Here is a 465,111-nt window from a genome sequence, read left to right as displayed (position 1 = left end):
ACAGATGGTGTTAGGCTGCAAAGTTTTGGGACATTGTGACTTAGGGAGGTGGGGACATGCTGGCCGCAACTCAGGACCAGGCACACTGTGGGGAGAGCAGTTCAAGCAGAGACAGCATCAAGGGTGAAGGCCTGGGCAGGGGCCCGTCTGGATGCTGGACTTGCGGGAGGAAGCCCAAAGGCCAAGGCCGCAGAAGCTGCGGGTCGGGGTGGAAGGGGGCAGTGCTGCAGTAGGAGAAGTGGACGGGCCTGGAAAACACGTCCAGAACTTATCACAAGAGCAACAGGAAACCATTATAGGGGTTTAAGTAGCAAAACCTGTTTCCTTGCTGTTCCTCACGCAGGCCCCATGCACGGGTCCAGGAGCCCGTCCTGCTGCCTCTCCTGGGGCCAGATGATGCAGACTCCCAGTGCTTGTAGCCTCCCACTACCAACACCTCTCCACCCTGATGGGTCTCCCACTTCCTGCCATGACCCCCCTCATCCTCCTCTCCCAGCATCCAGAGTGAGCCTGTTGAAACAAGATAGATCACGTTCCCTCTTCTGCTCAAGAATCTACTATGACTCCCATCTCAGAAGAGAGCCGGAGGTCTTATGGCACCTAAGGGCCTGATCCAGCCACATCTGTCCCTTTATCGCTCTGACTTCCTAATGCACTGTCCTTCCTCTTCCTTACCGGGCTCCAGCCACAGAGGTCCCCTTACTGGTCCTCAAACACACCAGACACACTCCTGCCTCAGGGCCTTTGCACTTGCTCTTCTCTCAGGTGGTAATTTTACCCCAGTTTTCCACCGGATTTATACCCTTACATCTTCATCTCCTCATCCAGGCCTCCCCTGACTCTCTTTTGAAAATAGTAAACCGCACCCCCTCCCTCACCCAGCCTGGCAGATACTTCCTGCTCCTTTTTTTTTGTTTTACTTTTCTCCTGGCTCTTACCAACATCTGACATACTGTTGACTCACTTTTCTGCCCTCCACTAGAATAGAATCTCTAGAGAACAGAGATTTTCATTTGTTTTGTTCTCTGTGTATCCCGAGTCTAGACCGGGAGACAGTAGGTGCTCAATAAATGTTTGTTGAATGACAGAATGAAGCGAAAAGCTCTGACTTAAGTTCATAGAAGGAGCACTCTGGCTGCTGAGTGCAGACAGGACAGGAGAGAAGAGGGGATATGGGAGACTGGTCAGCATATGAGTCCCATGGCAGCAGCCAGGAGAGATGGTGGCTTGGGCGGACAGGGTTGGGGGGCAGGAGGCTCCCAAATGGCGAAAAGGAACTGGGTTCGGCATGCTTTAGGAAAAGCTAATGAGACTGGCTAAAGGCGCTGGGGAAGAACCCCAGGGCCTCTGCTAAGAGGATGCCTCCAACAGCAGCTGGTCCGAAGTTCGAATCAAGGTTCTCAGCCTGAGAAGGAATAGAGGGGAATAGAGTACCCCGTTATACGAATGATTAAAAGGAAAATGAACCGGAGTAAAAAGGACACACAGACAGACATTGAGATTCTTGGTTCTCAAAGAGGGAGATGGAAAGTTTGACTCTCCAAATGGAAGAATTCAGAAGACGCTGTGCTGGGGAGGGGATGGCGGGGCCGGGGCTGTGGGCACGCCCCACGGTTTCCTGTGCTGACCCTGAGATGCGGAAGGTGAGGAGCCAGCAGAGACCACCCCCTTCCCAAGAAGGGAAGGACCGAGCCCCGGGTCTCAAAGCATCAGAGCAAGATCCTAGGTTGCCTGACTCCTATCAGAACTTTGGAAAAGTCATTTGCAGAGAACACAGGAGAATGAATCCCTATGTGATTCTGTAGGATTCCATCGTCACGAGGGCAGTAATTTTTAGACTCCTCACTCACGTAAGAAGCAACCGGAGAACATGCTAAGCTCCCACTTCCCCCGAAGACTGCCTGTCACAGCTCGCCACCCCACCGACCTTGCCTCAGGCCTCCCACGCGAAAGCGTTGGCTCTCAGTTCGTCCCTCAGATGCAAGTTCCGTCCCAGTGAGGTAACGGGCTTGGTACCTGTTGGATCTAATCGTTTCCGGGGACAGGGGCTCAACTGGGGTCCATTTAGGGCCCATCAGAGGATGACATCTCAGCCCCGGGACACTTGGGGGAAAGTGCCTTTTTGGTTTCCCTCCCAAGCTGGAACATGCTGACTCTGGGGAGAATTATTCTGGGCACGAGCACTCTCCTGACCGGCGGGTCTGGCCACTGTGATCAGAGGTGTGCTCTGGGGTCCCAGTGTTCCCGGGCTTTCCCAGCCACAGTCATCCTCCTGAGGGCTGCTCAGTAGAGTTGCGCGGTGGGAATGTTGCTGAGCCCCGCCAGCCTCTCCCCTACACCTCTGACTCCCAGCCACCTGCGCCGGGACAGATGAGGGATGGTGGCCACTGCTGAGTGGGGGTGGGCAGTGGAAGGCTTAGGTGGCAGCGGACATGGTGGCATGGAAACAGCTGAACTTCAGAGCCTCTGTATCCTCATTCGCACAATGGGATTGGTGCTGTCTGATCGACTTCTTATCTGCCGGTGCTGGCTTGAACCTCGAGTAAGAGGAGACACGGAAAAAATGCTATTTAGGCTTTAAAACCAGCCCAAATGTGGGTTGTGATTGACATGGGCCCCAGACAGGGCGGGACAGTGGACGTGCTGGCACCCACTCAGTGTTACCTCCCCACCTTGCCTGCTCCCTCGCATAGTTGTCACTAGCCCTGACCTTCCGCAGCCCTGAGCTTCAGCCTTCCTGATGGTTCGCAGCCGGGTGAGCTGCGTCCTTGGGGACCGTGTTCTTGACCGAGGTGCACCAGGTTCTGGTCCACCTCGTTTTCTTTTCACTGCAGATTAAGAAGCTGTCATTCCGGTTTCATTTTCCTTTTAAGGCACTTTAAAGATACCTGTAGTGGGTTGAATGGTGGCCCCCCTTCCCCAAAAAAAGACATATCCCACATCCTAATCCCAGGAACCTGGGCACGTTAGCTTACGTGCACAAAAGGTCTTCGCAGGTATCATTAAGTTAAGGATCACAAAATGAGGAGATCATTCTGGATTATCTGGGCGGACCCTAAGCCCAGTGACAGTTATCCTTACACCAGAAAGACAGAGGGTGACTTGAGACAGAAGAAGAGGAGAAAGAGAAGGAGCACCCTGTGTGACCATAGAGACAGAGGTGGGAGGGATGCGGCCACGAGCCCAGGAGCACCTTGAGCCCCCAGAAGGCCCAAGAGGCAGGAACGATCCTCCCTCAGAGCCTCAGAAGGGAACGCAGCCTGCTAACACCTGCGTCTCGGACTTCTGGCCTCCAGGGTGCGAGAGAAAACATTTCTGCTGTTTTAAGACCTCCAGCCTATGGTTTGCTACAGCAGACACAGGCCAGTAGTATGGATCCTAATTTTCTCAAACCCATTTTACAGGGAAGGAAACTGAGGTCAGAAAGGTAAGGGTTTGTCCAGGGTACCATCCCCGAACTGTCTTCAGACCATCAGGGTAAGGTCAAGGAGTTGCAACAGAAATGCCTGCAAAGCCTAAGCTGCTTGCTGTCTCCTCGCTCACAGACACATTTCCCACCCGTGCTCTGGGGAGTCATATGGTAATGCCTGCTCTGGAAAAATAAAGCCACGTTAAAAGGATCAAGGGATACCAAAGGCAACATCCGTTGGCAACATCCGTTGACTGGGAGAAGGGAGGGAGTGAGCCTTGCAGCCAGCGGGGAAGGCCAGTGCAAAGGCCCAGAGGCACAGTGAGGGGCCAGAGGAGCCAAGCAGGGAGAGCCAAGGTCAGAGAGGAGTGGGCCAGCTCTGCGGGGTCTTGGAGGCCTTCACCTCACTGAGTGAAGGGGCTCCCCAGAGGGCCAGGAGCAGAGGGAGCATAGGATCTGATTTCTGTGTTATGGAATCTCTCCGCTACTGTGTGGGAAATAGGCAGCAGGGGCAGGAGAGCTAGTGAAGGGGTCCCTGCAGGGATCCGAGTTCAAGGTGGTGGGGACTAGATGGCAGCAGCGGAGACAGTGAGAAGTTGTTGGATTCTGGGTCTCTCTGGGGAGAGAGAGGACATGCAGAGCAATATCGAGGCTGAGAGAAGGAGTCAAGGATGCTGTCAAAGTGTTTGGCCCGAGTCCCTGGAAGGCTGGGCGGCCATTCATTGAGATGGTGTTGCTGAATGAAAGGCAAGAGACTGGAGGCTCAGGGTGTGGCGTCCTGCCGTGAACTCATCTAGCTATTGACTTCCCAGAGGAGGAGTAGAATGGAAGGGTCTGGGATTCAGGGAGGGCGGCTGGGGTGGGCATAGCAACGTGGGAATCGTCTGTGTTAAGGCCAGGATCCTCGAGAAGCATCCAAGCTGAAAGGGTCCAAGATGGCTCATGGGGGCCTCCACGCTCAGAGGTGAGGGGACCAGGACAGAGGGGCTCCCAGAAGCCAGGGGAGAAAGTGAGTGGAGGGCCAGGGCCAAGTCTGGCTGCTGCCCAGATGAGTAGCCTGGGGATGAAGACTCGAACCCTGGACTCAGCAGATGGTGGTTGTCTGTGACCTTGAGGAGCCATTTGGAAACGCACAGCGGCTCACATGCACCTGACTTTTCCCCAGCGCCGGGCAGGCAGCGCACACTTAATTGAACACGGAGGACTCCCCGGTGGGGGCAGAAAGCACCTGGGCCCTCGCACCTCGGTGGAAACTGAGGCAGCTGCCACACCTCTCTGGTCACTCTCAGGTGTAGTAAGGTCCTTGGGTCATTTCTGGTCCCCAAAACAGCATTGGTTAGCAGCTGCAATTCCAGTGGTGGCTTAACGACCAAAACTAAAGTTTATTCAAAGTCATTTCTTCTCCCTTCCTCCAGCTGGACTGGGCTGGGGGCAGGGGAGCCCCAGCATGAGAGGGCCAGCTGGCCTCTGCTCTCCTTCTCAAGGCTGGAGCAGGGGAGGGAGGGACACGGGGGAGGGAAAGGGCAGGGGCGGGAGTGGGGGGAGGGGGCAATTGAAGGAAGGACAGGCATCCCTGTGGCCAAGCTGGGCGCCTGTAGGTTTGGGGATCCCAAATTTGATTCTTTCCCTCTTGGGGTCTTTGTGGATACCTTGGCTATTTCTCAGATGCCGTCTGACCCCTGGACACATGACTGCCCAGTTCCGTGGCCGGCCAGGCGGGTACAGCTGTCTTGACCCTTAATTCATCAGGCACAGAGCAAGACCATGGGGACCTGGGGCAGAAGCACAAACAGGTCCTGCGCTGTGCCTGCCACCTAAAAGTTGAAAATCCCTCTTGAACACATCGATGTTGGATTTTTTTTTAAAGATTATTTATTTATTTACTTGACAGACAGAGATCACAAGTAGGCAGAGAGGCAGGCAGAGGGAGAGAGAGGAGGAAGCAGGCTCCCCTGCTGAGCAGAGAGCCCGATGTGGGGCTCAATCCCGGGACCCTGAGATCATGACCTGAGCCGAAGGCAGCGTCTTTAACCCACTGAGCCACCCAGGTGCCCCGATTTTTTTTTTTTAAATAGAGGGATTTTCCTAAATAAAAAGAGACAAAAGAGATATCCCGGCTGATATATCCTGCTTAAAAAAATAATTTTGGGGACGCCTGGGTGGCTCAGTTGGTTAAGCCGCTGCCTTCGGCTCAGGTCATGATCCCAGGGTCCTGGGATCAAGTCCTACATCGGGCTTCTTGCTCAGCAGGGAGCCTGCCTGTCTCTCTGCCTCTGCCTGCCGCTCTGCCTGCTTGTGTTCTCTCTCTCTCTCTGACAAATAAATAAATAAAATCTTTTAAAAAAATAATAATTTTGATGATATTAAAAATTATGAGCATCTTTTAAAGATTTTATTTACTTAATTGAGAGAGAGACAGAGCAAGCAAGAGAGAGAGGGTGCACGAACAGGGGGAGGGGCAGAGGGAGAAGCAGACTCCCCGCTGAGCGGGCAGCCCTATGTGAGCGGAACCAAGAGTGGGACGCATGACCAATGGAGCCACCCGGGCACCCCATAAACATTTTTTTAGTTGTGACAAACTGTGTTTGTAGGAGAATTTTCCTAGGAGATCTCTTCCAAACTATTCAGTGGAGAAACACCATATGTCCTCGATATTTTTATTTCCGGCAAATGTGGCAACAAAACCTTAGCAAATTTAGAATCTGGGTAGTAAAATTCTGGGTGGTCACTGAAAAAAAAGTTATAAATGAGACTATGAAACACGGAATGTTCTGTCCTCCCGGACATCAGTTCTGTCCTTCCTAACATCAGGAAGGCAGTGCCACGTAGAATCGTCTGGATTCGAGGGAGTTCTGTGTTGGAATCTGGTAGCAAGAGTCAGGTGAGCTCACCTGACCTCTGCCCCAGGTGACATCAGCAGGTGGGAGGGTGGGTCTGAGGGAGCCCAGCACACAGCCCGGACTCCGGACTCTGAGCCCTGTGTTGCTGGAGCAGGGATCCAGGGTCCAAGGTGGGGTGGGGGCACTCCTCTTTGGGCACTCCCAAAGGGCACTCCCCTTCCTTTCTCAGACCACCTCTCCTTCCCCAGGAACTCACCTCCCGCCAGGACCCCTCCTGACACTGCCTCTCTCCCAGCTCTACCCTGCTCAGCTTCAACCCAGAGCGAGGGTTTGCCCTCTCAAGAAAGCACAACCCAGGCTCACCACTCCCCTGCATTCTCTCCTCTCTGTCCCCTCAACTGTCAAGACACTCCAGCCCACCATCCACACGCACCACCTCCCGTCCTCACCTCCCGCTCCCTCAATCCTGTCCCTGCCGTGATCTTCCCATCGCCAGCCCCAAAGGCCATTCCTACTGTCTCTTGCTTCTAGATTCTGCGACTTCCTCCACCCTAGGCCTCCCTCCTATGCTTCCTTAAGTCCCCTCCAACTCCCCTTCAGTGGCCCCCCCTCCCAGTCCCAGCCCCTCCTGACCACGCACTCCCTGCTGCAGGCCTGGCCCCCTACCCTGCAACTTTTCTCCATCTCCACTGCTAGCTACGGCTCCCAGGCTCTCCCCACCACAGTCTGGCCATCAGCATCACCAGCCTGATGGTCCTGAAAGGCCCATCTGACCGTGGCCTCCCTACACATCAACCCTCTATGGTTCCCCAGTGCCCCATGGCTCCTGCTTCTGCCAGGTCCCAGGTCTAGAGCATCTTCTCCTGCTGGCATCCATCCCCTACCTGCCAGCAAGGCACAAATTCTCCAGGTTGGTCACAGTCCTCCCAGGCCCTGGCTCTCTGGGTCTAGTGGCTGTCCTTTTGCCAGTGTGATAGTCACTGGGTGAGGCCAACAGGTTCAGACAGGGACAGGGGAGGGGCAAAGAGAAAGTAGGTTCTGCAGAAACTCCACATGGGGGAGGCCCCCACCAGCCATCACTGAGAGTGAACCGGGTGAACTTTGCCCTCACTGAGGGTCAGTTGGGACAGGCAGCCCTGGAGAGGCTGGGTGCCCCTGATAGGAGACAGGGTGTGTGCTTGGAATGCTGACTCTCAGGTCTGGGGCCGGGCACAACTGATTTCTGGGGTGCGGAGGGGAAGGGGATCTGTAGGTAGGCAGGCTGTGGGGGCAAGGACCCAGACAGGGGATCCCCCTGAGGAGGGCTTTGCACTGCTGGAATACTGTACATTGTCCCCTCGGGGCACTCCAGGAGCCCAGTCAGGGGCTCAGCCCCTCCCTTCCTGGAGGACACGCTCCCTCCCAGTAGTATCCTGGGATGTGGACACCCTGGGAGCCGGGACAAGGGAAGTCACGGAAGCACTCAGGGAAGGAGGCTTTGCCTGGACCAGGTGGAGGAGGGCGTGAGTCTCAAGGCTGAGGGCACACCCAGGGGGTCTTGTGTCCCTACTAGTCCCAGAAAGTCCCCTCTGTCCCCCTGCTGAGGTCTCCGAACAGCAGCCCCTAGGCTCTGGTGGGAGTGGCTTCAGCAGGTCAGCAGGAGAGCCGGGCCTGGCACTGCTGGAGCGTCAGGGTGGCCAGGACGAGGAACCCTCACAAAGCTGGTGAGGGAGACCCTGGGTTTGATTGCTCCTCCCTGGGCCTTGGCCCTCAGCCCTTATCGGGTACAGGAGGTGAAGCTGAGAGCCTGAGGTTGGGGATACCTGGCCATGGGGGACGTGCCTCCCGCCAGTGTCCCCTCCCAGGCCGGGATCATACGTCCTTCCTGTTTTCCTGTGATTCTCTGACCAAAGATCACAGCAGGCAGTGGACAAGGGCACCGAGCGCCTTTGATGGGCGGCCCCTGGTTTTCATTCAACAAAGCTCTGTAGACTTCGTATGGTCCTGTTTACTCCCGTCGAGGAGGAAGAGGACCTCAGGCCTTCTCGCTGATCTCCCTGTGCCAGAGGCTGCAGGGCGAGCTCTCCAGGAGCCCCGCGGAGCTCCTAACAGCCTCCTAACAGCCTTTCAAGGAAGGTCTCGCTTATTTATGCCCATTTTGCAGAGGGGGAAACTGAGGCCAGGGCCAAGGTGGGTGACTTGACTGAGGTTCCTCAGTGACCAAGGGATGGGACTGCAGACTCCGTTATTTCTCCTCTCCACAGGGCTCTTCGTCCTTTCTGGCGAGAGGCAGCCGGGGCCAGGGAGGGCTGACAGAGGTGTCCCGGGGCTCTGGGCGCTCCGGGTCCCCCGGCCTGCAGTCAGCCATGCGGCCAGGAGGGGGCAGCAGCCTCCTGCCCGGCCTGGCTCTTCCGGGAGGTGGGGGAACCAGCGAAACCGCTCTTGCGAAGGCCGACCCGCCCCCCACCAAAGAAACCACAGCACACCAGATGCTGTCATGATAAGAGGAAAGAACGCGGCCTCGCTGATGGGTGGACGCTGCTGGAATGCCCGCTTGGGCAAGCTGTTGAACCCCCCTCCCTGGGGTCCTCAGTTTTCTAGTCTGTGCTAATGGGGGTAATCGTAGCCGCTGGCTGGGCTGTGTTGGGGACTGAGATCACCAGGTTGCCAGACCTGGAAAAATCTTGCCTGAAAGCCTCAGGTTCCCATTAGTGACTAAAGGGGTGTGGCAGAAAGAATGCTCCAGAAAAAAAAAAAGAGAGACAGAGAGAGAGCAGAGGAGGAAAAAAAAGAAAAAACAACAGCACACATAAGCATATATGTGAAGATGACTCTTTTTTTAAAAAAGATTTTTATTAATGTATTTGAGAGAGAGAGAGAGAGAGAGAGAGAGAGAGAACATGGGGGGGGGGCATCCAGAGGGAGAAGCAGACTCCCTGCTGAGCAAGGAGCCCAATGCAGGACTCGATCCTGGAATCCCAGGATCACGACCCGAGCCGAAGTCTGTCGCCCAACCAACCATGCCACCCCGGTGCCTCAGAGATGACATTTTTTTTAAAAAACATGATCTCTACACCGAACACAGGGCTCCAACTTAAGAGTCACAGGCTCATCCGACGGAGCCAGCCCAGTGCCCCCGAGATGACATTTTTTTTAAAAAGATTTTTATTTATTTGACAGACAGAGATCACTTGTAGGCAGAGAGGCAGGCAGAGACAGAGAGAGAGAGGAGGAAGCAGGCTCCCCACCGAGCAGAGAGCCCGACGCAGGGCTCGATCCCAGGACCCTGGGATCATGACCCAAGCAGAAGGCAGAGGCTTTAACCCACTGAGCCCCCCGAGATGACATTTTTACTGCAAAATTGTGGTCAGAAGCTTCTGTTTCTGGCAGAATGACAGGCTAGATATCCAGAGGGCACCTCTTGATACAGAACATGTAAAAATACTGAAACAGGGCTCCTGGATTATAGCAGGAATGTAAACACTGATGACACTAGGGAATTATTATTCTAAATTTTTGGTGTGTGAATACAGATGTCGCAGCTCTATTTTTTAAAGAGCTGTCCTTGTTTGGAGACTCGTACCCAAGTATTCAGATGGAAGAGCCTAGTGTCTAGAATTTGCTTCAAAACCATACTGAGAGGGGCACCTGGGTGGCTCAGTGGGTTAAAGCCTCTGCCTTCAGCTCAGGTCATGATCTCAGGGTCCTGGGATCAAGCCCCACATCGGGTTCTCTGCTCAGCAGGGAACCTGCTTCTGCTTCTCCCTCTGCCTGCCTCTCTGCCTACTACTGATCTCTTCCTGTCAAATAAATAAATAAAATCTTTAAAAAAAATAATAAATAAAGCGGTCCCCATTGGTACTGCTCCACAGAGCCTGATAAAGCAAAGGAAACTCAGGAGCAAATGCACTTCAGACCAAGCCCACAGAGGCTTCCCGCCAATGAAGCAAAGGAGCACACGGAGCCAGTCGGGAAATGAGCCACCATGAGCAAGCGCCAGCAAGAAGAGCAAACTGTGGTCCAGAGCCGTGAGGGCTGCAGACCCTCAAGTTCCAGAGGAAGTTTGGTCGCGAACCATAAAAAAAAAAAAAAAAAAAAAAAAAAAAGCCTCTTCGATTGTTTGAAAAAATAAAATAGGGGGCGCCTGGGTGGCTCAGTCAGTTAAGCATCTGTCTCTTGATTTCGGCTCAGGTCATGATCTCAGGGTCGTGAGATCAAGCCTCACGTAGGGCTCTATGCTGAGTGGGGAGCCTGCTTCAGATTCTCTCTCTCCCTCTGCCCCTCCCCCTGCTTGTGTGCTCTTGTCTCTCAATAAATAAATAAAATATTAACAAAAAAAGAAAACAGGATATTGAAAATATGACAAAGAAGCAAGAAACCGTCATATTTTCAGAGAAATTACAGAAAAGGACTAAAGAAGAATTCCAGAAATAAAAATGATCATTGCAGCTGGGAACCGAGTGGCCAGGTTAAGTGGTGAGTGTTGTGGAGACAGATGGGAGAGATTGCCCGGAGTGAAGTCAGAGAGACAAACAGGTAAAAAGGAAGTTAGCTCCACGTTTCTGGTGGGAACATGCAATGGTGTGTTCTACGCTGTTTCTACCGGAAAACACTCTGGAAGATCCTCCAAAGGTTATACCCAGCACCACCACGTTCCCAGGCATCTACTCAAGAGAAATGAAGGGAAAAATCCACATGAAAACGTGCACAGTGGGGTTATTCCTGATAGCCCCAAAGTAGAAGCAACCCAAATCATTAGGTATCAATATTGTATTGATAAATCCAGAATGCAATTTATCAATATTGTATTGATAAATTCAGAATGCAATTTATCAATACAAGGGGATATTATTTGGCAATAAAACAGGAAGGAATCTCGAAACTGTTATGCTGAAGGAAAGAAGCCAGGCACAAAAGACCACATGTTGCATGATTCCGTTTATTTGAAACAGCCGGGAGAGGCAAATCCGCAGACACAAAGCAGGTTAAAAGCTGCCAAGAGTGGGAAGATGGGAGGATGGAGAGTGGCTGCTGATGGCCGTGGGGTTTCTTCTCAGGGTGACGAAACTGTTCTAGCGTCAGTTGAAGGGATGGTTGCACAACCCTGTGAACGCATGAAAAACTATCATATTCTTCGCTTGAAATAGGTGACCTGTGTGGTATGTGAATCATAGCTCAACAAAGATTTTTGTAAACGAGAGGAAGGGACACGGGGTTAGGGGGCAGGTAAGTAGACCTCGCAGAGCACCAGCCTGAAGAAGGAAAAGCCACAGAGGGGCAGAGGCTCTACTCATTGGGCTAATGGTTCAGAGTTTGCAGAAGTTTAAACGAGTGATCGTGGACCCGAAGTCCTCGGACTCAGAAAACTCAGGGAATCCCAAGCAGGAATTTTATTTATTTTATTTTATTTTTTCAGATTTTATTTACTTATTTGTCAGAGAGAGAGCGAGAGAGAGAGAGGGAGAGCACATGCAGGGGGAGCAGCAGGCAGAGGGAGAAGGAGGTTCCCCACTGGGCAAGGAGCCTGAAGTGGGGCTCGATCCCAGAGCCCTAGGATCATGACCTGAGCTGAAGGCAGACACTTAACCGACTGAGCCACCCAGGCATCCTTATTTTATTATTTTTTATTTATTATTTTATTATTTATTATTTTTATATTATTTATATAGTTTATATAATTTTATTAAAATTTTATTAAAATATTTTATATTTATATTTATATATTTTATATATTATTTTTAATAATAAATGTGTTCCCTGCATGTTTATTTTAAGATGTTATTTATTTATGATTGGTTTATGTGAGAGAGAATGAGAGAGCATGAGTGGGGAGAGAAGCAGATGGGGAAGCAGACTCCCCGCTGAGCAGGGAGCCCAATGCAGGGCTCGATCCCGGGACCCCAGGATCATGACCTGAACCAAAGGCAGATGCTTAACTGACTGAGCCACCAGGTGCCCAGCAAACAGGATTTTTTAAAAAAGAAAGGAAAAGAAAAAAAGAAATCCACACCTAGGCACATTCAGGCCCAGTCAAGAGACAGAAATCACATAGTCATTGAACAAGGAAAGTTTATGCTAAAGAAAAAGTAACAGGGAGGGGGATGGGGAGCGAGAAGTTCCAAAGAACACAGGAGCAGCAGATACAAGGACTGAGACAAAGGGCCCAGCAAAGATGTTCCCCGGGCGGAGATCCAGCCCTCTCCCAAGAGGGCAGAAGATGCCGAGAGGCCACCGAGGTGTGGTGCCAGCAGCACTTCCTGGAAACCCACCCTCGAGTGCCAGGAAAGCCTGTCGTGGCGAGGTGTCTGACTGGTGGCCCTCCTGGAGGAAGCTGCCCAGGAAGGCAGGGCAGGAACACACAGAAGCAGGACAAGCAATGGGTCCTCTGCCCCCCGCCCAACAGCCAAACTGCAGGACAGAAGAAAGAGCTCCCAAAGGTCGCCAAAGGGAAGGCAGAATGCACATGGGCCAGTGCCCGCCAGCCCGGCATCGGGGTGGGGGGCAGCAGCGCGGGAGGACCTCAGAGCAGAAACACCTGCACGGCGCATCCAGACCCAGCACAACCATCTTAGAGCTCGGGGCCAAGGAAAACCGTTTTCAGACAGAACAAAGAGAGTTGACCAACGCACCCTCAGAAGAGACGCTGCTTGAACACGTTCTTAGGGGAAAGGGAGGCAACAAAAGTGGGAAACATTTGTTAAAACAAAATAAATGTACGCAGTAGTGGTAATGTCCGCTGTGTGTGTGGGAGGAAGCCACGTGAGCCTGAGAAACCGTAGGAGAGCATTGTGGGTTTCTTCGTTTTTCTCACTTGTGTAGACAAGTGTGGACCCACGGGTATCGGGTTTATTCTTTGGGTCCTAATCGCGTACTGCCCTTCTTTATTTTGTGAGCCCAGCTGTTGCAGTGCTGGTCATGGGAGCTCTGTTCTTGGCTCCTGTCCCTGTAACAAACGTGACCCGCCCCCCGTGCTTCCCTAATGTCTGGCCCCATAAATATTCCGGGACCATCTTCAATTTTCCCTGCCCCAGAGCTAAAATCATCCGTTCTCCCAGGAGCCCTGGCTCTTTTGATGAGAGAACGGTATTTAGAAACCAAGATCTGAGTACTAAGTCTGTTTCATCTTGTTTTTTATTTTAATTTTTAATTTATTTACTTATTTATTTATAGAGAGAGAAGATGCACACCTGCAGGGTGGGAAGGGGCAGAGAGAGAATCCCAAGCAGACTCCATGCCCAGCATGGAGCCTAACAGGGGGCTGGATCCCATGACCCTGAGATCATGACCTGAGTCAAAATCAAGAGTTGGATGCTTAACCAGCTGAACCACCTAGGCACCCCTATATTTTAATTATTTTATTTTTTTTAAGATTATTTATTTATTTATTTGACAGACAGAGATCACAAGCAGGCAGAGAGGCAGGCAGAGAGAGATGGAGAAGCAGGCTCCCTGCCAAGCAGAGAGCCCGATGCGGGACTCAATCCAGGGACCCTGGGATCATGACCCAAGCAGAAGGCAGAGGCTTTAACCCACTGAGCCACCCACTGAGACTGATTTTAAAATTTTTCTACCTTGGGTTTTCTATCTATTTAATCATATTAGCTACCAAAGAGAGAGAGTTTTACTCCTTCCTTTCCAATATGTTTGTGTATTACTTCCTAAGCATCTGCCTTCGGCTCAGGTCATGATCCCAAGTACCCAGGATCAAGTCCTGCATTGGGCTCCTTGCTCAGTGAGGAGCCTGCTTCTCCCTCTGCCTGCCGCTCCCCCTACTTGTGCTCTCTCTCTCTCTCTCTGACAAATAAATAAAATCTTAAAAAAAAAAGTCAGCTACCTAACCGACTAAGCCACCCAGGCGTCCCCAGATTTCTGTAGTTCTACCTACTGTTCTTTTTCCATTCTAGGAGCCCCTGTGGGATGTCACCTCACATCTAATCCTGTCTTCGTAGGCTTATCTGGGCTGGAACAGTCTCTCGGACTGTCCTTGCTTCGGCTCACCTGGACAGTTTCCAGAAGCACTGGTCACAAGTCTGTACATAGAACGTCTCTCCTTTGGAGTCTTTCCCCTCATGATCAGACAGGGTTTAGGGGCTTGGGGGAGGAAGGCCACAGAGGTTCATCACGTCACATGAAGGGAACGTCAACATGACTGGCTTGCCACCGTTCATGCTGACCTTGACAGCCTGACTGAGGTGTGTGTGAGATTTCCCCACGGCAAAGTTACTCACTCCCTGTTTCCACACTGTGCTTTTTGGAACGAAATCCCTCGGGGCAGCCCACAGATAAGGAAGGACGAGGTTCTCCACCTCCCCAACAGTGGGCCCATCTGTATAAGTTATTTAGAATTCTGTGGGGTGCCTGGGTGGCTCAGTGGGTTAAGCCTCTGCCTTCGGCTCCGGTCATGATCTCAGGGTCCTGGGATCGAGCCCCACATCGGGCTCTCTGCTCAGTGGGAAACCTGCCCACCCCCACCGCCTGCCTCTCTGCCTACTTGTGATCTCTGTCAATAAATAAATAAATAATCTTAATTTAAAAAAAAATAATTCTTCTGCATGGGACACTGAACTCTCCGCCCCCCACCATGGCCTGCTCCTAGTACCTACCAGCTATCTACTCATATCACTCGTGGGTATTTATTTTATACTTAGGGCTTAGTTCAATACTATTTTACTTGTTTTCTTGCTCAAATTTCTTCAGCTGCAGTCACTGGAAACCCCTTCGGTGGGCTCCTGTGCTCCTTTGAGAAACACCCTCCATTAGGGGCACTGTATAATTATTTGTACTCTTTTCAGCATTTCCCTACTTGTTGACTCTAAAGGTCCTTCGGGATTATCTGGTGTATTCCCTGCCCAGCCCTAGAGTCAATCACTTCACCAGTTCTCCAGGGAACCTTATTCCTTTTACAAAGAGTGGTATTTAGGAGCACCTGGGTGGCTCAATGGGTTAAGCATCTGACTCTTGATCTCAACTCTGGTCTCGATCTCAGGGTCATGAGTTCAAACTCTGTGTTGGGCTCCATGCTGCGTGTGGAGCCTACTTAAAAAAAAAAAGAAAAAAAAAGAAGGGTATCTAGAAAGCAAGATCAAGGGCAAGGTGCATCTTTTTTCTTTAATGTTGATTGTCTTGGGTTTTCTAGCTGTTTAATCATTTCAGCTAAAAAGAGAGAGGGGGAGAGAGAGAAAGAGGATGATTTAACTAATTTCCCCCTACATTTATACATATTTTTTCATTCTTCTTTTAACTGCGTCTTTTATTTTGTTCTTTACATTTTTAAACTGGAAATGCAGTCACATGGAATTCATGAGATATAAAAGAATAATTGCATTTTATATGCAGTTTTTATCTTTTTTTTTTTTTCACCTGATACTATGTCCCGGGCACCTCCCCATATTCTTCGCAGTTCTTCGCAGGCTGGTGGGGGCCAGCGCTGTTACTCCTGTCATCCCTACCCCATTTCTAACCCCCTTTCCCTTCTGGAAGTTCCATCCTTCGCGGCAGAGACCTTCTAGATCTGACTTGGAGATCTCTGCTCTCTTTCGTGTCAATTTCCATTTTCACTATAATTTTGCTTTCTGTTCTCGGCTTTCCATCTGATCTTTCAGAAGGTTCTCACCTGTGACTATTGTTTTTTCATATTTCCTCTTTTGAATCGTTAATGTTGGAAATGATGTCTTTTTGGTTTGGGGAAACTGTACATGGCCTATGTGCGCCCACTGTGAGGCTCCTGTTAGACTCTCCCAGGCTCTTCTGTGAGCTCTGACTCCGTGGAAGCCCCCTTGTTTGGCTTGCCCTCACTCTCTGGAGGCACTGAAGTCCACAAGCCGACTGCCATTGATTTCTTCGCCACTGCAAATGTGCAGGTTCCTCTGGCTTCTGATAGGGCAGGCTTTAGAGTTCTGCAGTGCACCCTAACAGACCCCCCCCACACACACACCCTTCCTCCCCTGGGACTGAAGCACTCGTTCCCTGGCGGCTTGGAGCGTGGGTGGCCAGCTGCTCTCAGTGGAGTCCTTCTCCTGAACTTGATCTTGGACAATGGAAGCTGCCTGTCCCAAGGTCATGGCCCCTTCCTGGGGCAGCTGCATTCAATGACTGGCTGATGTCGGGGCATAAAGGCTCAGCCCCATCCCCTCGTCCCCCTGCAGAGAGCCCTGTAGAATGACCTGAGGCTGTGCTCTGGCCCCATCTCAGTCCAGAGGCTTCTTTTGTCTATTTCTGCATCCTGCACTTCCCCATGGGTGTCCGTCCCAAAAACCTGCGCGATAAACCTCTTGCACTCGAACCCAGGCATCTCCAAGTCTGACTTCCAGGGAACCTAACTGCAAACGTGTCTCTTGGGCAGCAGAAAGCCCACACGTAGTGGACGACAAGGGAGCCTTTGTTCGAGGGGCCTGGCTGCAAAGCACTCAGCAAGCTGGGCCCTCCACAGAGCTGTGCTGGGCAGGGCACTGTCTTTTCCCAGCTGCAAAGCTGAGGCTACTGAGTCAAGCTTGCTACAGCAAAGAAGTTAACCACCATTGCTCGTGGTTAGCAGAAACTCAGGCAGGCCGAAGGGCGGGAAGGTTCTATTGCGGGGAAGGGAAGGCTCCAGGTGTGCCCTGATTGGAGGCTGCTGGCCTGGGAAGTTGTAGGCAGACTGCCTAGAAGTGGGGCATCCTATGTGACTGGTGAGGGGAGCATACTTGGCTTCCCGTGGTTGGCCTTCAGTGAAAGCAGGGACAACAATTATGGAGATGGGCAGTTGTTAATAAAATACTGGCCATACCGGGCTGGTTGTTACGAGAGTGATGTTTACCTTCCTGCGTTGTTGCTAGAGATCTCGGTGTGGCTGCCTGCAAGTCTGACTTCGAGCAGGCTCCTTTCCTGGGTCATGATCTCACTGTCAACGGTTTGAGCCCTGCACCAGGTTCCGGCTTGGTATGGAATCACCTGTAGAGTCTTCCTCCCTCCCTTTCTGTCCCGTCTCCTGCTCATGCTTTCTCTCTTTCAAATAAATAAATAAATAAATACAAACTTAAAAATAAACTGATATGCACCTAATAACATAGCCTTTTAGTAAGTAAAGCAAAAATGGATAGAACACCAAGGAGAAATGGAAAAGCTATAATTCACAGGATAGTTTAACCCTTCTCTCTCACTAATTGACAGAACAAGTAGACAAAGAATCAGTAAGGATATAGGAGATTTGGAAAACATAAATAGCGAACAGCTTGATTTATGGGTAGAGAGCACTGAAGATCACACATTTTTTTCAGGCACACTCAGAACATTTGTGCAAAGTGACCATATCCTGGCCCATAAAGCAGTTCCAGCAAATCTCAAGGGACGAAATACTACAGCACATTCTCTCTGACCACAGCACAATTCATCTAGAAACCAAAACAAAACAAAAAGTTGGGAAATCCCTATTTGCTGGGAAATGAAGAAACACACATTCAAGTGACAAATGGATCCAAGGAATAATTCAGACAGGAATTGAGAAATACTTTGAACGAAAAAAATAATAAGAATACTATATCCCAAAACTGTGGGGTACAGTGAAAGCAGCACAGAGAGGGCATTTTTGGTCTCATACACATATCTAGAAAAAAAGACAAGGTGGAGCGTTAACAGAATAAATATCCTCAGGAAGTTAGATGAGAACCCAAGTGTTGGAATGTTAATGGGAAGACGCCAGTAGAGAGGGACAGGTGCATCAGATGGAAGGGGAATTGTTGGCTGGTGGTCCTGAGTTCTACAGAAAACACTGGAGATCAGGTGAGGAGATCATCCTCCACAGGAGGGAACTCCTCTTCCGTCTTAATAGGAAGGGAGAAGGAAAGGGTGGCTGTGGGCCAGGCCTGCCTGTGTGCCAGCGGAGAGAGTGAGTATGGGGCTTTGAAGAGGGTGGAAGGAAGTAGGCGCAAAGGGCCTTCCAGGAAAGTGTGGGAGTTCTGGCAGCCCAGAGGGCCCTGCCAAGGCTGGACACCACGGATCTTCTTCAGCACCCAGGTGTAGACAGGAAAGAGGTAGACTGCTGGACTCATCCAGGGACATGGTGTTGCCATATGGGCATGTTGAAGAACACGGAAGTTGAAGTTGTTGCATTAGAATGACTTGCTTGTTGGATGGCAGAATCCCAGCTGGAGGACGGCAGGGCAAAGGGCGAGAAAGCAGAGAGGGGAATGGGCTATAGGTAGGGTGAAGCTCACGGGCAGGTGCAGTGGGAGTAATGAGGTCGGATAGCTGGAAGGATGGCTCAAGAGTGGGGAGCCTCTGCACATCAATGATGACAGGGTCCTGATATTGTGGTTCAAGTAACAAATGGACCTGAGCAATAATTCAGATAGGACTCTGAATCAGAGTGCACAAACCATGGAGGCCCCCTTGATGATATCAAAGGAGGGATGGGGGATGACAGTGGCCTGATGCCATCAGAGGTGGGATGGGGAGGTTGGTAGAAGGCAGTGCCCAGGAGCGGTAGAGGGTGGCTCATCTTCCCTGATGCTGAGGAAACAGAAGCATCTTCATGTGCATTTTTCAAGGCATGGGGCCTTTTTAGGTAGCCTCTACGCCGAACATGAGACTTGAACTCATGACCCTGACATCCAGAGTCATGTGCTCTGTTGACTGAGCCAGTAGGCTGCCCAAATGTTAGAATTATTTTCTCAAGTTCCAAAAGAATACAAAATGAGGATTTGGGGTGTTTTTTTTTGTTTTCTTTTTGTTTTGTTTTAAAGAATTGCTTTAAACCTGGGCACCTGGGTGGTTCAGTGGGTTAAGCCCCTTCTTTCGGCTCAGGTCACAGTCTCAGACACACCTGCTTCCCCCTCTCCCTCTGCCTGCCTCCCTGCCTACTTGTGACCTCTCTCTCTCTCTCTCTGGCAAATCCAAATAAATAAATAAATAATCTTTAAAAAAAAAAAAGGGAATTTCATTGAACCTGTGGATTAACTTGGGAAAATTGACATCTTATGAGATTTCATTTTTCAATCCAGAAACATGATGTACCTCTTCGTTTATTCAAGTTTATTTTTAAGTTCTCCATATAAAGCAAATCAGAAAGCCTGTGTAAATCCTGAATGTTTCTACTAATGTATCTCTAGGTATTTTATAATTTTGTTATCAGAGTAACTGATGTTAAAATTTTTTTAAGGGTGCCTGGCTGGCTCAGTGGGTAAAGCATGTGACTCTTGATTTTGGCGTCGTGAGTTCAAGCCCCACCATTGGGTGTGGAGCCTACTCTTAATTAATTAATTAATTATAAAAAATGTTTTAGCTTGTTACTGTTGGTATACAAGAAATCTACTGACGTGTATTTATTTTGCATCCAGACAGATGATTGACTTGTTCTTACAAATTTTTCTTTTGTTCTTATAGCTTTTAATTGACTTTTTAAAAAAAAGATTTTACTTATTTATCTGACAGAGATCACAAGTAGGCAGAGAGAGAGGAAGGGAAGTAGGCTCCCCGCTGAGCAGAGAGCCCGATGTGGGGCTCGATCCTAGGACCCTGAGATCATGACCCAAGCCGAAGGCAGAGGCTGTACCCCACTGAGCCACCCAGGCACCCCTTTTAATTGACTTTTAAGTTGACTCTTTTAGACATTTGATGTAGTTAATTATATCTCATGTAAATAATGAAAGCTTGTCTTTAAAAAAAAAAACAACCTTATGGGGGAGCTGGGTGGCTCAGTAGGTTAAGCGTCTGTCTTCGGCTCAGGTAGTGATCCCAGGGTCCTGGGATCAAGCCCCACATCAGGCTCCCAGCTCAGCGGGAAAACTACTTCTCCCTCTCCCACTCCCCCTGCTTGTGTTCCCTCTCTTGCTCTCTCTCTCTTTCTCTGTCAAATAAATACATAAAATCTTAAAAAAATTTTTTTTGAAGTGACACTTTTTAAAAAAGATTTTAGGTATTTATTTGAGAAAGAGAGAAAGAGCACACAAGCAGGGGGGGAAGGGCAGAGGGAGAGAGAAGCAGGCTCCCCACTGAGCAGGGAGTCCAAGCAGGGCTGGTTCCCAGGACCCTAATATCATGACCCGAACTGAAGGCAGATGTTTAACCAACCGAGCTACCCAGGCACCCACGAAGTGACACTCTTCTTATTCCTAGTGTAACTTTTTAAAAACCAAACTTATTGGGGTAATTTATATGCAACAAAATGCATCCATTTTAAGTGTTCATTTCTCCTTATACACACACACACGTTCATGTAACTATCCTTTAATTTTTACCTTTCTTTATAGCAGAACATTTGTTTTTTCAGTTAAATGTATTGAGGCATAGTTTACATTCAGTAAAATTCACATTTTCATGACTTGTAAGAAATGTATTCAGTCCTGCTACTGTCACCACAATCAAGATACAGAATACCTCCGTCATCCCCCCAAAATTCTCTTAGGCTCCTTCCTAGTCAATCTAGAGTTGCCAGATTTAGCAAATCTAGCTGGGCAGCCTATGATTTATTTGGCAAGTCAAAGGCAATTCCTATCCCCTGGTGACTACCGATTCCTGTCTCTGTACTTCTGTCTTTTCATGAATGTCCTATACATGGAATCACTGTATGTAGATGTTGGTTTGTAACTTCTTTGGGAGCTTCCCGTGTATAATCTGAAATTGGCCCCAAAATGCAGAGGGGAGGAAGAGAGCAAAGAAAGAGAAAGACCACTCTGGGTTGGTAGGTGGCAGTTTTAATGAGTGAAGGGAACTTACGTATGAGGCTTGTCTGGAGTGGCCACAATGTGAGTGAATCCCTACATCAGCTGTTGAATCTTGGAAGTTTAGAGAGACCTTAACCAGGTTCAGGACCATACAACGTGCAGGTGTTCTCAACATCACGTCATTATCTCAAGCCTATATCCTTGCAGCAGCCTCTGGGAGAGGGAAAGGCAAGCAGAACCCACATTCCAAGAACAGAAGCTGAGTAGCCTCTGAGTGCCCGGCTCCAGCTCACAGTTCAACTGGAGGTCACGTCCTCTCAATGACCTCCCTCAACAATAGTTTCTTTTGTCTGGTTGGTTTCTCTTAGCATAATGCTTTTGAGATTCTTCAGTGTTGGTGACTGTTATCAGTAATTCTGCTTTCTATGACTGAGTAGTAGTCCATTATATAGATGTACTGAAATGTTATATCCTCTCACCCACTGATTGTCATTTGAGTGTTTCCAGCTTTTGGCAATTGTGAATAAAGTTGCTGTAGACATTTTCATGCAGGTGTTTGTGGGTGCATATGTTTTCACTTCCTTTGGGTAATTAGCTAGGAGATTACCAAACTTAGTATTTTTTTAAAAGATTTTATTTATCTATTTGACAGAAAGGGAGAGATCACAGCAGACAGAGAGGCAGGCAGAGAGAGAGGGGGAAGCAGGCTCCCCACTGAGTAGAGAGCCTGATGTGGGGCTTGATCCCAGGACCGTGAGATCATGACCAGAGCTGAAGGCAGAGGCTTAACCCACTGAGCCCCCAAACTTAATATTTCTGAACACTATAAGTGATGGGTCAGGAACAGCAGCCCAATAATGCATACAGAATCATATTTCTATCCTCATCATTACTGATCTTTCTTCTACAAATTCTCATAATTTTTATGTCCTTAATTTTCTGTTTATGGAGTAAAAAGGAAGCTTCGATTAATAATGACAATAAAGGGCTGAGCATGAAGGGAAATTTTTGCCCATGTTTTTTCCCCTAGGAGTGATGGTTCAGAATTCACTAATTCGGTCTTCATGGAAACCTGGCTGAACAGGACTACCATGAGTAACGATAAAACTGAAAGACTAAGCCTCTCGTTCACTGTCACCAAGCTAAAAAGTGGAGCTGGAGTTTGAAGCCAGGCAGGGTTACTCCAGAGCATGGAGTATATTCAAACAATAATGTAATTCAACAACCAAGAGCACTGGGCTCTGAGTTTATTATTAGCTCTTTTGCATAGAAAGCACCCCAGATAATCTGTACCCTGAGAGAAAAGCCTTCACTTAACGTAATCCACTACCATCAACAGCAGCGCAGAGCCCTGCTCTACTCTTCATAATACTCTGCAGAAGGAGCTACGCAGTTCCCAGAGCTATGCTCGACACGAGGTTCCAGGTAAGCCCAATCCACTGGAAAGGTGCAAGATTCCTCTACAAGAGAATGAATTTCCCTGTCTTCTGGGCCACCATGGCGACATAGTACCACTGTCCTCTGAAAACCATTTCCTAGTAACACCTTGGGCTGTATTTTCTGTAAAGGACCAGGCAGTAAGTATTTCAGGTGTCGTGGGTCATACAGTTTTTCCTGCAATTATTCAACTCTGTCCTTGCAGTGCAAAAGCCTAGACAATATATAAAAGGTGTAACCGTGTCCCAATAAAACTTTACTTACAAGAGCAGACAGAGGGCCAACAGACCGTTCCCTAGACTAGGAGGTCTTCAAGGAGACGTGTGTCTTTACCTTTTTAATTTCAGCCTCAGCAGTAAAAATTGTCCTGATTTTACCGAAGAGGAAAACAGCCACAGATACTGATTTTTGAGGAAGTCAGGCGCAGAACTACAACTGGCCATTGGGTATATTTTCTTCTGAACATAGATGCTGCCCTTGTTGGATCTGAGCGAGTTGGGGAAATCAGAGCAAACTCAAAGCGAAAGCATCTTGTCTTCGCAAACCCTCCCAACTGGCCTGGGTCCCGGCAAACCCGCGTGCGCAGTGTAGTTCTACACAACTTGAAACTTGAAAGTTCGAGGAGGTCGAACTGGGGTTGGCAGCTCTCAACTGCCTTTCAGGCGCTCCCAGAGCTCAGAGCAGGGAGGTGACCTCCTCTTCGCACACCGTCTGGCTTCGTCTCTCAGCCCAGGACCCCAGGACAGGCTACACGACGGTCTGAAAATAAAGCCTTTGGCTTATTCCCAGGAGACCAGCCTTCGCAGACAGGCTGCCTTCGGACTTGGGGGTCCCGAGGGAGCTTTACACAGAGCGGGGTTCGGTCACACAACTAGTCATTCGCAAAGCCTACTTCTAGGTCAAGTCCTACACGCGTTCCCTTGCGCTCCATGCGGCCCTGTTGTTACCCGGCGTCTCACAGTTGCTGGACACTGAGTCTCCGCTTCTGCACCTGTGAAAGAGGCACAAAGCCCCCACGGAGCTGTCGCACTGAACCTGCAGGTCGGCACGGAAGCCCGCGCGGGGCCACCACCCCCATGATTCCAGGGGCTGGGCCAAGTGGAAGGGGGGAGGGCGGCACTGTGGGCCACCCCAGGGCTCGGGGCCCTGCGCGCTGTCGGGGTACGTCCGAGTTCCACAGGCCAGCTGCTGAGGCGGAGCACCACCACTTCCGCCGCACGCCGGTCCGAAACCGCAGCTCCCGGCCGTTTCCGGCCACGAGCTCGACCGAGTCCAGGCAGCCCCGCGGTGGGCGGAGCCTGGGGGCGGCCACGCCCCTCGCTTCCGGCTCCCTCTCAGCGGCTCCTGGCACCGCGGGCCCCTCCCTGCTCCGTGCGGAGCTTCCCCGCCCACTAGGGCCCGCCTCCGGTGACGTCAGTTCCGGGGCGGTCCGGGCGGGGCCCGAGCTGGGGCGGCTGCCTTGAGCAGTCTTGGCTCGTGTGCTCTGCTCCGCTGCCGGCCACGTATCCACGCCGGGCCGCGGGTACTTCCCCGCCGTCCGACGGCCACCCGGCCGCTGCAGGCCTGCCGCGCCCGGGTAAGGGGCCCGCGCCGCCGTCCGGGGAGCTGTTGTCACGGCTCCCTGAACCGGCTTGCGAGCGAAGGAGGGAGGTGGGGGCAGGAGGAGGCTTGAATGGGGGCACAAGAGGCAGGAGGGCGACCTGGCAAAGATCAGTGGGGGCACAGGTGCAAGACGAGGAGGCCAGGAGGGAGGAAGGAACGGAGGAAGCCAGGTGGGGGACCGATGGGGGACTCGGTCCCTCTCGAGGCCGGAGGGAGGAGGAGGGCTGCAGCGGGTATCCCAAACCCGGGGCGAGGCCCCGGCTCGTTGGAGTTTGGGAGCCGAGGGTGGGAGAGTCGGGACACTCCCAAATGCGCGGGGAACTGAAAGGTTTTCCCGGGGCAAGGCTGGGCCCCAGAGTGCTGCCCTCCAAGAAAGAATTGGCTTTTTAGGTGACCCAGGCCTTCCCAGGCCCTCCACCTGGGAGGGGTTGTGCCTTTCCATCCGCCTGCCTCCCTCCTCCGTGGGAGCCCGGTGGCTGCTTACTGTGTGCAGCTCACGATCGGGCTGAGAGGCGGAATCAGCATCCACATGGTTTGCCATAAGACATAAACATCATGCTTAGAAATCTGCCTATCCCAACATGCAGTTATTTTTACCGCCTGGAGGAAGCATCTTTAAAAATTTCCCTGAAATCGGTGAGGAAAGTATTTAAAATACGAATTTTCCACCTATAGGCAGGACTTGCTTCATGGACAAGGGAATGCCAGATTTGCCCACAGTGCCAGCGAAAACTAGCCTTTGATCAGCATTTAGCTGTGATACCAAAAGGTGCAGAAACTTACAGAACTTAAACTTAAAGAAGCAGGCAGGGTAATTAGGATGATATCCACTTCAGTTCCCATCTGCCACGAAGACACGTCCTTTAGACCACAGGGCAATGTCTGTATATGCAAAACCACACACCTGTGTTCCTTGGGTTCTGCTGCCAAAGTTCAGCCAGGTGACGTGCTGGGATTAGGTATCTAGGGTTTGCCCTGTATTTATTTTCTGCACTTCCCGCTGCTTGCTGTATAAAGCTTGTCCAGCTTGGAGTAGGGGCCCAGGCCATGCTGCTGCTGATTTAGATCTTACTGGACTGATGGAATGTGGGGGTGACACCTGTAATCCCTTACCAAGCCTAAGGCTTACTTGTATAAGATCCTGGGAACCAGTCTAGGCCAGGAGAAGGAAGCCAGCCATTCAGAGTCTGCGACCATGTAATCAGCACACAGCATTCGGCATGTAACAGGTTCCTAAAAGAGTTTTTGTAAAACTCAAGCCAAGGGGTAACTGGGTGGCTCAGTTGGTTGAGCATCTGCTTTCCACTTGAGTAGTGATCTCAGGGTCCTGGGATCAAGCCCCATGTTGGGCTCCCTGCTCAGCGGGAAGCCTGCTTCTCCATCTCCCTCTGCAGCTCCCCCTGCTCATGCTCTCTCTCTCTCTCAAATAAATAAAGAAAATCTTAAAAAAAAAAAAAATCAAGCCAAGGTTGGGAACATAATAATTCAGAGACAAGGGGTATTGGAAGGTATCACGAGATCATGGACCAGGTAAGGATCAGGAAGTTGACACCTAGGGCCACAGCCCGGGGGTGCCTTTCTGAGGGAGGGTCACCTGGCTCGGGGTGCTCCCCCACCAGTGGAACTTGTGGGGAGCTGACCGCTGAGAAAGAGTGGATCCCAGCAGCAGCCTAACCCCTGTCTCTCCACCTGCGGGTCTTCCATTTAATAATAACTTCATTCTTTCTTGTTTATTCCCTTCTTGTACCAGTGGTCTCTTTTCTTTCCATCTATTATAGTCTGAGGCCTTGAGCTACCTAGTCTCCCTGCACCCTAATAATGAGAATGACTGGCCGGCCCCTCACTTAAAGCTCGGGGAAGCCTTTGCAGGATGGAGTATCACTTAAATCTTGCTCGTGGTTTGTCCATTGCAAGTCAGCTTACAAAGATCAGCGCAGGTCCTCACACGTGAATCTTGACATTTAGAATGCGCTTTTGGAAAGTGGAGGCAGAACTTTCCAGACAGATGAAGTCATGGCTCAACGAGGGCCTGTTCTAGACTCTATGGCCGGCTAGTTCCCATCTCTGTGTAAGTGACCACCAGCATAAGGGGCTGGGAGTGCATAAGCAGTGACAGTGTCCAGTAGAAGTTTCCGGAGAAACTTGTGGAGTTTCTTTGACATAGTCTTAGAAACATGCTCTGTCTGTGCACTCACATGTGTTTGTAACTGTGTGTGCAATTGCACACATGCGTGTGTGTGTTTCTGTGTCTGTCTGTACACCTGTGGGTGTTTGTATTAGAGAGTGAGCCCATGGGGGTCCTCACACATCCCCACCTCCTAAGGAGGTGAGGAGCTATTTCTTAATCTCCCAAGTGTCCATTAAATAGTCACCAGGGAGAGAAACATTTGTGCTGGTTACTGTCTTTGCATTACAACTGTCCTCCTGGTTCCTCTGAAGTTGTGGCTGGCTCCTAGAAGAATGAAGTTCCTGATACATAAATTATGGAGTTTCTCTAAATCATTAAAATCTACATGTGAAAAACTATATCCAGCAGGGTTACTCTGTGCCTTTCTGCCCCCGCAGCTCAAAATACCTGAAGAAAATCAGACATCGTTTTCCTTCATGGGTCAAAATGTTTTCCAAAATGCTTGTGCAAGAAAAAAAAAAAAAAAAAAAAAAAATATATATATATATATATATATATATATATATGGTGGAAAATGAAAATCACCAGTAAATTTGTTCCCCAGGCATAACTATCATTAATGCTCTGGTGTAAATCTCTCCAGATCCCTTAACAAATGTCTATTTATTTGTTTTGTAAAAGATTTTCTTTATTTAATTGACAGCGAGGGGGACAACGAGAGAGGGAACACAAGCAGGGGAAGTGGGAGAGGGAGAAGCAGGCTCTCTGCTGAGCAGGGAGCCCAACATGGGGCTCAATCCCAGGACCCCGGGATCATGACCTGAGCCAAAGGCAGACGCTTAACTGACTGAGCCACCCAGGTGCCCCAACAAATGTCTACTTAAATAAAAAGAGAATCCTGGTGCATATACTGTTGTATGACCTGCTTTTTTTTCATCTTTTGGTACATGTGGCCCATGTCAATAAAGAGAAAGCTATATATATATTTTTTTAAGACTTTATTTTTAAGCAATCTCTGCATCCAGTGTGGGGCTCGAACTCACAACCTGAGACCAAGAGCCACACACTCCACCAACCGAGCCCCCCTGGCACCCGGAAGTTGTATATTTTTTGAACAGCTGCCATAGTATTCGATATGTGGGTGGGGCCATATCTTCTATAACCACTCCAGTTGTTTTGCTGTTATAAATAACGCCATGATGAACATCTTTTCAGACGTCCATCTTTACACATCTGTCCACTTGCTTCCCTGGAAGAAATTCCAGCAGTAGAAAATGCTCCATTGCCAAGTCTTAGCATTGAAAGTTCTTTTTTTTTTTTTTTTTTTAAGATTTTTATTTATTTATTTGAGATCACAAGTAAGCAGAGAGGCAGGCGGGGGTTAGGGGAGCAGGCTCCCCCCTGAGAAGGGAGCCCGATGTGGGGCTCGATCCCAGGACCCTGAGATCATGACCTGAGCCAAAGGCAGAGGCTTAACCCCCTGAGCCACCCAGGTGCCCAACATTGAAAGTTCTAATGGACATTGTCAGTCTCCCAGCACAAGGGTCTATTTAAGGCTGTTCTGCCAGTGACTCCCTCCTCCCCGGGCTTTGCCCCCCTCTGCTTTACCTAAGGAGTATTTACTCTTTTTTGAACCGTAGATGCGTCTGTTCCCAGAGCGGGGCATCTGCCCATGTCCCACGTGGCCACAAAGCATGCCGTGGCCTGCAAGTGCTCCTCGAAGCTGCTGTCACCTCCTGCAAAGCCAGACCTCGCCCCGCAAGCGCACGGTGCCAAGCCTGCCACTCTCCAGGGAGGACGAGGGCCCAGCGTGGGAACTTGCCCTGAGCAGCTGCGTCTGGTAAGTGTCCGTGGCCCTGCAGGCAGGGCCACCTGCTCACCATTGAAAGGGCCCCTCAAGGGCTTCGCTGCAAAGTGGGGGAAAGGACAGACAGCAGAACCCAGAGTGGCTTGTTCTGTGGCATTTCATGGACAGCGGGTTTTCCCTTCCCAGGTAGACCAGGAGGGCGGGGCTAGGAGCAGGGACAGACAGGAGGGGCTGGGAGCATGTGGTCCTCTGTGGCCCTCTGCTTTTCTGGTGACACAGGCTCCCAAACTGCAGGAGGTTTCCTCTGGGCCTGGTGTTGAGATCTCGCAATGCTTGCCCCTCACCGATGCTGGGGCTGGGGGGTGAGGAGCTGCCTAGCAGCAGCCATTCTGGGAGGAGAGAAGCCAGAGTCTGTCCCCAGACCACCAGCGAGACAGTCCAGTCCATGTCTGTTCCGCATGACGAGCTGAAAGAAAAGGAGGAAATCCATTCGGCACAGTGACTCTGTTCCTCTCTCCCTAAGCTCGATTATCCACTCTGGAGTTCCTTCCAGTGCTAGAGCAGGGTTGGCAAACTATGTCCCATGGGCTGAGTCCCGCCTCCTGTCTGTTTTTGTAGATAAAGTTTTATTGGGACACAGCCACACCCATCGTTCACAAGTGTAGCTGAGACAGAGACGGCACGGCCCGTAAAATCTAAAACATTTGCTGTCTAGCTCTTTACAGAAAAAGTTTGCTGACTCTGGCCTGGAGATTTGTAGCGAGGCGGGCAGGAGACGGCACTGGTGCCCAGGGTACATGCAGGAAGCCCGGTCACGTCATCCTCCCCACCCCCGGCGGAGCCCAGATCCGTGCAGGGAGCATGTTGGGCCCGGCAGTGCTAGCGTTTTAAATACATTCAGTAGACGTGAGCGGCCAAAGAAAGAGCCATTTAAATACATTTATTCACTGATCGCCAGCTGCGCTGCCTCAGTTCGTGGGGAGTGTGGGTTCTTTGTTCCCGGAACCTTCCAGTTTCAGTTCTGCGTTGGTCTGTGTCTTCTCTCCCCACCCTGCCCTCTGTTTGTTTCTGTCAGAACAAAGAATGTCTTTTGCACTCTAGAAAACAGATGCGGGGGCGCCTGGGCGGCTCAGTCGGTTGGGTGTCTGCCTTCAGCTCGGGTCATGATCCCGGGGTCCTGGGATCGAGTCCCGCTGGGCTCTCTGCTCAGCAGGGAGCCTGCTTCTCCCTCTTTCTCCGCCCCTCCCCCTGCTTGTCCTCTCTGGCTCTATCTCTCTGTCAGATAAATAAACAAAATCTAGAAGAAGAAAAGAAAAGACGCAGATTGGTAGCTTCTGGCTGAGTCTTCTAGACCTCTAAGCTCCCAGGAGCCCTTACGGACAGTTTTGGATGGAAGGTGCAACTGGAAACTAGAATAAAGCTGGGGACTCTTGCAAAGGGGTGAGAAGCATCCAGGAAAGCACCAGCTTTCCGGAAGAGTTCGTGCTCCAGGGGCTTTCCTGTCGTGGGGCTACTTTCCCACAGTCCCCTCTGATCACAGGAGCCAGAAAGCCACCGGGCGGCCACTCTCTACACGTCCCTCTTTGCCACGCAGGGGCTGCTTGGCGGAGCTCCTAGCAGCGCCAGACGGGCTTGTTGGGGCACACTGGTGGCTAAGCCTGGTGCAGGGCTAGAAACTGCAGGAATTCCACATGCCGCATGGGGCTGGGCCCGTGGGGCAGAGGTAGCTGGACCAGATTTTAAAGGCCTCCTTGGCTGTGTTAATGAGTTTTGGGGTTATCCTGGGATAGTGTGGGGTCTGAGCAGTGGAGGCAGAATCACCTTTGTGGGTTCCAGGGATCTTTCTGGAAGCTGTGGGGTGGCATGCGGATCAGGGCCAGGGTGGGGATGCATGAGGTGGTTCATTCATGACTCAGGGCTCTTGGAAAGACGGTGAGCCTGGCCCGATCACCAGGGGCCGCCTAGGTGCGGGGCCACGGAGGGTAGCGGGTAGCCTTCATGCCGGCTGAGGAGCCGATCAGGACGTTTTCACTTAGTGTGACTCGAGCGCTGCCTTCCGTGATGTCCTGTGCAACTCAAGAGCTTCATGGTAAGGGCACTGGAAAGACCAAAGGCCTTGGGTGTCTGCAGCAGGTGCCCTCGGGAGCCCCTGGGTCATTGCCTGCCCTCTACTCCCAGCAGGCCTGTTTTCAAATCAGGTGTTTAATCATGGGACCAAGCAGGACTGCGTGTGACTGCATCATTGTCTGGAGAGGACCTGGGCCTTGCAGGCAGCCACATGGGTCTCAGGACAGGATTAGGGGCCACCCAGGACCAGGAGGGCATGAAGTGATGGGACTCTTGAGACCAGTGGGCCCCTCTGCTCCCCACTGCACCCCTACGGTGAGGGACACCAGCCGACCAGCACACTGGAGGGCCCCGGGGTGAGGGTGGGGAGACCCCTGTGTGCTCGGGAAGCCAGGTCTGGCTGGGCCCAGTCCTCCTCTTGGTGAGGCTCAAGCTGTTGTGGCATTTCTGGAAGTTTCTGCAGACAGCTAGGTGACCAGGTCCTCGCTACTACCTCTGTCTCTTGCAGTGGCATCCCCTGGTCTAGTCCTTCAGCCTCCTGTGGCCTTGTCCCCTTCTGCCTGTGTTGCTACCCCTGCCGCCTCCTCACTGGGCTCCTGTCACGTCTGCCCCTCATCTGTCCCTCCTGCCCAAGCATTTTCCTGTGCTGGTGACACACCTGCTTCAGCGCCCCCGCAAACCCGAGCTGCCCAGTGGTGGCCGCCAATCTCTGGTCTGATCCCAGGTCTCAGCACACTGTCCCCCAGCCTCTGGCCCCAGTGCTGTCACCTGTTGCACTCTCCCACCCACTTCCCCCACACCTTCCCCACCAGGCGGATCCCATCCATCCTTCAGAACATGGCCCACCTGTCGCCTTCCCAGGAAGCCTTCCCTGGCCACGCCTCTCCACCCACCAGAATTCAGTGCCTCCTCTAGGCCCCACAGCACCCTGTCTCCCCCACTCACCTCTGGGGCCTCCACAGAGAGGACCAGCCTCCGACTGACATGTCAAGGCCTTCCTGTGCTCCATCCCCTGCCTGCTCCAGGCACTGAGTCACGCCTCTCCTCTGTGCTTGCAGAAGCTTGCAGTGACCTCTTTTCTGTGTTTCCTACTGGATGGCAGGCTGCCTAGAGGACAGCGTTGTGTGGCTTTCGTCTTTTTGTTCTACATGCACTGCCTGGCACATAAGCAGGCACTCGGGGAATATTGGATGGATGAAAGGGTAGGTGGATGGTGGATGGATGATGGATGGGGTGGGTAGATGGATGGATGATGGATGGATGGATGGGTGGGTGGATGATGGATGGATGATGGATGGATGGAAGGATAGGTGGATGGATGGATGATGGATGGATGTTGGGTGGGTGGATGATGGATGGATGGATGATGGATGGATGGAAGGGTAGGTGGATGGTGGATGGATGGATGGATGGATGGATGATGGATGGATGTTGGGTGGGTGGATGATGGATGGATGGATGATGGATGGATGGAAGGGTAGGTGGATGGTGGATGGATGGATGGATGATGGATGGATGTTGGGTGGGTGGATGATGGATGGATGATGGATAGATGCATGTTGGATGAGTGCATTGATGGATGGCTGGGTGGGTAATAGATGGGTGAATGGATGACACATGATGGACAGATAGATGAATGGGGGCTAGTTGGCTGGATAGCTAAACGATATCTCCCATGTGAAAGGTGAGGTCAGCTATCGTGGGGTGTACACAAATACCCTGGGCCTGATATGTGACTGATATGTGACCTTGGCCAATCTTGGTTATCAAAAGGTCTTGGCCTTGTGAGCATGGTCAGGTCTTGGCCCTTTCTCTTCTGCTCTTTCACACTAGGAACTCTGGGTGGGAAGGTGGGCGCTTACAAAGGTTGAGACGCAGAATGAAAGTGGGTGGAGGATTCCTCTAAACCCGTCAAATGCAGGGCTGGGGCAGGTCACTAGATCGCCGTGGATGAGAGGTATCACACTGTTCTGGGTGCCAGGCCCTGGTCAAAATACTCAGTTCAGTTTGCAGCCTGGACCTTCTAGAAGCCTCCATGGCAGGCACCCCACCATGTCCCATGGCCCAGGTGAGGCTGTGCATTACTGACCAGACACCTTTCTTGACCAGATCCTTCAGCCAAGCAGCAGGGAGTCACCAGCAGCCTGAGGAGCGGCCAGCTGGGAGCCCCAGGGACTGCCCAGCCTAGCTCCTAGCTCACCCACAAGATGTGGACAGCCCTTGTGCTCGTTTGGATTTCCTCCTTGTCCTTATCTGAGAGCCAAGTACCATCCCAGGATGCACGTAAGTGAGAAAACCCTGTGACTGCTGGTCAGGCCCACAGTGATCCCGAAGCACCCTGAGCCCAAGGGACGTGTGCAGGCCTAGTCCAGCGAGTTGCGAGCCCCAGATCTGCCAAGGGCCAGCTTGGGGAGAAAGCTCCCAGGGGACTGGGCCTCTGAGCTCTGAGTCCTGACAGGGTCAGTTGCTTGGCCCTGCACAATTTCTCCTCTAAAACCAATCTTCACTGGGGAATTCGTCTGCTCATACATCAGATATCTCATTACACTCACTGCTCTGTGCCAGACACTGATCATCTCCAGGAATTCCTGCCACAAATCCTTCCAGAAAGCCAAGAATTGTTTTATGGTGTGACTGTCTGGGTGATGATGTATCTGGTTTCTAAAGCGCATGTGTGTGACGGGTTTTGTTAATGGTGAATCACACCTCTGAGGTGAGACTTTCCCTCTGATTGATGTTTTGGGAATTGGACCCAAGAGTGAAGCTCTTGAGCCTTCAATGGGCTTGGGTTCAGAGGACGAGGGAGTTCTTACGTCAAAGTGCTGAGTGACCCTCTCCGGGGCAGCAGGCTCCATGTGCTCACGGGGAGGATAGGAGGGAAACGTGTTCACAATTCACCTCCTTCATTCTCACTGGGCTGAGGCCAAACGGCCACCCGGGCCAGACTGACAGGCCACAACTAAGACACTCTGAGCCATCTCCCTGCACAGGATGGAAAGTGACGGTATCTTTTTCTCCCTTTTCTGACTTTAAGGGCACTTAGTCCTCAACCAGACAGATAATCCAGCCAAGGAAAGTGTATCTGTGATGACAGTTACCAGAGTCCTTAATGGAATATCCGAAATAATGACCGCAGTGACACCTTCTCCTGTCCCATTGGCCACAGGAACCCCGGTGGCCAACGCCAGCCCTCCTGCAGTCACAGCAGGGAGAACACTCAGGACAGACACGGGGATAGAAGGTTCCCCTGAACAAGTAGCCTCTGGGGCACCCCAGCCCCCTGCCCCGGCAGCATCACAGCGGACCCCATCCTCCACCACCGTCCGTGTCCCCCACACGCAGGTGCCGAGTGGCAGCCCACTGCCAGGGACAGCAACTCTGACGACACTGGCCACCAGCGCTCAGTCTGCCACTGGGACTGTCATGACTGCCCACGCCCCGATGGGCATACCCAGCCCTTCCCAGCATACCCCTGGCAACTCCACAACCAGTCCCACGGCCACCTCGGGTCCCCAAGTGCTTAACATGTCCACACAAGCCCCCGCCGTCCAGGCATCAACAGGCTGGCCCACGGCTGGCACGGTAAGTGGGCCCACACCCACCCTCTCCAGCACAGCCTCAGAGCCCACCCGCCCATCCGTGACTCCTGTGGCCACCACAGCAGTGACCACCACCACGGCCCATGCCCAGGAGCCGACCACCAGCACAACGCCAGCACCTGTGGCCCCCACCAGCCCGACCCCCAAGGGGGAGGCCACGTCCCCCACAACCCAGCCGAGCCCTGCTCCATCAACGCACAGGGCCGCGGGGCCAGGCACAGCCCAGACACCCGAGCAAGTGCCACCTGAAACCCCTCCTGGCATGGTGTCCTCCTCCCCGACGCTGGGGGCTCCTGGGAGCACGAAGATGTCAGCCACAGACTTGTGCCCGCTCAGTACCCAAGGCCAGTACGTGGTGGTCACCACCAGGCCCCTCAGCCCGTCTCTGGTGAACAAGGGTTTCCTGCTGGCGGCGCTCTTCCTCGGGGTGGCCCTCTTCATTGTCGTCGTGGTTCTGCTCGCCCTGCAAGCCTACGAGAGCTACAGGAAGAAGGAGTACACGCAGGTGGACTATCTCATCAACGGGATGTATGCCGACTCGGAAATGTGAGGGGCCGGGGGCGCCCAGCCCGCCCCTCCTGCCGTGTTGCCTCTGAGACCAAACCAAGTGCTTCCAGATCCTTTTGGTGCAATTAGGAGGTAGGCTGGACGTCTCCGCACGTTTCCTCGCTGTCGGATTAAGTCCATGATCACTCAAGAGCGGCTGCTTTTTCGTATTTATTTTTGTAAACAATCATGTCCATGAGATGGGCAGTGATCGCGCCGTGGGCGGGGCTGGCAGAGCCCCCATGTGGATCCTGACCCGAATTAAAGCAATGACCACCTTCCATTCAGACCCGTGTCCCACCATTTGTGAAGGTCGTGTCCTGTCCGCCATCACGCCTGGGGGGGCCTTCCTGGGACACACGTGATGGGGTTCATGTTCATTAGCATTTACAGTAACACCCGGGTTTGGGGTCTGCTGTGTCTGCGCCCTTCCTGGGGCCTCGCTGTTAATTCCGAACGTGCCTGTGCTCAGTGGGTGGGGGGAGGGGTGCCCCAGGCCCTGGGCATCTCTGGCACGCCCTGGAGACAGGGCCTTCCCACAGATGTCCCTTTTCTGAATTGTTCACTGGTGCAAGCTTGGAGCTGGATTTGGGCACAAGAGAGCTGAATCCCACGCGCTAACCTGGTGAGCTGCCCATTGTGGCCAGCTCAGCCTGGACCTGCTTGGACTGAATTCTCAATGAGCCCACCCAGCTCACACTGTGCACTCGGCTCGTGGAAACCCAGTCAGCCGGTGTGGTGGGACTGTCCCTACTAGCACCTTGCCCCACGTCACCCCAGAAGGCAGGGGAGCCCCAGGCCTGAGTGCACCCAGGGCCCTCTCTCCCGAGCAGGATGACATCCCTGGGTTCCCAGGTTCCAGCCCTCAGAGCGGACACAGAGTGCCTGTCTCGTACTGGCTGCTGTCCTCATGCCTAACACACTAACCTAACCCCCTCCTCGACCCCAGCACAGAAGCACTAGATGCCCATCCTAAAGATGGGGGCACTGAGGCACAGGAGGGGGAGACACACTCACCCACTGAGGGCCAGCATCGGGGTTAAACCCATTCTGGAGTCCTGTGTCTTTGCCAACTCACCTGCCCAGGTAGGGCATGGCCTTGGCTCCGCCTACCTGCCCCAGACTGCTAGAGCTGGTGGGCAGCCCCTAAAGCTGTGTTCCCAGAACAAGGGTGACTTGGAGCGAGTGTGGCATGTTCTGGAACTCTGCTTCTTCATCTGTGGAATGGGGAGACCTAGAATCACCTAGAAATCCCAGAGGAGCCAAGGATGGAGAAGCAGAGTGGGGAGCAGGGCATCAGAAAACTCCCATAACTTGAAAGTGCTTGTTCGATCTCCCAGCCTGGGTGGCTGCCAGCCTGCACCACTGTCCCCGGACACCAGCTTTGCACGTCAGCATGGGGATAGGAGCTTTGGAGGGTGCCCTTTCCTCCACCAGCTGCCACCTGGCAGCCCGGGTTGGGACCTACCCACCTACAAAGGTGGGTTTCACACCCTGGCTGGTTGAGTCTCACATGAGACCCAGAGCTTGGAGGCTGTCCCCACAAACTGGGTGCTTTGTTCCCTTCCGGGGAGGTAGGATGGGAGCAACGCACAGGGATGACTTTCATCTTCAGTTTGCGACCAGGGGCCTCTGCCCAACACCCTACTTACAAGGATTGGAGACTTGGGATGTCAGGGCCTGCCTGTCTACCCTGCCCCAGCCTGGGACTTCCTGCCTTTTCATCCCCTGAGAACTGGTTGCAGTGTCCATCCCTCCCTCCTTGGGGGTTCACGTTCCCAATCATCTAGTCGTTTTGGCTCCCCATGCAGGCCACAGGTGCCTCAACTCATGGTGTCCAAGGCCAAGGTCAGCACTGGCCCCTGGAGTGTGTTGGGCCTTTGGAATTCTTCCTAAACCTAAAGGCATTGGTGTTTACCTGAGCTAGAGACCTGGCCTTCAGCCCAGGGTCCCACCAGCCACCCTACATGCTTTTTTTTTTTTTTTTTAAGAGATTTTTTTTTTTTTTAAGATTTTATTTATTTATTTGACAGACAGAGATCACAAGTAGGTAGAGAGGCAGGCAGAGAGAGAGAGAGGAGGAAGCAGGCTCCCTGCTGAGCAGAGAGCCCGATGCGGGACTCGATCCCAGGACTCCGAGATCATGACCCGAGCCGAAGGCAGCGGCTTAACCCACTGAGCCACCCAGGCGCCCCTTTTTTTTAAGAGATTTTAAAATAATCTCCACATCCAGCGTGGGACTCAAACTCACAACCCTGAGACCAGGGGTCCCCTGCTCCCCCGAGGGAGCCAGCCGGGCACCCCTTCCCCGTGTTCTTAGGAACAGGCCCCTACCGCAGCTGCTGGGGCTGCCTGGGGCCCCACCGCCAGCGGCCACCCCCAACGCAGCCATCCTCCTCTGGAAGCCAGGGGCTCTTCAAAACACACGCATGACCCCACCATTCCCTGCTAATACTTCCTCCTAAGAGAAAGGCCAAGCTGCTCTGCCTGGCATTCCAGACCGAGACAAACCCCATTAGTGGGTCCCGGCCAAGCAGAGCACAAGGGAAAGAACCAGGCTCTAGAGAGATCTCAGGTGCCGGAGACCAGGGATGTCCAAATCTAGGGGGGCCACGGGTTTGTCCCCAACGACTCCCCTGCCTTGGAGGCCCCGAGACTGCGGTGAGCAGGCAGCCATTCCTGGCCTGCTCGGAAGACCCGTTCAGCGTGAGCTTATCGGGTACTCACAGAGCACCGGCGGTTTGCCAAACAGTCGGGGATTCAGAGAGGAACCCGCCCGCCTAACCCACAGGAGCTCGCATGGGCGGGTGAGACGTGAGGAAGGAGGAAAGAGGTGGTAGGTTCACAGATGAGGCACCTGACCCTCCTGGGAAGGTCAGGGAAGGCTGCCTGGCAGAGGGGGCTCAGAGCCTCTCTTCCTAGCGTTTTCCTGCAGAGGCCAGGGGCTCTGGCTGGTTCAGTGCCAGGAGCAGTAGGGTCCCTGTTTGAAAGTCTGAATGGAAGGCCAACACGCAGGGAAAACCAGATTCGGGGCTCGGCCCCCAAAGGGTCTCTCTTCCCTCCAGTGAGTTAGACCAAGGTGTGGGAAGGCCAAGGGGCTTGCCCAAGACCACCCTTCCCCCAAACGGCAGGACAAGATCTAGGAACACAGGCAGCTGGGACACCCAAGGAACAGAGCCCGGCCTATTTCCCCTGGGGGCAGCCCCGCGTCCCCAAGCCAGGGAAGTCCAAGGGCTCCCCCTGGTGGCCAAGCCTCCCTCCCTCACCCGGGGTGCTCGGCCGGCTCTCCCACCCCAGGGGCATCCCTCCAGCTTAGCTCCCCTGGAATTCCTGGCAAGCCCACACTAAAGAACGCGCGGCCCCGCGTGCTCCCAGACCGGGCTGTCTTCCTGTGGGACGACTGTTCTCCGTGGAATTCCGTCACCTGCGCTCCAGCAGAAGGACCGCAGGAGTTCAGGTAGAACGCAGCACCCTCCCACGCACCCCCGCGCTTCCTCCCAGAAGCAACCCGCTGGGTTGTGCGGAGCGAGCCACCCTCGTCCACGCTCGGCCGCATGATACCCAGCGCCCACTAGGTCCCTCGGTGGCTTCTGACTGCAGGCGGAGGCCCAGGAGGGTGCTCTGCAGAAGCATGTCATCTGATTGTGGTTTAGACATTATTCTGGTGCATTGAAGTCTCTACAGGTGAAGCGGTGTGCTATCTGGGGTTCACCTTTTTTTTTTTTTTTTTTTTTTTTTTTTAGTAGGCTCCATGCCTAGCGAACGTGGGGCTTGAACTCACGACTCGAGATTCAGAGTCCCATGCGGATCCAGCCAGGCACCCTGGGATTCACCTCAGCATGAGAGGAAGGTGATGGGGGGAAGATGCCACAAGACAGCAAGTCACTGCCATCAGATACGGTTGGTGGACGTGGCAGCGTCCACTACCTATTCCCTCTCTGTGCACATCTAGAAATTCCGTGATGACAAGTTGAAAGAAGAGAAAGGGAGGGAGAGGTTGTGTTGCCACTTAAATCTCTCAAGTAAATGATGGCTCTGGTGGCGACAGGGAGAGCAGGCTGGGGGCTGCGCACAAGGGCTGGTTCGGGAAGGGGGGGCTGCTCCATTGTCCCAGGCGGCAGTGACGGTGACGCGACTTGGACTGTGGAGTGCTCCGGGGAAGACATGCACGTGAAGGTGGGGACATGTTTTGGAATCTAAGTCAACCGGACTTCCACTGTTTCTTTCCTCCCCCACCCCCCACACACACCAGAAGCCAGGAGGGCTTGAAGAACTGGGACAGTCGTGATGTCATTTCCAGGAGGTTGGGAAGCAGGGCGCCCCTATTCTCAGCACTTTGTGGGTGAATTCACTGTGACAACCCTATGAGACCGAAATATCATTATCATCATCACCCCCAGCGCACAGAGGGGAAACTGAGGCTGGAGAATTAATGAGCCTGCCTGACATCATCCAGAGGTAGGAGACAGAGCCCAGAGTCACACCCTAGGACCACGCCCCAGCTTCCCTGCTTCTGCCACTAGGCTCTGCTGCCTCCTGCTGGTTGCAGGGGTGTTGGGCCGGGAATCCAGAGATTGGGGAGGTGTTAAGGCTGAGATGTCCATTAGGTGTCAGTAGGATGTGGGATAGGTGTCTCTGGGCCCAGAAGGCCCCCCCACGGAGAGAGCCTTGGGGAAGTCCACGTGGAGGATGAAGAAGGAGGGCAGGTGAGCAAGAGGGCAGTGACCTTGGGCAATGATCCGGAGAGGTTTTGCCAGGCGTGGGGGTGGGGTGGGGGGACAGGACAGCTGGTGGTGGTGAATAGAATATTTTCAGGGAACCAGGAAGGATATTTTCAAATTTCAGTATAGTTAACGTACAGTGTTGTATTAGTTTCAGGTATACAATCTAGTGATTTAATACCTCGGTACCTTTCTCAGTGCTCATCATGGTAAGTGTGCTCTTCATGCCCGAGAAGAATTTTTTTTTTAAAAAGAGAGCACGCACATGAACGGGGGTGGGGGGTGATGGTGGGGAAGGAGAGGTAGAGGGAGACAGAGAATTTTTTTTATTTAAATTCTATTGATTAACATATAGCGTGTTAATAGTTTCAGAGGTGGAGGTCAGTGATTCATCAGTTGCAAGTAACACTCTGGGCTCATGACATCACGTGCCCTCCTTAATGCCCATCCCCCAGTACCCCATTCCCTCACCCCCTTCCATCCAGCAACCCTCAGTTTGTTTCCTGTGATTGAGAGTCTCTCTGGTTTGTCTCCTTTAATCTCATCTTGTTTTGTTTTTCCCTCCCTTCCCCTATGCATCTCTGTTTTGTTTCTTAAATTGCACATATGACTGAAATCATATAATTGTCTTTCTCTGACTTATTTTGCTTAGCCTAACACCCTCTAGTTCCATCCACGTCGTTGCAAAGAGCAAGGTTTCATTTTTTGCTGGCTGAGTAATATTCCATTGCATATGTGTACGACATCTTCTTTAACCATTCATCTGTCGATGGACATTTGGGCTCTTTCCATAGTTAGACCATAGTGGCCATTGCTGCTATAAACATTGGGGTGCACGTGCCCTTTTGGATCATTCCATTTGTATCTTTGGGGTAAATACCCAGCAGTGCAATTGCTGGGTCATGGGGTAGCTCTATTTTCATCTTTCTGAGAAACTGTTTTCCAGAGTGGCTGCACCAGCTTGCATTCCCACCAACAGTGCAGGAGTGTTCCCCTTTCTCTGCATCCTCGCCAGCATCTATCGTTTCCTGACTTGTTCATTTTAGCCATTTGCACAGGTGTGAGGTGGTATCTCATTGTGGTTTTGATTTGTATTTCCCTGATGCCGAGTGATATGGAGCACTTTTTCATGTGTCTGTTGGCCATCTGGATGTCTTCTCTGCAGAACTGTCTGTTCACGTCCTCTGCCCATTTCTTGATTGGATTATTTGTTCTTTGGGTGTTGAGTTTGATAAGTTCTTTATAGATCTTGGATACTGGCCCTTTATCTGATAAGACACTTGCAAAATATCTTTTCTCATTCTGTAGGCTGTCTTTTGGTTTTGTTGACTGTTTTGTTTGCTGTGCAAAAAGTTTATGTTGGGGCGCCTGGGTGGCTCAGTCGGTTAAGTGTTAAGTGTTAAGTCGGTTAAGCATCTGCCTTCAGCTCAGGTCATGATTCCAGGGTCCTGGGATCAAGCCCCGCATTGGGCTCCCTGCTCAGCCGGGAGCCTGCTTCTCCCACTCCTCTTCTCCTTGCTTGTGTCCCCTCTCTTGCTGTGTGTCTCTCTCTGTCAAATAAATACATAAAATCTTTAAAAAAAAACTTTTTATCTTGATGAAATCCCGATAGTTCATTTTTGCCTTTGTTTCCCTTGCCTTTGAAGACATGTCCAGCAAAAAGTTGCTGTGGCCAAGGTCAAAGAGGTTGCTGCGGCCAAGGTCAAAGAGGTTGCTGTGGCCAAGGTCAAAGAGGTTGCTGCCTGTGTTCTCCTCTAGGACTTGGATGGATTCCTGTCTCATATTTAGGTCTTTCATCCATTTTGAGTCTATTTGTGTGTATGGTGTAAGAAAATGGTCCAGTTTAGTTCTTCTGCATGAGGCTGTCCAATTTCCCCAGCACCATTTGTTGAAGAGACTGTCTTGTTTCCATTAGATATTCTTTCCTGCTTTGTTGAAGGTTAGTTGACCATAGAGTTGAGGGTCCATTTCTGGGCCCAGCACAGAGTCCAGGTGGGGCTTGACTTCATGACCCTGAGATCGTGACCCAAGCTGAAATCAAGAGCCAGACATCCAACCAACTGAGCCATCCAGCCACCCCCGCAAGAAGGATTTTTTTCAAGAACGAATATCCTAGAGCACCAAACAGTGAGTGCTTCACTGCCTCCCAACACGGGAGGAACCATTATTGTGCCCATTTCCAGATGGGAAACCTGAGGGCAGAAGGTAAGATGACTTGCCCAAGGCCAAAGGTAAGGGCTGAGCCAGGCGTTGCGTCGGGTCCATCTGACTCCGGGTCACACGTTCGCTCTGCCGAATCGACTAGAGCACCAGGTTTCCTCCTTGGGGCTGCCACAGCCTGTTGGCCAGTTTGGTATTCTCAGTGAGCAAGCTCACCGGGTCCCGTGAGCAGGGCACACGACCAGGGCTTGGCCCCACCTTGCCAACCGTGGAGTCACCCGGTGTTCAGGGCCCTGCTCGGGGGAAGCCAGTAGAAAGGAATCCGGGAAGCAGAGAAGAAGCACAAGGGGGCTCCAAGATGGGTAGGTCCTGGGGCCCTGGAAATAGAAGGGCATGAAAGAGGAAAACCCCCTGCTCCCCTTAGCCTTTCTCCTGAACCTTTGGGGGACCCCCAGTGGAGCATCTTGAGAGCCCCAGAGAACAAGTCCATTTTATCCTATAAGCCCTGAGCAGCTCTTTGTCTCAGGCCACCTCGGATAGCAAGGAACAGAAACCTTGGGCCTTCCCAAAGGGAGAGGGGTTTATCACAAAGATGGAAGAAAAGCCAGGACTCCTGGGAGCTGTGCTGTCTCCCCTCTCTGTGTATCTCCATCTTCCTTTGGGCAGAGCCCCTGCCTTTTTAAGTCTTAGGGTCTGGTTTCCCCAAGGGGCTCTGGTTATAATCTTGGCACCAGCAGTGGCCCATTTAAGCTGCATTGTCCAATCCCAGGGTCACCTGTTGTCTGTCCACCGTGGCCAGGAGGCTGTCCCTAGCAGACTGAAGGTGCAGCCCAGATGTTAAGAAGAGAGTGCGGAGGGCACCTGGGTGGTTCAGTTGGTTAGGTGACTGCCTTCAGCTCAGGTCATGATCCCAGAGTCCTGGGATTGAGTCCCACATCAGGCTCCCAGCTCCACAGGGAGTCTGCTTCTCCCTCTGACCTTCTCCCTTCTCATGCTCTCTCTCACTCTCTCTCTCAGATAAATAAAATCTTTTAAAAGAAGAAGAAGAAGAAGAGAGTGTGGACAGAGAAGAAAGGATGCCCACATCTTGGTGGGTTTCCGTGCCATGTCCCAGGCCCTGGCCTGAGCTCTGGGGCACAATGACTCAAAGGATGAGCTTCCTGCTCTCAAGGAGTTGCAGGCTGGTGGGGCATTCAGATTGGGATGGTGAGGCCCAAACAAGGCTTGTGGGAGGCATGGAGGACCCTGGGCTCTGCTTCAGAGCGCAGCACGGCACAGGCCCTTTGTAGGGCAAATGATCGGGGCAATAAAACACAGATGTAATCACATGCCTTGGTTCCTGCCCTACAGAAGCAAAGAGGAGGCCCAGATTAGAACATCGTTGACTGCCTTCCTTGTAAGCACAAAAATTGCAAACGCTCTAAGTAGTCTTCAGGAGTACCGCAAAACGTGGACAGCAGTTTAGAAGGAAGCGCTAGGGGGCGCCTGGGTGGCTCAGTGGGTTAAAGCCTCTGCCTTCGGCTCAGGTCATGATCTCAGGGTCCTGGGATGGAGCCCCGCATCGGGCTCTCTGCTCAGCAGGGAGCCTGCTTCCTCTTCTCTCTCTCTGCCTGCTTCTCTGCCTACTTGTGATCTCTGACTGTCAAATAAGTAAATAAAATCTTAAAAAGAAGAAGAAAGCGCTAGACCATCTGTGACAGAATCCATAGTTTCCCAAGACATATTTTTGAGCAGAAAAGGAAAAGTTACTGATAGTACAGTTACCATACTACTTGCATTTTCCAATTACCTATTTCTCCACAAATTTAGGAGTTTTATGTGAGTCAGGAATCGGGCATGGCTTTGCTGGGTCTTGTGCTTCAGGGGCTCACAGAGATTGAGTCAAGGAGTCGGCCGGAGCTGCGTTCTCATCTGAAGCTCACCGGGGAAGGAGCCGCTTGCATGCCCACAGGGCGCCGGCAGGACTCCGCTCCTTGCCAGTCTCCAGACCAAGGGCCTGGGTTCCTCACTGACCGGACGCCGGAGGCCTTGCATACCTCCCGGCTTACTCCATAGGCTGCTAGCAACTTGGCAGGCTGTTTCTTCAAAGCCCACGAGGGAGTCTCCAAGCAAGACAGACATAGAGTCTTTTACTTTACCTAATGCAATTCTTTTACGTAACATAAAATTTGCTATTTAAGCCATCTAAAAGCGTACAAGTTCAGGGGCATCAAGCACATTCACAGGGTTGTGTAACCATCACCACTATCTGTTTCCAGAACTTTTTCATCATCCCAAACAGAAACTCTGTGCTCATTAAGCAACAAGGTTCCACTCCCCTCCCCCAGCCCGGGGAATCTCTACCCGACTCCGTCTCTGTGAACTATGGCTGTTCCAGGTACAGCGGAATCGTAAGGAGAACCTATTTGCCCGTCCCTTACTGAGTTTAGTCATTTGAGTGTTCTTTCTTTCTTTCTTTCCTTCTTCCTTTCTTCCTTTCTTTCTTTGCCTTAGTTAATCTAGCCAAAGGCTTGTGAATTCTGTAGAGCTTTTCAAAGAACCTACTTTTGGTGTCATTGATTTTCCCAATTGTTCTTTCTCCTCCATCATGTTTGCCTCCGCTCTAACCCTTGCTGTTTTCCTTCCTTCTCCTGGCTTTGGGCTTGGTTTGCTCTTCTTTTTCTAGTTCTTTAAGATATATGGTTAGGTTATTGATTTGAGATCTTTCTTCCTATTTAATACAGACATTCACAGCTCCAGACGCCCCGAGTGCTACTTTCTCTGCATCCCGTCACTTTTGGTGTGCTCTGTCTCCATCTTCATCCATCCCAGGGCGTCATCCGATCTCGCTTGTGATTGCTTCTTTGACTGGTTGTTTAAGAGTGCGTTGTTTGATGAAATACTGGGACCTCATTAAGATAAAAAAAAAAAAAACAACTTCTCTGCACCATGAAGAAAAGAATCAACAAAATTAAAAGGCAGCCTACAGAATGGGAGAGGATATTTGTAAATGACATATCTGATAAAGGGTTAGTGTCCAAAGTCTACAAAGAACTGATCAGGGGCACCTGGATGGCTCAGTTGGTTAAACAGCTGTGTTTGGCTCAGGTCATGGTCCCAGGGTCTTGGGATCAAGCCCTCCCTCAGGCTCCTGAATCTGTTCAAAGGGGAGTCTGCTTCTCCCTCTCCTGCTCCTCCTGCTTGTGGTCTCTCCCTCCCAATTGGTCAAATAAATAAACAAATAACATCTTAAAAAAAAAAAAAAACTTATCAAACTCAACACCCAAAAAACACATAATCCAGTTAACAAATAGGCAGAAGACATGAATAGATATTTTTCCAAAGGAAACATCCAGATGGCAAATAGACACATGAAAAGATGCTCGACATCACTTATCATCAGGGAACTACAGATCGAAACCACCATGAGATGTCACCTCACACCTGTCAGAATGGATAAAATTTTCAACTCAGGAAACAGATGTTGGGGAGGATGCAGAGAAAGGGGAGCCCTCCTACACTGTTGGTGGGAAGACAAGCTGGTGCAGCATGGAGGTTCCTCAAAAAGTTGAAAATAGAGCTACCCTACAACCCAGCAACCGCACTGCTGGGTATTTACCCAAAGGATACAAGAATACAGATTCGAAGGGGTCTATGTACCCCAAGTTTATAGCGGCATCATCAATAACAGCCAGAGTACGGGGAGAGCCTGAGTGTCCATCAGCTGATGAATGGATAAAGAAGACATGATGTATGTATACAGTGGAATACTACGCAGCCATCAAAAGAATGATATTTTACCATTTACAGCAACATGGGTGCAGCTAGTGTGTATTATGCTAAGCAAAATAAGTCAGCCAGAGAAAGAAACATACCATATGATTTCACTCACATGTGGAATTTAAGAAACAAAACAGATGAACATATGGGAGGGGAACAAGAGAGAGGGGGAAAAAAAAACTATAAGAGACTCTTAATGATAAAGAACAAAGTGAGGGTTTGGGGTGCCTGGGTGGCTCAGTTGGTTAAGCATCTGCCTTCAGCTCAGGTAATGGTCTCAGGGTCCTGGGATCAAGCCCCACATCAGGCTTCCTACTCAGCAGGAAGCCTGCTTCCCCCTCTCTCTCTGCCCTCCCCCTGCTTGTGCTCTCTCATTCTCTCTCCCTGTAAAATAAATAAATAAATAAATAAATAAAATCTTAAAAACAAACAAACAAACCCCGAGAGTTGATGGAAGGAGGTGGGTAGGGAATGGGCTAGATGGGTGATGGGTGTTAAGGAGGGCACCTGTTGTGATGAGCCCTGGGTGTTATATGCAAGTGATAAGTCACTAAATTTTACTCACTATTACACTGTGTGTTACCTAAAGAGACTTTAAATAAAAATTTGAAAAAGAAAAAAAAAGAGTGTGTTGCTTGAATTCTGCATTATTTATGAACTTTCCAGTTTTCCTTCTGTCCTTGAATTTCAGTTTCATTCCCTTGTGATCAGAAAAGATACTTTGTATCATTTCAATCTCTTATGACTTCTTAAGACTTGTTTTGTGGCCTAACATGTGATCTGTTCTGGAGAACGTTCCATGTGTACTTGAGAAGAACGTGTATTCACCTGTTTTTAGGCAGTGTTCTGTATATCTCTGCTAGTTCCAACCGATTTATAATACTGTTTAAGTCTTCTATTTTTGTTCTCTTTTAAAAAAAAGTTTTATTTATGGGTGCCTGGGTGATTCAGTCAGTTAAGCAACTGCCTTCAGCTCAGGTCATGATCCCAGGGTCCTAGAATCAAGTCCTGTATCAGGCTCCCTGCTCAGCGGGGAACCTGCTTCTCCCTCTCCCTCTGCCTCTGCCTCTCTCTCTATCTCTCACGAATATATATATAAACCTTTAAAAAATCAATTAAAAAATTAGAAAGTTCTATTTATTTAAGTAATCTCTACACCCAACATGGGGCTTGAACTCACAACTCCAAGATCAAGAATCATACAATCATACATTCTAAAAAAAAAAAATCCTAAAAAGAAAAAGGAATTATGCATTCTTCCAACTGAGCCAACCAGGCCCCCCAAGTGCTCTATTTTCTTATTAGTCTTCTGTTTTATAGTTCTATCCCTTACTGAAAGTGAGGTATTGGGGTGCCTGGGTGGCTCAGTTGTTAGGCATCTGCCTTCGGCTCAGGTCATAATCCTAGGGTCCTGGGATCAGGCTCTGCATGGGGCTCCCTGCTCAGTGGGAAGCCTGCTTCTCCCTCTCCCTCTGCTGTTCCCCCTGCTTTGTTCCCATTCTCACTCTGTCTCTGTCCAAAAAAATGGGTAAAATCTAAAAATAAAAAAAAAAGGTGAGGTATTGATATCTCCAACTGTTATGGTAGAAATGTCTCTTTCTCCTTTTAGTTCTCTAAGTTCTTGCCTCATATGTATTTTAGGTTGCCTTTGTTAGGTAGGTATAGATTTATAGCTATATATAATTATAGATTCATAATTTATAATTATAGATTTTAAATCTATATATAGATTTATATCTATTTATATATATAAATAAATATATAATCTATATAAATAGATATATAATCTATTTATATAGATTATATATTTATATAGATTATATATTTATTTATATATAAATATAAATATAAAATTTATATTTATAGATTTATAAAGAAAAATTTATATTTTCTTCCTGGATTACAACTTTTATCAATATGTTCAATATATAATGTCCTTTTTAATCTCTTGTAACCATTTTGGCCTAAAATCTATTTTGTCTGAAAATAATGCAGTCATCTTTCTTTTGGTTACTATTTGTGTTGAATATCTTTTTTTTTTTTAATTTTATTTATGTATTTGACAGAGAGAGCACAGCAAGAGAGGGAACACAAACAGGAGGAGTGGAGAAGCACAATGTGGGGCTCAATCCCAGGACCCTGGGATCATGACCTGAGCTGAAGGCAGACACTTAACCCACTGGGCCACCCAGGCACCCTTGTGTTGAATATCTTTTTCTATCCTTTTACTTTGACTTCTCTGTGTCTTTGTATCTGAAGTGAGTCTCTTATAGATAGCATATAGCTAGATCATGGTTTTATGCCCAGTCTTCCCATCTCTGTCTTTTAATTGGAGAAGTTAAGCCTTTACATTTAAAGTTATTACTGATAAGGAAGGATTTACTGTGCCATTTAGCGATTTGTTTTCTGTTTTGTATTTTTCTGATCTTCAATTTCCTCCATTACTGCCTCTTTTTGTATTTGATTATAGTTGATTTTTTTTTTTTTGGTAGAAATCTCTTTTGATTTCCTTCTCCTTTCCTTTTCTTTTTTCTTTCCCTTTCTTTACTTTTATTTTTGAGAGAGAAAGAGAGAGCATGTGCATGCACAAGCAAGGGAGAGGGGAGGGGCAGAGAGAAAGGGAAAGAGAGAATCCTAAGCAGGTTCCATGACCAATGCAGAGCCCAGCATGGGGCTTGATCTCACAACTCTGAGATCATGACCTTTGCTGAAATCAAGAGTAAGAGTAAATCAAGAGTAAGCCACCCAGGTGTGCCCCCACCTTTCCTCAATATTTTTTAGTTATTTTCTTAGTGGTTACTTTGGGCATTACAATTAACCTCTTAGCCTCGTAGCAACCTGGTTTGAGTAATACCAACTTTGTTTCAATAGAATATCCACGTTCTGCCCCTGTAAATCCCTGTCCCTTCCCCTTTATGTTGTTTTCACCACAGATTACATATTTACTGCCCATTAACATAGATTTATAATTATTGTGTTATGCACTTATCTTTTAAATCATATATGAAAAGAAGATTGGTTATGAATCAGAACTACAATAATACTGAGCTCTATATTTACTTATGCAGTCACATTTACCAATGTTCTTTATGGCTTTAAGTTACAGTCTGGTGTCCTTTCAATTAAACCTGAAGGACTCCTTTTAGCATATCTTGTAGGGAAGTTCTACTGGTAATAAACTCTGTCAGATTTTGTTTATCTGGAAATATCTTAATTTCGCCTTCAGTCTTGGAGGACAGTTTTGCTGGATATAGAATCCTTGGTTGAGTTTTTTTTTTTTTTTCCAGGACTTCACATATCTCACCCCACTGCCTTCTGGCCTCCATGGTTTCTGAGGAAAAATCAGGTAGCTATCTTTTGAGGATTCCTTGTATTTGATAAATTGCTGCACTCTTGCTACTTTCAAAATTCCCTCTGTCTTTGGATTTTGACTGTTTCACTATAATGTGTCTCAGTGTGGATCTCTGGATCTCATCCTGCTTGAGAGCTGTTGAGCTTCTTAGATATGTATATTTATGGTTTAGTTTGTTTGTTTGTTTTTTCCAGATTGGGGAAGTTTTCAGCCTTTGTATCTTCAAATACTTTTCTGCCCCTTCCCCTCTCTCTCTTCCCCTCAGATTCCTATAATGCATTTGTCAATATGCTTGGTAATGTCCTACAGGTCCCTTATGTTCTGCTCATTTTTATTTATTCTTTTTTCTTTCTGCCCATCAGATTGCATAATTTCAATCACCTTATCTTTAAGTTTACTGATCCTTTCTTCTGCCTGCTCAAATCTGATGTTGAACCTCTCTAGTGGATTTTTCATTTCAGTTATACTTTTCAGCTCCAGAATTTTTATTTAGCTCCTTTTTGTGTCTCTGTCTTTTAGCTGATATTCTCATTTTCTTCAAGCATCATTTTCCTGATTTCTTGTAGTTCTTTGTCCCTGGTTCCCTTTACCTCACCGAGCATATTTAAGAATTGATTTCATGTTCTTGACCAGCAATGCCAATGTCTAGGCATCCTCAAGGATGTATCCTGTCAAGTTTTTTTTTTTTATCCTGTGAATGGGCCATTCCTTCCATTTTATTTGTGTGTCGTGTCATCTTAGCCGAGAACCAGATGTTATAAATTTCATAATGAAGTCACTGTGTCAATCTGATGCTCCCATTCCTCAAGGATTGCTGGTTGTTGCTTCTTGAGGGCTGCCACTGTCCATTTGTGACTTTGCCAAACTGTTCTTGCAATGTGTATGTTCCTTGTTGTGCATGGCCAAGGAAGTGTCTGTCCCATTTAATCTGTGGTCAGCCAGTGACCTGACAAAGATTTCCTTAAATGTCTTGGGGAAAAAATGGTCTCTTTTTGTCTCTTTAAATCTCCCCATAGATCCTGCCAGGGGATCTCAGATGCTGCTGCCAAGGAGTCTGAAACCAAGACAAGCATCTCCAGTGACTCCTCAAAAACACTGCAGGACCCACCCAGCAAAATATACAGCTCCAAAATACTTGAAGAACAAGGACCCTACTGCCCACCCTGGCACAAGCCAGTCACTCCAGCAACATGGGCTCCCTACCCCACAGCTGTGGCAAGACTGAGGAAAGGGGGTAGTAGATGGTTATTGCACACTTCTCTCTTACCGAAGAATAGCAGCTTCTCCCTTCATTAAACATTCTTCCAAGTGTCGTAAGTATCCAGTCAGGTTTCAGAGTTCCAAAGTGGCTGGTTCCAGTCCCTCTTTCCTACTCCGTCATTGCTTCAGGGGTCAACTCCTAGAGCTTCCTACTACACACTTTTGTGTGACATTGTATGTAATATAACCACTTACCTGTAATTACAGACACTCTGTCACCTTTGCTGCATTCTACTGGTTACAAGAAGCAAGTCGCAGGTCCTTCCCACACTCAAGGGGAGGGGCTTACACAAAGTTATGAATACCAGGAGGCTAGGACCATTGAGGCTACCTCAGTCCATCCTCCATACTGCTTTTGTGTTATGTTATTTCTAAATAAACAAATATACACAAGTATATGAAAGAATGGGGAAAGTTCTCGAAAAAGATGCACTGAATTCTTACATAAGAGAAGTTGAGGGACAAGGATGGTTAGCAGAGCATGCAGAAAAGTAAGGAGGTCAAGTTTTGCTTTTTTGGAAGAAAACATATTTAAATATTATCCAAAAAAATGGCTAAAGGATTGTAAATATCTCCTTCAGAGAAGAGATAAACATTAGTATTTGAGCTGAGTCTGGAGTTCTTCAAGAAGAAAGAAACATCTATTATTTTAAGAATGTCCACTGATTCCCTTTGCCCCGAACATTTACAGGGTCTGGTTCAAGAATACAAATGGGAGCCCTGAAAATGTGCTAAATACTTAGATGTTAGGAGTCTCTTCCAGTTTCTTTCTTTCTTTCTTTTTTTTTTCTCTTACCATCTGAAGAATTCAGCCCATAAGCCATTAGGGAGGGCAGAAAATGGAAGGCATTCTTGTAGGTGGAGGCAGTTTGATCTCCTAGAGTGAGATGAAGAGGCAGGGCCAGGGCTAGGGTAAGGAGAAGGAGGAACTCACCTTGGCTGAAAATGTTAAAAGGGTGTTCAAAAATGCATTAATTAAGACAAGTCACATTTTAATGTATTACTTTAAAAAGGCAAATTAACGCAAAAAAAGTCCAGAATGAGCAAAATAACAAAAATATTAAACAAAGGATCAGTATTACTGAATTATTCTTTTGTTTCAAGCTCCAATATAACTCAGCACAGCACCCTTATTTCAAGAAGGCATTCATGAGTGGGTATGGCCTGATGTGGGGTGTTAGAACCTGACCAGAGTCCATAAGGTGTCCACATGCGTGACAGCTCAGCCCAGGGTTTCAGAGCCTGAGTGAGGACGGTGTCCGCATAGGAGGTATCTTGGTGCAGAGTGCCAGAGCCTTAGCTGGGTGTAGAGGACACGCACACAGTAGTGGCCAGGTGCAAGGGGTTGACCCCAAGAACAGTGAAGAGAGTGTTCATGAAGGTGGGACAACTAGTGCAGATTTCTAAACCCAGGGATGTTGAGAAGAGCTTCCAAGTGGCTATGTGCATCCTGGCCTAAGTCATCAGAGTCTGAGTGTGTTGAGGGGGGTGTTGGCATCGGCAAACATCAGTGGCAGAGTTGGTTACATTGAAAGAAACTGATTAAGTAAAGAGATTAAGGATTTAGAGACATGTTTCTCACAGCTGGAGAAGGGAGAAATCTAGAACAGAACCTACGGTGTTGGATGGGTATTGGATACACTGGTATGACATCACAATTTTCTTTTTTAGATTTTATATATTTATTTGTGAGAGAAGGAGAGAGAGAGAAGCAGACTCATCTCTGAGCAGGTCGTGCAATGCAGGGCTCGATCCCAGAACCTGGAGATCATGACCTGAGCTGAAGGCAGATGCTACCCAGGCGCTCTAACATTGCAATTTTCAATAAACTTCCAGTTACTGCATTTCATCCTTTGTGCTAAATTTTTGTCACACAGCTTACTTTTACATATTCTATAAACTACACATTGTTGGGGCATCTGCGTGGCTCAGTTGGTTAAGTGTCTGGCTCTTGGTTTTGGCTCAGGCTATGATCTCAGGGTTGGGAGATGAAGCCCGGCATTGGGCTCCATGTTCAGCGAGGAGTCTGCTAGGGATTCTCTCCCTCTTCTTCCCCCTCTACCCCTCCCCCCACTCCCTAGGTCTCTCTTGTTCTCTAAAGTAAATAATTAAATCTTCAAAAAAATATACATTGTTACTATTTTTGCTTTAGATGGTTATGTTTCAGAGAGGTCAAGAGAAATGTTTGAGTCTTTTAATATTTACCTTCAATGTAACCTTTTCCACAGTTCATTTTTGTGTGTTGGCCAAAGTTTCTGTTTGGTACCATATTCCTTATATCAGGCTTCTTCCCAAAGAACTTCCTTTGCAGTTTTTGCAGCATAGGTCTGCAAGCAATGAATTTTCTCAGATTTTAGGTTTTTCTTTAGAAGTCTTTACTTCATCCTCATTTAAAAAATTTTTTTGAAGATTGTATTTTATTTATTTGTCAGAGAGAGAGAGAGCAGAAGCCGGGGGAGTGACAGGCAGAGGGAGAATAAGGTTCCCCACTGCACAAGGAGCCCAACATGGGACACGTGGGACTTGATCTCAGGTCCCCAAGATCATGATCTGAGTCAAAGGCAGATGCTTCACTGACTGAGCCACCCAGGGGTCCCTTCACCCTCATTTTTAAAAGACATTCTCCCTGTACAAAGAATTCTGGATTGACAGATTTTTCTTTCAGTGTTTTAAAGCTGTCAATCTATTTTCAGTTTGCATATTTTCTGATGGGATCTTGGCTATAAGTCTTATCTATGCTCTTCTGTAAGCAACGTACTTCCCCCATAGCTCTGTTCATTATTTTCTCTTCTATTGGTTTGTCAGTGGTTTGAATATGATGCATCTAGGCAGGTGTGTGTGTGTGTGTGTGTGTGTGTTTATCAAGCTGAGGGTTCTCTGAGATCCTTGAATCTGGAGTTTGTGAACTTCCATTGTTTTTGTAAAATTCTTAGAGACATTCTTTAAATATTTGTTTTACTCCATTCTTTCTTCTTTTGGGACTCCAATAACATTATTTTAAAATTTTGTTATTATCCCACAGCTTTTTGAGGCTCCATTCAGTTTTTTTTTTCCTACTTTTTCACTTCGTATTTCAGTTTGGGCACTTCCTATGTCATAATTGAGGTTTACTGATTGATCCCTTGGCCATATCGAGTCTTCTGATGAACCCGTTGAAGGATATCTTCATAACTGAGACTTTTTAAATTTTTAACATGTCTCTCTTTAATGCTTTCTTTTGGTTTCCATCCTCTGTTGGAATTCCTGATCTGTTCCTTCATGTTGTCCATTTTTCCACTCAATTACCTTCTGCAATTATTGATTAGTTCAGATTTTATAAAGCTTTATATAAATGGAACAGTACAGTATGTGTTTTATTTTTGTGTGGCTTCTTTCACTAGTATATCAAGTTTGTCAACACTTCATTCCTTTTTATTTATGAGTTGTATTATATCGTACGAATATACCACAGTTTCTTTGTTCCTTCCTCTATAGGTAGGTATTGTGTTTTTCCCAGCTGCAGCTCTATCAATGTTTGTGCACAAGTCTTTGTATGGGCATTTGCTTTTGTTTCTCTAAGGTAAATAACTAGGAATACAGTGGCTGGATCCTGTGGTTGATGTCTAACTTGTTTTTAAAGATCTATTCATTTGAGAGAGTGAGCGAGAGGGAGAGGAAGAGAGAAAGCATGAGCACAAGTGGAGGCAGGTGGAGAAGGGTAGAGGGAGAGGGAGAAGCGGACCTCCTGTTGAGGAGGCTCAAACCCAAGGCTCAAGGCTCAAACCCAAGACCCCGAGATCATGACCTGAGCCGAAGACAGATGCTTAACCAACAGAGCCACCCAGATGGCCCTGTCTTGAACCTTTTAGTAAACTGACAAACTATTTTCTAGGGTGTTTGCACCATTTTATTCTTTTTAAGAGATCATTTATTTATTTGAAGGAGAGAGAGAGAGAAAGAGAGCACAAACAGGGGTAGGGCAGAGGGAGAGGGAGAAGCAAGCTCCTTGCTGATCAGGGAGCACATGAGCGTCTTGATCACAGGACCCCGGGATCAAGACCTGAGCGGGAGCATGACCTGAGCCGCCCAGGCACCCATGTTTGTACCATTTTAAATTCTCACCATCAGTGCATGAGCATTCTAGTCATTCCAAGTGCTCGTCAACATTTGATACTTTCAGTCTTTTTACTTTTAGCCATTTTAATAGGTTTGAGAGGTATCTCATTGTGGTTTTAATTTGCATTTATCTGAAGTCTAATGTTTTTAGCATACTTTCCTACTTGTCTGTTATGCATGTATCTTCTTTGGTGAATTGTCTATTCAAATCTTTTGACTATTTTTAATTGGCTTATTTTCTAATTGCTGAGTTTCAAGACATATATATATATATTTTTTTTTTCATATATAAACTCTCAATGCAATTCCTTTATCAGATATGATTTCCAAAGATTTCCCCCCCCCATATATAGCTAATGTTTCATCCTCCTAATGATGTCTTTTAAGTAGCACAGGTTTTTTTATTTTGGTGAAGTCGAATTTATTTATTTATTTAAAGATTTTCTTTTTTTTTTTTTAATTTTAGAGAGAGATAGAGTGCAAATGGGGTAGGGGCAGAGGGCGAGGGAGAGAGAATCTCAAGCAGACTGCGCCCTGAGTGCAGAGCTCCACTCGGGCCTCGATCCCACGACCCCAGAATCATGACTTGAACTGAGATCAAGAGTTGAGTGCTCAACCAACTGAGCCACCCAGGTGCCCCAGTGAAGTCAAATTTATAAATTAATGGATCATGTTTTTGGTGTTATATCTAAGAAAGCTCTGACTAACCCAAGGTCACAAAGATTTTCTCCTATTTTTTTTCTAGAAGTTTGCTATTTTACTTGCAGGTCTATGATCTATTTTGAGATAATTTTTGTATATGTGGAGAAGTATGGATTGAAATTTGCTCTTGGATGCACTGTTTCAACTGTTTTGTTGCAATGTGCAACTGTTTCAACTCTGTTTATTGAAAAGACTATCCTCACAGATTTGCTTTTGTTCATCTGTCAAATTGAGTTGTAGATATATTTACAGACTTCTGAAATCTCTATTCTATCCTATTGCTTTCTTTGTCTGTCTTCATGTTCATGCTATTTTGTTACTGAGGCTTTATATTAAGTCTTGAAATCAGGCAATGTTAGTCCTCCAACTTTGTTGTTCCTTATGAAAGCTATTTTGGCCATTCTAGGCCTTTGAATTGCCATGCAAATTTTAGAATCAGCTTGTTGATTTCTTACAAAATAGTCTACTAAGATTTTGATTGAAATTGTGTTGAACCTATAGATCGGTAGAGGAAAATTGACATCTGAGCAATATTAAAATTTCCACTAACCAGTTATGTGTCTCTACTTATTTAGGTATTCTTTTGTTTCTCTCAATAATATTTTGTAGTTTTTGATATGTAAGTCTTACACATCTTTTGCCTCTTTTTTCCTAAATGTTTTATTTTTTGATGCTATTATACATAGCATTATTTGTTTCTAATAGGTAAAAAACACAATCAGTTTTTGTATCTTGCAATCTTGCTACACACTTTTATTAATAGCTTTTTTGTAGATCTCACTGGATTCTTAACATATCATCTGTGAATAAAGATAGTTTTACTGCCTCCTCTCCAATCTGATGTCATTAATTCCTTTTTCTTGCCTGATTACACTCACCTGTAACTCCAGGACAATTTTGAATCGATACAATTAGAGTGGACTGTTATGTATAATGTTAGCTGTAGGATTTTCATAGATGTCCTTATCAGGTTGAGGAAGTTCCCTTGTGTTCATAGTTTGCTTACTGTTTTTATCAGGATGGATGGATGTTGGATTTTTTTAAAGATTTTATTTGTTTATCTGAGAAAGAGAGAGAGAGAGAGAGAACATGAGCAAGGGCAGAGGGAGAGGGAGAAACAGACTCCCTGCTGAGGAGGGAACCCAACTTGGGGATCAATCCCAGGACCCTGGGATCATGACCTGAGCTGAAGGCAGACACTCAACCAACAGAGCCACCCAGGCGCCCCTGGATGTTGGATTTTATATAGTTTTTCTTATTTGGCTTGTTAATATGGTGAATTGCATTAATCTTCTTTTTTTTTAATTTTATTTATTTATTTGACAGAGAGAGAAAGACAGCAAGAGAGGAAATATAAGCAGGGAGAGTGGAAGAGGGAGAAGCAGGCTTCCTGCTGAGCAAGGAGCCTGATGCAGAACTCAGTCCCAGATCCCTGGGATCATGACCTGAGCCGGAGGCAGATGCTTAACAACTGAGCCACCCAGGTGCCCCTGAATTACATTGATTTTCTTGTAGTTCTTACTGTTAAACCAATCTTGCTTTCCTACAGTAACACAACTTGGCCGTGATATGTTATCTTTTCAATATTTCACTGGATTTGATTTGCTGAAAATGTGTTAAGAATGTTTGTGTCTATGTTCACGAAGATAGTGGTCTTTGGGGTTTTTATCATTCGTTTGTTTTTCCCTGTGATGTCTTTGTTTCAGGATCAGAATAATTCTGGCCCCAAAGAATGAGTTAAGAAATATTTTCACCCCTTCAATTTTCTGGAAGATTTTGCATAAAAGTGGTGTTTTTTATCTCCCTAAATGTTTGTTAAAATTCACTAGTGAAGGCATCTGGGCCTAGAATTTAATTTGTGGGAAGAATTTTAAGTGCGAATTAAATTTATCTAATAGCTATATGGCTACTTGGGTTGTCTATTTTTTCTTGAGTGAGTTTTAGTAACTTGTCATTCAAGGAATTTGTCTGCTTCGTCTAGTTGTTGAATTTTTAGGATGTTGTTTGTAATTCTTGCTTATTACTCTTTTAGTATATATGAATCCTGTAATGAGTTTCCACTTTCAGGCCCGAGACTGGTAATTTGTTTCTCTCCTTTATTTTTGATCCATATAGCTAGAGATTTATAAATCTGATTGATTTCATAAAACCACTTTTGGATTAGTTGGTTTTTCTCTATTGTTTCTGTCCTCTATTTCATTGATTTCCGGTTTTATCTTCATTGTTTCCTCTCTTTTGCTTACTTTGGGTTTAATTTAATCTTCTTTTACTGGCTTCTTAAAGTGGAAGCTGAAGTCTCTGAGACCTTTCTTCTTTTCTAATATACATATTTAGTGCTTTTTATCTCCTCCTAGATACTTCTTCAAGAACACAGTTTGATATGTTGTGCTTCATTTTCATTGAGTTAAAAACAGTTTCTAATTTCTGTTCTGAGTTTTTGATCCATTTATTATGTATACGTGTGTTGTTCAGTTTCCAAATATTCAGAGAATTTCCAAAGCTATTCCTGTTATTCATTTCTAATTCAATTCCATTGTAATCAGAGAGCATACTTTGTATAAACTGAATCTTTTTTTAATTTATTGAGACTTGTTTTATGGCTCAGAAGATGGTTTAGCATATGAGCTTGAAAAGAACGTATTCTGCTGTTATTGGATGGTGTGTTCTATAAATGTCAATAGAATCAAGCTGTGTGATAATATTGACTTTCCATTGACATGTTCTGTCAACTACTGTGAATGAGGTATTAAATCTCCAGCTAAAATTGTGGATTTGTGCATTCCCTCTTTTTTTTTAAGATTTTATTTATTTGACAGACAGAGATCACAAGTAGGCAGAGAGGCAGAGATAGAGGGAGAAGCAGTCTCCCCACTGAGCAGAGAGCCCGATGCGGTGCTCGATGCGGTGCTCGATCCCAGGACCCTGGGATCATGACCTGAGCCAAAGGCAGAGGCTTTAACCCACTGAGCCACCCAGGTGCCCCTTGTGCATTCCTTCTTATATTTCTTTCACCTCTTGCTTCATGTATTTTGAAGTTCTGTTATTAGACGCATAAACATTTAGGATTGTTGTGTCCCCTCAATGAATTGACCTACTCTTCAGAATGAAATAAAATTATTGGTATCTAGTAATATTCTTTACCCTAAAACCTACTTATTAAAAAAGATTTTATTTATTTATTTCAGGGGATAAAGAGAGAGAGAATGAGGGGTGAAGCGGGAGAGGAATAAGCAGACTCTCCGCCAAGCACAGAACCCCACAGGGGCTCTATCCCAGGACCCTGTGATCATGACCTGAGCCAAAGTCAGATGCTTAATGACTGAGCCACCCAGATACCCCCAAAACCCACTTTGATTCATATATAACCTCCCTAGATTTCTTTTTACTGGTGTTAACCTGATACATCTTTCCCTCTCTCCCTCCCTCTTACTCTTTCTCTCTCTCTCTTTTTGCCTTTAACTTAGTTGCGCCTTTATATTTAAAATTGATTTCTTGGAGGTGGTATATAGGAGGGTATCTTTTTAAAATACAATTTGACTATCTCTGCCTTTTAATTGCGAAGTTTAGATAATTTAAATATAATGTGATTATGGATATGGTTAGGCTTAAATCTATCATCTTGTTATTTGTGTTTTATTTGTCCCATCTCCTTTTTGTTCCCTTTTCACACTTGTTCTGCCTTCTTTTGTACTAATTGTATATTTTTTAGAATTCCATTTTATCTTTTATCTCCTCTGTTGGCTTATTGGCTTAAACTTTTTGGTTTTGCATTTTAGTGGTTGATTTGTAGTGTATATCTTTAGCTTATCACGGTTCTACCTTCAGGTGCTATACATTACTTCATGCATATTGTAAGAAACTTACAATAGTGTGTTTCCATTTCTTCCTTCATAGTCTTTTGATGTTGTTACTGTACAGTTTACTTTTATGTAAATCCCACTACAGATTGTTAATATTTTTGTATAAACAGTCGGTTACCTCCTAATGAGATCTAAATAATAAGAAAACATCTTATGCTTGGTTACCATTTCCAAAGATCTTCATTCCACTCTGGGTTCCCTAAGGTATCATTTTCCTTCTGCCTGAAGGACTTCCTTTGACATGTTAGTTCCTTAATCTTTGCTTCTGTCTAATCTGCTGTGAATCCTATCTAATGTATGTTTTGTCTCAGCCATTGTAGTTTTAATATCTGCAAGTTTATGGGTATTTTAACAAATATTTTCCATGTGTCTACTGAACATTCGTAATCTTTGCTTTAGTTTCCAGCATATGGGACACAGTTATAATAACTACTTTAATGTCATTCTGTACCCATTCTATCCTCTGTGTTATTTCTGGTTCAGTTCAATTAATTAATTTTCTTCTCATTATGGCTCATAGTTTCTTGCTTCTTTGCATATCGGGCAACTTTCTTTTGGATGCCATACACCATTTAATGTTACTTTGTTTTGTACTATCTTGTGTTCACATAAATATTCTTGAACTTGGTTCTGGGACACAGTTATGATCCTCAGACAGAGCTTGATTCTGCCTAGTCTTGTTTTTTGCAGCAAGATCAGAGCAGTGTTTAGTCTAGGGCTAATTTTCTCCACTACACAGGCTGCAACTTTTTGAGTACTTTACCTACCCAAAGCTCTGTAGGTTTTCCCCTCTGGCTAGTGGGAGCAGGGAATCTACTCCTGGCCCTACTTAAGCTATTCTGATTGTTCCTGCTGATCTTTTTGAGTGTTCCTTTCCCTGTCCTGAGCATTTCCCTCACGTGCATTCTTGATTGCAGAGTCTTGAGTTCAAGCCCCATGTTGGGCATAGAGCTTACTTAAAAAAAAAACAAAACAAGAGAATGAGATGTAAGACACAGACTGGGGACACCTGGGTGGTGCAGTTGGTTAAACTTCTGAGTCTTGGTTTCAGCTCAGGTCTGATCTCAGAGTGGTGAATTTGAGTCCCACCTCAGCTCTGTGCTCAACGGAGAGTCTGCTTGAGTTTCTCTCTCCCTCTTCTTCTGCCCCTCCCCCTTCTCGCTCTCTCTCTCTCTCTCTCTCTCACTGAATCGTCTTAAAAAAGAAAAAGACATAGACCAGAAAAATATTTACAAATCACCTATCCAAAAAGGACTTATATTCATGGTATATTATAAAGAACTCTCAAAATTAAGCAATAAGAGGGGTGCTTGGGTAGCTCAGTTGGTCAAACATCCGATTCTTGATTTCAATTCAGGTCATCTCAGGGTGGTGAGAGCAGGCTCCTTGCTGGATGTGGAGCCTGATCAAGATTCTCTCTCTCTCCCTCTTCCTCTGGCCCTCCCCTCCTCCCTCTCTTAAAAAAAATAAAATAAATAAACAATAAGAAAACAAATAATCCATTTTTAAAAATATTTATTCATTTATTTATGTAAGTAATCTCTACCCCCAATATGGGGCTCAGACTCATGATCCCAAGGTCGAGTCTCATGTTCGGACGACTGACCCAGTCACATGTCTCACAAAGAACCCAATCTAAAAATCGGTAAAATGTTTGTGCAGACACTTCATCAAAGGAGATACAAGCATGGCAAATAAGCCTTAAAAATTGCTCATCCCCGTTAGTCCCTTGGAAAATTTAAATTAAACCCACATGACACTGCACTCCAGACCTAGTAAAATGGCTAAAATTAAAAAAAAAAAAAAAAAAAAAACTGACCAAACCAAGTATGGACAAGGAGGTGGGGAGCTAGACCTCACACTTGGCTGGGGTGCCACATGGCGCAGCATCTGGAAAATGGTTTGGGTAGTTTCTTATAAAATAAAACATACACTGTTGGGCCCAGCAATGCCATTTCTGGTTGCTTACCCGAGGGGAACAAAAACTTCCATTCACACCAAAACCTGTCCATGAATGTTTATAGCAGCATTATTCATGGTCGTGAAAAATCGGAAACAACCCAAAAGTCCTTGATAGGAGAGCAGACAGGCAAACGGACAAACAGCCACACACTGGAATACTAGTTTACAGCCTAAAAGAACCAACTCTTGGTACATTGACGTCATGAAAACCTCTCAAAGCACTATGAAACAAGCCAGTCTCAAAAGGTTACTTACTGAAGAACTCCATTTCCAGGACGTTCTAAAGAAGGATGGGGAACAGAGCAGGGGCAGCCAGGGTTTAGGGGATGGATTGACTACAAAGGCCAGTAGGGACTTTGGGGGTGATGGAGCTGTTCCAGCCCTCACTGTGGTGGTGGTGTTTGCCGAGATCTACACAACTACGCAAAGATTTCAGTGAAATTTCATGGAAGCATATACCAAAACCAAACCAGATAAAATGGCATCTAAGTAAATAATCAATCAATTAAAAAACCTCAGTGGTACATTAGAAATGATTTTGAATATGTTTTATTCAGCATTTCTGGGTGTTTGTGAGCAGACGAGTTTTCAGATTATCTTAAGCCACCTTCTTGCCAGAACTGGGCAAATTCCTGATACTTTGACCCGTTTATCTCTTGGGGCCTCTAACTGCCTCCATTGGCAACACCCACTCCCATGCCCTTCCCCCAGGTCTTCCTGCCACCAGGAATTACTCTGCCCCCAAATTAGCTCATAACTCAAAACAACCACTCTCTAAACCAGTGGCTCTTCACTGGGAGTGACCTTGTCCCCAGAGGGCATTTTTTGGGCCATGTCTGGAGCCTGGAGTGGATAGGATACTGCTTAACGTCCGACAGTATGCAGAACAGCCTCCACGACAAAGAATCGTTTGGCCTCAGATGTCAAGAGAGCCAAGATTGAGAGCCCCTCCTCGAGCTTGCCGAGACCCCTGCTGAACCCATTTCAGCCTGACCCAGAACCCATCCCCCCGAGCTCTGGTCTTCTATCCTCTGTCTCCAGCTTGCAGCCCGTGGCCCACCACCAACTCCACCACTCCTTGGTGAATATTCTCATCTTACCCAAGACTCTTTTAATTATAAGAAATTAAAAAAAAATCAAAACAGGTAGGGCCCAAGGCGGGACTTTATTAGAAGAACTCGAAGGTGAGACCTTGACAGTTGAGTGAGAGCTGACATTCACTGAGCCCCTACACGAATGCCCCCAATCTCCACTGTCATTCTTTGAGGTAGATACCATACTGTCCCATTTCGGGGATGTCATAAGGAACCCACAGGTGGAAAGGGCTGCTAGCCTGCCCCAGAGTTGGGAACAGGAAACTAGACAGACAAAGCAACAAAAGAGGCTGTTCTTCAAGCTCTGTCTGGGACACCCCCCTTCCCCAGTCTCGACTTTTTGCCTTTCCTTGCAGACCTGCTCTCTTCTCTTGGTAGACCAGCTAGTTCTATGTGCCCTGGGGCACAGCATGAGGGAGACAGCTGAGGACTGCCGAGCTTACGTGACCCTTACTCAGGAGACCACCTGGGTACAAATGACATTTCTGATCTGTAATTCAAATCCTTTGTTCAGTTGTTTTTTTAAATTAATCGACTCTTTCTCTCTCTTTCTTTTTCTTTCTTTCCTTCTCTTCCTTCCTAGAGATTTATTTATTTATTTATTTATTTATTTATTTATTTATTTAAGGGGGAGGGGCAGAGGCAGAGGGAGAGAGAATCCCAAGCAGACTCTCCACTGAGTGTGGAGCCTGACGTTGGGCTCCATCCTACAACCCCGAGATCACGACCTAAGCTGAAACCAAGAGTCAGAAGCTTAACCAACTAAGCCACCCAGGTGCCCAGTCAAATTTATTTCTTTTAGAACGGCTTTAGATCTACAGAAAAATTGAGGATAACACTGAACGTTCCAGTACACACCCCATCTCACCCCACCCGTGTCCCCTGTCACTAACATCCTGTATTAGTGTGGCACATTTTTTGCATTCAATCAACCGACATTGATACATTTTTATTAACTGAAGCCTATGCTTTACATGAAGGTTCCCCCTTGTGTAACCGTCCCTCAGAACAATGTACTGACCAAAGAGGCTTGAACATGTACCAGCAACAGGCCTCTGGGTGAGAGGATGATATACATCCTTGAAGCGAGCAGCTGGGAAGCCGCTGGGGTGGATGGCCGCCTGCTTCTTTTTTCTGTTATCGCCCCTCCTCCAGAGATCACCTGTAGTTAATTAGATGATTCTTTTAAATGTGTTTACTCAACCACAAATCCTTTACTGCTGGATCAGACTTATCTTGCTTATCTATAATCTCCTTTAACTCCCTTGTTGATTGTTATCTGTATCTAATAAATAGGGACTGAGTTGTTCTGGGCAGCGGTCTTCTCAACGGCGGACCCCTGCCCCTCTTGAAGCTGACTTGTTTGTGGCTCATTCTTCTCCCGTGCACCGTGGGAAAGCAGCAAGTGGCCTTTGGAAAGTCGCACTCTTGGTGTCGAGCATTCTCTGTATCCACAGTCGCAGTGATACACAGAGCGGTTGCGCGGTCTCAGAGTTCTCTTGCTGCCCCCCACCTCCTTCCCCACTCCCCCAAATCCCTGGAAACCACGGATCTTATTACTGTGTTTACAGTTTAATCTTTTCTAGAATGTCTTACAGTTGGAATCACACAGTGTGTGGCCTTTATCCATTGGCTTCTTTCACTAGCAGTATGCACTTAAGGTTCTTCCATGACTTTTGTAACCTAATAGCTCATTTCTTTTGATCACTGAATGACGCTCCATTGTATGGACCTACCACAGTTTCTTCCTCCTTAACGCCTGTTGCATGACATCTTGGTTGTTTCTGATTTTGGAGATTGAATAAAGCTGCATTCCTGTGCAGGTTTTTGTGTGAATGTAAGTTTTCAACTCAATCCGGTAAATACCAAGGCATGTGACTCTCGATTGTATGATAAAACGATGTTTGGTTTTGGGTTTTTTTTTTTTTTAACATTTTATTTGTTTATTTGACAGAGAGAGAGATCACAAGTAGACAGAGAGGCAGGCAGAGAGAGAGGGGGAAGCAGGCTCCCCGATGAGCAGAGAGCCGGATTCGGGGCTTGATCCCAGGACCCTGAAATCATGACCTGAGCCAAAGGCAGAGGCTTAACCCACTGAGCCACCCAAGTGCCCCCGATGTTTGGTTTTGTAAGAAACTACCAAGCATCTAGCAAAGTGGCGGTATCACTCTTTACTCCTGCCGGCAATGAGTCAGAGTTCCTGTTGCTCCACATCCTTGTCAACATTTACTATTGTCAACTTTTTGGATTTTAGCCATTCTAAGAGGTGGGTAGCAGTCACTCGTTGTTTCAGTGTATAGTTCCCAAAAGACACACTATGTTAACCAGATTTCCAAATGCTGATTTGCCATCTGTATATCTGCTTTGGTGAGGTAGATCTGTTGCCCATTTCTTAAACAGAGTTGTTGGTTCTCCTCCATTATGATATGATATCTCTCTCCATTTCCTTAGACTCTCTTTCATTTCTCTCAGATACATTTGGAAATTTCCAATATACAGGTCTAGTGTACAATTTGTTAAACTTAGCCCGAAGTATTTAATGTTATTGTAAATGAAATTTTTTCAATTTTCTTTTTCCAATTTGTAGTCAGTTTAGAGAAATACACTTGATTTTTTTTACATCGTCCTGGTATTCTGTGACTTCCCTAAATTCATATATCAGTTCTACTAATGCATCGTTTTTATGTGATATTCTGTGTAAACAATCATGCTATCTACTAGTTGGGACAGCTTTGCTTCTGATCTAGAGAGAGAACCTAATGCTTTTTAACCATGAAGTGTGATGTCAGCTGTGGTTTTTTTGAGGACGGCCTTTTTAAGATTGAACAAGTTCTCTTCTAGCCCTAATTTGCTGATGGTTTTCTTTCCCCTCCTTCTCCTTTTAAATCATCAAAGTACTGAAATCTGTAAAATGCTTATTAAATATATCTATTAAAATGCCATGTGGGTTTTCCCTTTAATTTTAATTAATTGACATATGTTTCAGTATGTAAATACAGTGAATTATATTGATTTTTGTCAGTATTAAATTAGTCTTGCATTCATGGACTAAACCCTACTTTGTCATTCTGTATTTTTATCTTTCGTATGTATTGGTGGGTTTATTTTGCTAATATATTAGTAAGGATCCTTGCGTGGAGGAGCTCTCCCTCCGGGCCGTGAGATGAGCTTGCTCCGCCTCCCGGAAGCCCTTCTTGTCTGCTGAGCACTCTGGCAGCCAGAACCAAGGGGAAGGAAGCCAGTCCCTCTTCCTAACACCTGCCTCCTGCCTTCTGCCTGGAGCCTCCCTTCCCTGGTCCCTGCAGGGCTCTGCTGACCAGGTGTTTCTTCAACACCAGCTCTGGACTCTGGGAAAGGGAAGGAGAACCGCTTCTTGGAGAAGGAGGAGTGGGCCAGCACCTGCAGGGCGAACAGCCAGGACTGGCCAGGGAGGGCCTGGCACTGAGGTCCCGGGAGCCCTAAATAGGGCTGTGGCTGCCTCTGAAACAGGTCAGCCTCGGCAACCCCACCCTCCTCAGCAGAGCCCTGCCTTGTCCCTTCTCCAGATGGGTCAGTTTGCTTTGGCTCTGTCTCATCCAGGAGCCTGGAAGCACCATGATAGCAAGAATTAGGCACCTTTGTTCTTTTATCCCTAGCACTTAGCATGGGTTTCTGGCAGAAAGGAGACAGTCCATAAATGTTTGTGGAATGAACGAGTGAACGCACAGGCACGTCTCTTACCTACTGGAGTGACTGGAGGGCGACAGGTTTGAAGTCAGGACGCTTTCCCCACCCTCAACCACACTGTGTCCTCACCTCCGTTCCCCACCATCACTGGGCTGGGGGAGGGGGACCACGGCGGTGGAATTGCTGGCCTCTGGCTCCAAGCGTCAGTGATGGCAGGGCTATTTCCACTAAAGGAGCACCCCCCCGCCAAGTATGTTACACATTTTCCTGTCTATGGCTTCACACTCTTTGGTCTTATATTGCAATGAATTCATTTTCTAATTAAAAAAAAAAGAGAGTATTTACATGTGTGTCATGGGAGATGTTGTTTTGCGACTTTAATTTCTTGGAATGTCTTTTCCAGCTATGGCCCTGGACTTGAGCTAGCTTTATAGAATGAGTTGGAAAGTGTTCCATTCTCTTTTTTTTCTGAAGGGGTTTGTGTAAGACTTACATTATTTCTTCCTTAAATAAAACTAGAATTGACCAGTGAAGACATCTAGGCCTGGACTCTGTGTGTGTGTGTGTGCATGTGAGTGTGAGAAAGTGAGAATGAGAGAGAGAGAGAAAGTTTTTCATAATGAATTCAATTATTTTGATAGATATAGGTATAGAGTTATTTAGATTTTTATATTTCTTCTTTGGTTATTCATAGTATTTTTTTTTTTTTGGTCTTTCAAGAAATATGCCCATCTTATCTAACTTGTCAAATTTATTAGAATAAAGTGGTATATATTGGTTATATATATACATACACATACAAAAATATAAAACACATATCATCCTGTATCCAAATAAAGAATGTTTATAACTCACCCATAACAAGACAAAAAGTCCAATTAAAAAAGTTGGCCAAAGATCTGAACAGAGGCTTTGCCAAAGAAGGAAACACAATGGACAATGAGCTCGTCAAAAAAACAAAACAAAACAAAACAAAAAAAAAACGCTCAACATCCTTAGTCATCGGAGAAATGCAAATTACATCTACAACCTTCTGTGTATTTTCGACTTGAGCAAATAAGTACCTCCTTTGAGGTTAGTGGGAGTCGGGTCTCTCCCTGGTAGGGAAGGGAGTGAAGAACATAGAACTGAACTCCTTGTTTTTGACTGACGGACGACATAGAGACAGTAAGAGTTGTATTCGAGATGCGTGTGTGTAGGTGTGTGAGCTGCCTCGATGGCACACGCTGTCAGCCGCGTCTGCTAGGACAGCCGAGGAGCCATGATCGGCGGGAGGAAGCACGCTCGGTTGGCATCAGAATCCTGCTTTCAAATCTCTTCTCCACCAACAGGAAACGACCCTTCCTAGAGAAATGACTGGTTCAGAGCTGGGGCGGGGAAAGTACAAGTTGATTCTAGGATTTCTTGTGACTTCACAAAGTAAGGAAGTATTCTAAGAATGACAGGAACATGTCCAAGGGTACAGGGGCCAGCTTGAAGGGGATTCCACTGGCCAAGCCTGGGGCAATCAGAGTAAGTAATGGTAGCCCCATAGACAAAATGGTTGTGTCCCCCCCAAATTCATGTACAGAAACCTAATCCCCAGTGTGTGTCAGTACTGGGGGGCAGGGCTTTGGGGAGGTGATGAGGACACAGGGGAGGAGCCCTCATGAATGGAATCAGTGTCCTCACAAAGGAGAGAGCAGAGAGCTCCCTCGTCCCTTCTGCCACGTGAGGCCACAGCAAGAAGAGGACAGGACAGGACGTCTGTGAACTAGGAAGCAGGTCCTCACCAGACACGCAATCTGCGGGGACCTTGATTTGGGCTTCCCAGCCTCTAGGATCCGGAGAAAGAAGTATCTGTTGTGTAAGCCACCCAGTCCGTGGTATTGTAACAGCTCAAACAAAGGATCTTAGTCATGGGTTCTAAGTGTTGGTGAAGGGAGAACATGAAAATGAACCAGGAATGCTGTATTGCAATTAGACTGAAATCGGTGTTTATGCGTATTTATTTGTTTACTTACTTATTTTCTTATTTTGATGGTTATTTTTTAAGTGGAGCCCAACACAGGGATTGAACTCACAACCCTCACATCAAGACCTGAGATCGAGTCAGACACTTAACCAAATGCACCCCCCAAATACCTCCTATACACCTACATGTAGAAATATACATGTAGATGGGGCGCCCAGGTGGCTCAGTCAGTTAAGCGTCTGTTTTGGCTTAGGGGTCCTGGGGTGGAGCCCCATGACACACTCCCTGCTCATCAGGGAGTCTGCATCTCCCTCTCCTTCTGCCCCTCCCCCGCCCATGCTCTCACACTCTCTCTCAAATAAATAAATAAAATCCTTAAAAAAAAAAAAGAAATATAAGTGTAGAGGCACCTGGGTGACTCAGTTGGTTAAGCGTGCGACTCTTGATTTCAAGCTCAGGTCATGATCCCAGGGTTGTGAGATCCAACCCCAGGTTGGGCTCCTAGCTCAGCCTGGATTCTGCTCACGATTCTCTCTCCCTGTCCCTCCCTCTCTGTTCCTCCCCCTCACTCATGCACACACACTCTCTCTCTCCCTTTCTCTCTCTCTAAAATAAATAAATAAAATATTTTAAAAAATAAATAGGTATAAATGTGTGCATAAATATATATATATATATATATTTTAAAGATTTTATTTATTCATTTGACAGAGAGAGATCACAAGTAGGCAGAGAGGCAGGCAGAGAGAGAGGAAGAAGCAGGCTCCCCACTGAGCAGAGAGCCCGATGCGGGGCTCGATCCCAGGACCCTGAGATCATGACCTGAGCCGAAGGCAGCGGCTCAACCCGCTGAGCCACCCAGGTGCCCCTATATATATTTTTTTTACACACACACACAAATGTTTGCATATTCTGTATGTGTGTGCATGTAGACTCATAGACATACACATTCTCTGGCTTGGTCCACTGAGAGGCCAGAGAGCAGCAGCACGACGATGGCCCTGGGAAATGCCTGGAACCCAAAGCTTGGCTGCCCAGACAGGAACCAGAGCTCCTTGGAGAAACGACTGTTCCTGGCAGGGCTGAGGGCCAGAGAACCACGGAGGCATGCATGTAAAAGGGAACAGAAGCCAGTGTGAATCTGGGACAATGTGGGCATCCAAATGAACAGTGCTGGAGTCCGATGAATGGGGTGTCCCCCCGCAACAAAAGGTGTGTCCATGTCCTCATCCTCAAACCTGCAAATGTGACCCTAATTTGGAATTTTAAGTTAAGGCTCTCCAGACGAGACCATTCTGGATTCTCCTGGTGGGCCCGGAATCCAACGACAGGTGTCATAAGAGAAAGGTAAGGGGGATTTGACACAGCTTCACAGAGGACGGGCCATGTGAAGACAGAGGCAGAGTCCGGAGGGACGCCTCGATGAGCCCCTGAGTGCCCGGGGCCCCCAGCAGCCGGAAGAGGCGGGAGGGATCCTCCCCGAAGCTTCTGGAGGAAGCACCCTGTCAACACCTTGCTTTGGGACTTGGGGCCTCCAGAGCTGTGAGAGAATCATCTGTTGTTTGAAGCCACAGGAAACGACTACAAACGAGAAGACCGTCCACTCCCTCTGAGCTGAACCCTGTCCGGAGGGAAGCATTCTCTGCTCGGGTCAAAGCCCGTGGTGCATAGATCTACCCTACGCGGAGTCTGTGCCTGGGATCCGGCTGGAACGAGATCCTGTACAACCAGTTCTGCCTTCAGAGCCTCAGCTGCAGGATGCCAGGGGCTTGGACAGGCCGGTGGCTGCGGCCACCTGTGGCACTGGGGGTGTGGGAGGGACCTGTGCAGCCCCACCCGCGGAGCCACCGCGTGTTGCTCCCACACCCTGGGAACTCGTTCGCCCCCCGCCCACCTGCCCGGTGGACCAGCCTGTCGGCCCCCCCTTCCATCTCTCCAGCAAGTTCTCCCTCCCTTCCCTAGCGGGCTCAGCAGCAACTTGCAGCCCCGAACTGAGCTCTAGTCTGGCTGCCCTGCCGAGGGTCTAGTCTCCTGAGGATCCCCGCCAGGGCCTGGGCAAGGCAGTGGACAACGCCTGAGGGCTGGGGAGGAGATTTGGTGTTTGTGGACAAAGGGGACAAAGAAAGATTCTGATTCTTTGTTGCTTATCCTTTCGGTGGGCTCAAGGGAAGGGGGGGTGCTGTCCCGTTGCTTTGACTCTTTCATTAAAGAGCAAGAATGATCTCACAGGGGTGCCTCGGTGGAAAGAAAGTGCGACTCTTGATCTCAGGGTTGTGAGTTCGAGCCCCACGTTGGGTGTCGAGATTACTTAAAGGAAAAAGAAAAATTTTTAAAAATGATCTCATGGAGAGATAGTCAAAACCCCTCCTTTCCCCTCTGGTGAACTAGCTCCCTCTCCAACCCTAAGCCTTCTGGAACTGACCCCTAAGCCCCCCAACTCTGAAGCTAGGGACTTCGCACCAATTGCCAGGGCCTCGGCCCTATTTTGCCTTCTCTCCTGGGCCATCTCTACTTTTGACTCAGGAACACCACCCCTAGGAATTTACGAGGGAACAGCCAATAGCCCACAGTGTATCCGTGAGGTATGACAAGGGAATTAAGGGTAACGAAATAGGGCAAACCCTGATGACACAGGATCTCCCGGCCAGAGACAACCAAGGTCAACTGAAAATTGGCTGGAGGATTCCAGTCCAGACAGGCAGCTGGGAGGGACCCCAAAGGCTTGCAGTGTGGGGAGGTGGGGATGCGGGGAGGCTCACCTGCTGGGAGAAGCTTCCATCAAGTCCATCAGAGGTGGGAGCGCTTTTTCCTTCCCTTTCCCTATCACTCAGCGGCAGCCCGCTCTGACAGCTCAGGGAAGGGAGGAGTGAGAATCTTCTCCCTCACCTGGGCTTTGGACCCTGAGCCTCCCGTTGAACCTGGGTCATTCCCAAGAGCAGTGTCTGGGAAACACGCAAAAAAAAAGCTATTTTGCAAAATGTACTCAGTCGAGAGACAAGTCACATTAAAAACCGGAGAGGCATTCTCTCAGTCGCCTGGTTCAATTCTCTTTTTCCCTTGAGATTTCCCTCCTCCTGGTTTTTTTTTTTTTTTTTTTTTTTTAGATTTTGTTTATTTATTTGAGAGAGAGAGAGAGAGCATAAGCAGGGGGAGCAGTAGAAGGAAAGGGAGAAGCAGACCCCCGCTGAGCAGAGAGACCAATGGGGGGACTCGATTCCAGGATCCTGGAATCACTAACCTGAGCCAAAGGCAGAGGCTTAAGGAACCTGTAGAAGGTGTGAGCCACCTTGGTGCCCCCTCCCTCCTCTTTTGAGTGTATAATTCACGTGCAGTAATTGGTACAGAACTCAGACATCCAGCCCAAGAGTCTTCCCAAGCCCACATCCCCACCCTCTGATATAGAATGTTGCCCTTGCACCGGAAGTTTCTCCCACCTGCCCAAGGCAAATGACTCCAGAGTTCTATCCCTATAGGTTTGTTTTTTTCTGTTCTAGGACACTACATATATTTTTTAAAAGATTTTATTTATTTGACAGAAAGAGATCACAAGTAGGCAGAGAGGCAGGCAGAGAGAGAGAGGGAAGCAGGATCCCTGCTGAGCAGAGAGTCTGATGCGGGGCTCGATCCCAGGACCCCGAGACCATGACCCGAACCAAAGGCAGTGGCTCAACCCATTGAGCCTCCCAGACGCCCTAGGACACCACATATTTGAAATCAGTCTGTACTCTATGGTTTCTGGCATCTGTTCCCTCAACATAATGCTTTTGAAATTCATCCGTGTTGCAACTCATTTGCCCTTATTTCTGTAGGATTTCAGCATGGGGAGGGACCCCGCTTTGTCTATTCATTCGTTTGCTGGTGGGCATTTGCGTTGTGATCAGTTTCGGGCTACTATAATAAGCTGCTCCAAAAATCTTGAAGAACGGGAGAGGAAGGAAAGGGAGAGAGAGGATCAGATTATAACCTACTGAAAAAAATAGGAACCCATAAGTCAAACTGACATAAATATATAAATACATTGCAGGTTTGATGAGGAGTATGGTGTTTGCATCCCCTTACACACCTTTCCACAGAGTCCAAAGGGAAAACTAGTGACTCTCCAGCAGAGAGACTTGGCAGACATCCCTTCGTCAGGTGACCCAAGTGAATATCATCATTTATGGGGCAAACTGATCCTCCGCCAACCCGATAGGATGTGATGAGATCTCAGCCTCGCTCCCGCGACATTCCTCTCAACGATCCCTGACCTTAATTGAACCATAAGGAACGTCTGAAAAACTGCTATGGAAGGACGTACTACAAAATGACTGGTCTGTAACCTTTAGGAGTGCCAAGGGCATGCAAATCAAAGAAAGAGGGAGGAATGTTCCAGAAGGAAGTTGAGGAGACTTGACAACCAAGGAAACTCAGATTCTGGATGGGTTCCCTTGCTATAAAGGACATTATTATTGTCACTGGGAAGATCTGAACGGGATCCCAAGATCAAATGACAACCATCTATGGATGTGATTTTTTTTTAAGATTTTTAATTTATTTATGACATAGATACTGAGAAAGGGAACACAAGCCATGGGGGAGCTGGAGAAGGAGAAACAGACTCTCCGCTGAGCAGGGAGCCTCATGTGGGGCTCAATCCCAGGACCCTGGGATCATGACCTGAGCCAGAGGCAGACACTTAACCACTGAGCCACTCAGGCGCCCCTGGATGTGATTTCTTGACGTTGGTCCCTGGGGTCTGGTTTCCTAGAAGGATATCTCAGTTGGAAGGAAATACACCCTAACGTGCTCTCGAGTCATGGAGCATCCGGGTCGCGACCTACAGGCAGATCGCTCAGGATGGATGCTTCTTTGTATTATATGTGGAAACTTCCTGTAAATTTGAAATTATTTTAAAAAAAAATATGATTAAGCTTTTCCTGCCCTTGAGGAAACCCGATTTTCAGCTGCCATTGGTCCTTTCTGTGTTCACTTCTAAGCGTGTGTGAGGACAGGGGTCACCAGAGTTGGGCTTCTTTTTGGCGGTGTTGGGGACCAGGTCAACTGCTAAAGGTTAGTGTCGCCCTTCGTGTTTTGAGCCTGGCAGGTCAGCAACCCGAGGCACTATTCTGGATGCTGGAGATGCAGCCCAGCATGAACAAGGCAGACAAAGGCTCCTGCCCTCAAGGTGCATATAGCCTGGAAGGGACAGACGGCCAATAGACAAGATGAACAAGTAAGATGTGTGCTACGGAGAGAAAGCCACAAAGGCTGGTGATGGAGAATGAAAATTAGCTATTGGCTCTGAGCAATGGGAAGAAGATATGAGGGGTGTGAGTGTGCACGTGTGCGTGTGTGTGTGTGTTTTAGCCACGCCGTCTATGAAATGCCTGTTAAGTACCTAAGGGGTGGGGTCAGAGTTCAGAGGAAGGGTCCAGGCTGGAGATCAGAATTTGGGCATCAACTAGATGAACGAGTGCAAAGACATGAATGAGTTCTAGGCAGATCCAAGGACTGCCACGTTTCACAGTAGAAGGGGTGGTGCGTAGACAGGCCCTGTCACTGGCCCCAGATCACATGGCTGGGAAGTCGTGGAGCTGGGATTCAAACCCAGGGCAGACCGGTGCCCCTGTTGGAAGCGGCCATAAAGTCTTTGCTGCTGTTGACTCCGTGGCCTTGGGCAGGTCACCTGACCTTCCAGAGGCTGGGTGTCCTCATCTATCAAAGGAGAGGGGAGCAGTGTGAGAGCAGGGAAGGCAAGGATGGTGCAGGGAGCCTCGTGGTGCTCAGGCAGCTGGCCCAGACAGGTCACTGGCATGGTCCTGGGTTTGCCCTCTGCCCTTCTCCCTGTAGTCTTGGATACCTGCTCTCATTGGAACAGACCTGTCTTCTGGGCAGGGGTGGGGGCCAGTGAGACACATGGGCGGAGTCCACAAGTCAAGATAGCAATTTACAAGAAGCCACTGCCACCCAGCCCAGAATTCTGGGGTCAGGGTGACCTGCGGGCCCTCCCTGTGGGAACGAGATTCCACCAAGCAAATCCCTTCCAGCCAGTCACTGGGTGAACCTGGCATTTGAAGAAGGGAAATTAGAGAGTGACGCAGGGTCGGTGGGACCAGGCTGGGCCTCTGTGGCGTGCCCCTGGGTCCTGTTGGGAGGACCGGAACAGGCTGGGTAGCCTCAGCCAGTGCCCTGGCAAGGGTGCGGCTCCCAGGACGGCTCCAGGCTGGCCAGGCCCCTTCCGCCAACTTAGTCTTTCTTTAGCCTCTTTAATATCTTTCCATCTGTCCAGGCCTGGTGGGGGCCCCACTGCCTCTGTGGCTTAGCACTTCCACTTTGGGGCATCCAGAGGCTTCACAGTGTAAATGCCAATGGCTCCTGTCACATGGGGGCTGGGCAGGTGCCTGGCCACAGGACTTCCTGTCCTCCATCCACCCCTCCTCTGCCAGTTGGCAGCAGGAGGCCTCCAGCTGGCCATGCTCACAGTGGGGAAGTCAAATTTTCAGTCTCCCCCAGGAGGATGGCTCTGGGCTGTGCCCTCTGCCCAGCTTAGCCCTAGCCACCCTTAATCTAGGCTCCATCAACGTCCTGAGCCCCGACTCAGCTGTGCCAAGAGCTCCAGCCCACCCTGAGTAGCCAGCAATGCAGGGGGCTGGGGGAGAGGCAAATCCGGAACTGGGGAGCCTGAGAGGATACTGTGCTGGGATCTACACTCTCTTCCCTGCTGGGCTGTAGGCCTGGCCTGCTCCCTTGCAAGTCACTGCCCAGAACACCTGGCCTGACCCCGAGCCATGAATAAGTAGAGTGTGCCAGCATCTGGGGAGTCTGGGGGCTTTAAAGGAGTGGGGACTTGGGTGTCAGTCTCAGGGATCTGTGTTGGGGTGAACTCTGGAAAGCTTGGAATGGGGAGGACACTGGTGCCTGCATGGTTGGGCTTGAGGCCTGGGCATCAAGACCAACACAAGGCTGAGGCTGCCCGTCGCAAGCAGATGGGTTTCCCTCATTTTCCTGTGCATTTCCCATTGCATGTCTCCTGTGGACATCCGGTGGGGGAGGGGATGGCAAAGGCAATTTCAGTGTTTCTGGGATGTAATTGGAGTATTTGGAGCCAAGCACTATAAAAATCTAGGAACGAATGTTTAGTGATAAGTCAGAAACTAACAAAACCAAAGCAATCATTTGCTAGTTGTGTCTGCAAGAGGGACAGGGCAAGAGGAATCCGGATCCAGACCCAGCCTATGTGCCTGGGTCTGCTTTATTTGGGGGGTGGTGAGACTGCCCACACTCTCCCCCTCCAAGCCCAATTGGCTTCCAGAGGGGGAAGTGGGGAAAGCAGGTGCCCACAGTGGGAGGAGCTTTGGTCTGGAAGATCTAAACACCCCGTCTGCCTGTTAAACACACACACACACACACACACACACACACACACACGCTCTTGGCAAATCACTGTGCCTCAGTTTCCCATATGTAGAAGGAATAAGCACCATGTCTCCTACCCAAGGTCAAGGAGGGCAAATGAGGTAAGCACGTGTGTTGGGGTTAGCTGGACCACAGTCCTTGCGATCATCCACAATCTCTCCATCTCCCCTGAATCATCCTTTATGGTGTGCCTATTCTGTGCCAGGCCCTGGGGATAAGGAGAAACCAAGGCAGAAACAGGGCTCTTCCTGGAATCCATCTATCCACGAGGCCCTCTAGCCCGCAGGAGCCTTTTCCCGGCTCCCCCTCTCCCCGGCTCCCCCTCTCCTCTTCCCACCAGCACTTTGCACTTACTGGTTCCTCATTTCCTAACCACCCCTTTCCCCTAACATACTGCAACCTACCCTTCCTGTCTCCACTGCCCAAGGGGACACCTTCAGGCAGCATCTCGGTGCCTCTGCCATCGTCGTTGGCAACTTAACTTCTGCGGGTCTTCATTTCTCACCTGGGGAACTGGATGAGGGCTCTGGCTCAAGTCCCGACTCGCTGTCCTAGGGGTCACCTAACCTGTCTCAGTTTCCCTACGTGTGAGGAAGATCCACAACGGTCCCCACCTCCTGGGGGTAGTTGTGAAGAGCCGATGAGATCTGGCACCAAAACGCTGAGACCGGTGCCCACCATCCAATAAAGACTGTCTACATGTTACTCTCATTACTGTTACTTTGTAGCCATTATTATCAGGCTGCAGGACCCAAAGGGCGGCGCTTCGCACACTTCGCCCTCTTCCCACAGCTCAGCGCCTGGAGCCTGCCAGACCCTGGGCATCTTCCGCACCTGCCCGTGTCCGGGACGGGGGTGCGGCCGCAGCTCCGGCGCGGGCACTGCCCAACGAGGGAGGGAAGCGGAAGTAGCCCCGTTTCTCGGAGAGCCCGGCAGGCACACAGTAGGTGCTCAGCGGACGGCCGGCTGACACCGGGAAGCCAGTGGCCGGTGAGTGCACGCTCCCTGCCCCCTCCCTCCACACTCCGGGCGGGCGGCCCACACGGTAAGGGTGTATCCGCGCCCGACGACACCCACTCCCACAACAAAGACGCTCGCCTTCGTGGCGGCCGCCTCCCCTCGGGGCCTCCGGCACACGCAGCGGCCGAGGGGCCCGCGCGTCCCCCGGCGCTGCCCCTAGTCCAGTGTCGGAAGCCGGCCCCCGCGGGTACAACCGCGCCCAGGAGCCGGCCGGAGCCCGGGAGGCGCCTGAGGGGCGCGCGGCGACGCCGCCTCCAGCCGCGATTTAAAGGGCAGCGAGGGGCGGAGGGATCCCTGCCGACCCTCAACAAGGATCCCTCCGCCGCGGACGACGCGAGGCGACGGCTCCTCACAGCTCTTCACGGCTTCCCTCGGCTCTCCCTAAATTCTCTTTTTGTCCCTCCGCCGCCGCGAGCACCCAGCGAGGAACTCGTTTCTTTTCCGTGTTTCTCCGCCTCCCCCGCCCCCCCCTCCGCGCGTCCCGTAAAAGCAACAGAGACGGCAGTGGTGGCGCGAGCTGGCTGGTGTCCCTCCGCCCGGCCGAGGGCACTCCTTTTCGTGTCCTTCCACCGTTCCCGGGCGGCGTCCGGACGGCTCACCGGGGGCGGCGACGCGTCTGCGGCGCGGGAGGCGAGGCTCCGGGGCTATGAGGTGAGGGCGCTCAGACACCGGAGGCGGCGCGCGCGGCGCCAGGACCCGGGACGCGGACCCCCGGCGAAGGCGGCCTTGGGGACGCCGCGGCCGCGCGAGAGGCGAGGTGAGGCCGGGCGTGGGGACGCGGGGGCGCGGCGCGATGGGGGCGGGGGGCTCCGACCGCGGCTGGGACTTATTTCCCGACAGCGGATGGAGCGGGTGGTGCTGCGGCAGGGCCGCCATCTTGGATTTTACTCTCCATTTTTCTCGGGAATTATTTTTTGGTGATTAATTTTTTGGGGGGCCGGGGAAGTGCCGCCCGGCAACGCGGATCGCCCAGCGCAGCGGCCGGGCCGCGGGCCCGCGTTGCGCCCCGAGGAGCAGCGGGCGGCGCCCGGTGGTGAGCGGGGGGCGGGCGCGGCGCGGGCGTGCGGGGGCGCCGGGCGGCGGCGGCGGCGGGCTGGGGGCGGGCCGGCGGGAGCGGGGGCGCCGGGCCGGGCGGGGGCCGGGGCCGGGGCGCGGGGGGGGGGGCGGCGGCGGCCGGGGGAGGGGCGCGGCGCGGCGGGTGGCGGCGGACGACGACGGCGGCGGCGGCGGGCGGGGGCGCGGGCCTTGCAGTGGGCGCCGCCGCCGGAAGGGAGCGGTAGCGGCCACCGGGCAGCGCGGGGCCGGGAAGCGCCGGGGCGGCCCGCGGCCGCACGAGGGGAGCAGCCCCGCCGCTCGCGATTGGGGGACTCTGTTTTCCCTCTTCTCCAATGGGCAGCCGTGATCGGGCTCGCCCAATCTGCTACCTCTGCCGCGCTGCGCTTCGGCTTGTTTTTGTTTGGGCTCGAGCCTCGTTCCAGGTCTCCTCCGGGGCCCGTCCCCCACCCTCCCCGTCCCTCCGCTGACAGCGGCGCCGGCCTCGGGCCGCGGCTTGCCTCCCGCGCCCCAGGTCCCCTCGGTCCCCGGCCGTCCCGCAGAGTGGCGGTCGTCCGTCTGCACGCCCGGAGGTGATGGGGATCGGCGTCGCTCCCACCTGTGGGGGGTGGGGATCGTGTTTTCGTGGCGACCGCGGGATCCGGCTTGCGAGAATGGTGTAGAAGCGCGTTGGACCGGAGGAAGGGGCTCTCTTTCTGTCGCCGGGCTCCTTTGACCCGGTTCAGGAGCTGTCGCTTCCATCCCGCAAGTGGAAAAACTAGGGTTACTAAGGAGGTGAACGTGTGTTCCTTAAAGAGGATTTTTAGAAAAGTGGAATTCGGCCTCGCGGGGAGGTCTTATGTAGAGTAGCGGGCGGATGAATTGGTCGGTCGTGATTGTGACTTTGCATCAGGTCCGTTTTACACTTAAGCTACTTTAAACTTTTTCAAAGTGTGGTTAAACGTGGTGGGAAGACGGCCGTAGGATCGTCAGAGGAAGCAGTTGCCCGCTGGAGCTTTTTCCTGTCGTTTTTGACACGGAGAACACGGCTGTCACTTGTGATGATTAGTTGTAAAAGCATAAGTATTTCGGAAAGGGCGGGGAGAAATCATTTTTGTCTGAAATAATCGCGGGTGACTTGTGTATATTGAAACGAGTTACTTGCTGTGGATACAAGTTTACTTTGTAGCCGCACGTTTGGCAACTTGAAACACAGGTGTGGCCCCGTCCCTGTCGGAGCTCCCTATATTCGCAGAGTAAAGTCCACAGACGCTTTAATCCCAGCATGTGGGGAAACTCCCGGCCCATTTTCCAGTTCGTACTCTTTAAACATTATACGTTCTACTCTCCCTTTCCCAGGCTGTAATGCAACGAGCTTCCCATGCCTGGCGCCGTTTGGTCCGCATTCCTAGCCTGGCTCTGCCCCCTGCCCGCCCCCCCACCCCATCCGTCAGAAAGGTCCAGTGAGAAAGTTCTCTGCAAAGACTGGCCCACTCTGGAGGACCACACTTCCTCTGCGTTCCCTGAACAGTGGTTACTCGACATTTTATTTAGTTATTTGCCTGTCCCTTCAGTTTTTTTTGTGAACTAAGGGTTGGGTTATTACTTACTTCCTCTGCCTTGAGCAGGTGCCGAGTAGGTGCTTAGTAGGCATTTGATGAAAGTGAATTTGTTAATCTCCAGGTTACAGAGCTTCAAAGCTTGTATTTAGTTTTTTGAAATATGTCCTTTCTGATTTTACTTTAAAACATTGTTGTTATTCACAAAGCAACTTAGTTTGAGAGTGAAAGGGTTATTATGGATACTTAGTCTTCCAGAGAGGAGGGCTTGATTTTGTACCCATGAACTTTGAAACCAGACTCTTTCAAAGTCATTTCCAAGTGCTCTCTTGCTGATATGTTCATCTGTCTTATCAGACACACACTGAACTGCTTCCTGTCCTTGAACCAGATACCGGTGGGCTTACTGGGGTGGGGGGGGGTGGTGGAAAGTTGGGGTTTATAGCAGAACATGATGTGAAGGAAGTGGTCACAGGTTGTTCGTGTGTTCGAGCAAAGAGTTTTGGGGATGTTGATGTGTCACTTTTCCCTTGTGTCATATAAATCTGGGATTGATTCTGACTTTTCTCTATGTAGGACATAAGTATGTGGGCCAGTTGTGTTGCAAAGACATGTGTGCCATCTGAACAGCTCCTTGTCCCCAGGAATGTCCTTCCCATGGCTTGGGAGAGCAAATCCTTTCCGATAAACCATGTGGTTTTATAACCATTGTTTTATACTCTTGCCTACCATATGTTAGCTTTACTTTTTCCCCACTCACCGGAATCCTTCTCCGTGGTGGAGGAGTTGCAGGACTCTGTTCTATGTTAGCCCTAGAACACTGTAATTGTTGAGTTTTCCACACCGGGATCCTATGTCCTTGCTCTACAGTGACCCAGTACTGGTTACACAGACACACTAAGTAAATGGTGTAGTTCTAGCTCAGATACAGTTGTATGCAGTAGAAAGATGTTTTCTATATAGGATGTAACTGAATTTTTCAGTCTGACTTTTAGTTACTCTTTATTTTGGGGGCAAAAACTTATTTAACTGACATGTCTTGGTGTAGGAAATAGGTTTAATTGCTATAAGAAGCACAAGCTCAAATTATTACAAAATAAAATTAAACTAGCTAATGCACTTTAAATTGTAATCATTGGGGTGTTCTAAGCATTAGAACACAGTGATTTGAAAAGTGATTTCTTGCATAGACTGCCAATTTTGAACTCATAAAACTACTTTCTGTTTGGAGCTCTTAAGTTTGAAATATGAGTTAAGCCCTGAAGTTTTAATGGCTGAGTTCCATTGAACATGCTGTACGAGGAAGGGGTCCTCGCGAACAGTAGGGAGTGAGTATCCTAGGTTTTTGTCTAAAGGATTTTTAATGAGGGAAAAGTTAACAGCTTTCTTTAAATTATTTCTACCAACTCTACATCATCCCCCACCCCCAATCTCTACAAATCTGTTTTTATTTTACTTATTACTGTAGACCCTTTTCTCCTCCATAATTTGTTGTTTCCTAGAAGTGTTGGCTGAGAAGAAAGGTCATGCCTGACTGGTATCTATCTCGGAATTTATTAATGTGATCTGAGTTTCTTTTTGTCCTATTCAAATAAAGGAAAGCATTTGTCATTTACAAACATATTGTGATTCAACAGATGTATTCCTAAAATTTAGTCTTGCATATCTTAATTTATTTGCATTATAGGATTTTACTGTTTTAAAGGAATGCCATGGTAAGAATCCATCTGTACAGGAAAGACCCATAATCTTATTTTTGTAAAGCCATATTAACGCCTAATGTTAGGTTTAAAAAACAAAACAAAATAAAACGCTTTTCCTTTTGACACCCCGTATTGGAGACAGTTAGAGTGGATGTATTATCTTTGCAGAGCTGGTGATGGAACCAGGGACCAGTTGCATTCTAAAATATTCTCACGGGCACCTGGGTGGCTCAATGGGTTGGAGCCTCTCCCTTCGGCTCAGGTCATGATCCCAGAGTCCTGGGATCGAGTCCCGCATCGGGCTCTCTGCTCCTCGGGGAGCCTGCTTCCTCCTCTCTCTCTGACTGCCTCTCTGCCTACTTGTGATCTCTGTCTGTCAAATAAATAAAATCTTTAAAAAAAAAAAGAAAGAAAAAATATTTTCACAAAAGAAGAAAAGAAGTCACTGATTTCCATAGCCATCGATGCTCAAAATTACGTTTCGCATCCATCATGCCAAAGAGTTCCTGGGACCAGTTCAGTCAGTCACTGCCTCCGGCTCCCACCTCTGGCAGCCAGATCTGGGGCTGTCTGATGTCTGTGTGAGACAAACTTAAACCACACAGGGTTGTATGCAATTATGACTACTTAACCTATAATTCTGGAGTTTGATGAAGGACCATTGGAGTAAGAATCAATACCTGGGCTTCAGTCCGCTCTGTCATTATTTATATAAGACATGGGGCCAAGCCTCAGCTTCTACAACTGAACTTTAATCTCTGAGATCACTTCCAATTCTGAATTCTATTTTATCACTTACACTTAATCGCCACCCTGTTTTCTTACTTTTAAGAACTATTTTAATATTTTGACACCCCTCTCTATACATGATTCATCCATGTATCTTATGTAGTTTTTCCTCCCTTTTTCTGAGTTGATGCTGTAGCTTACAGTCATTTGGGTTTTAGAATCAAGAGGCCAGAGTATATTCATGGCCCCACAGCTTGAGGGCTCCTGCTTCTGGATGGCTCCTGTTCATGACTTGCTTCTCTACTAGATGTCTCTGTTTTCTGTATTAATAAGGGTGCGCTAAGAAGAAAGTAGATAGACCTAGGGAGCATTCCCTGGTGAGAAGCTTTTTTATTTATGGGCAATGCACGTATCAAGTGGCTCAGGTGTTGGAGTAAACCCCAGACCTGAGCTTGAACACTGGGTTTTAGACCCGGCCTTACCCCTGAATAGCAGTTTGACTTCAGGAAAGCAGTTTTATTCCTGAGCCATAGCCATCTCACGTGTAGTGATCGTGCCTGTCTCCGCAACCTCGTAGGGTTGCCGAGCAGATGGACCCTCAGGGGTGTGTCGGGGTGAAACAAACACCTGTGTTTTCAACTGGAGCATCTTTATCAGAACTCCTGCCGGGCAGATCTCTGACGGCAGGGGCGTTGCCTCTCAGGTCTCTGGCAGAAGGTCCCTTCCCTGAAGGGTCATCTTGCTTTCTACTCTGCATCCTTCTGCCCTCTTCTTCAGATAGCCAGTCTTCACAGGCTTCCCTTTGGACACGCAAGGTCTCCCACTCTAGTGGCCTTGCCCGGTTTTCTGAAAGCTGAAGCTCACCCGCGCCCTCTAGCGTTCCGTGGACGCAACAATATTCCAGCACCACGAACAGGGCCCAGGGGCCCCGGGCAGGTTCTTGATGAATGTTGGATTCCAGGTCTGCAGAATGATTCATTTCGTCTGTCCAATTTGTGGAACAAGGTTGCAGTAGCTGATACAGTGTAACACTCTCTGGGGAGTATTCTTATTTTCAAGGAAATGCCTGTGTTGCATGACGTGGAGGGATGTATGTTCTTAGCAAGAAAACCAGCCTGCAGTTAGAAGATGGAGTTCCCCCCCACTGAGGAGTAAAGGGGGTCCTGATCCTTCAGCCAGTGAACCAGTGGAGTCTGGGGCTGGAGAGGCCATATGGAAACCTTCTCTCGTCTCCTTCAAAAGAGAAACAAAAACAGACCTCACTCAGGGTCCAAGAGGATTTAGACAAAGCCAGTTGCCTCAGAAAATATTTGTTTGATATAGATACCAGGAGTGTTTTTGACACCACCACCACCTCCCCCACCCCCCACCCACCCCCCACGCAAAAAAGGAGAGGGGCGGGTTTTTTTTTTTCTTTTATATTTGTCCTTTTATTTCTTTTCCCTGGTCATCCAGTGTAAAGTCTGTTCCCACCTGGTTCTCTCTAACATTCTATTTGTTTCCTTTAAAGTTCTTAGCAGAATTTGCAGTTTCATACCTATTGGGTTGTTTCTTTTCCCACGCTCTCCTCTGAGATCCAAGAAATTAGGAACCAAGCAACTTTTGTTCTAGGGCCTTACTCTTCAAATATGGGGCAAAGTATGTTTAAAATTTTGTTTGTGTCGCTTTCTTCAGAGTGTCAGGAGTGTACAGGCTCTCACTCAGCCTCGACTTAATTTGTTTCTAATTCTCTAAGGCTTGCTCTCGTCTGTAAAATGGGGGTGATATCGTGTATGTTACTGTACACATGAGAGAACTCAATGTTTTTGTTTCATGTTAAGACATAGTTGAATGTGCAGTGTATGATTAAGGGGCTGTGACGGGGGTAAATAGCAGGGTGCACGTACAGGTGTTGGCGCAGTTCTGGGATGCTGGTGAGAGCCATCGCGTGAATATGGTGCCTGGGACCCGGAGCTCAGAGCTTTTCTCTGTCGTGCCCGGGACTGCCAGGCTGCCCTTGCCGCACCCAGTTCTCCACTCCCCGCTTGAGCAGATGTTTCCTTAGCTGTGTGTTGGACTTCACAGCACTTACCCGTCTGCAGGACCTCCGCCTCTCCACGTGCCTGCCTCTTGCCCGACGTAGTTCCTTCTCTCTTCCTCTCCCCTTTTCCTTCCACTAACTGCCTGTGAGAAAGCCCATTTTTTCCCTTTGGGTTCGTGTCTTGGTAGCCTATTATCTTGTCAGGAGGAATGAATTACTTTGGGCAGGCCAGGTATTCCTGAGCCTGGTTTTTGTTTTGTTTTGTTTTTTTAATCTAAGGTTTTTTGCTCTGCCGTTCTGTGATTCTCTGAATTGAGATGATGTGGAAACGCTTGGTAAACTGTAAAGTCCTTTTGTTAGTGTTGCTCTCTTCACGGCCCCCACTTTTTTCCTGAGTTCTGAGGTCTTCACCTGGGTTGTGGACCCCCCCCCCCCAAATTCAGCACATTGAACCTTTCTCATCTTTCCTGCAAACCTGTTCTTTCTGTAGCTCAGTTTGTGGCAGCGTTGTAGTCTGCCCAGCTAGAGGCTTCTGGCCCATCTGAATTAAATTCCTTTCTGTCCCTCACCACCTGTGTCTAATTTGTTACCAAGTCTTGCCAGCCTTCTCTTTGAAACCCCGGAGCTTTCCGGAGCTTTCCCCCAGCTTTCCTCCCTCCCTCAGCCCTCTGCCCGCCGCTACTGTTGCATTTGAGCTGCTCTCCGCCTCCAGCCAGTACTTTTTCACCAGTAGGATCCTTTCTAGAGTATAAGTGAGCAAATTTTGCCTCCTTCCGTCTGTATAATCGAGAGAAAAAAGTAGGTACTTTACAGGATTTGAGAATTAAATGGTAAATGAATGGAGGAACTATTATTTGTTTTTGTTTTATAAGTGGAGTTACAGTGGGGCACCCAGCTGGTGCAGTCAGTGGAGTGCGAGACTCTTGATCTCAGGGTTGTGAGTTCGAGCTTGATGCTGAGTGCAGGGATTCCTTAAAATAAAAAGTGAAGTTGCACTAAGAAAAAATATGTCTTACCAGAAACACAATGGGCTAACTTCCACTGTAACAAAATCTGTAATCTCCCTGGATGTTGGTATGTGAGGTTTGGTAGTTTGGTAGGATTTTTAATTCTACATTGACATTTTTAATTCTACATTCTACATTGTTGCCCGAAGCCACATCCCTTCTCCTCAGGAGCAGTCAGAAAAGCAAAGCTGGTCTCGGGTCTCTCTCATAAATTGGCACCCCAGTCCTTTTATTCTCTTGAAACTCTTTTTGGTGGAAATGGTGATGTGGTTGTTTTCTTGGGGGAGTTATGGTAGGATAAGGAATGGAGGGGAAGTTTCTACTTGATTTAAGTTTTGTGAACAATGTGTCAGCATATCTGACCTTCTGTTTCTACCTTCATCGCTTGAAAAGGGGCCAGTTGGAGATCTTTATGAGCTCTTTCTGCTCGTTTGATCCGTGTGACAAACCGAGGAAGTAGGCTGTATTTTCCTTTTACTTAGGAGGCATTTGTGAGGTTAAATGACTTGTCCCTGGCTGCTGTGCTAGAGAGAAATGAATGGGGTCGGAGTGGAACCTAGGTGCGTGGATTCCATCCCTAGCCCCATCCTGAACCCCATGTGCCCTGCCTCCTGCCAGACTTAGTCTTGGCCTCTAAGACCCAGCCCAAGAATTAACCTTTTGGAAATTTTTCCTCACCCAGGTCTTTGCCCAGTAAGAATGGATTCTTCTTTGTTCTGCTTACCTAGCGGCTTCTGAGGAACTGTAGGCTGTCCTTACAGACTTCTGACACTAGGTGGCATCTGTTTGTAGAAAAGTAAAATGCTGTGTGGGTCTGGGGGAGGAGTAACAAAAGAAGCATCCTTGATTTTATTTATAGGCATTACTAGGTGGGCACATGGATCAGATGTGGCGAGATGGGGACGCAGGTGGTTTGGTTTTGTTTTTTTTGCAGAATTTGTCCCAAAAACTGCATCAGCTAGAACCTTTAGTTTAGAAATGCCTACCAAGACCATTGAAAACACAAATCTTTCTTATATCAAATCCTTTGTTGTGATACGTATTGGATGAAAATTGGATATTACTGGGTAAATAAGGAACTGTGAATCAATAGTTTCTGCCCTGAGGCAGTTGGAGGGGGGAGTCGATTACATGCCCAGTTGTGGATTAGCAGGCCTGTGTGTTGTAATGTCTGATAGTGGACTTACCTGTAGTGCATGTTTTGCTGTTTCAGATGTTTTGCTAAGTGAAAAATCCTAGCTAAGAGTTTTAGTTTTCATTCTTACTGTAAAATTTTTACATTAATTAATTTACATTAAAAATGTACAATCATAACACTTCTATAGAAGGTCTTGGTTATCTGGGGTTAGAGCAGTTAAATGTGTGATTGAGATGCTGGCTTTACCTTCAGAATCCATATAGTTCTCTCTGTAGCTGTGGTTCACACGTGCAGGTGAAGGGGGGAAATGACCTTTTTAAAAAGTATATTTAAAACAACTTTTCAGAGGTGTTTAAGAGTTTTTCCTGTGATATGTTGGAGTTTTAATGTGTTTGGGGGGTCTGGGGACTGTAGAGCATTTTCACTTTGGTTTACTTTGTCATGGTCTCTGTGTTAGTTGCCTGTGGCTGCTCTGACAAGCTACCACGAAGTTGGTGGCCTCGCACAGCAGAGATGGATTCTCATTTGGGCAGGCTCTAGGGTCACCATCTGTTGCGCTTGGCTAAAGTCAAGGTGTGGTAGGGCTCTCCCTGGAGGCCATAGGAGAGAATCCGTTCCTTGCCTCTGCCAGCTTCTGCGCGGTGGTCTTTTGCCGGTGGCTGTGTCACTGCAGTCCTCCCCCTCTCCTCTGGGGTAATGGTGTCAAAGCTCCCTCTGTGGCTCTCCTAAGGCCTCTTGTGATAGCATTTAGAGCCCACTTATATAACCTGTGTCATCTCAAAATCCGTAATTTAAATCGCCTCCCCAGAGACCCTTTTCCTTACAAGCTGATAGCCGCAGATTCTAGATTAAGACCTGATATCCTTGAGGACTGATTTTCAGCCCACTGCATTCTCCTTGGGAGCAGTGAGCACGCCCAGCCCAGCGTGACCAGCAGCGCTGGCTCTTGCCGTCCTGTCAGCTTGGATTTTTATCCGGCCACACCTCCTCTGCGCCGGGGGAAGCTGCTCCTAACCGGGTGCCGGCTCGTGCTGGGGCAGGTGGGGCCTGCCTCACCACCTGCGGCCGCCTGGGGAGGCTGTCGACTGGCTCCAGCAAAGTGCTTGCTGAGTTGGACTCTGTCAAAGCTGGAAAAGAAAGCAGAAGCGATAGTCGTCTAACTTCTCGAATAACGCTTCTTTCTGACAGTACTTATAGGAGCAGGTTGTCAGGTTACAGGTGTGACCGTGGGTTCATGGTCATCTCTGACAGATGGCGAGTGCGGAGCTGTCTTGTCGGAGGGCGTCACAGCCTTACTGTGTTGTGATGTGGGATGTTGACCACAGGTGTTTCTGGTAGCTTCACGGGCTGCTCGTCTTGGCCTGATAGCATGCATTCCTGTTTGAGGGTCCCACGGAGCTTGTGTTGATCACAGATGAGTCTGGGATAACCATTGGTAAAGACTGATGTGTAATTCCCTGATCCGTTATTGTAGAGCCCTTTTGTAACTTCAGATTTACGAGAAAGAACTAGTCCCCAGTTAGGCGTACATGTAGCGCGGCTCAGTTTGCGACCAGAAGGGGGATGTGATACTGATAGACCTGCGCGGTGTTGGGCCTTGTGCTAGGTTCCAGTGATCCGGAGGTGTGCCTTAGCCAGCACACACGGCGTTACGGGAGCCAAGTATTACCATGTCATCGCACGAAGAAGTACAGTTGTAATAAGCACCGTGAAAGAACATATAACAAGGCAGTCTGTGGGATGAAGGACTGGGGTCGGGGGGACCACACGCGAGGGCAGCTTGCCGGCATCCCAACACAGAGGCCCTGTGTAGGGAACACGCCTAGCACACTCACAGGCCCGGGCTGGGTCTGGAGTTGGAGCTGGAGTGAGGGGCGGGGACAGGGCTGGGTCCCAAAGGCCCCTTCTAGGCACTGGCAAGGTAAGTTCTGTTAATGGTAGTTGGTAACAATTTCCAAATACTTTTGTTTTCGCTATTGCATGTAGGCCAGGAGTGTGAGCCTAGAATGGAAACTGGATTTTCATTTCGCGGGTGGGACACCGTTGGCACCGACCCTAGCCTGTGCGCTCACTGCCGGACCCATGTGGGTGCTTCTGTTCCTTTGCGGCGTCTCTGTCTTTTGTCTCCTCTTTGGATAGTGCTGGCTTTCATGTTATGCTCTTTGGTTTGCCTTCCTTGCCTTTATTTTAAATACATCTCTCCAGGGGGCCTGGGACTGTGGCCCTTGCGCACCAGCGTCCGTCCACAAGCATCAGAAATGTGGGGACCTATTTCAGTGACATGTGACTCCCTGATGTTTGAATTACTGTATTTAAGGTTGTAGAAATTAGCTTTAACTTATATACATAAGAATGATGTGGAAGGATTTTTGTGCTTTTTTATTTTCCTTTTAAATTTTTCTTATAAAAGTAATACAGGCTCGTTTTGAAAAGCTGAACCTTGTGAAAAAAAATTACTCATGATCTCATTCTCTAGAGATATTGCTGTTAACCATTTGGTGTTTTGAATCGTTTTCTCAGCATACTGTAGCCGAATCACTTGCAAAGTGTTTGCTCTGCTTTTTCTCAGTGAAGTTTTTCCAAGTCCTCCAGCAAGCTAAAGCCCGCTTTAGTTAACAGCATGTGTTACCTTCTCAACCCCTTGGGACTTATTTCTTTGCCACTGGATAACTTCTCTAAGATAAACTGAGACAAGTTCAACATGTAAGCCATTAGAAAATTCTTGGTTATATCACGGGAATTATACATATCAAAATTCTTGATTCTTTTAGAATCCGTGTTTTCATTTTTTGGATACAGTTTTAAAAGCCTAGTTTGTGTTTAAGACATTCAGCAGGAAATGTCCAAAAGCTACATCTAGGAAAGGACTGGAACCAGCGTTTTCAAATTGGGCATGAGCAGTTAAATTGAAAGTCACTGAACAGTTTATAATCCCCCATGTGTCACAAAGGGGCGGTGGAAGGAGAGAAGTTCGTCGACACTTGTCGAGGATCTGTCACTGCTGGAAACAGTGCGGGCACTTGACAGGAACCAAGCTCAGTTTCTATGAAACAGCTCTGTGCTTTCCTTTGAGAAAATTTCAAATGTCAGCAGGTTTTTGTTTGATGGTTGTTGTTTTTTTTTTTTTTTTTCCTAATTTACAAATAGTAAATTTTGGGGGTGGAAATTTTTAAAAATATTAATCCTGTTCCCCCAAAGACAAGGAATGCTGTTGGTGATTTGGAATGGGTGGGGGGGGTGTGCGCGCATCTCCTACCTTAGTGGTATTATTATAGAAAAAGTTTCCTTTTTTTTTAAGGTTTTTTTATTTTTAAGTAATCTCTACACCTGGTGTGGGGTTCGAACTCATGCTCCACTGGTTGAACTAGCCAGGTGCCCCCAAAAAGTTTCCTCTTTAAATACAACTCTAATTCTTTAAATACTTTCTTCTTTAAGTACAACTCTTAGTTTAGAGGGTTTTTTTTCTTTTTTCTTTTTTTTTTTAAGATTTTATTTATTTATTTGATAGAGGGAGACACAACAACAGCAAGAGAGGAAACACACAAGGGGAGTGGGAGAGGGAGAAGCAGGCTTCCCGCCAAGCAGGCAGCCCGATGCGGGGCTCGATCCCAGGACTCTGGGAGCATGACCTGAGCTGAAGGCAGACGCTCAACAACTGAACCACCAGGCGCCCCAGTTTAGTGGTTTCCAAGTACGTTTTGTGTTATCACAAATTGCCTGCCTTTTTAAAAATTTATATTTGAAAGTAGAATCTGAAGTAAGTGCTTCCTTCCCCACCTGTTGGTCTGGTGAAGCCGCATGAGGTGAATCCTCCTTTCCTGCTGACTTCAGAGTGGGGGAGCCTCGGGGGACTGGCGCGGTCTGTCCTGGGGTGCTGGTGCGGCCGGGTGTCCTCAGAGCCCGCTTGCATCATTCTTGTGGCCGCTCTAAAGGAGAGGGAACAGAGCCTTGGCCGCGCCCTCAGGAGCTCCACCCTGTTACACGCAGATGGTCTTATCATTCCGGTAGAAAACGATTCTTTTTTTTTTTTTTTTTTTTTAAGATTATTTATTTGACAGAGAGATCACAAGTAGGAGAGAGGCGGGCAGAGAGAGAGGGGAAGCAGGCTCCCTGCTGAGCTGAGAGCCTGACACGGGCCTCGATCCCAGGACCCTGAGATCATGACCTGAGCCCAAGGCAGAGGCTTTAACCCACTGAGCCACCCAGGCGCCCCTCATTTATTTATTTGAAAGACACTGAGAGAGGGGCGCCTGGGTGGCTCAGTGGGTTAAGCCGCTGCCTTCGGCTCAGGTCATGATCTCAGGGTCCTGGGATCGAGTCCCGCATCGGGCTCTCTGCTCAGCAGGGAGCCTGCTCCCTCCTCTCCCTCTGCCTGCCTCTCTCTCTACTTGTGATCTCTCTCTGTCAAATAAATAAATAAAATCTTTAAAAAAAAAAAAAAAAAAAAAAAAAAGAAAGACACTGAGAGAGAGCATGAGATGGGAGAAGGTCAGAGGGAGAAGCAGACTCCCTGTGTAGCTGGGAGCCCGATGCGGGACTCGTTCCCAGGCCTTTAGGATCATGACCTGAGCCGAAGGCAGTTGCTTAACCAACTGAGCCACCCAGGCGTCTCCTTAAGACTCTTTCTACTCGTTATTCCTTACATTCCCCTCTGCCATCTGACTCTTCACCAAAAGCCCATGTTTCAAGACATCACGCCCATTTTAGAAGTTCTCAGTTGTCTCAGAGCGGGGCTTACGATCGTCAGCGGCCCATCCTGTCCCTGAGTTTCAGCTCTTGCAAGAGAGTTTGGCCTTGCGAGCATCTGCAGCCATGCCCAAGGGGGTCACTCCCTTCCTGAAGCTCTGATTCCTCATTTGCTCTTGCTCCTCCTCCCTCCCTAGTTGCCCCTTCCAGTATCCTTTGCTGCTGGTTTCTCGTCTGGAGGGCTACCCACTCTGTCCTTAGACTTCTGTCATCTGTCTCGTCTCATGAGTGCTCCGACCAGCCTGACCGGTACTCCAGGCCCTTGTATCCCGCAGCTCATTCGCCATCTCTGCTTGGTTTCTGCTGAGCATCTCACACGTGACCAAAGCCAAACTCCTGCACCCCAACCCCTCCCAAAACCCAAGCTTCCTGTAGTCTTTGCCGCCTCTGTGAAAGCGTCCTTCAATTCGGAAGCATATTAGACTCCTCTTTCTTTCACAGATCCTGTCTGTCTTCGAACCTACCCTCGAACCTTCAGAAGAGATCTCGAACCCAGCTGCTTCCCACCACCTACCTATGCTGCTCCCAGCTCCCAGTATCCTCTGGTTCATTGCAGTAGCCTCTTAACTGGTGCCTTCCCTTATGTTCCCCAGTTACTAGTAGCAGCATTAGATCTGCGTCTTGTTTTGGTTTTTTTGTTTTTTTGTTTTTTGGGGTTTTTTTTTTTAGCATTTATTTGTGAGGTTTTCTCCAAACAGCAAGCAGCTAGCATGGGCCTTTAAAATGGTAACTTGGACCACATCATTCCTGCTTTCCGTCTCCCTGAGTGTTCATGCCCAAGTCTCAGCAGTGGCTTTGAGGCCCTCTGTTACACGTTCTAGCGGTCCGTCTGACCCTCCCTCATGCCCCTGCCCCGCCCACCCCACTACAGCCACACTGGGCACCAGGCTGGTCCTCCGCACACCCACTGCTTCTCCCCCTCCCCGACTTTGTGCTCGCTCTTTGCTGGGGCATGTTATGTTCTCCGTTGCTGCCTGGCTTCCCCCCTCCCCCACACTACCTGGAACACTCCCCGCTGCCTAGGAACTGCTGTTTTCTCCCAGGTGCTTGCAGTGATGTGTTACTTCTAGAGATTTCTTCATTAGAATATAAGCACATATGAGGGCAGAAACCTGTTTCTGTTCTTTGCTGTATCCTCAGGGCCTGGAACCGGAATATAGTAGACGTCTAATAATTTTTCTAATGCTTTTACACACATGACCCTTGAATGCCCCCATGCAGTCAGAATTCCATGTACAACTTTTTTTTTTTTTTTTAAGATTTTATTTATTTGTCAGAGAGAGAGAGAGAGACAGCTCGGGCGAGCACAGGCAGACAGAGCGGCAGCAGAGGCAGAGGGAGAAGCAGGCTTCCTGCCAAGCTAGGAGCCCGATGTGGGACTCGATCCCAGGACACTGGGATCATGACCTGAGCCGAAGGCAGCTGCTTAACCCACTGAGCCACCCAGGCATCCCCAACTTTTGACTTCTTAAAAACTCAACTACTAACAGCCTCATGTTGACCGGAAGCCTTGTAGACAAAGTAACTGGTTAACACAAATTCTGTATGTTGCTGTGTTACACACCGCGTTCTTACAGTAATGTAAAGCTGCAGAAGACGTTATTAAGAAAATCGGGCCCCTGGGCGACTCAGCGGGTTAAAGCCTCTGCCTTCAGCTCAGGTCATGATCCCAGGTCCTGGGATTGAGCCCCGCATCGGGCTCTCTGCTCTGCGGGGAGCCTGCTCCCTCCTCTCTCTCTGCCTGCCTCTCTGCCTACTTGTGATCTCTGTCTGTCAAATAAATAAATAAAATCTTTAAAAAAAATCATAAGGAAGAGAAAATACATGTATAGTGCTGTACTGTGTTTATTTAAAAAAAATTCACAAGGAAGTGGACCCTCAGAGTTCAAACCCATGTTGTTAAGGGTCAGTTGTATTGGGAAATCAGAACAGAGAGAGATTTGTAGTTGATGCCATTTAAAGAGTGGCCAGTACTCCTTTCTTGAAATTTTTTTCTGCCTATTTTGGGATAAATTCCGGGTAATTTTTGCTCGTAAATATAGTTAGTGGCCGCTTAGCTCAGACCCTGTCAGCCAAGTCAAGACCATGGTGGTGTTTCTCTGTGAGCTGTCTGGTCCCGGCCAGAGGGACTGCGCTCTGGCTTCTGTTGGGAGTAGACCTCCGTGGGCATCGGGAAGCCTGTCGGCCTTGCTAGCCACCCAGTGTCCTCAGCTTCTGCTTCGTCACAGTCTGTTCCAGCATGGGCTGTGGCAGTGTTTGAAACTCCCATCTCCAGCTTCAGTGCGGACGCGTCCTTTCGGCATATGCGCTTGCCGGAGAGCCGTGCCGACCAGCAGGCACCGCACTCAGGTGGGCAGAACGATCGGTGCCCAGTTCGTAGGATATATGTTCATTTTGAGCTAGAAATTTTTTCTTAAAATTTTATTTATTTGAGAGAGAGAACACGAGCAGGAAGAGGGGCAGAGAGAAAGAGAGAAGCAGACTCCCCACTGAACACTAGAAGGGGCTTGATCCGAGGGCTCTGTGATCACGACCTGAGCCAAAGGCAGACACTTAACCGACTGAGCCACCCAGGCCCCCCTTGAGCTAGAAATGTATAAGCCGCTCCCAAATTTCCTATAGTTTCACTAGAACTGGTTTTACAGGAAAATTCATTTGTGAACGTAAATGAAGTTTTTTGCCTTAATGACAGCCACTGTTACCTGAGCAAGTGGAGAGTGTGGGAGCCTCTGCTGAGATGAACGCTGCCCCGCACGGCGCGCTCATCTAGTGAAATCAGCCTCGTTCTCTGATTGACGGGCTGACACCTTAGTATTTAAGTTCCAACAAAATAGTATCAGTTGACTGCGGTACAAATGACACGAAAGGTAATGAGTTTGCTCCGATTTGGGTAGATCGTTAATCCTCGGTTTAGTTGAAATTGTGTGTAAATTAGAGTGGATCTCAGGCTCTGTTGCATGACCTGGGCTGAAGTGTGCTGATTTATTGGCAAACGTTTCCTAATTCTCAGGGAAAAAATTAGGTCAATAGGTATAATTTCCTCAGCTTAAAATTTTGGCATCGCCCTTTACCCTAACAGATGATGGAGTGAATGAGTAAGCAACTGAGAGCAGTAGCTCTCCCACAGGAGCTTACATCAGGACCTCGAGCGGGGCTGACTTAAGGACAAGCTGCTGGGCTTCGTCCGGGTTTTCTGCTTTTGATCTCTGAGCGAAGGTCGTGGTTGGGATTCAGGATTCTCCGAGGAGAGATGACTTGCTCTTTCTTTTCTCTCTTAATTCTCTCTGAAGCCACGTTGCTCCTTTCTCTCCCACGTGGTTCTGTTTTATGTCTCAGCGCTGAAGGGTGTTAGGACTCCTGAGTCCTGAAAACACATTCTTCCGCCATGCCCCATAAACTGTGTCCTAGGAGGGCGTTCTTGAGAGGGACTTCCTCAAGGACCAAAAGCACTTTACCTTCTCCTTCTGTTCTTTTCCTCTGAAGGTGTCGAACTGGGGGATGAAGCAGCAGGTGGAAGGGGCAGGTCGTGGGCAGGTTGCTGTCCACAGTGGCTGCCGTTCCTGCCATGTCTTTGCCTGGCAGGAGGCGCAGGGGGCTCCGCTTGCTGCCTTTGACAGAGAGGCGTCTCGAGAAAGAAGAGGACTGAAGAGGTCAGGTTATAACTTTAGTGTTTTACAGTTTAAAACAACGCAGAAATGAGTTCCGGGGGGCCTGGGTGGCTCAGTTGGTTAAGCGTCTGTTCTTGGTTTCAGCTCAGGTCCTGAGCTCAGGATCATGGGAATGAGCCCCGAGTTGAGCCCTGTGCTCAGCAGGGAGTCTGCTTTGGATCCCCCCCCTCTCTCTCTCGTCCCTCCCCCCACTTGTACGCGTGCACATGCTTTCTAAAATAAATGAAGATTTTAAAAAAATAAATGTTTTGTATTTTTGTTTGGTATCATTAAAGGTATGACCAGTTATACATTTCTAGAAGCGCTTCAAGATAATGTATCATTTGTGTTTTTTGTGTTTGAAAAAAATAAGGGAAATTGGCCTTTGGGGTAGGAGGAGATCCTCAGGCAACAGTGCTGGGTTCTCCTTATTCTGCCACGGCCAATGGTGTGGCCGGGGCGTGGGACCTCTCCGCCTCTGTGGTGTCCGTTCCGCCTGCAAATCGAAGGAGTTGTACTGGGATCTTAAAGCCCCTTTACCTCCGAAGTTCTGCACTTTCTTATCCTGGAGCTCTTTTAGTCTGATTTACCATAAAACATAATTCCATAATGAGGCCATGCCACGGACATCCCTGTTCTCATTCCATGACCAGCAAAATGTAATCTGTTACACCCTTACTTCCAAAGGTCCATATAAATTACAGGCATCCCTCACCATCAAAATCATTCAGTTCCCAATTTCAGCTAATTAAAATTCAGATGGTGAAGGATAGCTCTATCTTAGCAAATATCGTTTCTCAATTTCTGTTGCTGTTGTAAAGGCAAACATTTCACGATGGGCAGTGCTTTGCTATTTGAGTGTCAGTCCCTGAAACACCTTGATGGTTGGCTTCAAATTAACAACAAAAGACAAAGCTGTTGTGGACAAAACTGAACTTAGATACTTTTTCTTAAGTTCTCGGAACAGAAGAGAGAACAGTAGTTCGTGCACAGTTAACATACTGTTACCAGAGCGTGTCATTCGGGCAGATCGCTGCACTGTACCTAAGTCCCAGCATAACAAGGTGCAAAACGAACCTTCCTGGTGGCTGAGAGGGAAGTACTTGGAGCGTTTTCTATTCACCGGTCTCTGAGCACAGCGCAGGCGACGTGCACGGCAGTGAGCTCCCTGCCCGCAGAGTCGGGGTGCTGGAGGCCTCAGCACGGCACTGGATGGCTTGGGGTGCCAAGTGGTCTTTAAAGAGTGGAAACTTTAATTACTAAATTACCTCCCCCCCCAAAAAAAAAGGCTTTATTCTACACAGAGAGGTATGGGGTTCAGCCCTTGGCTGCCGCCTTCCTCGTGGCTGCCCCCGCGCCCGTGGGCTCCTCTCTCTTCCTCTTGGCACGGTTGTGTGTCCCCACCCGTTCCTCAATGAACTCGAGGGGGCGCTTGTTCTTGGAGACCTCGAGCGGACCCATGGCACGCCTTGGATCATGTCCATGCCGACTCAGTGTGCCCAGTGGGGCACCCGCGATGGCTGAGGCTCAGCTGCTCCCGTCCTTCCCTCCTCGCTGCCCCAGCGGAGCACCCCGCACCCTCAAGGCCACGGGCGGGCGGGGTTGGCTGCTGCTCCTCCGTGGCTCCTGGCACCGAAGCCGTCATGCCTTGTAGCTTTCTCAAGGGTCCGGGTAGTGTGGTCCTCTGTGTATTTACCTCCCGGTTCTGTTTTCCATATTTTGTCTCTGTCAGGAGAGAACGTTGGAATTATTCTCTGAGCTATCTGAAGAGAGCGACTCAATGCACCTGGGTCAGGCGGTCTGTGGGCATGAAGTGGTTGGGAGAATCCAAGAACATGGTGGTGAATGGCAGGAGGAGTGGAGGCAAGTTGTCTAATGACCATCAGCAGAGTCCGTCAAAATTGCAGCACCCGGGCAAGGAGGCCACGAAGGCCGGCAGACACGCAGTTGAGAGGAGGTCAAACAGATGTATGTACACAGCACAGCTGTCCTTCTTTTCATGGTCATCTGGGCAGGCATTCTTTGCAGCTTGGAATGTGTATTCTGACTTTCCCGAACCCTTGTTCGTGTTCTCACAGTTAAAGTGGCATGTTTTTACCCTTTCAAAGTTAAAACAGTTCTTATTAGCACCTGATGTGCGTACCTCTCGTGTAACGCTTAATATGATCACTGTCGTTACGCTCTTAGATCCATGACCCAAGTTACATTTTGTAGAATGTGTACCTAAGTGCTCAGTCCGTTCTGTAAAAAAATATTCAAGAGCTGCCACTGGATTTCCTGCAAGTTCAAACTGTATTTTTTACTTCTGATGTAAGTGTAAGTATGTTTTTCTTTGAAAGCTTAGCAATATGTCATCAAGTCTGCTGTTCAGAGGAAGTGGACTTTAGGGCACCGTCCCAAACTGTCACCGTTGTTTCTGTTCATACGGGCTGAACAGTCAATTATCCTGACACGGGAGTGCCGGGGATGACGAGCGACTTTTGTACCTCGCTACCTCCTGGCTTACTGCTGAGGGTTCTAAGAGCAGGAACGTGCCCCAGCATAACTGTGCACCTGAGTAGGCAGCTGGATGAAGGTATCCGAGGGGGTACAGCCATGGTAAGGAGGACAGCTTTCTCTGTTCCGGCTTCTCCCGAGGTTACGTTCGCCACCTTCCAGGAGAGCCTAGTTTGCGTTGCCGCTGGCCTGTCTGGAGGCGAGCTGGGTTTGCCTGGGACCTGAAGCAGTTTCGGATACACTGCACCGGTTCTGACGGTGCCCTCCCTGCCGTCCAGACACTCACGCACTTCACTGGGCCTGGGCTGCCCCCAGTGCTTCCGTAGCAGCACAGGTCACTACGGCTGTGAAAACAAGGCAGAAAGCCCCGCTTGGGATAGGAGTTAGAGGGAGAGCCCAAAACTGAATAGATTCTCCTCCTCATGGACTCCTGCTCACCCCGGAGCATGTGATGGGAACCTGAAGGAAGTGAGAGGTGTCGTGGCCCTAGCTAGTGGTATTGCCTCTGGGCAGTGGATGAGGCAACTTTTTTTGGTTACTTTTCTTTGTTTTGCTTTTTCAAATGGCTTTTGGCCTCATTAGTTTCATTGGCGACGGTACATAATGACACAGAGAATGATTGTTACATATGCTGCACTCTGCCAAGTGCAGACCGGTTCTGAGGACAGGCTGGGAAACCCCAGTGAGTGTGGAGATGGACAGCGTCACGCTGAGTGTGACTGCTCAAGAGTGGTACAACGCGAGAGCCTAGAGGGAAGCAAAACGGAGTTGTGCTCCGTCCTTCGTAGTTATAACGTCTTCACCTGACAGAACTGCAAGGTACGTGGCGCAGCGGCAGACAAAACTGAAGGGAGAAATAGAGAATTCAGCAGTGATTTGACTTCAGCTTTCAGTGATGAATTGAACAACCAGGCCAAAGACCAACGGGGAAGGAAGACTGAAACAGTACCCTAAACGAGTTCTTCCCGACAGAGAGCTGTGTCACGCACCACCCCGTGACAGCAGAACACACGTCCTTCTTCAGTGCACATGGAATGTTCTTCAGAGTCGGCCATAGGTTGGGCCATGCGACAAGCCTCGATAAATGTTGGAGGATTGGAACCGTACAGTGTATGTTCTCCGATTATAGTGGAGTAAAGTTAGAAGCGAGTAACAGAAATTTTAGAAAATCATAACAATTCGAGAAATTAAACAACACACTCCCAAATAACCAATGAATTAAAGAGGGAATCCAAGAGAAATGAAAAAGTACTTCAAGATGATTGAAAATGAGGATACAACATACTAAAACTTATAGGATGCAGCTAAGGCAGTGTCTAGAGGGAAATTTATAGTTGTGAACACCTGTATTAAAAAAGAAGAAAGATAACTCTTCATCGGTAACCTAACTTCTTACTTAAAACATCAGAAAAAGCAGAGAAAACTAAACACAAAGCAAGCAGGAGGAAGGGGATAATAGAGTAGAAATTTACAAAGTAGGGAAATAGAGAAAATCAGTAAAGCTAAAAGTTGAGTCTTTGAAAAGAGAAGAGGATCACCCAAATTAGCAAACCTTTACTCAAGATTAACCAAGAAAAAGAGAAGACTCGAGAAAGAAAAGCGGCGACATTACTACAGGCTCACAGGAATAAAAAAGGTTACGGCTCAATATTCTGAACACCTGGATACCAACACATGAGAGAACTTAGATGAAATGAACATAGAAAGTAACAAACTACCAATACTGATTGAAGAAGAAATACAAAATCTAAATAAACCTGTAGCAAGTAAAGAGGTTGAATCCATAATTTGTAAAAAACACTACTAAGAAAATTGCAGGCCTGGATGGCTCTGTTGGTGAATACTGGCAGATATTTAAAGAATTAACCCCAGTTCTTCACACACTGATCTGAAATACAGAAGAGAAGGGAGCACTTCCTCATTCAATGAGACCACTATTACTCTGCCGCCAAGACCAAAGATATCACAAGAAAAAATACCAGAAAAATGACAGACCAATTGATTTCTAATAAATGTGGATACAAAATCCTCACTAAAATAGTAACCAAATCCAGCAAGAAGTGGGAAGGGTTCTATAGCACAAGCAAGTGGGAATTATCCCAGGAATGCAAAGTTGACTTAATAGCTGAAAATTAATGTAATACTACCGTATCAGTAATATGAAGGACAAAAACCATATGATCATTCCAGTAGATCAGAAAAAACATTTGACAGAATTCAGCAACACCCTTCCAGGGTAAAAACACTCGACAAACCAGGGATAAAATAATTAATTCTTCACCCCGATAAAGAATGTCTCCAAAAACCCACAGCTGATGTCCTGTTTAATGGTGAAAGATTAAATGCTTTTCCTTTAAGATCAGGGCTAAGATAAGAATATCTGTTCTCGTCACTTCTGTTCAGCATTGTGCTAGAGGTTCTAACCACAGCACTTAGGCAAGAAAATTAAAAGGCATCCAGATTGGAAAGGAAGAAGTAAAATAATCTGTTTGCAGATGGCATGATTGTGTGTATAAAAAATTCTAAGGAATCCACTTAAAACTATTAGAACTGATAAATGAGTTTTAGCAGGATAGAATCAGGATGCAGACAATAAAAGTATAAAATTTATATTCTGAAAACTACAAGTCATTGTTGAGAGAAATTTAAAAAGACCTAACTAAATGGAAAGACATCCCATGTTCATTGATTAGAAAACTTGATATTGTTACGATGGCAGTACTCCCCAAGTGATCTACAGATTGAACACAGTCCCTGTCAAAATCTCAGTTGGCTCCTTTGCAGAGAAATGGCAAGCCAGTCCTGAAATCCTTGTGGAAATTCAGGGGACCCAGAGTAGCCAAAACATCTTGAAAAAGAAAAAGGTGGCACACCTGCACTTCTCATTTTCAAAACTTCCTGCAGAACTGCAGTGTTATTATATTGGTATGTGGCTAGACATATATCCATGGAATAGAATCCAGAATCTGGAAATAAACCCTCACATCTGCAATCAGTTGATTTTCAACAGGCATACCAAGAAAATTAATTGAGGAAAGAATGGTCTTTCAATAAATGATGCTGAAAAGTTGGGTATCTACATGCAAAAGGATGAAGCTGGACCTGACTTCACACTGTGTGTGAGAAATTAATCAAAATGGATCAAAGACTTTAAGTATAAAATTCCTAGAGAACATAAGCACATATTTTCATGACTTTGGATTAGGCAGTGGTTTTTTAGGACACTAAAAGCACAAGGAACAAAAGGAAAAATAAAGATAAATGGAAATGCATTAAAGTACGGACTTTTGTGCTCTAAGGGATAACCTCAAGACCATGAAAAGACAACTCACAGGATGGGAGGGAAAGAAATTTTCTTTTCATATCCTGTATCTGATAAAGGATTGGCATTTAGAATATACAAAGAACTCTTACAAGTCAGCAGGAAAAGACAAACTCCAATTCAGAATGAGCAAGGGAATCTGCATAGATATTTCTCCAAAGATACACAAATGGCCAGTACGTGAAAAGATGCTTAAAATCATTAGTCATCCGAGAAATGCAAATCAAAACCACAAGATACCACTTCACAGCCGCCAGAATGTGTCAAACTAAATCTAAAAGGACAGATAGTAGCGGATGTTGGTGATGATGTGGAGAATTTAGGAACTGTCATACACTGCTGGTGGAATGTAAAATTGTGCAGCCACTTAGGAAAAGTCTGGCAGTTTCTCAGAAGGTTAAACACAGAGTTACCATATGACCTAGCACTTCCCTCCTAGGTGTGTGCCTGAGAGAATGGAAAATATAGGTCTACACAGAGACTTTTACATGAATGTTCATAGAAATATTATTCATAACAGCCCGAAAGTGGAAACAGCCCAGTGTCCGTCAGTTGATGAATGAACTAACAAAAGATGATTTGTCCACACAATGGAATATTATTTGGCCTATAATAAGGAGCAAAGTACTGCTGTGTGGTCCCACATGGATGAACCCTGAAAACATTATGCTAATTGAAAGAAGCCAATCACAGAAGACCTTATATTGGATGATTTCATCGATAGGCAATTTGCAGACCAGGCAAATCTGTAGAGACAGAGAGTAGATCAGTGGTTGCTGGGGCTGAGGGAAGGGAAAATCAAGTGACTGCTGCTCATGGGTATGGGGTTTGTTTGGGAATAATGAAAATGTGGAAGAATTGATTGTGGTGACGGCTACGCAATTCTGTGAATACATTAAAAACCATTAAACTGTGTGCTTTAAATGGGTGAATCCTGTGGTGTGTGAGTTACATTTCAATAAAGTAGAAAATACAACAACTTGGATACCTTTTAAATACCTACGGTCAAATGGTTTGATTCCAAAACATACACCTGCCTTTCCATAGGGCCTTCCGGATATTTAGTGTTAAATTTGGTTTTTTGAGAGAGTGAAGAAAAGGTTACCTTTCACTGGGTCCTTCATTCTTCGATGCCTTACTTGTGAGAGGTTTAAAGTTACGCTGTTGGCATAACTACATGGCTGAAAAGACCGTCCCTGACCTGCGGAGCCAACGCCAGTCAGCACTGATGAAACTTCACCCAGACGAGGGTGGCCTTCCCGTTCCCTGTCTGCGAGGTGTCTTCCGCCACCAGACCCAGTTAGTTCCGTTAGTTACCTCGGGCACTTCCCTGCTGGTATCCATCCGTTCAAAGTCTGTTTCAAATAGGTCGGAAATCGGCCTGCGATCCTCTGTACTGTTTTCCCCGCTCCTGCCACCTAAATCCTTAAGTCGCAGGCAAGCTTCCTAACCGGTGGGCCTCCGCCGCCGGCCGAGTGGGGATCGTTCTCCTCTTCCTGCCCCAAAGCAGGAAGGTGAAGTAGCGTCCTCCGGACTCCTTTTGCTCCTGGAGAGCCACCCTGCTGGCACTCACTGCGGAGCCCGTCCTGTGCTCTTCCTGGGTCCTCACCCCTCCCCCAGCCGCAGTGGCCCTAGACGCGGTCTTGCTGTGGTGATGGGCATTCGCTCATCCCTGTTCCTGTCTCCCGGGAAGGGCCCACATGGCCTGTGAGCCCAAGATTCTCTCACCTGGTCAGACCCTGTTCTTGGGAACCCTGATCCTGTCCTCTCCTAACCACAGGACTCTGTAATTCACCATGTTTGGTTCCCTGTTTATGCAAAAGGTACTCAGTCCTTAATTAAACAGATTGAAACAAGTGGTTTCAATTCTTAATTACTAGCTTGAGAGGGCAGTGAAGCTAAAGGTTTTATGGGTAAATAGAAGTCGTCGTCCATTTGAGTTAACTTTTCTTTCTTTCCTTTTCATAGGTAATGGTAATTCGGGATTTGAAGGGCAGAGCCGATATGTACCGTCTTCGGGAATGTCTGCCAAGGAGCTCTGTGAGAATGACGACCTGGCGACCAGCTTGGTTCTTGATCCCTATTTAGGTTTTCAAACACACAAAATGAATACTAGGTAATTGTGAGTCTTTATCCTGAAGTGGAGCAGATGATGATGTTGAATTTAAGAAAAGAGAAGCTAATTTTACTTCTAGTCAGAATTTAAAATGACATTAAAGGAGATTTTCTATATGTGAGCCAAGAAAAGCAACAAAAGCTTCTAAGGGTCTTGTCAGTTTTAATTCCGTGTTCTTATTTTATCTCAGGCTGTTTCTATTAAAATATAAAGCCGGAGGAGCATCTCATATTCTGTTTTACATGTTAATGATAATTATCTCAGCTGAAAGAAAGATCTTGTGAAACCTTGAAAATGTATGTGATTTTTTTTCTGCTCAAAGTAGGTTCATCAGGGGTTTTTTTCCCCCATGATTTTATCATAGACTTTTCTTCTTTTAAATAATTGCAACTGTATATAGAAAATTTTGCCATCATGCTTAATCTTTGAGGTTCAGCTAATCATTGTAGAAGTGAATATTTTTAAAGACGTGCTTCTGTTCAGTACGCAGATGAGAGATGCATAAGTGCTTTATTGAGTATCACACGCCCTCTGTATGAGGTGGTATTATATTGCTTGTGAAATCTGTTATATTCTCTTAAACATCATCTTTCCCCCAAAAAAGACCATTAGAAAATTTCATAATTGCCACCAGACACTAAGTTCGAACTTCACAACTCTTCTTTACCTCTTGACTTGAGTTGGCAAAGGGTTTTCAAGGCTGGTGAAGAGCGTTAACAGCAGGGACTGAGAATGTCAAGCCAGTTCTAGGCCCTGATCCCTCCCATCCTCCTCACACTTGCACTGATTTTTGTAGCTCAAGGGCCAGTGATGGCCCTAGAGGGACCTGATCACCAGGTGACTAGTCGCTGGTAGTGGGGTGAGGGAGGAACTGGCGAGTAAAGGTGATTCGAGGAGGTCTTGTGCCCTTTTCCTGTTTTGATTCTGTCCCTTTGCTAGAATTTAAGAGACCATATGACTCATTTATCAGTTATATTCTAAATCGAGAAAGAAGTAATTCAGATAAAAATGAGCCTTTGGTATTTTTTCCTTTTTTCTTTTTTTTTTAAAGATTTTATGTGAGAGAGAGAGAGAGGGAATGAACAGGGGGAGAGGGAGAAGCAGACTCCCTGCTGAGCGGAGAGCCTGACGTGGGGCTCAACCCAGGACCCCGGGATCATGACCTGAGCTGAAGGCAGATGCTTAACCGACTGAGCCACCCAGAGGCCGCAAGCCTTTGGTATTCTCACGTGATTTCCCGTCATCATAGATCTTTCCTTTCCTTGCTAAAATGAAGTGACAAGTTGCCGTGGATTTGAAGACTTACTGAAACAGCCCCGGCTGTCAGAGGGGCAGAGACCTAGATTTTCTAAGCAGGCAGGTGGATGGCTGGTCTAGAAAGTCAACAGGACCGGATGCCCTAGATCCAGTTAGAATCTGATTTGGATTGTTTTGAGTCCATTTCCCTTCTTTCCCCAGTGAGGCCGGCGCCCGTTCTCCTGGAAGGTCCTGATAATATTTCAGAAACGTGACTCACTTTCATATAACAGTCTTAGAGATACTCTGGGTATTACTGCAAAGGCCCAAAATTATGACCCAGAGTCATCAAGAACGAGAAGAATGAACATGACATTCATCATGCCTTGTATACTGAAATACGGGAACACGTTAGCTGTCTTAGAAAGCATTGCATCAGAATTAAATTATTTTCAGTGGTTTAGGAAAGAATTCCTGTGTATTCACTTCCCTCTCCCCAGCCATTTGTTCCAAAGATGAGCTTCTGCAGTAGGAGATGACTCCGATTTTTAAATAAAAGTCCTCCTTGACGACTGCTTCCCACACTTAGTTTACATGTGAGTCACTTGGGGAGTCTTGTGCAGGCGCAGTTTCTGATTCAGGAGCTGTGGGCTGGGGCCTGAGACGCTCCGCTTGTAACAAGCTTCCACCTGTGCTTGGAATAGCAAGGTCCTAGGCCGTCTGACCTCCTGAGCTTTGTCATGATGTCATCAGTGTTAAAAAGTTCCTTATCGGTAGTTTCCTAGGCTCATGTGAAAACGTGCGGTCTGGGGCACCGGGTGGCATAGTGAGTTGAGTGTCCGACTCTTGGTTTCAGCTCAGGGTGTGATCTCGGGGTCGTGGGATTGAGCCCCGCTTCGGTCTCCGCGCTCAGCCAGGAGTCAGCTTGAGACTCTCTCCCTCTCTCCCTGCTTCTCTCTCCCTCTCTGCCAGCCTCTCTGCCCCCTTGTGCTCTCTCTCTGTCTGTCAAATAAATAAATAAAATCTTAAAAAAAAAATTCCCTAGCTGGCTCTCTTATGAGTGTTTATGTTTTAATCTTGATAGATCCCTACATTTATGGACAAGTAAGTCACGGTTATACCATGATTATCTAGAAATGGTATAAACAAAGTGGTAACTTCAATTTATTAGGAAATATTTAGATTTAGTTGACTTCTGTTAATTATAAATATGAATTATGAATATAATTATTTCATATGAATTTGAGAGCAGAGAGCAGAGTTGCTAGTCATGCCTCTGATTTTTTTTTTTTTTAATTGTCTCTGATTTTTTAAAAAGCGTATGGAGAGGGACAGCTGAGTGACTCAGTTGGTTAAGCATCTGCCTTCGGCTCAGGTCACAATCCCAGGGTCCTGGGATCAAGTCCCACATCAGGCTCCTCTGCTTATGCTCTGTCTCTCTCTCTCTCTCTCTGACAAATTAATAAATAAATAAAATCTTTAAAAAAAAAAAAAAAGGCACATGGAGAGGTGATAGTTTAAAGCAGGGGTGGATGCCTTCCTAATATCCCTTGTTGTAGGCGGCATGTCCTGGAGGTTTCCATCTCCTGGGGAGTGTGGGGCACTGGGCAGGAAATAACACAATGCAGAAATGGGGAGAATCTTCCCAGGAATTTTGGAACTTTTCTCTCTTTTTCTAATCCAATTTATACTAAGGCCTGTCTTACCCTTTGCTGTGACCATCTAATTTTATTTGTATATTTGACTTTAGTATCCATTGTGGGGTGAGAATTTATAAATCACTTTAAATGTGACTTTAAAATCAAGTGCTTGATTAGAAAACATAAAGACATTTTTAGGCGTTCTAACTTAATGTGATCGAGGGGGAGAGGATGTCGTGTGGGAAGGAGAATTTGGGCATCTCGGCCTTTGTTACTGTGCTGAGTCTGCCCACAGCTTCCCAGAGCCCTTGGGTGTCACAGTGTGGTAAGGACTTGTGGGATGACGACTATTGTAAGTCTGTTTAGAAGTTATAAATACAACTTGTACAAATAGTTTTTATCATTGTTGTTTGTTTTTGCATTTATATAGCGCCTTTCCTTCGAGGAGCTCAAGGCATTTTTCAAAATCTGACAGTTTTCCTCACAACAACCCTGTGAGGTAGGTAGAGCGTCTTACGAACAGTAAGAAGATACCAACTAACCTGTGTCAGTCCGTGCCGCGTTCCTTTAAGTAATTGGAGGTGTCCGCATAGACACGATTTTTAGAGCATTTTGCAAACCGTTTAAAGTAGTTTGATGTTAGTAATAGCTGCATTTAAAAAAACCACTTGTACTCCACAACAGGGTAATTTTAAGAGAAAGCATTCATCAAAAGATCAGGAGTCACCCCCTGGGATTAGCTGAGCACTGATTGCAGGACTCAGCCAGGTATGTCTCTGGTGGTCGTTTCCTTTCAGGTCCAGAAGGAATGAGGAGCTGTGGTTCTAGCATGATTCCTCAGCGTCTGCCAACTGTCCGTGTGCAGTCGAACTTTCTTCAAAGGGGGAAATGTGTTCGCAATGTTGCCTCACGGTCTTATTTTATACCTTGAATATTTGAGCATTTTCTCTCTCTTCCTCCCTCCTTCCCTTGCCCCCTTTTTTCTGTCCCCCTCCTCTCTCGCCCTCCCTCCAGTCAGCTCTTGGGTGTACATGCTAATGGAAGGGCACAGTAGTACAGCTAACTCACATCTGCCGCTTCCCTTCATTGCCACAGTGGTCCCTTGGGTTTGGAAACAGAAAAACCAAATAGCAAGAAAACCTGGGAAGTCAGTCTCTGGAAAGAGTGGGGAACAGGTGTGTGGGAGTGTGAATTCATGTTTCTTTCTGCCCTTTTTAATAATAAATGATTTAAGTGACATATTTTTGTATTTCTTATACCAGCCATGGATCAGACATGTGGGAAGAGAAAAACGTTTGGTTCATTTAAAATTGTAAAGTTTGTATTAAGAGAGAGAAGAGGGACATACTGATTTGGAAATGCCAGAGACCTGTCTCTTGTCTACCCTACCATGCCATTTGCCACCCCCCTCCCCATACCAAATTCAAAAGTAGATATTTGAGTCCACTCCCAGTCTCTGGCTGGGCCCTGCTGTGCTCAGTGGCGAACACAGGTCAAATCCTCTTCTGATCATGAAACAGCAGAGGGCCCTCAGAGTCTGCGTCAGAGAGTGGAACTGGGCACAAGGCCTTGGTAGTAATAGTCCCTCCATTAACAGCCCTCATTAGGCCTTGTTTTCCTCACTGATGGACAGGAGCTTCGTTTCTCATAACCTAAATATTCTTCCAGCTCTAAGAACCGTGGTGTGAGGGTAGTTTTGTACAGTTTGCGTGGTAGGTTTAGAACGATTGTGGTTAAGGAGAGGACAAAGGGTATTTTTCTCCTCAGTAATAGAAAAAATAGTTCACTTTTTTCTACGGTTTTCAGTGCCTTTTGCTCTGGCCCTGTTAGTTGTAACAATTACGTTACTCAGTAATTTATCTCCCCGCAGTATCTGTTGTAATGGGCTTTGACTTGAACTTCCAGCCAGGTGGTTTTGATGTGCCCCTATAGGCTCATCGAAAACCTGTTCCGTCCCCTTCTGTCTGCACCCAGAACCGTCTCTTCCTCCTTTGCCTCACTGTCATTTCACGCCTGTGGCAGCCAGCTGAGACAGTGGGTTTGGACAGGAAATTCCATCTAATGTGAAATGGAGGTCCTTGCCAGTGGGTAGCAGCAGGGGACAGTTGCAGGGGTTTTGTTTGTGCTCGAAGCAGTCGAAGTCGGGAACGCAGAAACGAAGTGGGCGCGGGAGACCCAAGACAGACTGCCCCCGGACCGACGGCCGGTTGTCTCGGGTCGGTTTCAGCGTGTGAGTTCCTTGGCATCGTGGACAAAGAGGAAGCAGAACCAAGGAGAGCTGGCAGGCGTTTTCAGAGAGGGAGGGCGGGTGCCCCGCAGTGGAGCGCGCACAGAAAGCCTGTCGGGAGGAGCCAGCCTCCGTTTCTCCGTTTCAGGTCTGTAGCTTACTTCTGACGCCTTCTTAGGAGCTTGAGGTGGATTTAGCCCTGACTTGGGCTTGCTTTCTAAGGCGTCGAGTCATCGGGTCAGTTTAAAGCGTGAAACTCGGTTCCCTGCCGCCGACATCGCAGGCGACTGCTCGCTTCTGCTCTAAGTGAACGCTGGCTTTTCTGCTTCCTCCTCAAAACGTGGGTCCTCTCTTTCCCGCCATCTCATAGTCTGTCGTGCTCGAGGAGCTGTGCCCGAGCCGACAGCTGCCGTTTGTGTCCTTTCTCTGCAGGGAGCTTCCCAGTGCCGCTCTGGGGCCAGGAGGGTTCAGGTCTTCTAAGAAAGCCAATCTTGAGGAGGTCTCTTGTGGTGGCTGCGAGTGAGCGGTTTAATATTCTGTCGGTGTGGAAGTGTGGATGTTCCCACAACTCTGCAGGGGATTTTGTAGATCGTTTTAGCAGTGGTTCCCCGAAACACTATCCCGACAGCCCAGAGACCTTCTGAATTGTTTAAAGGACTTGCACTCGCCTGCCTGTGAGAGCTGGTGTGCTGATTGATTGGAATGAAAAATAATATAGGGCATTGTCCCTTTGGTCGTATGATCTCTCTGCGGTGCGCCTGGAGTCTCGCTCATAGTTCCGCTCACTGGCTGTGGGAGGCTAACTGACACCTGAGGCTGTGGCTTGTTGGTTCCCGGCGGGGGTCAGCTTGCATTTCCAGAGTGGAGGTCCTCTAGGGGTCCTGTCCAGTAAACAGCACTCCCCCCACTCAGGGGCTCACGTCTATCCTCTTCTTTGTTCTAGCACTTTCCCTCAGTGTTGCTGGCCAAGCAGAATCCCTCAGCCCCTGTTCAACTCTTTGAATCCACCCGTGTTAAGATCCTCTGCTTCAGCTTCCCTCACTCCACCTGCCGCCGCCACTGTCCTCACTGCTCAGTCACTGAGCAGTGACTTACCTTACCCTTAGTTGCAGTCGCCACACTTGGAAGCGCTGTCGGCTGTGGTTTGTACCCTGTTCCCTTGCAGTAGCGGAGCCGTGCCCCTGCTTAGCGGCTGGGTGCAGGTGTGTGTCTCTTAGTCCCAGAGTGTTTTTCCATTCAAGAGCAGCAGTCGTGTCTTCTCTCCTATTTTTTTCCACACGAGCTGTGTACTCAGCACCTAGTAAAGAATGCTTGGTGAGGTGCTGTGGCTTGAAATCTCACTGACATGTGATGAGGGCCTGTGTGATGGCTTACCTTATCTGCTTGGATTCTCCCCGTGCTGGAGTTAGTGCCAGATCTTACTTCCACGTTCATGCGCTCAGGGTTCACAAGACATGCAGTTTTAATTGTTGGAGTAAGATGCGTAGTTCAAATAGATTTTCATCTCCACCACTAATAGTTTCTTCTTAACAGTTTATTTGAATAGCAGTCTAGCTCCTATTTTATTGTTGGACATTCCAAAAACAAAACAAAAGAACTTTATTTGGGAAAATAAATCAAAGGAAATTGACACAAGAAGAAATTTTAAAATTAAGATGCAAGTACACGTTTTACTGAGAGAACAGCTTTCGAATAAGGGGCTTTACACAGTCTTTCTCGGGCCACGATGGTGCAGTATTCTGAAGGCATGGCTGGTTTTACGTAGAAGCCCTTCAGGATTCTACCCCAGCGGGTTTTCCCTTTGAGATCACCGGTTCAGCAGTTTCCCCGCTAGAGTTGTGCGTTTTGCAAAACTCTCCTTCGCTCTCTGAATGCACTTATCAAAGATTGATTTCACGTGGGTGTTAGAATGTTAAGACGTGTGTCGGGAGCTCCTGGGATACTAGTTGGTTTGGGATTTTTCTAACTGTGCACATGGAGAATGTTGTTGACAGCATGACGTTGTTTGCTTCATTCCTCTGAAGCTCATTGCCTTGCACTCTTCTGGTTTGGTTCTGCATGTTTTTAAAAAGTCTTGTCATTCTAACTCTCAGGTAGACGCGTTCTGTTCTAGATACTTTGTACCATCCGAAGTAGCTGGCTAGCGTGAGCCTGAGTCAGACAGCTTTCATTCTGAGTCCTCTGGCCATTTCTCAGTTAAATGAGGTAACAGTAAATAAAAATATCGACATACAGTTTGAAGAAAGAGAAGTTCTAGTTCCTAGTGAGCACTATTACTTGAGCAGTAGTTATCAAGATTATTGATTATTGTCTTTTTTAAGTCTGGCTGTTTTTAGGTTATTATCTCTTATCTCAGGAGCTCACAGCAGTGTACCAGGGATGATGACAGATAACTAAAGTGAATGTTTTGATTTTGTTCAGATTTCGGCCTATTAAGGGAAGGCAAGAGGAACTAAAGGAAGTCATTGAACGTTTTAAGAAAGATGAACACTTGGAGAAAGCCTTCAAATGTTTGACTTCAGGCGAATGGGCACGGCATTATTTTCTCAACAAGAACAAAATGCAGGAGAAATTATTCAAGGAACATGTAGGTTTATTGATAAGATTAATACTGTTTTTCTGTTTGGATAAGAGGAAACTAAAGCTTAAATTTTAGTGAATACTGAAACAACAGAGTTTGTTAATTATCTTAAATGTTTTACATTGTTGGTGATGGGTTGCTTTTTATAACTGAGCAAGTCTAATAGGATAAACGATTTGATACAAAGATAATTTTTTTTCTGTTTTAGGTATTTATTTACTTGCGAATGTTTGCAACTGACAGTGGATTTGAAATATTACCTTGTAATAGATACTCATCTGAACAAAATGGAGCCAAAATAGTTGCAACAAAAGAGTGGTAACTATTATACTAGTATAAACCCATAGCTTCATTTTAATTAAAGGGCTCTCTTCAGTAACTGCGGAAATGCCGAGAAACTTGTGGGAAGGAGTGAAGCCAGAGCTCACCATAAAGAAGTCAGGGCAGTGCCAGTGCCTTGGCCCAGTGACCTGGGTCAGGACAGCAAAATTAGAACTTTCACTTGAACCAGACCCTGTCCCTAAGCCACCGTACTACTGCTTGTCTTCCTTTTACTGAGCCTGAGCGCAGCTCGGCGAAGAGGCTACTGAAAGCCTGTGGGCACCAGGGCTGGAGCCCCTGGCTTCAAGAGTCCATCTCCTGCTGGCCTAGAGGAAGGTGGGGGGTGAAGTCTTAATGATCTTAGGACTTTCACAGGTGGGAATGTTCTGCTGCATTGCCTGCCTAAATGTCCACACAGACATATGTGCCCGTGTAAGTCGGGTGGTGAAGTTGAGCCCAGGTAGGAGGAGGAAAGCCATTTAGGAGAGAGAGAATATGGGATTATGTGTTTCCTCTGATGCCTGTTCTTAATGTTATCTCCCAGGAGAAGGAACATGTTGCCCTTCTCATAATCTCTTAATCCCCTCAGTATTTTTTATAGCAAAAAGGTTAGAATCAGGTACCTGAGAATGGGATGGCCAAAGAGCAGCGCGCCCAGGCCTCTGGGATAGGCGTGTGCTCGTGAGTGTACGTGGGAGGATCTCGAGCCTGGTCCCCTGCTCCACAGGCTCCCCGTTTGTTGGCGGACGTTGGGCTTTGAGGTCTTGTCTTCTAGAACTGCGCTGTCCAGTGCAGCAGGCACAGCCACTTGCGGCTCAGTGTGAGCTGTCCCTGTGCTTTATGTGCCGATGTTACATTAAACTGTAGTTCTCGTATTTCTTCCATTGGTGACCTGCTGGAATAGGGCTGGGGGTATATTGGGTTAAAATACACAACAAAAAGTAATTCCACTTGGTGTTTCTTTTTTCTTTTTTTTAAGATTTTATTTATTTATTTGATAGATCACAAGGAGGCAGAGAGACAGATGGGGGGGTTGGGGAAGCAGAGAACTTCTGCTTCCTGCTGAACAGAGAGCCTGATGCGGAACTCGATCCCAGGACCCTGGGATCATGACCTGAGCCGAAGGCAGAGGCTTAACCCACTGAACCACCCAAGCGCCCTGCTCTCTTCTTTCCTTAATGTGGCTGCTAGAACGCAGAGGATTGCGTGTTTGGCTTCCGTCATGTTTCTCTTGGATGGTGCTGCTCTAGAGGGTGGCATCCCAGTCCTGGGTCCCCGAGGCCTTTCCTCCTGCTCGTCTCTGTCTCCCTCATCCACTATCAGCAGGTTGTGTTCAGGGCCCCGGGTACTGGAGTCCTTCCCGCCTACAGAACACTACAGTGCGTGCTGCAGGGGACGCAGATGGGGGGTGGCACAGCTTCCGGCCTGGAGTGCCTCCCGGGCTCTCAGAGCAACCAGGCAGCTGCACAGGCAGCTGGGGCGCAAGGCAGGATGGGGCTGCCAGGGTGGGCGAGGACGGAGCCTGGTGGAGGTCCCGGGGGCTCAGCTGATAGACACACAACTAGGCATTCTCAATTCCTGCTGTTGATTGGACAGGCTTATTTTATTAAAAAGAAGCCTTGTTATTTATAATTACTAGTAATTTTTAACATGACATATTTTAAATAGGAAACGAAATGACAAAATAGAATTACTGGTGGGTTGTATTGCCGAACTTTCAGAAATTGAGGAGAACATGCTACTTAGACACGGAGAGAACGACTTCAGTGTCATGTATTCCACGAGGAAAAACTGTGCTCAGCTCTGGCTTGGCCCCGCCGCCTTTATCAACCATGGTAAGCTGTGCTTGTCGGGCGGGCGCGCGTGGCGGGCAGGACTGCTAAGACTTGGCCTGGCCTCGTCAGACCGCCTAAAACCTCGTCTCCCTGCAGAGGAGGTGGGCGATGGGACATCTTTATCTTTCCCCACCAGCTTAGTAAATAAATAATGATGTGGTTGAACTTGAGACATAAACTTCTATCGAAAATTGTAAAATTACATGGAAAGCTTATTTCAGATTTCTGTAATTGTTCGTGTTTCAGATCTTATCTACAGTTAATTGACTTTATCTTTTGGACATTTTTCAGATTGCAGACCTAACTGCAAGGTAAGCAGAGACCTTTTTTATTTCCTGTGTGTTTGTTTCTGCCTCACATATGAGTTTCTTAATGAGCCGTTTGTATTTCAGTTTGTGTCAACCGGTCGAGACACGGCGTGTGTGAAGGCCCTGAGAGACATTGAGCCTGGGGAAGAGATTTCTTGTTATTACGGAGACGGGTTTTTTGGAGAAAATAATGAGTTCTGCGAGTGTTACACTTGCGAAAGGTAGCGTATCAAGTAAGGCGGTTGTGGGCACGAGCTGATGTCACTTCCTCCACACAGGGTGGTTTTCTGTGTTCCGTAGCCTTGCACCTGGCACAGCGCACGTGAGCAGCCAAAGATGCAGAGCTCTTCAGGGACGTGGGCACTTCAGCCTGTGAAATGTTCTTACCAGCTGCTGCTGCTTCTGAGTAGCTCAGGATGCCAGTGTGCCTAAAGAGAGAATGGGAAATAACACACGTGTGCACGCACGCACACACAGTGCAGAGTGGGGTTGCCCAAAAAATAGCAAGTGACCTTCACCATTGATAATTTGGTAAAAAGCCTGAAGTTGTCTTGGGTATTACCAAACTGTGGCTTCTGGAATTTTTATGGTTGGTTGGTTTGTTTTAATTTTTTTTATCCGAGTGTAGTTGACACACCACAGTAGGTCAGCTTCAGGTGTGAGCATAGTGATTCGGCCTGTGTTCACGTTCGGCTGTGCTCACCACGGGAATTTTTATGTTTTGATGTCCATGCTTTTCATAATTCCTGAGTTCTGTCTCTTCCTTAATAAGGAACCTCTCCCGTCACCGTGGTCCTTGCCACAAGGAATGGCAGGAAACCTGTTCCTGGTGCCACTGAGTTTTTGCCCTCTCCCTTTTTTGGGGGGGGTGGGGGGTGGGTGTAAAAAATTTGTTTTCTACATAAAAAGTGGTTTGAATGTTGGTTAAATCTTAGAGCAGCTCACAAAAAGCGCTCTAGTCCACGAAGTGGTTTAATTATACTTGAATAATGCCTCATGACGTGCCTGAGCCGAGTGCCGTCCGCCGGAGCTAAGACACCGTGGCCGCACTTCGTCAGCTACGAGAGCCTGAGCAGCTTGGGTGCTTTCTGCGCCTCACCTACACCATCTGTAAAGTGGGGATGACCCTAGAAGTGAGCTCGCAGGGTCACTGTGAGGGTTAAATTCGTTATTTCCCGCGAAGCACACAGAACAGCACAGTCAGTTCTCAGATGTTAGCTGTCAGGTTATTCTGTGGCTTCTGGTCATTTGCCCATTGGAATGGAAGCTCTATGGAGGCAGAGATTTCGCAGCCTTTTCACTTGCTGCATACTGTATCCCCAACCTCTGGAACAGTGCCTGGCACTAACTAGTGGGTTCTTGATAAATATTCGGTCACCGAATGAACGAACGCAGCAAACGGCGTGCCTAGTCAGCTTTCGGAGGCGGCTTGGGGAAACGTAACCGTGTACTCGGGATTCTGAACCCGGCCTGAAGCTGCTTTTTTCCTGGAATCGCATGTGTCCTGCTCCTCAGGCACTTCTGTGCTCTGCGAGCCTCGGTTTCTCACTGGCCAGGTGGGGGCGAGCCCACCTCCCCCCCAGGGTTAGTGTGAGGAGTAAGTAGACACACGAGCAGATCCGTTCGTGGTGGAAAGGCTCACTCCCGGCAGTAGCCAAGGCTCTTTTCACACTGTTAGAGCACATCGATTTAAAGGTTGATCACAGATATTCTTGAAAGTCTTAGTAACACCCAAGAGGGTGAGAGGAGTCGGACTCACCCAGTTACTAGTCAGCGGTTAACTGAGTAGTTGACTTAGGTAAGGTCTGGTGCGTGCTGGGTGGACAGGCCTAGAGCGATGCCAGCTGTGAGGGCAGCAGTGACAGGGACATGCCCACGTGCGCTCTGCCAGGGGCTGCAGGATGAGCGAGGGGGACGAGCAGAAGGCTTACGAAGGCCCCGAGATCATCGGTAAGCGTCCAGGATGCATTTGATGCTCCTTTCTGGCTGTCACCATCCTGACGATCGCTGTTGGGAATGTAATGGGTTCTTGAGTAAGTGCTGTGGATTTTACTGCAGAAAATGTGAGAAATAAATTCTAACGAGGGACCAAAAAATATGAAGGATTAGATTACTTTTTAAGTTTATGTGGAAATATGTCTGATGATAGCCAAGAAACAATTTCTAAAGTAGAGTTAGAGGAGATTTGCATTAGTGGGTAGCAGAAGTAGCCAGGAGGGGTGCCTGGGTGGCTCAGCGGGTTAAGCCTCTGCCTTCGGCTCAGGTCATGATCTCAGGGTCCTGGGATCGAGCCCCGCATAGGGCTCTCTGCTCAGTGGGGAGCCTGCTTCCTTCTCTCTCTCTGCCTGCCTGTCTGCCTACTTGTGATCTCTGTCTGTCAAATAAACAAATAAAATATTTTAAAAAAAAATGTAGCCAGGAAACTGTTGTGATCAACACTGGATGCTGTTGGCCCAGAAGTGGACAAACGGATAAAAGGACATGAACAGAGAGGCCTGAAACAGAGGCGAATGTGTGTGAGATCTGATATCCCACACGGGGAGATGATTTGTCTATTGAATGATGTTAGTATCATTCGCTCTGCATCTGGAAGAAGACCAAGCTGAGTTCAAGATGGGTTAAAGATTAAAATTTTAAAATACAATGCAAAATTGTTAGAAAAAAATAGAATAGCTCTCTAACCTTGGCGTAGTAGAGATGTTTTGAAAGAAGCAAGGTAAAAAAAACAGTGAATACAAAAACGTTTGAAATGTCAAAAGTAAAATCAAAGACAACTGATGAACCGAAGGGAAAACAGTACACAGATGGCAAAGAGTTAATAATCCGAATAACAGAAAGCTCCTAGAAGCTCAAAAGACAGACTCTAGAAGAGAAAGTTAAGGAGGATGCCGCACAGAAAATCATGGCCATAAACAGGGCAGTTAGAACAGTAATCAGGCGTTCGTTGTCACTGTCCAGTTGGCAAAACGTGAGAGAGCGTCTGTAGTGGTGGTGAGGGTGTGGAGAAGCAGGCACTCACCCTGTTAGTAGGGCCGTGCGTTGTCTGACAGCATCGTTCAGAGTGAGTGTGCCTTCTGCCTGGGGTCAGTCCCCTATGGAAGTCTCTCCTGTGGAAATGGCCCTCGCTAGTCAGGAGTCGGTTTGCAGGCAGTACAAGGACAGTGTTCACGGTGGCAGACAAAAACAAAACCCCTGCACGGTTCACTGACCACCGATGTGGAATGATCGACTACATCATGGAGCGTTTGTTCATTCGGTGTAAAAAATACAGTTTCCAAAACTTGTGTTCAGTTTAGATGTGTTCGTCTGTCGCATGACGATAAAGCTGATTGCGGAGTGTTACTATACATACATCTTGGTTGTGTTTTTGGTTTTGTTTGCTTAAAAAGGACTAACCGCATAGACGGGTGCGTGGACCGTGGCAGAGGAGCAGGGGATGACACACCTGCAGGCACTTAGCGCTGGTGCCCGCGGCCCTGGGCGTGCAGGCGGCTGACTGGCCTCTTGCGCTTCCTGGCTTAGATCTGGGATTGTTCTGCTCGTTGAGCAAGCTGGAGCATGCCTCCCTTGCATACGTTAGAAAGAGAAAAGCAGGGAAGTAGAGAAGCAGAGGAATAGTAGAGTTTTACTTAAAACAAAAAAACCCTCTAATTTCCAGAAAAAATAATTCCACCGTGATTATTTGTATTTAAGCATAATTATGGCCCATTTTTCGAGACATGAACCAGAAATATTGTAGGTTATGGGGGAAAGACCTGGAATATCTCAAAATACTGTATTACTCTCTTGATCCCTGTAAGATAAAATCGCCTTTGACATTTCTGGATTTTCTCTCTGCACACGTTTTCATGTGGAGTAGAGTGGGAACTGCTTGCCTGTCTGGGTAACAATTATCTGGACGTTTTACCATGACTTTTTTTTTTTTTTTTTTTTTTTTAGATTTTATTTATTTATTTGACAGGCAGAGATCACAAGTAAGCAAAGAGGCCGGCAGAGAGAGAGGAAGGGAAGCAGGCACCCTGCTGAGCAGAGACCCCCCCTCCCCCCCCCCATTGGACTCAATCCCAGGACCCTGAGATCATGACTTGAGCCGAAGGCAGACACTTTAACCCACTGAGCCACCCAGGCGCCGCCCCCCATGACTTCTAACACACTTCCCAAGACCGAACTGAGGCAGCCACACAATAAGCTTGTTGTGATTTTTTTTTTTTTTTTAAGATTTTTTTATTTGAGAGAGAAGTGCACGTACAAGCAGGGGAGGGGCAGAGGCCAAGGGGGAAGCAGGCTCCCCACTGAGCAGGTAGCCCGATGCGATGCGGGACTCCATCCTAGGACCCTGAGATCATGACCTGGGCGGAAAGCAAACGCTTAGCCAGCTAAGCCACCCAGGCTCCCAGTTTGTGGTGATTTTTTTGCAGAAATGGTAATAAAAGTGGAATACCAGATCTGTTCTGGAAAGGTATAGAAAGCAAGAATGCTCACCCTACTTACCAGAGATGGTTTTGGTGATGGGTTTAAGTGTGTGGCCCCTAAGCTCTAAGAGGTAAGGTGGTAGGAAGGGGAATTGAAAGTTTTGTTGTCCCTTAGCTGAAAGTGGAGCACTGTGGTCACTTGGGGGAGAAGTTACTGTGTCTTCAGCCACATCCTCAAAGGAGGGAACCACATGGGCTCCTGCGGAGGCCGGTCCTGCCCCCAGACTAGAGGGCGCCCTCAGCCTTACTGTGTGTTCAGAGGCTGTTGTACAGCTTTTTGTTGACAAGTGGAAGACAGAAGCAAGTCCGTGAAGGCAATTTTGACCAAAGGGATTTTTCATTTTTTAATTGTAGTATGTAGCACCTTTTTTTTTTACCCTTACTAACTTACATTCTCGAATTGAGCTGAGTAGAAATTCACCAGTACCCACTGAATAAAGTTAATATCTGCAGAGCTATGTTCAGTAAGGTTGATGAGAGCCTTTCCTGAGCACTTTCACTTCAGAAGAATTTATATAAAAATAGAAATTATTTAAAAAAATAAAAGCTATTAGAGTAAGCTACAAATGATTCTTGTCCTGTGATAAAAGCAAGTCTTTTAATGCCCTTTATTAAGTAACATTGTGTTAATTATGGTCATTCATGTTTATCTTAGTAACATGAAAGAAATTAACAGTTTTTATTGTTCTAGAAGTCAGATTTTCACTAATACAGTGTAGCCACCTTGCATAGATTTTTAGTTAATATTTGTCTATATCTAACATCGAGTTCTAAGTAATGAATTAATTTATGGAAATTCTCTGGTTTCTTTTTAATTCGTTAATCCTTAATATGCAGTGTTGTAGAAGTAAATTGCGTAGAGCAGAGCTGGAATACAATTAACAGGTGGGTTAATTCAGCCACAATGTAGACCTGACTCCGGACTCACCAGCTTTGAAATGGAAGAATTAGTTATTTCCATCTACACCTGGACTTCAGGGTCTAGGAATTTCTCGTGGGCAGTGAATAATCAATTGATAATAGTCACAATAATTTGTTGTTTAAAATCTAGAGGGTTTTCTGCATTAGTTTTCTATACATTTTTAATTCTTTTGCGAGTCCTAGACTTGACAGATTTCCAGTGATTATTGAGGCCTCATCAGCGCGCCACATCTGTTGACCTGGGGACCGTGAGCCCTCAGCACCTGACCTTAGAGTAAGGACACTGTCTGTTTAACCTGTGCTGTTTTCTCTTTCAGACGGGGAACCGGTGCTTTTAAATCCAGAGTGGGACTGCCTGCACCTGCTCCTGTTATCAATAGCAAATATGGACTCAGAGAGACAGATAAACGCTTAAATAGGCTTAAAAAGTTAGGTGACAGCAGCAAAAACTCAGACAGTCAATCTGTCAGCTCTAACACTGATGCAGATACCACTCAGGAAAAAAACAATGCAAGTAAGTAAGGGAGATTGATAAGCGTCTATCTTCTTTTATTATTATTATTTTTTAAAGTATTTTCACACAGTTGTCTTTCTAAAGTATGCTTCACTTCAGTAGTTTCTATCTTTTAAATATTGAGAGAAGCTCTGGGACTCACATGCTTCAGCAGCACCGCAAGGTTCTAGAAACGATCCGAGCACAAAAGCAGTCTGTATCCCGCCTCCAGATTCAGTCCTGTCCTCTAGACTGAACTGTCTGCTTTTCTTGAATTCCTGGTAACTGGATACTACATTCTTCATCATGTGTTCCAGGGTCGTCCTGTGTTTGAGAGAAACATTTTCAAGGTGTTAGTTTGACTGTGGCGATGGTGGTAGGTCCTACAGGAAGACGAAGGACTGGGTAGAGGTGTGGAGGCACATCCGTGTCCCCGCGCCGAGCCAGTCCCTTAGCACACCTGGCACCAGCCTGGGCGGTTCATAGCTCTGGCCTCAAGGCTTCCACCTTTTTGTCGCTTGCTTGCCCTTTTCCAACCAAACTGAGCCCGTTCACCAGACCGCCAGCTCCCAGGCTCAGAGCTGCAATAGAGGAGCGTTCGGAAGGTCGCTGGTACTCTGATGTGGTGCTCTGGCCACCACGGAAAGCAGCAAGAGAGGTGCCACGAAGAAGCCAGCGTTAAGATACCGGTTGTGCGTGGGGGCAAGACCGTATGGAAACTGGAAACAGAGAGAATGGAGCATAAAGAGGAAAGAAAGTGGAGCCAGCCTAGCCGGGCAAAAGGAAGCGCGTCCTGTTTGTGGAACTTTGAAGTCCTGGGACCATGCTCGTGGCTGCCGGTTTCCTCTGGGTAACACCAGTTTCCTCTCGTTGCCACTAAAGCTGTAGGCGCGCTAGTCTGACTTGTTTCTGACAGGAATAAAGTTTCCAGGTTTTGACTCCGTGATCTCTAGGGACACCTGTTTTGCCACACCAGGTGGCCATAGGTCCTTGGTAGCGCCTTGGTGCCTCTGGAAGTCGCGTTGCTTGAGGCTCCCCACCCCTCATCTTCAGCCGTTTGCAGCCCAGCACGGTGCACCCCTCCCCTGCAGAAAACCCAGGCGAGAAGGGAAGGCCTCTCCCGCGTTGGGGAACGTCATGCCCTGAGTTCCTGCGTCCCCCTGCTGCTGGAGGTCAGGGGCCAGGTGTCACCCCGTAGCGGAAGAGCAGTACTGTGTTCCTAGTCCAGTGTCCCTGCCCCGAGTGAGCAGAAAGAGCGCAGTTAGCCCGCCACTCGCTGTTGACTGTTGGTTCTCACAATAAATGGAACATAATCAACGTTTTGTTTTCGGAGTCTGGTTCCTTGGCGAAACTGGAGACTTGTGAAGCCCGGTTTAGAAATATATGCATGAAACACTACAGAGCGCGGACATGGCCACCACGCTGCGCACGCCGGACGGCTCTGTGACACGGGGGGCATTAACTCTATTCCTACTGTATGCATACTGAACTCAGTACACCACGGAGTCGAAAAGAGCATAACGTAGGCAGCCTCTGAAAGTGCCGACTACCGTGTGGCTGTCTGGGGAGTATTGCTTAGTAAGCCAAATCCTCAGAAGCCTCCTAGTTGCTGGAGAGCTGCGGAGATGTCTGAGACTCAGGCCCGTCCCTCGGGGTGCGGCAAGCACCCAGGTCGTCACGCCAAGCAGGCCGCGAGCGCAGAGCGAGCCGGGGTCCCTTTGACCCGGGGTCTCAGCCTCACCGAGGGGCGATGCAGCGCTCCCCAGTGATTGCGGATGGGGGTGCGCTGACGGTTCAGATCACCTTTCTGCAGGATTACAGTTGTGAGGACTGGGAGGGTGGATGGAGCTGACGTGGAAGGCCGGGTGCTAGAGTTGACAGACACGGCCCCACACTGTGGAGGAGCGAGAGGCTTACCACCACCAGCCCTCGCAGCCCGCCCTCCGCTGGCTACCGTCACAGCAGTGTCCTGTCAGGTCCCCACGGGTTTTCTTCCAGAAGGGATTGCTTTTGGTGTCTGTGTCTCGACCATAACCTCCTACCTGTTTGAAAGACTTTTTGAGATCGCAGCTGGGAGCAAAGCCCAGGCTGCCCGAGCCTCTCCCAGAGGAGGTGGTGAACAGCTTGTGTGTTCTTTTTTAGAGAAACATTTCTGCCTAGTCGGGAGAAAAATTCTCTCTTCTGCGCAGATCTCTTTTTTGAAAGGTGTCTCTAGAGCCACAAGTTGACTTGGCTTTAGCATCTGGAAAGAGGAGACAACAAGAAATCCATTTTCACAAATTCAGCCCACAAGCCTGAATTTTAAGGCCATTATTAGAAGAGCGTGGTGTCTTAGGCCTTTCGTGGCTCGATGGCTAGGCCACCCCCCCCCCCCATAGTGCTGCAAACTGGGGTGTGAGTCGTGCCAGCGCCACAGGTCGGTGTGAGGCCTGGAAGACAAGGCGGGTGGAACAAGTTTATCTTAACTCTGGAGCGCCTGTCCTAGAGATAGTGGACTGGGCCACCCACTTCCGTCAGCGGTCACAGACCTCACTGTCAATCTGAACCCTCCTTGAAGCTGAGCCAGTAGGCTACTCCTCAGTCCGACAGCCGGTTGCAGGCTGCTCCTGCCGGTCTGGGCTGGTCGTGTCCGATGGAAGATGCTTGTTGTGCCTGACAGACTTGAACTGAACTCTACAGTCTCACTCAGGGTTTTCTGGATCTTCAAGTTCTGAAGATGCCAGGCTGTGGCCGGCCCTCACGTTCCCTTGGTTTATGGGCATAGTGTGCGTTTTTGGGGCCTTGCCAGTACCGAAGCCAGCCCAGGCGCACGGGAAGCTTTGATGTCATTTCGCTGCTCGTGTCTGGCTGTCATTCTCGATGCCCACCCAGGGCTGCCTTGTGATTTGGAGGGTACCGTGAGGTGGCGGTGAGGGCCGTGCCATGTGGGTCCTGTCCCCGGGAGCAAGGACCGCCACTGTAACTCTGTGGCATACTTAGTACGGTAGCTCTTGAGTCACAGATGCCACTCAGTCCAGATGCCAGCTCTCCCCCTTGCAGGTGGGCAATGTGAGGCACGCTCAGCCGGACACACTCAGTTGCCCCGTGGACTTAATAGCACTACGAAGAAGGCATGTTAGGATTGAGATCATACTGATTGGGCCATTTCGCACAGCATCAGTATATAATAATTGCTAAGAATGTGTCTCTGCACCTAGAATGACTGTTTTTGATTTGTGCACTGGAGATCTGACCCCGCCGCCAGACCGTAGAGTCGCCCCGTGGTGTGGCTGCGCCGAGGCCAGAGCAGCCGCAGGGGTGCCCAATCTCCGCTGAGTCAGAGTCCTCAGTCCCTGGACAGACTCCCATTCGTTGGCAGCATGGCTGCTGTCTTCCTCCTCTAGCCTACCATCACTGTCCTCCTGAACCAGGACAGTGTAGACCCATCCAGGAGGAGCCCTTGGCGCCAGCGGGGCTCCCATCTTCGTCACATTGCTCACGTTGGCCTTGCCCAGCTTCTCTGGGTCTCTTCTGACCTTGGACTTGATGATCATACCTCTGCTGGGTTTTGTTGGGAAACTTTTTAAAACAAAAGGCTAGACTGACCAGTACACGAACACGTGTAAGTGAGATCTCCATATCAACAAATCCGTAGCATCCAACACAGTCCGTTCTGTGTGGTTTAGAATACAAACACGAGCGCCCTGTCAGTGGGTCCCGCAGTCGGCTAGCAGAGAGTCCTTTGGAAGCAGGGGTGAATTCAGAATCAACAGAAAATGAGACTCACCTACCTAATGGATTAAGATACGAGCTAGACTAAGGAGGATCTCGGGTGCTTTGAAAACAGAAATGGTCATTTGTAGAAAGTCCTGAACGTCTCTCTGAGCAAAGCATTTCTTAAGTGGAGTCTTAAAGCGGGGAGGGGACTGGCTTAGGAAAGTGTCTTCAGGGTGGAGGGAATTCATAAATGGAGACACGGGGATGAGTGTAGGACCCGAATAAGGAAAGTAGATCGTGGCTGGAGTAGGGGGTAGGAAGGAGGGATATGACCATTGTTGAAGTTTTTGGATTTATTCTGAGGGCATTTGGTTACTGAAAGTCTTAAAGTCCGGCAGTGACATGTTGTACTAGGAAACTCACTCCGGCCACAGGGTAGAGAACAGGCTGTTGGGGAAGCGATGGGAGAGATGAGAAAAAGTAGGGGAGGGAATCGCGGCGGTTCAGGCAAGGGCTATGAAGCGAGAGAAGTAGATGGCCGCAGGGACGCCGCAGGAGGGGGCTCCACGGGACATGGTGGCTGACTGCGGGAGGCGGTTAGGGAAAGCAGGAGGGGCGGGGTGACCTCCCGCCATCTGCTTGGGCAGCTGTGTGGATGGTGGTGTTCCTGAGCAGGATGGAGAATTTAGAGGGAGAGCAACCATGAAGCCTGATGCTGAGTTCAGTTTGGGGGGCGTGTTGGCTGTGGTGAGGGGTCCATCCTCTGGGCGGTCTGGATGCCAACAGGTGTTCGGTGTTATCGATCTGTACTCTAGGAGGGGGGCTAGAGAAAGTGGCTTGGGAGCGGCCGGTGCACCAGTGGTAAGAGACGTGCGGGGGGGGTGGCTGTCACCCAGAGAAGGCATGTCGTTTCCAGAGGGCCTAGGACAGCAGAGGCCTGAGGAGCGCAGTTGCTGGGGGCCGAGGGCACGGCATGCGAGAGTGTGCCCCCGTGGGCAGCCAGTGGGATGGGAGTTTTCAGGAAGAAAAACGGTGAGCAGTGTCCCATTCTGCAGAGAAAGGAAGAGGAGGGCAGGGCTGGAGAGTGGCTGCTGGATGGCATGACAAGGTTTTCCAGGGTTGCCAGAGGCTGTCTCATTAGAGGGACGAGCTGGATCCAGGTTGCAGCGGGCTTGCGGTCCAACACGTGGGGTGCATGTGTGTCGAAGGGGTGGTGCGGGTACGGCGTGGGAACGGGTGGCAAAAGGAACAGTGAGGCTGACAGCCACCAACTTGGGTCCTGGAGTGGTCCTCGAGGAGTCTGAGCTGAGCCGGGGGACTTCACAGCCACGTTTGAGAAGGCCGAAGTGCCCGACGCCGCCGCGTGCCCATGTCAGCAAGCACATGTCTTCAGCGGACCTTGTAGGAAGCCTCGTGAGCATAAAGAAATCCTGTAACCAAAGATGGCCCTGTATAGGCTCGTGTTGTAAAAAATCCTTTCCAGCGAGTTTGTATGATTCCAGTTCCTGCGACATCAGTTCTCCAGTCTAATGGCGCCCAAACCGCGACTCCCGCTGTTCTAAGAATGAGTGGCTGCCTCGGGGTGGGTAGCCCATATGGAGAAGCGCCTTCTGGGTCCAGTCCGGGCGCTCGCTCCTGGGAGCTGTGCTGGTTTGGGTACCCCAAAGCCTCTTATGAGACACCCTTGAGTACAGAGCCTTCTCTTCTTGGTGGTTTGATATGTTGGGAATGCTTGTAGCGCATTCTCGTTCTCTCTCAATAGAAGCTAACTAGTGGTAACTTCTTTGCTTAGCCATGCAGAAGGAACAGCCGTCGCCCTGGCAACCCTTGGCCAAGTCCACGGCGACAGTCTCTGCCGGGCAGTGTGCTCGGTTTACCCACGGTCACTTTTTACTCTCCCTGTTTTCTGGTGAGAAGTGGGGATTATTACTTCCGTCATCTCAGCTTCCTTAGTGGATGACTCAGGGGTAGTTTGATGAGGAAGGGGTTTCCGGTGGGGGCTCGGGGGGACGATAAGGAATTGAGAAATGGACTCCTGTAAAACACTGTGCATACAGGTCCAAACTGTCAACGGAGAGAAAAACATAAAGACAGCAGAAAGTCCCTGGTAAGGTCAAGCTCACTGCGGAAGCAGCTTAAACTTGAGTCACCCATAAGCATTTTTGCGAATCTGATCGGGGTCCTTGGGTTGGCGATTCCTAGTAGGATCCTTGCAGCCTATCCATACGCTTGTCCAGAGGAAGTTGGATCCCCCTTTGTCCCAAGAGTGTAACTCTAGTCGCAGGCTTCCTTCCGCCTCAGCAGGCGGTCCCTGGAGGGGCGCAGCCAAGAACGTCCTGCTGCCCCTGGAAGTCTGCTGGTCCTCGCGGAGTTGGAGCAACAACTTCGTGTCGTGCAGCTCGTGGCAGGATTAACAGTATATAGTTCTTAGCGTCTCTCCGCTTGTTTGAAACCGCTGTGGCAGAGTGTCTGTTAGAGCTCAGCGGTGACGTATTTCTGTTCTGTATTACCAGTCAAGTAATACCCTTCCTTTGAGTCAATGAGTCACGGGTTTTAGAAACCTGTCTTGAATGATGTTGAGAATTTGTGAAAGAAAATCTGATTTTTCCTCAAGTTTACAAAGACTCGAGGAAATAACCCAGCTAAAGAAATACTTACTTGTCGGACAAGTATCACGATGGGTTATGGACGAGCTCCGGGTGGAGCGCAGGTCCTCGCTGCGGGAGGTGCCGAGGTGCTCCGTAAACCGGAGGCAGCGGTTGGGAAGTTACAGGAAGGAGGCGTGGGGGTGCCCGTGTGCCGGCCGAGACCGGCGGGGCCCCCTCGCGCGCTGCTGTGACCCGACGCTCTTGTGGCCGGCAGGTTTGGGTGGCGGCGTGTTGAGTGCGCCTGTGTTCCCTGGGCTGGTTTTCATCCTTTTTTTTCTTCTTCTTAACTTGCAGCTCCTAACCGAAAATCTTCCGTCGGTGTGAAAAAGAACAGCAAGAACAGAACATTAACAAGGCAGTCTATGTCAAGAATTCCAGCTTCTTCCAACTCTACCTCATCTAAGCTAACTCACGTAAACAATTCCAGGGTACCAAAGAAACTGAAAAAGCCTACAAAGCCTTTACTTTCAAAGATAAAATTAAGAAATCATTGCAAACGGCTGGAGCAAAAGAGCGCTTCAAGAAAACTCGAGATGGGAAACTTAGTACTCAAAGAGCCCAAAGTAGTTCTGTATAAAAACTTACCCATTAAGAAAGAGAAGGAGCCCGAGGGACCGGCTCCGGCCGCAGCGGCCGGCGGGTGCTTAACTAGACACGCGGCGCGGGAGAACCGGGCGAGCTCCGGGCGAGGTGCCCCGCCGCTGGGGCACGGCGCCCCCTGCGCCTACACCACCAGGCGGTCCGCGCGGACGAGGACGACCCTGAAGGAGCCCTCCGACCTCCCGCTGGATCCCAGCCCGTCGGATGGCTATAAGAGCGGCTCGCCAGCAGCGGGCCCGGACGGCGGTGGCAGCGAGCAGCCGGCTGCCCGGGCACAGGAGGGGGACCTGACGCCCGAGGCGGCACCCAGCGGGGAAGCCAAGTGTCCAAGGAGTGACAGCGGCCTGTCGAAGAAGAAATCACGGCAAGGGAAACTTGGGAAACCGTTGGCGAAAGCCGAGGAGACTGCCGAGGGGCCGGACTCCCCTGGAGAAGCCGGCGTGGCGCCCGAGGTGCTGGGGGCCCCCTGCGAGCCGGCCGAGCACGGCGCCTCGGAACCCGCGCCCGGGACCTACCCGGACTGGGCGCCTTCGCCCGGCGGCGGGCCGGTCATCACGTCCGACAGCTTCAAGACGAAGGATGGCTTCAGAACTGCAAAAAGTAAAAAGAAGAGGCGAATCACCAGGTATGACGCACAGCTGATCCTGGAGAATAACTCTGGGATCCCCAAATTGACTCTTCGGAGGCGCCACGACAGCAGCAGCAAGACCAACGACCCGGAGAGCGACGGCATGAATTCCTCAAAAATAAGCATCAAGCTAAGCAAAGACCACGAGAACGATAACAACCTGTATGTAGCCAAGCTCAACAACGGCTTTAACTCAGGGTCGGGCAGCAGCGCCACGAAACTGAAGATCCAGCTGAAGCGCGACGAGGAGGGTCGGGGGCCGCACCCGGAGGGGCTCCACGAGAACGGGCTGTGCTGCGGCGACCCTCTCTCGCTGCTGGAGTCCCGCATGGAAGTGGACGACTACGGCCGGTACGGGGAGGAGAGCACGGACGAGCCCTCCTCCTCGGAAGGCGACGAGGAGGACGAGGACTACGAGGAGGACTTCGAGGACGACTTCATTCCTCTCCCTCCGGCCAAGCGCCTGCGGCTGATCGTGGGCAAGGACTCCATCGACATTGACATCTCCTCCCGGAGGAGAGAAGACCAGTCTCTGCGGCTCAACGCATGAGCGCGCGGTCTCGGTTTGGCTTGGGAAACCTACTTTAAAGAAATAAAAACAAATTCCCGTCAGTAATTCCTCACCCGAGACCGTTGTAGTGGCCGCGCTTCCCTCGTCTCTCCACTTAGCAGCGTCATACTGTAGAAAGTGTACAGCCCGCTGACTCTCCCTAGGTCTGATTTGTGCAAATTTTTATTGTACTTTTTAAATAGCCTTCCTACGTGCAATTCTGAGTTAGAGGGAAAGCCCAGTTGTAAAATAAAGGCTCAAGCGAAATTGTACAGTGATAGCGACTTTCCACACGGGACGTTGAAAACAATAATGTGGCTACACAATTTTCTTTCTCCTTTTTTTTTTTCTCTTTTTTTTTTAACCAAGAGCATCAACTGGCTCTTTAATATATGACTAAACAATAATTTAAAACAAATCATAGTAGCAGCATATTAAGGTTTTCTAGTATATGCTAATATCACCAGCAATGATCTTTGGCTTTTTGATTTATTTGCTAGATGTCCCCCCCACCTCGGAGTTTTGTCATTTCACACTGTCCGCTGGCCCAGGTGTACTGTGCGTGGCCTTGCTCAAAAGAGCAAACCATCGGTCGGGAGTTGAATTGGTTTCTTTAAAAAAAAAAAAAAAAAAAAGTACAATGACACACATGACCGCTCATTTTCCAGTACATTTTCTGTACGAGAGCGGCAGTGTGGAGGACAAGTTCCGAGTCAGTGTATTTATTGCTTGTCATGTAAATTAAAGACCTTGTATTTAACACTTTTCAGTCCTTTTAGATAAAATTGTTCTTTGCAAGAATGATTGGTGCTTACTTTTTCAAAACTTTGCTGTGAACAATGTGATGACAACAGGCAACATTTATCTAATGAACTACAGCTCTCTTAATTTGGGTCTTCAAGGTTTCTGTTGCACTTGTAAAATGCTACAAGGAATATTAAAAACTCTATTCACTTTAACTTATAATAGTTTATGAAATAAAAACATGAGTCACAGCTTTTGTTCTGTGGTAACCTATAAAAATGTTTGTCTTTGAAATTCAATGTAAAGAACTGAGAACAATGTATATGTTGTAAATATTTGTGTGTTGTGAGAAATTTTTGTCATAAGAAATTAAAAGAACTTACCAGGAAGGTTTTTAAGTTTAGAAATATTCATGCCAATAAAATAGGAGATTATAAAATATATAGTTTTAAGCACTGCATCAGTGGGAGTTCTTGGCTTATGTTTATGTATGAAAATATCAAAGATTTTTTGACTATATTATCAGTTAAACGAAAAGTCAGATTTAATTTGTTTTTTTTTTGAAGCACTTTGAGAAGAGAAATTAATTTTAAGTAACTTAATGAGCAAATTTTTGATTACTACTTTATGTTCAATACCAACCTTTCATTTCTCCGGATTATTTTACAAATCATTGGACAAAGAATTTGGGAATATAAAGCTGTAGCAGGTGTTTGACGCCAGTGGGTCTCCTTATTTCTGGGAAATGTGTACGTGTACTTTCAGATATACAGTGTTCCTGAGTAAGATCGATTTAGGGGATTCGTGTAGTGTCTATAGAAAAGTAGCCCATGTCTTAAGATATTAAAAGGAATCTGCCCGTAACAAAAAGTCCAGTGGAGAAAACCTCAATGCTTACTCTTACTTTTGGTGATTCCTGCTGGTTGCCAGGTTCTGGGGAACATCCTTTAAACTGAGTCCCATAAAACAGTTGCCAATAGGGGTTCCATGTAGAAATTAATAATGCTCATAAAGTGTTTGCAATGTAGAGTTTTTGTTTCTCCTCATGTTCTTTAAGGAGTTACTCGTGTGGTCTTAACGTCGCCTCATTCCCGTCTGTCCCATGCAGGTCACCCCTCAGGTAGCGTGGAGGGCAGGTGCAGACCCGATTCCCTGCTGCACCCCCCTCCCCCGCCCCTGCTCCGCGTGTGGTCCGTCCCCCCGCTGCGAAGCAGAACAGTTCCCCCGGGTTCTGTCCTGAGGCCCTCAGAGCGCGTTTGTGGACCACATCCGTCCTCACATTGTCCCTCGGGGGAGAAGTGTGAGTCTCCAGCCACTGAGGAAGGTCGAGCATAGACTCCGTGTCTGGAAAGTACCAGAAAGCCGTGGGCCACCCCTTTCACTCCCGCCTTAGTGTGGAGTGTGTCGAAGAGGTTCAGAGACTTAAGTCTCAGACCGTCTCCCGGAATACCAACGACAGCCATTTCAGGAATTTCCCCCTAAAGGAAAAAGTCACAAAATACCACATTTCCCACATTTCTCCATTTCGAAGCTTAATTTTAGTAACTTATTTACGTTTGTTTTAACTTGATTGTGGCCTCGGCTTTTCGAGGCTGACCTTCCCCGTGGCCCCGGGGCGGGGTGCACAGACCTTTCAGGGAAACCTGATTTCCGTTTTTCCAGGTGGGGGCCTCGGAGCTGCTCGGGCTCCGCCGTGGAACTTCCCCGTGTGGGATGGCGAGAGCCACACACGGGTGACACGGTGACCACTTGGAAGAGGCTGCGTTCCATACAACTTCAAGCTTGAGCTTGCGCAATGATTCGTAAAGATTTTGGCATTGTAAGAATTAGGAGATGATCATAAAAATACATGTAAAGTGTTCGATTTTCAATCATTTTTCAAATTACTGTTTTAAATTGTTTTGCTGAGTTGTAATACCTTTGAGATACAATGTATTCCTTGTACTGAAAGAATGAAAAAAAAGGACTTTTTCAGCATTTGAGGTAAGTTCTTTAACGTTTCATTAAAAACATTTTTTACAAATATTTTGTACATGCACTTGCAGTATTGAGGTTAATCATTTTAATAAATTCGGAAATTGAAACAATCTGGCCAGTGTTCGCTGTATCTGAGAAGAAAGGATCTAAGGGGTACCTTTCAGCACAAGGCTTCCATTTCAAGTAAGATTTGTAAAGTCGAAGGTTCGCAAGCTTTCCAGCATCTGCGAGTTAGCCGAACTTAGCCGTTGCCTACGTCCCGGCCTCCTATTTGCTTCCGGTGCCACTCCTTTTGTTGAAAGGACGGGAAAGCAGTCCTTGGCTCCTGGGGAGCCCTCCGACCCCACACCGCGCAACTCCCAAGGGCTGGGTTTCTGCCTTCTGAATGGACAAAACCGGCCTACCCGGCTGGCGTGGGTCCTCTGTCCTCCTAGTTACTGTAGCAAAACCCGATTGAGGGGAGACGTGGGCCTGGCTTAGGAGTCGTGGGGCAGGAGTTTGTCCAGCCCTGCTGCATCTGAGGGGCCCTGGGTGAGCTGCCAGCACCCCCCAAAAGCCTCTCTGCAGCACCGTGAAGTCCCCGTGGATGCCCGAGGCAGGCAGGGTGGGTGACGCAGCGTAGACCTGAGAGCGCTGATGTCCCCGTTGAAACTGCCGCTTCAGCAGGCTTCATTCCCACCCACTCCCCGGTGGCAGCTAGCTTGCAGCGTGCTGCCCAGAGCCCTGTGTGGTTCCGTCCCTCGAGTGCCAGCTCTGACACTGGCGCACACCCAGTCATGCTTGCTTCCAAGCCCAGAGGCGCTTTGGTAACCCCAGGATTCCAGTAAGCAAGGCCCTGGCCTGCGAGGGTGACGCAGTCTCCAGCGTCTCCCTCCCCAAGGTCAAGAGCGTGGGCACTGCTTGCATTCACTAGTGGGGAGGCCCAGAGGAAAAGCGATTTTGAGTCCTTCGGAAGGGGCAGGGCGTGTGGATGGGCAGGTTGGGAACGGGGCCTCCCGCCAGGGCCGCCCCCGCACCCACGTTACTGTACCTCCCAGGGCATCAGGTCTGTGTTCATGGAAACTGTTGCAAAGCTTCCGATCTGGGGGACCGAAAATGGCCTGCAGCCTCCTGTGATGACTTGGGTCACGGTCTTTGAAAGCAAATCTGTCTGTTCCCAGATCCTGTTTTCTCCTTGTCAGATGTGTGAGTTTTTCTGCTAAGTTCAATCGATCAAGACTCCCCCCCCCCCCCCCCACAACCAAGTCTGCTCCACCGTGGGGCCGATCACACACCAGAGAGCTGGCAGGGGATATGCACGTGGCTGGCCAGTCTGAGACCCTGACCGGTGCGATCCCAAGTGACCTAGAGTAAGGCTGCATTTCTTTAATACTTGTTGGAACACCTGGTCTGTATTAGTGCGGGGGGGGGGGGTGCGGGGGAGGCAAGAGGTGTAATTAAAGCCCTGGGAGCAGGTGACTAGTGACCTAGGGCAGGGGGCCGGACGGAGCGCCTGGCCCCTCCCCCCACCAGGACCTGGAAGAGGGCAGCAGGGGCTTCCAGGAGGAGCCTGCTGGGGAGAGCAGAAGCAGCTGTGAGGGGAGGTGGCCTTAAGGTGGGGGTTTGTGTGGTTAATGAGGGACAAGCACGGTGAGATGAGAAACTTCCACAGGGGATGAGTTCACAAAAGGGAAGGTGGGGGAGTTATTCACAGTCTGGGGGAGGCGGGCTGGCCTTAATATGGGTCGGTCTTCCTTGGTAACAAGAGGAAAGAGGCGGAGCTGTAGGGGGACCAGTTCCAGCAATGAAAGTTTCTGTTTTGCCTGTAAACAGGAGGCGAGGTCCCCCAGAGCTTCAGGAGCAAGAAGGAGATCCAAAGTTGAGAAAGGAAAAGCAAGCCAACTCTTCAAACGCAGCATAATTCATTACAGAAACCTTTACCAATTACTTTCTAGGTACTGGACTGTGTTCTAGACACCCCTGGAGCCAAGGCAGAGGAGCACGGCACTTCTCAGCCCTGGTGTGAGACTCTCACCCTGGTGGGGGGGGGGGGGGGACACGGGCTCAGGGGGTTGGGGCAGGAGAGCGCTTGAATGAAGAGTCCCAGAGAGTGTACCAGTTAAGGAAGAGAAGAAGAGTCCATGGCCTGAGTGGGCCCCTAGCCAGGGACAGTACAGTCACCCGAGGCCTGGAGATGCACCTGTGGTCAGAGAACGGACAAGCAAGTGGGAGGAGAGGAGGTTGTGGCCAGAGCAGGCCCTCAGAGCTTTGGAAGGACTGCCTTTAAATGATGACAAAGATGCTGATGGGGCCTGAGAGACAGTGTCCTGGTTCTGGGAGACCAAGACATTGGGCAGAACCAAGGTCACTCAAGATGACAGCTGACACCCTTTCCTGTGAGTCCTGGGAACCACGCCAACACTAGCTGGAAACAGCCTGCAGGGGATAAACATGGGGAGGTCCCCTACTCAGGGGCGGGGACGCCTTGCTGAAAGAGAGGTGAGCAAATGCTCAGAAATTTTGTTTCAATGAATGAATCAGCCTGCCTGAGGCCACACAGGTCGCAGGGCCAGACCCAGCTCCAAGGTCCTGGGTGCTTTTGGATCCATGCCTGGAGAGCACTAGCAAGAGTTCCAGAGCCAAGGGTCACTGGGCCAGCCCGTGTCGCAAGGCCCCGCCTTCCCAGGTTAATTCTGGAAAGTTCCGTGGATGACAAATGGCAATCACTGCCTTTTACCCTGCTTTCCGTGCAGTCATATGGGGCCAGGAGAACTCTGCCCGAAGGTTTTCACGCAGATAAGCACGGTAACCTAACCCCACTAGTCAAATAGACTCTGGGGCTTGAGAAGTGAGTAAGGTGCTTCGTGGACTAGCCTTAGTCACTCAGTCACTTCGTGGACTGAGTGAGTCGAGCCAGAGTGAGGCCCGAAGACCGCCAGGAAAAAGTCCAAGGTTTCTTCCAGCCTGGTGAGCTGCTGACTCCATCTCGATAATGATCTCATGCAAACTGTAGCCAGGCACATAGGAGGAGGGGACACACTTTGGAAGCTAGAGTGACAAGTCCGGGGAGCGAGAACACTCCTGCACCACTAACTCCCCAGAGACCCCCCCTGCGTGTTGGGATTTCTTACACCTCCAGGTGGGGTGGGGAGTCAGATGCTGATGGGAAGTGTCTGCTAATCTCTCCCCCAGCCTCTGGCAGGTTGGAGGTCACACTCCCACAAACCAAACAGAAAGACATTTATTTCCTCCTCTTGCCAGTGAAACCACATTTTTTGGGGGGTAGGAAGGGGGAGTGACAGATCGCCTGACCAGCCTCCAAGTGGCCCAGAGCAGCTCCAGGAAGTGCTCAGCCCCGGTCCCTGGGGGCCCAGCGCTGTGGGTCCTGCTGCCCTCCCCTGCGGTTCCTCCGGTTCCTCTCTGATCTCCGTTTTCTCACCTGTCAAGCAGGGCTTACCGCACACTGACTATGGAGTTGTTCAGGAGTGACAGGAGCCATGAGCCCCTGCCTGAGTGCCTGAGGGCTGAGTGCCGACTGTATGCTCCTGGGCTTCCTCCGGGCCTCTGACCTTTACCCTCTCCGGTTAACACCTGCTCCAACAGCCCTCAATCACAGCCTTTTCCATTCCAGCTTCAAATCGCTGGGCCCCTGGAACCAGTCTCCACTGGGACATGGTGGACGAACATCAAGGTTTCCAGTTCTTTCTTCCTCTGGCCAATGCCTCTGTCCGCCACACTGGGCCTCCTCCGCTCCCGGAGCACGCTCCTCCTTCCCCATGCCTCCCCTCCTTCCGCAGGGGCCTTTCTGGATGTGTCTGCTCCCTTGCCAACCTTCTCACCCAGGGTGCTCAAAAGGCACGGGGTTCCAGGACTGGCTTTCCCGGAGCCACGAGTGGCAGGTACATACATTGGCAGAAAGTGGGACACAGGTCTGGATGGGAGGAAGTGAGAAACCTGAGGGAGTGCCCAGGAGGCGCCATTGCTGCTGGGGAATCGAGGCAGGCAGGGTCCAACGCAGCAGAGCGGGGAGAGGAGGAGAGATGAAGAAGGGTCCAGAGACACTGGTATGAATACTTCGTAAGCCCAGGGGGCAGAGAGGCAGCAGACTGTAGGAGTCCTGGAGACAAGGAAAGACGGGATGTGCTCTGGAAGGATGCCGAGAAGTTCAGAGTGGCCAGTCCAGAAGATTTAAAGGGGCTGGAGGGGCCCAGGTGGCCCTGAGAACATTGGGTGAGGATGGGAGGGAGATGGGGACTCACTGGGTTAGGAGGAAGGGTCAGGCATCCTCAGGGGAAGCTCAGTCCACACCACTTCCTAACTAGGCAGCCTTGGCTCCCTGTTCTGTGAAATGGGAACAACAGTGCATGCCCACCTCACTGAGGAGTAGATGAAACAGCAAAAGGGTGTCTGGGTACCGGTGTGGCCCACGTGGGTGGTCAGCCACCAGGGGTCACTTTCAGTTCCTGGGATCTAATTCCAGAGGCTGTTTCTCTGGCTTCGCCCAGTGAGCCCCACCTGGGCTCCCCAACCCTCCTCCCGGCCCCAACAGTGGCCCAGCCATCCCAGGCCAGAGGCCGGAGGGACAGAGAGGGGGACAGAACCCCGGGCAGCAGGGACAGCCTGAGCCCCCCTGCTGGCGGTGGAAGGCATCCTGCCTGGATTCTAACACAGGCAGGTGCTGCTCAGACCTCTTCTTAGCAACCTCGGCCCCAGGAGAGCCAGGCCGGGGGAGGACGGAGCCAATGCACAACAGCTGAAGCAGGAGAGAAGAAGGCAGGGGGAGCAAGAAGGCCGCTAGAGGCTGCACCATGGAAGCTGCAGAGCGGAGGCAAGGAAGGCCCGGGCGGGGGGACGCGGGGAGAGGCGTCAGATGACATGCCTCCTGTCTGAACTTCATCCAGTGGGTCTCGAACACCCATCGCCATCTGATCACAGCCACCCCCTCTGAGAGACCCGCCCTGCTCATCCCAGAGCTGTCGCCTTTGGTCCTTTGCCCTGGACCCGAGACAGGTACGAGTTCCGTTCTCAGGTGCAGTTGGAGGTCGCCCACACCCAAGACTTTCTCGACAGTCTGGCCAAAGGACAAAATAAAAACAAACACAGGTACTTGACCATGTTACTGTGCCCTGCATGGTTCATTTTTAAAGTAGAGCTTTGCGGGGCACCTGGGTGGCTCAGTGGGTTAAGCCTCTGCCTTCGGCTCAGGTCATGATCTCAGGGTGCTGGGCTCCAGCCCCTGTGGGGCTCTCTGCTCATCGGGGAGCCTGCTTCCTCCTCTCTCTCTGCCTGCCTCTCTGCCTACTTGTGATCTCTCTCTCTGTGTCAAATAAATAAAATCTTAAAAAAATAAATAAATAAAGTAGAGCTTTGCTACATATGTTTTTAGTCCAAGAAAAGTGCAGATGGAAGCAATATATAAATACATATATATTTTTTGTCTTTGGAGAGGATCCTGAAAGTTAGTTCGTCTTAAAGTGCAACACTGTTTCATCTTAAAACTGGGGCAGCTCTGCTGGAGGACCTCTGTACAGAGGCTTCAGTGATAGTTACTTTGACTTGCTTATGATTTCCAAAAATATAAATTAAAAAATTAATAGCCTGGCAGCCAGGCCCAGGAGGTTGCTGCCGTTTGACCACTGGAGGGACTCACCAAAGAGGTTCCTGTTCAACTCCCTCCAGCCCCTGGAGCTGCTGGCAGGCAGCCAGCAATAAGAAAGACCCTGGCCAGGACGGGACCACCACCTGTCTGCCCTTCCTTCCCCCAGAAAGGGACATGAGTCCATCCTTGCCCTGGAGGTGCTAGGGGAAGGTGGCGAGTGTGTCTCTTGCATCTTTGGGAACACCGAAGCCTGGCAGGCTGGGATCCTCATTGCTGTTCCTGGGAGGGAGGAGTAGCCCGAGGCCCTGAGCAGGACAGTGTCACCAACGTCATAGAGTCAGTCCCCAGGACTCCGCCATACTGGGCTAGTTCCTAGGGACCCCTGGGAGGGTCTGGTGGGTTATGGCTTCAAGGTGGGGGGTAAGGCTGGTGGGTACCCTGGGGCTCACCTGGGTTAGGAAGTCTTTCCTGTTCCCTCCGTCTGGACCCTCGCTCGGTCCCACCTTCACCTGAGCGGCAACTTCTGAGCCCTGGGACCTCTGGCAGATGTCAGCTCCAGAATCCTCCCGGAGGCCCCACTGCTCCCCAATCTCCTCTCGGCTCAGTTCTGATTCCTCTAGCCCCATGGAGTCCTGGGGGCCTGACGGTGTCAGTCCAGGAAGGCCCGGGCAAGCCACAGGCTGATGGGGAAGGGGCTTCCTCCCTGGAGAAAGAAACCCAAATGCACTCCAGCATCTCGTCCCCTTTGGTCAGCTGGGCAGGGTTCAGGTCATCCCAAAAAGCCAGAGCCTTGGGGAGCCCAAGGAGGCCACACTAGGCAAAATGGCTGTGCCTGACCTGAGCCCCAGGAGCCTTCATCCTGTCCCAGGACTCCCAGCGGAGAAAGGGCCAGGAGGGGGGAGCAGAACTCTTGCTCCACGTTGGGTCCCGGGGACATGGCCCAAGGTCTGAGATGGGGCGGGCTGGTGGCCAAGCGACACGTGGGTGCGGGCAGCTGCTGCTGTCATAGCCTTCATGCCAGGCGAGGGTGGTGGGCCAGCCAGGAAGGAACGCACTGTCCCTAGGATGGCCCCTCCAGCCCACCTGGTGGGACAGACACTGCTGCTTCCAGAAGTTCCCACGCAGCCCCTAAGGGGGTGTCCCACCGGTCCAACCAGGGTGTGCGCTGGGCAGGCGCAGAGCAGGCACAGCCCTAAATGTCTCCTCGAGGCTGACCGCTTTCCCTGTGGGCGAGGAGGGAAGGCGTGTTCTGACAGGGACCAAAGCTGGACCCCCGAGCATTAACAGGGTGCCGCGAGAAGGAACGAGACACAGTGGGGGTGGAGGGGAGGTTGCAGGGTGCCCAGTTGGAGACAAGGGACCCTGGGGGCAGCCCTACCCCCATCTGCCAGCCTACCTGCCCAAGAAAGGCTTGAGCCCAGTGCCCCCCGTTCTGAAGCTGCGCCCCCTTGCCTCCCAGTGCGGTGGGGCTTCCATGCATTCGCTCATTTCCTCATTCATTCGCCGGCTGTTTGCTGAGCACCCACTCTGTGCCATGATCTATACCGGGCACACACTGGCCACCAGGGAATCCCTGCTTCCCACCCTTGCGGGAGGGGGGCTCCAGAGTCTGACAGGGAGACGCACTTCAGTTGCGGCACAAGGAGGAGGGGACACGGGGGAGGCCTCCTGGAAGGCTGGCCAGCACAGCAGGAAAGGCTTCCCGGAGGAAGTGTCGTGGAACTTGGTTTTGGGCCCTGCCCTTCTCGGAGCTTCTGTAAACAGTAGCCTTTGGCCCCTGCCTTGTCATGCGCCCAGGCTGGCAGGGCCCCGGGTGAGACAAGGCGACAGGCCTGGGCCACGGCCACTCACTGTTCCACATGGCAGCCTCAGGAAAGTGAAGACACGTTGGCGATCCCCCCTCTTCCTCCTGCTGCCCTGTCCTCGGGACCGGGGCCACAGCAGGCTTGTTTCAGGGCCTGAGGCTCAGCGAGAGCCTCAGGACCCTGAGGAGGGTCCCTCCTGCGTTTGGACCCACGCCCTGCCCCCTCCCGGCTGGGTCATCCACGGCAAACGACGCCAGCACCTCGAGCTCGCTTTTCTCATCTGCCAAGTGGGGAGGAGGATAGTTACAACAACTAACTGTCAGCTGTCCCCTAAGTGTAGGCACGGCGTGGGCTTGGATTTTCCACGTGTTATCTTGATTTCTCCTGGCAAGGCTGTGAGGCAGATCTCACCACTCTATGTTCTAAGTAAGGACCCAGAGGAAGATGAGACTAAGAGTCATCTCAAAACCACAACCTGGGGTGCCTGAGTGGCTCAGTCAGTTAAGCGTCTACCTTTGGCTCAGGTCATGACCTCAGGGTCCTGGGATCGTCCCTCGCCAGCCTCTCTGCTCAGCGGGGAGTCTGCTCCTTCTTCCCACACTGCCCCTCCCCCTGCTTGTGCTCGCTCTCTCTCAAACGAATAAATTAAGTCTTTAAAAAGCCACAAACCCCACAGACCCACAAAACTGGCTTAGGACCCTTTTATTCTGTTCAAAATCGGGAGACCCCAACCACTTCCTTGAACATCGTTCTTACCAGGTCCTGTCTCAATCCAGAGGCCTGCAGAGAGACATGGAAGGTGGGCACCGGGGGCTTCCTCCTGCAGGAGCTGGGAGAGCCACAGGCGGGCAGTCCCCCTGACCCAGGATGTTTGGAAATCAGGACATGCTGGAATCGCTTGACCCTGTGCCTGAGGGGGTGAGGCACGGGAAGACCCCCCAGAAATCACTGGCCAAGGGTCACAGCTGGCAAAACCTCTACCACCACCATTGCTTCCCCGGGAGATCTTTCTGGTGGCTGTGGCTGCAGGATCCCACAATGACACTGTCCCCGGTGTCATCAGTGGTGGCCACAGTGGCTCCTAGACCAGCCTGTTCCTGGAAGCTTCTCTTTCTTTCCAAAGCAGGTTTCCTCCCCTTCCCAGGGGGATCTGGGAAGGGCTTTCCTCGAGAGCCTCCCAATAAATTATTTTCCTTCTTCTTCTTTTTTATTTTTGGTAAGTAATCTCTATATCCAATGTGTGGCTCGAACTCACGACCTCGAGATCAAGATTTGCATGCTCTGCAGACTGAGCCGGCCAGGCTGCCCGAATTACTTTCCTTTTGAAGTTGACCTGCAGTGGTGTCTGTCCTTTGCAGTCAACAGAGGGAGCAGTCAGCGGCTTTGGGGCTGTGGTGGCTTTGGGGCTGTGCTCCCACCTCAGTTCTAGGGGAAGACGTGAGCGCAGTGAGTGAGGGGGGACAGGTCTCCTCCGCAGCTGGGAAAATGCAGCCACTGCCAGTGGAGTCTTTAAAGAACATTTCAAAGGACTCGGGAAAATGCTCGTGATAGATGCTGGCAGTTGAAGAACAATTTACACAAAGTCCACATGTTACTTTGTTTGTTTTTAAGATTTTAGTTACTTATTTGAGAGAGAAAGAGCAAAAGAGAGAGTGAGCACAAGCAGGGGCCGGGCAGAGGGAGAGGGAGAAGTAGACTCCCCACCAAGCAGGGAGCCCGACACGGGACTCGATCCCAGGACCCTGGAATCACGACCCAAGCCAAAGACAGAGGCACAACTGAGACACCCAGGTGCCCCAAGTCCACAAGTTTTAATATACAACTTCATTATTTTGGACATGATACACACACACCTGTGTAACTAGCACTCAGCTCAAGATATAGGACATTTCCAGCCCTTGGAAGGCTCCCAAAGGCTCCAGGTGCCCCTTCCCAACAACACTGCCTGAAAGGAGACCATTACCCTGACTTCTAACTCCACGGACTGCATCTGCTTTTCTAGAACTTCATATAAATGGGATCCGTGGGTCCCCTTTTGTCTATCTTTCTGTGCTCTCTCCATCACGTCCATGAGATTCCTTCACGGTGTGGCATGTGCTCTTTTTTTCTTTTTCTTTTTCTTTTTTTTTTTTTTAAGATTTTATTTATTTATTTGAGAGAGAGGCAGTGAGAGAGAGCATGAGCAAGGAGAAGGTCAGAGGGAGAAGCAGACTCCCCATGGAGCTGGAAGCCCGATGTGGGACTCGATCCCGGGACCCCGGGATCATGACCTGAGCCGAAGGCAGTCGTCCAACCAACTGAGCCACCCAGGCGTCCCTCTCTTTCTTTTTTTTAAAGAGCTTATTTATTTGGGTGAGAGCATAAGAGCGGGGTCGGGGGCAGAGGCAGAGGCAGACTCCCCTTGGAGCAGGGAGCCCGACGCGGGGCTCAATCCCAGAACCTTGAGATCACAACCTGAACCGAAGGCAGAACCACCCAGGCGCCCCATGGCATGTGCCCTTCATCACTGTTGTCCTCAACTGCAGGAATATACCACGATTTGTTTATACATTCTACCCCCGCTGCGCATTCCCGGGGCTTCCTCTTTGGGGCTATTACGAGTGGTGCTGTGGGCATCGCTCACGCACGCCTGTTGCTAGACGTAAGCAGTGATTTCTATCAGGTACGGACACCTATATCCGGGAGTGCACTTACCGGTTCTCGCTTTGTTATGAAAAATGTCAAACCTACAGAAAATGTGAAAGACTTGTTCGGTGAACTCTACACGCTCTTCACCTAGACGCCGTAACTAACGGTCTACTGCAGGGGTCGCGTCGTATCTCTGTCCGTCTGCCCGTTCCTCTGTCCATCCATTGATCCATCTACTGTTCCTGAGGCGCAATACAATTTTTTTTAACAATACAATTTTAAGGGGAAAAAAACGGGCAGGACACAAAATTATCCCAAAGCCATAGACTCAGAGAGATTGGGAAGATATTCAGCAAACTCCCAGTGGCCACGGTGATCTCCGCCTGGTAGGATGGGGTTTAAGGTCCCCTGGAGGAAGCAAAGGTGGGAGGGACCAGGGAAGAAGAACAGAAGCAACCTGCCCCCACCCTCCCAACCCCCCAACCCCGGACCTCCTGATCCTGAGAGGTGTGATCAAAGGGCTCAGAGGGCCCCACGCCGAGTTGAGAGCCCGAAGCGGGGCTCGATCCCAGGACCCTAGGTTCATGACCCGAGCCAAAGGCAGAGGCTTTAACCCACTGAGCCATCCAGGTGCCCCAGCAGAAGGTTCTGGAGGAAGAGACCAGGATGGTGTATTCAGTATCAGTGTTTATTTCTTTTTCTTTTCTTCTTCTTCTTTTTTTTTTTTTTTAAGATTTTATTTATTTATTTGACAGACACAGGGAGAGAGAGTACATGCAGGGGGAACCTCCAGCAGAGTGAGATGGAGAAGCAGGTGGGGCTCCAACCCAGGACCCTGGGGTCATGACCTGAGCTGAAGGAGGACGTTTAACCCACTGAACCACTCAGGCTGCCCCATTGTGAATTTATGTAACGCTACTGAACACTGAGTACTCTCTCTGTCAAAAGAGCGGAGTGTGTATCCTGAGGGATGGAATCCAGCGTGGGGCTGGCTGGAGGGCAGATCGTGCTAAGGCCATGAAGGGAGGGTTGAAAGGAGTCAGAAAATTGTGCCTGGGGAGGGTCCTCATGGAGAGCTCTGGGTGCAGAGCTGGAGCCGGTGGACCCAACGTGGGCTGCTCCAGAGCAAAGTTCAGGAAGCGTCTCTTTCTGGTGGTGTGAGGGCAGGGCCTGGAGGCTGGCATCTGTGTAAGAACAGAAGGCAGACTTCCAGTTATAAAATAAATAAGTCACGGGGAGGAAAAGTACAGCACGGCGAATAGTCAATGATATTGCAACAACATTGCATGGTGACAGATGGTGACTACACAAACTGTGGTGACCGCCACTCAGGGTGCAGAACTGTCGAATCACCATGTTGTTCACCTGAAACTCACATGACACTGTGCTTAACTACGCTTCAGTTTTAAAGAAGTGTTTTAAAAGAGGGTGGGGGCACCCTGGGTGGCTCAGTGGGTTGAGCATCTGCCTTTGGTTCAGGTCATGATCTCAGGGTCCTGGGATAGAGCTGGGCACCGGGCTCCCTGCTCAGTGCGGAGCCTGCTTCTCCCTCTTCCACTCCCCCTGCTTGTGTTCCCTCTCTTTGTGTCTCTGTCTGTCAAATAAATAAAAACCTTAAAAAAATAAAATAATTAAATAAAAGAGGGTGTAGACCAAGGTTCAAGAGCCCAGAGGCCTGGGTTGCCCGGGTCAGGCAAGTAGATGGGAACACCGCGCTCTTTCCAGGTTCACGCCCTGGCCACGTGCTAGGTTCTGTCCTCTGTTCTTTTAACGATTCCCTCATTTCATCCTTTTAACAGCCCTAGGAGGCAGGGTCCCCTGTTGCCCTCATTTCACAGGCAAGGAACAGAGGCGCCAGACTGCGACTCGGGTGGACCCGGGATGGGAACTCGGGCCCCGTGGCGTGCGGGGCTCCCGCACCTTTCAGGGAACCGTCCCGGAGCACCTGGCACGTGCGCGCCCTGCAGTGGGTGGAGGGGCCGGGAGAGCGGGGTCTCACGGCCCGAGCCCCCAGGGCGCGCGCGGCTTGGCGGAGGGCTGCGCGGGCCCCCGGCCTGCGTCGCGGCTCGGATTAGAAACGGCTCCGGGGACCGGAAGCTTCGCGGGGTCACACGCTGGCGCTGTGCCCGGGCCGTGTCGTGTCGCTGTCGTGGCACCGGCAGCTTCGCGAAGCCAGTCGGAGCGAGGGGGACGGCGGTCGGCCGACTGAACACCGGGGTGCGACTCGGCCCTGGTCCCGGCGGGGCTGGGGGACTTCTGGGGGAGGGAGGCGGGGCGACAGAGGTTCGCCAGGGGCGCGGGGGGAAGGGGGGCCACTCTCCGCGCAGGCCCCGCCCACTCCGCCGCCGGCCCCGCCCACTCCGCCGCCGGCCCCGCACCTGCCGGGGGCCCAGCACCCTCCCTCGCCCAGAGGGAAGTGCTGCAGGAATCCCGTCGGGCCGGATTCCCTACCCCGAGGACGTCGTGGGCCTGGAATTCGGCCCAGACAGCGAGGCTGGGAGGAGGGTCCAGCCGCTGCCTCCCAGGCCCCAGAAGATGTTCCAAGGTCGCCTTCCGCGCTCGCCTTCCTGCTCTCGCTCTGCGCCGTTACAGGGCGTTCCGAGAGGCTCTGGGACCTGCCGGGATCCCAGGGAGGGTCGCCGGTGGGCTTCCGTCGACCTCTGAGTAGCTTCTTCCCGCACCGTGGGGTCGGAGGGTTCCAAGTCGGTTAGTAAAAGGGGGTGGGGACAGGGCTAGGGCCGTCCCTACAGGGGGGCCTGTCCCCCTAACAGGCTGGGGATGGCCAGTATCCTTAAGAGGAGAGACCCTCCCAGCAGGCAGAAGCCAGACCCTGGGCTGGGAGAAAGGAAGCGGGCTTGGCCCCGCGGTGCCCATGGCCTCCTGCCTGTGCCCTTGGATCTCAGCTCACCCATGTGCACAGGGCATCTCTGGTTCCCTGCTGGCCGTTTCCCACAGTAAGGAGCTCTGCGCCAAGGCCATCTGGCCCAAGTCCAGGCTGCGGAGCCCGCGGCTGACGGAGGCCACACAATAGGCTGCAGCTCCTGGCTCAAGGCTCCGGGACTTCTAACTGGGAAGTCTCATCCCCTTGGTAAGGCTTTCCGCACATCTAGGATCTTTTTAAAATGCATTTACTGGGGGCTTCCTGGGGGGCTCAGGCTGTTTGGCGTCCCACTCTGGATTTTGGCTCAGGCCGTGATCTTGGGTGGTGGGATCCAGCCCCGTGTCAGGCCCCGTGCTCAGCGTGGAGTCTGCTTGGCCCTCTCCTTCTGTTCTTCACACTCCCTCTCTCTCGCTCTCAGGTAAATAAAGAAAATCTTTTTTTAAAAAATCCACTTACTGTGTTCCACAAGTAATGCATGTAAGGTTCGAAACCACAGGACAAGTGTTCACCCAATTTAGAAAGGGAGTTTGAAAGCTGTGCTTTAAAACACAGATCCTGGGGAGATAGGATGCCCTTTGGGGGGCCCCGGGGATCACTTCCAGTAGATGGATGGCCTCTGCCCCGGGGTCTACCACCGGGAACTCAGCTGGGCCTCGTACGTAGCTTTTGGCTGTCATCTCTACATAAGGACAATCAGATTGTCACAGAGATGATCAGGCTTGTCAGCTATTTCTTCACACTGTACCCTTCCCACTGTGTGCAGTAAAATTAGCTTGTATGGGACCTTTTCATGTGTGATAAAAGAATCAGTTTGTTTGGTATGAGTATTTAAAATACGACCCGGTTTTAATAATCATATTGAAGTATTTCTTTGTTTTTTGAAAGTGGAAAAAGGCCTTTTTCCTCAAAAAATGGAAAATGATGTAGGGAAGATGTTAGGGTTCGAAGTCGACAGTTAAGAAAGAATTCTTGAGACGTCTTTAGTGCAAAATGGTGGCTTATTAAAGCACGAGGACAGGACCTGTGGGCAGAAGGAGCTGCTGCCTCGGGGTTGTGAGGGGTGGCTGGTTGTACACTGTGGGGTTGGGGGATGTAAGGAAAAAGGGAGGTTTTAAAAGAACTTTCATTTGCTAAAGAGCACGTACAAGATACCCTTGCCATTGTCAAGTTAAGGCTTTTTTCCCCTCTCTAGCAAGGTGTTAACATTAAGATAGTTGATAGACATTCCTGGAAGAATGTCACATGTGTCCCACCGGAGTAGTGGCGTTGGGGAGGTTGCAGGAGTCACTTGTGGTCTTTCCCCCTGGGCCTTCTGCTCCCTCATTAGAAAAGGCCCTCCCGCCCCCACCCTCTTAGACCTCTGGGAGGCCCCACATTGCCAGAGTCCTTGTAGGCTTTACTCCCCCGGTGGCTTGCATGGCTTGCAAGTGTGCCCTTCCTGACAACAGGTCATGGCTCCTGTCTTCCAGCCTCTGGGAATCCAGCTGGCAATCAGTAGAAAGGCACGCTACCCTTTGTGGGGCCCTGACTCTGGCCCACCCTTTCTCAGCTCATGTCAGTGACCCACCACAACAATGCTGTAGGGTAGGAACAGTTATCTTCATCTAGTTTAGAGAGGCAGGTGACTTATCCAAGGCCACACCATCGGTAGAGGCACAAGATCCAAAGACAGGTTTCTACCCTTGACGCTATCCTCAGGATCCCTGCAAAATGAGGGATGGTGGGAGGGCCTGTCCCATCCACCAGACACATGAGCTTTCAAGTCACCTGCCTTCTTTAAACCTGCTGGGCTCTACACCCTGCCTGTGGCCTGAATTTGCTGAGGCTGGGGATATGGTAGGAGGCCACTGAGTAAGACCACACTTGGGCTCAGACACCTCCAGGAAGCTGCTAGGCCTGCTTAGGCTCTAGCTAGCCCAGCTCTTCATTACACTCCTGGCCGGGGCTGAAACCCAGTCGCGAGCATGTAGGATTTCAGCCTGTTGGCCTTGGGCCCTCACATCAATATTTTAAGGCTCAGAAATGAAGTAGGGGAGCCTGGTCTTGGGTGCAGCCTGGGAGAGGGTGGCAAGCCCAGCCCAGCCCAGACTCTACTTCTTTAGCTCTCTAGGAACCCCCCACTGCACCAAGCCTCTTGGGGATTTCTGGACTGAAGGTGCTTTTGATGAAAGGCTCCCCTGTATTCTCAGGAAGTCCTGGGTTGGTCTCCTCCATTTTGGGGGAGACAGACTCAGTAAGCCCTCCTTTTGAATAGGCTTTGTCGTTGGAGTTGGTGGCAGGGCTGTGACCCATGGGACCCTGGTCTGCCCAGTGGCCCTGAAGGGTCCCCCGCCTAGTCCCTCAGGCCAGACCAGAGGAATGAGTCAGCAGGAATTCCCAGACTGGACAGAGACCTCCCAACCCCTACCCCCCCCACCTCCCCACCCCCTGCCATTGCTCCTAAAGCCCATCACCCGCACCCTCTGTGTCTGCTCTCAGAATTCAGCATCAACTAGTGCTTTTGAAAAGTATTTTCTTAAGTCCCAGAAGGAAGTCTTTGTAATTGGAACCCTCTCTCCCCAGTCCCAGCACATGCCTCTTTAAGCCTTGGCCACTAGTGCCCAAATGTGGACATTTTGATCAGAGAATGTACCTTCCATCCACAAATGAATCATGTGCGGACACGGCATTGTCTTCCAGGGCTGAGTGGCCAAGTGTGTACATTATACATTGGGAACGCTGGCCGCAGGCGGAATGCTGGGCCACGGAATAACCACGTGGGCCCTCCGGCTTGCTGTGGGCTCGCCATGCACCCTCTCCTTCAGCCCTCACAGCACCTCTGTGCCTTGGGGGGTCACACAGCACCCCTCCTTTTCCCGTGCTCCACTTTATCATGCTTCACAGAGACGGCGTTCTATAGCAGATGGAAGATTTGTGACGACCCTGCGTCAAGCAAGTCTACTGGTGCCATTTTTTCCAACAGCATTTGCTCCCTTCTCGTCTCTGGGGCACATTTTAGTAATTCTTGCAATTGCTCAAACATTTTTTTTTTATAATTATTGTATTTGTTATGGTGATCTATGATGACAACTCATTGAAAGCCCAGATGATGTTTAGCATTTATTAGCAATACAGCATTTTTAAAAAGATTTTACTTATTTGACAGAGAGAAAGAAAACAACAGAAGTTGCTGCAGAGGGAGAGGGAGAAGCACGCTCCCCGTTGCGCAGGGAGCCCAATGTGGGGCTTGATCCCAGGACCCTGGGATCATGACCCGAGCTGAAGGCAGAGGCTTAACCAACTGAGCCACCCAGGCGCCCCCATAAAGTATTTTTTCTAAAGATTTTTTTTTTTTAAATTTTTAGGTAATCTCTATACCCCATTTGGGGCTGGAACTCATAATCCCAAGATCATGAATTGCATGCTCTACCAGCTACCCTGCAATAAAGTATTTTTAAATTAAGTTGTAAATATACACACACACACACACACACACACACACACACACACGTATGTGTGTGTGTGTGTGTGTGTGTGTGTATAACCCTGTGATTTTTTAAAAAAAGATTTTATTTATTTATTTTACAGAAAGAGAGAGCACAAGCAGGCAGAGCGGCAGGCAGAGGGAGAGGGAGAAGCAGGCTCCTCACCAAGCAAGGAGCCTGATGCGGGGCTCGATCCCAGGACACTGGGATTGTGCCCTGAGCTGAAGGTAGCTGCTTAACCAACTGGGCCACCCAGGCGCCCTTTGTTTTTTTTTTAAGACATGCTATTGCACACTTAATGAACTACAGTGTTGTGGAAACATACCTTTCTCTGCACTGGGAAACCAAAACATTTATTTGCCTGACTTTATTGTGACCTTTGCCTTAATTGTGGTGGTCTGGCACTGGACCTATGATATCTCAGAGGTTTGCCTGACATCCCCATTTTACAGCTGAGGAAACAGGCTCAGTCCAAAGCCATATGGTCAGTAAGTGCTGAGCCAGGACTTGGGTGCAGTTGGCAAGTATCTGAGTGTCCACAGACATCAGGGCCTGCTGGTCACAGGGTAGAGAGTGATATTCGAACCCCAGCTCTCCTGGAGTTTCCATGTGGTGAGCAGACGGACAATACACAATAAACAAACAGGGATGAGGGGAGAGGGACTGGGTGACAGTGGGGTGGACAGTGTTGCTATTCTGGATTGGAATCGGAGCCAGGCAGAGCTGTTCTCCTCGCTGTCCGGTACTGCCAATGATTGGCACATTGAAGTTACTCAATAAGTATGTGGAAAATGAACCCTTCCTACCACCTTCAACCTGGCCACGTTTAACTCTTGTCTGATACACCAACATGGGGCCCAGCATCTTTTATAGCCTGGTCTGGGTGCTGGACGAACATTACTTCCAGCTTTCTCCAACCACAGATGGCGAGACAGTGCTCAGTATGATGCATGGGGCTTTTTGCTTTGGATGACTTCTTGGGAGAAGGTCTTGGGACTGGGGTTACCAGCTCAAGGGTCATGGCCGTATTTACCACTCTGGGGTTCTCCCTGTGGACAGTGATAGGTCCCGTACTTTTCCTGAGCACCTACTGCATGCTGGACCACATCTTCATTACACATTCTCACAGATCACTCTGGAAAGTGGACTGCCCAGTAAATGCCTTCTCAACCTTTCAAAGCCTTGCTCAAACAGCCCCTGGCGAGGCTTCCCCTACTTCTATGGCAGAATTAGTCCTTTTTTGTGTAAAACCTATTATGTTAGCATCACGACCTGCGAAGCTTCTTCAGTCTCTGCCTGGTGGCCTTGCCAGGGTCGGCTCTGAGTGGCCAAGCCAAGGATGAGCTAATTAGAGCTACATTCAGGACTTAGTTTGGCTGCTGGGGAGGGAAGTGTTCTGTCCTCTGGGAAGTCATACCCTTCAACAAAGGAGCCAGGATGCAGGCCTACCCTTGTCTCTCATCTTAGCCACGGGACCTCAGCTGCAGCAGGCAGTCTCTGCAGGACTCAGTCTTCACATCTATAAATGGAAGCAATAATATATAAAACTTCTCCAACACCTTTAATAAGGCACCCTTTTCCTCCCGCAAGGAACTGCCATCCCATAAAGGTGTCTGTGGGTTCTAACAGCCCAAACCAGCAGATGCCAGAGTTATTTCAAACGACAGGGACCCAACTCTTATTTCTAGTGCCTTTTTCTCCTTGCCAGGTTTCTGGCATTCCCGAGATTACTAGGCGGCTGCCAGGGGATAGTGGGACAAAAGGTCTGTCACGAACATGGGCAGGCCATGAACATGGCCCCACCTCCTAACCAGGGTTATTTTTAGACAAAGTCCTTGACTAGCTTATCTAAATGGCCCGACTGGAGACCTTGACTTTTTAGCTCTTCAAACATCCAATGGGACTCCCACCCTGCCTTCCTCCTAAAGCCTGGGCTACTCCAGTACAGGCCTCCCCCTCCCCCCACAGCTGTCTTGTCAAAAGCCCCCTTTCATTATAACGCTTTTGTCCAATAAACCCATTTTTTTTTTCTCGAAGCAAGTTCAGCCAAGTACACACTGTCTAAAAAAGAGATTTTTGCTGTGGGCAGATGGAAATCCCGCAGAAGCCATTTTCTGTAATCCAGGCTCTTAATTTCCTAAGCAGCCTGGGAAACCTCTTGTCCCAGCTCATGTCCCATAAAATAGGATCTGTGATTTTTATACTTATCTGTAACCCACTTCCAGAAAGGATCGGGACGGCGGGGTCAAAGAGGAGTGAGGGACACCGGACTGTGTGGCCAATGGGAGCAGGGCGGTCGTCCCCCTCGGTGGGTAAAGGTGCGTTAGTCACGGTCACGGGGCTGCCTCCTGCGCGGGGGTGGGTGGGGCGCACCCACAGAGCCAGCAGCCGCGTGTCATTCACCTTTGGTCAGGGTTCCGCGCGGCGGTGGCGGCCCCGTGGGCCGGGAGCCTCTGGGCCCCGGCGTCCTCAGCACCAAGGACAGGGAAACTGAGGCTGCCGGCGGCCTCAGAGGGCGGGGTCACCTGTGCAGCCTCGAACCAGTCGCCTCCGCCCTCTCTCGGGCCCCGGTTTCCGACTCTCGGATCGTAACTCCTCCGGCTCTGGGATGGACGGAGCGTGGTCGCGCCTCCTGAGCAGCTCAGCCGCCGCGGGGAAATGTTATCAAAATACAACCCCGGAGCTGCAGAAGGAGGTGCCTCGCCCCAAGGTCGTGCGGAAAGAGAAGCCAGCTTCCAGGCACCAGCTTCCTGTCTGCCCCGTGCCAGGCCCCGGCCTCTGATGTCCTAGGGTCCCCGGGGGGTCCAAGCAAGCTTTCGGCTGGCAAAGCCAAGCCCTAGATGCTCGAGGCTCGGGGGCCGGCCCCGCTCCGCCCGCGCAACGCTCTAGAACGGCCCCGCGCCTCCCTCGCTGCCTTCCAACCCCTCGACCCCTGGCTCCGGCGCGACGCCCCGCCCCCCGCGCCGGCCCCGCCCCGCGCCGGCCCCGCCCCCCGCGCCTTCAGCGCCCGGGGCGGGGGGCGGCGCCGCAGCCAATAGGAAGGTGGCGTGGCGAGGGTGGTGGCGGTTGTGATGCGCCGGGCCGGCGGGCGGCAGCCAATCCGCGGCGAGCTCGAGGGCGGGCTGTGACGCGAGCGGCGCTCCTCGTGCGGCGGCGGTATAGGAGCGAGCGCCGCGGCGAGCAGAACCAGCCGAGCGCCGCCACCGCCGCCGCCGCCGCTCGCCGCCGCTCCCGCTCCCTCCGCGTCGCCGCCCCGCGTCCGACCGGCGCGCCCCCAACCGCCGCGACCGCGCCCGGCCGGCCCGTCTGCGAGCCGCCGAGCCGCCTCCGCGCCCGGCCTCCCTGAGGAGGGCGCCCGGCCGGACCCTGAGCCTCGCTCTCGCGCTGCGGCCGCCCGCGCCTCCTCGGCCGCCTGCCCGGGATGAAGACCAAGTTCTGCAACGGGGGCGAGGCGGAGCCCTCGCCGCTCGGGCTGCTGCTGAGCTGCGGCGGCGGCAGCACGGCCCCGGCGCCCGGCGTGGGGCAGCAGCGCGACGCTGCCAGCGACCGCGAGCCCAAGCAGCTGGGCAGCCCGCAGCCGCCGCTCGCGCTGCCCCCGCCGCCGCCGCCGCCGCTGCCGCTACCCCCGCCGCCGCCGGCCGACGAGCAGCCCGAACCTCGGACGCGGCGCCGGGCCTATCTGTGGTGCAAGGAGTTCCTGCCCGGGGCCTGGCGCGGCCTTCGCGAGGACCAGTTCCACATCAGTGTCATCAGGTCGGTGGCGGCGCCGCTCCGGGGTGGGCGCGGGGAGCCGCTACCCGGTCAGGTGACGCTGGCCGGGCGGGGGCGGGGCCGGAGGCGGGGCCTGCGGGTCGTGCTGGGGGGCTGGAGACCCCCTCCCGCCCCGCGTGAGATCCCCGCGGATTCCGCGACAGGGGCCCGCGGCCTCCCAGGACCTTCCAGAAGGTCTGCGGGACGGAAGAGCGGCTGCGGGGGAAAACGGGTCTCCTGCGGGCAGAACAATGCCGTGGACTCCCTGAGTGCGTTTTGTCCAGACGCTTCAGAATTTGGGAAGTCCCTTCGCGGTTTGAGGGCCTTCGGTGCGGAGGGCTGTCGTGATTGGCTTCACAAAGAGAGTCACCTCTCGTAACTTTGCTTCTCGCTCCTGGAGTCCGTGGTTTGCTTTTCTCCCCGCTCTGAAAGAGTCGTTTGTTCGTGGCCGGGGGTGACATTTGCTCATCCCAGCCAGCTCTGTCCAGCCCTAGGGCTGTGTTAGGAGGTGTGGCTCCAAAAGTTAGCACCAGGGGAGATAGATTTTCCCCCTCTTTTCTTCCTTTCCTTTTTTTTTTTTTTTAAAGCTAAAAATATTTAGTCAAATTTGAAAGACAAGAAATGGATGTGTGCACGTCTTCAGACTGAGCAGGAAAAGACTCCCGTGGTTTCTGTTGCCGCTCTGCGCCCCGAGATAACCATTTCACAGTGTGTGTGTGTGTCCTTCCTTTTAGACCCTTAGAAATGCGGTTCTTTCTCTGCTGCTTTTCTTTTAACTGGTTGGCCCGGTGGAGCGTCGCGTTAGACACTGGCTGGCTGCCACTGATAATCCCCAAATCCAGCTGGGGTCATTCGATTCCTCTTCCGTGCCCAGTCTCCCAGCAGAGCTGCAGATGCGGCAGAATAACGGAGCCTCGCTTCCTTGCTGTGCCGCCGGCCCCTCGTGCAGATTTGCTATGAACAGTGAGAGTCAGAAGGTAGGGATCAGAAACAGGGGTGTTCAGGTAATCTCGCAGCTGCTGATGAATTTTTTTTTTTTTTCATGAAACTCTCCAAAACGATCACGTTTAGTTAGGCCTGAAGATTCTCAGTGAAAAGAACGACGGAGCGCATCCTAGGCGGTGGTACCAGGCGTCTGTAAAATGAAAAACCTGGAGGGGCTGGAGGTCATTGGCTGTTTGCTGACCTAGGAGGTCTCTGGTACCCGCCCCCCCAACCCAGTGCTCTTGCCTGTTGTCTGTGAAGATGTTTGGACACCCTGGGATCTGGCCTTCAGACATTTTTCTTGGGTCCCTTTTCGGAGAGTGTCACTGGTCAGTTAAACCTTTGTGTTTTGTGCAAAACTATCACTGTAAGAGCGTCGAAGATGTGTTTTGTTTCTTTTCTCTAAGAATTAATAGTCTTAGAAATGGTCTTGGAAGCTTTCCTTTTTGGTTTGGATGACCCTTTAAAATGACGCATGGTAAACATTGCCTCTTAGTTCTGTTCTCTGGAATAAAGTGTGGTTATAGGATCCATTTAATAGGGAGAAAAGAGGTGATTTAGGTCACAGGAAGGGGTGACGCCTAGCTTTTAAAAAGCAAAAGAGGCAGTTCAGAAGGGGGAAAAGGGCTCCCCTTGGCTGACATCTAGTGACCCTCCACAGGCAGTTGCCTTTCCTGGGACTCCGGCTATTAGGTGTGACTGACGTTCACGATCTCTCAGCATTCGGCGGGGTGCTGGTCCGACCCCGGTGGTGTGTCAGACGTCACCGCCTCAACTCAGTCCCTCGAGTCTGCTCACGTTTCACCCTTTTGCTCCTTCCCACCCTGGAATATGCTTTTGCTGCTTTCCGTCTTTGAGTTGGTAACAGCAGCTGGCCAGAGCCCCAGGACCGCTGGCTCACACCCCGCCCCCCGACACCCCTCCTCTGCCTGCAGTGGCATTTGAGGCCTGGTGAGCGGCTTTTGCCCCCACACCTGCTGTCTCTTCCCGGTGCTGATCGTGAGGCCGGAGCCCAGGTCCGCGTCCTTGCTTAGACCCTGTCACGGGAGCCGTGGATGTCCTTGTGCTCTGGGTTCCCTCCTCTGAATTGTTCCTTGTCCTGTTGTCAGGTATCCTCAAATGTTGTTACTCTTTGTTTTAAAGTTCACCTGGCTTCCCGTAACTGGAGAATAAAATCCAGACTTGTTTGCCTGCTTTACACTTGGGCCCCACCTCCCTTTCTAGAGTGGTTCCTTTTTGTTGCTGTTGTTTAAAAATGCGCCCCGCCCCCCGCCTTTACCAGCAGTGAGAAGCGGTGAGCTCCTTACACTGGATCCTGTATTTCCTGAGTGAGCTTTGTGCTTTCAGCCTCTAGGCCTATCTGTGCTCTTATGCTCTGCTTGGCAGCCTGGTGTCTGCTTTTAAACTTCCTCCTTCAGGGGCGCCTGGCTGGCTCAGTGGGTTAAAGCCTCTGCCTTTGGCTCAGGTCATGATCTCCGGGTCTTGGGATGATCTTTCTGTCAAATAAATAAATCTTTAAAAAAAAACAAAAATTGACTCTTCACTATTCTCTCACTATGATGACAGGTCTTTTAAAGACTTTATTTATTTATTTATTTGACAGACAGAGATCACAAGTAGGCAGAGAGGCAGGCAGAGAGAGAGGAGGAAGCAGGCTCCCCGCTGAGCAGAGAGCCCGGATGGGCTGGATCCCAGGACCCTGAGATCATGACCTGAGCGGAAGGCAGAGCTTAACCCTCTGAGCCACCCAGGTGCCCCATGACAGGTCTTTCTAATCAGACTATTGTTTGCCTGAGTCTCTCTAATCAGGGGTGGTATAGGGAAAGATTAGAATTATCATTACATTGGGGCGCCTGGGTGGCTCCTTGGTTAAGTGCCTAGCTCTTGATTTTGGCTCAGGTGGTGATCTCAGGGTCATGAGATTGAGCCTTGCTTGGGGCTCTGCACTGGGTATGGACTCTGCCCAAGATTCCCCCCTCCCCTCACACTTACTGTCTCTCTCTCTCTCTCTCAAAAAAAAAAAGAAAGAAAGAAAGAAAGAAAAATTACTGCCCACACCCAGCCATCACAGCTGATGTGCAGGCCCATCAAATCAAGGGTTTGTTATTATCACTCTCGTTGCTGGTTGGTAAGTCACAATCAGCTGTGGCATGAAATTGCAGATCTTTACAAGATTTCATGAAGTTTGGTGGAAGAAATATTTGAGAGCTTTTAAGTTTCACACAAATCTGTTGACACGTTATATCCCACGGACCCACTAATAGTTGAAAATTGATGGGGAAGAGGATACCCTGAACTCTCCCAAGTAGAATCATTTAGACATAAAAAAACAAGAGAAGTCATTGAAAAGACTGGCCAAGTCCTCAGGTGTATTTGCACAGTGATGCAATAAAAGATAGGGAATAAGTTGTGGTTTATGGTATCATCACTAAGGTTTTTGATAAAATTATGCCAAAATTCCCTACTTAGTTTCCCTTTTATGTACACAGTTGAATTTTAACCTAAATTCTGTTGTATATGACTTCCAGTTTCATTTTTCAAAATAAATAAACTTTCATTTACATTTTGTTTTTACTATTTACTGTGAAAATTTGGTCCCTTAAGTAGCTTTACTTTTTTTCTTTAAGATTTTATTTATTTATTTGAGAGAAAGAGATAATGAGAGAGAACACAAGGAGCACCAAGAGGGAGAAGCAGGCTCCCCGATGAGGCAGGAGCCTGATGTGGGCTTAGTCCCAGGACCCTGGGATCATGACCTGAGCTGAAGGCAGGTGATTAACTACTTAACTGACTGAGCCACCCAGGTGCCCTGCTAACTTTTAAAAATATTTTATTTATTTATTTATTTATTTATTTATTTGAGAGAAGGAGTGAGAGCACTAATGGGGAGGCGCAGAGGGAGAGGGAGAACCAGACTGTCTACAGAGCAGGGAGCGCAGTGAGCACCCAGCTCGATCCCAGGACCCCGGGATCATGACCTGAGCAGAAAGCAGATGCTTAAGTGACTAAGCCACCTGGGTGCCCCACGTGGCCTTACTTTTTTTTTTTTTTTTTAAGATTTTAATTATTTTTTTGATAGAGAGGGAGATCACAAGTAGGCAGAGAGGCAGGGAAGCAGGCTCCCTGCTGAGCAGAGAGCCTGATGCGGGGCTCGATCCTAGGACCCTGGGACCATGACCTGAGCTGAAGGCAGAGGCTTGACCCACTGAGCCACCTGGGTGCCCCATGGCCTTACTTAAAAAAAAAAAAAAAAATTAATAAACTTGGGGCCCCCGGCTGGCTCAGTTGGTGGAGCATGTGACTCGAGGTCAGGGTCTCAGGGTCATGAATTTGAGCCCCACCTTGGTCATAGAGCTTACTTAGAAAAAACTAATAAACTTAATTTTTTTAGGGCAGTTTTAGGTTCATAGCCAAATTGACCACAAAGTACAGAGAGTTCCCATATACCTCCCCCCACCCTCAACACACACACACACACACACACCAGAGTTGTACATTGGTTACAGTTGATGACCTACACTGATATCATTATCACTCAGAAGTCCCTAATTTGCACTAAGGTTCACTGTCAGTGTTGTACATTGAGTGGGTTTGGAAAAACGTATAGCACGAATCTACTATTAAAGCACCCTGCAGAGTAGCCTCACTGCCGTAAAGGTCCTCTTGTCCTCTGTCTGTCCCTCTCTCCACCCAACCCCTTTTCTCAGATGTCCTGTGATTGGAAGCATAAAGTGTGTAGTCTTTTCAGATTGGCTTCTTTCCTTAATAGTGTCCATTTAAAAGTCTCCTTTGTGTCTTTTCATGGTTTACCATATCATGATTGTGGATTTCATTTTAGTGCTGAATAACGTGTCATCATTCAGATGGACCATGGTTTTATCCATTTATCTACTGAAGGACATCTTGGTTGCTTCCAAGCAGATATGACTAAAGCTGCTATAAACATCCATGTGCAGCCTTTTGTGTGGATGTAAGTTTTTAACTCTTTGGGTAAATATGAACGTGTGCAGTAGCTGGCTTGTATGGTAAAAACATGTTTTGTTCTGTAAGACACGGCCAGTCTGTCTTCCAGAGCGGTTGTGCCGGCTGGCCTTCCCGCCAGCAGTGAGCGGGAGTTCACCGTGCTCCACATCCTCACCAGCATTTGGTGCCAGCATTCCGGATTTCGGCCACTCTGATAGGTGTGCACTGGTACCTCATTTTAATTTGCGATTCCCTAATGACATGTGGAGATGTGGAGAATCATCTTATGTGCTTACGTGCCTTCTGTATATCTTCTTTGGTGACGTGTGTGTTTAGATCTTTTGCTCATTTTTTAAGTCAAGTTGTCTATTTTCTTGTTTAAGTTTTTTTTTTTTTTTTTTTTTTTAAATTTATTTGACATCGAGAGAGGGAATATGAGCAGGGGGAGGGGGAGAGGAACAATCAGGCTTCCCAATGCAGGACTTGATCCCACGACCCTGAGTGGAAGGTGGATGTGTAATGACTGAGCCACCCAGGTGTACTGATGTTGTCTATTTTCTTATTATTGAGTTTTAAGAGTTCCTCATATCTTTGGGCTAATAGTCCTTTACCCAGTGTGTCTTTTGCAGATATAGTCTTTTCTTTTATTTTTATTTATTTATTTATTTATTTAAGATTTTATTTATTTATTTGACAGAGATCACAGGTAGGAAGAGAGGCTGGTAGAGAGAGAGGAGGAAGGAAGCAGGCTCCCCGCTGAGCAGAGAGCCCGATGCAGGGCTTGATCCCAGGACCCTGAGATCATGACCTGAGCCGAAGGCAGAGGCTTTAACCCACTGAGCCACCCAGGCGCCCTGGATTTTATTTTAAAGATTTTAAAAGATTTTTTTTAAAGATTTTATTTATTTGCCAGAGAGAGAAGACAGCGTAAGAACACAGGCAGGGAGAGCGGCAGGCAGAGGGAGGAGCAGGCTCCCTGCTGAGCCTGAGGCTGGCTGGATCCCAGGACCCCGGGGATCATGATCTGAGCTGAAGGCAGATGTTCAACTGACTGAGCCACCCAGGCATCCTTGCAGATATTTCCTTCCAGTTTGTGGCTGTCGCCTTATTTTCTTGAATAGTGTCTTTGTGCAGAAGTTTTAAATTTTAATGAATTCCAGCTTATTAATCATTTCTTTCATGGATTGTGCCTTTGGTGTTGTATCTAAACTCTGACGGCGACAAGCAAGGTTGTTTGGATGACTTCCTGTTACAGTCTGGTTTGTAGTTGTGCATTTTACATTTAGGTCTAGGATCCGTTTTGTGTTAACTTTTGTGAAGGATGTAAGATCTGTGTCTAGATTTCTTTCTTTTTTTTAAAGTAGGCTCCATGCCCAGTGGTGAAGCCCAGTGCAGGGCTTGAACTCACAACCTTGAGATCAAGATCTGAGCTGCAATCCAAAGTCGGACACTTATGCAACTGAGCCACCCACACATGCCCAGATTTCATTTTTTAACTGTGAATGTCTAGCCATTCCAGCACCATTTGTTAAGACTGTCCTTTCTCTATTGGCTTGCCTTTGCTCTTTGTCAAGATCAGTGGACTGTATTTATGTGGATCTATTTCTGGGCTCTGCCCTCTGTTCAATCGATCTGTTTGCCCATTCTTTTTTTTTTTTTTTTTCCAAAGATTTCATTTATTTATTCAACATACAAAGAGAAACAGAGCGCAAGCAGGGAGGTTGTGGCAGGCAGAGGGAGAGGGAGAAGCAGGCTCCCTGCTAAACAGGGGGAACCCGACATAGGACTGGATCCCAGGACCCTAGGATCATGACCTGAGCCGAAGGCAGTAGCTTAACCAACTGAGTCACCCTGGTGCTCCCATTTGCCCATTTTTTTTGCCAATGCCACACTGTCCTTTTGGTGTTGTGGTAAGTCTTGAAGTCACATAGTGTCGGTCCTGACTTTGTTCTCCTTTAATACTGAGTTGGTTATTCTGGGTGTTTTGCCTCTCCATATAAACTCCAGAGTCAGTCTGTCAATACTGATAAAACAACGTGCTAGGATTTTGATTAGGATTGTGTTGGATCTATACATCAAATAGGGAAAAACTAGCATCTTGTCGATATGCTGAGTCTTCCTATCCATGGACATGGACTCTCCATTTTATTTAGTTATTCTTTGATATCCTTCATAGGAGTTTTGTATTTTTCCTCCTATAGATCTTGTACATATTTTGTTACATTTATACCTAAATGTTTCATTTTTGGGTTACTGATGTACATGGTAATGTGTTTTTAATTTTAATTCCTCCTTGTTCATTGCTGATATATGGGAAAGTGAAAGTGATTGACTTTTTTTTTTTTTTTTTCTTTTAAGAGAGGGTGGGGAGGGACAGAGGGAGAGAGAAATCTTAAGCAGACTCCATGCGCAGTATGGAGCCCAATACAGGACTTAATTTCACAACCCAGAGATCATGACCTGAGCCGAAATCAAGAGTTGGAGACTCTTAACCAACTGAGCTACCCAGGTGCCCCATGATTGACTTTTATATGTTAACTTTTTTTTTTTTAAAGATTTCATTTATTTGAGAGAGAGAGAATGAGAGAGAGCATGAGAAGGGAGAGCATCAGAGGGAGAAGCAGACTCCCCGTCAAGCAGGGAGTCCGATGTGGGACTTGATCCCAGGATTCCAGGATCATGACCTGAGCCAAAGGCAGTCACTTAACCAACTGAGCCACCCAGGTGTCCCTATACGTTAACTTTTATATGACTTTTATATCCTGTAACCTTGCTATAATTCTTAATTAGTTCCTGGATTTTATTCTCAGTCTGGTCTCTTGGCTTGTCCAGCTCCTGATGCCCATGTTCTCCTTCCGGGTTTTTCCCTGCAGCACACCCCTCCACTATCTCACCATCCTCTATCACCCAGTGGAGAATCTTGTCCTGCCCTTGGACAGCCCTTGTCTTTAGCTTTTCATGAGTACAATGAAGTTGTACTCTCCATGTCTTTTATACATGTATGTATATAAGCAGGCTCTATACCCAGTGTGGGGCTTGAACTCACAACCCTGTGATCAAGCATTGCATTCTCGGGGCGCCTGGGTGGCTCAGTTTGTTAAATGTCTTAACTCTTGCTTTCCGCTCAGGTCATGATCTTGGGGTCATGGGATCAAGCCTCACATTGGGCTCTGTGCTCAGTGCGGGGTCCGCTTGGGATTCTCTCGCTCTGGCCCTCCCCTCATGCACGTGCACTCTCTTTGTAAAGGAAAATGAATAAATAAAATGTTTAAAAAAAAAAAGTTGCATTCTTTACCAAGCGAGCTTGCCAGGTGCCCCCCCCCCCCATGCCTTTCATTACATATTTACACATCTCACTGTGGCCAATACTGTTTTCTGCTGAGTGTCCCAGTAGCCCAGGGACTTACAATGAAACAGTTAAAAGAAAAAAAAAAGTGAGGCCTGGGAGGTCCATGTGAGCGGGGCCTTGCTGGGGGGGGCACTTTATGGAGGAATTGGCAGCAGCCCCTGTGCTCTGACAGATGGAAGACCCTCCCATATGACAGAGCGGCCAGACTCGTGCTGCCTTCCAGGGGTGCTCAGAATAGTGACTTGGGAGCAGAATTGTAGGAACCTGTTCTGAGGAACACTTGGTAGCGCCCGGACACAGTTTTGATTGTCACGATTGGGTGGTGGCACTGCCGGCCTCCAGTGGGTGGGGGGAAGGGGTACTGCTTACCATCCTACAGTTCAAAGGACAGCTCCTGTTCTAACTCCAACAAAGAATCCTCGGGCCCCGTGTGTCGGCAGTGCTGAGCTCGAGCAGCCCTGGGAATAGAGGACTAGAGACCAGCTTCTTCTCCGTCTGGTGCCGTCCCGCGAGTGCGCTTTTGCTTCCAGTTGCTGCTGCTGAGCCGCTGACATGACCTCGTGTGATCATCACAGAACCCCCGCATTAGATGCCGCTGCATTATTTGATGGTGAGAAGGCAGGCTTAGACGGCATCGGGTCGACGGCCCAGGGCCACACAGGTGTCTGCAGGAGCCAGCCGTCACCAAGGTCAAAGGCTCTTCCCTTAACTCTGTCTCCGGGCTTGGGGTTAAGGCACCTGTTCCTGATTACCACGCACTGATGGTGTCCTTTCACTGAGTTGGCTCCCTGCCCTCAACCTGAACCACGGTTGTTTCAAGTTGAGTTTTAGACGGTTAAAAGAGATTTTGCAAATATCTGCGCCCCTCCTTACTTCATTTGTGCTCCAAATTCATTGGCTGTTTTGGTATGTCACTGTTCTATTTTCCGTGTATCCAGTCCTTGGACTTGTGGATCGTTTTCCTGTTGAGAGAGTGGTTATGTTTGATCCCCCCCGCCCCTGTGCGTCATCTGTCTTTTAGAGAAAGCGAAGTTTGGGGGGATGCCATAAGCCTCAGGGAGCCGGAGTCCTGCATGCTGGGCCTGATACCATGTAACTGGCGGATAGTCTGCAGAGCCGTCAGGGGCTCATTTAGTTTTCAGCAGAATACAGCCCAGATAACCTCCCAGCTTGATTTAGCAGACGAAAATGTTTGTTAAAGATTTTTCTGGAGCAGGTGGGTTCTCGGGTTTATCATTTCTGAGCATTGAGCTGATGCACCTCCGTGTGGGTCTTTCTAAATGATGAAAAATGCACAGATGTTGTAGGAGATGAATGGGTAAACAACGTGTCACACTTACATGGACCATTAGGTGATCTTAAAAAAGGAGATTCTGATACCTTCTACAGCACGGGTGAACCTCAAGGACTAATGCTAAGTGAAATAATTGCAAGTCACAAAAAGCCATAACTGTGTGATTTGACTTCTGTGAGATCTGCAGTGCGGTCAGGTTCATAGAGATGGAGTAGCCTAGGGTGGCTGAGGGCTAGGGGAGGGGAGAGTGGAGAGTTAGTGCTTAATGGGCACAGTTTCAGTTTCGCAAGATAAAAAGAGTTCTGGACGGGGCGCCTGGGTGGCTCAGTGAGTTAAGCCTCTGCCTTCCGCTCAGATCCTGATCTTGGGGTCCTGGGATAGAGCCCCACATCGGGCTCCCTGCTCAGAGGCCAGTGTGCTTCTCCCTCTGCCTGCTGCTCCCCCTGCTTGTGCTCTTTCTCTCACTCTCTGTCAAATAAATAAAATCTTTAAAAAAAAGTATTTGCTGGGGGCACCTGGGTGGCTCAGTGGGTTAAAGCTTTTGCCTTTGGATCAGGTCGTGATCCCAGGGTCCTGGGATCGAGCCCCGCATCGGGCTCTCTGCTCGGCAGGAAGCCTGCTTCCCCCTCTCTCTCTGCCTGCCTCTCTGCCTGCTTGTGATCTCTGTCAAATAAATAAATAAAATCTTAAAAAAAAAAAGTATTTTTGGGGGGGCCTGGCTGGCTCAGTTGGTTGGGTGTTTGCCTTTGGCTTGGGTCATGATCCTTGATCTTAGGGTTCTGGGATCGAGCCGCAAATCGGGCTCCCTGCTTAGTGGGGAGCGTGCTTCTCCCTCTCCCTCTGCCTGCTACGCCTCCTGCTTGTGCCGTCAAGTAAATAAATAAAATCTTATTTTCCGTAGGAAAAATGCTTGAAAACATTGAAGCCACTTCTGGATGCAAATGCAGAGACTAGCTCAGAAGCTCTCTCTTGTATGTTTGCCTTTCACTTGTAGTTAAAACTTGTTCTTCAGCCAAATCACCGGCTACTACTTCACCACAAACCGCGTACTTGAATGTTGGTGTGACATGCACAAGTGCCCAAGATCTATACTGTGTGTGCCAGCTTCCTGATGCAGATGTGTGCAGGCGGGTCACATCTACTGGACTACTCAGCTTTCTTCCTGGGGCTGAGAAGGTTTTGATCTCATCGCCTCCGTTTGGCTGCCTTTTGCACACAGAGTGTATTTACAAGCTATGTGAACTTTTCAGAGCAACCAGAATCGACTGACCGTTTTCATGGCCAACAGCTGATGGTAGTATTCGATGTTTTTGGTAAGGTGGGTAGAAAGTCTGGAAGGTTTTCTGAAGTGATCGTTGTTTCCTCTGTATGTGTTCTGGAACCAAGAGGACAGCTCGCTCCTGCGGCTTTATGGCTGGAGAAGGATTCAGGAGTATACGGGTGCTTGTGCTGCCCCACCTGACAGGCTGGACGGTAGGAAGCCAAGGAGTCGCGGGGTAGCTTTTTCAACTTCTCTTTCTCTCTCTGGTTGGATCACTTCAAATGACTTGTTTTCAGTGTTTCAGTGGGGAGCACTTCTGCCACCTCTGGCCGCCCAGGCGAAGTACAGCTGTGTCCTAAACGGTGATGACCCACTGTGGAAGTCAGGGGCATTGTCTCATATGCCTTGTAATAGGGAAATGCCCTTTTTCCTTCTTCCTCCTTGAAAATCTCCACATTGCTGTGAAGTCTGGAAATTGTATTTAATGGCTACATGTCAGAGTCAGAGTTTGAATTATGATGACCTAGTAGCAGATGGAGAGGAACTTGATTTATTTTGCACTTTGCGGGTTTTGAGTTTTTTGTGGATTTACCCTGGATGTCAGTAACGTGTAAATTTCCCTGAGCTGCTTTACTGTCCAACACAGTAGTGTCCTGTGGGAGAGGACGGTGCTGCAGGATCTGGGACAGTGGAGGTCATGCAGAGAAAAGCAAGTTGGAGAAGAAAAAAATCTGGCACTTTCTCTGCAGCTGAAGTTCAGTTGGAAAATTCACCAAGAAGTAAATTATCCCTTATTATTATAGATTGATAATGGATAAGAAAAGTCCTGGAGTATTATCCGTTTGTGACTTGAGGCAGGAAATTTACAGTAAAGGCTCAATTAACTGGGTCCCAACTTGCTGAAAATTTTCCTTCCTCTTTTTTTTTTAACCACTCCCATGTCCATAAAATCAAGTAAAGGGTGAGATTTGTGCTTATCAAACTGGCATGCCCGTACTCAAGCCACAGTGTGGTCTTACAGATCTGCCCAGAGAGCTAATTTTATTAGTGGCTTCAGAGAGTAGTTCATATTTGCCAGTTTGTTTATGAAAACTGAAAACTGGTATATTATGGAATGGAAGAGAAGACACCACCTGGGTAGATACATGAACTCTTGCCTTTAGATTTTCGACAAGAATATTTGTTAATCTCTAATTGTCTTGTCTTAGTTAGGATGATAAGTCATAGGTACTTGATGATTAACTGGGAAGTTCGCTCAAGTGAGCTCCCTCCCTTCCTGAGCATTGCTTTTATTTGTGAAGTGATTACAGAAGACATTTGAAAAAACAAAGGTTATTTTGGTTCATTTTGTTTAAAATTTTTTTGAGGGGCACCTGCCTGGCTCAGTCGGTTGAGTGACTCTTGGTTTTGGCACAGGTTGTGATCTCAGGTCGTGAGATTAAGCCCTGCAATCAGGCTCCATGCTGGGCATGGAATCGGTTTGAGATTCTCCCTCTCCTGCTGCTGCTCCTGCTTGTGCTCTCCCTCTAAAACAAATCTTTAAAAAAGGAAGAAATAAGGAAGGAAGGAAGGAAGGAAGGAAGGAAGGAACCCAGGCAGACATACATCCTGTTATCGTCCAGGACTGGGTGACATTTGTGTGCCTCGAGGATAGGGTCACATGGAGAGGCTGAGGATCCTGCAGGGGTCTCTGACCTTTTCAGGGGCTCCACGTGACTAACGAGAACTGCAGACAGATACGGTGTATGAGTTGCCCCTTGTCCATTTATGTGTGGATTGTGAGGGAAGAAGCTTGGGTGTTGGTAAGGTGTGTATTATCAGCGAGGAGGCAATTCATGCCTGAAGTCATGCTCTTATTTTGACTACTTTCTCCTGCCCTGGTGCTGTTGAAAATGCCATCTCTTCTGAGTTTTCCTGTCTGATTCCCTTCATTTTCCTGCCTTTGCATTTGGCCTTTCAGCTCAGTGGTGGAATTTAGGGTGCTGCATTAAAGAGCACTGTGCAGGGGCACCGGGGGTGCTCAGTCGGTTAAGCATCTGCCTTTGGCTCAGGTCATTATGATTCCAGGATCCTGGGATCGAGCCTCCTGTCCAGCTGCCTGCTCAGTGGGAAGTCTACTTCTCCCTCTCCCTATACCCCTGTTAATGCTCTCTCTTGCTTGTTCTCTCTCAAATAAATAAATAAACTCTTAAAAAACAACAACAACATTGTGGAAGCCCTTCTGTGTGGAGATGGCCATGGCTGTTAAAGCATTAAATAAAAACTTTGAAAAGCCAAGAGAGTATGAGCAGAATGGAAATGAGTCTATAGGAGGAGGGCAAAGGGCAAGAGAGATGCATGTTAGCCGAGCTCCCCTCTCTGGACTTTGCTCTAAAATGTTTCTCTTGACAGTTTTTGTAATGCCTTGGGTGCCAGGACTGTGGGACCCTGGCAACGAGAGGGTAGGAGGAGAAGAGAAGGTGATGGGTTTTGTGTGTGAGAGCCTTCTCTTACTGGCCTCGAAGTTGAAGGGAGGAAGGAAAAGTGGCAAAAAGATAGGTGGGAAGGAAAAAAAAAGAAGAACCTGGTCAGGACCAAAGGAAAGGACCCCTGGTAGCAGTGGTGGGGGGAGAAGCTCCGTGTCCAAGTGGAGTAAGAAAGGGTGTTCGAAGCTGGGAACGCAGTGCAGCCCTGCAGAAGTTTCCTGAAACTGGGTGACTTTTCTCATTCCAAAGCTCTTAGTGATGTTTCTTTCTCCAGATCCTAAAATCAGAGGAGTCTTTTTTTGTGGGCTTGATTGCTCTTAGGATCTAGCAGTTTCCCTAGAAGTATTTGATGGTTAGGAGCATATTTTAATCAAATGACGATCGCCATGAATAAGACACAGAGGTCTAATGTTACGAGGTTAGTTCAGATAAATCAATGAATGTTCGATCTGCAGTTAACTACTTAAGGCAGAATGGTTATCAGGTTCAAAAGGAAAATTGATAGCTTTATTGAGAAACCATGAAGTTCACCCTTTTAAATTCAGTTCAGTGATTTTTAGTCTTTTTATAGGGTTCTACAATAATCACCACCATCTTTTCAGAACATTTTCATTAACTCAGAAATAAATCCTTTACCATTAGCAGTCTCTCCCCGTGATCCCCACAACCAGTAATCTAGCTGATATCTTCTGGACATTTCATGTAGAAAGAATCACACAATATGTGTGGACTTTGGTGACCACTTCCTTTAACTTAGTATGTTTTCAAGGTTTATTTGTGTCGTAGCACATACGGTACTTTGTTCCTCTTTATGATTGAGTAATATTCCATTCTGTAATATACCACAGTTGATGGACATTTGAGCTTTTCCGTGTTGTGGCTATTATGGACGTTTGTGTACAGTGTTTGTGAGGACATCGTCCAGTTCTCTCAGGTGTATGTCTAGGAGTGGAACTGGTGGGTCATGTGGTCACTTGATGTTTATCCTTTTGAAGCTGTCACTGATCTTTCGAAGCCTCTGTCACAGAGAATCTCTGGACCCAGGCAAATTTCCCCCATTATGATTGAGGAGATATTGGACAAGGTTGTCACTACTTTGACCCACTGTGGTCTTTATCAGCACCGTGATTTCCTTTGCTACCAATTATCTTGGTACATTGCCAGCTGATTTTTTTTTTTTTAAGATTTTGTTTATTTATTTGACAGAGATTATAAGTAGGTGGAGAGGCAGGCAGTGGGAGAGAGGAGGAAGCAGGCTCCCTCCTGAGCAGAGAGCCCCATGCGGGACTCAATCCCAGGACCCTGAGATCATGACCTGAGCCGAAGGCAGAGGCTTTAACCCACTGAGCCACCCAGGCGCCCCATCTTTTTTTTTTTTTTTAAAGATTTTATTTATTTATTTGACGGAGAGATTACAGGTAGGCAGAGAGGCAGGCAGAGAGAGAAGGGAAGCAGGCTCCCTGCAGAGAGCCTGATGCGGGGCTCGATCCCAGGACCCTGGGATCATGACCTGAGCCGAAGGCAGAGGCTTTAACCCACTGAGCCACCCAGGCACCCCACAGGCGCCCCATCTTTAAAAAAACTTTTAAGGGGCGCCTGGGTGGCTCGGCAGGGAGCCTGCTTCCCCCCTCTCTGCCTCTGCCTGCCTCTCTGCCTACTTGTGATCTCTGTCTGTCAAATAAATAAATGAAATCTTTTTAAAAAAACCTTTAAGATTTATTAATTTATTTGAGAGAAAGTGTACAGAGTGAGAGAGAGCACAAGCGGGGGTGGGAGGGGCAGAGGGGAAAGGGAAAAGCAGGGTCCCTGAGCTCCCTCATTGAGCTCCCATGGGGCTCAATCCAAGGACCTTAGGATCATGACCTGAGCCAAAGGCAGATGCTTAACCAACTAAGCCACCCAGGTGCCCCAGATTCTGATCTTTAGATCAGAATTTTGGAACCTTCTATGATCTGTGTATTTGGGTTATGTGCTGAAGCATTAGAGTATTTTTTTTTTTTGAAGATTTTATTTATTTATTTGTGAGAGAGAGAGAGCGCGAGCGAGCACAGGCGGAGTGGCAGGCAGAGGCAGAGGGAGAAGCAGGCTTCCCGCCAAGCTAGGAGCCCGATGTGGGACTCGATCCCAGGACACTGGGACCATGACCTGAGCCGAAGGCAGCCGCTTAACCAACTGAGCCACCCAGGCGTCCCAACATTAGAGTATTTTTTGTGATGGGTATGTTTGTAATGGAATAGCTGACATATAAGAGAATTAATGATCCTGTATGTTTTGGAACACTCTGGTTCGTATTTGACCTTATGGAACCTGTTGTCAGTTAGGCTTCTATTTGAGGAAGACCTTGCATGGTAGGAAGGCATAATTGATATTCTTGCCATAAGGAACTTTGAAGAGGAGGTAGCATCAAATACCCGATTTTAGTGTTATATGGGATGTTTTTTGTTTTGAAATGATTTTGTGGAATTTCCCAAGGTCCTCTTTAATCATGTCGATCAGTATGGTTGCCTGCTATGACACAGCGTCTTTGACCCATTTCTGGGCCAACTGAAATTTTAGATTATCTGCTATTTTACATTTTCCAATTTGATCTTCTCTTCTCAGTGTTAGTGCAGTTAATTGTTTGGCTTTATGAAGAGGATGATAGATTGACACTTACCAGTTTTGGAGTTACGCAGTGTGGAGCCACTGATGCATGTCGCCAAGAAGTCTTTTTTTTTTAAGATTTTATTTATTTATTTGACAGATCACAAATAGGCAGAGAGCCAGGCAGAAAGAGAGGGAGAAGCAGGATCCCCCCTGAGCAGAGAGCCTGATGCAGGGCTCGATCCCAGGACCCTGAGATCATGACCTGAGCCGAAGGCAGAGGCTTAACCCACTGAGCCACCCAGGCGCCCCATTTTTTTTTTTTTAAAGATTTTATTTGAGACAAAGAATTGTGCATGATCGGGGGAGGGGCAGAGGGAGAAGCAGACTCTGTGCTGAGCAGGGAGACTGATGTGGGCCTGGATCCCAGGATCCTGGGATCATGACCTAAGCCGAAGCCAGCTGAGCCGCCCAAGTTGCAGCCCCCAAGAAATCATTTGAATAAAGCTAACTCTCAACATGTTTTGTAATTTATTTTAATAAATGCATTTTTTCTGTATTAATGTACCTATAAATATTTCCAGTGCATCAGTTTTTTAACTTAAAATATTTCATGGCCTTTAGACTTAAAAAAATTTTTAGTTATCTCAACTAGCAATTTGATTTATTTATTAATTTTTAAAGATTTATTTTAGAGAGAGAGAATATGTGTGCATAAATGGGGAGAGGGAGAGAGAGAGAGGGAAAGCAGACTCCCTACTGAGTGGGGAGCCCAATGGGCTCAATCCCACATCTCCAAGACCACGACCCAAGCTGAAACCGAGAGTCAGATGCTCAACTGACTGACCCACTGGGGTGCCATGCAGTTTGGTATTTTTAAAAGTTATATTTTGATCTATCAAGTTTTCATTGTTAAATAAGTGAGACAAGAATATGAAATAGGGAGTGCCTGGACTGCTCAGTTGGTTAAACTGACGTCTGACTCTTGGTTTTAGCCCAGATCATGATCTCATGGTTGAGAGATCAAGCCCCAGGTTGGGCTCCTCACTCAGTGGTGAGTCTGCTTGAGATTCCCTCTTCCTCTGTCCCCCTACTTGCATTCTCTCTCTCTCTCTTAAATCCATAAGTCTTCAAAAAAATAAGAAAAAAATATGAGAGGGGAGTTCTGATGTGCTAATAGGCAAAGAGTGAGTGGTGTGGCTTGGTTGTAGGACACTTTGGCAGTGGGTAGCAAGAATTTTAAAATGTTCGTGCCCTTTGACCCAGAAAAACCAACTGTAACTGAAGGGTCTCATCAGACTGTGCATAAAGGTTGACGTACAGGTGGACATACTGTAGAGTTATGGATGGAAGTAAAGAGTTATGAAAAAGCCACAGTGGGCCATTGGCTAAACCATGCTTAGTCTTTAAGATGAAATTGTGTGTGTGATTAAAAATTGAGTTTTTAGGGGCACCTGGGTGGCTCAGTGGGTTAAAGCTCTGCCTTCTGCTTGGGTCATGATCCCAGGGTCCTGGGATCGAGCCCTGCATTGGGCTCTCAGTGGGGAGCCTTTCCCTCTCCCTCTGCCTACCTCTCTGCTTACTTGTGACCTCTGTCAAATAAATAAATAAATAATTTTTTTAAAAATTGAGTTTTTAATGCTGAATTGATGGAAAATGCTTGTACTATAAATGGAAGAGGAAGTTATGGAGTAATACATTCAGTAAGATCCTAGTTTTAATAACAAAAAAGAAGTAGGAAAAGAGGCCCTTAGGAAAATGACAACCAAAAAACCCAGAATGCTAGGGGACCCTGGCTGGCTCTGTCTGTAGAACATGCAGCTCTTGATCTCCGGGTCAAGAGTTCAAGCCCCAGCTTGGGCGTGGAGTCTGCTTAAAAAAGAAAAGAAACAAAACCACCCAGAATGAACAAAAGTGGTTATGTTCAAATGACAGAATTTGGGTAACTTGTTACATTTTTTATTTTTGGGGTCTTTAAGATCCACAATAACATGATTTTTTGGAACATGAATTCCGAGATCTAAAAGGCAAAACCATTTAGTACACGTCACAAGCAGCCTACTTTCGTTGCTCCAGTAGAACTGATAAAACTTAGCTGAGTCCCTAACAGCACACCCAGGTCCCCTGAGTTCTTTGTCGTTCGTGGTGGATATGAACACGAAAGTGACAGAAGCAGCAGCGCGCTCCTCGGCTACTGTGTGGCTTTGTTCTCCCTGAAACGACTTGCTTCAGCATAGAAACCTGTTAGCCCTAGTTCTTCAGCTTGGGGCTGGTTCTGTGCTGTGTTATTGGTTGGTTTTTCTTTCTTTCTTTCTTTCTTTTTTTTTTTTTTTTTTTTTTTTTGGTTGGTTTTTCTTTGGATACCCAGAGAAACTGGAAGGATTATTTTGATATCTGATTAACGATTGGGGAGCAGCAAGCTCTTCGTGTTGCTCGTGGCTCCCCTGGCTGGGCGCTGGATCCTGCGCCCGCTGCTGACATGTGCTAAGTGGGAAATACACATGTTTGTTTCATTTTATTTGCTCTTCTGCTTCATGGAGTATCTCGTGTCTCCTGCGTTCAACTAGGACATGTGTGTTTCTTACAAAGCTGTTGCGGTGCTTGTTTGAAATCCTTGCGCGTTCCTGGGGTTTTACTTGGGAGAAGATTGTGACAAATTGCGTGTCAGTGGGACCCTTGCAGTTTTGCTTCCCCGTCTTGGGCCTATCTTCCCAACGTATCTTATTCCCAGTCGTGTCGTTTGGCTCATTGGTAACTGGTGTTTTTCTAGGTGGTTTCTCACAGTTTGGGTCATTTGGGATGATGACCTTGTTTCATTTATCTTGCTTGTCACTAGGAAATAACCGGCAGTTAACTTCCTCCCGCTTTGGTCTGTTGAGCAACAGGGACTGCAGATAATTCAAGAGATGAAGGGTTTCCAGGTTGTGAGCTGGTTTCTGGCGGAGCTGGCCTGCCTGCCTTCTCTAGGAGCACGGGATTAAACTTTGAATGGAGTTACACAACTTAGAACAGTAGCTCATCTGTTTGCTCTCGCTGCTGACCGAACCCTCAAGAGTGTGTGACAGGAAGGAAAACGAGGGCTTTTAACTGATGGAATGCCTGTCCTGTCGCCTGGTAGCCGGGAGCCCGTGTGGCAGGGCACTTCTGATAAGCCACGCACCAGAGGCATTGCCCTGAGTTGAGAAGAAAGGTTAAGGCTGCTCTCATCCTCTTCCCTCCACACTGTCCCTGTGCTTCAAGGCTCACTTGGGGGAAAACCAGAGCCTTGGGTTCCCTGGTGTCTCTCTTCCTCCCTCGCTGGGGTAGATAGCTGATTTGCATTTTGGGAAAAGAGGTCGTTACTCTTGTGAAGATTCCCAGGTGCTCATGATTGCCTTGTAAGCTGTTGACGAAGTTCTTAAATATGACTTTTGTTCAGATCTGGGAAACACAGTTTTTGTGGAAGCACATTTGAGTTTTTCACTGGCTAAGAAAAATTGTTACATATGGAAAAAAGTCATTTTTCTTTTTATTTTTTTAAAAAAGATTATTTATTTATTTATTTGGCAGGCAGAGATCACATGTAGGCAGAGAGGCAGGTGGGGGCTGGGGAAGCAGGCTCCCCGCTGAGCAGAGAGCCCGATATGGGGCTTCATCCCAGGACCCTGAGATCATGACCCGAGCCAAAGGCAGAGGCTTAACCAACCCACTGAGCCACCCAGGCGCCCCCATTTTTCTTTTTTTAAAAAGTGCTTTATTGAGATATGGTTCACATACCATATAATTCATCCATTTAAATAAAGTATGTATATCTGGTGGGTTTTAATATATTCACAGGTATGGGCAGCTGTCCTCTCATAATCAATTTTAGAACATTTTTCTTATCTCAGAAGGGAACCCTGGCCCCCAGCCCTGTTTGGCCCAGTCTTGGGCACTCACTGATCTGCTTTCTGTCTGTGTTATTTCCTTGTTCTGGACAGTTCACATGAATGCGATCGCAGAATATGGAACTGGGTTTCCTTCACTGAGCATAATGTTGTAGCACATGTCAGTACTTCATTTCTTTTTAAAAATCATTGTGGTAAAATGTACATAGCCTGAAATTTACTATTTTTAACCATTTTTAAGTGTATCGTCCAGTGGATTAAGGGCGTTCACTCTGTTGTGCAACCCTCACCCCCATCTCAGGAACGCTTCCATCTTCCTGGTCTGAAACTCTGTCCTCATGAAACACCAAGTCCTCTTTCCCCCCTGGTGAGCACCGTCCTTTGACATTCATGAGTTGAGACTGTGTTTTTAGTTTACTGGAATGTGCTATATCCTTTGGGTGTGCAGCCCTGCTGACATCTTAATTTTAGCCACGGAAGACCTGTTTCCTGGAGTCTGAACTCCAGAACCATTAGATAAATTCACGTGTTTTTTTTTTTTTTTAAGTTTATTTATTTAAGTAATCTCTACATGCAACATGGGGCTTGAACTCATGACCCTGAAATCAAGAGCTGCACGTTCCATCAGCTGAGCCAGGCAGGTACCCCAAATTCGTGTTGTTTTAAACTGTCAAATTTGAGGTCCTGTGTTACAGCAGTCCCAGGAGACCAAGAGCTCTGTTGTGTGCACATTTTTACACATTCATCCTGTTACTGTCTGGCTCCCACAGCACCTACTATGTGCTTAGCCTGGCACGGCGCTGTCCTGCCCTGTCTCGTGTCCTCATCTGTACATGGGAGGCTGTATCAGCATCCAGCCTGCGGGACTGTGGAGGGGGGACCTGAGCTAACCTGTTGAGAGAGGGAACACAAGCAGGGCGAGTGAGAAAGGGAGAGGCAGGGAGCCTGATGTGGGGCTCGATCCCAGGACCTTGGGATCATGACCTGAGCTGAAGGCAGATGCTTAACGACTGAGCTACCCAGGCACCCCTCAGGGAGCTCTTAAAATGACTACGGAGGGGCCCTTCGATGGCTCTATCGAATCAGTCTGATACTTGATTTTGGCTCAGGTCACAATCTTAGGGTCATGGGATGGAGCCCTGCGTTGGGCTCCACACAGATTCTCTCTCTCCCTCCTTCTCTCAAGAAAAAAAAAAAAAAAGAAAGATTCCCTCTCCCTCTGCCCCCTTCACCCACTCAAGAAAAAGAAAATGACTAAAGAAAGTGCAGCTCTTTTACAGAGGGGTGAATTTGAGGCCCAGAGAGGTTTAGTGATATGCCCAAGATCACACAGCTAGTAAGTGGCAGTACTGGGATTTGAATCCCTGGCCCTGAAGCCAGTGGTCTTTCTTGTAGCATGGTGCCTTCCCCCAGGACTGTCTCTTAGGGAGCTTACAGTCTAATTAATCAGGGAGCCAAGCCGAGTCCACCGTACCTAGTAAGGCAGACATAACAGGTGGGAGTGTGGAGAAAAGAGACAACAGTGCTGCTGGTTATCGTCGTCTTCAGAAAAGCTTTACTGAGCACCCACCATTGGGCGTTACTGGGCCTTGAGAATTGTATTGAGACCCTAGTAGCCCTGTCTTCAAGGAGTTAGCAAGGAAGAGGGTGAAAGCTTCTTGCAAACGTTGGACTTTGAACCGGGTCGTAAACCGGACTTTGAACCGGGTCGTAGGGAGTTTTTAGGTAGCAGAGAAGGGTAAGGAGGGGTTTGCAGATCGGGAGAGCACCAGTGAGGGGATTGTGATGAGCTGTATCCGTTAGTACTAGATTGAGCTGCTTATAGCGAAAGCCCTGGAGTGACCGTGGCTTAAACAACACAGAAATTTATTTCCCTCTTGTGTGAAGGTGTCTGGAAGTAAACAGGCTGGGCGGGTGTGGCAGCTCCCTGGGCTTGATGAAGATGTGGGCTCCTTTCAGCTAACGCTCAGCCATTCCTAGGCTGTGGCTCATTCCCACAATCTAAGAAGCTGAAAGCTCTGGCCATCTGTGCCCATGCAGACGCTGGCACGAAAGTGGAAACAGCACTAGACATTTCAACATAGAGAATTTAATAGAGGGAATTGGGTGCACAGGCGTTAGAGGACCAAGGGAGCAGAAATGGGACCCCGTGGTGCAGAGAACTGCAGGAAGCAGCCCCTTCCCTGGGCTGGGGGACCGAGGGAAGGTGGGGGTTATCGGACCCTGGAGCTGGGCCCCCCGTCCCTGTGAAGAGGGCACCGCGTGGCTGTTGCTGGCATCTGAGGACTTGAGGAGCACCCTGGGAGCTGGGGCCCAGACTCTGATCTAGTATCCCGGAGAAGGGGGGTTCCCCTGTTGCTACTCCAGGGCTCGGTCGAGAACAGCAAGCCAGCCTGTCTCCTTCCTCCTGCCTTCCGGCCTCCCGCCAGGCCCCACACTGGCAGACCCCCCAACTGGGAGCTGAAGGAGGCAAAGGAGATTTATAACGGGCGGGGCCCCCGGCCCAGCATCCCCCCGGGCAACAGCAGTGTGGATGTGGGGCTCGGGGACAAGAGCTTCGAGACTGACACACTGTCCTCTCCTGGTTTCAGACAGCAGGATGGAGGACAGGGAGAAAGGGACAAAGGCCATGAGGATGTCTGCCGTTGACTTCCAGAAGTCATTTATCTGTGAGCACCTGGTCACACGGGCACGCCTGCCCGTCAAGGCAGCTGCAGGACAGTCTTCGTGCCGGGTGCGCTGCCGCCGGAATGAGACCTGGGAGGGGAGGAGGGCGTCTGCCGCAGAAGCGGACTTTTCAGAACCGTTAGCCCACGTGAATATTCCGGCATTAACAACCCTCCAGGGAAGAATTTCTCGCTGCTCTCTTTTCTCCCCACACCGTGTCCAGGTCTGCATCTCGTCGCTCTCAGCAGTGCTTGGCCGGGTGTCCTCGAACTCCCTGTGTGGTTCTGTAGCTGATGCTGTAAGTTAGGTGCGTAGTTTAGTCTCCCCTCGGGGAGCACAGCTTTGACGGGACGGGACTGGTTACGGAGGAGCTGGTGGCTCCTGTGACGGGCTGTCCTTCCGGATGGCTGCGGTCTGCTCTCCCGGTCACTTTCTCTCCGGAGTCGAGGGTCTCCGGCGCTCTGACGCCGCACCTCTGCAGGCGGGGGTGGACTGTGTTCCCAGGAGTGTGCGGCCCTGACGCTGCCCGGGATTTGGTTGTGTGTCTGGTTTGTCTGCATCAGAGGGCTGTTTCTTGCAGCGGGGCCAGCGTGCAGGCGAGGTGCTTCGCGTCTGGGGCTCCCAACTGTGCGGCTTCTCGTATTCCTTCCTTCAGCTCCCATCCCTCCATTAACTGCCCCTCCTCTCGACCCACGCAGGTGCTTTGTCCCCAGAGCGGTTCCCCTGCTGTTTAAATGACCGCTGTAACTTGTTTCCTGTCTCTCGTTGTCCGAGTGGAAGGTACAGGGCGCTGCGATCTCCTGATCATTTCCTCTGAGCGGCCCAGAGCCGGTTAATGTTGCAAGTTCTTTGAAAAGGCTGTTGGTCGAAATCGGCTGCGATGTTTTTAAGAACGTGGAACTATATACGCTTCAAGTGGACAGGCCTCGGGGAGGTGGACTAAGTACTGCCCCAGGATTTTAGTCTGGTCGTTATGGGGATAGAGTGGAGGTTTGGGATCAGCAGAGCAGGAGCCTGCAGGAACGCACCTCGGATGCCCCACCCCCGGTGTGGCTCGAGGCCCTCTTCGTCCTGCTCCTTCTCTAGAGGCGCTCGGCCTGTGCAGGTGCACACCTGCAGTCGACACAGAGCTCCCCTCCGGCGTCAAGCTAAGAACCAATAGGGAATTTGCTGTTTGTCATGTGACTCTGAGATTGAGCCAAATACTTGGAGCTCATGGTGTGTCCTGCAGGTATCCCTAGAGCCGATCGGGTCTTTGATGGGAGCAGTGGCCATGGGGCCCTGATGTCTCAGCTGTCATCGTCCGAGAAGGGCGGGTGAGCTGCCTTTCAAACTCCTGATGCTTACTGTCCTCTTCCTTTCCACAGAGGTGGCCTCAGTAACATGCTGTTCCAGTGCTCCTTTCCTGACTCCGTGGCCACCATTGGTGACGAGCCTCGGAAAGTGCTCCTGCGGCTCTACGGGGCGATTTTAAAGATGGTGAGTTTGTAGGCTGCGTGGGGATGGGAGGGCCCTGGGAACAGTTTTCATCCTCTCTCCTGAATTACCTGGGAAGAGATGTTAAATACTTTAGTGGTGTTAGTGAAGCTATTTTTACATATTGCTTTTATTTTAATTGGGCTGCGCAGCTGGGTTTTTTGCTGATAATCCTGTTATGTTCTGAATTCCTGTTCTTATAATTTATTAGTAAGCCAGTACAAGTATTTTCCAGCTTTATATCCAGAGAAAAGTATGATGTTGGCAAAATCTTTAGTAGTGGTTATGATGCTTGGATTTTCCACACTTTGAAATTTTTAGCTCAAACCTAGGTTGTAAAATTCTAATGTTGAAAAGGTATTGTTTTTAATAACATGATCATAAAGGTTTTTACAGGGCACAGGGGAGACCCGTGGGCAAAAGTATGATCTCAGTGGAGCTGAATTTACTACCTCCCTTACTTTTTTTTCCCTTTTTTAAAAAAAGATTTTATTTATTTGACAGACAGAGATCACAAGTAGGCAGAGAGGCAGGCAGAGAGAGAGAGGGAAGCAGGCGGTCCCTGCTGAGCAGAGAGCCCCATGTAGGGCTCGATCCCAGAACCCTGGGATCATGACCTGACCCGAACCACTGAGCCACCCAGGCGCCCCCTCCCTTCCTTTGAGATTTCTTTAAAACATTGAAACTGTTAGACTCATAATCTTTCTAAAAATTTATATTACTTAATTGAATCTAACTTTCAATTAAAGTGCCCTATTTATTGAATTGTCTTAACCAATTGTAGGAGATCCCAAATGTCTGGATTTTTTACTTATACCATGAATTTACCATTTTACTGACCACACATACAGATGTTTGATATATCTCTATGGTAGAATTTTAATATCCATTTAGATCTTCTTTAGAAGGGCCTGTTTTGGTCTTCATGAGATGGAGAATAGTTTTCCTACTTAATGTTATAAGAGACTAGTCTCAGCTCAATCTGAAGGCCAGATTATGCCCATGTCTATGACAATTCGACTTTAATGTTCAAAAATATCAAACTTACAGCTGGACTCTGTGTCGTAATGTGACTGAGCCTTTTCATTGAATAGTTTTCCTTGGCCTTGTCAGGCTGTGCAGTGCTTAGGATCTGAGCGTTGGAAGCCACGTGCCCTTCACCCAGAAAACCTGAGGACGCTTTGTGATGAGGAACACACAGCTGACCCTTACCTCTGACCCATCGGTAGATGGTACACAAGTGACAGTTGGGTTTTTCATTCAATCAAGTTGCACTTCCAAAGCACAGTTTTTGAAGAACCCAGTTAATGCCCTTTTGGTACTTTCAGTGAAATCAGTCTTGAGCCATTTTATCTTTGCCATCCTCTAACCATTAGTCCCTTTTCTTTTCATTTGTGTGCTTTCTTGTGGGCAGCACTTTTAAAATACTTTAATAATGAGCTGCTGGAATTGCACATGATACAGACGATTGTTTAAATCTGATTTTTGAGGCTTTCGTTTGTATTTGTAACTTGAACTAGAGGTGTTTTAGACGTGCACCGTGGTCCCCTCCAGGTGCTGGCTAAGCTCAGCGGCAGGCTCTCCTGGACCTGTGCTGTTTGGGATGCTGGTCGCCAACCACAGGGGCTAGCAAATGTTTGAAATACGGTGAGCCTGACCAAAGATGGGAATTTTGAATTTTAATTACTCTTAATTAACTTAAACTGCAATGCTCGCATGTACAGGTGGCTGCCGCATTGGACAGCATAGCTCTAGAACGTGCTGTATTACTGGATGGGTCACTTAGCGAAGCCATCGACAGCACGGCCTGGCCCTGAGCCGTTAACTCTTCCCTTAGTAAAGATTCACTATCAGTATTTAGTAGTCTGTCCTTTTTGAAAAATTTTAGCCATCCACCATTACTGCCTTAATAGTACTTACAATGAAAATGTCTGGAAATAGAGTTAGTTTTAGCATTTCTATGTCTCTATTTTTAGGTAACTCAAAAATAAACAGAATAAAGGCACTTCAAGTGCAATTGATTCTTGCCAAACGAATAGATTGGAGTATGTTTTACATATAGTTCTTTTTTTTTTTTTTTTTAAGATTTTATTTATTTATTTAACAGAGAGAGATCACAAGTAGGCAGAGAGGCAGGCAGAGAGAGAAAGGGAGAAGCAGGCTCCCTGCCGAGCAGAGAGCCCATGCGGGGCTCGATCCCAGGACCCTGAGATCATGACCTGAGCCGAAGGCAGAGGCTTAACCCACTGAGCCACCCAGGCGCCCCTGTTTTACATATAGTTCTAATTTGTAGGGGGCACTCTACATTTAGCTTCTTAATTATGTTTTTATTAAGCAAATCTCAGTTGCCATTCCCGAAGGTGCCTCCTCCATGCAGGGCGGAAGCTATGCTGGGAGATGAGCAGCTCGCTAACTGGACAGTCCGTGGGTGTCTCCAGGCTCACGGTTAAATTCTTGGGACGGCAGGCTCAGTTTTACTGGAGAAAAGCTCCTCCTTCGCTTTAGAGTAGGGAATCTGTTTTCAGTATAAATACTTGATGGGTCGAGTCCTTAGTTCAAGGACACTTTTTCTGTGCAGTTCCAACTGAGTGAAAATATGAAGCCTACAGCCTCAGTTGGAAATGTTTTGAAGAGGTTTTTGGCTGAGGTTTTTGTCCTTCAGGGTTCAGCAGGGACCCTGGTTGCCAGGTGGAATTTTAGACCTGAATGGCCATTATAAACTGAGGGTCATTTGAATACCTTGACAGCAGGAGGAGAGGAACCAGGCTCTGGAGGACTCTGAGAAACATCGTCAGGAGAGGCAGACCCTGAGCCCGTGAGGCACGAGCCAGGTGACCGCTGCCAGCAGGTGCCAGCAGAGCCAAGCTCTCCCAGCGCCTGGCCAGGGATCTTGCCACAGAAATCAGTGCCTTTTCAGATATTTCCACCTCCAATTTAAAGGATCTGTAATTTTTGTTGCTGGGGTGTGAGTTCACTCATATTGCCGACAGCTCTGTGGAACGAATCTAGCCTCCGGTGGAGGGACAGATAGACCGAGTCCGCCATGAGGCCTCTGTTCCCACCACAATAAAAATATGTCCCAGAATTGATAGTGATTTGTTAGGATTTGCATTCATTAAGAGAGGTGGCTGAACAAATCTGGAGCCCACCCGAATAATGAATAATAAATCCCGTTACTTTCAGGAATGACGTTACTTTCAGGAATGACGGGATTAAAGAGAAACGGAATGCAACTCAAATGCCGTACTTTCCCTGTCTGCGCGCTCTCCCTGTGGGGAAAGCACACTGGTCCCGATGCAGGTGTGTGCGCTGCCCCCATAGACTGGGGCCCCCCGAGAGCAGCTGTAGGAATGCAGCGTAGCGAGGCTTTAGGGGGCGTTAGAATAAGCTCCTTCCCTAACAGTGTTAACTGACAGCCGCAGGTGGGGATAGAGCTGTGTGTTTTCTCAGACGGTCTTGCTGTCTTGCCTAATGACATGCTAGAGCAGTTACGTCCCTTCCTTCCCTTTCTTCTTCGACACTTCAGAATTTTTTGCTCTGAGAATCAAATATGAAGGTTAACTGTTTCTTTGATTTACATTTATAGTCCTTTACGTGTGACTTTACTGAAGCTGATTAGATGCTGCTCCGCTTTTTCCTTTTTCTTCACCGCGGTGTTGTGAGATGGCCGAGGCCGTGGCAGTGGGGTCCTGCTCCTCAGTGCTAGTCACCGCAGGCTAAGGGGCAGAAAGCCGACAGTCTCTGTCCCCAGACTTTGTTCTCTCCCAGCCCGTTTCTGTAACGCATACACTATAAACATCAAAACATCCGTCTGATCCAAAAGCAGTGTCTGCCAACCCAGTTCAGGGTCCGCTTCACACAGCCTAGCTCTCATTTTAACAAGGAGGGTTAGTTTCAAAGTTGCACAAATGTTGGACACAGATTTCCCCTGTAAGATCACCCCAAGGAAAGTAGGATAATTTAATAGAGGTTGAGGAGTCCTGGTTCAGCCTTTGCCCTGTGGAAACAGGTGTGATTGCTAGAAGAGAGCTTGAAACGATAATGCAAGCTATAAATGTAACTTGGTTTTTTTCCTTTCTGATGCTGGGAAGGCACATGAGCTCCGCAGCGTCCAGTAGCAGCCTTTTCAAAGCAGCAAGTTTGGCTGATTACAAATAACCTGTTTGCTTATTTATCATGAATTGTGGAAGATACAAATGTCAGTACGTATTGTTCATTCATTGTAACCTGTGCCAGTTGGCGGAAGTCTCAGAGGACTGCTTTGTCCCTTCCTCTGTCCGAACAGTGACTCTGTGTTGAGCCGATTCCTTCTGTGCATGAATGGAGAGATTTGGCCTCACCGTTTGAACGGTCTCACAGGCATGAATGTCTATAATCCACTCAAAGATCTCTCGGGTGTTGTCTGGGAAAACGTTTTTGTGTGTTCTTTGAGCAGTAGAAGGCTACTATTAGTGCTTGTTGCGTACTAACCATAATAAAACTAAAGGCATCAAGGCACAACGCAGATATGTATTCATGACTCAAAAGAGTGCAGTCTGGGACATGGTCTGTTTTAAATCCAGAAAGCAGAATGCCATCTTCCCTGTTTTCCTTTAATCTCAATTGAAATAGAAATTAACTCTACTCCACCCCCTGCCCCAAATATGGGAAACAGACCATATGGGAAGAGCCCGTAGATAGTTCGTACTGCAGGATCGGAGATGGAGGGACGGACTGCTCACAGACATTGCAGAGAGCGCTGGGTGCGGGCTCCCTGGTGAAGAGCCCTGCTTTGTCCCGGGAGACCGGGGAGAGCACACGTCCTCATCGTTACTAGGATCATCATGAGTTTCAGTTGTTTGTTTACTCTGTGTTTAAAAAGAAAAAAAAAAATCCCCTTGGACTTTGAGTGTGACGTAACTTTGTCCATTCCTAAGGTAGTCCAGCTTCCCTCCCAGAAGTAACACAGCGTTCCGGTGTTGCTGTTCCCATTTGGTCTAACCTAGTATTTCTTCAGTTAATACTCGAGACAGAGTTGCCCAGTCCCTGTCTGCGGCCCTTTCATACCTGCTTTGGTGCCTTCTTCTGATAACTAAACAAATCGCAGACTACGGTGTCTAATTTTGACATATGCAAAGTGTCTTTGTCTTGCCGGTCTTAAATGTTTGGGATTTATAGCATGAAGCCCATACAGATTTCTGGTCCCTGGAGCGACGGTGTGACTGCAGCCCACCCGTCCGGGGAAGGAATGTCCTTGTGTTGGGTGGCGTGAAGGGCACGTGGGGGTAACGTACCACTTTAGCTGTCATGCATGTGTTCTCTGCCGCAGGCTGTCCATGCGGTCGTGCCTGGAGCACTCTGGTTTCCAGGTGACAGACACGATTCACGGTATAGTATGAGCCTCGGAAGCTGCAGCATTCTCTACAGCTTTCTTTTCTTTCTTTCAGTTCTTGGTTTCAAAAAATGCTTTTGAAAAAAGACAATTGCAATGCTTTTGTAAAGGAGCACCAGCGACAGTCTGTGCTGTGCTCCAAGAGTACAGCGATGAACATGTCAGAGTGTTGTGGAACGATGTAACGAACATACCACTTTTTGGTTTGGGGGTTTCCTCCCCCACCCCTTTACGGTCCAGGGCAAGTCCAATCCCTTTCTTCTGTTTCCTCAGTAGAAAATGATTTGGTAACTTTAGAAATGTACGGGCCTCAAAATTCATTTGAGGTATTTCACTCCTTCTTCCTTCATACTACTTTGAGCTTTAAGGAAGCACCGCGCTGTGTTGGTATTTTGGTCAGAGTTAGAAACGGACTCTCTTCTTGGTGCTCGTCAGTTGGTATCCTCCCCGTAGCTGGTGGCTTTACGAGGGTCAGCAGTGCTGGTCTGGCAGGAAGGCGCACGGGCCGGGGAAACCAGTCCGCCTCCTGGAAACATGTTGTTTGCAGGTCCCCCCCGCGGGGTGCTTCTGACTAATGCTCCCGAAGCCTTGGGGGTTTTGGGGCAGCGAGTTACCCTGGATCAGACATAAATTTTGAGAAGGTCCTGGAAGGAGCCTTTCTTCTGGTTCATGTCTTTCTAAAGCCTCATAGAACTTCTGGTCTCCCCTTGGTGAACCAAATCATTGCATTTTGCCAATTTCAGAGGATCAAATTGTTTTAGAATGTTCCTCGAGGTAACTGAAGATGCTCTAGAAAAGCATTAAATGTGAAAAATCTTTGGTCTGCTTAAGTTCTCACAAGTCATATATGCTCATTAGAGAATCATGTAAGCTATACTTTTTTTTATTTTTTATTTTTTTACTTAAAAAATATTTATTTATTTGACAGAGAGAGACACAGCGAGAGAGGGAACACAAGCACAGGGAGTGGAAGAGTGGGAAGCAGGCTTCCCCCTGAGCAGGGAGCCTGATGTGGGGCTTGATCTCAGGACCCTGGGATCATGACCTGAGCTGAAGGCAGAGGCTGTAACCCACTGAGCCACCCAGGCGCCCCAGCCGTGGTGCGCTTTTAAAGATACTTTGGAGGCAGATGTTTCCGCATTACAAATGACATCTAAGTAGCTGGATGCCACTTCATGCTGTTTTCTCTGTGCTGCTTTCACGGGTAGATTTATATGCGTGGCCACACGTACCCAGACTCTAGGGAAAGCGAGGTGTGCTTTGTTTGAGCGCACAAATGTGGCTTTATTAAAGTAGTTCAGTTGTAAAACCAGCTCCTTCATCATTAGAGGAATCTGTCATTAAGAACTGGCCAGATGATAAGAGTTTTTTCTGCCCAGTAGTTCAGACAAATTTAAAGAAATAAATGTTATATTTTGGAGTATTGGGTGACTTTAAATAATAGAAAATTTTTGAATCCTAAAATTACATGAGATAAAATTCAATCAAATGGTATTTCCTCATCTTAGGCCCTAAAGTTGTCTTACTATTTCCTGATTTTCATTTTTTTTCAGAGCATGAAATAAAACATTTAACAAACTAATAACCTGGAATATAAAAGGTACTTTTTTCCATAGTCCTTATTTTATTTTATTTTATTTTAAGATTATAATTATTTATTTGACAGCGAGAGAGGAAACACAAGCAGGGAGAGTTGGAGAGGGAGAAGCAGGCTTCCTGCTGAGCAGGGAGCCTGATGCAGGGTTCTATCCTAAAACCCTAGGGTCATGACCTGAGCTGAAGGCAGATGCTTAATGACTGAGCAACACTTTTTAAAAACTTTTTTTTTTAAAGATTTTATTTATTTTATTTGAGAGAGAGTGAGCGAGAGAGAACGCAGGTAGAGAAAGTGGCAGAAACAGAGGGAGAAGCAGGCTTCTCATTGAGCAGGGAGCCCAACGTGGAACTCGATCCCAGGACCCCAGGACCCTGACCTGAGCTGAAGTCAGGTGCTCAACCCACTGAGCCACCCAGGCGCCCCTCTGTGTTTATTTTTAAAAAGACTTTTTATGGGGCGCCTGGGTGGCTCAGTGGATTAAAGCCTCTGCCTTCGGCTCAGGTCATGATCTTAGGGTCCTGGGATAGAGCCCCGCATCGGTCTCTCCACTCAGCAGGGAGCCTGCTTCTCTTCCTCTCTCTCTACCTGCCTCTCTGCCTACTTGTGATCTCTGTCAAATAAATAAAATCTTAAAAAAAAAAAAAAAGACTTTTTATTATGGGGAATTTCAGATACATAAAAAAGGGGAGCAGGAGAGTAATGAGCCCCAAGTACCCCACGGTCCATCTTTCCTGCTGACCAGCCCTTCATCCTCGCTCTTATTCATTCTCCGGGTTTCTCCTGAAGCACATTCCAGACATCACATTAGCATTTCCATCTCTGTCTATAGAAGATGATTTAAGAAAAAAAAAATGACCATAATAATGTTTACATCAAAAGATTTTATTTATTTATTTGAAAGATTTTATTTATTTATTTGACAGAGATCACAAATAGGCAGAGAGGCAGGCAGAGAGAGAGGAGGAAACAGGTTCCCTGCTGAGCAGAGAGCCCGATGTGGGGCTTGATCCCAGGACCCTGGGATCATAACCTGAGCCTAAGGCAGAGGCTTTAACCCAGGCACCCCCTACATCAAAAGATTTTAGTAATTATTTGATATTAACCAGTATTCAAATTCCTAATGTAAAACATTTTAGTTTTATTTTATATATGACAGCTAGTTTTTATTAACATGAAAAGTTGGCAAAAAATTTAGAGTCCTGTTACATATTTATACCACATATTTTAATATCTGCTTCAGATAAACTTGTGCCTCTGATGGAAAATCCTACAGATTCCAAGGTATATTTTACTTCCCATCTTCCTGCACAAAAAAGTTCTCTGACCTCTTTTTTGGTAGCGTGAGTCTGTCTGTCATTGGCTTGTCAGGATGAGGCCTCTTCTCTCACTTTCCGTGAATGTCTGATTGCTTTGAGATTTCCTGGTCTTAACTCTTCCTGTTTGCAGGATTGAGGGAAGCTGAGCATTTTGTACTGAGGAAACAGAACAGAGGGTTGACCGTGGCAGAAGCCCATCTTGCCCTCATCGTGGTGCTCTGACGGCACAAGTACCGCCTTCATCTGGGGGCGGGATGGAGTGGGCAGCGGTGGGGAAATTCTTAACGGAATTTATTGCCACTGGTGTGAGTATTAAAAAGGAATGGCCTTGGGAGCTCAGGCGATTTGTAACTTTGGATGAGGCGACTTGCTTTTGAGAGCACCATTGGACGAGGGAAAGGGACTTCTGTTGACTGAATAACCCATTCACTGTATCTCCCTAAGAAGATACAGTTCGAATATAACAGCATAGGAATAACCATAGTCATTTAGAATTTGGCACAGGTCAAATCCCGTTACAACAAATTTCCATAGAATATCCAAATCCCCTATATCATATCGTAGAACTTTTTTTGGTCTTAACTTTCCTTAGGGAAGACAAGCGCAGGATTTAATGTTTTGGGGGCATTTTGGCCCCGTTCAGCATCCAAATGAACACCGCAGCCAGTTTCCCCATGACTGGGACCATGGATGCGAATTCGCTGGAAGCCGGCTGGCCCCATGGCGGAGGCCGTGCCTGGAGCTTCACAGCGTGGCCGGTCCTTTAGTTCAGCCGGCAAAAAGCCTAGGGGGCAGCAGGTTTGCTTGGTGTTTTTTGCAGGGAAGACACACCATACAGGAAAGATGGAGTCCTTATTCGTGAGGAGCTGCTAGGCTGCTGGGGAGAGAGGGGCCACTAAAGTCTGAGTCTGAGGTAGCAGCATGGCCATGGCAGTGGTTCGGAATCAAGGAAGGAGCGAAGCTGTCGCGGGACCCAGTTACCGCTCCCCCTGAGAGGTCACCATGTCACAAACCCAAGCCGTCAATAAACATCTACAAGTATTTCTGGAGGATTTTCATTTTTGTAGCTTTCACTGTAACGGGATTTAACCTATAACATCGTTTCATCAGAGAAACGCAGATCACACAAGTGAAAGTATCTATTCCCCCATTTGTACTTTCTGTATTTTGTACAAAATGATCTCCACGGGATGTTAAAGATGTTACTGAATATGTGTAAGTGCAAGTCTTTTGCAGATAGCGTCATGAACACGGATGTTTGTTTGCCTCTGTGCTGAGGAAGCTCGCACAGGCACGGTTGTGCAGAGCACGCACGAGAGCGTCTGTGGAGTGTGTCTGTGCAGGATGGACGGGAGCGTGGCTCTAGCGCGCTGGGCTCTTTGGTGCTAGCGTAGCTGGTGTTGCTTAATGTGGCATTTCCCCCACCCCCCCGTCCACACTTTCCACCCTCAGTACAGGTATTTTTGATAAAGCTGTGGCATGGAAAGGTATGTTCTTCACGGGATGTTCGAGAATCTTTTTACCTTAACATTTTAAAAAGTTCCCTTTATGGGCTTCCTTCTATGTCTGGCTTAGGCCGGCTCCGTTTAATGATCACAGATAACATTTCGAGAGGCAGTATTTGAGTGTAAACTTTTGACACGATACGTGAGTTTCTGACTTGCTTTTCTCCCTCCCTCATTCAAGATCGTGTGAAGATTTCTAACGCACAAGCACTCGGGCTGGGGGGTGGCTTTTAAGAGACACGATCTGTGACGTGGAGACGGAGCGCGGCCAGGGAGCTGCTGACGGTCACTAAGGGTCCAGTCGTTACTGCTAGATCCCTGGTTTCCGGTAACTGGCCATTTCAGTGAGGAAAGTGCTATAAAAATATCCCTTAAAATATCAATATCTGAAGTAAGTGTAAGGACTTGGTAGATTCGCATGACCCTCTCCTTGGCGGAGGCAGAATTCTGATGGAGCCAGCGACAGGCCGAGCGAGCGGGGTGGGGCCGTGGAAGCAGCAGTCGGCAGGCTCGTCGCACGGGTTCTGTGCCAAGGCTCCTGCCCGCGCCGGGCTTTCTTCTCTGTCCCCGTTCTGTGCTGACCATGGCGACCCGCCACGGGTGTGTGTACACTCCCTATTCTTGCAGGAAGGAAGCTTCCTCAGGACAGTGTTGACTTGAAGGAACCACCTAGATAAATTGGGGAGACCACGTGGCCTTTTGTCTTGGGAAGGCCTGATTGGAAGAGCACCCCCTATTGACTTCCCTCTCCTCGGACAGTGAAATTGTGAAAAGGTACACGGCTGTTTGGGGTCAACAGCACATTCCTTTTCTTGTAAAGAAACGAAGCAATTCCTCGGGTGTTGGTCCTAGTGCTGGACACTGGTGGTGCCTTTTGGCCTGCTGCTGGTGACATCCGTGGGTTGAGAAGCAGTCGTTAAAGACCTGCGATGTTCTGTAAAGCCTGACTGTTCTGGTGGTTGCAAAGCTAGTGTCTGTTTGGTGCTCCCCATCTTACCAGAAGTGTTTGCTTTTTCTCATTCATAGAGGTCCTGTAATAAAGAGGGATCCGACCAAGCTCAGAAAGAAAATGAATTTCAAGTAAGTAATTAAGTGCATTCTGCCTCTGCCTGAGGTACACGCGGTGTCCGTGGTGCCTGTCCGCTCACCGCCTCCCTGGGGGCCGGGCTGTGTCTCAGAGGCTGGGCTCCGGCCGCACGGGGGGCTGCCCGCGTGAGAGCGAGTGCGGCCCGGCTGTTGTAGCTCCTGCTCAGTGTTGGCAGTGCATGTGTGGCGGCCTCGCGGTGATCGGAACAGCACGTGGGGGGCCAAGGGAAGGTGGTTTGGGGAGATGCTTGAGTGTGACGGGACACGGAGGCAGGCCGGCTCGGGTGCTGGGCTTCTGACCCCTTTCTTCTGTCCCACGCAACACTGAAGCAGGTCGTGCCCGGGGCAAGCAGGAGTGCCTCTGCCCGCACGCGGTGCCCTGGTCAGCGGGGCCTCTTCCCGATCCAAATGACCCCCTCTCTGAATGCTGACATTCAGAAGAGCCTGAGGTCGAGAGCATGGATGTGTCAGCCTAGTCCCTCTTCAAGGCTCAGATGTGGGGCGTCTAGAGCAGTGATGTCCTCATGCCGGGGGTATAAGCCACCTTGGAGCGCACTGGCCCGGTGTGTGCAGGTTTGTACGGACGTACACACCGCCCACAACACAAGTACGCTGGCTTTACTCACTGTAGACTAGTTATTGAAACTGTCAAGAAATGGGAATTAATCAGAGGTGAGATCGTGAAAGAATAAAAGTACTGATGTGTCCCCCCTCATGTGTCGGTGGGTGGTTCCAGGGACACCCTGCCCCGGAGACCCCCGTATAGCTGATCTAGAACATGTGCTCTGGGTGACGCTGACAGATGCCTCCAGGCAGGAAGTGATGGACATGGAGTTTTCCGCCAGCCCGAGTCCTTGGGGTATAGGCCTGTGTGTGTCCTGATGGTCGACCAGGCTGGGCCACAAGGGCCTCCGCGATGCCAGACCCACAGCATGTTCTCAGTTCTAGTGAACGAGGCTTCTTGGTGGCACCTGGCAGCACCCTGCCTGTTCCAGTATGTTTTCTTCCCCTCCTCGGCTCCTTTCTGGGTCTGATCTGTTGTCTGACGTGCCCCACAACGTGGCCTGGGGCCCTCTTCCCATGCTGCCCCTCAGCACCATCCCACTGGCCATCTCGCCAGGTCCGAGGCTGAACACTTGGTCTCCACCCACAGCCTTCAAGGAACCTCAGTTTCTCCTTTCTCTGCCAACAGAAAGCCAGGAGGCCCCTTGGACCCCCTTCTCTCCCTCACCCCATGTCTCAACCACGGGTCTGTTGTTTCCCTGTGGACTCTACCCTGGGTTTGTGCGCTCATCTCCTTCGGTACCACCTGCCTCCCTAGTCCAGGCTGCCCCCGTCTCCTCTGGGGACTCTGCTTCCCCTCCTGCTCTAGCTGCGGCTCTGATCGGGTCAGCCGCCGGCCTGATGTCCCTGATGTCCTTCAGCCCTCCCTGTACCCCAGGCCAGCTTCCCTGTGGTCTGCCCCTGCCAAGCTTTCCATTCTCTTCTGTGTCCTTTCCCATTCTTGCTCTCCAGCCACGTTGTCCTAAATGGTGGGGTTTTCTTCAAGTTGCTGTTCCTCCCAGTTGGAATGCTCTCAGCCCCCTTCTGTTTGTAGTGAGGACCTCGCCCAAGGGTTGCTTTCCCACGGAGCCCTCGTGTTCCCTAGACGAGGTGTGTGTGTCTGTTTTGTGCCCTCGCCGAGAGCACCGTCTTCTTGGCCTCTGCACTTCCTCTGGCTGTGAGTTTGCAGCAGGATGTGATTCATGTCTGCCTCCTGTCTTGCGAGGGTCTAGGCTCAGGGCAGGACCTCCCCACCTCTTGCTGTCTTGGTGGCTCTCAGGCCCGCTATCCAGTGGGGCACAGATAGAATTGTCGAATGATGGCTATAGCCAGAACCCGTGCACAGCTCTGTAACCTTCTGCCCCTTGCCTGCTGGTGCACACATTCCTGGTCCCTTCCCCTCCTCAGTCCAAGATGTTCTGTGAGCCCGTTTGGGATGGCTGGCCTTTGTCTGCAGTCTTTGTCCTCTCTCTCCCGAACGTTTCCTGTGCTAACTGGTCTCTCTACAGCCTCTCCCCTGCAGCTCCCTGTGGGGAGGTGCTTTCCCATCATGTCCTGGTACTGGGAGTGGGGGGTCCTTCTTTCTTTTTCCTTGTTCCTGCTTTCAGACCATTTCCCTTCTGTTGAACACCGTCCTGAGAGCCACCATGGTTTGGCGAAGAGTTCCGTGTCTGCTTGGTCTTTGGCCCCGGCCACCTCACCCTCTCTGGGCCTGCACCTGAGCCACTGGACATCATTAGAGGGAAACCCCATGGACAGGAGGACCACCAGCCTCTCTGGGAGGCTCACCCTCCTGACCTGGCCGTTCCCTGCCCTGGCTGCTGTGTTCTTGGCCCTCATCTTCCCACTTCCAGCCCAGGCTGTCTGTGTCTATACCCGCCCTTCCGACGGGCGGGTCCTTCCCTTGTGCTCCCGACTCCAGCCACAGGCGTGTGGCTGCTGTCCCTTCCAGGGGCCAGAGCTTGCTGCCCTCGCCCCACGTCTGCTCCCTCTCTGTAGCAGGATTTCTTTTTTTCTTGGGAAAAAAGTGTTGAGCGTTTGGGAAGCACAGAATAACGTAATAAATGCCCTCGCCCCACTGCACAGAATTAGGAATTGGTTTTGCTATAGTGCTTGATTTCAGTCTTTTTTGTACACGTTTCACTTATTTTTAACTTTTTATTTCAAACTAATTGTAGACTTACAGGAAGTTTGCAGAACTAGTACAGAGAGCTCCCCTCCGCCCCTTCCCCGGCTTCCCTGGTGCGAACACCTCACACAGCCCTGGAGACCAGCACCTGCGGGATAACAGCAACTGAGCTGCAGGCCTTACCTGAATTTCCCGGGTTTCTCCATGGATGCTTTCTCTGTCCTGTTCCAGCATGCAGCCTGGACCCCACGCTGCCTTTGCGGGTTCTTCCTTTGTCTGTCCCGTCTGCCTCTGTGTTACTCACAGTCCCGAGGCTTGCTAAGCACATGGATCAGTAATTTCATAGAATGTTCCTTTGGCATAGGTTCGTCTCACCTTTTCTCATGACTGGAATGAGGTTATGCAGTTTCAGTAAGAATACCACAGAAATGCTATTCTGTCTTCTCTGAAAGTTCATAATCTTGGGACACCTGACTGGCTCAGTAGGTGAAGCATCTGCCTTTGGCTCCGGTCATGGTCTTGGCATCCTGGGTTCAAGTCTCGCATTGGGATCCTTGCTCTGCAGGAGCCTGCTTTTCCCTCTGCCTGCTGCTCCCCCTGCTTGTGCATTCTCTCTCTCTCTGACAAATAAAATCTTTTTTTAAAAAAATAGATTTTATTTGTTTATTTGACAGAGATCACAAGTAGGCAGACAGAGAGGGGGAAGCAGGCTCCCCGCCGAGTAGGTGAGAAGCAAGAGGTGAGAGCCTGATGTGGGACTTGACCCCAGAACCCTGAGATCATGACCTGAGCTGAAGGCAGAGTCCCAACCCACTGAGCCACCCAGGTGCCCCAGACAAATAAAATCTTAAAAAAGAGAGACTCTATTTAAAAACAAAACCAAACCTACAAAAGTTCATAACCTCAATATTCTTATTACAGGATTTTAATTCTTTTAAAGAAATACAACTGTGTAGATAAGGTGAATCATCAGTCTGCACACCTCTGCCCCCCAACAGCCAGCGGTCCCCTCCCTCTTCCATTCGCTGATCCCCCCGCCCACCTTTCCGCTGCCCTGCCTGGTCAACAAGGACTTCCACGTTGCCAAATCCAGTGGCCTCCTTGCCCTTCCCCGTGTCCCCTCTGAACAGCCATCACCAGACACCGCTTTCACCTTCACGCTCGCCGCCACCTCTTCCTCTCCCATCTGAACGAGGGCTTCAGGGGGTGGACTGTAAAACCTCGAAGAGTGCATGAAATTTCAGCATTTTTGCTGCTTTTTAGAATGAAACAGGCTAGAAAATACTAGAAGGTCTCGCACAGTGGTGAACAAGGTTGTTTTAGGGATCGGGTGTGTTGGATAGCTTGCTGTGTGAGGACAGTCACTGGGGGGCTCGGGCTCCATGTGGTTCCTCGCCCTCTGCGTGCCAGCTGTACACTCGGCCTTAGACGCTGAAGGCTTCGTGGCCCAGACCTCCGGCCTCTCCGAGCTCATTTTGCCCTCTTCCTCCCGGGTTGCTGTGCTCCACTGCGGGGCCGGGTGGGGGGGGTGGCTCCCAGTTCCTGGAATGTGCTTGCTTCTCACCCCTCAGGAGTCCGTGTCACCGTCTCCTTAGAAGCCGCCATCCCGCCCCATCCTGTCCCCACAGTGTCCCCAGCCTGTGCCGCCCTTGCGCACTCTTGTCTGCTTCTGGTTCTGGAAGGGGGTCCCCGCAGGTGACGATCGTGCCTTGTTCTTCTTTCCCCGGGGCTCACCACAGTGCCAGGCACATAGTGGACATCCCGTAAATATTTTGGGGCTGAATATATATGAATGTTTCTGAAGCCAGAGTAAATCGTTTCAAGTGGAGGGTAGGACCTTCTGTCCTGAGAGTTGGGACCCGCTGTGTTTGGTTGGGTGGCTGGGCCTGGGCGAGCTGGAGCAGGGGACTGGGTCATGCGGGTCCCACCGTGTTCTCTACCGTGTGCTCTCCTTTGCTGTGCTCGCTTCCGCACAGAGCAAGCAGGAAGGTGTGTGCAGACCCGATAGTTACAAAAAGCCTTCCTGCAGTTGATGCACTGGTTCTGAGATTACTGCTCTCCTCCTTCACCTGCCCGCCAGGCTTGCTTCTTGACACACTGTCTTCCTCAAGTGTTTTCCTTCGGTTCTCCCTCCACACGCAGCTCCCCCTTCTCCGTACTGGGAATAGATACCGAACTGCGGTATTACACGTGAACAGAGAGATTCCTTGTTTACCGTGTTCAGAGCAATGCGAGAGAGAATTGCAAACTTCCCAAGTCCTGGTCCAGCTTCTCGCCACCATCCCGGCGACAGGCTGACTTGGCTCTGGAGGACTCTGGGCAGTGTGTGTCCAGTCCAGTCACAGTACGGCCTGTGAAGTCTGTTCCCGGTGGCCTTTGTCCTGAGCGGACGTGGCACCCAGCACGCTAAGCCTCCTGAAGGAGCGCAGTGGGGCTTCACCTCTGTGAAGTTCGCAACTTCAAACTCGAGAGCCGGTTTAGTATGTGTTCTATACGGTGCCCGGCCTGACGCCCTTGGGCTCAGTCACTTTACACGGAGGGAAGCTGAAAAACAAAATTTTAACTCTCATGAAACCTGGATACCTAGACGGGAGAAATCCTGATGGGACTCTTGAGATTCTGCAGCTGGTGGGAGGGGGTCCAGCTGGCTGAGGGCTGCGCAGGGCCCCCAGTGGCAGCCCACCTGCTGCCACCCACTGGAGCCACCGGGTCCTGCCGTGCCGGGCCTGCCTTCACTGCAGCATGTCACTCCATGCGGGTTCCAGGTGGAGAATTGGAGAAACACCTTGCAGACCTGTGCATGCTCTCTTGTACGCATCTCTGGTGCTGGAGGTGGGGTCAACAGTGACCTTACCTCCTCCGGGGGGTTCCCCTCTCCAACCTGCTCATAGCTTCGTGGACCGGACAGATCAGTGCTATGTTGGTATTGTCCGTGTCTTAGTCTCCTCGGGCTACTCTAACAGACTCTTCGGGGCTGCCAGCAGCAGACCTTTATTTCCCACCAGGCCGGAGGTCAGGGTGCTGGCACGGTTGGGTTCTGGGCCTGTGGGTGCTGCCTTCTCCCTGTGTCCTCACGTGGTGGAGAGACAGGGAGGAACAGCAGGCTCTGGGATGCTTCATATAAGGACACTGATCACGTGAACACCCTACACTCGTGACCTCATCTGCACCATCACATTGGGTTAGGGCTTCATGCGTGAATTTGGGGAAGACACAGTTTTTAGCTCGTAGCAGCCCTAGATACAAAACTGCAAATGAGTGCCTAAAAAAATCAGGCCTCACCAGGTGGTCAGACCGTAATTGTGGGTGACGCAAGATGGCCGGACTATGATTCCGGGAGGTTACCGACTGGCAAATCTCTTTGCTCCCCCAAATGTGAAAATGACCAAATTACTTTTTCTTCTAATGTGGTTCCATGTCCTTTGGAAAAGTAACTTCTCTGTTTTCTTTTCTGTAACTTAGTGTCCTGTCGTTGCCAAGTAGGTCCTGTGGTGTGTGGGTTGTTTTGTTTTTTGTTTTGTTTTTTAGATTTTAAGAGAGAACAAGCAGGGGAAGCAGCAGAGGGAGAGGGAGAAGCAGGCGCCCTGCTGAGCAGGGAGCCCGATGTGGGGCTCGATTCCAGGACCCTGGGATCATGACCTGAGCTGAAGGCAGATGCCTAACGACTGAGCCACGCAGGTGCCCCAACGTGTGTGTTTCTATAACTTGGGTTTAAGAGCTGTTTCACTGTGGGCAGTGTTCCTGTGGGATCCTAGTCCCCAGGGTGCGTTTCCTGACAAGGTGTGAGTAAGGATCACCTGAAAGCATTTTCTAGCCATACTTGTCGGCCCCTCCTCAGACACAGTGGCCTAGAGGCTCATTTGCTGTTTAATGGCAAAGAACTAAAGAGTGAATTTGAACTGAGACCAAAAGATAGTTTTTGAAGACAGGATCATTCTAGATCCCACATGGATTATTAGGACTGAAGGTAGCATATAAGTGTCATCGGGTTTTGGCAAGAGACAAACGTTCCGAAGGCCGGGGAGAAGAGGAGAGCACAGGCCCCGTGAACGTGCCATGCCAGGGTGCTCTTTGGACCCCCAAAACAGGCCCAGATTCATCAGTCGTCCTGAAGGGTTGGTTTGAGGCCAGAAGGCCCGTGTGGCCGGTGCACTCCTGCTCCACGCTCTGGGCTGAAAAGCAGGCCAGCCCCTGACCAGAGTGGGTGGCATTGTGGTGGCCTTTGGGAAGATGCTGTGGGGGGTACTCGAGAAATTTTAAAATCAATACAAGCAAGAAAATACCAATAGATACTGTTCTGTTTTTGGAGTCAGTGACTCCGCTAAACTTGAATTTTCACGCTCATCAGTATAGTGGGACGGCTGAAAGTGCGGAGCCCGCGGATTACAAGACATCGACCTCGGTTTCTTTGTACTTACAATGTGGGGTCAGGGCTGCTGGGGGTAGGATAGCCCGCTCGTGTGGGAGCACTTGTGAGCCTGCTCGTAGTCAGCCCTCAGTAAACTTCCAGTTATTGCTCTCTGTTTCAGGGGGCGGAGGCCATGGTCCTGGAGAGCGTCATGTTTGCCATTCTCGCAGAGAGGTCACTTGGGCCCAAGCTCTACGGCATCTTCCCCCAAGGCCGCCTGGAGCAGTTCATCCCGGTAAGGGGGGTTCTCGACTGGCCGGTTGACAGGTGCTGCACACAAAAGACAGATTCTTTGTCTTGGTCCTGTGGGAGCCTGAGAGGTTGTGGGCTGACATAGTAAATGGGCCTTAGCATTATGAAACTGTCTCAGAAATAAAGAAAAAATAGATTTCTATTGAATTTACATTAGAACCTCTGTCTTTCCTGCAAAGGTGTTCATCCAAATGAAAATATATATGAAACCTAACATTCCTTATTGTCCCCTAAAGCTGCTTGCCCTGAACCTTTCCCCTTTCCCCTTGTTCCTCTCAATTTCTGGACCGCCTTTAGAACTCCCTGCTGAGCCCCATGGCCCTGGCCACACCTGGGTCTTTGCCCTGTGGGGCCGCCACTGCTCTCTGCCTTGTCTCCCAGCTCACTCCCTCTTCTTGAGTCTCCCCAGCTCCCAGGTGCCTGTCAGCTTCTTCTGGCGTTTCAGGGCCCAGCTCAAATCCAAGTCGGGACTGTGTGCCTTCTCTTGCTGTCCTGAGGCATTTCTAACACTGCTGTAATAGCTTCAGCTGTGAGAGCGCCTCAAGGACTGGGGTCACAAATGGGCTCACGCCCTGCGTTGCATGGCCACCTGTGTATGCTGGGTTGCCCAGTACGGTCGGGCAGGTGGTTAAACACAGGACACCTGGCTGAAGGGATGCTCGACTTGCCAGGATTCAACCAGTGTTCAGTGGGAGGCTGGAGGAAGGGGTCCTAATTGTCTAATCCACTGCCCAGGGGTAGTCGCCTTCTTGGGACCTGGGTCCCGGGAGGGCTGCCCCCTGCTGGCTGGTGGTGGCACTGTCTGTGCACCTGCCAGCCGGGAGCCGTGTGGAAACCGGCAACTAGACCCGCGCAGCAGACCTTCCATCCCGCGCAGCACCTGGCTCGCCACCTGGCGGTTTTTCATTTATAACTGTCCCCGTGAAGACCAAAGCCTCCGACTGGCATGAGGATCAAATGAGATAATAAAGTATCTGAAAGCATGGAAAATCGGAAATATTTTCTGTGGTTAGAAGTGGCAATGTCTTAAGGACACAACATTGAGTGAGAAAACCAGATCGTGGAAGACTATACCTAGGATAGCACTTCAGTAAAGCCCACTGAAAGCAAACTAAACACTGTTTAAAATGTACATGTGTGGTAAGCCTTCTCTTTTCAGGGAAGGTGAAGGGCCAGTGAGCACAAACCAGAGTAATCGGACTGTCCTGTCCTGGTTCAGGGTCCGTGGGTTGTAGCATCTGTGGGATTGATACTGTGCTGGCTCTGAAATTCTAGCCTCTTCTGTGTATGATGTTTTGTATAGTGAAGATTTTTTGAAGTTCTGTTGAAGTACTAGGTTGAACCACGTGAAACTACCAGTCGTCAACTATGACCCCAGAAACAGTGATTTCCTTTGGCTCAGCTTGCTGGCGTGCGTTATTCCCAGGTTACTCTTGAGCACTGCGTGGGGTGGGATGGGTTCCACCTCGTCTGGTCCCCACAGCCGTTTTCCAGAGGGTACGGAGAGTAGTGACCTCCTAGGACCCTGGTCAGTCTCTGGGAAAGGAGCTTGGAACTCTGAAATGCGTTCATCTTCGAGCACGGTTGGCCTTAGACTTTCCATGATGCCAAACGAAGTACTGGCATTTTTAAAAGCCATGTGAAAGCTGAGTGAGCTGTCACTAGAGCCGCGTCCCCTGTCCTTGGAGGTTTCCCGAGTGGAGGAGGCTGCGGCTGAGCCCGCCGCTGCCAGTCAGCTCCGAGCTCTCATCACCAGGCTCCCGCCATTTGTCGAGACCTCCCTGGCTGGGTGCTGGCCCAGTGCCTTTGCCTGCCTTGTCTGCTCTAGGTCAGAGCAGCCCCGCCGGGGACTCCATGTCGTGCTTCTCATTTTATACAAGTCTGAAGGTCAGATGCAGAGGCCTGAGTAGCGAGCCTTTGGCCACGTGACTGTGAAGTGAGGATTACAGCCAGAATTGCAGCTGGGTTCTCTCCAACCCGCAGACGCCGCCCCCTCACCCCTGTGGTTGTGGTGCCTCTTTGGGCCTCTGCAGGGGGGCAGTGCGTGTGGGAAAGACAGATCTTGGCTGATGGTGATTTCCTCGGGAGGAGCTGGGCCCCTCGTGGCTTCGTTCGGCCGGGCGCCCTGAGAGCCTGCTCTGGGCCGGGCGGGGTGCTGCAGCCGCCGCGGAGGAGGGGGCACGGCCCACCCTGAGCTCCTGGCCATGCTCCAGAGGAGGACCTGTGCTGAGCACCACCTCTTGGCTGCGCGGGGTCAGCCCGGGGTGTCTGCACCACTGAGGGAGTTGGGCACGGGCTCATGCAGCCACCGTGAGACCCGGAGCCTTCCGCGGGGTGCAGGGCGAGCCCTGGTGAGGGGGAGAGGGGCGAGGGGAGGGGGCGGGGTCCGCCGAAATGCTTACATGTGAGAAGGACCCTCTCACGGTTCAAAGGGTTCAAAACAGAATTAGCCTGTGGGGGCGTTGAGAAATTCTGAGAAACGCTGTGGCAGTCACTGGGTCGCTGTCTGAGGGTGCGTCCTCGGGGAGGCCCATGCGCCGGCCAGACAGACAGCGGTGCAACTGGCTGCTGGGTCTTAGCAGGTGGGGGGTGGATTGGGGATCGCACCCCTCCAAGCTCCCTGGAGAAGTGCTGTTTTCTGACTCCCTTGTTCCTTCCAGAGCCGGCGCTTAGACACTGAAGAATTAAGTGTGCCAGATATTTCTGCAGAAATAGCCGAGAAAATGGCTACGTTTCATGGTATGAAAATGCCATTCAATAAGGAACCAAAATGGCTTTTTGGAACAATGGAAAAGTAAGTGGTCAAACCGCTTGGCTCTAACTCAGTTTTCGGTTAGCGGCTGCTGGAGGTGCCAGAGTGAGTACGGGTTCACCCCGGTGGCCCTCTGGTCCCCGAGTGGGCAGCCGGGCGGGAGATGAGCTTTCTGGAAAGCCTGCAGCCCCGGGCTCTGTCCCGCTGCCACGGCGGGGTTGGACTTGGCAGGATCCCCGCCGGTGAGCCACCGAGAGCCGGGCAGTGATTTTTGTTCTACTTTCCCCTGTCAGGTACCTGAACCAGGTGCTGAGGATTACGTTCTCAGGGGAGCCCCGGCGGAGGCAGCTGCACCGCCTCCTGCGCTACAACCTGCCCCTGGAGCTGGAGCACCTGAGGTGAGCCCTGGGGAGGGTCGGGGGAGCTGTGGGGCTGGGGGTAGGGGTGCTGCGCGGTCTCTCTGAGCGCCCGACGGCGTCTCTCCCCTCCCTCCTGGGTGTGCGTGGCGCTGGGGACATGGAGACCAGGACGGCCTTTGAGGTGCTTGTGTCTTATCAGGAGAGACAGAGACGAGCAAACGTGCCCCATAGAGTCCAGTTGTGATCAGAGGGGTGACGGAAGCGGGGCCTGGAGCCCACCAAGCAGGAGGGTCATGCTCTGGGTGGGGAGGGCCGCGGGGCGGGAAGAGCGGGGTGTGCACAGTGGGGGGCTGCTGTGGTGCCCCAGGCTGAGCTGCGGCCAGGGGACGGCAGCGCTCTCAGAGCTCACGGTGACCGTGCCCTGGGGAGGCTGCACCAGGGAGGCTGCACGGTGGTGCCGAGTGCCAGTCCAGTCCCGGGCACGGTGGCGTCTGACCCGAGATGTGATTCCCTCTCCAGGTCGCTACTCGAGTCCACCCCTTCTCCAGTTGTGTTTTGTCATAATGACTGTCAGGAAGGTGAGAAGTGCTGCTGATCGGTGAGGCGGGCGCGGGCGCGTCCTTGGAAAGCGGCCTCCGGCGTGGGGCGCACGTGCGTGAAATAATGAGACAGCCGCGCGGCAGAGTGTTGTAGACCTACGAAAAAGGAGGTCGAGTTTTTATGCAGACCAACAGAGAAATCACCAGGATCTATGAAGAGAAAAACAAGTTTCAGAAAAGTACATGGGGTGTTCTCCCATTTTTGTTAAAAATGTATACAGAGAAGAGAAAATGAGAACATTCATTAAACTGGGAGGTTGGCCAAAGGACCGAAGCCTCCTGAGTCACTTGTGTTCAGTATGTGACTCCGGTGAACACGTGACTTTGATCGTCAGAGAACGCGGTAAGAGGGGACTGCCCCGCTCAGTGCTGGGGGCCTTGCACCGGCTGCACCTCGCAGGTGCCTGAGGCCACCTGCTCTCCTGGGATCAGGTCTCTCCCGTGACCTTGGGTTTCTGTGCCTTCCCTAAGGTACGAGGCCGGGTGCTCTCCGTGTGACGTCAGATAGAGGCCCCACCTAGCTGGGCTAGCTCCCGCCGGTGCTACGGGCCGGGCTTTGGGGAGGCTCTGCCTTGCTCTCGCTGTGCTCTCCGTCACGGCTGGCTCACGTCCCCTGTTGGCCCTTTTCCGGGCTTAGCAGTTTGTTTTTAATTTTGACGACAGTCCCTGTTAAAGACCAGTCATCACTCAGACATTAGTGCGATAGGTTACTTTATTAATTAGCTGATCACTGTTGACCAAGTCGAGCGGGGCGTAAATGTGCGTTAGCAGGTGATAGCCAGCTGCACAGACGTCACCAGAGGGGTCTGAAGGAGGTCTGCTGGCCAGTGAGAGGCTAGATGAGGGGGGGCTTGTACATTTACTTTGTTCTGCGGCTCTGGACGTCTCCTTTTAATGGCCCCTGGACACAGAAGCTGTGTGCAGAAAAGCCTAGAAAGAGCGCCTCCTGCAGAAACCCGGAAAGGGCACGGCCAAAACACTAGCAAAACCTGGCTCACCGGTGCCTACACGCCAGCCGGTAGTGACAGATGCCGGACGCTGCGGCGAGTGTGGGGGGTCTGGCCGCCCGTTCACTTGGGGCCCAGAATCGAGCCTTACAGGGAATATGGTGACAGGAACGCTGCCTGTGGCCTCCTCCTCGGAGAACCAAGTGAGGCAAAGCAGCGGGACCAAGTAGGGCCCATGGAGCCCTGCAGAGGCTCAGCGCCATGGCATCCTCATGAGGGAGGACAGCGGGACGCAGCTTCCTCGCTGCTGGGGGGTTGGGTTGGCTGGAACCCCAGCATGCTACAAGGCATTTTCCTTCATGCCCCTGTGTGGAAAGTCGGGGGGGCGGTGCTGCCCCAACAAGCCATTCTTGTTCCCGGGCAAGCGTGGGGCCACGTTGCCGTCCGGCTGCGGTGAACAGGGGCCCTGGTGTCTGTGTGACCTTGGGCCTTCTGCTGAGGGCCTGGCCTTGGGAGGCGGTGCTGCTTCTGGCGCTCCGCGCCTGCACCCCCTCACTGTGTGGCCAGGGTTCCCTGACAGGATCACAACCACGCTTGGCCTTTCTGCTCAAGGACTTGCGCCTTCCACTGTCCACCACGCCCACAGTACATGGCATGTCGTCCAAACCCTTTTGCAGGTAATATCTTAATGCTGGAGGGCAGAGAGAATTCCGAAAAGCAGAGACTCATGCTCATCGACTTCGAGTACAGCAGTTACAATTACAGGTGTGCGGCAGCCCCGGGAGGAGGTCGGCAGCCAGGCCCCGGGCCCCGGGAGTCGCGCACTGTCCCGGCAGCCTGCGGCGGCTCAGGAAGCAGCCGGGCCTGTTCTGGGTGGGTGCGGGGCAGGCAGCGGTGACTGATCCGAAATGCAGAATCTGGCGTTTGTCGGCTTCGGAGATCAGAGTACTGATCTTCTGCAGCCTCTGGGCGCTGGTTCTGCGACTACCCCGTGGCTCTCCCTGTCCCTGAGGCAGTTGTCCCCGGGGGGTCCTCGGGAAGCGCTGCTTGTTGCTGGGGGGCTGCTCACGACTCGGCCTTTTCCCTTCTCAGACCGGGGAGCCTGGTGGCCGGCAGTTTGCCCCCCTCTGTAGCTGCTCTTGCCTCTTTTTCAGGGGATTCGACATCGGGAATCATTTCTGCGAATGGATGTACGACTACAACTACGAAAAGTACCCGTTCTTCAGAGCGAACATCCTGAAGTACCCCACCCAGAAACAACAGGTGGGGGACGGCTGAGTGCGGGCTCAGCGCTAGCTGAACTGCAGGACTCCGTTTTCTGCAGTTAGCATTGGTTGCATCTTTTTTTTTGTTTGTTTTTTTTTTTTAAGATTTTATTTATTTATTTGTGAGAGAGAGAGAGCGCGCAAGCACAGACAGAGCGGCAGGCAGAGGCAGAGGGAGAAGCAGGCTCCCCGCCAAGCAAGGAGCCCGATGCGGGACTCCATCCCAGGACACCGGGATCATGACCCAAGCCGAAGGCAGCTGCCCAACCCACTGAGCCACCTAGGCGTCCCTGCATCCTTGTTTTTAATGACACCCCCCCCTTTTTGTTTTTAAGATTTTGTTTATTTGAGAGAGAGAGTGAGAAAGCATGCATAAGCAGCGGGGGAGGGAGAAGCAGGCTCCCCACCGAGCAGGGAGCCTGATATGGGTCTGGATCTCAGGATCCTGGGATCATGACCTGCGCCTAAGGCAGACACTTAGTGACTGAGCCACCCAGGTGCCCCTCATGGCACCCCTTTTAAATTTAAGAACGGTTACGCAAACCCTGTGGCTCTAAAATGTTACTTTGTGTCAGGACACAAATTTGACATTTTTATCCCTGTGCCAGAGAGAACCTGTGTTCATGCCGTTGGAGAGCACAGTCTGTAGCTCCTCCTGGTTTTTCCTAAAAAGCCCGGCCTCTGATCTGCCTCCTGGCCTCCTTCGTGGGGATCTCAGTGCTTCCAGTGTTTCCTGTGTGTGTTTCACTCTGTGTAGACAGAAGTGGTCTTTTGGGCACTGGGACTTAGTAGCTGCTGTGCTATTACAGTTCCCTTTCCTGTCCTGAGTATAGGGGGCAGGGGCTGTGTGAAGAATCATCCCATGAGGGGCACGCCTGGGAGTCCCAGGGTCCTGGGATCGAGCCCCATGTCGGACTCCCTGCTCAGCTGGCGTCTGCTTCTCCCTCTCCTTCTGCTTCTCCTCACCCCACTTGTTCTCTCTCTGAAATATATAAAGTCTTTTAAAAAAAGAAAAAGAAAGAAGTCACCCTGTGGGAAGTTCCTCCTTGGGAGCCCCTGCTCCACTCCTCAGCCGCCGTTGGAGCCGTGGGTGGAGAGTGAGTGAGCAGCGATGTGGAAGCAGGCTGTGCTGGGGAGAGGGTATCCCGAGCCTGTGCAGGGCAGCCGCCCACCCCCTTTGCAATGGCAGCTACAGGACAGCCCCTCCTGTGGAGCCCCTGCCAGCTCGGCAGTGTTTCTGAGAGGTCAGAGAGGCATGGGGACAGGGCTGTGATGGGTTGCTGATGACTTCACTCGGGAGAGGTCTCTTGAGCACAGGCCTGTGCCAGGCACGGTGATCTTGTCTTCAGCAGGTCGCCCTCCTCCTGCCGCACGCTGGGGCCGACTGTGACCAGCTGAGTATGTCCCGAGCCTCCAGGTCACACATGGGGGGAGGAGGAGACCCAGCAGCAGTCTTTGTAAGAGCCTTTGTGAACGCTGGGCAGCCCCAGAGGTGCCACTCTCCAGCCAGGAGTGGGGGGCGGTTCTGCCGGTGAGAAGGCAGGTTCCGTGGCGATGGGCGGCAGAGCCGTGTGGGCACCCGCATCACACAGCCATGGAAATCCGTTCCATTTCGCTTTTCTGAGGAGCTTTACAAGTCACGGAGAGCTGCTGCTTTTCGCTTCCTCCCCTTTCTGCACCCAGTAGGTAACCTCATGCTTTTCTCTCTTTAGTCCACTAAAGAGAAGTTGTAAAATGTTAAACTTTCGTCTTGGAATTCCTAAAATAAAGCATCCAAATGAGGTGTGTCATTTTGGAAAGCTCTGCTGGGCCCTGTTAGTCTCTTGCTTGGGAGTTTTTGATCCATGCACATACATGAAACAGGCTTTAGTGGTCATTTAAAAAAAATTACTATTTATATCTGGTTTGGAGAGAAAATTATACTGGTCGAATAACATGAGTTTGGTGTCCCTCTGTAATTTTCTGGACCAAACTTAGATGAGATGATGTTCTTCGAAACTTTGGTAGACTTTGTAAGAAAGCGCGGGCCTGTTTTGTCCGTCGCTCTCAAAGCAGGGCTCTCGAACTGTGGCCTAGAACTTCGGGTGAGGAGAGGCCACCAGTTACTGTTTCTTAGGGTATCGACCTTTTCAGATTTTCTGTCTTCATTGGCCAATTGAGCATTTAGTATCCCAGAAATTAACCCAGCTCGTGTGGCGGTTCAGGCGTGGGTTTTAAAAATGGTGCTTGGATTTGAACCCAGATCCGCCAGTGTTCACTGTCCCCTGCTGACGCCGTGTGCTTCCATTTCCTCGTGTGCAGAAACAAACGCTCAGGACGGTGGCTGCTACCTAGACTTGAACAGGCCCGGGCCATCCCCTTGCCTGGGCCGGGGTTACTTCTTCCAGAACACCCTGCGAGGACAGTGCTCAGACGGGAACACTGCTCTCTGGTGGGAGGGGGTGCCGAGGGTGAGAGCTGCCTAGGAGAGGGCAGATGGGCGAGGTGGTGGGGAGGCAGTGCTGGCGTTCCAACTAGGTGATCAGTTAATGCGCTTTTCTGGGTAGAGCCACTGCCTGCTGTTTCCTTCTGTATAAAAGAAAGTGAGTGGTGATTTGCTCTGTTCCAGTGCCGTTAGGTGTAGTGCGAGGTCAGGGGGCGGGGGTCTCCTAAATCCGGATTCATGGGCCGGCTACGCATGGGACCTGGTGGCCCCTCTTCTCCAAACCAGAGTTAGACCTTCCCAGTTTACGGACACACACGTGTCACCCCGGCATCTCAGAGGTGGAAGGCCCCTTGGCGTGGTCTGGTCAGCTCCGCTCTGCCGGCGCATCTGCCGGGGACCTCGGGCTCCGAGGGAGTGGCCGTGCACCATGCCAGCCCGTCCGTGGAGATCGTGACACCGGCTTACCCTGCTTAGCGACCAGGCCCTGGGAAACGGATGTGGAGTCGATTCCACCTGGGTGATTTTGTCCAGAAGTAGTCGTGGTTTCCTCTGCTTGACTTGCTGACAGTGCAGCGGGTCTGGTAGGGCTCTGCCAGGAAGCTGGAGATCGCTGCCCCCCCACAAGCGAGCTTCCGTGCTCCCACCGGGCACCGAGCTCCTCTCGGCTCTGCCGGCCATGCGGGGGTCCGCTGGTGCGTCGTGCTTCCTGAAACGACTTCCTGACAGCTGCTGACTCTGTCTCGCCGTCACTGACTCTAATGTGATTTCTTTTTTTTTAAAGCTCCATTTTATTTCCAATTACTTGGCTGCATTCCATAATGAATTTGAAAACCTCAGTAATGAAGAAAAGTCCATTATAGAAGAAGAAATGTTGCTTGAAGTCAATAGGTAATTTTTTTTTTTGGTTAATTTCTAAAATAGCTGTGTGTTTACAGATGATAGGGTGCCAGCCTGCAGTCATGAGTATTTTAGGAGCTTCTTTATACCCATACGTTTCCGGGACTCATACTCTGTCAAAAACTGCTCATCTGGCACCTCTCCAGATGTCCACACGGAGCAGGTGCGGAGAGCGGGGTCAGGGTACAGGGGCGGGCACGTGGGTGGCGCTCTGCACTCTAAGCCACACGCTGCAGGACTGTACAAGGTGGTGCCGCCTGGGGCCTGGGCCCTCTTGTCACTTGGTGCTTGTCGGGTGGTGGGTGCCATCCAGAAATGTGTTTCTTTTAAAAACTAATTACAAATTGTGAGTGTTGGTTTTGAGTCTTGCTCTTAAAGTGTTTAGTCAGTAGCTCTCAAAGCAGGGCTGAGAAACTTCTGGATTTTGTGAAAGTCTTTGATAACAATGTTTAAGAGCCTTTGGCCCGCCCTTGTCCTGTCCAGCCCACTTGCCACAGATTACCTCTTCCTGAAGTGTCCACAACCCTGTTGCCGGGCATGTGGCCACCCTCGCTGTCCTGGGGCTCCCCCTGCTGCCTAGATCTTCCCTCTCTAGTTCTAGCATGGATGGTAATAGAAAAATGAAGGAGAGCCCGACAGAAGGGGTAGCCCAAGGCACGTGTAGGGGATCGGGGACTACACAAGAGAAACAGTTGGGTTTGAGGAGAACACTGAAGCGTTCAAGGAAGCCCACAGGCACGTTTTGAGGGGAACTTGGGTTCGCGGCGACAGGGGCCATGGCACGGCATAGAGATGGGGACCGCCAGGCTCCCCTCTGCTCTGTTTCACTGCTGTGCAAGGGCAGGGGTGAGGGCGAGGTGGCATCCTACCTCCTGGGAAAGTCAGTGAGTCACCAGAGGCCTGCACGTTCCTCCTCTCACTGCACGATGCCTGCAGGGTGGCTGATGCCCCGTGCTCACACCTGAAGCAGAGTTTCTTTCCCAGCATAGCGCACGCACCGCCTGCATGGCTTCCCGGCCTCCATGTGAGTCCCGGGACAGTAGCCGTGCGCCAGGGACGGCTGCTGGGAGTGTCCACACTGCAAGTCCACCTGTCCCCAGCCGGAGGAGGAAGAGGCCAGCTGTGGTGCCCCCAGCCTGTTCTCCATCCCCGGGAACTAGAATCCTGTTGAGTGGGCCAGGGCTGACTAGGTTTGCGCCCCAGTGAGTTGCGGGGCCCGCTAGCAGGAAATCCCATCCCTGGGCCTGTGGCCGGTGCCACACATCTCACGTGCGTCTCCTGCTTTTGTAATTACAGGTTTGCCCTTGCGTCCCATTTCTTCTGGGGACTTTGGTCCATCGTGCAGGCCAAGATTTCATCCATTGAATTTGGATACATGGTATGTTCTTCGATTCCCGGAAACAAAATTGTTCCCCGTGTTTTGAGCGCTGGTGGGGGAACAGAGGGCTGCCCGTGTCGCCGCGCAGCAAACCCACCTTGGCTCCGTGTGTGCCATTGGAGGTAGCCTCACTCGCAGGGCACCGGGCCCACCTCCCCTGCTTCAGAGAGCTGCTGTACGGCCTTGTGGCTCCGATGGGGGATATAGAAATCAGATCCTAGCATGTAGCCCTTGACCTCAGTCCCTTCTGCCGCAAGGGGCTGCGGGTGCGGGAGCGCCCTGATGCGTCCCGCGGCTCCGCCCCTGGGCCTGCAGCGCCCCGCTTCGAGCCGGCGGAGCCGTCCTGTTTGCTGCAGGCAGATGTGACAAGACAGGCTGTCACCTTCTTCCAGCCTTGGAAACTGTCCTTGACGTAGACAGTTTTAGCTGCGAGTCCAGCCTTCTGCTGCCCCCATTAAGGAGTGTTGGTGGCGTGTCCTGGGGTGGGGGCACCGCCTGTGGCAAGCATCCGGCTTTAGGAAGGTGGAGGGAATGACGAGCTCATTTCATCCTCCCAGTTCTGTGTTAAGCTGATTTCTGCTTCCAGGTGGACGGTTTGGTAACACACAGATGCTGTTTGGCCAAAGAAGGGGGAATAAGGAATTTTAAAGTAGATGTAGAGCCATGGTTAAATGATGTTGTTAAGACAAAGTACAGGGGCGCCTGGGTGGCTCAGTGGGTTAAGCCTCTGCCTTTGGCTCAGGTCATGATCTCAGGGTCCTGGGATCGAGCCTTGCATCGGGCTCTCTGCTCAGCGGGGAGCCTGCTTCCCTTCCTCTCTCTCTGCCTGCCTCTCTGCCTACTTGTGATCTGTCAAATAAATAAATAAAATCTTTTAAAAAATGTTTTAAAAAAAGACAAAGTGCACATCAAAAATATTACCAAAGCAAGGAATAATTTCATAATAATAAAGGGATCAATGAATCCAGAAGATATTAAAAAAAAAATCGTAAAGGTGTACATACCTGTCTTGCCTCAAAAGACCTAAAGCAAAACCTGAGAAAACTGAGCAGAGAGAGAGGCAGACCCGCAGAGCAGAGGGGCAGAGCCAGAAACAGCAGCGGGAGGGACAGAGGAGGGGACTGCACTCTCGCCCAGCCTGACGTATCAGGCGCCCAGCTGCTGCATGTATGTCCTTGCCCATGAATATGGCACATTCATCAAGATAGACCGTATGCTGGGCATTGGGAAACAGGTCTCAAGCTGGAAAGGACTGAACCACAGAGGATATTCTCTGACCACGGGGGAATTATGAAAGCAACAACAAAATCTTGAAAATTCCTAATTATTTGGAAATTACGTAGTACACCTATGTAAGCCCCGGATCAAAGAAGAAATGAAATAGAAGCTATTTTGAACAAATTATAATGAAAACACAGTATATCAGAACTTGTGGGATACGCGTTTGTGGGCTTCAAAAATTTGCGGGTTTGAAGGTTCTACATTTGCATTAGATAAGGAAGTTCTCAAATCAGTGACTGAAGCTTTTGCCTTAAGCTAGAAAAAGGGAAACCAACCTAAGGCTGAAGTTAGTAGAACTAGATACAGGAGGGGAGCCTCGCTGGCTCAGTCGGTGGAACATGTGACTCTTGATCTCAGGGTCGTGAGTTCAAGCCCCACATTAGGAGTGGAGCCCGCTTTTAAAAAAAAATAAAGAACTAAATCTGAAAGCAGGAATCCTTGAAATAGGAAATGCGCGGCCAAGAAAAGGAAAAGAATTGGTGAAACCAGAAGTTCGTTCTTGGAAGACCTCAGTACAGTTTACAAGCTTCTGGCTATACTGAGCAACCAAGAATGAAAAGACACACATGACCCGGCTCAGTACAAGGGGAAGACTTCGCTCTGGAGCCTGCGGACGGTAAAAGGGGAAGAGAGTATTATGAATAATTTTATGCCAGTGGATTTGATCGAGTGCGTGAAATGTGCACATTTCTTGGAAGATACAAATGACAAAAATTAACCCAACACATGGTCGTGTGGTTATTGAATGAACTGAATTCATACTCCAAAAACTTCCCTGTGGAATAAAGTGCTGGTCCTGGTGAATATCGTCAAGCACTTAAGGAAGAAATCATACTGGTTCTGCACAGAGTTTTAGAAACTAAAGACTCATTCGATGAAGCATTGCCCTGATGCTGAAAGGAGACAAAGACATTGCAAGAAAACGGAAGATCAGTGGCCTTCATGAACAGGACAGAAAAAGCATTATCAAAATATTAGCAGGAATTAAAGGTGACATTTACAAGAAGATAATGTGATCGAGTAGCATGTATTTCCGGAATGCAAGGGTTAACACTTAATTTAACATTTTAAAAACCAGTTCGTGTAATTCAGTGTATTAACAGAATGAAGGAGAAAAACCATATTATCTTCTCAGTGAATGCAGGAAAAGCATTTGACAAAATCCAGTACCCATTCACACACACACACACAAAAGCCTCCGTAAAGTAGGAATGCAAGGGTCCTTCCTCAGCCAGGCACAGGGCACGTATGAAAACCGACAGCTGGTATCGGGAGAGCTGGCGCGCTCGGAGTCACCAGAGCCCGAGCCTGAGCGCGAGGCAGGCGCGCCCCTCCGGTGACCCACACCCCCTGCGCCCCCGGCCCCGGAGCACCTAACTAGCATAGTAAGGCCAGGAAAAGAGATGAAATGCAAAAATACAGGAAAGGAAGAAGAAAAACTGCCTTTATATTGTTGATGACATGATCAAATACATGAGAAAATAGGAAAGAATCAACAGAAACGCCATTTAAGCTGTGGGGTGAGTTTACGGGGGTCACGGTGCAAGGGCAGTGCTCGATGATAACCAGCTTTGTTGTACGCGGGAGAAACAGTCACAGATGAAATGTCGCTGGGTTTATAGTGGTATAAAGACATGAAATACTGGGGCGCCTGGGTGGCTCAGTGGGTTAAAGCCTCTGCCTTCGGCTCAGGTCATGATCCCAGGGTCCTGGGATCGAGCCCCACATCGGGCTCTCTGCTCAGCGGGGAGCCTGCTTCTTCCCCTCTCTCTGCCTGCCTCTCTGACTACTTGTGATCTCTGTCAAATAAATAAATAAATAATCTTAAAAAAAACAAACAAACCATGAAATACTTAGGGATGAGCTTTTTAATATATGTGCCTGATCTTCACACTGAGAAGTGTAAGACATCGCTAAAAGAACCTCAATAAATGGACAGCAAGACCACATTTATGGCTTCAGAAGACTCCGTATTGAGTCTGTTCTCCCCAAACTGATTTCCACAGTCTCCATGATCCCAGTCAGAATCTCCACAGGCTTTTTGGCAGAAAATGCTAAGTTCTAAAATATGTGTGACTAAAACAGTGTCAGAGGACTGACTGTGCCCGATTTCACGATGTATGGAGACAGTGAGGCATTGGTGTAAAGGCAAGTATCCGACGCCCCAAAGCACACTAACACACACGGTCCGATGACACGCCACGGAAGGGCCACGCTAATTCATTGGGGAAGGGGTTCAATTTTCAAAGCTGACGTGGGAACAGCTAAACAGCCACCTGGGGAAAAGTAATGAACCTTGGTCTTCTGCCATACACACAAATGAACTTGAAATGGTAACAGACCTAAGTGTACAAGCATCTGGAAAGCAAAGAAGAAAAGCTTTGTGACCACGACGGAGATTTCTTGGGTTACGTGAAGCCCTGACCATAAATGAGAAAAGATCCGGTAAGTTGGGCTTAATCAAAATGAAAAACTTGTGCTTTATGGATGACACCATTAAGAAAATAAAAAGGCAAGCACAGAGTTGGAGAAAACGTTGCCAGTCTCTAACGAGGACTCGTATCTAGAATGCATAAAGAGCTCACAACTTAGCAGGAAACCAGACGTGCTGCTGTATAACAGGCAGAAGATTCGAACACGTCACAGAAGATAAAGGAATGACCAGTGGACATCTCTCGGTCTGACTAATGTCATTGGTCGTACACAAAATGCAAATTCAATCCCCAGTGAGCTACGCTGAACACCTCTGATGGCTCAGACCGAGGACCCCGACGGTACCCAGTGTGGGCAAGGACCCGAGCAGCGGGCACTCGCATGCGTTGCTGAGTGGGAGGTAGAAGGTCTGACCCGCCTGGAAGACGGCCTGACCGTACCCGTGGCGGGCAGCCCGGCAGCCGCCTGCTTCGGTTCTGACCCGAAAGCAGCGAAAGCCCGTTCCCACACCGCTCGGCACTCGGGTGCACATAGCAGCTTTCTGTTCAGTTGCCCTGACCTGGAAAGCGCCTGCCTGCCGGTCAGGTGAGTGGGTATTTGCGCAGTGATGAGCCATCAGGCAAGTCCTCCGCGGGAAACGGGAGTGAACCCCGGACCCTCACAGCAGCGTGGAGGAACCCCGGAAACGGACCGAGTGAAGCCAGACGCGGAGGGGCCCACGCTGGGTGAGTCCACTTATGGGAAAGCTGTCTGAGGCGATCGGGGATGGAAACCAGGTCGGAGGCCGCCTGAGGCCGCGCGCCGGGACCCACGGAAGCCGAGCGTGCTGGGGGCCCCCGGCAAGATGCCGGAGCTGAGCTCCGTGGGCGCATTTGTGAAAAACGCCCGGCTCCGCGAAGGGGATCATTTTTGTGGTCAACAAGTCACACCCCGATGCAGAGTTTGCGGCAGCGATGCTGGAACCTTCCTGGCAGTCCTTTCCATCCCGAGTGGGCGGCTTCAGAGGCTGTGCTGCCCACCCTGAGGGATGGGGGCGGGAGCAGACCGGGAGGCGCCCGGGGCTGGACGATTCTTCCGCAGACAGGACTCGGGACCGGTGTTTCTGCCGTCCCTCTCGGGCCCTGTGCCGTAATCCTGCAGGTGATCCCAGAAAGTTGGGGTACCTTCTTTCTCGCACCTCTGCTCTGTACTTGCTGGCTCAGCCCTGGGGACCTGCTGCTTTGAGAGAGGAGCCTGCACTGGAGTCTGTGCCCGCAGCCTTCAGTGTAAACAAGAGGGTGAAGCTGGGCAGCGCCAGCCGTGTAGACAGAAGGTATGGTTGCCATACCGGGGTGGCTGGGGTGCCTGAGCTAGGTGTCTGGGCTCCTGACGGCCTGCGGAGCCGGAGCCACTCTGGTCTGTGCCCTTGGTGGTGGTGGGTGCACAGGCCTGGGTGGGACCTGGGCGGCCTTGGGTGGGAGTCCTTGGTGAGGCTGCTCTTTGTTGTGTCTCCTAGGACTATGCCCAAGCAAGGTTCGATGCCTACTTCGACCAGAAGAGGAAGCTCGGGGTGTGAGCGTGGAGGCACCATCCACTTCATCCCTGGACTGCGTGGGGGCAGCCGAGCCAGTGGGGCCCTCTGTGCTCCAACGGCTGTCGCCGCGGCAAGCTTGGATGGCTCGCAGCCGGACGCAGATGTGTATGATACGAAAGACTGTATTAAAATTGAGTAACATTTATATCCTATCTTGTTCACGATTTCACTAGGACCCTGCAGTGAGATCAGGAGGCAGGAACATAGTACAGTAGTGCAATACCTCCGAGTCCTCCGAGTCTAGAGAAGGCGGCTTCTGTCGGGGCCCGGAGCCCGCGGCCAGCTGCGGCAGACAGCACGAGCAAACAGTGTTTCTGCGGGTACTTTTTTTGGTTAATGTCAGTTTTTCAAGGGTTTGAATTCACGTGCTGGGGCACGCTGTGACCAGGCCCTCGGTAGGTGACAACGTATATAGACGCCGCCGGCTCCCGAGGGTAGCAAGCGAGCCGGGACAGACTGCGACACTGCTTTGCGGCCTGGCCGACCGCGAGTCCCCCAAAGCTGCTTCCTCACCCTTCTGGTCCCCATGGCGGAGGCTCGAGGCCGTAGACCCCTTGTGGGGGGCCGGCCGTTGGCTCCGTCCGATGAATGTAGCTCCTTGGGGCTGTTGTACACACTTGTCCCGCAGTCTCTGCCCCACCCTTCTCAACCGAATGTGCTTTACTAACCCCAGTCTCCGGCCGGTGGGAGCTGTGGCCACGGAGGCCCGGCCGCTGGCCGAGGGGCGGTGCGGGCACCCACGGACACACTCGCCTCCCACCTGCCCTCCCCCAAAAAAGCAGCCTTCACTCTGCTCTCTGCGGCCTTTCCTCTTCCGCCTCTGCTCAGCCCCGGCTTGCGGACTCTCTGCCAGGGCTGGTGCACCCGGCGGGGAGAGGGCGGCCTGGCCTGGGCTCTTGTCCGGCTCCCCCTGCCCTCCCTGCTCCCGCTGTCCCTGACGGGGTTCTCCTCATGGGGACGAGCAGCTGTATGGGAAGGTGGGGGTTCCCTGGAGCTGTGAAACCGCATATATTCAATGTCCTTGGGGATAGGGGTTTCTACTCTGAGCTCTTACTCAAATTGCCGTTTCTGCTACCAGAGATTGTAGCATACAAACAATAAAACCGTATGAATCCCGTCCTCAGTGTCCTCCTTGGGTGTGTCCTAAAGCCCAGGCAGGGCTCCTGTTACCTGGTCATGCCGGTGGAGGGCTCCTGGCCAGTCCTCTCAACTCTCCACCCTCCCTCCCACAGAGACCTCTGGAAGCATGTAGAAGCAACTGGGAGCTGTGGGATTTGCTGGTAGAAACTGGAAGGCTGGCTTGGTCAACGCAGGAGGGAGATTTTCCTTCCAGACATTTAAAAGTTTAGCCAGGTGAATGTGTTTTGGTATCCAAGCAATGAAACTGAGCAGTAAATGATACCACCCTCCCGAGTAAGGGGGGGACACTTACCCCCACTCCTCCCTGCGGCATCCCGAGGCCCTGAGCAGGGCAGCCCTGGCCCTGGGGAATGGGCTTCCCCCAGCAGCTGGCCAAATGAGAGCCACTGCGATGGCGATGCCCGGCTTGCCCTGCCCGGGCAGCTCTGGCCTCAAAGCAGCCTTTGTTCCTAAGGCCTCCTGCCGGAAAAGCCACTTTGCGGCTCCTCACCCCAGGACGGAAGGCCTCTGGGAAGCACAGGCTCCACCTCCCAGCCGGCGGTGGGACCCAGGCCAGAAAGACATGCACAATGCCACACTCCAGCCCCCTAGCCGAAGGAGCAGGACTGGTCACCCAGGGAGAGTTGGGAGAGACCGTGGCCTTCACCGAAGGGGCGGCAGGACCCAGAATCCAGCTCAGCCCTCTTCCTGACACTCCGAGCCCTGGACAATGGGGCTGCCTGCACAGCCTCTGCCCTTTTCTGCAGGATGGGGTGTGTTTCTCTCTCCACTGCTGGGTGAGGCTCTGGAGTCCCAGGCTGCTCCCTGCCTCCCTGCGGTGGGGCTGGCACCAGGGCAGCCCATCATGCCGGGCACCACCCTTCATGCCCAGAGTATCCCGAACATTCTCACGGTCAGTTTGTACTTCCCCAGGGATGGAGAGCTCACCCGCTCTGGCTCAGCCTGGGAAGACACTCATCCCGAACTAGAATGTGCTGGAAACAGCCCTCCTTGGTCCTAGGTCTGCCCCCACTTCAGCCCAAGGCTCTGGGACTTCTGCAGATGAGCTCATGGGGCCTCTCCCCAACTTCTCAAGGGCCCAGGTCCTAGACCAGGGCCTCCCACCCCACTGCACCCTACACCAAGCTCAGTCCGGGAGAGCATACGGAAGAGGGGCATGATACAGCCAGGCACGGAGTCCAGAACACCAAGAGTCTTATGAGATGTGACCAGTCTATGCCCAGAGCCCAGGCTCTGCCACCCCAGCCTTAGCAGCCCCTGGCATTGCAGATGGGACCAAGACACAGTTCGCCGTCCATCTTTATTTCTGGTCTCTGCAGGCAAGGGGAGGGACCTGGGCGTGGCCACAGGTGGGCTCTAGTCCTCCTCCCCAGCGAAGGTGAAGGGGCTCAGCTTGTAGCCACTGCCTAAGTAGAACTTGTTCTGGAATTCCACCCTGGGGGTGACAGGGGGACAGCTGGTGAGGGGCAGGCCCCCCAGGCCTCATGCTGCCCGGGGCCAGCCAGGCGGGCCACTCACCAGTGCAGCCGCAGTGCATGCAAGAAGGCCGAGAGCCCCTCCATCACCAGCAGGATGGCCACAGTCAACACGGCGAAGGCGGCGAAGACGGGGACCAGCACCACAGCTGCCACGCCCAACTCCCGGCCCATGCGCAGGCCCACACGCATCACCATGGCCCACAGGACCTCCGACAGCTCTGGGGGGCAGGGAGGTAGCTGTGGAGGCCAGGGCCCAGGGGGTGCCCACCCGGCCCCCGTGGCAGCCTGAAGCACCCTTCCCCCTCTGCCCTGGCCCCATTCCCGTTCCCGGGACCTTCTCCAACATCCTCCCTTTACAGAGGGCATGCTGAAAAGTGACCCACCAGGCCACCCCGCCAGTAGCTATGAGTGTCAGGTGCAGCTGGGACCCGACCCACGGCCAGTCCCCCCGCTGGGGCCCTCCTGCTCACGGGCATGGGCCAGACTCAGGGCCCAGAGGCGCAGGTAGGACGCCGTGTTGGAGATGCAGCCCAGGCAGAACTCGATGGTGTGGATGGCTTGGTGCATGAGCACCTCAGACAGGACGAACTGGGGGGCGGGGGACAGTGAGGGGCCAGCCGGGCTGGCCGCCACCCCCACCCCACACTCAGGAAGACCACACCCACCTCGGCCTCCTCTCTGTCCCCGGGGCACCCCACTTTCTCCTCATCAGAGCCCCAGCCGGCCACGGAGGCGTCGGAGGAGTCCAGAATCCCCACCTTGTCATCCTGGGGGTGCGGGGGCAACATCAGCAGGTCCCCCTCCCCCAGGAGGCTGAGAGGCAGCGAGGGCAGGATCAAGCCTCCCATCAGCCTTCATGCCCTGCCTCCACCCCGCACCCCTGCCCCGAGTCTCTACCGGCTGGCGGCCAGCGGGCCTGGGCGAGCGGCGGCGGTGCTGCCAGTATAGGAACAAGGGTGTGCCGAGCAGCAGGACGGGCACAGTGGCCAGGGCCAGGACCACCAGTGTAGACTGCACCACCTCCTGTGGGGGAGGGAGCAGAGCTTGAGTCAGGGTGGCCTCTGAAAGCCACGCACCCAGCTCGGGGAGGTGGGAAGAGAGCCTGCAGCCCACTCCTCCTCCTCACCCCAGACCCCTCACTAAGCCGGGACACCGCGCTGTGAGGAATCCTTCCGGGGGAGAAGGGCACCCACGGCCCCACGCCCGCATCCCTGCTTCTCAGAGGAGGAGCCCACCGCTCAGAGTGGCCCCCCGGCCCCAGCACACCTGGGCAGGGAAGAGGTCTTTGTTGGTGGGGCTGCGGGAGAAGAGGAACATGTTGATGAAGTGGATGAGGATGCTGGGGGCGGTCGCCGCGCTGGTGACAGAGACGCACAGCCACTTGTAGATGACCAGGAAGACGAGGTAGCCAAAAAGCCCCAGCAGGAAGGTCAGCTCGGGCAGGGTCTCCAGGAGCAGCCGGTGCCACTGGCCAAAGTGCCTGAGGGACGGGAAGAATGGGGTCCCCAGGTCACCCACCTCGGGCCACCCTGGCCCTGCCTGTCTAGGTGTCTCCCCTCCCCCACCCGTCTGGGGAACCCGGGCCCTCACACGTGGTTGAAGACTCCCAGGACCACCCCGAAGGTCATGTGGGTGACCCCAAGGATGACGGACATCTTCATCTTGAAAGAGTTGAGGAAGCTCAGGTGGTTGACGGCCAGGCTCCAGACCTGGGGTGGCAGGAGGGACAGGTGGCACACAGGGGCCTCTCTGCCCGCGTCCCTCTCGGTAGCCCCTCTGCCCCTGGGGGGCCGTACCACTGTTTGCAACCCGTTGGCCCATGGTGGGCCAGCAGAAGGGAGCGGTGATGTGCACAGACAGGCCAGGCGGGCAACCAGCGCCCAGACCCCGCTCTTCCCTGCCACGTGACCCTGCCCACAGCTCTCCTGTGCCTCTGCGTCCTCATCTGCGAAATGGGAGCAGTGCCAGCATGGGCCTCATGGATCCATCACCAGGACTATGTACCGCGTCCTGTCACGCAGAGAGCACAGAACAGTGCCCGGACGGTGGGCTCTGAGGAAGCCAGCGCTGCCCTCGCTGCCACATGCTTCTCTCGCCTTCCAAGTGGCTGCTGTGTGGGCCCAGCAAGTGGGCCCCTTGTTCTTCTAGAGCCCCACACCCCTGCACCAGGCCAGGCCCTCAGGAGGGGTGAGGGTTAACGTCCGGGTCCATGCTGGGACAGGGTCGGTGCAGGGGCCCCGGCCCAGCCCGGCCCTCCCACCTGCCCACACCCCCCACAGCAAGTGGCCCGGACTCACCGGGTCAATGCCGAAGGGGTAGGGTCCCAGGAAGACACCACTGACCGCGGGGTCCAGGGTGAGCAGCGGGTGTTCGGCCAGGAACGTGTCACTGTGACAACAAGGACGAGGGGTCAGGGGCTGCAGGGGGCCGCAGGGGCTGCGGGGCCACCGCCGGGCCTCACCTCCAGCCCGACTGGGTGGCCATGGCCGCCACGCTCCAGCCTGAGGGGAAGATGGTCGTGGCGCGGCTGAAGCACTCGTTGTAGATGAAGCCAGTGTAGACGGAGAAGAGCCCCATGAGCAGCAGCAGGTAGCGGCCCGTGAAGAAGGTGCGCCAGATCTGGGTGTGGGGGAGCCGTGAGGGGCGGTCCGGCCCCCCCGCCCCCCACCACCGGCGCCCTGGGCCACCCTCACCTCGTTCCGCGCCGCCTTCACAGCTGGCCGGTCCTCCGCGAGCACCATGGCCAGGGCGAAGAGGAACATGAGCAGCCCGTGGCCCACGTCGCCGAACATCACGGCGAAGAGGAAGGGGAAGGTGATGATGGTGTAGGGCGCTGCGGGCAGAGGGGCCGGGCCGTCAGGGGCACGTGTGCGACGCGGCACCTGCTGCCACAGGAGCCCGAGCCCAGGCTCTGGGACCCGGGGAAACGCGGAGGGGCTGTTGGCGAGGCAGGGACGCCAGACTGCGTGTCTGCATCCCCGAGCCCGCCACTTCCTGGCTGGGTGACCAGGGACTAGTGACTCAACCTCTCGGAACCTCTGTTTCCCCATCTGTAAACTGGGGACAGCAATGCTCCTGCTTCGTGGGGCTCCTGTCAACGAGTCTATCTAGGGGCAGTACGGGCAGCCGCAGCACTCAGCGAGAAGCAGTTCCCGTGGGCAGAAGCTCGGAGAGGCCCTCCTGACGGGCATGGGGCAAGCTGCAGAAGGCCGAGTTGCTCACGTCCCCTCTGAGGCCTCGCTTTCCCTTCGGTAAGATGGGACGAATCCCTCATGGGAGTTACAGGGCCTCGGTGCGTGTCCCTGCTCTGAGCAGAGTCGTGTCCCTCCCCAGATGGAGTCCTAGCGCCTCAGAAAGCGATCTTTGTAGTTGGAAAGGTCCCTGGTCGGTCCCTGGGAGGCCACCACTGCAACAGGAGGGCTGCCTGGAGCGCCCTCATCTGGGCTGCTGTTTTACAGCAGCCTGAGCCGCCTCCCGCAGTGGGAGGCTCTGAGCGCGGGGAGCCGGTCATCGACCCTGGCCTTGTTCTAAGTGGAACGGCCTCTGCTAACACGGAGGAACCGCGAGCACGTGAAACGGGCCGAGGGCCCCAGGACAAGCTCTGTGATGCGGCCCCTGCAGGGATGGCAGGCCCCAGAGAACTGCCTGTGACCCTGGTGACTCGGCCTCACATTCTGTCCTCGTGTCCTGCCTCCACCACGCTGTGGGGGGACTGAGCACCCGTCTCTAGTCCACCAGCTCAGGCCAGACCCCGCCCTGGCCTATGGCCGAGTCCCTTCCAAAAATGCGCCCACGGCTCACCTCCCACACCTATTCTTTGGACTCAGAAACCCACTGCGATCCCCACCCAGTGATAAGGGGTGGGGGGCGCTGGGCCCCCTGACCACACCGGAGCCAGCCGGCCACATGAGAAGCCACATCCGGAGGGAGCAAACCTGGCAGATGACCGGCAGGTGCCACAGCCGCCCGCCTGCCCCCCAACCCCCCACCTCTCAGCTGCTTCCCTGACTGGTTTCTCCCAGCAGCACCACTCTTCATAGGCCACTTGTGCCAGAGCCCCCCCGCCCCCTGCCCCCCAAGGGGTCCGCTTCTGGGCGAACCCGATAGCGGTGGGGCTGGATAAGCAGCTCCACAGGCTGAGTCCAGCCTCGGGGACGGCTTCAGCCTTCCCTGCGAGGCTCTGAGGGCTGAGCTCTTAGTCCCATTTTATAGATGTGGAAATGGAGGCTCCAAGGAACTAAGAAACGAGCCAGAGTAAACAGCTCAGACCTCAAACCTGAGCCGTTCCTTTTGCAAAGCCTGTTCTTTCCCGTGCTGGACCCCCAGTAAACCGAACTAGGGGTGGGAGGGGGGTTGCTGGGGGTGAACACCAATCTTGGACGCTGCCTCCCCCTGCCCCCGCCCGTGTGGTGGGAGGATGGGCCCGTGTGGAGATGCCGCCCTCCGGGCTGGGGCTCCACAGCTCTCACCGGGGTTGACCTCCTGGTAGCGGCCCACACCGTAGGCGTCCACGATGCCTTGGAAGCTGGCCGTGAAGCGGTTGGTGCGGATGAGCGTGGGGGGCATGTCCCGGCAGGGGATGCGGTGAACCACGGCGCTCACACCTGCCTCGCTCTGGGGCACCCAAGGGGTAGAGGGACAGATGAGACTGATGGCGGGGGCCTTCGGGGACTGCTTGCCACCCACACCCCAGCCAGACCCAGCTGGGACAGCCCCTCCCCTCTCCATGAAACAGGACTACCTATTAGCCCCACCTGCCCCAATTCAGGGTGATTTAGGGAGAGCCCGAGGTCAGTTGGACCAGAAATCGCTTGGGAAATAGGAATATGGTGCTTATCCAGGTGGCCCGGGAGAGGGAGCTGCGTTGCCACGTGTGAGCACCTACTAGGCAGCAGCAGCTACAGTGACCCCTGGAGGGTCATCGCACCCATTTCACAGGTGAGTAGCCTGAGGCTCCCTCCAGTAGCCCCAGATCAGGCGTGGTGCCTGTGGAGCTGGCCTCCCAGGTGCTCTGGCCCCTTCGGGGGCTTCGGACATCAGGAGCGGGGAGGCCTTGGGCCAGGGGCGTCAGGACAGACTTCCGGAAGGAGGGGCAGCCCGGGGCCAAGGCCCGGCGATGGCAACAGGAAGCGTGTCGGGAGGTGGGAGCAGGGAAGAGCTGGAGACGCCCCCCACTCACCGAGCCATCCCGCAGCGCCTGCTGCAGGGCGGGCAGGTCGCTCGCGGCACACCAGCCCTCAGCAATGAGGCACTTGTGCGTGGCGCTCACGCTGCACTGGTTGAGCACCAGGTACACCGCCTTCATCTTGTGGGTCTGCACCTGCCAGGGCGGCAGCAGCCGCTGCACGCGGCCCAGCACCTGGCTCAGGAAGCGCTCCGTCTCCCCCAGGACCTGAGGCCAGAGCAGGTGGTGAGGGCGGCCGGGGCGGGGCAGGGGGGCGGGGCAGGGCAGCCAGCCACGGCGGCCACGGCCACGAGCGAGCGCCCACCTCCTGCAGCTCGTGGCTCTGCTGCTGCAGCTGCTGCAGGACTCCCAGGCGGCCCTCCTCCTGCTCCACGAACGGGAACACGTGGCAGTGGAAGCTGGCGGGGAGGAGGGGAGATTCGAGCGGTTGGGGGGAGGGGGCGGGGGGCTCTGGTTGTGCGGAGGCTGAGTCTGAAGGGTGCATCCGGGGCAGAGGACGGGATGGTGACACTCGCCCCCGCCCCCCGGGGCAGAAGGCCCCCCATGGAGCTCACCAGTCCGTGATCTTGCGGATCTTCTGCCCTATCTGTTCGCCCCAGTAGGAGATGAGGAAGGTCATCCACGTAGCCGGCTCCCCCTGCAGGATGGGGCCCGCTTGACCTGGACTCCAGGCCTCCCACCCCAAGATGCTCTCCCCCACCCGCCGGGCCTCCAGCCTGTACCGTCACTGGGTCCTCCAGCGGCTGCTCCGTCTCCCGGAAGCTGGCGATAAGGAAGCCCCGGCAGGCCCTCCAGAGCAGGCGTTCCAGGGCGGCGGCCTTGGCGGGCTCCACGGCACCTGCCACAAAGCTGCCAGGCCAGGCCACCGTGCTCAGGACGGCCGAGTAGGACAGCGGCCCTGCTCCCCGGAAGGAGGCCGGAGCCCGAGGCCGGGCCAGAAGAGGAGACACCCTCGAGAGCAACAGAAGTTGTGGGCCCAAAGGAGGAGGCTGGAGGCAGTCTGAGGGTGGAGGAGGAGAGCACTGGACAAGGAGCTGACCAGGAAAGATCTGGAACTACCCCTTACTTACTTGACTCTCAGGTCCTGGTGGGGCCCCGCGGGGGGCTGGAGCAGGGGGGTTCTTTCCAAGAGCCCATCTGCAGGGGCGGCTGCCGACTAGGGGCCAAGAGGCACCACTGAGCCCGTCGCCCAAGTAGGGGCCTGGCCCCCCTGCCTCTCCCCTACCCCGCAGGGGCTGATGCTGACCTGGAGGCGATGGCCCTGGCCCAGCACGGCCGAGTGCAGCCGCAGCTGGTGTAGCTGCACCCGCAGAGATTGCTGGTTGCCCCGCACATCCCGGAGCTCCTGGGCCAGACGGTCGGTCTCCTCCTGGATGCGCAGCAGGTCACGGGGCGGGGGCGCCAGCAGCCTCCCCTCGGGTGGGGGCAGCACCAGGCCAGCCCTCCGCACTTCCTCCTGCAGGAAGGCTGCATACGGAGTAACAGGTGTCAGGGGAGGCCGTTGGGGGCCGACACCAGCTCACGGCCAGTTAGCCAAGGGCCACGTAATGTCTAGGGATCCCAAACACCATCCCAAACTCAACTGGCCACCAGCTAATTGATTCACTGAGTCCACGACCCCCAGAAAACCCCCAGGCCAAGCTCTATCCCCACAGGGCCACTCTCCCTGTCCTGAGCTCTCTCCCTTGGCCACTGTCCCACTGGGCCTGGGTCCCACAGTGGGGTCCAGGCAGGTTGGCCCGAGCACTGGGGGGCCCAGGACAAGAGCGTGCATGGAGCCCGCTGCCTGAAGGCTAACAAACCATTAAAATGAATGTGCTCTGTTCTCCCCTCTCGTCAGCTCCTCCTGGGAGGGGCTGCCAGGGCCAGGGTCGGGGCCAGGGTCCCCCTCACCTGGGTTGGAGAAGCGGCTCCTTGAGGCACCTGACCCTGGATACTGGCCTCCCCCACCCCAGTCCGTCTGAGAGACAGAGAGAGCTCTGTCCATGTCTCTCCCCTGCTTAGAAACTGCAGTGGCTCCCAGTGTCCCCTGGATGAATTCCTAGGCCCTCATGCAATATTCAAGGCCTCCTCTAAGTGAGCCCCATTCTCAAGGGCACCCCACGGACCCCAGCAGCCCCATCCTGGCTCTGCAGGGCCTGGCCTGGACCTCCCTTCTGCCTTCCACCTGGGGCACCAGGACTCTTCCTTTCAGGCAGAGCTCAACTGGCACCCCCTCCAGGAAGCCTGCCTGGGATGTGGGCCTGAGGCCAACTCACTGAAGGTCTTCTCCAGCTCTTCGCAGCGCCGAACGTCCCCCACGAAGCGTCTCTGGAAGGCGCTCACCGAGGCGTTGAGCTGGGGTTGCCGTACAGATGGGTCAGACTTCTAGGGAGGGGGCCAGGGAGGTCCCCCCACCCTGGGGCCCAGGCTTGGCTCTGGCAGGCCATAGCTACTCCCGCCAGAAAGGTACTGAACACACCACAAGCCTCCAACAGCCCAGCGGGAGACAGACCCAGCTCTGCGTGCTCTGGGGAGGGTGTGACGGGGCCCCCGGAGGCAAAGTGGCCTCAGCGTCACGGCTGGCCTTTCCGAGAGGGGAGCAGCCGCGGCAGGGGTGGCCAGGATTTCAAGCTGGGGCCCTTTCCGGGGGAGGCAGCCTGCCGTCTAGGACACGTAGGGATGAGCCCCCCTCCCGCGCCCGTCCGGCCCCACTCACGTCTCTGAACTCCACGAGCCCCAGCTCACCGAGCTGGCTCACGCAGGTGTAAGCGGCCGAGGTGGGCAGGAAGAGCTGGACCAGTGCCACCTCCTCACTTCGGAACATGGAGCCCATGGTCCTGCAGGCTGGGCCGGCGGGGGGAAGGCTCAGTTGGGGCGGGTCAGACAGCTCCCTACCGACTAGCAATGCCATCCGCCTCAGCTCACGTCATCCATGAGAGCTCTGCTACCAACCCCGCCTGACATATGGGGAAACTGAGGCCCGGGCAGCTTCAAAGGGGCACTGAGGTCACACAGGAAGTAAGCGGTGCAACTGCGAGTACAGCCTGCCCTGGCTGGCCTCACGGCCTGACCCACGCCCCCATCCCCACACTGGCTCTTCTCACATGCACCCTCTGCTCCCACTGTCCCTCCTCTGTGACCTGCCCTCACCCTAGGCCCAACTCGTCCTTGGGGCCCCAGGCCAAGGGTCGCCTCCAGCAGCTGGCCTCCTAATTGCCACAGCCCTCGGCTGGCCACCAACCCTCGACCTTCTACACCAAGGAGCGTCCATCCATGTAGACAGACAGCCGGGGCTGAAGGTTGGGGCTGTCCCCCAGCCCCCGAGTCCCCCTGGCAGCTGGAGCCCCCCTGGAGGTGTCTATGTGTGCCGAGGGGGTGGGAGCCTCCATGGGGTCCCCTGGTGCCCTCACTGAGGGCAGAGGCCCAAGGCCAGGTTGGGGCGGACCTTCCCCCGAGGCTTGGACCGCTTGGCGGCCCATGTCCAAATAGGGGCAGAAACAGCCTTCCAGGTGTCGAAACCCAGGAAAGTGAAACTGTGGAAGCTGACAGGGGCAGGATGGCCTGGCGGGGCCCTGCCCAGATGCCGCGGGGGAGGCCCTGCAGTTGCCCCAGCCATGAGCCAGGGCTCCACGGCCATTGCTCTCGGGGCCCAGGGCCAGCCACTTCCCCTTTGTGGGACTCAATTTCCTTAGCTCTCATAGTGTCAGGGAAGGGGACAGGCGTGGGTGAGGTCCCCAACTGAGGGTGACCATTTGGCGCCAAAGCTCCGCCTGCTGTCTGGGAGGGTGGGGACCTGCCCAGCTGGTCACTTCCTCCCCTGGGCCTGGTTTCCTTCAGTCTAAACAGGGAATGCAGCCCCCGCCCTGGCCTGGAAGAGGAAAGAAGGTGGAGAGGCAGCCCAGGACTGCAGCAGCCCCGGGCCAGGCAGGGAAGTGTGGGCAGGAGGGGTTAGGCTCCACCCCCAGAGGGCCAGGGCCCTGGATCCAGAGTGTGGCTCAGGCTGTGACTGGCTGTGTGTCCTTGGGGGAGCCTCTCACCTTCTCTGGGCCTCCACTTCCTCTTTGGGTAAATGGGACTTGGCCACCCCCAGCAGAGACAGGACCTGGGTGGAGAGATGACAAAAATAGAAGCTCCACATAACCCCTCACCCATTCTACCTCATTGCAACCTAAGAGCAATCCTGGGGAAAGAGGACCTTGTGGCCTTGTTTTACAGACTCTCACGGACAGCTCAGCGCACCTGGAGAGGTGGGGTCTGGGATCAGGTGGTCAGCAGGTGGCTAAGTCAGGCCAGAACTGCCCTTGGAGCTGTAGGTCTGTCGTCCCAGGGCACAGTATGCACTCAGGTAAGGGCTGTTCTCCGCCCAAGGTCCCCTGAAAGGCTGGGCTGGACAGATGAGGGGATTGTAGGGAACCAGGTCTGGGGACCCAAGGGGTACAGCAGCCCCAGGCTGTGGCCAATCTAGTCACTCACAGGGCCTCGGCCTGGGCGAACCCCTTGGGTGGGAATTCCCTTGGATGGGGTGGACGGGGTGTGCTGGGACCTGGTCAGACCCCCTCCCCCACAGGTGAGGATGCCACTGGCTCACCCCTTACGGCCCATCCTCTCTGGCCCCTACCCAAGCCGGGGGGGGGGGGGTGTACCCTACTCCTTTTAATGGAGCAAATGAAGGTTCGTCAGTCCTTTGGCCTTCAGGAACCAGACTGCAGCCCCCTCCTCCCTCTGTTCTCCCCTCCTCCTGGTCCCTCAGGGGCTGAGGCTAAGGCCAACTCCTTCAGGAACCCACCAGATCTCTCCTCTATGCCCCCGACCCATGATGATGACAACTGAGCTGGAGAAGAGAAGACCTGCTGCCTCACCCATTCCAGACTGGTAGGCTCTGGAATTAGAGTAACCCCACTTGCCTCTAGCTCTGCCTCTTCCTAGTTGGGTGGGACTCAATTTCCTCATCTGTAGAATGGGTCCCTCCCTCCGAGGAAGATGCCCCAGAGAAAGCCCTGAGCACCACCAGAGCAGCACCAGGACGGGCAGAGTTGGGCTCAGTAGTTAGCGGCTAACTCTCCGTCCTCCTCTTCCCTCCCCGCCACCTCCTCCTCCTCCTCTTCCTCCTCCTCCTCCGCGCCACGGCGGCCCCCACCAAGGCCCCGACACCCGGCGGGCCGGTAGACTGAATCGCATGCACTGGCCCAGGTAGGATGGGGGGTTCCAGGGCCCCTTTCTTCAGGCAGGGCGAAGCGAGGGTGGCAGACGGAGCTGGGGGGCCCTGCGGATCCCGGCTGGGGCACACTCACCCCCGGGGCCGCCGCACGCGGCGCTGCTCAGCTCTGCGCTCCTGGCTCTGCGCTCCCGGCCGCGGCGCCCACGCAACTCACTTTCCTCGGCCGGCGGGCCGCAAGGGGCGGGGCCACGGAAGCCCCGCCCCATCCCCTCCGGGCCCGGCAGGGAGGGGCGCCGGAGTCCCGCGAGCGGCCGGCGGGGAGGCAGGGCCCGGCCTGCGGCCCCGCCCGCCCTCGCTCGCTCGCGTGAGGCTGGGGGACGTGACGTGGGGCGGGGAGGCCGGGGGACCCGAGCCGAGACTCTGAGCCGCGCTGACCGCGCAAGCCTACGTGGCCGGGATGCGGGTGCGGGGAGGCGGCCGGGGCTCGGGGATGGGAACCCCCCCACACACCTAGAGGGCTCGCTGGGCCTGCGGCATATGGGATCCCAAAGCACTGAGGCTTGAGGTCTAAGGGCCTCGCACCCCGCCTCTGGGACCCCTTTCCTGAGGTCGCGTTTGCACCCGGTCCTTACACCTTCCTGCCTCTTGACCACCCAGGAAAGGGGCCTAAGCTCCAGGCCCAGGGGCCCTGGGTGGGTGCAGCTCTCTGCGGGCCTTTTTCCTAAGCGGCAGCAGGATACTGAGGGCTGGGCCGGGCTTGTGATGTTCCGCGCACCCAATGGTAGTTGTTGCTTTTCCTACAGCCAGGGGCGTGCGTGTGACTTTGCTGATTAGCTCCCTACGGTTGGTCATGTCCCAGCACCCCTGAACTGAGGCTCACGAATGCCCAGCTGCCTGCACTTTGGACAGACCAGGACCATACCCACTGGGGACAGGAAGGACAAGGGGCCTCTCAGCTCTGGTGATCCTTGAATTTCACATGGCAAGGTCCTCTGAGGGGTAGGGGAGCTGTGGGCAAATGAAGCAAGCCCCAGAGCTGGGGGTGGAAAGTTACAGCCAAGGTCAGTATCATCAGAAAAGGGGGTGACCCAGTTCTGGGGCATCGTAGGTCTGTTTCCTGGGGGGGCTTCAACCAAACCAAGGTCAATACTTTCTGGTGCAGGGGCAACCGGAACCCCGCTGTTCCAAAATGGCATTGGAGGTGCGCTCCTGAAACACACAGAAAGTTTGGGGTCAGAAAGGGAAAGGATCAAGTCAGGAGCGGGACCGTCTGACCCATTTTAAACAAATGCGTTCTATTTACCGGTGTACAGATATAGGCTCCATGACAATCACCGAATGCTGGTTGTATCTGGGAAAAGTGCAATCAAAGGTGATGCAGCATTTTCAAGCTGATGATTGTAGAGGTCCTGCCTCCCACAGCCACTATGGCCTGCAGGGGCCTGGGCACACATACACTTCCTAGGCTCTGGTCTTCTCTTCAGCTCCTGCATTCCTCACCCCTGCGCCTAGTTCCTTAGGCTGTGGGGGCCCAAGCAGGACCTGGACCACTTCAGCACCAGGAGATGGCCCAGGTGTCAGCAGCCATGAACAAAGGGAATGAGCTGGGGAAAGGCTAGGACTCTGCAACAGGCCTTCTCAGAGCCTTGAATGTGCTCACGGGTGGTGTCTATCCCAGAGGAAAGAGGGCACTTGGGGCATTTCCCACACTGACTGGTCCACAGAATATCCTCCTCTCTCTTCTTTCCGCACAGCACCACGGGAGGTTAGCGTTTTGTGAAGAGCACTTTTGGGAACGATGGAAGAGGAGGGGCCCAGATCTCTGACCTGAGCTAGTGTTTTCATCGGACACATGCTGTGTGACCCCAAGCAAGTCCCTCACTTCTCTGAGCTGGCGTGCTCACAGATACAAACAAGCCGAAGCCTTTTTGCGAGGCACCGGGTCCCAGGGAGCAGGTTCTGGCTGTCCCGTCCGCACCGGGCTAGCACGCGACCCCTCGGGGAACCACACACTGCCGGGACTGGGAAGGGGAAGTTCCAAGCACCAGCAGCCAAGCCCGCAGCCTGGTCTGGGGAACTTGGGGCAGAAAGGGGATGTGGCCAGAGATGAGGCAAGGCCAGCTCAGGGACAGCAGGGCCTGTGTCACCTCCTTGTGACTGCCACCCCAGGCATGCCTCTCCCTGCCCCCAACAAGGACACCCTGGCCTTTCTGAGGTTCTGCCACTCACAGGGTTTCTGCCCGAGGCCTTGGGAGACTCGACATCCTCAAGGCCGTAGCCGTGCATGGCCTGACCCTCTGGACACCCAGGATTACAGGACAGCGACCTGAGACTAAGCCTTGGGGACCATGCCCAGGAAGATGGGTACGCAGGAGGACTGCCTTGTGCCGGGGCCCAGCCACAGCCCCTGGACTCCCATGGAAGGCCAGGTCACCTCTGCCAGCTTCCCTGAAGGACCCGCCCGGGGAGGGACCCACAGGCTGAAACTTTGTGGCCTGGACAGCTGGATTCACTACGGAGGCGGGACAGGAGGACAGAACTCTTTTATTGGGTGGCGGGGGCTGCAGGCCAGCTGGGCGGTGGGGGGCATCAGCGGTAGAGGTAGTCGGCCTGGATGTTGGCGGCAATCTCGGCCTCCCACTTATCCCCGTTGCTCAGCAGCTTCTCCTTGTTGTACAGGAGCTCCTCATGCGTCTCAGTAGAGAACTCGAAGTTGGGGCCCTGCGGGCGGGGGCAGGTGCAGCGGCATCAAGCCCCCCGCACCCCCTCCCCCCGAGCACGTCTGCCCCTGGCCCTGCCCCCGGCCCTGCACCCCACACAGGCCCGCTCACCTCCACGATGGCATCCACGGGGCAGGCCTCCTGGCAGAAGCCGCAATAGATACACTTGGTCATGTCTATGTCATAGCGTGTGGTCCGGCGGCTGCCATCGGCCCGCGGCTCGGCCTCGATGGTGATGGCCTGTGGGAGGGGTACCGGGTGCCCCAACTGCTCCTGTCTGCTCCCTCCTAGGGGCTAACCCCAGGGCCACCCACTCTTTGCCTGAGGCACCCCTCCTGACACCTCTCCCCAAAGTCCCCTGTCATTCTGCCCTAGCTGACATTTCTGTCCACTTCTGGCATCTCCTGCCTGAGACACTAGGTCTCCCGAGGGGAGGCCCGTAGGTTGCTGGGTTCACTGCAGCACCGGTGGCCCTGGCAGGCAGTGGGGGGGTGGGGGCAGATAAGAAAATGGAGGCTCAGAGATGCTGAGGGGCTTCCCCAGCCACACAAAGCCCAGACTCAAAGTTAGGTCCCCAACCCTCAGTTTCTGGGTTACGGCCTGGTGCCAGCAGTGAGACGTTCTGGAGCCTCCCATGGCCAGAAAGATGTTCAAAGGGGGCTTGCCAAAGGTCTTTATGTGTCCCCAGGAGGTAATGTTCATCATTCAGTGGGACCGTAGGCTGGTGGCCTTGTTTCTTTGGCCTCAGTTTCCTTATCTATAAAAATGGAGATAATAATCTCTATATCCTAGGGTTGCTGTAAAAGTCAGTCATGAGCAGGAACAGCGGCTGATCTGTCCATAGGGCTCACAACCTGGAAGGCTGTCACGGCTACAGGTGCCTGGGCTCTTCTATGCCCTCTGGGATCAGAGACACCAGGGTCATGGCCTGGGAGGCTGCTGGGAGGGGCGGTCACTGTGCGGGGGACCTGACTGCCGGGCACACCCATGGGTCCGCCCAAGAGCCTCAACTGCACCTGTCTCTTTTTTTTTTAAAGATTTATTTATTTGAGAGAGAGAGAGAGACGACGTGCATGTGGGAAGTAAGAGGGAGAGGCAGAGGAAGGGGTAAGTCAAGCAGACGCCCCACGGAAAGCAGAGCCCGATGTGGGATTTGGTCTCCCAACCCTGAGAGCATGACCTGAGCTGAAACCAAGAATCGGCCGCTTAAACGAACTGCGCCCCAACCGGATCTGTTTCTCCACTAAGGGGCCCTGACTCGGGGTTGGGGGGCGCCGTGCAGGACCCTGCAACAGAACTAATGCTGGAGGCTCAAAGGAGCAGGAGACAGGGGCAGTGAGGGCCTCAGGGGCGGCACGTGTGTCCTCGGGGCCGGTGACAGGCACATTCGCAGAACCCTAAAACCACTGCCGTGTTCAGGGCAAAAGCGGACTTTCAGGTACCACCCTGTGGCTCACTGAACAGGTCCCCGACGGCAGGACCCACAGGTGTCATGTGGCCTGCTCAGGGCTGCAAGCCTTCCTCTGAGGACTCAGGGACTCTGCACTGGCCTGGCAACACGGCTCAAAGAGGGCAAGGGGCTTTCCCAGGGACACGCTCCCAGTGGGGGGGTGGGCGTCCAAGACTGCCCTGCTTCCCTCTGAGTGGCAGGCGCTGGGGGGCAGGCAGCAGGGGTCAGGGGCTCACCTGGGCGGGGCAGACAGCCTCACAAAGCTTACAGGCAATGCAGCGCTCCTCTCCCGACGGATAGCGGCGCAGCGCATGCTCTCCCCGAAAGCGAGGGCTCAGTGGGCCCTTCTCGAATGGGTAGTTGATGGTGGCAGGCTCCCGGAACAGGTAGCTCAGGGTCATGCCTAGGCCTGCGGGCAGCAGGGGCATGGTGGGTGGGGGCCCCGCCTCCCTAACACTCTGTGCCCACCACCATCCCCTTCCCCCAGGGCCCACCTCGGATAAGCTCAGTCCACAGCAGGGTCTGAGCCGCCCTGTCGGTCACCGCCTTCATGTCCATCGAGGGTTCCTGCATGTTCACGAACTCTGCAGGGGAGGTGGGCAGAGAGGGCCATAGCAGGGCCTCATGGGCCCATGTCCCTCCCCTAGGAATCCAACTCAGGAAGATAAGGCCCCCCAAGGGCTGGTTCATTCATCAAACCTTCCAGCCTCAGCAAGGGCCTTGCAAGGCTTGTCTCTGGCTCTGGAGAGTCCTTGCCCACTTCTCCCTGTGTGTGGGCAGCTGTCCAAGCCCAGAGGTGGCCGGGGGGTGGTGGTGCTTGGGCAGTGAGGTCCTGGCAGAAGAGGACCGACACCGGAGCCTCCCACCTGGCAGCTCCCTCCCTCCCTGTCCCACGCAGGGGAGCTCTGAGCTCAATGTGCGGCCACAGAGAAGCCTCCCCATCATCTCGCAGACAGAGCCTGCCCCCACGAATCAGATTCAGTCTAGATCACTGTTATAAAGTAGAAACAGGCTCAGAGAGGGGGAGCCTCAGGCAGAGCCGGGACTAGAACCTAGGCCTCCACCCCTGCCTCTGGTAGGTTCAGGCCCGGAAAGCCCAAGGCTCAAGGTGCCCCAGACTCACTGTAGGTCGCTGCCATGGTACTGCCGTGGAAGCTCCGGCCAGTGAGCTGCCCTGCAAGGAGAGGGATTACGTTAGGCAGCTGCAGCCTCACGTCAGGAGACTGGGCTCCCCAACGCCCCAAGAAAGGCTTCCTTGGTCCTACCTGCTCGTGCAGCCTGGGCCAGAGCCCGAAGCAGCGTGGGTGTACTCAGGCAGCGCATCTGCAGGGATGCAAAGGGAGAGGCACGCATGGGTCCCAGACCTGTCCCCAGGAACTCCGGTACTGCAGGAGCCCGGACCTCAGTGCCGCTGTGTCACTTGGTTTCCGATTTACCCCCATTCCTAACAGAGGGACAGGTGTGGCACCTCCCAGCCCTCCAAACCTGACCCAGCTAGGTTGGCCTAAGAGTGAGGAGGCATCTGTGAACCCACGTCCTATTGATCTCACCTTCGAAGAAATCTTTAAAATCCATCCTCCTCTCTTCCCTGACCAGTGCTCCTGTCTCCTATCGGATCCCTCCCCTGTTCATCCTCATGGCATCTGACAACACCGATAGTAGCCACCAGGACTGAAAGCTCACTGTCCTGGGGGTGGGGGGGGTCACGCACACCATCATTCGGTCCTCACAAGGACCCCACGAGAGGCACAGATGCGAAGCTGGAGCCTGGCCATGTTAAGTGACTTGCCCAAAGTCACACACTGGATGGGGGAGGGTGTGGGACCAGTACGTGTACCCAGGCTCCGCCCTTTACACCCACAGACACCCCCCCACAATCCCCCATGCTGGAAACCCTTTAAAGGCTTAAATAACCCTCGGGATCAAATTTCTTGCCCCACCATCAAGGTCCTTCTGGAACGGTCTCCTGCCTGCCAAGTGACCTTGGGCGGGTGAGGTCATCTTGCACGTTTTCTCCTCCGCGAAATGGGGGTCATGAGAACGTAGGGGGTTGTATATGTCCTGAGCCTGGCACCTAGCCGAAGCTCAAAAGTGGCCCTCCCGTGACCTGTGCCTTCCCGCGTGCCCATCTCCGACCGCTGACTCCAGTGCCAAGAGCCTGACACCTTCCCCGACCTTCCCTATGACCTCCGACCCCACGGACGCGGGCGGGGCATGCGCCTCGGCGGTGCTGGCCCCCGGGTCCGCCCGCTGCGCGCTGAAGGACACCTGCACCGCCGGCCCGAGCAGGCCGAGATGAAGCCCGTCCGCACAGCCGGCGAAGCTTACGAGAGCACCACACTCGTCCCCGACGCCGCACCGCCCAGGGCCGGCTTTTAACAGTTGAGCCCGAACACCTACCATGAAGCACTGTCGCTCCTTCCCTTGCCGAGCGGCCTGTCCGCCGAGAGGCGGAGCCTACACTTTGAGACGCTACCATTGGGCCGGCTGGTTTCACCTTTTCCGCGCTCATCTTTTACGGTGTGACTTGATTGGCCAGTGGCTCCGCTGAAAGAGGCGGGATCCAGAAGCATCTTTCCTTTGATTGGCTAGGGGATAGCCAACTCTTGAAGTTGCGCAGGGCGCTGCCATGTTGGATTGGAGAGGCCAATAAGCAAGGACTCCTGCGCCACTGGAGGCGGAACGTCCGGGGCGTGGCTTAGGAAGCGGCTCCGGGTCAGACCTGGCGCGGAGGGTTGCAGGAGAGTTGATGCGTTGCTGCAGGGTATTTGTGGTAACGGTGCAGAGAATTGTGGCCGGCAGTGATTCCGCGGGAGCCGTGCCTGGTCGGTGCTAACCCTTGACCCAGGGGCTGCGTGTGGAGGATTATTCTCGCTTTACTGATGGAGAAACTGAGGCACGGACTTGTTTAGGAGCTTGGCCCAAGCGTTAGAGCTGCACAGTGCGGCCGCCTGCGTCCTGCCTGGGTGTGTGTGACTCGGGATCCCTGTCCCTCAACAGCCACCCAACTGTCTCCTCCCAGGGGATCGATCGTGGGGCAGAGGGACCCCGTGGGTGGCAGGCACGGAGAAGGCCGTTGGGGCCTCCTGTGTGTTGGTGGTGGGCGGGGGAGGGGGAGGCGTTCTCGCAAGGCTTCTCGGACAATACGATGTCCCAGCTGACTCCGAGGAGTAGGGCCAAGGGCAGGGCAGGCATGGGGGGCGTGCGTGCAGAGGTCCTCTTGAGAGGACGACAGGGACACAGCGCTGTGGAGGAGACCCCAAGGACTCATGTGGGTCCTGACTTCCGGGCCACAGGGAGCCACTGAGGGGCTCAGGCTGGGCGGCGGGGTGGCATGGTCGAGGTGAGCTTTGGGAAGATCAGTGAGTGCACTGAGGTCAGGCCTGTGGGGAAAGGATAGGTGACAGATGGCCCTGGTCATGGTGGCCAGGTGTGTGGATTGGCAAGTTCTGCAGCTTTATAGCACCATCGGGACTTGCTCAAAGATGGGACTTGGGAGGTGAGAAGGGGATGTTGAGCCGGGGGCCCCAGGGCTTTGGTTTGGTGGCTGAGTGGATAAGGGACGATTCCATGGCATCAGAGCCCAGGAGGATGAGCAGGAGAGGGTGACTCTGGTGTGGGACGTGGTAAGGGGAAGGCACCCAGGGCCAGCCACTGGGGGGACAGGAAGGTGCTCAGAACTCCCAAGAAGGCCTGAGGGGGGAAAGACTGACACCACCCAAAGGAGGAGACAGGATGCCTGGAGCTTGGGATGAACGACTTATTTATTATTAAACTCCAAAATGCAATCCCCACAGAGATGTCTGGAGGTGCTGGTTGTGAAGGGGGGTGGCTCAGAAGTGTCCACACCTGCCGGCCTCCCCCAGGACTCGGGTGGCTAGTGTGGGTACTGGGGGCAGGTTACCGCATAGTCTCCTAGGCTCCCTCGCCTTGGTCCGTCCTAGTTGGGGTCAGCTGAGGGAAGCTGGAAGGCAGCAGGCTGAGGACTCACAGAGAGAAGCCCCAGGAGGGAGCAGGGCATGCCCTGGTCTGGGCTGTGGTCTTTTCCCCCCTGGGTGTGTGCCCCAGGCCACATCAGCCCTAGCCACAGGCGGTAGGGGCAGCAGACTCACAGGTGTGAGCCGGGCTCAGAGCAGGGTACAGCTGCAGCTGCGACCCTCCATGGCCACCAGCAGCATCCTCAAGTTGCGAGGCGAGTAGGGCGGGTAGCGGATGGAGTAGATCTTCTCTAGCCCGGGGTGGCACAGCAGGCAGGCGCGGTGGTGGGAGAAGGTGTCAAAGGAGAACTTGCCATGGTAGCTGCCCATCCCGCTGGCACCTGCAGGGCAACATGGGACACACCAGTCAGCCCCACGGCGGCCAGCAGGAGGCTGTCAGACACACCTGGGCTCTGCTGGTCGGTCACACGCAGTAGGACCTTGGTTTCCCCATCTGTGAAATGGGCCCTCTGTGTGACATGGGGTAGCCATGACCCTCTCTGATCCCACCGCTTCTTCAGTGGCATGGGAGAGCCAGAGACTGGCACCTGCCCACACTAGGCACCCAAGCCACTGTCCAGAGGGCCTGGCAAGTTGTCCGGGGGGGTGTGGACTGAGTGCGGACGCCGGGGCTGTGTGGGCCTCCAGGACCAGGCACCACAGCTGGCCCCCATACCAGAACCCCAAATGGTGTCCTTATGGGTCCCCCACCCATATGTACATGCAGGGGCAGGTCTGGAAGGTTTTTGCAGGATGGGGGTGCAGGGGTGCCCTCAGTCCAGTAACAGCGAGAGAAGGCGGGGCTCTGCCAGCACTTACCCACTCCTCCGAAAGGCAAGCTGGCGAGGGTCATGTGCATGAAACCATCGTTCCCGCAGAAGCCCCCGCTGCTGGTCTGGGCTAGTACTCGCTTGACCACCTGGTGGGGAGGGGAACAGCCATGAGGCCCTGTGGCGGGGCAGCCAGAGGCCAGTCCGCAGGGCCCTGCAGGGTGGAAGAGTCTGGCCACCCTGGGAGTGTCACAGGTCGGGGGTGTGGTTGTGTCAAAGCCTGCCCCCGAGCCCCCAAGTCTGGACATGTTTCCTGAGCAGCTGCTGGAGCGTGGCCTTTGCGAGGGGGCTGGTGACACAGAAGCAGGGCCAAGAGGGAGGCAGAAAGCTCAGCGGTCCCCTGGGGACCTGGAGAGTTCAAGGTGAAATGCCAGGTAGTCAGGGAAGCGTCCCAAGAGAAGGACGTGATGCCACTGCTGCCTCTCAGGGGAAGGGGTCCCCCCAGGCAGAGGGAAGGGCAGGTGCAGAGACCCAGGGGCTGGGCTGTGCGGTGTGCAGCACAGGGAGGACCTTGAGGTGATGAAGCCAGGTGTGCATTTTAGGAACATGAATGTGGCCCTTGCTTTACTTAAAGAAGCCCCTTTCTCTCTCTCTCTCTTTTTTTTTTTTTTTTTTTAAGATTTTATTTATTTATTTGACAGAGAGAGAGCTCACAAGTAGACAAAGAGGCAGGCAGAGAGAGAGGAGGGGAAGCAGGCTCCCTGCTGAGCAGAGAGCCCGATGCGGGGCTCGATCCCAGGACCCTGGGATCATGACCTGAGCCGAAGGCAGAGGCTTTAACCCACTGACCCACCTGGGCGCCCCCTTTTTTTTTTTTTTGAAGATTTAATTTATTTATTTGACAGAGGCACTGAGAGAGAGAACACAAGCAGGAGGAGTGGGAGACGGAGGAGCAGGAGCCCGATGCGGGGCTTGATCCCAGGACCCCGGGATCATGACCCGAGCTGAAGGCAGACGTTAAAGGACTGAGCCACTCAGGTGCCCCAAGAAGCCCTTTTCTCTTTAACCTATAGGTTTATTGGAAGAATGAGGGGGAAATGATCAGTAAACACTATAGTCATTGCCAGAAAACTCGGCTATATTTAGTTATGACATGTGATCCTGAGCTAACGGCTCGTCTGCGTGGTGAGAGGGAACCGCCCCATCACAGGGCTCAGAAATCACGTGGAGGTGGGTAATAATAGTGACACGAGGGAGCAGCGTTGTCACAGTGTTTCTTGGGGGTGGCCATGGGTCCCTAGGGCCAGTCAGTGCTGGGCATTGAGAAAATTGACCCCTTTCCAAAAAACCCGGATTGTAAATTTTCTGAAGTTACTATTATCCAGATAGAGCAAGGCTCCTTGGAGGAATGACTGACTCGGGCTGGGCAAGGGAAAAACGGGATGAGCCGAAGCAGCTTGTGGACGCTGAAAGGAAGGAAGTGGTTGGAAAACAAAAGGATGGGGGGGGCACTGAGGGACACAGCAGCTCCCAGTGCCCGAAGAGGGACAGCCTGAGCAAGGACACAAGGCGGTGTTGCATTGTAACTGGAGAATAAATCAGGTGCACACGAGTCCCTGCTGATAGAAGTGATTCAAGAGCCAAATCGTTCTTACAGATTCCAGGGGATGGAAGTAGGTGTCCGCCTTCAGCAGGTGGCGCTCAATCCCATGGAAGGGGGGCTCGACTTTGAGACTTGCTCTTGAAGAAGAGGTCGGTCTCTCGGTGGAGACCCTTGGCCTCACCAGTGATGTGTGGATCTCTATCCCTGATAGGAGGTCGGAGGCCAGCCCTCACCTCCGTGGTAATCTTTCATGAGACAAACACCAGACCACCGAGGTTGGGGACATGCTGCAAGGGACCTGGTCAGCGCCTCTCAAGCTGAGCGGCGGTCACAGACAAGAGAACCTGCAACTAAGGCAATGTAGGGCTCTAGCTGGGCTCTTGGGGCTGAAAGAAAAATGTGAAACTCAAATCGAATTTGGAGTGTTGTTAACAGTAACGGACCAGGCACCATCTCTTAGTTTTGTTGAACATAAGGGCCCTTAAATGGGGGAAACTGGTAGCGGGGTATATTGGGACTCCCCGGACTATCTTTGTCTTCTGTAAAGTGAAAATTATTCCAAAATAAAGAGTTTACTAAAAACATACTGCGTGGGCACCTGCTTGGCTCAGTCGGTTAAGCGTCTGCCTTTGGTTCAGATCATGATCCCAGGGTCCTGGGATTGAGCCCCAAATCGGGGCTCCCGCTGAGCAGGGAGCCTGTTTCTCCCTCTCCCTCTGCCTCTCCCCCTTGCTCATGCTCTCTTCAAATAAATAAATAAAATATAAAAAAAAAAAAACCCACACTGTCCAATCTGTGAGGGATCTCATAAGAGCTGTGTGAGAGAGGAAGGTGTGCCCTGAGCTGTAGACGCCGGCCCTTTGCCCTTGAGGCTCCCAGGATGCCCCCAGGGGCTGAGCAGGGCAGGGGGCTGGGGTTCACTGTCCCTCCTGAGTGTTCTGGTCCTTCATCCTCCCCTAGTCATTCCACGCCATTCCGCGTGTGCCTTCTATGAGCCCGGCACTGGAAGGGGACATGTGACAGCCAGCAGAGATGATGAGGAAGACAGAGCGGGGTGCTGATGGAGCCGGGGACATGAACGCTGGAGACTGTCGCTTAGGTTGGAGGACAGAGGAGGCCTGGCTGCCCCAGGTAGAAAGGACAGTGACAGAACCAAGAGGGCCCCATCCTAGAATTTCTGTGACTGCTCCAGAGAAGCAGGATACCCAACCCTCCCTCCAGGCCCCTTGGTCCACTCCAATCCTGGAGCCATCTCCCCTTCTGCTGTCACCAGTCCGCCATCCACTGCTGGCCCCTGACCCCATCTCTGTCCAGCCCCCACTCAGCCCTGCCCGGGCCCCCCACCTGGTTGCTGTTGGAGAAGGCATACAGGGCCAGGGGCTTCTCCCCACGGTTGATGAAGTCGATGGCCTCGTCCAGGCTCCTCACGTTCATGATGGGCAGGATGGGGCCGAAGATCTCCTCCTGCATCACCGGCTCCGTCTCCTGCACGTCCACCAGCACCGTGGGGGCTGCGGGCACAAGGGACCCCTCAGCGCTGGGGCGGGACGGGGGTGGGCCACGGGCGGGGCTCAGGGGCCTTCTGGGGAAGAGAGCGTCCCCGCGGCCCCCAGGAAGGACGGCGAGGGGTTGTCCAGCCCGGGCGGGGGCCGAGGTGGAGCAGAGTTCGGGAAGGCAGGAGTCCAGGCTGGCCTAGATCGCGCGGCCCCGGGAGCCTCGAGACGGGGCGGGGCGACGAGGGGTCGGGGCGGGGCTACTGGGTGTGGAGGGCGGGGCCCGGGCTCGCGGCCCAGGCTCGCGGCCCACGCGGGACCCGCGTCCTGGAAGGGCCTCCGCCCGGCGACCGCGCGGCGACAGGGCGGGCTCACCGATGTAGCGCTCGCTCTCGTCGCTCTGGCCGCCGATGGCCACGCGGCCGCAGCCCAGCAGGCCCCGGAGCCTCTGGAAGTGCTTGTCGCTGATGATGCGGCCCAGGCTCGGGGAGCTCTGGGGGTCGTCGCCGTAGAAGCGGGTGATGGCGCTCTGCAGGGCGGGCAGCAGCCGCTCCTGCGTGTCCGGGCTGCACAGGACGTAGTCGGGGGCCACGCAGGTCTGGCCGCTGTTGAAGTAGCGGAAAAAGGCCACGCGGTTGGCCACGGTCTGGGGGTCGCAGTCGTCGTCCACGTAGCAGGGGTTCTTGCCCCCCAGCTCCAGCGTGACGGGCGTCAGGTGCTTGGCGGCGGCAGCCATGACGATCCTGCCCACACGGGGGCTCCCTGGGCAGTGGAAAGAAACCAGGGTGACCCTCAGTCACCTCAGCCAGGTGGGATGGCCTCAGCTTGTGGGCCGGGACCCCTGGCGGGGGAGTTCACTCCCTGGCCTGACCTCCCTGGAGAGGTGGTGGAGTAGGAGGATGCAGGCGCTCCCCGGGCCCTCCCCTGCCGGTCTCTGCACCAGGACGGTGCTTACAGCCTCGGCCAGGCCAGCCCAGCCCAGCCACGCGGGGCCCATGGAGGCGTCTGCACAGAGCAGCAAGCCAGGTCCCTGGCTCCCTCTCCTGACCTGCCTTGTTAGAAATCCAGGCGCCCCTTGCCCTGCTTCTGATCCCGGGCTCCCCCTGCCAGTGATTTTTTTTTTTTTTTAAGATTTATTTATTTACTTGACAGAGAGAGACACAGAAAAAAAGGGAACACAAGTCAGTGGGGGGCAGAGGGAGAGGGAGAAGCAGGCCCCCGCTGAGCAGGGAGGGCTTGATCCCAGGACTCTGGGATCATGACTCAGTGGAAGGCAGATGCTTAATGACTGAGCCAGCCAGGTGCCCCCCTGCCAGTGACTCTTGCTGGCATGCCACTCTCCACCCCTCCCTACCTCTCCAGTCTTCTCCAGAACTGGCAGAGACTGCTCTGGTCCAAGGCCAGAGTCCAGCTCCAAGGGCTGCCGTTTGGGTCTCTCTCTCTGACGTAACCTGGCGGCTACGCCACCCTAACCCCCTACCCTTCCCTCTGCTCCCGACCTTTGGCTGAAGTGGCCACCTGCCCATCTCCAGGGTCTCACAGTCCCCTCCATCCCACCTCCCCCTCACCGAAAGTTCCCTGTATCCAAGATGTTCCTGCCCATGCCTGGCCCAGGGTCCTGTGCTGCCATTTTTGCTGGGATGGCCCTCTCCGGCCACCACTTGAGAGCCTGATGTCCCTGCTCTAGCCTGGTCCAGCTTCCCTGCCCTTTCTCCCCGCCCCACCCTGCTCCAGGCCCCCCCACATCCCCTCACCTGTCCACTCCTCCCTCAGGTCCTCCTAGCTTTCAGAAACATCTTCTTGTCTATGAGGCTCCCCTTGTCTGTTGAATCCTGTCACGCTTCCCTGCCAGAGTCCCTTCCAAGGGTCCCATCATTCCCATGCCGTTCAATTCTCTGTCCCCTGTCCCCTTGTTATAATGTGAGCTCCTCTGGCAGGGAGGCTCTGTCTCCTCAGCCCTTGCTTTATTGCAAGGCTAGGACGGCGTCTGGACAGGGCATGTTCCCTCAGAAAACAGCGAGCAAGTGAATGGATGCTTCCCCTGGCCTCGGGCTGTGACAAAGGCTTCCATAAGTTCACATATCCTCAAGACAGACCTGTGACTGTCATCAGACAAGGACAGTCCTGCAGGAGTCAGGGGCTCATGGCAGACTAAGTACTGGTCAGTCTCCCAGCCTCTGCGCAGGCTGCCCAGGTTCCTGGCCCGAGTCAAAGGCCCAAAGCCCACCGAGCTGTCTGGTGTGATGGTGGAAGGTGGACCACCCCCTCCCCGTGTCCCATCCTCCTCCTCCAGCCACCAGGAATCTGCAGGACCAGCTGAGGACCCTGACCCCTGCTTCTGTAGCAGGCTCCCTGGCCACCAAGGTGGGGGCCCATGGGCCCTGTCCTGGGCTTGTGGCAGGGTTTGTAGGGAGAAAGGCAGAGACCACACTCCCCCTGCTCTGGTGTGGTCAAGGTGTACCAGGCACGAGGCCAGTGAGCAGGAGGCCTCCGAAGCGGCTCTCCGCCCCATCTGCTTTCTCTCTCCTCCAGAACCTCGGCCAGGGAACACAGCTCCCTGCCTCTCTGGCTCTTTGACCCTTATAGGACCCCCCCGACACACCCCGATCCTGTCACCTGAAGCCAGGTGGTGTCTGGGCCTCATGGGCACGTGCCAGGGAGATGGCAGATGACCACAGAGAACAATTCTCACAGAGGGCCTGGGAGGAAAGATCCAGCCTCCCCAATCCTGGTCCCTGGAGTGACCCCACCTGGGTGCCGTGGCTCTTCATTACCTTGTCCTCCAAGCCCTCATCTGTCCAGCCGGCCACAAGGGCCCTGGGTCAGTGGGGTCATGTATAAGGTCCTGAGACCAGTGGGTGGTATATAAGGTCTCCAGGGGGGAACCTCGCACAGTGGGAGCTCGGCACAGGCAGAGGCTGTCATCCATGAGACTGTGACCAGGGAAGGGGCCTCTGGAGCGTCCCAGGGGTCAGGGCTGCTCCCCCCCTTCTCAAGGAGCACAGAGGAAGCTTGTCCTGGAGCCAGCCTGCTTCCTTCCTGACTGTCTGTGCGCCTGGGTCCCTTGGACTCTCCCAGGGTTGGGATCAAGCCCCCTGAGGGGGTGGCTGGGCTCGACCATCCCCACGTGGAGCTCCCCAAGCCCTGCACACCGCGGGCACCCTGGCCTCACCCGTGAAGAAGATGTAGTCGAACTTGTGCTCCAGCAGCTGTCCGGTCTCCTGGGGCCCTCCTAGCACCACGGCAAAGCAGCTCTGCAAGGCGGGGTGGCAGATGGCTCCCTCTGGGACCCCAGCCTGGGGAACGCAGGGGGCTGCCTCCCTGTGTGCCCCCCCTTGCTGGGCCTGACCCACAGTTTCCAGGGACCTAGATGGGCCAGATGGGAGCAGGGAGCTTCCCGGTGTCCCCCGCAGTCCCAGCCCAGAAGGTGTGAGGTTAGGGTCTGGCTGGGGTTGAGAGGTGTGCAGGTGGCAGGCGGGGTGGGGGTGTGGTCAGGGCTGCCCAGAAGACAGGCTCCGGCAGGCTCTGGAAGACAGATGGCAGGCTCCGGGGCCACGGTCCTAAGAGCACAGCTGGATGCACTGGCTCTCTGTTTCACTCGATGGGAAAGAGGCAAAGGGGGCAGCGACCCAGCCATGGCTGCACACCCCAAAGGAGGCAGGACTGAGGCTGGAACTCAGGTCCTGAGGAACCCCAGTGTAGCTGCTGGGCCCACTCCATGCCCGGCTCACCTGGTCCAGGTATCGGGGCAGGACCTCAGCCAGGACCTTCTCTGTTCTCCTGCTGAACTCCGATGGCTTCAGCACCACGCAGTTCCCTGCGGGGCGGGGCAGGGGGAGCGCTGGGAGAGGGCTGGCCTCTCCCGCCTCTGCTCAGCCCTTACCCCTGGTGCCCGGCCTCGCTCTGCTCTCAGGAGAAGCATCTGGCTGAGAGGTGACTGACGGGCCCGAGGCCCCGCCGCGCAGGGATGCTGGGCCAGGCGGGAACCGGCTTTTCTTAGCCACTTGTTGCCGGCTCCCTGCTCACAGGCTCTGTGGGCCACCAGGAGGCCTGAGGGTGGGGACAGCTGGGACAGCGGGCAGCGGGAAGGGCCAAACTGCTCTTACCTGCAGCGAGGGCACCCACCAGGGGCACCAGGGTCAGGTTCACTGGGTAGTTCCAGGGGGCGATGATGAGCACCAGGCCGAAGGGCTCCTTCCGGATGAAGGCCTTGTCCAGCTGCGTGGCCTGGGCCCCAGGGCCCGTGTGGTGGTGAGTGGTGGGGCCTTGAGACTCCCAAACCCTCTGTGCCACCCTCCAGAGGGCAAGGTTGCCCGTGTGCCCTCTCCCCCCTGGGGCCAGCTCACCAGATTCTTAGGCACTTTCTCATCCTTCATCCAGGCCCTCAGACTCCTGAGGGCTAAGTCAATCTCGCTCTCGCTGATTCTGATCTCAGACACCTCTGCCTCGAAGGTTGACTGCAGGGGAGAGACAGGGGCGGGGTTCGGGCTGGGGGACCCCAGTCGGCTCCTTCATTCACGCACTCCATGTTCAATGAGGGCTTCCAGCCTTCGGGAGTCCTTCCTGGGCCAGGAATGCAGCAGGGAGAGACAGCACTGGGCCCAGAGAGCCTGCCTCGCAGAGCGGACGTCGGAGGGGGACAGCAGCTGTGACACTGAGAACACCGATGTGACCAGAGCCATGGGAGTGAAACAGGGGACAGGGGACAGAGACTACAGAGACTGCTGGAGTGTGTGGTGTGCGTGCATTGCGTGTCTGTGTGTGTGTGTGTGTGTGTGTGTGTGTGTGTGTGTGTTGGGGGCTATGCACGGGCACGCGCATGTGAGTGCATGGGTGTCCGTGAATGCGTGTGTGCGCGCCTGTGTGTGCTCATGTATGTGTGTGCGTGTGTGTGTGCGTGTGTGTGTACTCTGCTTTATACAAGATTATCAGTGCCGGCCTTGGGACGAGGTGACCTCTGAGGGGTGAGGACTGGGAGTGGGGGAGCCTGCATATATGTAGAGGCAGAAAATTCCAGGCAAAGCGCGTAGCGTGTGCAAAGGCTCTGAGGTGGGCGCTGGCTTGCTGTGTTCCTACTTAGCAAGGAGCAGACTGGGTGAGGCGATGGCACCGGGCAGCAGGGGTGAGGACTGTCGAGGAGAGAACCCTGGTTTCATGTGTTCATGGGAAAACAGATGATTCCAGAAACTGCTGACAAGGAAGCCTGGGCCTCACCTGGCTACAGTCCCGGGGCATCACGGTTAAGGGCAGGTTTGGGGACACTGAGAAAGGGAGCAGGCATCACCAGGAAGCCACATCCTCAAGGTAAGTCCTTGTGGACACACTTTGCTGTCCCCAAGGGATGACCCTGGATGCCATGAGGCTCTAGTCTCAAAGTCCATGACTGCTCTGGGGACAGGACGGACACTTGGCAGTGTGCCTGTAAGTCGGGAGCTACCCAAGGAAGCTACTGAAGGACCCCGGCTCCACTGGCCCCGGGGTCTCTATCGTGACTTGGGTGGAACCTGCAGGCCCACTGCAAGGGTGGCACCTCACCCAGCGGCAAAGAGGCGTAGGCCTGGCCCTGAGGAGTTCCAGGAGTTGAGGGGCCAGGGGAGCCCGGGGGTGGGTCTGGACACCGTGGCCTTGGTGGCAGGTGCAGAGGACATTTTGTCCAGAGAAGGACACCCTGGGGCACAAGCAGCCAAGCGGTTGGGCTCTGTCGGCTGAGGGGGTGGGAGGTTGCCCGGAAGCAAATGCATTGCTGGGCTGCTACTGAAATTGGGAGGAGCCGAGCCCTCAGGCCTGCGGGTTTGGAGAGGGGCCAATGATGCCCAACTTTCTGAGTGAAACTGAACTCATCTGTTGTGCACGAGGCACTTCATGGTGTGACCTGCCTCCCTGGATCTCATCTTTTGTGTATCTCTGCATCTCTCACTCCCCTCCAGGTATGCTGGCCTCTTTGCCGCTCCTCAAGCACAGAGGCCGCCTGCCTCAGGGCCTTTGCACATACTGTGCCTGCTGCCATTTCTTCCAAAGTTCTCCCTCCGGCAGGTCTCCTCAGAGAAACTGCCCCTGACTCCCACATGTAAAACACCGCCCTGCTCCTGGTTCATCCTCTTGCCCCTCTCACCCCGGGAGCGTCTCTCCATGGCACTTGAAACCACCCAACATGCTATACAATTAGTTCTTTACTGTTGTTTTGTGCCACTCTCCGGAAAGCCAGCTCCCTGGGCACAAGGATTTTGGTTCACTTTCTGTCGTACCCCCTTGGCCTAGAACAGGAGACCTGGAACATGGTAGGTGCTCAGTCTGATGTTGTGGGGGAGATGGGAAAGGCGCGGATGGACGCGTGCAGAAGAAGCGAAGAGGCGGTGTGGCACAGGGAAGGGGGTGGGGTTTGCATGGCCCTTAGTCCCTGCCCAGGGAGGAAGCTGCGGCCCCCATCCCGCGAGTCCCCGTCCCAGGCCCCGCCCCCAACCCCGGCCCCGCCCACCTTGTGCAGGTCCTGCGCCAACACCTCCTGCAGAAGCTGCTTGTTTTCCTGCAGGAAGCGGCGGAGGCCCTTGAGCTGCGCCGCCCTGAACTCGGCCGGCCTCGTCCGCCCCGTGCTGAAGGCCTCCCGCAGCCGCCGCAGGGTGTCCGCGTAGGGGTCCATCCTGCAGGGCGGGGGCAGCGTGGGCCGGGGCTCCCCACCTTCTCGGGCATCCTCCCTGTGCCCCTGGCTGCACCACTATGGGCTCACGGACACTCCTACAAGGACCCGCGTAACCCCAGAGGGCCGGGGCTGCCCCCCACACGTGTACACACACGCACGCACACTCCGATGGTCCCTCAATCCCTTCCCCTTGGCCAGTGGACAGGAGAGCCCTGGACCTTGGGCTGGGGGCAGGACAGCACGGGGGTGGGGGCGCTTGGGAGCAGCCACCCCAGAGCCCCAAAAGGTAGGCAGGCAGCCGGGGAAACTCATTTCTCCCTGCCACCCGGAAATGAGCCCCAAGTCATGGCCCCACTCCCACTCTAGTGCCCCTCATGGAGATGGGGCCGCCCTCATCCCTGCTAGGCCTGCGTGGAGTAACCAGGAAGAGTTCGATAAGTAGAGGACAGTCCACCAACAGCCACCATGGCCGGCACTGGGGGACAATCCAGACACAGAATATGCCGCGCCTCCTGCCCCTCTCCTGGGGGCACTGCCTGGGGAAGCCAGGCTGGCTGGTGGCAGCACGGGGGGCTGGGGGACGTGGGTGGTGGCTTCCACTGTCTCTGCCCCTCTCACCAGCCCCAGTGTTGGAGGAGCTGGGAAGAGTAGGGGACAGGGGCTGAGGGGGCCCCTGATGCCTCCATGCTGTAAGCAGCCCAGGCGGGAGATCTGGGTGGGGCCCCCACATTCCCCCGGGCCCCCGCCTGTTTACTTGAAACTCATCAGAGGAGCAGGGTGACATACTTGCTTCTTGGCCTGGTGCCAAGGACCGTGGGGACCCTTTCCTCCTGCCCTCTCTGACTCCTTTCCCTTCAGGTCTCGGCTTGGTGAATGCCTCCTCTAGGCAGCTCGCCCTGATTACTCCCTCACATGGGGAGGGGGGATTCATCCTCTCATCCTCTCTCCCCCTGGCCCCTCTTTGCCTCCCTACCTGAGTTAGGTCTTAGTGCCTCCTTATCTGTCGGGGAGGGTAACGCTAGTGGCCTCCAGCTGACAGGCTGTTTTTCAAAGAGGAGACCATGCTGTCCAGTTCTGAGCCCAGGGCCGGGTGTCAGCGTGCCCAAAGCTGCCAGCTGTTGTTAAGTGGCTGCCCCACAGCCGTCAGATTTCTGGAGTGATCCATGGCTTTGAGAGCTGAGCCTGCTCCAGCCAAATAGAATGGCCCGGCCGGAAGGGCACTCTGTGCCGAGAGCTTGGCTAGATCCCTGGGCATGATGGGGGTGGGGGCAGGCTGACCCCACAGGCCTCCTGCTCTGGTCTGGAGAACTCAGCAGTTGCCTGGGGGCACAAGACAGACCTCATGGGACCCAGAGGCGGTGCCAGCGTAGCAGAGAAGGGACATTCTCAGAGCCCCTCTCAGCCCCAGCCTTGCCTCCAGACCCCACGCGCCTTCTCAGAGGAAGGGACGCCTGCCAGTGCCAAGGCCCTCCCGGCCTCCAGAGCTGCCATCTGGGCTTGTCACCCCTGGCTCGGCCTCCTTCTGGCCTTATGACCTTGGACAGGCCACTCATCTCTCTGCCTCAATTTCCTTGTCTGTAAAGTGGGAATAATAATATCACTTGCCATCATCCCGACAAACAAATGACATCAGGCCCCCTAAAGCCATGGCCGTGGTGCACGGGCTGGAGGTCAGCAGCGGTTGGGATCACTAAATTCCCAGCCAGTGTTTCTTTCTCTCCACCCGCTGCCCCTCCTTGTTTTGTCTCGTGGGCCCCGCCAGACCCCTGCGGATGGGTGTGGAGTACAGAGTGCGCCCACCTCATCTGCCCCCCCGGGGTTCTGTGCCTTTTCATAAGCTATGTCTGCAGAACCCACAAAAATGTCAGGCACATAACTGGAACAGCACACCTCTGGGCGAGGGAGGGGAGGGGAGCTCTGTGGGGGTGCTGGACGGAACATTCCAGCAGCCTCGCCTGGCAACACTGAGGCCGACTCACCCAATATTGTCCCCCTCCCCACCAACGTTGGTCAATCTGGACCGAGGGATCAAGGGATGCCCGTTAGGGGATGGGAAGCTGGGTACCACCCAGGTGTGCCCAGGAGCCCAGGCCACCTCCTGGCGGAGCCTGGGTCTGTGACCTCACAAAGGACACACAGATGTGGGGCTTCCTAGATCGGTCTGGGCTGGGGTCTTGGAGCCCACCTCCACCCCCTGACCCCCACCCCTGGGGTACACGTGATATTGTGGAAGTTCATAAGGATGTTGAATGACATTTCCTGTGCCTGCGTGACACATTTGACCCCTACCACAGCCTCCTGAGGGCACCGTCTTCTCCCTCACAAGGAGAGGGACGTCTCGGCACAGAGAGGGCAAGGAGGTGACCCAAGACCACCCGCTTTTCTACCCTGGAAACCAGGATGTGGAGGAATCTGAAGGAACAGAGGGCTGCCCCCCCACCCTCCATCCCCCTACATGGCAGCCTGACCCCTGGGGAGAGGGGACACCTCAGGGGGCTGGCCTGAACGGCAGATGCAGGGACAGGGAGCAGGGGCATGTGGCTGGACTCAGGCACTGCCCTTGATGGGGAGAAGACGCACTGGTTGTACCCTGCTCTCTGCCTCTGACTCCCCACTATTCCCACTAGTCCCCGCCTTGCTTCCCCTTGTGACCTCCTCTGGCTGAGTGCCGAGGTCCCAGCGGCTGGTGGGCCCAAGGGTCCGTCGCCCACTAAGGGGCCCTGGCTTCAGCCACCTGCTGTGCCGCATGTGTTCTTCACCTGTGGCTCCTGGGGCCAGTGGGTGGGGTAGGAGGGGCCAAGACAGCAGATGATGACAAGGGACAGGCCTGTTTCCCTTGGCTTGGGGGCTGGGGGAGGACGAGCCACGTCCCCTTAAGGCCTTGGCCTAGGGACTCCTCTAGTTATCACGATGAGCAGGCACTGACCGCACGTGCCGACCTGGGTCAGCCTGATGTGGGTGTCCGCATGGCGCCCCTGGGGGAAACTGAGGCCCAGACAGATCGCATGGCATCAGGGAGGGGGTGAGTCAGCTGGGCACGCCCATCTGCTGGCTCCAAAGCATCACTGGGACTCTACTGTCCCACCCCCCCCCCACCCTACGTGGTGGCCTGTCCTGTGATGAGCTCTCCATGGAGTGGCCCCCCTTGCCCCCCACCCAGCCTCTTGTCATTCTCCTTCCTCTGTCATTCTCACTGCCTCCGCTTCCTGAGCTGTCCTGGAAGCCTCCTTAGGGGAACCCCCCCTTTTTAAAGTAGGCTCCATACCCAGTGTGGAGCCCAACACAGGGCTTGAACTCACAGCCCTGAGATCAGGACGGGAGCTGAGATCAAGAGTTAGATGCTCAACCGACTGAGACCCCAAGAGCCTCCCTAAGAACACCCCTTCAGTATGGTGTCGGGGCCCGGAGGTCTGGGCTCGAATCCTGGCAGCCTGTTTGTGAGCTAGGAGCCCCTGGGCAGGTTGCTCGGCTCCTCTGCGGCTCGCCTGCCCCATCCGAGAAATGGGGATGGTACTTAGTGGCCCCAGGGCGATGTTGGGAGAATTCAGGCGTGCGGTGTTGTGTGCGAGGCCGAGCCCTGCGAGTGCTCCGTGACCATGACTCTGAGAGCGAGTGTGACTCAGACAGACTGTGAAGGACAGCTGTGCCAAGGGGGTTCCAGGGAGGAGACCCTGGGGTAGAGCCCAAGGAGAGACCTTGGCCCAGTGTGGGCACCAGGGAGGAAAAGACATCAACCTGAGAGCCATGTAGGGGTGAGAGAGATAAACAACTTGGTGCTCTGAGGGTCTGGGGGGGCGCCTCGATCAGGCTGCCAGAGTGGAGGTCACAGTGCCAGCCTTGATGACCCCACAGTCCCGCTACCCCAGGGTCTCCAATCTGATCTCCCCTTGGAGCCTGAACCTGGCTTTTCACAGGCTCTCCAGAAGCTCTGGCAGAGTCCCCTCCCTACAATGGGGTCTGGGGGAACTGGGGATCAACCCTTGGCCTGTGGGTGGAGCCAACCCCACCCCAGAGAGTTTCCCGGAGAGTTCCCCTGTTGCTCTGAGACCTGATGATCAACCCCTCCTCCAGGCAGGGCAGAGTCTGGCTCATCCCTCTTTCCTGGATCCTGGCAGAGCCCGCTCCCAAGAATGGGATGTCCCATTAGTGGGTACCCCGGCCCCAGCACCGGGCTTGCCTAGCAGTGCCCAGAAACTCTGTGTTGCCAGATGGATACTTGCCCTGCACCCCATCCCCTCCCCCCTCCCCCACCAGGGATGGGGGTGTATTCCCTCCTGGGGCAGCCAGGTCCAGAGCTGGTGCCCTCAGTCCCAGAAAAGATGGGCTGTGACCCCAGTGAGAGGAAGATGGAAGCCCAGCTTAGACAAAACAAGGATGGCTGCCGGCCACCAGCTTCAAAGCCCCAGAGCCTCTCCTCAGCCCCTCCCTCTCCAGCTCTTAGGTCTGGTCTGAGGGAAGCTCCTTCCCCCTTCCCCTTTCTTCCCAGGCAGGCAGAGGAGCTCCTGGAAGACAAAGCCAGCCTGTGTGTGTGGCCTCCGGTCGCCAGGCCTGCCCAGGCAGCCCACCAGCTGGGTCCCGGGCCCTCGCTGCTGGGGACTCATCCCCGTCTCCCTGGGACAGCATACCTGAGGCCCTGCCAAGCTGCGCTTCCTCCTGGCCGTCCCTGCTCTGCCCCGCTGCCCTGTCGTGAAGAAATGTCGGAGGCTGGGCGGGCCCCTAGGGCGGGGCTGCCCTGGCCTCTTGCCTGACCTTGGCTCTGGGCAGGCAGGAAGCTGCCGGCGGAGCTTTCATTACCTCTCTCAGGGGCCTCTGGATCCTCTCCCCGACCACAGAGAAGGAGCCAGGGCCCAGAGAGGGCAGCCCGATTCCGGGGCAACACAGCAGGTGTTCAGGGAGCTCTGAGCTGAGGGGTCCAGCCCAAGGTCTCACCAGACCCAGGCCCAGCTTGGAGGAGGAGGACAGCCCAGGGCAGTGGGCCTGGGAATTATGGCATGGGGTGGGGTCCAATTGCCTGGAGTAGCAGGGAAGCCCTGCGCCAACACCACCGCCCTCCCACCCCCCACGCCCCTGTGAGCCTTGGTTTTCCAGGTGCAAAATGAAGAGAGGGATCCAGAGATGGCTGGAGCCCAGAAAGACAGTGTCAGGGCCCAGCCCGCGGACCCCTCCGTGCCCTAGCTCTCCCCGCAGCTATGCCCATCGATGCCACTTCACCCAGGACCCCCTCTCAGAACAGGTCACCCAGCGCCTTGCTATTTCATCATGAGAAAACAGGAACCCCGGAGAGGCGACCGGACTTGACCCCACAGGGCATGGACGGCAGGACTGGGACCCACATAGGAAGCTGGTTGCTCTGGAGCGGAGGGGCCGCGTCCGTCCCCAGAGGTCCCCTCCCACCTCCGAAGGTAGCATTCCACCCTCTGCCCTCTAGGACAGCTGTCATGGTAAGTGTCCCCACGGTGGTTCCTGTGGGCTTGCTCCTCTGGGGCCTGAGCTGTGCCAAGGGGGCCCGTCCTCTGTCTTACCGGGGCCCCCGCCCCATGCACACCTGCGGCACAAAGGGGGATGGTTCCCGAGCAGCTGCTGGTATCAGACAGGCAGGTGATCAGGTTACAGGTGTGGGGGCAGAAGCATCCTTTGTGCCCTCGCCCCGTGCCTACCACCTTGGGCCCGCCACTGCCCCTCTGTCTTGATGCCCCGGGTGTCTGCCTGGTATCCTGGCCTGGGGCCTCTGGGCCAACCCGGCACCTGGGAGATGCTTCTCGCCGCCCCGGCCCTCCCACTGCCCCTGCCTACCTGAGGGGCAGGAGAGGTCTTCTGGCCCACACCTGTTCGGGCTCCCCTGGAGGCTTCAGCCCGCTGGGACAGGGGGAAGGGGCTGCAGAGGCCCCCGTCCTCCCCGTGGGATGGAGCCCCCAGCCGCTGCCTGTCACGTGGTTCAGCATGTGACAGCCGTGCCCTGCTGTCTGGAGCTGAGCCAGGCGAAGGCAGTGGCGGAGCGGGCACCAGGCGGGGCTGGGTGGGGGCCGAGCCTGACAGTGCTTAGCCGGGACCCAGGCCCAGAGAGGGGCAGCCACTGGTCTAAGGCTACACAGTCAATCAGGGGCCCACCTAGGGAGGCACTGGTGGGGAGATGGGTGTTGGAGGATCCTGAAGGGACCCTTCTGGGCCAAGGATCGCCTTGCAGGGACCCCCAGCCCCCTGCCCTGTGAACTTGTCATGAATTTCGGAACAGCCTGCGACTTCTCCAAAGAGGCCTGGCCTCTTGGCACAGGGGTGCTCCCCTGGCCTGGCAGTGAAGCTCCCCCAGTCTGGAGGTGCATAGCTCTTTGGGGAGGAATAGGTACCCTCCCCCCTCTCTGGGTTGGAGGCCTCTATTGATCCTCGAAGGTTCTGGGGGCTCAGTGCAGTTTGGAGGTTATGTCCCTGTTGTGGAGAGCCGAAGATACATGGGGGGAGGTCTGTGTGGAACCCCACCAGGAGGCACCCTTTGAGCCAGCTCTGATGGGTGACAGGCTCTGCTGAGGACCCAGGTCGGCCATGTGGGGTGTGCAGACGTTGGGAGAGGGGACACAGCGGCCTCGCACCCCCACATTTGCCTCAGCCCTGTGCTTTGGCAAGTCCTCTGGGTTTTAGCTTGGAGGCTGGGATGGAATGACCTTCATTATCGTCACCTTCAGCCTCCTTGGGGTGGAGAGGCGGGGAAGGGTGGGCTGGGCATGGGTCACAGCATCCACGGACTCCTTAACGCGCTCATCGGTTCACTCCCTCACATACTCGATGACCAGGAGCATCGCGCCACCTTGCCTGCTGACGGACACTCAAACTGGGCTCCTCCGCCCATGAGCTAAGTGGCCTTGAGCAGGCCGTGGCCTCTCCCCCGGTCTTCTTTGCCTCCCCCCTTGCTGCCTGTGTGTTTGGAAACATCTGGTATACAGTAGGTGCTCAGTAAGCATGGATGCCTTCCTGTCCCTTTCCCGCCCTCCTGAGGGAGTAGCCACTCTGGCTTTGTCCCCAAGACCCTGTCCCCCAACTTCCTTCCTTGTCTCTTGCCTTAGAGGCAAGCCCACCCTGGCTCCTGTCCCTCCCCCACCCCCCAGCCTCCCCTCAGAGACCAGCAGGACTCATTCCAGGTGCAGAGTTAGAGGCCGGGGCGCACTCGGCACACCTTGACGACGCGCCCACGGTGCTCCAAGCCCGCGCCAGGCCCTCGACGCAAATCCTCACGAAGTCTGGGACGTTGCCATTCTAGCTTGCGGGAGAGACAACAGGCTCAGAGACGTGCAGTGACCGGGGCAGGCACACACAGGAAGAGTGACAGAGGGGGAGTCTAGCCCAGCCAGGCCCAGGGCGTTTCCAGGGTGACCTGAGCCCTTGCTTAGTCACCGTCACTCCCAGGAGCCTCATCTCGCAGCTGAAAGCAACAGGCTCCGTTTCTTGGGCATTTGCTCTGCTGGGCACTGGCCGGGTTCTTGGCACATCTCCGCTTGGGGACCTCCCAACAGCCGGTGGTGACTGTCATCCCCAAGGCTTTTAGTTTTAAAAAATGGCAAAGAGTCAATTCCATGCCAGGGAAGTGGCATTAGGTGAACGAGGAATGGCCCAGGGCGGCCCTCTTTGGGACACAGTGTGGGGTCACGCGATTTGCCCCACAGCATCCCAGGAGATGTTTTGGGGCATCTGAATTTCTGTCTCCTGTTTTCTGTAAGGAACGTTCTAGAATGTCATCATGAGAAGAAAAAAATCAAACCTATTAGAGAGAAAAGAATCTGAGAACCGTTGCATGGGGGGTGGTGTGGAATATGGTGGCTCATTCCTGGGGTCTCAGCAGTGAGTGAGAGCATGAGGCCTGGATGGGGGTGGGAGGGGTGTGCTGGCCTCACTCAGTTCCCTGTCCTGGGAGGCTATGCTGGAGGCCTTTACCCAGGTCCCCCCACGCCCTCCTTAAAGGCAGTCCCAGTCTCAGGGCTCAAGAGAGGAAGTGGGGTCATCAGCCCCCCAGAGGGTCAGAGTGATTCAGGAAAAGCTGGCTCACGATCTGGGCTCTGGGATCCTGGCAGAGCCATGCCACTGCCCATGGGCCTCCCTCTCCCTGCCCCTAGCCTCTGCCAGCACCTGAATCTAATCAGGGAGCCTCTGGCTTAAGTACCTGGAGCTCTTGTGTCCAGGAGCATTTTCCAACATATCCCAGCCCCGCATCTGGACTGAGCCGGAGGTGGTTTTCCTGCGGGGTGTCTGGGCATATCTGCAGATCTGGGGAGCCCTGGCGTGCTGCCACTGCTTCCTCTGGCCTCCCCGTGTGGGAATGCTAACAAGACCCACATCACTCATTACTCAGCTTGGGACATTCGTATGCGTATTCTCTGTGTCTTCACTTTTGAAAAAAAAAAGGAAATGATATTATTTTCGCATTTAAAGGTAAATACGTTTCCTTTTTGCTTTTAATAAGGTTAGAATAGTACCGTTAAGCGCTGGGCACCATAACGCCAGATTTTGAACTACGTTAACCAGGATCTCCCCACAAAAATGTTCTGAAATGAATTCATTTTAAATAAAGCAATTTAAAAATTTAAAGTTACCGGGGCCCCCCCTGGTGGCTCAGTCAGTTGAGCATTTGGCTCTTGGTTTTGGCTCAGGTCTTGGTCTCGAGGTCACGGGATGGAGCCCCACGTTGGGCTCCCCGCTCAGTGCGGAGTCTGCTTGGGAGTCTCTCTCCCTCTCCCTCTGCCCCTCCTGCTCATTCTCTTTCTCTCTCTCAAATAAATAAATCTTTAAAAAATAATAAAATTAAATTGAAAGTCACCAACAGTCCACAGAAAGAGTCCATGTGTAACAAGGATTTTTTTTTTAAAGAGAAAGAGAGAGAGTGCATGTGCCAGCGTCAGTGGGGGGAGGTGTAGAGGGTGGGGAGATAGGGGGGAGGGGCAGAGGGAGAGGGAGAAGCGGATTCCCTACTGAGCAGGGAGCCTGACATCGGGCTCGATCCCAGGACCCCGGGATCATGACCGAGCTGAAGGCAGACGCCCAACCGACTGAACCACTTGGTTCACAAGGACTTTAATTAAATAACTCTGGGACCCTAAGCTGTACAGTAACCTCTTTTATGGGCCTGAACTGGGACCCAGAGAAAGGCTGCACTCTCATGGGAAGTCAGCATCTAGGATGCTGCTGGGCAAGAACTCGAGTCACACTGCGGGAGGTTCTGGGACACACGGGTGCTGGTATTTCCCTTACAGAGGGCAGACCACGGGCTCCCTGGAACAGCGTGTCTGCTCCCTGGCCACCTTCTCTTTGCTTTCTGGTTGCTTCTTCAAACATGCTGCTTGATTTCCTCTTGGGGACCTTCTGGTGGGAGATTTAAAAAAAAACAAAACAAAACCCAGTAAGTTCTGGGTTGGCCTGAGACAGTGGCTGTTCGGTAAGCCTTGTCCCCCCACCCCCCGGAGCAGAGAAGCCCGCATTAGGTACCTTTACCCTTGGACCAAACACACGCACTCAGGGCGTGGGAATGTCTCTCACCGCCTGTGCACTTCTCCCCCTGCCACGCGGGTCCCCAGCAGACAGCAGGCTCTCGGGCCAGAGCATCGAGAGGCTGCGTCTCAGAGCCTCCTGGTGCCTTCAGAAGTCACCCATCTTCCCTCTCTCCATTCAGAAGACTTTTGTGGGCCTGCCCTCTTCCTGATGTCGGGACAGCTAACGCCCTCCCGCCCTGTCTCTCTCCATAAGAGCCATCCGGCCTGGGGCACCTCCTCTCTCTTGCCCCTAAAGGTGTGCTCTGGTGTCCCAGATGCTCTGTTCCTCTGGTCCCCCACCACCCCGTTTTTAGCCAGTGCCCGTCCTTGTCCGCTTACTCTCTAGTAGTTTGCTCCGTGACGGCGGTGTGCTGGGGTTTCCCACACTAATGCCAGAGAAGACCAGGTACCCAGCTGGGGGGACACCCTGGGGTGCTGCTCCAGGGAGAGAGGGCCCTTCCCCAGCTTCTTCCTCCCTGGCTTGTCCTGGGTTCTTGGCCATCACGGCTGGAGGAGACGTGGCTACCAGCCAGCCCAGTGCACTTGGCTGAGTCATTTCTTTCCTTAGCGCCTCAAGGGAAAAAGGGTTTTATGGGTCACAGATCCTAGTGTCCACCCAGGCCCCGGGTTTTAGAAGGGGCAAGGGCTCATTCTTGGCAACCTCCTCGCTCCCCTGCAGAGGCTCCAGACCCCCCTGCCTCCTACTCCCTGCTCCATTGAGCTCAATCCCTGAGGCCACACCGCCTACCTCAGGCAGCCATCTTCCCTCCTCCCAGCCATGTCTCTGGCTCCCATTGAATTCTACAGGACTGCATCTTCCTGGGGGTGTCATGTGACCTGCCTCATGACCTCCTGGACCTCTTCATCCCTTCCCACACTGCAACACTGCCACACCCGGGACTCAGTCATCCCCCAGAGCGATGCACCTCAGTTCTCCGACCGCAGCCTCCTGGCCGCCTAGCACCCCCTGCATCCCTGCTGTCCGTCTCTTCCTGCCCCTGACCTCGTACTTCTGGGCACCTAGGGCATGACTCCACCTGTCTGCTCACCCCGCATCTGCACCTGGATGTGGTCCAAGAAAGCTGCTGCCCGAAGTCTCTGCAGATTCATGCCCTCCACACCCCCAGCCACCTGCCTTCCCAGCAACCCTTCTGAGATGCATATCTGTCACCCATTCACTCACCCGCCCACCCACGCACATTTATGGACCACCTACTAAGTGCTGGCACAGTCCTCTGCATGAGGGGAACGTGGTGAGCATTTGCCAGGGATGGGGGAGGGAGGATGGGGGAAGAGACCATTAAATCACAGAAAGCCAGGAGGGAAAGTCAGAGGTGGGGGCTGTACCCGTCATCAGGGTGGCTTCTTATCCTGAGGGTGGGAAGGAAGGAGAAAGGGTCCTCCAACCAGAAGGAGCAACAAGGGCAAAGTGGGGCGAGGGAGGGAAACAGGACATTTTTTTCTATCGAGATGTAATTGACATATAATATGGTGTAAGTTTCAGGTATACAACATACTGATTGGATACATTTATGTTGCAATGTGATTGCCAGTAATGCTAGCTAACACCTCTGTCACATCCTGGATTTATCATTTCCTCTAGAGGTGGGAATAATGGAGACCTAGATTCTCACCAGACTTACTGTTTATCATACGGTTTGGTTGTCTGTAATCCCTGCACCATGTCTTCCAGCTCCGGGACTCATTTATCTTCCAGTTGCTGGTATGTACCCTTGAACAACGCCTCTCCCATGCCCCCACTCCTAGCCCTGGCGGCCAGCATTTCACTCTGGTTTTTGGAGTCAGTTTTGTTGCCGTCTCTAGATCCCACCTAGAAGATACCGTGCATGTGTTTCCCCCTCTGATGTATTTCCTTTAGCCTAATATCTTTGAGGTCCATCCCTGCTGTTGCAAATGGCAGAATTTCCTTTTTCTCCTCACGGCTTAAAGGTAGGTCATTGTAGGGGCGCCTGGGTGGCTCAGTGGGTCAAGCCTCTGCCTTCGGCTCAGGTCATGATCTCAGGGTCCTGGGATCGAGCCCTGCATCGGGCTCTCTGCTCAGCGAGGAGCCTGCTTCCCCCTCGCCCCCTCCCCCATCTCTCTGCTTACCTCTCTGCCTACTTGTGATCTCTCTCTCTCTCTGTCAAATAAATAAATAAATAAAATCTTTAAATAGGTCATTGTAGATGTGTATACAATATCTCCATTATCCATCCACCCATTGACAGACTCTTAGGTTGTTTACATATCTTAACAATTGTAACAATCGTAAATTATACTGCAGTGGAGCTCCTGGGTGGCTCAGGTCGTTAAGCATCTGACTCTTGGTTTTGGCTCAGGGCATGATCTCAGGGTCTAGGATGGAGCCATGTAGGCTCCTCGCTCAATGGGGAATCTGCTTGGGATTTTCTCTCTCCTCCTGCCCCTTGGCCCCACTCTCTTACACACTCTCTCTCTAATAAATAAGTATAAAATCTTAGGGGCTCCTGGGTGGCTCAGTCGGTTAAGCGGCTGCCTTTGGCTGGGGTCATGATGCCAGGGTCCTGGGATCGAGCCCCACATTGGGCTCCTTGCTCAACAGGGAGACTGCTTCTCCCCTACCTGCCACCCCCCCTCCGTTTGTGCACTCACTCTCTTTCAAATAAATAAATTCAGTCTTTTAAAAAAAATAAAATCTTTTAAAAAATGCTGCAGTAACATGGGAGTATAGATATATTTTTGATAACCCGTTTTCATTTCCTTTGGATATTCATCCAGGAGTGGGATTGCTAGATCATATGGCAGTTCTATCATGAGCTTTCTGACGAAACTCTAGGGTATTCTCCAAAATGGCTGGACCAGTTTACCATCCCACCAACAGTGCATAAGGATCCCCCTTTTCTCTACATCCTCACCAACGCTTGTTACTGCTTGTCTTCTTGATTGATAGCCATTTTTACAGGTGTGTGTGTTTTTTTTAAAGATTTTATTTATTTATTTGACAGACAAGATCACAAGTAGGCAGAGAGGCAGGCAGAGAGAGAGGGGGGAAGCAGGCTCCCTGCTGAGCAGAGAGCAGGCTGGATCCCAGGACCCTGAGATCATGACCTGAGCCGAAGGCGGAGGCTTAACCCACTGAGCCACCCAGGCGCCCCTATAGGTGTGGTTTTGATTTGCTTTTCTCTGATTGGTGGGTACCCTTTCATGGGTCTGTTGGCCACTGGGATGTCTTCTTTGGAGGAAAAATGGCTAGTTAATTCTTCTGTCCTTTTTAAAAGCAGAGTATTCACTTATTTGTTGTTGTTGAGTTGTATGAATTCTTTTTTTTTTTTTGAAGATTTTATTTACTTATTCATGAGAGACAGAGAGAGAGAGAGAGAGACAGGGAGAGAGAGAGGCAGAGGAAGAAGCAGGCTCCCCACTTAGCAGGGAGCCCCCTACGGGACCCCAGGATCATGGCCTGGGCCGAATGCAGACGTTAACCATCTGAGCCACCCAGGCACCCCTGAATTCTTCTTCTTCTTTTTTTTTTTTTTAAGACTTTATTTATTTGACAGAGAGAGAAATAAAGAGATCACAAGTAGGCAGAGAGGCAGGCAGAGAGAGAGGGGGGAAGCAGGCTCCCCGCCCAGGAGAGAGCCCAATGCGTGGCTGATCCCAGGACCCTGAGATCATGACCTGAACCGACAGCAGAGGCTTAACCCACTGAACCACTCAGATGCCTGGGAACCGTGTATTTTTAAAAGCTTCAAAGTGTTTGCGGCCAGGGTGACAGCCAGGGCTGGGGAGCCTCAGCTCCTGCAAGACAAGAACGTCGGGGACTCTCTGCAGCGCAGATCCCGCAGGGCCAACCCAGCGCAGTCCAGCAGCCGCCCGCCTCAGTCGGCCACCTCCAGGCAGGAGTTCCCTCCGGCAGACGCCAAGCTGAAAGCGGAGGGCGCGCGGGCGGTGGGCACCGGCTGTCGAGTCCCCGCTGTGGGAGCCCTCGGTGGGGCTGCTACGGGGGCTCTTTGCTGACCCGCAAACACGCCGCATGGGGGCAGGAGGTGGGGCTCGGGATGGCAGTGGAGACCCTATAACGGGCCTGGCACCTGTCTAAGGCTCTGCATTCACCCGGTTACACCCTGGGAAGCAGCGCCGAGTGACAAAACTGAGGCAAACCGAAGGGGAGTGAATCCAAGTCGCAAAGCCATTCAGCGGCTGCGCGCAAATTTGAACTCACACCGCTCGTCCCCGGGGCGGGGTCCGGGCGGCCCCCCACCCCCACCCCCACGCGCGCCCGGACGCCCTAGACACGCCCCTCGCGAGGGGGCGGCCCGCGGGGCGGGGCCGGGTCGTGGGGAGGAAGTGCCCCGCGGGCAGCTCGCTGTCGGGGAGGCCGCAGCCACTGCTCCGGCGGGGTCGGGCCATGGAGGCGGTGCCGCCGCTCTACCGGGTGGCGGGGACCGCGGGGCCGCAGGGAGATGAAGACCGGCTCGGGGTCCCCGACGGGCCCGGGGCTCCGGTGAGCGGGGACGGGTCTGTTGGGGGGGTGCGAGGACCCGGAGTGCGGGGGGCCCTCCCGGGCGGTGGGGTGGGGAGCGGGGAGCGGGGACCCGGGGCCTCCCGCCCGGGAGTTGCGAGTCCTCGGTCCCGGGTGCGAGCGCCGTGCGTGCCCCGCAGCTGGACGAGCTGGTGGGCGCGTACCCCAACTACAACGAGGAGGAGGAGGAGCGCCGCTACTACCGCCGCAAGCGGCTGGGCGTGCTCAAGAACGTGCTGGCGGCCAGCGCGGGCGGCATGCTCACCTACGGCGTCTACCTGGGTAGGCGGCCCCGCGGGTCCCGCGCAGAACCGCGGCTTCCCGCCCCCACCCCGGCTTCCTTTCCCAGCCCGGGTCAGGGAAGGAGAAACCCAAGGGGCCAGTTGGCCTCCCTTCCTCTTTCACTTCCCCAAATGCCGCCCTGCGGCTGCAGCTGCGACCCCACCGCATGGAGGTGGGGTCCCCGGGCAGCGTTCCCGGTTCCCGGCCAGAGCCTTCGTGGGTGGGCGTGCGGGCTGGACTGGGCGCCCCGGGCAGGTGTGCGGCCTTCCAGATGCGGAGCGCTGCCCGTGTGTGGGTGCGGGTATGGGAGGGGGTCTGGAATCGCGTGGCCGGCGCTGCCACTGACTGTCAGGACGTTTGGCCCCGTCCGGGCAGCCCTTTCTGTCCTCCTTCATGGGCACTGGCATCGGGGGCACTCCTTTGGCGACCGGAGCTCCCTTAAGGCTGGTGTGTCGCCGCCAGAGTTCAGCTGTCGCCGTCGTGTCTTCTTCCTATCCCCAGGCCTCCTGCAGATGCAGCTGATCCTGCACTATGATGAGACCTACCGCGAGGTGAAGTACGGCAACATGGGGCTGCCCGACATTGACAGCAAGATGCTGATGGGCATCAATGTGACGCCCATCGCGGCTTTGCTCTACACGCCGGTGCTCATCAGGTGCGAAGCTGCTGCCATGTGGAAGGGATGTGAGGGCTGTTGGCCGATGGTGTTCTGGGGGGCCAGGACCTGGGTACAGGCCATGCCTACCTGGAGGGGTGAGAGAGAAGGAGAAAACCTGGGTTTGGTGAAGGAAGCTGGAGATTCACCCGAGGGCACAATTTGACAGAACAGAGTCACTCCTGCTCCTTAGCTCAGATTGCCTCCCATGGCATCGCCCTGTGCCCTCCTTCGTGGCTTGGAGCTACAGTGAGTGACCTTTGGGATCAGAGCTGGGGAATCCCTGGAGAGACTTTGATAAGTCCCCAAGACCCAGGCACCAAGCCTGGCCTGATCAGCTGTGGTCAGTGTTGAGGAACATTTCTCACTGAAAAGGCATGGCTGGGCAGGTGCCCCAGAGAGTTTACTCTGGTCCAGAGCCTTGGAGGCATCTGGTCTGGCCTTATGGCCGGTGTGAACTCCCCTCCATTAGCACCCTCCTCTCCAGGAGGTGGGTCTCTGCTCAGATGAGACCCAGAGACTAGCAGACAGGTTAGATGGGTCTTAATTCCTCTATCTTAAACCAAAAGCCAAACAAACAAACCTTCCAAACCCAAAAAACTCAAAGCTCCTTTAACATAATTGTATAAACAGCATTAGAATCATAACTGAAATCAGAAAAAAGAAAATCCTTCCAGGCCTGCCAGCAAATCAGCTGTTTGTTGTCCCCCCCAGCACAGATGGGTAACCTTGATGTCCTTGTCACCAGAGCTGTGTGGGATGTTCACTTTTACTTTCTTTCCTTTCGTTGTGCACATCTTGGCTGGCTCCTCAGTCTTCACCCTCGGTACTTTAGAAGGGTAGGTTCTCTGCAGAGGTGGGGGCACCCAGTCATGGCTCCGAGTTGGACATTCAGCTCCCTCCCCTTTTTGCACATTTACATTGTACTTGTAGCTCTTCCCTTTTTTTTTTTTTTTTAAAGATTTTATTTATTTGAGAGAGAGAGAAAGCATGAGCAGGGGAAGACGTAGAGGGAGGGGGCAAGAGGTAGAGGGAGAAGCAGAAGCAGAGATCCCATTAAGTGCCCAGTGGGATGTGAGGCTCTATCCCAGGACCCTGAGATCAAGACCTGAACCGAAGGCAGACTCCTAACTGACTGAGCCACCCACGTGCCCCTAGCTCTTTCCTTCTTAGAAAAAAAAAAAAAAATTGCTATGATAAATTTCTAACAGTGGCCTTAGCAGAGTAGAGGTATGCGAAAGGCTTTATGGCTCTTAAAACAGATCGCTATGGATAACAACAGCTAATTCTTTCTTTGTTTCCCATGAGCTTGCCCAGGTCCCACAGGCAGCACCTGGCAGTCGGAAAGTTTGAGTCCCCCACCCCCAGCTTGCCCCTTGCCCAAACTACTGGGCTGATCTTTTTTTTTTTTTTTTTAAGATTTTATTTATTTGACAGACAGAGATCACAAGTAGGCAGAGAGGCAGGCAGGGAGAGAGGAGGAAGCAGGCTTCCTGCTGAGCAGAGAGCCCCATGTGGGGCTTGATCCCAGGACCCTGGAATCATGACACGAGCCGAAGGCAGAGGCTTTAACCCACTGAGCCACCCAGGCGCCCCTGGGCTGATTTTCTAAAGGGCTATGCCAACCACTTGATCCTGGCCATGTGCCTCATTTTTTAAACCACAGCCTCACTAGCAATGAGTGTTAGTATTTTTATTTTTTGCCCGTTTACTCCATCAAAATGTACAGTACATTTTTTTGTGTGTGACTTGCCTTCCCCCAAATAAATCAGAGTCCCGTGTATTTATTACATGGCAAAATACGGTTCATAAAAGAACCACGGCCTCCTGTAATAGAAGAGAAAGTAATTGTACCAGAAAATTAGGGTCATTTGAGCCAGTGGGGAAGAAACTTCCCAAATGACCACAGCGGGGCTGCCAGAGCAATGGGCAGGGAGGAAGAGATACTGGTCCTGGCTCTGGCCTCTCTTGGTCCTTGTTTCCTTGTCCCAGTTTGGGTTGTGCTCTTGGGGGCCCTGAAGTCCGAGCACATGAGATCAGAAAGGGAAGGGGGCTTGGCCAAGTCAGCCCAGAACACAAACGAGAGCTGGATGTGCCCGTAGACCACTGACCTATCCCCCACCCTCACCCCCACCTTATCTCCCTCCATCCTTGCAGCAGCCATCAGGCTTGTGGCTTGGGCTCTGTGCCTACATGAAGCTGTGAAAACTGAAGTGTGTGGACACAGGGCTCCCCTGAGACCACAAACAAGTCCATATCTCTGCTACTCCATCTTAGAGCCCCTGACTCCAAGCCCAGGGATTCACTCCCTACCTCACACCAACTCATGAGCTGGGACTTGGAGCTCATGGTGGCTTGTGGCCACCCTGGTCTGAGGCCACAGTAGCCTGGGTAGACTTGTGGTGCTATCATCCCTCCCACTGCCCATAGGTTTTTCGGCACCAAGTGGATGATGTTCCTGGCTGTGGGCATCTATGCCCTCTTTGTCTCTACCAACTACTGGGAGCGCTACTACACGCTTGTGCCCTCAGCTGTGGCCCTGGGCATGGCCATTGTGCCTCTTTGGGCCTCCATGGGCAACTACATCACCAGGTGAGCCTGGTGGACATCAGGGCGGGAGGCTGGAGACCTGGCTGAGTCTCTGCTGCATTGCCAGTGACTCGGGGACCTTGGGCAGCTCTTTCTGCCTTTTGGGCCTCGGTTTCCCCATCCATGAGATGTAGCCCATAGCCCTGGATGCAGGAAGCAGAGACATCTGCTGGAGGTCAGACTGGGGGAAGCTTTCTCTCCTTTGTGGTCCAGGATGGCTCAGAAGTACTATGAGTACTCCCACTATAAGGAGCGGGATGAGCAGGGACCCCAGCAACGCCCGCCACGGGGCTCCCATGCACCATATCTCCTGGTCTTCCAAACCATCTTCTATAGCTTTTTCCATGTGAGTACCACCCGTGGGGCCATTGGGGGAGGGTATTCCAGGCCCAGAACCCACACATTGGAGCCCATCCCACAGCCTTTTCATCTCTCTAGTCCCACTGCCGTTTCTTGAGCCCAACCTCTGCTTACTTGCCTCGAATGACTGAGACCTCATCCCCTCCCTGTGCAGGAGAAAGTCCTCCTGCACTGGGCACTCCCTCCTGCCATGAGGCTGCCCCCAGAGGTGGGAGGGCTCCTGTTCTGCCAAGCCTGTGCCCAGACCCCTTCCCGATCAGGCCTGTGCCCCCTGCTTGGTTCTGAGCCTGGCCCAAGCCGCCCTCTTGCCCACAGCTGAGCTTCGCCTGTGCCCAGCTGCCCATGATCTACTTCCTGAACCACTACCTGTATGACCTGAACCACACACTCTACAATGTGCAGACCTGCGGTTAGTCCTCTCCGGGTGGGGTCGCCAGGGCCTGCTCACCTCCCCCAGTGAGTCATCCAGCAGACACTGGGCTCTTGAGAACGCCCAGAGAGGATGTTCCTGCCCCCAGATTCAGGGCTGAGAGCCTAGTGGGCAAGGCATGTAGCCCTGTAGGAGTATGCATTAGGACATTGGACCTAGCCTCATGGGGACAGGGTACATCAAGGAAGGCTGCCTAGAAGAGATGCCATCTGGGCTGAGGCTTCTGGGGGATATCTCTCAGGGCCATGCATACATACTCTCAGAGCTCAGTCCCTGCAGGGTGAATGTATGGGGTTGGGGGGTGGACTGGTACCCCTTGTCCAGCCTCCTGGCACTAAAGCAGTTGGGCGGGGAGGGGGGAGGCACTCTTCTTTGCTGCTTCTCCAGCCCCAGTGGCCCTCACCTCCAAACTGCTCCCCAAATGAACCCTGCCTTTGCAAGCACTGCCCTCACCCACCACCTCTAACCCTCGCCTCCACCCGCCCTCCTTGCTCCATTTCTTCGTGGCTGAGTTTATAGTGTGCTCTACTCCCCAACCCCCGACCGCCTCTCTCCAGGCACCGACAGCCAGGGCATCCTCATGGGCTTCAACAAGACCGTTCTGCGGACCTTACCACGCAGCGGAAACCTCATTGTGGTGGAGAGCGTGCTCATGGCGGTGGCCTTCCTGGCCATGCTGCTGGTGCGGCCCAGGATGGGGTGGGGCGGAGTCAGTGAAGTCTGGGGACCGAGGCGGGGAGAAAGGGGTGTGATCTGGGCTCATTGCTGGCAGCCTGGGCAAGGTTATGGCTTGGAGTCCTGGCTGAGTCCTGTGGGGGGCGGGGCCTGAACCTAGTGGCCAGGCTAGAGGCTCGGGACTGAACCTGGAGTCGGAATCCCAGAGGCCAAGGGGAAGAGAACCAAGGCTGGCCCGGGGTGGAGTGGGAGAAGGTCTGAGAGGACTGGGCTGGGGGCGGAATCCCAGAAGCAGAATTAAGATGCTGGGGGGGCGTGATCTGGGCGTGGCCTCCTCCTGGAGGCGGAGCTGGGAAGCCTGGCAGAGATCTGCGAGTGCGTCTGGGGGTGGGGCCCGGGGCTAGGAGGCGGGGCCCAGAGCTGTGGGTGTGTCTGGGGGCGGGGCCTGGGAAGCCGCCCTGCCCACCAGCTCAGCTCGCGGGTCCGCAGGTGCTGGGCCTGTGCGGTGCCGCCTACCGGCCCACTGAGGAGATCGACCTGCGCAGCGTGGGCTGGGGCAACATCTTCCAGCTGCCCTTCAAGCACGTGCGCGACTTCCGACTGCGGCACCTGGTGCCCTTCTTTATCTACAGCGGTTTCGAGGTGCTCTTTGCCTGCACGGGTCTCGGCCTGGTAAGTTCAGCCTATTAGGCGTTGCCAGATAAAATACGGGATTCCCGGGCAAATTTGTATTTCGGATAAAAGATGAATGGGTTTTGAATACATGTATGTGTATGTACAAGTGTGTCCCAGATGCGCCCCTCCCTCATTCTTCTCTTCCCTGGCTTCCCTCACTTCCCCCCCACTTCCCCTCTGCCTTAGGTAAATTATTTTACGGCTCTGGGCCTCAGTTTCTTTCCGCGTGAAGTGATTCCAAGAATGATGCTTGCTTCCAGAGGGGTTTCACGGTTGAGATGGGATCCCACCCCTGAATCTGGGGACACTGTCCAGACAGTCATCTCCTGTCTGTGCCCTCACAACCTTCCCTTGACCCTCGGAGGGAGTTAGCCCGGATCTCTAACACCCCTGTCCCCCCTGCAGGGCTACGGCGTGTGCTCCGTGGGGCTGGAGCGCCTGGCCTACCTCCTCGTGGCTTACAGCCTGGGCGCCTCGGCCTCCTCCGTCCTAGGCCTGCTGGGGCTGTGGCTGCCACGCCAGGTGCCCCTCGTGGCTGGGGCCGGAGTGCACCTGCTACTTACGCTCGGCCTCTTTTTCTGGGCCCCTGCACCTCGGGTCCTGCAACACATTTGGATCCTTTACGTGGCAGCTGTCCTCTGGGGTGTGGGCAGTGCCCTCAATAAGACCGGGCTCAGCAGTGAGTACAGCTGTGGGCACTGGGATGGCAGAGGACCCTGCGGGGACCTCGGGGTGGTTGGGGAGGAGCTGCAGGCCAGGGACAGACACAGGCTCCCGTGGGTACCCTGGGGATCTGTTACGGTGCAGATGGCCCTCCACTGACTGACCCACCCAGTGCCCCGAGGGAGGGCTGCTGTATGGGAAAGAGCTGGGAGCAGGCATGAAGCCCCAACCGCAGTCTGCAGAGTGGCGGGGTGCACCCCCTGAGTCTGGGCTGCTGGGGCAGGGGCATTGGGAAGTAGAGCCCTGTTTGCAGAAAGGTGGGGTGGGTCAGAGTTCAGCGGTGTGATGCTCTCTGCCCACGGCGGGCATAGCCTGGTGACACCCAGCTGGTCCACGCAGGCGCAGCTCTGTGTCTTCCACATCAGCTTCTGTTCTGATGGGCCAGAACGTCACCCCTGGAGGTGTGATGTGGGGGACATCCCTGCCGTGGGCAGGGCAGGGGCTGGCTCTGGAGACAGCTGTACGCCCCCCCCCCCCCAGAGGGTCCAGCCATCTGTGCTTGTCATTGGGCCTGGAGCTCCACACTCAGGGCCACACTTTCTTGGCTGCTGCTCAGAGGCAGCCAACCTGGGTAACTCGGGTCCATGACAAGCCTGGGCCTGGACCTGGCATTCCCTTCTGCCCACCCAGCTGTGCCTCCTGCCTCCTCCTTGTGAACCCTGGGGGCTCCGTGTCCCCTCCCAGCAGCCCCAAGGGGTACAGTCACACCACAGGGCCTCAGGGCAGGGATGTTAATGTCCCGGGTGGCAGGGGACAGTGCAGTTTGCCAGGTGCCATGCCAGGCTTTCTTGCCTTGAAACCTCAGAACACAACACACAATACATGTGGTGTCATTTTACAGGCCGGATACCTGGCCTGGGACTTAACTCACCCTGAGTCATCCCCAGAGCCAACGTTTGAATCCTCCTCTCTGTACTAATTCTCTGCACTTTACCATCCTGAGAGTACGGGCTGCGTCTCCTGACTCCTGTGGGCTCTTTCTTCCCGCCCCAGGGAGGATTCCTTGAGAAATCGTTTGAACCTCCCAACTTCAGGTCTGATTCGCAGAAAGCTTGTTTCTGTGAGCAGCTTGCCCTGCCTGAGTCCTGGGCGAGGAGAGACAGCCCCCGAAGGTCCGAGAGAGGACAGGAGATGACGGCACATAGAGCACTCCACTTGGGAGGCCACACATGTGCTCTAGAGTGAGGCCCAACTGTCCGTCGCCCCGCCCTGCCCCCTCAACACCCCACCCCCACCCCAGCAAGGTACCTTGTCTGTTCCGGCCTCTCCTGGGCTCCCCAGGCGGCCTCACAACCAGGGCATCCACCAGGGGGCAGGCCAGGACCTGTTCACAAGGGCTTTCTAGGTGCTCCAAGGCTGAGGGCTGAGACCCGCCCAATGCTGGGCCTAGGGTGGGTCCCAGCGGGGAGATCAGCCACTCTGGGCCCCTGATGACGTCTCTCCCCTTCCTGCCCTGTCCTGCCCGCCTGCAGCACTCTTGGGAATCCTATATGAGGACAAAGAAAGGCAAGACTTCATCTTCACCATCTACCACTGGTGGCAGGCGGTGGCCATCTTCGTGGTGTACCTGGGCTCAAGCCTGCCCATGAAGGTGAGCCTGAACGTGGTGGGAGGAGGGTCTCTGGGCTGTTAGGCACCCCACTGGCCAGCCCCTGGGCCACAGATACTTTCTGAATGCCCACTGTGGCCTCGCAGTGCCCGAAGGGCACCACTCCCCAAGGGCTGGGTCCTAGGTCAGGCCCACTGAGTGGCCCCAAACCAAGACCCTCTTACTGCCTTACTTCCCACGGTCCTCAGTTTACCCATCTCTGAAGGGGTTCAAGTCGTCTCGTTCCTTGTGGGTGCCTCCCAGCCACCTTGCGGGTCCTTTGATGACCTGTTCCCAGATGTCACCTCTGAGCTGTCCCTTCCCAGCCTGCAGGGAGCAGGGTTCCTCGTTCTCTGCTCCCACCGACCGGTGGGTCTGTTTAGCAGGTTCCCACCAACATTTGAAAAAATGAAATAGAAGAGAATGTGGTGCTTGTGTGTGTGTGTGTGTGTACTGTTAGGATGGGGAATTCTGTTTGGCTGTGGGTCACGCTCAAAATCTTCCAGGAGGGGTGGGTCCATTTCTTATGGTCCCTGCGTGTCAGGGACACAGTGGTCTTAGCCCCAGCTAAGGGCACAGCTGGGCTTTGAGCCGTTACCCTCAGGGAGATGCTGAGGAAGCTGAGGTGTCCGGACAGAGAAGGAGCTGCGCCGGGACATGCGGGCCACGAGTGGACCTATCCCGCGAGGTGTCTGTGCCCACAGGCCAAGCTGGCGGTGCTGCTGTTGACCCTGGTGGCGGCCACCGCCTCCTACCTATGGATGGAGCAGAAGCTGCGGCGGGGCGTGGTCCCGCGCCAGCCCCGCATCCCGCGGCCGCAGCACAAGGTGCGCGGCTACCGCTACCTGGAAGAGGAGAACTCGGACGAGAGCGACGTGGAGGGCGTGCATGGAGGCGGCAGTGGCGGCGGCCTGGGGGACTGCGTGGAGGAGGAGGCGCCGCCCACGGGACCCCGGCCTGGCCCTGAGCCAGCTGGCCTCTGCCGCCGGCCCTGCCCCTACGAACAGGCCCTGGGAGGCGACGGCCCAGAGGAATAGTGAGGGGCCCAGCCAGCTCGCCGGCCTCCGTTTCCCGAGGCTCAGGTCGGGGTCGGGGAGCATCTTCAGGAAGGACCTTTTCTGGGACCGCAGGTTCCACAACGCCCCAGATCCCCGGGCCGCCTGCCACGCGGGACTCACCCTGCGGCCCCTCTGACGCGTGTGGAGCTTTAAGACCCCTGGGCCAGGCCTAGGGTTGGAGGGACAGCGCAGCCAACTCAACCCCGCTCCACGACCCCTCCCCAGGTCTGAGGAAGGACAGGGTCCTCCTGCCACAGCCCGCCGCCGCCCCCCGCCCCCGCCCCAGCACAGCCCTCAGCCACGCGCCTCGGCAGGGTGTGTCTCACGCTTTGCACATCTATCCCCGTGGTCCGTCAAGAGGCACGACTTTTTACAGAAAATGAGAATTAAAGAGGTTTTGTATTGTCCCGACGGGGAAGTGTCAGTCTGGGGGGGGTAAGCAGAGCATCCCGGATGTGTGCCGGTTGACCCTGCTGGGCCGCTGACTTTGAACCCACCCACCCCCACCCCCCGTGGACCGCGGCTGAGGGGGAGGATCCCTAGGCCCCGCCCATCGGGCTTAGCCCCGCCCCTCCCCGCTTCTGCCTGTTTTGCCGGTCCCACCGCATCTACCCAGGACGGAGAAGCCCCTGCGTTGGCCTGCAGGGGCCAGAGCGGAGAGTGCGAGGGGGCCTGGGCCTGGGCGCACCGTGGAAAATAACCGAGGCACTGGGGGGGTCAGAAACCGAGAATGTTGGGGACCCCTGTGTGAGCACAGGGCTGGCACAGAGAAAGCTCTCAATGAACGTGAGCCATTGTATACCTATAGTGAGTCCCTCCCTGGACCCTGGGGTACCCTTTGCCCAGAGGACTGACTGCATTCTTACGGGGCCCAGTACTAGGGAAGGTGAAATCTGTGGTCTGTGACTCCTGGGAGGGGAGCGCCCCCGCCCCGGGTGTTCTGCAAACCAGCGTACACCACTTACCAGGTTGTCAGGCAGATTCTGGGGTCCTGTAGTCAAGGAGGACAGGGAAGGCGACAGCTATAGCCAGGGTCACAGGTCACCTCCCCCAGCCTCCCTACCAGGTGGCCTGCATGCTCAGGCAGGTGAAGAGCCCCAAGCTCCCCCCCCCCCCCCCGCCCGTACACTCAGAATTTCACAGACCAGCAAACCCAGAGAGGGTCATATCCTGGGACCTGTAGTCCGGGGGAGTTGCCCGCCCTGCCCTTCCAGTTCCGCATCAGCATCTGCATGGAAAGGAAAGTTCTCTGGCAACAGATGTGACAACATCCTCCTGGCAGGATTCCAGCTGAACTCCGGTCCGAGCTGAGCAGACACTTGGATAATAAGCCTCTGAATGCAGGACTGGGTGCTCTTCAGAGGAGCGTGGACCCCTGGGTGTGCCAGGCAAGGTGGAGAGGGGGCAGGAATAGGTCTACAATTTGTCACAGTCCAGAGTCCTGTCTAACGTCTATCCAGGTACCAAAGACTCCGATGTTGAACAGATGGGAAGGTGGCCCAGGAACAGGGAGCAGCCACTGGGGAGGGAAGCTTGGTTTCTGATCGCGCTCCTCGTGGCAGGTGAGTTCCCCATGAGAAGGCGTCACATGCCCCATCGCTCCTCCTGGCAGGTGGGTGAGAGCCGCACACGGACCCATGCCCGGCAACACACACGCAAACGTGTCAGGCAGCGAGTGTCAGGTAACACCTGAAGGCTGCACACAGATCCACATTCAGGCACTGCGAGTGTGTTCACACACATAACAGGCCACACGCATGAGCAGCCACGCACTGTGCAGGTGAGGCGGTGTAGCTGCCCACGGCAGTGAACCCCAGCAGGCTGGCCCTTTTGAGGCTGGGCTCCTCAAGCCATGACATGTGAACGCCCATCCCCTTGGCAGCTCCAGGTCTGGTTGTAAGGTATGACATCGGTATCATGCCGCTTTGTCTCTGTCACCTCTGGATAAAGTGGCCCGGCGCAGTTTCTGGACCTCTGAGTGGAAGGAAGGTCAGACTCCATGTTGGGGCTGTCCTTGCTCTGACCCTGACCGCCATTGTTGCTCCAAGAGTGGCTCTGTGATTTGGTCACTCTGTACCAGAAATATTTTTTATTTATTTATTTTTTTATGTTTAAAAAAGATTTGTGGGCACCTGGGTGGCTCAGTGGGTTAAAGCCTCTGTCTTCAGCTCAGGTCATGATCTCAGGGTCCTGGGATGGAGCCCTGCATCCGGCTCTCTGCTCAGCAGGGAGCCTGCTTCCTCCTCTCTCTCTGCCTGCCTCTCTGCCTACTTGTGATCTCTGTCTGTCAAATGAATAAATAAAATCTTAAAAAAAGAGAGATTTGTTTATTTGAGAGAGAGAGAGTGCGTGTGTGTGTGTGTGTGTGCACAAGTTGTGGGGGCAGAGAAAGAGAGAATCTCAAAGAGACTCCCTTCTGAGCACAGAGGCTGGATACGGGGCCCTGAGATCATGACCTGAGCCGAAATCAAGAGCCAGATGCTTAACCGGCTGAGCCGCCTAGGCACCCCAGGAAGACTCTTAAATTAAATGACTCCAAGAAGGTACAGTCTGAGACCTGAATGATCTTTAACTCTCAGCAGCAGGTCAGATAGGCTGAAATTCTTCTTCTCAGAAACACCTAGGAGGTCGGGTAAGAATAAGCTTGTTTTTTAAATATGTAGCTGAGCTCTCGAGAAAGTAAGAAAAGTTCTTCAGGCCCCAACTGAAGAGGGATTGGAACCCAGATCAGGAGCAGGGACGCCAGAGCTGCGGCTCTCTGGGTGGGAAGGGCCGGGCTCTGACACCGCGGGCCACGCGCTGAGAGCTGCAACCCTTACCGGGCAGGGGATTGGAATTAGGCCAATGCAGAAAGCTGGGACCATGGAGAAGCAACACTTTTAGGGCAAGATATAGAAGAAATTCTACCCACAGATACAGAAAGATGTAAGGAATTTGGGGCTCTGGGTGGAAAAAAGTTTCCCTTAAGAGCTTGTGTTTTCAGGCATGCCTAGAAAAGTTTGGAGTGCCTACAAAGGAGGCTCCCCGTCTGTACGGTCTGGGAGCCCTAAAGTTGAGAAATTAACATTAAAAGTAGTTAGGCTTAGGGCGCCTGGATGGCTCAGTCGGTTAAGCGTCCGCCTCTTGATTTCCGCTCAGGTCACAATCTCAGGGTCTTGAAATCGAGCCCTGCAGGGAGTCTGCCTGAGAGTCTCTCTCTCTCCCTCTATCCCTTCCCCCAACTCCTGCACGCGCGCACATAGGCCCCCATGAACACTGCATTAAATGTATTCATCACACAGTGAACAGCAAAAGGATCCCCCCAAAGGAGGCTTCATGGGTCTGGAATGAAACAAGAATGAGGGGGCCAGGGCAGCTTTGGATCTTTGTTTTGGTTAAGGGGGGCCCGAGCTGGGGGTCCCAAAGGCAGGCTGGAGCGTTGGTGGTGTGGAAGGGACCTGCAAAGACATTCAGCTCGGTGGAAGGAGCTGGGCACAAAAGGCCCCATAGCGCAGGATCCCATCTAGGTGAGAGGTCCAGAAGACACAAGTCCCTGGAGACAGAAAGCAGACTTATGGGGTCAGGGGCCGGGGGGATGGGGAGAACAAGTGACTGTTGATGGGTCTGGGTCCCTCCCTTGGAGTGATGATGATGTTCTAAAAGTAGATGGTGGTGATGGTGGCCCAATTCTATGAATATACTGAAAGCCTATGGATTATCTGTTACCAGGGTGAATTTCAGGGTATGCGAAGTATATTTAGTAAGCCGGCATTGAAAGGAAAGGAATTTGGCATACAACTGCCGTAATGATGGTTGAAAATTTCGGGATAATTGTAGGTCTGTGGAGTGAGGGAAAATAGCTTCAATTAAAGTCCCTACAAGATGCGCACAGCAGGCATTAATCAGAGAAGAAAGGGCCTATTTGGCCCTGGTAAGCCCAGAGCTGTTTGATTAAGGCTGTGGGCGGGAGATATACCGGGGCTCCTGGCTGGCTCAGTCAGCAGCGCATGCGACTCTTGATCTCAGGGTTGTGAGTTCGAGCCCCACATTAGGTGCAGAGATTATTAAAAAAATAAATAAACAGGGCGCCTGGGTGGCTCAGTGGGTTAAGCCGCTGCCTTCGGCTCAGGTCATGATCTCAGGGTCCTGGGATCGAGTCCCGCATCGGGCTCTCTGCTCAGCAAGAAGCCTGCTTCCCTCTCTCTCTCTCTCTCTGCCTGCCTCTCCATCTACTTGTGATCTCTCTCTGTCAAATAAATAAATAAAATCTTTAAAAAATAAATAAATAAATAAATAAATAAAAGACTTAAAAAGAAAAGGAGTAGACATATAGTTGGCCATTGAATACCATGGGTTTGAACTGCATAAATCCACTTATGCTTGGAATTTTACAGGATGGGACTGTACATATATTTTCTCCCCCTTATGCTTTTCCTAACATTTTCTTTTTGCTAGCTTACTTTATTGTAAGAACACGGTACCCAAAACATATAATGTACAAAATACATGTTAATTAACTGTTTCCGTTATCTGTAAGGCTTCCCGTCAAGAGTAGACTGTTAGTAGCTAACTAAGTCTGGTGGGATTCAAAAGCCAGACTCAAATTTTCAACTGCATGGGGGACCAGCGGCCCTAGCCCTCACAAGGTCCAAGGGTCCAGCTCTAATTATTTGGAGGGGTTCTGGGTTCAAGAGTAAAAATGGGAGGCTGGGCTTAAGGTCCATTTGGAGAGAGATTTGAGGAGTGGTGTGATCTTTTAGAGAGCTGTCAGAAGCAAAGAGCGCATGGGGGAAGGTGACGTGAAAGTCACTCCTGGAGTTAATTCTATCCATTGGCAGGGACCTGGTGGTCAGAGCGCTGTCACCATCGGGAATGAATCTAACGTCAAGGTAGGGGTTATCAAATGCAGAGTAATTTCATGGAATTTGGAAATAATGATTTGGAGTCAAATTGTCTACTGTGAGGCACAAAGCCATACTGGTCAGGGAGGCACACGAATGCCATGGGACAATCCGTCCGTCACCCTACCTGTAGGACAATGTCCACATTGAGGATGTAAGGAGCCCAAGGGTGCCCATGTTTTGTTTCAGTGCCATTTCCAGTATTTTAGAACAACTCTGTTTGCTAATAACATGAACACAGGCTTGAAGATCGAAGGCCTTCTGCGGGTACACTCTGTCATTTTGAGGGCCTTTTGCTATCAAGCGTGACTCCCTTCTGATTCTAAAAGATGGTCAAGTGAAGAATTCCAACAGATTATATATAGCTGGAATGGATTTTATCTTAGATGTAGGACGCTGCAGCCCCTACAGAATATTGAAGAAATCAAATGATACTGGATGGTAATGGGGCCAAAAGATTGCCCCATGAGTATCTCAGACCTGAGTAGGATTCCCCAAAGGATGGCAGTTCCTTGACCCAAGCCTAGCTCACCAAATGACCAGAAGCAGAGTGGCTATATATATATATATATTTTTTTTTAAGATTTATTTATTTATTGAGAGAGAGACAGTGAGAGGAGAGCATGAGCTAGGAGAAGGTCAGAGAGAGAAGCAGACTCCCCGTGGAGCTGGGAGCCCATGCGGGACTCGATCCCGGGATCCAGGATCATGACCTGAGCCGAAGGCAGTCGTCCAACCAACTGAGCCACCCAGGCGTCCCAGAGTGGCTATATTTTTATGCGATGGCCTGAGGGCCTGGAAACCCTGACTTGGAATCAGGATCCCCCCACTGGGGGGATCATTTGATATCTGTGCATCCAGGAGAACTTGGGGCCACCTCCTACTAGAACACACTTCATTATATGTCAGGTTTAGCTCTCAACGCTCCTGTAAGAGATTTTCACTAGGGTTGTATTTGTGCATTTTGTACTTTTAATGAATCTCGTAAATTAGGTGCGTCTCCATGAACAGAGTACCAAAGGGAGATATTGAGCCTGCTTGAGATTTATAATTAGAAGGTCATGTTCAGTGGATTCCTCTTGGCTTCAGTCTGATCTCCGTCCCTTACAGGATGGGAGTTAGACTGCAGAGCTGTCTTCTTCAAGAGATGAGCCTTTTGGGGGCGCCTGGCTGGCTCAGTTGGGAGAATGTGCGACTCTTGGTCTTAGGGTTGTCAGTTCGAGCCCCATGCTGGGTGTAGAGATTACCCAGATAAATAAACTTAAAAAAAAAAAAAAGAATGAGAGAGAGAGAGAGCTAAGCCTTTTGTATTTTGTAAGAAGGTAAGATTCTAGGATACTTGTTGAAAACTTGGGACAGGTTGAATCATTTTGTATTGTATATTGGATGTTCTGAGGCAATGCATGTAGTTTTGTTTTTTTAAAAAACATTTTATTTATTTGAGAGAGAGAGAGAGAACACCAGAGTAGATGCGAGCGGGGCAGGAGCAGAGGCAGAGGGAGAAGCAGAGTCCCCACTGAGCAGGGAGCCCGACTCAAGACTTGATCCCAGGACCCTGAGATCATGATCTGAACTGAAGGCAGACACCTAACCGACTGAGCCACCCAGGCGCTCCTTGTTCTGTCTTTATAGACGGCGCACCCATTAACCCCGGCTGGGCAGGGAAAGTGCGGTGAAGTCGCTGGTGGGCCAGGGGGCATTGCTGCTAACAACGGCCCACACTTCTGCCAACTCAGCTGTCCTTCGAGCCCTCATGTTTGATCAGGGAGGGCCCGATGACGGGATGGGACCGCTGCTCTCCAGCAAGCTCTCTCCCCAGAGCTTCCAGGGGCATGAAGCCCCTTTCTTGTTTGCTTGCTTATTCCTAGGGGCTCCCAAAGTGTTTAGCGACTCTGGGAGAGGGCTGGACTCCCCGGGCATCGGTCCAGGGCAAGGGACCAAGGATCACACGGGGACTACATCAGATAGCCCAGGTAAGGCTTTATCCTAAAGATGTCATCTCTACTGCAACAAGGGAGGCTTGTGGGTAAATTGAGCCCACGTGCTGCCTCCACGATGCAGGCATAATGGACATCTGTCTGTAGGGTGATGAGGTTGGAACCAGCGAGCTCATCTCCAATATAGGACCCAACATGCAGCCAGTAATTGTTCTCATGGACAGTGTGTGGGGGCTGAAGCGGGTAGCTTTTCACCCAAGAAACCCATGGGCAGCCATCCTGAGTGGTAAGCCAAAGGGGCCAGCTCCCTGAGGTCCTTGTCCTACACACCACAAAGGACGACCTTGAAACCAAAGGGGCCAGGGGACTGCAAGGTGAGTGGAAGCGTGGCCCGCAGCCGAGCCCTTTTCTCTCCCGCAGCTCTTCCCTAAGGACCACTGTCCGAAGGCTTCGGGCTATTATTTTTCCCTTGAACTGCAGTAAAGTTATCTAAACTGTCTGTAATTCAGGATATTTTAGGGAACATTCTATTTGCATTTTTTTCTTTTTCCTTGCAGGACATTCCAAAGTGGATCGGCATATAGCAGCAAAGTGAGAACGGCAACCCCAAAGAAGCACCTTGACCTTGTGGATCGCTGGTGGGCCATCTGCCGTGGAAACGCCAGGCTCTGAACGTCAGCACGTGGTGCTCACACACGGTGACCACCCCAGGGATCAACCACCCTTTCAGGGCATCTCTTGGGAAAGGTGGGGGTCAGCAGCTGGCTGAGACACAGGACCGTTAGCCTTCTTCTCTCAGAAGAATGGCCTGGCCCTGCTGGGGGGCAGTCCGGGGTCAGGATCCTCAGGCAGCCGGATGTAGGGCAGAGGCTTGGGAAAATCTAGAGGAACTAGCAGAAACGGCACCTCCTGGAGCACAGACATGCCCCCCATCTACGGAGGCTGCCCAAGCCTTCCACCTGTGGCGTGAACCCAGTCGGTAAGCAGAGAGAAGATCTATCACCCATGGTCATGGTCCAGCCACCCTGTTCACAGAACCAAGGGTTTCACTTGGGTGCCTGGCACCCCCTGCTGTATGCCAGGCCACCCCCGCCCCTGCCCAGGGACTTACGGATCTTGGGATGAATGACACATAGGCACCGATGGACACGAAATAATATCCATTACTCACCTAATAAACAGCAAAAGGATTCCCCAAGGAGAAGGCTCAGATTGAATCTAATAAGGGCTTCAGGCTTTCATTGTACTGCGGGGGACACCCGGGGCCGGGGGGGAATGCCAGTATGCAGGCTCGGGTTTCCATGGTTGGCATTTGAAATCTGGTTTGAAACTTCTACCAGTGCCAAGGAATGAGGGCTGCACATGGGTCTTCTTATCAGGCTGCCCAGAGGATGCGGGGGGAGGGGGGGGGCAAGGGGAGGATGGGAGCTTGAAAACCATCCGTGGTCAAAACAATAAGCATGGAGTCTCTGTCCCCCTGTCACACACAGGATAGCTGCTGTAGGCGTTCTGTTGCAGGAAGGGGATGGGAGGCACTGGGGGGCCGCTGATTCATAGCCATTCCAAAATCCAGGCTGACAACATCTAGCCCACCAGAGACCCTGAGCTGGAGGGCCAAGCTGGGCTGCAATCAGATTCCCGACCCAGAGAAACACCGATCCTAAATGATGGCTATTTTAAGGCACTGAGTGAGGGGGGATTTGTTAAGCAGCAGACAGATTTTGATACCCGGAAGTGGAGCACTGCCATAGCAAACGGCTAAAAGCAAGAGGGCAGCTTTGGAATGGGCCAGTGGGCGGGGGTTGGAAAGGCTTTTGGATCATGTTAGAGAAAGGTCTAAATTGCCTTGAACAGGCTGTTAGCCGAAATCTGGAGCTTGAGAACAGAGTCAGTGAAGGCTGGAAAAGGAAGTAAGAAACCTGTTATGGGTTGGTTACATTTATTCTTCAGTATTTTACTGCTTTGGATGCTATTGCAAATGGAATTGTTTTCTTAATTTCCTTTTTGGATTGCTCGTTGCTGGTACATAGAAAGACAACTGGTTTTTGAGTGTTGACTTTATAGTCTGCGATTTTGCTTTATTGGTTTATTAGCTCTAGTAGTGGGAGTGTATGTTTTTGGGATTCTTTTTTTTTTTTAAAGATTTTATTTATTTATTTGACAGACAGAGATCACAAGTACGCAGAGAGACAGGCAGAGAGAGAGGAGGAAGCAGGCTCCCTGTCGAGCAGAGAGCCTGATTCGGGGCTCGATCCCAACACCCTGGGATCATGACCTGAGCCGAAGGCAGAGGCTTTAACCCACTGAGCCACCCAGGAGCCCCTCGGGATTCTTATATATAGAGTAATATCACCTGTATGAACTCTTACTTTGCTGTGATTTTTTTTTAAGATTTTGTTTATTTATTTGAGAGAGAGCAAGAGAGGGAGAGAGAGCACAGAGGGAGAGGGAGAAGCAGACTCCCTGCTAAGCAGAGACCTACACAGGGCTTGATCCCAGGACCCCCAGATCATGACCTGAGCAGAAATCAACTGCTTAACCCACGGGGCCACCCAGATGCCCCAACTTCTTACTTTCTTATTTGAATGCCTTTTATTTACTTTTCTCTTGCCTAGATACTCCAGCTAGACTTTCAGGAAATCATTGAACAGCTGTGGTGAAAGCAGTCATCCTTGTCTTGTTCCTGATTGGGAAGGGAAAGTTCTCAGTCTTTCACCACCGACTATGAAGTTAGCTGTGGGTTTTTCATAGATGCTTCTTATCATGTTCAGAAAGTTCCTTTCAATTCCTAGTTTGCTGAGTGGTTTTGATTATGAAAGTGTGTTGAATTTGTCAATTTTTAAAATATCTATGGATATGATAATGCTTTTCCTCTTTTATTTTATTAATGTGGCATATTATATTGATTGGTTCCTGATGTTGAATCACCCTTGCCTTCCTGGGATAAACTCCATTAAGTCATGGTGCACAATGCTTTTAATGTTCCATGAATCATAATCCTTTATAATCGAGTCTTAAAAATGAGATCTCGTCACCTTTGCTCTATTTCATTCTTTAGGAGCAAGTTACTAGGTCCATTCTGTACTCGAGGGGAGAGGATTACACAAGGGCATGAATGCCTGGAGGCAGGGCCCACAGGAGCCATCTGATAAGCTGTCTATCACAATTACCTTCAGACTTGTACAACCTCTCAGAGTTTTTACACATACATATGACACAGCAACAACAAAGAAATCTTTAAACCAGTTGGGTTTATAGGTAGAGTTTTGCTAACTATTCAAGGAAGAGGTAATTCCAAACTTATATGCATTTTCCAGAGGACAAAAAAGAGAGGATGCTCTTCAACTTACTCGATAAAGCTAGTCCATCCTGGACATTAAAAACAGAAAAAGAAAGTAAGGCTAATTACATGCATGAACAGAGATGCAAAAATGCTTAGTATTTTATTAGCAAACCTAATCCTGCAATATACAAAAAGCAAATTTCTTTTTTCTCTTCCTTTTTTTTTAGAGGGAGCCTCTCGCACATGTGCGCATGAGCTGGGGGTTTGGGGGGGAAGTGGGGGGAGAGAGAGGGGGAGAGAGAGAATCCTAAGCAGGCTCCACACACAGCTTGGAGCCTGATGAGGGGCTCAATCTCATGACGTTGAGATCATAACCTGAGCCGAAATCAAGAGTCGGATGCTTAAATGACTGGGGCCCCCAGGCCCCACCAAAAGCAAATTTCTTCTAATATAACTCATCATACTCACTGATTAAAGGAGAAAAGGCATATGACCATTTCAACAGATGATGAGAAAACACTTGATGAAATTCAACATCCATTCATGATTTAAAATAAACAAGATTTCTCATCAAGCCAGGTATAGAAAATTCTCCAAAGAAAGGCAAAGAAATCTGCCAGAAATGTGCAGCAAACATTATAGTTAAAGGTGAATTAGTCACAGTCCATTAAGGACAAGAACTTGATGCTAATTCCCTCACTTATTTGCTTTTATTCAACATTGTACCAGAGGTCCTAGTGCACACATTAGAATGAGAAAAACCAATGCAATGTAAGAATTGAAAAGAAAAAAAAACCCTGTCAATTCCTATAGATTTTATCTTCATGTACATGTAAACCTCACTATTGTTAGAACCAATAATGAAAATAAGAGTAATACAAAGACATAAATTGCATTCCCATACTCCTATGCCTTTTCAGAAAGTATGGTTTTTAGATCAACAATAAAAACAAGCTACCTTGGTAGTCATCTAGCTAAGACTGCTAGTGGAAAAGTTTATAATATTGTATTGAAAGACAGTAATAAAAAGCTAAATCAGTGGAAAGGTATACCATGTTAATGGATGGAAGATGTCACATTCAACCAAAAATGATCTATAAATTTAAACACTTCCAATTAAGACCCCAACAGAAGTTTTCATGGAATTTGGTGTGCTGATACTAACACGTTTTTGGGAAACAAATAGGCCAAGAATAAGCCAAGATAATTCAGAGAAAAAACAGGTAGGGAAACTTGCCCTACTAGATTTCAAGATTTTTATTAAACAACAGTCTTTAAGACAGTATAGTTTTGGTATTGGGATAGAGAAATAAATAAGGCAAAGAAATAGAGTATACAACCCAGAAACAGACTTACTACAAATGATTTATCATCCAACCAGTTGCTAGAACAATGTGTTATATTTATGGGGAAGAAAGTTAAATTAGATCTCTGCTTCACACAATTCACAAAAATAAATAAATTCTAGCAGAACTTAATGTGGAAACCTGACTTTGGGGGAAAAAAAGACCACACACACACACACTGCACACACACACAAACCCAACTTTTAAAATGAACTTAGGGTAGAGAAAAATTTCTTAAAAATATATAAAAAAGCACAAATCTTAAAGTCAAACAAATTGAACTACACTGTCAATGTCCTTTAGCCAAAGCTCAGTAAGAACACATTCATCTTTGAACAAATTTGATTTATTGCTTTTGAGACCATGGAGAACTATAAGGTGTCTCAATAAGAGGGTGTTGGAAAAGACTTAGTGGGTTTGTGTTTGCATCGAGCAACTGGAGGGAGGTTTGAGGAAGCTGGGCTTTGCTCTGGGATCGGAGGCTGTTAGAACAGGGATCTCTCTGTGACTGAGTATCTGAACATATTTTATCTATATGGAGTGCAGATGAGCAGGAAGGTAAAGCTACAATTGACCCACAGGCACCATCATGCATATCATGACCAGGATGGAGGAATGTGTGGCTGCTGTTGTGGTTTGGACAGTGTTCATGCCTGTTAGCATTCAGTCATGTTTATGGAATGGTCTTGTTTTTGTCTCCATCCATCAAAGCTGCAGAATGTCTTGATTCTGTTATTCTGTGGACTTGTTCCTGTTCAACAGGAGAGAGCAAGTCCTGGCTGGTCGTGCCATCCCAGCTCCCAGATGTCAGGGCTTGGTCCTGTCTTCTTCAAGACTAAGTTAAAATCCAACCCACAATGGGTACCATAAACAGAGTGGGAATACAAGCTGCCAGCTGAGACAAGATACTCTCAAGATATCTCCTTGGCTTCCAGCCCAGCATGTGAGGTGCTGAGAAGTCATCAGTCCCTCTTAACCGCAAGTACAAAACTGAACCAACTGAGGCATCAACATGGTCAGAGAAGTGAAATCCCAGGGCAAACTGCTCTCCCCAGAATTGGAGAGACAAGCAAGTGGATACAGAGAAATACAACTTTGGAGAGCAGAAACACACCCATGAAAAGAAACTCTATGGACCCAGCGCCAGCACAGGAAATCCCAAAATGCGAACAGGGAATTTCTGGAGGCTCAGTGTGGATAACTCTGAGAGTTAAAAAATGCAGGGGCCCCCAGTCATGGGGGACCTGTCCATGCAAATTTCATGAGTTTTACCTCCAGGAGTTCTACCCGATCCTTACAGTCAGTATTGGAGAAAAATTCCTTCGTGCTTCCAGCAGGGGGAGGGAAAAGGAACTATTTTGAAACATGCCAGAGCTTTCTGTTCCTAACAAGGCCTGCCCTCAGCAGAAACCATTTTACCAGAGCCTAACCTCTCGGGTTTTGTGAGAGCCTACCCCATTTGGAGAAAGGGAAATGCACAAGTCCAGGCCCCTCTAACCATCCCGTCCCATCTAAGAAGAGAAAAAGTGGAGACACACTCAAGTTCAGTCGAGGAGCTCAGGCTCACCAAGAGACTGAGACATAACCACGGGACTGCACCACGGCCTCCCCTCCCTGACGCTTCTCCACTTTCAACACAGTTCCTTCTACCCAGTGCATCACGTCCCCCCTGTCAAAAAAAAAAAAAAAAAAAAAAAAAAAAGATTACAAAGTATACTAAAGGGAAAAAACAGTCTGAAAGAGACCAAACAAGCATCAGAACCAGAGTCAGTCAGAATTATCAGACAGGAATTTTTAAAAGCTAGGACTAACATGATGAGAGCTTTACCGGAAAGGCAGACATCATGCAATAATAGGTGGATGATGTGAGCAGAGACAGAAACTTTGACAAAGAATCAAAATGAAATGCAAGAGATCAAAAATACTGTAACAAAGGATGCCTTTGAGGGGCTCATTAGCAGCCTAGACATGGCTGAGGGAAAAAATCTCTGAGCTTGAAGATATGACACAAAAAACCCAAAATAGAAAAGCACAGAGAAAAGACTGGGGGAAAAAATAGAATAGAATATCCAAGAACTGTGGGACAAGAACAAAAAGCATAACACATGTGTAACAGGGAAACTGGAAGGAAAAGAGAAAAGGAACAGAAGTGATATTTGAAGAAGTGATGACTGAGAATTTCCCCAAATTAACATCAGACACCAAACCACAGATCCGGGCATCTCAGAGCACACCATGTAGGATAAACACACAAAAAGCTACATCTAGGCATATTACATTCAAACTTTAGAAAATCAAAGAGAGAAAAAATCTTGGAAGGAACAGGTTGGTGGGGGTGGATACTTTATCTATACCTGATCTATAGAGGAACAAAAGTAAGAATCATATCTGAACTCTCAGAAACATTTGAGCAGGAAAAAGTTCAAGTGAAATAGTTGGTATTTACCCAAAGGAGTTGAAAAGTATGTCCACACAAAAACCTGCACATGGATGTGTACAACAGCTTTATTCATACTTTCCATAACTTGAAAGCAGCCAAGATGTCCTTCCAAAGGTGAATGGATAAATAAACTGTGGTCCATCCAGACAATGCAATATTATTCAGGGCCAAAAAGAAATGAGCTATCGGGACACCTGGGTGGCTCAGTTGGTTAAGCAGCTGCCTTCGGCTCAGGTCATGATTCCAGCGTCCTGGGATCGAGTCCCGCATCGGGCTCCTTGCTCAGCAGGAGCCTGCTTCTCCCTCTGCCTCTGCCTGCCATTCTGTCTGCCTGTGCTTGCTCTCTCTCCCTCTCTCTCTGACAAATAAATAAAATCTTTAAAAAAAAAAAAGAAATGAGCTATCAAACTATGAAAAGACACGGAGGAAACTTAAATGCATTGATTAAGTGAAAGATTCCAATCTGAAAGTCTGCATGCTGTGTGGTTCCAGCTACGTGGAATTCCAGAGAAGGAAAAACTATAGAAACAGTTAAAAAAATATATAGTCATTGTCAGGGTTCGGAGTGAAGGTGTGGAGCACAGAGGAGTTGAGGGCAGTGAAGTTATTCTTTATGATATTACAATGGTGGATACATGTTATTATGCATTTGTCGGAACACAGAGAATGTCTAACCAAGTGGGAACCCCAGTGTAACTGTGGAGTCTGGGGGATGATGACCGGTCAGGGTGGATTTGCTGATTTTAACACTTGTGTCATTCTGGTGAGGGATGTGGAGGGTGTGTGGGGAGGTTAAGGGGCGTAGATAGGAAGTATGTGTATTTTTCACTCAATTTTGCTGTGAACCTAAACTGTTCTAGAAAATAAAGTTTATTCATTACAAAAAAATAGATATACAGCAAAAGGTTACTGTTGTGAATATACAGAATTCCTACAAACTAGGGGCACCCAGGTGGCTCAGTGGGTTAAACCTCTGCCTTCGGCTCAGGTCATGATCCCAGGGTCCTGGGATCGAGCCCTGCATCGGGCTCTCTGCTCAGCAGGAAGTCTGCTTCCCCCTCTCTCTCTGCCTGCCTCTCTGCCTATTTGTGCTCTCTCTCTCTATCAAATAAATAAATAAAATCTCTTTAAAAAGATTTTAAAAAAAGAATTCCTACAAACCAATAAGACAAAAGAAAAATAACACAGTAGAAAACCATGCAAAAAAACCCCCCCACAAACAAACAAAAAACTGATAAGAAGCCCAAAGAGCCCATAAGCAAATGAGTCTATGCTCAATTTCAGCTGTAACTCGTAAAATATAATTTACAACAATTGTAAGATACTGTTACGTACCCATTGTGTCTGTTCCTAGGACCTAGGTAACAAATTACACAAACTTTGTGGCTTAGAAACCAGATATTTAATTCTCTCACAGTTCTGGAGATCAAAAGCCTGAAATCCAGGTACAACAAGATCACACTCTCTCCAGCGTCTCTAGGGGACAGTCCTGCCTTACCTCTTCCAACTTCTGGGGGCTGGGGTGGGGGGGCCTCCTTGGCTCACAGCCATCTCTGCCTTATCTTCCCGTGGCCGCCTCCTCTTCTACCTCAAATCTCTTTCTCTGATGAAAACACTCGTCATAGGATTTAGGGCTCCTGTGGCTAATCCAGGATGATCTTAGAAGGTCACATTCACAGACGCCCAGGGTTAGAGCATAGACATACCTTTGTGGGGGTCAACTGACTACACTCATTGGCCAAAAGCAAAAGTCTAACAATGCCAAGTGTTAGAGAGGATATGGGACAAGGGGAGCTTTCATACAATGTTAGGGGAAATTTCCATTAGTCATTCTCTTTGGAGCCAATAGCCTCCAAAGGTCGTGTATAGCAATACCTAGGAAAGTTGAAGATGAAAATACCACCTACACGTCGTAATCCCAGATAAGCACCTAAGAGAAATACTGAGACACATATCTGATGTTAAAAACGCCAATGTTTGTAATCGGCAAAAAGGGCACACTCTGTAAAGTCCACCATATGATTTTAGAGGGGCAACACTCAGTCCATAGGAGTCTGTCAGATCTCAATGGAAGGTCATGGCCAAACCTCCCAGGCTTCAACCAGAGGCACTGTTCTGTCCTCAGATTTGTCACATCTGTCTTCCTCCTTCCCCTACTCCCTCCTTCCCCTGGCTGGTGTTACATCATGGAAAACACAGAAATCCCCAGAGGAAATCCGTCCCTCATTCTCTGCCCCCAACTCTGCCAGCCCTCACCCCACATGTCCTGCCCTTCTACCTTCCCCCGACAAGGGCTCCCCATCTGGTTCAACCCCATAAGCACCCCTATGTACTCCTAGATCTCCCCACTCTGAACCCATCCCACCCCCAGCCACCACCCATCCTTGGCTTCCCTGTAGCAACAGAATTCCTGGAAAGAATCCTCGAGGGGCTCCTGGGTGGCTCAAGCAGTTAAGCACCTGCCTTCCAGTGGCTGTACCCACTCCAAGGTGCTCCTGGTCTGTCCCTGCCTTCCAGTGGCTGTACCCACTCCAAGGTGCTCCTGGTCTGTCCCTGCCTTCCAGTGACTGTACCCACTCCAAGGTGCTCCTGGTCTGTCCCCCGCCTTCCCCCTGCTCTGTCGCACTGTCGCGCAGCCGTGCTGGGCTTCCTCTTGTCCTCAGATGTTTTCGCTTGTATCCCGTCTGCCCGGGATGGGCGTCTCTTCCCTCCCAGCTGCAGGTGGCGGGGAAGGACTCTGCCTGGGAACCGTGGGAGGAAGCACGGCCCTGATCTGGGACTTCTGGCCTCCAGAGCCGTGAAACAGTACATTTCTTTTGTCCTCAGCGACGACGTTTGTGACCTTTTTTTACAGCAGCCACGGGAAACTGGTAAATGGGGCTGCAAAGACATCTTACCATGGTCTTATTTTCTGTTTTGCCAATCCCTGTGGCTGTTGAGCTATTTGGGCGGCTCACTTCTGTTCCGTTTCATTTCGTTTTGTTTTAACAGCTTCATTAAGGTACGTGTCAGCCATCCGAAGTGCATATCACCCAATGGTGGGGGGCAGGAGGCCCCTTCAGGCGTTACCCCCACCCTCTGCTCTTAGATGGCCCCGCCAGCCCTGAGGCTCCCTTCCTGGTGTCCTAACCCCACAGCCGTCTCCAGCCCGGGCCCAGACTCAGGCCTGGGGGCTGTGGTTGGCTGCGGTTCCTGCTAGGCTGACTTCGGTCTGGGGCAAGGATGACGTCGGAGTGCCTGCGGGGTTCTGGTGGGTTCTCCCACGCTCTGCCCGGAGCCACTCCTCACAGCCCTCCTCAGCCGGTGGTCTCGGTCGAATTGGACCACACTCAGGGCTGGTGGAAGGACGGGGCCGGACAACCAGTGAGGAAGGGGACAGAACCCGCGCTCGTTCCTGCTTCCCAGAGCTCACTGTGTCCTCAGCAAAGAGCTGAGGCGGTGTCAGTAGCCAACATTTAGGAGAGCGACTGCGCCAACAGCTGTGACCTGTCTTATCTATTCTGGTTATCTTCCTGCGTGATCCTCTCAAGGACCCTGTCACTCACTGTTGTCACCTAGAGAGGCTCAGGGAGGTTAAGTAACTTGCCCAGGGTCCTGCCAGGTGCCCCGCCCATCCAGGCTTCCTGTAGCTGCCATGGCCCCTTCCTCTGCCCCAAGGACGCCCGTTGGACTTGTTAGGAGAGGGGAGATAAAGGACCCCTGTGCCATGGGGACGGAGGGGATGGTGGACATGAAGAGTCAGTGCAGGGACCTGGGTGGGCCATAAAACGCTGCTGGCTGAGGGCTTCCTGGAGGAACTAGCATTTGCTGCCAGGGTCCCACTGATACTTTATCCTGTAATCCCCTGGGGGATTTTTCTCCTCAGATAACTTCCTGTCAGCCCCTGTCAGCACCCCCAGAACAGCCTGGGATTGCCAGACCTGTCCTCTGTCCAGCTGCAGCCGATCCCTGACCCCACCTGGGGAAGGTTTTAGAGCGGTGAAGTAGGAGGCAGCTTCTGCTTCCCCAGGGCCACTGCCCTGTCAGGCATGGGCATGGGGGTCTGGTAGGAGCTGGGTTGGGGTGTGGGGGACACTGGCAGTCAGCAGGGGCAGGTGTGAGACCGGGGATAGGAGCAGAGTCAGTGCCTCTGGAAGCGGAATGTCAGGCAAAGAAGTCAAAGGTGTGAGGAACCCAGGGTCCGAGCCCACACTGGGGTGTGTGGGGCCCAGGAGTCTCCGGAGTGAAACATGGGGCCACAGGGCCAGGGGCTGGGGCCGGGAGCTTGCTCTGCTCAGGGAAGTAGGCACTGTCCTACTCTGGCTGTGCCTGGATTTCAGATTCCCGGGCTTCAGCGCCCTCAGAGGAGCCCTCCCTCTGGGCCTGGTCGGGGTGGGTGGGTGGGGACAAACCCCATCCTCCTCAAGGAGCTCCTAGACTGGGAGAGGAGGCAGCATGTGGGCAGACTGGGACCAGCCAGGTGTCACCAAGCCTGTGACAGGGACGGCTGGGGAGTTGGGAGAGGAAAGGGAGGCGAAACCAGAGCTGAGTCTTTGGTTTATGGTTGTACAAGCGACACTTACTGTCTATTTCTGCCCCTGAAAGTACTGCCTTCTCACTGTGGAACCTCTGGAAGCCACAGAAAGATGCTCAGAGTCAATCACAGAAGGGCGGGGGCTCAGCGCTGGTGGGGCGAGGGGCTGTGGGACACACAAACTGGGACCGAAGCCACCATACAGCAGGTGTGAGGAGGGTAAATCAGGTCCCCCCGGCCCCCAGTACCTCGGAGGGGTCATAATCAGACCAGCTGTCTTTCCTGTGTAGGCTGTGCTCCGTGGTGGGCCCTGCCTAGCTGTGTCTCGTTTCTCAGAACCTGACCACATGCCAGTCCCTCTGCCCAGGGCCCCGGCCCTCCCGGAGCCTGCCCCTGCCCCTCTCCCTCCCGCTGCAGCTGGAACCCGCCGGTGGGGCCTCTCGCTGGCCTCAAACAGCCTGTTGCCCACCGATCCCTGTTTGTGAACTGTTTTCAGTGTCATTGTTCTCCATGTTTAGACTGTGAGGTGCACGAGGACTGGCCAAGTCGGCTGTGTCACCTACACAGCCCAGACCCAGCCAAAGCCTGCCCTGGTAAACAGCTAGATCAGTAAGCCCCCAGTCCTTGCCCCCTTGCAGGGGAGCAGGCAAGGAGGTGCCTTGGATGAGAAGCAGGAACCAGCAGGCCAGCTCCAACCCCTCCGGGCACACCCCCACCCAGCTTGGCTTCCCCATTTATTGGGCAAGAGTGAGGCTGGGCCTGGGGATCTGGCCATGGACAAGCTGAGTCTGAAGTTGTCACCAGACACTCCTGAGTGTGCACAGTGAGGACACACCTCACCTGGGAAAGGTAAGACTGAGCTGTGGCCAGGGACTGGGGATGGACACCGGGACACCTGGGTGCCATAACTCAGCCCAGACTCTCCCACTCTGGGCTTTAATTCAGGGCCGAGTCCTTTGGCCCTAGAGAGGTACTAGGGAGCCACTGACAAAGTTAGAGCCGGGCTGATAGGCCCGGGAGCTGTTTGAAGCCCAGGCAGAGAGCCGGGTGAGGGAGGGTGATGCTGGCAATCCAGGCAGAGCTTCAGGTCCGAGCTCCGGGGGCTCCAGGTCAACCCTGCCAGCGGCCCACTCAGGCCTCGCTCCTCCAGCAAGTTCTCAGAAGGAAATGGTGGGACACATGTGTTGGAGGGGTGCGGGGCCAGCGCCGACCCTCTGGGGTTACGCGGGTCCTTGTAGGAGTGTCCGTGAGCCCATAGTGGTGCAGCCAGGGGCACAGGGAGGATGCCCGAGAAGGTGGGGAGCCCCGGCCCACGCTGCCCCCGCCCTGCAGGATGGACCCCTACGCGGACACCCTGCGGCGGCTGCGGGAGGCCTTCAGCACGGGGCGGACGAGGCCGGCCGAGTTCAGGGCGGCGCAGCTCAAGGGCCTCCGCCGCTTCCTGCAGGAAAACAAGCAGCTTCTGCAGGAGGTGTTGGCGCAGGACCTGCACAAGGTGGGCGGCGGGGGCGGGGGCGGGGGACTAGTTGTACCCCCGGTTCATTCCTGTTTATTTCACAGACATTTTCCTGGCAAACAATGTGTGACAGCGTTAAGTCATCCAAACCCGTGAACCACGGCTCCCATGTTACTGAGGGGGAAACTGAGGTGCATGGGGGTTAAGGCGTTGGAGCTCGGGCCACCTACCCTGGGGCCCCGTGCTCCTCACCGCTCGCTGTGCTCACTGTGTGGCCTCTGGAGGCTCTCTCCATGACCTCAGGGTGGGAACTCTTGGGGATCCCAAGCACTAGGTCCCCTCCCTGCCCGGCCTCAGACCTGACCCCTGAATTCTCTCTCCTCTGCAGTCAGTCTTTGATGCAGACGTATCCGAGCTCATCATATGCCAGAACGAGGTCGACCTGGCGCTCCAGAAGCTACACACCTGGATGAAGGATGAGTACGCGACCAAGAGCCTGGTGAGCCGCTGCCCGCAGCGGGTGCGGGTGGGGGTTGGGGGGCAGGGCTCCAGCCCAGGCCTCTTCACCACCCAACACCCCCGTCCCCAGCCTCTAACTGCCTCGGTCTCCTCATGAGGACTCCACTCCACAGGCCCCTCAAAGACTCTGGGGGGCGGCTTTGGGGTGATCCACGGTCGCGCCTTACTACGTGTCCTGAACCAAAGGTCTTGTCGCTGGACTCAGCCTTCATCCGGAAGGAGCCCTTGGGCCTGGTGCTCATCATCGCCCCCTGGAACTACCCGGTGCACCTGACCCTGGTGCCGCTAGTGGGCGCCCTCGCTGCAGGTGGGGAGCCCGCCCAGAAGCCCTTCCCAAAGGAGGCCCCCAGAATTCCATTTATGTGGTACCCCCTGCCTCTGGCATGTTCCTTGCGTCTCTGCCCTGGGTGGGTGTGGGGCACTGGCCTTTCCCCACGACGTCCCCATCTGTCCCTGAAGGCAACTGCGTGGTGCTGAAGCCATCAGAATTAAGTAAGGGCACAGAGAAGGTCCTGGCTGAGGTCCTGCCTCGATACCTGGACCAGGTGAGGATGGCCCCACCCCATCAGCCCCCGGGGTCGCACACCCCTATCCCTGTCAGCTCCGGAGGGCCAGCTGTCCCCAGAGCCTTGAACCACCTGCCCTGCCTTGGCAGAGCTGCTTTGCCGTGGTGCTGGGAGGGCCCCAGGAGACCGGGCAGCTGCTGGAGCACAAGTTCGACCACATCTTCTTCACTGGTGAGAGTGGCCTCAACCAGAGTCCTGGTTGGGGTGGGGTGGGGAGAGAAGGCTGTGGAAGGATGAGGTGGTGGCCAGCAGTGACGAGCATCCCAGATGGCAATCAGCCCCTGGGCCTTAGAGGGTGAAATGCTGGGGCAGCAGGGCCTGGGGCAGATCCCAGCAGACAAGGTACAATCGGCCAGAAGAAGTGGTGCCTGGACCATCTAACCAAGGCCGGTTGAGCACGGGGGGGCGGTCAACTCCCATATCCCCAGGGAGCCCCCGTGTGGGCAGGATCGTCATGGCTGCCGCCGCCAAGCACCTGACGCCCGTCACGCTGGAGCTGGGGGGCAAGAACCCCTGCTACGTGGACGACGACTGCGACCCCCAGACCGTGGCCAACCGCGTGGCCTTTTTCCGCTACTTCAACAGCGGCCAGACCTGCGTGGCCCCCGACTACGTCCTGTGCAGCCCGGACACGCAGGAGCGGCTGCTGCCCGCCCTGCAGAGCGCCATCACCCGCTTCTACGGCGACGACCCCCAGAGCTCCCCGAGCCTGGGCCGCATCATCAGCGACAAGCACTTCCAGAGGCTCCGGGGCCTGCTGGGCTGCGGCCGCGTGGCCATCGGCGGCCAGAGCGACGAGAGCGAGCGCTACATCGGTGAGCCCGCCCTGTCGCCGCGCGGTCGCCGGGCGGAGGCCCTTCCAGGACGCGGGTCCCGCGTGGGCCGCGAGCCTGGGCCGCGAGCCCGGGCCCCGCCCTCCACACCCAGTAGCCCCGCCCCGACCCCTCGTCGCCCCGCCCCGTCTCGAGGCTCCCGGGGCCGCGCGATCTAGGCCAGCCTGGACTCCTGCCTTCCCGAACTCTGCTCCACCTCGGCCCCCGCCCGGGCTGGACAACCCCTCGCCGTCCTTCCTGGGGGCCGCGGGGACGCTCTCTTCCCCAGAAGGCCCCTGAGCCCCGCCCGTGGCCCACCCCCGTCCCGCCCCAGCGCTGAGGGGTCCCTTGTGCCCGCAGCCCCCACGGTGCTGGTGGACGTGCAGGAGACGGAGCCGGTGATGCAGGAGGAGATCTTCGGCCCCATCCTGCCCATCATGAACGTGAGGAGCCTGGACGAGGCCATCGACTTCATCAACCGTGGGGAGAAGCCCCTGGCCCTGTATGCCTTCTCCAACAGCAACCAGGTGGGGGGCCCCGGGCAGGGCTGGGACAAGGGAGGGGCTGAAAAAGGTGCAGACAGGCGACCTTCCCCTTGATAGCCCATGGTGGGAGGGTTAGGGGCAACATATCCCGGACAGAGGTTGCCTGCACAAGGACTCCTGGCAGAGGGGGCTTGGGCAAGACCACAGACTGTCAGATGTGTGGCTGGCCAGCTGTCTGCCCTGGCTCCGGCAGCTTCCACCAAGAGAAGAGGTGCCTTTTTCTACCCAGAGAGCCCCGTCTTCCTAAACCATGCAAAGGCTCTGAATGGGCCAGTAGAGGCCCTGCAGAGGAGAGGGGGCAGAGCAAAGCTATCGAGGGAGACATCTCAGTAGAAGATGGGAACGTGGGAGACTCTCTGCTCCCCGTGGAATGGTGGGGGACTCAAGTCCTCTTTCCTGATGACGAGCCCACTACTGGGCCTCTCCCATCTACCCCCAGGTAGTGACCCAGATGCTGGATCGGACCAGCAGCGGCATTTTCGGAGGCAACCAAGGTTTTGCTCACATGTCTCTGCCTTCCCTGCCGCTGGGGGGCGTCGGTGAGCCCTGCCCTCGTCCGCTCCCAGCCCGCCCCCACCACCCAACCCCGGGGAAGACCAGGTTGGAACTCCCAACCTGGGAGGGCCCGGTTTTGCCTTCACTTTCTGTTCTACCTTGATCCAGGCCCTGGGACTCTCAAGGGCTCAGTTTCCCTATCTGCAAAATAGCTCTTGGAGTGGCTTGACTTGCCCTGAGCGCCGTGCCAGCTGTGGGCTCCCGCTTGGGGAGGGGGCTGCTGCTAAGGCTGGCTGGGCTGCCAGCCTCAGGCCCTCACCTCTGTGCCCATGCAGGTAACAGTGGCATGGGAAGATACCATGGCAAGTTCTCCTTCGACACCTTCTCCCACCACCGCGCCAGTCTGCTCTCCCCCTCCGGCCTGGAAAAGCTCCATGAATTCCACTACCCGCCCTACACCAACCTCAGGCAGCAGCTGATAGGCTGGGCCTTGGGCTCCCACAGCTGCACCCTTCTGTGAGCTCCCCGTGGGCCACCCCTCTGTCCTGCTACTGCCCAGGTGTTCAGTGGTCCCTGAAAGGTGGAGGTCCCGTCCCGGAGTGCAGGGATCCCATTCTTAGGGTTTTGTCTCAACAGACCCCTGGCTGGGCAGGACATCGGGGCCACAGGACCCACCATTTTCAGGGCCAAGTCCCATCTGAAACCCCCCTGACAGACTCATTGACCTGACCCTCTGCTTGGATATGTCTGTGTATTTACAGATATATGGATATCTGTGATACGGATATGTTTGTGTTTACAAAGGACACCTTTGTATCAGATCTATAATTAGGTTCCCAGAATACAGAGCCATGTCTTTTCTTCTTTTAATAGAAAGGGAGGGGATGGGGAGCCATGGTGGGGAGGCAGCCCATGGGTTGGGGCTGCTGGGGAGGGGTCCTCAGATCAGCCTTGGGCCAAAACCTGCTGCCACGGCCACCTCCAACTCCCCAATCTGGGCTATTGCCAGGAGGACCCCCAAAATACAGAGCGATTTCTAACAGCTCCATTCACACCTGGTTTGGGGAGCTGGTTTGTGTGACCTGAAGTGATCCGATCTTGAGTCCAGATCTGACAAATGGCTGATGTCACCCTGACGTGTGTGTGTCCCTGGCAAGGACTCCGACGCTCTGGGTGCTTGGAATCAATAGGAGAGAGTGCAAAGTTTGATTAGTCATGTCTGCTAGGGGCACAGGATGGGGTCGTGCCCATTTTGGACGGGTCTGTCATCCTGCCGTGCACTCCCAGAAGGAGGTCGTGGCGGGCAGAGTTTAAATCTAGCCACTTTCTCTGACATATGGGGAAACTGAAATCTAGAGACAGGACAGGGTTGAACTGAGTTTATACAGGAAAGCAGAGCAAAGCTGAATGATGAGGGGGTTTTCTGAGAAATAGGGAGGTGGGGGGAATCAGTTAGCAGAACAGATCTAGTCCACTGCTCTTTCCCTAGTCCTCGCCCTGAGAGCCCACGTCCAACCTCCCCTACTCTTTCTCAAAGAAGGTACTTAACAGGGACTTGTTGAGAGGTATGAACACACGATATTCTATTTGGGTAATGGCACAGGTGCTCCTTAGAAGACAGTCCTAAGGTCTAAGGCCATTTTATTTCAGAGGATAGCTCTTCTCAGCAGAGACATGTCAAGGAAGGACAGGCTTCATTGGTTATCACAGGGCTTGCTGATTGAATTTGGTAGAGGTTTCCATGTGTGCTACAATGTCCTCTAAATCAATGAAGGGAACAGAGACAGAAGCCAAATGATCGGACTAGTGGGAAACAGAATGTGCCCATGGGCCCAGAGGAGGGGGAGGTTGGCAGCTTTAGAAATTTGACCTGGTTGTGCGTTCCATACCTGCTGCTGGGGGAGGCAGCTCCGTCAGGCATGGGGGAGGGACTGGGGGGTGGCTGTGCGAGACCAGGATCCCACCTTCTCCCCCACCCCTTTTTAAAAAGATTTTATTTGTTTGACAGACAGAGATCACAAGTAGGCAGAGAGGCAGGCGGAGAGGAAGGGGGAAGCAGGCTCCTGGCTGAGCAGAGAGGGCTCGATCCCAGGACCCTGGGATCATGACCTGAGCTGAGGGCAGAGGCTTTAACCCACTGAGCCACCCAGGCGCCCCCCTTCTCCCCTTTCTCAGTGGCGTGCATTCCACCGGTCCGGCTTGCAGCAGGACAACGGGATCCCGACGGAGACTGAGTGTTCCCTCTCACCCAGGGTGTGAACTAACTCACCCACTGTAAATTCCGGTAGATAATGCCTCTTCCGTGAGCGGTGGGGTGGGCTGTTCTCAGCAGCAGGGCATGTAGATCTTCAGTGAGAGTCGGGATATTGGGTGCCTCATTTCTATACCTTCACGATATTGGGTGCCTCATCAGGAGTCCCCAGTCTGGCGTATGGGGCGACAGGCCCTGCTCGTTGATTATTTAACTGCATCAGAACCTGGGACGGTACTTTGGTTCACCCAGCTGAGGGGTTTTCACCTCTTAATAATTTAATTTGCTGCTTTAAGGGAGCCGCTGCCCCCCACTTTGGGCCAGAGGTACATCTGTCCACACCTTTGTCCATGAGGCACTGGGCAGTACCCTCTGCCCCCCAGACACCCTGGGGACACAGTGTTTGCACGTGGGCTGATTTAGGCCAGTGCTGAGTGCCAGTCCCTGACCCTTTCTCTGCAAGCCTTGTGTTCCTATTTCCAGTCCTTTGCAGAAAAGCTCCCCCTGTGCCTTAGGGGTCCTGTGAACGAGTCATTACGAGGCGACGGGGTCAGGGTCTAAGGAGATCCTGCCCAGAACCCAAGCACTCATTGTCATCCTTATTATTAAGCATCACTGTTAACTTTTATTGAGGCATAACACTCAGTAAAGTGCATGAATCTTTAAAAAAAAATTTGAGGGGCATCTGGGTGACTCAGTCTGTTGAGCCTCTGCCTTCAGCTCAGGTCATGATCCCAGGGTCCTGGGATCGAGTACCGAGTTGGGCTCCCTGCTCAGCGGGGAGCCTGCTTCTCCCTCTCCCTCTGCTGCTCCCCCCTACTTGTGCTCTCTTTCTCTCTCTCTCTCTGTCTATAAAATAGATACATAAATCTTAAGAAGCTGCTAAGCCTTTAAAAAAATTTTTTTTAATTGAATTTGCTGCTTTAATACTCAACCCAGCTGCTTGCGGGTGAGGGGGGGACAACACCTCCATCTGGTGTCACGCTTTATGGTCTGGCAAACTGTGACCTCTGACACGTGGCCCCCACTGACCGGCTAGCCGACGGGGCCGTCTGTACATGGTGATCACATCCCCTAGTTCCCTGGTCTGCACAGTGACAAGGGATGGCTTGGGTCGGGCCCCGCACGGTGGCATATGTAGAGGTTGGGATCTGCCGGGCCCAATCAGCCAGCCGCTCCGTGGCGGGGAACTCTGGTGGATGGCCCCGGATTTCTGGCAACTGTCTTGGGCGTTTAGAGCACCAGGTCACTGTAGGTCAAGGGCAGTCAGGCACCCTGGACAGCATGCCGTGCTGTGGGGGCACTGTGGTGCCCGCTCTCCCTGTGCCCCCGATCTGCCCAGCCAGCCCCCGAGTCCAGGGCTAGGGCTCCCCTGCGAGCCGGGGCATCGACTTCCTGACTGCGAGCGCTTGTGCCTTATGCACCAAGTTAGAAAACCGGAGAGGGGGGCCTCAGGTTCCTGCAGGTGAACCCAGATGCCTTTCCACATGTCCTGCCCCCGAAAAGTTTTATTCCTGATCTTCCTCCCAGCCTCCGCTTCCCTTGGTCAGAGCCTTGAGGTTAATCCCTTTTGAATAAGCCACTGTCGGTTAAAGGCCACCGCTCCTGAGTAATCACCGGCCTGACTGCTTTGAGCTCCGCCTGCTGGCTGCTGGCTGCGGGGAGCGGCTGCGTGGGAGGGAGGCTCTACCTGGGGGAACCAGGGGCTCTCCGGGGGCTCTGCGTTTCTGCCCTCTTCCAAAGCTGAGACCAAAACCCTTGGGGCATTGTCCCTTTCTGTTGGCTCTTACCTTCCAGATGCACAGACACATCTAACTCAAACCAAGCCCTGCTTGGGAGATGCCAGGAGCTATCATCTGCTTTCCCAGTAGTTTTGCCTTCTCAAGGTGGGCTTGCTGCTCCAACCCCCAGTCCCACAGGTGCCTTTTCTTTACCAGGTGACATAAGGGACAGTGGCCCCGCTGGCCTGCCCCCACCCCACACGCTGTGATCTCAGCCCCACCTTCACCAGCACCTTCCTCACCTGGAGTGTCCTCGCCGTGGGGCAGCCCTGCCTGGGACTGAAGTCCCCGCCTCAGACTGTCCTCTTCAGCCACCAGCAGGTCACACCCCCTGCCGAGATACTGATTCTTTTCCTGTCCAGTTCAGAAAAATCCAGACTGATGTCACCTTTCCAGGAAGCCCGTTCTGACCTCAGGCTGGTCCTGAGTTCCCCAGACCCAAGGTTCACCTCAGCTCAGCCTCGCAGGTTCTGTTTGCCTGTCTCGCTCCCTAACCGCTGTTCACACCTTCCTCTGGTAGATACTCGCTGAGCCCCACCTCTGAGCCGGCTTTGTCCTGCTCTGGTGAAAAAATGGGGAATAAGACCGAGGTGCTGTCCCCAACCTCCTGGGGGAGACAGAGGAAGAACCCGGCAACCACAACCCAGGAGGCTAAATGGAGGGGTGCGGGCAACATGAAGCATCTAATGTGGCCACAGGTAGCCAAGGAAGGCTTCCTGGACATGGAGCGGCCACCCCCTAATTCACCTGCTTGGAGGTGCAAACATGGAACCCTCTCTCTGTTCTCAGTTAATTCCTAGAGCATCCCTCTGCACGTTAGGGAATCCAGCGAGGCCGTCTGCAGGCCTCCCCTTCTGGAATGTTGCAGGAATCCTGCTTCTACATCCGGCAGGGAGATCTAGAAGTATGGGCAGCCCACCCGCTGCTGCTCTGCCTGCTGCCACGTGGTGTCGCTATCGAACAAGGTGCATGTCCTCCGTGGCCCTCCGTGGCCCTTGTGTCCTGCAGTGTCCACGCCGCACGGCTGCCCACGCGGGGTGCCCAGCCCTAGCCTCCTTAGTGACGGATCCCCATGACTCCCAACCGACCTTCAGAGGTGGGAGAGGCCTCCGAGGGGTCCACACGCTCTGGTGGCTCAGCCCTCCCCTACCCATCGCAGAGATCTGCCTCTGAGCCCAGGGAGCTGCCACAGCCCCCTCCTTCTAAGACAAGTCCTTATGGCCCACAGGGTCCTCTCCTGCCGATGGAACTCGGGTGGGGACCCCATCTGTAAGAGAGATGACCAAACGACCTCCTTCCTTCATCAGCCCTATCCATCCCTGCAGAAGGGACAGCCAGGCGGGGTCCGGCTTCCCACCCCCCAGTGGGCTCCCTCCCATGGAATGGCCCAGCCTGGGAGTGACCCAGCAAAAGGCAAAGATACATTGAAAAGACTTTGACATTTCAAAAATTGTTTAAAGAACCAAAGTAACCAAAGAACTTGGCTGGATTTTTTTTTTTTCTCTTCTTAAAGCTTGTGATTTCCTCCACATTTTTTTCTTTTTTTTTTTTAATTATTTATTTATTTATTTATTTATTTGAGAGAAAGAGAGAGAGACAGCATGAGTGGGAGGGGCAGAGGGAGCGGGAGAGGGAGAGAAACTCAAGCAGATCCCATGCTGAATGAGGAGCCCCAAGCGGGGCTCAATCTCACAACCCTTCGATCGTGACCTGAGCAGAAAACCAAGAGTTGGTTGCTCAACCGACTGCCCCTCCCAGGCGCCCCTGATTTCTCTCACAATTAAAAAATTTGATAAACTTTTATATTATATTTACTGTGTGTCAAACACTGTTTTAAGGACTATTAACTGTTTAATTTAAACCTCAGGATGATAGGAGAAGATATTATAGTTCCTATTTTACAGTCATGGAAGCTTAGGACCAGAGGGGTTAAGTGACTTGCTCGAGGTCACATAGCTCGCAAGGATTCGAACCCAGGCTTTACTATCAATGCCCTTAACCACTAGGCTGCACTTCCACAATGACAACTGTCTTTCTAAGGTGACTTGTGTCTCCATTTCTAAACACAGGAGCCAGGGCAGAGGTTGGCCCCAGCGACCTTGGCCCTCAGCTCTCTTCCCATGACCGAGACTTCCAGCCACGGCCGCTCGGTATGGCCATCTTCCAGATGTTCAGTGATGAGGTTGTGCTCTATGAGGGGGGGTCCACTAGGTACCCCGTGTTCATCAGGAGGCCGCATACTATGAGAAAGGCATTGCCTCCCTCCAGACTGCCAAGCTCACATTCTCTGTCCCTGCCCTGCCACCCCACTCCAGGTCCCTAACCCACACCAGATCTGCCCAGCCTCAGTCCTCCCATCCGAACAGTGGTTCCTGAGCCACAGTCCTGAGCCCAGGGCCCCCCTTTGCCGTCTGCCATATACCCTGTTTATTGCCATACCTCATACCTCCGTGCCTCAGTTTCCCATCTATAAAATGGAAGATGTCCATGGATTAATGGTTCACGTCCTCTATCCTGTGACCTCACAATCTGGGGCAGGTTTGGCCCAGCGTGGTCTTAGACACGCTGTGTGTCCCGGGGCCAGTGGTGGCTGTCTCTGTACCCACGATGGCTTATCAGTGCCCAGGAGGACTGATTCTCCCACTTGGAGAAAAACTGTCCTGGAGACAACAGACGGGTCCCCCCCAACCTGCCTGTACACCGTGGGCCAGGGAGTCAGTCTGAGAGAGCAGAAGCTCGTGCTCGTGTATGCGCACACGTGTGTGGGTGACCACGTGTGCCTGCCCAGGTATTGTATGTATGTGTGTGACTGCACACACATGTGTTTCCAAGACCAAAGTCCCTAGGGTGTCCTTCCAGGGGTTCTATATGTGGCTGGGCTCAGAGCCCTAATACGCTTTTCCAATGTGTAATGGGCCCAGTTCCCGTGGGGGTTCATGAGGAGTTGGGCTGGGGAGGGGGTGGAGCCCAACAAGGCTTTCCCCGCCCAGGACAGCCTGCCCAGGCGCAGGGATGGGAGAAGAGGTAACTTGACTTGGGGTAGGGGAAATCCTACTAGGGAGGCTGGATGGAAGTCCTCAGCACCTGAGGAGGGAGGGGGCACCGGGTCTGCTGCTGGGGTCCCCTCGGTCCTGAGCTGGGCACTCTGGGGCACCTGTGCAGGCCAAACTGGATACAGCCTGACAGCCATGCCCACCCGAGCCCGACAGGGCATCTGGGGGGCCCGGCGCTCCGACCACAGGTGGTGTCACACCCCGGCCCCACAGCATCCCCCGCCTGGCCCATCCATCTGCCGGCGGCCACAGCTGCCACGCGGCCTCCTACTATCGAGCAGCGAGATGAGAAGGTGTGAAGGATATGGGGGCATGAGGGACGGGCTGGCAGGCAAGATGGATGAGAGGGGCAGGGAGGCCAGCAGGCGCCTCGGGCAGGAAGGGCAGGCCAGCCGGGGAGGCGGTTATGCAGAGTGTGAACGCCTGTGCACAGCGCGCGTGTCAGAGAGACGTGTGTGCACGCACATGGGAGCGTGTGCATGTGTGCTCAAGAGCGGTTATGGGGCGTTGGGGCTTGAGTTCATCTGTGTGCATGTGGGTTGGCGTGTCAGTGTGAGCACAGACGTGTGGGGGGGGTGTTTCCCATCACACAGACCGAAGCTGAGGGCACACACACACACATACACACACACACATCAGTACCCAGCAGAAGACTAGGCTGGCCCACTCCTGGGACTCCAGGCAGAGGGGGAGCCACCAGGACTGGTGGGAATCTCCCAGGACCACCATGGATCCTGGGACAGTGTGGCCCTGCTGGCCACACCCCACTGGGTGGCCCCTGAGAGCCGTTGGGACCCTCACAAGCACAGAGAAGCCCCCTATCTTGCCCCACAGCAAAGTGCAAAGGCTGACATGGGTCTGTGCCAGGGGTCCTCCCGCCTCTCCCAGCTCGGCTGGCAGGAGCCAGGGGGATAGGAGACCACAGCAGGCGGCATCCCTAAGCTAAACGGAGGAGAGGTGGCCCCCCGACATGGGGCTCTGGGAGGAGCCGGGGTGTCCCCCTGGAAGAGAAGTGGCCCCTCCACTCCTCGGTTCCATCACGGCCACTCTCAGGTATGGGCTTCTGCGTACCCCACGTCCCCAGAAGCGGTGGTGTGTTGGGGAAGGGTGGTCTCGCCTGCCTTCAGGACCCCAGTCCAGTATGCCCAGCACAGCCTGAGGTGCTGTCACCTAGCGCTAGCCTGGGGGCTCAAATACCCCCTCCCAGGGCAGGCTAGCTTGGGGTCCAGCCCAGTAATCCTCCCTGGGCCATGAGGTAGTGACGAAATGGCCAAACCACACTCTCCATTGACAGCAACCAGTTTTGGGGTGCCCCCCACCCCGCTGTGCCTTCCTGACTGGTGATCTATGCGTCCCCGAATGGCCGGCCAGGACAGACAGGGACAGCCTGGAGAGGATGCCTAGTCAGGCTGGAGAGAACAGACAGAGCTGTGACCTCTGTCCCGGGCCAGGGTCCTGCCCTGTGGGGATGCCGGAGGCCCCATCAATCAGGACAGGAACGGTTTACCGCTGTCTATCCCAGGGGTGAGATTACGTGCTTACTACAGTTGGGGAAACTGAGGCACAGGGATCTGTGCCACCAGCATTGCACAGCTCATCAGCAAGACTCAGCTTCCTGCCACCCAGGCCAGGGGCTCTGCTGTCACTGGCTGACGCTGACCCCTTGTGTCTCCTGCCCCAGTTGCCCAGGCCATACCGCACCAGCAGCCCCAGGTCAGGGGTCGGGGTCCCGGCGAGAGGGCAACACTTCTGCCATCCAGCCCTCATATTCCTGTGGCTCCTGCGGCCTCCCCAGCCTCCCCCAGGCCCTGTGGGCTCTGAGCCCCTCCAGTCACTGGGCCTGGGCCCCTGCAGACCACCCAACAGGTCCTCAAGATGGGGCCCCCACCTAGCATCTGGGTCCATTGATCAGGAACAGCTGGGGGTCTCCTAGCTGGGGAAGGGAGGGAGCTGGGAGAGGGGACCGGTAGGGGGAGAGGAGGCTTTGCAACGTCAGAGCCTTCCCACCTGCCCTCCTCCCACACAGCGCCACACCCGGAGCTGGACAAGCCCAGCCAGCAGCCTTGTGCAGTCCAGTCTGAGCGTGGCTTGGAGAAGGGGCCCTGCCTCCCCCCAGAACCAGGGTCCCACCTGCAGAGAGCAGGTGCCTGGCGCCGGTGGAGAAGTAAGACGTGAGTGATTGCTCGGAGGGAAGGGCGGTCCTGCAGAACGGAGCCGGAGCCGTGCCGCTGAGTGGGCCAGGAGATCCTGAGAGGCTGACCACCCTCCCAGCAGGCAGGGGGCCCCCAGGTGGCAGCTGCAGCCGGCCCCCCACTGAACAGGGCTCCTCCAGGAGCCAACGTCCAGGCCGTCCCCATGGCAGGTACGGTGTAGGCAGCCGAAATGGCTCCATGGCTGGGCTCAGGCTCCGGGGTGAATGGGGCAGGGCAGGGACTGGGTATGGGGACCAAGGAAACCCCTGCTGGACCCAGGTCCTGGGCCAGAGGGTGGGGTGGGGGCACTTCACACTGAGGCCTCAGATCCCACCAGGGCAGGGCTGATGGGCTCATATTTGTAGGTACAAATTTGGGGGTGTTGCTGGGTAGGGATAATGAGTCATTTCTGGGAACGGAAAGCCTTTTCAGGCATGGGTGACCTTGGACCTGTCCGCTCTCCTCTCTGGGCCTCACTCATTGAGTATCAACATTGGGGCGTGGGGAGGAACTGGGCAAGAAGGCTTTAACTTCCCCTCCAGACCTGACTCCGTGCTTGTGGGAAATTGTCAAATCCCGACCCCAAGGGATGCCTACTTCTAGAGGAACCAGGCAGAAAACAGGCCCCTCCCGAGTTCCTGAGAGCCCTCGGGGGTGGTCCGCTGACTGAGGTGGGCAGGGGATGGGCTCGTTGAAGACTTGGGACCCAGCAACCAGCCCGCAAAGTTCCCAGACCCAGGGAAGCCCTGAGCCTCTCCCTTGGGGGCCCAGAACCATAGATCCAGGGGTACCAGTTACCTGGATGATGGACCTGCCCCCTCAGGGGCACGGAGCAATGGACCATTGCCCATCTGACGGCCCGGTCCCAGTGCTGGGGGACATCAGCCCGTATAGCCGTCCTGCCCCTCGGGAACGCAGAGCTGATGTGCCCCCTCCCTCTCAGAGAGAACCCACACTCCCAGGCTGCAGAACTCCCAGGGGCTTTGATGAGGGGCCACTTTTCCTATGCGACCCCTCAGGGCTGCTAAATACGAGGTCACAGACCCTGAGCCCCACACCGAGATGAGGTACCTGTTGTAAGCCAGCTCCGACCACGCGCTGCCCACCTGCTGGCTCATCTCACGTACACCACCCCCACCGCGGAATCTCCCTCCACCCATCTGTCTGTCTGTCCATCCATCCGACACCGAAATCCACCTCTGCCCCCGGGGAATCTCAGTTTTACCAGGCTCTTGGTCCCTCCGGGGGAGGTTAGAAACGAATAGTCTGTGTTCCAGGATTTTTTTTTCCCTCCCTGGTGTTAATTTTTAAATTGTGGTAAAATATACATAACATAAAAATTTCCATTTTAGCCATTTTTAAGTGCACAGCTCAGGGGCACGAGGGACGCCCACACTGCTGTGTTTGCATCCCCACCATCCGTCTCTAGAAGTCTGGCATCTCGCACAACTGAAACTCTGTCCGCATTAAACACTCACTCCCTGTCCCACTCCCTCTGCGCCGCACCCCCCCCCCCCTCGCAACCACCATTCTCCTCCCTGTGAATCGGACCATTCATGGAATCACACAGGACTTGTCCTTTTGTGTCTGGCTTGTTTCACTTAGAATAACGTCCTCAAAGTCCCTCCATGTCACAGCACACAGCAGGATGTCCTTCCTCTTTAAGGGGGAATAATGGTCCATCATCTGGCCAGACCACAGTTTGCTTGCTCACTCGTGGCCATTCAGGGTGCTCTCTCCTTCAGGCTATTGGGGACAAGGCTGCTGTGGACACAGATGTGCACGAATCTGTCAGGTCCCCGCCCCCCACCCCCAGTTCCTTTTGTGCAATTCTCCACGTCTCGGCAAATGCCCAGAAGTGGAGTTGCTGGATGTGTGGTCGTTCCGCTCTCCAGCAGCCGCGTCGTTTCCCATCCCGCCGGCCATGCACCCGGGCTCCCACTTCTCACATCGTCTCCGATCCCAGCAGCTTGTTTTCGCTTTCTTCTTGGCTTTTGTTTGGTGTTGGGAATAGCCCTCCGCGTGGCTGTAAAGTCGTATCTCACTGTAGCTGGAATTTTTTTTTTTTTTTTTTTAAGACTAGAAGACGACAAAACTTGTGGCCAAGGCTTGAGCCAGGATTGTACATCAAAAACTGGAACTTTAGGGGAAAAGTGAGGAGGCCTTGTTGAAGGGTCTGGTGGGTGCCAGGCTCCGTAATCATGGACCCTATGAGGCAGATATTAAGAACCCCTTGCGACAGATATGGAAACTGAGGGTCCGAGGTGGGGGAGGGCGTGGAACAATTTGCTCATAGCCATGAGTCCACTTGATGGCTCAAAGCTTCCCTGGGGAACCAGACACGCCCCGTCTCTGGCCTCCAGGAGCTTTAAGTCTGCATTTACCTCACGAAGGGAGGCTCAGTCAGGGGTGCTAGGGGAACGCAGGCCTGGCAGTCAGGGAGGGCTTCCTGCAGGAAGAGGCACATACGTGCGGCCTGAAGGATGAGAGCTGGCTTGGTGGCAAGGGGGTGAGGCAAACAGGGGCCCACACTCTCATCCTCTCTCCCCAGCTTTCCTTTCTGCTGGCCTCGGGGTACTTGCGTCCTCAGAGCCCTACACCCTGCCCATGACCAGCTCCAGCTGGGAGCCCCGGCTGGACTCCCCATTCCCGTTGGGCCCTTCGACCGGCTCTGCAGGGACCCAAGTCGTGGCCGAGCCCAGCAAGCAGGGACCCAAGAACCCACGTGTGTCCAGCGTGACAGTTCAGCTGGAGATGAAGGCTCTGTGGGAGGAATTCAACCAGCTGGGCACAGAGATGATTGTCACCAAGGCAGGCAGGTGTGAGCAGCGGACGTGTGCATGTGTGTGTGTGTGTGGTGGGGACGGGGGTCATGCCGGCGCTACATTTGGGCTCCTGAGCACCTCTCCCCTGCAGGCGGATGTTTCCCACCTTCCAGGTGAAGATCCTGGGCATGGACACGTTGGCTGACTATGCCTTGCTCATGGACTTCGTGCCTCTGGATGACAAAAGATACAGGTCTGGGGGCTGCCCAGGGAGGGAGCTCAGATAGCAGGGGCTGAGCCAGGAAGCAGACCCCTCCCCGCACTCTGGGGTGAGCCAGGGGCCCTTCGGAGCAGCGTCAGGCAGGCCTATCCTCGGGCAACAATGGAAGCCTGATGGCAGCAGGGGAGCCGAGCTCAGGGCAGCCGAGAGTCTCAAGTGGGATAGCGGGCCAGCCCAGGCAGGCAGAGTGGCCCAGGCAGGCAGAGTGGCACAGGCAGGCAGAATGGCCCAGGCAGGCAGAGTGGCCCAGGCAGGCAGAGTGGCCCAGGCAGGCAGAGTGGGCCAGCTCAGTGCAACCATGGGGAACTCAAGGCTGACTCGAGGCCTCACGTTCCTCATGTGCGAGGTGGGGCTGGTGCACAGGCAGTCATGTTGAGGGATGGCCCCACGCCCCGCCGGCGCCGGCTCCAGGTGGGGTGGGGGTCCAGGTGGGGCACCCCTGCCACCTGCTCTGCTCCCCAGGTACGCCTTTCACAGCTCAGCCTGGCTGGTGGCAGGCAAAGCAGACCCGGTCACACCCGGTCGTGTGCACTTCCACCCGGACTCGCCGGCCAAGGGCGCGCAGTGGATGCGCCAGATTGTGTCCTTCGACAAGCTCAAGCTGACCAACAACCTGCTGGATGACAACGGCCACGTGAGGCCCCAGGCAGTGGGGAGGGGTCAGGCCAGGGCTGGGGGACGCTGGGGTCTGATCGTGATGAAGTCTGGGACCAGGGCTAGCCGTGCCGTCCATGCCCAGTGGCCTTGGTGCCCAGCACCCCCACCTGCTACTGATGGCCAATGCTGGGGGCCAAGTTCACCTGGCCAGGGGCTGGACAGCAGAGGGGACTGTCCAAGCAGGCGGGTGAGGGGGCAGGAGGTGTGGGAATGTTCCAGCAAACACTGTCCTCCTTGTAGACAGTATTTCTGGAATTCCTACCACAGGCCAGGCCCCTGGTAGGTGCAGGAACCCAGCACTGTTGCCATTTTGTCAAACAGACAAAGATCCCTGCCTCCTGGGGTAGGGGACAGATGGTAAACAAAGAATCCAGAAGGCCCTGTGTGCAGTGTCTCAGATGCTGATGAATGCCAGGAGAAAAAGGAACCTAGGGAGGGGGACTGAGACAGAGGTGAATTGTCCATTCACAGAGGTTCTAGAAGCTGCTGAGTCAATATTTGAAGAGAGATCTAAAGGAAACGGGGAAGGCCCCTGTGCACACAGAAGTGGAAGCTGTTGCAGGGGACGAACAGCAAGTGAAAAGGCCCTGAGGATGCAGAATGTTGGGCCAGTGGGTGGGTGGGAGGGGAGTGCAAGGAGGCTCCATGTGTCTGAAGTGGACTGAATAGAGGTGGGAGGAGAGGGACCCCGAGGCTGCCAGGGCTGATCTGTGGAGCCCACTGGCTGTGGAGAGGGTTCTGACCTTTGCTCTGCACAGGAGGCTTTTGAACGGGGTGACATGGAGCAGCTCACTGGGGTTGCTGTGCACGGAATGGACAGAGAAGCTGGGAGATGGGCCAGGAGGCAGTGGAGGAAATCTAGGCAGACATGATGGTGGCCAGGCGGAGTGGGGACGGTGGGTTGGGAGAGGTGGTCAGATTCTGGATATTTCTGAAAACTGACAGAAGGATGTGGTTGTGACAGAAGGCAAAGAGGCAAAAATGCTGACACAAAGGGGCCTTTGCCACAGAGCTATAGGCTCTGGAGGCCAGACTGTGCCCCCATTATAAGAAAGGCAGTCTTCATGCCCTGGAGAGGATTTATCCTCAGGGAGGGTTTGCAGCTTCTCCCCTGCACACCACCTTCCGCAACCCCCCGCAGATCATTCTCAACTCCATGCACCGCTACCAGCCCCGATTCCACGTGGTCTTTGTGGACCCGCGCAAGGACAGTGAGCGCTACGCCCAGGAGAACTTCAAGTCCTTCATCTTCACGGAGACCCAGTTCACGGCCGTGACAGCCTATCAGAACCACCGGGTGGGTTGGGCCACAGCTCACAAGGCCACTGCCAGCCCATTTCACAGGGAGGGAGACCGAGGCTCAAGGCTCTGAGCTCTCACGTGCTCACAGGGTCTAGCCCTGGGCCCGGCCCTTCTCTCCTTCTCTAGGCCTCAGCAGACCTCTGCCCTCAGTCATTCCCCTGCTGTCATGCCCACCTCTATGGCTCCCGGGCTGACGGGCCCAGGTCCCAGGGCCTCATGATTGGGGCATCCAGGGAAGACGGGGTGGCTGAACGTGGGGCCCCGCAGCCTTTCCCTGGCTCAGGGCCGGCCCATAACCACACTTTCTCCTCTGCAGATCACCCAGCTGAAAATTGCCAGCAACCCTTTTGCCAAGGGCTTTAGGGAGACTGACTCGGACTCCTGGTACTGTCTGGGCCCTGGCAGCTCCACCCACCTGCCCTCACCCAGCCCCTTGCCCCCATCCTCATCCCCCGGGCCTCTCCTAAGGCCTCTCCTCAGACCTTCTCTGAGGGTCGTGCCCACTGACTCATCCTGGGGTCCTACTGTCTTATTGATCACAACCCTCGGCCTGGGCTCTCCCCTTGAACTTCTGCCTCCATTCCCGCCTGTTGTACCTTCAGGACTGTATCTCCACGAGCCCTGCTCAGCATCGCCGCCCGGAGTCACAGCAGCCTCCGCCCCTGCCTGCTGAAGGGCCCTGCAGAGCAGGAAAAAGGTTCGCCCCCAGGAGGACCAGAGCCTGCATGGTGGGCAGGAAGTGAGGTGACAGGGCCACAGGGCCTCCAACAACGGGCTCTGGCAGGTTCAGCAAGCCCGCTGGGCACCTGTGTGGAGAAAGAGCGGGAGGCAGAGATTTCTGGAATAAGTTAGGACTAACGGCAGAGAGAACAGGACAGGGACAAGGTGCTAAGAGCAGGGGTGGGAGGTTCAGGTGGGCTTCGTAGAGGAGGTGGCTCCTGAGCAGGAGCCTTGAAGAACTGGGAAGGATTTGGATAATTAGAGAGGGTGGGGAAGAGGGAACAGGGAAGGGAGAGGGAGGAGCAAAGGCTGAGAAAGGGAGGAGTGGGATGGGAGCAGGGAAGGAACAAGGGAGGCTGAGGATGTAAGGGGAGGTCTGGGGTCCACTCAGACCACATCCTCCCTCAGACCCCAACAAAGCTCCAGCCTCCAACTCCAGGACATCTGCCCAGGTGCACCATCAGCTGCTGTCCCCCACTGATACTCTGCTGGCCCCAGCCACCTACCAGCCCCTCAACTACCAGGGCCTGTACCCTGGAGCCTCAAGTCCCCTCAGAATCCCAAGGGCCCGACCCACACCGTATCCCCTCCCGAATATTCAGGCCGGCAGAGATCAGGAAGGCCTGCCCCTCCCAGCTAGGCTGGGGCTCCTGTCCCCCACCGCCGTGTGCTTGGGGCCTGTCCAGGACCCTCAGTGATGATGAGGGCCCTGTGGACGGACTCGTCTTGCCCCGAATGTTACCCCCTCCAGCCTTGCCTCTACAGAGGCCCTGTCCCCTTCCAAGGAGAGCAGGGCAGGTGGAAGCCCAGAGAGGAAGGCTACCTGCCCAGAATCGCAGCAAGGCTGAGAAGGTGCCAGGCTTGGAACCAGCCGCCTCCTCCCCTCAACCTGTCCCCTTCTGCCTTGAGGGGTGACTCGGCCAAGCCCTGCTTCACCTCTCCCTTTCCCCCAACATTAAACTATTTGGCACGAGTAGTCAGAGCACTTCTGTCCTCGGGGCTCGGGGTGGAGGGACTCAGGAACACCTGGACCCCAGATAATGAGCTGCAGACACCCCAAAGCTCTGTCCAGTGCGGGTGGTGTCTCTGGGAGCACAGTGATGGCCAAGGTGCTGATACCAACTGACACCAGGGCTCTGGCTGAGGCTGCACTTTCTGGTCCCTAACTTGTGTGTCGAGGTGAGGACTGAAACCGCAGCTCAACGAGGCACCTGCTCAAAATCAATGCAAGGCACAGTGACACAGGCCACTCCACGTAACGGGGCTGTGCCCAAGACTGGGGTGGTCTGGTCTTGAGAAGCGGGCGTCTGGAGGGATGCAGAGACATGACAGGCCGTGACCGCACGGGCCAGGCCAAGATGGGGGCGGGGGAGGGAGAGGGGCTTGAGAATCCAGCCAAGACTTGAGGCAGGACAGCTTCACAGAAAGGTGACATTTCCGCCAACACCTAAAGGGGTAGCAATTGCGAGGGAAAGGGGCGGGGAGGAGTGGAGACAAGTTCCCCGCGACGGGAAAAGCGGGGCAAAGGCCTGCGACTGGAGAGAGTCGCCTGGAGAGGAGCCCCGAGGGGAACCCGGCTGCGCGCTCCCGCCGCAGTCCCTGACGTCCCCGGCGTCCAGGAGGAGCGCCCCGTGGACCCCCGAAACGCTGACTCCCAACATCCTGGAACACTTCGCGTTAGGTCCTTAGGAAAGGGACGGGCACAGGAGGGACGCGGGGCCCGGCAAAGCCTCGAAGCCTGACACCCCGAGTCCCGAAGCCCGCGGTCAGGAGGGCCGGGTGCGGAAGCCGGACGCGCGCCGCGAGACGCCCCAGCGGCTCTGAGACTCTCCCCCCGCACCACCGCCAGCTCCGCCCCCGGCCCGGGCCCGCCCCTCTGCCGGAAGCCGTATCCTCGGGACTCGCCCCTTCCGGCCCCGCCCTCCAACGGGGGGAGGGGGGCTTTCAGGCCCCGCCCCGTTCCGTCGAGGCCCCGCCTCTCACGTAGGCCCCGCCCCCAAGGGCACGGCTGGAGGGGCTCCCGGACTGCTCCCACGGCCCCGCCCAGCTTCCCCGGGGAGGCCGAGGACGAGTGCTGTCCTTCCCCTTCCCTCCCGAGGCCCGGCGCCCTCCTTGTCCCAGCTGCGCCGGGCCGGACATGCAGCCCGACTGCCTGTCGGCGGAGGGCGAACGGCGCTGCAGGCGGCTGCTGGCGGGGGCCACGGCCCGGCTCCGCTCTCGCCCCGCGGCGGCCGCGGTGCTGGTGCCGCTGTGCTCGGTGCGCGGGGTCCCGGCGCTGCTCTACACGCTGCGGTCCAGCCGCCTGTCCGGGAGCCACAAGGGTGACGTCAGGTACACTGGCTGGGAACTCCTGTCCCTTCTGGGAGGACCGGAGGCACCTGAGCAAGGCGCTTCGCCTCTGCGAGCCTGGGTTTCCGCCTCTGGGGAACGGGTCTGGGGAGAGCCGCGGCCCCGCGTCCCTCCGACCCGAGCCTGACGCCGTGGGTGCTCCTGTCCGGTCGCCACGCCGGACCCCTCGAAGCGCGTCCCGCACCGCCTCGGGCTGGGGACACCTCTCGGAGCTGTGTCCGCCTCTCCAAAAAGGCAGGACCCCGCCCCCTGCCGGAGACTCAAGGGAGATTCGGGTCCTGGAGCCGAAGAAGCTGGCCGGAGGGGGCTGCCTGGTTTCCAGCCCTGGTCCCGTCCGCGTCCCCGTCCACGGGGGTCATAGAGCCACTGGGGCCACCATAGGCAAAACATGAGCTCCAGGGCCTCCCCCTTACCTCTGTCGTTCAGGGAGGTAGACCGAGCCTGGAGAGCTCATGTGGCTTGCCTGAGGCCTCACTACAAACTAGAGGCAGAGACTGAAGATGCTTAGGTGGGTGACTAGCCCTCTGCCAAAGCTGTCACCCCCACCCACCATGGCCCCAACAGACCAAGGACCAGGCTCCCTGTGCTTGTCAGTTTCCCAGGTGGCAAATGTGACCCCACTGACCAGGATGTGGTGCACACAGCCCTAAGGGAGACCCATGAGGAGCTGGGCCTTTCTGTACCTGAGGAGCATGTGTGGGGCATCCTGCGGCCTGTGCAGGACAGGGTAAGGCCACCACCAGGGACAAGGAGGGTGGCCATGGTCTCTGGCAGGCTGACAGCATGGTGGAGCCCCATACATCTGCCTGGTGGTCACGTTCCATCCCCACACCACCCAACAGAGAAGGGCTGGGGTATCTTCACTCCTTTTCACGGGGGATCCTGAGGCTCAGATCTGGGGCTGGAGGTGGCCCCAGGGTAAGCCAGCTCTGCCCAGCTTGGCGGAAAAGGGTTGGGGAAGGCTTCACAGGGCAGACAGGAATTGGATGATGAGTGGGAGATTTTAGGGGAGTAAAAGTCAGGAAAGGTTATTCTAAGCGGTGGGAACCGTCTGCAAAGGCCCAGAGGGCTGCATGGCTCTGGCGAGTTTCAGGGCCCTCAGTTAGTCACCCAGGCTGGTGGGCTCAAGGACAGGGGCCTCCAGTGCTGAAGGGCTCTGGATGGCTAGGGGGTGGTGTCCCCCTCAGGCTCCCCTCCCCAAGACCATGCCTCCCCTGACTGCCTGTCACCCTCCTGCCCCAGCAAAAGGCCAAAGTGGTGCCAGTGCTTGCCGGCGTGGGCCCCCTGGATCCCCAGAGTCTCAGGCCCAACCCAGAAGAGGTGAGTGGGGGCGATGGTGGGGGCCGACCAACTGGGGAGGCTCCGTCCGCAGCAGTCCTCCGTCCGCTCTCTGACTGCCTCTTTCCCACAGGTGGATGAGGTATTTGCCCTGCCCCTGGCCCACCTGTCGCAGGCGCAGAACCAAGGGTATACCCACTTCTGCCGGCGTGGCCACTTCAGCTACACACTGCCTGTCTTCCTGCACGGGCCCCACCGTGTCTGGGGGCTCACGGCCGTCATCACTGAGTTCACCCTGCAGCTGCTGGTCCCTGGTGCCTACCAGCCCCGCCTGGCCAGCTCGGCTGGCCCCTAGGCTGAAGGCCTGGCCCCGGGCAGCCCCCTCCTTCAGTCTGTCGGGCCAGCTCCACTCCCGGACTGAATAAAGAGCTTTTACCAATTCTGTGGCAGCCGCATCTTCTGCACTGGGGCCTTGACCTTGAGCAGACCCCATGGGACAAGTGGCCTCCTGGGTGGGGTGCCTCTGTCCCATCACGCTGTAACCCACTGAACAGTGGGCGCTTACTATGTACTGGTATTTGGCTGTCACCACAGCCCTGAGGTGGGGCCAACGCTGGCCCTGGCTGGTGAGACCAGGGCTCAGGGAGAAGAGACACCTTGCCCAAGTTCACCCCAAGCTAGGACTTGAGCCAAACTCTGCTGACTCCAGTGCCCATACTCAGCCACTACATTATTGTTCCTGCTCCTGCCTCTGTGTTTAGCTGACCCCGTGCCAGGCGACAGGAATCCAAAGAGGAGCTCTGCTTGTTACTGCAAAGTTCCAACATGACCAGCTCCTAGCGCGTACCAGGTTCTGTGCTGCCCTGACCTCTGGGGTGACCCAGTCTGGGGAGGACCTCAGAGTAGGTCCCACAGATAATCATGTGATTATACATTAATTAAGCACAGACAATAGTGGAATTATACATCAATTATATAGAACAGAGAGAGGTGGAAAGCAGTCTGTCCTTGTCACAGTAGACTGGGCAATATTAGCCTGGACAAGTGATAGGAAACTCCACCCACTAGCTGACTTTGGCAGAAGAGGAATGGTGATAAACTCAAGATATACTAGCTTCAGGCATGGCTGGATCCAGGAGTTCAGGGGCTCTTTTTCCCTTACCGTGCTTTCCACTATGTTGGCCTCACTCTTGGAGAATCTCTACTCTGCAGCTCTGGGATGGCACAGCACCAGTATCCCATCAACAAAAAACAGAGCTTCTCTCTCTGGCGTTAAACTCAAGAGTTGTACTTCGTTGGCCCTCCCTGAGCCTGTCACATGGCCCGCTGTAGCTGGAATTTATTGGTTGGCAGGGTCAGCGGGGAGAGAACTGGGAAGGAGAATGAACCTTCTAGACTGAGCCTAGGGAAGGGGGCAGTCCTCAAAGGACCAATGGGAAGAGAGAAGGGGAGGTTGAGCAGGTAAAAATCAGCCAAGTTCCCCTGCAGAGTGACCTTGAAACCAAAGGTGGGCAAGAGCAGGCCAGATCAAAAGGCAGAGGAGGGAAGCTGGGGTAGGAGGAGGAGCACATACACAAAGTTTAAGGTGTTTGAGGAAATAAGATTAGCAATGTGGGGGTGGGGAGGGGCCCCACCACTCCAGGGCCACATGGTGGCTCCAGTGATGGGTTAGGATCTCTGTTCCAGGCTGGGAGAGGGGCAGATAGATGTTGAAGTGATGTGATTTGTGTTTGAAAAAGCTTGAGCTGCCAAGAGGCCAAGACGGCAGATGCCCTCCTCCTCGAGTCGCCTCCCCGGGCTCCCATCCCCACTCCACAGGAGCCCTGTCACCTCACCTCCCATGTGCCCCCTCCGCACCTCCCAAAGTGTCCCCCACACCGCTATCTGCTCCTATGCACCTCCCCACGTGCTCCCTCCCACAGGGTCCCTCCCGCCTCACCCACCCCTTCCTTCACAGGCCCCTCCCGTCGCCCCTCACACTTCACACCCCTTGTGTCATCTCTGGCCCTCCAGGCTCCTCACCTGGGAGCAGGGCGCGTGATGGTGGTAAAAATAGGTATGACAGTGTGTGAAGTGGTGGGGGAGAGAGGTGGGCGGCTGAGCCCCTGCACTAGAGAAGGTGCCAGCCTCTGGAGCCCTGGAGCCTGGTTCAGAGCCCCGCCTCTTCCCCCTCAGTGGCCGGCACTGTCACCGGGTCTGGGAGGCCCCTTGCTCAGGTTCTTGCTCTCTAGCGTCACCTCAGTCTGGCTTATACTCAGCGAACCAAAGCAGGAGGAGCAGCTCACAGAGCAGTGAGTAGCCGCGGGCCTCCTTCGGGCTGGAGCCCCCCGCTCCTCCCCCACCCCACCCCACCCACTGTGACTCCGCACTCTGTCCTCAGGTCCTGGCTGCCACCCAAGACCCCCATCAGCGCCCTCAGGGATGCCTCTTCACCCTGGCTCCTTGGCCCGCCACGTTCCCCCCGTCCCCAGCCTGTGGGGGCTTCTCTGAGTCCCTGGCCCCATGTCCAAGCCCCCATGGCAGGCACTGCAGCGGTGAGCCGGGGGCGGCCACGGCGGGTGAGCATGCGGGAGCACATGGCCATCGACGTGAGCCCCGGCCCCATCCGGCCCATCCATCTCATTTCCGACTACTTCCCGCATTTCTACCCCTTCGCTGAGCATACCCTGCGCACTCCAGAGCCACACCCTGCAGTGACCCCCACACCCCAGCCAGAGCCTGACCCAGAGCCAGAGGGAGATTCAGACGACAGCAGTGAGTGGGGACAGGGGACTCCTGGCCCAACCTGGCCAGGGCAGAGTTTGGAGCGTCCCAAGCATCTGACTGGGGAGGCGGAGGGCAGGAGACATAGTGCCATTTGGGTGGCGGGGCGGGGGTCGAGGTAGGTGCTGACCCTGCCTGCCACCTGCCGTTAGCTGCCCTGGGGACCCTTGAGTTCACACTTCTTTTTGACGCGGACAACAGCGCCCTGCACTGCACAGCTCACCGTGCCAAGGTGAGGATGGGGGCAGGGGTCTGTGGGCCAAGAGCCTGGGCCACAGGCCTGTCCCACATTCAACGTCTCTTTTCAGGGTCTCAAGCCACCGGCCTCAGGCTCTGTGGACACCTATGTGAAAGCCAGTCTACTGCCAGGGGCCGGCAAGGTGAGGCTGACACCCAGGCCCCTATTGATGCCCCTTGGCCGCGCCCCAGCCCGGAACCCCCACCTGGTCCTGCCGTGCCCTCTCCGCCAATGCCTGGACATCAGGCATGGAGCTCCCTGTTGCTGGGGAGTACAATGGGGGGTCTACCAGGGAAGTGGGCCAGAATGGGGCCCTGGGGCCTGAGGAGGCCCTGATCCACCCTACCTGGCACCCAGGCCAGCCAGCTGCGGACCCGTACGGTTCGGGGCACAAGGGGGCCTGTCTGGGAGGAGACACTCACCTACCATGGCTTCACCCGCCAGGATGCTGGGAGGAAGACTCTGCGGTGAGGATCTGGCCTGGGCCACGAGGGGGCAAGTCCAGGGTGGGGGGTGCTGAGGTGGGGAGGCCTTGTCTGGCCAGGTCTGACCCGGGCGGCCACCAGGCTATGTGTGTGTGAGGACCCACGGCTGCGGCGACGGCGGCGGGCGCCTCCCCTGGGGGAACTGCGGGTGCCCCTGAGGAAGCTGGTGCCGAACCGAGCCAGGAGCTTCGATGTGTGTCTGGAGAAGCAGAAGCTGGTGAGTGAGGCCGGCACAGGTAGGGGTGTGGGGACCAGGAACCTTGTGGTGGGGAAGCTGGAAAGAGGAGGAGCAAGGAGGGGGCCCAGAGCAGTGTCTGGCCAAGGTGACCAGGCTCTTTGCTCTTTCAGACCAAGAGGCCCAAGAGCCTGGACACAGCCCGTGGCATGTCCCTGTATGAGGAGGTGGGTAGGACGATGGGACCAAGCAGGGATGCGGGGGGCAGGCCGGGGGCCCAGGCCGAAGTGCATCAGGCAGGGCCTGAGGCAGGTTGAGGGGATGTGTCCCGGCCCAGGTGGGTCTGGGGAAACTGAAGCCATCTCCCTCACAGGCCCTAGCTTTCGTAGTCCCAGGGAACAGCCAGACCCCAGGGTGTAGGCAGGGAGGGTGACTCTCTGGCTAGAGCAGCCCAGAGCAACTCTTGGGCACTATGACAAGCAAAGCTCTCAGGGGGCAGAGACAGAGACCGTGTAGAAGCTGAGGCTGAAACTGGTGGGATCTGTCCATGTCCGTGATCCTCCCAAGCTGGGAGGGCAGGTCAAGGTCCAGGAGAGAAGGAACAGCACATGGGGCTCCCAGGCTTCTAGTCAACCCCTAGGGCATTGTGGGGACCACTCCTGGGGCTTGTAGCCCTAGCCAGGCCTGTGTCAGGAGGCAGAAATGACTGCAGGAGGCCCCGGGCCAAAGACCAAAGGCATGGCCAGAACCCCAGCCCGGGGCTCAGAGCGGGAGGCACCTGCAAGGCTGAGGGCAGGCCCTGCCCGGCTCCTCTAGGACCGAAGGGCCGGGCACTGCTGTCTGCCCCCCCACGGAGCCGCAAGTCGCCGCACCTCCCGATTAGACACCAAGCTGGCAAGTCCCACCAGGCGCACAGGCCCCCTGAGGCGCGCACTCCCTGTCCCAGCCCCACGCACACAAGCGGGACTGCGCAAGGCGGGTGCCTATGGCACACTCCTTTACTGAGAAGTGAATGTGAGCAAGGTGGCTGGGCTTTCCGTAACGGAATCCTGTGTGAAGCAGGGGAGAAGCACATTCTTCCTGGGCATCCTCCCCAAGTCCTTTGCAAGCACCAGGGACTGAGGGTGGCAAAGGCCATTCAGAACCGGGTCCCCTGGGCGGTGGGGAGCGAAGTGGGTGAGTTTTGTAAATTTAGTGACCTCTATGTCATCGGGTAGAGAACAGCCTCTCGGAGCTGCTTCTGTGGCGCAGGGAAGGGTGGTGATGGACGCTTAATGAGAGGCCATTTAGGAAGCTCCTAGCATGTTTGCGCCACTCAGACACCAGCGCCCTTCCTCTCCGGGACAAAGGTGCACTGGACTGACCAGTACCAGGGCCTGAGCAGGCCCTGGAGAGTACTGCATATCTGGAAGTTCCCTTCCAGGGCGCCAGGCCAGTGACTGTTTTGGCAAACAGAATCCTAACGTTAAATTGTTGGCCCCGATTTCTTTGCCGCCAGCCTGAGTCGTCCCGTGGGGGTGCACACAGGTGGGTGGGCGGGCTCTGGTTACACGGGCTGACCACAGCCCATCCCTGCAGGAGGAGGTGGAGGCAGCAGGGGAGGATCGGGGACGTATCCTGCTGTCCCTGTGCTACAGCTCTCGGCGGGGCGGCCTGCTGGTGGGTGTGCTGCGCTGTGCCCACCTCGCCCCCATGGATGCCAACGGCTACTCGGACCCCTTTGTCCGCCTGTGAGTGCAGACGGGTGGACAGGCAGGTGGGCAGCGGGGGTTCCCCATAACCCCTCTCTGGGGCCACACCTAAACTGACCCTATCTTTCCCAACCAGTTTCCTGCATCCAAATGTGGGGAAGAGATCTAAATACAAGACTAGTGTTCGGAAGAAGACCCTGAACCCCGAGTTCAATGAGGTAGGCCAGGGCCAGGTGGGGGCAGTCCCAGCTACTCTGGGGTTGGGGAGGTCGGTGTTCTGTCTCACTCAGAGAGCACAAGTCCCACCCCCTTACCTAAGCAACTCATTGCCAAAGCCTGTTTCTGAACCTGTAAAGGACTCAAGGCCCCCCTCCTTCCTGCCTTTCTGCCCCTTTCCCTGCAGGAGTTCTTCTATGCAGGCCTAAGGGAGGAGCTGGCCCAAAAGACACTGCTGGTGTCTGTATGGGACTATGACCTGGGCACAGCTGACGACTTCATTGGTGAGAATGCAGGGGAGCAGGGTGAGGGGCCCAATGGGCTCCCATGTGGCTCCTGATCCCTGTCCCCCAACACAGGTGGGGTACAGCTGAGTAGCCAGGCTGGCGGGGAATGCCAGTGGCACTGGTGTGAATGCCTGGGCCGCAGCGATCACCGACTGGAGCTGTGGCACCCGCTGGATGGCGCGTCCCTCCAGCTCAGCGACTAGAAGGGGTACCCGGCCTGGCCCTGCTCACCACCCTCCCTAAAACTGACCCGTAGGCTGGGAGGACCTAGAGCTGCCTCACCCACTATACCGAGCCACACGTCAAATTGTTTGTTTTCCTGCCCACCCTTCCCAGTTCATCCCACCGCCAATCACAAAGCAAGAATAAACCTGCAGACCAGAGTCTGTTCTCTTCCCTGCCCGTCACCTCACAGGGCAGACTGGGCCCCGTTCTCCTTACTCCCACCCTCCAGGAGCCCACAGTGGGCCAGGCCCAGGTCTGGACCCCAGGCCACTGTTTTCCCCTAGTCACACTGAGAGAGCCCCCTGTCCCCACCCCTGCCATCCGCACTGAGGGACGGGCACTCAGGATGGCCGAGGACAGACTGACCCACAGGAAGCTAAGGTGTGGATTCATAACATGTCCTTGAGCTGACCTATCCCCACCCCGAAGTGGGGTCCAAGCAGGGTACAGGAAGCCTCTCACTCTGCCTGGGAAACAGACTCCATGAGTAACGGGCTACCGGGGCAGAGCAAAGAGCAAGGCCACAGAAAAGCTGCATCGGGAGAGTGAGCAGCACCGGCTTTATTGTCCAGCCACATGGCTGTCAGTGCAGGGCAGCGGGCTCAGGGCAGCGGGCTCAGGACGCAGCTTGCCTGGCCTGGTGCTGCCGGGCAAACCTCTGCATCCGCTCCTCAAGCTCCGGCCGGAAGTGGCGGATCAGACCCTGGAGGCGGGAAGGAGCCGCGGTGAAGGAGAGCCGAGAAAATCCCAGCACCCTGAGCCCTCGGCAGCCCCACCCCAGTGCCCACAAGCAGGGCAGCAAGTACCTGCACAGGCCAGGCGGCCCCATCGCCCAGGGCACAGATGGTGTGGCCCTCTATCTGTTTGCTGATCTCCCAGAGGGAGTCGATCTCGGCCGGCTGGGCATCCCCCTTCACGAAGCGGGCCATCACCTTGTTCATCCAGTCCACGCCTGCAGCCACAGCAGGAAAAGAAGGCCCGATGATCCCCAGCCAGGGCGTGGGGAGGGGCCGTGGGGAGGGTGGGGCCCGGAGAAGGTACGGCCGGCTGGGAAGCAGCCGCTGTCCACTCAGTGTCCACAGCCCATCCAACCTTTGCCCGTGTGCCTAAGCCAGACCTAGGATGAGCCACAAAGAAAGCCCCCACGCTGCCCCAGGTGCTCACCCTCACGGCATGGGGTGCACTGGCCACAGCTCTCGTGCTTGTAGAACTCAATAAGGCGGGCGATGGCTTTCACAATATCTGTCTGGGGTGACCAGAGACAGTGAGCAGGCCCCTGGGCTGAAGCCTCAGCTCCCCAGCAGCACCCCAATGCAGGCAGCGTTCTGGCTACCTCCTCCCCCACCCTGCACATCCAGCACTGCTGAGACCACAACGGACATTCTGTCTTGGGGGGGAATTCTCCCCTCTCCCAGTGACTGTATCTCAGGTCACAGGAACTGGGATCCAAGAGCTGGCAGGAGTTCTCAGGAAGCCCGGGGAGGGGTACTGACTGGGTGGGGAGCAGCAGTGGCCCTTACCGAGCGGTCCATGACAATCACAGCGGCTGTGCCCAAGCCCGTCTGTGCCTGCACCAGCGCATCGAAGTCCATCAGCACCGTCTCACACACAGACTTGGGGATCAGTGGTGTGGATGAGCCACCGGGGATCACAGCAAGGAGGTTGTCCCAGCCACCTATGACACCTCCTGGGACCACAGTCAGTCCCCAAAAGGATGGATGGTCAGGGCTGGGATCAGCACACCTACCTAGTCCTGAGCCCAGGACCTCTGTCGGCCCCCGTGTGGCGCCGCCTCCCTAGACCCTCCCACCCTGGCTCTCTTCACCGCCATGCCGCCCTGCTCCGGCCCTGGGTGGCCCCAGGCCTCACCAGCATGCTTTTCAATCAGTTCCTTCAGCGGTACAGACATCTCCTCCTCCACGGTACAAGGGTGGTTGACGTGGCCAGAGATATTGAACAGTTTGGTGCCTGAGTTGCGCTCACGACCAAAGCTGGCAAACCATGCACCCCCGCGGCGGCAGATGGTGGGGGACACGGCCACGGTCTCCACGTTGGCCACGGTTGTGGGGCAGCCGAACACTCCTGTGGAGGAATGGGATGAGGGACTGGTGGCCACCAGAGGGTGGCGGCAGGTGGGATCAGGTTCCCAGCAGCGGGGTCTGTCCTAGGATCCTGCTCTGTGACCCAGCTCCCCTTCACTCCTTTGTCATTCCCATCCCTGATGGGACCCTGAACTCCAGCAGGCACTACACTGCCTCCTCACCCCTAATCCCCCTAGTCCCTGGAGGGCTGGAGAGGACCCGTGTGTCTGCCATGGGGGCATGAGGGACTGCAGGCCGGGCCTCTACGTTGTCAGCACCCTGCTCTGTGTCTGGCCCCCAGCCCAGAAGAACTCAGAAATCCCCTAAGAATGACCAGCAGGGATGTGAAACCAGACGGGATTCCACAAGACACAGCACACGGCCCAGGACCCGGCCAGCTCTTACCCACGTCCGCAGGGAATGGCGGCTTCAGGCGGGGCTTGCCCTGCTTGCCCTCAATGGACTCGATGAGTGCCGTCTCCTCCCCACAGATGTAGGCCCCGGCTCCGCGCACAACAAACACATCGAAATCATAGCCAGAGCCGCAGGCGTTCTTGCCGATCAGACCAGCCCCGTAGGCCTCTCGGACGGCCACCTGTGGGGCAGGAGTGTGAGGGACCCACTCCCGCCAGCCCGGGAACATTGCGTGGTGGGGAGGGACACCAGGCCCTGGAACCCCGTGTTCATAAGAGTCTAGGAAAAAGTTCCCATTGGGCGTGAGCAGAAGATGCTCTGGGAGAGGGGTAGGGATTTTACAAAGCGTGCTACTTCTGCAATGACAACTTACCAATGTCTCCAACTACATGTATTTTTAAAAGAAAGGCTGAGGATATAATGAAAATTTTAATAAGCAGTTTCCTTCAGGAGATCTGTGTATGTGTACAGTTTCCTATCTTTACAGTGAGTAAGTTCTACTTCTGCAACAGAGGAAAAGACCCTCCAGGTTGGTTTTAAAATATGTAGCAATAACACTTAAACATAATGCTACTACGTGCCAGGCATTGTCCCAGGTGCTGTCCCCTTCCCTCGTCACTGTTGTACAAGAGCCTAACAGAATGGTGTGAGACTCCGGCCCTGGACCCATCACTACAGGGGCCGCCGAGCTCAGAATGGCTGAAATGACCCCTTGGCCCTTTTGCAGAAAAAGTACCTAGGAGCCCGCCCCTGCCCCAGGAGTCACAGAGCCCTAAAAGCCTCCCAAGCTGAGGCTCGGGATATACGAAAAGCTCCCGGAGGTAGCTCTGGGGGCCATGCACACCCAGCACCTTCCCCTCTGTGGAGGCCCCTCCCCTTTCCCACCTGCAGATTGGAAGCCTCATTGTAGAATTCCCCTCGGATGTAGATGTAGGCAGCGCGGGCGCCCATGGCCCGGCCCCCAACTAGGCAGCCTTCCACCAGCTTGTGGGGATCGTGACGCATGATCTCCCTGTCCTTGCAGGTGCCCGGCTCCCCCTCGTCCGCATTCACAACCAGATACTTGGGCCTGTGGGTGCCAGCACATTGGTGAGGCTACACGGCCGCTGGGGCTGGGCCTTCAACTACATGCTCCCCCTCCACCCAAGGAAGCCTCAAAGATGTCTCCCCTGAGAGCCAATCCCTCCCTGTCCCCCCAACATGTCCCCAGGGGGTCTGCCTGCTCTCCATCAACGACAGCAAGCTCACTACCTATTACACCTTTGCGTGGCTCTGACCACAGGTAAGATCGTTGTTCTGCTCAGTGCAAATATCCCCTTGTGTCTTCCTGAGAGACCAAAACTTGCTCTTGGTCACAGAGAACCTTCCTGAACCTCTGCCATATCTCTAGGGTTAAAAGGAAGTTAAGTAGTTGACATTTACCATTTGCTATGTGCCAATGTGAGGGGCAAAAGCTATATGAAAACTTTCTTATCACTGCACAATATCCACTTGCCAAAAAAAAAACTAAGCTCCAAAAGACCAGGAGACTGCACAAAACTATAAAATTAGAGGACAGCATTGGCCAGTAAGTCTGCCTCAGTCAAAATCTTGTGTTGATTCTGCTACCACTGAGGAAGACTAGAGAGAACTGAGTCCCATCTACTTAAGCTCTGGTGACATTTTCCCATTCACTCACTCTTAGTTTCCAAGGAAACAGCCCCAAGGCCCAGGGAAGCCCCAGCCACCCCCAAGGTTTCTCCTGCAACCCCATCTCTGCCTCCCTACACACACCTGCCATCTGAGGGCTTATTCATGAAGCTCCATTTGAGGCCAGTGGGAAACCCAGCACCTCCACGGCCTCGCAAGCCGGATGTCTTGACCTCACCCAGGATCCAGTCAGGTCCCTTCAGCAAGATCTCCTTTGTCTTGTACCAGTCACCTCGACTCTGGGCACCTTTCAGCCTGGACAGAGTGGGAAAGGCATTGAAGAAAGGCCCTGCTCCAGGACCACCCACCGAGCTAAGGGCACCATCTCACCTCCAGTCATGGCGACCATAAAGGTTGGTGAAGATCCGGTCTTCATCCTTCAGCGAGCCAAATGAGGTTTTCTTTGCTGCTGTCTGAAGACACAAAGGGTCAGGTGTCCTGGCACAGTTCTGGGGTCAGGAAGGGCCTGGCCAAAAGTTAGAGATTCTTGGGTTCCCTGATTAGTTGGGGCTGGGCTGAGGAGAGGTTAGCGGCCTAAGCCCCAGCACTCTTCGTGGTGTCATACCACTACTACCACTAGTAAGCACTTGCTGCTTAGCAGGCATTAGGCTAAGCGTCTGACATGCAAAACGCCGTTTCATCCACATAACCCTGAGACACGAATGACTTCCTCTGCTTTACAGAGGAGGAAACCGAAGCCAAGAACAAGCAGAACTTGCGGAAGGACACACAACCAAAAGCAGTCGGTGGAACTGGAACTCGGGTCTGCCGTGGTCAAAGCCCACACCTGAACCACAGCCCCATACTACCTCCTTGAGCCCAGTGGACACTTCCATTCACTTGCCTGGCTGTCCCGCCGGGCCAAAACTTGGTCAGAACAGGGCCTTACATTACTAACTCTCCTGGAGACAAAATGTGTTTACTGATGCAAAAGGAACGCTTCCCTGGGGCTGGGATACAAGGTGATGGAGGGAGACCCACGCGGGATAAAACTGATGAGAAGCGGGGGTCTGTGATTCCATCTGACCCAGTGGCAAGCATCCAAGGCGAGAGCTAAGGGTACGTGGCTTCCAGACTGCCAACCCCTTAAAAATCATTACAGGGAGCAGAGCGCTGGATAGGGCGTCAGGAGACTCCCCTCCCCAAAGCTTGTTTTCTGCACCTGTAAAATGGGGCAGTGCAAAATTACACTGTACAAGGCTGTACCAAAAAGGAACGAGACACGGACGCTTCTCCACCTGCACAATCTTCCGCTATGTCGCCCGGCTGTTAAACAGGGAAGCCAAGGAACCGAGGGCTGGGGAAGTCAGCCTTCCAGCGGGACCCATTCCGCTCTACACCTAGGCCGGAGCGGCAACCTTCCTGCCGGGCCGGGGAAACGTGCAGGATTCTCTAGAAGGCATTACAGACCCAAGGGGCGGCGCGCGCACAAGCACTGCAGCGAGACCCGGCCCTTGGACACCCCGGCCGGAGTCAGGCCGGGCCTCACCGTGTCGCCGCTGAAACGCACAGACACCCGAGCGGGAAGCGACCCGCTGAGCAGCCGCCGCGCCGCCAGCATCGCGGGAGACAGTTCAGTCACCTCCCGCTGTCACCTTCACGGCCCCGAACCCGAAGAACCAGCGCGCCGGGGACGCTAGGCGGCGCACAGGAAAAACGTCACGCGCCCTGGCTCGAGCTGCGAGCCCAAGCTGCCCTGCGCCTCTCTCGCCCCGCCCCCGCTTCCTCAGAGGTGGGCGGAGCGACCAGGAGTGGTCTGTCTGTCGCGGCGGCTGCTGGGAAGTGTAGTCCCGTTGGCCTTGGGGCCCGCTTTCCCCTTGTGCAAGTCGACGCTTAACCTCTTAACCTCCAGCTCCTTTGCTCGGCCTGGCCTGTTCACGTGCGCTTCCGGACACCGGACTTTCATTCTTTTTCATTCTTTTATTTATTTTTTAAATGTCCGTTCTATTTTAAACCCCAAGTTAACAAACCTTGCCTTCGGCTGGGTTCTGGTGTTTTCTACCTTCTAGAGGTTCTGCATTTAGTGGGCACCTGTTGTATGCACAAGTGTCCGGCCGAAGGAGAAATCACGCTGGTTAGGGCCGACGACCGTCATGACCGGGTTGTAATTATTCTGCCTTAGTCCAAACCTGTAGAGTGATCTCTCTCCAGCCCTGCTCTGGACACCCCAGGGCTCAGGGAAGTACTGCCCAGTAGCGGCAGAGAGCAGGTACAGCTCCAGAGGCCGGCAGGGGGATAGCTGGTGGAAGACCGAGAGAGTGGAGATGGTGGAGATGGTCAGTGAGTGGCACATCCTTTTGCTCCGGCTGCTAAGTTCTCCCAACCAGTGCTGTCCTCAGCCCCTCGGTAGGGTCTGGCACTCCACACTCCTGCTGGAAGTCTTGGAGTGGCCCCCACTGCCTTCACAGTCAGGCCCCAGCCTGGCATTTAAGGGCTCCACCTCTCCCCTGGCAGGGTCATCAGGCCCAGACCAGATCACCCACGCAGCCCCTGCCCAGGACCCCCTCTTCTTGGAACTTTACTGTCCTCCCCTATTTTGTGTGCCCCACCTCTGCCTCCCAGGAGGTCGCGCATCCTTTGCTTTCTCTGGAAGTCTCAAAAGTCTGATTAGCTTGCCTTTTTTTTTTTTTTTTTTTAGATTTTATTTATTTATTTGACAGAAAGAGACACAGCGAGAGAGGGAACACAAGCAGGGGGAGTGGGAGAGGGAGAAGCAGGCTTCCCACAGAGCAGGGAGCTCAATGTGGGGCTCAATCCCAGGACCCTAGGATCATGACCTGAGTCAAAGGCAGACACTTAAGGACTGAGCCACCAGGTGCCCCTAGCTCTTGTCTTTGTCATTTCGCTGGCACCCTGTGGCTGTGAGGCGTCACCCTGGTCCCATGACAAGCATGCCCTTTTCTATTCTCTTGTCCCGTTTGCCATTCTTTCTTGTCTCTCCTGCTAGTTACAAACTCATTTGCTCTGATTTCTCCAACACTCTCCACAGCACCCTAGAATAGAGTTGACTTATATGTGAGAAGAAATTGAGGCCCATGGGGGTTTCATCTCTCGTTTGTGGGCATGAGGCTGCCGAGTGGTAGAGATGGAATCAAATCGAGGCCTTTCTTCCTTTTTGGAGTCCCCTGATGTGCCCCCACCACCCCGCCCCAAACACACAGAGCAACTAACACACATGTGACAATCATTGCAGACGTCAGTGGTAGTCCCATTAAAGGCACCAAAGCATCAGCATGTTGGCTGAGGTCTCAGAGTACCAGGCCCAAGGCCCAGCAGTTCTGGCCCCCAGCCAGCAGGCCCCCACTCCTGGGCAGGCGAAGAGATTGCCCAGACAGAGCTGGGGATTACACAGCTAAGCCGGGGCTCCGACCTGAGTCCATGGATCCCTCTCTCTGGGCCAAGAGAAGGGGGGCAGGATAGAGCCAGAGGGTGGATTCCCTTCCCCATCCCTGTCTAACTGGGTCAAGGGAACATGAGGCCATAGGGAGAAGGCCGGCTGGGAATGTTGTGGACAGGGGATGGCTGGGCATGGGGGGATGGCTGGGCATGGGGGAATGGCTGGCATGGGGGAATGGCTGGGGATGGGGCGATGGGAAACTGAGAGTGAGGGGCAGGATCTCTTGTTCATTTCGTACCAGGCTCTGTGCCAAATACTCTCCATGTGTCATCTCCTTAATCCTCCCACAACCCAGGGCGGAGGAATGATGAGCCCCCGTTTCCAAAGGGGGACAGAATACACTAGCAACACTGAGTGGCTTGCCCAAGACAGCACAGCTGCCCGAAGTCACCCTGAGGGTTTCTAACCTTAGACCCTCACTCAGTCCCCACCCATCCAGGGAACCCACTGGCCCACCCACCTCCAGACCGGAAGCCACTCCGTTCAGCCAATTCTACCTTCCAAATGCTCCTTGTTCCTGGGTCTTCCCATCTGTCCCAAGGCCATGACCGGTCAGCTTTCACCTGGAATTTTCCAAAGTGTCCTTGAGGTCTCCCAGCCTCACCTCAAATCTCAGCCCTTCTGAATCCTTCTCTGCACCATGAAATGAGTGGGATTAAATGTCAGATCCATTTTGTCTCTCCTTTGCCTGAGACCCTTGGTGGTTCCTCAGGACAAAGCCCAAATCCCCTGGCCTGGATTCAGGACCAGATGCTGACCTCTGCCGTTCCAGCTCTATCCACAGAAGCAGGATTCTCACCAGAGGATCTGTCTTCCTCCTCTTTCTTCTCCTCCTCCCAACGAGCCCTTTGAATGTCACCTTCCCGGGACGTTTTCTTCCACAACTCCATACACCCATCTCAAGCGACGATTGCCACGGGACCAGTGTGACAATGGCATGATGGCCTCTTCTCTTTTCTCTAACCCCCAGCACAGAGCTTCTCAACGGAGGTGGTTACTCAATATTTTAATCCAATTTTATATTTGGAAAATGGAAAAAAATCAATGTTTCTCCTTTTGGGGGACTTTAATAAGATAGACAGGAAAGCAAAAAGAAAATAGTAACATGTTTTCACCACCTTGACTTAATCCCCATTATCATTTGTTTCCACTCTGTTTTCTAAGTAATTTATAAACACTTCACAGTAATATATGCATATACTGACCCTTAAAAATTTAGACATTAACAACAACAACAAGGAAACAAAAATCCTTCCACCCCAGAGCCAAATGCTATTGAATCCAATATTCTCTTCCAATCCTTTAAAGAAAAAAAAAAAAAAGCCTTGTACGTGCAGTTTCAGCAGAAAAAATATGAGCATTTGGTGCTTTTTACTTGTAGTAATGAGTTCTTTGTATGCCACAATTTTTCACCTGGCTTTTTTTCAATTCAACACTGTATTTTTTTAAATATTTTATTTATTTATTTGACAGAGAGAGATCACAAGTAGGCAGAGAGGCAGGCAGAGAGAGAGAGAGGGGTAAGCAGGCTCCCCACTGAGCCGAGAGCCCGATGCAGGGCTCAACCCCAGGACCCTGAGATCATGACCTGAGCTGAAGGCAGAGGTTTAACCCACTGAGCCACCCAGGTGCCCCCAACACTGTATTTTTGAGAAGAGTCCATGATGCTAGAAATAGATTTAGAGACATGATTATCTACAGCTAACACCAGAGCTTCAAGGCTAAGGACCTGCACTCAGAAATCCTACTTTCACTACTCATGACCTGTGTGATTCTATGTCTGGTGCCTCATTTCCCTCTAGGGGGAAGTTAGGATAACATATGCCCTAAAGGAGCCTGTGTTCGGGTGGAGAACAGTCTATGAGCAGTGCCTGACACCCAGTAAATGAGCTAGGAATGTTGAGACAAATGGCCTGGATTACAGATTGATTTGGAGAAGATAAACATCTTTGCAGTATGGAGTTTCCCCACCCAGGAAATGGGATGTCATGCCTGTCTTCCAGATCATTTATTTTTTTAAGATTTTATTTATTTATTTGACACAGAGAAAGAAAGACAACGAGAGAGGGAACACAAGCAGGGGGAGTGGGAGAGGGAGAAGCAGGGAGCCCAATGCGGGGCTCGATCCCAGGACCCTGGGATCACAACACGCCTAATGACTGAGCCACCCAGGTGCCCCAGTTTTCCAGATCTTTTAGGTTCCTCACTAAACATTTAGAACTTTTTCTTAAAAAGTTGTGCACATTTTTTCATATAGGAATTTTATGTGATGACTTGTGTTTTTTATGTATTGTGATCTGTTTTATTTAATTTCTTAAAGATTTCATTTATTTATTTTAGAGAGAGGAGAGACAGCATGAGTGGAAAGGGCAGAGAGAGAATTTCAAGCAGACTCCACACCGAGTGTGGAGCCCGATGCAGGGCTCTATCCCAGGACCCTGAGGTCATGACCCAAGCCAAAACCAAGAGTCAGAGACTTAACCGACTGTAGCGCCCAGGTGCCCAGTGATCTCTGTTTTAATGTCATTTTCTAACTGGTTGCTTTTTGTGAATAGAGCACTATCGATTTGTCTGTATTAGTTTTGATCTGAATCCCTTAATGGACTCCCTTATTATACAAAAGTTTGTCCATCAAAGCTTTTCTGTTTTCTATGATGATGGTCATCATGTTGAGAAATGATGAGAGTCTACTATCCTGTTTTCTAATATTAGGTGTCTAGTTTCCCTCTCTCTCTCTCTTTAAAGATTTTATTTATTTATTTATTTGACAGACAGAGATCACAAATAGGGCGAGAGGCAGGCAGAGAGAGAGGAAGGGAAGCAGGCCTCCGGGTGAGCAGAGAGCCCCATGCGGGGCTCGATCCCAGGACCCTGGGATCATGACCTGAGCCAAAGGCAGAGGCTTTAACCCACTGAGCCACCCAGGCGCCCCCCTCTCTCTTTTTATTATTGAATTATAATTGACATACTCTGCTTTCTTTTTCTTATTGCCCCAACTCACAGCTTCAGAATAAGGTTAAATAATAGGAGGCTTCCTCATATGGGGCGTGTAGGTAGGTAACAACGTAATATTCAAGTCTCCGATTCCATTTGTTGGAATTGTTGTTTTGTTGCCCACGCTTTCCACTTCCTTAGGGCACTCACTTTCCACTGGCTGCTCAGACATGGAGTTGTGGGGGCGGGTGCCTGACTGCTCTCCCGCTATGAGCGGCAGTGGCTTCTGAGCAGAAGAGCGGAGGGGCCGTAGAAAAGTAACAGTGATGCAGATGCCCAAGGAAATGGAAGTGTAGACAGCCATACCTTGAAACCTTCTCAGATGAAGCTGGGGCCTGGAAACCTTCCCAAGAGCATCTGTCTAGGCTCCTCTCCACACTGTCGCCTTCCTCTACTATAGAACATCTTCTGCCCCATGAGTCAGAGGATATTTCATGACACCTGCTGCAACCTGAGGAATGAACCTCCAAATAGCTTGCTAACAAACTCTGCTTACGGAGGCTCCTGGCGATAAAATTTGAACTGCCCTCCCAGATCTGGATATGGCTTGGTTGGGTGCCCAGAGGCACCATGGAAATGGGCTTCCCCTCCCATCAGCAGGAAGGGAAAAGTTGCAGAGGATTCTGACCCATTTCTTGTCTCAAGACGGAGCGTCAGTGTGACAACTGTCCTGGCACGCTCTAAGTATGAGGTTTGCTGAGGCTTTTGGTGGAGACCTTGATCATACCGAGGAAACTCCCTTCCAAGGCAGTGTTTTTCATGAACGGGGTGCTCAGCTGCATTGAATGCTTCTTCTACATCTCAGATGGTCATATTTTTTTCCTTCTTTCTTCTTAATTATATCAATCTTTTTTTTCTAATCCATTAGACTATGGGTGACCTAAAGGGGCAGCGGCAGAGTGAGGCAGGGAAGAGAACAGATTGTAGCCAGTTGGGACTACCTTGGGCTGTACCGCCTACCAGCTACGTGGCACTTGGCAAGTTCCTTGACTCCTCTGTACCTCATAGTATCATTGCGATGATTAAATGTTTCAATCTCGGGGTGCCTGAGTGGCTCAGTTGTTAGGCGTCTGCCTTCAGCTGGGATCATGGTCCCAGGGTTCTGGGATTGAGCCCCACTTTGGGCTCCCTGCTTAGCAGGAGGCCTGCGTCTCCCTCTCCCACTCCTCTTTCTTGTGTTCCCTCTCTTGCTGTGTCTCTCTCTCTGTCAAATAAATAAATAAAATCTCTAAAAATAAATAAATAAATGTTTCAATCTCTGTAAAGCCTTACAACAGAGCCTGGCTCATAGTAAGTGCTATATGAGTGTTTGCTGTTCTCATTTTTTATTATTCCAGGAACAAATATTTCTTTCTTTTCTTTTCTTTTCTTTTTTTTTTTTAAAGATTTTATTTATTCATTTGACAGAGAGAGATCACAAGTAGGCAGAGAGGCAGGCGGGGGGTGGGGGAGGGAAGCAGGCTCCCTGCTGAGCAGAGAGCCCGATGTGGGGCTTGATCCCAGGACCCTGGGATCATGACCTGGGCCGAAGGCAGAAGCTTTAACCCACTGAGCCACCCAGGTGCCCCGGGAACAAATCTTTCGGTCATGCTGTATTAGTCTTTCATTGTAATGCTGGATTGGTTTTCACTTCAGTGCTCATAAGGGAGGGTGGCTTTTAGTTACATTTTCTCCAGGGGATCTTGCCCAGTTCTACTAAAATGACATGGTCACTTTCTACCTTTTCTACATTTTCCAATTCGTGGCAGGAGTTTGCTGAGGGTTAAAATGCTCCCTTCCTGAAGCATCGCTAGAATTCGTAGTAGGATTTTCTGGACCTGGGGCCTCTGCTTTGGGGTGATCTGATCACAGTTTCCATGTCTTTTATGGTTGTTTCTTTCCTTGAGCCAATTTTGAACCATGTTTTTTGAGCCATATTTTACAGGATATTTTCTTTATGGATTGCTCCTTTTTCTAATGTGAACTATTTCTGAGATTATTTTAACACTTTTGCCTTGAGGCCTAGGTTCTCTGATAGTACTATTGCTACACAGACTTTCTTTCTATTAGCATTTCATATTTCTCTCTCTCTTTTTATTTCTAGTCTTTCTCTTGTTTTAGGAATGTCTCTTAAAAACAACATCTAATTAAATTTCCTTTTGTTTTATTTTAATCTAATAGGTGTCTGTCTTTTTTTTTTTTTTTTTTAAGATTTTATTTATTTATTTGACAGAGAGAAATCACAAGTAGGCAGAGAGGCAGGCAGAGAGAGGAGGAAGCAGGCTCCCGCTGAGCAGAAAGCCCGATGCGGGGCTTGAACCCAGGACCTGGGATCATGACCTGAGCCGAAGGCAGCGGCCTAACCCACTGAGCCACCCAGGTGCCCCGGTGTCTGTCTTTTTAAAAAAAAATTTGACCCCTTTACATTTATTGGTATTGCCACAAGACCTATACTTGCCAATTATAGTATATGTTCTATTTAGTATTCTTTCTATTTCTTGTTCCCTTCTTCTCCTATCTTCTGTTGAATTAACTGAGTTTTTTTTTTATGCTATTCCCTTCTCCCCCATGATGGCTTTACAAGTTACACACTTTGTTTCTATTCTTAGTAGTTCCCCTTACATTTTTAACAGTCCTACATAAATTTCTTTTCCCAGCAAAAAGCTAATTAATGTGTCTATCCTCCTGCTGAATATGAAACAAAAACACAGAGTATACTGCTCCCCTCTGTACTTCCTTCCCTCCCAAACTCTGTACTCCCTATTTTCTGGGTTGACCCCAACTGTGACCTGTCAGGGAAGGCATTTCTGGCCCCCTGCCACGTGCTGCTGGTGGAGACCTGGCCTCAGTCATGGGCAACTCTCAGCTTTACTTTCCAGAGCTGAGTACAGACCGAGGACCTTTCAGTCTGTCTGTCTTTCCTCTTCCTGTCTAAGAGTAAGCCTTCAGCTCCCATCTCAGACTGTGGGTTTCTTCCTGGTTGTTTTTTAACCCCTTCAGAGAGACGTTTATTTCAAGCCTAAACAGAAAATTCTCACATAGTTGTGTGGCATTTAATATTAATATTTTTTCTTCTATGATGTTAATGTTTTTGAGAAGGACAGGCTTGATTTCAGGTTGTACTCAGCTATCTTGAGCTGGAAATCTCATTCTTCCCCTATTAATTTAAATGTTAGAAGATAGAGTCAATCAGTCATGGCTGGTGGGTTACACATAAGACAAGGTGAGTGCATTTGGGCAAGCAACACAATTAACTATGCATCTCAGCATGGGGCACCTGGCATGCTCTATAGACTCGATTCCTTATGTGAGAACCACTCCCTGTCAGCCTGCCAGTGTGTCAGGGTCCCTTGTTGGTTCTTACTGGTTCTGAAGCACTGGACACTGTCTTCAGTCTCCACTAGGGAGGACCTGTGAGGTCTCGGTTGGACGCAAGTCCCAAACACCAGCACAGTCCTTTCAGCCCACCCTTCCTGGCACCTCCTGGGCAGCAGACCCACACCCAGATACCCAGCGGATCAGGTCTAGGATCTGGAGCATCTCCATGTTGGTCCTCAGCCCATCTCCACATCATCCCCTGGAGTCCTGCCTGCAGCCCCTTTGTCCCTCCACACAAAAGCTCTTGTCTCTGCTTCTCCCAGTGTAGCCCTTGCTGGTTATTTGGGATGACAGACACCAGGAAGAGTTTACCCACTCCTCAACTAATCCCAAGCTGTTAGAAACATTAGATTCATCTTCCCCATCCCTCAAGCTTTCAGTTTTTAGAAATGCTAGGTCCTATCTTATTGATCAGATAAGAGGTAACAGAGAAAAGAAAAACCTGTTGAGTGTGTATTATTGGAAACAGACTGAGCTGTCTGTTCTTCCTCCCATGATCACTTCGCCCCTCACAAAGACAGTTTCCTTCCAATATACAAAACTCAGAGCCACAAAAGACATATGGAGGGGCCTCTATTGCTGCAACAGGTCATGACACCATAGGCTGTATCTATGGTTTCTGTTCTTCTCCATGAATCCCATGCTCCCTTTACCTCCAGTGAGTATGTCAGCTGCCCAGGGGGCTTTACTAGCTTTACTAGGTGGGGAGACTTAATAGTAAAGTCATCTCATCTCACCAAGTTAATCTACAAATACACTTGAGTACCGATCAGAATCCCATCAAAGCTTTTCAGTGAAACTGGGAAATGCTAAAATCTATAGAGAAGAACATAGGGCCAAGAACAAGATGTGGGGGATCTGCCCTGCCAGATAGCAAGACTAATTGTAAGGTTAATGTAATCACAATAAGCAGGTGTTTCCCTACTTGACCAAAACAGTGAGGAGGGTGGCCAATACCTGTGGTGTGAGTGGCAGGTCTAAAAAGAAGGGAATGTTTTCTGCTTTTCCTTGGGCTGCTCAAGATGAACAGGAGGTAACTTGCTAGTAAGGAGCCAGACCCCATTGGCTGGTTCAGTTCCGAGTTCATTTCATCCCTAGCTGCGAGTGCCTTTGGTCTGGAAAGTTGGCTTGTCTTATCATACCCACAGCTAGGACATTCTCTCTGTAATTATGAATTGTCCTTGTTTTAGGTTAACTAAAAGAGAATGTCTTTGGTCACTAGGATTTGTTAGTGTTGGATTGTTTCCACTGTGAGGTTCTTAAACTTTTTCGCTTCATGATATTGAAACAACTCATGTTAGAGACCCTTTCAACATGAAAGGTTTATAGTTGAGACCTTACACATATTTCATTGTTCATAACAAAACTAATCTATACAGAAGTCCTGGGTGTTAATTTTAGTATTTGCACAAGACCTATTTTCCATGATGTGTGAATACCTACACATTCACTAACTGTTGATGCTATTTTCTATTGAGATTCTGGAGCCTAGGAACTATGTGTTTGCTTTGTTCATTTTCATTCTTACTTCCCTGAAGCAAGAGATTTTGTATGGACTTCAGTGCGAAGCTTTCAGACCAATTCTTTGCATTACATTTGGTTACCTCTTGGCTATATAAATTCTGAGTGTAAATCATTGATCTCTTTAATGAAATATTATAGAGAATAAATCATAATGGGTAAAAAAATGAAATATGGTGCTTCTTTATTATAGTTTGCTAGAAGTTCTGCAATGTTGGCTTTGATTTCTTCTTTGACATGTGACTTTTAATAGAGATTTATAAATATAATATATATTATAAATTAATATTGTTAACTATAAGGATTAGGGTCTTTTTGTCTCCTGTCTTTGTCATTGTATTGCTTTATAATGGGACACTGGTGTCTGTCTCATTTCTCTCTTTTCTTCTGGAATGTTCTAAAATGTACTGTAAGCCATGATATATGGCTCTTATAGTAAATGCCCCGAGAACAATGGAAAGGGCAGCACCTTCCCTGTCTTCCTTGCAGAATTTGAAATTAGTTGTTTCCAGCTCCCAAAGTCCTTGTCCTTCTGTCAGCCTTGACTCATGAATGTTGGAGTCTATTACTTGGTACAGAGAAGCTCTCAATGGTACTTACTTCAAACATCTCCAACTTTCATGCCAGACCGTGTGTGCATGTGTGTTGGTTTTTCATGGTCTTTGAGGTTTTCATGGTCTTTGAGGGGGGATTCTGAAAGATTAGTGGGAACTCAGAGGCCAACATTATAAAACACAGGTCCTTCCCCAGCCCATCAGATGTTGCAAATATTTCCTTTGAGTATGTCAGCCAATAATCTGGTGAACAATAACCATCATTGGACAAGTGAAACCCTCAGTTTTGATGTAGTAAAGTTCATTCATCTGGGGACCTGGTTTAAGAAATTTATCCCCAGCCTAAAGTCATGAAGAAATTTCTTACTTCTTTCTCTGTTAATATTTTTTTTAAAGTTTATTTATTTATTTTAAGCAATCTCTATACCCAAAAGTGGGGCTCAAACTCACAACTCCAAGATCAGGAGTCACGTGCTCTTCTTGACCAAGCCTCTTTTTCTGTTAATATTTTATTTTCTCATCACATGTAGGTGAACCGTACTGCAGGGTTCTCGATCTTGACACTGGACACCCGAGGCTGGATAATTCTTTGTTGTGGACAGCTGTCCTTTCTGCCCATTGTAGGATGTTTGGCACCTTACCTGAAGTGTCAGAAACACCCTACGATTGGGACGACGGAAATATCTCCAGGCATTGCCAACAGTAACCTGGGGTACAAAATCACCCCCAGCTGAGAAACGTTGATCTATTTGGATGATACAGTGTGAGGTAAGGATCCAGGATCAGGTTTTCTCAATTTACTAATACTAAATCATTCTTCTTCTCAAACTTATCCACCATGCCACTGCTATGACATACCAACCTCCTATATGTGCACGAATCTGTGATTGTATACAGTGGACACCAACTACATACTGAACTCGTTTCCTCTTCCTGGGCACAGAGCCCCCTCGCATCCGCAAGGGGAAGACGTGAAGAATGTCACTTCCAGATCTGAACAGAGGAAAGCAGGTTATCTTCATGACCTTCTCTTCTCTCTCCCTCCCCCTTGCATAGGACATCTTGTCAGACTATGAATCTGGGGGTTGAAGGGGCTCACCCAGGTCTTTCTCAGGTGATCACAATCAGATGACAGTTGTGGTTGGTGCCATTTTGAGAGCGTCTTCCCTCACTTGGCAGGATGGGGCTGTGAGAGGAGCTGGAGTCTGGAACAACCTGGCTGGCCGGCTGCATGGCTGTCTCTCTCCCTCACCACCCGCCTTCTACCCGCTCTGGTCTGTCCATGTGGGCTCTCCCTGTGGCAGCCGTGAGGTAGCTGCAGTTTTTGCACAATGACGGGAGGGAGTTGTCTCAAGAGAAACTGCAAAGCTCTGTGACCTTTTCTAACTCAGGCTGAGAAGCCCCACGGGGTCCCTTCCACAATGTTCTCTTTATCCCAGCAGCCGCAGGGAGGGCAGAGACATGGCCAAATGTCAAGGTATTTCTGGACAAGTTTCAAAATCACAAGATATCTGTTGGCACTCCAGTTTCCTTATCCCTCGTGAGTGTGTTTGTCTCCCCATCCAGGTTGCAGGGTCTCCATGTTCCTTCTGGGGGCTCTGGGATTTCATGGTCTGTGTCCTTATTCATTCAACGTGTCTGGCATTCATGGTGTCTTTCAACTCAAAATCTCATCTTCTTCAGTCCTGGGAAAATTTATCACATTATTCATGTGATAATCTGCTCCCTACTTTTTATTTATTATTATTATTTTTTTTTTTTTGGTCTACCCGCCCCTCTCTCCCTCCTCTGGGCCTCCTGGAATGATACTAGTTTTCTTACCTCTCCACGCTTTTATCCTTTTGTTCCGTTTTCATATGCATTTTCCAACTTTGAGATTTTTCATTTCTATCAAATTTTTAATTTCCAAGAGCTCCTTCTTCTTCTCTGAACGCTCTTTGTTAAGAGCCTCCCTTTCTCATCTCCTGGATGTCATATCTTTTGTTATCTCCCTGAACATAATGACTTAAGCAGCTTGCAGTGGTCTCTATCTTTTCTAAGAGTTCCTTCCCCTCCCCCCGGCCCTCAGTTTATTATTGTCTTTCCTTTATGTTAGAGATTTCTCTGAACTAGCTGGAAATTATCTATTGTCCCTTGATATTTGTCATGTCAGGAGTGAGCCAGAAAGTTGATGGACAGACCCTGTCATTGGGGGCCCCCAGTGTCAATTTCCACTTCTTCCAGAGGGCTCCTCCTCCCCACCCCACCTCACCGCCTTCTCCCACCCAGGGTGTGGGCCTCTCTGCCCATGATCCAAATGCTGGGCAGGAGGGCTAGGCACAGAATCTCAAGGTTGAGTGTGGGGACCCTCCCCTGGCCTGCAGAGTACCCAGTCCCACCCACTGAATATGGCTCATGAAGAATATGGCTCTTGAAGACTTAACAAGTTCATTATGCCACAATGGGTGCCTGGAAACCTGCCCAGTTGGCACTGGGTCTTCTGGAGAAGGGCAGTGCTTGACTGCTGGAGGCCATCAGCTCCGGCTGTCTGGATTTTTCTGCAGATGACTCCTCTGGGCAAGGCATTCCAGGCCACCCCCAAGGCCCACTCTTAAACCTCTTTGCCAATGACCCCGGCGCCAGTCCCCCAGTCTTGCTTCTTCCAAGTTCCCGTGATCTCCTGAGGCCTCGGGACCCATTTAGCAGGTCCTGTGGTAACCTCGTGCCTGGGGTGGGTGTTGGGGGGGTTGCTGTGTGGCGCACCATCTCTGTCTTGTATTCCAATGGGTGACTCAGAATGGCCTTCTGGTGCCCCCATGATCAAGCATCCAGTCTCCCCCCAGGGCTCAGAAATGCCTCAGGAGCTGCTTCCAGAAAGGAGGATGGATGGGCTTCTGTTCTCTCCCTGCAGGATGTCTCCCCACTTGAGTTTCAATCAAATGCCTGAGGAAGAGGCTTCCTGTTGGTGTGGCTGGGGTCCCACGTCTCCAGAAACATGAGACACTGAGAACAGAGCAGACCACGGCCAGACCACGTCTGAAGACAGAACTGAGGACAGAACTGGGCAGCCATCTGCCCAGAAAATGAACTTCTTCTCCGCGCACTGGCCAGCGAGGGCGCCAGCAGTTGTGGGTCACGCTGGTGGAAGTCGGACTGCTCCCTCCAGGAACCAGGCAGCCAACCAGAGAGTAAGCCTCGTAACCATCGCCAGGAATGTCCAGGACTTGACTAGTAAATGAGAGCTTCCCTGGTTTGTATTCCCTTTTCCTACTTAGGACCAACCAGAAAGAGCATGACCTAGCACACCCCACTTCTCCTGAACCCACCGACTGCTTCCCCAGGCTGCTGGTCTCCAGTCAGGGCACACCTGGAGTCTCCTCTGTACACCCCCCAACCCTGCCACCAAGAAACCTTCCACTCCTCTGCCTGCCCAGTCTGTGCCAAACTCAAGTGGCCCAGCTCCCTTGCTGCCCAGTCTGGGTCAACAGGGCTGCTGATTCCCATCTGCTGGTCTTTACTTTCATGGAGGACAGCTAGGACCAGCTATGAGGGCAGTGGCTCCCAGAGGAGGGAGGGGCTGGTACAGAAAAAGATGGGAGGACAGACCGGTCCCCATCAGTCCATGGGGACAGGGCCTTTGGGATGCGGTAGACGAGATGTCTAAACCAAATTTACTGCCCTACGAAGGGCAGAGGGAGCAGGCCCGGTCTCCCTCGGAAACCCTCCTGTGCTCTTCTCCCTCCTGCCCTGCCCCCGACCAGTGGCCAAATCACCAGGCCAGGGGCTTCAGGCCATGCGCTGCCCCCAGGAGCAGCCCTCGTTGTGCCTACAGTATTGGGAAAGGGCTCTTTCTTCTGTTCCACCTTCTCCTGGCCCAGAGCCAAATGTCCAGTCACCTCACCTCCCTCAGCCGGGTGCCTTCCTGCACTCCCAAATGAGGAAATTGTCCCAGCTGCCCATTGCTGACCACTCTCAGGGTCCGGTCTCGGGGCGGGGAGAGTACTGCTCCAACTACATTGCATGTTTCTATAAGGGAGCCTTTCCTCCCTCTAGACCGTGGGCACCTCCAGGGCAGAAATCAGTTTTCCTTTTTTTTTTTTTTTTTTTTTGCTCTTTTTATTCCTACTCCTGGAGTTCACTAAACACAGTCCGGGTTGAGGGCTCTAAGAAGAAATCCCGATGTGTTTTCGAATTCCAGCATCCTAGCAGGCCACCCTGTCTCTCCCGGCAACCTGACTGCTGAGGGTCTGAGAGCCCCCTCCCCCAAGAAATTTGATGCTCACGGCACTGCTTCCCGCTTAGAAATTTTATTAGTCCTGGAGAAAAGAAGGCAGGCAGCCCTGGCTTCCCACGGGGGTGCATGAGCTCTCACTGCTTCCCATTGCCGTTGATGGGGCGGTTCACGTGCTCAGGGGAGGCCAGGAAGGCCTTGAGCTTCGGCCGGGCGCTGAGGCGCTTCACGTAGGCCAAGAGCAGGGGGTGGGAGTCCAGGCAGCTGGGGGACAGGACCTGGTGAATCAGCAACAGGTCCAGCAGATTGTAGTCGGCGAAGGAGATCTGCAGAGCAGAGGACCAGGGACTCAGCAGGTGGGGACATCAGGGACATCGGGGACAGGGAGTCAGAGCCACTCCCTAAGTCTGCCTAGTTTTGCTGAGTAATGGGTTTACATGTTCCCTCTGCACCTGTTCTCCACCTCGAAGCAGAGGATGGTGCAGAAGGGGCAGGACAGGGCCAGATGCTTACCTGGTTGCCCACGATGAAGGCCTGGCCCCCCTCGTTCTGGGACAGCAGCATCTCAAAAGGCTTCAGGCACTCTGGCAGTGCCTTCAAGTACTCCTCCTTCCCTGCCTCCTGCCAGAGACACCACAGCGTGTTACCCTCCTGACCGGCACACCTCAGCCCCTAGCCCAGCCCTGCAATGCCCCCTGCCGTCTGCCCCATCTCAAGGCATCGCCACCCACCGAGTTCAGAGCCCCCCATGTTCCTCTGCTCACTCCCCACCCCCGGGGCTGCTGCCACATCCTGTCCAGGTCAGCCGCTGAATCTTCTCCACCCCATTCCCACCTTTCCGCCTCCACCGTGACCTCCCTGGACCACTCCAAAAGCCTCGGAAGATCCTTCTAGACCTCACATGTGGACACAGCCCATGCTTGAGACCTCTCGGTGGCCCCCTACTGCCATCAGGGGAGCAACCAGCCAGACGGTTCAAGGTTCTCTGACCTGGGCCTGCTGTCCCTCCAGTGCCAACTCCCGACACTCTCCCTCTCGACCGGCACACAGATGCCTTGCTTCTGCTAACTTGGTCCCAGGACCCAAATGTACTCTGTGTCTTCATGCTCTTCTTGCTCCCCCCAACTCCCCGCCCCAGGCTGGCTACAGATCTCTCCCCTCCTCCACCTGCTCTGGGAAGCCCCGCCCTCCACAACCCAGGCCATCAGGAACCACCTCCCGCTAGAGGACTCCTGCCCTCGCAGCTCCTGCGGTTGACTGCTACTTGACTGGGTCCATCGCACGGAGGTGAGGATGAGGGCTAGGGCAGCTCCTGGTCCTCAGCACGGAGCCTGACCTAGCCTGGGGCACCCCGACTTAGAGGGAGGGGTGGGCCAGGACTGCACAGGGCGAGATACACGAGCTTTTGTTTGTTCTCTGGTGCCCCACCCCCAATGCCCGGGCTCACGTAGTTGGTGTAGATGAGCATGACATATTTGCAGCGGAGGTCCTCCACGCCATCGTTCACCACATCCAGCAGGGCCGCCTCCCGCTGGTCCTTCCCATACAGCCCTGGGCAGCAGGAAAGCGAAATGCAGGACTGGACCCCTGACACGCTACTGACCGGCATATGCGGCTGCCTGTGGGCACAGCCAGGGAGGGGGAAGGAGGATGGGGACAGAAGGGACAGTCCTGATGCACAGTAAGGGCACAGAATTCAGCAAGAGGCAGTGTGGCAGAGCGCAAGAACTGTGGGCAGACCTGGCGTTGGCCGAGGGCAGTTTCTAGAACCTCCTCATGCCTCCCCATGCCTGTTCCACGGTGTCACCAGGCAACCTGACTTAAGCACACGAGGGTCAGAGCAGGCACCAAGCAGAGCAGCGGGAACGCGGACTGATGCTGGCCCACACATGCCAGGGGCCACCTGCAGCCTCAAGACTCACCGAGGGAGCGGCCCAGGTGTCGCAGGATGGCATTGGACTGGTACAGGGTGAGGTCTCCGTCCTGGAACTTAGGGAGCTGCCCATACAGCTGGGGGGTGGGGCACAGCGCTGTCAGCCATGCTGAGCTTGACTGCCCCAAACGGCCCAGCCCCTGCCCTCTCCGGGGCGTCACTCACACAGGAGGCCTTGAGCGGGCCCTGCAGCCAGGTCTCCTTGGTCACCACCTCCTCCTTCCAGCTCTGGCCCTGGTCCGCCAGCAGCATGCGCATGGCCTCGCAGCGGCCTGGGGGCGAGGGGAGAACGGGGTGGTGGGACACGTGCAGAGACCCCAGCCTCACAGCGCCCTGGGGACCGACCACGGAGAGGAGGTTGGCTACTCCAGCCTCCGGAGCTCAGGGGCACAGGGAAGGAGGCCCCAGCTGGTACCCACATGATGGAGAGGTGGGGTCGAGGTCCTGGGCTGCAGGCCCAACCTCTGCCTCCCCCCCCCCCGCCCCCGCTCCCGGTCCCGGGGCGCCTACCTCGGACAGGAAAGTAGACAATGGTGTAGGGCGGCACTGCAGCAGAGGGAGACAAGTCTGTCAGACACCAGGGTCTCACGGAAGGGAGACAGCCCCCATCTGGCCTCCCTGGGGTCCCATTTCCCGCTCGGCTCACTCCGGGACCCTCTGTGCGCTGGAGGAGCCCGAGCCGCACCCACCACCCCGCCCCCGCCGCGCGCGAGCCCCAACCGCGCGCCGCTGGCCTCGTGAGTCCCCTGGATCCCCATCCCTGCGCTGGGGTGGGGGAACCGGGCCTGCAGGGCCTTCCAGTAACTCTGGCCCGGAGCGCGCGGTCTGGCCTCCAGCCGGGAGCGCCCCAAGGCCCCTGGGAGCCACCCCCACCCCCGGAGACCCGGGCGGCGGGGACTCACTGCTTGCAACGCGGGTGGCGGCGGCGGCGGCGACGGCGACCGCAGCAGCAGCGGGGGCGGCGGCACAGCTCAGGCGCAGCCCAGGCCTCCAGGCTTATTAAGGGTCGTCCCGCCCACCCCCGTCCCGCTCCGCCCGGCTCCGCCCCGGTGCTGACTCACCGCGCTCCGGAAGCCCAGCTCCCCGCTCCCCTACCCGGCCCGAGCCCCGCGGGCAGCCCTCCCAGTCCCCGGCCCCTGCAGCCCGCCTGAAGGAGGTGCTGGGCTCCCCGGCGGGGGCCCGGGTACCAGTTGCCCCATTTTCCAGAGAGCTTAGGGTTTGCCCAGTCCTGCTGCTTTCCCTGCTTGGTCGTCAGACCTCAGAGGCACAAAGCCTTTGTCCGCCTTCGAAATAAAACAGGCAGTTACCTCACCAGCAAAATGGGTTTATTCACGAATAGCAAAGCAGTGTTATCTGCGATAAGGCCACAGACAAAGCCGGGGGCTTCGAGAGGAACACTAATTTATAGAGCAAAAGGGTGAAGTCGGGAGGGGCTGCTTTGAAAGAGGTCTATTGAAGGAAGGAGGGAGGGATTGATGGTTTGCTCTTGGCTGAGTTGCGGCAGCGCGACATTGGCTGGGCCTGTGGCAACAGAGGAGAAAATCTATATTTCCCCCCTTCTGGGGCAGTAAAATGGGACTTTTCCCATTGCTGTTGGCAGCCGAGGAAGACTGGTCCTGGGTGAGAGCCTCCTCTCCCACCTCCACCCCATTTTAGATGAGGTTTGTTTTTTTTTTTTTCAGTTTCACATTTACCCCCTTTTGATCAAGATCTCCCCCCTCCCCAAGCATCCCTGATCGAGAGGCAGGTTTTCCAAAGCCAGTGACTTTTGTCCCTCCGTGAGAGGAAGGGCCTTTCCTGGGTGTCTTGTCCCACGCGTAGAGGGAAAGTACGCAGATTCCAAGCTACGAAGCCCCATTCAAGTAAGAAGGAGTAGGAGGAAGGACTCAGACATTTCCCATCTAATGTCTGTATCTTTTCAAGGTCATGCACTTTGGAAATCAACTCAAAGAATTGAATAACACTATTATACTGGGTACATCGTTTCTACAATGATTTGACAGTCAATGGCTATGAAACTTTAAAATAATTATACAAAGTATAATTAAATGATACAATGTATAATTAAATGATACAAAGTGTAATTCAAGGCAACATGACAATTCTAAATTGTAGGATGGTTCTGAGCCATGACCCTAAGCCTGAAGGTAGCCAATGAACACATGAAAGGACCCTGGAGATTGAGGTGAAATATACCAGAGCCAATGAACTTGTTCCCTAACTTTTGTGCATTTGGGTTTCTACTTGCCCTGAAGAGTTTATTCACATGCAGCGGGATGAGGTGTTTGCTCTGGCACAGATGCTTCCGTATTCAGCAAGTAAATAATCAAGGGCTATGCAATTGTCTCAAACTACCTTAGGCAACAAGTTATCTGGCGGATGTTCTGCTGGCTGTGGAATTGATCTGACTTCCGGAAAAATTTCTTTTTTTCTTTTTCTTTTTTTCTCTTTTTTTCCTTCCTTCCTTCCTTCCTCCCTCCCTCACTCCCTCCCTCCCTCCTTCCTTCTTTTCATTTTTTTCCTTTCTTTCTGGAGAGATGCCTAATCATGTTTTCATTGGCACTTATTCTGACCCTGGGGAGAAAAGTTCTTCCTGCAGAGGCAAAGCCAGAATCACGTCCATCCCCTGGGAGCTCCTGTTTAAGGCAGCTGTGGAGAACCGATGGGGTAGACCAATGCAAGGCTTCTGATTTGTCATGGGAAGAAACGAGAACAGGGGGCAAGGCAAGAGCACAGGGCCCTCTTAGCCTCTAGCCACCGAGACCCCGAGTTGCCCTAGCATAGGCATCATTGGCAAAACCTCCACATTTAACTGAGTAGCCAGGGGACATGCAGAGGGCTCCCTCATAAGCTGTGGACCCATCGGCCAGTATAGAGGGCTTAGCACCATTCAGCCAAGACTTAGACACTATGTTATTACCCAGTGAAAGACTACCTGGATTTATGGGTATGTCAGGAAACTTACAGATGGCCCTGTTTATATTGGTCACCCTGCCATGTCCTATATGTGTGTGTGTATAATATAATATAATATAATATAATATAATATAATAAATTGGAGACATCTTTTTTCCTATTTCGGGGCTAGGTTAAATAGAAGCAAGGAATAGGTTAGCGCAGTTCAGTGCTCTAACCTTACAAAAGGAACCCGAGGAACAATCTCGGCACACAGTAGTGAAATGACTCAAAGAGAGAGCTACAGGGGCGCCTGGGGGGCTCATGGGTTAAGTCTCTGCCTTTGGGTCAGGTCATGATCCCGGGGTCCTGGGATCAAGACCTGCATCAGTTCTCTGCTCAGCAGGGAGCCTGCTTCCTCCCCTCTCCCTGCCTGCCTCTCTGCCTGCTTGTGACCTCTCTCTCTGTGTCAAATAAATAAATAAAATATATTTTTTTAAAAAGAGTGAGTACAGGATCACTGTTGTCATACACAGACTGAGGTTTCCAGGGACAAATCTGACGATTTCACCTTTTCTGCAATAACTGAGAAATGCAGATGAGAGCCTTACCTGTCTGAGGAAGAAAGGGAGAAAACAGAGTAAGAAACAGCTCTGAGACAAGGACACACGGGCCCGGCCCACTCACCTTGGGAAAGCTGTCTCCACCAGGTGTTTCTGCTCCAAATACTGGGAATCTTTGCTTTCGGGTCACCCATTCATGTGCAGGTCCAAACGGGCTTTGGTGTTTTCTTTAGATGGGACATGTGAACCCAGAGTGGATTCCCTAAAGTTTGGTGACACCCAGGCTGGCTAATGGCACCTGCTAGGGTGCCCCAGCCCCACCCCTTCACAGCGAGCTTGAAGAGAATCGTGGAGGTTTCTTTTCCAATAGAGGAAAAAAATCTCTGTGTTGCAAGGTGTGGGGCTTAACATCTTCGTTTCCCAGGAACGTGCTGGAAAGAGGTTACTCCAACCAAAGCATGATTATTTTCAATAGAAGACATTAGGTCTTTATAGTATTGAAGCAGATGTCCTTTTACTAGCTGTGGGTCAAAGGAGGCAGGAGGCAAGAGCATTGGATATCCTGGGACCATCTCAAAGAGTGAAAGTCTATGAGTTCCAATGGGGACAGGTCTGAGATTTAGAAGGACAAAGGGGAATGCTTTGGCCTAAGGTATAGGAAAGGTCTTCACAAATTTTGCCTGTTGAGTGTTAACGATGACTTAGTGTGTTGACTAGCCCCAAGGACTAAAGATGGCAAGCACAGAGCACAGTGAAAGCTAATGAAGTCGGTGCGACCTCGAGGAAGCACTGGAGGGGCTCCCCCGGTGAGAATGACTTTTTTTTTTTTAAATAAGATTTTAGCCACAAAAGAAGCCATAGCTTCAGTCCAGTGAGAAAGCAGTCAACCCCTGACTAAAACATTTATATCCATGAGACGGGTCAAACCGAATAAAATCCATTTGCCAAAGCTTGAATGGTCCCTTGGGCAATTTTAAATGCCCGGTATGGATGGACTTTCCAGCGTTGTGTTTTGGACAGGCGGGACAAGCGAGGTGGGCGTTTTTTGGTGTGTGGCATTATTATTTCCCTGCCAGTGTTGGTTCCCACAGGCTATCATTTTATCAATAGACCAACAATTTAATGCACGTACAAAGGTTAGCCATGGAAATTTTAGAGTCTCTGGCAGGACTCGACTGTATCTGGCTCAAGACAAAGTCCTCTCTTTTTATCAAACCAACAACGAGGGGCGCCTGGGGGGCGCTCAGTGGGTTGAGCCTCTGCCTTCGGCTCAGGTCATGATCCCAGGGTCCGGGGATTGAACCCCACATCGGGCTCTCTGCTCAGCAGGGAGCCTGCTTCCCCCTCTCTCTGCCTACTTGTGATCTCAAATAAATAAATAAAATCTTAAAAAACAAAACCAAAAACAAACCGATTACATTTCCAATGCTGTTTTCCCCTCTCTGGGGCGGGTTGCTGGGCATCTCTTGTGAATGTTTTCTAGGTCGTCATCTGGAAGAACACCCCCTTGGACCATGATGGAGGTTTAGCTCTTGGTTTTCTTGAGCATTCTTTTTTTTTAAGATCTTAGTTGTTTATTTGAGAGAGACAGACATAGAGAGAAAGCAAGAGCCAAAGGAAGAAGCCCAACATGGGGCTCAATCCAAGGACCCTGAGATCATGACCTGAGTGGAAGGCAGACACTTAACCAACTGAGCCACTCAGGCACCCTTTCCTTGAGCACTTTTGGTGGAAACATCAGCAAAGTGGTTTCCTTTGACCTCCAGGACGCTGGGTCTTGCATCCCCAGGAACCTAACAGCCAGAGCCCAGCTGCAAGCATGCGATGTCTACTACATTTCGGACATGGGAGCCATTTAACATTTTATCCCCACTGGAGGGAAGGATACTTCATTGTTTCTGTAACATTCCGGAGTCAGGAGCGACCCCCCAGGACCCCAGCTGTTGGTATAAATGCTTGTGGTTTTACCCTTGGCTAAGGCGCAAGCCGGAGGAAGGGCATGGATCCCTATCTGTGGGTCCCAAGTGGCCAAAGACGACAGTGCCGCCCCAGGACTTCAGAAAGAGTTGCAACAGCACAGCGTTTACTGTTTTCATCCTTTAAATAAGAACCGTCCCTAAACCACGAACGACTCCATGCTGGTTTGAGCAGTTTCCTGTCAATTGTCGTGGGGAGTCAAAAGGGTGATCTGTCAACGTCAAGCAGGGGTGAGGGGGTTTCATCAGTGAAAAGGGGAGAGTAGCAGGGTGAAGGTCACTGCAGCAAGAAAGAGTTACATGAGGAGTCCTTACCCAGACAGTTTCACAGCAGGTGAGGCAACTCAGGTGTTGAGCCTGAAGAGAATCGGAGGGCTTCTGCTGCACGGGGTACAGGACGATTAGAGGAGACCCCCCAGACCATTTCTGCAGTGGCCTTAACTAAAGGGGCAGTGGTGGGAATGGCTCCGAGGAAGGGCATATTCCTGAGCTATGGATCCAGCTCTTGGCTACCATACCCTATGAGCCAATGGGTGGATGGTTGTCCCATGCTTTGGGCGAGCATTCCTTTCCTTCTCGCATACAAATACGAAAACAGGAAGCTGATAATCAGGATGGCCAAGGGAAAGGGGGCTTTATTAAGCTTTTCTTTAAGGGCGCCTGGCTGACTCAGTCAGAAGAGCATGCGACTCTTGATCTCGGGATTGTGAGTTCGAGCCCCACAATGGGTGTAGAGATTACTAAAAAATAAATAAACCTAAAAAACAAAACAAAACAAAAAAACCTTGCCGCTTCCAGTCGGCCACGGGAGAAGAATTAGGCACAAACAAGTCAGGGCAAGAGATGGGGAGCAGGGGACAACAGTCGAAAAGACTGCTGCCCCGAGCAGCTCCACAGTCTCACTTTCATTAGATAGAAACAATAGCCAACAGAGGGACCGACGAAGGTCAAACGTTAGTCACTTGTCTTCTGGACAGGCAAGAAGGAGGATAAAGTTTATAGTTAACCAAGCACATTCAAAGGACTCATCTAACTAACAGCGGGCGCTTCTGGGAAGAGAAAGGAGCAATCACGGAAAAGGGAAGCAGGCGGTTTTCGTTCCACCCTGAGCTGACCGGGCGTTCCCGGGTGCTCGGCTTCCCGGAAGCAGGCGGCGTTCCCGGTGGCCCGGCTTCTGTGAAGGGGGGGCCTTCCACCCTGAGCAAGCCAGGCATCCCCAGCTGCCCAGCTTCACGGTCGTATATCGTCCTTCTCCCCCAAAGACCTGTTGCCAGTGTATGTTTTTCTTAAGGCCATATCTAAATGTGCTTGGCAACTAGTAAAATCCTCCAGGGGTTATAGTTTAAGTAACAAGTTGTTCCGAGGGGCAGTAGCAAAACCCCTCTCTTTAAAGTCTCAAAAGCTGGGGTGCCTAGGTGGCTCAGTGGGTTAAAGCCTCTGCCTTTGGCTCAGGTCATGATCCCAAGGTCCTGGGATCGAGCCCCGCATTGGGTTCTCTGCTCAGGAGGGAGCGTGCTTCCTTCTCTCTCTGCCTGCCTCTCTACCTACTTGTGATCTCTATCAAATAAATAAATAAAATCTTTTTTCTTTAAAGATTTTACTTATTTATTTGATAGAGATCACAAGTAGGCAGAGAGGCAGGAAGAGAGAGAGGAGGAAGCAGGCTCTCCACCGAGCAGAGAGCCCAATGCGGGGCTCGATCCCAGGACCTTGGGATCATGACCTGAGCCAAAGGCAGAGGCTTTAACTCACTGAGCCACCCAGGTGCCCCTGTTTTGTTTTTTAGTAAAACACATAGGGGTTGGGCAGTAAAAAGTGTGGAGTACAATTACAACAACAGCCAGCTAGCCTGGGAAAACCTTGCAACTGGTGCTTAGTTCTTGCTGTGGGGGACTTCACGATGCCAGGAAGCGCATCTGGACTGAATGCAGCCCCAAGACCAGGTTCCGTATTAATATTGAACTTGGCTTGGAGCAAACTACAATTTTTCGCTGGAGAATTTACATTGGTTTTGGCTTTAAGTCTTAACAGGGGGACGCTGTCTTCCTCTGAAGAGGTTTGAGAAGGAGAGCAGAGAAGCAAGTCCTGCACATGTTGTAACAAAGTAGAGTGTACAGAAAACTTTATCATCCAAATCAGCCCTTAAGCTCTGTGAAAAGTAAGGACGTTCTGTGAAGCCCTGGAGCATGACTGTCCGGGTGTATTGTTCTCCCTCCCAAGTGAAAGCAAAAAAATATTGGAGGGCTTCATCCACAGGAATGCTAATGCAAGTGCCACAGAAATTGGTCACAGTGATAAATTTGCTTTCAGTAGGGGATGGAAGCTGCTGAAGTATGGGGATTAGGAACAACAGGGTGGTGAGGGATAACATTATCATTTATGGCTCAGAACTCCATCCTTGGACAAACCTCCATTCTTGGCCACTGGGTTTTTTTCTCAGGTAAAACAGGAGTATTATAGGGACTAGTACAGGGGATAGTGAGTCCGGCCCTGAGCCTTCTAATATTTTAGTATGGGCCTGATGCCTTGAAGGGATTTTTTTATGCATAGGATTGATTCATTCTGGGGAGAGGTTTTGATTTGGATTTATTTGAATCTTAATGGAGTATTGTGAATTCTGCCAATATCAGTGGAAGACTTGGCCCATGAGGAGGATGGTGAGTGACCAGTGTCCTTGGAGTTAACGCCAGGGCCATCAAGAGATGGAGCAAATGAATGATGCTGAAGTGTCATTTGATTCACCTGTTTGGCTACTTTGATTGTTACTGTCAAATTCTAGAATGGTTTCCCCTTTGGGGAGAAGGATAGTCCAGTATCATATTTTTCTAAGACATCTTGGCCCAATAAGTGAATCAAGGTGGAGGAACTAAGGACGGAGGGGTGGGTATCTCTTAGAGGATCTAAACAGAAGGGAATAGGTTCAGAGACAGAAACGTGTTGAGGTTAATCAGGACCCCACTATTTGGGTCATTTTCGTACTCCAAGCCAGTGGCCACTTTATAGCAGTGGGATTGAGGACCAAGAGCTAGTTCTAGTGTCAATAAGAACAGAGAGAGTCACTCCCAATCTGAAGAATTATTTCTCTGAGCTGATTAAGAGAGAGGTTGGGGAAGGGCCCCTGCGGTTCTCAGAGCCCATCCTGGGGATTAGGACCCTGGAAAGGCTGGCCATAGGGTGGAGGCGACTACAGAGAGAGGAGTGGCATACCACCAGGAGCATTTGGGTGTTGATTAGAGGCCTCTCCATTTGTTGAAGCTGAAAATTAAGGATTTTCATGGCCTTCCTTTTGGTCAAATCATTCATATTCATAGTGCCATCAAGCTGATCTGGACTGAACATGCTTTCCCTTTCCATCCTGGTCCCTTTAAAGAGAAGAGACTGATCCCGATTCAGCCCGTTAATAAACAGAATTAAAAGCTACCCAAGTGGACTCGACAGCCAAAGGAAGACCAGAATTTTCCTTAAAAACAATCTGCAGCCAACTGCAATAGTTATGAAGAGGTCCATTGGGCTTCTGGGTACAAGTCTGAATTTTGTTCCAATCAACAGTTTTAGGAAAAGCGACTGCCGTTGTTTGGCGGAAATTTCTGTCGAGTACTCTAGCATCTTGCCAACAGTTAGGGGTCTGTTTCTCTAAATTCCTTTTGGGATTTCCTATTGGGTAAGTTTCATCCAATGTTGGACCTGACCCTTACCAACAAACATGTGGACTAATTGATATGAATCTGAGAAGTTAGGTTGGTAAGTTTGAGTAACTGTTAAATTATTCAGCAGACCTATGGGGGTCCTTAGTTGCTTTGGGAATTTTTTTTTTTTTTTTTTTTTTTTTTTTTTTTTTAGTAAACTCTATACTCCATGGGGCTTGAACCCATGACCCCAAGATTATGTTTTACTGACTGAGCTACCAAGATGCCCCGGAGGAAATTTTTTTAACTTTATTTATTTATTTTTTATTTATTCAAGTATAATTAACATACATTGTTATGTTAGTTTCAGATGTACAATATAATGACTCAACAATTCCATGCAGTGCTCAGTGCTCCTCAAGAGATGTGCTCTTAATCCCCTTCACCTATTTCACCCATCCCCCACCCACCTCCCTCTGACAACCACCAGTTTGTTCTCCATTTTTAAGAGTCTGTTTTTTTCTATCACTCTTTGCAGATGATATGATACTTTATGTGGCAAACCCAAAAGTCTCCACTCCAAATCTGCTAGAATTTGTACAGGAATTCAGTAAAGTGTCAGGATATAAAATCAATACACAGAAGTCAGTTGCATTTCTATACACCAACATCAAGACAGAGGAAAGAAAATTAAGGAGTCAATCCCATTTACAATTGCACCCAAAACTATAAGATACCTAGGAATAAACCTAACCAAAGAGGCAAAGAATCTATACTCAGAAAACTATAAAGTACTCATGAAAGAAATTGAGGAAGACATAAAGAAATGGAAAAATGTTCCATGCCCATGGATTGGAAGAACAAATATTGTGAAAATGTCTATGCTACCTAAAGCAATCTACACATTTAATGCAATCCCTATCAAAATACCATCCATTTTTTTTCAAAGAAATGGCACAAATAATCCTAAAATTTATATGGAACCAGAAAAGACCTCAAATAGCCAGAGGAATGTTGAAAAAGAAAGCCAAAGTTGGTGGCATCACAATTCTAGACTTTGAGCTCTATTACAAAGCTGTCATCATCAAGACAGTATGGTACTAGCATAAAAAACAGACACATAGATCAATGGAATAGAGAGCCCAGAAATAGACCCTCAACTTTATGGTCAACTAATCTTCGACAAAGCAGGAAAGAATGTCCAATGGAAAAAAGACAGTCTCTACAACAAATGGTGTTGGGAAAATTGGACAGCCACATGCAGAAAAGTGAAACTGGACCATTTCCTTATACCACACACAAAAACAGACTCAAAATAGATGGATGAAGGACCTCAACATGAGAAAGGAATACATCAAAATCCTTGAGGACAACACAGGCAGCAACCTCTTCGACCTCAGCCACAGCAACTTCTTCCTAGGCACATTGCCAAAGGCAAGGGAAGCAAGGGCAAAAATGAACTATTGGGACTTCATCAGAATCAAAAAATTTTGCACAGCAAAGGAAACATTTAACAAAACCAAAAGACAACTGACAGAATGGGAGAAGGTATTCGTAAATGACATATCAGATAAAAGGCTAGTATCCAAAAGCTGTAAAGAACCTACCAACTCAACACCCAAATAACAAATAATCCAAATCCAAATGGGCAGAGGACATGAACAGACATTTCTGCAAAGAAGACACCCAGATGGCCAACAGACACATGAAAAAGTGCTCCACATCACTTGGCATCAGGGAAATACAAATCAAAACCACAATGAGATATCACCTCACACCAGTCAGAATGGCTAAAATTAACAAGTCAGGAAATAACAGATGCTGGCGAGGATGCGGAGAAAGGGGAACCCTCCTACACTGTTGGTGGGAATGCAAGCTGGGGCAACCACTCTGGAAAACAGCATGGAGGTTTCTCAAAAAGTTGAAAATAGAGCTACCCTACGACCCAGCAATCACACTACTGGGTATTTACCATAAAGATACAAATGTAGTGATCCGAAGGGGCACATGCACCTGAATGTTTATAGCAGCAATGTCCACAATAGTCAAACTATGGAAAGAACCTAGATGTCCATCAACAGATGAATGGATAAAGAAGATGTGGTATATATACACAACGGAATACTATGCAGCCATCAAAAGAAATGAAATCTTGCCATTTGCGACGACATGGATGGAACTAGAGGGTATTATGCTTAGCAAAATAAGTCAATCAGAGAAAGACAATTATCATATGAGCTCCCTGATATGAGGAAGTTGAGAGGCAAAGTGGGGAGTTTGGGGGGTAGGAAAGGAATAAATGAAACAAGATGGGATCGGGAGGGAGACAAACCATAAGAGACTCTCAATCTCACAAAACAAACTGAGGATTGCTATGGGGAAGGGGGTATGGAGAAGCTGGTTGGGTTATGGACATTGTGGAAGGTATGTGCTATGATGAGCACTGTGAAGTGTAAACCTGGCGATTCACAGACCTGTACCCCTGGGGCTAGTAATACATTATATATTAATAAAAAAATTTAAAAAAAAATCCAACATCCTGGGATATTTCCTTCGGTCCCAGGCAAACTAGAGCAGTTGGTGACTCTATGTAAAAAATAAATAAATAAAAAAATAAAAAAATTGAAATCCATTTCGATGAAAGACATCTAATAATGCAGACCATGCTTAATTCTCCATTAAAAGAACAAACAAACAAAAAAGTCTGGTTTTTTGTTTCTCTCTCTCTCTCTCTTTTTTTAAGATTTTATTTATTTGAGAGAGAGAGAGAGAGTGCGCACAAGCAGGGGGAGCAGCAGGCAGAGCTCCCCACTGGGCAGGGAGCCCAATTTGGGGCTCAATCCCATGACCCCAGGATCATGACCTGACCTGAAGGCAGACACTTAACTGACTGAACCACCCAGGTGCCCTGATTTCACTCTTTTTTATGGTCAAGTAATATTCCATTGTGTGGTATACCACATTTTCTTTATTCATTTATCCATGGTGGACACTTGGGTTGCTTCCATATCTTGACTATTGTAAACAACGTTGCAGTAAACACAGGGGTGCATATGTCTCTTCAAAGCACTGTTTCCATTTTCTTTCGGTAAATATATAGTAGTGGAATTACTGGATCACAGGGTAATTCTATTCTTCCTTTGTTGAGAAACCTCCATACTCTTTTCCGTAGTGGCTACACCAACTTGTGTTCCCACCAACAGTATATGAGGGTTTCTTTTTCACCACATCCTCACTGACATTTGTTGTTTCTTGTATTTTTGAGTTTCGCCATTTTGATAAGGTGCGAGGTGATATATCCTTGGGTTTTCGTTTGCATTTCCCTGATGATGAGTGATGTTGAGCATCTTCTCTTCTATTCTTGTGTTTCTTGCCCATCTGTATGTCTTCTTTGGAAAAAAGAAGACTCATGTCTTCTGCCCATCTTTAATTGGATTGTTTGTCTTTGGGGCATTGAGTTTTATAAGTTCTTTATGTATTTTGGATATCAACTCTTTCTCAGGTGTACAATTTGCTAATATCTTCTACCATTCAGTGGGCGATCTTTTTGTTTTGTTGATGGTTTCCTTTTGTTGTGCAAAAAACTTTTTTATTTTGGCGTAGTCCCAATAGTTTAATTTTGCTTTTATTTCCTTGCCAAAGGACACATCTAGAAAAATGTTCCTATGGCTGATGTTAAAGAGATTATTAGCTATGTTTTCTTCCAGAGGTTTTATGGTTTTAGGTCTCTTATTTAGGTCTTTAATCCATTTTGAGTTTATTTTTGTGTGTATGGTATAAAAAAGTGGTACAGTTTCATTCTTTGGCTTGCTGCTGTCCAGTTTTCCCAACACCATTTTTTGAAGAGACTGTCTTCTTCCCATTGCATGGTATTGCCTCCTTTGCCAAAGACTAATTATATGAATAATAGGTTTATTTCTGGGCTCTCTATTCTGTTCCATCGATCTCTGTGTCTGTTCTAAGCCAGTACCATACTCTTTTGATCACTACAGCTTTGTGGTATATCTTGAAATCTGGAATTCTGATTCCTCCATTTTGGGTCTTGTTTTCAGATTGCTTTGATGACTAAGGGTCTTCTGTGATTCCATACACATTTTAATATTATCCCACTTCTGTGAAACATGCTGTTGGTGTTTTGACAGGGATCGCATTAAATCTGTAGATTGCTTTGGGTAGTATGGTCATTTTAACAATATTTCATTTTTCCACAAGCATAGAATCTCTTTCCACTTGTTTGTGTCATCTTCAGTTTCTTTCTTTTTTTTTTTTAAAGATTTTATTTGTTTGTCAGAGAGAGAGAGAGAGTACACACAAGCAGGCAGAGAGGCAGGCAGAGAGAGAGGAGGAAGCAGGCTCCCTGCCGAGCAAGGAGCCTGACGTGGGACTCGATCCCAGGACCCCAGGATCATGACCCGAGCCGAAGGCAGCGGCTTAACCAACTGAGCCACCCAGGCGTCCCTCATCTTCAGTTTCTTTCGTCAGTGTTTTATAGTTTTCAGTGTGCAAGTCTTCACTTTCTTGATAATGTTTATTCCTGGGTATTTTATTATTTTTGGTGCAGTTATAAATGGGATTGTTTTCTTTCCTTTTTTTTTTTTTTTGGACTGTTTTCTTAATTGCTCTTTCTGTCACTTCATTATTGGTGTATAATTATACAACACATTTCTGTATGTTGAGTTTGAATCCTGCAACTTTACTGAATTCATTTATCAGTTCTACAATTTTTTGGTGGAGTCTTTAGGGTTTTCTATATATAGTATCATATCATCTGCAAATAAGGGAAGTTTTATTCTTCCTTACCAATTTGGATGCCTTTAATTTCTTTTTCTTGTTTAATTGCTGTGGCTCAGACTTCCAGTATTATGTTGAATAAAAGTGGTAAGAATGGACATCTTTGTTGTTCCTGATATGAGGGGAAAATCTCTGTTTTTCACCATTGACTAATGATAGATGTGGTTTTCTCAGATATGGCCTTTATCATGTTGAGGTATGTTCCTTCTAAGCCTATATTGTTGAGGGTTTTTGTCATAAATGGGTGTTTTACGTTGTCAAATGCTTTTTTGCATCTATTGAAATGATCACATGGTTTTTATCCTTTCTTGTTGATGTGGTGTATCGTGTTGATTGATCTATGAATATTGAACCCTTGCATCCCTGGAATAAATCCGACTTGATCGTGGTGAATGATTTTTTTAAAAAATATGTCCCTGGATTCGATGTCCTAATATTTGTTGAGGATTTTTGCAACTATGTTCATCAGAGATCATGGCCTATCACTTTCTTATTTACTTATTTATTTATTTATTTGGTAATGTCTTTATCTGGTTTTGGTATCTGGGTAATGCTGGCCTTGCAGAATGAATTTGGAAGTTTCCTTTCTGTTCCTTTTTACTTTGGGAAACTCTTTAATTATGGCTTGTGATTCAGCTTCAATCCAGAGAACATAAGAAATTTGGGGGTTCTTTGGATCCTTGGAAGATTTTACTTCAGAGGGACATGTTTCAATAGGTTCAGAAGAAGAGGGAGTGGGGAGAGGTTTGGAGGAAAAAGGAAATTGGGTGAAAGGATTAGAATTGGGGTTGGGGAGGAAGGGAGGCCGGGTGAAGACGAGATGGAAGAAAATGGCCCCAGAGGTGGGCCCTGAACACAAGACGGCTGTCACACCTCCAGAGACCAAGGAGATGGGGGAGAGGAAAAAGAGGCCTCAGAGGTCATTTGACTTCTTTCAGTTGGTTGTTTATCTCAGTAATTTAGAAATAGTATTCAGCAAAGAGGCAGTTTTAGAATCCTGCAAATATTTGGAAGCCTCAAGGTACCAATTAAAAAAGGCATCCCATTCAGTTTGTTTAATTTTGGAGCTGTAGCTTTCTAATTTCATTTTGAGAAAAACAAGTTCAGGAGATTGAAAGCTTCCATACTGGCCATTGAGGTGCTAAATGATCGTTAGCTCAGTTAGTCCATTTAGTTGAAAGTGCACAGAAAGAGGGACCATAATTTTTAAACATAAAGCTGGCCAGGGTCCTAGCAGAAGGGCTATCTTGAAAAAGTTTAGAAGGCAGGCATCCTGTTACTCAAAACTAAAGGTTCAGAAAAATGAGTACTCATCAGAAAGGACAAAGCCTTTAAACAGATCCTGCGGGGCGCCTGGGTGGCTCAGTCAGTGAAACATTGGCCTTTGGTTCAGGTCATGATCTCAGGGTCCTGGGATAGAGTCCCGAGTAGGACTCCCTGCTCAGTGGGGAGCCTGCTTCTCCTCTCCCTCTGCCCCTTGCTCTTTCGCTCTCTCTCTCAAATAAATAAATAAAATATTTGAAAAGTAAAAGAATAAAAATAAATAAACAGATCCCAGATCAAGCTGGAGGGCTCAATGCACAGGGCTCGGTGCTGGTGAGACTTGCCCTCAGTCTCCAGGGCCCGTGACAGAGCGGTGAGGTCTCTGGGCTAGATGAGCGTGGACACCTGTTTGCTCACCAGCCTTAGAGCTGTTGGGCTTCTTCTCTGGATCCCCCCTCTGTTCACCAAGTAACGTCAACTATAAAAATAAGACAGCCCTGGGGTGCCTGGGTGGCTCAGAGGGTTAAGCACCTGACCCTTGGTCTCCGCTCAGGTCTTGATCTCAGGATTCTGAGTTTGAGTCCCATGCTGGGCTCCACACTGGGTGTGGAGCCTACTTAAAAATGAATACATACAGGGGTGCCTGGGTGGCTCAGTGGGTTAAGCCTCTGCCTTTGGCTCAGGTCATGGTCTCAGGGTCTTGGGATCAAGCCCTGCATGAGGCTCTCTGCTCAGCAGGGAGCCTGCTTCCTCCTCCTCTCTCTCTCTGCCTGCCTCTCTGCCTATGTGATCTCTGTCTGTCAAATAAATAAAGTCTTTTAAAAAAAAAATACACACATACATACTTACATATAAGACAGACCACTATTTTACCATCGAAATGGATTTATTCAGGAATAGTGAAGAATTGCACTTAGGGACAAGCAAGCTACGGTAGAAACACAGGCAAGGCCAGAGAACAAAGCAGAAGGAGCAAGTTGGGGAGGCGTTGCTTTAAAGGCAAGGTCTGCTGGAAGAAAGGAGAGCTCAGGGTGGTGGCAGTTTCTCATTGACTGGACTGTTGCTGGTTGAGGAGAAAATCTCCCTTCCCCCTGCTGGCTTAGTCATGTATTAGCTCCCTCCCCCCTCCGGGCCCCCCCAAATGTAAGGTCCTTCTCTCTGCCCCACCTACAGTTGATGACCTGGGGCTGGGCATGAGAGCGCCCCCTCCTAGCCTCCCAGCTCCATTTAAAAAATTAATTTATAATAAATTACAAATTTATTATAATAAATAATAAATTCCTCACCCAGCATGGAGCCTATCATGGGGCTTGAACTCACCACCCTGCGACCAAGACCTGAGCTGAGATCAAAAGTCAGATGTTCAACTGAGCCACCCAGGCACCCCTTAATTTTTTAAAGCTTTTTTTTTTTTTTTAATTTAAGTAATCTCTACACCCAACGTGGGGCTTGAATTCATACCCCAAGATTAAGAGTTGTGTACTCTTATGAATGAGCCAGCCAGGTACCCACCAACTGCACCTTTAAATGAGGTGTCCTTAAAAAACATAAATAAATGAGGTGTCCTTGAGAAGACTGAATGGTTTAGTCAGTTGGGCATCTGACTCTTGGTTTCGGCGCAGGTCATGATCCCCCTGGGTCATTAGATGGAGCCCGGGGTCGGGCTCAGCCTCAGTGGGGAATCTGCTTGAGATTCTCTCTCTCCCTCTGCCCCTCCCCCACTCATGCTCTCTCTCTTTAATAAATAAAATCTTAAAAAAATAAATGAGGGGCGCCTGGGTGGCTCAGTGGTTTAAGCCGCTGCCTTCGGCTCAGGTCATGATCCCAGGTCCTGGGTTCGAGCCCCGCATCGGGCTTTCTGCTCAGCTGGGAGCCTGCTTCCTCCTCTCTCTCTGCCTGCCTCTCTGCTTACTTGTGATTTCTCTCTGTCAAATAAATAAATAAAATCTTTAAAAAATAAATAAATAAATAAATAAATAAATAAATGAGATGTTCTTCACGCAGTTCCACACCTTGCATGTAGACACTTGCTCCCACAAGCAGAAGACACAGTAGTCATGCACAAAGACGGGCACACCCACCGGCCCTATACACAGACGTGCTCTCACACACACACTCACGCTCCGAGCTGGTTTTCTCACACCCATACCACTTTCATGACTCTGGTCAGAGCCATGTCCCTCATGCTGTCTACTAACCAACTTTCTGTAAATGTCCTAACTTTTTCAATTAAAACATGCTAATTTGATTTTTTTTTTAAAGATTTTATTTATTTGACAGACAGAGATCACAAGCAGGCAGAGAGGCAGGCAGAGAGAGAGAAAAGCAGGCTCCCTGCTGAGCTGAGAGCCCGATGCGATGCGGGGCTCGATCCCACAGCCCCGGGATAACGACCTGAGTCAAAGGCAGATGCTTCACCAAAGGAACACCCCAGGTGCCCTGATTTAGTTTCTAAATTTTAAGAGTTTTAAGCTACCCCAGGCTGAGTTGTAATTCTTAGATAACTGTGATCAATATCAGTTGGGAGAAGCTTCCATCCTTTTGGGTTTTTTTCTAGTTTTATTACATTATGGCCAAAGAACACAATCAGTTTCATATTTGTCCATTGTTGTTTACTGAGATTTTCTTTACGGTCTAGGTCGTAGCTTATTTTTGTCAATGTTTAGAGATACTCCAAAAAAAAAAAAAAAGAGTTTACTTTGTGTTAAGTGTAGGTAATTGTTCACGCCACTGACATTAGCGTGTATTCCTTTTGTGTGTGTTCTCTCCGTCTGTGAGACGCGTGGTATTATCGCTGTCTCTCTGCAACTCCAGCGGTGCGGACTTGCCGTCCTGTAAAGCGATACTGTCAGGTGCATCTATCTTGATCTGTGGTCTGCTTTATGAATTTACGACATCCTTGTTTGTTCCTTGTGACTTTTAACCCTGAATTATATTTTTTCACATAGTAAATTAGTCCCATCTTAAGATTCCTGCCTTGGCTTTCTTTTTAACCACGGTCACTTGGAATATCTTTCCTTATCCTTTAGAAAAAAAATACTTCTGTACTTTTAAGAAAATGGAAGTGATTTATTGATTTTTAAGCCCGTAGTAGGAAGCATTGTGATAAATGTGTGTACTCCTGTAACCACTGGCCAGTCAAGTCACAACACATCCTTCAGCTTGGAAGTCCCCTTGGGCTCTCTCTCATTGATCTCCACCCTCTGTGAATAAGCACGGCTTTGCATTTCTATCACCATAGATTAGTTTTGTTCTGCTCAACTTTCACACAAGTTTGATCAATTAGTACGTTTCTGGCTTCTTTCATAACAAAAGAACTTTTATTGAGGGCGGCTGAGCGGCTCAGTCGGTCGAGTGTGTCTGACTCTTGGTTTTGGCTCTGATCAGGATCTCCTGGTCGTGAGATCGAGTCCCCTGAGTCCCCGCAGCTCCCCGTGGAGGTCTATGCTCAGCTAACAGTGGGCTCGGGCTTCTTTCCCTCTTCCTCTCCCTCCCTCTCTGCCGCCCCCACCCTACCATGTGCCCTTGTACTCTCTCTCAAATAAATAAATCATAAATAGTTTTTTTTAAAAGATCTTTTATTGGGGCGTCTGGGTGGCTCAGTGGGTTAAAGCCGCTGCCTTCGGCTCAGGTCATGATCCCAAGATCGGGCCCCTCATTGGGCTCCCTGCTCAGCGGGAAGCCTGCTTCCTTCTCTCTCTCTGCCTGCCTCTCTGCCTACTTGTGATCTCTGTCTGTCAAATAAATAAATAAAATTTAAAAATAAATAAATAAATAAATAAATAAGATCTTTTATTGAGATATGGATTACATTTAGTAAAATTTATCCATTTTAGTATACAGTTCTATGAGTTTGACAAAAGCCATTACTACCATGAAGACGGAGACTGTTTCCATCATCCAAAACTTCCTGAGTCCCTTTATAGTCAGCCCCTCCCCCTTCCTGTTGCCCTCCGCAGTCCCTGACCTGTTTTCTTAGCTTACAGTTTTGTCCTTTACAAGAGTGCTGTGGAAGAACTACAAGCATTTTAGAAGAACTAATAGCATTTCGAGTCTGACTTTTTTCACTTAGTGTGATTCATTTGAGATTCATCAATGGTCTTGTATGCATCAATATTTCTTTCCTTTTTAATGCTGACTAGTATCGCATGGTCTGGATGGGCCACAGGTTGTCTAACCATTCACCACCCAAAAGGCATTTGGGTTTTGGGCAATTATGAATAAAGCTACCTTAATCATCTGCATGCAGGTTTTTGTTGTTGTTTTTTTTAAAGTAATCTCTACCCGCAAGGTGGGGCTCAATCTCACAACCCCGAGATCAAAGTTTGCCCCCTCCACAGACTGAATCAGCCAGGCACCCCTGCTTGCAGGTTTTTAAATGAATATAAATTTTCATCTGCCTTGGGGAAAGCCCAAGGGGAAGGATTGCTGCGTCATCCTGCGGGTCTGTTTAGCCTTGTGAAGTATGGCTGAACTGTTTTGCATTCCACACTCTGCAAGAGGGCCTGAGAACCGCGCTTGCTCTGGGTCCTCATCTGCTCTCCGGATTGTCAGCTTTTGGCCCAGTGGTTCCAATAGTTTAGCAACGTTGTTTTGCTGCGATTTCAGTGCGCGTTTCCTTAGTGGGTAATGACGTTGAATGTGCTTTCAACTTTCAAGTCTCATTTGCCATGAATGTATCTTCTTTGTTGACTGTTAAAAACTTCTGGCCATTTTTAATCGGATCGTTCCTTTCATTACTGAGTTTTGAGAGTTTTTCATACACGTTGGCTACAGTCCGTGTTAGATAAGGGTTTATAAATGTTTTCTCCCACTCTATGGTTTGTCTTTCCACTTAAGTTAACGAAGTTTTGTTTTTTATCAAGTTTTGACGTTTTAAGTTTTGATGAAGTAAAGAGTTGCATGGGTGGCTCAGTCAGTTAAGCGTCTGCCTTTGGCTCAGATCATGATCCCAGGGTGCTGGGATCCAGTCCGGCCTGGAGCTCCTTGCTCAGCAGGAAGCCTGCTTCTCCCTCTTCCTGCTGCTCCCCCTGCTTGTGCTCTCTCTCTCTGACAAATAAATAAATAAAATCTTAAAAGAATTTTTTTTTGACAAGGTAAATATTTATCAGCTTTTAAATTTCGTGGATTGTGGGGCTCCTGGACAGCTCAGTCAGTGGGGCATGGGACACTTGATCCTGGGGTTCTGAGTTCAAGCCCCGTGTTGGGTGTAGAGATTACTTAAAAATAAAATCTTTTAAAAAATTGTGTGGGTCGTGGTTTTGGTGTTGTGTCTAAGAAATCTTTGCTTAATGCAAAAATTACAAGAATTATTGTATGCATTCTTCTGGAAATTTTATAATTTGGGATTTTACATGTATGTCTGAGAACCATTTTGAATTTTCCGTCTGATGTGAAACAGGAGTTGGAGTTCATCTTTTTGCATGTGGAGGTTCAAGTGTTCCAGCCCCATTTATTGATTGTCCTTTCTTCACTGACTTGCTTTTGCAGCTTTATCTGGGGGTGACCCCCTCGCTCATTCACCAACGAGACCAAAGTTGGTGGACTATGGAGCTCAGGCTTTTTTTTTTTTTTTTTTTTTTTTTTTGGTTTAAAGATTTTAGTCATTTATTTGACAGAGAGAAGGGGAGAGCACAGCAGGGGGAGTGGCAGAGGGAGAAGCAGGCTCCCCACGGAGCAGAGAGCCCGATGCGGGGCTCGATCCCACGACCCTGGGATCACAACCTAAGCCAAAGGCAGACGCTTAACCGACTGAACCACCCAGGTGCCCTGACCTCAGGCTTTTATAATGTTGCTTTTGTAAATAAATACTCTAAAACAACAAAACAAAACAAAACCAGAAACCAGAGCTGATTTGTTGACGTTAGTGTGTATTCCCTTCGTGTGTCTGTCCTCTGCGTCTGCGAGAGAGGCGTGGCATTACCCTTGTCTCTGTGTCTCCCCGCCACGCTGGCCGTGCGGACTTGCCGTCATTCATTGCCAAGTCATTTATCTTGGTTGGTGGTCTCTTTTATGAGTTTATAACATCTTTGTCCCTTGTGACTTTTGACCCTGGATTATGTTTTTGCACGTAGTAAGTTAGTCACGTGTTAAGATGCCAGCGGGTCAATCAGCCTTAGCCATTGGACCCTGAACCTCACTGTCCTTGTAGGGACAACTTCCCTCATCTTCCCCATGTGCCTGATACCTCTTGCCAGCTGGTACCTTCCGGTTCTTTCCGCTGCTATCACAGTCGCTCCCATCCCCTCCCCCAGTTAGAAGGTAGAGACCCTTCCACTACCTGGTGGCAGGAGCTCTTTGTGACAGGTCCTTACTGTCACTGAGCATCTGCTGCTGGGACCACTGTTGGACCAGCCATCAGAGCGCGGGATCCCCAGGAAGCAGAATCTATGCCAGAGCTCGGCACATGGGACGTTTATTAGGAAACACTCTTGGGCTTTACACCTGCGGAGAGAGAGGAAAGACAGGAATGGGTGGAGGGAGAAATCCGGCTACAGTGGGGCATCAACAGAGGCTCAGGCAACCCCATAGGAAGGGCAGAAGCTGGATGGTTCTGGAGGATTGGCTTGAGTTGGGACAAGGTTGGGCCTCTATGGTCCTGGGTCAATCAGTCATTGCAGATGGGCTGCCTGGAGAAGGAGACATGACCTTGGGCAGGTGAATGTCTTTGAAAGCAATTCCAAAGAGGGCGGACAGCCCAGGGCTGTTTGCCACCGGCTTGCTCAAGGGCCAGGGAGATGCTAACTCTTGGCTCAGGAGGAACGGCTCCTGGCAGTGAGTGTAGCACAGCACCCACCCCCAGCTAGGAGGAGTGAAAAACAGAACAAGAAGGAATTCTTGGAAATTTAAAACAACTGCCAAAAGGAGCGCCTGGCTGGCCGGTCGGTGGAGCGTGCACCCCTGGATCTCAAGGTCATGAATTCGAGCCCCACACTGGGTATAGAGGTCACTAAAGATAAATACATAAACTTAAAAAAAGAAGCCTCTTAAAACAAAACAAAGATCCAAAATGACTGGCAAAATAAAAATCTAACCAGGGACACCTGGGTGGCTCAGTTGGTTAAGTGTCTGACACTTGATCCCAGCTCAGATCTTGATCTCGAGGTCGTGAGTTCAAGGCCACGCTGGGCATGGAGCCTATTCAAAAAAAGAAAAAAAAATCTAATCAAAGGACTGGAATATAAAGAGACATTTTATAATATTTTTTAAAGAGGTGCAAATAAGGGAAAGAAGGCAAGAGACAGGGAAAAGGAAACCAAGAGTTTTGACATCCAACTAACAGAACAGAGAAAATGACATTATCAAAGAAACAATGTGAGAGACCTCTGTTCGCTCAAGGACACACGTCTCCAGGCTGAAAGGCCTCAGGGGTCCAGGAAAATGAGGAGAGAAAAACCCCACAGCTACACTCACAGTGGACAAGGTTTAGAAAACCAAGACTAAAAACAAACAAACAAAACAAACAAACAAAAAAAACTACCAAACACAGAACAGAACGAAACAACGGGGCTGTGTCCGGAAGAAGGGCCTCTGGCTGGCCTTAGGCCTCCCACCCGTGAGGGTGAAGGTAGGAAGCCGCCCGGCTTTCCAGGTCAGCAGGGAGGATTCTCAGCCTTGAATGTAGACTCGGACAAACCGAGTCAAGTGGGAAGATGCAGACTTTTTAGATAAGGAGGGTTCCGAAAAGTTACCCTCCATACCTTTCTCAGGAACTCATGGGAAGTTTTGCTCCAGTCCAGCGAGGGCCTGGGACCCAGGGGGGATCCCGGTTCTCCCAACAGGACCCGGCCCCCGGGACCGAGGCCTCCCATGGGCAGGTCTCAGGGGCAGGGCTCAGGGGGAGACCCCCAATCAACACATCTTGCTCAGGGGCACATCCAAGCCCTGGAGAGCCCCCAGACTGTTCTGGGCCCCTCTGCAGGGTGGGTCCAGCCGCCTGCAGGGGGGCAAAGGTAAAAGCGCCCTAGTCATCGCACTGAGAATCAGCCCCACCTCCGTGACTTCCGCGGGTGGTGGTGGGTGACAGCGGTGGGCTCCTATGTCACTCTGTTGTCGGTAACAGCCCATTGCAGGACCAGGAGCTCCACTTTATGGGCGGGTGACAGCTCTTAAGAACAGGCAGCCTGACATTGGCAACAGCCCTCGGACCCCCTCCCTTCCGGAGCTAAATCCAGAGCCACCCTGGGCCCACCAGTGCCTGCCACCTGCAGCGTGACCAAGGATTTGGGCTCAGTCAGTGCAGCAAAGGCTAAGCCAGGGGCTTGACCCCACTCACCAGGGCATGACGGGGGCGGATGGCTTCACCCCAGCCAACAGTTCCCAGGGGGTTGAGAGGGCGGCTGGGTGGGGGGCAGGGGCTGCCTTCCTGGTGCTCTCCGGGCCTGGCCACGCACATCCTTGTGGCATCCCCGCCTAACCTGAGACTTGGATGAGCTCATTAAGCTGTTGGGCCTCCAGATAATTTCCCCAAACCTCCCAGAGTCTCTGGAAACCCAGGAGGGCTCTCATCGCCTGTCTTGCTGGAGCAGTGCCACCTGGGGACAGTGAGACACTTCCCGGGGTCTGGGTCCCCTCAGTGCTGGAAGGCTGGCGTTGGCCGCGGTCCAGGGAAGATGAAGGCCACAGGCTCCACAGACCCTCATGTTCCTTCAGACCGCAGCCAAAAACAACCGTGTCCTCAGATACGCCAGACCTCGGCAAGTCTGTCTGGGGTCCTGGCTGTGCCCCACCTGCTCTGTTTAAAACCTGGGAGGACGAAATCGGGACTCTTAGCAGAACAGCTTCTTCTCGGATGAATCAGCAATCGAGAAAGCGCTTCCTGGCAGTCGCGTTATAGTCCCCACCGGGAGCATTAGCGGCAAGAGCCCGGTCTCAGGCCCTCCTCCACGCCCTTAGAGACCTCGGTCTTGCTCCTTAGAACCTTCTTGCAAAGTGTGGACTGACCACTGTGAGGACTGCAGGAGATGCTCCTTGGCACACCGCGGGGGCTCTGAAGATGCCAGCGGTCGTCCGCGCTCTGCCCATGGGGTCCTGGGGGTGCGGAGGACACTGACCAGATCGGAAGGAACCTGGTCCAAGAGCCCTGGGCTAGTTTAGGATCCAATCTTTGGCCCTCCTCATGTTCGCTGGGATATTCCCAGAGGCTTTTTCTAATCCCAGGATCTCTGCTTCCTGAGTCTGGCTCTAGGGAGCGAACGCCACCTGAGCTGCCCCTACAACTACCGGGGGACCTGATAAGCCCCAGTTCAGCCAGGGACTTGGCTCCTGGGGCAGGTCCTGGGGCAGTGGAGCTCTAGCTCTTTTAAAAACTAATTAATTACTTAAAAAAATAATAGTAGGTGTATCACTTACTTCCCTTCTCCATGTCAGAAAAACTCACAAAATGATTACTATACCTACCCCTGCTGTCTTAGGCAGGGTCTCCCCACAAGGCAGAGCCTGAGACCAGGGTCCGCGTGGGGCAGCTTCCTCGGGGTGGAGTCCCTGGAGCAGGAGCGGACGCAGCAGAGAGTGGGGCAGGCAGGAGGATGAGCCTGGAGTCAGAAGCCTCCACCAGCTCCCAGCGGGCCAAGTCAGTGAATGATTATGTCACTCTTGTTTGGGGTTTCCAGTGGCTTGCAACCAAATTCTTCTTAACTTACTCCAATGGAACAGAGTGAGCCTGGCCACTCCTGGGCTGGGTGTCACCTTCACTGTGATGCTGGCTGGAGTGTGGGGCAATCCGCACCATCAACCCCAGAGCGTGGCGCTACAGAGTGGGAGTGGGGCTTAGGCAGGGACCTCTCTGAGCTTCCCTGGTATAGAAAGAGCATAGAAAGGGCCAGTATAGAAAAGGATACAGAGCAGCCATTTTCCCTTCCTAACCCCACGGTTCCTCAAGTAACTGGTGAAGTGAAATCAGCCCCACCCGCTGCAGTACCCAAGAGGAAGAAAAAAGAACCTCTTGATAGAGCACTGGCCTCTTTGTCAAGGGGTCTCGCAAGGGATATTCACTAGAAGTCCTTGTCAACTGAAAGTCAGGAATTCCATGGGGCACCTGGGTGGCTCAGCGGGTTAAAGCCTCTGCCTTCAGCTCAGGTCATAGTTCCAGGGTCCTGGGACCGAGCCCCACATGGGGCTCTCTGTTCAGCAGGGAGCCTGCTTCCCCCTCTCTCTCTGCCTGCTTCTCTGCCTACTTGTGATCTCTGTCGAATAAATAAGTAAAATCTTCAACAACAACAAAAAGGTCAGGAATTCCAAGCTGAATGGAGTTGCGCTGTGGATTGACAACAAGTGACTTATTTTATTGGGTACGTTGTAAACCCTAGCCTAGAGGGTTTACGTCCCTTGAACCCGCTTCCCCTGGCTGGAGCTGGGAGGGGACAGGACAACACCCTTAGAGTGACAGAGGCAGCCAAAGGGAGCTAAGGTCCCCAACACCATGGAGAGCAGACGCCAGAGGACGTCTGAACTCTCAGCTGCTGTTCCTTGGAGATTTTGGAACCTCAGCTGAACTTGCATGTAATTAATACTCAAACTGAAGCAAGGGCAGTAGCTGCAGAGACCTAGGAAATGGTTAGGACAATTTTTTTTTAGCTCCTAAAAGAAAATCTGTTTCTGTAAACAGTCTTTTTTTTTTTTTTTTTGAGTCATATCTGAGCAGCTAAACTACATGTTGAGCAAATATTTAAAGACTTTGGTTGGAAAGATGAACATATTCCTAGCCTCCCCTTGGCCATACGTCACAGTCCATCCCTCGATGTCAAAAAGTATTTGCTGTCTTTAAGGTATTCCGTGTGGCAATATTATAGAACACAAGTATATGACAAGTGTTTGGCATCGTTAGTAATCAGGGGAAGGCAAATTCAAACCGCAACACCCATAGGTCACCGCCATGCACCCAGGAGAAAAGCGTGGATCACTGATAATTCCAAGTGTTGACAAGGACATAGAGCAATGGGAGGTTTCATGCTCCGCTCACGGGAGAACTAAACTGTTTCCATCTCTCCGGAAAACTGCGTTATTTACTAAAGCTCTCCTCCTGCATATACTCTTGTCTGTGTCACCTTGAATAGGTATTAGGTCACAGGTTATTCTAGGTGTCCCTGTGAAGGTATTATTAGATGAGATTAACATTTCATATAGCAGGCAGTGAGGTCACCCTCTGTAATATATGTGGGCCTCATCCAATCAGCTGAAGGCCTTTAAAAAAAAAAAAAAAAAGTCTTACCTCTCTGGAGAAACAGAATTCTGCCAACAAACTGCCTTCAGACTTGAACTGCAGCATCAAAGCTTTCCTGGGTCTCCAGCCAGGAGCTATAATTTACCAAACTTTCACAATCACGTGAGCCAATTCCTTTCTTAAAATAGCCCCAAACTGGAAACAACCCAAGTATCGACCAACGGGGGAATGGAAAATTTATTGTGGAATGGTCATACCATGGAATACTGCCACGAATGAACCCCACAGACATTACGCTAACCAAAAGAAGTCATACAAAAGAATGTATAGTATAGGGGCGCCTGGGTGGCTCAGTGGGTTAAGCCTCTGCCTTCGGCTCAGGTCATGATCTCAGGGTCCTGGGATCGAGTCCCACATCAGGCTCTTTGCTCAGCGGGGAGACTGCTTCCCCCTCTCTCTCTACCTACTTGTGATCTCTCTCTCTCTCTCTCTCTCTCTCTCTCTCTCTCGCTATCAAATAAATAAATAAATAATCTTCAAAAAATTTAAAAAAGAACGCATCGTATATAACTTCATTTACGTGAAATTTGAACACATGCGAATCTAACCTAGGGTGTTAGTAGCCAGAACAGTGGGTACCTTGGAGGGTATTAACAGCAAGGGAGCATGAGGGAAGCTTCTGGAGTGCTATAAATGTTTGGCATCTTGCTCTGGTGGTGGCTGCACAGGTGTGAATGTATATGAAATTTCACCGAGCAATCCACTTAGGAGCAGTGTACTTTCCAATATCCATACAACATCTCAACAACAAAAATTTAAAACCAAATCCCGAAAATTACAAAAAAAAAAAAATAGTTGAGGTAAGCTTTTCCTAGTTTGCTGTGTTGTGCATTGCCATGCTTTCCATGAAGCAATGATTCCCCACAGTGCTTGTGGTTTGATGATTCCAGAACATACCACAAAAGCTCAGTGAAATCTCCTGAAACCATTCCTCCATAACAAAGACTCTCTTTATAGAATTGGTTTCTAGCTCACATGCATTGCATACAGAAAACGTGCGTATGATTTCAGTCTGCTGAAACGTGTTATTATAGCCCTCTACAGGATCAATTTTGTGTGTTTTCCACGTGTGCTTGAAAAGTAAGCGTGTTCTGCAGTTGTTCAATGCTTTTATGTTATTCTGATAGTTTTCTCCACCAGGTCTATCAATTACTAAGAGAAGTGTGTGAAAATATCCCAGTATAGACTGGGAGAAAATATAATCGAAAAAAGATTGACAAATACACACACACACACACATACACTATTGCACTTTTGTCTATTTCTCAATTGTAATTCCATCACATTTTGCTTTCTGTATTTTAAGGCCATGTTATTAGATGCATACAGATTTAGAATGTTTATAGCTTCCTGATAAATACTGAACCTTTTCACATGAACAAAATTCAATCTATATTTTTAAAAGTTTTTTTTTTAAGATTTTATTTACTTAATTTGACACAGAGAGAGACCACAAGTAGACAGAGAGGCAGGCAGAGAGAGAGGGGGAAGCAGGCTCCCCGCTGCACAGAGAGTCCGATGTGGGGCTCGAACCCAGGACCCTGACATCATGACCTGAGCCAAAAGCAGAGGCTTAACCCACTGAGCCACCCAGGTGCCCATATATTTTCAAAAGTTTTTTAAGTGTTATTATTAGTTTTTTGTTTTTTTGTTTTTTGCTTGTACATGCTGTTGACCTGATATTAATGTAGATGCACTAACTTTCTTTTAGTTAGTGCCTGTGTGGCATATCTTTTCCATCTTTCTACTTGCAACCTTTCTATATCCTTAGCTTTAACCCACTGAGCCACCCAGGCGCCCCTATATCCTTAGCTTTAAATGTGTTTCTTGTAGGAAGGCCTGGGTAGCTCAGTTGGTGGGGCACATGCCTTTGGCTTGGGCCCTGATCCCAGGGTCCTGGGATCAAGTCCTACATAGGGCTCCTTGCTCAGCAGGGAGCCTGCTTCTCCCTCTGTCCAGCACTCCCCCTGCTTTTGCTCTCTGACAAAGAAATAAAATGAAATCATTAAAAGAAATAAATAATAAATAAATAGATTCATATACATAAATAAATACATGTGTTTCTTGTCAAATGAATATAATTTAATGGTCTTTTGTCATTCTGACATCCTCTGTCTTCTAAATAGAATATTTAAGGCTATTCACTTTTTTCACCAAAATGTTTTCTTTTGGGATAACACCTTGCAAAAGTGTTGCTCAATATCACACCCAGAATATTGACACTGATCCAATCAACCCATCTTGTTCAGATTCCCCCAGTTACAGCTGGGCTCGTGTGTGTGTGTGTGTGTGTGTGTGTGTGTGTGTGTGTGTGTGTGTGTGTCTAGTTCTGTATAACGTTGTAAGTTCATAGATCCATCACCACGGTTAAGACACTCAGCAGTTAGGTTACCCACAATCACTTACGTCGCCCTTTTATAACCACACGCACTTCCCTCCGCCACCTCCCCTCTCCTGTCCTTAATCTCTGGCAACCTTTAATCTGTTCTATAATTTGATCATATTGAGAAATGTTACATAAATGGAATCAAACAGTATGTAACCTTTTGGGATTAACTTTCCTTTCTTTCTTTCTTTCTTTCACTCAGCCCAGTGTTCTTGATTCATCCACATTGTTTTCTTGTTGCTAAGTTGTATTCCATGGTCTGGATGGCTATCTGGGTTATTTCCACTTTGGGCTACTCTAGATAAAATTGCTATAAACATCCGTGTACATTTTTTTTATATGTGACCATACATTTCCATTTCTTTGAGATAAATGCCCAAGAGTACATTGCTGGGTCATATGGACATTTGCCTGTTTAGTTCCATAAGAAACTGCCCAACTGTTTTCCAGTGACTGTACCAAATTACATGTCCATCAACAATATACAAGTGATCCAGTTTCTTCAGATCCTTACCAGAGTTTGGTGTCACTATTTTTTTTTTAAAGATTTTATTTATTTGACAGAAAGGATTCACAAGTAGGCAGAGAGGCAGGCAGAGAGAGAGGGGGAAGCAGGCTCCCCGCTGAGCAGAGAGCCTGATGCGGGGCTGGATCTCAGGACCCTGAGATCATGACCTGAGCGGAAGGCAGAGACTTAACCCACTGAGCCACCCAGGAGCCCCACTACATTTTTTTTTTAAGCCATTCTGTTAAGTACATAGTGATATCTCATTGTGCTTTTAATTTGCATCTCCCTAGTGACTAATGACGTTGAAGATCATTTCATGGGCTTATTTTCCATCTGTTCATCATCTTCACAAAGATGTCTCTTCATGTCTTTTGCCTATTTTCAAATAGAATTTCTTGGGTTTTCTCAACTGTTCAGCTGGAAGGGTCTGCTCCATGTTCCAGGTGAGCAGGTAGTTCACAAGGATTTTCTTCTGCCGATAGTTAATCTTTTCATACTCTTAATAAGACTTTGGGCAGAGCAAACTTTTTCATTTTTATGAGGTCTGACTTATCAATTTTGCCTTTTATGGGTCATGCTTTTAGAGTCCCTAAGAAAATCTTAGAATCTAAGAAATCTTCACCTGGCCTAGATTTGGAAAATCTTCTCCCATCTGTTGGCCAATGGCAGTCTAATTGTTCCAGCACCATTTGTCAAAAAGGCTCTTTCCTCCATCGAACTGTTTTTGCATTTTTGTAAAAAAATCAATTGGTGGGGCGCCTGGGTGACTCAGTTGGTTGAGTGTCCGGCTCTTGATCTCAGATCAGGTCATAAATAAATTAATAATTAAAAAATAAAAAATAAAAAAATCAATAGGGCAGATCATGTGTGAGTGGTCCATTTACATTTAATGGAATTGCTCTTATCTATTTGGATCCCAATCTGTCTTATTTTTGTGCTATTTTCCTTGTCTGTTCTGTTTCTTTTCTTTCTTGCCTTTCTTTTGGATTGACCTGGGACAGCATTCCATTTTTCTTGACTACTGCTGTATATGGCGTACTCAGTTTCTACGCAGGGAGGGTGACTTTACAAACTACTGACATATTCACCTTCTTGCTTGCTTGCTTTCTCATACCTCTATTCCTTCCACCTGTGCTCATTCACCTTCTGTGTGAAGAGCATCAGAGGTTGATTGCAAATGACTCCAAGTCTTCTCCTTTTCCTACACATGCCCCCTACAAAATGAATTTGGTGCTACTACCATCAAGGGGTAAAGAATTTCTCTGCCTCTTGAGTCTGGGTCTGGCATGTGGCTTGCTTTGGTCAATGGGATGTTAAGGAAAGCGGAAGAGGCCACGTGAGCATTGGGGCTTGTCCTTGCTGCTGTCGGAAACCCTTCCCCCACTGCACAATCGAGCTTGGGCTGGCCTCCCAGGAAACAAGGGATCACGGAGAGGGCCATCCCTGCCATCTTCACCCACGGGACATATAGGAGTGGGGGGGACTGAGACCATCAAACCCCTGTTGAGTTGGCCCACAGCAGAAGAGCCACCAGGCAAAGCCAAGAAATAAGACATGCGAATTATTTTAAGCCACCGCATGTTGGGATGGTTTCTTATGTAGCAAATAAGAGATGTGATCGCATCCGGTGACACCGGCAAACAGCGAGGAAGTCTTTCTTTTGGGAGGCAGGGCTGGACCTGTACACACACACATATATATCAACAATGCTGTATACTTAAGTGCGCCTACTGTATGTAAGTAGCAGCTCAATTAAAAAATGGGAACAGAAAAAGAAAACGAAAGGGCGGTCCCTTCTCTCTACACATTTCTAGTTGAATGGTAAGGAAACAGATGTTAAGGGCAAAACCAAATGTGCCCTTGGAACCTGGAGGCCCAGACAGTGCTTTGGACACATAGAGGGGGAGACACAGGGCGACCCCCCCAGAAATGGTACAAACCACTGGTTTGCAAAGCCACCTCCTATTTGTACATTTCATACCTTGACCCAAAGGAATGCTGAGCAGCTGCTAACTTCATTTCAAACAGCTCAGGCAAACTCCAGACTGCTGGTGTCAGATCTCACAGCAAGACAGGGACCTCATGTGCAAGATGGGAGGCCCTCAGGCTAGGTCTGGAAGAAGGGCGCTGGGTAGCTGGGTAAGAAAAGATCTAGAGGCAGGGGACCGGCATGTTGGGAGACAGCTGTCCCACACAGTGGAAGCATGAGCAGTGTGCTGAAGTTACAGATCTAGAAGGACCACCATGGAGGGCTCAGATGCAAAACTTAAAAAAAAAAAAAATACATGGACTGTGTCTTATACACAAAAGGGAAAACTACCAAAGAAATTTGTGATGGTTTTTTTATGACTGGGCCAAGGGATGCTTCTGAGTGTGTCAATGAGAGTGTTTAGCAGAGAGATTAGCACTTAAATTGATGGACAGAGTAAAGCAGATGCCCCTCCCCAGTGTGGGTGGGCCTCATCTAATCTGTTGAGGGACTAAATAAAATGAAAAGGCGGAAGCTTGAATTCAGTTTCTGTCTGATTGGTGAGTGGGGTGTCGATCTTCTCCTGCTCTCAGCCTTCCCTGTTCTAAGGCCTTCAGATCTAGACCAGAATCTTCCTCAGGTCTGCAGCTCTCAGGCCTATCAGAGCACACCCCTTGATCTCCTGGGGCTCCAGCTTGTGGACAGCAGGTTGGCGGAATTCTCAGCCTCCAGAATCCTGTGAGCCAATCCCTTATGATAAACTTCTTTATAGATAGATAGATCAAGACGTAGGCGTAAATAGGTACCTATGTGTAAATCTATAGGTAAAGATATATATACTGGTTTTGTTTCTCTGGAGAACCTAGTAAATCATATATCAAGGCCTGTGTCTGAAACGGTAGCTTTTCAACCTGTTTGATGTGATTAAAACAATCACTTTCATCTTGATTCTTTTTTTTTTTTAAGATTTTATTTATTTATTTGACGGAGAGAGAGGGATCACAAGTAGGCAGAGAGGCAGGCAGAAAGAGAGAGAGAGGGAAGCAGGCTTCTCTCTGGGCAGAGAGCCCAATGCAGGGCTCGATCCCAGGACCCTGAGATCATGACCTGAGCCAAAGGCAGAGGCTTAACCCACTGAGCCACCCTGGCGCCCCATCATCTTGATTCTTTTTTAAAAGATTTTATTTTTTTTTAATTTAAATTCAATTAATTTAATATAGTATTACTAGTGTCAGAGGTGGAGGTCAGTGATTCATCCGTTGCATGTAACACCCAGTGCTCATGACATCACGTGCCCTCCTTCTTGCCCGTCACCCAGTTACCCCAACCCCCACTCCCCTCCCCTCCAGTAGCCCTCAGTTTGTCTCCTAGAGTTAAGAGTCTCTTATGCTTTCCCTCTCTGTTTTCATCTGATTTTATTTTTCCTTCCCTTCCCCTATGTCCATCTGTTTTGTTTCTTAAATTCCACATATATGAGTGAAATCATATGGTATTTGTCTTTCTCTGAGCAACTTATTTCGCTGAGCATAATACCCTTTAGTTCCATCCTCGTCATTGCAAATAGAGGTATATCATATTTTTGATGGCTGCGTAATATTCCATTGTGTATAGATTCCCCCATCATCTTTCTCCATTCATCTGTCGATGGACATCTGAGCTTTTTCCACAGTTTGGCTGTTGTGGATGTTGCTGCTGTAAACATTGGGGTGCATGTGCCCCTTCAAATCACTATGTTTTTATCCTTTGGATAAATACCTAGTTATTTTATTTTGAGTTTTTGAGAGAAAGCAAGAGAGTGTGAGCAGGGGAGGCACAGAGAAGAAAGAGAGAGAGAATCCCAAGCAGGCTCTGCGATCTGTGGGGCTCGATCTCATGACCCTGAGATCATGACCCAAGCTGAAATTGAGAGTCTGACACTTAATCGTCTGAGCCACTCAGGCACCTCAAGATTTTACTTTTTATTCATCTCTATTCCCTAAGGTGGGGTTCAAACTCACGGCCCCGAGGCCAGAGTCACATGCTCCACTGACTGAGCCTGCCAGGCACCCCTGGTTCTGATTTTTAAATAACACGATTTTCAATATTGAATCATAAAAAAATTGGGTTTAAAAAAAAACTTTCCTTGGAGAGGAAATCGTAACGTAGTAATATTTACTTGTTTTGTCCTAGACTCCAGAGCCCCAGGGATGACTTGGCTAAAAATGTCAACCTTCAAGCTTTGCTAGAGGTCAAGTCACCCGCCAGTTTTCTCCTCTTGCCCAACTGCTTATTTGTACAAAAGACACGGTGAAAGTAGGGGCGTGGCTTTCTCGAGACTTTGAGGTAACGCCAAAGCTGAGGGTGATGACAATATCTGCAAAGCTGGGTTCTTAGAAATTTTGCTGTCAGCTGTCCACTGGGCACCTGTCATGCCCCGGGCCCCGTGCTGAGTCAGCCTTACTGAGCACCTCAGAGAAGACATCATGTCTCCACTAAAGGAACCAGAAAGCCTCTGGGAAATAGCCCAGGAGACCTCAGAGCCCCTGTTTTGCAATGGGAACCCCGAAAGCTCTCTGCCCCGCACCGAGGCCCTGTGGTGTTGGCTTGGTCCCGATTTGATATTCATTAGCTATTACGGCTGAACAAATCTCATCAAAATTAGCCACTTAGAACATTAGCATTTATCAGCTGTGTTGAAACTCAGTTGTGGTCTGGCTGGGTGGTTGTTGTCTGCGGTCTCTGTTTTAACTGTAGCTTTAATTTTTCTTCTTTAGGTGTGGCAAAGCCAACAGATAAGGAAGCAATCGTTGTTGAAAAGATAGTTGGTTACTCACAGATCCCAAAAGAGCAGGACCGAGTGGGGCTGGCCTTTCGGGAGCTGGAAGCGGGGACCTAAAAAAACTCCCTTCCCCACTCTCCCTCTCTAGGACAAGTCAGGGGAGGACCCTGATGGACCCAGCTCTGTTCTCACGTTCCCCCAAGACCTGTGCCTGGGTCGCAGGGGTCCGGAGGACAAGGCTGGCTAGCAGCTGGGGTGGGGGTGGGGGGTTCTGGGGGGGTGTGGAGGAGGAGAAGCACAGGGACACGGCCAGCCTGGAGCTGGGCTGCCAGCCCAGCGTGCACGCCAAAGTCAGAGCTGCCCTATTTTGGGAATAACAGGAAAATGCGACCACTTCAAACTCTCAGGATGGTGTCTTTGCACAGACATGGCCTCATCAGCAGGTCTATTCCAAGACCAACATACTGAGCCTGAATCTTCAAGAAGCCCCCTTCTTGTGGACACATGCTCAACCCAGAATCCAGTCTCGTTGACATAGCGGGTGGGTGGGCCAAATATCTCCGTTTAATTTCCTCCCCTGCGCATTGCTCTTAAGAACAAGGCTCATGAAAACAAGTCTGAAGGTGCGGCAAGCAAAGCTCCTAACCCCAGGATCCCGGAGTAGTTTCCTGATCTCATGGACAAGCCCATCACCCAGTTTAAAGTCCTCCAACGGGAAGATACGAGCTCAAGGGTTATTTCGTTGCCAAAAACACCTCCCCAGAACTTGGCACTTTCCGGGGAGGGGGGGTAAAGGTTTCTGCAGGTTCTCTGAGAGGAGACGTCTATCTGGCACACACACCCCGTTTCCAAGCCGGCACGTTTGTGGGAGCCTGCAGCAAAGCCGGCCCAGGTTTGGGCCGGACCCATGCTCTTGCTTCTGAAATCCCCGTGACTTTGATGTGATTTCGATCAGGATATTTAACTAACACGAATATTTTAAAAACCACTTCATTGGCTACCGGATGCGTCCAGAGCCCACCGAGAGCATTTTCTGGGGGCAGTTCGGGAAAGAAGTAGGCGCGCCGCTTAGCTCTGTCTGACCCGTTTGCTTTCTCATCTGTAAAATGAGGCTCTAAGACTTGCCAAGTAGTCTGGCTGTAGGAGGTGCTTGGTGAAACAGTGGGGCACTTTGTGACCAGTGGGATGTCGGGAGAGGATCGGCTGCTTGCCCCTGGCTGTGCCTGGGGTAAGGGTGCCCATGGGGTAGAGAAGAGACATGGAGGAGGAGGGGCGGGGCAGTGGAAGAGAGCCCAAGTCAGAGTCATCTGGAACCCTAACAGAGCTGGGGGGAAGTGCTAGAGGCGGGACGCAGGGAAGGATGGAACCAAAGGTGGTGTGGTTGGGGGGCGAAAGCCATAAGCTGAGACTTGAACTCAAAGACATTGAAGCGGCCTTGGGATGCACCCCTGAGGTCTGGGGTCCCTCCCTGTACCCCTCATCCCCACCTTCCCAGAGCTGCCTTGGGTGAACTGACATCAGCCCCCTGGGTGCCTCCCCACCCAATTCAACAGCAGCTCCTTGAGGACAGGGAGCTCCCAGGGCGGGGGGAGCTTTTAATCTGTGATCAGCTGGGGAGCAAGGCCAGTCAGCAGTCCCCAAATGTTCCAGCCTTCAGACGGGAACTAGCCCCACTTCCACCCCTGACAGGCTGGAAGCCCAACCTCTCTCTTAGGGTTCCTGTCCCCCCATATAATTAAAGGGGTCACCAGCGTTATCAAGCCCCTTTGGATGACTGCAGTCACCCTGAGCCAGGATATTAAAAAATCATGGCTCCAGCCCTCCTATAGCAGTGTCAGCGTAAACATAGGCTGTGGGGCCAGAGAGCCTGAGTTCAAATCCTTCCATGGCCTCTTATCCAGCTGCCGGTCCTTAAGCAGGTTACTTTACCTCTCTGGGCCTCAGTGTCCTCATCTGTACAATGGGGATATTAATAGCATCTACTAGGCGGGTTCCCTTGTGACGACTAAATGAGTTAATATGGGGGAAGCACTTGGGACTTTGCTGGGAGAAAGCTCGCCCTTGGGGGGGTCCCTTGTCACCTCTCTAGCTGGAGAGGCTCCCAGCCTGTCCCCAGCTGCCTAAACAGGGGCCCTGCCACTCCCTGGAGTCCCTCCTCCTGGCTGCAGGATCTTTTTCTCTCCACCTCCTTGGGTGACCCCCTGTCTTCTCAGGGACCAATGGGCCCTTCCTGGCGCATTCCGCCCAAAGAGGCCAGCTATCTTCTAGAAATCCAAACTGCCAACCAGCCCCCCAAATCCAACGCACAAAAGACCCTCCGCACGAGGCCTCTGCTTGAGGTCCGTCGAGCACAAGTCCTCTAAGGGGGGGGCCAGGCCTCCAGCTTAGAAAGGTCACATCCACCTTGCTCAGTGAACTTCTCTCCGGGCCTCAGGTTCCCCATCTGTGGGGTGAGGGTATGGAGTTCCATGATGCCCACGGCCTCCTGAGCACTGAGGCTGCTCTTCCTACTTGTTCTCTTTCACGTCATCTTCCTGCTCCGTAGCCTGCCATGGCTCCCCAGCAGGCTGGAGTCAACCCCCAGTCCTCACCGTGGGGGGCAAAGCCTCCACAGGGGAGGCCAGTGTCCCCATCCACTCCACCAGGAGCCTCTGCTGGCCTCCGGCCCCCCTCCCCACTTCTCTCTTGAAGGACCACCCCTGAGAAGCCTGGGAGTCCCTCAGGCTGGGCGTGAAGGCTGCCTCTCCCACGTGAGCTGTGTGGCCTTGGACAAGCCACCTTACTGCCTCACTCCTCTGAGTTTGACAGGGTTAGATGAGAGAACTAAGCCTCCAGCCTGGGATCTGATCTCTGACCTCCCAGGGGGTGGGGGGTTCTGAGGAGAGATGACTGGGTGGGCCAGGACCCCACAAAGTGGAGTGGAGGGAGGGGCAGTGACGTAAGCAGAGGTGGGGCAGGGTGAGGAATGTTCTAGAGAGTGGAGAGCTCCTGTGAGGGAAGGCCTGGCAGGTTGGTCAGGCCGTGGACATTGTCCACAGGGTAGCAAGAAGCCACTGGCAGGTTTGCGCTGGGAACACCAGGCATTCTGGAACTGTCCGAACCCACGTTGCTCCATGAGCAGACGGGAGATGCAGGTCTGCTGAGGGAGTCAGGTAGGAGGCAGCCACAGCTTTTCAGGACAGAGAAATGGGCTAGGACTGGGCGGGTGGCAGGAGACTCCCACCTGCGGAGTTGAGGGAGATCGCCCATCCTCCCTTGGTCCCCAAACAGCCAGGCCACCAGGAGCTCTAGGTTGCCTTCAGCCACATGCCCACTGGGCCCTGCCGGCCACCCCACACCAACCTGGGGGTGACCCCGGCTACCACCCAAGAAATGAGCCACACTGACGCTCCTGCAAACCCTCCAAGGGTATGTGTTATTTCCCAGGGTCCACGTGGGCAACCACGCTGTGGCACTCTCAGATGTCAGTGACTGCCACATTCACGGCTGCCCTTCTCTCAGACTGACAGGCTTCCCTGGGTGGCTGTCGTCATGCGTGGTCCCAGCGAGGGCACCTCCCTCCTCCAGGCAGACCTCTGGGGTGACTCCTTAAGGCTCAGAGTCTCATCTTCCTGTCTGGACCTGGAACTACTCTGTGTAATTCTGTTCCAGGGCCCAGATGCCCAGCCCAACCCTCGTCCCCCTGAGGCAGCCTGGGAAGGCGTACAGGGTCCCCTGCGCCCTCCAGCCCCTCAGGGACCACAGCACAGCTCTCCTCTCTCAGTGTTTATTGGTTCTAAAGGGCATCCATTCTCCCAGGGGAGGCTGAGCAGGCTCATGTCTTCTGGGCTCCATGGACAGGGCGGTTCATGTGCTCGGGGGAGGCCAGGTAGGCCTTGAGCTTGGGCCGGGAGCTGAGGCGCTTCACATAGGCCAAGAGCAGGGGGTGGGAGTCCAGGCAGCTGGGGACCAGGACCTGGTGATTCAGCAACAGGTCCAGCAGATTGTAGTCGGCGAAGGAGATCTGCAGGGCCAAGATCAGAAGAGGGCTGGAGCAGGGTCAGAAGAGGCAGGGCCGCAGGGAGCCAGGACCCTGGCGGTTTGCCATGGCTCTCCTCTGGGCCTCAGTGTGCCCTTCTGAGAAATGGGCTCTGCCACGGGCCGGACCCAGCACTCACCTGGTCGCCCACAATGAAGGCCTGGCCCCCCTGGTTCTGGACCAGCAGGGTCTCAAAAGGCTTCAGGCGCTCCGGCAGCTCCTGAAAATACTTGGCCTTGCCCTCCTCCTGCAAAGGGCAGTGACCCAGTGGCAGCTCCCAGCATGCCTGGCCAGGGTGACTTCCCCGGCCCCGGCCCGGAGCGCCAGCCCGCCCCTGCTTACGTAGTTGTGGTGGATGAGCCGGCCACAGTGCCTGCGGACGTCCTCCACGCCGTCGTTCACCATGTCCACCAGCGCCGCCTCCCGCTGGTCTTTGCCGTACAGCCCTGGGGCAGCAGCCGGGCAGCGGGTCAGGCTCCGTCCAGGCCGGGGCTCCGCTGCTCCCCTCTCCCCCAAACGCCCACAGGTCTCAGGCCGGGGCACCCGGGTCCTCCGATTGGGAGGGGCCGCTCTGCCCAGCTCTGCTGCTCCCAACTCCGAAAGCTCAAGGGGAGTGGTGCCACGGGGGCTCAGTCCGTTGGGCAACTGACTCTTGATTTCAGCTTGGCTATAATCTGGGGGTCCCGGGATCAGGCCCTGCATCAGTGTGGGGTCTGTTTGGCCTGTCCCCTCCCTCTCTGCCCCCGACTACTTTCTCAAATAAATAAATAAAAGCTTTAAAAAAATGCCCAAGGGGACATGCCCAGCTGAGGACCGTGCCCCTTCTTGGTCACATCCCAAGTCTTATCCCGAGACTCAGGAATTTCTTGACCAAATGGCCCCAAGGCCCCTCGCCCAGGTCTGTCCCCCCACCCCCACCCCTGCAAGGGTGAAAGAAGCCTCCCTTCTTCCCTGAGCCTGAGAGGCAGCTGCCTGGGGAGCCGGGACAGAACTGGGCCGAGGGCACTGGTGGGGCTGTGTGCAGTGCTGAGCAGCGTCACAGGGGCAGGAGGAAGTGGCAGGCCATAGCCAGAGGCCTTCGTCCTCCCACCCTGGGTCCTGCAGAAGTCAGGGCAGGCTTGGCCTGGGGGCCACCACGACTCCTCTGTCCCATTCCCTGATTGCCACATCCCACTGGGACTCAGGGCTTGCGAAAAAAGAGGCAACTCTTGAAGCCATGTTCCTACCACCATTGTAAGGAGGCCACAGGCTGGCTCACTGAGCACGGATTTTCTAGATTCAAGAGAGGCCAAAACAGGGGAACATGGGCGGGAGGTCCACTGTGAAGCCTGCAGCGGCCTGTAGCCTACACCGCACACTGTAGGGGCCGCAGCCTCCTCTGACTTGTCCTCCGGGAAATGGGCACACGCAACGCATCTGGCACCATCTGGCTGGCAGAGCCCTCACGACCCAGGCCCTGCCCTTCCCTTGGGATCATCTGGCCTGTCCTCCAGACGGGCGGAACTCTGGTTCTCAGGACATCCGAGGGGGACCCATCGGATACTCTGCAGGCTGTGCCGCCCGCGACTCTGAACTCACCAAAGGTGCGGCCCAGGTGTCGCAGGATGGCATTGGACTGGTACAGGGTGAGGTCTCCGTCCTGGAACTTAGGGAGCTGCCCATACAGCTGGGGAGGGGGTGGTGTGTGGCACAGGTCAGTAAAAGATGCTGAGCTCAGCTGCCCCCACTCTAGGTTTGCCCCCAACGGCCCAGCCCCTGCCCCCTCTGGGCGGTCACTCACACAGGAGGCCTTGAGCGGGCCCTGGAGCCAGGTCTCCTTGGTCACCACCTCCTCCTTCCAGCTCTGGCCCTGGTCCGCCAGCAGCATGCGCATGGCCTCGCAGCGGCCTGCGGTGGGGGAGGGGAGAATGGGGTGGTGGGACACGTGCAGGGACCCCAGCCTCACAGCGCCCTGGGGAGGGGGGTCCAGAGTGTGGGGACGGGACAGAAACTCTAGCTTCTGAGCCTGCTGAGGAGATAAACCATGGGGAAACAGTGGCGACCACGGCCCCAGTGCCGTCCTGGAGAGGGAGACAGGGGCGGAGACTCCAACCCATGGTGCCCCAGGATGGGAACAGAGGCAGAGGGACAGTGCAGCCAGGCTGGGCACCAAGAGGACGCCGCCTTGGGAAAGCCGGACCTGGCCCCGCCCCCGCCATCCAGGCTCCGCCCCCTCCCCACCGGCCCCGCCCCACGGCCCGGGACTCCTGGGCCTGTCCTCGGCCTCCGCTGGACCCCAGGGAGCAGCCTGAGCAGGCGGCCTGGCTCCACCGGTGCCCTTCGCCCTCCTGAAGGAGCAGGGGCCGCACCTCGGGTGGGGAAGTAGACGATGGTGTAGGGCGGCACTAGGAGAGACAGACAGGGCGTGAAAGAGGACCCCTCACGGAGCTGCACCGAGAAGGGGGAGGCTCAGCCAGGGTCCCGCCCCCCACCCCCACCCGTACCCCCACCCCACCCCCCATCCTCCATCCCCCACCCCTGGCCTGGTCCAGACCCTACTCACTAGCTAGCGGGGCAGTGGAAAAGCAAGCAGCAGGAAGTGGCGACGGGCCCAGTGACCTTATATTTATGGTCTGTTCCCCAACCCCCCTCCCTTCTCGCCCCACCCAGGAATGCGCCGAGTCACCGAGCGGAGCTTGTCCCTGGGCAAGGTTGGGTGTGGCGGGGGCAGGGCCGGACGGGCTCACCCGCACCTCCGTGCCGTGCCGTGTACCCTGCCTGAAGGGCACGGACTTCAGCATCGCACAGCACAGCCGCTTCCAGCATCCGGGCCACGCCCAAACCCGCAGGCTCAGGGCCCACGGAGGGCCAGGTCCGGGTCGCCAGCACTGGCACACAGTAGGTGCTCATTAAGTGCTTCAGGCGCGAATGAATGCAATTTTGATAGGAATATCCATTTTACACCTCTTCTCTCCAGAATAATAATTATGGCAAACCCTTAGGGGCCTAGGACTGTGCTGAGAAATATATGTAGATTACCACCCTAGGACTTGGTATTGTTCTGATCCCCATTTTACAGAGGAGGAACTGAAGCACAGAGAGGTTAAGTGACTTTCTCAAGGTCACACAGCTGGGAAACAGTACTTTTACTGTTCACTTTAAAAAGCCTCACTGTTAACCCTCAGTCTTTCTTCTGTAAAGCCTTGTCATCTCCAGACCATGTTTTGACTGAGTCTAAGTGCTAACGTGCTCTTCAAATACCGACTGGACATGGGGATACGGGTGGCTGGAAAGATGGACTGAATGGGCAGGACCTCCTGAGCCTGAGGAGGTTGTGTTCTTCCAGGCAGAGCCCGGTGCCTACCTCCCTGCAGGCCCACCGATGACACCCCCAGCCCTCTTCTGGCTGCCCCTTCCTGAGTCGGGGCAGGGGTTGTGGGGGTGTCTCAGTGGCTGTGGCAGTCCTCCCCGGGAATTGGAGCCTGACTGAACCAGACGTCTCTCAGCCAGGTTTTCCCGTCAGAGCCAGCAGGAACGAGGAAGGTATCTTCCCCTTCTAAAGCCTGGGTGGGGGGGGACCCAAAACAGCCTCATCAGGAGCATCGCTCAGCCTCCTTCGAGCCCACAGCTGCCTGGGGCCGGGAAGGGTGGGGGAGGGGGGCCAGGGCTGGGCTCTATCCCTGACTCACAGCTGGAGGAACATCTGCCCGGCACTTAGCAGCTTACAAAGAGCTTTCACATAAAAGGTCTCATTTCATCTCCACCACGTCCTGAGAGGGAGGGAGTCTTGTTCCCATTATACTGACGAGGACACCAAGGTTCACAGAGGTTCATTCATCTGCTCTGGCCTGGAACATGCATTGCCTCCCTTCGTGCACGAGCATCTAAGGCCTGGGAGACCCCTTCCTGCCTGGAGGGCCCGCCTCCTGCCGGCTCACCCCTCCAGCGATTGCGCTCAGGTGCCCAGGGCCAGCTGTCCCCCTGCTCAGCCGGGCACTGTTCAGCGGTGTTCTGGGGTCTGCGTTTACCCACAGTCCTCTGGCTCCCCAGGCAAAGCCCGTGGACTCTCTGGCCACCCCGGGGGCCTCCTCCTCTGGAATCCAGAAGCACAGTTTTCCCAGCCCCGGGGGGCCAAGAACTTCCCTGTGTCCATCCCCCACCTCCAGTCTACGTGTATCTCAGCACCGGTCTCTGGCGGTTTTTAAAATATAAACAAACCGCTCTGTTTTTCCTCGGATTTCAGTCTTATAAAGGGTACACTCGGCAGCTTTAATACATTGTGTTGTGCAACCTTCATCACTACGCAGTCCCAGCACCTTTTCATCTCCCCCCAAAACACCCTGTACCCATGGGCAGTCCTGCTCTCATCCCCACTCATCTATTTTGTTGCTGGGGATTTGCCTATGCTGGGTATTGCATATAACTGGAAACATACATTCTGTGGCATTTAGGGTCTGGCTGCTTTCACGTGGCAGAATGTCTTTGAGGTTTATGCATGTCATAGGGTGTAACTGGGGCGCCTAGGTGGCTCAGTTGGTTGAGCGTCTGCCTTTGGCTCAGGTCACGATCTCAGAGTCCTGGGATCAAGCCCCAAGTCTAACTCTCTGCTCAGTGGGGAGGCTGCTTCTCTCTCTGTGTGTTTTGACTCTCAAATAAATAAATAAAATCTTTAAAACAAAACAGCGCATCACTCCTGTCTCCCGCGGAGGAATATGTCGTGACACGGACATGCACATCTTGTCTACCCCTTCTTGCACCGACGGACATCTGGGCTGTTTCACTTTGGGGCTCGTGTGAATCAGGCTGCTGTGAACGCTTGTGTGCAAATTTTTGCATGAACTTAACGCTTTCAACTCCCTTGGGTACATCCCCAGGGGTGGACCGGCTGGGTCACACGGCAGCTCATTTTGAGGAAATGCCAAACTCTTTCCCAGAGTGGGTTTCATAAACCCACCAGCAGCCTGTGAAGGCCCTCACTTCTCCAAGTCTTCACCGACACTGCTACTGTCTGTCCTTTTCACTTTAGTTATCCTGCTGCGTGTGGAGTGGCATCTCCACGGGGGTCTGTGCGCCAAGGCTGGGGTGACTTGTGGGGAACAGGGAGGAGAGGGAGCCATTGTCTTTGTCATCAGAATCACATCTCAGGGGCACCTGGCTGTCTCAGTCAGTGGAACACCAGAGTCTTGATCTCAGCTTTGTGAGTTCAAGCCCCACGTTGGGCATGGAGCCTACTTAAATATTAATATTAATAAAAATTTTTAAAAGATTTTATTTATTTATTTGACACACAGAGATTACAAGTAGGCAGAGAGGAAGGCAGAGAGAGGGGGGAAGCAGGCTCCCCACTGAGCAGAGAGCCCCACACGGGGCTCGATCCCAGGACCCTGAGATCATGACCCGAGCCGAAGGCAGAGGCTTTAACCCACTGAGCCACACAGGCGCCCCAATAATAATTTAAAAAAAAAAAAGAAGGATCACCGTTCAGAGTGAAGGAGATAGACACAAGGCTTCATTCACACTCTGATTAGTCTTTATCAGGCTATGAGTGGGCTAGGCCTCATGGCAAACACCAGAATAGGAAAGATACGGTCTCCACTCTAATTGACTCTTTTGATGAAGAATATAAAGTCTTCATCAGCAGTCCATCCACCCAGCCATCTATCCATCTCCATCCTTCTCTGTCTGTCCATCTATCTATCCCTCTATCTAATCGTCCACCCATCCAACAACCAAACATTTGGCCAGCAGCCCATCAGAACATCTACCTATATGTCTACCCACCCATCCAGCTACCCATTTACCCACCCAGTCATCCTCCACCTGTCCATCCATCCATCCATTCACCCAACCTTCTATCAGTGCAATCATCTACCCATCCATCTACCAACTATTTAACTACTAGCCTATCAAATCATCTACCCATCCTTCCATCCAGTCAGCTACCTATCCGTCCATCCATCCATCCATCCATCCATCTATCCATCTCTCTGTCAACCTATGTGGACATCCTAGACACTGGAGCCGGAGCTCCAGCTTGGCTATGGTGGGCTGGGCAAGTCAAGGGCATCGAAGCAAATACCGTAGAATGTTGTTCACTGAACAACAGGGAGGATTTCCAAGCCAGGCTTTCTCCACCTAGATACAAAGGCTTTGCTTCTTGACTGAAAACACTTTTATCCACTCTACCCTGACCACTTAACGCCCCCACTACTTTGGCTTATGCTTTGGGGCACACGTTTCTCCCACTTCCCACCTTCTTGGATGGTCCTTTGGACATAGGATCATTCGTCACACGTGGAATCCACCATTTTTCTGAGCCCTTCTTATGTGCCAGGAAACTTCTAGGTCCTTCACTTAATTTTCACAATGGTACCAGGAGGCCTCGGTCAACATCCATTTTCCAGATAAGGAAACTGAGGCTCAGAGAGGGGAACTACCTCACTGAGGGCCACATAGTGAGCACACAGGGAAACCCTGGCCTATAGACCTTCTAGAAGACCTTGCAGAAAATGCTAGAATTCCTGTGTCTGAAGGATTTTGCAATGCTGCTTGGGATGTACTGCCCTTCTGGACTCCAGGAGGAGGCAAGACCCCGAGGGCAGAGGGTAACGGTTGCAGGCTGCGGAAGGCTGAACCTTCAAGGGGTCAACTTGAGCATCACAAGGAGCCCTTCCCACCCTTTACCACCTGGCCGGCGTCCGCTCCCCTCTGAATCCTGACCTTTCCTCAGATCCCCTGCCCTGCTCAGGGCTGTGTGGGGACTGTTCCCTCCTCTGCCCGCTGGCCACTCTTCCCTTTGGGTGGTCACTCCCACCATCCTTCTGGTCTTGGCTCCCACGCCATGTCCTCGGTGCCCCCAGTCACAGCAAGGTCACATTCTCCTCTCAAGAGCCTGTCCCATCGTCATCCTGGGCTTGCTGAATGTGCATCTGCCTCCAGCTGGAAGGTTCCAGGAGGCAGGGACTGGTTCCTAACACCCAGGAAGGCGATGTAGGTACTCCTCGACACTTGCTGAAGACACAGCCCCTCTGAAATTTTCTCCAGCCTCTTGCCACCCATACCCTCTCCAGGAGCTACTGACCTCTGCCTCCCTCCTGGGGGCCTCTCCCTAACATACTCTGCTGGATGCAGGGGCCTGGAACATTCCACATTCACAGTCGATCCCTGCCAGTGTCCCGGCGCTCACCCAGAGCTGAGCATGGGTCAAACCCTAAAAGGCTGCCCCATCCTCTCTTCTCCATGAAGCCCCCCTGTTGCCTGGGCCAGTGCTCCCAAGCACCTGGAGACTGTCTGTGGCCCTTTTCTGAGTCCGATGTGCCTGAAAGCAGGACCCTCAGGACAGACCCAGTCTGTATAGGCCCTGAGGCTCGGTCCCAACTGGCCTCAGATGTCTGCGAAAGGAACACATGAATGGGTGGCTGCTCGTGTGGCTGAGGGAGGCCAGAGCCACCAGCTCGGGTGGCAGGTGTCTGGCGGGATCTGTTTCCCTAGGACAAAGGCTGGTGCGGGGGGCAGGTGAATAAATCATGAGGGGCCTGGAGCAGGGCGGGGGCAGGACAACTGACCTCCTTGTGGGAGGTGAAGACCAGGTAGCTGGGCAGTAAGAGGTCTGGGGACACAACAGGGGGCACGAGAGGCCGGTGGGGGCTGCCTGGCCCACCCCCACATTTCTCCCTGAAGAAGGTTGGAGGTCAGCAGAAGGTAGGTGGGAGATGCTGGCGGAAGGTGAGGAGGTGGGGGCGTCCAGAGCTACCCTGGGGCTCTGCGTGGGAAGAAGGGGGTATGTCTGGGGGCAGGCTCAGGTTGGGGGGGGCTGTCTTTCCAGAATCTGGGAGTCATCCGGGAGGGGCTGTTGGTGGGGAGAATGGAAAGAGCAGGGGTGGACAGACAGAAAGACGGACAGACTAGTGTGAGAGAGATTTTTATGCCATAGAGGGAGGGAATGACAGAGGTGGGCAAGAGTGGTCAGAGAGACCCACAGACACAGCTGGACAGATGTCAGCAGGGGGAGGCAAGGGGATGCAAGGGGGATAGACACAGAGAGACAGACACAGAGCTGAGGAGGCAGAGAGGGGCAGTGAGTGAGAATACAGCGGGGAAGGCAGTTAGGGGGTGCAGAGACCAGGAGTTGAAGAGGCCAGGTGGCCAGGGGTCTGCAAGGGTGATGCGGGGGCGGGGCCCAGGGCTCAGTCTGTGGCCAGCGTGGGGCTGGAGGCTGGTGGGTTGGGGGAGGCTTGGATTTGGAGGAGGGGCTGTGTAAGCAGCATGGGGAGCTAGAAGAGCTGTGGGATGGGGGCGCTGGGACTGTGGAGAGAGGAACCGGGGAAATGAGTAGCAGGGACCCTGGGGGGACCCCACCCACAGCTGCCCACTGAGCCACCCTCCCACAGGAACGGGGCAACCAGAGTGCGACCAGGAGGTACCACGAACTCGTCTCCATGGCCCTTCCCCAGGGCCAGGCAGATGGCTGTCTCCCCGCAGGGGACCCCAGCCCCTCTGAGGGCACCCCAGGGCCCAGCCAGGCTCCCGCCAGTCCAGCAGCCACCAGGAGGCGGGCACTCCTCAGGGAGCTGGAGGCCCAGGTGCAGGCAGCCTATGGGCAGGTAAAGGGGACAGGGCTATGGGGCATGTCTTCAACTGAGGGCACCCTAAGGGAACAGTAGGACCCCACACCCCATCAGACAGACCCAGGGCAGAACTCAGGGAGGAGACCCCGGATGTGCCTTTTGACAGAGGGCTCAGTGAGTCTGTCAGCTGCCCAGGAGGCTGGTATCTCTCCCCACCTCTGCCCTCACTGAGCCCTGCATCCAGTCTGTGGCCCCCAGGGCTGGCCCCTTTCCCCCCTTCCCCTGAGTACAAGGGCCAGGGCACTGGTTCAGGCAGGGGCGCGGAGGATGGGAGGCTGGCCAGGTGCTCCAAGGTGAGAGCCACGGTCCTGGCAGGGAGAGGCAGGAGCGTCCTGGGCCCGGCCAAGATTGCCTCCTCTCAGGACGGGGAGTAGCGGGGAGAGTCTGCCAAGTTCTAAACACCATTCTGGGGCGAAAGGTGTCCCAGCCCTCCCCAGCACACCAAGCACCTGGTTTCTTCCTCCCAGGTCCAGGAGCTGCTTCTGAAGGCATTAAATCTCTCCCGACTGGGGGAGCTCAGGGGTAGGGTCTGGAGGCGAAAGCACTAGAGGGGGTTTCTGGAAGACCCTCCGGAGTGAGCATAGGGAAGCTGTGCCTTCCAGGGGGCCTTGGGTCCTGAGTGGCCCCCCTCACCAGCAGAGATGCTCAGAGATAATCCTGGATTAGGACCCAAGCCCCCGTGCCCAGGGCTCCCCGCCTGCCCACCCGCTCCCAATCTTCCCCACAAAACCCTAGGAAAATCCCCTGCAGTGCTCCCAGACTCTCACTGGGAGCAGGTGGGGACTGGCAGGAGCCCACAGCACCCGCTGAGGCCCAGGCCTGGGCTGCCCCCAGGACTCCAGGCCTGGTATGGTTCAGGAGCCCATGGGAAACTGTGCCAAGCGGCCTCGACACCGGGGGCCTAAGGTAGGACGGCTAAGGGGGAGAAGCCAAGGCCAGGAGGCTGGGCTGTAGCCTGGGAGGGTCAGGTGGGGTGGGCAGAGCCCGGAGTGAGGGCCGGGCTGGGGTTAGAGAGGGACCATGGCAGGGGGATGGAGGGGTTGGTTCCCATGGCCCTGGACCAATCAAGATTTTCCCTGAGAAGGCCCCAGACTGTAGCCCCTCCCATGGACCAGTGGGCCTTCCGCACCAACCTCATGCGGGGTCCCCCAGCTGTCCACCCAGCTGCCTGTGCCTGCTGCTGTCCCTGCTCTCCGCTGGTCAGAGATGGGAGATGCAGTGTTTGAGCTCAAGGTCCCATTCTGCCACTGGCTTTCTAAGTGACGTTAGCCCGGTCCCTTCCTTTTCGGGGGGACCTCGGGTAGCCCAGCTGAACAGTAAGGGGACGGACCCTTCCAGCCTAGAGCGTTGATGGGTGAGAGCCCTCACTGTCCTGTGCTGGGCTCCAGAGATGGGAGAGGCTGGTCAATGAGAGTGGAGGGGCGGCTACCCCAGCTCACAGCTGGCTTTACTGCAGGACCACTGGCAGCGGCCCAGCTCCCCGCCAGGGGTCTCCCGCTGTGGCCCCAGCCCCAGCCCTGAGGAGCAGGGGGGCCCAGGGCCGGGTATCCAGGGCTACTCGGTTCTCAACAGCCTGGTGGGGCCCGCCTGCGTCTTCCTGCGGCCCAGCATCGCCGCCTCCCAGCTCGTATGTACGGCTGCCCCTGTCTTTGCCTCCTCTCTGCCTCTCCTTGAGTAGCGGGGAGAGGATGGTGTGGGGTCTTTGGAGCAAAGGCACCCAGATCCAGGGGGTGGGGCAAGGAAAAGTGGAGACACAGAAACAAGATCAAACAGGGGGAAGACCCAGGGAGACATGCCAGGAAAGAGAGAGGGGAGGACAGAGAGAGACCCAGAGAGCTCCAGAGACAGCCACCAAGTGGGTGGGCAGGGAGGCAGCTGGGCATTCAGGAGAGGAACAGAGAGAGAACAAGAGACATACAGCGACACTGAGGTCCCCGAGGTCAAGTCAGAGGTTCTGCCCGACTCCAGATCCACTTCCGGCACATGGAGCACCCTACAAGATGGTGGGGGCAGGAGGTGGGCCCCGGGAAAGATCTGGGCAGGGGGCAGGGAAGGGGGTGGCCCAAGACACCCAGGTCAGTCAGCAGAAATGGGTAGGAGCAGGTCTGAGCAGTGTCAGACAGACACAGGCCCTGCCCGTCCCATTGGGGGTGCCGAGTGGGGCTCCGCAAAGAACAAGAGGAAGGGGTACGGGTGCCTGGGTGGTCCAGGGACTTCTTAACCTCTCTGTGCAAACTGCCTCCCCCCGCCCCGCCCCAGGACCGGGACCTGCGGCCAGAGGAGATCGAAGGTAAAGGGTTCTGGAAAAGACTGGAGTGTCCAGAAGGGTGGGTATAGGCCGGGCCTCAGCTGGTCTCTAGGAGGAACTAGGGGCAAGGAGGAGGCTTCAGGAGATCGAAGAGATGGGGACCAGACTGAATGGAGAGAGGCTGACAGAGCCCAAAGCTGCCCGTTCCCGGATCTCAGCTGCCAGGCGGGTCAAGGGCCCTTTTTATATTTGTTCATTCAGCAAATACCTCCTGGGTGCCTACCATGTGCTTAGCCCTGTGTGGGGAGCACTGGGGAAGGGGCGAACTGGACAGAGGCAGCCCATGTCCTCCGGGGACAGATGTCGATAAGTCAACTATGAGTACAAATGGTGCTAAGTGATCTCAAGAAAATGAACAAATGGGCTGGAGGGGACTCAATGTAGAGGGAAGACTTCCTTGAGTAGGTGATGTAAGGACCAGAAGAGGGTAGAAGGTTCCAGAATGTGAACTCCGTGAGGTCAGGGATTGTTTCCTTTTCTTTCCCTCCCCCCTCTCTCTCCTTCCCTCCCTCGCTCTCTCCCTCCCTGCCTTCCTTCCTGCCATATCCCAGTACCTAGAGCAGAGCTTGGCCCATAGTAGATGCTCCTTAAATATTTGAATTAAAGGCATAACATGAGCCAAGACACTGAAATGGCAGAGGAAGTGATGTTTACAAGGAGGAAGTGATTAGACCAAAGGAAGAAGGGTGTGCTGGTCCAGGCCGGGGTCCCGGGGGACGTGTGGGGGCTGCTGACCCCGCCCTGCCCGGCAGAGCTGCAAGTGGCCTTCCAGGAGTTTGACCGAGACCGGGACGGCTACATCGGCTACCGGGAGCTGGGCGCCTGCATGAGGACGCTGGGCTACATGCCCACCGAGATGGAGCTCATCGAGATTTCACAGCAAATCAGTATGTGCCTCAGACGCACCCCACCCACCCCCAGTTCTCCAGAGGCCATGGCCATGGCTTGAGCAGCTGGGCAGCCTGGGGAACGCAGGTGCCCACACAGGTCACCCCCAGCGCCCGGGCCCCTGCTCCTTCCCAAGGCACTCTCTCTGCCTCTGAAGAATCTCCCCACCCCTGGCAAGATAGGCAGGGCAAGGACGACTATTCCCATTTTTGAGATGAGGAAACTGAGGCTTTGGAAGCTTAAGTGACTTAGCTAAGGTCCCAGAGCCAGGTCATTGGAGTGAGGACTTAAACCTAATCAAAAATCTTCAGGAAAATTAGGAAAAGCCACCAGAAAACACAGATGACCCAGCCTGCCCTCCCCCACACCATCACGAGAGGGAAGGGCCCACTTACTGGGGCAGTGGACAGGGGCAGAGACCAGGAGAGGTGAGCAGGGGAGGGGCTGGGCAGGGGTCCCTGATGGCTGGGGTCTCCAATGGGCATGGCCCCCAGGTGGCGGAAAGGTGGACTTTGAAGACTTTGTGGAGCTGATGGGCCCCAAGCTGCTGGCAGAGACAGCCGACATGATCGGGGTCAGGGAGCTACGGGACGCTTTTCGGGAGGTGCGGCCACTGGGGCTGAAGGGCAGCGGTGGGGGGGGGGGGTGGCCTACGGGTCTGCTGAGAGTGAGGGCCAAGTGAATGAATGATTCGGTCGGGGACTCAACGCCACGACCAATGCCATCACAGTTTGACACCAACGGGGACGGCTGCATCAGCTTGGCTGAGCTGCGGGCAGCCCTCAAGGCCCTGCTGGGGGAGCGCCTCAGCCAGCGGGAGGTGGATGAGATCCTCCACGACATTGACCTCAATGGGGACGGCCTGGTGGACTTCGAAGGTACCACCCACCGCCCTCCGCGCTTAGTGCCACACACCCTGGGAGGTTTCTAACAGACAAGGAAAGGCTAAAAGGAGCATTGTCACTGCATGTCAGACCCTGGGCTGAGCACCTTATGTCCTCTCCCCATGAGCAAGACAACAAAGTCAATTCTTAGGAAAGTGTGAGTGCTTAGCAAAAGTTGTGGATGGAACCAAGATGTGAAGCCAGGCAGGCTGACCAGAACCCAGTTCTCCCTCTATGCTGGATTCCCACAGGGCGAAAACAAGGGTTAAACACTAACAGGAAGCCAAGGAAAATTAGCATGTAGAAATTCTCTGTAGTAGGCCCCAAAGTTGTTCCTGAGCTTCCTAGCAGCCAAAGCAAAGAGGAAAATAGGTTTAGTTACAAGGGTTTTGTCTTTTCTGTTTTTTGTTTTCCCCATAAAACAAAGCCCCTCTTCTTAGCCCAAAGGCCTCCTCCCTACCAGATTCAGAAGACTCCCTTGCAGGCCCTGCCCTGGACCGCACTCCTTCCCACCTCAAAGCCAGTATATTCTCACAGCTATTGGGCTCCCGAGAACAGACCTGCAACCTTGGCTTTGTCCCGACAGAGTTTGTGCGAATGATGTCTCGCTGAGCCATCTGGGCAGAGAAGCTGGAGGCAGCAGACAGGAACTTGGGACCACAGCCGGGAAGCCCACCGCCTCCAAATGGCCCTCCTCCGCCCCTCCTTCCTCCTGCCTGTGTGTTCTCATCCCCATCAAGACCCCATGCCCGTCCCTGTCTAACAATAAAGTATTTTGGGGCCTGGGGAGATGGCTTTTACCTCTCACTGGTATATCCTGCAGGACCTGGTCTTTGGCCCCCAAAAGTTAAGTCCTGGGCTGGGAGGACCCTCGACTGAACTCCACCGTGGGCGGTGGCCCCTTCTGGATCCTGGGCCCATCAGAGGGCAAGTGTCAGGAGACGTCCCTAGAGGAGGAAGCGCCCACTGCTTCTCCCAGAGCTGGGGTGCATTGGGCCCCTCCTCCTGTAAAAAGGCCCAGGGTTACACATGCCCTAGCGCGTGGGGCCAGATTTTTCTTCCCAAAATGTGACTTGCGTTGTATCACACTTCTGCTCCGGAACTGGCCACAACCTACCACCCCCATGGTCCCCAGGTTAATCCTGCTCCTGCTCCCAGCACCAGAAGGCTCTGGGAGGACGAGGGCTCACGTGGAGTCACACAGATTAGGACGAAGCAGAGGTGGGACTTCAACCCTGGCTCCAGGGCCAACAGGACAAGGTGGCTCCGGGTCAGGGAGGCCCCAGGCCTCAGGCTCTCCTAGCTGCAGCAAACACCTGCTTGGCAGAGCGCAGCCTGACCTATGGCTGTGCCCACCCGCTGATGCCTGACCTGGTCGAGAAGGGGTGGGAGCTTTCAGCCCCCCTGCTCAGCCTTCACCATCACCACCACTGCCAGCAAGGTAGCCTGGGGACTGAGGAGGCAGGCGCATGCCGGTGTCCCACCCAGCCCAGAGCCCAGCTCCGAAGTGTGAGGGTTGGCTCCAGCGGCCTCGGCACCACTCCCTCGCCCGGCAGATCCCAATTAATCCTAATACTTAATTATGGGATCTCTCCTGCCGGCCTGGCAGGCCCCAGGATGAGGAGGGCATGCGCGGGCCCCACGGCATCTCTGGGAGCTATGGTCCTCCCTCCCTCCCACACCCTTCGCGGGCCCCTACAGACAGCATTGCTGCCTGAGAAGATGTCTGTTCCCTCTGCAGGGCATGGGGGTAGTGACTGCATGTGCATCGGAGGAAACCCAGAATCCTTCTCAGGGTTTGCCTCCCACTGCCCCCTGGCTCCTAGGCTGGCAGGCTCTATGGTTGGGGGTGGGGGGCGGGAGGTGAGGGTGGGATGGTCCTCATTGGCTACCGCATTATCTGCCAGCACCAAAAGACCCCAAAATGGCCCAGGTCCCAACGAGGTAACTGCTGGAGCCGGGACGAGGGCCGGGAGGGAAGAGAGAGGAGGCAGAGACTGTGCTGAGTTAAGAGCCCCTTGTCCACTTCAAGGGGGCACCAGTCACCCAACACCAGCGACCCCTGCCAGGTGGGGCAGGCCGGAGCTTGGAGACCCTCGGATTTCCCCAGAGAAGCTGGAAAGTCAGATATACGTTAAGTCCCCTCCAAATAGTTTGACTACTGCCGACAGCATTTAATGAGGGGTATAAACCCTAAGTGCACATGAGTTTCACACGTGTGTGCGCCCACATAGCCACCACCCAGATCATGATACGCCATCCACTTATTTTATTAAAACAGTTGTAGGCTTACAGAATTATCTTGAAGATAGTACAGAGAGGTCCTGTTCACCCTCCACCTTGGCCAGCTTCTCCTGTGTTAGTCAAGGATTCCCCAGAGAAACAGAACCAATAGGAGATACCTGTGTGTGTGTGGTGTGTGTACTGGGCATAAAGATATTTATAGCAAGGAATTGGTTCAGGTGACGATGGGTGCTGAGCTGTCCCAAGATTTGCAATCAGCAAGCTGGAGACCCAGGAGAACTTGGGGGTTTGGTTCCAGTCTGAGTCCGACAGCCTGAGAACCAGGAGGGTGGATGGTGTAGGTCCTAGTCTGAGGGCAGAGGATTGGTGTCCTAGCTCAACAGTTGGGCAGGAGAAGTTCCCTCTTACTCAGCCCTTTTGTTCCCTTCAGGTCTTCAACTGATTGGACAAGGCCCACCCACCATAGGAAGGGTCATCTTTACTCTGTCTGCCAATTCAATGGGTGATAATCGCACCTGGAGACACCCTCACTGACACACCCAAAATTGTGTTTGACTAAGTATCTGGGCACTCGTGACCCAGACAAGTTAACACTTAAAATTAACCACCATACACTATTAATATCTCATATTAGAATGGTACATTTGTCAGTTAATGAACTAACACTGACACTCTGTTATTAACTAAAGTCTGTATTTCATGCAGATTTCATCATTTTTTCCCTGATTATCCTTTTGCTGTTTCAGAATACCATCCAGGACACCACATTGCACGAGGCATCGTGTCTCCTCAGACTCCTCTTGGCTGTGATAGTTTCTTTTTTTTTTTTTTTTTTAAGATTTTATTTATTTATTTGACAGAGAGAAATCACAAGTAGGCAGAGAGGCAGGCAGAGAGAGAGGAGGAAGCAGGCTCCCTGCTGAGCAGAAAGCCTGATGTGGGGCCTGAACCCAGGACCTGGGATCATGACCTGAGCCGAAGGCAGCGGCTTAACCCACTGAGCCACCCAGGCGCCCCGAAACAGAAAGTGTTTCAGAACACTTTAAACATTGTTCTTTTTTTTTTTTTTAAAGATTTTATTTATTTATTTGACAGAGAGATCACAAGCAGGCAGAGAGGCAGGCAGAGAGAGGAGGAAGCAGGCTCCCCGCTGAGCAGAGAGCCCGATGCGGGGCTCGATCCCAGGACTCCGAGATCATGACCTGAGCCGAAGGCAGCGGCTTAACCCACTGAGCCACCCAGGCGCCCCTGGCTGTGATAGTTTCTTAAACTTCCCTTTTTTTCTTATGATCTTGGCAGTTTCAAGGACAACTGCTCAGGTATTTTATAGAACATCCCTAAATTGGGATTTGTCTGATGTTTCTCTCACGATTAGTCTACGGTCATGGGCTGGCAGGAGGACGACCACAGAGGCGAGTGCCCGTCTCATCCCGTCAGATCAAGGGTGCCTACTGTCAACATGACATCACTATTGATGTTGGCTTTGATCATCTGGCTTGAGGTAGGGTTTGTCACGTTTCTACACTATAAAATTCCTCTTTTTCTTTCTCCCATTGTGTACTACATTCTCTGGAAGAAAGTCACTATGTACAGCCCACACTGAAGGGGTGAGGGGTTGTAATCCACTTCATTAAGGGCTGAGTATGAACAAAAACTACTTGGAATTCTATATAGATTTGTCTCTTCTCCCCCTTCATTTATTCAAATATATATATATATATATATATATATATATATATATATATCAGTATGGGCACATAGATATTTATTTTGCACAAGTTATAATCCAACACTTACCTTTAAATTTCCAAATCACTCCAGCTGTGGCCACTGGGACCCCTTTCAGCTGACTCCTGTGTCCCTTTGGCATATACCCATTGTGGTGGCATTTGGGGTTTTGGAGTATGGTGGGTTCGGGGTTTTGCTTTTGTTTTTTTTGTTTTTTAGCATTTTCTTACGTTGAGGCACTATAAGATGCTTCGGAATTATCTTGTGTATTTCCTGCCCCAGTCTTAGAATTAGCCATCTCCCCAAGGAGCTCTGGTTCATTTTATTGGAGAATGCCATTAGAAACCAAGATCTGGGTGCTAGGTTGCTTCTAGGCCCTCACAGCACAGAGGAGAGATGTATGTACACTCATCTGTGTATATACAATTTTTAAAATATTTCTGTATGCAACTGACTGTATCTGTGTTGAATAGGGTTCCTACTAACGTCTCCAGTTCCAACCCCTTATCACGCGGATCATACTAGCCTCCTCCCCTTGCTTACCTGTCACTTCTCATTCCGGTGATGAGAACTCCTCCCTCCTGACTTAATTTTCGATTCTGGTGGACGTGTGCTGTGGTTTCAGAGCTGCTAACGCACACGCCACAGGAAACCCCTTTAGCGACATATACGTGCTTCGTTGCAGTTCCTCTGTGTTCACTCTCTAGTCATCCACTCTTTCCCCCACCCCGTCATGAGGCTGTCTCATTCATTTATGATACGGCTGGTCCTTTGGTCACATTCTGTTCCATCCTGGGATCCCCTGACCTCCTCCATCATTTCTTTAATTTTGCCTACATTAGAGTTTACCCTTTATGACTAATGCTTAATATCGTGTATTCACCATTACAGATTCATACAAAAGAGTTCCACTGCCTTAAAAGAAAAAAACATCCCGTGTCGCCCATTTAAGTCTATCCCTCACCACCCCTGGCAACCAATAATTTGTTTACCTTATGTATACGTCTGTCTTTTGTGGAATGTCATACGGTTGGACTCATACAGCGTGTGGCTTTTTTTCAGACTGGCTCCTTTCACTCAGCAAAATGCCTACCTGTGTCTTTTCATGGCTAGACAGATGATTTCCCTCCACTGCTGAATAAATGGTCCATTTTGTGGATATATCACAGTTTATTTGTTCCTTCACCAGCTGAATGCCACCTCCCCTGGGAAGACTCCTGTGATGTCACCAAGCGGGCTCCTCTAAGTTCCAATGCATTCTGTACCAGTCTCCACACTGTCTTACTGGACAGTGTGTCTTTGCTTTCCTGTCTTTCTCTCCTTGAGACTAGGAGCTCCTTGAGAACAGAATCCGTGGCCAGGTTATTTCCATATCATCAGTGCTCGCACAAGGCCTGGGATGGAGGATGGAGTCAGAAAATATCTGCTGGGGCGCCCAGCTGGCTCAGTCAGTAAAGCGTCTGCCTTCAGCTCAGGTCTTGATCTCAGGGTCCTGGGATCCAGCCCCGAATCAGGCTCTCTGCTCAGCAGGGAGTCTGCTTCTCCCTCTCCCTCTGCTCCTCCCTCCTGTTCATGCTCTTGCTCGCTCTCTCTCTCAAACAAATAAAATCTTAAAAAAAGAAAGAAAGAAAATGTCCGTTGGATGAATGAATGAATGAACGAATGTCCTGGAGATGAGGGAAATGCACAGACCTGGGGCATGAAGGGCACACGAAGCCGGAGAAGTTTCGAGAAGTCGCCTGGGAGAAAGGGTTAGTGTTTGGAGGAGAGTCTAAGGTCTGGGGTCGTGAGGAATGAAATTTGAGGGGAGGGGCCTGGATGGAGAAATGGACAGAAAAGAGCACAATGAAAACAGCTTCTTAGGAACTCATTTATCCACACAACAACACTGCGAGATAGTTATTATTAACGTCCGCATCTTGAAGACGGGGAAACGCAAGCGTACTGAGGTGGGTAACTTGCCCAGGGGGGAACCGCGGGTGGGGTGCTGTGAGATTCCAGCCATCACCCGGCGCGCTCACCCAGGACCGTCCGGTACAGGCCAGGCGCGCGGCGAGTATTCAACGAAGGTGAGCTGCTCCTGCTGTTGTAGGAGGCTCAGGCTCGGAGTCTCGGGGTCTTTGAGGGGTCTTTGAGGTCGCCCTCGGACCCAACACCAGCCTGGACCTAGGAACGAGGCAAATGCGAAGAGGCGCGGCTGTAGCGTCGGTGACGGACCCGTTGCCATAGGAACAAACGAAGCCTTCAGGTGGGCGCATGCGCAGACCGGAGATCGGGGGGTGCTGAACCGGTGAAAGGTGACGTAAAAGCGCACGGGGTGAGACGCAGGGCTCGGAACGTCAAAGCCTCACGTCCTCCGGCACTCAGAGCTGTGGAAAGGCGCGCTCGGCGGCGGCGGCAGCAGCGATAGCAGGCCCAGCCGGACCGACACCAGGAGATGCGAAGCTGACGTGCAAAGCAGCAGGAGCGGAACGTGAGGACGGCGCCTGCGCCGGGAAGAGCCCTCCGCGCGTACCGCGGCGGTCCAGACCCGTGTCCCGGCTTCCGAGGCCCCGCCTCTCGGGCCTTGGGACTAATCGGATTGAGAGCGCGCCGGCCCGGACCGCGAACTCGCCAATTGCGTAGGGCGTCAGCTACCGCCCAATCCGGAGCAGACAGGTGCGAGGTCCGAAAGGCGGAGGCCAATCAGCAGCGGTTGCGGCCTGTTGGGGTCAGTATTGGCCAATGAGGAGGCCCGAGTGACATCCTCACGCACCAATCGGGAGTGAGAGAGGATTCGTGTCCGCCCGCCCTTCCGGCCTGGGCTCTATTTACCAGGGGCGTGCGGCCGGTTTACCAATCAGAGCGCGGCTGAGCGGCCAAGCAGCCAACCCCGGAGGAGCGGCCGGCCGGCGTCCGCCGCACCCAAGAGTTGGGGATGTCCTACAAACCCATCGCCCCCGCCCCCAGCAGCACCCCCGGCTCCAGCACCCCTGGGCCCGGCACCCCGGTACCTACAGGTGAGGATCCAGCTCTGCCCCTGCTCGCCTGCCCGGGTGGTCGAGGTCGCGACGAGAAGACGGCCTGAGTTCTGCACCCCCGGGCCTGCCGCCTACCCTCGCGGAGCCTCAGTTTGCTGGCCTGTGAAGTGGGCGTGGTCACGTATGGGCTAGTTGGTGGAGCGCAGGGGGAGGGGTTTGTCCCTGAAGTTGAGCGCCGGGAGTGAAGCATCCCTTTGGAGGGAATCGGGCGAATCCGGTCGGGGGCTTGGAACGCTGGGGAGAGGCGTCCCAGCCCCGCGCTGACCTCTTACTCGCGCGTGTTGCAGCCGGAAGTGTCCCATCGCCATCGGGCTCGGTGCCGGGAGCCGCTGCCCCTTTCAGACCCCTGTTTAACGACTTTGGACCGCCCTCCATGGGCTATGTGCAGGTGAGTGGGGGCGAAGGATTACGTATGGATGGGGACTGGAGGTCCCCTCGGGGCCCGAGCTCATCGCCCTGTCCTCTTTTGACATAGGCGATGAAGCCACCCGGAGCCCAGGGCTCCCAGAGCACCTACACAGACCTGCTGTCAGTCATAGAGGAGATGGGCAAAGAGATCCGGCCTACCTATGCTGGCAGCAAGAGCGCAATGGAGCGCCTGAAGAGAGGTAAGTGAGGTCTCCGGCCTCCACCCTCCATGTTCGGGAAACTAACTGGACAATCCCTTCTCAGGGAAGGAAGGACATCTGGAGGCCACTTGAGCCAAGCCTAGACGATGGCCAGTGTCCACTATCCAGAGCGGTGTCTAGGATGGAATTAAAATCGAGCGAGTTTTCTGGGAAGGACCAGGACATTTGTCTTTAAATTTAAGGATTAGCCAAACCGCTCATTTCACTAGGCCCCTCATTAGATTATAGTCCTTGTCCCTTTCCCTGAAAGGGGGAGGGGGGAGGGGTCTTCCTCTGGAGGGTGGGGGTAGGACTGTGGAGGGTCGCTGTATGTTCCTTGCCCGTCCCCACCTCAGGCATCATCCATGCCCGGGCCCTAGTCAGAGAGTGCCTGGCAGAGACAGAGCGGAACGCCCGCACGTAACAGGACGCAAGTCCGCCACCGCGTCTGGACCTTTCCTGGCCACTGCAGAGCACCTGCTTCTCCCTGGCCTTCACCCCGAGTTGCACTTCCCAACCTGGGCTTCCTGTCCTGTGTCCCTTGGTGGGTGCCCTCCAGGAACGAGGGGGCGGCTCTCACTCCAGTCCACAGCACTGACTGGGACTCTGTCAAGAGTCAGCAGCAAGGTCACTGTGAGCCCCACCCATGACCTGCCAACAGTGTTGATCCAGCTGGAGCTTGCTCTTTCTGTGGCCCCCACCACTCAGCACTTACCCAGGACTTCCACCACTTTCCCCAGACTCCTCCCCGAGCAGGGCCTCCGAAGGCCTGTCACCTCCCTGCCTTGTCTCCTGGGCCATAGCGACTCTTTTTTCAGTGTCTTTTGCTAAATACACCCTTTTTGTATAAATAAAAGATAATTTGGAGTTGTTCTCTCTACCTCTTAGTTTTTCTGAGTGTGGTACTTCTAAGCCAGGAAGAAATTGGGAAAGGGGAGACTTGGGGAGGGGAAAGGGGCGGTGCAGTGGTGGGAGAGAGAGGGTCACTAAGCCTGGCCTTGCCTGCCCCCTGCTTTTCATTGACATGGGTGGGGACCCTGCCCTGCTCTGGCTCTCAGCCTTCCCAGTTTTAAGTAGTGGAAAGGGTTGAGCTCCCGTAGCTGAGAGCCCGCCCCTCCTACACGTGCTGCCACCAGGGGGCAGCGCAAGGCCTTTGCAGCCTCCACAGCTGGAGGGCACTGTGGCCAGCCTGGGCCTAGAGGGTTCTTTGGATTGGCAGTCATGCTTGGCAGGGTGGAAATGTCAGTTCGTGTAAGGCAGGCCCTCACATGCCTTAATGCCCTAACGTCTTAAACTCCGAGTCAGCCCTGGGAGGCTCTGAATACATCCTGAGCCCTCAGAGGAGAGGGGGTACTGCTGCCTCCTTCTCCCCAGCACGTGGGAAGCAGAGCCAAGGGGAGAGGACTGGCTTCCAGCAGGGGTGAGACCCAGTTCGGTGCTGCCATCCCAGCACCTACTAGCTGGCTGGGTGTGGTCCAATGAGCCCAGCCCTCGGGTGTCTCAGCCTTTGCCCCGGGGTCTGGTTGGCCAGACTTGTGGACCCGGAAGGCATCAGTGGGAAGTCATGGGGCCCCATTCAGGGGCCAGACCGAGGATTCAGAGTGACTGCAACTCTCTGCCTGAATGTGTAGCTGAATGACCCTAGAAGCCTGGGGCACTGGAACCCTGGCCCCTCAGAAGAGGCAAGCCTTAGACCAGCGGCTTCTTGCCAGACTTTGCAGGCTGGGGCATTTCCCCTACCCTGGGTCTCAGGTTCGAGGGCTGGGGAGAATGGGGATGGGGTCCTGCCATTTTTCCATGGCCCCCCGGGAGGGCTGTCCAAGGGTGGGGAAGAGAACTATGAGAGCTTAGGGGATCCCAAAGAGCAGAGGGAGTAAAAAAGTGCCAGCGATCGGAGAACTGCCTCTTCCCCGGCCGGCTTGGGGAAGGAAGGCGGGGGCCGCCCTCCGCCGCCGCCGCGGGCGGGGCTGCCGGGACCCCGCAGGAGTGGGGAGGGCCAGCGGGGCCCAGGAAAGGGGCGGGGCGGCCGCAGTGACGCGGCGGGCCTCGGGGAGGGCCGGCAGGGGCGCCGGCGGGCGGACCTGGAGGAAGGTCGGGGCCATGGGCCCTCGCTGCGCCTCCAGAGGGTCCGGCCACTGCTGGAACCCGAGGCTGGGGCCGGGGGCGCTCCGGGCTCCGACCCACGACCCGTCCGCCCCCGCCCGTACCGGGTGAGGGGTGCCCGCCCTAAACTAGAGGTGAGCCGGGACGTTGGCGGGCGGGCCAAGAGCACAGCAGGGGACGGGGACGCCGGGTAGCAGAGGGAAGTGGGGACAATGGGGCCTCTCGCCTGTTCGCTGGGTGCGAGGTGGGGAGTGGAAGGGGTGCCCGCAGCGGAACCGGGGCGCAGGTGGGCGGAGCGGATCTCCCAGGGTGGGGGCCCGTGGGATACCCAGGGGAGCCACTCTTGCCTCAGCCCGAAGAGGGGTCAACCCCGGGAAGGATGATGGGGTAGCTGCATAGACGAGTGCCAGGGGTCCAGGAAGGATGCTGAGGAGGGGAAGTCGAGGACTGGGCTGCGGGCCAGGATAGGGAAGGCAGATCTGGGGGTCGGAGGGGTTAGTTATGTGGTCCTGGAAGGTGGGTTCAGATGCGGGGGGTGGGGAACACTGACAGACGCTCAGAGGAGGGGCGCGCGGAACTGCTCTGCGGAGAGACACCCCGGGGGACAAGGTTCTAAATGGATGTCCGGGAGTGGGGGACATGCGACCCCGCCAAGTAGGGGAAACGGGGTGCAGGGGGCGGACCCCCAGGGGCTGGTCGTGGAAGGCGGGCCAGGAAGGAGGGAACTGTGGCTCCTGGGGGTGGGTCCCCGAGAGATTTGGAGGGAGCTTGGGCCACGGCCGCGGCTGGAGAGGCGAAGGTGGCCCGTTAGCCGGCCGGCCCGCGCCCGCTGTTCCGGGGGGCCCGCGTCAGCGCGCGGTTGCCATGGCGACGGGCGGGCGGGGGACGAGGGCTGCGCGGAAAAGAGGTCAGCGCTCAGCCTCGCTGCGGCTCGCGGTCCCCGGCGGCGCTGGCGGCAGCGCTGGGCTCGCCTCTGCCTCCCCGGTAGCGGGCCCAGGCATGGGGTCCCGCGGCCCGAGCCCTCCGGCCCGCGTGCAGGGCTCGGGGCCGCGCGCCGCCGCCCCGCACTGACTGCCGCGCGGTGCCCTGCGCCAGGCGGAGCGGAGGCCGCGCGCGGCCAGCCGAGCACCTTCAGGATGCTCATCAAGGAGTACCACATTCTGCTGCCCATGAGCCTGGATGAGTACCAGGTGGCCCAGCTCTACATGATCCAGGTGAGGGCGGTGGGAAGCAGGAGACCAAGGGGGCCACACTTCATGATGGGGTAGTGGCAGGAGCGCGCAGGCCGCACCTGGGACGAGGGGTGGGCCCAGCTCAACCCCCATCAACCCCGCTCTGGGGCTTGCAAGGACTCAGAGCCTAGGGGAGGACAGAGAAATCCCCCTTCCAGTGCAGGGGGTGGGGAGGGGATGGCTGTGGGGAAAGGGGCAGAAGGGCCTAGTGGTGCCTCCCCATCCCCCAAGTGTTTGGCCCCTGGTTGATGCTTAGCCCACTTCTGATCTCCTTTAATCCTCCTTAGAATCGTAACCCCTTTCGGGAGGGAAAGGAGTGCATGAGCAGGCAAGAATGAGAGGCAGGAAGCCAGGAAGGGTGCCAGGTGGTAGAGAAGCCTGGGGGGGGGGGGGGGGGCGGTCCCCAGAGGGTGCACGATCCTTACAACCCGAGATGGTCAGGGAGATGGGAATGAGGGTCAGACCCCAAAACTGTGACAGAGAGGGGCAGGCAGAGACCCAAGAGGGTGAGGTAGGGGTCCAGGCTTGGGAAGAAGAATGAAGCGAGGCAGGCTCTCAGGAAGGGAAAATGGTTCAGAGCCTCAGGGAGGCCTGTGTTCCCCAGAAATGAGGGTTAGGGTCTCAAGAGGCAAAACGGCCAGGATCTGGCCTCAGAGGGTTGAGTGAGCCGAGTTCAGGCTCCGGAGCTATAAACAGGCAGGATATGAGTGCTCTCAAGCTACAAGGGGTGTGGCAGGAGCTGGTATTGGGGTCCCAGAGAGGGAGGGGACTGGGGTCAGGTTCTCAGAGAAGTGCGGATCCCTTTTACTGTCCTGGATTCTTCCAGGCCACCCTCCCGGGCCTCCTTGCTGCCCCTGGAGCACAGGAGGCACACTCCCGCCTCAGAAGCTTCTGTTGGCATCCCCCCTGCCTGGAATAGTTCCCCCCAGCCCCCATCCGCACCCCACATCTACCTCCCCCACTTCAAGTCATATTACATTCACACTGTCAGATCACGTTATCTTCTCCATGAGGCTCTCCCTGATCATCCTGTCATAATCGTAATCCCAACCCGATATCCCTGACCCTAGCCTCCTACACTTCCTTCTTCCCATAACACTTAGCCCTTCTAACATACCATGTCCTTTGCTTCTGTTAAGTTCCTCTCTGCACTGGGACGGAAGTCCCACAGGACAGGCAGGGATCTTTGCTTTGTTCCTCAACAGCAGATCCCAGTTAATGTAATCCCAATATGCCTGGAACATAGCAGACAATCAGTACGGGAATGAGTGAGTGCCGGGCTGCAGGCCCTATGGAGGACTGGACAGCAGCTGTGATCCTGACCTCCAGGAACTGCAGGGGACCAGGGTCGGGTTTCGGGGAGGTGGAAAAGCTGGGGCTAGGGCTCTGGCACTGTGCAGGGGGCCAGGCTGAGCTGGGGACCGCCGGGAGCTCAGTGGGGGCTGAGCTGCCCTTTCTGCTCTGCCCGCAACCCCCTCCCTGGTGCAGAAAAAGAGCCGGGAGGAGTCAAGCGGTGAGGGCAGTGGTGTGGAGATCCTGGCCAACCGGCCCTACACGGATGGGCCCGGCGGCAGCGGGCAGTACACACACAAGGTGTACCACGTGGGCTCCCACATCCCAGGCTGGTTCCGGGCACTGCTGCCCAAGGCTGCCCTGCAAGTGGAAGAGGAATCCTGGAATGCCTATCCTTACACCCGAACACGGTGAGTGGGGGGAGGGCAGGCCTGGAGTGACAAGGAGAGCAGCCCTGGTGGGCACAGTAATGACCATCACCCCTGCCCTGTGCCCAGGTACACCTGCCCCTTTGTGGAGAAATTCTCCATTGAAATAGAGACATATTACCTGCCTGATGGTGGGCAGCAGCCCAATGTCTTCAACCTGAGTGGAGCTGAGAGGAGACAGCGCATCCTGGGTGAGGTCCAGGGCCGGTAGGGGGACTCTGAAGCCCCTCTCAGGCCACCTGCCACCTCAGTGGGCAGCCCCTGACAAGTCGCAGGCTCTCTCCTGGCCTCAGCTTCCTGGCCATGGAAGGCTGCCCTCCCCATCCCAGGGCAGGGAAGGTGGGGAGGGGGCTGGTGTGACCCAGCACCACTGGAACTTCTCCCCCTAGACACCATAGACATCGTGCGGGATGCAGTGGCCCCAGGAGAGTACAAAGCAGAAGAGGACCCCCGGCTGTATCGCTCGGCCAAGACTGGCCGAGGACCACTGGCTGATGATTGGGCGCGCACAGCGGCCCAAACAGGGCCCCTCATGTGTGCCTATAAGCTGTGCAAGGTTGAGTTCCGCTACTGGGGCATGCAGGCCAAGATCGAGCAGTTCATCCACGATGTCGGTGAGCACCCCGCCGCAGGAGGCTCCCTTGACCCAGCATGCACCAGACCCCCCCACCGTGTTTGAGCCAGGAATGCTCCCAGGCTACTGGGGACGCAGAAGCAAAAAGGCATCATTTCCACCCGATATTGCACTGAAGCAGAGGGGAGCAGCCCAGCCTGGCTGAGGTTCGGGGGGGCTGGCCTTGAGGCATAGGTAAGAGTCAGGAGGGCAAGAAGCTGGGGACATGATCTCTGAGGTCCACGCGGGCTCTGACATTCAGAGAGGCTGCTTTTCATCCCTTAAGCTTCCAGGGTTCTACAAAGTTCTGTGGATCAAGGGAGACTTAGAAACTGTCAAAAGGGTCAGCAGCCCTAACCAGCAACACACACAAGTACAGACTAAACCAGGGCTCTGCCGCCATTCTTGGGGTCCCTCCCACTCCCAGCTCCCATGGCCCCATGCTCTGGCCCCGGATCCAGGAGTCCTGTTTCTAACCCCACGGTGCCTGCAGCTCAGCCCTGCCTGTCCCCCAGCTCTGACAGTGGGCCACCTGCTGGTAGGGAAATCCTCAGATGGGGCGTCCAGGGGTCTGGGCTCCATGGGACCTCCAGTGAGCTGCTTCCAGTCTCTGCACCTTAGTTCTCCCTTCTGTGAGCGAGCAGGAGGCTGGGCCAGGCATTAAGAACTAGGACTGACTGAGCTTCCACGACATGGGAGGGGCCTGGCTAATCACTTAATCCTGCCAGGATTCCTTTAACCCCCATGACACCCCTGCAAGGTAAGAATGCTAGTCCCATTTTACAAACCAGATGAGGAAATTTAGCTTAGAGAATAGTAAGAGGCTCCGTGGCTTGCATTTGTAAAAATACCAGAAAGCACAAATAAGAAAATGAAACCACCCACATGGAACCGCTGGTAAGATTCTGATCGATTTCCTTCCAGAAGTTTATAATTATAATCCAACCATTATTAGTTTATCTCCTAGGTATTGAAGTTTCTAACTTTATTCCTCTGCTTCAGATGAAAATATCCCAGAATGGGTATCATCTTTCGCTACAAACTTCATTAAGTGCCAACACTTCCATTAACTATTAACACCTTCATTAACTATCAACAATTTCATTAACTGTTAATGCCTAATTGTCAACTCCTCTGAAGAAGTCAGCAGGCAGCTAGTGAGAAAGGCAGCGAGAAGCCTTGGTCCCAGCTTCCCAGGTTGTCACCATCGGGTTTGTGCTCAGAGTTGGGGTGTCCAGAGGGATAAAAGAGGCAGGGATGGAGGGAGGGAGGTGGAGCCAGAAGACAAATGCGCCAGTTTCTATTCCCATCTCCTGGATGGCCCTCACCCTGCCCTACTTTATGGCTCCGGGTGGGTGGTGTGCCCAGGGCAGCCATCACCAGTGTAGAGGACTAGGCTTGTGGCTACCCCGTGGCAGCGGCACGGAAACTCAGACTCGGGGGGAGGGGTATGGTTCTGAAGCCTGGGCACTTGCAGGTCTGCGACGGGTGATGCTACGGGCCCACCGCCAGGCCTGGTGCTGGCAGGATGAATGGACAGAGCTGAGCATGGCTGACATCCGGGCGCTGGAGGAAGAGACCGCCCGCATGCTGGCACAGCGCATGGCCAAGTGCAATTCAAGCAGTGAAGGGCCGGAGGCCCAGGCCCCGGGGAAGCCTAGTGTTGAGGCCCGGGCTGCGGCCAGCCATGCTGGCACCCCCGACGGGCCTGAGGCACCCTCCGGCCCCGATGCCTCACCTGATGCCAGTTTCGGCAAGCAGTGGTCCTCCTCCTCCCGTTCCTCCTACTCATCCCAGCACGGAGGTGAGGCTAGGGCCCAGAGGCGGGAAGGAGCCACCCTCAGGCCGGACGCCCAGGCTGAGGGGATATGGCCCTGCAGGGGGGGTGTCTCCCCAGAGCTTGTCTGAGTGGCGCATGCAGAACATCGCCCGGGACTCTGAGAACAGCTCCGAGGACGAGTTCTTTGATGCCCATGGTCAGCACCACAGCCCTGCCGGGGGTGGGGGTGTCCCTGAGCGGCTCCCACTGCCCCGTGACACAGCCCCTCGTCCTTTCAGAAGGCTTCTCGGACAGTGACGAGGTCTTCCCCAAGGAGATGACCAAGTGGAACTCCAATGACTTCATCGACGCCTTTGCCTCCCCTGTGGAGGCCGAGGGGACACCAGGTAAAGACTGCCGGCCACCAGCACCCTGTATGCCTTGGACGCTCCGAGAGCCACGCGGTCTTAAGCTTAACGGGGTCCTGAATCAAAGTCAGTCCAGAGAGGGTGCTCATAGTGAGTGGAGGAGGGGTGGATAGATGGATGATGGTTAGACTGTATTCCAAGGTCAGACAGAGCCCAAAACGTGAAGGAATTAATCTGGAGTCCAGGAAGTCTTCACGTGGGAGGTGATGTCTAAGCAGGAATTTTTATTTTTTTTTAAATTTTATTTATTTGACAGAGAGAGAGACAGCGTGAGAGGGAACACAAGCAGGGGGAGTGGGAGAGGGAGAAGCAGGCTTCCCGCCCAGCAGGGAGCCTGATGCAGAGCTGGAACTTAGAACCCTGGGATCATGACTTAAGCTGAAGGCAGACGCATAACAACTGAGCCACCCAGGCACCCCGTCTAGGCGGGATTTTGAAGGATTGGACTAGCTCTAACAGAACTTTCTGCAATGATGGAAATGTTCTAGCTACTGGCCACATGTGGTTTCTAAGTGCTTGAAATGTGGCTAGTGAGACCGAGGCACTGAATTTTGTACTGTATTGCATTTTAATTTATTTCAGTTTAAACAGGCACACGTGGCTGGTGGCTACTGTATGGGACAGGGCAGGATTAGAAGGAATTTTCCAGGCAAACAAGCATTGTGGGGAGAGGCGTCCCTGAGAGTAGCAGGACCAGCATGTGCAAAGGCCCAGAAATGTGAAATGACCCATGAGAGCCTGATGAGGGAGGACAGAGGAAGATGGGGGGGTTGCTTGGGCAGACAGCAAAGCAGGGGTATCTGGAGTGCCAGATGAAGGGAACCCCACAGGCTCCTCAGCCTCCTTCACTCGCTTCCCCATGTCCTACAGACCCTGGAACTGAGGCCACCAAAGACACTGGGGATGGGGCCCGAGCACCCAGGGACTCAGAGGTGAGTTTGGTCAGCTCCCCCACATCTGCAGTTCTTCCCCTCCCTGCCCACCAGACAGGCTACTGGTCTGACACCCCTGGCACCCCACTGTGCCCCACAGGGTCCGGATGGAGCCGGGGAGCTGGGGGCCGAGGCATGCGCAGTCCACGCCCTCTTCCTCATCCTGCACAGCGGCAACATCCTGGACTCGGGCCCCGGAGATGCCAACTCTAAGCAGGCAGACGTGCAGACCCTGAGCCTGGCCTTCGAGGCTGTCACACGAGTCCACTTCCCTGAGGCCTTGGGCCACGTGGCACTGCGTCTGGTGCCCTGCCCGCCCATCTGCGCTGCTGCCTATGCCCTTGTCTCCAAGTACTGGTCAGGGGTTGAAGGGTGGGGGACAGCCAGGGTCTCCAAGGTGCAGATCGCATGGGGCTCCCGGGACCAAAGAGGGCCCAGGAGGAAAGGGGGAGGAGGCCAGGAAGCTGGCCGCTGGGCCTGTCACCCACCCAGCCCAACTCCAGTTTCTAGTCAATGGTTCCATCACAAGGGCCCCTTCGGTGCTGTTGCTTCCCACAAAGGCTCCCCATAGTTCTAGGACTTGCCACCAGGCCAAGGGGACTTGGAAGGGGGCAGTGGAGGGGCTAGAGGCCCTCCCACCCACCCACCACCCCTCCTCCCACAGCCTGAGCCCCTACAGCCACGACGGCGACAGCCTGTCTCGCTCCCAGGACCACATTCCATTGGCTGCACTGCCACTGCTGGCCACCTCGTCCTCCCGATACCAGGGCGCTGTGGCCACTGTCATCGCCCGCACCAACCAGGCCTATGCTGCCTTCCTGCGCTCAGCTGAGGGGGCTGGCTTCTGCGGGCAGGTCAGGCCTTAGGGATGTCCCTGGGAAGCTCCTGCTGGAGCCCCCCCATCTGCTGGCCTCTGCTGCAGCCCCTCCTGAGGGCGCCACTCTCCCCACGCAGGTGGTGCTGATTGGAGACGGCGTCGGCGGGATCCTGGGCTTTGACGCCCTCTGCCACAGTGCCAGCGTGGGCACGGGGAGCCGGGGCAGCAGCCGCCGTGGGAGCATGGTCAGTGGGGCCGAGCCCTGCCTGCTCGGGAGGCGGGTGACTCGCCAGCTCTAGGTCTCTGTCCCCCGCAAAATGACTTCTCTTCAGGCAGCTCCCCTGCTGCCTTGTGCTGTCCCCTCTTGGGCTGTCCCCTCTTGGGCTCTGCCCAGAGTTCTTTCCTGGAGGCCCTGTCAACCTCCAAGCCTCTCTCCTCACTTCCAAATCAGTAGAAATTGAATCGTCTCCAACCCTAAGGATATTTCTGTCCCCTATTTTTGTCTAGACCAATGAGCTGCTGTCCCCAGAGGTCGGCCCAGTGCGGGACCCCCTGGCAGATGGGGTGGAGGGGCTGGGCCGGGCCAGCCCAGAACCCTCAGTCCTGCCTGCCCAGCGCACCCCCGGTGACATGACCAGTCCTGAGCCCGAGGGCCCTCAGAACAGGTGACACGTCTGTGCCATAACCCACGCCCTGGGCTTGTGTTGGGCTGTGGAGGCAGTGGCACTGAGCACCCCTCCCCCCGCCCCAGCCTGCAGGCAGCCCCCCCAACCACCTCCTCCGGGGACCCCAGGCGGGCAAGCACAGCCTCCTGCCCACCTGCTGCCACTTCTGAGGCTCCCGATGGCCCCACCAGCGCTGCCCGCCTTGACTTCAAGGTCTCCGGCTTCTTCCTCTTTGGCTCCCCGCTGGGCCTGGTGCTGGCTTTGCGCAAAACCGTGATGCCCGCCTTGGAGGGTGAGCCCTCGGGCTGGGGGTGGGAGCCGCACCTTCTCCTCCATCTGCCCCCCCCCCCAGCTCTTTTGTCCCCCGTGAGATGCTGGCAGTACTGCCACACCCCACTGTACCAACTAAGATGCTGGCTAGAGAAGGGGAACCTGAGGCCCAGAAAGAAGGGACTTGCCAAGGCCAAGTTTCCCGAAGTGCACCAGGAGGAACTCAAGCCCATACACGATGCTCCACTTGAGAAGGGCTCTGACAGGCAGGGGAAATACTTCATCCCGAATCACGTCAGCAGATAAAGGGTCTGATCTCTTCTTAGCCGAGACACCTGTGTCACTTTCCCGGGACACTGGTAACCTCCCGGGGAGTGCAATTTGGAAAGTGCTGGCTCTGGGTCACATAGCCCATCAGGTGCTGCGTCCCACACCCCCTGCCTCCCAGTATGCCCAGCTGAACCGCCTCCTTCCTTCATCTTCTGGGTTCCAGTGGCCCAGATGCGCCCGGCCTGTGAGCAGATCTACAACCTCTTCCACGCGGCCGACCCCTGCGCCTCCCGCCTTGAGCCCCTGCTGGCCCCCAAGTTCCAAGCTATCGCCCCACTGGCCGTGCCCCGCTACCAGAAGTTCCCCCTGGGAGATGGCTCATCCCTGCTGTTGGGTATGCCCCCAGCCAAGATAAAGGGGAGAAGGAGGGGGGTAGCAACTGGGAGGGATGGGAATGGGCTCCCCTCCCCCAAGAAGACATGAGCTGGTTCCTCCATCATTGATGAGCTCTCATGTCACCAATCCCCAGACCATGGAGGCCCTTTGTGAGGTCTGGATCCCCAAGACCCTCTGACATTCTCTGCCAAGGAGCAGGGGTCAGTAGTGACAGCTGGGCTAGAGAGAGGAGCCAGTGGTGCTGGGGAGCTAGTGTCTGGGAACGGCCGCAATGAGGGGGACTGCCGTTTATCTGCGTGGAGGGGTGCACAGCTTATCCATACACACTTGTGTTCATGTATCATTGTGGGGCACGTACCCATATGCATGCGAGTGGGTACCCATGTGGCCCCACGAGATGAATGGGCTTGTGCCAGAGTGGTGGAAGCAGACGTTCTAAAAGGAATACAAATGGGCCGTCAGCGGGAGCTAAGAGGAGACAAGGCCCCCGCTCTTCATTTCCACCCAATTGTGGGGCACTTCAGCCTCAGCCAAGACCTGACCAGGGAGGGCTGGCAGGGGAGATGGTGGAGTGTGGGGGGCCAAGCTGCCTTGGAAGCCCTAGGTGGGAAGACAGGAGGGCAGCCTGGCTCTGACCGCTGCTCAGGTTGGCCCATCTCCCCCAGCTGACACTCTGCAGACACACTCAGGCCTCTTTCTGGAGGAGCTGGAGATGCTGGTGCCCTCAACACCCACCTCTGCCAGCGGTGCCTTCTGGAAGGGCAGCGAGTTAGGCTCTGATCCACCGGCCCAGCCAGCTGCCCCCAGCACCACCGGTGAGGTGGTTAAGAGTAAGTCAACCAGCCACGCTGCCGCGGAGGTGGCACTTCTACCTCCAGAAGCCCAGCTGAAACAGCCTTGCCCTGGGATGAGAGGGCCCCAGCACCCAACCTTGGACTTGGCAAAGAGCAGGCTTGGCAGGAAGGAGGGAGGAAAGAGCACCCGGGGGCCAGATACGTGGGCACGAGGTGGGAGGCCACCCCTGACTCACTGCCCAACGTGGCCGTGCAGTCCTCGAGCGCTGGTGGGGGACGAAGCGGATTGACTACTCACTCTACTGCCCCGAGGCGCTCACCGCCTTCCCTACCGTCACGCTGCCCCACCTCTTCCACGCCAGCTACTGGGAGTCGGCTGATGTGGTGGCCTTCATCCTGCGCCAGGTGGGCTCGGGGATACGGGGTGGGAGATGAGAACTGGACCAGGGGAGCCGCAGGCCAGGGGAGGTGCAGCCCCAGGTTCCCTGTTCACGTGGCCCCACGCGCACAGGTGATCGAGAAGGAGCAGCCGCAGCTGACGGAATGCGAGGAGCCGTCCATCTACAGCCCGGCCTTCCCCAGGGAGAAGTGGCAGCGCAAACGCACGCAGGTCAAGATCCGGGTATGTGCCCTGCCCCTCGTGTCCTGAGGGGCCAGACCCTGCCATCCCTCCCCAGCATCCCCGCCCAGCACCTTCCCGGTGCCGCCCCGCCCCCTGTCCTGGCCCCGCCTCCTCGAGCCTCGGCCCCGCCCCTGGAGACTGGGAATCTCCTCCCCTTTCTTCGGGAATTGGGACAATCCGATCCGATCCGATCCGATCTCCGCTCTCCTACCGAACCTCACCCTCTGAATCCCGTCCTGTCACGGCTCCGTCCCCTGGGAGCCGCAGTTTACACGCACCCCCAACCTCAGGTCGGGTCAGAAAAGCGCGCACCACTTGGGCCTCGCCCCTGCCTGGGCGCGGGTCCCCCACAACAGCTCCTCCGGCATCCCTGGCCCGGCTGGGCTGCGGGCTCACGCCGTCTCCTCCCGCCAGAACGTCACTTCCAACCACCGGGCAAGCGACACGGTCGTGTGCGAGGGCCGCCCCCAGGTGCTGAACGCGCGCTTCATGTACGGGCCCCTGGACGTGGTGACGCTCACAGGAGAGAAGGTCAGGACACGGCGGCCTGGGCCCCGGGTACACCCGCGCCTGTCGAGCCGACCTCGCCCACAGGAAACTCTTGGTCCCTCCACCCCCAACGACAGCCCGCCCAGACCCTCCTCCACTCAGGGTCCGGGGGTGCGTGGGGTTGAGGCCCACGGGCCCTCTCGGCCGCTCTCCCCATCAGGTGGACGTCTACATCATGACGCAGCCACTGTCAGGCAAGTGGATCCACTTCGGCACTGAGGTCACGAACAGCTCGGGCCGCCTCACCTTCCCAGTGCCCCTCGAGCGCGCGCTGGGCATCGGCGTCTACCCGGTGCGCATGGTGGTCAGGTGAGCGCCGGGCGGACTGGGCTTCCGCGGGCTGGGGCTCTGCCGAGCCTCGCCTGCCCCATGCCGCTCACCCCATACGTGGGCCACAGGGGCGACCACACGTACGCCGAGTGCTGCCTGACCGTGGTGGCCCGCGGCACCGAGGCCGTGGTCTTCAGCATTGACGGCTCCTTCACTGCCAGCGTCTCCATCATGGGCAGCGACCCGAAGGTGCGCGCCGGCGCCGTGGACGTGGTCAGGTAGAAGCCCGCACCCCCCTCCGCCCCCATGCTGGCCGCTGTGACCAGCCGCACCCCCGCAACCCCGCCCGTGGAGCTGACCTCCATCCCATCCTGCAGGCACTGGCAGGACGCCGGCTACCTGATCGTCTACGTAACCGGCCGGCCTGATATGCAGAAGCACCGCGTGGTGGCCTGGCTGTCGCAGCACAACTTTCCTCACGGTGTCGTCTCCTTCTGTGATGGCCTCACCCATGACCCACTGCGCCAAAAGGCGATGTTTCTGCAGAGCCTGGTGCAGGAGGTGAGGCTGGGAAAGGGAAGGGGGAGGGGAGGGTCCGGCTCCGCCCCCTCCCTGGGCAATAGGACTTGCAGAGACCCATCCGGTCCCACCCCCACGGCCTGGGACCCTAACTGGCTGGAGAGGGCCCTATGGCCCGGCCTCCTAGTGGTCTGAGAAACCCCTAGTCCTCTCCACCCACTAGGCTAGCTCAGGGGCCTGGTGACGGGACCCTGTGGCCCCACCTCGGTCCCACGAGTCCCGCCCTCAATACCCTCTAACTCAGGACGCCTGGCAGATGCACCAGGATGGTTGACTGGCCTCTCCCAACACAGGTGGAACTGAACATTGTAGCTGGCTATGGGTCCCCCAAAGATGTGGCCGTGTATGCGGCACTGGGCCTGCCCCCGAGCCAGACGTACATCGTGGGCCGCGCGGTGCGGAAGCTGCAAGCTCAGTGCCAGGTGAGGGCCGAGGGAAGGCGGGGACTGGGTGGCCGACAGGCAGCAGAGCCTGGGTCCCAGGCCACCAGGACCACCTGTGCTATGAAGCACCTGAGGGGACCACTCTAAAAGAGCCAGCTGGCCTCAGGGGACTGGGCTCCTCCCAGGATAGGGACGTGAACAGCTTGGAGCTGCTGGGCAGGCCAGGATGGATGACAGAGGCGGAGTGTGCCCAAGACCTTGAGCGCTAGTTCCCTCTGGCTTGGCCCTGGGCATGGACCTTGAGCTTTGTGAGCCCCAATTTCCTGTCTGTAGAACAGAAATGCTGGACCGGCACCAAGCTCCCCAGCTCTCAGGGACATCACAAAACATGCACAGGGCTGGGAACAAAGCAAGCGCTTACTGAACGTCGGCTGCTGTTCCTTCCTACCAAGACCTCGGGAAACTGAAGGCCAGAGAGGCACAGAGCAAGGAGGAAAGCCGGGGCGCTCTGGCTGCCAATCTGGGGTTCCAGCTGCTGAGAGGAGGCTCCGAGTCAGACTGTGCCCGGCCTAGAATGCTGCCAGCACTGCCCCAGGAGCCTGCGTGGGGTGGGGGTGGGGGTCCACAGGCAAGGGGTGCATGTGAGCCTGAGACCGGCCATGCCCTCATCCCTGCCCACTTCTGCCCACAGTTCCTGTCAGATGGCTATGTAGCCCACCTGGGCCAGCTGGAGGCAGGCTCCCACCCTCATGCCCCCACGGGACCCTCCAGGGCCGCCCTGGCCAAGAGCAGCTATGGCGGGGCTGCCCCCGTGGACTTCCTGCGCAAACAGAGCCAGCTGCTTCGCTCCAGGGGCCCCAGCCAGGTGGAGCGTGAGGGCCCGGGGACACCGCCCACCACCCTGGCCAGAGGCAAGGCCCGGAGCATCAGCCTCAAGTTGGACAGCGAAGAGTGAGGCCCGCACTGTGGATGGCCCTGAGTTATTTATTCATGGACACAAGGGGCCCAGGTGGCACATGCCAGGGATTGGGGGTCCCTCGGCCCCCCCAACCCCACAAACTGCATCTTTCTCTGCCCCTCAGTGTTACTTCCCTTTCATGTCGGGGGCACCTAGCCTCGGTGGGGGAGGAGGGAGCGGCAACGGCCCGGAGGCTTTTCCAGCGTGTGTAAATCTATGGAAATAAACCACCTGTAACCCACTGACCACTCACCTGCCGGGCACCGCAGCACAGCCGAGCCCAGGTTCCAGTTTGATGGGGACACCGAAGGGCCCAGAGGGGCCAGGATGCGCCCAGGGTCATAGCATGGGTTAGGGGCAAGGCCAGGATGGGGGCCCGGGCCTTGGAGGTCTTCTGGAGGATTCTGTCCTCCCTTCTACACGAGGCCTCCTCCTGAATAGTCAGGCCACTGCACCCCACCCTCCCACCCTGGTCAGCCCTTTAGTTCACAGGCGCCCAGACAGCTTCTGGCTGACACCTCTGCCTCCAGAAGCAGAGACCACGGGACCAGAGGCTGGAGGGGAGCTACGCTAGGGGGCCCTCCCTGCTGTGCCTCTGTCTCCCCCTGAAGACTGAAGGCCCCCAGGCACTTGGGCCCTGGCCAGCAGAAAACACTTCCTTTGAAACAGAGATCCTCCTCCTCATCTCTCTTGGGGACACTGAGGCCCAGACAGGTCTTGGAGCTGGTAAATGGGAAGCTTGGATCAGAACCCCAAGCCTCTGTCTCCCCAAACCACCTGAGTACCAGGAAATGCAAGGTGATCAGCCCAGCTCCCCCAGTGGATTAGCTCGGCAGGTCCAGGAAGAGATAAATATGGCCTTTATATACAGGGAAGCAGGACGCAGCGGGGGCAGGGGGGCCAGTGGCGGCAGCAGAGGGGCAGGCAGGCCAGGCAGAGCTGGCCAGGCCCTATCAGTGGGAGAAAATGCCCCGGAAGCGAGCCTTGTCCTCTTCGTCCTTCTGACGGATCCGTGCCTCCAGGGCCCGCAGCTCCCGGCTCACGATGGGCGCCAGGGCGGGGTCCAGCTCCAGCACCTTGGCAAAGTCAGCCTGGGCCTCCTGGGCGTTCCACACGGCCGCGTGCGCCTTGCCCCTCTTGAAGTAGGCCTTGACGTTGTCTGCAGGGGTACCGGCGGGCAGCAGGCATGCAAAGGCATGAGGGTTGGGGGTAGGGGGACGAGCCCGCCGCCCGGCCTGACTTCTGGCACTGGGGCCCCCTCCCGGGTCAGACCCCTCCCAACTGACGATACCAACCACACCCCGAGCCCCACACCACCGTCCCTCTGTCACTGGCGTCGCGGAGCCCACAGCCCCGCCCAGGTGGAGGACATGTGCTCGGGCTTGCACCGGCGCTCACCGTCGTACTTGTTGAGGATGGACGAGCAGTGGTCCAGCACCTCGTAGTACTCCTGGGCCACCAGCTTGCACTGACAGTAGTTGAGGAGCAGCGGGGTGATCTGCTGGTCCAGCTGGATCCAGTCAGGGGATCCAGGCTGCTCCTGGGGACATGGGGGCAGGGAGAGGGCAGAAGCCGCTTAGGGCCGGGTCCCTAGGCTCCTCCTCCCCGCCCCCCCCCCCCCCCCCCCCCCGCCTCCAGGCCACACCTTCATCTGCAGGTTCTTGAGGCAGGCGATGGCGTCGTAGTACTTGGCAGCGGCCTCCTTCACGTGGCCCTCACGGTATAGCTTGTTGCCCTCCTGGTGGATGACCGGCACTGCCTTCGCCTTCTCCTCATCCGTCATGGCCCAGGGGTCCTGCTGGTACGTGCCCGGGCTCTCCACCTGCCAGAGCGCGGCCCTCGTCAGGGGGCACCTCAGCTTCTCAGCCTCTGGGCCCCGGACACCAGGAGCGGAACCACTCGTTCATTCCCTGATCACTCAACAAACGTTTACGTAGCACCTCCTACCTGCCCAGCACCACCCAGCTTCCCAGACTAGAGCCATAAACAAGGTGGCAAAAAGCCCGCTCTCACAGAGACCTCTGGAGGCAGGGGCAGGACCCTCGGGGACTGCTGGAGTCCCGCCAGGCCTTCTTGTACCTGCCTGTTCCGACCTCCCTGCCCAGCAGTCCGTCCACAGAGCCCACAGCCCCGGGCAGGCAGTCCGGGCCTGTTCCTGCCGTGAGGCCCCAAGGGCTCAATGGCCTCTCACCTTGAGCATCTCAATGTCGAAGATGAGAGGCTGGGGGTTCTGCTGCAGGGCGTCCAGGTCGGCGTGGCCCAGGGAGTTGTGCTCGTGCATCTGGGCGATGCCACAGCAGTGTCGCTGGCCCTCCAGGGGGTCCTTGCCCGCCGCGATGTTGCGTAAACTCTTGGCCACCAGCGGGTACAGGACCACGTGCTGCAGAAAGGCGAGTGGGTTGCCTGGTTGCCATGCCCAAGAGGGCCCAGCCCCTGCCGCATCACCATCTGGGAAAGGACACTGAAGCCCAGAGAGAGCCAGCAACTGGCTCAGGCCCCGCCCCATCAACACGCAGGAGGGCTTTTCTCTCAGGAATCCTCTGGCATCCCAGCCTTCTGTTCTGGAGAAGTCCTCAGCTCCTGCCATACTTTCTGGCCACCCAACCAAGCACCCCTGCCATGCCCGACACGAACACGCCTTGTCACAGTCAACCCAGCTTCCCGGCCATTCCAAGCTCAGTGGACTCTTCCTCCTCCTCCCCGAGGGTAGCCCACAAGCTGGACTTCTCACCATCACTGAGGTCCCTCCCTCCACATTCTGTTCTCAGCGTCTCTTCCTTCTCTCCTGCCCCAGCCCATCCCATTCGGGGCCTATCTCAGGTCTGGGCCAAGGTAGCAACTCAAAGCCCTTGGCAGAGACCTCCAGGCATAGAGGACTGAGCCTTTGACCTTCCACTAGGAATAACAGCTCAGATGGTGGAAACCAGACTGCCCCCACCCCAGTCCAACCAGCTCTGCTCACTGCCCCTACTGTCTATATGGGGGCAGATTCCTAGAGTAACGTCTGTCTCACCAGCAAACAAGTCCTAAGTCTTGGTGCTGAGCGTTTTGAGCTAAAGGTAAATAGGTCCAGTCCCTGCTCTGCAGTAGCTGAGACCCAGGTAGATCTTGCCATACAGGGCATGAGGGATTAGAGGACCAGAGGAGGGTTTCAAGCCAACCACCAGCAGTCAGGGAGGACTTCCTGGAGTTGTGACCCTAGGAATTCACTCCGAAGTATGAGGGAGGATCTTGGCCAAGAAGGGGATGGAAAGGGGGCACTTGGGTGGCTCAGTCGTTAAGCGTCTCCCTTCAACTCAGGTCATGATCCCAGGGTCCTGGGATAGAGCCTCTCATCAGGCTCTCTGCTCGGCGGGAAGCCTGCTTCTCCCTCTCCCACTCCCCCTGCTTGTGTTCCCTCTCTCGCTGTCTCGATCTATGTCAAATAACTAAATACAACTAATTTTTTAAAAAAAAGAAGAAAAAGGGAATGGAAAAGAAAGGCAGGGAGGTGAGTGGGAGGGGAAAATTGGTATGAGTCAGACCCTGCAGTGCCACGTGAGAGTCTGACAGTGACTAGGGTCCAAGAGGATTAAAGATGCAGTTGTGCGGGTCATTTGCATTTGAGAACCAGGGCCCTGGCTGCCATCTGGCTCATGAAGAGGAGAAGGCAGAAGAGGCCAGGACCCCAAGGTCCTGTTGCTGGAGGGAGCTGGTGGCGGCCTAGCTAGGGCACAGGCCCTGGGATGGAGAAGAGGGAACGGCAGGACAGACACCACAGGCAGTGGACGCCAGGTACCTTGACATCGCAGCAGAACTGGGCGATCTCCCCCTCACGCATGGTGCACACGATGGTCTCCCACACAGGCAGCTTGAACTTCTTACCAATGATGAGCTCCATGGGCTTGCCACGCACCCGGCTGTCATCCAGCACAGTGCCCTCCTTGTCGCTGTGCAGTGTCCGGTAGTGGAACGTGGCCTGCAGGCCACATGTGGGATAAGACAAGGGCACAGGCTCTCACCAAGCCCCCAAGGACAAGTCTGGCTCCGAGCCTGCAGACAGCACAGGGCACAGGACTTGCCCAAGGGTCACCACCTGACCTCTACCCCACTGCCCAGGGGCAGAAACTAAGTCACAGAGAGGGAAGTGAGGGGCCCAAGTCACACGGATAGGGGGTGGACAGGCTGGGCTCCCAAGCACTCTGGCACCAAATGTTCTTTCAACAAATATTTACTGAGCACATATTATGGGCCTGAGCTCTGTGCTAGACACAGCGGTAAACAAAGACAAAAGTTCCCACGCCCACGGAGTTCACGTGGAACTTCTAGAGGAAGGAGATGAAGCCAAAACAAAACAGTGCACTGTGGACAGTGGAGCTAGGGGCTATGGGTCAGAAAACAAAATACAGCCGAGTAAGACAGTCCACATTATACACGGGAGGTGGGCACTCCCTGAGGAGGCAACATTTAGGCAGCAATCTGAAGACAGGAGAGACAGCACGCCAGACAGAGGCTGGGCTAGGACACTGGTGTGGGCCTTCTAGGCCAAGAGAACAGCAGGGGATGGTGTGGTGTGTTCAAGAGGCATCAAGGCCAGTGTGGCAGAAGCAGAGTGAACGAGGGGAGGGGGGCACTGCGGGGTCATCGGAGTCAAGGGGACGGATCCCACAGGGCCTGGAGGCTGTGGTGAGGACGTCGTGTTTTTCCTCTGGGTGGCTCCACACACAGGAGGGACAGGATCTGACCTGGGTTCCAATGCTGCCAAGATGAGAGAACAGGATCCAGGGGGGTGAGGGCAGATGCAGGAGGGTGAGAGCTGTAGGCCTGGGGGGGACAACAGAGGCCTGGACCAGGACAGCAATGGGAGAAACCGTGTGAAATGGTCAGATCCTGGGTGCATTCCCAAGACGTGAGAGAACAGAGGGGCCATGGAGAATGGGAGGGATTTAGTCTGAGCAATCAGAAGGCCAAATGTGCCCTTCACCGAGATGGGGAAGGACTGGACACAGCAAGTCAAGTCTGAGCAGCCGACCAGAAATCCAAGGGGTGACAGTGAGTTGGGAGCTGGATATCAGGTTTAAGAAAGAGGTGCAGACAGAAATACACATGGGGGAGTAGTCCAGGCATGGAGGATTTTTTAGAGATGAGCCTGGGGAGAGCATCTGCGGGTGAGTGCAGAGAGAAGAGATCTGAAGACTGAACCCTTGGCAGGATATAGGTAGAGAAGCCCACGCTCTTGCCCACCACACCAGGCCGCACCCCTGAACTCTGTTTCCAAATCAGTACAGTGGAGGCCCCCATAGTACCCATCCTGCATCATGGGGATCAAAGGAAATAAACCTGTGTGGTATTGAGCACAGCGCTCACTGTGAGCCCTCAGTCTACACTGGGGATTGTTATTTGGTATTACCTGTCCCTCGTTTTTGGTGCCACTGTTCTCCTATCTTCACTATCTTTATGATGTCTCTCCTTATGGGGTCTGTTCCATCCAGGATCTCCTTTGCCAGGACCTTCTTCAAGGCCATCAAACCCCCACCCCCAGCCCCTGGGGGCGTGCACACACCCACACTTCTTCTCTCCACACTGAAAAGATCCCGATGGCCAGAATGATGCAGCTTCTCTCTGCTCTCAGGGCACTCGCACTGGGCCAGCCTAGGATCTTTACCTGCCCGACCTTGGTAGCTCGAGGACAATGCATTCACTCACAGACGCTCTGGCTTTTGGTGTCCCAGTCTAGGCCAGGATCTTTGGTCATTCGTTCAATATGCATGTTCTGTGTGACTGCTATGCTGGGCCCAGGAGCTGCCCCTGGAAGCTCCTGACTCTACCGACAAGTGGCAACTGGGAAAGGCCCTCCAGGAGAAGGGAACTGCACGAGCAGAAACAGGGAAGCCTGTAGGAGGCGGGGGGTGGAGAGGCCCGGGTAGACAAAGGAGGAAGGTGGTGGGGTCTTTGATTTCCCAGCCCATATCTGTCCTGAGCAACATCACCGAGAGCAGTACGAACCCCTGCCGACGAGCTCCAGTCTGGCAGACCTGACCTCTGGAAATGGGTTTGCGCACTCCAGGGCCTCACCTTCCCCATCTAACAATGGGAGTCGCTCTAAGTGTTTTCAGAAGGCCCTCCCATGTATAAAAGAACTTGAACCTTGCAACCCAGAGGCCCCGGGGCCTCCTCCCCAGTGCCGCAGCACCTCCCAGGTCCCAGGTCTCCTGCTCTGGGTCTCCTCCAGCGCCCGGTGTGTGCAAACACTGAAGCCAAACCCCCTCAACCTTCCGAGGATGACTGACGGCTTCCCGGACCAATGCGGCCACACGGCCAAGCCACGGGGCGAGGCAGACACAGCCAAATTCACCCCCTACCTAATTCAAACCAACCAGCGTCGAGCTCAGCATGTGAGCATTAGAGTCACCGGCCGCTGCTATCTGGGCATGCGCAACCTCTCGCCTAGGCCTCCTCCCGCCCTCGCATGCGCACCGCGCCGCAGAAGGGTTGAGGAAGGGGGGGCTACGTACGAACCTTGGTTCCATCCTGAAAGTCGGGGAGCTCTCCTCGGCCCTCCTGTATCACACGCTTTTGGATCCCGTCCTCCCGGAGTCTTGCGATGATATCCGCCATCCTTCCCCGCTGCTCTCTTTCGGTAACTTCCGGACTCCTTCGGCAGCTTCCGGACCTGCTTCGGCAACTTCTAGCGCTTCGGCAACTTCCGAGATGGCGCCATTTTGGCTGAGGGCAGACGCCAAAAAGGGACTAAACGTAGAGGTGGCCTGTGATTGGTTGTCTGCGCAGCAGAGCTCGCGGGTGTGACCAGGGGCGGGTCTGACCCGGAGGTCCCGGGAGGCCTATCGGAGAGGCGGGGCCCGGGTCTGCCAGGCGGGGCCGGGCGGGGCTGGGCGGGGCTGGGCGGGGCTGGGCGGGGCGTCCCTAGCAGTCCTGTCCTTGAATGGATTTGGACTGGCCTTCCCACGTGGTTGTGTTCCCCCACCCAACCCGCTTAAAGCTGTAGTAAGGTAACGGCATTGCGGGGCTGGGAGAATGCGGGGGACTCCCTTCGTAACACTGCTCCCTAAAGCTGCTATTGTTGTGTATCCCTTTCTGGCCTTTAGTTTTCTTTTTGCATATCTAGCACAATAGTGACCCTTGGGTCCTGGATTTTTTTCTTGGAAAATAAATAAATAAGTGACAAATAAAAAATAAAACCAGGAGTAAGAAGAGGGGAAAGAGGGTTTCCGTATTCCTGTAATTACAGTAAGCTCCCTTCGTGGGTGTCAGGAGTGGGCGAGTCGTCCCCTGAATCCACAGTGTCAGGCACACAATAGGTGCATAATAAATGTTAGGAAATACATGGCTGATAAAAGTGAGGTACTTTGGGGACTAAAACAAGGTTTTTCTTGGCTTCTGGAAACTAGCTGTGAACAATAGCGATAGAAGCCTTTTTCTAATTATTACTTTTTTTAAAGATTTTTTATTGATTTATTTGAGAGAGGGAGAGGCAGAGGGCAGGGAGAAACAGACCCTGATGCGAGCCAGGAGCCGGACATGGGGCTTGGCATGGGGTTCCGCATGGCTTCCATACCAGGACCTGGATCTCATGACCTGAGCCCAAGGCAGATGCCCAAATATCCCAGCCACCCAGGCGCCCCTCTTCCCCCAGTTTAAAGGATTCCCCACTCCAGGAAGGGGAATGTCTTGAGGCCTGTGTCCTGTCTTCATCCTACCCTCCTAACTCCCCTCTGACCCAGGTGCTAAGTGCTTCAGACATTCACACTGGTTCATTGCCCACATGGTCCCCTGAGAGAGATGGGACCTCCAAGGTGAGAGGGAAATGTGCTTTGTTTGTTTGGTTTTTGCTTTTGCTTTATACCAACACAGGAAGTTTACGGCTAAGGTTTGCCAAATTTTGAAGCAATTTTGAAGCCTGTGTCTTATATGAATTGTTCCAGAAAATGGAAAAAGAGGAAAAATTGACCAATATATTTTGAGGCTAGCTTAATCTCGATTCCCAAACCAGATAAGTATACTGTAAGACAAAAAAGGCATAGGCCTGTTTTACTGATTTGCATAGATATAAAAAATACTAAATGAAATATTAAGCTAACTGAAACCACTAGTGTGCACAAAAATGCGTCAATATGCTAAGTGAATGTCATTCACAAAAAAACAAGTATTATATAATTCCATTTATATGAGGTGCCTAGAACAGTTAAATTCATAGAGGCAAAGTTGAATGATGGTTGGTGGGGGAGAGGCAAATGAAGATTTGTTGTTTAATGAGTATAGAATTTCAGTTTTACAATATAAAAAAGTCCTAGAGATTGGTTGTGTAACAACGTGAATATACTTAACACTACTGAACTGTGCACTTAAAAATGTTTAAGATAGTAAATATTTTGTGTATTTTCTGACAATTAAAAATTAAACTTTTTAAAAATATTTTATATTTATTTATTTGAGAAAGAGACAGAGAGAGAGCACAAGCAAGGGGGGAGAACAGAGGGAGAGGGAGAAGCCAACTCCGTATGGAGCAGGGTGCCTGACACCAGGTCTCCATCCCAGGACAGGATTCTGAGATCATGACCTGAGCCAAAGACAGATGGTGACTGAGCCACCCAGGTGCCCTAAAACTTTCTTAAAACAAAACAAAAAAACCCATCAAGATCAAGTACAGTTCATTCCAGTAATGTAAGAATCATTTATCACATCATCAATTATTCATCACATCAATGAACTAAAGGAGAAAACTCCTGTTTTATCTCAAAATGTTCAGGAAAAGCATTTGATGAAGTTTTATGAGTATTTATGATAAAAACTACAGTTAGGTGGGGCGCCCAGGTGGCTCAGTCCGTTGAGCGTCTGACCCTTGATTACGGTTCAGGTCAAGACCTCAGGCTAGTGAGACTGAGCCCTGCATCCAGCTCCCTATGTGGTGGAGACTTTTCTTGTGATTCTCTTCCTCTGCCCCTCCCCCTGCTCTTGCTCACTCACTCTCTCTCTAAAAATAAATAAATAAATCTTAAAACAAAAACAAAAACTTACAGTTAGGAAAAAAGGAACCTTGTCAGATTGATAAAAAGCCCTTTGTGATTAAGTATGTTGGAGTAAGTTTCAGATTCCCTTCAACATCAGGAACAAGACAACTAGCACTTTCTACCAACAATGCTATTTAGCATAGTATTACAAGTCCTGGCCAAAGCAATAAACCAAGAAAAATAAATTGTAAGAATAATTACATCTACACAGAAAATTCAATAGAATCTATGGGCAGACTATTTTAACAAATTAGAGAATTCTGCAGTATTACGGGTATAAAAAATAAAGCTATGAAAAATTAATAATACTCTTCACACTATCAATAACCCAATAAAAAGGTGTGATAGAAAATAAGGTACCGTTCACGAGAGAAATAAAACTCAGAAAGTATTTAGGAAGTAAAAACATAGCCTGGAACTTGTTGGAGAGAAAATATTTTCAGGACATAAATGAAGACACGAATAACTTGAATGACATACCTTTTTAACGAATTGAAAAGCTTAACATTTGAAACTGACTTCTCCTGAAATTAATCTAGAAGTATAATTGAAATCCCAGTGAAAATTGAGATGTTTTCTGAAGAACATAGAAAAAAATTTTTGTAATATTTCTATAAAAGAATAAAGGTGGGGGCGCCTGGGTGGCTCAGTGGGTTAAGCTGCTGCCTTCGGCCCAGGTCATGATCTCAGGGTCCTGGGATCAAGCCCCGCATCGGGCTCTCTGCTCAGCAGGGAGCCTGCTTCCCTTCCTCTCTCTCTGCCTGCCTCTCTGCCTGCTTGTGATCCTCTCTCTGTCAAATAATAAAATCTTTAAAAAAAAAAAAAAAGAATAAAGGTGCATGAAAACCTAGGTCAAGTTTGAAAAAAGTGACCAGAAGGCGGAGGGGGTGGTGAGGAGGGTGGCTTGTTCTATTTTAAACCACACTGCAGACCATAATAATAAAAAGCATGTGATACAGAGAATTAGTCAAGCAGACCAAAGGACACAAAAGAGAGCTTAAAATAGATACTTATGTCAACAACCATATACTTGACATATGATGAAAGTGGCACCACCATTTAGAAAGAGGAAGAACTGATTGGTCTGTGATTTGGGGAAAACTGCTTCACCCTACAGTGAAATAAATACGGATCCCTTCTTGTACCACATCCAGAGACAGTGTCCGTAGGGTTAAGGATCTTAATTTAAACTGTATTACCTAATATGGATTGAGTGTTTATATATGGCAGGCCCTGTGCTATGCTCCTTAATATGCATGAACTCATTTAATCCTAAACTAATGCAATGAAGGACATACTATTATTACCTCCATCTGACAATGAGGAAACTGAGGCACAGAGAGTTTGCATAACTTGCTCAAGGCTGGACGAGGGTGAGATGAGTGAGGTGAATCATGCAAACTCAAATTGTGTCTTTACTTAAAATTTTGATATTTGGGGGCACCTGGGTGGCTCAGTCAGTTAAGCCTCTGAGTCTTGGTTTCAGGTAGGGTCATAGTCTCAAGGTGGTGAGATTGAACCCCTCATTGGGCTCCACACCCAGCATGGAGTCTGCTCAAGTTTCTCTCTCTCCCTCTGCTCCAGCCCCCTGGGCACTGTCTCTCTCTCTCAAATAAATACATAAAGATTTATTTATGTATTTATTTGAGAGAGGAGAAGAGGCAGAGGAAGAAAGAGAATCTCAAGCAGACCCCAAGGGCTCAGTCCAAAGACCTGAGATCACGACCTGAGCCAAACCCAAGAGTCAGATATTTAACCAGCTGAACCATCCAGGTGCCCCCTCTAAAATAAATAAATAAATAAAAGCTTTTTAAAATAATCATAAATAAAGTTAAATGTTGATATTTTGCTCATCGCATATTTTTGCCTTAAATTTTATTTTTAGAAGTAGTGCGTTAAAGTATTATTGATCTTGCTTGGTTTTTTTTTTTAATACATTTTTCCCCCATAAATCTGTATATTATTCTACTTGTTGTATCTTGAGTCCAGTTATAACTTTTTTTTTAAGACTTTATTTATTTGATACACAGTGAGAGAGGGAACACAAGCAGGGAGAGTGGGAGAGGGAGAAGCAGGGTCCCCGCTGAGCAGGGAGCCTGATGCGGGGCTTGATCCCAGGACCCTGAGATCGTGACCTGAGTGGAAGGCAGATGCTTAATGACTGAGCCACCCAGGCGCCCCTTGCTTGGTCTTTTGATGGCCCCTTAAATTTTTCACCCTCGTCCTGGCCCTCCAAAATCCCAGCACTAGTAAGGAGAGGATGAATTCCAGTGAAGTTGGCCTCTAGAGTCAGTGAACTACCTTTGCAACACTTTTCTGGATCATAAAACTATCAGGCCAGGACACTGTGACATTGGAGAATATCTTTGTGATCTTGGGATGAGGAAACACTTCAAACAAAACTCAAACAGCACAAACCTGATGGGCTTGAACCCATAAAACTGAGGATCCTTTTTTTTTTTTTCTTTTAATGAGTCTTTGGGTGTAAAAATAGAAGCAGAATAAAATGAATTTATTGACCAAGTTAATTTTCAGAAACGAACTGGAAATCTCATTTTACAGCAGTGGGGCAAACAAAACAAAACCAAGCCCCAAATACCTCTGTCACATTGCAGTCATTTGACTAGTGACCCAAGTAGATGGTGAGAGATGGCGAGTAAAGGAACATTGCCTCTCTGAAAGCAGGAAACAAATCTGGGGGAGTTTCAGATGTTATTGTGCATCTGCTGGGGGAGTACCCAGTGGCCACAAGCTCTCACCTTTTGCCTTCTTAGCTTGAACTGAGCATTCTGTAAACTTTGATCCTTTCTTTCTTTTTCTCTTTCTTTCTTTCCTTCCTTCCTTCTTTCCTTGTAAATTCACAGAACTCTGAAAGGAAACACAATAAATTTTGCTTTCAAATGGCTCGATCTGCCTCTTTGCCTTTGAAGTGACTTTGAACTGTATGTCTAACTCCTTGTGAGGGAATCTGGAGCCCTCTAGCCCCTGGTCCACGAAACAAACCAGGCAGTGGTCCCCAGCTACGGACCAGACGCAAGACTAGGGTGATACAGCCAGCCATCAGCCAGCCCAATGTGACTTGTAAGCGAAGCAGAGAAAAAAGAGGAAACCAAACAGAAACAGTTTCTATTTTCCGTGTGTGTTCCCAGGATTTTCCTGTTTGTTTTTTTGAGCTGGCCTTGAATGTGAATTTAGAGGAAGCTAAGGAATACCAAGTACCACCACGAGGAGATCCTAGATTTACACAACAGGTGTGTCATGCCCAGCTGCCCCTTGGCTTTGACGGAGAACAAGGCCAGAGGGTGATTAAACTCTTAGGAAGGGTGGGATGATCCCTCAGGAAACACACTTCTAGATCAGCTGGAGATCGCAGGCCTCAAGGTAAGAGGACTTATGTTAGGTGCTCTGTAAGAACACAGGAGATGTCTGGGCACCCGGGTGGCTCAATCAGTTAAGCGTCGGTGTTTCGGCTCAGGTCATGATCCCAGGGTTCTGGGATGGAGCCCTGTATCAGCCTCCCTGCTCAGCAAGGAGTCTGCTTCTCCCTCTGCCACTCTCCCTGCTTGTGTTCTCTTTCTCCCTCTCTCTCTCTATCTCAAATAAATAAAAATAAAGTAAATATTGAAGACTAAGGTTTGGAAAGAGAATAAGTAAGGAATGTTGAAAAAAAAAAAAAAAAAACTCTTCTGGGCTGACCCGTTCAAGACAGAAACAAAACACCTTCCAGTTTAACCCATTTCTGACAAAAAGTCATACCAGGGCTGACCCTTGAGGAAAAGTTAAGCTTAAACCTCTCCCAGGGAAGCCTGGCTGGCTCGGTTGGTAGGGCGTCCAACCCCTTGATCTCAGGGTAGTAAGTTTGAGCCTCACATTGGAGAAGGCCTCCAAGAGGAATGTGGAGAGAACTGGAATTCGAGTTGTCATGGTGTGAACGGAGCAGAAGAGGGCATGGGGTGCAGGTCCCCCCCGCAGCCTCATTTGGAGAAGGCCTATGTGGCAATGGGCCAGAAAGGAAGCTGAAACAGAAGCCACCAAACAGGACGGGTGTCCTGGGGCAGACAGTCTTTGAACGCCTAGGTATTCTTCAGCAGGTTTTTCAAGTGAGCCCCTGGGAGAATTCTTGGGGCACCCCCTGCAGGTCAATGAGGGAGAGTGCTAGACCTGAGAGAGGAAATCGAGGCCCATCCCAGTAGCCACTTCTGGGCAGCGCTGGTACCTGGAGCCCTCATCATCTATTGGTTGAGACCCAGCAGGAGCCAAGGCCGTGCTCCCCGAGGATGCCCATGAGTGACGTGGGCCCCAGCCAGCACTCCATCCCAGGATTCTGAGCATTGTTAACCAAGGGAAGCTTAGACAAATAAGGAGACAAACCGGGGAAGAGATCTGCACAACACCAAGGCATTGATTGATACTTACCCATGTATAGACATGCAGATCGGCAGAAAGAAGGCCAGAAACCCAATAGGAAAAATGGACAAAGGATATGAACGCAGTTCACAGAAGAGGGAAGCCCCACGACTGCCAAGTCCATGAAGAGCTATTCAAATTCCCCAGTTGTCAGAGGACCCAGATGGAAATCAGGAACCCTTTTAGATTCATCAGACTAGTAAGACTAGTAAGTTTTCGAAAGCTGGACTACCAAGTGCTAAGAGAAAACCAGAACCCTCACGGTGAGTGTGATAATCCATACATTTGTAAAGTCAAGGGGGCCTGTACCCTATGGCCTGGCAGTCCTACTTCAAGAATCTTCTCACTGTCCATCAGAAGGTAGCGTGAAGGTGTTCATGACACTGATGAGACGGGGCATTGAGACCGAGCTAAGCGGGTCTCCCCGAAGGATGTCGTGGATAATAAAAGTGTTGGATGTCCAACGTGGTACGCCGCATGCGACTGGCAGAAGAAACAAAGGAGAGACATGTAGACACCACGAGTGTGGAGTGTACAAATGCAAAAATGTAAACAGCAGAAGGAGTTTTATACACGGCACCTGTAGATTGCAAACATGCACATGGCAGCCGAGCCACGTGTAGAGAACCGAGCGGGATGCACAGAGGCTGACTGCCCATGCTGAGAGGGCCCCGATTCAGGGCAGTGATGTGTCCTAAACCGAGAAGTAGGACTCTGTCCGTGAGGTCGCAGAATGAAGCATGGGCAGTGGAGGGTCAGCATGCCGGGTCCCCAGTTCCACCACCTGTGAGCATTTGGGATTTGGGCAAAGCATTCACTCACTCAGTTCAAAGCATTCATTCATTCATTCATTCAGACACTGTGGACACAGTGGTGAGTAAAACCAGGTAAAATAAGTTAACTTTAGGCAAGTACTGTGTAATGTGAAGCTGACTTTAGATGGCGTAGTCAGGGATGGAACCCATGAGAGGTGACATTTGAACAAGGACACTGATGATAAAGACCCAGTTGTGAAAGAGCCAGGTTAAGTGCTTTCCAGGTATAGAGCACGTGCAAAGGCCCTAAGGTTGGCCTGTGCTGCAGAGGGTAGGTGAAGGAGGGGCAGAGGAGGCTTGATGAGATTGGGTAGATAGAGGGACCAGAGCGTTCACAGCTTTGTGGGCCTTAGTCAGAAAGACCTCAGCCACAATGGAAAACCAAGGGACAGTTTTATACAGACGACTTAGCCCATACTTTTTTTTTTTTTTTTTTAGGAATAACACACAGAGAGGGGCAGCTGGGTGGCTCAGTTCTTAAGTGGCCAACTCTTGGTTTCTGCTCAGGTCGTATCTCTGAGTCCTGGGATCAGGCGACCTGGGACTCCTCGCTCAGTGGGGTCTGCTTGCCGATTTTCTCTCTCTCTCCCTCTGCCCCCCACCCCTGCTCGCGCCCTGGCGCCCTCTCTCAAATAAACCTTTCTTAAAAATAACACACAGAGAAAAAGATCAGATATATTTTAAAAGATCACTTTGGCTGCTGAGTAGAGACTGGGTTGGAGGAGCAGAAGCCACATAAGCTTTCTGAGCCTCAGTTTCCATATCTGCGGGGGTAAGTCTACCCATCCCATGCAGATCCGCGGTGAGTCAGGGTGGGGACACAGTCTGGACCCTGGAGTCTCCTTGGCCCTGGAGGCGCGGGGTGGGATGCAGAAGGCCCCATCTTGGGCCTCGGCGGCTGGCGTCTGGCTGCCTCTCCAAGCCCCTGACACAGACCCAGGGATTGCCTCGAGTACGGCGCCCGCTGGGAGGCGCCACGGCACCTGTGCGGTCCCCACAGGAGGCCCCGTCCACTGGTCCGCTCGGCGCTCGGCAGCTCGGGCCTGCTGTCGGCGAGCAGGGGCGGGGCCGTTACGTGAGGGCGGGGCCTCGGCCTGGGCGCCGGACAGTCGCGCTCCCAAGACTACGGCCCGGGGCGGGGCCTGCGTGCGGGGGCGGGACCGCGGCGCTAGGGACAGGCGGGCTCGGATGGCGGCGGCGAGGGGCGCCTGAGCGGGCCGGGGCCATGAGCGCCGCCCGGCCCCAGTTCAGCATCGATGACGCCTTCGAGCTGTCCTTGGAGGACGCGGGCCCGGGGCCCGAATTCAGCGGGGTCGCCCGCTTCGGGCCGCTGCACTTCGAGCGCCGGGCCCGGTTCGAGGTGGCCGACGAGGACAAGCAGTCCCGGCTGCGCTACCAGGTGAATGGTCCGGCCCAGCCCAACCCCAGCGCGGGTCTGGGCGGGACCCCAGGCCGGACCCTGGAGAGCCCCAACTCAAGGGAAAATCTGTCTAGAGGCCCCAGCCTGCGAGGCCACTGATCCAGGGCCCAGCCCAGACCCTCTCAGCTCTGATTTTGGTCCCCAGCCACCACTGGAGAACCCAGAACCGGAACCCGGGAGCAAGTCTCCTGGCCCCAACTGGAAATCCCACCCGGGTGTTCCCACCCGTTCCTGGATACTGACCTAACCCGCCCTCCCCCGCCCCTTATCCCCCTGGGCTGGAGAGCGCTCTGTACGTCTGATGCAGACTTCCCACTGAACTGGAAATCTCCATTGGCCTTAGAGGACTTCCACGGACTCTAGGGTCCTTTTCTTGGAGACCTGTACCAGATTTCTGTGCCCCAAACCTGGAAACCATGGGCTTCTGCCCCTCCTTGGCACCCCAAATCCAGAGCATCCATACTGGGCCTGTGAAATACCGTTCTGAAAGCTCCACCCTGACTCCCGAACTTGGGAGAACTCCTGGCCCTGGGACCCATGCTAGGAGCCCTCAACCAGCCCCGGTGGCTCCTGCCACCGCCTAGCCCCCCAAGCCCCCAGCAGCCACATCCTACCTGGGTTTCGGTTTGCGTGAATCATCAAACCCGTTTTGCGGGAGGGTGGAGGGCGAGGTGAGCAGCTGTCAGGCAGCCAGGCCCACAGTTGTGTGGGCTTGCTCTCCTCCTCTCCCTGAGGGGGAAGGAGGAAGGGCCTGAGCCCAGTAACCTCTCTGAGCCCTGTGTTCTGAATAGAACCTGGAGAACGATGAGGACGGAGCCCAGGCATCTCCGGAGCCGGATGGGGGAGTCAGCACCAGGTCAGGGCCAGGTGGGGACCCATCCTCTACCTCTGCTTCTGGCTCTTGTGCCCCAGGTCCCTGGCCAGTCTTCCACCCAGATCACCCAGCTCTCTCACAATGTCCTACAAGGATTCCTAGCCTGATCCCCACTCCCCTCACGGGTTCCCCTGTCCTGCAGGGTCACCCTACCCCAGTGCCAGACCCACCCACCCACCCCCACCAGGCTCTTTATCCTGAAGAAACCCCCCAGCCTGCTCTGGCCCCTACATTCCCACAGGTCACCTGTCCTGCAGGAATTCCTAGCTTGGCTCCCCAGCCTTTCTCCACCTTGAGTCCTGCAGAGACCCCAGACCTTGAATTCCTCATCACCCTGTCTCCTCTCAGAGCCCCCATCCCGTAGGAACACCCAACTGTAGTCCCTGCACCATCCCCCACCACCCCTTCCTTGCTTCTTCCGCCTCTCACTGGGCCCAAATGGCCTGCAGGGATTCCAGCCGAACGTCCATCCGCAGCTCGCAGTGGTCCTTCAGCACCATCAGCAACACCACCCAGCGCTCCTACCACGCCTGCTGCAGGTGAGGCCCGGCCCTGCTCAAGCTCCCTGCGCTCTGTGCCCCTAGAACAGGCAGCCCGGGCTTTCCCCTTCCGTCCTCTGGGTGGGGGAAGGGTAACAGGAGGGAGTTGGGCTCGTGTCACCTCTCATACCTGTCCTGCTCTCCTGCCACCCAGCTGGACTCAGCACCCTTTGATCCAGAAGAACCGCCGGGTAGTGCTGGCCTCCTTCCTGCTCCTGCTGCTGGGGCTGGGTGAGTGCCCTGAGGGTCCCCTGCCTACCCCCATGAGGGGCCCATCCTCCCTTCGTGCCAGCTGTGCATCCCCCTTGGCACACCTAGCCTCCCTGCATCCTGAGGAGCAAGCTGGATACCATCACCCCACCCCCATTTTACAGGTGAAGAAACTGAGGCCTTGGGAGGAGCAGGCCCAGCCTCCTGGTCACACAGCCAGGAAATTACACATAATTGAAATGGAACTTGGTTCGGTGCTCTACACTTAACTTTTCTTTTCTTTTCCTTCCTTCCTTTCTTTTCTTTTTTTCCTAACTTACCCCCACCGAATCCATCAGGGAGCAGAAGAGTAACCGCTCTGCCATTTATTCTTTGTCTGCTTGGAGCCAGGTGCAGCGTAGGCTTATTTACCCCCTTATGGAAGTCACACAGCAGGTGAGAGGCAGGGCCATGAACCTGAACAGGGACAGGTGCTCAGGGATATCCCTGCCAACCCAGTCTCCAGGGCACCTGTCGTTTCCCCTTCTCCAGAGTCTGAGTGTGGATGAGGACCTGTCCCTGCCCCTGGCTGGGCACATCCATTGCCCAGATGGGGGAACTGAAGCCCAGAGCAGACAGATCACACAGCCAGATGTTTTTGGACTCAGTCTATGGGGCTGAGGACTCAGGATCCCCAGAAAGGACAGGGGTGGGGTCAAGAGGGGCCTGTAAGGACAGCCCAGCTGTGGCAGCTGCTCTTCCTCCTCCAGAGGGGTCTAAGTCCCCTGGCCAGAGAGCTGAGCAGCAGCCTTAGTTCATCTCTGGGCATCTTGGGGGCAGGGGGACTTTCCAGCAGCCACTGCAAAGCTGGGCACTGGTCACACTGGCCACCTGCCTTACCGCCTTTCATTCTCTCAGTACCCATGAGGGCAAGCACTAATACCATCCCAGTTCAGAAGTAAGGACAGAGCCTCAGGCAGGTGAAGGGACTTGCTCAGACCTCAGCTGGGAAATGGGTGAGCTGGGATTTAAACCCACATCACGGGCATTACCTGGAAGTCACCTTAGACATGTAAAGTGCCTTTGCAGGAATTAGAAAAACATGTCTCCTCTGAGTGGGCAGGGCCCCCAGCCCTAAGCCAAGGGGGTCAGTAGTGTATCAGTCCCCATGTGTACTTTTTTTGAGGTGCCCTGTGCAGGGTACAAATCCCATAGCAGTCCATGGTGGTCCTCAAGCCTCCATGCTATATCACCGCCCTTGCTACAGAGCTCAGCTCCCTAACTCCCCCCAATCCCATTTTCTAACTGGGGGCCCAGGACTCTCTGGGTCTGAAAAGTTGATCCAGCCATGACTTCCCCAACACCCACTGTCCTCAGCCAAAGTCCACGTCCCTTGCCGGGGTCTCCAGGCCCTGCCAAACTCCTCGAGCCTGGGCACTTGCCTCTCCACTCTTGCAAAATCAGGAAGCTCCTAGAAGGCCCCAAGTTCCTTCCATGAGAAGGAACTTTGCCATGCTGTTCCCTCTGTCTAGAGCACTCCTTTCCTTTTCTGCCTGCACGATCCCCACAGCAAAGCCTCTGGAGTCAGGTTGCCTCCTCCTTCTGAATGCAGCTCTCTGCCTCAGTTTCATCTTCTGTGAAATGGGGATGATCATATCTTTTTCATTCAGTCACAATGACAATAAAGCAGTGCAGGTAACAAGCTTAGCCCAGTGCCTGGCAGCACCTGGTAAGTGGTAACTAAATGTTACCTGCTGTTGCTACTGCTGCCCCTGCTCAGCTTAGTGGCCACTGCCTCCAAGAAGCCCCTCCCTGATGCCCCAGGCTCTCCTGCTGCCAGAGCGGCCCTCCTGCAGCCTGATCCCGAGCCCCCAGGGGTTGTAGCCTGGAGGTTCTTGGTTGCGCCACCAGGAAGGGCCATCAGAGCAGGGACCTCCTTTGCCTTTCCCTGTGGGATTCTCAGTACCAGGCACACGGCAGGTGTTCCATAAATATTTGTTGATTGACTGAAAGAGCACACCAAGGAGCAGAGAAAAATCTCTTTCGGGACATTCCCCAGGGCCTGCCAGGGGCCCTGCTCAGAAAACACAGAGCTTGGTGAGCTTCCCAGGAAGGATCTATGGCAAGGGAACCTTCAGTTCAGGTTGGGGATACCATTGCTAGGGCCTAAGCCTTGCTGGGGGTTGTGGGTGGAGGACCCCGCCCTGGCCCCGGCGCCGGCCCCCTCCTCCCGCCCCCGCTCCTCCCGCCCTCCTCCCGCCCTCACCCTCGCGGCTCCATCTGTGTGCAGTGCTGATCCTGATCGCCGTGGGACTGGAGGTGGCCCCCTCGCCAGGTGAGCGCCCCCTCCTACCTCCGCAGGCAGCGGGGATCCCCCTCAAGGGAAGAATTCCTCGGGGACCCGCGAGTCCCTAGGCCCCTAGGAAGTTTGCTTCCGCCTTCCTAGCAGGAAACGGCCCCTTCTACCGCGGACAGTGACACTTGCCCAGGCAGTGACCCGTGAGCCCCGCCCCGTGCCCCCCAGCCTTGACTCGGCCCCTCTTGCTGCAGGTGTCTCCAGCGCCATCTTCTTCGTGCCGGGCTTCTTGTTGTTGGTTCCCGGAGGTGCGAAGGGGCTCCGGGGCGGGGCGGGGCGGGGGCGGGGCGGGGGCGGGGCGTGCCGGGCTTCTTGTTGTTGGTTCCCGGAGGTGCGAAGGGGCTCCGGGGCGGGCTGGGCTCTGGGCGGGGCCCTCGGCGCTGACCGGCCCCGCCCCGCAGTCTACCACGTGATCTTCATCTACTGCGCCGTCAAGGGCCACCGGGGCTTCCAGTTCTTCTACCTGCCCTACTTCGAGAAGTGAACCGCGGACGGGCAGCCGGTATCCAGCCTCGTCTCCGAGCGGCCCCAGGAGGCGCTCCTCGGGTCCGCTCCGGTTTCCTCATCTCCAGGGAAGAACTCCGGGACCCCGGAGCCCCCAACCCCTCGAAGTTTGCTCAGGAAGTTTGCCCAGTACACAGGCCTGGAAAAGTCGCCCCTGGCCTGTTCTGTGCCTTAACTTATTCTTGGGCCGTGGGGCTTCTGGGTTGGTGGTGTTTTGTGCTAATAAAAGAATATACTTCATTCCAGAAGAGACCACTGATCCTTCTTTCCCACCAGCCCTGCCCAGCCCACCAGCCGGGCCGCAGTCCCACTCCTGCAAAAACTGAGGAAAGGGCTGATGGAGCTGAGGGGCTCCAGGACCACCCGTCTTCTCATTGTGACAGTCCTGATGCTCTAAGACTCGCTTCTGCACTTTGGGGGCAGATCTGGGCCTGGGACTCTGTCCTGCAAGTCTGGAGGAGATCCCTCCAGCTTCCCATTTACCCCTGCCCTTAGCAGAGTTGGCCCTGCCCATTCCTCTACCTGGAGGCACAGCATTGGTACCTGCCCCAGGTGGCCCTCACCAAGGGCACTCAGATGACGCAGGCCTGGGCCCTGGAGGCTGGTATCCTGGTTGCAGCCTGGCTCTGGGGCCCTGGACTGCCACAGCCAGCTCGGAATGTGGGCCATGATAAGACAGCAGCCCAGCCCTCTCCGCCCACTGCCCTACTTCCCAAGTCCCGGGATTGGGAGAAGTAAGGGCAAAGACAATGGGAAAGGGCCGGTATCACAGAACCTCAGTGATTGGAGACTCTTAGAACCACAGAACGTTGGAAACAGACCATCTCAGACTTTTGGAAAACCCAAGCATCTCAGAATCTTGAGAGCCAGGAAACAGAATCTTTGAGAATCCTGCAATCTGAAATCTTAATAGCTACCATTTATCAAGCTCTTAGAAGGCAGCAGGTCCTGTGCTAAGCACTTAACACAGGTGATTTCTAATAATCACCACCTTAGCCCCATTTTATAGATGAGGAAACCATGGTCCAGAAAGACTGATTCACCCAAGGGCAGAATCGAACATAACCAAAGACTTCCAAGACACCTGGGTGTAAGAGGGAGAGGAGAGGATACAGAGCACGTGTGAGCCCAGCTGACCACCCAAGGGGCTGGCTGAAGGACCACCGACGGGGTAGATCTTGTTCATACACTTAGATGTTTACAGTCTTTCTCCCCCAGTAACCCACGAGTGCCACTGAGAAGAGACGTGGCCTGGTTTCCACTGGGTCTGCAGCAGCCAGAATGATGTCTTTAGGTTCCTATAACTTTGTGGGAAGAATTAGCCCCCAGACCCCTTCTCCCACTCCTGTTCTCCTCGCCCATCCAGACTTCCCACCCTCAACCCCCAGTCAAGACACTTTCAAGGGCACCAGTGGGGTGCAGGAATTCCTAAACCCATGGTTCTCAAACCAGCTGTGGTAAAGGACCAGTTTTCATTTCTAATCCATCATGGACCAGTGCCTTGGCAAAATAAAATAAAACCTGGAAAAATGAAATAAAGACATACAGAATATAAGCCCACAGTCTGTATTACCAGATTTATCAGACGTAAAATTACATTTCAATGACTATAATCAGAACAAACATAAGAAGAAAGGAAAATTGTGAAAACCGCTGTGAGCAAATAGGCAATTAATATAGAAAGTAGCTACTCTGCCCATAATTTTTTGTCATTCCATGATCTTACCTTTTTAAATTATTTTTTAAAGATTTTATTTATTCATTTGAAAGAGACAGAGAAAGCACAAGCAGGGGGGAGAAGGGAGGGAGAAGCAGACTCCCCGATGAGCTGGGAACCCGACATGGGACTTGATCCCAGGACCTTGAGATCATGACCTAAGCCGAAGACAGACGCTTCATGACCTAAGCCGAAGACAGACGCTTAACCATCTGAGCCTCCCAGGTGCCCCTCCACAATCTTAACTAAACAAAGTTATTCCAGAAGTTGTGATTCTCCATCTTATAAGACTACAGCAGGTGTCAGACCCGATATGGTCCCTGGGCTAAAAGTGGTTTTTACATTTTAGTAATGGTTGGAGGAAAAGTAAAAGAATAGTATGATTTAAATAGTTTCAAATAGTACGATTTAAATAGTACGATAAAAGTGGATAAAATTCAAATTTCAGTGTCAATGAATCAAAGTTTAGTTAATTCATTACTGAATTTCCAGCCCGTCCACAACTATTCATTTCTGTGTTGGCCGTGGCTGCTTGGGGATACAGGGCTGGGCAGTCGTGGGAGAAACCGTATTTCCTCCAAGCCTAAAATCTTTACACTGTCACCTTTGACAGGAAAAATTGACCAACCCGTGGTCCATGTGAACACATGGACAGGACACTGAATCACAACCTTTAAAGTTTCAGCATGACCAGTGTGCTTCACTTGGGCTGGGTAATTTATGTAATCCCAACTGAGCTGACAGTAGCCCTATCCTCAGGAGATAATGAAGCTCTAAATGTAGCTTCTTTCTTTGTTGAAAAATACATCGATATTTGTGTCCAGACGAGGAACGTTAGATTTCCTTAGTGAATTATGCCTCATTTTACCCCTAATGCTTTTTGCCTTATAGCCCATTTCTGTTTGCTCTCCCTGTACTTAAACACCGTTTCTTTTGGTTTCTTTCATATTTTCCTGGTAAATCTGTTTTCCAAGCCATCACTTTCGGCCTTTCCATTCTCGTTGTGCTGCTTGAGTATGTCTTAGATCCTGCACTCAGCTGTGGGGAAGAGCCCGGAATCTGCCCTTTGGTGTCCGCTCTCTGTCCTACAGTAGAAGGACCTCTGGTCTTTAGCTGGGTATGTGGGTGCCCCAAATAAAGACTACATTTCCCAGCATACTTTGCAGCTACATGTACCAGGTGAGGAGCCCTACCTAATCAGGTATGAGTGGTTCACCTTCTTTGTCCCCTTTTGTCCTTTGTTCCTGCCTCCAAACCTGCCACCTGGAAAATGAACACACCTGGGGATACCCCAGGAATGGCAGGCAGCTAGCAGGACCTTGGGTCCCTGAAGACCATACAGCTGGATTTCACCCAAGAAATAAGATTTTATCCATTTTAAGGCATCGTTATTTCTCTGTCAGTCACAGGAAACCCAGTCTCATATTGTAACTTTCCTCTGGGGCTGAGATTCTCTCTCTTTTTTTTTTTTTAAGGTTTTATTTATTTATTTGACAGACAGAGATCACAAGCAGGCAGAGAGGCAGGCAGAGAGAGAGGAGAAAGCAGGCTCCCCTCGGAGCAGAGAGCCCGATGTGGGGCTTGATCCCAGGACACTGGGATCATGACCTGAGCTGAAGGCAGAGGCTTTAACCCACTGAGCCACCCAGGCGCCCCCTGAGATTCTCTTTTAGCCAAAAACTTAATCAGCTCATAATTATTGGAATTCTTATTTTTATTTTATTTTATTTTTTTTTAAGATTTTATTTTTTTTATTTGAAAGAGATCACAAGTAGGCAGAAAGAGAGCAGGAAGCAAGCTCCCTGCTGAGCAGAGAGCCCGATGCAGGGCTCGATCCCAGAACCCTGAGATCATGATGTGAGCCGAAGGCAGAGTCTTTAACCCACTGAGCCACCCAGGCACCCCAGAATTCTTGTTTTTAAAGGATTATTTCTGCCTTCTGTTTTTGTTTGTTTTGTTTTTTAACATAGGCTCCATGCCCAGCGTGGAGCCCAACTCGGGGCTTGAACTCCTGACCCTGAGATCACAACCTGAGCTGAGATCAAGAGTCGGATGCTCGGGTGGCTCAGTGGGTTAAAACCTCTGCCTTAGGGTCATGGTCCCAGGGTCATGGGATCGAGTCCCGCATTGGGCTCTCTGCTCAGCTGGCAGCCTGCTCCCCGCTCCCCGCTGCCTTCCTCTCTGCCTACTTGTGATCTCTGTCTGTCAAGTAAATAAATAAATAATAAAATCTTAAAAAAAAAAAAAGAAAGAAAGAAAGAAAGAACATTCTATCTCTATTTCTATACATTAATGATTCCCTTTTAATGGTTAACAAATTCTAAACTGATCAGTGAATACTCCTCTAGGAAAGATGAGAAAAAAGATATCAGCATGTTTAAAGTATCCCCCCTCATCTTCCACTTTATTTTGTCTATTATTTTAGTCCCCCCTTATTTTCAAAATCCCCCAAATTAACTTTTTTTTTTTTTTACAGTTAATGCTTCTTTGAATCCACCAATGTGTTTACTGATCGCTTTCCTGACCATGATTTAGTACATACTCTGCTTTTGTTCAGGTCTGAATTTCCTTCTTACTGAAGCCATCCCTTCCATAAGAGCACGTGGCTGGGAAACTCTTCCCAACGTTTATTTCCTGAAAAAAGTTGATGTTTCACCTTCCTTCTTGAATAACGATTCAGTGAGGGATAGGCTTCTTGGCCGGCAATCATTTCTTCTAGGCCTGATGACCAGCTAATCTCATTGTCTTCTGGCATTTACCGCAGGCAACGAAAAGTCTTTGCAGAGCCGAATAGCTCTTCCTCGGTGAGCCATCGGACTTTTGTCTCAAGACGAGTTGTTCATAGGGTTTTCCTTTTGTGACAGAGTTGTTAAGCCCATCGTGTCCTGGGTTGAAGCGTGCCCTTCCAGTAGCTTCTCCCTATCTGTTCAGCTCTCCTGCCTAATGTGCAAGCCTGAGTTTCAGGTTCCTTAGAGTAGCTTTTTCCCCTCGAGGCCCTGGACATCTGTACCCTTGCCACTTCCTCAGGCCGGTAGGTGGAAATATATTTGATCCTCTCTTCAAGAACAGGGTAGCTCTTTGCGACCCTGAAAGGTAGTCGGGCTCACGTTCTGTTCCTTGGTCTCTCTTACAGATCTTCTGTCACTCATAAGTGTCAGAGCCGGGGCCCCGGAGCTTCTCTCTGTGCTGAGGCCCCCATGGTGTCCCCACTCTCCCACCACCCAGCTTTGAGTTCTTGCCTTGTCTTTAGTACCTGGGGTCACCCCTGGCTTTCTTTCAAGTTAAGCTTTTTTTTTTATATATTTTTACACAATAGTGGGAGGCACAGCTGTCACCCTCCCAATTCCCCACGCTACCAGAATCCTGCCAACGCTGTCCCCCTGTCTTTGAACGCTGCAGTGCCCAGGAGCTTGTGACCTCCCAAGTTCTGGAGAGATCCAAAATCTTGCTCATACTGGAGAATGAGAGGCAGCTGGGGGCAGGTTTCCTCCCGGTAGCTTGGCGGGGAGGCAGGTGAGGATGCGGGTGGGTGGGTGACCGCACAAGCACCAGCCAGATGTTGTCAAGGTTCCGAAGCAGCCTGGGAGCCGCTGGGTCTCTTCCATTCTGGGGCCTCGTGGGGAGGGTGTATAGCGTGAACCCTGCTGGCCTGGGGTCAGAGGGGCAACACGTTCTCCCTGCTGGAGCCTCAGTGGGTGAGAAGCATCATCACAAACTCTGGAGGAAACAAGGGGCAGGGCTTGGGCCAGTCCAGGTTAGGGATCCCAGGACACGCTGGACTCCTCCTGGGTGCTGGAAGGGTGGGGGTGGGATGGGAAGGAGACTCACCGTCAAAGTCTACGGTACCATCCCCGTTGAGGTCCACATCTCGGAGCATCTCATCCAGCTCAGGACCCACCAGCGGCTCCCCCAGCAAAGCTGGTGCTGCCTGTCGCAGCTCTGCCACGGTGATCCGTCCATCTCTGTCCCTGTCAAACTAGGATTCCAGCAGGGCTCAGCCCCTCCCACCCAAAGCTGGCTCTGCCTGAACCCGTCTCTATCTTGCCACATCCCGGGCCTGGATGCCCCCACCTGCGCCCACCCAAACCTCCCACCTCTTCCCAAGCTGGGACAGCAAGCCCCCTGCTCCAGGAAGTCTCCCTGGGTGGGTCCCCCAGCTGAGAGTGACCTGGACCTTCCCCAACTCCTCCCTGGCCCTAGGCCCCCTATCTGCAGGGCCGTGGGCCTCCAGAGGCTGAACCCCATCCCCAGTCTTTCTGGCCCGGATGAGAGGCCAGCAGGTCTGCTGTCCAGTCACCCAACCAGCACCCGACTCGACCACACTCCACACCTCTCGGAAGGCGATGCGCAGCTCCCGCACCCCCAGCATGTGCGCCGTCTCCTCCCTCAGCTTTGGGCTCATCAATTCCACAAACTCCTCGAAGTCCACGCGGCCACCCACTGTGGACCCAGGCAGAGCGTCACAGTGGAAAGGGCCGGGCCCGAGAAGGGACGTCGCAAGCGTCACAGGTGCCAGCCTCTCCCCAGCTCCTCAGCATCCAAGCCCTTGGGGGTGCAGGGGAGAGGAGGCGGGAGCCCTGCTCTCCATGGGGACTACAGGGCGAGATGCTTGGGTGCTCTCAGTGAAGCACGTGAGTGTGGGGGAAGGAGCCCAAGGTCTGGACCCAGGCAGCTCCAGGTTCAAACTCTGCCTCGGCTGCCAAAGGGGCATGGCCTTGGGGGACTCATGAACCCTCCTTCCTCATCCTGGGGCAAGGATGAGAGGACCCACTCTTGGGTGCTTTTGGGGTGGCAGTGCATGGCTCTTACATGCTGGGACCCCATGGGCAGCAATAAATTCTTCTTAAGAAGTGTGCCCGGACGGTCTCTTGATTCTAAGCTACCATCCACTGTAAAAAGCACCAATGGGCAAATAACAGCTTTGGGGAAAAGAAAAGAAGCATAACACTGAATGTTCGCATTAACCGTAAGTCACATCCCATTTTGGAAACCATAGAAAAACCAAATGCAGGTGTCCTGGAATGAAGGGAATCTGATATTTGATGAATCAGCTAATGATAATCACAAGTGCCCCGTCTATCTGATACTTAATCGCAAAGAAAGGCCAGCGTTCGGTCACACTAGGCCTCACTGAACCTCGGAGGTTCTTTTCAGGGACCTCAGGAGGGTCAGAGAGACACAGAGAAGAGAGCGAGCTGGGAACATTTTATCACTAGTATCACAGAGACAGAGGGGGTCCTTAGCCAAGCCCCAAGGGTCTCTTGGATCACGGGTGACTTTCATGACCCTTGCACCTGACAAGGCTAATGTCAGATGGTCAGAAAGCCCTAGAAACTGCCACCCACTCCCACCATCACCCCTGCAGACTCCCAGAGCCACCTCCCGTCACCTCCTCGTCATCCCCCAAACCACGAAACTCAGAGAGGACCAGGGCTGCCCAGCCTGGGCGCAAAGTTAGGTGACTCCCACCCCACCCTGCCCTGGGACAGTGGGGGTCAGTCACTGACTCCTCATCTTGACGTGCTGGGAGACCTCGATGAGCTCCATCTCAGTGGGCATGTAGCCCAGTGTCCTCATGCAGTCACCCAGCTCCCGGTAGCCGATGTAGCCATCATGGTCAGTGTCAAACTCCTCAAAGGCGGCCTGCAGCTCTGCAGGGAAGGGAGGTCAGGCCCAGGCAGCCCGGGTCAGGGACCCCTCCCACCCGCCTCTGCCAACAGCCAGGACCACTCACCATCCAGCTCCTCGGGGCCCAGCTCGCGGTCCTGCAGAAGCATAGTCCGTCCGCCATGTCCCTGGGGCCCATCCTTCCTCCTCCAGCCCTGGGCCATGATGGCCTGAGCAGGGCCAGTCCCACAAGGGCAGGAGAAGGCATCTGACTCCCATGGGCCCCTGGAGAAGACATGACCACCCCTCTTCCTGCTCCTGGGGCCCAGAGCTCTCACAGAATCCTGGGTCTGGAGCAGAGGTGGCTGGAGGCCTGAGTACCAGGAGCAGGGCAGGCCAAGTCCAAGGGCACAAGTGAGATCCCTGCCCCACCCCCAACCCCACCCCCAGCCCACGCCCCACCTGACCTTCCCGAAGATGCGGTTGAGCAAGGGTCCGTATGTCTTCTGAGCAGCATCGTGCTGGGGGCCAGAGCGATGTCGGTGGGACTGGCGACGGGAGGCTGGCCCTGGGGTTGCAGGACCCGTCCCCTCCTGTCCTCCAGTCCCAGAGGGGTTCCTGCTGCTCCCTGGGGACTTGGGACCCAGGAGAGGGGTGTGCTCCTGAGAGCTGCCAGCACCCTTCTGGGACCCTCGGAGCCCCCTCTCCTTCTTGCTCCTCTTCCTGGTCAAGGGGAGGCCCTCAGCACTACTCCTGGAAGCCACGACCCCCGCAGGAGGCTTCTGTGGGCTGGGGGCCGGGTCTGGGCCATGCAGCCCCCTCGCCTGCTCTGCGGCCATGTGGGGAGGGACGACGGGCTCAGAGACGCAAGACCAGGGAGCACCCCTGGTTCTCAGGAACCATAAAGCTGCTTATGCACCCCTACCATGAGAACCAATGGCGATGGCAGGCGGGGATGGAGACTTGAAGGGGATTAGGGTAAGTGAGGCAGGCAGCGCAGGCCCTAATCCGGACCCTCTGCCTGGGGGGAGAGCCACATGGGTGAAGAGAACTGTCCCCAGCCACAGGGGTGCCAGGACACAAGGCTACAAGGCGCTTAGGACTCTTGCTCCGTCCTCCACGAGCTGGGAGGCCCAGCAAGTTCACCTCTGGGTCGCCTTGTCTATGAAACGGGAGCGGGGGTGGGGGGCATATCGCTGAAGAGGCAGGGACTCTCTGTCCTTGACTCCAGTCCCCAAATCCAGTGGTGTGACATGGGTAGGACTTAGCTAAGAGAGGACAAGGGAAGTCACGTCAGGAAGCAGAGTGTGGGCAAAAGCTGGGAGAAGGGAGAGACTAGGAGGAGTCGCCCACCGCAGCCCCCTGACGGCGGGACACTGTGGCCAGAGCGGAGGGTGTGTGAAATGGCAGAGGGGAGGCCCAATCACAGAGGCCTTGAATGCCAGAGTGAGGGACATGGAGGGGATGTCAGAAGAGGTGGACCCTAGAGGCGGGGGGGACCCAGAGCCTGCTCGGAGGCAGCCAAGGAGCTGCCTCGGAGGCAAGGTGAGGAGGTTTTAGCCCTCTGGCTCTATCAGGGATGGGGTGACCTGGCTGGTCACTTGGCCCTGCTAGGCCGGGGTTAGGGTTTCCCGGCGAGCAGCCCCATGAATGATTGATGTCTTCTCAGCTTGGTTTCATGCCGGCCGCCTTAGCGCCGCCGGGCGCCATGCAGCAGGCCCTGCTGGCGTGGGGCCCCGCGGATGGTTGGACCCCTGGGCAGGCAGGCACGCCCCAGAGCGCACCTCACAGGTAAGCCAGGCCTCACCAGTGGGGGCTCGGGGCAGCTCAGGGCTATGATCCAGCAGAGGCTGGAGCTGGCAGAGCAGGGTCTGCCTGAGGAAGAGGCTTAGCGGGGTGGAGAGCCCCGGGCTACAGGCAGAGGGGCCGGAGTGGTGGGCCACAGGCAGGAGCCGGCCTTTGGGGGCTGTCTACATACTCCCTTGACTCAGCTCTCAGTACCTCCTCCACTCTCAGAGGGAAAATTCCTCCACCCATAAGGTCCATGAGGGAAGGTGGAGGCGGGGTGGGAGAGGCAGCAGGCCTCCAGGGTCCCAGTCACGCTATCCTCATCACGCTGCTGAGCCCCGACCCCATCTGTGTGGTGGCCTCAGAGGACCACCTTCTGCCTGAGCTGTGAGAATGAGGACAGGGCCCCAGAGGGAGGTCAAGGATGATGAAGAAGGTTGAGCTGCTTCTGGGACGGCTGTCCTGGCCTGAGCTGCAGACCCCCACCTGAGTTCAGGAACTGCACTTGCTGCGGGGAGGGTCTCCTCTGGCCCAGGATCCTGGGACTCTTACGGGCCCATGGGGCCCTGGGCCTCCCCCGTCTGGGGATCTTAAAGCACTTGAATCCCAGGATACCAGATGGGATGGGGCCTGCGGCGATCTGACCAAGCAGTTTGCACAAACTGTCCTCCCTGGAGCCCCAGGGGTGCTCCCCCTCCTTTAATCTGAGCACTCCCTTCTCGTTCATGTGGGAGTTCTGTTGTGCTATTTTATTTGAAGAAAACATTCACAGCTTTAAAAACATGTTCGAAAGCCAACTCTATCGGGTGCACTGGGACTCCGAGTGGCAGAATGGGTAGGTGTGAGTTTCAGGCCTGGAGCCTCTGTCCTACCTCTGACCTTGGGCGAGTCACCGATTCTCTGAACCTTCCTTCCCTCTCCTATAAAATGGATTGTCTGAAGACTAGGTGGCGTCGTCTACTTAAAGGCCCCGGCTGAGGCTAACCACCCAAAAGGCGATGACGACGGCTCAGAGAAGGACAGTGACGTGCCTGGAGATACACAGCACCCTCTCTCTCATACTCAGTCCCTCATGATTCCATTGATCCATCAGGCCCCCACTCTGTGGACAGCACACAGGGGACCTCGGACGGACACTGCGATGGAAGCCGACCCTGGTGCCGCCGGCCTCGGGCCCCGCACAGAGCCAGACGATGAAGACTACTATCCCCAGGGTGTCTGGGACACGGTCTTCCTGGTGGCCCTGCTGCTCCTGGGGCTGCCGGCCAATGGGCTCATGGCATGGCTGGCTGGCTCGCAGGCCCGGCAGGGAGCGGGCAGGCGGCTTGCCCTGCTCCTGCTCAGCCTGGCCGTCTCGGATTTTCTGTTCCTGGCGGCGGCGGCCTTCCAGATCCTGGAGATCCAGCGGGGAGGACACTGGCCGCTGGGGACGGCGGCCTGCCGCTTCTACTACTTCCTGTGGGGTGTGTCCTACTCCTCCGGCCTCTTCCTGCTGGCGGCGCTCAGCGTGGACCGCTGCCTGCTGGCGCTGTGCCCGCGCTGGTACCCGGGGCACCGCCCGGCCCGCCTGCCCCTCTGGGTCTGCGCCGGCGTCTGGGTGCTGGCCACGCTCTTCAGTGTGCCCTGGCTGGTCTTCCCGGAGGCCGCCGACGGGTGGTACGACCTGGTCATCTGCCTGGACTTCTGGGACAGCGAGGAGCTGCCCCTGCGGATGCTCGAGATCCTGGGGGGCTTCCTGCCTTTCCTCCTGCTGCTCGTCTGCCACGTGCTCACCCAGGCCACTACCGCCTGCAAGACGTGCTGCGGCCGGCCAAGGCCCGTGGCCTCCCGTGGCTTTGCCCGCGTGGCCCAGACCATCCTGTCCGCCTACGTGGTCTTGCGGCTGCCTTACCACCTGGCGCAGCTGCTGTACCTGGCCTTCCTGTGGGACATCTACCCCGGCTACCTGCTCTGGGAGGCCCTGGTCTACTCCGACTACCTGACCCTGCTCAACAGCTGCTTCAGTCCTTTCCTCTGCCTCCTGGCCAGTGCCGACCTGCGCGCCCTGCTGCGTGCCATGCTCTCCTCCTTCGCGGTGGCTCTCTGTGAAGAACGGCCCGGCAGCTCCACGCCGGCCGAGCCACACACCCAAGTGGAGTCTGGGGGCCACACTTCGCCAGGGCCCATGGCCCAGCCACAGTTGGATTCTGTGGCCCCTCCGCAGTTGGATTCTGTGGCCGCCCCACGGGCGGACCCCACAGCCCAGCCACAGTTGGATTCTGTGGCCGCCCCACGGGCGGACCCCACAGCCCAGCCACAGTTGGATTCCGCGGCCGCCCCACGGGCGGACCCCACAGCCCAGCCACAGTTGGATTCCGCGGCCCCTCCACAGTTGCATTCTGTGGCTCCTCCACAACTGGATTCTGTGGCACCTCCACAGGTGGATACCACAGCCCAGCCACAGTTGGAGCCTGTGGCCCCCCCGCAGGCAGACTCCTCTGCCCAGCCACAGTTGGAGCCTGTGGCCGCCGCACAGGCAGATTTTGTGGTCCAGCCTCAGCTGAACTCCTCAGCTCAGCCCCAGGTGAACCATGAAGCCCAGTCCCATTTGGACATTGTGGTTCAGGCACAAGAGTGCCCTAAGGCCCAGACCCTCGGAACCCCTTCTGGCTCAGCCCCCAGGCCCCGTGATGAAGCTCCCTCTGCTCCCTCCACAGATCCCACCCCAGAAGCCCCCGAGAACCCAGCTGTGCCTGCTGCCTGTGAGGGAGAAAGCCCCAGCAGTGTCCCCCCAGAGAAGACAGGCCCCACGTGAGGGTCTCGGAAAGCCCAGGCCCATCAGGGCAGGGGAAGAACCTGAGGGGGACAAACGAAGCAGCCAGTCAGAGCAGAGGGGAGCCATGGAGGACGTCATTGTGGAAAACCCCACCCAGTCCCCGGGGCCTGGCAGGAGGACTTTGGGGAAGTGAAAAACGAAGCACCAAAATGTCCCAGGCAGTTTGTCGCGAACGTCTTGTCCCCACTCAGGTCCCGCTTGTCCCCTTCACCCAGTGGCCCAGCAGTCGGAGCCCATGGTCTCTGGCTGGGCTCTGCCCCCTACAGCCCAGACCCCACTGACAGTCTCCCCCAGCCTCAGTCCTGCAGGAGACAGCCAGCAGGGGTGACCTCCCCTGGCTTGCGCTGACCTCCCTTTGATCCTTCCCTCCCTCTTCTCCTCCCTCTCTGACCCTCTAACGTGGGGCCAGAGGACCCCAAAGGAGGAAGTCCCGGCAGAGAGGGAGGGCATTCAAGAGCCTGCAGGACCCTGGGGCCTAGGAGCCCATGCAGGCTGGCCGGGCCCCTTGCCCACAACAAGTGGTGAGAACTTCAGCAGGCTTCCCTCAGCAAGGCCGTGGGAGCAGAGACCAGAGCTACCACGCCCGGATTCCACTCAGACTCCCGTGACTCTGGACAAGCCGCTTTACCCTCACAGCTTCTGCCTCATCAGCTGGGTGGGGGGGTTAAGTCAGAAAGCATGGGAGGCACTCAGCTAGAGCCCAGCACACAGTAGGGCCTCAGGAACCAGAAGTCCTACCCTCAAGGCCGTCTAGAAAGGTCCCTTGCAGGGGCTGGAGTCAAATGGGAGGAGATGCCTCCTGGCCTGGCGCTTGGGAGCTTTGAGACAGATCAGCTGTGCCTGTGACCAGTTCCGGGCCTCAGCCTCCCCCGGGGAGCCTGAGACAGTGTGAGGCCAACTCTGCGCCTCTCATGGCTCCAGAGGACTTCAGCGTCTGCTCCCTCCACTCAAGGGTGCGACTAGTGTCCACCCACCCCAGCCACCTGCCACCCAGGCTACAGAGTGTCCTGGTCCCGCCTCCAGCTGAGCTCCTTCTTTGCCCTCAACCCACAGGCTGTGTGGGGGGGGAGGGGGGTGCTGGGGGCGGGGGACAGCCAAAGAGAAAGCTCTGGGGACCAGCAGCTCCAGAAAGGGTACAGGCCCCCATGAGGTCGAGCCCCCTCTTCCCTCTCAAGCTGCAGACTCTGCAAGAAAAAGTAGGAAGAGTTGAAGTTCTCACTTCTGTAGCCCCTTCCCTTTCACACCGGCGTTCTCTTCTGGCTGCCCCCTTCACCCAGCTTTCCCTCCCCCCACTGTGCTCCAGAACCATGAGCCCTTCCCCCTTTTAACTGACCCCAACATCCCCCCCACTCACCCACCCCATCCTTCGAGCCTCCCTGACTGCTGGTGTAGACGACAGACACTTCTGTACAGCCCTTCCAGGTCTGCCTCCATCTGAAAAAGGCAGCAGGCAGGGCGGGGGGTCTGGAGAGGTGCAGGGAGATCTGGATCCGGGTTGCTCGCCCCCTCTTCACCTCAGCGTTCTCCTCTGTAGAATGGGGCGGTGGTGTTCCCCTTGCGAGGGCTGGGCCCCGGGGAAGGAAGCGCGCTCAACAGTGGCAATGCTGGGGGGGGCCCTAATTCTAGCATTTCCTGCCGATGGGACTGTGGACACTGAGGATTCAGGAAAGAGATTTCTGAACGGACACAAATTTGTTGAATTCATTCATTTATTGAGCACTTGCTAGGTGACCTTCCGGCCAGCCCTCCATTCTAGGGACACATAGCCACGTGGGGTGGGGGGCATGACCTCGGGTGCCCCTTGGGGGGTCTTTTGAATCCCAGCTCCACCATTCACCAGCTGTGTGATCTTCAGCAAGGCCCTTGGCTTCTTTGAGACTCAGTTTCTTCATCTGTAAAATGGGGATCAGATCAAGGGTCCCCATTCCCTAGGAGTGTTCATCTCTATGAAGTACTTGGATCCTTGCCTGGCAAAGAGTAAGTGCTGAGTAATTTGTTAGCCATTTATTTAATTGTACTGGTGGGCATCCCCAAGACTCACCCAGACCTGGGACTGACACTCGCCCAGGGGCCAGAGCCCACATGGCTGTTGACTAGGTATTGTCCCCTCCATTGTACTGCTTTCCACTTCTGCAAGAAATGCCCCACCCCACTGGGTGCATAGCCCCTGGCGCCAGGGTCCGGACTGGAGTCATCCTCGGGGCACTCTGCAGCGCCCTTCCCCCTTTCCCCAACAGGACACACAGAGCAGGCACGAAACCCCCAGTGCCTGCCACCTGCCTTCAACTCTGGTCCCCATTCCAAACCCAGCCTGTGGGAGAGTGGGGCAAGGGCAAATCTCCCCCGTAAGGGGAATTGCTATCCAGGAGAAAGAGCAGTGTTATGAAGGGTTTTGTGGGATGAAGAGGAGTTTTGTGTTAGAGGAATATGCACACCCAAGGCCAGAGAGGGTGAAGGCAGGGCTCCTCCCTGACATTCTACAGTCCATCTACCTCACCCCTAACACCCTGGGGAGGGGGGCTCCTGCTGCCCTCTAGGAGACGCGCCCCTTCTCCAGCCGAGAGTTGCGTTTATTCTGAGTGGTGAATATGAACATTTTCAATTCTACATTCAGGACTGCTGTTCATTCATTCATTCAGCGTACAGGACTTGACCCCACGCAGTGCGCTAGGTCTCCTTCTAGGTGCTGGGGATACAGTGGGAACAGGGACAAAGTGCCACCCTCAGTTTGCTGGCATTCTAGAGGGGCAGGGCAGACAAAAAGCAAATACACAAATAATTACATAATAGAACATCAGATAGGGATTCAGGAGGATGCAGGAGGAACAAGTAAGGGTCAGAGAGTGACCAGCGAGGGAGGTGGTCTGAGATCTGGAGAAAGTGAGAGATGGAGCCTTTTCACAATCTGGGGGGAGCATTTCCAGACGGAGGGAACAGGATGTACCCAGGCCCTGGTGTGGGAAAGAAGGGGGTTTGTTTCAGGAGGATCAGTGTCACTGGGCCACGTGCCAGGAGAGGACAGAGGAAGGTAATGTATGGGGGGGTGGCACAAGGACTAAAGTTATTTCAAGTGTGACAGTGAGGAGCGTGGAGAGGGTTTGGGGTAGGGGGTCTAGTTTGGGCTTTAAACCAGCCCTGGCTGCTGCCTGGAGGGTACATTGGAGAAACAGGCTTAGCAGCTGCATTCCCTTTTCCAAAGCACCCTCATTCCTGTCCTTTTTTGGAAGGGTCAGCCTGTCCCGGGGTGTGTGGAACAGAGGGAAAAGCAAGGACTTTGGAGCCAAACAGATGGGGACTAAATCTTGGTAGGGTGATCTGGGACAGGCACCCTCCCCTCTAAGCTGTCTCCTCATCAGGGAGTGGGAAGGGGTTAAGAGGGTATAAGCCCCAGCCTGCGTGAGACACAGGGAGGCCTCCTGCAGCCCCAGATAAGTCTCCTTCTGGCTTTGCTCTTCCCTCCTCTTCCCATCTACCTCTCTTTTTCAGGAAAAGGGACCCTGACCATCACCTCAAGGAAGATGAGGGAGGGGGGCCCCATGCGCCAGGGAAACCAGCCCCAGGCAGAGGGGACGGTTTGTGCCTGTCGGACTTACAGAGACACTTAAGTCCCCCCAGGGTGAAACAGGGACAGGGATGGGTAGATCTGAGGAGGCCAGTTTGGACTCCTGTCCCAGGAGCTAGCTAAGAGGGGTCATCTGCGGACACACCACTAGCCTGGGATCTGGTAGGGGCATGTTCCCATTTCTATTTTTAATAAGGAGGTTCAGCAGGCCCCAGGGGTGTTCACCGAAAACAGTGGGTTGGCTGGGGCCTTCCACGCGCCCCTCAGAACACCGCTTCTGTATTTACATTGTTCATCACGAGCGTGTAATTTTGTAACCTTTAAAAAGAGGCACGTGAATATATCGACTGTCAGACCGGATACTGTATTTCGGAGTCGGGGGTTGACTGGGGCACCTGGAAGTATACGCTGGGAAGGGGGCTTGGCACGGCGGGCTCCGTCCAACCCTGACAATCCCGAGGGCACGGCCAGAGGAGCAGGACCGGGAAGGCGCCGGGGTCGCGGACGACCTACACCCCGCAACCCGCACCCACTGCCCCTCCGACCCCCACCCCTATCTCCGCCCCTTCGCCCGGGAGGGACCCGGCGCCCGAGGGGCGGGGCTCGCCCAGGCACCGCCCCTGCGCTCCCCTAGCCCCTGCGATCGGGGCCTCCGGGGCCCACTCGCAGTCTCCCGCCCCGCCCCTCCGCGCGTGACCTCGGCCCCGCCCCCGCGAGCCCCCGCCCCGCCCCCCCGCCCCCCATCCGCGGCTCCTCTGTCACTTCCTGATTCCCGCTTCCTGCTTCCCAGAGGCCGGGATCCGGAGCCGCCCGAGGCCGGTGCCGCAGCCCCCGGCGTCCCCGGTGAGCGCGGCGGGCCGGAGCTGGGAGCGCGAGCGCGGGACCGGGCGGGGCTGCGGGGGCGGAGCCGCGAGAGGCTGGGGTGGGGGGTCGCGAGTCCGAGGAGCCCTGACCCTCCGCGGCGCTCCACCCTCAGCCCCAACTCCCTGTGGCCGCCCAGCGTTTCCCCCTCTAGGTTCTCCTTGGACCCCGCTCCGAGGACGCCCTGGGATGCTCTGCGGCCAGGAGCGGCATCCTGACCCCCCGCCCAGCCCCTGCCAGGCCCCCTGGGCCGGCCTGGAGCTCCCTGCACATTTCTGCAGCCACTGCACATTCCCCGGGGCTCAGAACTCGGGCCTAGCGCGGCTCCACACTGGACACCTTTCCCCGTCACCCAGCTTCCATATCCTGGGCAGGAAGGAGCTCATTTGGAACTGACTCGGACCCACAGAGGAGCTAAGCTTGCCCTGGCTTCCACACCTCCCACCTCCCCCACACATAGCAGAGCCGGGGAGGCGCCTGGGTAGGGTCCTGCAAAGCCCCTGGGACTCAACCGTGTGGGCCTTGGGTCAGTGCGCTGCCCCCCCCCCACCTCGATGCCCCCTTGATGGGTGGCAGGGTCTGCATCTGTGACCCCGTTCTGTAACTGTGGAAACTGAAAGCCAAGACCCGGTTAGTCCTCCCCACCTCCCTTGCCCTGGGAGGGTTGAGGGCTGTTGGGATGGGTGAGGGCTGATGGAAGCCTCCCGGCCCTGCAGACATGTCCTTCCGCAAAGTGGTCAGGCAGAGCAAATTCCGGCACGTGTTTGGACAGCCAGTCAAGAATGACCAGTGCTATGAAGATATTCGAGTGTCCCGTGTCACCTGGGACAGCACCTTCTGCGCCGTCAATCCCAAATTCCTGGCTGTGATCGTGGAGGCCAGCGGCGGGGGTGCCTTCCTGGTGCTCCCCCTGAGCAAGGTGGGCTCCATGAGGGCTGGGGGAAGGCCTGGAGACGGGCCACACCTGCCAGGCCTCTCTGCTCACCTCACTTTCCGTAACTTGCCCATCCGTACACCACTGTGGGCAGGTGTCATGATTCAGATTTATTGCCTAAAAGAGGTGTTAGCCCAGATGAAGAGAGGTTTATTACCACGGAGTCAGGGTCAGAGGCAACAAACATTTCCTTCTCCCCTTGACTGCCCCTCTCGTGCCTGCAGACGGGCCGCATTGACAAGGCCTATCCGACGGTGTGTGGACACACTGGACCCGTCCTGGACATCGATTGGTGTCCCCACAACGACGAAGTCATTGCCAGCGGCTCAGAGGACTGTACAGTCATGGTGAGGCACGGGGCTGTGGTTGGCCCGGGTCACAGGTGTGGCTCAAGGCTGCCGGCAGCCGGGGCCAAGCAGAGGCTTCAACTGGCATCTCCCCCCCCAACCCCCACGCCCCGCAGGTGTGGCAGATCCCGGAAAACGGGCTCACCGCCCCACTCACAGAGCCAGTGGTGCTGCTGGAGGGACACACCAAGCGAGTGGGCATTGTCACCTGGCACCCAACGGCCCGCAACGTGCTGCTCAGCGCAGGTCTGCACCGCCCGCCCCCGCCCCCTCTGCGCAGCTCCAGAACCCACACCCTCTTCCAGGCCCACCCGACCGGGGGTCAGGGGAGGGCCCACAGAGGTCAGGGGTCCGGGTGTGGCGCCTGGAGGGTGGTCCAAGCCCGCCCGGTGGGCTGATGGCCCCTCCCCGGCAGGCTGTGACAACGTGGTGCTCATCTGGAACGTGGGCACGGCGGAGGAGCTGTACCGCCTGGACAGTCTGCACCCCGACCTCATCTACAACGTCAGCTGGAACCGCAATGGCAGCCTCTTCTGCTCTGCCTGCAAAGACAAGAGCGTGCGCGTCATCGACCCCCGCCGGGGCACCCTGGTGGCGGTGCGCGGCCCTGGACACCTGGGGGGTGGCAGTAGACAGGCCAGGGGGCTCTGTTGGCTGCCGCACTGACCATTCTGCACCCCCCCTCCTGTCCCGGATAGGAGAGGGAGAAGGCTCACGAAGGGGCCCGTCCCATGCGGGCCATCTTCCTGGCGGATGGCAAGGTGTTCACCACAGGCTTCAGCCGCATGAGCGAGCGGCAGCTGGCGCTGTGGGACCTGGTGAGTGGCCACGGTCAGCCTGAGGGTCAGGTTTGGTTGAGACTTGGACCCCCACCTGGGCAAGGAGGGTAGGAGTCACCTGGAGAGGTGTGTGGGTCCGCGGTTCTCAGCCTGGCACCTGAGGCTCTCGGGACCTGGAACCCTACCAGCCTCTTCTGTCCTTGCCCTCGTTCTCCAGCCTCCTCTGCTGCCTCCAGCATCTTCCAGGCCCTCGCCAACACTGTTCTTGCCAGTTGAAAGCCCTTCCCTCCTTGGCTTGCTGTTCCCATCTGGTGGCCCTTTGGGGCCCAGTGCAGAGGCCCTCCCCTCCAGGAGGCCTCCCAGCCCTTCTCCTGAAGTGTTCTGTCCCACAGCCCTGTGCTGCTGTGTAGTGGCCTCCGTGGGTCCCTCTGAGACAGGGTAGTGCTGCCTGGCACCCCCCTGCTCACACGTGGTGGGGACTAAAGGCCTGGAGTGGTCCAGGAAAGTGGGATCCTGGGAGTGGAAGGGATCCAGGAGGGTGGGAAAAAACCCATCTGGCATTGGTGGGGGCCATGCCAGCTGGCATGGGAGGCAGCCTGGGGCCAGTCCTGATGGGCCTGGACGGTGAGGAGAGGGAAAGAAGGTTCCAGCCTGGCCTCACTGCCCACCACCCCATGTGGCAGGAAAACCTTGAGGAACCCATGGCCCTACAGGAACTGGACTCGAGCAACGGGGCGCTGCTGCCCTTCTACGACCCAGACACCAACGTGGTCTACGTCTGCGGCAAGGTGGGGCCAGGCAGGGCGGATGGGCGGGGGGGAAGCAGGCGCCCACTTGGGTGCTGACCCCTGCCGCCTCCCCTCTGCAGGGCGACTCCAGCATCCGGTACTTTGAGATCACAGATGAGCCCCCCTATATCCACTTCCTGAACACTTTCACCAGCAAAGAGCCCCAGAGGGGCATGGGCAGCATGCCTAAGAGGGGCTTGGAGGTCAGCAAGTGCGAGATCGCCCGGTAAGAGGGGCCTCCCACGTGGCTGGCTGCACAGGGCTGAGTCGTCCCCCATCAGCCGTGGCTGGCCAGGGTGAGCAGTAAGATCTTGGGAGGCTGCTGAGGAGCAGGAAGCGGCCTGCAGCAGGGCCAGGGTCAAGGTCGGACTATGGAGGGCTTGGGGTGAGGCCCAGAAGTGGAGAGTGCAGGGGAGCCCTCGAGGGGCAGGTACCACCCACGGTTCCTCCCTCCCTTCCCTTTCCCAGGTTCTACAAACTGCATGAGCGCAAGTGTGAGCCCATCGTCATGACTGTGCCAAGAAAGGTGAGGCCACCTGGTCCCCTGCCCACCCACTCCCTTCCCCAACGGACGGGCCACGCGGTGGGGACCGGGCTGAGGCCTGTGAATGGGACGTGGTTGAGTGTGGGATGTGGTCAGTGGGCTGGACGGATACCAGCACGTCTTTGGGCCACTGCCAGGCGTAGGGCTGTGCCAGGCATGGGAACAAGGAGTGAGACAGGGTGAGCTGAGGCCCCGTTCTGGAAGAGCCACGGGAGGCGGACAGGTGCCGGGCAGGCCTGGAGGGCTCCCTGTGGCCGGAAAGGCAGGACCCAACAACCTGGCTGTGGGGGTGGCCCTCCAGCGGTGGGTCTAGGCCAGGCAAACGGCACGGAGGGAAGAGTGGAGAGAGGGACGAGAACCTGGCTGTTGTGGAGACTCCCACGAAGAGGGGATCAGCCCACATGTGGCTGGACCTCGGATGCCCAGCCTTGAACCCTGGAGGAGCCTCATTCTTCGGCCGGTGCTCACCAAGTGAACCTTCCAGCGTGCCAGGCACCTCCCAGGGAGGAGGGCTGTGCATGAGGCTGGCGGGGTTTACCGTCTGTGGGACACAGGGCTTCCAGAATCCCATGAAGCCACGTGGCTGAGCCCTGCTTAGGAGTGTGGGGAAGGTTTCTGAGAGAGTCGTTGGCCTCACCCCGAAGGGAAGTGAAACGAGAGATTTGTGCTTTACAGAAGCCAGGGGGGCCAGGGCATGGGAGGCGGGGTTGACAGGGCGCAGGCCTGGAGGCCGAGAGCGATAAGAAGGTGGCTACCCAGGGTCCAGACAAGATGACCCTACCACGGGGCCCCCCGGCTGATCTGGACCTACCCCGCCCCCGTCCAGTCGGACCTCTTCCAGGATGATCTATACCCTGACACGGCCGGGCCCGAGGCGGCCCTGGAGGCAGAGGAGTGGGTGAGCGGGCAGGATGCCAACCCCATACTCATCTCCCTGCGGGAGGCCTACGTGCCCAGCAAGCAGCGGGACCTGAAGGTCAGCAGGCGCAACGTGTTATCCGATAGCCGGCCTGCCGCGGCTCCCAGCTCGGCCCGCCCGGGGGCCACCGGCTCTGCTGCGTCCATCCATACGACCATCTCCAGCGGCAGCCTTGCCGGAGCCATGGTACGTGCCCTCCAGGGGCCCTGGTCTGCAGTGTGTGTGCCTGAACCCTTCATGGGCCGGGGCCTCTGTTGACCGGGGGAAGACTGCAGCTCCGCGCCCCCTGACTCCTGCTCCCGCCATCCCTGCAGGAGGCTGGGAAGCTGGAGGAGGTCATGCAGGAGCTGCGGGCACTGCGGGCGCTGGTCAAGGAGCAGGGGGAGCGCATCGGTCGCCTGGAGGAGCAGCTCGGCCGCATGGAGAATGGGGACGCATAGGACCACAGGCCCAGGCGATGCCGCTCCCCCTCACTTCCTCCTCCTCCTCCACGCCCTCCTCACCAGCCTCTGTTGGCAAGTCACACCACTAGCTGGCTGCCTCCTGCTCCCTGCCCAGGCCCTCTGGGCCAGGTTCAGGGACAGTCCACACTGACCCATCCTGTGGGCCTGGACCAGAGCCACCGCCTGGCTCTTGTCATTGTCACTGTGGAGGATTTTTGTATCAAGGCAAGCTTATACTCTGAGGGACCATCTCCCCCGACTCCCTGCTCTCTCCCTGGAGGACGTGGGAGGGACAAGCTCTATATTTTCATTCCAAATAAAATTCTCTTTCTAAAAGCCAGGTTTGCCCTTTGCAAAGGGTCGGGTTGGGAAAGGAAGTCTAGAACACTGGGGGCAGATGAGGGCAGCCCACAGGGATCACAGATGTGAGAAAGGGCTGGGGGCCAAGGGCTTCCTCCCCACCAAGTCATTGCTTCCCTGAATTCTGCCAGCTAGAGGAACTGTGGCCCCAGACCTGTGGATGCCCAGGACTGCATGGGCTGTGAACTGGTGCCTGGGTCCTCCTTTGGGAGGCCCGGCCAGAGGCTTCACAGCCCTGGCCTCATCCGGTGGGAGATCTGTGAGGCTTTAGCGTGGGTTAGCGGGTTAGGGTGGTCCCAAGAGGCCCTCGGCCCCCAGCAGGGGCCTATGGCAGGGAGGGCTGGGTGGGGTACGTGGGCAGGAAGCGGAAGCGCCCAGGGAGCCCCAGCTGCAGCTGAGCGCACCAGAGTTCACTTCCACTCAACGCGGCCAGAGCTGGTGGCAGGCGCCCAGGCACCGAGGCCGGCGGACTGATGGTGAGCACGGGAGCCTGCTGGGTCTCCTGCGGTGGGGGCCATAGGAGGTCAGAGCTGGAATGTCTGGGCCCTGGGCGCTAAGGGAGGACCCCTGTACTGGGGCCCAGGAGCAGAAGCAGTCAGTCAAGGGCAGAGATGGGAGACCCAGGGCAAGCATGGGGCAGAAGCTGGGCCTTCCTCTCACCTTGCCTCAGAGGCGGGCCCCCCTGGGACTCCAAGTGTGCCCTCAGCACCCCTCTCCAGGTCTGGCCCTGCTTCAGGAACCTCTGATAGACCCTCTCACCTGTTCTGCTGATGAGCTGGGACCTGGGCACAGAACCTACCTGCATCCCTGAAGCCTGAGCGAACAGAGCCCGGGGAGAAGGGGAGGCTTGCCCGAATCTCGGCCCCCCCTCCCCCCCACCTCCCACCTGCCTTGTTCCGACCGCAGGCTTCCTCTGGTAGCAGCACCCGCCTCCCCCAGCCCCAGGCCCTGCGAGCCTGAGGCCCCCAGAGACAGGAGTTGAACGGAAATGCTGCAGCTGGGGCTGTCCCGTGGGTGGGAGAGGAAGAGGGGCTTCAGGGACGCCCCCCCATCCTGAGACCTGACCAAGTGGAGGGTAGTTGTCTCAGAGTTGGCCCCTCCATTCCCACGCCTCAGGAAGAGCAGATTCCCTCCCTCCCTCCCTCCCTCTGCAGCTAGCGCCCGCCCCACTGTCAGTCTTGACACGTCTGACCAGTGTTTGCTGAGCACCTACTGTGTGTGCCAGAAATGGTAGTGCTTAAGCCTGAAAGATCCCTGTGCCCTTGCCGCTTGCTCTGATGGGGCAGATGAGGCAGGCTGTGTGAGGAGTACCAGGGTGAGGAAAGCAGAGCCAGGCTGGGCCCGGCCGCAGACGGGAGAGGCCGGGCAGTACTTCAGGCCAAGGTGAGCCAGCAGCAGTGTGGCTCTCAGGGGATGGAGCATTCTGGGTGGAGGGAACAGCCAGCATGTGGGCCCCTGGCAGGCACTGGCTCATGGAACGCAGCTGGGGTGGCAAAGGCGGAGGTCAGAGGCTCCAGAGCCACAGCTCAAAGGACCAGGGCCTTGTAGATCCAGTAAGAACGTGGGCCCTTCTGCTCACTGGTCCCCATTTTGCCCAAGAGGCAGCTGAGGACCCAGTCATGCGGCCTAACTGCCCCCAGCCCCAGTGACGCGCCCCCGCCTGTCTCCCCACAGGACCTGCCCTGTGCCCTAGGGCTCGGGACACTGCTGGCCCTGCCAGGGGTCCTGGGCTCGGGCGGCAGTGCCGAGGACAGTGAGGGTTCCAACTCCATCACTGTCGTCGTGCTGCTGCTGCTGCTCCTGCTGTTGGCCACCGGCCTGGCGCTGGCCTGGTGCCGCCTCAGCCGGGACTCGGGGGGCTACTACCACCCGGCCCGCCTGGGCGCCGCGCTGTGGGGCCGCACCCGCCGCCTCCTTTGGGCCAGCCCGCCGGGCCGCTGGCTCCGGGCTCGGGCCGAGCTGGAGTCGCCCGACGAGGACCCTGAGCAGCCGCAGGACACACAGGATGTGGAAGAAGACTACCACCTGGCCGGCGGCCCGGAGGACGCAGAGTCCCTGGAGGAAGAGCAGCAGGCAGGAGAGGGGCCCGGCCCCCAGCAGGCCCCAGAGCCAGCTGACAAAGCCCGTGACAGTAACATCGGAGGGGGCCTGGGCCTCAGATCCCAGGGGCCGGTGGGCTCAGGGGGCAGCGCTGAGGCCCTGCTGAGCGACCTGCACGCCTTCGCCGGCAGCGCGGCCTGGGACGACAGCGCCGAAGCGGCGGGGGGCCAGGGCCTCCACGTCACCGCTCTGTAAGAGCCAACGGGGTGGGCCACCCCCGTCACCGTACCTCTGTGTCCCGAGCTGTCCCGGACCCAGCATCACCCACACCCCCTCCCCATGAAGAGTCTCAGATGATCGCTCCCTCAGGAGTTCTGTCCCCAAAGCTCTGCTGCCCTGTCCCCACCAGGAAGGGACACTGGGCAGCCATCTGAAATAAAACCCCTCCAGCCCCGAGGCTCTGTGGTCCTGTAGTGACCCTCCCCGTCTCTGAGCAGGGGCTCCTCCTAATACAAGCCGCCCGCCCACAATCCTGCCCCCAGAAGTCCAAGAAAGAGCCAGGTCAGTGCCATGATTCAATATTTTAATTCTTCAAGGGCACAGCTCAAGTGCAGGCCAGTTGGGCGGCGAGGCCACTCCCGTGACAGCCAGAGCCTGTGGCCCTTCGTGGGCTTGGTTCGGGGGGACAGACACCCCCAGCAGAGACACGCTCTCACACACACTCACTCCTATACCCCTAGACCCATCTCCAGGTCTCTCAAACTGGCCCAGGGTCCCACCTGCTCTCAGAGCCCCCCATCCTCTTAGCGCCCTGGGCGCCCACGGCCCCTCTTAGACTTCTTGGTCCCTGAGGGGGGTCGGATGGGGAGGGGGGCAGAGCTTGAGGGCGGCGGTGGCGGGAGAGGGGCGAGAGGGGGCTCCGTGGGCTCCAGTGGGCCAGAGCTGGGCCGGAATCCCTCAAAGGGCGAGAACTTCAGGGGGCTGCGGGGGAAACCAAGGCTGAGTCAGCCTGGACCGCCCCTGGGGTCAGAGGGCCAACACTGCCCAGCCCGCCCCACCTAGGCACAGAGGCTGTGAGGTCAAGTGCCCAGCCAAGCAGCCCCTGCCACAAGGGGTCCCTGGGGGTGGGTGGGAAAACACAGACGAGCACCAAGAGGCAGCCCTAGGGTGGGCTAGCAGAGCCAAGCCCGAACCGGCCTCCCGCCCCAGCTGCGCACTCTCCCCTGTGCCCTGCGATACCTGACCGGGGTCCGGGGGCTGCTGTTGAGGCGCCTGGGGGAGCGCAGCTTAGGCTGAAAGGAGAAGCCCTCCTTGATGCTGTCCAGGACGGAGGGGGCCACATATGTGAAGCCCTGGGGGGACGGATGGCACTCAGTGTCCGCCACTCCTTCACCACAATCCTGCCCAGACCCCCATAACCCTCAGGCCACCCATGACCTCACCAAGAAGGCCTGGTTGGCGCTCTCGCTGAGGGCCATGTCGTCAGGACTGTCCACCGGCGTCTGCCGTGTGAAGTGGGTGTCGAACTGGCTCACGTCCTCCTCTGACTGCTGTGGGCAGACCCGGGCGGCAAGGAGGGGTCAGGGGGCATCTGAGATGGGTCCTCCACCTGCCCCCAGACCAGCAGGTCCTCCACTTACCAGAGACGGCCTGATAGGAGGGTCGACGCGGCGAGCCAGGAGGTCGTCCCAGTTAATGTGCCGGAAGAAAGGGTGCCTCTGTGGGTACAGAGCCCCCAAGCATCCCATCATTTCCACCTCCTTGGCTCACAGAGCAACTCCCTGTGCCCTAAGGCCTTGCCTGCCTCCTGGCGCCTTTGGGGGCTCCACCCTGCCCCCTCCTGGGGCTCCCAAACCCACCTGCACATCAGCAGCGTCCCCGGGGCCACCCCCAATCCGCTGGCTGGGATTCCGTTTCAGAAACTGCAGGGCAAGGGCAGAGGGTGAGGCCCCGGGGGAGAGACACTGACTGTGTGTTCCTCCAGGTTCCTCGGGGCGGGCTGGGTGAGGAAAAGTGAGAGGTGTGTGTGTGTGTGTGTGTGCGCGCGCGGCGGGGGGGGGGGGGGGGGCGGAGGGCCTCTGGAGTGTGGTCCCCACCTACGGACAACCTTAGGCCATCCAAGGTTTGGTGTGATGGGCCCTTCTGCATGAAGCATTCACAAAGGCACCCAGTCACGGGCATCACTCCAGGGCCCTGCCGTGGAGTCCGATCTCTGAGCCTAGCTGCCCACTTTTATCCCCAGTGAATGCCTTCTCAGTGGGAGAACAACTAGCTCATCGTGAATGAACGTTCTGCTGATTAGGACCCGGGACTAGGGATCTGTGCAACAAGGTCGGCAGCTGGTGTGCAACAGAGTGAGTGCCCCAGCTTGGCACTGTGGACCCCAAAGCCAGTGCTCCTTCATCCCCAAGGCATACTGTGCAGGCAGGGAGCCCAGAGAAACTCAGGATTCCAGGCGGGGCCTAAAAGACACTGGGGCCTAGGGACCACGGACAGAGGGAACCCACCTTTTTGACAAGGTCCCGGGCATCCGGGGTGAGGTAGGGGGGTAGCGCCAGCTTCCCTTTGATGATCTTGTCCATCGTCTTCTTCCGGTTCTCTGCCGTGAAGGGTGGCTGGAGAAGGCAGGGGGTGAGAGGAAACTTGTAGGCCTCCCCCCAGGCCCTGGCCCAGCCCCGGGATAGGGACCCCCTCCCACCACCCTCTCCCACCACCCCAAGGAGGCTGGACTTGCCGAGCCGGTGAGCATGTCATACATCAGGGCACCCAGGCTCCACCAGTCCACCGCCCGGTTGTGGCCACTGCGCACCAGAATCTCAGGGGCCCTGGGGGCCAGGGGAAACCATTGGTCGGACTGGGCCCTTCCTGCCAGTCATCCCAATCCCTGGTCCCAGCCAGCTGCCGCTTACATGTACTCAATGGTGCCACAGAAAGTGTGGGTGACCGCATCCTCGTGGATTGACTCCTTGCAGAGTCCAAAGTCCGTCAGTTTGATGTGGCCTGAGGCGGATATTGGTGGGGGGGGTGGTGGTCAGGGCCCACCACGTGGTGCTCCTCAGCCCTCCCTGCAGGTTCCAACTGGAGGTGCAGGTGTGTGGGCGGGGGAGGGGTGCACGCATGCGCACCCTGGCTGTTAAGCATGATGTTCTCGGGTTTGAGGTCCCGGTAGATGATGCCTTGGGAGTGCAGGTGGCCCAGGGCCAGTGTGATCTCCGCCAGGTAGAAACTGCAGAGACAGGACAGGGTGAAGGCAAGGGTAGGCGTGCGGCTGTGCTCGGGGTGAGGGGAATCCCTGCAGCCCCTCCAGAGAGGCAGGAAGTACTACTTACCAGGCTGTGTCTTCCAGGAAGATGCCCTCTCGCTCCAGATGCGTGAAGAGCTCACCGCCTGTGACACAAACAGGTCAGCAGCTGTGTGCTGGGAACCAGCACCTTTGCTCTCGGAGTCTCGGTTTCTTCTTGGGGAGAGTGGGGCTCATAATTCCGGCCCTACCTGCCTCACAGAGCTGCCGTGGGGACTCAATTCAATTCAGCAAACATCTACCGACGCCTACTCGGTGTCTGGCCCTGTGCTGGGCGACGCTGGGGACACAGAGATGAGGAGACCCAGCCACTGCCCTCAGGACGCTCAGTCTAACGGGGAGACAGACATGCACAGAGGGGCTCCAACAGGCCAGACCGAGGCAAGGGCTCCAAGAGCTTCGTGCAAAAAATCTCACAGAGGCGGCAAAATGATTCCCAGCGTGAGGGGACGCAGCCCGTGGTAACGGTGAGAATCGAGGGGGCACTGAGAGGGACATGGGGACTGGAGCTCACAGGCTCATCTGTGCAGACAGGACCTGGCAGGAAGCGGGCCCAACGGCTTCATGGCCAACAGGGGGCACCAGGCCAAGGAGGCCAGGCTTCATCGGGGCAGTTACAAGGAGCCGTGGGATTGTGAGTAGGAGCGTCGGGGACAATTCCCGTGCTGAGACGACGACCCTGAGAGTTCATGGAAGAAAGTGAGCTGAAGGCCTCAGGCCCAGTTAGGAAACCTGACCCGTGCCCTCCCCTCAGGAGAGTGGAGAGGATGGAGGACACTGCCGAGAATGAACCAGCAGGATCTGGGACCCGACTCGACACAGGGCACGCAGGAGAGAGGAACAGGCCATGAACGGGTAGTGGAAATGGACAAAACAAGCCACTGGATTTCCGTACAAACTCCCGCCGTTCCCGTCCACCCCCAATACAGGTGAGGGACACAATAGGTGCTGGACAGACGTTTGCTGAATGAATGAATGAAGGGACATCAGATAGACACATGGATGGACGGGTATGGGGGCCCCCTAGCCATTCTACACACCACATCTCTCCGGGCTTTCCCCAGAGCTCCCAGTGCTTCCTGGCTGGTTCCCTGGCCCTGGTTCCCTAGCTGGGCCCCCGCTCATACCACTGAGGCACTCGAGGATGAGGTAGAGTTTGCCACCAGTCTGGAAGGCATAGGCCAGTTCCACAATGAAGGGGTGCTTCACTGACTCTAGAATGTTCCGTTCAGCCCGCGTGTGTGCTGTGTCCTTGGCGTTGCGCACAATTTTGGCCTGAAGAGGCGAGGATCAATCAGAAAATGGGCACCTTGGGCTCCTTTAGTCCCTCCGGCCATTACCCTTCTGCCACCCTTTATCACTCCATTCTATCTCTCCGTAATCCTGCTACCACTGGTCATCCTTCTCAAGGACTGATTTATCCTCTAGAGGTACCTCTCCACTTGGCTCTAATGACATTTCGGGCAGGTAATTCTTTGCCGTGGGTGCTGTCTTGTACATTGCAGGATGTTGAACAGCAGCCCTGGCGTCTACCCACTGGATGCCAGTAGTGCCCCTATTTATTTAGTTGTGACTCAGAAACATAGAGGCAAAATTGCCCACGGCTGGGAATTACCACAAAACAACATAACCACAACTGACAATAAACCAGCCAATGCCCAAGCCAGGGGCCAGGTCCTCCACCACGTTCACTACCGTCTTCCAGAAGCCTGAAGTCGTGCCTGGAGAACGGCAGCCACCAATCGAGGATGTGTCGGCTGGACACATGACTCACCTTCCTCAGGACTTTCATGGCATATATTTTGCCCGAGTTGGTGCCTTGCACTTTTCGCACTTGGAACACCTGTAGGGCAGGGGAGACAGGATCAACCTCCCTCTCCACATCCTTCCTTCAAAAAGCTCCACCCTGAAGCTCTGGCACTGAGACCCAGAGGCGGAGGCCCACCCAAGGGTGGAGCAGTAAAGATGTCAAGTCTGATTCTGAGAGGATCTGTCTTTCCCTCCTTTACGTTTTTACCTCAGTGTTCTATGGAGGCTCAGCTGATTTATAAGTCTAATTCGCTTTGAGACCCTTTGCTGCTGCAAGACGGGGGCAGGGAGACCAGGGAGGACCGAGGGCCAGTACCTTGCCATAGCCCCCCTTGCCCAGCACACGCAGCAGCTCGAAGCAGTGGGGCCCGATGCGCTCAGGGCCCAGGTTCACACTGGTCTCGGTCAGCTCCACCTCCTCACAGCGTCCCACAGGCCTACTGACACAAGAGGTAAAGGGGGCAAAGCTCCAGGACTCCCCGCGTCTCCCTTCCCAGCCCATACCCTCCTCCCCCAACACAACCCTCACTCACTCCAGGCCAGCCGCCCTCGACTCGGCAAGGGGACACACGTCCTGTGAGAAACCGAGGGGTAAGAGCCAAGGAAGGCACCGGGAATCCCCCCCGCCCAACCCCGCCTCAAGCTGGACTAGTTGGCCCAGGAGAGGAGGGGTCAGGAATGGGAACTGGCGGGCGATGGACCAGCACTGGGGAGGAGAGGCCGAGAGCAGAAAAGGGAGAACCAGGGTAAGGGCTGGGGCCTGGAAGACAGGTCCGGGTTAGTGAGGGTGGGCCAGAGCTTAACAGGGGCCAGGCTCTGAGACGCTCTCGCTGGGGGAAGCCAGGGCGATTCCACCGCCTGGAGGATGGGATCGGCTCCGGGATCGAGCCGTGCCCGGGAGGACCACTCACCGAGGGGCTCGACTCTGGCTCACCCTCGCTGCCTTCCTCCGTCTCCAGGTCCAGGTCAAACACGGCCGCCATAGCGGCGCGGCCCGGGGGGCCCCTCGGCCAGTGCTTGGCCGCGCTCAGACTGACAGCCCGGGGGGCGGGGTGGGGGGAAGTTGTATGTTATCACTCCGCGACCGGGACCGCGGCCGCGCGCGCCGATGACGCAGGAGCCCGCCCACCCACCATCGGGCGGGGCGGAAAGATGGCGCCTGGCGCAAGGCCTCTCGGGAACTGTAGTTGCACAGCGCCGGGCTGCCGACGCTGGTTTAACATCCTTTGACCCGACCCTCACTCGTCCCAGCACTGCTTCCCCGAAGCGGCACAGGACAAGGGCGGCCTGGAAGGCGCTCATCTTGGTTCTGGGAAGAGTTTGAGTTTGGATGGGACAGAAACACATGCAGATATGGGTGTAAACTTTATCCCCACCCCTGTTAAAGCCGTGCGCCAGCTGGGTGGCTGGGTGCTGGCTGGGTGGCGAAAAGCGGGTCGCGTCTCTCTGTTCGCCCCTGAGAGACGACTGCATCACAGTCTTCCTAATGTGACACCTGTCTCAAGGACCCTGTATCAGAGCATTCACTGGGTGATTGCTCAGGTCACGGCTGGGCTTTTTTGTCAGGTTTTTGGGTCTCATTGACTCACCTGTAAATATGGGTTTGTGCTGGAGTTTGCTACGTTGCCAGTTTAAGTACATTTAGTCATCTTGCTACCTGGTACAGAATAGGCACTTAATAAAACTTTGTTAAGATAATAAATAAATGAATACACCAAACCTGGCCTGTGACTTTAGATATGAGCATGGATTCTCATTGAATGGGGCTCTGTAGGGGTGAATCCGGGCTACATTAGGTCTTGGATAGAGTTCTGACTGTTGTTGGAGGCCGTCTGGATGTGCATTCCAGCCGCATGGGGAGGCTAAATATGAACTCAGTTGGACAGAACCCAGGCTGGAGGAGGGTTATTTGATTGGATGTGGCCCTCTGGTTGTAATTCCACCCTCCAGAGACCCTCAGGTTTGGGACCCATTGTGAGTGACCATGGCAGGCCCCTGCTCACGGTCAACACAGAGGCCTGGCCAGTATGGTGTTTATCCTTAGTGTCAGAGGCTACAGGTATCCCTTAGCCATCTCTCCCTCCTCTCTTCCCCAATTCCCAACTAAGCTGAGTCTGAGGGGAGCTGTCCAAGTCTTGAGAACCAGATGCCAGACCTTTCATTAGTTCATAAGCCTTTATTTGGAGAGGGATGCTTGCAGAGCTGGCCACAACTCCCAGGCTGCACAGGGGCAGAGTTATTGGGACAGACTCCCCTGAATCAGGAAGGGAGTGCAGACTTTCCTCTGCCAGTGCTGGTTAGTTATGCCAGAGGCCAATGTACCAAAGCTTGGTGGAGAAGGTGGGTGCTGCCTGGGAGGGGGCGTTCCCTCATCTTAAGGCCACATATGAATGAGGTCAGGGAGCTGAGTGCGGTTTAGGAGTGGAGCGGGCACATAAGACTTAGTAAAAGTGGAAACATGGACCTTGTAGCTTGTCCCTTGACCCCCTGGCTACTGTGGTACACCTTGAGGCAGTGATTGTTCCTGTCTGAGCCTGTTTCCTCATCTGTAGAACGGGGCAATGGTGTCTACCTGGAGAGGAGATGGTTCCTGCTGATCCCAGGTCCCCTGCTTCTACTGCTCAGGCCCAACGAGGCAGGCAGGGCACTGCCAAAAGTTGTCAGCGGGCTCTGGAAATATCCTGGGATTTGCTAAATGAGGGTTGAGGACAGGCCATTTTATCTCAGGTTTTTGTGGGATTTGTCCAAGGCCAGAGGCCCAGCTTCTCTCTTCCTGCAGGGTGCAGGAAGAGAGACAGACCTGGAGGGATGCCAAAGAGGGGCTAAGTTCGGGCCCATTCCCACCTCCCTGTGGTGTGTGTGTGCGCGTGCACAGCTGTTGTTGCTTCTCTGTGACTAGAATCGTGGGGCAGGACTGGGGCGTTAGGGCTGAACTGACAGCAAGAGGGGCCACTGGCCCCCCCACCATACTTTCTTTTATGGCCCTTAAGCTCGGGAGGCCTTCGTGTCAAATGGCCCTGACACTCTGGAACAGCCATGAGGCCTTGGGGGTGGGCCAAGCCAGGGTTGGGGCAGGGGTCCGGGGAGAGAGAGGCACTATTTGAAGTGGGACAGGAAGTGGGCAACCGGGTAGTGGGGCCCATCGATGCCCAGACCCTGGCAGAGGCCCAGCAGGCGGAGGCGAGCCTCAGCCGGGCTCTCCCCAGCACAGGCCACGCTGCAGTAGGGCTCCTCGTACTCGCCCGGCACCAGGATATCCTCCAGCAAATTGAGGCGCAGCAGGCCCTGGTCGTGGAGAGCCTGCAGGGTCTCGCGGCTGGCGGTGGAACTCAGCACCTGCTGATGCTGGGACACCAGGCACATGACCCCCACCAGGTGGCCACGGGCCCGTGGGTGGGTGGGCAAGGCAGGCCGCAGGCCGCAGGCCACCATCGCTGCTGCCAGCAGCAGGTCCACACCATAGAGCTCCAGGATCCAGTCTCTCAGGTAGAAGCCGCCCATGCGGGGGTTGATCTCGATCAGTTTCGGCCCAGCCTCGGTCAGCTTGAGCTCCACATTGAACACCCCATCCAGCAGCCCACAGCCCAGGCAACAGCGGAAGGCTGCCTGCACCAGCTGGGCCTCCTGCTCCGGGGCCAGCCCGGTGGGCATACAGGCTGCCGTCTCTGTGAAGCCAGGCAGCCTCGTGGGGCCGTTGTCGGAGACGAAGGCGGCCAGCAGGCGCCCTCCGAACAGCACCAGGTCCACGTCGTGCTCGGTGCCCTCGACGAACTCCATCAGCAGCATGGCGTTGCCCCAGCCCAGCCCAATGCCGGGGTGGTCGGCCTCCCCCTGCAGGTCACGAGCGATCCGGGAAAAGTGTTCGTGGCACTGTGGCGCGTCCTCCACCAGCCGCACACCCACCGCTCCCGCCCCGAACTCCAGCTTCATGACGCCGGGCAGCGGCACCTGGTGGACGGCCCTCTCCACGTCGGCCTCGCTCTCCAGCGGGCAGCAGGGCACAGCGTGCAGGGAGGGCGCGGGCCAAGGGGGCCCGTGGCAGCGTAGCAGGTGCAGTTGGGTGCAGCTCTTCTGCTTGGCCAAGCGCATGGCAGCCGGGGGACTGCAGGGAAGCCCCAGCTCCTGGCAGAGCAAGGCCGTGAGCACAAGGCAGTCGTCCCAGTAAGAGAAGCAGCCATCCAGCTGCAGGCCACGGGCCCGCACCAGCTCCGCCAGTGACCGTGCGTTCTCTTCATCCCGCCGGTGCTCTGTCACATCGAAATGGATGAAAGTCTGCACCAGCTGGGACGCAAAATGGTTGGGGTCCGACTCCACCAGGTGCAGCTGCGGAAACCACCAGGGCCCAACACATCCAGCTCAGCCCATGCTGGTTGCTGGGGCAATCGGATGGGGCCTAGAGCATGGTTTGGGCCCGCAGGGGAGACAGACTTGCCAGTTCTAGGGGGCTCAAAAAATATTCGTTGATGACTGACTAAATGGCAGGTGCCGAGTTTGCACATCCAACCCAGCCTGGAGGGAGGGAAGGCAGCTGAAAGGAGACAATGCTTAGGCCGGGAGCTGAGTAAGACTCAGCCAGAGGAAAGACGGTGGCAGGAGGGAAAGGGTGTGATCTGGGCAGGAGGGGGCTGGAGCAAAGGTTGGGGGGGGGGGGGGCTCCTGGGCTCATTCTCTAACCAGAGCTTGTAGGGAAACTACCAGGGTTGGGAATTGAGACAGGTGGCCTGGTGTCTTGGGACATCATCCTCTTGGTTGTCATTCACCCAAACAGTTCTGACCCTGGGGGTGCCCATGGAGGAATCCAGTGGGGCCCTGCACCCCAAATCTCACTGCCCGCTGGGGGAACACAGACCGAAAGTGGCTGCTTCCCAGGGCAGAGGGTGCTCCTGAAGAGACGGGAGCGTGGCTGGGAGCACTGGAACACTTGACAGCATGAAGAGGGGAAAGACATTCCAAGTGGAGAGCACAATGTGCAAGGCACGGAGTTAAGAGGCATGAGTATGGCTAGAAGGGTGAATTCCCAAGGGGGTGCTGTTGTACCATGGAAGAGGGGAGAGGAGGCCATTGTGGTAGATTAGGGCCATGAAGAACCTGACCTCTGTTTTCTTATCTGTCCCATAGCGGATAAGAACGTCTACTCTGCAGGCATGGCTTCAGATTCTTTAATGTGAGGCCACTGCTGTGAACTTGATTCAGGATCTGTAAGCTGCTCCCCAGCACCCTCCTCAAGCCCTCAGGAATTCAACCCCCAGGGGCCTGCCCTTCCTGCAGGATGGGGTCAGGCTCCTTAGCCTGGCATTCAAGGTCCTGGTTCTGGTAGGAAACCTGAATGATGGCCCCGCCCCTCCTGCCCATCCGCGCTGGACTCTTTTTGCCCTGGAGGGCTCTGTGCTCTCCCTGAGGTCTTATTTCACCGGGCTGGGACAGAATTCGACCAGAAGCCAAAAAGAATTTAAACTTCTTGGTGTCTCGGTCAGTTAAGCCTCTGCCTTCTGCTCAGGACGTGATCTCCGAGTCCTGGAAAGGAGCTCGGCTTCTCCCTTTCCTTCTGCTGCTCCCCCCACCCGCTGCTTGTGCTCTCTCACTCTCGCTCTCTCTCAAAAACTAAATAAAATCTTAAAAAAAAAAAAAGTTTTGGGACGCCTGGCTGGCTCAGTCGTTAAGCGTCTGCCTTCCGCCCAGGTCTTGATTACAGGCTCCTGGGATCCAGCCCCCTATCAGGCTCCCTGCTTGGTGGGGAGCCTGCTTCTCCCTCTCCCACTCCCCTTGCTTGTGTTCCCTCTCTGGCTGTGTCCCTCTCTGTCAAATAAGTAAATAAAATCTTTAAAAAAAAAAAAAAAAAAAGTTTAGATTTCTAACCTGCGCGGGTTAGCGCGCCCCTGCCCTACTCCCGGGCTCTAGAGCGCCCAGCGGGCCCGCCCAGCGCAGGCTCCGCCCCCAGAGATGCTGGCCCCGCCCCCAAACCTTCTCCGCCCCCGCGCCCAGGGCACGGCCTCCGCCACTGGGGCCCCGACTGCGCGCCGGCCCCGCCCCTCGCCCCGCCCACCTTGAGGCCGTAGTGGCGCGCGGCCTCCCACACGAACTTCTTGCTGACGCCGCCGGCGCCGATCAGCAGCAGCTGCTTGCCCTCCATGAGGTAGTGCGCGGACCGCCGCAGCATGGTCTCCACGAGCGGCGCGGCCGCCGCTTCCTCGGCCGCCGACCGCGGGCGCTGCGCGGCCCACAGCCCCTCGAGCGCGCCGCACGCCTCCAGACACGGGCCGCTGTTCAGCTCCAGGGCCACGGGGATCAGCGCGCGGCCCTGCACCGTCAGCGCGAAGTCCACGCCTGGGCCGGGCCGGGGGCGCGGGCTCAGCACGGGCTGCCGTCCGGCACCCCCACGGCCCCCGGGTCCCCGCCCCGGGCGGTGCGCACTCACCGAGGAAGTCCGTGCGGGCCTGGCGCCCGCCGCGCTGTTCCGCGCTCAGGCCGGCCTCCAGGGCCAGCACTGCGGCCAGCGCGGCCTCGGCCCCCGCCTTGACGTGCTGTCGCACGACCGCCACCTGCCCCGGCTCACCCAGGCCGCACCGGGCCAGTGCCACCTCCAGCGTCTGTGGCAAGGAGCTCTGGTGCCGCAGAGGCCGGTCCTCACGGCCCACGCTGCACACCACCTGGGAAGGGTGTGGCTGAGGGTGTGGGCCCAGGAGGAGCCGGCCCAGGACTCCTGCACCCGCCACCCGCTGCCCCTGCACACCTACCCCTATGCTGAGACCCAGGCCAGACCTCTCACTGGACATTCAAGTGGCCCAGGCCTCTGTGACTTCCGCCGCACAAACCACTTTCCCTGCCACCAGCCCCTCTGGTCCTTTAGACCCTAAGGGGACTCTACCCAGGCTTCCACCTGCGCCGGGGTCTCTCTGCTCCTTGGAGGTTCCAAACATGCTTGTTCCTAGCTCCTGCAGGCCTGGGGGCCCGTGCCACCCTGATGTGCACCCCACCCAAGACCTCCATGAGGGCAGGGTTGAGAGACTCTGCCTCAGGTTGGCTCAGAGCTGTGTTCCCAGGAGGGTCCCCAAGCTTTCTTGAGTTCCCCAGCTTGGAGCCTCTTCTATAGGACTCCAGACACGGGCAGTTCAGGGACCCTGGGTCAGCCTCTTCTGTGGGTAAGAGCTCCCTGGAAAGAGGATTCAGCCCTGGGCCCTGGTACCTGGTACCAGGCAGGGCTCCTGAGGTAGGAAGGGTGGAAAGGGAGGGGAAAAGCGTCAGACCCAGGAGTCTTCCTAGAGACCACCAGGACTGCCCCCAGAGGTTATGTCTTCTCTCTGCCTGGGGCCCTCAGCCCCTCATGAGGGCTGGGCTGGGGTGTGGCGGCGGGGTCCGGATCTAAACTTGGGCCAGGCTCACCTTGCTCAGCAGGGGCCTGTCACCCTGGGTCCGACAGACCACAGCGCAGATCCGCACAGCCAGCTCAGGGCCAGGTGGGGGACTGCCTGGAGAAAGACAGTGAGGCCTGAGCCTGGCACAGAGCAGCTGGGAGGGTAAACCGAACTCCCACTGCGGGCTGGCCCAGGGGGCTCTCACCTGGGAAAGGCAGTCGGGCAGGTGGGCACACAGCCTCCACCAGGACACTCTCCTCTTCCTCCAGTTTCTCCAACAGCACCAGCACCGTGTCCGCCACTGCGCCCAGCTCCCCTCGCGGGTGCACACGCAGGGCCTGCCGCCCCCGCCAGCGCCAGCCACTGAGCTTGACGGCCACCTGCAACGGGGAGGGGAAGGAGGCCTCCTTACCACCCCATGAACCTGTGGGGTACCAGAGGATCCAGTGTGTAAATAGAGGTAAGAAGGGAGGGGATTGCCACAGAGATAGATGCCAGCAGTAGGGCTCAAAGTTGGGGACAACTTCGCAGCAGGACCGGGTAACCATCCCTGCGTCCCATCCTGCTGGCATCTGCACAGACCTCGGAGGCAGGAGCCTGTTACCTGCAGGGCATCACCCAGGGCACCAGAGTGCAGAAAAGCCCCTACTTCCTCCTTCACCAGTGTCTCCTGGCCCTCTTTGCCACTCAGCTCCACCAGCCGTAGGCCAGGGGTGGCCTCCCCTCCCCGCAGCAGGGCCGGTGGCTTATAGGTGAAAGCCAGGGTCGCTGGCACGGCCACACCACCCTGCTGAGCCAGCAGTCGCCTTGTCAGCAGCCTGTCCTCCAGCAGCCGGGCCAGCTCAGCCGAGGCTCCCGTGGGGCAGGTCAGGTCACGGGCAAGTTCAGCTGCCTCTCGACCCCGGCCAGGTCCCAGCCCCAGGCCCGCCAGGAAGTAGGTGGCTCGGCGTGGGGGGACAAAGTCATCCAGGAATGTCAGGCCCCCTGGGTGGAAGCTCACAGCCTTAGAGACCAGCAGGACCGCCTCGCCCGGCTGCCCGGGTGCTGGCACCTTCGTCAGCCAAGCAGGGGACAGGCAGAGGAGCATATTTCCTGTGGGCGGAGGGAAGAGGGTTGCTGGCCAGGGAAGGCTTAATGCCCCCATGCCCTCCACCTCCAGCCCGGGGCCCTGGGTAGTAGGGGGCAGCTGTTCCCGGAACCCACCCCCACTCAGAGCATGGCAGCTGGCCCAGTGGAATGCAGGCACTTGCCAGGGTCAGTGGGTATTTCGGGATGTGGCCGGGCCAGGCGAGGGCTGCCCTTTCCGTAGGAGCGGGTGGAGGAACATGGGCACATACTCACCCGGGCTCTGGACCCCACCCTCCAGGAGCACAGACAGAAAGGTGCTGGGGGATCCCAGAATGCATAAGGTCACCTCCGCACCAGGGCAGCCTGGGGGGGTGGGGGCGGGGAGAACATGGCCAAGCTCAAGAGGGGCTCCCCCGCTATCTTTCTGCCTACCCTTCCCTGCCCCATAGCCCCGCCCTCCCCATGCCCCCCACCCCACCCCATCCCTCATCCCTCTGTCCCTCTGGTGTGGGCTGAGAAGGGCTAGAAAGGGAAAGGGAAGCTGCCTGCCCATCCCGCCCGCGTGAGGCTGGCTCCCTCCTCTCACTAGCTAGCCTGGAAGGTACTGGAGGCTGAGTGACTGGAGACCTGGGTTCTAGCCTGGGCTCTGACATTGACTTTCTCTGTGACCCGTGGCCCCCATGCAGTGCAGTTGCTGGGGGTGGGAAGAGGGGGGAAATGTCCCTGTGCCTCAGTTTCCCAGTCCGTGATTTTCATGTATTCTAGCTGGGAACCCTGTGTCCACACAGAACTTTTGTGGCCACCTGATCTATAGAACAGATATAAAAATAAATACAAATAAAACTGATAAAGCTGGGAAGCAGTTTTGGGTCCCAACTGTTAGCGGCTTCCACAGCAGCTCCCAAAACCCATCTATAGGAGCTCCAACTCCACACAACCTAGATTACAAATCCCACGGCTGGGTCTTCTGGGGACAGGAGGGAAGCCTTGATCTCTGACTTTACCGGTGCCAGATGCCCTTTGAAACAATGCTTGCCTGCCTGACGTTGACTGGCCTTGCCTCCCCGGCTTCGGATCCAGCCAGAGCCTGGGGGGAGGGGCCGACCTTGACAGGGATGGGAAGCAGGCTGGGCTGAGGGCACCTCCCCCCGCCCCCCAGGGCTGCCCCCCTCCCTGAAGCCCCTGGGCACCTGTGCGGGGCACCTGGCTGCGGTCCTGGGTCTCCGGAAGGCCAGCTTGCCGCAGACAGCTCTGCAGGAGGCTGTAGCCGTGGACAGTCCAGGCCCGGGCCTCCGCCCCCTCGAGGGAGCCCTTGCAGTCCAGGCCCACGTCCTGGCGCCAGGAGCCAGGGAAGCAGCCTGGGGGCGGCAGGCCAGAGCCTCCTCCCCATGGACCCTCCTCTTCCTCCAGGTCCTTGGTGCCCAGGGGGCAGTCCCAGTCGGGACCCAGCGGATCCAGGGAGAGCTGAGAGGGGCAGAAGTGGTGGGTCTGGGGTAGAGCGAGCAAAGGGCCCATTAAGTCACTCAAGGGTATAAGCCCTCCACACCCCTAACCTTGGGCTATGTTCAGGGCAGACACTGTCCTAGGAACCAGGAGGGGATGGTGTTGGATTAGGGGGTGAAGGCCTGTCACTAGGAACATGTAGGTAGGGGTGCTTTGCAAACTCCAGGTACAGTGCTCCAGGGGGGTTGGGGGGAAGGTAGAAAGCAATGTGCCGCTGGCTGGACCACTGCCCCCCATCCCACGCTGAGGTCTGTCCTAGCTTGGTTCGTAGGACTAGACGTACGTGTTGGTCTGTTTTGTTCACTGAAGCAGTCCTAGCACACCATAGCTGCTCAGTAAACACGGATTGAGAACAGATGAACGAACCGAGCAATCACTTGGGCTGCTCATTCCCCTCTGGCCTCGGTAACCTGTCTATCACCATCGGGGAGCTCTGCTGAGACCTGGATGTGTAGATGAGGCTGTCCCATGGCCACCCAGGTAGGCCTTGAGGACCTACTGTGTGGCCAGCCCTGTGCAGTGCACTGGTAGGGGAAAAAGCTGGTGCCCTTTTTTCAGATGTTGAGTCACAGAAATGCTTTCTTTGGATGACATTTTACACCCCTGCCCCTCTCTGAGGCAGGCTAACTCCCAATGAGGCTACTCAGACTCTGTGTGACCATAGGTGGGGACAGTAGTGGACTTATCCTCCAGGGGACAGCCTGAGCAACCTTGGGTAAGTTACAAGGTTTCTTTGGCCTTGGGGGGCCTGGCACCTGCCCCGTCCCACCCCAGGAGACCAGTGAGGCTTAGCCTTCAGTCACGGGGATGCAGTGTGCTGCGTCCGGGAGGGCACGTCTGCGCCTGAGACCTGGGCTCGAATCCAGGCTGACCAGTTCCAAATTCTGAGCCTTGTGCCTTCTCTTAGAAGGTGTGTTCCAAGAGGAAGAAGAAGGTGTGCGTCCCCTGAGAGCCCAGACCGTGCTCTCACTGCTATGTTCCCAAGCCTAGAATGGTGTCAGGTGCATAGCAGGGGCTCAAGAGGTGTTGTGGAATGAATGACCGCCAAAGGGGACCACCTGTGCCCATCCCCGGGGCTGCTGGGGGAGCCAGAAGTGCCCAGCCCGAAGCAGCTGCATTTCCCACGCACCCGGGGCCATAGGTCTGAGCTGTCTGCACAGGGGAGCCCCCAGGGTGAGGCTTTTGGGTGCCAAACGCTGCCCTCTGGGCCCTCCCTCTGACAAGGGGCTTGGGCCTTTTGAGGGGAAGGAGCAGAGGAGACTCACCATCTTACAGGTGCAGTGGCTGAGAAACTGATGGCAGAGACAGAGAGAGACAAAGGAGGGAGTCAGGGCAGCGTGGTCTGCACCCCATTGCCCAGCCCCTAAGACTCTGGAACAGAGAGGTGGCTAACAAGGCCCGAGCGTCCTGACCCTGGCATGTGTCCAAGGCTGCCCCACCCCCTCAACCCAAGGGGGTGGGATTTCTGCTGCCGGGACCCCGGGGGTCCTGCCCACCCCCGCCCCAGAGCTCAAGCCTTGAGGGTTGCGCCAGGCCCCATTGGGGTCCTAGCATCCCGCCCTTCCAGCGGGGGGCGCGCTGGGTCCCCGTGGCCCCTGGCCCCTGGCCCCCCTCCCTGGCTCTCCTGGGGGCGCGGGCTGGAGCCGGGGTACCTGGAGGGCTGCAGCGGCTCGGCGGGGCAGGCGGGCGGCGCGCAGCGGCGGGGGGTTGGCGGCGGCAGTGGCGGCGGCACAGCGGGAGCGGGCGGCGCCGCTTTATATAGAAGCGACCGGGGCATGCCCAGTGCGGGGCAGGGGCGGCGCGGGGCCCGGCCGGCACCCCCTCCGGCCGCCCCACCGCTCCGGTGCAGACACCCGCCACCCAGCCCGACACCTGGGCTCCGGGTGAAGCCTGGAGGGAGGGCAGACCAAGGGAAACAGGATCACAGCCGCAGGGCTGTGGCGAGGGACAGAGGGACAGAGACAGAGAGTCCGGAATGGAAGCGGGATGGAAGAAAGGGAGCCGAAAAGAGGAGGAGGGGAGGGGGAGAGCAGGAGAGGGCAGAGAGGGGTATCAGGGCTGCCCTTGGCCTTTGGGGGTGGGGTGGCCAGGAGATTAGTCAGGGCACAGGATCTGGAGTCCTGCCCCCGGATGGAGTCCTGAGCGGATGGAGTCCTGAGCGCCCTAGCACACCCAGCCCCCAGCAGCCGGCCTCAGCCACGAGCACTGTGCCCTAAGCCAGACTCTCCCAGAAAGGCAGCGTTGGACGGGGGTCCCTGTACCTCTGTGGGGCTCCTGCCTCACCTCTCCTGGCCCCCATCAGAGTGGGGATCAGTCAGTAAGAGGACCCCACAAGGGCAGGCCCAGTTTCCCAGGAGACCCTCTGCCCTGCAGGGGGCCAAGAGGGAAAGGGGTGCCCAAGCTGCAGGGTTCCAGTGGATGTGAGCCCAGGAAAGGGGGTGTGTACCGGGTCTGTCTTGCCCATTGACACCCACGTCTGCTGGACGTGCCTGCAGTGACACCCAGTCTCCCCAGGACACACGACCTTACCCCAGGTTCGCTTACCCAAGCACCCACAGAAAACACCTCAAGAGACCCGGCTCATGACCACACATTCAGAGATTCACACCCTCTCCTTGAGTGTCACAGGAGGTAGGTGTCAATCCTAGCGCCAGCTGTAGGACCTGGGCACTTCCCTTTCCTGGTCTGAACCTCACTCTCCTCCTGCCTAAAACGGGGCTAGTTCCCATCTCTCAGGGCTGTGGGGAGAGTTAGTACGGGGTCCCCTGCACACGCACCACACGTAGCCTGTGATTACAATCCCAACACCTTACAGCCTCAAACCCACAGCTTTTCCCTGCTTGTCTCCGAGTTGGAGACTCCATGGCTGTCCCTGAGAACCTTCTGGGCTGGGGTCCCGTGGCCTCTGTGGGGGCTGAGGTGGAGGCTTTGGCTGTACAGAGGACCCACCCCTGTCTACCACTGAAGGGACTCAGAGGG

General features: G+C 53.3%; 27 protein-coding genes and 1 long non-coding RNA gene across 71 annotated transcripts; 15 read left to right on the top strand and 13 right to left on the bottom strand.

The window, feature by feature from the left end:
* Positions 1-23,721: 23,721 nt before the first annotated feature.
* C10H11orf24 (chromosome 10 C11orf24 homolog) lies at positions 23,722-34,340 on the top strand. Of its 2 annotated transcripts, XM_047693235.1 has the most exons (5): positions 23,722-23,880; positions 27,675-27,884; positions 29,771-29,773; positions 32,018-32,191; positions 32,943-34,340. In XM_047693235.1, exons 4-5 carry the CDS (start codon positions 32,116-32,118, stop codon positions 34,055-34,057), a joined length of 1,191 nt encoding a protein of 396 aa, XP_047549191.1. In that variant the 5' UTR covers positions 23,722-23,880; positions 27,675-27,884; positions 29,771-29,773; positions 32,018-32,115; the 3' UTR covers positions 34,058-34,340. The 2 variants fall into 2 exon arrangements, with proteins under 2 accessions (XP_047549191.1, XP_047549190.1); XM_047693234.1 differs by lacking the exon at positions 29,771-29,773 and having other exon boundaries at positions 27,675-27,874.
* Positions 34,341-74,886: 40,546 nt separating this feature from the next.
* KMT5B (lysine methyltransferase 5B) lies at positions 74,887-127,552 on the top strand. Of its 10 annotated transcripts, XM_047690202.1 has the most exons (12): positions 76,280-77,143; positions 79,518-79,520; positions 94,367-94,602; positions 100,421-100,568; positions 103,875-103,943; positions 108,093-108,258; positions 108,461-108,570; positions 110,242-110,408; positions 110,700-110,719; positions 110,801-110,937; positions 116,427-116,623; positions 123,241-127,552. In XM_047690202.1, the coding sequence occupies exons 3-12, from the start codon at positions 94,443-94,445 to the stop codon at positions 124,722-124,724; spliced, it is 2,658 nt and encodes an 885-aa protein (XP_047546158.1). In that variant the 5' UTR covers positions 76,280-77,143; positions 79,518-79,520; positions 94,367-94,442; the 3' UTR covers positions 124,725-127,552. The 10 variants fall into 10 exon arrangements, with proteins under 10 accessions (XP_047546159.1, XP_047546161.1, XP_047546160.1 ...); XM_047690203.1 differs by lacking the exons at positions 76,280-77,143; positions 79,518-79,520 and adding an exon at positions 74,887-75,023; XM_047690204.1 differs by lacking the exons at positions 76,280-77,143; positions 79,518-79,520 and adding an exon at positions 75,612-75,704 and having other exon boundaries at positions 94,367-94,497.
* Positions 127,553-131,597: 4,045 nt separating this feature from the next.
* On the bottom strand, positions 131,598-133,711 carry LOC125080004 (uncharacterized). The gene is made up of 2 exons (XM_047693774.1): positions 133,473-133,711; positions 131,598-132,495 (listed from the first exon to the last, which is right to left on the bottom strand). Exons 1-2 carry the CDS (start codon positions 133,647-133,649, stop codon positions 131,881-131,883), a joined length of 792 nt encoding a protein of 263 aa, XP_047549730.1. The 5' UTR covers positions 133,650-133,711; the 3' UTR covers positions 131,598-131,880.
* A 5,577-nt stretch (positions 133,712-139,288) lies between these two features.
* Positions 139,289-142,629, bottom strand: LOC125079898 (translation initiation factor IF-2-like). Its single transcript, XM_047693618.1, has 3 exons — positions 142,459-142,629; positions 139,908-140,188; positions 139,289-139,712 (listed from the first exon to the last, which is right to left on the bottom strand). The coding sequence occupies exons 1-3, from the start codon at positions 142,627-142,629 to the stop codon at positions 139,289-139,291; spliced, it is 876 nt and encodes a 291-aa protein (XP_047549574.1).
* Positions 142,630-144,449: 1,820 nt separating this feature from the next.
* LOC125078802 (uncharacterized) lies at positions 144,450-146,832 on the bottom strand. The gene is made up of 2 exons (XR_007120978.1): positions 146,205-146,832; positions 144,450-145,320 (listed from the first exon to the last, which is right to left on the bottom strand). It is a non-coding gene; the product is annotated as an uncharacterized LOC125078802 (long non-coding RNA).
* Positions 146,833-146,978: 146 nt separating this feature from the next.
* On the top strand, positions 146,979-206,693 carry CHKA (choline kinase alpha). 2 transcript variants are annotated; one of them, XM_047691988.1, is made up of 12 exons: positions 146,979-147,554; positions 171,351-171,462; positions 182,275-182,328; positions 189,535-189,648; positions 192,326-192,459; positions 192,711-192,815; positions 193,296-193,354; positions 195,000-195,087; positions 195,477-195,585; positions 198,794-198,900; positions 200,206-200,287; positions 205,497-206,693. In XM_047691988.1, exons 1-12 carry the CDS (start codon positions 147,223-147,225, stop codon positions 205,554-205,556), a joined length of 1,356 nt encoding a protein of 451 aa, XP_047547944.1. In that variant the 5' UTR covers positions 146,979-147,222; the 3' UTR covers positions 205,557-206,693. The 2 variants fall into 2 exon arrangements, with proteins under 2 accessions (XP_047547944.1, XP_047547945.1); XM_047691989.1 differs by lacking the exon at positions 182,275-182,328.
* A 1,307-nt stretch (positions 206,694-208,000) lies between these two features.
* TCIRG1 (T cell immune regulator 1, ATPase H+ transporting V0 subunit a3) lies at positions 208,001-218,767 on the bottom strand. 5 transcript variants are annotated; one of them, XM_047691980.1, is made up of 21 exons: positions 218,651-218,749; positions 217,397-217,461; positions 216,076-216,203; positions 215,636-215,714; positions 214,624-214,844; positions 214,448-214,533; positions 214,100-214,226; positions 213,932-214,014; positions 213,682-213,775; positions 213,372-213,584; positions 212,662-212,806; positions 210,886-211,025; positions 210,654-210,811; positions 210,490-210,580; positions 209,783-209,901; positions 209,459-209,672; positions 209,090-209,215; positions 208,858-208,959; positions 208,663-208,780; positions 208,233-208,410; positions 208,001-208,149 (listed from the first exon to the last, which is right to left on the bottom strand). In XM_047691980.1, the coding sequence occupies exons 3-21, from the start codon at positions 216,190-216,192 to the stop codon at positions 208,071-208,073; spliced, it is 2,490 nt and encodes an 829-aa protein (XP_047547936.1). In that variant the 5' UTR covers positions 216,193-216,203; positions 217,397-217,461; positions 218,651-218,749; the 3' UTR covers positions 208,001-208,070. The 5 variants fall into 5 exon arrangements, with proteins under 5 accessions (XP_047547936.1, XP_047547938.1, XP_047547937.1 ...); XM_047691982.1 differs by having other exon boundaries at positions 216,076-216,196; XM_047691981.1 differs by having other exon boundaries at positions 216,076-216,205; positions 217,400-217,461.
* A 2,276-nt stretch (positions 218,768-221,043) lies between these two features.
* On the bottom strand, positions 221,044-225,174 carry NDUFS8 (NADH:ubiquinone oxidoreductase core subunit S8). Of its 3 annotated transcripts, none has more exons than XM_047691991.1 (7): positions 225,088-225,174; positions 223,953-224,010; positions 223,811-223,861; positions 223,182-223,271; positions 222,924-223,096; positions 221,349-221,477; positions 221,044-221,238 (listed from the first exon to the last, which is right to left on the bottom strand). In XM_047691991.1, the coding sequence occupies exons 1-7, from the start codon at positions 225,088-225,090 to the stop codon at positions 221,107-221,109; spliced, it is 636 nt and encodes a 211-aa protein (XP_047547947.1). In that variant the 5' UTR covers positions 225,091-225,174; the 3' UTR covers positions 221,044-221,106. The 3 variants fall into 3 exon arrangements, with proteins under 3 accessions (XP_047547947.1, XP_047547949.1, XP_047547946.1); XM_047691993.1 differs by lacking the exon at positions 225,088-225,174 and adding an exon at positions 225,016-225,068; XM_047691990.1 differs by lacking the exon at positions 225,088-225,174 and adding an exon at positions 224,602-224,840.
* Positions 225,175-226,439: 1,265 nt separating this feature from the next.
* ALDH3B1 (aldehyde dehydrogenase 3 family member B1) lies at positions 226,440-243,107 on the bottom strand. 3 transcript variants are annotated; one of them, XM_047691985.1, is made up of 10 exons: positions 242,961-243,107; positions 237,006-237,168; positions 234,877-234,987; positions 234,637-234,757; positions 234,262-234,347; positions 233,703-233,784; positions 230,906-231,292; positions 230,382-230,548; positions 227,484-227,583; positions 226,440-227,005 (listed from the first exon to the last, which is right to left on the bottom strand). In XM_047691985.1, the coding sequence occupies exons 2-10, from the start codon at positions 237,165-237,167 to the stop codon at positions 226,815-226,817; spliced, it is 1,407 nt and encodes a 468-aa protein (XP_047547941.1). In that variant the 5' UTR covers position 237,168; positions 242,961-243,107; the 3' UTR covers positions 226,440-226,814. The 3 variants fall into 3 exon arrangements, with proteins under 3 accessions (XP_047547941.1, XP_047547942.1, XP_047547943.1); XM_047691986.1 differs by lacking the exon at positions 242,961-243,107 and adding an exon at positions 241,793-241,905; XM_047691987.1 differs by lacking the exon at positions 242,961-243,107 and adding an exon at positions 239,123-239,145.
* A 7,883-nt stretch (positions 243,108-250,990) lies between these two features.
* On the top strand, positions 250,991-260,623 carry UNC93B1 (unc-93 homolog B1, TLR signaling regulator). Its single transcript, XM_047692789.1, has 11 exons — positions 250,991-251,159; positions 251,318-251,459; positions 251,961-252,114; positions 254,545-254,706; positions 254,917-255,049; positions 255,379-255,472; positions 256,051-256,175; positions 256,658-256,840; positions 257,249-257,522; positions 259,039-259,157; positions 259,859-260,623. Exons 1-11 carry the CDS (start codon positions 251,064-251,066, stop codon positions 260,189-260,191), a joined length of 1,815 nt encoding a protein of 604 aa, XP_047548745.1. The 5' UTR covers positions 250,991-251,063; the 3' UTR covers positions 260,192-260,623.
* Positions 260,624-279,310: 18,687 nt separating this feature from the next.
* Positions 279,311-285,005, top strand: LOC125080030 (aldehyde dehydrogenase family 3 member B2-like). 3 transcript variants are annotated; one of them, XM_047693829.1, is made up of 11 exons: positions 279,311-279,460; positions 279,944-280,106; positions 280,456-280,566; positions 280,773-280,893; positions 281,046-281,131; positions 281,242-281,323; positions 281,581-281,967; positions 282,325-282,491; positions 282,949-283,048; positions 283,340-283,482; positions 283,641-285,004. In XM_047693829.1, the coding sequence occupies exons 2-11, from the start codon at positions 279,945-279,947 to the stop codon at positions 283,731-283,733; spliced, it is 1,452 nt and encodes a 483-aa protein (XP_047549785.1). In that variant the 5' UTR covers positions 279,311-279,460; position 279,944; the 3' UTR covers positions 283,734-285,004. The 3 variants fall into 3 exon arrangements, with proteins under 3 accessions (XP_047549785.1, XP_047549786.1, XP_047549787.1); XM_047693830.1 differs by having other exon boundaries at positions 283,340-283,760; XM_047693831.1 differs by lacking the exons at positions 279,311-279,460; positions 279,944-280,106 and adding an exon at positions 280,176-280,237 and having other exon boundaries at positions 283,641-285,005.
* A 7,279-nt stretch (positions 285,006-292,284) lies between these two features.
* TBX10 (T-box transcription factor 10) lies at positions 292,285-298,969 on the top strand. The gene is made up of 8 exons (XM_047694023.1): positions 292,285-292,451; positions 294,833-295,100; positions 295,198-295,299; positions 295,789-295,960; positions 297,125-297,280; positions 297,602-297,669; positions 297,888-297,982; positions 298,414-298,969. Exons 1-8 carry the CDS (start codon positions 292,445-292,447, stop codon positions 298,701-298,703), a joined length of 1,158 nt encoding a protein of 385 aa, XP_047549979.1. The 5' UTR covers positions 292,285-292,444; the 3' UTR covers positions 298,704-298,969.
* A 1,036-nt stretch (positions 298,970-300,005) lies between these two features.
* NUDT8 (nudix hydrolase 8) lies at positions 300,006-302,072 on the top strand. Its single transcript, XM_047692594.1, has 4 exons — positions 300,006-300,336; positions 300,949-301,081; positions 301,597-301,674; positions 301,766-302,072. The coding sequence occupies exons 1-4, from the start codon at positions 300,143-300,145 to the stop codon at positions 301,985-301,987; spliced, it is 627 nt and encodes a 208-aa protein (XP_047548550.1). The 5' UTR covers positions 300,006-300,142; the 3' UTR covers positions 301,988-302,072.
* Positions 302,073-302,208: 136 nt separating this feature from the next.
* Positions 302,209-307,870, top strand: LOC125079143 (double C2-like domain-containing protein gamma). Of its 3 annotated transcripts, XM_047692591.1 has the most exons (12): positions 302,209-302,844; positions 303,583-303,923; positions 304,013-304,386; positions 304,548-304,627; positions 304,704-304,775; positions 304,991-305,100; positions 305,200-305,335; positions 305,467-305,520; positions 306,872-307,023; positions 307,121-307,202; positions 307,388-307,484; positions 307,560-307,870. In XM_047692591.1, exons 1-12 carry the CDS (start codon positions 302,755-302,757, stop codon positions 307,688-307,690), a joined length of 1,719 nt encoding a protein of 572 aa, XP_047548547.1. In that variant the 5' UTR covers positions 302,209-302,754; the 3' UTR covers positions 307,691-307,870. The 3 variants fall into 3 exon arrangements, 2 of the variants coding, with proteins under 2 accessions (XP_047548547.1, XP_047548548.1); XM_047692592.1 differs by having other exon boundaries at positions 302,209-303,923; XR_007121052.1 differs by lacking the exons at positions 307,121-307,202; positions 307,388-307,484; positions 307,560-307,870 and adding an exon at positions 306,006-306,307 and having other exon boundaries at positions 306,872-306,969.
* A 385-nt stretch (positions 307,871-308,255) lies between these two features.
* Positions 308,256-313,544, bottom strand: NDUFV1 (NADH:ubiquinone oxidoreductase core subunit V1). Its single transcript, XM_047692593.1, has 10 exons — positions 313,386-313,544; positions 312,227-312,309; positions 311,981-312,151; positions 311,093-311,276; positions 310,199-310,388; positions 309,582-309,794; positions 309,233-309,399; positions 308,877-308,958; positions 308,519-308,664; positions 308,256-308,415 (listed from the first exon to the last, which is right to left on the bottom strand). Exons 1-10 carry the CDS (start codon positions 313,455-313,457, stop codon positions 308,329-308,331), a joined length of 1,395 nt encoding a protein of 464 aa, XP_047548549.1. The 5' UTR covers positions 313,458-313,544; the 3' UTR covers positions 308,256-308,328.
* Positions 313,545-327,989: 14,445 nt separating this feature from the next.
* Positions 327,990-330,888, bottom strand: LOC125110257 (glutathione S-transferase P). Its single transcript, XM_047747332.1, has 7 exons — positions 330,765-330,888; positions 330,373-330,408; positions 330,028-330,134; positions 329,852-329,939; positions 329,377-329,480; positions 328,443-328,550; positions 327,990-328,255 (listed from the first exon to the last, which is right to left on the bottom strand). Coding segments are annotated over exons 1-7 (633 nt in total). The 5' UTR covers positions 330,766-330,888; the 3' UTR covers positions 327,990-328,066.
* Positions 330,889-367,568: 36,680 nt separating this feature from the next.
* GSTP1 (glutathione S-transferase pi 1) lies at positions 367,569-375,274 on the bottom strand. 2 transcript variants are annotated; one of them, XM_047747331.1, is made up of 8 exons: positions 375,266-375,274; positions 374,780-374,785; positions 370,185-370,220; positions 369,617-369,723; positions 369,415-369,502; positions 368,179-368,282; positions 367,976-368,083; positions 367,569-367,821 (listed from the first exon to the last, which is right to left on the bottom strand). In XM_047747331.1, coding segments are annotated over exons 2-8 (633 nt in total). In that variant the 5' UTR covers positions 374,781-374,785; positions 375,266-375,274; the 3' UTR covers positions 367,569-367,632. The 2 variants fall into 2 exon arrangements, with proteins under 2 accessions (XP_047603287.1, XP_047603286.1); XM_047747330.1 differs by lacking the exons at positions 374,780-374,785; positions 375,266-375,274 and adding an exon at positions 370,379-370,640.
* Positions 375,275-377,291: 2,017 nt separating this feature from the next.
* On the top strand, positions 377,292-381,170 carry CABP2 (calcium binding protein 2). The gene is made up of 7 exons (XM_047747333.1): positions 377,292-377,348; positions 377,899-378,069; positions 378,702-378,732; positions 379,503-379,637; positions 380,133-380,242; positions 380,369-380,516; positions 381,109-381,170. Exons 1-7 carry the CDS (start codon positions 377,292-377,294, stop codon positions 381,132-381,134), a joined length of 678 nt encoding a protein of 225 aa, XP_047603289.1. The 3' UTR covers positions 381,135-381,170.
* A 6,077-nt stretch (positions 381,171-387,247) lies between these two features.
* Positions 387,248-389,002, top strand: CDK2AP2 (cyclin dependent kinase 2 associated protein 2). Of its 2 annotated transcripts, none has more exons than XM_047747334.1 (4): positions 387,248-387,493; positions 387,802-387,902; positions 387,990-388,122; positions 388,479-389,002. In XM_047747334.1, the coding sequence occupies exons 1-4, from the start codon at positions 387,412-387,414 to the stop codon at positions 388,544-388,546; spliced, it is 384 nt and encodes a 127-aa protein (XP_047603290.1). In that variant the 5' UTR covers positions 387,248-387,411; the 3' UTR covers positions 388,547-389,002. The 2 variants fall into 2 exon arrangements, with proteins under 2 accessions (XP_047603290.1, XP_047603291.1); XM_047747335.1 differs by lacking the exon at positions 387,248-387,493 and adding an exon at positions 387,500-387,635.
* A 753-nt stretch (positions 389,003-389,755) lies between these two features.
* Positions 389,756-403,728, top strand: PITPNM1 (phosphatidylinositol transfer protein membrane associated 1). 3 transcript variants are annotated; one of them, XM_047747325.1, is made up of 24 exons: positions 389,756-389,874; positions 391,321-391,439; positions 392,946-393,160; positions 393,248-393,369; positions 393,568-393,792; positions 395,269-395,595; positions 395,672-395,767; positions 395,850-395,957; positions 396,849-396,910; positions 397,011-397,261; positions 397,575-397,764; positions 397,865-397,972; positions 398,235-398,392; positions 398,479-398,684; positions 399,156-399,326; positions 399,994-400,158; positions 400,379-400,527; positions 400,634-400,744; positions 401,159-401,275; positions 401,454-401,602; positions 401,692-401,841; positions 401,941-402,124; positions 402,436-402,564; positions 403,217-403,728. In XM_047747325.1, the coding sequence occupies exons 2-24, from the start codon at positions 391,362-391,364 to the stop codon at positions 403,478-403,480; spliced, it is 3,735 nt and encodes a 1,244-aa protein (XP_047603281.1). In that variant the 5' UTR covers positions 389,756-389,874; positions 391,321-391,361; the 3' UTR covers positions 403,481-403,728. The 3 variants fall into 3 exon arrangements, with proteins under 3 accessions (XP_047603281.1, XP_047603282.1, XP_047603280.1); XM_047747326.1 differs by having other exon boundaries at positions 389,784-389,804; XM_047747324.1 differs by lacking the exon at positions 389,756-389,874 and adding an exon at positions 390,163-390,359.
* A 592-nt stretch (positions 403,729-404,320) lies between these two features.
* AIP (aryl hydrocarbon receptor interacting protein) lies at positions 404,321-410,209 on the bottom strand. Of its 2 annotated transcripts, none has more exons than XM_047747328.1 (6): positions 409,982-410,209; positions 407,262-407,441; positions 405,675-405,863; positions 405,129-405,305; positions 404,890-405,023; positions 404,321-404,642 (listed from the first exon to the last, which is right to left on the bottom strand). In XM_047747328.1, exons 1-6 carry the CDS (start codon positions 410,078-410,080, stop codon positions 404,570-404,572), a joined length of 852 nt encoding a protein of 283 aa, XP_047603284.1. In that variant the 5' UTR covers positions 410,081-410,209; the 3' UTR covers positions 404,321-404,569. The 2 variants fall into 2 exon arrangements, with proteins under 2 accessions (XP_047603284.1, XP_047603283.1); XM_047747327.1 differs by having other exon boundaries at positions 404,882-405,023; positions 409,982-410,208.
* An 8,632-nt stretch (positions 410,210-418,841) lies between these two features.
* Positions 418,842-423,714, top strand: TMEM134 (transmembrane protein 134). Of its 5 annotated transcripts, none has more exons than XM_047693027.1 (7): positions 418,842-419,112; positions 419,925-419,989; positions 420,457-420,546; positions 420,701-420,777; positions 423,026-423,070; positions 423,286-423,367; positions 423,431-423,714. In XM_047693027.1, exons 1-7 carry the CDS (start codon positions 418,939-418,941, stop codon positions 423,573-423,575), a joined length of 678 nt encoding a protein of 225 aa, XP_047548983.1. In that variant the 5' UTR covers positions 418,842-418,938; the 3' UTR covers positions 423,576-423,714. The 5 variants fall into 5 exon arrangements, with proteins under 5 accessions (XP_047548983.1, XP_047548984.1, XP_047548986.1 ...); XM_047693030.1 differs by having other exon boundaries at positions 418,843-419,112; positions 420,484-420,546; positions 423,286-423,339; positions 423,493-423,714; XM_047693029.1 differs by having other exon boundaries at positions 418,844-419,112; positions 423,286-423,339; positions 423,493-423,714.
* Positions 423,715-427,582: 3,868 nt separating this feature from the next.
* On the bottom strand, positions 427,583-434,966 carry CABP4 (calcium binding protein 4). 2 transcript variants are annotated; one of them, XM_047693865.1, is made up of 6 exons: positions 431,387-434,966; positions 431,047-431,077; positions 430,820-430,963; positions 429,643-429,752; positions 429,141-429,288; positions 427,583-429,029 (listed from the first exon to the last, which is right to left on the bottom strand). In XM_047693865.1, exons 1-6 carry the CDS (start codon positions 431,756-431,758, stop codon positions 429,001-429,003), a joined length of 834 nt encoding a protein of 277 aa, XP_047549821.1. In that variant the 5' UTR covers positions 431,759-434,966; the 3' UTR covers positions 427,583-429,000. The 2 variants fall into 2 exon arrangements, with proteins under 2 accessions (XP_047549821.1, XP_047549820.1); XM_047693864.1 differs by having other exon boundaries at positions 431,047-434,966.
* Positions 431,862-440,341, top strand: GPR152 (G protein-coupled receptor 152). The gene is made up of 7 exons (XM_047693617.1): positions 431,862-431,897; positions 432,589-432,710; positions 432,936-433,094; positions 433,650-435,066; positions 435,331-435,497; positions 439,875-439,927; positions 440,100-440,341. Exons 1-7 carry the CDS (start codon positions 431,862-431,864, stop codon positions 440,339-440,341), a joined length of 2,196 nt encoding a protein of 731 aa, XP_047549573.1.
* Positions 439,791-445,035, top strand: CORO1B (coronin 1B). 2 transcript variants are annotated; one of them, XM_047693431.1, is made up of 11 exons: positions 439,791-439,927; positions 440,662-440,864; positions 441,104-441,226; positions 441,343-441,472; positions 441,642-441,823; positions 441,925-442,044; positions 442,689-442,793; positions 442,874-443,019; positions 443,262-443,319; positions 444,164-444,442; positions 444,571-445,035. In XM_047693431.1, exons 2-11 carry the CDS (start codon positions 440,664-440,666, stop codon positions 444,694-444,696), a joined length of 1,470 nt encoding a protein of 489 aa, XP_047549387.1. In that variant the 5' UTR covers positions 439,791-439,927; positions 440,662-440,663; the 3' UTR covers positions 444,697-445,035. The 2 variants fall into 2 exon arrangements, with proteins under 2 accessions (XP_047549387.1, XP_047549388.1); XM_047693432.1 differs by lacking the exon at positions 439,791-439,927 and adding an exon at positions 440,082-440,426.
* A 369-nt stretch (positions 445,036-445,404) lies between these two features.
* On the top strand, positions 445,405-447,556 carry PTPRCAP (protein tyrosine phosphatase receptor type C associated protein). The gene is made up of 2 exons (XM_047693442.1): positions 445,405-445,535; positions 446,734-447,556. Exons 1-2 carry the CDS (start codon positions 445,533-445,535, stop codon positions 447,352-447,354), a joined length of 624 nt encoding a protein of 207 aa, XP_047549398.1. The 5' UTR covers positions 445,405-445,532; the 3' UTR covers positions 447,355-447,556.
* Positions 447,557-447,668: 112 nt separating this feature from the next.
* RPS6KB2 (ribosomal protein S6 kinase B2) lies at positions 447,669-453,280 on the bottom strand. 5 transcript variants are annotated; one of them, XM_047693433.1, is made up of 15 exons: positions 453,121-453,280; positions 452,743-452,783; positions 452,526-452,649; positions 452,175-452,243; positions 451,528-451,675; positions 450,429-450,486; positions 450,225-450,325; positions 450,009-450,099; positions 449,834-449,924; positions 449,607-449,714; positions 448,959-449,021; positions 448,740-448,817; positions 448,542-448,649; positions 448,339-448,451; positions 447,669-448,080 (listed from the first exon to the last, which is right to left on the bottom strand). In XM_047693433.1, the coding sequence occupies exons 1-15, from the start codon at positions 453,190-453,192 to the stop codon at positions 447,903-447,905; spliced, it is 1,443 nt and encodes a 480-aa protein (XP_047549389.1). In that variant the 5' UTR covers positions 453,193-453,280; the 3' UTR covers positions 447,669-447,902. The 5 variants fall into 5 exon arrangements, with proteins under 5 accessions (XP_047549389.1, XP_047549390.1, XP_047549391.1 ...); XM_047693434.1 differs by having other exon boundaries at positions 452,526-452,646; positions 453,121-453,279; XM_047693436.1 differs by having other exon boundaries at positions 447,938-448,080; positions 448,339-448,416.
* A 1,090-nt stretch (positions 453,281-454,370) lies between these two features.
* Positions 454,371-464,103, bottom strand: CARNS1 (carnosine synthase 1). Of its 6 annotated transcripts, none has more exons than XM_047693419.1 (10): positions 463,785-463,849; positions 463,398-463,424; positions 461,820-462,093; positions 460,903-460,992; positions 460,166-460,653; positions 459,767-459,941; positions 459,590-459,675; positions 458,625-458,856; positions 458,253-458,533; positions 454,371-456,532 (listed from the first exon to the last, which is right to left on the bottom strand). In XM_047693419.1, the coding sequence occupies exons 2-10, from the start codon at positions 463,398-463,400 to the stop codon at positions 455,306-455,308; spliced, it is 2,856 nt and encodes a 951-aa protein (XP_047549375.1). In that variant the 5' UTR covers positions 463,401-463,424; positions 463,785-463,849; the 3' UTR covers positions 454,371-455,305. The 6 variants fall into 6 exon arrangements, with proteins under 6 accessions (XP_047549375.1, XP_047549374.1, XP_047549377.1 ...); XM_047693418.1 differs by having other exon boundaries at positions 461,820-462,117; positions 463,785-463,840; XM_047693421.1 differs by lacking the exon at positions 461,820-462,093 and having other exon boundaries at positions 463,785-463,799.
* Positions 464,104-465,111: the final 1,008 nt, after the last annotated feature.

This window comes from Lutra lutra, chromosome 10 (assembly GCF_902655055.1).
Source record: "Lutra lutra chromosome 10, mLutLut1.2, whole genome shotgun sequence".
Lineage (NCBI taxonomy): Eukaryota > Metazoa > Chordata > Mammalia > Carnivora > Mustelidae > Lutra > Lutra lutra.
This window is presented reverse-complemented; position numbering and strand designations above follow the sequence as displayed.

Excerpts from the sequence above, each read along its gene's own strand:
- C10H11orf24 (XM_047693234.1), top strand. The coding sequence starts at position 32,116 with ATGTGGACAGCCCTTGTGCTCGTTTGGATTTCCTCCTTGTCCTTATCT. Across the intron at positions 32,192-32,942 it reads AGTACCATCCCAGGATGCAC|GGCACTTAGTCCTCAACCAG; the intron begins GTAAGTGAGAAA and ends TCTGACTTTAAG.
- KMT5B (XM_047690200.1), top strand. Across the intron at positions 108,571-110,241 it reads ATAGTTGCAACAAAAGAGTG|GAAACGAAATGACAAAATAG; the intron begins GTAACTATTATA and ends TATTTTAAATAG. Across the intron at positions 116,624-123,240 it reads TCAGGAAAAAAACAATGCAA|CTCCTAACCGAAAATCTTCC; the intron begins GTAAGTAAGGGA and ends CTTAACTTGCAG.
- LOC125080004 (XM_047693774.1), bottom strand. The coding sequence starts at position 133,649 with ATGGGGCTAGAGGAATCAGAACTGAGCCGAGAGGAGATTGGGGAGCAG. Across the intron at positions 132,496-133,472 it reads GGAAAGACTTCCTAACCCAG|ACTGTCGAGAAAGTCTTGGG; the intron begins GTGAGCCCCAGG and ends TCCTTTGGCCAG.
- LOC125079898 (XM_047693618.1), bottom strand. The coding sequence starts at position 142,629 with ATGGGTCACAGCCCTGCCACCAACTCCAACGACAAAGCCTATTCAAAA. Across the intron at positions 140,189-142,458 it reads TCCCCAAGAGGCTTGGTGCA|CCCTGTCCCCACCCCCTTTT; the intron begins GTGGGGGGTTCC and ends GGACGGCCCTAG. Across the intron at positions 139,713-139,907 it reads AGGCCCACGACGTCCTCGGG|AAGTCCCCCAGCCCCGCCGG; the intron begins GTAGGGAATCCG and ends TCCCTCCCCCAG.
- CHKA (XM_047691988.1), top strand. The coding sequence starts at position 147,223 with ATGAAGACCAAGTTCTGCAACGGGGGCGAGGCGGAGCCCTCGCCGCTC. Across the intron at positions 171,463-182,274 it reads ACGGGGCGATTTTAAAGATG|AGGTCCTGTAATAAAGAGGG; the intron begins GTGAGTTTGTAG and ends TCTCATTCATAG. Across the intron at positions 189,649-192,325 it reads GCCTGGAGCAGTTCATCCCG|AGCCGGCGCTTAGACACTGA; the intron begins GTAAGGGGGGTT and ends TGTTCCTTCCAG.
- TCIRG1 (XM_047691979.1), bottom strand. The coding sequence starts at position 216,192 with ATGGGCTCCATGTTCCGAAGTGAGGAGGTGGCACTGGTCCAGCTCTTC. Across the intron at positions 211,026-212,661 it reads CTACCAGGAGGTCAACCCCG|CGCCCTACACCATCATCACC; the intron begins GTGAGAGCTGTG and ends CTCTGCCCGCAG. Across the intron at positions 208,411-208,662 it reads CCTGAGTCTGGCCCATGCCC|AGCTGTCGGAGGTCCTGTGG; the intron begins GTGAGCAGGAGG and ends CCTGCCCCCCAG.
- NDUFS8 (XM_047691990.1), bottom strand. The coding sequence starts at position 224,688 with ATGACCTCACCCGCCCAAGGTCACTTGGCAGGCAGGAGACCGTTCCAG. Across the intron at positions 223,097-223,181 it reads GTGGACTGAGCTTATCCGAG|GCCTAGGCATGACCCTGAGC; the intron begins GTGGGCCCTGGG and ends TGCTGCCCGCAG. Across the intron at positions 221,478-222,923 it reads AGGCTGTCTGCCCCGCCCAG|GCCATCACCATCGAGGCCGA; the intron begins GTGAGCCCCTGA and ends CCCCTCCCACAG.
- ALDH3B1 (XM_047691985.1), bottom strand. The coding sequence starts at position 237,167 with ATGGACCCCTACGCGGACACCCTGCGGCGGCTGCGGGAGGCCTTCAGC. Across the intron at positions 231,293-233,702 it reads CGACTACATCTTCTTCACGG|GGAGCCCCCGTGTGGGCAGG; the intron begins GTGAGGCCAGGG and ends TCCACTGCCCAG. Across the intron at positions 230,549-230,905 it reads CGAGAGCGAGCGCTACATCG|CCCCCACGGTGCTGGTGGAC; the intron begins GTGAGCCCGCCC and ends TTGTGCCCGCAG.
- UNC93B1 (XM_047692789.1), top strand. The coding sequence starts at position 251,064 with ATGGAGGCGGTGCCGCCGCTCTACCGGGTGGCGGGGACCGCGGGGCCG. Across the intron at positions 255,473-256,050 it reads CTACAATGTGCAGACCTGCG|GCACCGACAGCCAGGGCATC; the intron begins GTTAGTCCTCTC and ends GCCTCTCTCCAG. Across the intron at positions 259,158-259,858 it reads GCTCAAGCCTGCCCATGAAG|GCCAAGCTGGCGGTGCTGCT; the intron begins GTGAGCCTGAAC and ends CTGTGCCCACAG.
- LOC125080030 (XM_047693829.1), top strand. The coding sequence starts at position 279,945 with ATGGACCCCTACGCGGACACCCTGCGGCGGCTGCGGGAGGCCTTCAGC. Across the intron at positions 280,567-280,772 it reads AGTACGCGACCAAGAGCCTG|GTCTTGTCGCTGGACTCAGC; the intron begins GTGAGCCGCTGC and ends CCTGAACCAAAG. Across the intron at positions 281,324-281,580 it reads CGACCACATCTTCTTCACTG|GGAGCCCCCGTGTGGGCAGG; the intron begins GTGAGAGTGGCC and ends CCATATCCCCAG.
- TBX10 (XM_047694023.1), top strand. Across the intron at positions 295,300-295,788 it reads CTGGATGACAAAAGATACAG|GTACGCCTTTCACAGCTCAG; the intron begins GTCTGGGGGCTG and ends TCTGCTCCCCAG. Across the intron at positions 297,983-298,413 it reads CCCTGCAGAGCAGGAAAAAG|ACCCCAACAAAGCTCCAGCC; the intron begins GTTCGCCCCCAG and ends ATCCTCCCTCAG.
- NUDT8 (XM_047692594.1), top strand. The coding sequence starts at position 300,143 with ATGCAGCCCGACTGCCTGTCGGCGGAGGGCGAACGGCGCTGCAGGCGG. Across the intron at positions 300,337-300,948 it reads AGCCACAAGGGTGACGTCAG|TTTCCCAGGTGGCAAATGTG; the intron begins GTACACTGGCTG and ends TGTGCTTGTCAG. Across the intron at positions 301,675-301,765 it reads TCAGGCCCAACCCAGAAGAG|GTGGATGAGGTATTTGCCCT; the intron begins GTGAGTGGGGGC and ends TCTTTCCCACAG.
- LOC125079143 (XM_047692591.1), top strand. The coding sequence starts at position 302,755 with ATGGCTGGATCCAGGAGTTCAGGGGCTCTTTTTCCCTTACCGTGCTTT. Across the intron at positions 305,336-305,466 it reads GTCTGGAGAAGCAGAAGCTG|ACCAAGAGGCCCAAGAGCCT; the intron begins GTGAGTGAGGCC and ends TTGCTCTTTCAG. Across the intron at positions 307,203-307,387 it reads TGAACCCCGAGTTCAATGAG|GAGTTCTTCTATGCAGGCCT; the intron begins GTAGGCCAGGGC and ends CTTTCCCTGCAG.
- NDUFV1 (XM_047692593.1), bottom strand. The coding sequence starts at position 313,457 with ATGCTGGCGGCGCGGCGGCTGCTCAGCGGGTCGCTTCCCGCTCGGGTG. Across the intron at positions 312,310-313,385 it reads TGCGTTTCAGCGGCGACACG|ACAGCAGCAAAGAAAACCTC; the intron begins GTGAGGCCCGGC and ends TTGTGTCTTCAG. Across the intron at positions 308,416-308,518 it reads GGGCCGCCTGGCCTGTGCAG|GGTCTGATCCGCCACTTCCG; the intron begins GTACTTGCTGCC and ends TCCCGCCTCCAG.
- LOC125110257 (XM_047747332.1), bottom strand. Across the intron at positions 329,940-330,027 it reads GCCCGCTCAAGGCCTCCTGT|CTGTATGGGCAGCTCCCTAA; the intron begins GTGAGTGACGCC and ends CCCACCCCCCAG. Across the intron at positions 328,551-329,376 it reads TGCTCATCTACACCAACTAC|GAGGCAGGGAAGGAGGAGTA; the intron begins GTGAGCCCGGGC and ends TGTCTCTGGCAG.
- GSTP1 (XM_047747330.1), bottom strand. The coding sequence starts at position 370,616 with ATGCTGAAGTCCGTGCCCTTCAGGCAGGGTACACGGCACGGCACGGAG. Across the intron at positions 369,724-370,184 it reads CGTCTACTTCCCCACCCGAG|GCCGCTGCGAGGCCATGCGC; the intron begins GTGCGGCCCCTG and ends CCCCCACCGCAG. Across the intron at positions 367,822-367,975 it reads CCTTCATTGTGGGCGACCAG|ATCTCCTTCGCCGACTACAA; the intron begins GTGAGTGCTGGG and ends TTGGCCCTGCAG.
- CABP2 (XM_047747333.1), top strand. The coding sequence starts at position 377,292 with ATGGTTCAGGAGCCCATGGGAAACTGTGCCAAGCGGCCTCGACACCGG. Across the intron at positions 378,070-378,701 it reads GCATCGCCGCCTCCCAGCTC|GACCGGGACCTGCGGCCAGA; the intron begins GTATGTACGGCT and ends GCCCCGCCCCAG. Across the intron at positions 380,517-381,108 it reads CGGCCTGGTGGACTTCGAAG|AGTTTGTGCGAATGATGTCT; the intron begins GTACCACCCACC and ends TTGTCCCGACAG.
- CDK2AP2 (XM_047747334.1), top strand. The coding sequence starts at position 387,412 with ATGTCCTACAAACCCATCGCCCCCGCCCCCAGCAGCACCCCCGGCTCC. Across the intron at positions 387,903-387,989 it reads CCTCCATGGGCTATGTGCAG|GCGATGAAGCCACCCGGAGC; the intron begins GTGAGTGGGGGC and ends CTTTTGACATAG. Across the intron at positions 388,123-388,478 it reads AATGGAGCGCCTGAAGAGAG|GCATCATCCATGCCCGGGCC; the intron begins GTAAGTGAGGTC and ends TCCCCACCTCAG.
- PITPNM1 (XM_047747325.1), top strand. The coding sequence starts at position 391,362 with ATGCTCATCAAGGAGTACCACATTCTGCTGCCCATGAGCCTGGATGAG. Across the intron at positions 395,958-396,848 it reads GGAGGCCGAGGGGACACCAG|ACCCTGGAACTGAGGCCACC; the intron begins GTAAAGACTGCC and ends CATGTCCTACAG. Across the intron at positions 400,159-400,378 it reads CACCGGTGAGGTGGTTAAGA|TCCTCGAGCGCTGGTGGGGG; the intron begins GTAAGTCAACCA and ends GTGGCCGTGCAG.
- AIP (XM_047747327.1), bottom strand. The coding sequence starts at position 410,080 with ATGGCGGATATCATCGCAAGACTCCGGGAGGACGGGATCCAAAAGCGT. Across the intron at positions 405,306-405,674 it reads TCGACATTGAGATGCTCAAG|GTGGAGAGCCCGGGCACGTA; the intron begins GTGAGAGGCCAT and ends GCGCTCTGGCAG. Across the intron at positions 404,643-404,881 it reads CATCCTCAACAAGTACGACG|ACAACGTCAAGGCCTACTTC; the intron begins GTGAGCGCCGGT and ends GTACCCCTGCAG.
- TMEM134 (XM_047693027.1), top strand. The coding sequence starts at position 418,939 with ATGAGCGCCGCCCGGCCCCAGTTCAGCATCGATGACGCCTTCGAGCTG. Across the intron at positions 420,547-420,700 it reads TCCTACCACGCCTGCTGCAG|CTGGACTCAGCACCCTTTGA; the intron begins GTGAGGCCCGGC and ends CCTGCCACCCAG. Across the intron at positions 423,071-423,285 it reads GGAGGTGGCCCCCTCGCCAG|GTGTCTCCAGCGCCATCTTC; the intron begins GTGAGCGCCCCC and ends CTCTTGCTGCAG.
- CABP4 (XM_047693864.1), bottom strand. The coding sequence starts at position 431,758 with ATGGCCGCAGAGCAGGCGAGGGGGCTGCATGGCCCAGACCCGGCCCCC. Across the intron at positions 429,753-430,819 it reads CCAGCACGTCAAGATGAGGA|TGGGTGGCCGCGTGGACTTC; the intron begins GTCAGTGACTGA and ends CTGGGTCCACAG. Across the intron at positions 429,030-429,140 it reads TGGTACCGTAGACTTTGACG|AGTTTGTGATGATGCTTCTC; the intron begins GTGAGTCTCCTT and ends TGTTTCCTCCAG.
- GPR152 (XM_047693617.1), top strand. The coding sequence starts at position 431,862 with ATGGCAGGCGGGGATGGAGACTTGAAGGGGATTAGG. Across the intron at positions 431,898-432,588 it reads GAGACTTGAAGGGGATTAGG|CTTGGTTTCATGCCGGCCGC; the intron begins GTAAGTGAGGCA and ends ATGTCTTCTCAG. Across the intron at positions 439,928-440,099 it reads CGCAGCCCCCGGCGTCCCCG|GTTCTCCTTGGACCCCGCTC; the intron begins GTGAGCGCGGCG and ends TTCCCCCTCTAG.
- CORO1B (XM_047693431.1), top strand. The coding sequence starts at position 440,664 with ATGTCCTTCCGCAAAGTGGTCAGGCAGAGCAAATTCCGGCACGTGTTT. Across the intron at positions 441,473-441,641 it reads CAACGTGCTGCTCAGCGCAG|GCTGTGACAACGTGGTGCTC; the intron begins GTCTGCACCGCC and ends CCTCCCCGGCAG. Across the intron at positions 442,045-442,688 it reads AGCTGGCGCTGTGGGACCTG|GAAAACCTTGAGGAACCCAT; the intron begins GTGAGTGGCCAC and ends CCCATGTGGCAG.
- RPS6KB2 (XM_047693433.1), bottom strand. The coding sequence starts at position 453,192 with ATGGCGGCCGTGTTTGACCTGGACCTGGAGACGGAGGAAGGCAGCGAG. Across the intron at positions 452,784-453,120 it reads AGCCAGAGTCGAGCCCCTCG|GACGTGTGTCCCCTTGCCGA; the intron begins GTGAGTGGTCCT and ends GGTTTCTCACAG. Across the intron at positions 452,650-452,742 it reads TCGAGGGCGGCTGGCCTGGA|TAGGCCTGTGGGACGCTGTG; the intron begins GTGAGTGAGGGT and ends CTCTTGTGTCAG.
- CARNS1 (XM_047693417.1), bottom strand. The coding sequence starts at position 462,144 with ATGGGCCCTTTGCTCGCTCTACCCCAGACCCACCACTTCTGCCCCTCT. Across the intron at positions 459,676-459,766 it reads TGCCCGACTGCCTTTCCCAG|GCAGTCCCCCACCTGGCCCT; the intron begins GTGAGAGCCCCC and ends GTCTTTCTCCAG. Across the intron at positions 458,534-458,624 it reads GGCCCGCACGGACTTCCTCG|GCGTGGACTTCGCGCTGACG; the intron begins GTGAGTGCGCAC and ends GGCCCGGCCCAG.